The 540,000-nt window shown below is 43.0% G+C and overlaps 47 protein-coding genes and 2 long non-coding RNA genes across 96 annotated transcripts in view; 26 read left to right on the top strand and 23 right to left on the bottom strand.

Moving 5' to 3' along the window:
* bltp3a (bridge-like lipid transfer protein family member 3A) overlaps positions 1–2,242 on the top strand; it is a 17,747-nt gene extending 15,505 nt beyond the window's left edge. For all 3 annotated transcript variants that reach the window (XM_055510192.1, XM_041071551.2, XM_029156564.3), the window contains exon 21: positions 1–2,242. This exon is cut by the window's left edge and continues 448 nt beyond it. The gene's annotated coding sequence lies outside the window, so the exon portion shown is untranslated.
* Positions 2,243–2,550: 308 nt separating this feature from the next.
* taf11 (TAF11 RNA polymerase II, TATA box binding protein (TBP)-associated factor) lies at positions 2,551–4,436 on the bottom strand. Its single transcript, XM_029156566.3, has 6 exons — positions 4,196–4,436; positions 3,938–4,128; positions 3,436–3,566; positions 3,258–3,345; positions 3,081–3,177; positions 2,551–2,952 (listed from the first exon to the last, which is right to left on the bottom strand). The coding sequence occupies exons 2-6, from the start codon at positions 4,103–4,105 to the stop codon at positions 2,822–2,824; spliced, it is 615 nt and encodes a 204-aa protein (XP_029012399.1). The 5' UTR covers positions 4,106–4,128; positions 4,196–4,436; the 3' UTR covers positions 2,551–2,821.
* An 847-nt stretch (positions 4,437–5,283) lies between these two features.
* Positions 5,284–45,262, top strand: LOC114858632 (ankyrin repeat and SAM domain-containing protein 1A-like). 9 transcript variants are annotated; one of them, XM_041071529.2, is made up of 29 exons: positions 5,284–5,880; positions 13,352–13,432; positions 13,555–13,711; positions 14,422–14,475; positions 20,929–21,225; positions 21,823–21,898; positions 21,994–22,095; positions 22,202–22,285; positions 22,388–22,554; positions 22,757–22,819; positions 23,176–23,305; positions 23,836–23,879; positions 24,304–24,397; positions 27,031–27,524; positions 32,403–32,453; positions 33,191–33,260; positions 35,322–35,434; positions 39,036–39,134; positions 39,222–39,368; positions 39,680–39,787; positions 39,864–40,034; positions 40,110–40,247; positions 40,334–40,405; positions 40,499–40,585; positions 40,733–40,870; positions 41,534–41,716; positions 42,063–42,161; positions 42,817–42,911; positions 43,322–45,262. In XM_041071529.2, the coding sequence occupies exons 1-29, from the start codon at positions 5,702–5,704 to the stop codon at positions 43,335–43,337; spliced, it is 3,609 nt and encodes a 1,202-aa protein (XP_040927463.1). In that variant the 5' UTR covers positions 5,284–5,701; the 3' UTR covers positions 43,338–45,262. The 9 variants fall into 9 exon arrangements, with proteins under 9 accessions (XP_040927463.1, XP_029011929.1, XP_029011931.1 ...); XM_029156098.3 differs by having other exon boundaries at positions 5,286–5,880; positions 44,002–45,262; XM_029156096.3 differs by having other exon boundaries at positions 5,285–5,880; positions 42,817–45,262.
* Positions 45,263–46,375: 1,113 nt separating this feature from the next.
* LOC114859351 (specifically androgen-regulated gene protein-like) lies at positions 46,376–51,747 on the top strand. The gene is made up of 4 exons (XM_029157422.3): positions 46,376–46,532; positions 49,187–49,364; positions 49,657–49,789; positions 50,093–51,747. The coding sequence occupies exons 2-4, from the start codon at positions 49,296–49,298 to the stop codon at positions 51,532–51,534; spliced, it is 1,644 nt and encodes a 547-aa protein (XP_029013255.1). The 5' UTR covers positions 46,376–46,532; positions 49,187–49,295; the 3' UTR covers positions 51,535–51,747.
* A 6,420-nt stretch (positions 51,748–58,167) lies between these two features.
* scube3 (signal peptide, CUB domain, EGF-like 3) lies at positions 58,168–110,717 on the top strand. 3 transcript variants are annotated; one of them, XM_029156283.3, is made up of 23 exons: positions 58,168–58,670; positions 70,278–70,400; positions 72,936–73,061; positions 82,735–82,869; positions 90,144–90,290; positions 91,427–91,543; positions 95,187–95,234; positions 98,951–99,067; positions 100,118–100,240; positions 102,763–102,879; positions 105,441–105,563; positions 105,653–105,769; positions 105,837–105,932; positions 106,034–106,150; positions 106,232–106,393; positions 106,482–106,685; positions 106,860–107,021; positions 107,110–107,277; positions 107,362–107,523; positions 107,594–107,791; positions 107,871–108,023; positions 108,119–108,198; positions 108,366–110,717. In XM_029156283.3, the coding sequence occupies exons 1-23, from the start codon at positions 58,571–58,573 to the stop codon at positions 108,516–108,518; spliced, it is 3,048 nt and encodes a 1,015-aa protein (XP_029012116.1). In that variant the 5' UTR covers positions 58,168–58,570; the 3' UTR covers positions 108,519–110,717. The 3 variants fall into 3 exon arrangements, with proteins under 3 accessions (XP_029012116.1, XP_029012117.1, XP_040927471.1); XM_029156284.3 differs by lacking the exon at positions 95,187–95,234 and having other exon boundaries at positions 58,169–58,670; XM_041071537.2 differs by lacking the exons at positions 58,168–58,670; positions 70,278–70,400; positions 72,936–73,061; positions 82,735–82,869 and adding an exon at positions 85,081–86,867.
* Positions 110,718–112,776: 2,059 nt separating this feature from the next.
* LOC114858756 (complement receptor type 1-like) lies at positions 112,777–116,347 on the bottom strand. Of its 2 annotated transcripts, none has more exons than XM_029156285.3 (11): positions 116,200–116,347; positions 115,913–116,113; positions 115,140–115,239; positions 114,989–115,062; positions 114,334–114,576; positions 114,050–114,244; positions 113,809–113,905; positions 113,639–113,712; positions 113,372–113,551; positions 113,097–113,285; positions 112,777–113,010 (listed from the first exon to the last, which is right to left on the bottom strand). In XM_029156285.3, exons 1-11 carry the CDS (start codon positions 116,252–116,254, stop codon positions 112,973–112,975), a joined length of 1,446 nt encoding a protein of 481 aa, XP_029012118.1. In that variant the 5' UTR covers positions 116,255–116,347; the 3' UTR covers positions 112,777–112,972. The 2 variants fall into 2 exon arrangements, with proteins under 2 accessions (XP_029012118.1, XP_029012119.1); XM_029156286.3 differs by having other exon boundaries at positions 113,097–113,282.
* Positions 116,348–123,473: 7,126 nt separating this feature from the next.
* LOC114859116 (6-phosphofructo-2-kinase/fructose-2,6-bisphosphatase 2-like) lies at positions 123,474–131,010 on the bottom strand. 5 transcript variants are annotated; one of them, XM_029157020.3, is made up of 16 exons: positions 130,881–131,010; positions 130,147–130,320; positions 129,340–129,465; positions 128,961–129,057; positions 128,801–128,867; positions 128,645–128,719; positions 128,515–128,571; positions 128,298–128,422; positions 127,628–127,835; positions 127,255–127,401; positions 127,075–127,179; positions 126,685–126,814; positions 126,018–126,080; positions 125,887–125,945; positions 125,051–125,239; positions 123,474–124,670 (listed from the first exon to the last, which is right to left on the bottom strand). In XM_029157020.3, the coding sequence occupies exons 2-16, from the start codon at positions 130,235–130,237 to the stop codon at positions 124,629–124,631; spliced, it is 1,581 nt and encodes a 526-aa protein (XP_029012853.1). In that variant the 5' UTR covers positions 130,238–130,320; positions 130,881–131,010; the 3' UTR covers positions 123,474–124,628. The 5 variants fall into 5 exon arrangements, with proteins under 5 accessions (XP_029012853.1, XP_029012854.1, XP_029012856.1 ...); XM_029157021.3 differs by having other exon boundaries at positions 125,060–125,239; XM_029157023.3 differs by lacking the exon at positions 130,881–131,010 and having other exon boundaries at positions 130,143–130,284.
* Positions 131,011–132,521: 1,511 nt separating this feature from the next.
* Positions 132,522–135,450, bottom strand: hsd17b10 (hydroxysteroid (17-beta) dehydrogenase 10). The gene is made up of 6 exons (XM_029156844.3): positions 135,292–135,450; positions 133,979–134,143; positions 133,546–133,710; positions 133,344–133,472; positions 133,024–133,132; positions 132,522–132,915 (listed from the first exon to the last, which is right to left on the bottom strand). Exons 1-6 carry the CDS (start codon positions 135,313–135,315, stop codon positions 132,725–132,727), a joined length of 783 nt encoding a protein of 260 aa, XP_029012677.1. The 5' UTR covers positions 135,316–135,450; the 3' UTR covers positions 132,522–132,724.
* A 2,977-nt stretch (positions 135,451–138,427) lies between these two features.
* fam120c (family with sequence similarity 120C) lies at positions 138,428–159,993 on the bottom strand. The gene is made up of 17 exons (XM_029156837.3): positions 158,458–159,993; positions 157,320–157,566; positions 157,090–157,172; positions 155,780–155,908; positions 151,994–152,096; positions 151,821–151,894; positions 151,333–151,601; positions 150,695–150,854; positions 150,525–150,608; positions 150,183–150,354; positions 149,069–149,318; positions 148,758–148,872; positions 147,819–148,028; positions 146,776–147,016; positions 144,524–144,659; positions 144,335–144,398; positions 138,428–143,664 (listed from the first exon to the last, which is right to left on the bottom strand). The coding sequence occupies exons 1-17, from the start codon at positions 158,971–158,973 to the stop codon at positions 143,407–143,409; spliced, it is 3,111 nt and encodes a 1,036-aa protein (XP_029012670.1). The 5' UTR covers positions 158,974–159,993; the 3' UTR covers positions 138,428–143,406.
* Positions 159,994–161,532: 1,539 nt separating this feature from the next.
* LOC114859020 (monocarboxylate transporter 1-like) lies at positions 161,533–172,586 on the bottom strand. Its single transcript, XM_029156840.3, has 5 exons — positions 172,436–172,586; positions 169,226–169,516; positions 165,448–165,591; positions 164,475–165,284; positions 161,533–164,063 (listed from the first exon to the last, which is right to left on the bottom strand). The coding sequence occupies exons 2-5, from the start codon at positions 169,440–169,442 to the stop codon at positions 163,792–163,794; spliced, it is 1,443 nt and encodes a 480-aa protein (XP_029012673.1). The 5' UTR covers positions 169,443–169,516; positions 172,436–172,586; the 3' UTR covers positions 161,533–163,791.
* A 13,433-nt stretch (positions 172,587–186,019) lies between these two features.
* On the top strand, positions 186,020–194,844 carry lima1a (LIM domain and actin binding 1a). 2 transcript variants are annotated; one of them, XM_029156839.3, is made up of 11 exons: positions 186,020–186,177; positions 187,918–188,067; positions 188,376–188,421; positions 190,497–190,865; positions 191,863–191,929; positions 192,473–192,561; positions 192,726–192,791; positions 192,875–192,917; positions 193,025–193,089; positions 193,166–193,299; positions 193,534–194,844. In XM_029156839.3, the coding sequence occupies exons 2-11, from the start codon at positions 187,943–187,945 to the stop codon at positions 194,414–194,416; spliced, it is 1,887 nt and encodes a 628-aa protein (XP_029012672.1). In that variant the 5' UTR covers positions 186,020–186,177; positions 187,918–187,942; the 3' UTR covers positions 194,417–194,844. The 2 variants fall into 2 exon arrangements, with proteins under 2 accessions (XP_029012672.1, XP_055366516.1); XM_055510541.1 differs by lacking the exons at positions 186,020–186,177; positions 187,918–188,067; positions 188,376–188,421 and adding an exon at positions 190,417–190,431.
* On the bottom strand, positions 191,432–192,777 carry LOC121202344 (uncharacterized). Its single transcript, XR_005897888.2, has 2 exons — positions 192,422–192,777; positions 191,432–192,318 (listed from the first exon to the last, which is right to left on the bottom strand). It is a non-coding gene; the product is annotated as an uncharacterized LOC121202344 (long non-coding RNA).
* Positions 194,845–195,213: 369 nt separating the features above from the next.
* Positions 195,214–209,453, bottom strand: spryd3 (SPRY domain containing 3). Of its 3 annotated transcripts, none has more exons than XM_029156842.3 (11): positions 209,314–209,453; positions 207,971–208,098; positions 207,523–207,598; positions 207,006–207,130; positions 206,296–206,431; positions 206,018–206,206; positions 204,525–204,674; positions 203,900–203,957; positions 201,343–201,462; positions 200,775–200,914; positions 195,214–196,913 (listed from the first exon to the last, which is right to left on the bottom strand). In XM_029156842.3, the coding sequence occupies exons 2-11, from the start codon at positions 208,096–208,098 to the stop codon at positions 196,779–196,781; spliced, it is 1,257 nt and encodes a 418-aa protein (XP_029012675.1). In that variant the 5' UTR covers positions 209,314–209,453; the 3' UTR covers positions 195,214–196,778. The 3 variants fall into 3 exon arrangements, with proteins under 3 accessions (XP_029012675.1, XP_029012674.1, XP_055366518.1); XM_029156841.3 differs by having other exon boundaries at positions 207,971–208,103; positions 209,314–209,435; XM_055510543.1 differs by lacking the exon at positions 195,214–196,913 and having other exon boundaries at positions 200,803–200,939.
* A 1,306-nt stretch (positions 209,454–210,759) lies between these two features.
* igfbp6b (insulin-like growth factor binding protein 6b) lies at positions 210,760–214,472 on the top strand. Its single transcript, XM_029157518.3, has 4 exons — positions 210,760–211,376; positions 212,097–212,131; positions 212,741–212,860; positions 213,168–214,472. The coding sequence occupies exons 1-4, from the start codon at positions 211,040–211,042 to the stop codon at positions 213,279–213,281; spliced, it is 606 nt and encodes a 201-aa protein (XP_029013351.1). The 5' UTR covers positions 210,760–211,039; the 3' UTR covers positions 213,282–214,472.
* A 1,115-nt stretch (positions 214,473–215,587) lies between these two features.
* On the top strand, positions 215,588–221,614 carry pip4k2ca (phosphatidylinositol-5-phosphate 4-kinase, type II, gamma a). 2 transcript variants are annotated; one of them, XM_029157064.3, is made up of 10 exons: positions 215,588–216,023; positions 216,819–216,916; positions 217,084–217,180; positions 217,328–217,477; positions 218,389–218,535; positions 218,767–218,805; positions 218,900–219,013; positions 219,388–219,652; positions 220,075–220,178; positions 220,260–221,614. In XM_029157064.3, exons 1-10 carry the CDS (start codon positions 215,865–215,867, stop codon positions 220,338–220,340), a joined length of 1,254 nt encoding a protein of 417 aa, XP_029012897.1. In that variant the 5' UTR covers positions 215,588–215,864; the 3' UTR covers positions 220,341–221,614. The 2 variants fall into 2 exon arrangements, with proteins under 2 accessions (XP_029012897.1, XP_029012898.1); XM_029157065.3 differs by lacking the exon at positions 215,588–216,023 and adding an exon at positions 216,054–216,240.
* Positions 221,615–223,541: 1,927 nt separating this feature from the next.
* Positions 223,542–226,231, top strand: gpr182 (G protein-coupled receptor 182). The gene is made up of 2 exons (XM_029156870.3): positions 223,542–223,664; positions 224,058–226,231. Exon 2 carries the CDS (start codon positions 224,061–224,063, stop codon positions 225,138–225,140), a length of 1,080 nt encoding a protein of 359 aa, XP_029012703.1. The 5' UTR covers positions 223,542–223,664; positions 224,058–224,060; the 3' UTR covers positions 225,141–226,231.
* LOC114859034 (zinc finger and BTB domain-containing protein 39) lies at positions 225,754–231,348 on the bottom strand. 2 transcript variants are annotated; one of them, XM_029156868.3, is made up of 4 exons: positions 231,215–231,348; positions 229,717–230,970; positions 229,238–229,597; positions 225,754–227,916 (listed from the first exon to the last, which is right to left on the bottom strand). In XM_029156868.3, exons 2-4 carry the CDS (start codon positions 230,947–230,949, stop codon positions 226,963–226,965), a joined length of 2,547 nt encoding a protein of 848 aa, XP_029012701.1. In that variant the 5' UTR covers positions 230,950–230,970; positions 231,215–231,348; the 3' UTR covers positions 225,754–226,962. The 2 variants fall into 2 exon arrangements, with proteins under 2 accessions (XP_029012701.1, XP_040927512.1); XM_041071578.2 differs by lacking the exon at positions 231,215–231,348 and having other exon boundaries at positions 229,717–230,045; positions 230,142–231,207.
* A 519-nt stretch (positions 231,349–231,867) lies between these two features.
* Positions 231,868–248,842, bottom strand: agap2 (ArfGAP with GTPase domain, ankyrin repeat and PH domain 2). Of its 5 annotated transcripts, none has more exons than XM_029155611.3 (19): positions 248,349–248,839; positions 241,985–242,043; positions 241,684–241,771; positions 241,514–241,599; positions 241,288–241,423; positions 240,397–240,531; positions 240,207–240,325; positions 239,431–239,580; positions 239,216–239,287; positions 238,745–238,849; positions 238,478–238,658; positions 238,168–238,293; positions 237,959–238,081; positions 237,742–237,801; positions 234,266–234,417; positions 233,999–234,089; positions 233,662–233,884; positions 233,265–233,544; positions 231,868–233,120 (listed from the first exon to the last, which is right to left on the bottom strand). In XM_029155611.3, the coding sequence occupies exons 1-19, from the start codon at positions 248,509–248,511 to the stop codon at positions 232,914–232,916; spliced, it is 2,556 nt and encodes an 851-aa protein (XP_029011444.1). In that variant the 5' UTR covers positions 248,512–248,839; the 3' UTR covers positions 231,868–232,913. The 5 variants fall into 5 exon arrangements, with proteins under 5 accessions (XP_029011444.1, XP_029011440.1, XP_029011445.1 ...); XM_029155607.3 differs by lacking the exon at positions 248,349–248,839 and adding an exon at positions 243,717–246,159; XM_029155612.3 differs by lacking the exon at positions 237,742–237,801 and having other exon boundaries at positions 248,349–248,842.
* A 977-nt stretch (positions 248,843–249,819) lies between these two features.
* Positions 249,820–254,352, top strand: tspan31 (tetraspanin 31). 3 transcript variants are annotated; one of them, XM_029155616.3, is made up of 6 exons: positions 249,820–250,041; positions 251,731–251,898; positions 252,093–252,173; positions 252,261–252,401; positions 252,497–252,604; positions 252,782–254,352. In XM_029155616.3, the coding sequence occupies exons 1-6, from the start codon at positions 249,979–249,981 to the stop codon at positions 252,854–252,856; spliced, it is 636 nt and encodes a 211-aa protein (XP_029011449.1). In that variant the 5' UTR covers positions 249,820–249,978; the 3' UTR covers positions 252,857–254,352. The 3 variants fall into 3 exon arrangements, with proteins under 3 accessions (XP_029011449.1, XP_029011448.1, XP_055366203.1); XM_029155615.3 differs by lacking the exon at positions 249,820–250,041 and adding an exon at positions 250,064–250,205; XM_055510228.1 differs by lacking the exon at positions 249,820–250,041 and adding an exon at positions 250,220–250,758.
* Positions 254,353–256,736: 2,384 nt separating this feature from the next.
* marchf9 (membrane-associated ring finger (C3HC4) 9) lies at positions 256,737–264,270 on the top strand. Of its 2 annotated transcripts, XM_029155614.3 has the most exons (5): positions 256,741–257,484; positions 258,236–258,504; positions 261,834–261,989; positions 262,737–262,929; positions 263,107–264,270. In XM_029155614.3, exons 2-5 carry the CDS (start codon positions 258,280–258,282, stop codon positions 263,433–263,435), a joined length of 903 nt encoding a protein of 300 aa, XP_029011447.1. In that variant the 5' UTR covers positions 256,741–257,484; positions 258,236–258,279; the 3' UTR covers positions 263,436–264,270. The 2 variants fall into 2 exon arrangements, with proteins under 2 accessions (XP_029011446.1, XP_029011447.1); XM_029155613.3 differs by having other exon boundaries at positions 256,737–258,504.
* A 4,694-nt stretch (positions 264,271–268,964) lies between these two features.
* ctdsp2 (CTD (carboxy-terminal domain, RNA polymerase II, polypeptide A) small phosphatase 2) lies at positions 268,965–276,267 on the top strand. Of its 2 annotated transcripts, none has more exons than XM_029157692.3 (7): positions 268,965–269,590; positions 271,384–271,547; positions 272,544–272,642; positions 273,024–273,080; positions 273,678–273,770; positions 274,341–274,526; positions 274,752–276,267. In XM_029157692.3, the coding sequence occupies exons 1-7, from the start codon at positions 269,530–269,532 to the stop codon at positions 274,875–274,877; spliced, it is 786 nt and encodes a 261-aa protein (XP_029013525.1). In that variant the 5' UTR covers positions 268,965–269,529; the 3' UTR covers positions 274,878–276,267. The 2 variants fall into 2 exon arrangements, with proteins under 2 accessions (XP_029013525.1, XP_029013524.1); XM_029157691.3 differs by having other exon boundaries at positions 272,541–272,642.
* A 1,363-nt stretch (positions 276,268–277,630) lies between these two features.
* On the top strand, positions 277,631–283,561 carry tegt (testis enhanced gene transcript (BAX inhibitor 1)). Its single transcript, XM_029157693.2, has 10 exons — positions 277,631–277,786; positions 278,541–278,618; positions 278,720–278,828; positions 279,302–279,422; positions 279,540–279,588; positions 279,774–279,871; positions 282,126–282,205; positions 282,290–282,390; positions 282,473–282,548; positions 282,729–283,561. The coding sequence occupies exons 2-10, from the start codon at positions 278,563–278,565 to the stop codon at positions 282,750–282,752; spliced, it is 714 nt and encodes a 237-aa protein (XP_029013526.1). The 5' UTR covers positions 277,631–277,786; positions 278,541–278,562; the 3' UTR covers positions 282,753–283,561.
* A 146-nt stretch (positions 283,562–283,707) lies between these two features.
* Positions 283,708–302,013, bottom strand: nckap5l (NCK-associated protein 5-like). Of its 2 annotated transcripts, none has more exons than XM_055510112.1 (13): positions 301,681–302,013; positions 292,812–292,891; positions 290,341–290,485; positions 289,985–290,049; positions 289,852–289,890; positions 289,660–289,770; positions 289,418–289,510; positions 286,416–289,216; positions 286,212–286,332; positions 285,993–286,065; positions 285,343–285,621; positions 285,106–285,257; positions 283,708–284,705 (listed from the first exon to the last, which is right to left on the bottom strand). In XM_055510112.1, exons 3-13 carry the CDS (start codon positions 290,483–290,485, stop codon positions 284,451–284,453), a joined length of 4,134 nt encoding a protein of 1,377 aa, XP_055366087.1. In that variant the 5' UTR covers positions 292,812–292,891; positions 301,681–302,013; the 3' UTR covers positions 283,708–284,450. The 2 variants fall into 2 exon arrangements, with proteins under 2 accessions (XP_055366087.1, XP_055366088.1); XM_055510113.1 differs by lacking the exon at positions 301,681–302,013 and adding an exon at positions 294,431–301,662.
* Positions 302,014–302,754: 741 nt separating this feature from the next.
* Positions 302,755–309,781, bottom strand: kansl2 (KAT8 regulatory NSL complex subunit 2). The gene is made up of 9 exons (XM_029157690.2): positions 309,647–309,781; positions 308,477–308,734; positions 308,188–308,360; positions 305,562–305,676; positions 304,966–305,129; positions 304,707–304,870; positions 304,429–304,525; positions 303,732–303,985; positions 302,755–303,081 (listed from the first exon to the last, which is right to left on the bottom strand). The coding sequence occupies exons 2-9, from the start codon at positions 308,725–308,727 to the stop codon at positions 302,875–302,877; spliced, it is 1,425 nt and encodes a 474-aa protein (XP_029013523.1). The 5' UTR covers positions 308,728–308,734; positions 309,647–309,781; the 3' UTR covers positions 302,755–302,874.
* Positions 309,782–309,873: 92 nt separating this feature from the next.
* On the bottom strand, positions 309,874–316,758 carry ccnt1 (cyclin T1). The gene is made up of 9 exons (XM_055510378.1): positions 316,549–316,758; positions 315,864–315,945; positions 315,652–315,780; positions 315,013–315,073; positions 314,322–314,383; positions 314,174–314,232; positions 313,850–314,013; positions 313,134–313,204; positions 309,874–313,050 (listed from the first exon to the last, which is right to left on the bottom strand). The coding sequence occupies exons 1-9, from the start codon at positions 316,719–316,721 to the stop codon at positions 311,764–311,766; spliced, it is 2,088 nt and encodes a 695-aa protein (XP_055366353.1). The 5' UTR covers positions 316,722–316,758; the 3' UTR covers positions 309,874–311,763.
* A 768-nt stretch (positions 316,759–317,526) lies between these two features.
* sarnp (SAP domain containing ribonucleoprotein) lies at positions 317,527–321,270 on the bottom strand. Its single transcript, XM_029155738.2, has 11 exons — positions 321,135–321,270; positions 320,337–320,436; positions 320,014–320,057; positions 319,852–319,922; positions 319,502–319,553; positions 319,224–319,297; positions 319,052–319,089; positions 318,828–318,853; positions 318,682–318,750; positions 318,472–318,558; positions 317,527–318,376 (listed from the first exon to the last, which is right to left on the bottom strand). Exons 1-11 carry the CDS (start codon positions 321,165–321,167, stop codon positions 318,335–318,337), a joined length of 636 nt encoding a protein of 211 aa, XP_029011571.1. The 5' UTR covers positions 321,168–321,270; the 3' UTR covers positions 317,527–318,334.
* A 1,970-nt stretch (positions 321,271–323,240) lies between these two features.
* Positions 323,241–327,666, top strand: pmelb (premelanosome protein b). Its single transcript, XM_029155734.3, has 12 exons — positions 323,241–323,348; positions 324,108–324,203; positions 324,379–324,525; positions 324,807–324,935; positions 325,134–325,295; positions 325,420–325,752; positions 325,962–326,186; positions 326,295–326,432; positions 326,505–326,601; positions 326,680–326,885; positions 326,964–327,054; positions 327,146–327,666. Exons 1-12 carry the CDS (start codon positions 323,291–323,293, stop codon positions 327,306–327,308), a joined length of 1,845 nt encoding a protein of 614 aa, XP_029011567.1. The 5' UTR covers positions 323,241–323,290; the 3' UTR covers positions 327,309–327,666.
* Positions 327,667–327,950: 284 nt separating this feature from the next.
* Positions 327,951–330,737, bottom strand: tuba1c (tubulin, alpha 1c). The gene is made up of 4 exons (XM_029155737.3): positions 330,578–330,737; positions 329,407–329,629; positions 329,155–329,303; positions 327,951–329,075 (listed from the first exon to the last, which is right to left on the bottom strand). Exons 1-4 carry the CDS (start codon positions 330,578–330,580, stop codon positions 328,095–328,097), a joined length of 1,356 nt encoding a protein of 451 aa, XP_029011570.1. The 5' UTR covers positions 330,581–330,737; the 3' UTR covers positions 327,951–328,094.
* Positions 330,738–333,255: 2,518 nt separating this feature from the next.
* LOC114858462 (tubulin alpha-1A chain) lies at positions 333,256–336,169 on the top strand. Of its 2 annotated transcripts, none has more exons than XM_055510279.1 (3): positions 333,256–333,416; positions 334,298–334,520; positions 334,624–336,169. In XM_055510279.1, exons 1-3 carry the CDS (start codon positions 333,414–333,416, stop codon positions 335,838–335,840), a joined length of 1,443 nt encoding a protein of 480 aa, XP_055366254.1. In that variant the 5' UTR covers positions 333,256–333,413; the 3' UTR covers positions 335,841–336,169. The 2 variants fall into 2 exon arrangements, with proteins under 2 accessions (XP_055366254.1, XP_055366255.1); XM_055510280.1 differs by lacking the exon at positions 333,256–333,416 and having other exon boundaries at positions 334,624–334,772; positions 334,860–336,169.
* Positions 336,170–338,565: 2,396 nt separating this feature from the next.
* On the bottom strand, positions 338,566–349,414 carry jph2 (junctophilin 2). 2 transcript variants are annotated; one of them, XR_003786386.3, is made up of 7 exons: positions 347,748–348,648; positions 345,574–346,390; positions 341,142–341,260; positions 340,178–341,049; positions 339,899–339,997; positions 339,608–339,816; positions 338,566–339,454 (listed from the first exon to the last, which is right to left on the bottom strand). XR_003786386.3 is itself a non-coding variant. In XM_055510414.1 (7 exons), exons 2-6 carry the CDS (start codon positions 348,124–348,126, stop codon positions 339,917–339,919), a joined length of 2,268 nt encoding a protein of 755 aa, XP_055366389.1. In that variant the 5' UTR covers positions 348,127–348,665; positions 349,277–349,414; the 3' UTR covers positions 338,566–339,816; positions 339,899–339,916. The 2 variants fall into 2 exon arrangements, 1 of the variants encoding a protein (XP_055366389.1); XM_055510414.1 differs by adding an exon at positions 349,277–349,414 and having other exon boundaries at positions 338,566–339,816; positions 347,748–348,665.
* Positions 349,348–355,808, top strand: gdap1l1 (ganglioside induced differentiation associated protein 1-like 1). Of its 2 annotated transcripts, none has more exons than XM_041071447.2 (6): positions 349,348–349,476; positions 353,427–353,619; positions 353,984–354,157; positions 354,417–354,511; positions 355,093–355,207; positions 355,281–355,808. In XM_041071447.2, the coding sequence occupies exons 2-6, from the start codon at positions 353,514–353,516 to the stop codon at positions 355,622–355,624; spliced, it is 834 nt and encodes a 277-aa protein (XP_040927381.1). In that variant the 5' UTR covers positions 349,348–349,476; positions 353,427–353,513; the 3' UTR covers positions 355,625–355,808. The 2 variants fall into 2 exon arrangements, with proteins under 2 accessions (XP_040927381.1, XP_029011565.1); XM_029155732.3 differs by lacking the exon at positions 349,348–349,476 and adding an exon at positions 349,866–350,410.
* A 2,635-nt stretch (positions 355,809–358,443) lies between these two features.
* fitm2 (fat storage inducing transmembrane protein 2) lies at positions 358,444–361,804 on the bottom strand. The gene is made up of 2 exons (XM_029155733.3): positions 360,223–361,804; positions 358,444–359,769 (listed from the first exon to the last, which is right to left on the bottom strand). The coding sequence occupies exons 1-2, from the start codon at positions 360,411–360,413 to the stop codon at positions 359,169–359,171; spliced, it is 792 nt and encodes a 263-aa protein (XP_029011566.1). The 5' UTR covers positions 360,414–361,804; the 3' UTR covers positions 358,444–359,168.
* Positions 360,532–375,480, top strand: hnf4a (hepatocyte nuclear factor 4, alpha). 3 transcript variants are annotated; one of them, XM_041071446.2, is made up of 10 exons: positions 360,532–360,553; positions 371,910–372,084; positions 372,162–372,256; positions 372,586–372,692; positions 372,767–372,922; positions 373,252–373,339; positions 373,426–373,578; positions 373,693–373,929; positions 374,014–374,136; positions 374,506–375,480. In XM_041071446.2, the coding sequence occupies exons 2-10, from the start codon at positions 371,936–371,938 to the stop codon at positions 374,646–374,648; spliced, it is 1,251 nt and encodes a 416-aa protein (XP_040927380.1). In that variant the 5' UTR covers positions 360,532–360,553; positions 371,910–371,935; the 3' UTR covers positions 374,649–375,480. The 3 variants fall into 3 exon arrangements, with proteins under 3 accessions (XP_040927380.1, XP_055366390.1, XP_029011564.1); XM_055510415.1 differs by lacking the exon at positions 360,532–360,553 and adding an exon at positions 362,338–362,475; XM_029155731.3 differs by lacking the exon at positions 360,532–360,553 and adding an exon at positions 370,817–371,114.
* Positions 375,481–375,869: 389 nt separating this feature from the next.
* On the top strand, positions 375,870–380,648 carry ttpal (tocopherol (alpha) transfer protein-like). 2 transcript variants are annotated; one of them, XM_029157231.3, is made up of 6 exons: positions 375,870–375,992; positions 376,694–376,917; positions 377,348–377,591; positions 377,721–377,914; positions 378,027–378,137; positions 379,185–380,648. In XM_029157231.3, the coding sequence occupies exons 2-6, from the start codon at positions 376,711–376,713 to the stop codon at positions 379,458–379,460; spliced, it is 1,032 nt and encodes a 343-aa protein (XP_029013064.1). In that variant the 5' UTR covers positions 375,870–375,992; positions 376,694–376,710; the 3' UTR covers positions 379,461–380,648. The 2 variants fall into 2 exon arrangements, with proteins under 2 accessions (XP_029013064.1, XP_029013063.1); XM_029157230.3 differs by having other exon boundaries at positions 375,958–376,100.
* A 1,148-nt stretch (positions 380,649–381,796) lies between these two features.
* On the top strand, positions 381,797–393,791 carry pkig (protein kinase (cAMP-dependent, catalytic) inhibitor gamma). Of its 3 annotated transcripts, XM_055510413.1 has the most exons (4): positions 381,797–382,177; positions 391,149–391,216; positions 392,746–392,927; positions 393,235–393,791. In XM_055510413.1, the coding sequence occupies exons 3-4, from the start codon at positions 392,774–392,776 to the stop codon at positions 393,315–393,317; spliced, it is 237 nt and encodes a 78-aa protein (XP_055366388.1). In that variant the 5' UTR covers positions 381,797–382,177; positions 391,149–391,216; positions 392,746–392,773; the 3' UTR covers positions 393,318–393,791. The 3 variants fall into 3 exon arrangements, with proteins under 3 accessions (XP_055366388.1, XP_029011360.1, XP_029011362.1); XM_029155527.3 differs by lacking the exon at positions 391,149–391,216 and having other exon boundaries at positions 381,863–382,177; XM_029155529.3 differs by lacking the exons at positions 381,797–382,177; positions 391,149–391,216 and adding an exon at positions 389,024–389,456.
* Positions 393,792–393,920: 129 nt separating this feature from the next.
* ada (adenosine deaminase) lies at positions 393,921–402,361 on the bottom strand. Its single transcript, XM_029155526.3, has 11 exons — positions 402,097–402,361; positions 399,803–399,864; positions 399,550–399,672; positions 398,231–398,374; positions 398,039–398,154; positions 397,268–397,392; positions 395,904–395,975; positions 395,627–395,728; positions 395,237–395,304; positions 395,027–395,156; positions 393,921–394,605 (listed from the first exon to the last, which is right to left on the bottom strand). The coding sequence occupies exons 1-11, from the start codon at positions 402,133–402,135 to the stop codon at positions 394,501–394,503; spliced, it is 1,086 nt and encodes a 361-aa protein (XP_029011359.1). The 5' UTR covers positions 402,136–402,361; the 3' UTR covers positions 393,921–394,500.
* A 2,666-nt stretch (positions 402,362–405,027) lies between these two features.
* pfkfb1 (6-phosphofructo-2-kinase/fructose-2,6-biphosphatase 1) lies at positions 405,028–409,164 on the top strand. Of its 3 annotated transcripts, none has more exons than XM_029155522.3 (14): positions 405,028–405,187; positions 406,065–406,190; positions 406,268–406,364; positions 406,457–406,523; positions 406,833–406,907; positions 406,975–407,031; positions 407,100–407,221; positions 407,296–407,503; positions 407,590–407,736; positions 407,910–408,014; positions 408,220–408,349; positions 408,428–408,490; positions 408,562–408,626; positions 408,794–409,164. In XM_029155522.3, the coding sequence occupies exons 1-14, from the start codon at positions 405,136–405,138 to the stop codon at positions 408,851–408,853; spliced, it is 1,374 nt and encodes a 457-aa protein (XP_029011355.1). In that variant the 5' UTR covers positions 405,028–405,135; the 3' UTR covers positions 408,854–409,164. The 3 variants fall into 3 exon arrangements, with proteins under 3 accessions (XP_029011355.1, XP_029011356.1, XP_029011357.1); XM_029155523.3 differs by having other exon boundaries at positions 405,064–405,187; positions 406,033–406,190; XM_029155524.3 differs by lacking the exons at positions 405,028–405,187; positions 406,065–406,190 and having other exon boundaries at positions 406,297–406,364; positions 406,457–406,527.
* An 88-nt stretch (positions 409,165–409,252) lies between these two features.
* itih6 (inter-alpha-trypsin inhibitor heavy chain family member 6) lies at positions 409,253–420,134 on the top strand. Of its 4 annotated transcripts, none has more exons than XM_055510412.1 (16): positions 409,253–409,663; positions 410,632–410,685; positions 411,059–411,094; positions 411,467–411,621; positions 412,738–412,817; positions 412,917–413,164; positions 413,499–413,668; positions 413,774–413,890; positions 413,981–414,152; positions 414,221–415,795; positions 416,265–416,312; positions 416,404–416,433; positions 416,564–416,608; positions 416,696–416,809; positions 416,887–417,270; positions 417,400–420,134. In XM_055510412.1, the coding sequence occupies exons 6-16, from the start codon at positions 412,972–412,974 to the stop codon at positions 417,660–417,662; spliced, it is 3,111 nt and encodes a 1,036-aa protein (XP_055366387.1). In that variant the 5' UTR covers positions 409,253–409,663; positions 410,632–410,685; positions 411,059–411,094; positions 411,467–411,621; positions 412,738–412,817; positions 412,917–412,971; the 3' UTR covers positions 417,663–420,134. The 4 variants fall into 4 exon arrangements, with proteins under 4 accessions (XP_055366387.1, XP_029011353.1, XP_055366386.1 ...); XM_029155520.3 differs by having other exon boundaries at positions 412,707–412,817; XM_055510411.1 differs by lacking the exons at positions 409,253–409,663; positions 410,632–410,685; positions 411,059–411,094; positions 411,467–411,621 and having other exon boundaries at positions 411,671–412,817.
* Positions 418,185–424,087, bottom strand: gdi1 (GDP dissociation inhibitor 1). Its single transcript, XM_029155525.3, has 11 exons — positions 423,798–424,087; positions 422,776–422,883; positions 422,505–422,604; positions 422,171–422,305; positions 421,876–422,074; positions 421,365–421,496; positions 421,193–421,292; positions 420,925–421,096; positions 420,695–420,839; positions 420,535–420,589; positions 418,185–420,445 (listed from the first exon to the last, which is right to left on the bottom strand). Exons 1-11 carry the CDS (start codon positions 423,840–423,842, stop codon positions 420,293–420,295), a joined length of 1,344 nt encoding a protein of 447 aa, XP_029011358.1. The 5' UTR covers positions 423,843–424,087; the 3' UTR covers positions 418,185–420,292.
* A 1,519-nt stretch (positions 424,088–425,606) lies between these two features.
* On the top strand, positions 425,607–429,276 carry atp6ap1b (ATPase H+ transporting accessory protein 1b). The gene is made up of 10 exons (XM_029157142.3): positions 425,607–425,767; positions 426,204–426,330; positions 426,638–426,712; positions 426,788–426,981; positions 427,057–427,094; positions 427,245–427,330; positions 427,424–427,650; positions 427,765–427,800; positions 428,114–428,351; positions 428,506–429,276. Exons 1-10 carry the CDS (start codon positions 425,649–425,651, stop codon positions 428,716–428,718), a joined length of 1,353 nt encoding a protein of 450 aa, XP_029012975.1. The 5' UTR covers positions 425,607–425,648; the 3' UTR covers positions 428,719–429,276.
* A 1,418-nt stretch (positions 429,277–430,694) lies between these two features.
* Positions 430,695–432,045, top strand: LOC114859183 (protein pitchfork-like). Its single transcript, XM_029157127.3, has 5 exons — positions 430,695–430,960; positions 431,043–431,141; positions 431,224–431,357; positions 431,427–431,544; positions 431,932–432,045. The coding sequence occupies exons 1-5, from the start codon at positions 430,811–430,813 to the stop codon at positions 431,995–431,997; spliced, it is 567 nt and encodes a 188-aa protein (XP_029012960.1). The 5' UTR covers positions 430,695–430,810; the 3' UTR covers positions 431,998–432,045.
* taf8 (TAF8 RNA polymerase II, TATA box binding protein (TBP)-associated factor) lies at positions 432,032–435,092 on the bottom strand. Its single transcript, XM_029157126.3, has 8 exons — positions 434,905–435,092; positions 434,049–434,208; positions 433,745–433,843; positions 433,609–433,671; positions 433,381–433,505; positions 432,994–433,141; positions 432,741–432,883; positions 432,032–432,464 (listed from the first exon to the last, which is right to left on the bottom strand). Exons 1-8 carry the CDS (start codon positions 434,950–434,952, stop codon positions 432,324–432,326), a joined length of 927 nt encoding a protein of 308 aa, XP_029012959.1. The 5' UTR covers positions 434,953–435,092; the 3' UTR covers positions 432,032–432,323.
* A 1,049-nt stretch (positions 435,093–436,141) lies between these two features.
* On the bottom strand, positions 436,142–437,840 carry rps21 (ribosomal protein S21). Of its 2 annotated transcripts, XM_029157128.3 has the most exons (6): positions 437,707–437,835; positions 437,222–437,304; positions 436,999–437,062; positions 436,715–436,786; positions 436,445–436,500; positions 436,142–436,201 (listed from the first exon to the last, which is right to left on the bottom strand). In XM_029157128.3, exons 1-6 carry the CDS (start codon positions 437,761–437,763, stop codon positions 436,192–436,194), a joined length of 342 nt encoding a protein of 113 aa, XP_029012961.1. In that variant the 5' UTR covers positions 437,764–437,835; the 3' UTR covers positions 436,142–436,191. The 2 variants fall into 2 exon arrangements, with proteins under 2 accessions (XP_029012961.1, XP_029012962.1); XM_029157129.3 differs by lacking the exon at positions 436,142–436,201 and having other exon boundaries at positions 436,441–436,500; positions 437,707–437,840.
* A 2,221-nt stretch (positions 437,841–440,061) lies between these two features.
* On the bottom strand, positions 440,062–457,445 carry LOC114858570 (cryptochrome-1-like). Its single transcript, XM_029155961.3, has 15 exons — positions 457,268–457,445; positions 454,516–454,679; positions 450,827–450,935; positions 450,375–450,517; positions 450,116–450,300; positions 449,156–449,244; positions 448,635–448,775; positions 448,209–448,520; positions 447,981–448,132; positions 444,812–445,014; positions 444,197–444,301; positions 443,969–444,118; positions 443,777–443,857; positions 443,160–443,284; positions 440,062–443,002 (listed from the first exon to the last, which is right to left on the bottom strand). The coding sequence occupies exons 2-15, from the start codon at positions 454,671–454,673 to the stop codon at positions 442,994–442,996; spliced, it is 1,962 nt and encodes a 653-aa protein (XP_029011794.1). The 5' UTR covers positions 454,674–454,679; positions 457,268–457,445; the 3' UTR covers positions 440,062–442,993.
* An 841-nt stretch (positions 457,446–458,286) lies between these two features.
* Positions 458,287–460,321, top strand: tmem81 (transmembrane protein 81). Of its 2 annotated transcripts, none has more exons than XM_029155963.3 (6): positions 458,287–458,438; positions 458,750–458,991; positions 459,106–459,251; positions 459,640–459,737; positions 459,854–460,047; positions 460,156–460,321. In XM_029155963.3, the coding sequence occupies exons 2-6, from the start codon at positions 458,770–458,772 to the stop codon at positions 460,246–460,248; spliced, it is 753 nt and encodes a 250-aa protein (XP_029011796.3). In that variant the 5' UTR covers positions 458,287–458,438; positions 458,750–458,769; the 3' UTR covers positions 460,249–460,321. The 2 variants fall into 2 exon arrangements, with proteins under 2 accessions (XP_029011796.3, XP_029011795.3); XM_029155962.3 differs by having other exon boundaries at positions 459,622–459,737.
* A 19,215-nt stretch (positions 460,322–479,536) lies between these two features.
* Positions 479,537–483,279, top strand: npbwr2b (neuropeptides B/W receptor 2b). Of its 2 annotated transcripts, XM_029157450.3 has the most exons (3): positions 479,538–480,111; positions 480,422–480,592; positions 480,734–483,279. In XM_029157450.3, coding segments are annotated over exons 2-3 (1,062 nt in total). In that variant the 5' UTR covers positions 479,538–480,111; positions 480,422–480,590; the 3' UTR covers positions 481,794–483,279. The 2 variants fall into 2 exon arrangements, with proteins under 2 accessions (XP_055366475.1, XP_029013283.1); XM_055510500.1 differs by lacking the exon at positions 480,422–480,592 and having other exon boundaries at positions 479,537–480,111.
* Positions 483,280–493,768: 10,489 nt separating this feature from the next.
* oprl1 (opiate receptor-like 1) lies at positions 493,769–526,721 on the top strand. The gene is made up of 6 exons (XM_029156449.3): positions 493,769–494,055; positions 499,030–499,259; positions 518,772–518,859; positions 519,336–519,518; positions 520,060–520,150; positions 525,339–526,721. The coding sequence occupies exons 2-6, from the start codon at positions 499,051–499,053 to the stop codon at positions 525,884–525,886; spliced, it is 1,119 nt and encodes a 372-aa protein (XP_029012282.1). The 5' UTR covers positions 493,769–494,055; positions 499,030–499,050; the 3' UTR covers positions 525,887–526,721.
* Positions 526,722–535,536: 8,815 nt separating this feature from the next.
* Positions 535,537–537,456, bottom strand: LOC129604347 (uncharacterized). Its single transcript, XR_008695146.1, has 2 exons — positions 537,318–537,456; positions 535,537–537,224 (listed from the first exon to the last, which is right to left on the bottom strand). It is a non-coding gene; the product is annotated as an uncharacterized LOC129604347 (long non-coding RNA).
* LOC114859466 (Ig-like V-type domain-containing protein FAM187A) lies at positions 535,938–538,010 on the top strand. The gene is made up of 5 exons (XM_029157629.3): positions 535,938–536,258; positions 536,427–536,704; positions 536,821–537,174; positions 537,348–537,574; positions 537,706–538,010. The coding sequence occupies exons 1-5, from the start codon at positions 536,070–536,072 to the stop codon at positions 537,930–537,932; spliced, it is 1,275 nt and encodes a 424-aa protein (XP_029013462.1). The 5' UTR covers positions 535,938–536,069; the 3' UTR covers positions 537,933–538,010.
* Positions 538,011–540,000: the final 1,990 nt, after the last annotated feature.

Raw genomic sequence — 540,000 nt, 5'->3', positions numbered from 1 at the left:
CTAAGCACATGCCAATAACTGTATTTGCATTGACACTGCCAAACAGCTGCCAGTCCATTTTTAACAGCTTTTAATGTTGTGCATGCTTCGTGAAGAGTCTGAATTACACACGGCACATGCACAGATAGTTATGAAGCGACATACTCTTAGTATTGTAGAACACTTGTAGCAAAAAAAAAATAGATCTGTATCTTTGTTCTGAATTTTCTCAAATGTTACTTGATGTAAGGTATGAAAAACAAAGCACTTTATAGGAGACTTACACTGCTTTGTCCATGGTGGCTTTATGCGCAGGGTGAAGTGGTTACACACTTTTGTCTAGCTCTCGTTGTTCCAGTGAACTGAGTCATTCTCCAATGTTAGTTCACTATATCGAGTTGTGAAACGCTGATAAGGCTTCTTTTGTAAAGATCATGCTCTCTGATCTCCACCTTGGCTGTGGACAGCACATTGCACAGTACCCTCTGTATTGTACCTGGTTTAGTCAAACCACACTAATTTTACCAGAGGTGATGTACATAATCTCTAAAAAACTTCTGTAGCTTGCCAGAGTTATTACCTCTGTAATAGCCCAGTGTCCAGACATGAACTTATTCTAGTGTGTGTTGTTTTACTGTATATTTATTTATACTGGTTGGAGCATGTCACATTAACTACAGTGTTTTTAAGCCATATCAAAGAGGGTGACCTTTTATAAAGCTACAGTACTGGTCACGTATACACAGTGTTATATGTTTATTACCAACCCACTACTAAAGCTGATATTAAAACTGACTCGTGGCAAGGGTGAAAATTTAGGACATGTGATGCATTTTTGCATAAATCTGCATTAATTCAAATTCTTATTTTTACTTTTTCATCAAAACAAAGTTTTGATTATTTTTTTTACTGCTTTTTAAGAAAACTCTGTCTGCTTATTTTTTTTTTTTTGAACAGATAGTCTGTTATTAATTATTAAGTAATTTATTAACGTAGTGTTTTTGAATAGTTGCAGAACTGTGAGCTACACAGATCATGTATCATGTATCCTTTCGTCTGAACTTGGGTGACCTCTGGTGGCTGATCCTTCCCAGAGTACCCCCCCCCCTATTGTTGACCATTTCCTTTTGTTTTATGCCCCCTAGCAGATTTTCATTCTTAATAAGGAATGTGGAGATGAGCAATAAAACGACAGCTTTGGATTGACCAAAACATTACATTTAACTTTAAAGATAACAAACAGAAAAGAAAAATGATTGACCTGTCTCTCAGGTTTGAATATTTTCCTGCATGTAGACTTCTGTTTTTAATTCATCAGTGTAGCAGAGCAGACCTACTGCCCTTTGACTTCAGTATCACTTGATAGTTGGAATTTCTTCTATCTTCAGCTTTTGATGACTTTTTCCTGCATGATCTGTGAACAAAGATACAATGGTACAAAAACTGAATGACCTGCTCTGAGTGTGTCATATAGCTGTACATTCTGCCCAGTTGTTCTCTCCTCAGTGTTAACAGGGTTCCTTACTGATTTTCACCTTTTAATCTGTTGGTTCTAGTTTGGGGATTACATATTTATAAATAGTATTACAAGTTTCTGTGCTGTTTACCTATTAAATCCCTTCAACTACATGTAATCCTCAAATCTGAATCACAGGAACTGAGTTAAAGTCAGAGGTTGCCCTTAAGTAGCATCCCTCTGCTGCCGATAAACTGGTGCTGAGTTCAAAGCTTGTGACATTAAATCTTTTGAGACTTCCTCGACACTCTAGAGTGCTCATTCCTGGTCCTCGAGAGCTAATAATCTCTCTGCCCCAGCTAATACTGATTACCTACATCAGGCAGGACTGTGGCTCTCAAGGACCAGGGTTGGCCACCCCTGCTCTAGAGCAAAGGAAGTTGTTATGCAAACAGAAGAGATGGACGATGAAACCAGACTTGCTTCACTGGCGTCTTCTCCAGGCACATGTACTGAAGTTATCTAGACAGTAGTGTTTGCCTTGTGCATTACTAGCACCTTTGTGGTAAATTCACTAGAAAATTGCATTTGTTCTATTGTAGATTGCTTAAAGGGTTTGCAGGAGTCGTTGTGAAATTTTCCTGAGTGACACAAATGTTGGACAGTATTTTTTTTTTTTAGTTGTGTAGAACTGCTTTATTTGTCCTCATCACTTCATTGAAACTATTAAACTTGGTTCTGTGAACCAAACCTAGTATGTGAAAAATTTGAAAAGTGGAAAAATAAATGACGAATTGCTGAACACAATTCTAAAAAGTTTTTTTTTTCATAATGCACACTTACATCTCAAAGTTCAGGCTCTTTTCATGGCTATAATCCCATTGCCTTTAACCCCAACTAACAGTCTACATAGTAATCTACATACAAAATAAAGCTTGAACACAGACTTTATCTAGCTGTATACAAAACTGAGACCAGCTACCCTTTTTCTTTTTTTGAAAATGTCACTACCTTTCAATAATGGCAATAAAACAGATACGCCAAAAAAAAGTAATGTATAAAAGAATATTTGAAATAGTATCAGGATGTAAATATTTTACAAAAACTATGCTGTGTTCTGGGATAATGATAAAAAACTTTATTTGACTCACCAGTAAGTGTAACAAATATATTACATGAATATAATCCTATAGCAATTGAAGGTTACATTGCATAAGGAGTTTCTCTTGACTAGCAGAGGTGTACTTCAGCAGCAGTGGGTTTTGTTTCACAGCTGGCTTCACTGTTCTTCAATACTGCAGTCAATACTGACCTTGGTTAGTCAGAGGACGAGCAGTGTCTGGTTGGCAGGTTTACAGTGGGTTCATATATTCGACATGTGAAGGCTCAGTGAAAGAGAATGTTCTTGTATTTTGTGTTGGGAATCTGATCTCTGCTTTTTAATCTCCTTACTGCTTCCCTCATGTGTTTGGGTTGAAGAGGTGGTGTATCTCCCCACTTCTCACAAACATCCAGTGCTGTAAGAGAAACACAACCTAAATGATCGTAAAAACTGCCACTGCAGAGACAATGGGTCTAATAATAATAAGAAGAATAAGAATAAATATTTTTTTATCTGAACTTTTGCTACAATTGTGCCACTCACCCTCCTCAACAATCTCTCCAGCAAAAACCTTGGCAATACCAGACATCGCAATCACCACATTCTGGGAGACTGATGATCCTGTGATTGACTGAATCAGCTAGAAGATGTTTGAAAAAGAGAAATCACACTAAGAACTGCTTGAGATACGTAAAAACAGTGGCAATGTTAACTGCCCACCCTCTTGATAGCTGCCTTTGGAAAGGCAGAACGTCTGTACATCTCATAGCGATTCAGCTGCTCTTCAGAAAAAGATGACACCAAAACCCTAACAAACCAAGACAACAGTTCAGTGAGAAATTAGCAAATGTACTAAACAATAAAATGATTTCCATTTGGTTAAACACATCTGTCTTACTGCATCTTCTGTATTTCATCCTCATCGACCTTATGACGTTTTTCCTTTTTCTTCTCTGGTTCAACCTTCAGTCTTTTGGCAGCAGGCTGGCCAGAGTGTCCTTCTTCTTCATCTTCTACAGCTGCCATTTGCTTAACCAAGAAGACCAAGATGATTACCCACTTCAGTAATATCATAAAAACACATTCCTTATGCTGGGATTTCTAATTTGTATGATCAGATTAAAGCAACATTTCTAAATGTTTATCGCTTCGAACTGTGTTACTTCTTAGCGATGTTTATGACTCGCAGGTATATAAACACGATTCATTTTACTTACATTACTATTTATTTATCCTATACATATTACAACAGTCAAAGTATCTCAAGAGAAAGCCAGGCCACATCAGGTGGAGGTGGTCGTCTACTGTGATCTTTAGGACAACTTTAACATAGACCCTAAGCTGTTTGCTACGAATCCCGCTTCCTTCTTAGTGTTAATAAATGAAGCTTCAACACTCACTGATTTCTCCTCCTGCTTGGGATGATTCTGCGAGGACGACGCTTTGTTTTCGTCTGCAGGACTTTCTGCGGCAGGCTCATCTTGGATTTCCTCTGATTTAGGATGCTCCTCGGTAGCAGTCGTCCTCTTAGGTGAATCGTTGGTCTTCATTCGGGCAGGATCAGCCATGCTTCTAGTAATTAGTACAACTCCTACAAACAAACATATGCATATTAACAACCAGTATCTTGATAAAACAACAAAAATAGGCGTACCTACCTCTGTAACCAGGCGTCAACAAAGCAACAGCCAAGCTAACGGTGGACGTACGCTAAACTAATTTAGGCTAGTAGTAAAGTTGATATTTAATACGTTTAGCATTTGTACGTTATAATTGACCTAACATACACCAGGAGCCTAAAGCAGAGCTTTGACGAGCTAAACGTAAATTCAATGCAGGTAACTGAATACAAGTCTCCGTTCGCATAATTTTCTACTTCCGTTTTCGTTTTGAAAGCGCTTTATTGACACTGCCTGCTTTTACAAGACACCAGGATACTAGAAAAAACTCGTCTGGGCCTTAAAATCCATTTTTTTGTTGAATTCTATGGTTTAAAGACAAGGTAGACAGATATAACATGTTTGAGTGCAATACGTTCTATGTTACTAAAACTTTTTTAGTCGCAGGAAACGTCTTTTTTATGGGCTCTGTTTGCGTTATATTCGAAAAGAATTGATATTGAGCAGCATTTCGGCAACCACAGGCAGAGGTACTGTGTTTACTTAAGGAATGTACTTCAGTATATTCCATTGTATTCCATAGTATTGTATACCAAATATTCTATAGAATATATTTAACAATTAAAAGATTATCTACCAAATTAGTAAAAAAGTCACCTTCACATTCCTTTAACAGCCCTTTCTGTTCAAGATCCTAAACAATGATTCATAAACAATATTATAAATAATTAAATAATTTCTATACAACTGTATGAGAAAACGGATTAAAATATTGAGTTACGATTCTATTTGCTCGTGAACATACAATTTAGGTCTTAAATAATAGGTTCAGTCATGTTTGCGTCACTGTTGTACTTTGACTGTTTGTCCTGAAATGTTCCTTTTCACATCTAGGAGAGAAATTGGCGCAGCTTTTCTGGTGAAACTGTGTGAAAATTGCAACAACACTTCCTACTGACCGAATGTTCGTGAAGGTTTACATTGGGAAATCTGGTGTGGATACTGTATTATAAGAATGCAGACGTGTCGCACCCTGGATAGGTCTAATTGCTGCCGCCGTCTAACACGGACACCATCTTGATCAGTCTCATCCACCCCCATGTCAAGTTGTTAGGGCGGGGGTGCACGCGTGTGTATGTGAGAGAGAGAGAGACAGAGAGAGAGATAGAGCGTTTGAGTGTGTGTGAGCCTGAGTCTGGAGGGTTTCGGATTGGAGATGTAGAAAGAAAGGGCAGTTTCGAGGAAGTGACGGACGAAGTGCAGGGGACTGGTCAGAGGAAGTTTACTCGATGCTGGTGCGGCGCTGCTGAGCAAAAACTTTTCCCCCTTCAGCGCCAGCGGCACCGTGGACCAGGACAAACGGATCCACCGGCGCTGGGAGCTTTTGTTTCCTCCGCACACAAGCAATACTGAGGAATAATTTGGGATCGGGAAGGAAGCGAGGGCTCCGCGGAGGAATTCCACTCCCACAGCCAAACCCATCTCCTTCGTCTCTTCTCCGCGCTTCCTCTGTGTGGGTTTTTTTTTTGGGGGGGTGGATCTGCGATGGGGAAGGAGCAGGAACTCTTAGAAGCGGCGCGCACTGGAAATCTGGCCGCAGTGGAGAAGCTTTTATCTGGGAGACGACAATCGGCGGGCACCGGGAGCGGATCGTCCGGCACCGGTGGTAGCGGCAACAGCAGCGGCCACGGCGCCTCCTCTCATCCGCTCTCCAGTCTGCTCAGGTAGGGCAGGGACCCGGAGAGCGGAAATAGCAGTGGGACACACACTAATGGTGCCATTGTGAAAAATCACTTGTGGTTTACTGTTATGGAGTGTAATATAGAATTTGAATATTTTGCTTAGTCGTTTCGGGGCTTTGTTTGGCTTTAGCAGCCAAAGCAACGCAGCGCAGCAGCGGTGCCATGCTTCTTTGTTAGCTTCCAGCTCCTCTGTGATGGGAATAAACGCTGTGAAGACGCATCTGCAAAATAATACAAACAAAACACGCTCTCCTTAAAGCAGGTACTGCCTGGGCATAAAGCCAGATGTGTCTGACTTTGTTGGCAGCAGCACTGTTCAGTTTGTCAACCAGGCCAGTGCATTAAATGTGTTTCTGCTGAGCTGTAGGTTTAATGTGCGTCATTTCAAGTAATGGTAATAAAGGGAAGCCCATTACGAAGTAAACATCTGATCTGGGGTTTCACAACTCTGAGCCACTTACCATACAAGGGTAAAACACTCAGCAGCTCTGTGGAGGATTTTGCTGTCCACTCTTCCTTCATTAGCTTTGACTTCACTGGGTTAACTATATTCAAGGCACAGTTCCTGTCCCCTGTCCACTGCCCACATGACAAGCTACTGGTTCCAAGAGCAGGACACATGTGGCTAAAATGGAAGCTGCTGAGGCTGTGGGAGGAGGCCAGAGTCGCCACTCATGTGTTTTGTGTTGGCCAGGCTTTACTCTGACATATTGTACCTTTTTAAATTCCGAGTCTGTGGTTAATAATAAACACCAGCATCAGATAAGTTCAGCTTCATTTGATCCTGCAGATTGGATCATCAACAAGTCTTGGATAACCCAGTGGAGGCCTGTTTTGTCCTGCATGCAATGCTTAGCTCTGCTGATTTCTGTTGATCTTGAGCCTGTATGCAACTACATCTTATGGCAGTGTAGCGATAACCACAGCCACTGACATGAAACCTCTGACCGGGTTAAGTGATGCATGTCAAAAGCACCTTGTTGTAATGCTGAGCACATGCAGCTGAAAGTCTGTCAATCAAAACATAATATTGCTCCTGTGGGAGCCCGGTGCCAGCCACCTTCATCTGAGGGACGGGTCCCACAGCGAGAATGGAGGTGATGCATCACAGTGTTACTCAGTGCAGACTGCACAGGCTACTCTAGGTAATTACATTAAAGCCCTTTAATCGGAAATCCAATTCAGAGATGTCATGCTGTCAAGGCTGACTCTGGCACATCCTCCAGATCTGTGGGCTAGTTGAGGAGTTTGTTGTGTCATCTAATCTGACTTGAGCAATCAATGTTTGGCAAAGGTACCGTTTGGGTATTATTGGCTAGACGTTGTAGAAGATGAATTAACTAGTGGCATGTAGGCTTGAAATGCCCGTTTGCTTGCGATCAGCATCAACAAAAGACCCTCCGAATAGAAGGAATCCTGGCCTGTGGAAGTGAGAGTCTCTGGTGTGGAGGACATTTGATTTGGTTTGCAAAATGAAAATGTCAATACCTTTTAGGAGGATCACGGTGTATGTGCGTGTGCAGATCCCTTTACTCTGATCTCTTTGTAACGTACTCATCGTCCATCGCCTGTAATCCTGTCAGAGGGATTTGATTTGCAGACGACAGCTTCCCCCAGTGAATTTCGGCCTCTGCTGGTTATGCTGTCAGCGCATAGAGCTGGATTTGTCTTGTGTTCACAATTCATTAACTTCTACAGTGCATTCAATAGTAATAAATGAAACCATGGGCATTAGTAGGTTCACATAATTAGTTTGATCACTCTTCCTTACAGGTGTATTGTGTGTTGTGTTTGGAGTCGTTGCGTTCCTGCTCTGGAATGGGACACGTGTCAAGACTTGCTGTGTTTGTGTTGTTGGGCCGCGTTATAGCTCTTATTGTCAGAGTGCTTTCCCAGGAGGCTGCGTCCCATCGGTTGCCAAGAGAGAGACACTGACCCCGGCCTGTTTAGTGAAGCCGCCCCCAAACATTTGTTGCACGGGGCTCCATTAACACCAAAATGGGGTGGGCGGGTCTTCGTCCAGTTGTGAGGTCGCAGCATGACTTTCACAGCTACACTGCTGCACTGCTGTGGTTTGGGTGAAGTATGATCACTTCAAACCTTTGCTGCATATATGCTGTGGCTCTGTGACCTGTCCTGTTGTGGGAAGAATCTCTTCCTGGCCCAGGATCCCCAAACACAGGCAGCTGCTGCTGCAGATGCAAGGCAAGTATCTGGCAGGGAACGTTGCAGCCCACTGAGAAGAAATGAACAGAGGAATGCATGGAGTTCTAGAGCTCGGCCTGACGAGGGCCCGTCTCCCAGCTCCACATGCCTTTTGTCCCTCACAAAGCATCAAATAATGTCTTTTTATTTACAAGTTGGCCTCCAAGGACCAATCCTGAGCTTTTCTCTACTTTTTAGTTCTACAACGCAAATTGAATAGTCATTGGAATAGAAGAGAGGAACTGAGTAAGGCTAATGCTGGTCATTGCTTTAAGTTAAAAAGGTTTCTCTCTGATATGATAAGCATTTCTATCAACATCATGACTGGGTTCACATTTTAAGAGTCTTAGGTAAACCTCCAAATCATTCTGTGCTATTGCATTCATGATTCCGGGGTCATCCTAAGCAGACGCATGCTGTCAGAGTGGTGCTGGCTGACAAAGTATCTGCTGCATACTAACTGGCACAAACTTCTTTGGGGCCTCTCTCTTATTACGATCTGTGGGAATGTACAGTAAACAGTGGAAGTGTGAAAGATACTGTGGGGCTGCAGTGCTGCAGATCACAGGCTGTCGGCAGCAATCCGACACCCTGGGTCCTTAGCTGTGTTTCATAGTGGCCGTATGAGTTCATCCATCCTGTGAAGTTTCTGTCACTATTGCAGGACCTTCAGATCATGTCTATTGCTGTATAACCGTGAGCTGGGCAGTCACGTTCCCACTGCTGCCTCACCAGGAGGGAAATCTAACACCACCATGTTAGCATTCCTGGAGCATCTGAGTTTGGGATGCTCTGCTTTGTGCATTGTATTTACAGCCCACGTTTTTATAGTCACAAAGCGGAGGCATCTACTACATCTACAGACTTCCAGGAAAAAAATCTCCAAACTGACATTTGTTTTTCTTATAAACATATTTTATTTGAGATATTTTATGATTTGGATCCGGTATAACTTGCAATTCAATATCACAAATATCTTTACTCAAACATAATAACATTTGATTCAGTTTTATTTATATAGTGCCAGTCTACAGACAAAGTGAAGTTTATAAGGTTTAAGACCTGACACATACTGTAAGTCAATACTTAAATTCTGAAAATAGCTGCAGGGGTTTCATGATTAGTACAAAGTTGCCAGTATTGTGTGAACAGGGATCATGTCTTCAAGTCAAGGAATTATAATAATTTTAATACCATAATAAAGTGCTCAAGCATTAATTAATACAGGAGCCTTTGTATCATGATGAATGAATCCATAATAATCCCTCTGCTTTCTGATTTAAAGGAAACAGACAGTTGTGGCCTGTGTGGGTTTGTTTATGTGAACTCCATTTCACCCCTGTCGTCAAAAACCTTGTAATAACAAATGGACAAATGGAAAGATAAGGCAGCTGAGGCCGAGCTGTGTCTCCTGTGCCTAGCTGCTGTTGTTTCCCTGGTCCCAGCCCTTTTATAGGAAGAGCTGGGACCAGTCCAGAACCTGGGACGTCAGGCCTTCGGCCCAGTCGTGTGCAGCTCTACTTGTGTTAGCCGAGTGTGAGCAGGCGTTTTTTGCCATGTTCCTTCCTCAGCCGTCTCACTGGCCACCTGCTGGGCCCACACTAACGTCCAGTCCACCTCCAGACTTTGTTGTGCTAATGGCAGAACCTCTCAGTATGTTTACATCGGAAACAAATTAGCCCAGATTTTAGCCCACATTGTAACAGAAACAGAAAAGTTAAACAGACCGGCCACAGACTGTGACTGTGACTGTGCAGCTATTTACACATACAGCGCTTCATTAATTAGGTGTGAAGTGTTGCTTTCTTTAACTCTTAGAGTCCCAATCAAGTTAGTATTTCTCACTAATAACTGTCCTAATGTTTTCTGTGAGCTGTAGAATTACAGAAACTAGATCACATGGAAGTTTGCTAGGTCCGTTCATGTGGAGGGCATATAAACCTGGACATCGGCTGACACATTTGGGCCAAATAGTAGAAATGTTAAAGAGTGAAACCTAAGCTCGGTCCAGTCGGTGTGGGAAATGTCAGGCTTCCTCCTTCCTTCTGTTCAGGTTGCCTCCAGTGCTCTCAAGCCCGTGGTTGTGATTCTGCTTGGCTCTCTGTGCTGCTCCGATCTCAGCCCGCCGCCATATGCAGCTTATTCACACCTCTTGCTGCAGCACCGTGGCTCTGTTAAACGCTCGCTGTGGTGTGTTTGCGAGCCATGAAGACTCAATCAGGCTTCTCTAGGGCTGTGCAGCACGACCCACTTAGTAGTAGTAGCAGAGGTCCCGTATTCTCTTCAGTTTGTTGCAGCCTTCGAGCGTGTTCCTGTATTCGTTCCTTGCTACATACTTCCTTTTTAATAGTGTGTTAACTGGCCACACAGCGGCTGAAGCTGCATCACTAATAAGCTCATCACAACAAGCGTATGAACAGCCGTAGACATGTGAAGGGCTGAGAGTGCAGAGCTGACTCTTCATATCAATCCGGTGTCTCTGACAGAGAGCTCCTCGGCTCATTGACTGTAGTCCTCAGCAGGCCGATGCTCAGTTTGACTGTTTGGCAGTGGGGCATCTGGTTTCAGTACCCATTGGCAGCATACATAATTAAACCCAATTTCCCTGACAGTGGCTGACACGCGCCACTCACTTCTGGGCTCAGTGCCCTGGGCCTGACTAATCCCTGGCAGTGTGGTCACACCACTAATAAGCTGGAGGACAAATCTGTTTATTTGACACCAGGTTCCCACTCACCTGGTTCTCATCTACAGGATGGTAACTTTGTCTTTTTATAGAATAAATTGGTCTCAATGTTTGCAACCTTGGCTGTTCCAATGCATATACTGTAGCAGAACTGGAGGTCTTGTTCCTGATGACTTCTCTTTCCATTTGACATTTCAACTCTAGGACTTTTGGACTACTTTGTAATTAATCATGGGTTTAACTGCATCATGTGTGACATGAGCAGAATAACATAGAGAATACATATAAGCAGGGAAAATGTTATTATTCTTCCTCGTCTCGTACCAGCTAGGCTTTGTACAGCACAGAATTACAGCCCCCCACAATCTCTTTCAAACTTCAGCCTTATCCTGCTGATATTCCCTCAGGGAAATTAAGGATTAGCCCAGGCTTTCAAACAGGAATTCCTCACTCAGTTCCCATGAATGTGCCCCCTCCCAACCCAAATCATCTCTGTTTTGCCCATCGCCCTGCTACGGGCTAAGCCCCAGCTCCCGGTTACGTTGGTTGTGAACCGTAGTAAGAGGATGAAGTGGATTGCTGAGCATCGCTCTGCCTCATGCCCCTGTGTGCCGCGCTGCCAGAATGCTCAGAGGACACAACAACACTTGGACTCCACTTAAATCTGCTGGTTCTGGCAGCTCTGCCTATAGAACATTAAATTATCAGGGAGCACAACATCCACAAACATCTTCATTTCATCATGCTTATAATCTGAAGGGAACAGTCACCACCTGTACCTCAGAGTTGGTGTGACAGCGGGTCTTCAGTCTAGTGACATAGTGTTTACGAGTGAACTTCTGGTTTTGAGGCATCGGACCGGGACGGCTATGAAAGAGCCAATGCGCTACAGCTGCAGCCTTTATTCCAGACTATATTTAAAAATCATGATTTAACATGAAAAAGGGGAATCAAAGCAACACTTCTAATGAAACGCCTGTGACCCCTGTGTGACGGCCTTCCTCCATACTTTGTTACTGTTTTGTGCCTGATGGTGTTAAAACCTACAGCTATAGTTGCAACTCTCTCATTTATCTTAACTTGTTTAGGGGGTTTTGGCTGTAAGCTGTTATATAACTCTTCTATCTAGGACACAACTAGAGGTCTGTCTCCCTCTGTGTTTTCCCTTTTGATGTGTTCAGAGGCGAGGCAGGGCTCCTGAGGTCTTCACTGCAAATCTAGCCGTAGTAGGAGCGGCATCATCTTAACGCACACTTCCCCCATTCTTGCCAAATGGAAATGTATCAGTCCAGCGTTTCCTCGTTCACACACTGCCTTACACGCCGTGCATCTGCCTGACTGGGTAAGATGAGCTCCATTGGGCCGGCTTTTAGAAACACACGCTCTGAGGTCATGACTAGTGGAGTGTAGGAGAGTGGTGCATCTGTGTGTGTGCTCTGTCAGGCTCATTGTTCTGCAATGTTTAATGAGACGGCTCTGGCTATGTAATTGCAGGCCACTCTCAGCTGTTATAGATGTATTTTGGGGGCAAAACAGCCATTACTGCTATAGACATTGAGTTGTGTATTAAGCAAAGTCACACAGTTTCACTGGAGCGAATGTGATGGGGCTCAGTGCCCCCCCACACATGCCGATTATGACACAGTTCAATAACTAAGTCCAAGTTCAAATGCTTGAACTCATTGTTAATATTTTGGTTTCTGAGATGTCACATCTTCTCTTCCTCATCTCTTCATTCATTCATAGAAGTCGGCTGCATGCATCAGAAATCCACTTATAATTTATGAAGCTATGTCCAGTCCAGTCAGTAGCTCGCATTGGTTTTTAAGCAGTTCTCTATAATATATCAAAGTAACCAAGATTTCTCTTTTTAAATGGTCTTTTCATCCATGATTGATTCTCTGTTCCCATTTTCTTTCCTTTTAAAGGTAACTCCTTTAAGCTTTATCCCATCAGGGGTCGCCACAGCGAATGATTCGCTGCATAGATTTGGCAAGTTTTTACGCCGGATGCCCTTGCTTAGGCACTGAGGTTGGATTGAACCCGTGCTCTGGGCGACAGAAGCGCAACACACTAACCACTGTGCCACGGCTGTGGCCTCAGATATTTGGTTAACTAGATTGGGGGTTTCCTTCTCTTTTGGATTTGTCTTGGGGTTTTTCACAAAGCCTTGCATCCCGGTTCTGGCACCGCATCTTACCAGACATCCGTTAGTTTCTTAAATCCCTCTTTGCTGCTCCTTCTGTCATCAGCAGTTGCTCTTCTTTTCACCGCAGAACTCTTTGCAACATACCAATCTGAGCTGACAGCTGTTTTCAGATACAGAGCTATGTGCTGATGTTGGATCAAATCCCTGCTGCTGCCCTGTGTGTCCTCATTCATGTCATGTCTGACATGTTTCTCCAGCGTGCATAAAGGCATGAACGCCATCTGCTGTGATGTAGGCTTCTGTCTGACACTGGAGCCCTGAGTGAGCAATCGGTCACACCGTGAGAAACTCACAGGGATGTTTGATGTGAGTGTGTCTGTGCTATAGAAGTTAACAATCCTCTCTTCTCTCAGCATCTGGAGAGGACCCAATGTGAACTGTGTGGACAGCACTGGATACACGCCCCTGCACCATGCCGCCCTCAACGGACACAGGTAGATCAATGATAAATAACTAACGCCTACCCTCACAGTTACCGTCCCCCAAGGACAATCCGGCTGTTTGCGCATCTCTTGTGTATTTAGTAGCGTGATTAAAACTTTTGCTTCACCTGCAGCAAAGTGGTGGAGTCGCTGCTTCGGAACGAGGCCCTGACCAACATCGCAGACAACAAAGGCTGCTACCCTCTTCATCTTGCTGCCTGGAAGGGAGACGAGACCATCGTCACGCTGCTCGTTCACCAGGGACCCTCGCATCCTAAACTCAACGAGCAGGTGCGTCATTGTTTCTCTGGCTCTGCGAGTGTGTGTGGCTTTGTTTTGGTTGGTAATCACTTTTATCATGTTCATAATCTTGTGAGTTGTGAAATGACAGATATGTCAGCTGTGTGTGTGTCTGCAGCAGAAACAACTCAGTTGCTGACCTCTACTAGTTTCATAATTACAGCTTCACCACAAAGTTGCTACTGTACCGTTTAATAAAAAATGTATTCTTAACAACTGCAGCATTTTATTTCAGCATGGCATGAATTATATTTGAATGACATGTCAGTGAGGCGAGTGCTTTAACCATGGTGCACCATGGCATTAACTCCATTCTTGTTGTCTTCTAACCAGTTTAACAGTTTAACTCATGTCTTTGATATTTTGGTTGCTGACTGCTCAGATGTCTTCGGACCGGCTTGGCTCTGGTCCTCACCTATTTCGGGATTTGGAGAAATGACCCATTATGAGCGAGAAACGTGTTGACAAACCAGAAATTCTCATCCAACAATTCAACAATTTAAAGACTAGGAAGAAATAGTCTCATTTTGTGTCATTTCTTCTCATCTGTTAATGATGTCTGATTGATTTTTAACATTAATTCAACTCTCAACTTAATTTTTTTCTCCTTTTTATTTAGTTTGACTCATGTGATCATCATTTATTCATTCATTGCTTGTCTCACCCAAACCATGGACCTTTCTTCTCTTCCTCCCTCCCAGAGCTGTGTAGAGTTCAAACGCTGTGGGCCCTTTGACCCCTATATTAATGCCAAGGTGTGTACACTGTGCTGCTAAAATGACTCTTCCTTTTAAAGTGCTTGCTGCTTTACTGCTGTGCTTGGGCTTGGTTTGTTGCCCCTGCTGCTTGTTGCTGCAGAAAACAAAGCTTTAAATATTGATCAGAATTTTGTTAATGGTGTCCAAAGTTCTTTAACATCTTATGTTAAGATGTTAAGACAAGAGTGAAGTCTGCACGTTAAAACGGTCTGCTGAGTCTTTAAAGTTTAGTAGAGGGCGACTGGGTTGGTCCTTCTGTGCTTGCTTTTCTCCTCTGGGTAAGGATCGATTGCAAAATTGATCTGAAAACTGGCCTTATATGCAGTTTAGAGCAGTAAAGTTGTTGGCACTGTACAAACAACCGTTGGACTTAATATTGACCAACAAATCACACAATGAGTCAAAGCAACAGTAACAAATGTGGCATTAAATATGGCAGCATTGTTAGAAGATGCAGGAGTTTCCGTTATGATGCAAGCTCAAACCACTGTTGGCTCAGATACAGTTTATTATCTATTATAGAACTGATCATTGTTAAAAAATGTGAATTGAATAGTTTAGATTCATGTGCGCATGTATTAATAGATAATAATAAATGGTCATAATACATGTAGGATGTGACTACAAAGTGGAAGCCAAGTTGCTGAGCTGTAATCAACAAACTAGTCATGTGATGTGTAATTTCCCACTTGAACCACTTGTTGTTGGAAGAGCTACAATACATGGATGAACCCTGTTTATTGATTTTGCTATATATACTTACATATAATATTATATATATACTTATATTTGCTGTATTTTCAGGTTAATTACCAAAAAAATTCAGTTGACCAGCTCCTCTGAGATAATGATGCATATGCGCATTATCTTATGAACGTATTACCATAACTAGCATATAGTTTAAAGCACAGTTCTGCCTCATGTCATTAGATAGTTGCTACATCTATTTATTTTCTGCTGCTTGAGGAATTTTAGTCAGTCTTAGAGTCTAAGAATTTGCATTTCCAATAATACAAACATCAGAGTCATTAGTTATTAGTTATTAGAGTTATTAGTTTAAAACATCTAATCAGTGACGTCATGAAGCCTTCAACCCGTGGCTCATACCAGGCGTTCTGTGTGTTTTTGTGACTCTCTGCCTCCACCGAGTCCCCTCAGCTCATGTTTGCTGTGGCTTTGTCCTTATCCTTCTGGTCTTTAGCCAAAGGAATGCAGCTCAACCAGGTGGAGAACAGGTGACTGATTTGACCAGCAGAATCAGCCTCTTCGCCCTGGTTGCTCTATCTCTATGTTTAGAATCATCCAGTGACTGTAGGTGCACAGAACATGCTCCTATATGATTCTACTGAATGAGGTTAAACAGCAGCAGCGTGACAGTTCCCCCACAAGTCACTGAAATCTAGCCAGAATGAAAGCACTTGTGTTTGACACAAGTTGCTCCTCCTCACGAAGCTCTCTGGGAGCTGTTCCTCCTCCTTTATGTATGTGGCGTCTCCGTATTCCCTTCATCAAGCCTCTGTACAGTTCAGCCTGAGCTCCATCCTCACTGCACACAGCTATGCAGGAAAGTCACACTCTATCTCCAGCAGCGTTGCCTGTCACAGTTAGGCAGTGAGCAGTGTGAACTGCATGATTGCATTTTCTGCGCACAAAGCTGGAAACCCACCCAGGCCTGTAGATAAAGCTGCACACTATTTTTGAACATAGTGACATTTCACTAATCTTCTTAGCATTTCGATTGGAGGCCTAGCTTCCTTTAATGCCGCCATATATTAGAGTGTGATGTTTTTCCTACAGTGGCTGCGTTTGCATCCTCTTTTCATTTGCTCTGATGGATCTAACGTGGAGTCCTGTGGTCTGTTAAGATGGTTTGTTTTAATGTAAATGCCTTTGGGATAGTTCGGGACCATCGCTAGGTCACAAGGCTGAATTATTGATAGCTTGTTTTGAATAAATCAGAACCATGGATGCAGCATCGTCGTCATGGTTGATGGTGTCATGTGACTGACTGGGCAGGGAGCTTCCTGCTTCTTGTCCTATTACAGTCCTGGACCACTGAGAGTCATGCCGTGAGGAGGACGAGGCTGGAAGGATTTCAGTGTAACCGTCTCTTTACATCAGCATCAAAGCCAGAATTCCGTGGCCGTTTGTACGCGCGACTGCTTAAATGGGTGTATCTGCCCATCCTCTTCCTCTCCTCCTCCCCCTGCTCACGTGTGAGTTTGCTTGCTGAGGAAAGGAACAGGTGGGACGTTGTCATAGTAACAGTGTCAAGGCTTAGTGGTTGTACAGTGGCAGCAAGTGAACCAGTGGAGAGTGAGGTAGATAGACATGAAAGGTGTGCGATGAGGCTTTAGAGGGGGGCCAGGATGTACTGGCTCCAGGAAGACTCAAAGAGTAATATGTATTCAGTTCATCCATGCGGCCTCTCACCGAGGGGCCTGTCAGGTTGGTCACTTTGACGGTGCTTCCCAAAGCTTCAGCACCACCAGCCACAAGAGGATGTGACCTGGACAAACTGTTGGAACATGTCATCGCCTCTGGAGCTACACATCATAGGAAATGAATTATTAAGCCACAAAACCTAAACCGACTCAAATGCATACATTAGAACAGATGGAATCAGAACCACTTACATTTAAAAACAGATTTAATGTAGGAAACAATTAATTTATGCTTGGACTTTTGATGATTACAGTCTTGTGTTTAGACTGGATGTGGATCCATCTAGCTCAGTGAAGTCCTCTCCACACACTTGGTCACCTCATTATCAAGTAGAGCACTTCCTGGGGGCACGGAGCTCGCTGTCTGCCAGCTCATTCATTTATCCCCTCTGTCTGCCACTTCAGCGTCCAGCTCCTCCATCACAGACCCCCCCCCCCCATCTCCCGCCATTTGCTTCTCCTCCCAGACTCCTCGTCAGTCAGAACCGGTTGAGCCACGTTTAAGCAGCCTTCCAGGGGGCACAATGCTGTTCAACAGGGTGATCAATGAGTTCCCCATTGTCACACATTCACATTCACAATTTAGGACTTTAGGCCGTGTCTTATCTGTTAGCTGGGATTCCAAGCACAGATGTTATCACCTTAAGATTTGTAGATTACGCAGCTGTTTGTGGAAGGTGCGTCCTATTAAATCAAGCGCAGTCTGAGGGGGAAAAAGAGTCTTTCTTGTAAAAGGGAGGAAAAAGTTGACTGTGCAGAGAATTACAAGCTCTGGCAGGAAGCCAGTGAGACATTCATTTCATTACAGGACTGCTGGGCCTCTTTATTCTGGAGTGTGTGATTGTTTCAAACTAAAACTCTGTTGTACTCAGCATTTCTCTCATGGAGGGATTGAGAAATTTAGACAGAATGCTTTCTTTTGTTATACACAGAGAAGCATAAACATCAGAATATATTAAAGCTAATCTGTAGGACAGGCTGATTAGATCCTTTTATCTAGCCCAAACTAATCCTGATTTAAATTGACACCAATGGCTTCTGAGACTCACAACCATAAATCCACTATGTTGGTGACCTATGACCTTGTTGTTGTCTGACCATGTTCTAATGTCGAAATAAAACATACAGTCTGTAGCGTTTGTATATCAGTCATAATGAATAATGTGTGTAAAAGCCTGTGTTTAGTAAGAAAGAGGCCTGATCTGTATGAACACACAGAATGTGACAGCGGACGCCCAGCACGGGCAGCCCTTTGGCACACTAGCCGCAACAGCTGCTCGCCCACCCCTCCTCCACCACCCACCACTACTACTACCAATACCAGGGGTCGCGGTGATGTAACCGCTGCCAGCCGGCGCGTCACGTGACAGAGGTCGCTAGTCAAACCCGGTTAACATCCCCAAGCCCCAGGTTGTGGGAATCATAACATCGCGCTTCTCCTTCAGTTCTGCAGCTGGAACATGACAGTATAATCTCCACATGTTCCTGGTTGGTAGTTTATCAATCAAATGCTAATCTCCTCTTGTCTGACATGCACTAAATCAGGATGAGGTCTTAGTGCTGTCTGTACAGATGGAATTTTCATAAAAAACATACTGTCCAGGAAGTCTTGACTGTGCCATATGAATGTTAATCTCCTTCATAGCACTTCTAGTTAATGCTCTGTTAGTGTGTGATTGTCTGACTGCTCATGTGACGTGGTACGCTGAAGATGAGGCTGCTCTTCATGGACGGAGCTTTCCTGCTGGAACTAAGCCCTCGTCGTTTATGAATACGCAAGTGCTGCACTGACAATACTTCATTAATTTAGTGTCAGAGCTGCACCAGGGCTGCCAGTCTGCTGCAAGTACTTTCAAAAAGCAGAGGCTGCATCGCTTAGTTCCCTTTATGTTATTCTGGTTCCGTTTTAATCGCTTTAATGAGTGTGTGTGTGTGTGTGTGTGTGTGTGTGTGTGTGTGTGTGTGTGTGTGTGTGTGTGTGTGTGTGTGTGTGTGTGTGTGTGTGTGTGTGTGTGTGTGTGTGTGTGTGTGTGTGTGTGTGTGTGTGTTTTGTGTTTTTTGTTTTTGAGAGTAGAAGCTCTTTTGTAGCTCAAATCCCTCTGTGCCGACGGGCCTGGCTGATAAACGCTGTTTACTGCCAGAGGTCGTCACACAATTTGGCTAAACACAGATTTTTAACACAATTATTTTCTATTTCTGCACAGATCTTTTTATTGCTTGAATTGGGCTCATTTTGTCTGGTTTTATGGGAGTGTTTGACTGAGTTTTGGGTCATACTGGCACAAGCGTCTCCAGAGCAGCCCTGCAGTGGAGGCCACAGTTTAGATGTTTAGCTCCGTCTGCATCAAAGCAGCTGGGCTTGATGTCATAGTGTGTCTTGTTTCTTAGCTGTGAATTAAGTGGTTGGTCAGCTGTGTTTGATGAGATCAGATGCCAGCTGACACACAGCTTTGGACCCGGACTACCACCGCGGCAGCGACAATCACAAGCCCAGTTTGTGTATATTTAGAACAAATAGTTTCAGTCATGCACTGACTTTAGATGTTTTGATGCTTAATGGTAATTTAGTTTGCATGTTAGATTTACATAGATTACTACTGAGGCAGCAGACCTGCATATTTGAGCAAATGAATCATGCTGATGTAATCACAGCATGAATGTTTGCCTGCTCAAGTCGTGCAAACACTCAAAAAAAAAAAAAAAGAAAAAGCTGCTAAATGCTTGGTGGTGCGTGACAGATTAAAACAGCAGGCTCATTTCAGCTTGTCCCTCTAAGTGTGTACACATACGGGGGGCACTATTCAAATCCCAAATGTAATTGGAAAACAGGAAGTTTTGTTTTGTTCAGCTAAGTGTTTTTTTTTCCTCAGCCAGGCTCTGAGCCCGCTCCGACAGGCAGGTGTCGTTTTGTGTCTGTAAGCGCCACCTCTGTGCTCTCTGTACAAGAGGTGACCTGTGATGCCAGCCTTCCACAATAGTGTCAAACTCTCCCTCCTTCCTGACTCTGTCCAACAATAAAGGAGTCATACTACCTGCAGATCCCATCTGGCGCCGGCATCGGTGAAGGGTTCTGACACCTGTCCCCGGCCTTCAGTAGCTCCACTGGCCGGTTCCTGCGGGACTCGCCCAACCTGGTATGGTGTCTGTCTGTGGGCTTCTCACAGCAGCTGTCAGGCCTTTGTAGGCGGCTCATTGTGTCTGGAGTGACTGTCTCCAAACATGGGGTTCCACAGTAGCAGGCTGTTTCTGACACACCCAGTCTCACTCCATTTCCTAACGGAGCGGAGGAGCTGCGCTGTGGTTCTACAGGCTTTGTTTGTTATTTTTATTTTCGGGGTGTGAATAGGTCAGAGCATATTCCCACGCCTTTGTCTCTGTTCAGACATGGAACAGCAGGGTCTGCCCCCTTCTGGCTGTTCATGGTCGCAAACATCAACAGCAAACAAGATTATACAGAAATACTGGCTTTATATTAATGCTGCAGGGTTCATTAGCAGCTCTTTCTGTAGTTGTGTTTTCTAGCACTAAACAATTAGTGAAACAATAGAATTGTTGATGGACACATTCATTAATAACTGTTTTACTTAGGAGTTGCTGCTTTTGGATATATTTTGATTTCAGGTTGGGCTGGAATTTATATTTCATTAGAACTTGCCTTGGGAAAATATAAGACTAAACTAATGATGATGTTTGTCGTTTTATTTATATACATGGTACCTTTGCCATGTCTCTGCTAACACTCCTCTGGCCTGGGTGTCTGTCCCTCTGCCAGCTGCCATTCATCCACGCATGTCTGTTGGTTCTTCACCCAGGCCCACTCCTTCCAACCTAGTTGGTGCTTCTCTGTCTTCTTCACGTGGCAGAGCATTTACTTATTCGCATATTCCTCATTACCACAATTCAAGCCCCCTCTGTCTTCTTTTGCATTGTGTCAGTATTGTGTTATGTTTGCTGTCATTTTTTTCTTGCTTCTCACGTGTTTCTTTGCCCCCCCCCCCCCCGGCAGAACAATGACAACGAGACGCCTCTGCACTGTGCGGCTCAGTACGGCCACTTCCAGGTGGTGCGGCTGCTACTGGAGGAACTGACAGACCCCACCATGAGGAACAACAAGTTTGAGACTCCGCTGGACCTGGCAGCTCTGTACGGCCGCCTGGAGGTGGTCAAGCTGCTGCTCAGCGCTCATCCTAACCTGCTCAGCTGCAACACCAAGCAGCACACCCCGCTGCACCTGGCCTCTCGGAACGGACACCTGCCTGTGGTGGAGGTGCTGCTGGACGCCGGCATGGACATTAATTACGAGGTGGGTGGTGCGTGCGCGTGCCTAAAAGTTTCTGTTTGCAAGTGTTTCTATATGCACAGTGATGACCAAAATCTTCTTGGGTAACTTAATCTGTTCATGCAGCACTTCCTTTTACCACTTCCTACCAAAGCTAGAAGATTAATTTTAAAAGTCTTAAGCTGTCAGGAACTGGGCCGCCCTGCTCCCTCTGGTGGCTCCTGTGGCTCTGACTGTCGACCAAGCAGTGCCATCCATCTGTTTGGAGATACCTCTCCCTTTTCTGTGCCCTCCTTTGCTCTGGATTAAGCGTGTGGCGACTATCCATTGACCCTCAGGCCTTACATCCTGCAGGTTTCAATTAACCTGGCCCTGTGAGCTACAAAATGGTCTGCCTTCATTCCTCAATCACATAATAGTCATTGGAGAAACAGACTTACTTAACTGTACAGACAGCACTAAGACTAACAGAGTTATGTGCATGAATCTGGCAGTTGGCATACCTTACTAAAATGCTGCAAAGTCTGATCCACCTGGCATCTCCAGGAGGAAGTATCTTTACTTTCATGATAATCATATCCAGGTCCAATATCAGGGTTTGTCATCGTTTTGTGTCTTCAGACCGAGAAAGGCAGCGCCCTTCATGAAGCCGCCTTGTTTGGGAAGACAGACGTAGTGCAGAAGCTCCTCAGTGCAGGTCAGACTCGTCCGCATCTACCACTACTGCACATACGCTTAATTAGGAAAACCCACACGTAACCCTGGCTGTTCTCTGTCCCGTCTGCTCCTCAGGTATCGATGTGAACATCCTCGATCGGAAGGGGTTAACAGCTCTGGACATCGTCAAGGACATGCCCTCTCAGAAGAGCAGGGAGATAGCTGCTCTTATCTTAGGTAACAGTGGAATGTGGTGGGAGCCATTGTTTTCGATTTTCTTTTTTTTTTTTTCGATATTTTCGCATCCACCAGCTGTGTAACAATCACCTGTTGCCTGTTGCAGGTCACTTGAGCGGTAAACATGACATTAAGCTTCCCCCTCCACCCATCCCTCCGCCTCAGGAGAGTCCTATCCCACAGAAAAAGGGTCAGATCAGTCAGCTCAATATTTGTTCTGTGGCAGCATATCTGATGTTCATATTCACTATTGTTTCTCTGTTTGCCTGTGCTTTGACCTGTGTCGTAGCAGATCTGGGTAAAGTAAATGAGCTGATCTCGGGGATGGCCCCAGGGCCTGAGGAGGAGAGTCCCTACGAGGCTTTGTTTGAAGCCACCTCCTGCCACTCTCTGGATAGCCTGACCAGCGGCAAGTCCTCCGACAGAGACTCTGGACGGCCAGATAGTGAAGCTGGAAAGGTCAGCACCAGCCTAAACCTTAAACCCATTCGCATGCATGCACGCGTGCGCACAAACTGTATTTTATAGCTGATGACATGCAGATCCACCACTAGAGGGTGACAGTGTGCTTCTCCCCATATGACTCCCACAAACGCATCCATCTCCTGCCTCTTGCAGGTTTGCATTGAACTTGAAATCCTGTAATATTTATCATTTACAGAAAGATCGCCAGGGCCACTCGTTGCATCCTGGTCCCGGTCATGAAGAGGAGATGAGTTCAGAGGTGAGGTGAAATGTGGTGCCATGCAGCATCACAGATCATCACGTCAGACATGCGTCACAGTAGCCCCTGGAAATTAACAGTCCTCCACTGAATAAGCTGCATTTTTAGCTGAGGCCCCATTCATGATTGTTCTGTTCTGTTCATGAACATTGTGCAACATTAATGACTTTGTAATAAATATTAATCTGGCCACAACGTGGGAACCAAGCATCAGAGAGACATGAATGGACAATAAAAGAACGGACAGTTTGTCTGCTCTCCACTCTGACTCACCACATACAGAACATTTCCCATTCCAAGTTCAGTAGTTTACCCTTGTTCCTTCTCCTGGCTTGGGTCGCTTTTTTGTCCTTCAGGCTCTGTATACGAACAGCCACGCTGATGAGCGGGTTCAGCCGGTGGGGGATGAAGACCACACATACGAGTTGTTGCTGACAGCACAAACCAAAGTCCCACCAGCCAGGCAGGAGTCCCAGCCTCACAAAGGTAACTGCTTTATGCAGGTATCCAACTTACGATCATGGCTTTCACTCTTATTGTGACGTCTCTTATTGTGGTTTAATGGAATGTTTTAAAGCCCTGAAGACTTCCTGCCTACAGGTACTCAGCTTTATCAGCACCACAGGAAAATGTCACAGAGCTGAAGGTGTTGGCATTTAATCAAAGATGTCATCTTGCCTTGCTTATGAGTGATGATTAGAAAAGGGGGTGTCTGTCTGTCGTCTTCTTGGAGTTAGACAGAAATGTGAAATGGTTTTAAAACAGCTTCATCATCGGTGAAACCAGTGCTGTTTAAACGCAGGGAGATTAATCCAAAGCCTGTGGTACTTGCATCATGCATAATACACGATTCTATTACACATCACTTCGACATTCTTTTAGCATAATGTCTCTCTTGACAGTCAGAACTGTGAATATATTGTCTGTAATTTAGAAGATGTGTTGAGTAATTGGATCCTGAGTGGAGTGAGAGGAGTATAAATTCTGCCCTGACCCTTGTTTTTCTCTTTTGTTAGATGAGAATACCACTGTGCAGTCTTCCAACAGCGTTCTACCTCAGGTATCTGCCGCCTTTTATTCTTTTTAAACAGAGTGCAAAAGAGGGATGATGACCACATGGCTGCATCAGGTTTTATCATGCCAGTGGGAATAATGCTCTGATATAACCTGATGCCCTTCAGTCATAAATTAAGTCTTTCTGTATGTCAACAAACATGGGCATCAGTTAGCGCTTTGTTTATATATAGCGTTTATAGTTTTATTATGGCTTCTGCCCACAGTATTTCCTCACATATTATTTTATGCTCCTGTTGGATTAGTTGTCGTTCTTTGCTGCCTAAAGACAATAAATATTTACTCTGTGCTTTAATTAGCTGATCTAGCCACTTTACTTGTGAACTTTATTTCAACTGGATATCTAGTTTTGATATTAACTGGATATTAATTTATGACATAAACTGGTTTCTTTTCTTCTCCCTGTTTAGCGAAAACCTACTGCCCCTAATGACCCCAGAGCCCTGGGCAAGATGAAAGACTCCTTGCACCCCCCTGGCAGGGTGGACCCACGGCCAGCCCGAGGTCAGTCGGACCACTTGTCCCCATATTTTAGTAACCAAATAAGGAACAACAACTGTTTCTGGCCGTGAGCGAGGGTAACCGTAGATAAACGAGGGCACATCAGACTTGGAAATCACAAGGGCAAGCTGTCACTGAAATGGGAGAAATGCATGAGTTAGCAGGGAGAGAGGGGCTGACTTGGATTAGCGCCGTCAGGGAATGCATGGCTGGCATTCTTAAGCTGCAGAGCGGATCTGGCTTGTTGGAGCAAGCTGATTGACATTCCCTGGCAATAGGGTCAAAATCCGCCACTGTGAAACTCAAGTCTCCATCAGAATGGGATCTTGCTGTTGCAGATCCATTTGCTGGCATTCATCTGACTCTGCTTTACTGAATAATGTGGCAATCAGCGGCGGGGACAAGCTTGACCTTTAGGTCTTTGAAGATATTTTTAATTATGAATAATTGTTGTTAAACAGAGGGATTCTGTTTGTTGAACATGTGCTGCTCAAGAGACTCGAGTGTGAGTGAGTCAGCTGGGTGAGGAAATGTGGGGCACCTCTCCCAGCACAGAAGGCTCCTTATTCCTTCCTCCTTCTTTCTTTGTCACGTTAACATTTGTTTACGGTATGTCCTTACACAAGCAGAAGGTTCAAACTACTTGCCACATCAGCTGACCAAGCTGTGGATTCATTTTTCAGGATGAGGTCTGATTCCTCTGTGTGGACAGTCTCGGACCAGGCCTCCACACACCCTGCTTCAGGTGGACCATACATGCCTTGTCAGCACTATCAGGATGTTTATCATCTGTTGCCAACACACTACTGTTCTCAGCAGGAGTGTAGCATTTCTCTCCAGTTGATTGTATTAACATAGCACAGCTACATACAGGGTTTTTGTCCTTTTAGCTCAGTGTGTGTTATTATGACAACACACTGGTTGTTATGGCTGCTGATGTGTATTAAACAGCACGAACAATAAAGGTATTTGTTTACTTCCTGGATGTTTGTGCTGGGCCTGCACCACGTCTCATCATCCATATAGTTTAGTTTTGTGTTTGATGATGTAATTTGTGGTCAAACAGTCAGACAGATGTATTTGAGTTGAAATGTCTCCATTAAAAGCAGAGCAGATCCTGAACTCACTTTGGACGGAGCAGATTGAGTGACAGCCAGCACCAACAACAGTGTTGCAGTGTCTGCAAAGCAAACATGACATCATTGGTGAGCTATGGGCTCGCAGTGGTGCCAGTTGAAATACTCATCCCGCCTCCATGGTGGAGTCAGCGACCTGTTAGAGCTGCAGTAACATTTTGCACCATGAGGTCAGCGTGTTTTCAGCCACGTTATTGCGCTCCTAGGGCGTTGACGCTCTCTAGCTGCCAAGGAGAGGGTGGGAATCTGACTATGTGCACTGTACACTCACTCACCCCTTACACAAACACCCACTTACCATTTTCTTGATGTTTATGTGGTTCAGACAGTTGAGGATATTGCTTGAAACACTCCCTGGCTGTAAATGGTCCCTGACATGCTAATAAAACCGTGTGTGTGTGTGTGTGTGTGTGTGTGTGTGTGTGTGTGTGTGTGTGTGTGTGTGTGTGTGTGTGTGTGTGTGTGTGTGTGTGTGTGTGTGTGTGTGTGTGTGTGTGTGTGTGTGTGTGTGTGTGTGCGTGTGTGTGTGTGCGTGCGTGTGCGTGCGTGTGTGTGTCAGATGAATGCTAAGATTAACATGCACATGTCCTGAGGATATAACTATGTTATAGTGTGCTACTTGGAGGTTTTCCCTCTTAGATCAGACAGTCTGAGTGATAGCACGACCAAAGGACAAACAAATGGCTGCAACAGGCAGCAGGTACTGTTCTTCTGCTGTCACTGATTCCCTGTCACCAAACACCCTGACCTTGTCACATACACACACTCCTTGACCATGTGCCACAATGCTAATTATCAGGAGTCTAGCTGCAGGAGGATGGGGAGATTCAGATTTCCATTCCTGAGCCACATTCGGGTCTAGAATTAGAAACCAGAAGACACAGAGGGCTGCTGGCTACACAGCAGACAACAGACACTTCACAGTGTAAAGGAAGATGACAGAAGTGTATATCTGAGCTGATGAGACTGTAGAAGAGAGAAGCCTAGAGAAGGGGATCGAACAGTTTACCTGCTGCTGTTCTGTCTGGTTAAAGGAGTTGTTTTCTTTGAAGGCGGCAGCTGATGTAAGTTTTTACGTCTCCTTCATTCTACAGTAAGTCGCATGCGCATGCTGGTCCCTGTGGTCAGTGTGTTGTTGTATTAAAGTTTATTCAGCTTATAACAGGACCTCGTACTGGTGTGTAACTTTAGGGAACAGATGGATGTTTGTCTGCATGTGTGAGGTGAGGTCATTCAAGGGACTGGCTTCCAGCAGCAGATAGATGTCAGACAGCTGCAGGCTGGGTTTGGGATTCTGTTATTTCTTCAGCCAACATACGCCTTCTCCTTGCTCCATCTCCTCCGGCTCCCTGTTCTTTTTCTCTCCGTCACTCCTGGTAGGAAACAATTACAGATCTGTCTCAGGACTTGTGTGGGTGGTTTCTGCTCTCAGAATTCACTTTCCAGCCCTCCCTCTCCACTTCTTTGCTGACTTTGTTCATGTCTTCTCTTTTCCTGCAGACAACACGCAACGCAGCCAGGATCAGGCAGCAGGTGTCCCAGAGCAGTTCACTGGCCTGTTACACGGATCCTCGCCCGTTTTCGACTGCCGCGAGGAGCCCTTCAGGGTCCCTGGTGTCCAGCCACCCAGCCAGGGCCAGCCGGAATCGGCCAAATCTAACAAAGTCAAACAGGAAGTACCGGCAGCTGCACGACAGACCAACCGCCCCAGCATGGCTGCCATCCTGACAGACTGCGATCCAAAGGCGATTTATGCGACTGTGCACAAGGAGGCCAGGGAGTCGGGGGCTGGAGCTATGTCTGCTGTTAAGATGCGTCCTCCTGGGGACCTGAAGCTGGCGCGCAGCCTCTCCAAGTCTGACTCAGACTTGCTGGTGTCACCCCCTAGTGAGGAGGAAGCAGGACTGGGCAATCGCAGCGGCTCTGTGTCGAACTGTAGCACGGACAAGAAAAGGCTGGAGAAATCCCCATCCTTCACCTCAGAATGGGACGAGGTAGGTGTCGGGTCCAGTCATGCTCCTGATCTTTAGAGCTTTACGTCTTCTTGTTTTTACTAGCAGTGCAGATGATAATAAATACATTTTCCAACATTCAGCACATCAATGTTTTTTGTGAGGCAGAGAGATTAGGGGACAAGAAGATGAGGATTACACAACTTAGAAATTGAGAAAATATGAAGAAGAATCATGGTTCCATCTTTGTACTATTTTGTCATTTCCCTCCAACAATTCTCTTTTTGTTGGCAGGATTTATTAGATTCTCTAAGCTTCTCTTCTCCGTTTTTAGCCTATTCTTCTCCAGTTTATCTATTACTGATTTGTCACTGAGAACATGCGTCATTTTAACAACCAGTCTATTGTAGTCTATGAGATATGACTTGCACGTTTCATTAATGGCGCCAGACCATCTGGAGCAAATCATGAGCTCGAATAACATCCATGCTCTCACTCTCTCCCCACGTCGGGGGGATCGTGTTGCCTTCTTGCTGCTTTGAGTCCTGTTATCTCTGAGGTCGGTCAGCCGGCGACTGTTTGTGGTGGTTTGGAAGCGGGTGGTCATCAGCGTTCACCTCTGCTTCACGATCTCACATCCCTCACCAGTACTAGGAGGCACGTAGACGTGGCCTATAGATGTGATTCTCTAGGGTAAAGATACAAAGTCTTTGTTGTTGGCCAGTAACGCCATTATCAAACCACCGCAAGCTGACATTTTGGATCTTTTAGACAGTTTAAGGCTTCTGAAGCTGAGTTATGTATGTGAGTATTGCCTTGCTATTAACAGCTTATGGCCTTCTCAGTGGAGCTTGTTCTAATGAGCCCTCTTACTCTGCAGACTGTGACTTTATTGCATAGTCAGTTTTATGGTACCATAAACTCTGCCAGATGTTCGTTGATGTCACTGGAGTCCTGTGCTCAGGGATGGAGACTTTTAACTAGTACACTCTCGCTGCAGTGGAGGACAAATATGCATGACTGATAACAGACCCCATGTGTGTTCTGTCTACATGCTGGTAAACAACAACTAGGCTAGTGTGTAGATGAAATGCTTCTCCGGCCTGTAGGCGGGCTTTCACCTTGATCTACCTCAGAAACATCAGACAACATAACTTAAGTTTATAGATCCGTCAAAGTCTGCCAAAGAGACACTCACTGAAAATCCAATGTATACGTATGTTAGCGAACACTGTCCTTCACTTTGGCTCTGCATCCATTCTGCAGGCCACTGTACAGTTTAATTATCCACTTTAACCAAACGCCTCATCTCCTTAAACCACACCTGAGGGATGCAGCCTCTGAGAGCGTGACAGGATCAAGGCTGCCATGACATTACGTGCTGCTCGTCCCTGCTGCCCTCAGCAGCCTGTAATCATCCTGGAGCTTCTCCCTTATCTTCGGTAGGAGCCGAGCACGGCAGTCGATCTGTTGTAAAAGAAAAGAGAACCCCAGTGGAGGAGGCGAAACAGAGGGTACCACTGTTCTCTAGCAGGAGCATGTCAAGCAGTGGCCTGAATCCCCCTGACGGGTGGATGTTATGTGTGAATGGCTGCTTTAAATTCATCCGGGTTTCCAAAGACTTAAGCTGCTGCTGGCAAAGACCCTCATTCATTCATTTATTCATTCATTTATTCTTGCATTCATCCTAAAGAGGCCAGTTGGCCACATAATTGTTTTTTCATTATAACAATGCAGCTAACCTTCAAAATGGTTGTTTCGCCTGCCAGCACCTTCAGTGCTGCTGCAGGAGCATAAGTGAAGCACAACTTCTGAGCGTTGACTGTGTTTGTGTGTGAACATCCTGTCGGCCAAACCGACGCCTCTCACATTCACAAGATGGGAAGTGTAAGCTGAAAATGTCCAAACCCAAGCTGTGATCTACAAATCTTAAGCTGTGCTGCCTCTAAGGCAAGTGGCCCTGCTTAAAATCCAGCTTTCTCTAATGAAAACTGCTGCATAATTTCAAAGTCTTTGTCCAACTCTCCTCCATACGAGATGTGACGCTGTTCAGCCGGTAGCAGAGAGATGTTTATTAGAGGCCTTTGAGGTTTTATCTTGTTGCTTAACTGCCTGCTGAGATTTGTAAGGCAGATATTGTTTGTGAAAGGCTGTTTCTTTTGTCCAATTTAGGAGCAGCACTTAATATTAATGAAGTCAGAGTCCGTTTCTTCTCAGTTGAATAGTGAGTCAAATGCCCTCAATCCTCATTCTCCTTTTCCTTTCATAGAATAAGTCGGCATTGCTTGAAATGGAAATGGTGAAGTACTGTGTGGGGCTGATTGGGCGTAACTTGGCCTGCACTCTCTTGATGACAGTGTATCTTTCCTTTATTAGTTCTCTTTTCGGCTCCTATCGCGCCACTTAGGCTGATTCCTCTACTGTTCTGATCTTACTCTGGGCTGCGGGTCCAATTGCACCCACACACATCTCGCAAAACATCTCGCTCCCCCCTTTCTTCACATATGATACCCCCCCCCCGTCCTTTGGATTCACACGGGGAGATTTGATTGGCATGAAGTCTTGTGCATCTCTCCATATTAGAATCTCAGTGTGTGTGTGTGTTGGTGTGTGCTATTTTGTAAAGCGCATGCAAGTATAGGCTGGTCTTGGTCCTTGGGGTCAGACTGGAGATGACGGTCGAGGGGGGCACAGTCTGGACCAGATGAGAGAGGAGAAAGGGAGACGCAGAGCCCCTCTGATTCTGATCAAATAGCCGCTATGAAACCAGCGTGTGTGAGTATTGATTTCCTCACAGGCTAATTAATTTGCCTGAACTGAACGAGAGCAGAATAGCATCTCGGTGGGCTTTGTCTTTTCGGTTTCATTAGAATGCACTGAATGAAGCTTGTTGCTTTATTTGCTCTATGAGGGCAAGTAACCTGGGGGAGAGCAGGTTGAGCCTCTTTACTCGTTCTCCTACTTCAGAGTGTTTACTTCAAAGAGTTAATCCTTGGTGGCATTTTAAGCTCATTTAAGGTTTTATTGTGCAGAGTTGTTTTTCTGCATTGCCGGGTTCTTAAACTTCTCGTGGGTTTAAGGGCAGCTTTTCTTCTATGTGGTCTCCTGCATCGCTGCGGGTAGGTCCCTTGTGTTTGGACCTGCTGAGCTCACACCGTGTCCCAGAACACATGCGCTGTACTCGCTGCTGAGAGGAAGGGACGTTACTAAAAGCAGTGGTGACCTTGGGGATGCTTCAGGAGGATGTTGATGGGACTGCTGAGGGTGCTTTGTCCCACTGAGCCATTGGGATGTTGGCATCTGCTCTAGCTGGGGGTTGTGTTTGTGTCCCCTTGATGCATTTAGTAGCTCAGTTATCATCCAGCCCTTGTTTTGGTGCCAGCTCGTCGGTTTTAGACCGCTGGCCTGGACACACTCTCTCTGTAACCCTTTGTTTCACCCTGAAAAGCTCTGCCAGACCTTTTTAGCTCCTCCTCCACCTTCCTCCCTGCGCTTCAGTTGAGTTATTATTAGAGTCTCACAATTGCTGCTCTTAAATCCAGCCTCCAGTGAGATGCAGAGAATTGGAGTTACTTCATCTTGGTGCCCAGCTGTTGACCTCCAGCCTGCCACTGACTTCTGACTCGTTGCCTTGTACGTCCATCACTCATATTGAGCTTCTGACACTCTGGAGGACTCTTCATTTCAGCTCTGTGCATTGTTTGAATCCTGCAGCCACAAAAAGACAAAGCAACGCATTTCCTTCTCTCTACTCTATTATGGCTTTTAGGTCTTCAAACATAAGATTCTGAGGCTTTTTCTCCTTGTGGTTGTGTTTTACCTCGAGGGAATTCACTGGGCTGTCCCACAATAAAGGAGATATTTGCACAGACCCAACACTATGTCACACCTGCCTTTTACAGTAGCTGCTTCTAAATCTCATTGAAGCTGATGCACTGAGCTGTGTGTGTTGCTCTTGCAGCCTGGACATATTTGCATTGTGAGTACATCACAAAGCTTGTTACTCTGACCTCAGCCGCAGTGAGTGTTTAAAATGCAACCAGTCATTTCTTTGTTCTACGCACTGCAGCTGGAGGAAAGGCACCCTGAGCGTGCTGCAGAAACAGAAATAAGGGTCAGAATTTTACAACCTCTGCTTCAATGTTTAAAAGTAAGTGTCCTAATGCGCAAGAGCCAAAAGCATCACCTTGGAATGTCCATCTCAGATCACCGCTCCTTATCGTCACAGCTCTGGTCGTCGCCGAGGAGCGATGCCGCTGTCGGGAGCATTTTGCTCCCTTCAGTACAGACCTCAGGGCACTGTATGAGATAAGAGCACTGGCCTCATCTTGTTATCACGGGAGACACAGCAGCTCTGTGTGCAAGCTATTTTACATACTGTATAGGACGACTGGTTAATATCATTCATGTTCATCAGCAGCTTTCTGATTGCTTTTGACTCACAGAGGCCCTTTGGTTTAGACAATTATAACCACAAATGAAGCTAATCACAGGGAGAAACTTTAAAAAAGTCAGGAAACAGACTAAAACATATACTATAAATAGCACTGAATACAGCAAGCCACTCAACAGATAGGTGATGTGAGAGAGATGGTGTGAGTTCACCATCAGTGTTTCTGTTTAATGACTGCTTCACTGAACATGTGGTGAGGATCGATAGGGGTTATCTGTGGAGCTTGTGTGACTAATCTACCATCTGGTCAATGTGCAGGACAGGGGAGGTAACATTAGACAAATGGCAAAACAAATAACATGATCCTTTCTCTTTTTCCTCACTGAAACGTCTGTGTGAGTGTTTATGCAAACACAAGACGTGTGTTTTCAGCGTCTGTTGAGGGTCTTTGTGTATAACATGCTCAGTATAACAGCTGTGGGTTCAACAAAGAAGGAAAATTAAATTCCTGAATTCTCTCTCACCAGACACAGACGACTTCCACAAGCACAAAACGAAGGTCTAAGTTCTTTGACAGCGTAAGACGCACATCTTCAAAACTTACCTCCTGGTCCTTGTGGGGCTTTGAATCTCTATTCTCTTTGTAGGGTTATATGGGTTTGTTTTGGGAATGACATAATCACAGTGATTATTCATTTCCCCTAGATCGTCTGGATGCTTACTGCAAACTATGCAGTCGAATATCGACGCATTTAAATTGAAGAATGATGCATCTAAGTCTGATTCTCTGTTTCTCTACATCTGACGTTTCTCTTCTAATTACCATCCAGCTCACTATGAAATATTTACACAGCAGATCACTTTTAAAAAAAATGGAAGCAGGAAGTAACAACACTCACTCACTTTCATCAAACAGGGCCTAATTCTCAGAATAAGACCCTGAGCAGGTGTGACTGCCCGTACAAACTTGCACAGCTGCACTCTGTAGCTCAGTGTTCTGCTGCTTCAATGGTCTCATGAATGAAGACCATTCTCACTGTACAGTGTATATAAGTGAATGTGCAACTTTTAGTTACAGTAGCTCTCCTTCTCAGGTCTTTTCTCTCTTTCATTTACAGCAGTTTCTATAGGTTCTATTGCTATAATGGAGATATATAAAGAAGGTCAAACATGGCACCGTGGCTCTTAGGTCCAGTTCTGGGGGACTGTACTGTGTAGGTGGTGTGTGGTATTTCTGTGGTGAGGGGTTGAAGCTAAATGGTGGCGGCTCCTCCTGGTTCTTCTGAGCTTGTTACATTTGTCTTCCTGCCCTCAGATTGAGAAGATCATGACCCTGATTGGCGCTGGCATTGACTTTTCCAGGAATCAGCACTATGCTACACCAGGTAAAGTTTGATTTCTAAAGTCTTTATTTGTCTGCATTACCACAACATTAGTTTATTATCATTCATGTTTCATGTCCTATGAGTGAATCAGTGACTAGGAGACATCATAGAAGCTACAAAAGGTTTCTATTTAGTGAACAATAGTAAAGAGCAAAAGACTAGCATAGGTTGGTCAGGTCTCGGGAGGGAGAGGAGTCGGCATCAGCTGTCCTCCTCCTTCTCTCATCATTTTGTGCTTTAAAGCCATGGAAACAATCCAGGTTAAGTATTGTTTTGGTTGCCTGAGAGACAGCATTTACGTTTATCCAACCATCGTGATGTTTTTGTTAGGAATTCTGCTCCTGCTCTGTTTTTCCTCATTCTTTTCCAAAGCCTGTCATCTGGGTTGATAGATGGTGCCTGGAGACTGTAGCTGTAACCCGAACGATCGACTCCTTCGCTTCAGCTCTCCTCTCTCATGTTATCCATCATCCACCTTCCGTTTACTTTATGCTTTGCCTAAGCCATAAACGTGTATATTTAGCTATGTCTGCTGGATCTTATTAAGAAAATCTCCAGCTTCTGCTTCGAGCCCATGTCTTTAAGCCCTATACGGGAGTGAGCTGCTTAAATATTAACCACTGTACTGTCAGTGGATTAGCGTGCTTTGCCTTATAGACCTGGGGAAAGTTGAGACCACTACAGTGAAGGAGCTCATGACAGGCCAGGTGTCTGGGGTGAACATGGTCCATAAGTCTGAATGTGTTCCTCCAGATTTGTCTCAATGAAGCAGGGGCCATGAAGGGACTTAACGGAGAGAAGACTCTGTTTGATGCACATTTGAGAAGCTTCATTGTTTTTTGCCTCCTCTCTCAACATTACTCTTCACATCAAGATGGTGGAAGAGGTTGAGGGAGCCCTAATGAGAATGAGAGAGGCAAAGATGGAAACATAGAAGCTGCAGAAACAGTAGCTCGCACTGACAAAGAGCAGCCACCTGCAGTGTTTCAGAGAGAGGAGGGGAGGGTGGGAGGAAGGACAGGGAGGCTTTAAGGGAGGGGAGAGAGTCAGGGATGGGAGCAGAATTGCAGGCAGCAGCATTGTGAGCAGCCAAGACAACAGCAGGAACACCTCGGCATCAGGGGGGTCAGATGCTTCGATCCTCAGGAGGCTTTTAGAGACAGTGGCCTATGCTGGACCTGACTGTAGGTCACAGATGGTCTGAGACTGAGGGGAGTCCGTCTGTTCGTTTCTGCAGAGGAGTTACTGCTTAAAGTGACCTTTTGAAGTAGCTCAGTGAATCATTAATGGGATATATTTTTTTACCTTTGTCAAATTTCTGTTTGTGGAGAGTGACAACAATGGGACGGATTTGGTGGGTGTCTGAGGAGCAGCGTTGGGTTTGTAGCAGACTGAATAGATGATGAGAGCACAGAGAGAGTTGTGTCGTTGCTGTGTGTTGTCAGGCGTCGCCACGTGCACGAGGTTCAATCAGGAGTCAACTTTTAGTTGCAAAGGGAGTTTTAACAGTAACCTGCTGGTGCGAGTAATATAGCCTCATATTAGCCTCCACTTGTCTGTTTCTTAGCTGAATTTCAGTTTAGGCTGTTTGTGTTGGCTCAAACTGAGCCCATTGAACATGTGATAGTAAACTGTTTTCTGCTCCTTCCACAAGTTTCACAAGAACTTTCTAATCAGCTGAGATCTTCCCTCTGAATGAATATGCAGCGTTTCTTTGTTTCTAACAGTAAAGTCACTGTCTTGTTAATGGTTCCTTTGTTCCTAGTTGATTATCTGACCTGAAAGCGTTGTGGATATTAGCTGGGAGTCACCTGGCTTCTATTCCTTACACCCCTGACATCAGGGGTGCCTCTGTTCATCTTGGGTACCTGTGCTTGGCCCCCGCTGCCGTGCGGGCGCCGACCGCTGGACACGGGACACTGTCTCCTCCGCCTTCCTGTGGCTGGTGCGCTCGGCTCTGCTGGCCGAGCACGATGTGGCAGTGCCACGCCGCATCGTCAGGGTGCCGCTGCTACCGCATGAAGGGTTTCTCCCTCCTGAAGCGCTTTCCCCTGTCGGCAGGTACCGCGGGCCGACTGCTGGACCAGCCCGTGGGAGAATGGCTGGAGCGCATGGAGCTGCCTCAGTACGAGAACAAGCTTGTCGCCAGCGGCTTTGACGACCTGCACTACATGGTGAGGTCCTTTTCTTCTTTAATGTCTGAAGTTCTATCAGTTTTCTCTCATCTTTCACTACTTACCTGCAGTTTGTGCTTTTATCCTCTCATACCACAGTTCATTAGGCTTCAGCTTGTTTGACTTGATTTCAGCAGCTTTATTACAGAAATCCCTAAATCTGGGGGCTCATGAGTCATTATTACCTCCTCCAGTAGTGGTGTCTGTGACGGAACCTCTCCTTGTTCTCTCTGCCAGCTGTTTGCTGATGTTTCCATATCCACTGAGTTTGTTTTAGCTTTGGCTTTAGGCTTATGCTGCACTTCCATCACCCAGACACTCTGTTTCCAGCTCAGTGTGAAGCTGAAGCGGCTGACACCCGCCCAGAATGGAGACGTGTCTCTCACTGAGCACTGCGATGCCGTTGCCAAGCTGACAGGTTTCTAGAGCTCATGCTGTGCAGCACCACTATGAGTTGTCTCCAGTGGTGAAGAGTAATACAGTAGAGAGGGAGTGGGCTGTTGGAAAAGACAGAGGCGTTATGTCTCCTCCATCACATCAGAGATGAAAAAGCTTATGGTTTTAAGTTTTAGCTATGACACACATCTACAGATCTCTCTGGCTCTAATGTCCCTGATGCTGCCAGAGATTAACACATCAATAATTGGTTCCCTTTAAGGCTTGTTCAGTTTCAGGTTATGCAGGGTTCATATACTTTCAAGTGACAGCATATGTTTCACTTATTTCAGTTCACAATGATATGTTTTAATCTACTTTCTGCTTAATCTCCCCTTTAGCTGGTGTCATCAACATCCATGTTTGAGTCTATTAAAGCCTCTGAACTAACTCTCTGGCTCTAATCGTTCTGCTGTCTTTTAGTCTTTCACACTCTTACCTCATCCCTAGATCCTCTTCTTTATCTTTCCAGAGCAAATGCTTGGTATTATTTCTATCTTTAAGCCTTGCTTACAGACCACCTGGCTCTGTGAAATCACTGGGCAATTTAGAAAGAGCTGTAACCTTAAAAACACCATCCTTCCTTCAGCAAAAATTGGCCTTTCTAGAATTACAGTTTGTTCTCAATGGAAATGAGAATTACCCTCTGTGTCACCCTGTCTCAACTGAACTAATTTAATTGTGTTTAATGCGTTGCATGCAGTGCACAATGGGAGCTTTACCAGGCAGACATTTTGTTTCTAGATTGTTTGAAACAATCTAAGAAGCATAACACAGACTTAGAGTATACCTGCACTTATTGCAGATACACTGGAGTGTGAGTCATGGCTAAATGATTTTAGTCCTGGGATGTGTCTGCTCTTTATTGCTGCTATTGTGACACTTGAGTTTGATTAATTTGCAGCGTGGTCATTTCTTTCACATCAGCAGAAGCATACATTTTGGTTCTAGCTGTTTTTGGGCATAACAACCATGAAAAAAACACTTTAAGAATCAGTTGAAGACATTGTGCAGTGATAGCACTAATTAAACAGGGGACACTCTGCCAGCAGACTGCTCTGATCTCTGTCCACCCTTCAGCCTCACCCCAGAAGGATCAATAGAAGTAATGCTTGTTGAAACAAAACCTTATCTCGCCTAGCTCTAAACACGGCTCCTGGTGGATGTGACAGCATCAGCTGACTGGAGAACAGTTACTCATTTACTGTCATGCTTTGATTTGATGGGAGAATCTGGGCTTAATAGAACCCATGCCTCATTTTGACCAAAATCACCCAAAGGTGAGATAAATACTGTAGTTAAACAATATCTCAATTTAGCAGCAAATTCTTCTTCAAGCTTGAATCCAGAAATAAATTGAAATTAATGCAAATTTTTCTGTCGTGCTCCTGATGCTTTTTTTCCCTTTTACCCATTTCAGAAACATTTACACAGCACATTTCTTATTGTATTGGAAGTCACAGTTTCCTCTGAGTCCTGTTTAGGAGGACATACTGACTCTGGTTGCTTTGGATGAGCTGTTCTTTAGACGGTCAGAGTGATCACTGGCCTGAATTCAGGCCTTTTAAACCTGAGGGACCTCAGTGGCTGTTCTCTGGATACAGTGAGGGAGCAGCAGCATTTTAATGAGCGGGCCGAGCAGAGATGGATGGGCCACACAAGCACAGATACACAACCACTTAGCTCACACTGGTCTGGGTGTGTTCTCCTCTTGCACACTGTGTTGTCAGGTTGCAGACCTACAGAGCCTATGGAACCACAGTACTGGTACCACCACCAATTTTCAGTCTAGTGTAGTCTTTGTCTGGGGATAAATTCTTTATTAAGATTGACCAGAACAGAATGTATTTTTTTATGTTTTACTGTAGGAGGAGAGAGGATTTTATCAACTCCACTCCCATTCAGAGCCTCACTAAATCCTTTCAGCATAATTCTCATCATAAGACATAAGTCAAATTCAAGGTAATTGCACTTCCTGTACTAAGTGTGAATTAAGGCTCCTACTTAGATCCGATCTGTTTGCCTGAAAACGAAATTCTAGGATTTAGGATTTAGGTGTTTATCACATTTGTTTATTAAATGCCATAAATTAATAATTTAACTTATTGATTGGTTGTGAGTCAACATGATTAATGGACTAATAATACGAGCACTGTTGTACTAATGAACCAGGCTAAAGCCACATGGTCAATATTGCAATATGCAGACAACCAGTGAGCACTGTGGAGCCATTTATCAGCTAATCTGCAGTGGGACAGTAATGCAATGACCCATGCACTGTGAAAGAGCCATTATCCATCTAGCTCCACAAACCGTTCCAGCCCACTGCAGAGGAGGCAGTGGTCACTGCGTTGCTGCTCGGAGATAGTGGGCCTTAAGTTGAAGGATTAGGAACAAAGGAAATGCGTGAAGAGTTTATCCTCCCGTTGTTTTCTTTCTGGTGTACATCCATAAACTATACTGTCTCACTTAGCGGAAAAGCAGCTAACACAGGCAGCGTCTACACATCATTTAGTTCCACGTTTGTCTCACTGACTTGACCCCCCGAGCCATCCATCCCCTACAGTGTCCATGTGAAAAGCATGTTCTCTTCTTTTCCATCCTCTGATTGTTGTGTATGTGTCATATTGAGTTGTCGGCTATACAGGCCCTGAGCTGTTACTCCTGAGGCAGCAACTCATGATACCTCACCTGATGAGATGTAGATGCTGGAAGTGACACGTGAAGCATTTACAGCCACAAACAGACCCTTATCCGCTGGTCTGACTCTCACACTGTTAAGTTAATGGGAGACTTTATGAACAGGCCCTTTGTTTGTGATTCATCTCTCCTGTTGGCCTGTGGAGTAGGCAGCTACTGATATGCTGCTGCTCTAGCTGCCGCATCTCAAATATGACGCTATGTGTAATCAGAGATGGGTTTCATCATCATTTGTACCCAGACAACCTATGTACTAATGTACTTAGGTTATCGATGTGGTCTGTTGCTATGGTCACTGGGTCTGGAGGAGTTTGATGAGCAGTAAATGTCCTTCTTTCTGCAGCGGCGGCATTAGTTATGATCCACACTGTGTGTAGGTCAAGGGTCTCCTGACAGCCATGTTTGTGCTTCGCAGATGATGTGTTTATGAATCCTAATTCCTGTACCTGTGTATTTTGTTCTGTAGGGCAACAACGTAATGGAGGACCAGGACTTGAGAGAGATTGGAATCAATGACCCGAGCCACAGAAAGAAGATCCTGCATGCAGCGCGTTCATTACCAAAGGTTCCAAAGCGCTCTCTCTCCTGTCTTTCTACGTACTGTATATTAGTCCTACATATGATTTTCTGTTTTGAACGACTTCTGCTGCAGGTGAAAGGTCTGGGCTGTGACGGCAGCAGCTCTCTGTCCTCCTGGCTGGAGAATCTGGGACTCGGCGAGTACTTACAAAACTTCCTGGCCAATGGCTACTGCTCCCTGGACTGTGTCAAAAACCTGTGGGAGATGGAGATGGTTAATGTGAGTCTATGAAGGACTTGAAGGTTTATCTAAACAAGGGTTACGTTAGGTTAGCTCACTGTTTTTCCCAGCGACATCTTGAATGATAGGGAAGTACATTCGAACAGAAAACTAGAACATGACCAGAACAACTAGTTTTACTTGTTTAGAAACCTGAACTTGCTTCTTGTCAAAGTACAGCTGTGTAAAGAAGCAAAGAGAAAACAGAGTAGTGTGAAGTGCCTGGTCTCACTCAGTTAGCTTCTACCCTTCCACTTCTTCTGTCTCCTCAAGTGTTTCTCTATGTGATTACTAATGATTTTTTCCTCCAGGTGCTGAAGATTACTTTACTTGGTCACAGGAAGCGCCTCATAGCTTCCATAGCGGAGCGGCCCTATGAGGAACCCCCAGTGAAGCCTCCTCGCTTGTCTCAAATCAGGGTATGACTCTACAGGCGCCGAGTTGTGAATGGGAGTCTGATGATTGTGTGAATACTCTTGTACTGTGTCTCTGCAGTGTCAGGATCTGCCTGGTTCCCAGAGCTCGTCTCCCCTCAGTCAGATAGATTCCTACACAGGACGCTCCATGGACCCTCTGCTGCCTGTGGGCGAGACAGGAAGGAAACACACTGCAGACACAGACTTCGACGTTGCCCACAAACATCGCAGTGAGCGACACAAAGCCTATGTAAGTGGTTGCTCCAGCCTCAGCAGTGCCTACTGTCCAACATCTTCAGCCACCTTACTGAAATGTTTGTTCCAGGATCGTCATGAAGAACGGCATCGGGAACCCCGTCTGACCCTGCGTCCACCTAGCCTGGCGGCTCCGTACGCTCCAGTCCAGAACTGGCATCACCAGCCTGAGAAACTCATCTTTGAGTCCTGCGCCTATGAAGCTAGCGTATGACATGTCTACCTTCCTCTCTAATGAGTGATGGTTTCACTGAACATCAGCGCTGACATACAGTATGCTCTGCTCTCTTTCAGTACCTGGGTTCCATGCTGATCAAGGAGCTGCGGGGCACGGAGTCCACTCAGGACGCCTGTGCCAAAATGCGGGTATGTGAAAAGTTTCTTCTCCAAACTTGGTGAACAAACAAGAACATTGGACGTTTTCCTTTAGATTTTTATCGGGCTCTTTTTGTCTTCCAGAGGTCGACCGAACAGTTGAAAAAAGTCCCGACCATTGTGCTCTCCATCACCTACAAGGGTGTGAAGTTCATCGATGCAGCTTATAAGGTTCTTGTCCATCGTTTTTTTCATCCATTTTATTTCTCCGATGCATTATTATGCTCAGAAAATCAGATGTGTTACAAAAATAATTGCTCTTATTTTATTCCCTATCAAACTCTATCAGTTCTTATTGTGTTTCTCGTCTTGTTGCAGAACATCATTGCAGAGCATGAGATACGGAACATCTCGTGTGCCGCCCAGGACCCCGAGGACTTGTGCACTTTTGCCTACATCACCAAGGACTTGCAGACCAGCCACCACTACTGCCACGTGTTCAGCACCGTAGATGTGGTGAGGATGCCACCTTGGTTTGTTATAGAGCTGAAAGGAGGAGATGTAAAGTCTTCGCAGTTAGCACTGTTATTGACCACTTCATCACTTCAGGTGTCACGCTAGGGTTGATGATAACCAGCCATGCATTGCTCACCCTCTTCCCCAAAGATCTCTAATCTGCTTCATAATGCAGGCAGGGTCAGTCCAGACTAAATCATCCTAACAACAGTTTCCTGTGGGCTGCTGTGCTTCTCGGAGCAAGGGGCTGTTTCCCAGCGGTTAAGTGCTTATGCAGCTTGATATCTATCAAAGGCCACAATGCCCGTGAGATATAATCAGCTTTACAGAGTGCTAGCATCGGCCTGCTGCCAGCTCGTCTTGTCTGACACATTCAGTAGATAGACGATGTGTTTGTCTTTGCCACATTCCCTAGTGAAACATGCATATGGTTTCAAATACAGCGCTGCTCCCACTGTATGTCTAAGCTCTCATCCTTCATCAACCTGAAGCCTTTATTGTGAACAGTAAGGTGACAACAAGAGCAGCAGCAGCGTTGATACTGATCTACAACACATGCACCAGAGATCACTGACTGGAGTTTGAGTTTCATAGCTATGAGAAGGACTCAGTTTGCCGTCTGAGGGTGTACTAGGTACATGTCCTCTGTCCCTGTCTGTGCAGAACCTGACGTATGAGATCATACTAACACTGGGTCAGGCCTTCGAGGTGGCCTATCAGCTGGCTCTGCAGGCCCAGAGGACCAAACCACACCAGAATCTCCCGGTGGGACTGGGTTCAGATGACACTGAGACTAAATCAAGCCGACCGGTACCTAAACCACGAGGCAGCGTGCGGAAATCAGCGGTGAGTGAGATGGACACGAGACACCACATATAGTATTAAACACAACACAGCCACTAGACAAAGTCATGTTGTGTTTAAGGCTTATTGGAGTTTCTAATCATTATACTGATGTTGCTCTGTCCAGTGGCGTTTAACCATCAAAGGAAAGAGATTGTACTGAATGTAGATGACATGGGTCTCCATTTGTTTGTTTCCCTATATTCTTGACAAAATGAAGTTAAATCTTCTTCAGACCGGTCGGCCTGCTTCCATCTCTTGCTGCATCAGCCCGTGTCACTGTGTTGTTTCTCTGCACCTCTGTCTGTTTCCTGTCTTCTCTCCCCTCCTGGTGCTTTATTTCTCCCAGGACTCTCCTCCCCTCAACAGTCGCTGCTGTTACTCTTACACCTGCACCATGCACTGTCCCTCCGTCCTCCCGCTGCACCCTGCCAGCCCTGCTGCCCAGGTGCTCTCTCATCCTGTCCCATTTCATCCTGCTTGGTCTTTTTTCCTATTTCTACCCAACATATTCAGTACTTTTTATGTTTTCTATACCATGTGCAAAATGAACATTGCTAAAAACGGAGGCGCCCCCTTGTGACTGATTTATAGTAAGTATGAGTAGAATGAGTAGAAAAGATATTGTTTGTAAGTGCAAAGCAACTTTTGTAAAAAACTAATATTATTTAATGTATTATATATAAACATTTATTGATGACTTTGAAATAAGGTGACGTAACTTAAATAGACCTTGAAGTAACATCAGTTGTTTCTAGGAATAACAAAGCCTTTAAGCTAAACTCTGAAGTTTGCATGGGTGAGGAATTATACACGACATAATGTGGAAAGGGAAACATGCATCTGAATCTGTGTCGCTGAAGCAAAGTACTGTACTTTAGTGCATGTACGTACCTGAACATATACAGTAAATCAAACCTTTTGGACCATCAGCGTCAATCATCCAGATGGATTTATCTGCACATAAACTGTCATTAACTTATCCACTTCTTCTTGTCCTCGTTTCAGTCCAGCTCCATCCCACGTGTTTTACATTAGTTAATGTATCATGCTCCGCTGCTACTGTGAGGTGGAAGTTTGATGCCCTCTGCTTGTACTTCCAGGCTGGTGTTGTGGACCATGAGGTGGAGGCTCCATCACAGGGTGGCCCTAATTGGCTTGTGGACCCCAAGGAATCCAAGCGCACTATTAGCACTAAGTACGAGACCACCATATTCTGAGTGGACCCTTCCTCCTAATAACCTCACCACCTGGGCCTGGTCACTTTTCCGTCCTAATCTGTGCCTTCACCTTGACTCTCTCTGTCTGTGGGCTGGACCCCTGCTCTCCCCTGTCTTTCTCCAGCTGTCACGTGTCCTGGTGGAAATTACCATAGTCCTTTGTTCATTCTTAATGCTAAACCACCACCTGACTATAAATGCAGCTCCTCGCTCTTGCTGGTGTCATTCACGCTTCCAGCCTGCAGCTCACCTTCGCCGTTCTCCTTTCTGTTTACCTTGTTGTATATTTGAACTCTGTGTAGATAATCACTTGTTCCCTGTCAGCATCCTTATATTTACTCTTGGTGATGAGCTCTTTCTTTCTTTGGTGCTTTTCCTTCCCTGTTAGGCGACGGCCACTCTGAGGCTTTTCAATCCTAACCCCTTCGAGTGCAAAAATCAGATATACAACAACCCAGACTGACCCAACAAACTTCCCGTACCCGGATGGACATGTTTCCTAAGGAAACCCGGATACTGTCCCTGTAATTCTATGCATTACCTGAGCTTTAGCAAACCGTTTCTGTGACATGCATATGAGGTTAGACACCAATAATCAGAGGGCTAAGTGGTCTGCTTGGAGCCAAAGGCGGCAACGATCCTCGCACTGTGATATGGCTCTGTTGGAGCTACTGAAGCAAGCATTTAGGGGAATTCTCAAGGGAAAAGTGTGCAAATAGGACACAGAGACAAGTATGGACTCACGTGGTAATGAGACTGGCATGGCCTCCATTGGGTATCTAAGCACTTTTGCCGACTCCCTACATGTGTGAGAACAAGTGCACCTTCATCTGTTCTGTCGCTTTTTTTCTACTTTTCACAACAAATGCCTTCTGTGTTCATCATATCAGCATTGCCTTTCACTTTACTGGGTTAATTTTTATCTTCTGTTGGATAGAGTTAATCATCAGCATCGCTCTGTTTATGTCCACCAGTGCAGTGCTACGCTGGGCTTTATTTTAACCTGACTGCTTTGTCTGCATGTTTGTGTGTGTGTGTGTGTGTGTGTGTCCCTCCCCCTTTTTTTAGCTGAACACTGGGGCCACTCCCAAGTAAGAAAGGACATGAATGAGCCCTGCTGCATGGTGGATAGGATGTTTTGTTGGAAAAGTGACCCACATCCCACGCAGATTCTATCCCGTCCTGGATCATGCTAACAGCTCACCACTGCAACACGCTGGCCCTGGAAACACACGCCAGCTCACCCGACCTCACCGCCTTTGTCTTCCCACCCAGTGTCCCTCTCGAAGCTGTCCTTACTGTCATATCTGAAGAGCAAGCCCTCCTTTTCAGGAAATGTCCCTGCAGAGAGGGGTAGTAGCTGATTTGAAAAACATTGGTACTGCACTACACGCTATAGGTACACACATCTGTACATTCATCAGCGTCTGAAACACAACATATGTGTAGAACTGTGATAAATGTCATGTACACTTGACGAGGACAAGCCAAACTTACAGGACAGAAAAACTGACATTACAAAGACTGTTTATAATAAATTGGGGCTGTTTTATATGATTTGATGCTTTTCTTTTCTTTTTTAATATGTTTTACTTATTTTATAGGACAGTGATGTGTCCTAATGCTGGAACTGGATCAGGTGTGGTTCACTGCAGTTTGTTCCCTCCTTTGTTGAGTTAATCTAGACAAGATTATTCACCAAACCTGCCATGCAGGCCCGTACGTCTTTAGAGTTTAGCTGCCAAAACCAACGTTAAGTAAGGCACAGCATGTTTCCCAGTATGTATTCCCTGTTCATGCTCCTTTTCGGTCTGATGATGTGTATGTGGGTACATTGTCGCGTTGTTGTTTTAAATGTTATATATGTATGTTGTCAGGCCAGTACGAGAACTCTACGGTACACTGTCTTCAACTGGCTGCTGGTGGCGCCTCCAGCCGTCAGCCTGGTCCCGTTCTGCTTTTGCACTTTGCTAAGGATCAGGAGAAATATTTTGGGACTAATCTGAGACGTTCAATAAGAATGATATTGTACACAAATCTAGTGGTCTGTATTTTAATACTTGAATGATTTTTGCTTTTATAGATATCTATAAATATATATGTATATGTATGTATGTATGTACGTATGTAATTTTGACATGTGTCAAAAAAGAGAAAAGGACTATGTCTTATAAAGTGAAACATATCATGAAAAAATGCCCTGTGATTAAAATAAAACTAAGACTCAGAAGAGGGACCTCACTTCGAAAAAAGATTGTAAATAATCTTGGGCTTCCAAACTTTTTTATGATTATTTTTCAGTACAACTAATAAATGGCAAAATTGGAAATTTTTTGTCCATTGCCTGTTGTTTATTGTTATGAAATGTTACTTCCCACTTTGTGCAGCGTATCATATATCTGACAGCCTTCACGTCTGCTGCAGTTGAGCTGGCCATGTGCACGCAGGCTTGAGGCCAGCAGGATGTGTCACTATGAAATGTTAAAGTCTCCAAGTCCGTCTCATAAACGTTTCACAGCTGAAAGATGGGCAGCAGCTGCTCGGGGCCGATGCATGTGTAACATAGCATGGGACATAAAAGCTCAGGGGTCTGGACACAAACAGACGTGTCAACATCAAAGCTTCTCCGGTGAGTCTAGACAGCTGCAGCACATACTGGAGCATGTGTTACAACTAATATATGAAATAGAAAAAGTGATGTATCTTTCCTGACAAATTAAAATTAAGTTTAGATTTTTCAGTTTCACATACTGCAGATAAACTGAAATTAGATGACTAATTCTCCCTGACTTCTTTGATATCTAGCTCATGTGCAGTTAATAGAACAGCACCCACCCAGACATCGTTTTACCCCAGTATCTTCCAAGTATCCACATGAGCAAATATCACATTTTGTTCTACTGCTCAATGCAAATGTTACTGGTAAAGTACTATAACCTTCTAATGTGACTGACATATTAGTTGTTGTTGTTGTTGTTGTTTTGAAATGAAACGTCTATCATTCGGTATGGTAATGATTTGTGAGGCAGATGCTCATTTTCATAGATATGCATCATATCCATAAATATGCAACAGATGTGGGTTCCTGCTGGTCTTGAAAACAGAAATCAACCTGTTGGTTTAGCTGATTGTGAGACTGATACGTGCAAATAGAATAGGTGAACCTGTTCAGCAGCAGATACAAGCAGATTCAATTCAAGATTGAAAAAAATATTTTTATGAAAAATTAGTTTCTTACAATTACGTAATATTAATGATTACACCGTTTTTGCATTTGCAACCATGGAGAAACACTACACAATGTGGATGTTAACTCTTTTTGATCTCTCTCTCTCTATTTCTCTGATATTTTCCTTTGATGAGTTTTAAAGCGAGGTCATTTCTAAGCCACGCCCACTCCACTCCATTGGCCACTCGCCGATCTCCCCGGAAGCTGACTGGCTCACCTGGCGGCTGGCGTCTCCCACCTGTTCCGACAGTCACTCCCAGCAGTCGAGCCGCTGCGGACGGAGGGAAGCGACTTTGCGCCGGTGCCATGGACTGAGAGCTGGGAACAGCTTCTGTTTGCTGCTCCAGTAACTTGAATGTTTCAGTGATCGGTGAGTTTTTAGGAACCGGTTCTTCCGGTGTTAAATGTTTTTTCAGTTTAGTTAATGTCAACAAAGTTGCAAGTTACAAGGAAAATGTTGGTTTATTAAAAAAAATTATTCTGTGCATTTTTTGTTTAGGGTGTTTTTCGCTAATAATGAGGTTGAACTTTACAGGGATGTGTCATTGCGGGGTTTTAGGGAAGGACAGTGAATATGAGCCATAGTAAGTCATTAGTACTAATAACTTCTAGAGCACTTTTCCTACAACATGTTTTACACAAGTGTGTGATCACCGAATATTGAATGGCTCAGTGAGCAGACATTCAGGAGGCAACACACAAATATTTGTTCAAATGTCAATACTGGTCATCTCAGTGGGACGTCTCGCTTCCAAGCTAAACATTAATCTGATGTTTCAGTTCACTCCAGCAGGTTGTGATCTGTGCAGTGTCGTGTTCACCATGAACTTTTATTTACAGTTAATGATTAAACCAGTTCTCTGACTGGCTGCCCTTGGACACATACTATACATTTTTTGACCCTTTTCTTTACAATTACGCTGTAATTTGTCTCCGGACATTGTGAAGGATGATTCCTGGGTTTGTGCTCTTACCATTCAGACCCAGGGAGGGAGTCTCTGCTGTGCAGTTTAGTGTTTCCTGTGTAGAATCGTGACTCTAGTGGTAAACCCAGTGGCATCAGAGTGCTTGGCTCTCAGAAAGGGAAGCAGGCAAAGTGACATTCCTCTCACCATTAGATCCTGACTCAGCTGTGGGTGTAGTGAGCCTTATGCTGCTGCCCTGCAGGTCTGTTGTGATCATCAGGTTAGAGAGGCGTTGACAGATGAAGCTCAGACATTTGTGCTGCTTCTGTGAATGGACTGAATGAATAAAAGTGTAATAGAATAGAATAGAATAGAATAGAATAGAATAGAATAGAATAGAATAGAATAGAATAGAATAGAATACTTTATTGTCCCACAATGGGGATAATTTAATTTAAATTAAAAATAATTAGGTAGCAGTTATTAAAGCTTAACTGGTGCTTTATCAGGCAGGTTTGGTTAACACCAAATATGAATATAGGTGTTAATAATCAGTTTATTTCCCAACCTGTCCAAGTGCTCTCTGCTATTATTTTCAACCCATGTTTTAAGTCAAGGATTACACAATGACTGCAATTATCTCCTTCATACTATGATACTACAGCTACAGTATGTGTTAAATCCTGGTTGTTCATTTCAGCCCCTTGCTGAGTCTAACAAATCCTTGAATCCTCTTTAAAAACACAGTGATGTTAACACCTCCATGTCAGTATACAGTAATCAACAGATTTTTAGAAATGAGATGACCTCTGACCTTCTGGTCTCCACAGCTTGAAAACCTATTCTAAAAAATCAACTAATGTCTACAGCTGCAGTCAATTAATGTACACGTCATTCATCAGAAGACACATCACACTGCCCCCATGTTTACACAATTATGTCTTGTATTACACATCATAGAAATCTGAATTAGCTCGTAGCAGCGGGTATCAGCGTCTGTGCCGCGGCCGCTCTCGTAGGGACTTTACGTCCCAGTAATTAGAGTGATAACTCAGCCAGTGCAACGTTAGGCCCAGAAACCACACGTCTAATTCACACACAAACAGCGACTCTGACTCTTAAAGGCAAAGTTTTAGTGGGTTGCCTCCACATGTTTTTATCACATGCTCTCTGAGATAATAAAGTTAGCTTTGCTCTGCTTCCAGAGCACAGTCTGTTGCATGTGTGGGGCCTCGTTACACAAAACCTACAAAGTCTGTATTCAGCTTGATTAAACATCATTCATCATATTCGTTTGCTTGTCACACTTACTAACTTTTAATAACTGAAACATTCTCATGGTTTTACATCCTGTTTTAATTGTTTATACGTCAGTCATCTGAGGGAAGGTTCTGACAACATCGTTTTCCTCATCTCAGCCACTCTACTGTAAGTGTCACAGGTAACAGGGTGATAGGCAGAAAACACAATGAAGCAGTGTAGCGATGAGAGAGTCAGTCAGTCGCACAGACTCAGCTACACGATCAGAGGCGTCACAGACAATGGTGAACATTTTTCTCGGTTTCTGAATTGTAATGATTGGAATTTGTTTTGCATTCTTTAACCTATTTATAGCGGTATGGCTATAGGCTAAACATGAGGCACTGCTGCAGATGAACAGCACTGCCTGTAGCTGGGTGTATGAGCATGTGACCTGTGTAGGATGCTACAGTAAACATACAAAAACCATCAATTAATGTCAGTGATGATGCAAACTCATTCCGACCCTTCATGTTGGAATATGGTAAAAACAGGTGATGGTTTTCTGTCTAGCTGTCAGTACCCTCAGATAGTAAGTATAACCCTTAATAAAACAGGAAGGACCAGAACTTATCTGACATTCTGGGGTCATCATGTATGAGAGAACTCTCTTTTCTCTAATTGTAACTTGTTGTCTTTCACATATACTTCAAATTGATTTATTTGATGTATATAATGTCTATGTGTGATGTTTAAATAAAGTCTTCATTAATTAATGCAATAATTTATTTAATGGGCATATCTAATGGTTGCTGTTTACTAACTTTTTTCAGGATTTGCCTATTTATATCATATTGTATCTTCATTTTCTTTCACTCAGACGTGTGACTCAGTAGGAGACTACAGCAGGACTGCAAGTCCAGACCATCTTCCCTCGTCCTTTTCCGCGTGCGTTGCCGAAGGATGACGCGTGGTCAGGAGCTCTTGCCATGGAATTGCTGAGCAGTGGGGTCAGCGCTGGGAGCTGTGACAGTGTGATCAGCATGACCTCGGCCTGTGTGAGTCTGTTTGCCCTATGGCACGCTGCGCTCCGATGCCGTTTACGCCCTGATGCTCTAGTTTCCTGTGATTCTTCTGGCCTGGGTTCACATTGGGAAACAAAGAACTGAGATTCAGCAGATTGAAATGACTTCGCATTTAGAGAAGTGAATCTGTTTGAGGTTGTTTTATGGTCCCATTTCCTCACAATGTGACATTTAAGCAGCAAAACATTCTCACCACTTTTGCCTGTTTGCCTGTTAGGAGGCAGAAATTCTTTTTGTACCTGTAACGTGTTGAATTTCTGGACAGAGTGAAGACAGCATGGAGCACCTGTCTGCAGAGGAACGGGCCTGTCTGATGTATCTGGTGGAAACCATTGAGGCCTTGGAGGTGCAGGAGGACAGCGGCTTGTCCAATGATGAACCCGACCACGGGCTCCATGGTACGGTTCTGGCATGTTAACTGAAATGTTGCTCTGGCCTTCGTAATAACCCATGAGGGTTGTTGTAACCTTGACGTCAGGCTGTCTATCCGTGATGCCTGCAGTGCTGAAGTGAAGTGAAGTGTTTATTGTAAACTGTTTACTGGAATCCAGAGAAGAGGCAGTTTGGTCAAACAGGAACAGCTAGGCAGACATTCTTGTGTTTCTCGTAGAGCTGAATCAGTTCTTTTCCTGCTGTTTTCTTGGTGATTTGTTTCTAGTACCAAGTACTGTGATAATCACTGTTCTTTCCCTCTTTTGCAGACATTTCTAGTTTCAGGACTGAGTCTGGAAGAATCTCTGAACCACAGTCCTCTACTGTTTCAGCTGTAAATGGACACGATGCCAACTCATCACTGAACCTTGTGTCTAGACACACACGGCCACTCAGCAAATCAGACACTAGTTCCAAAACCACTTCATCAGCAAAAATATTGTGTGTTTCCATGGACAGAGATGGTAAACCTAAAATCGTTACAAGTGATAAGAATATCCAAGGTCAGACCACTGAGCCCTCTGGAATGGATCTTGCTCTGATTCCTCCTCCCTCAGACTTCATGGATGAACCAGACTCTCCCGCAGAGCCCCAAAAAGTAGAACTTCATTCATCTCTGGGTTTATCCACCAACAAACCAGCAGAAACAACTGACCTGGAGCTGGTACATCAAAGAGCCTCAATGAAGAGAACGTCACTGAGCCCAGTGAGTGTTAACAAGCCTCCACTTGAAGTTTCTCTCAGCCCGAGTGAAAAGCCTGTCACCTTTGGGGCCCAGATGGACCTGCCTCCTGATGCTGCTGAGCCCAGAAGTCCACCCGTTGTGGCCCCTAAGCCCAAGAAGCTTCCTGCCAGCATTGTCCTGAAGTCACAGAAGGTATCAGCTCTCTCTGAAGGAAACTCTGGACACCCAGGCCCAACTAGCAGTGACAGGATGCTGTTGGACCCACAGAGAGTTCGCATTGAGGCCCTCAGAAAGCTGGGCCTGCTGAAAAGTGAAGAGGCAGAATCGTGTCCCTCCCCAAGTCCAAACCAATCCCCTAAAACCAGAAAGTCATGGTCAGCATCTGCTCCTGACGTGAACCCAGTCACTCCCCCCTTAACATCGTCTAGTGTTCCTGTCAGCCCAGCTCCAGCTGTTCCTTCACAGTCTCCTGCTGTCGTGCCTCCATCAGCTCAATCTTCAGCGCCACCAGTTCAGCTTCCACCTGAAATTCTTCCAGCACCTGCTGCTTTCAGTGACACCAAGCCTCCGGTGTACGATAAAAGTCCTTCTCCTGTTGATGCTCCAGTGAATATGTCTCCTTCTACACCTCCTGCTCTGGCCAAACACTTAACTCCACCCAGGATCACAGGGGTCAAATCAGCCACCCTGGAGCACTCAGGCCTGGGTCTGAGCAGCTACATGTCTGATTCCACTGAGTTCAGTCAGGAAGTCGGTGAGGAGGAGCCCCCTCAGCCAGGTAACAGTCGTCCACGCCCAGCTTCTCTGAGTAGTAGAAGAGAGGGGGAGGGTCTGGAGAGGCGTCGAGGCAGCAGCAAGGAGCCTGGCTCACAGCGGCTCCTGTCTGGCCACGCCACCTTCCAGCCCACCGGAGAAGCTCAGAAGCTTCCTCGATCGCAGGGCATCAGTGTGTTGATCTGCCCCCGTGCAGAACATGGAGAGGATCATCGAAACGCACTAAAGAAGCTGGGGCTGCTCAGAGACTAACTGCCCCCGGCGACCTTCAGCTTTATGTACATGATGGATAAAGGCCTCGCGGAGCTTTTGGGAAGCTAATATTACTGTAGCTGCCACACATGACTTAAACTGTGATGTCAGGACTATGACTGTTGAAGTTTGTTACTGATATCACGCCAATATAATATAATCAAGCTGTTTTGTGCTTTTGGTTATTTTGTAAATTAAACGCTGTTACTTTTACATTGATGCTCAGTCATTTTGTTATAAGAAGATCCATCTGCAGGATGATCAAGGTCAGCTTTGCTTTATTCATACAGTGACAGCTTTGGTTGTTTCCAGGTTTCTACTTTGAACAGTGTTGTTTGTAGAACTTTGACTTCCTATCAACAGGAACCTCATTCTTAACAAACATGGATTCATTTTTAAATGTCCACAACTGTGAACTCAACTCTGCAGGACTGGCTCTGAGCATATCAGTCATAGTAACCTGGATGTGTAGTGACCCACATTAAAGCACTGGCTCATGTGGCGCTGACTGAACAACTGTTTCTGCAAGAAATATCAGAATTGTTTATTTATACTCTTTTATTGCTGCACACGCCAAGTTGGAATGAATACGTCGTCTGTTTTCCTGTGGCAAAATGAGCATGCTGGTTCCCAGACTGAGGGCCTGCCAGTATCTGATGGGGAAGAACTAGTGGAACCTGTTCTCACCTCTTAACTCAGCCTTTACTGCGTCTGGTGAAGCACTTCGCTGCTGCAGCCTTTCAGGGTACTAAGAATTACTCATTTCTGTTTCTTGAACATTATGCTTGTCTTAAAGGAACCTTTTCTGAGACTTTTCCATCTAATTATAGTTAAACGGGTTTCTAGGTGATGTGAAGCTGCGTAGTGTGTTTTGACTAAAATCTATTTCTCCTCTCATTTCTTCTAAAGGTCTGTGCATGCAGTAGGTGTGTCTGCTCATATTTCACATTATTAACTGACACACCTTTCTTTTCTATGGCCTTTTCGTTGTCTTGGGTGTGACATTTATATCATCCATTATAGGAAAAAATTTTTTGGCATATTTATACATAAAAAATAATGATATACTGTAATACTAACACTAATATTACTAATAAACAGCCCTGGAACTATTGCTGCCGAAACGCACTCGTAGGATCAAAAACTGATATTAATTTAAATGTTGTCTGAGGAGGAGGAAGTCGCTTGCTTTCATTCTAACACTTGCTGCTTTGTGCTTCTCTGGCATCTTGGTATGTGAGATATCTTTCATTTGCACCTGCCCTGTTTTTTGTCCTGCTGCCAGCAGATTGCACTGACAAAGACTCAGACGCAGTCACTTTTAATCTGGTTATCAGGCACCTCGTAGATCAGCTGCTGGAATTAATCTGCCAGTACAGAGTGCCTGATAATCCTGATCTCCTGCATTCTCTCTGTGAGCAGGTTTGACTTTTTCATGTCAGGTTTGCATCCTCTTCTCTTCTCAGTGCTGTGAGCCTGGGTCGGTTTCTTCCCAGAGGTGTTGAGAGCTACTTTTCTTTCACTATCTGGTCAATGATAACACAGCACAGAAGCTGATGTAACCTGAAGACACTTTGGGGTCATTAAGCTGATGGGAAAACAGTTTATGGTTCCACTAGATGTAAACTAGACAGGATGACAGGCTGCAGAATGCTGTTGGAGCCGTGTGGGTTGATTAAGCCACCAGAAGAAACTGCACAGCATCACACCCCTCCTCTATGAGCCCGTGGGAACCGCACAGTCAGGAAGTTTAAACGCATCACATTAGGTTGACTGAGATTCTGAAGCCAAGTGCAAACTTTTGGCCAGTAGTGTACCGAACAGTGGACAAGCAGCTGGATAACTGCTGTTAACTGACACAACTTCTGTTTTTTCTTATAGAACCAGGTTTGGTGCTGGTGGGACCATTCAGCTGTCCCTCAAAGAAGGTAAATGCTGAACTCACGTCCGCCAGCCCCACCTTAACAGTCAGCTACGTCTCCATCAATATACTAAGGCCATGAAATGGGCAAACCAGATTTTGTAGAATCAGCCAGAAAAATGTATAAAACATTTGCCATTAAAAGTCATAATCAGTTAAATGTGCATAGATAATTAACAAACAATAGTGATGTCACCAGCTTGTTGCTGTCACTAACTCCGTTCCTAGTGTCATCTTTAGCAGGAATAAAACTTAGACCATTCATTCACTCAGTCATTATCACAGAATAAGGACACGGAACCAATGAGTTCTTGCTCTAACTGAGGTTTTCACAAACACACACACAGACACTGACACGCATCAGCTATGATACGACCACTAGAGGGCAGTCCAGATTCAGACATAAATGTGTATGTGTCCCAGTCAAACCACTTACAAGTGGACAAATGCAAACCAAATAGATTTACACTGAGAAATGAATCAATGCTTCTAATGCACATTCAATGTCAACTGTAAAAAATAGGGTTTGTTTGCATATTTTCTGTTTCGAAATAAACTTTGAAGAACTAGATGACATCATAAGCAGATGACCTTTGTAGAGCCATAATGAGAATTAAGTAAATAAGATTAAGTTTTATTATTGTTTTATATTAAATATTACTATTTATTATTCTTATTAATCAGCAAATCTGTACTTCATTGATCACGGTTACAAAAGTTGTGTTGAGTAACGTGCCAGCTTTTGCTAACAGATTCTTTGCTGCTAGTGCTTTTTTTCTTTTTAGTCCAGTTTATTTGGTTCATATTTCCAAGTTTTTTTGAGGCCAAGTCATCAGATATGTTATGGCCTCTGCCTTATGTAATCAATTAATTAATTAAAGTGAGTTTGGTTGAGCTAAGTGGATGTTGTAGGGAAACAGGAGCCGGTCCTTTGGTTTAGAGTTCAGCCTTGACCCAACCCGTCGTGACTCTTAGAGCTCAATCAGCTGTTTTTAGATTTCCAAACAAAATCACTGTTTTAAGGAAATGATTCAAGTCAGAGCAACTAGTGCAAGAGATGAACGTGGGCGACTTCCTGGGAGGCTTTAGTCATCAAAGTTTAATGCTGACCCTGGAGTGGACGTGTCATCCGTGTTGTGAAATTGGGTGCTTCACACTCCTGGTGCCTTCTGACACACATACATGGGTGCTGAGCCTCCGGAGCTTCTTGGAGACACTCCTTGGTGTCAGCGTTTGGAGCAGGTAGCTGTATCTGCTGCCTGATCAGGCTAGACAGTGAGCTCATGGGACTTCCCCGGCGTCCTACTGCTCTGTTGCTACCTATTTACATACCAACTGTCTGAAAGAGGCCATTGCTGAAAGCTTTGCCCTCACTTCGTCAGTACTCTTATACAACTCTGCTCCACTGATGATTGATAATATGACGTAAACTCGTCAGTGAGGATCAAAATGAGGATCTTAGCAGCACAATGTCTCCATCTCTGATCTCGATGGGTCCATTTGATTAAAGATACTCACACACATCACATCTGATACGTGCATGGACCTGTTTTGCCTCCAGCTCCCACACACTCCCTCACACCGCTAACAAGCGTCTGTATCATCTGCACCTTTCATGCAGTAGCATTAACACTTGGGTAACTGGAATGGGAATTAAAGAATGTAGCCTCTCATAACCCAGAGCTGAGGAGTTACTGTAATGTGGTGAGAACAGTCATATAGAAATAGAAACGTGTCCATGTTGCTCCAAAGCTGTGTTGGACAGTAGAGACTAAGCCCTTCGCTTTGTTAGTTTCCTGTGTGACGCTTCTGTTTCTTCCAACTTGATTAGTGTGTTTCCTTTTCCACTCTCCCTCTCGCGCCCGCTGTTGCTCTCTGTTAGAGCCAGTGACTGAGGTTGTGGTCGGGAGGCATTCCTGGGGCAAGCCCACAGCCTTCCCTGGGATGCCTGCACTAAAGTGTTGAACTCGGCAAGCCACTCCGCTCCCCTGTGGTGCTGGCATGGTGAGGACCAAGAGATCCCGCTGGGCCTGCGGTGGTGTTGGTAGCCTTGTATATGGAGCTCCTGCAGAGAAGGAGAAGAAGGAGGAAAGAACCTCTTAATATGGGCGATCATACAGTAACAGTCAGAGTAACAGAGTGAGGTAAACGAGGTCCCTGTCAAGACCAACTGGAGGAGGACAGGTTCTCTGCAGGGCCTCTGCCTCCTGGCTTTATTAGTATGCAGCGTGGTACAGTGGTGACTCCTGCAAACACATATCCATCTTGGTTTTATCTTAGAGCAACAGATGTTGCAGCATTCTTCAACTTTTTAGGAGTGAAAATTCAAACTAGGTTGTGCCCGCGCAGTCTGAAAGACAGCGGTTGGCACATCTCCCTGCCTTCTGATTTATGAGGGAGTGGAAATTTCTCAAGTTTGGCAAGTTGTTAAATGTGGTCCATCGCTGACAGTCATGCATTTTTCACATTCATCCTAGTCACATCAAAAAGCAAAAAGTTCCAAGGTAAAGTGTTGCCTTTAAATTCAGGAGTATCCGAAAAGGAGGCACCGCCATTGACTTTATGCAAAACAACCCGCTGCAGGTTGTGGTCTGTCACTGTGCAGGAAATGGCTTCAACATGCTGCACGAAAACTGTGTCACTTTCTTTAAAAAGGGTTTTAATGCTGTTTGCTTTGACTTATTATCCCAGTGAGATCCTCGCTGCTCCTCCACCTCCAGCACGCTCCCGCTCCTCTTCACCCAGTGTGGAGCCAGAGTCCTTTTCATGAGGAGCATCATAAATTAAACATAGCCGTGGCTTCCCTTGTGTGTCTGCTGGTAAAAATAGCCCGGTGTGGTGCACAGTGTGATGCCCATGCAGAGCCCCCCATCTTTAATGAAGCAGTGTGCAGATCCTCCACTGTGACTTGTACTCACGCTCTGTGCCAACCGTGTTCTGACTTTCTCAGACTCCCCGAGTGACTCTGAGCTCATTTGGTTATACAAGTGCTCACAATTACCCAGAGATTTGGACACAGGGACATGGGATATTTCCATATCCCTGACGGATGTTATTTTAATTACACTGAACTGCTTGACTTTGTGCTGTGGATTTACATGTTTTTTCTTCTTCTGTGGATGTGAGTGGAAGGATTCTGAGGAGTTTATTGTCTTACTCATGGAGTCCCCCAGTCTCTGCCAAAGCGTGGAGCAGCATTGGAAACTATATTAAATTACATTGTGCATGAAAGAGCTGTCTTTGAGTCTAAGGCAGTTCTTTAAAGTACAGGTAATTACAAAATCTTGATAAATTACAAGATAATGAAAACTAATCTCCTCCTTCGCTGGCATGCCGGCGCTTCAGGTTGTGGTTGAAATTGTGTGCATCATCTGAAGAAGGCAGGGTTGTTATCTCCAATCAGCCTCATTGTGGGGCCTTAATTATGTTCCATTGAAAAAAAAATTGCACGTGGGAGCAGGCGAGATAATTATAGTGTAGAATCTGCCCCCACTTTGAAACACAAACATAAATGCATCAACACAGCTGATTAATTTAGGTGGAGGTAGCAGGTGTGGGGATGCAGATGCTTTTCGCCGGCAGGATGCTTCCTGAAAACAAACGCTTCATTTTTCATTGACGGGGAAATGTGGCAGTAGTTCAGTGGGTTTTGCTAATGCTCGCGAGGTCTGTTGTGATTCATACAACTGCTTGAGTCTCATTCCTCTTCAGGTGCTGGGTAATGGGGCTCGTCCAGGACAGCGGGGGCCGAAGAGCGTCACCATCTCGTTTCAACTTTACTTGTCACATGCTCATAATATTTCATCTTTAGTTAGTTTAGAGATACATTACCATGAAATGTGTTTGGCTCAGTGAATGAACACATTACTGCTTTCTGTCACTAGGCAGGGATTTAGACATTCAAACCAGGTGCAACAAATCTGCCATGGAAATGTGGCAACTGAGCTGAATCTCCTGCAGGACAAAGTCCCGCTGAACGAATAATGTGCCGTTGTTATGACTTTGGAACCGGATGACACAAAATATAATTTCTATCCAGGGTTTCCTTTGTGTTTGCTGCCTTTACCAGATGACTAAAAGGCTTTCATCAACGTTCCTGTAAACAATTACAGACTGTTAGTTATCATACCTGAGGATCTGATTCATGTGTAATTTGAACAGCTGGTGTAGTTTACTCATTCAACACAATCATTTGACATCAACAGGGTCTTTCATTTAAACACATTTTCCTTCATGTGTATATTTTTACGCATCTTCTTGCACATGTTAGATCCTAATGCAGGTCCAGCTCCAGCTCAAGCAGAGATATGAAACAGCCCAGCCCTTGAATAAGGATGATGAGCCGAGCAGTTGGTCGAGGTATAAAGAAAAAACTATAGGATTTTATTTTCCATTTACTCATAACAGACGCAAGGATGATTTTAATTTAAACTCCGTTCTTAGTGTAGTTTAACAGTGAAAGTTGATGGTATACTACTCAGGCTCCCGAAGAACGAATCTCCAGAATATTACTTTTTCTATCTTGTGTCATTTCTAAATCCACCCGCCCTCGTGTCCCCCATTTCAACCATTACTTTCACCACCACCCCGCCGTGACGGGCCACATCCCCCACCCACAGGTGGAAGCCTCGGCGCACCTTCAGCCCAACCGGCACATGTGTGTAAATTCCCGCAGAAGCAACAGGGGAAGCGTGAAAACCATTGAGAGCAGCGGGAACAGCGCAGGAGCCCGGAGCGCGACGCGTCTTCTTCTTCTCTCCTCCCTCTTCAGACCCCGCCGCTCCTCTCCATCCCTCCCTCCCCCACAATTCGTCGCTCGCTCTCTCTCTCCCCGTCTCTCTCGCCCTCTCTTTCTTAAATTGACATTGTTCTGGCTCGAAACATGATAACAAAAACGCCGTCCTCCGATCCGCGTTGTCGGGCCGTCCTCTACTCCGCACACTTGAGACTGAAATAAGCAGGCGCACAGAGGAAAGGGGATCGCTCAGGATCCTGTCAGAGGGAATAACGACAGAGCTTCATAGCACACACAGAAACACACGCCCGTCCTTCTATGTGCTGCTGCGCATCGTAGATCTTAGAAAGTGCTGGTGTTCAACTACAGAGGAAGTTAACATGCATGTGAACGCTGTGATACGCGCAGGGATTGGATTTGTAGGTTTCTGCTTAGTCGCCTTTGTCCAACAGTCAGCTTCAGGAAGTAAAGCCACTCAAGGTAAGTTTTTACCTCAGTTCAGCTTTTATGTCGCGAGTGTTTTCTATTAGGTTAATTAATGGGTTTGTTGCCTAGGGATTCTAAAAATAGAAAACGGAAAATGTAACTTGAATGTGTAAGTTTAAAGCATTATTTTGAAGTGCACTGGCTAACCTCAATGTGACTTCTCTGTAGAGACTCGGATGCATCATTAATACAAGCAAGGACCTAATTTTTGCAGTGTTTCTTTGTTCAGTATTTTGCATTGATGCAGATTTGTTCAAGACGAAATGAACACAAAGTTTCACTGAGACTTTGCTTTGCCCACTATACAACAGCTGTCTTTGAACTTCAAACAGCATCAGCAGTGTGAACAGTTATGTTTCATAGCCAGTGCTGCAGGTAATTGTAGTGAGACTACTAAGAGGTATTTGTCACAGTCCAGACAAGTATTTGACACCAGGCTGTAACACACACATGGAGGAGTCTCTGACAGACACTGCAGCTACAGTACTGTGCTGCCCAGTTGGCTGCTCTTCTGCTCCCTTGTCTGGTGAGAAATGATTCACACCAGACAAGGGCAGCTTGAATCAGAACCGCGGCACCTTACAGGGCCGAGGCAGACATGCTGCTCTTCTGAGTCTGATCCACGCAGACCACCACAGATTTTCATGGCTTGATTTTTAGAGACAGAGGTATCTGCATGCAAAGACACATCGGGGATTGTGTGAGCACTGGCTGTGGTCGGTGATGTTTTAAACACACGCGCACACACACAAAAAGACATCTCGGCTGGTCGACTAGGCAAAAGGAAAGGGGGTGGGTGACTATTTTGCATCCTGGGTGGTCTGCCCCCACTTGTGGGAAAACTCAATATTTACATTTTGCGATTAGAACTACTTTTTTCTTGCTTTATTTTCCACAACATCGATTACACACTTCCTTGTAACGTGGAATGCTGCTGCCCGAGTCCATGTGTAATGGCATGCACCTGTTTTTTGGTCACCCGGTGAAATGCTGCAGACGAGCACTTGATAAGGCTTCAGCTCCCGTTGTGTTTATCAGAGCAGCTCTGCAGTGACTTATTGTCTGCGTTTGGCTCTGGAGATATTTGTGAGCATATTTTGAGCCTAACTGAAAATAAATATTGTGTTTGATGTTGGTGGCAACTCTGTGGCACTGACAAGTCTGTGAGCTGGGAAGAATTTAGAAAAATGAAGAAACTGAGAGATTTACAATGCGAAAGAAATGCACAATTTTTCAGGCCAATATTTATTCAATGCAGATGTTGTAACAAGAGTCTTTGTCTTTCAACAATGTCAGTCTAATCATGCATCTGCGCTCAGGCATCAGTCATTACTCCAGGAAGAGAAAGAGTGAATGAAGAATGGAATGAGGGAGGGAAGGTTTGAGGATGTGGTGGAGAGAATGACAAAGAAAGGAAAAATGAGAGCGAGGAAGCAGGAGAGATTAAGGCTGCAGAGGCAGACGTGAGAGACGAGGTTCCTTAGAGGCCGAGCAGCAACAAGCGAGGGAAGGAGCAGAAGAGAGGAAAGAGACGTCATGGCAAATCACTTTCCCTCGAAAAGAGTCAGGAGATCTCGCAGCAGCACCAAGGCAACGGTTGGTGTGGGGCTGACATGCTGCTGTAGCTGGTTGTGTTGGTGTAACCTCTGCTCCGGGACCTGGGGGTTGAGAACACAGGAGGAAGGCCAGAGCTGGGTAAGGACACACTGTGGGAACCGAGCAGCCTTGGCAGCATGAGGCCCAAGTGATGGGGAGGCTTACCTTGAGAAGTTGCCTGATCCTCCACTGGAGGACGCAGAGGTCGCCCACACAGCGACCCCCAACACTCACTCAGCCCTTTTCCTTTTTTCCCCAACTCCTGCTTTGTTTGCTTTGTCCCTGCTTCCTTTCCTCGGCACTTAATGAAGTAGCTCTGCTTTTCCTCTGGTAAGTTGCTTTACACTCCCTGTGTCAGAACGGCTTCCATCAACCAAAGTGATATTTATGTATTAGCAACAATCACGGGAGCCCAGCTCTGGTCTGCTGCGTTCTTCGCTTCCTCTCGTCCAGTCCACTCCTGGATATGCTGCAGGCCTGTGTGAGACGCTGTGTGTCAGAAATAAGATGCATATGGGCAATAATTCTTTAAAAGTGGCCACATAGAAAACCAGTTAAATTAGGATTTTGTCTTTGAATCCCCCTTTGGCCTTGAACTGGTTAAGTGTTAGTAGTATTGAGCAGTAGAGTAACGGACAGTCATACACGGAGACGGAGGCTGTGGCAGCATCTACTGCAGCATTGGCCTGTCCATTCATCTACCTTTAACACTTTGACACACACTGAGGAATTAAATTTCCTCACTTTTGCTCTTGTTTCCCAGACTGCACTTTTTGCACTGACAAGCTCCTGCAGTGCTTTTTGCTGAGCTACACTTTTTTGCTCAGAAGCTGGATGCACCTCAGAACAAGAAGGCACCAAAGTCCCAATTTGCCTGCCAGGCCACCGGAGCTCAGCCTTTGGCAAAGTCATATTTGACACCCAGAAAACGGAAGATGTGTTTAGTTCTGCTGGGAAAATAATGTCTGGGTGACTTTGAGAGGTCCTGGACTTGAAAGATCGGGTCATTATGGATCTTTGCTGCCTGCTACTCACTGTTGAAGCCCAATTGAGGAAGATGAGCTTGAAACCTTTTTAAACCAAACAAATCGCTCTCCTGTAATGATAGGAGCGGAGCTTGGCCCTGTCACTCTTCTCCCTCAGCAGGCGTCTAGTTTTGTTTTCTGTTTTCTCGCTCTGATCAGCGCACCGTGGCAGAATGAGCCTAGAGGCAGCCCTTGGTCATCTGCAGAGTGGGTGGAAGAGATCAATCCCGCTTCCACTCGGCAGACACACTCAGAAAGCATCTGTCTGACAAGTGGTGCTCCAGTGCCACTGTACATGTTGTTACATAGCAGAGATTATTATCTTGGCATTACTTGAGTGTTGAAAACTCTTGATAACAAGTCTGTCCAAGAGCAGAGTGACTCACAAAAAGCGCCTTTGATCTGCGGGTGTGCTGTCAGTGCAGACTGGATATTAATGATTGCTCTTAGCAGCCCAAAGTACTCGCGCTTCCCAAAATGAGGCTGCATCACAGGCGGAGAATCCTTCAAACACAGGGAGGAGTTGGGTTGATTACTGTCACAGGGCTCAGCTTGATACAAAGCGTTTAGGTTGAGCATCATGTAAAGCCCAAGCTGCGTGGTTTGCTGTGAGACATGACCCTCAGGTCACTTTCATGCTCCCTGGGAGGTAAAAACCAAAATATTTTCTAATAGTGGCAGTAAATTAGCTTTAAAAAACTGACTTTTCAGTTCAAGGTAAATTTCATTATTAAAAAAAAAAAATATATATATATATATACACACACACACACACACACAGCATTTAAGCATTTTTATATAATCATATTACATACATATGTATATAAAATCAATATAAGCATTTCTATTAATATTTCTTTATACTTGGTGAGTTGGATGTCAGCTTCCTGCCACCGTCTGCTGAACTCACAGTAGACTGAAACGATGGTAACAGTGTCATCTTAGATCACCAATTAACACTAAATATTTTCTTAGATTTATTCAATAACATTGTTGGTCCCTGCTGGTTGCTTAGCAACCGCTTGGAGTCATGAAATATGTTAACACACTTTTTATCATGAATCAAACACAGAAATTCTTCTGTTTTAATTAGGGAGCTTCACTGTTGTCCCCTTTGATGGAGTCACGCTAGTTGTATTTTTGGACTATGCTAAGATAAGCTACGCTAATCTAAGCAGCTGGTACCTGACACGTTCTATTTTACCCACAAATGAAGTGATTGCTCCTATCATTTAACTCTTTGCTGACTTTTTAAATGTGCTATGAGTGAGAGGTCCCAGACAAACAGAACCCCAATCTGTTGCTCCCCAGGGAGCCCATAAGCTGTGGAGCCCCCTCTGTCATGGAACCTTTTCCCCCTCCTTGTTGCAGTAAATCACTTTGTCAGCATCTGGCGAGGCCCTGGTGACCACTTCTTGTCACCTCATTTAGAACAGGGCTACAGGGCTGATGAATCTGGAGATTTCAGGTGTAGCAGAGGGAGAAAGTAAAAAATGTAGTTTAAATCACCTCAGCCTTTTAGAGAACAGTAGGACATGTTCTTTGTATGCAGCCAGTGTCCATTCAAGCCCTCACAGTCAGGAGAAAGGCCTGCAGAGCCTGTTTGGAGCTTGTTTATTTATCAAGGCTCTAATCTGAACAATATGTTCCAAATAAGATCTGTAGATGCTTCTCTCAACTGTGGCATTGTGGTTCAAATTAGGAAACTCTCTCTCCTGATCGGTTCCCCTCTCACCCTGTCAATGCCCTTTGTTCTCGGTGCAGATGCAGCGCTGTGCTGACAACATCCCCATTGGTTTCGGGGGAGGATGGAGTCAGTGTTGACGGCGCTCTGACCCCACAGTCTTAGACTCACCTCTAGAGCCCCCTTTACAAGTGCTGATGGCTTGCTGAGGAACCTCTGAGCCGTCCTTCAGCCAGCTGCAGCGGCTCTTAGCTCGTTAATCCTCTCGCACCCTGATCACGAAGCCCACATTTGTTTTCTGTCTCATTACTCACTGATTGGGGTATGGTGATTGAGGAAAACACGTCACTGGAACGGTCATGTCGGTGTCTGTACTTTCTTGCACTTGCAACTGACTCCCTTCTCTTCAGCCTGTTTCCCGGCTCTGTCCTGTGACCTTTCGGCTGAATAATGGGGCTGCGTCTCTTTTAGAATTTAGGGGGGGGGGTCAGCGAGGGACATCATTTGACCGGCCTGCAGTGGTCAGCGTTGTAGGAGGGGGTTGGGGGTCAGAGAAAGCCTTGTTTACAGACTGTGTGTGTTTACATTCCTGATAGTGAGCGCCAGCTTTAGAGACTGCTGGAAGTGAAAGGAAATGCTCTTATTCTGCTTAGTAATGGAAAAATCCAACCCAATACATCAAGGAATCCAGATGGAAAAAAAGCCAAGTTATTTATTTGGTGGGTTATGCCTGTTGCATTCTGGGTAAAAAGAAAGATAACCTAACTAATGAATCTGAGACGTCCTCAACGGACAGAAACAAGGGGAAAGTCCATGCGACCCTCTGCTGTTCACATATACAGTCTTTTATAGATATAGATTTTATAGATCAGTTTTAAAACATTACAATCATCCATCACAGATAATAATAATAATTATCTACTAATTACACTCACATTAGATTAAAATATCAATCATTTATTCATTTGGCCTCTGAATTTCAGTAAAAGGTGTCTGTCTGTCTGTCTCCCTGTCTGTTTGTTACCACTGTTTTGCTTGTTTAATCTTTTTCAAACATAAGGATTCCACAGGTTAATACAGATGTTACTGCATGAACCTTCATTAAACAAGACTTAGACAAGTTACTAGATACTTTTTGTAGATTATTATTCCATTATTTCTTCTGTCTCCCATGGTGTCTGCTACAGATCACATTTGCCTTTGTCAGTGTTTTAACTGTGTCGTCCAGCCTGGTGGGAGATGGTTAAACAGTGATGGAGAGCTCATTAAATGTGTTATAGTGTTTGCATGAAGTCATTTTGCTGTCTTTTAGCATTTAAATCAAGCGTACATACAGTGGGTTTGGTTAAATCCTGCTTCACGGCTTACACAGAGCACCATTCATTTTATACCTCAGTTTGACAGGAAACAACTAAAAATATCACACTTGTGCTGTAATTGCTATGTTGCCATCTTCATAGTTGGTACTGTATCTGACTGAAGCCTCCAATGAATGTAATTGCTGTGTGCATAGGGGAGAGTGTCATGTCAGTTAGCTCTGGTTGTATAAATACACACTATACAGCTGGACTAAGTGCCACCTTCCTGCATATAAAATATGTTGAATGGGTCGAGGAGCCATTAAGGTTGAAGGACAAATGCCAGGAACGGTGAAAAATCCCTTGAAAGGTACCAATGATTTTCTTGTCACTTCAGCTACTAATGTGAAACAAGTTGAGCTTTATTATTTGTCGTGGTATGAACTATTAGACCTCCACCATTTACTGCAGAGTGTGTCACGGCAGCCACTCTCTGCTCTCGCTCTGTATTACTGTATGATTCACTTAATTACTGTAATAAGTGTTTTCCTTCTGGAGGTGGTCCGGAGCTCTGAGTCATAGTCTATTAAGGCCACACATGCTAAAGGAAGTGCTGCGACTAAATGCTGGGGCTGTGATCAAAATCAAAGCCAACGGCCGCGATTTTTAATCTGTTTGGTGTTTGTGTTGTTGGAAACGCGTGCCGTTCCGATGATTCCCTAGCCTCGTGTAATAGGACAATTTGTAGTGTTATAGTTAAACTAAAGAAGCTCAGCAAAATCCTTTAAATAAACTTTAATTATGCATCTAATTTTAAAGTGAAAACTTTGAGGTGAAGAAAAGCTGTATCACTTTTGATTTATGTAAATGATAACCAAATTAACTAACCTACAAAAAAATCTAACATTTAGCTTCTTTACTGTATGACATTAAATTAATTACATTTAATTGGGTATAAGAAAAAATAATTAGTTAGATTTAGTTTTTTCACTTATTGAGAAAAATTTCAAATATAAAATGTTTTGTATAATTATTAGTATTTTAATGACTAAAGTAAACTTTTTTATAATTAGAGTTAATGGACTTTTTTTTTTTTTAAGACAGTGTAGCTAGATCCACTGCAGCATTTACAGGCTGCACATCCTGTTAATTGGTTTTATTACTGGCCCTGGTAGTAACTAGTTTCAGGCATCAGCACAGTTAATGTCTTTCGTCATGTTAACAAGATGTTTCTCTTCTGAAACTTGGTTTGCTTGTTCTTGTTCATTTCACCGTCGCCCTCAGATTAATCGGAGGTTTCATGGTTAGTGGACATAAGCAGGGAGGGACGTGGGGGTTTGAAGTCGCGATCACAGTTTCTAAAGACCAGGATCAGTCAGTGGTCACGATCCCTAAACATTTGGAGTGTGTGAAGGATGAGTGTAAATATCACCAATGGAAGCAGTTGATATTTTTATTCCCAGCTTTTTAGAGCCTTGCTGGACGACCAACACTGTGTCCCTTCATTAGCCGGAGAGGATCTGGGCAGGAGGGGCATAGGATGCTAAATTCTGTGTTAATGTTGACGTCTGCATTTTATCCAAACCGCAATTTTGGGGAGGTTAGTCTCATGCTCTCCTGAAGCTGAGACGACCATGAGTCAACGAGTGATGTTCACTTTGTCGCATTGTCGCAACCAACCATAATTCCTGTCGTCTCCAGAGCCTGGTCCTGGCTCCTCTCAGGCCTCCACCTTATGTGATGCGTTTTACATGCGCATGCATTTGATTTTGGCTCAACTCAAATCTGATGCTTATTGTTGCTTCTCTGCACGTTTGTGCTCCACATACTGTGCATAGTGATGACGAGGAGAATGTCTTCCTGAAGACGGAAAGTTTGTCTTTAACTAGAAACTTCCAGAAATGTTCACACAAGAATAATTTGGTGACACAAGACTGGAAACCAGTTGTGTTCTCTCCCAGCATGTAATGTGATGTGGGAAGCATCTCTGGACTGTAGCAAACATCTGTGTCCAGTTTTTTTGAAAGATGCATTACACTGAAGTTTAATGTTGAGGAAATAGGCCCTTCGTGACAAATAGAAGCTGTTTATGGATCATCATATGGATCATTTACAGCTAATGTGCTGATACAGTGCAGCCCTTCTGTCAGTGCTGCTCTCTACCTAAAGCAATTATCCTGACCTTAACCCCATCCTGCTCAACCACAACCCTAAGTACAGTGTAAGTGTGGTTCTGAGATGGATAATTACAATACTTGTTCCTTTGTAATTACACACAGCACGACAAACCCTGATGTGAAGAACACCTTTTTTATGGCCTTGAACCCGTCGCTCTCTGCTCATACTGTACATGCAGCTCGTGGAAAGGAAGGAAACGTTTCGTCTGTAACCCTCGAATGTTCAAGTGTTGCTCCGGATATTTCTGCGAGAAAAGCACAGTTAAATGTTTTATTGCTCCGGAGGAATGAATGCATCACTTGGTTCCTATTTGTGACTATTATTCTGGTGTTGGCTGCAGGCAGCTCCAGTAAGGCTACACCTATGGGTGCCCCAGCTCCACTTAGTCTATTTCTGTATGTGAAGGAAAGGTGATGGGCTGAAGGTTGGGAGGGCCGGGGCAAAGCAAACAGCGAGGGTCCCAACACTCTAAGTAAACATTACCCTATGTTTGAACTGCACACCTTCGGCCCTACAGTTCTCCAACACAGTCGCACTCTCCCCTCGGAGTCTAATTCCTGCTAACACGCCCTCGAGCCGGCCGAGCTAAATACACTGCTTATCCCGGGCCTTCCTATAAATCAGGTAGGAAAAGCACCTCTGACAAGGTCTCACCTCCACAGCCAAAGGCCCTTACGGCAGCGCTGACTTACATGTGGGGACTGGTTTGGTATAAATGGACTAATGGCATCTCAGAGTAACTTTCCTAATCACCGCCTCTGAGTATACAAGGATGTTTTATCTGGCAAATTGGATACAGGTAAAATCCGTCACTTTCATTTAGATCCTTGTCTCAAAAATGTTGCTGTGGGTCAAAGGTTTGACATGAGTTTTATTGAGCGTACAATAGCTGATGTGAACTGATTTAAGGAGAAGTAAAAACATATATCATTATTTTACTACTTGGCCTCGTCCAACAAAATCCCTGAATTTACTATTCTGACAATGTCATTGGGTTTAAACACGCACTCCAGCTGTCTGTGGCTTTAATGTGCTCAGAGTCGGGCTACAGTCGCGGCTGTATTCAAAATGACTCGTTCCCTAGAGGCCCGAACATCTGAGCACTGCCCAGCAGCTCTTTGGTTTTCTTCTTCTGTTCTGACTTTGTTTATTCATCCTTGTCTCCGAGCACCGGCGTTGTTTCCAGCAACTAGGATCCCTCAGCACAAAAGAATATGAAAAGCACCATTTGTTCTCATCTTGGGCATGAGTCGATTACCAGGGAAGCATCACTTGAGTGTTGGGAGGAGCGTCGTCTAGACTGAAGGACATATTGAGTCTGATGTGTTTATTTCAATGGCATAGACCAAAACGAGTGGCGCCTTCAGCTTTGTTGTTTGTGTGTTGGTTGGCACTCGCCCACTAACTTTTATGGGTGGAGTTTTCAAACAATGCTGTGACGGACATGGATGATTGAAGCTGATGGACCCGAATGTCTTAGTTTGTACTTATTTAACATTGTTGTTGTTTGCATCAAACTCACTGTGGGATAAAGTGAACAGCTCTATGTGATGTTTGCATGAAGACACATTTCCGTTGCAAGGTTTCCAGCTTGGACAGCTTTTCTGAGCAGACAGCAGGTTTTTCAGAGTTACTTACATAATTACACTGGTTTAGATGCTGTTCCTAAACACGGAGGCAGTTGTGTTTATTTTAAAGTCCTAGATTCACTGCAAACTGCTCGGAGTCGTCATTTAAAACTTCACTCAAGTCCTTTATGCACCTTTAACATGGCAGAAAGCCCAAAACATAAAGCCTAATATTTAGTTGTAAAATACAGTACTTTTGCATTATTTGGGAGTCATATGCATTTACGTATCTTTTAATTACCTATATCAAAGCTGTGCAGGTAACCTTTCAGCCACTATACACACTTTGATGTGTAATTACAGTTTCTGCCTCGTGCATGGGTGAGTCTCAGAACGAAAGTGTATGTGTGTCTCAGAGTAAAAGTATGACAACCTTGTGTGGACTAGAGAGATTGAAGGAAAACTTTACTGATTTTCAATGGGGGTTGATCAAAACGATCTCCGGTAGTATTTAAGAATAAAAGGACACTCAGATTTCTCCTTATTTTCTATGCAAAAAAATTATCATTTAATCCCCTGCAACAAGCCTTTGAAACAGGCCAGAGGCCTTTTTGCCTTGGGCTCAGGCTACAACTAGTGCTGTAAATGATAATTTTTTCCGTGTCTCTTCATTCTTAAATACTACCAGAGATTGTTTTGGTCAACCCCCATTGAAAATCAGTTTTCTTTTAAGTAGAGTAATGCTCCAGATGGGAACATTATTAACAAGATGAAAAGAGAGATTCTGAGGCTTTCTGTCATAATGAATACTAATTACCACATAGAAACCTGGCAGCAAACCTGATGTTTGGTGCTGATTATTACCTGGTCTGTTGAACGGCGGTTCCTCACACAGCCCCTCATGCTGTTATCCCAGCAGACAGGCCCCTGGTTGCTGCTGAGTAGAATTCTCATTGTTCTCACATATTATTAATCAGCGCAGAGTCTTTGCATCATTAAATACCTTTGTGAAAACTTAGCAAAAAATCAGCCACTGTTGAAGGTGCTACTGCACAGAAACGAGTAAAGTATTCATCAAAACCTGGCGATAATGACAATGCAATGAGCTTGCATCTTTTCTTTTGCTCTGTGTTGTTGAGTCAGTTTGTCGCTTTGGAATATCTGGTGTGTGTGCGTGCGTGCGTGCGTGCATGCATGTGTGAGACACACAGAAATGTGATTTATCTTGGCTTCACTAGATTAGTTCCGTAGCTGCAGGGTTAGTGGCGTTGGTCAGTTTATTCACCACTATTATACAGAAACATTAATCTTGTGGATGAGTCCCACGTGCGAAGGATCCAGTCCTGTGTGTTAAAGGTCTGGTTTGACTTTCAGCTCTCTAACCACTCGGGTTATTAATGTTATGGCTCAGCTCTGTGACCCACTTGAATCACTACAACCCCGGCAAAACATTTAGTGGCAAAAAATAAATATACATTAATTTAACAATTTATTTAATAATTTCTCAGTCATGCCAACATTATAAATGTCTGTTGTGTCCTTGAGGTGCTTAAGGCAGAGTAATGTCTATTTTAGATTTGATTTAATGTCTCTCTCTCTCTCTAGTCAATTTTTGCATTTCCACAACAACTTTGTGTGTGCTACAGCCACAGGCTGCTGCAGCCACCATGTTAAGCTCAGGGGTTTAGCTAGGGTCATTTCCCCGTGGGATCAGCCGGCTCCTGTGGAGCGTTTGTGATAAGAGTGGATATTGGAAGCTAAGCAAACCATGTGTGCAGGGGGTAATCCCAAACACCTGGGCTAGTTAACTGGGATTCGGTTGGATTAGCCCTCCATGAGGCAAACCTTAACACGCTTCTGGTTAAAACCATTTCCATTCTTATCTCCCCACATTTTCTCTGTTAGAATTCAAACTAAATCCAGAAGTCACTCAACGGACAATATTTCTACTGAGTTATTTTATCTGGTCCTAGAATCTTACATTTTACTAAATTAACCCACATTTTAATCGGTATGTTTGAAGTGATCTGGTTGTTGAAGCCTTTTAGTGTTAACAGACAAAAGCATTTTTTGACATGGGTTAGAACTGGGTTGGTTCAGGCTTCATGTCATTGTTTTAGTTAATAGAGTTTCCATATATTCATGACTTGTGTGTTAAAATGGGTCGTTGGTGTCAGTGGGACAGTCTTTAGTGTAAACTACAGAACATTTCAGCTTCATCAACCAACCGCTTTGTCCCTCTTCCTCCACAGACGTGGATGAGTGTGCAGAGGCTCTTGACAACTGCAGCATCGATGCCATCTGCCAAAACACCCTGAAGTCATACAAATGTATCTGCAAGTCGGGCTATAAAGGGGACGGCAAACACTGTGAAGGTAAGTCCGCTGGGACTCACTCTGACTCCTGTCTTTAGCATGGGGCAGATTTTTACAGCAAAATGAAGTTAAAGCCACGTTTCTCCCGTTAGTTTAGCTTATCTTGATGAACGCAAGCCCTCGGGCCAAAGACAAACTCCATAAGAGCTTCTGTCTCACTCACCATAAGTCATTAGCTTTCAGACTCTCCTGAAGAGGTAGACAAGCGAGGGAAGGGAGGAAGGCAGAGCCAGGTCCTGCTTTGTGACAAAATGAAGTGAAGCAGTAAATTTCCAACACATGTTGGAGGAGAGAATTAAGATAGCGGCTGAAATGGCAGTTAGAGGCGCTTCCAAGCAGTCAGGGATGTTTCCACAGCCACAGGCTTGACTCCTGGACCGTCACACACAAGTGTGTTTTTCCAGCCTAAAAACCTCTGTCTCATATATTTTTCTGTTTTATTGGTGTTGGTATTATAAAACCATATTTAACTATCATTTTTCTCTCATTCACTTGACCAAATGTTGTTTGTGGCCTTGTGCCTGTACAGTAGGTCACAGAGTTAGACTCAGAAATGTGAACGAAAGTAGGCATGTCCATCTAGCTGAGGGTCAGCTGATGACTCCTCGGCGCTGATAGGCAGATTAAAATCAAAGTTGACAAAATAAGAGCAACAGCTTCAAAGGCTTGAGAGGTTCAGCATTTGTGGTGGTAAGGACAGATGTGTGTGTGTGCACAACTAAAATAATAATAAATATGACAACAGATCTCATCACAGCCTCAAACATACAGTATTACCAGGCTTTTTTCAAAGTAATTTCATTTTCTTTTTATTTCCATTGTGAGGTAAATATAATAAATTTACAAATTAGCTTTAGATTTATTTCTCCTATTCTAATTGCTTTTTTATATTAATTTCTGTTATTAGTGGTTTGTTGTCTATTAAAATCAATGATGTCTTTCAAAAAAAGACAGATGGGAAATAAATTTGACCTTGTCTGTTTTAAAGAAAAACATTATGGTCTGTGTTTATGATTCAGTCTAGATGCAATGCACAGAACCTTGTATGATTAAACTGTACATGGTTCTTATTAGAGTCTTGTCTGTACATCAAGCCAAAAACTGTTATTCTTCTATTATATTTTATCCTCAGCATTAAACTCGTGGTTTGTTGTTTATTATACGCTCTTGTCTAAGACAAATCCACATCTGTTAGACATAAAGAGACAAATCTTTGGCATTACCTCTGAGATGTGACAAGCACTGAACAAAAACAAATCTAGAGCCATTGGAGAAGAATCACTTCTGCGTTAACATGTGCTGGGTGTTCCAGGTTTACAGCAGTGCAAAAAAGTGAAGGCTGATTGTCTGCTGCAACCAGGGAATGACAGAGATGTGTGGGAAGCAGGAGAGTGATTCTGTTTTCGCTCCCAACCCTCTGCTGTCAAGTCCAATTAAGCCCTGAGTGAGGCAGCCTCAAAGAGCAGCTAAATGGCCAGGATCATGGGCCTTAAATGGGCCAGTAAGTGCTTAGTGGAAGCATGCTGCGTTCATAATCCACCTCAGACATCATCATAACCATAGCAGACAACTCCACTCAGGCTGTCACAGCGATCTGCAGGCTCTTTGTCTCTGCCTCCTCTTGGTCATGGTGACATCTTTAATTTTAGGTGCTAGAATGGATGAACTTATGGTTTGATTGATGTATTGGTTTTATGGTCAGAGTAGTGACATGGGTGAAGAACCGCTGCCTCCTGTGTGGAGTTTGCATCTTCTGCCCATGTCTGTGTGCAGATTCTGCAGTGTGTTTGTATGTGACTAACTGGCGACCCATGCAGGTAGAACCTGCTTCTTACCTGAATGACAGCTGGGATAGACTCCAGTGGACTCACAACCCGCACGAAGACCGAGCTGTAGAGATGTCAGTTCACCAAGTTCAGATGTGACCTTTACGTGACTTCTCAGCTTGGGCTTGAACGTTCTCCCCTCATCTGGCAGGTCTGGTTAACCTGGTTTACCTGGTTTACCTGTAGGTGTGACGAGTCGTCTGCCTTGTCAATGACGGCTGATGTACGATACAAAGACAAAGTAACAGACTGGTAGAGAAGTTGGGATGAAGTTATGTTTTATATTTCGGGACAATACACTTACCACAGTTCAGACTTTAACACATGAAAAGCAAAAAAATGTTTGATAGTTTCAGCTCTTAGGCAAAGCCAAATGAGTGAGTTTCTGGCCTCTACCCAAGTTTCATCAGCGACTAATAACCACAGCTGCTGTTTCTTCCCAGTTTAGCTTTTAAAAATGAAAGATGAAACAAAGCAGGTTATTTAAATTGTACCATAAAGCTTAATTAGACTCAGATGAAACATTTGCTGGTTCACGTTCCTGTTGAATGTCTGTTTTGTACTTATTAAGCTATACTAATTAACTGATTAGCGTAACTCAAGTCAGATATGTCAATGTTTTCATTTCAGCTGCTCATTGACGGCTGCTGCTCCTACGTTAGTGGTGTGAGGCTACACACTCACGTCTCTGGTCTTTGTCTCTCTACAGATGTTGACGAGTGTGCCACTGAGTACAACGGCGGCTGTGTCCACGAGTGCATGAACATCCCGGGGAATTACAGGTGCACATGCTACGATGGCTTCCGCTTGGCACATGATGGCCACAATTGTCTGGGTGAGTTTGTGATGTGTTAAATGTTTCCTCCCAGCAGCCAGGTCATTTACGCAGGACAGGGACAGCAAAGCGGGTGTCAAATCTCATGGATGCTAATATATGTTCCAAGTCCTACTCTGCATCAGATCACCCAGTCCCTGGTTTCTCGTAGGTGATAGAAAAAAAAAAACTTTATGAAGATGTTGAGTTGAGCAGTGAGTGAGCCATCAGCCGTCAGTTCTTTTCCATGGTTTGTCATTCATGTCAGCTTCACAGAGAACATACTGAAAGGGTTATAACATAAAGGCAGCCTCCTGCTGCTGGGAGCTAAACATAGACATCATCCACCTTTGCTACACATCTCCTTTGCCTCCTCTCCCCAATGCACCATCTTCCTTTTGCCTTGTTCTCATCCTCTAGTCAGATTCTTCTCTGAAGCAATATCCTCCTTGATTATGACCCCAGCACAATGCATTTTGATGTAATGCTGATGCTGGTAGCTTTTCTGACATTGTTGTGGAGGAAAGTAACCGGCTACAGCCGACTTTATAATACGATGAACAAATAAAGAGAAATCCTATCACTTAGAAATCCTAACACTTAGCAATGAGGCGTTTAGCAGCTGCACACTGGAATGGAGTACAACTTTATATTGGTAAGGAATCTGTTTGAATTCAAATCATTTCAATTCAATTTTATTTATAAAGCGCCAAATCACAACAAAGTTATCTCAAGGCACTTTACAGGGTAAGGATTAAGACCTTACATACAGTAACTAAACCCAACAAATCATACATACAGCAAGCCTTTAATTGTAATAATTACAATTTAACAGCATCAGTGGAGAGGAAAAACTCCCTCTCTAACAAGGAAGAAACCTCCAGCAGAACCAGGCTGGATGTGGGCGGCAAACTGCCTCGACCAGTTGGAGTGAGGGGATAGAGAGAAAGAAAAGCACAGCAACATTAACAAGCACAGGCTGGACGGTTGGACCAAAGACTGGATACAGGATGGTTGGCTCTGCAGCTGCCCATCACAGACACAGCTCTGAGTCCAATGATACCTGTAGGTGAGGACAGAGTGGGAGAAAGATAGCGGGGGAGAAGCACAACTACTGGAAAGAACGAGAAAAAGTTAGTTAAACATGGAATAATGATAGGTTAAGAGCTAGAAGGAACCAGAGGAGCTCAGTGTATAAATTAAGTCCCCCAGCAGTCTATGTCCAGTGCAGCTTATTTAAGAGATTGTTCCTGTGATTAACAATCATTGCTGGTTACCTTAACCATCTTTAACTATAAGCTTTATCAAGAAGTAAGGTTTTAAGCCTGATCTTAAAGGTGGAGAGTGTGTCAGGTTCTCAAACCTGAACAGGCAGCTGGTTCCACAGTAGAGGAGCTTGGTGGCTAAAAGCTCTGCCTTCCATTCATTTAAAGACTCTCGGAACCACAAGTATCCCAGTGCTCTGGGCTAAATTCTATCCTACATTTTACAGGCAGCCAGTGCAGAGAAGCTAATGTAGGAGACATGTGATCTCTCTTTCTAAGTCCCATCAGAACTCTGGCTTCAGCATTTTGAATTAGCTGTAGGCTTTTTAAGGAGCTGTTAGGACATCCTATGAGTAAAGAGTTACAGTAGACCAGCCTAGAGGTAACAAATGCATGGATCAGATTCTCTGCATCGCTTTGAGAGAGGATGCTTCTGATTTTAGCTATATTTCTAAGATGAAAGTAGGCGGTTCTGGAGATCTGTTTAATATACAATGTGAAAGAGAGATCCTGGTCAAAGATGACACCAATGTTCCTTTCAGTAGAATCTGAAGCTAATGTTATGTCATCCAAAGTAACTATCTGACTGAACAGTGTCTGTCTGTGATTTTTAGGGCCAATAATAAAAACCTTGGTTTTATCTAAATTTAGTTGAAGGATGTTTTGGGACATCCAGGATTTGATGTCTTTAAACAAATTTTGACTGGTTGATCTGTTTCATTTGGCTCCAAGGATAGATATAGCTGAGTATTATCTGCATAACAATAAAATTTTATAGGATGCTTCCTAATGATATCACCTAGAGGAGACATGTATAGGCTGAACAAAATTGGACCAAGCACAGAACCCTGCAGTACTCCATAGCTAATCCTTATGCATGTGGAGAATTTGTCATTTACATTAGCAAACTAGAATCTGTTCAACAAATAGGATCTAAACCATCCGAGTGCTGTTCCGTTAATTCCGATGCTATGTTCTGGTCTCTGTAATAGAATGTTGTGATCAATTGTATCAAATGCAGCACTAAGATCTAACAGGACAAGGACAGAGACCAGACCAGATTGTCTGAAGCTAAGAGAAGACCATTAGTCACTCTAACCAGAGCTGTTCCTGTCATGATGTTTTCTAAATCCTGAATGAATATCTATCGTACAGGTTATTCCTACTCAGGTGGTCAGATTATTGTTTAGCCATGGGGTTTTCAAAAAATCTTATGTAATAAAGGGTAAATTTGAAATAGGCCTATAGTTGGATAGTTCTCCAGAGTCCACAGCAGGTTTTTTCAATAAAGGTTTGACCACGGACACCTTAAAAGCCTGTGGTACATAGCCATTATTAAAGATTGATTGTTTTGATTTAATATAGACGAGATGATTAAAGGCAAAACTTCTTTAAGTAATCTGGTTGGGACTGGGTCTAAAAAGACATGTGGACGACTTGGAAGAGTTGATTATTGAGGTTAACTCCATATGAGTTATGGGGAAGAAGCGGTCTAGGTCAGACAGAGGATTTGGTAAATTTGAAGTTTATGGATCTGGAGGGTGATGTCTGCTTAACTCCAGGAAGACTTGTGATTCTTTATTTCATTTTTTGCTCTCCTACTCCTCTTGTGCACTTGTAGCAAGGGTGTAAAACAAGGCTATTTTCCGAGTCATTTAGCAGCGGCGTCCAGTCATGCGTGGATCATTTGATGTGCCACGGATCAGCTCCTGCCTCGCACGCAGGTGTGTAATTGCGATCTATGGCTTTGTGGCTACTGCTGTAGCATCAAACCGAGTTGCATCCATCGACCCTTTTGATATCATTTGTCATAGTGAAGCCCACATAAACACAGAGAGAGCTTTCAAGTTCTTTTCCTTCCCTGTTTTTCTTGCTAATGACCTGTGTGCAAGAGGGTAGAGACTTTTCCAAAAAGCTTTAGATCCTTGTCAGTAATTCTCTTATTCTCTATAAATCACCACAGTTAATTATTTATCGAACAAACATTCTTTGGTCTCCGCGTTGCAGATGGAGCACGTTAAATGATAAATATGCATCTGTCAAGTACAAATCCTGCTCTCGCTTGTGACCTGAAAGGACTCATTTTGTTGAGAATTTAACTCATGCTAATGCCGCTGCTCTGCAGCGCTAAGGGAATAATCCTAAGCACAAACACAACTAAGCACAGGAAAAGGTAGAGCTGAGGTTTCATGTTAAGACCCCGGCTTCCTCTTCCAGGTTTAAGCCCCTTTGGCCCTTGAAAAAAGATTAGCTCCCATGGCCCTGCAGACGCGAGTCTGTGCAGCTGGTTCCCAGACAAGGTCAAACCCTCAGAGTCCTTATAGACCAGATGTGGCCGGGTCTGCAGAGGGAGACGCTCACCTGATCCGCACAAGTTCACCCTGAGTTTAGAGTCTGAGAACTTTAAAGGTGCTTCTCTTTGGATTTACCATCTTGTTTTTTTTACACAAAGCTCTGATGATTTTGATTTTATTTCCTCTGCTTTTCATGGGAGCCCCGCTGTAAAAACTCCCAGAGTAGCATGAATTCCTCTTCTAAGCCCCGCGTTGGCTCGGTGAGACGGGTTTGGCTGGCTCACATGCCTCCCTGTCCACGTCGTCTTTGTTTGCTCTGCGCTGCACGTGCGGCGCAGCTCCTTGTAATTGGATGTGTTGGCAGCATAATGACATCGGGTGGTGGCAGGAGGCGGCGGAGCGTGAAGCAGAACGATGCCTCGTGCGCCTCGCCGGGGACGCGCTGGCTGCTGAGGTCTCCCATGTGTGTCCTAAACCCCACGAAGATGTCAGGGAGTCAGCAAGGTGGAAGCAATGCAATATCACAGCACACTGCTCCTGTCTGAGCCGAGTGAGATGTCACTCACTGCATAATTTACCTCAGTGGGAGCTATTGTAGCCTCTGGAAGCTTACAGTGAAGCATAGAAGAACTTGATTACATCTTTTACAACTGCTGCTATTATTATCTTGCAGAGATGAGACAGGGACACTATTCAATCAGCAAACCTCCTTCATGGTGTGGCTGTAAAGGATTTTTCAAGTCTTAGGAAAAACAGAGGAATCAGTGTCAATATAATCCAAAACATACATCCTCTGTAGAATGAAAACCAGATGCAGGAAGGCTATTAGTTACCCTGTGAAGCACCACCGTCCCTGCATTTATGACCTATGTGTTTTGGTTGAGCTCCTACAGAAACCAAAATACCATCTTATCATTTGGAGTTTGTTAAACTCTCTCAAGTAGCCTAATGTCATAAGCATCTGAGCAAATACTCTGTTGGAGCCACAAATCACAACAATCAACTATCTGGCCCTAAAAGACCCAAATAAAGTGGAAATACCTCACACGCATGAAGCCGTACGGCGAGAAACCAATGCAGGCTTCAAATGGACATTACAGCTGTTTCAGAGTTGTAAAGAAACGGCTTCAGTCATTGCCTCGTTTATTTATACCTGTCATTTTCTGCTGCATCAGTCCACACACACACACACACACCTTCTGCGTTAACCTTCCTCAAAAACGTTACATGATATGCAACGCAAGGCAAAGTCATTACAGCTTTGACAACACAGAAAATCTTGTGTCAGTTAATGGGTATTATGGTTTTGAAGTTTTCATAGTGAGTGGGTAGCCAGTATCTTCAACCTTTAGTCCTTGGGCTCTTGTTGCAAGATTGGCTAATCAAACTGGAGGATTTACTATTGACCAAGATCTATGTGAAAGAGCAGCCATCAAATCCTGTTACTCTGATTTGCTCTGCAGTCGTTTTAGATGCTGCCGTATCCTCTTAACCGCCTCTGAATGAAGAGCTTTAAGTACCACATCACGTGGGACCGACTCGGCTGTTCTGGTCTGATGAACCCGTCTCCCTCTGTACTGATGAGTTCAGGACAGTCTATCAGCAACTCCTCACTGATGCAGATGGAACAGTGTGGGCTTTCCTCGCCAAGCAGTCACTTTGCTTTTTGTTGTGACATACACAGATCAGGTTTGGACACGAGAGTCTCTTCACAGTTCAAAGGCAACGAGTTGGAGTGATGAGGGAAAGAAGAGTTTCAAATTTGCTACTTTAGCTGGCTCCTGAAGACTGTGTCAACACACACTCTCACCCTCCTCTCTCCAGATTGTTCAGTCCCATACACCATGAAATGAACAATTCCAGTTGAGCCCACTGGCAGCCCTTAGGGGGAAGCGCAGGGCTGAGATTGGGCTTAGGGATGTAAGTATGTAGCAGACTGGGAGCCATCAGACGTCAGCACGGGGCCTCTTGTCTCCTTGGCATGAGCCTGTCCACCCAAAGTTATCCTGGGGTTTGGTCTAAAATACTTCCAGACTTGTTTTGGAGGAACAGAGAAATACCATTTAGGATGATCATAGCTCAAAGTTTTTCATTTAGGAAGGAATTCATTGAGAGATTGGATGTGGAGTCAGCGTCTGTACTTATTTACCCAAATGGTTACCTGGGAGACAGGCCCCGAGTCAGAAACGTCTGAGTCCAATCAGAGCTATTAGCTTTGTTTATGTAATAGCATAGAAATCAGGCCTCGCTGCTGATTTAAGAATGAAACGCTACAGTAAACAGAGATTTTATTCATGTTTGCTTAGCAGATGTGGATCAGTTAGCTGCATTAAACACAGTGGGTCCGGCGCACAGGAAGTCCTGGAACTAATAAACATTCAAAGCTAAATCCTCTTCGTGTATCAATGCGTCAACTTCCAGCCTGCAACTCTCTCACATTACGGTGATTTAGGAGCGTGTGTGTTGTGCAGATGAGGGGTCAGGACGTTTATACGAGCGCCGTCTTCATGTGTCGGGAACAGGCTGAATATTTCACCGTCCTCTTAAACATGCTGCTGTGGTCACTCTTCGGGAAAGTGGCTGCACAAATTTGCCATGTCGCCAAACTCCGGAAGGAACAGAAAATAAATCTTTGAATTGGAACCTTTTTTCCTGCGTTGCTGCATCCACGCTGGGGCCTGTTGGTGTTTTGGCCCCTGTCGTCCCCCTCAGTAGCTGTTTTGCAGCCTTTTCGCTGCACATGGCTCTGATTTGCTGCCTTATTAAAGAGTGTTTGCCTCCTCAGGTCCTGTAAATGAAATGCCCAGAGAGGCCACTCGCTGTCCACTCACCTTCTTGTCTCTGGTCTGTCTAGACCACAGCAACACTTCTCTCTGATCAAGACAGAAGCCAGACAGAGCGGCGGATGCATGGGCTGCTTTGATGATAGGCAGCAAGTCCCTCCCCCTGCACCCGAAACACTTTGGGCCAGCAATAAATACCCCCCCAATGTCGGAGCCTTCAGAAAAAAACTGTGGCGCAAAGAATTGAGCATTTCTCCAAGTGTTTGGGAGTTTCTCTAAAGCAACCACCATGTTTACACGGCTCGAAAGCTCTGCACAAGGCCAAATGTTATATATACAGTCAAGGCTATCTGAGAAACCAGCCGACATGGCCTCCGCAAACACAACCAATCTCTTAATCTCCCTGCGTTTGAACCTTCCCTTTGCCTTCGTCTCCTGGAGTAAAGCAGGGATCGACCAGCCCCACGTTTCATTTCTCAGGAGTGAGGCAGACCTTTAAACTTGATTAAGACTTTTTTTTCCATCCTCTCAAAACATTTTTAAAAAATTCTCCTAAGTCCAAATAACATGAGCACTTCTCCCGCTCTATGCCAGAACCCCTTTCCGCTTGGAAATATTTGCTTTGGACACCAGCCCTGCCCAGCACACAACACAGGCAATTATGGGAGCTATTTAAACAGGAGAGATCTACTGACAGACGACGCCTCATTTGAAGGGATGAAGGAATCAGGAAATGAAACCTTCATTGATGCGCTGAGGATATGGAAACAGAATTCCCCCAGGTTCTCTGAGGCTGGCTTATATCTCTGTGGTATTTTGTGCAAGCGTTGAGGACTGGTGTATTTGCGTAGCCTTTGCATGTAAGAGTGTGTGTGTGTGTGTGTGTGTGTGTGTGTGTGTGTGTGTGTGTGTGTGTGTGTGTGTGTGTGTGTGTGTGTGTGTGTGTGTGGTACTTGTACTTGTACTTGTACTTGTACTTGTACTTGTACTTGTACTTGTACTTGTACTTGTACTTGTACTTGTACTTGCATTGAGATGAGAACCAAAAGATGTATTTTCCTACCAAAGCTTTTGACAAAGTGAGGACATTTTAGCTGGTCCTCACTTCTTTGCCTGTTTAAGATGTGATTTTACAGCAAAGGTTAGACGTCTGCCTTTAGTTGTGATGGTTAGGGTAAAGGGCTAGGGCATTATGGCATTATGTCAATGGAGGTCCTCACTTCAATGTAAGTACACGCTTGTGTGTGTGTGTGTGTGTGTGTGTGTGTGTGTGTGTGTGTGTGTGTGTGTGTGTGTGGCTGGTGGAGTTCAGGCTTGTTTGGTGCTCGCTAACAGATTATCTGCAAAGGTGCAGCTGTTGGTTGCTGGCAGCTTTCGTCAGCTCAAAGCTTTTCTCTCTGTTGGTTCCTTTTTTCATGATTGAGAGATGAAACTGAGGTTCGTCCCTTTACAGTGACTTTAATAGACTCAACATCTAAATATTAACTTTGCTGGACTTTTTCCTTCTGTTCTGCTTTACCTGCCTGTGGAGTGATGCTTTTCCAGTTGACCTCAAATGATGTAACAGTTCGTTTTTCAGAGGGAAGACGAAGGCTGTGATGATGGAATGGACTTGGCATCTGTAAAGGGGTGCCACCCACCTGACCTACCTACGTGCAGCCTCAGAGGCCTCAGAGGCCTCAGCCCAGTCAGGTGCCACTTTGGGAGCACTGTGTGTCTGAGCATTTGGCATTGCCACATTTTATCCTGATTTCCCATCTCTGTACGTCTGTGAGGACAAAGAAGAAGGAAGAGGACAGAAGTTTAATTTCTATCTCTGCTGGGCTGAGAATTCCCAGAAAGGAAACTTAATCTAGAGACCTTACACACTGGACAAACAGACAGTAAATTAATTTTGTGATGGTTTATTAAAAAAGAAGGTCTTGTATATACAGCAGATTATTGGTGCATTGAACAGAAGGAGGGATGAAGGGGTGAGGGAGGGAGCCCAGATTTCCAGGACATGAGGGAATATGAAGTGTCACATCCAGCAGCCGCCAGAGCAGCCAAACGACACACAAAGAGAAGAATACATCAAACCACGCTGGTTTTTATTCCCAGGCCTGTACAGGCTGAGGCCCAGGCGTCACCTCCTTCAAATGCTGTGTGTGCACCCGAAGTGGTTTGGCAGCGTCGTCTGTTGTCTCACATTCTCCACCCAATAATCCCCCCTCATACCCCCCCGCTCCCTGCATTCCTCCCGTCATCGGCCTGACAGACACTCGTCATCAGCAGGTACTCTGGACCAGGTGGATCAGGTTTCCCACCTTCCGTGGGATTGTGCTGTGTGTGCATTTTTTTATGGCTTAGTGCTGCACAGTTGGAGGTTTTCAGTACAGCTCTGGTGTGATGCCTTGGCAGATAAGATGGAACAATGTGGAGATGTTTTAAACACGTCAGTGGTTTCTGTCCAGCAGGAGCTTAAGACGTTTGTTATGCAGGTATAGAAGTAGAATCACTGAGTAGTATCATTTCTCTTGTGTAGAGAATAAGAATCAGCATCATCATTCACATCAACATCATCTGGTATATTGTGGCGGACCTTTGGCTGTTGTAACTAGTGAATGGCCTCTTTCACATTATTCTACATACCTGGAACCTTCTTCAATGACACAATAACACATGTCCTCCCAGCAAATCCTGTGTGTGCGTGCGTGTGTGTGCCTGCGTGTGTGAGAACCTGCTTCAGTCTCTTTAGGGCTACTTTCAATTAAAATGAGACTTTCATCTAATCTAATTTATGAAACTACTTTCTGTTCATGCAAAAAATATTCAGTCCAAAACCCATCATTTTGCAAATTCCACTGACACTTCATACTTTTGGAATACTTAACCCTGAGCTCCCTGAGCTTAATCAAGTGCAATGACTTGTTCTATTAAAATAATCGGTGAATCACTCATACAAACCTATTTTAGGGAGGTTTGACCCGACCAGCCTCAGTCCTAAAGTCAGGGCAAAAACAGTTGGTGCATTGTACAAACTTCACAAGCAAGAATAACCGGGAAAGTCTTGTATATTAATTTATGGAGTCTAAGGTAATTGAGTTGAGTTGGCCTGAGTTTAGTTTGGTTGACCAACAATTGTCCTCATTGTCTGTGTAATGATAAGGTAACGAAGTTCACGTCCATAGTACCACATTTCTATTCTGATGCTCTGGTCTTTATTCAGAATTTTACTATACATCACTGCATCTTAGGAGACAAACTCTTCTTACCTAATAAACTACCAAACTCTGTTATTTGAATAATTCAACCCTTAAGTTATTGATTACTGATCTTAATAATTGTGCTTGGCTGTGTCTCCTCCTGACAGATGTGGATGAGTGCTCAGAAGGAAACGGCGGATGCCAACAGATCTGTGTCAACATGATGGGCAGCTACGAGTGCCGCTGCAGAGAAGGGTTCCTCCTAAGTGACAACCAGCATACCTGTATCCAAAGGCCGAAAGGTTAAACACACAAACACACACACACCCTGGTAGTCCTGATGTGAGGACCTCCATTGACATAATGCCTTCCCTAGCCCCTAACCCTAACCATCACAACACTCATCTTAACCCTAATCATCATCTCTAAATCCACCTAAGCCTAATTCTAAGAAGTGTAAGAATTATAACTAATAAGAATTAGTGTAATAATTATATTAGTGTTTTTATCAGTATTAACAACTTTGCTTCACATATGCAGTACATGTTAAGTCAACTGCAAAATCTGTTTTTATGTATTTTTTAAAGTGCACTTTATTTCACAAAACTTCACTACTTCAAAAGTTTACTTCTGCTTGTAGGAAGTTTAGTTTTACTGGTTTGGTGCTTTTTTTATGTCTCATTTCTCCTAAGGGTCAGTGTCTGAATAGTAGAAATGTAATAAATGGTGAATGAGTCTTTAATTTAATTGGAATTTAAATTTGAATTAAATTCTTGACTTTGAAAGGTCTTAAAGTCTATTTTTTCTATTTGAATCTGAACTAAAACAAGGCCTGAAGAAAGTCTCTGCATGGATGAGTGAGGAACTAACCTGGAACAAAACATTGTTTTTATGGTTTGTTAAACGAGTGCTTGTGTTTATGTTTTATAGTTTGTTCTACTTGGGTAAAGAATCTGTTTAATGCATCATTTGTAGAGGAACTGTTTACATTTGTGGAATTCTTCTCCCTCTGATCTTAACATGGCTGTACAGTAGCTTCACCAACATGCACATTGATGATTTATGGAAATAGCAGCAGGCATGTTTCAGTGGTGAAAATTAGAATATTTATGTAAGTTGTAAATGTTTAAGGTTAGGCATTTTGGAATGATACGATGAGCTGAGAGAATGAATCCCAAAGGAATCGGCCCTGACAAGCCTAAATAAAAGGTGAGCAAAGGTAAGTGCCTCGCGTCTGAAGGGTGGAAAGAAATGGGATAAATCTTTTTTGTTTTCCACCCACGCTTTCAAATTGAACCAATCTAGCACTCGGCAGCTTTTTAGGGTGTCGTGGTATGAGAGTGGCCTGAAGGGGACTGAGAGCAGAGAAAACAATTAAATGCGTAGCTTGGGGCCGACACACCTCTTGTTTATAGAGCATTCCTGTGGGATGGAGACGTGACAGGAGAAGATACAGAGCAAACACACACACACACACACACACACACACACACACACACACACACACACACACACACACACACACACCACTTGCTTTGAATAAACTGTACTTCAGGTTTGTACAGGTATGACATGTTGCATCTTCTGTATTTTGCATATTTAACCAGCTCAGCTGCAGTCACTGCACACAAGCCTGCAGACATTCCACTAAATGTATCGTCTGCAAACAGTAAGGATTTGTTCATTTTGTGTAAATGAAGTCAAAACAAACACCGCAGCAACAGTTCATAACTGTTGCATATTAAGGCATACATGAAAGTTGCTCTGTTGGGTGTTTATCACCTGGTTAAACTGCCTTTATTCAGTTGAACACTGCAACTGGTAACAGTAGAGCTGTAGATCAGCGCTGAACCAAGGGTTTATGAGATCAGTCTGGCCTAGTGAACTGTCATTGTTTACATTTCATAAACACTGTTATTTAAGTGGAGTGAAAAGCTGGATCATGTGTTTCAAAGCACTGCTACCAAATCACTTTGGTCCCAAGCTCCTTTCTCTCATTTACTTCCTTTTTGATAAATGCCCCCAGTTTCTCTTAATCTTTCAGTTTCATATTAATATTGACATTATTGCTTCAGCTGAAACCCATTTGGATCAAGAGATTAGAGCTGTGTCACTCAGCAAATAGCTGCCATGTCATGGTTTCATTATTTTGAAAGGCTAACAGACAGAACACGGACTCATTTGCTTATTATTGCTGCTCTTATTATAACAGTGTGTGTCTGGAGGAAAAAGGGAAATAGTGAAGTAGCTTATGCGTGTTACAGTATCTGAACATACGCCTGCAGAATTGCTATAAATACTGTTTTCCTTCCTAATGAAACATCTGCAGGCCAGTCTAGTCTAATCTGTCAGGTGTGCCACTGCAGACGGATTCTACTGGGTCCTTTCTTCTTCAGGGGTGCTGTCCATTGTTCTCTACTGCTCTCTTTAATGGGTCAGCTGATCCCTGTCTAGCCAATGCAAGGTCTCAGTGCCTCGACAGAGAGCCGGTAGATTTACAATTAGGCAGTAGTGGTCCACCAGCCTCTCAGCTAATGACAAGGCTTCTGCTGGCCTGTGTCTTATTAGACCTGCCTCCCTCCCCTCCTGTGCAGGAATAGCTCCGGCCAAATGAAGGCCCCAAAGCCTCGCTGGCCAAAATGTAACAGTTCATTTACTCCTCCCAAACATTCTCCCAGTCAAGGAACAAAAAGCCTTTGAAAGGCCAGCCAAGATGCTTAGTGGTTGATAGGAATGCCATTTAGGTCAAGGAGGGCTCCACTGCTTTATGTTTGATTTATTGTCTCCTTCATATAGGAAGATAACAGCGACATATGTGTGTGAGACGCGATCCAGCACATTGCAATTCAGGAATTTCAACTCGGTCAACCCATAATTTTAGTCGTCTACGTTTCTGAATATCCTCAGAGCAATTATCTAAAGTGAGCCCTGACGGCTGTTATGTAAGTCACATACAGTTACTTCTGTTTTCAGTTCCTTTGTCTTCAGCTCAGAAGACATGAAGTATGATAATGCGATTTGAGAGTCGAATCATGAGCTTGGCAGACTCGACTGGCAAAGTGCAGCACAGCATCAGTTACAGGAGGGATGTAACTTTTTAACAAGAAGTCGAGGCCTCTGGATCTAACCTCTCTTTATTCTGGCAGACAACGTGATGCAAGCTTCCTGACTTTGAAAGGAAAGCTGCATGTACCAGTCTGAATGTTCGAAACCGCCTGATGATTGCATTAGGTCTGAAAATCAGGGCAGGGAAAAGTTTGATTACATGAACCCTGAAGTCTTCAACTTTCATTACTGTCGTAAATCCCTTAATAGGCCAATGTGCTCACGCATCCGAAGTGTAGTCACAAACCAATAAACATAAATTCACACTGAGTGAGGTTTGCGTAAGACGGACGTTTATCACATATCGGATTAAACAGAAGAGAGAGCAAAGTACCGCCATCACAGAAAGGTGCATTATGTGTCTCCGATTCTTTGTTTCCTGTTGTTTGTTTGCTTTTATTGTTTTTTGGATAAAGAACAGATTCTGCAGTGTTAAATGCATTCAGCAGACTGTATGCATGTTTTAATTTAGTGAAGTAATGCACTGCTAAAACGGGCTTTTATGGGTTTTATGTGCGTTTGTGGATCGTGCCACGTGTTCGTCCTACTGTGCCGGAGCTGACACGGTATGTGCACGTTCACAGCAAGCCTGTCTGCCCGACTGGGCCTTGGCCACAGAACTGTTTTTACAAGTGTTGAAGTCCCTGCTCCATTGCTCTGCAGCCCAACCATATAACCAGGCTCTTTTCCTGATCTCGCCTGCTACCGGGTGTCACCGGCGTCCCCAAATTTCTTTATCTTTTCTCATCCTCCCTCCACAGGCCTCATGCCTCACCCCGTCCTTAAAAAAATATACATCGGTGGCTGCTGGCTGCTCTGCCACTGAATTCTCTGTGCCTCATTTACGCCGGGCATCCCCTCTTGCTCGTGGGTTTGTTGGAGGCCATCTCTTAGACCCTGCGTGCTGCTGCCGATTGCCTCAGTGCCAGTGGGGTTTTTCCACCAACACTTGGCTGTCTTGGCTCTAACGCCAACAGCAGACTGCTTTCTGCAGTAACATACTGTAATGCACCTCATACCCTTTGTGTCTATGAAAGAGGAGAAACCAGGCGTGTGGATTTGCTTCTGCTGCTGTGCTGTCTGTTCTGCAGGGAGGACACTTGGCTCCCGTGGGACCGCTCAGTGAGGTGACCTTGGTAGAATGACAGGGAGTGAAGAGTAGAGTGGCAGTGTACCTACAGTAACTGTCTGAGAGGTGAAACACGCATCAATTATGAAGATATACTTTGTGTGTGTGTGTGTGTGTGTGTGCGTGTGTGCGTGTGTGCGTGTGTGCGTGTGTGCGTGTGTGCGTGTGTGCGTGTGTGCGTGTGTGCGTGTGTGCGTGCGTGCGTGCGTGCGTGCGTGGCTCCTCTCGGACAGACATAGTGAAAGGAGCAGTTACAAACGGTAGCTCTGATTAATTCTTCCCTCCTGTCTGTGATGGTCAGTGGGGACGAGCTGCTCCTCTGACTGCTGCCTGCCCCATTACTTTGTCTGACCATCTGCGTCACAGCTCAGCTCAACCCAGTCCAGTTCGGCTCCTTTCCCATTATCCTTTCCATGCGTTGACATTTTTATCCTCCTGTTAAAACTTTTAGGGTCCCATTATCTAAGAGGAAGGAATGTTGCTTTAATGGTGTGGTAGCTCCATGCTTAGGCCCCTTCTTTTCACTTTGTAACCAACCAGCACTGGCTGCTGCTTAATGTTCTCAGCCAGTGTCAGGCGAAAGGCAGCACCTCACCTCTGAGACATATGACAGCAGCTCAGCGTGAACCATGAGCCCTCCTTTCAGAGCAGCCCATAAACCCTCGGCAGTCCCATTGTTCCAGTCTCTCCACTACACACTTTTCAGGTTCAGGAGAGCCGTCGCTGCTGTGGTTAAGAGTGTGTGGCCTTTTGTTCGAGGATCACAGAGGTTGGCGTCTTAGCTGGAGCACCCACGTCCACATCAGAGGAAACTGTGCGGGGCCTGCAGCTTCTGTGCATAGCAAGTGGTCAGACAGAATCCTTTAGTTTAATGGTTAAGAATATGATATTTTTCCTCCAGTCTTTTTGCAAACAGCTTGAAAACGACCTCTTTGTTTGTAGCTTACAAGCTGTAAAGTTTAACTTGCAGGCAGTCGATCTCTCCACCGGAGCTGATGATCTAGTCTTAGTAGCCTGAAGCAGTCGCCATCGTCAGTAAATCCTAACGTACCTTCACTTCTTTTTCATTGTCCTGACCTGCAGGTTTTCAACAGTGTGATGTGATTTGCACTTAATGTCAAGTCCTGCAGCTGCTGAGACAGATCTATATAAAGTGACTGACAGGCTCAAAGAGGCTCAAAACAAATGAGTTTGCTCAACAAATGACTAAAATAATTTAAAAATTAATCATTTCAAAAAATTATTTTTACTTCACAGGATGTTGCTGTTATTTATTTACTATATAAACATATACAAGGCATCAGGTTAGAGGGGACCAGCTCAGCTCAACTCAAAGCTTTCTAACAAGCAAAAAAGTATAATTACATTAGGATTCATACCTTCCAGTAAAACAATGGATTTATTTGCTTCTGCGACCGCATCATTTCAAAGTTATGACCTGTTCTTAAAAGCAACGCTAAATGGCTAAATCCACTTTCACCGCAGATGCAGTCGTCTGCAATCTGCTGGATTGCTCTGTACCCCCCCCCCCCCCCCCCCCCCCACCCCCCACCCCCCCCCCCCCCCCCCCACCCCCACCCCCTCTACTTCAACAGTCAGTAATGACAAAAACTGGAAGGGGATGGGATGATAGCTGGGCCTGGTCTGGAGAAACGGGCCATTGTGTCAATACTCGATCTTTTAATGGTCCTCAGGGAGATAAAGGTCCGGGTTCTGGCCTCAGCCTGACATATTATTGATGAATGGGTCTGTAGCATTTGGGTAGAGGGACTGCATAAAAATAAAGGGAGAGTGTAATGACTTTTGGGATGCATAATACAACCTTAGCAAATAATCCTTTGTCCACTGAGGATACTTGGCTGGAAATTGTATCTTCTGTTACTTCATAAATCCCTGTTTCTTGTGTTGGCTTCAGATGGACATGCAGCAATGAAAGAACCACTAAATTCCACAATCATATTAAATATCCACTTGTCACTCACAAGTCTGCAGCACTTTGACCTGCTGTCGATTGCCGCTTTGCTCAGTCCTGTTGCGTTTTAGGGCTGTAGCATCAACCAAGTCGTTCTTTAGCAGAGCAGTTACAGTAGTGTCTGAGTTTATTTCGTCTGCTAGAAGGACACTGGCAGCGGTTGGAGAGACGAGGAGGATGGTCTGACCTTAAGACACGCGCGAGTCCAAAGTGTCTCTCACACTCACGTTGTCTGGTTAAGTGAGACTTAATAGATTCCTGATCGAGAGGAAAAACAGGCAGGTTGAGGTTTTGGCAAAATGTGTGGAAAACATGAGGGTATAATTACATGAGGTTAATGTGGCAGGGGTAAAAGTACATAAATAAGTAATTAAAGTTAGAACTATGTGAAAATGCTTTTCTGTGTAGCTGTGTAGTCTTCCAGGCGAATACATAGACACTGTATGACAGCACGTCAGGACTGACGCAACACATTCGGGTTTAAGTGGAAGAATATGCAAGGTTATATGAACTTTTCTAGGTGTTGACACATCCACACACATGCAAATAGTTAAATATATAGCAAAAGAAGGGCTAATTAAGAAAGTTAGACCTCCAAACACCCTTCAGTGTGACAGCAGATTTAATGAGACATTAATAGAGACGTCTTCCTGCTCATTGCCTCTCTGTTCGCCAGAAGAGAAGGAAAAGAGATGTGTTTGGTTTTTAATGAGCCAGAGAATTGGGGGTTGTCAGTGCAACCTTAGCAGTAGCAGGGTTTCACAACGAATAACTCAAATATCAGCCTCCTTCTGCAAAGGCAGCACTTTTATTACAGCACAGAGCAAGGGTTTCGAGTCATGGAAATGCATGCTGGTGATCTGTGCTACCTTTTCATCACATTAGGCATCTTTGTGGGCCATGTTTAGTAAAGCTTTGAATAATATGTGATGTATTACATTTCCAATTCATGATACATTCACATTTAGAATCCTCTTTACACGTTCCTCTGCAGGTGCGTGCGTGCGTGCCTGCCTGCCTGCCTGTGTGTGTGTTCTTTCTTTGTTTGCTTTATAGGGGATTACCTCAATTAAAATTACAGGTCTACAGGATCAGCGCCTGCTGGGAGTTTTATGCTTCTCTTTAATAGACTGAAACAAGCCAGCGTGTTTTAACTTGTGCTCAATGCTTTGTAAAGGGCTACTGAGCACGTCCCATATTAGTATTAGCAGTAGGCAGAGGGTCAGGATGCGTACCAAGCATCCAATGCACTATCGTGTGAACTGCCTCTAATAGAAAACCAGAGTCTTGGTTTGCTGAATGGTCTTTGGCATGAAAGACGCTTGTAATCTGTTTTGCACTCTGGAGACTGAACCCTGCTTCCTTCACAGTGCAATCAGAAGGCACAAAGGAGGGACCCACGTGCATGGACAAGAATCACGGCTGTGCACACATCTGCAGGGAAACACAGAAGGGTGGCATCTCCTGCGAATGCCGACCTGGATTCCAGCTCACCCGTAACATGAAGGACTGCAAATGTAAGTCATATCAACCTAATACGCACAAATGCGTACGCACACACACACACACACACACACACACAGGGAGGTTCTATAGGCTCCTCGGGAAGAGGTGATTGGGGTTGCAAACCTGCCGATGATGGATAATTGCAGTCATTCCATAAATGCCTTCCGACAAATCTGAAGTAGGCTACTGACATTTAAGTTACATTACAAGGCCTGGACTAATCTCATGAACAGTCCTTGTAAAGAAAACCATGTTTATCAAATAAGGAGAGATTCATTTATACAACCAGGGCAAGTGTGGAGGTTACCCAAAGGGGACTGTGCTGATGGACAATGCACACTTCCTGTTGCCGTGCAACGGAGATCATCCTGTCAGAGCTGGGGCCAGGGCTGATGGGGGATTTGTCTGTGTTTGGATAAGGATTGGAGAAGTGTTATTCTATAGTTTTTCAGTGACAGCCCAGGAAAAGGGCAGAGGACTGGGATAGTAAGGTGCAGACAGGAGGCTCAGTGCCTCCGTGCTCTTTTCACTCTGTCATCACAGGTGTGATACCAAGGTTAAGGCTTCCTTCACCTGCTGGCACATACATGTGTTTGCACATGCTGATAGTGCAGAGACGCTCACACAAACACGTTTAAGCCAGGAGGAGCCAGGACACATCACTTATGTCCAACTTACACCAAGTGCAGCTGGATGGATTCAAGTGAAAACGACCTTAGCTTGTAGGCAATGCTCTTATCTACAGCTACAGTCAGTGAGTTAGTTCAGTCTCCTGCTGAAGGCGACCTCATCGAGTTTAAAACAGCACCTCAGAGTTTCCTCCACTCAACATTCCTCAGGCTCAAGGATAAAAAGGTTCAGTCCAAGGAGCAATAAATGAATAAAGCCCTGACAGTGATTAATGAATTACCATAGCTTCACCACTTGATGTGTTGAATATGCAAATTGTGCCCTTCTTCACATTATGGTACACAGATTTTGACCTTAATCTAAGCCCAGTTGTACACAACTTTTAATAAGCAGAAATGTTGAAAGATGTCTGGAGGCCCAGTTTGTTTGCAGTGAGTCGGAGAACGAGCAGCGGCTGTGTTAATCCGACCACGTGAGGCTCTTGAGCAGCCGTGTTTAACTACGTGTCCCTCCACAGTGACGTGCAACTATGGCAACGGGGGCTGCCAGCACATCTGCGAAGAGACTGACCATGGCCCCAAGTGTTCGTGCCACATGAAGTTCGTCCTGCACAGCGACGGAAAGACTTGTGTAGGTGAGTCATTTCACCTCGATGCTCCTACCAACGGCAAGAAATAATGAGAAATTCAGGCCCAGTTTAATTAACATTTGAAATGAGCTCGGTGGTGATAAGTAGAAGTACAGGCCTTAAAGTAACCATCTGCCCAAGCCTGAATCCTGATCTGTGACATCCAAGGACAAAAGGCTACCAACCAACGTGCTTTCCACTCTGCTGCTGCTCTAGTAACACCTCAGTCCCTGCTTCTGCTTTGGCTTCTCTCTTCCTCCTCCTCCTCCTCCTCCTTCTCTTCCACGAGCACTGCAGCAGCTTTCTGTGCTTCTCAGCCGTGCAGTCAGACCACACCTTCCATTAGTCCCCGGGTCAACTCCTCCACTGCTTCCCATTGGGAATTAACTGACACACCTGACCTAACCTTCTACTGGCATTTATCATTGTTTGCCTCAGTTGACTTGAGTTGAGTAAACATCTTTCAGCTGCTCAGGCTTATTGAACCTTTCTGAAGGGCACTTCTCTATCAGATGGGACCAGCAGGAGCTGGAGAGTCACATGTGTTGATAAATGAGTGCAGATGCATAAAGCAATTATGTCAACAATCACAACATAAACACTAGCTTTAGTCAGATGTAAAGTTGATAAATCCTTCACCACAGTTTATGTGGTTAAACTGAAATAATTCCTGTAAAGAGTGTGTCTGTGTTTGTGTCATTGTTAATATCGGAGAGACAAACAGTAAAAGATTCCGAAGCGTCTGCACATGACTGGTGAAGTGGTTGGGGTTGAGTGGCTGTTAACTTGGGTTTGAGTAGCAGCTCAGAGTTTCCCCTTTACTACTGCAACGCCAATGAGAGCCAGACCCATGTCAAGGTCTGGGCAGCCAGCCTGTCATTACTGCTGAACCCTGCTAGGCCACAGAACTCACCACATCCAAATTATATGTCTTAGTCTTTCTTATTGCCAAGGCAGACAAATGTGGATTTGATGTGCTATATTAGGAAGCAGTGGGTCAGTTAGGATCTCTGGTTTCCTCTACAGAGTCTGGGGTCATACAGTTGGAGGCAGCGCCGCTCTGCGCTGTGTTTCTCTGACACTCTATTAGTTAATGAAACTTTCAGAACAAACAATCTGCCAGATGAGCCACTGATGGAAGAGTGAGACACGAAAACAGTTCTTTTAAGCACAATTACGTTTGAATAAAACTGTAACTCAAAACATTTCATGCTAAAACACTTCAAAGCTGTATAGTCTTTAGTACAACAACATTATCTCTCAGGCAAAAACTTTCTCCTTTGAAGAGAAAAACTCCGTAAGAGTTCGCTCTAAGAAACATTGAAATTAATTCTAATGCCAAATTAAGTTTCAAATGCTCCTAAATGCAATAAATGAGATGAAAATGTCTTGCGTTTTTTTTTTTGTTTTTTTTTACGTAGTGTCGGCATGAGACCCAGTGATAATAACCACTTGGAAACGGCATACGATGCAGACGGTTTCTATAGCAACCACAGAATGTGACAAAGCATCCCTCTTTAGGCTCACTACTAATCTGTACACTTCATCCAAAATGAACATGGTGCCTGACTTGGTTCATCGTCAGCCTGGTGGACTCAGTGAGCTGCAGCTTCACTGTTCAACCCATCCTGTGGATGTTCCATATTCTCATATTCTGCCTCGTTTCATCAGTTTTGTGGTGTCTCTCCTCATCTTTCCTAATAATACACCACACGCTGCTCATTTTGGAAACATTGGTTATTCATCCATCCTGTCGCACCTTTCTTGATGCTGCGTAATATGAAGGGGACTCTGGTGTCAGAGAGGCTTGTGGCCTGCTCACATGGACACATGCAAACACACTTGTTTTTTTGCCCACATAAAAACTTAAAAGGCAGATTTTTGACTGACACAACATCATCGTTCATATTTGCAGGATGTCTGTGCATGAAGTTAGTTGAGATATCAGAAAGCAGCAGCATTGTGTGGAAGCAGAAAAAGTATAAAGACTTGCAAGCAGCAGACACACTCAGGTGTTCAGGCATCTGAAGAGTTGGCCAAACAAACACACACACACACACACACACACACACTGGGGGGGTCTGTGTGTTAGGATGCGTTCCACTGTGCTCTGATCTCTAACTGCACTGACTCTTTGGTTCTGGATGCTGCATGTCGGGTTTGGGACCTGTCGATTATCCACAGGACCTAAAATGAATTAGAAGAGATTTTTACATTATAGTAAGTATATAGTATATAGTAACTTCATACTATATAGTTACATTGAGTCACTAAAGGGCTGATTTATCATCTGATGCACTAATAGGTCAGCGCATTGTTCGCATACTAAACTATGTGCTTGTAGTTTGGCATAATTCAGACTGTGGACAAACGATTCTTTGGGCCAGTTTGGCTCGTAGGACACACTGAAGTCAAGTCTGGAAATTACAAGTTCGAATTTTAAAATAAATTATACATTAGGCAAAAAAACAAGAAGACAGTGATGTGCACTGCAATAGTTTTAGAGACAGCACATACATTTTACGGCTAAGCCTCTGAGTGTTGAGAGACTCAACATAACAGCCTAATTGCGCTACTCCTGAAATGATCTGACCATAAAAGACACCATCGAGTGTAAACATGAATCTGGCTGTCCACGTCTTTCAGCTTGAAGCACTAACCACCACTTTCACTGTCTGCCTTACTAACTACAACAGGTTCAGTACACTGTCGGTGCTGTGACCAGTCTTTATTTGCATGAATGCATGACGAGAGGTAACACTTTTGCCTTGAAATGTCACCCTTTGGTTTCAGATGGTTTCATCAGTTAGGATTTGGAAAAGAGGTTCTGCAGTTGGTTTAGTTGTCCCAAGTGAACGTCAACCAGCTGATGTGACGTCTTATTTCATTATACGCTGCTTTGTGCTTAAACAGACTCTTATTATTTTTTTTGTAAATTAGGAAAAGTTTTTTTTCTGTCTGTTTTTATCATCGTCAAGAATCCATTGCTTAATTATGGACTAATTTGTGTGAATATTGTTCTACAGATATTTGCTTTTCTCTTTCGGAAAATAATTGATGTGGAATCACAACCTGTCACACCTTGAGCTGCTAAAAGGGAGGCCAGCAGCTTAGCATTAGCTAACAAATATTAGCAACTTCCGTCACTATTACATGTTTCTGAAGGGAACAGAAGTTGAGTTAAACGCAAAACATACAGAATTCGTAGGAATACAAATATATTCCTTATATTTAAACACTTGACCTTATTGGACATAAATTAAGATAACATGAAAAAACACAAATTACAGTTAAAATTAAAATCTTTAGGTTCCATTGATTTGATCAACCATAAAGTATTAGTGAAAGCTAATAGAAGCATTTCTAAATTTATTAAGTTGTGAAATAAAATCCTTTTATTTTTATTTTTTATTTTATTTCACAGGTGTGACAGGCCGTGCTCCTATATCAGTCCCTCTCAGAGAACATGTAACTCACAGCTGACTCTCACATGTGGCTGCATTGAAAAATATAAGTCCATAATTAAAGCAACGTATCAAGGCCAGGAATACGATGAGTGAGGTTATAGCACATGACACTAGTTCAAGTCACAAGCTCATGACACGACAGGAACTAAAGTGGTGTTTTGACGATGTGTGTGTGCGTGCAGGGGAGAGGAGTGTCCCGTCCCAGGCAGCGCCTCAGCTGTTCCCCAATGGTAAATATCTGCTCCGATGGCTCCTCTCTGGGCTCTGTGGGTGTGGGGAGTGTAGGAAGCTAACCTAGCAGACACTAATCAGGCCTTCCCCTCCTGCAGGGGGCATCACCCTCCGCCCCCCAGACCTTCCTCTTGCTTCTGTGAATGCCCTCTCAATAACAACCGGTGCCTGTGTGAAACCACACCTTTTGAAAACACAGCTTCTAACAGGCGCCTCTGAGCAGCTCTGCAACCTTCTATAAAGACACAGACCTGCTCTGTTATACTCAATACTTACCTATTCATTAACCATTCTACTAATTATTGTTCACCTATTACACATTTTGGATTATGTGACAGAAATTAATAAATCCACATTTCTGCTTGCTTGCTTTCATCCGTTAAACCCCATCAAACTAAGTTGAGTCTAGTTGTTATTAGTTATAGTGCTGTTGTTGATCATTAAAGGAGCAAGAAGCACCTTCAAATTAGGAATAAAGGCTCAAATACAATGAAATGATCGACAGTACAACAAAAGAACAAACATAACTTAAAGTTCAGACAAACAGTAACTAAACCCGTCATGCAAATAGTATTCTATTTTTTACTTCATTATAATTCAAGCACATCCTGTATGTCTGGTATTAATTCCATAATCAAGTAGAGAATGGGATTTTTAATTGCAATGAAATGTTAATTAACTACTTTAAGTAACTGGATTTGACAGTTTGAAGGATGCACATGTGGAAGCTCATCGTTCTCTGTTACTCATCTAAAATCTATCACAACCTGTGACCGCCAATAACGTATCTGTTATTCAGCAGGACTTTACAGAAAGAATGAAGCTCAGGATCCTTCAGACAAGCTTCTTTCATTTTACATTATCATTTGAAATGATAAAAAGTATCAAGTGCAAGGAATAAATTCCACTTTTTTCATTCTGTTCTGTGGCTCAAAGTCATTTGTTTCAGCACATTAGCAACGCAATGAACAACAGCGCATGAGTGGAGGGAGGAGAATTATATTGCTAATGCAAAGCAGCCCAATTATCCAAGCGAGCTGACTTCTTTTAAGTAAAGCAAAATAAATGAATAATTCTGAAGATGCATCAAAGAGATTCTGTTTTAATTATACCATGTTAAAAATAAAAAAGCAAGGGAAAAGGTTTGTTCTCTGAGGACGAGCGTGTTCAAGGTGAGACCTTAACAATAGTTGTTACTACTGTATTTGAGGTTCCTCATGCTTTTTTATAGTCTGACCTATTTCAGCGCCTCGTGTCCTACTTTCCTCTTTTTCCTTCATAAATAGAAACATGGAGAAGGAGCCTTGTGTTTGCATCCTGTTGCACCTGGCTTGTCTCTGGGTTACCTGTTTAACTTTTAAAGGATCTGTGTGATTCAGTCCAGTTTCTGTTCAATACTGTAAAACCTGGACCTTCTGAGCTACTGTTCTCTGGCTGCATGTTTGCTGTTTGGTCAAAGCCCTGTTTTCACCTCATGATTAGCGCTCGTTGTCATAAAGGGCTGATGACGAGTTGCATTGCGGTCGCATGTCTACAGGTCTAATGTAAGTCCAGAAGTCTTGCGGCTACTGTTTAAACCTTATGTACACTGTCTGAACCTCAGTGTATGAAACGTATACGGCACAGGCTCGAAATTAGACCAAACACCCTGCACATCACACTGCAATGTGTTTACAAAAGTCTGCCCGCTGCGCCTGTAATTGTCGGTTGCATGCCGATGCACTGGGCCGTAGATGTGGCTGGTGCGCATCCAGAACACACAAACCCACACACATACCAGAGCATGTGTCTCTGCCCTGTCTTCACAAAACCATAATGTCAGAAATATTTATTTGCTCTCTGTGCACATAATCGTTACTGTTTGGTGAGAGGTCTGCCTGACTAAGAGCTTTGGAAGCGAGCCCTGACACCGTCTGAGTCTGCTGAGTCTGACCAGGATGCGTTTACTGTAAATCAGCTCTTATTAATACGTTTGTTTGGTTTTTCAAAGTTGCATTTTCTGCCTTCAAACATTATGAATATAAAGTAAAAGCATTTGAGTCAATGATTGGAAGAAAATTTATAAATACAAATCATGACAACATATGGTGAACACACATACTGTAGCTATATCAGCACAGAATGGCCACAGCCAGATGCTTAGAGGTAATAAAAAAAGATTGACTGTGTGTTCAGTAGAATAGGAAATAAGACATTTGTACCAAGACTAAAACCTGCTTTTCATATTTACTTTAAGTTGCTCTATTTTATTCAAACATCACGTTCAACTGTTCAAAACTGAACTGTTCTGAGTTGTTGTCTGTGAAACGGCTATAAAACGCAGAATAACATCGGCGTAAGCACCTTTCTTAATTTGATACAAACTTCCAGCTGAGTTTTATTATTATGATTTGAGAGGACCTTTAGAACGTTTTATTGCAGCTGCTCCAGGCGGTGCAGATTAGGATTTAAGTGAAGAGGATTAGGTGTTTCCCCAGAGGAGCCAGGCTTTCTAATGTTGCCTCTTAGTAGTCTTAGTCGTGTGTGTTCGACCAACCCGAGCGTGCTGCCCGCAGCCACAGTCCATTAGAGAGATGTGAAGATGGCCGCGAACCTCGCAGTGAGTTCAAGTGATTGTTGCAGGTCGCAAATGTGCTTTGATGTGAGGCTTGTTTTAGGCCACGCGCGTCTGTTACCATGTGTGAGAATAATTCTCCTGCACTACTGCTTCAAAATGAAAATCTCTGTGAAATGTGTTACCCTCTAGAAAAGAGACCTCAGCTCTGTCTTGACTGTCCCCCCACACCACCACCACAACCACTAATTTCTTTTTCTTTTCCATTCAGCCCAGGCAGCACGGGGGCTGAAATTGCTTTTTTATCCCTAAAATGTCAGGAAGGTTTGGTCAGAACCAGGAAAACCAGGTGATTTGTGTCTGCATTTGTCTGACGCCATGTAATTCACCTTGCACAAAGAGAAGCCAACATATACACTACCATTCACTTCGAAATGTCTTTATTTTTGACAGAAAGCATTGTTTTTTTTACAATGAAGATGAATTTAAACTATTCAGAAATACACTGTCTACATTGCTAATGTGGTAAATGAGTATTCTAGCCGCAAATTTCAACTGCAAAATGTTTTTTTCGTGGAATAACTACATAGATGTATAGAGGCCCATTTCCAGCAACTACAGTATCACTCCAGTGTTGTAATAGTACAATGTGTCTGCTTATTGTGTCAAGGCCAATGGAGATCACCAGATTACCTCAAATGAACAGCTAAAATGCAATGCTGTAAAATGGAGGAAAACAATTATTATTTCAAATATAAATCATTATTTCTAACCTTGTCAATGTCTTGACTCTTAATAAAAAGTGTGACTCTTTGTGGAAAATTGCTGTCTGGGTGGCCCCAAACCTTTCAACAGTAGTGTATCATAAAAATGTTCAGCCCTTTACTTCTTCATCTTATAATATTCCTCAATGCCTGTCTGCTCACACTGTTCACATTATCTCCCCACTTTTAAACTCGTTCACCTGCTATTTTCATGACTCTTGGTATCTCATCTTCACGGATCATCTGAAGCCTGCTTTATTCATTCTGTGTCGAACAGGAGACAAAAATAAGTAATGTGGCTCCTACTGTAGTCTTACTAGTATTCCATCATTAGTGTATTCTGTCTCAAAGTAGGTCAACAAAGCCTCAACTGTGTGTTTTTCTTGTGTCCCTGCAGAGACCTGTGCAGTGAACAATGGCGGCTGCGATAGCACATGTCACGATTCGGTGACAGGAGTCCGCTGCAGCTGTCCCGTTGGCTTCACACTGCAGCCGGACCGCAAGACCTGCAAAGGTAAAGCGTCTGCTCGGGACCCAGGCAGCGTCCAGCCTGCACCTGTCCAGCTATCGCCAAATAAATCTCCCGCTGGTTGATCTGCCAGGCAGCGGGCAGCGTCTTCCTCCACCTGGAGCCTAGACACTGATTATGAAGTCATTCATGCCGCTCCCACATCCCACATTAGCACATTTGAAGGGGTTAATTCCTTTTTTTTTAGGCTACACAGTTGTTTTGAATCCACGAACTCTCTTAGTGTTTCCCCCGAGTGACACCAGCAATTTTTACAATTTAACTTGACATAGAGTTCAGCAGAATTCTGTCCCATCACTGGTTCTCCTGCTGCATTGTTATCATTTTTCATTTAAGGTGTCAACCTGCACAATGCAGCAACTAATACAAATACTTGCAAAGGTACCCAGTGTTATAACAGGAAACTTCAGGAAGCAGGGATGCTGCGAAGAGTGAATGAGGAAAAAGTGTTTCCAGAGAAGTGGACCATGAATATGACTCCTCTGTGCAGCTCAGTGTTACACAGCGATGACAGAAGTTCACTGGATCTTAAACGAGAGGAAAACACAACAGCAGGCAGCAGGTTTTGCTGCAAGTGAGACACGTTAAAAACGCTCACACGGAAAAGGGAAGAGTTCCTTTGATTTCATTTGTGATGTATTTATTCCAACCAGATGATGAAGACTCCCTCGAGAGACAGACGCCTCATTTGTGATGATGATTCAGAGTGAATCAGAGATGGTTAATGTGCTGTGGTGGAGCACCATTAAAGGCAGGGATGACATATTGATTGGGTATTGGCTACAGAAATAAAGACCTGAGTAATCGGAAGGAGGAGGACAGTGATGATTTAGAGGTCTATTGTGTGAGAGCTGCAGTCTCTTCCAGCCAGGAAGGAACTCCCTGCAGCTCCATCCCAGTGTCTGAGGATCTGTCGTAGCAGTGTGGCGTTTTATTCCTGTAACAGTTCTCACCTGCTTCACCAGCCTTGGTGAAGCAGCTTTTACCTTCCATTTGCTGTGATGTCCACTAGTCACGATCTCTCCCTGCTCCTAGACATTGACGAGTGCCGTCTCAACAACGGGGGGTGTGATCACGTGTGTCGGAACACAGTGGGCAGCTTCGAGTGCAGCTGCAAGAAAGGCTACAAGCTGCTGACCAACGAGAGAACCTGTCAAGGTGGGTGACGCTCAACACATTCAAGGCCTCGCAGAAGCCCAGTTTACACATTCTTTAGCCGGCTCATGGCCTGTTTGTCGGTCCTGTCTGGTGGCAGCCACCGCTCAGCAGGAGCTGGGAGCACTGGCTGCAGGACAAATACTGTAAAGCTTTAAAACCTCTGGTGAAACATCTGGTGAATGAAGACAAGTGGGCTCGACCCATGGAGCCGAGCTCAGCGTCTCTGAGTGGAACAACAGATGACACGTTCCGTTTTTGATCCCGTTTTCTTGATGTGGTCAATCAATACCCAGCCGCTACACATCGCTTCCATGTAAAGCTTCGCTAAATAACATCATTATTTACAAAAACATCACATGCGGTCAGTGAGTGCGAAGCTGGAGCCACTCCACCGTCGCTCCCTGTTTTTGTTGGGATGCCTTTCTTTTGAGTTTGGAGTTGAACAATGCAAAGGTTATTTTGCCAAAGTACAGCGACTGAGGGAATGTGGTGTGTGCATGTCAGAATGCACGTCTGGGGCAGCAGCTCAGCCACGTGCTGTTGGGGAGCACAGGAGCGACGGTGGAACAGAGTCATCCTTGTTCAGTGCCTGGAGAGCAGGGCAGCGATAAAGGTCCCCTTCTGCTGAGTGAGGTGTTGCCAGGCGCAGGCCGAGGCTGCTCCTGCTCCGCTCCCTTTCCTCACCTGTAGAATGGAGTGTTCTTGGTGATTCAAGGAAGACTCCAGGGATATGTCATCATACTGCAATTCCATCAAGTCACTGATTCACAAATCAGCGTAACAAATGGAATCAGAGCCACAAATGTCGTCACTGTAGCCTGTAGAAGTGGACGAATTAAGTACTGACTGCAAGTCAAACTCCAGGACCCTGAACATGTGGCATGTGGGTTCCCACGGTCTGTCAGTGGATTATATCCTAATGAAATGCAATATAATAACCCCTATCAGCAAAAAACAGAACCTGCAGCAGATGGACCCGTTGTGGTTCGTTTACAGACATTTGCTGTCTCCATGAGGTGCTGACATGTGTAAACTGAACTCTGGCTTTATCTGGGTTTAAACAGTCACGGTGCTTCCCTGCTGCCTTCGGACCACGGCCTCTCAGTCAGGACGGGGCACGTCTCTGAGCCCCTGTCAGCATTCCTCCACCCTCAACACCCTCTGAAGTTGCTTTCTCATCTCCTTCTCACTCCAAATCCCCATGAGGGCTCTCAGGGAGATGTTCATCAGACCTCAGTGGGAACATTACAGTATGACAGAGCCCTCATCCGCTTTGTATAAACAACACTGACGCTTTTTTTTTGGGCTTCAGTCTGAAAACAAGCAATGGATGGAAAGCCTGATTTGAAAGAAACACAGCAGTATAACTGTTGTCATCACACCTCCACTGTGTTGCCTGGTGTGATGTAGAACAATCTGCTGATGAGCTGCAGATTGACTCTGCGTCTGATTCCCAGAGTGTTGGAGTCGTTGCATTGGGCTTAGGTTATGCTTAGTTTGCTAAAGCCACACTTTCACAGTGTTTCATACAGTGAAAGTTCATTGTTGCTTTTCTGTCCTAAATATCACTCTATGTTAAGCTGAGACATTAGGCTCCTTGTGGACCTGCTTGTTCTGCGCAGACATTCATCAAGCTGCCATCATTCTAACCCGTTATTTAAGTGAACTCCTGTAATTGCTGTGAAGTACCGGCATCATCTGTGTGATTGTGGCTGGCGCTGCCTCGTAACCTAGAGGAGGATCAGACTTTCTGGATGAAAGAACGATGCTCCTGGGGAAAATCCTGGGATCTCTTCATTTTTAAATTAAACAATTAGACAGCAGGCAAAGCTGCAGCGCAGCCCTGTTGTCTCCCAGGATATGCTGCCTGGGCTTGACACAGGATATTGCTGACATTAAAGAAAACCTTGATCGTAATAAAACCAAATGTCATTGTGTCCCGTAGCTTCATGTATCCATCCTTTGGTCTTTGAGCCCCTTGACATTTTAGGAACTTATCAGGATGCGTGTAAGGAAGCGTCAGAGCTTGGAGATGAGATGAGAGTTGCTGACAGACAGGAAGGAGCTCATGATGAGTAAAGCTAAGACAGAGCATGAAAAGTAGACAATTGGTTATTTGTAATAAGCATTCATATTAGTATGTTTATTCTGATTCGTCAACAAAAGTTTTCCATTTAACAGATGATGTTAGATGGAAGATGGAAAAAACAACTGACTGGCAGGTTGTCTGTAAAGTTCTTCAACTCCTACTATCAAGTAAAGTACAGGCTTTCGTTTGGAGCCATTTCTTATTTTAAAAAAGTCCTTAGAAAATTCCATTTCAGCGCATCGAAATGGAAAAGTGGCGTGACAGCAGGAGGTCGGCCTCTCGGCGAGAAGCCACCTTTTGTTGCTGTTGTTGTTGTGACCTGTGATTTGACCCACTGCATCAAATTTACCAGGAAACAGGGCTGATGCCGTGATGGAGGGTTTTATTTTTATGTTGGGAGAGATTCTAACCACGTGCCTTTCTGCCCACACAGACATTGACGAGTGCTCTTTTGATCGAGCCTGCGACCACTCCTGTGTCAACTCTGCCGGCAGCTTCCAGTGCCTCTGTCACAAAGGCTACGTCCTGTACGGCCTGGCCCACTGTGGAGGTGAGCGTGTCCACCACCCTTCACTGCATCCTTCATCCTTCAGGTTGAGCCTCCGTTAGTCCTCCTCATCCTTGGTCACAATAGAAGTGGATTAATGTTGATTTCACATGACAGAGCAGGCTTGAATGAAATCCCAGCAGCTTATCACTGGAGCACAGCTTCAGCTTTTACATGCAAACATTAAGACTCAGCTTTACATTAGATTAATATGATACTATAAGTGATTTTATTTGTAGTCTATGTGTTTGTGTTTATGACTTGCTTCATTCGAGCTGATTGCTTTTCATGTCTTTGATTCGCGGTCGGTGTGATTCTAGGACATGTCCTGTCCTGCAGCTGCATAAAAACTGCATGTAACTAAACGCACTCTGATAGATTCCACCATTTTTTAAACTCTGCAAGTTGGTTTTGAAATGAACAGAAAACAGGTGGCTGCCTGGAAGGCAGGAAATCAATCAGGGATCGTACGCTACACTTGGCAGTGATGCAGAGTGTCGACAATTTGTGCCGCAGTTAATGGACGAAAACATGAAAAGCCGTAGTTATGGTCCTTCAAGGTGGAGTGTGACGATGTCCATCAAGCAGGAGCAGGTACCTCCTGCACTCTGGTGCTGAACAGATAAGAGGAGCAGCCTTTGGTGTCAGGAGGAGGTGCGTCAGATCTGCCTGGCAGGCGGCGAGAGACCCGCCACAGCACATCAGGGTGCTGCGGCGGGCCTTTGATGGAGTGTATATCTCTAGTTAGAATCTGCTGCTGTCTCTAGCACCTCGGGCCTCACACTAGTTAGAAAAGACACGGAGAGAAAGTCAGCATGTGCACTCGAAAAACGCAGATTTGCCGCCATCCGCTCGATGTTTTTTGTTTGTAGTTTGACAGGTTTACTGATCAGGAATGCTGCTACAGAATGTAGAATAAGGAATGTTACAGAGACGGTACAAGCAGAGCGCTGCTCTCCGTTACACCATCAAATGACTTCAGGTTCCTTGCTTCATCCAGCCATCTTCTCTGTTCTTCTCTGCTCCCTTCGTTGTATCTGTATCAGCGCAAGGGATAAAAGCAGCCAAATTGGATTTTTAAAGCTATTTACTCACATGATGGACTGTGATCAGGCCACACTCAGCTGCTGGGACAAGGAGATGGTCAGGCATAAGTGACTCTGTGCCATTGTGAAGAGAGCTGCTGATGAATGATTTCCCGTCTCGCTTTTCATCTATGTTGTCGGAACTGTTGGATAACCTCAACAGATTTATGACGATCCGTGTTGTACCTCCCTCGCTCCCTGCCACAGCCAAGGTTATGTTATTCCCTGTGTGGTTTATCAACAGAAATATAGCTGCCAAACATCCCAGAAAGCTGTGCTCAGTGTTTAACAATAGACTCACCCTAAACAAACCCAATTAGGTCAGTGACCTGCTGTCAAGCATTGTGCCTAGGCCTGTCAGCATTCTTCCCAAGTGAGAGTATATCCAGCCATTCTCCCTCTCAGCTACAAAAACAATCCACTCATTTTCTGCTTATCTGGAAAGAAAACAGACTCGGAGCTGTTGTGACTAAATACTTTGTTTTACCTAACTTGATCCAGTTTGCATTGACCTCAACAGAAACGCTTTCCTCTTTACCGACACAGCGAAGAAATCTGAGAGAAGAGGAGGAGACACTTAGGAAAGCACGCAACAGTTAGAGATGAAGAATTTCCACCTTAAACTCTCACTGTGATGTTGTTTGCACTGGGGATTCACAGTCGATGAATAAGCATGCAAGATCGATTTAAAATTTAAAGATGGCGACATTTCCATGAACCCTCAGCTCATTCTGAAATTCCCACTCAATGACACAAAGCATTTGTTGAGTTTAAATGTCAGCTTGCGTGTTTTTCTGGTTTTCTTGCTGGCACTTATCTGCTCTGTTCTGTAAGAACATTCAAAGAAACTCATCTATTTGGTTACATGTCGAGTATGGGAGGAACAAAGGAGACAAAACAACGGTTGCTGGCGGATGAGCTCAGCCTCCATCAGACTTTCATTAGAGCTCTTTGTCCTTTTAAATTGAGTGCTTTGATGCGGCGCATCTCTCACAACGTTTCCAGGCAGCTTTGGCGACACATCAACACAGCACTCCTGATGAAGTCATCATCATCTTGTGGGAGCGCAGCAGCACGTACTTTGCTTTTAATCAGGCTGAATAATTAAACAAGATCAGGGAGAGCATTTCAGATCATCAGTCACTCTTTAAAGTCCCAGCAACTCATTTTCTGTCAGTGTCAGTTGTCATTTGTACCATCAGTACTGTTTAGTGGTCAGAACTAAATGCCTGCTGGAAAAAGTTATGAATTATTGCTTAGGCACAAGTTTTTGTTTTTTTTTGCTCAGGGAGCTCAGGCATTTTGGCCATGAAAAGAAAGAAGACATCAGAACGAGGCATCACTTATATTTTTATTGTCAACAATATCTAAATGTGAATTTCTGACAGGATGAACTGAACTGACCTCACAGCATCTCGTGATTCGCAGCTGTGCTGTTGCTTCAGGAGTTGTTCTCATTCTCTGTATGTGTTTTCACAGACATTGATGAATGCAGTATAAATCGCGGAGGTTGTAAATACAGCTGCATAAACACACTGGGGAGCTATGAGTGTACCTGTCCTCCAGGCTACAAGCTGCACTGGAATAAGAAAGACTGTATTGGTATGTGACAGCACTGCCCCCTAGTGGATAAACCACCAACATGCACACAGACAGTCAGTGATTCATTTGTGGCTGTTATGTTCTCTCAGAGCTAGTGAAGTGTCCTCCTGGACTGGTGGCACCAAAGGCCACTCTGACCTGCAGCAAGACGGGCAAGAAGGAGAGCTGCTCCCTCACCTGCGCCTCCAAAGCCCACTATCTAGCAGGTAGGTGTCTTAAAACGCCACAACGGCCTCTCGAACCCAGAGTCTGAGCTCATTCTCCATTCTGCAGAGTCTGACAACAGCTACTCAGTCAGCTGTGGGATCCCTATTCTCAGAGGGAAGTCTCCTGCCAGGCTCAACTCCAGCAGCAGCCAGAGCTGCATAGGTTCGCTGCCCTCTCCTGTCTCACGCACGTATTAAATGCAGCATGATGAAGCCACACAGATGGTCTGTGCTCCGTCCCACTGTTGCTGTGTTTGTCTGTAGAGACTTTGGCTCCTCCAGTGAAGCAGACGGCTTCTTTCAAGATTAAAAATGCCAAATGCCACCTGCACCCAAAACTGTCTGGCCGTACTGAGGACAGAGGTCGAACACTAGGCCCCGGTACGTGTTTGTGTATAGAAATATGAAATTATGCGTCTGCGTCTATTATTGGCCACTGGCTCATGTATTTACCAACCACAGGCGGTGGGCAGCCATGCAGCAACTGCCTGGTGACGTTCGTCAACCTCAAATGTGACTCCTCCAAGAAAGCCAAAGGGCGACGCGCACGAAACCCAGCCAACAAAGAAGTAACGCGCATCACGTTGGAGCTGGAAGCTGAGGTCAAACCTGGAGACACCACAGGTCGGTCGTGTGCTTTAGAGCCAAGATGTGTGAGCAACGATTTCACAGGATTCTCTGTAGTGACTGACGTGTGCTTATCAAAACGCAGGCAGTTGCAACCTCAGCTGCCTGAGACAGCGCATGGAGAAGCAGGTCAAGACTTATATCAAGGCCCTGAAGAAGTCCATCAACCAGGAGCGCTTCCTGATCCGGGTCGCTGGTCTGGAGTACGAGGTTGCCCAAAAGCTCCCTCAGGCTGCTCCCATTCAGGAGAATTGTGGCCCGGGCTGGGAGCGGGACAGTGGCCGATGTGGTAAGACTGAAGAGCAGCAAATGCTTTAGATATGGAAACGACATTGAGAACTCCATATGAGAAGATCTTTAACTGCTATGTCAGTCATTAATTGAATCATTTGACAGACAGATTGCTACAGCAGATGTTTTTGGCTACATACTGTACTTAATTGATCTGTGGATGTTCCCTCAGTCAGATGCCTGTCGGGGTCTTACTATCACGGCGAGCAGGAGCGCTGTGTCCCATGTCCACCCGGCACCTTCCAGGAGAAGGAGGGGCAGCTGGCCTGTGACCTGTGTCCTGGCAGTGACGGACACGGGCCTGTCGGGGCACGAAACATCTCCTCGTGTGCAGGTAGCCACCGGCGCTTCAAAGCCCCAGAGACAACGTGTGTTTGTTTGGTGGTAAAACCAGGCTCTCCCCTTTGTCCCATCACACCCAGGCCAGTGTCCGACCGGGTCCTTCTCCAGCGATGGGTTCAAACCCTGCCAGCCGTGCCCACAGGGGAGCTACCAGCCAGACTTGGGACGGACCCTGTGCTTCCCCTGTGGGGGAGGCCTGAGCACCAAGCGGGAAGGCGCCAGTTCTTTTCATGACTGTGAAGTCAAAGGTCAGCATTTGCTCTTTTATCCTGAAAATCCTCTCTTATGTGCGAAAGCGTCCTCACAGCTGGGTTTTCCTCTTCGCCTGGCAGTTCAGTGTTCTCCAGGCCACTACTACAATACTACGGTGCACAGGTGCATCCGTTGCCCAGTGGGCACCTACCAGACAGAGTTCAGACAGAACTACTGCATTTCCTGCCCTGGGAACACCACCACTGACTTTGATGGTGCCACGAGTGTCTCCCAATGCAAGAGTGAGTGCGAAAATTGCTGAATTGAGTTTTTGCCATGTTTGAGCTGGAACCTGATATGTTCTGATTCCAGACAGGCAATGTGGTGGAGAGATGGGTGAGTTCATGGGTTACATTGAGTCGCCTAACTATCCCGGTAATTACCCTGCTAATGTGGAGTGTATCTGGAACATCAACCCACCCAGCAAGCGCAAGATCCTCATCGTGGTGCCGGAGATTTTCCTGCCCTCGGAAGACGAGTGCGGTGACGTGTTGGTTATGAGGAAGAACTGTGAGACCTTTTTACTGTTACAGTTATTGTTCACACAGACAGTCGCACAGGTAACCCGATATGTCCTCGTGTCATTAAGGGTCCGCTACTTCCATCACCACCTATGAGACATGTCAGACGTACGAGCGGCCCATCGCCTTCACGGCTCGCTCCAGACGTCTCTGGATTAACTTTAAGTCCAATGAAGCCAACAGCGCCAGAGGGTTTCAGATCCCCTACGTCACCTATGATGGTAGGGGATTCGTGATTCCTGTGTGCCCCTGTAGCAGGTTACCAGTAATCTAATGAGGCATCTTGTTGCATCCTGTGTTGTTTTTCCACGTCCAGAGGATTATGAGCAGCTGGTGGAGGACATAGTGCGAGATGGACGACTGTACGCCTCAGAAAACCATCAAGAGATTCTCAAGGTTTGCTGTTTTATTACTCATACATCATTCATGTGACTGGAGTCTAATGAGTCAGGTAATGCCTTAATCCTGATAATATCTGATGTTGACATTTTGTGGCATTGTGTAATTAAGAGAAGGATTTAATGTGATACTAATACCTGACACCTGTTTGTTCTTCACTATAGGATAAAAAGCTGATTAAGACTCTGTTCGATGTGCTGGCTCACCCCAACAACTACTTCAAGTACACCACTCGGGAGTCCAATGAGATGCTCCCTCGCTCCTTCATTCGCCTCATAAGCAGCAAAGTGTCAGCTTTCCTGCGGCCATACAACTAAAGGGCACACGGCTGCTGATGTTCTGGATCGCGCCCCTCCCCGACGTCCCCGCCACCTTACAGACCACGCCACATGACTTCCACAGGGCTTACTGTACGAAGGCACACCCTCTCTGATTTTCACATAGACTTTGACAATACTATGCAGGCCTGAGAAATACTGAACGTTAATTGTGTTTTAGGTTTTGTTGTGAGGTTCTTTTCAGTGCCGGTCTGCCGTCTCGAGCTTAAGCATTTAGTGGGGATGTAGAGTATGTGAGTGGGTTTGGTTTCCATTGTGTCATGCAATGAAACCACAGAACAAAACAACAGTAGAGACGCTATTTCAGACGCTAGGAGTGACGTTTGGTGTGTGGTTAGAGCTTGTTGTGTTTGCTTAAAGGACTGACTGCACCCGTTAAGTATGACTGTAAGTGTTGTTTCGTGTTGTGTGACCCGGGTCCATCCTCAGTAGCTATGTGCCGTCCGTGAGGAGGACCACCTGTTAAATTCACATGTTCCAGCTCATTCCAAGCTTTACTGTATTTGTGCTCTTAGAGCAGCGTCCAACTGTTAAAACAGTTTAAATTTGCTCCAAAATGCTCCATTTGTTACAACCTTCCATTCCTGTTGCTCTTTCTCGACTTAAAGCAAATACACGGTGGAGATGATGTGATGTTTAGTGGAACACGTCTCAGTGAGATAGAGAGAAATGAATGTCTCGGAGGGACATTATGTTTGCTGCTTCTTACAAAAGGTCACTTTAATTCTTCAGTCTCATTGTCTTCCTCACCTCCTCTACACACTAATAGTCTAAAGGGTCTAGCTCACAGTCTGAAGCTCTATGATGATACACTCATTGCCGTCTGTGGACCATTTGATCTTGTCCTGTAAATAATTGAATACTGTAAGTTTGACTTCTTAAATCCTGATTTGATGCCAGAAATCCCTTGGTGTCCCTGCTGCCTGTCCATATTACATCCAAATCAGGTCTGTTCACACACCCACTCACATCTGGTTTTAATTAAGAAAGCTCCAAAAAGGTTAGGGTCACATCTCGTGCACTAGACTTTGAACTCATCATCCTACCTTTTGTAGTGCAACGTGCAATGAATGGAAATTCACACCATAACTTTGTGACCCACAACAAAGCTTGTGAAATTGTGATAAATACTAGTTACTAGAGGCGTCGTTGTTGTTATTCAGAGGAAGTGTGAGAAATGTTAAGTCTGTTAGAATGTAAGGAAATATTTGAGTATTTGATGTGTAAAAACATTTCAGAAAGCAACAACAAAAACAGGGTAAAGTTATTTAAGTTTAGGAAGAATACCTGTTGGGATCTGCCAAATAGTTGTGACTGAAAACACACTTCTTTGTTGATGAACTGCTCCCGTCAGGTTTTTACTTGTCATTAATAGTAGTGGTTTTAAGGGAGTATGTCTGACTTGATGGCACAAGGAGGTGGTTTTCCTATAATCTTCCCATAGGCCTGAATCAGTAGAGACTGACACGTATTAATCCCAGCCTGTTTGCCGGTGCCATGGATCAAATGGCTGTTTTGGGGAAAGAAGTCCTCATTTGTGTAAATACATTAGAATATAAATTAAGGGAAAGTACAACTCGTGCAAGCCGGAGTCACAGTACCTGAGCTAAAGGATGACAAAGGGAACTTGGCCACAGCGCTGGGCCGTGACCAACCAAACATCCTCTGCCCGTTTGTCAGATTAGTTACTTTTATCTGGACGGCGCCGTTGTGCAGTGTCCTGGCACCCCACACACACACACACACACACACACACACCTATCAGAGTTAGCTTCTTTCCTGCAATATACATTGTTTTATTTCTTTTATAATTGTTGCCTTGTAATGAGAGTTTGCTATGATGTATCATAGAGTTGATAATTATATTTGCACTTGAATTGTTATTGCTCATGTAAAGAAATGTCTGGATTTTGTATTGTCTTTTTAAATGAATGGAATCGGTGTTATTTCTTATTTTCTTGTAAACTGCTCACTCACCGTTTAGTCCATAGAGATGAAACACATAACATTATCAGCTGTAAAAATAACTATGTACAGAGAGGTCAATGGAACAAGTTTGTACTTGTTACTGCCCCAAACACTTATTAAATAAACATACTGTACTTCAGCTTCACTTCAAAGAAACTTTAATGTCTGTATGATGAGGTTATGTGCAAATAAAAAAACATTACTAGTGAATTATTACAGATTTAAGGAATAATAATTTGAACATGCTAGTGGAGCTTATACGTTTAATCATGTTGTCTTAGATTCAGGTTGAGTCATTGTACGGGTTCCTCTCTACTACACTTCTTTCATCACATTCTATTACACTTTTTTCACATTATATACTATACCAGGACAACTCTAAGGGGCCCAAGTGCAAGTCACAAACAAACAAAAAGACGAAACACAACAACATTAACAGGAAACACGACGACATTAACAGAAAACATGACGACGTTAACACAATGTTTAAACATTACGGAAAGGGTAGAGCCCAGGTCTTGTTTCTGATTGGTCACAAGCTAAGTCAGTCTAATTTTAATTTCCCGAGCTAAAAGCGTGGCTATGCTGCGCTAATCCAAATATTAAGGGCTATTTACCAAAGGATTTTATCGGAGACAGGTCTTAAAGAAACGCCGCTGCCATTTACAGCTGCCTGGAGACTGAATAACGTGGTTGATGCTTGGATAGAAGCTTGAAACAGACTCCGTGTTAAAACTATTTAAATTCTTGGTTAACTGAATCTGCAAGGATCTCTAAATAGTAAGTCTTTCTAACAAACGATTCGTGAGTTAATGAGGCCAAACTAAGTACTGTACTGTATGGGGCAGCTTATATACTGAGCTGAAACTTGTCTAAGTGCCAACTACCTTGTTCGGTAGCCAAACAACTGTTCAGGCCCGCGAAGTCCTGATAAGATCGCTCTTTCCACATCATCTTAAAGAGTAGACTCCGTCCAACTGAGTCCTGCTTCTCTTAGTTTTGTTTGAATAGACATTTAATGTTAAAATATGTTGACAGCATGTCGAGGCTTGCATCCAACGAAAACCTTTTATGAATAGCCCTCAATTTTATGATCATCTATTAACATTCAGTTCAAGTTGAATTACTGCACAGCAAACTCTAGGCTTTGAAATTAACTCAATTTTACTATATGTGTCCATGTGAGACCACTGAACAAACTGTAGAGCTGAGTTGCTGTAACTTCTGGTCTCATTTTAATCTGAAATCCCGTGGAATTGAATTTCCTCTGCCATACAGTAATATTTATAACTTAAGTATCACTCTTTAATAGCCTAATGCCTCAGATTGAGTTTACAAGTTACAAACCTTAGTTTGTAAGTTACCAGTTAAAGCAGCTGCTGTAATGGCAGATAAACTGGAAAATGTGTTCTTTAACATACCTATCTGGCATTAACTAAAAATAAAACAATTTAGACCTGTGTCTATGTCAAATTACCCTGCATTTGGTTGCAGAAAACAATTTTACTGGAAACGGGCATATAGACTGACAAAATAGGAACATAGTTCAGAAGTCAGCTCTGTCCCGGGCTGTGCTCTGGATGCAATACAGGAGGTGGGTGACAGAAGGGTCCTGGCAAAGCCGACATCTATTCTGGACCTTGACTTTCACCCACTGCAGGACACACCTTCTGATCTGGGGAGCAGCTTCTGTGACAGACTGATCCACCCTTGCTGTGTGAAGGAGATCTTTGCTCTTTGCTGCAATTAGACTGTACAATAAGCACCTACAGTACCTGTACATCACACACACTCACTAGAGCCAGTTGTAAAACTAGCCATTATAATCAGCTTTCTTTATTACGTTACTGTATATTATCAGCTCTTCCTTCTGTTTCTGTTATCAAAGCAGGTGAAACAATTTCCCTCTGGGAAGTTTTTTAATCGAATCTCTAATAGAAGATGGCTTGTTTCCATCTTGGCGAAGAACAGGGAGGTCTACCTGATTACTTTCTATATCTGTATGAGACCAGTAGAACCAGTAAGATGCTGTTTTTACGCCAAAAAGTGATTAAGGCTAATAGTTTTTTTTTTTTTTATCAAAAATTCATTCAGTTTAACTTTGAGTTCTGTTGAGTTACATTTACAGATTTAATAAACATACAGTTCATTTGACCACTTTCAGGTTATCTGAAAGTTGAGTCACAATAACTTTGTGCAGAGGTTAATGGAACAATTAGTACTTGTTACTGCCCAGAACGCTTATCAAATAAACATACTGTACTTCAGCTTTACTTCAAAAAAACTTTAATGTCTGTATGATGAGGTTGTGTGCAAATTAAAAAGCATCATTAGTGAATTATTAAAGAATAATGGTTTGCTAGATGCTATGGTTTGCTAATAATGGTAATGCTAGTGTAGCTTATATTCATCCACCCCTGGCTGCTGGTTTTACTACATTTAACCAGATTGTATTAGATTCAGGTTCAGCCATTGTACGGTTTCCTCCAATATCTGCCAGAATCTGAAGGAGGAAAAACATGATATTGCAGAAGTTACATCTAGTAAACTGTTATCATTTATTTAGCTGAGGATTGTTACAGTACTTACACCCTGGAAGACATTCGGGGAGTTTAGGAAGCCAGTGGCCACTAGAACCACAGGTGACAGATTTTGGGCCTCTGATGACGAACCCTGAGAGACACTCAAACTGCACAGTCTCCCTGTACCGATACAGGTCGTTGGCTGGAGCCCTCCAGACGCCGTTGGGCACATTTGGATACGGACATGTGATTTCTGCTGGAAAAAGGAAACTGACGAGGTCATTATTCTGGTTAAAATGAACATGATACAATGATTGATGTGTTTCTAGTACTTGTCTGGACCTTGACATGTAGGCGGCGATCCGCTCCATGTCCCATCAGCTCCACATACAATGCTCTTCTCTCCTATAAGGGTTCCCACCAGGCACCGGTAGCGCACAGCAGTCCTGTAGGTGTACGACTCCTCTATGAGATCCATGATCACTGCATTTGCCACTTGTGGAGGCTCTGGACATGCGGCAGCTGGAGGAGACACAGGCATTTGGGAATGAGAGAGCAAAGCCAGGACGGTTCAAATCCACAAAACAAAATGTTTACATCTTGCTGCACCTTCACATTCGGAAACACGTCCATCCCAGCCGTGACTCGTGCAGGTTCTGGTTGCCTTTCCTACCAGAGTAAAGCTGATGTCAGGATGAATAAAAGGTCAGCAGTCAGCAGTGGAAACAGGAAATCAAGCATTAATTTGAAAAAAGAAGAAGCACTGAAGGCTTGCTCACCCCTCGTCACACACAGCTGTAGCCTTGTCTCCAAACTCCACTCCAGTGTACGTGAAATGACCATTGAGAATCTCTCCCGCGGAGCCACACAACTTTCCTTTTGTGGATGAAAAACAAGGGTAAAAACCTCACAAAAAAATAGCTTTGGAGACAAAGCAGACGTTAAACAATTTTACCAAACAGTAGAAGCAACTTTAAGAAACATCACACAAAAAGTGACTGAGGAAACAGAAGTTCTTACGTTCGCATTTAAGATTAAGTCCTGACCACCTTCCATTTCTGCACATGCGATACCGTGAACCGCCTGCGGCCACGTACCCGGCCCCACACATGTACTGGACCCTGGTACCAGAAGGGAAGGATGTCATCACAATGTACTTGTCAGTGAGGACGGCGTTGGAGTTGGGAGCGGCTGGAGGCACCTCACATCCACCTGCTGGACGAAGACGGGACGAAGAGGTCACATTTCTACCCACGTGCTTCACTAAATGGGTGATCGTTGGCACACAGCACAGGTGGACTTACTGGGTTTGTTACCCGACACTGGACTTTTATCAGCCAACTTCGTAGTGCTATCAGGTGAGGGCAGGCACCGGGGGGCTCCAGGCCACCACTGGCCATCGGGGCCACATGTGACCTGCTGAGCCCCATCCAACGTGAAACCTTGCCTACAGGTGAAGGTCGCGTTGTCTCCCACTCGGTAAATGGAGGCATCTCTGGCCCTCACAGAGTTGGTCACCACAGGAGCAGAGCAGGTGGTCTCCCCCACTGACCAAAAGACAGCGCAATTAACATAAAAATACATTTTCTCATCAGTCGTCAGAACAAATCTATAAATCTGTTTCCTCTATTTTAAATAGATTTGAGTAATTTCATTCAAATTTTGCAATATTTCATTTAAGGAACTAGTCTTGCTTCCACCGTGCCTGTAAAAATTCAAGGTCCTGTGCAAATGTGTACACGCTGGAGATACATACCAGACCAGACCGCCTGCTCCGAGGTTAGTTTGGCAAAATTCAAAAAGAACATCATGCAGTATAAAAATAATTATCTTGTCAGAAATGTCGCGAATCATTTGGGAGATGAAACAAACATCTTCACATTCCAGTAGCAGGAATAGTTTCCTTATTATATAACCTCACTGTACTGTAGGTGAATATGACACATAACGGTGGCTCACCTTCACAGGTCGGACGTTCTCCACTCCAGCCAGATTTCTTGCACGTCAAATAGTTCAGTCCTTTCAGAGTGTATCTGCCAACATGGACACACAGTGAAGTCAACACAAACACAGAGCCAGTTTTCTATGAGCCTCTTTGGCCACAACTTACCCCTTATCACACACCGCTTTGACCCTCTCCCCAATGTATGACTCTCCTTCATAGACGAACTGGCCGTTAGACAGCTCCCCGGCGTTGCCACATGATCTTTCTGGAAGGAATCGCACATGATAAGCACAATGTAGAATTAACTTCATTTATCACGAGACCATAAACATGCTGCAGTGACTCCTTGCCAGCATCCAGAGAGTCCCTGAGCAAAGTGTGTCTGTTGCAGTCACAACAGCTTCAACAAATTTCACTGTTGTTGCAACACAGGGATCAAAATAAGACAAAGCTGCCATTTGATAAAGATGGTATGATATCGGACAAATGAAGCACTTATGTGATGATGTGTATCAGAAATACTTTTGCAAATGGTCCCATCCTCAGTTTACAGTGAGACGACTCCCACTGGGAATGGATGAATATTTCCTTATTTACAAAGCAAACTTCCAGCAAGTCTGCAAAAACCAAAGCCTCATAACTTAAAGCAACAGATATAAAATGTGTCTATAATAAATTTAAAAAATAATTTACATGTCCAAACGTCAAGGAAACAGCTCTAGGTCATAGCCTAGGTGGATTAAACACTCTTAGGGAGTATTTGTAGGTTTACCTCAGTGTCACACGTGGACGCTAGTTGACGTCAGGCTGCTTCGGACGTCTTAAAACTGTTTAAAGCTGTTCAGATCCCGGATTAGCTCCGCGACACTGCTTCAGATCAGCTCTGACAAACCAGTTTGCTGTTGGACGGGAGAGACAGGAACTGAATAAACACTTACTCTCACACTTCAGGCTCAGTTTGGTCCATTCTCCGGATTCCAAGCACTGCACAGCTCTGCTGCCTCTGACTGCGGTGAAGTCCTCTGCGCAGTTGAAATAAACCTTCTCTCCTTGGCTGAACGTCTGCTTCTGTGCGAATTTCCTGTCCAGGCTGATGTGTGGATACGCAAAGGGAGGCGGACATCGCTTTGATACCTGAGCTGCGTGTTTTACCAAGATCAACAACCATCAGTGAAAATGTGACAACAACCGCAACGTGCAAAAAGTTGTTTCACAGTTTATTCACCTGAAGCAAACAGGACAAAGGATAAGGCCAGAATATTCCACATCACAGACTTCATGATTGTGCGTCGTGTTCGATGCGAAGACAAATTATGTGGAGCAACTGGAGGATCAGTTATTTATACTGTAGGAGGGAGGGCGACGACACGTGGAACGCTGCTTGTTGACTGGGCTTCTTCCCAGCCCCGACTCCGGCTCCGTGGTTTCGTCATCGTTGATAAATCTGTTTTGATTGTTAGCTAACGAATTTCCTGTATTTGTGGTTGAACCCATGGGTTTTTTCCTCCGCGTCGCATTTAGTCACTTTAGTCATTTAAGTTATTTTAACCAAAGAGACTTACAGGACGAGTGACGGACATAATGGAGTGAGTGGAATTTGAGAATCAGAAGAACAAGAATAAACTGCTGAGCTGAACCACAGACACCACATCTGTGGCGACGTAGTAGCAATAGTACAGATCTGCAATCTGATATTTAGACATAAAAATGTGGAAAACGTAGTCTATATGTAATTAAAGACTAAATCCTAGAAAACAAACAGGGTTTTGTTCACAGATAAATGCTCTCCCCTCATCCCTCCTGACTGACCATCATCTCATAGAGAAGACAGACTGTTACACCAGGAGAGAGCAGAGCAGCGGAAGGACAACAGTCCGACACCAGGACCTGCAGCTTCAAACGTCCGAATAAACCTGGAGCAGGACCTGGTGTCTTTCCAAATGGTCAGCGGGTTTCCTTCATAAAGGCCCAACCTGAGCTCACAACCATCAGCAGCTGCACTGGCTCATCAACTGCGGTCAAGTGAGCCGTCGTTCGTTCATCCGTCGTTCAGCCAGCCGCGCTTCAGAAACTTCTTGCGCCCGTATTACGCGCTTTACAGCAGAACACAAAACACGCTCGTCGCGACTTCCTCTTTTCATAGCGACACGTCTGGTTTGTTCAAAATATGGAAAAATACGAAACAAAATATTGCATATATAGAAAAACTGTCGCCTAATAAAGATGTGTGTACTTTTACTGTAAAATTAAGCACTTATTAGTATTCAAAACTACCATGTCATACTGTGAAACTTTTATAATTAATAACTTAACTTTGGTGCATAGTTCCAGGCTCAGACCACTTTCCCCTTGTTCTACTAGAAGTGTACTATCACCACACAAAGATTCTTGTTTTTTTACTGTATAGTTTAGGATTTATTAGTATTCAAACCTACCAGGTCCTACAGTAACTGTACGGGCCATATAGTCAACTTTAATCATTAATAACTTGACTTTGGTGCATAGTTCCAGGCCCAGACCACTTTCCCCTTGTTCTACTAGAGGTGTACTATCACCCCACAAAGAACTGTATATTTTTACTGTATAGTTTTGGATTTATTAGTATTCAAATCTACCATGTCATACTGTAATACAGTCAACTTTGATCATTAATAACTTGACTTTGGTGTATAGTTCCAGGCTCAGACCAATTTCCCACTGATCTACTAGAAGTGTACTATCACCACACAAAGATTTGTGTATTTTTACTGTATAGTTTAGGATTTATTAGTATTCAAAACTACCAGTTCATACTGTAACTGTATAGGCCGTATAGTCAACTTTAATCCTTAATAACTTGACATTGGTGCATAGTTCCAGGCCCAGACCACTTTCCCCTTGTTCTATTAGAGGTGTACTACCACCCCACAAACATCTGTGTATTTTTACTGTATAGTTTAGGATTTATTAGTATTTAAAACTACCATGTCATACTGTAATAGAGTCAACTTTGAAAATCAATAACTTGACTTCGGTGCATAGTTCCAGGCCCAGACCACTTTCCCTTTGTTCTACTAGAAGTGTACTATCACCACACAAAGATTTGTGTATTTGTAGTGTATAGTTTAGGATTTATTAGTATTTAAAACTACCATGTCATACTGTAATACTCTATGGGCCTTATATTCAACTATGATGATGAATAACTTGACTTTAGTGCATAATGCCAGGCCCGGATTATGTCACTTTTCATATAAAAAACTGAGTGAGGCTAGGCACACACACATTAAATCCTCTTATTAACATCTGTTAGGACTCCAAAGTGTGACTTTTAATATTAAAACTAAATGTTTAATGTTTATATAAAGTCATGGAACAGTCAAAAACTGAATATTTGTGTGAAACGAGGTGTTTGTGTGCCTGAATGACCCCGGGAGCTATGTTGTCGGGGGCTAAATGCCCCTGGTAGGGTCTCCCAAGGCAAACAGGTCCTGGGCTGGGCTGAACTGGAGGAAGTGTCCGGAGAGAGGGAAGTTTGGAGTTTACTTAGACTGTTGACCCTGTGACCCGTCCCCGGAAAAAGCGGCTGAAAATGGATGGATGGACATATAAATACAGTTTTGTGCCAAAATGAACAAAAATATAAGACAAATAGGATATATCCTGTAACTGTTTTATGGTTGAGGAATTATTTACAAAGACAGCAATTCCAGTATTCAGTTGTTGCTTTCTTGTGTGTGTGTTTTTATCTATTTGTAAGAACTGTGCATGAAACCACCTGCAACAGCCATCACACTGTATCTGTAAAAGGGCACATGAATGACCATTTTATAGCACCTGAATGAAATCGTTATTTGTTCTGATCAAACTATTTTACCATGTCTGGAGTTTGTTTTATCAAAGTTATTGCCGTCTCTGTTCTTGCACATTGTAATATTTAATTTTGAACACTAAAATGTAAATACAAAATGTATATAACCTAACATTGAGGATTAGATTTAATGCAATTATTCTCTCTTCACAATACAGACTTACAATAAAAAACAACAATAAAAAAGAAAGTTACATACTACACTGTTTGTGGTGCAGTACTTATTGGTTTTGTGCTTGACTGTAAGGGCCATATTACAGCATAACATGGTACTACTAAAATCCTAAACCATACAGTAAAAATACACAGATCTTTGTGGGGTGATAGTACACCTCTAGTAGAACAAGGGGAAAGTGGTCTGAGCCTGGAAATATGCACCAAAGTCGAAATATTAATCATCAAAGTTGACTGTATTACAGTGTGACATAGTACTTTCAAGTACTGCTAAATCCTAAACTATACAGTAAAAATACACAGATCTTTGTGTGGTGATAGTACACCTCTAGTAGAACAAGGGGAAAGTGGTCTGGGCCTGGAACTATGCACCAAAGTCAAGTTATTTATGATTAAAGTTGACTATATGGCCCGTACAGTTACAGAATAAATTGGTAAGTTTGAATACTAATAAATCCTAAACTATACAGTAAAAATACACAGATTAGGCGACAGTTTTTCTATATATGCAATATTTTGTTTCGTAGTTTTCCATATTTTGAACAGACCGACGTCTCGCTATGAAAAGAGGAAGTCGCGACGAGCGTGTTTTGTGCTCTGCTGTAAAGCGCGTAATACGGGCGCAAGACGTTTTTGAAGCGCGGCTGGCTGAACGACGGATGAACGAACGACGGCTCACTTGACCGCAGTGGCTCATCAGGGTGCCACCACAGACTTCTTTGAAGGTGTCTTACACACTAGTCTGGGAGATACTCATTATAAACATGCCCAGACACACATCTGACTCATATTGTGTGTATGTGTTTTGTAGCAACACATGTTTTGTCATCTAAAATATATGATTAGAGAGGGAGGAACAATACTAGTAAAAAGATGCTGTCAAAGCCAATCCCATGGAGTCTTCAGTAAAGAACTTTACCCTCATGTTTGTCCAATGAGACATTTGTGACAGATGTAAGAGACACTGAGGTTGGGAGGAAGCATCAACTCTATGGCTTTGACCTGCACCGTGACCATGTGTAGGTCAACCTCTGTCCACCGTCAGTTTCTCTGAGCTGCAGGACCAGACTGTGTTTCCTCCCATTTTGCACATGTTTACACTCCTCAGTGACAAAGCAGCTCTGTCTAAAGATAATGAAATAAATCTCAGCCACAGACCTCTGTGGCCCAAACATTCATGGCCCGAAAGGAACCTTCACCCAATAACAAGACAGTTAAACATGAATGTAATCCACTTCGAGAAATGAGCTGAAACTTATGAGGAAATAAAATGTCTTTACTGTAGCACATTGATAAAAATAACCCCCATGATCTACTTATAAAAATGATAACTAATTACACCAAAAATGTATGTAGTTTATACGTTTTTTTATAGAAGTCGTTTATTAATTTATTCATGTAATTTGTATTTGCTTGCAAAGACGACTTAATGTTTCTATTAACGTTTTAGTAATATCTGTGTGCTCTACTTAACTTTCCAAAGGAGTTCCAGATTACTGTTATTGAATAAAACCTCAGACTTTTAGGTTTCCACATTACTTTGAGTGAAACCTATTTTTTCAAAATCTGCTAGTTTTCAGTTTAAAGTTACGTTTACTCATGTTTTATGATTGGCAACTGTGCATTTATTATATATTATACTTGGAAATATGAACTGTGTAATTGTGCATTATTAAAATCAACTTCAGCCAGGAAAGTTACCACATTTTTTTTATACATGAGCAAACTGTAGTCATAGCATGGTCACATAAATTTAGTATATACCAGCATTTCTAAAATAAAAGCAGTACCAGAATACTGTTTAAAACAACTCATTGGCATTGGAACCTAACTTTTTGTTGCACAACAATATGTATTTCAAATACCAACAGGACATATATAAACAGCACAACATCTCAAACAAGTGCTTTGAACAAGTGCATTGAGAGCAGTTTTAGACCCACAACAACAAAACAAGCTGAAACCATCTACCTAATGTTATCTGGATGCTAAGCGTGTAGGGGGACCTTGAGATTAAGTACCTGGGAGGAGTTTATTAGGGCATAGATAAGGACCATAAGGTTTGCACATGCATGTGCCACATTCAAGAACATCAAAAGAGCACCTCTGTTCCCTCATGATAATACCAGTTTCCTTGGGGAGACCTTGATCCAAGGCTTTAATGACCACAAAGATGTTGAGAACTAAACTAGAAAAGGCCTCTTGGATGCAGCACAGTCAACATCAAAAACCTTCACAAACAGAAAATAAAATGTCAGTCCAGTAAAGTCCAGTAGTATAATTCAACTCAATTTCAATTCAGTTTTATTTTTATAGCGCTAAATCACTAGGTTATCTCAAGGCACTTAGGGTTTAAGACCTTACATAACTAAACCCAACAAATCCCACATACAGCAAGCCTTTAATCACAGCAACAATGGAGACTAAAAACTCCCTCTCTAATGAGGAAGAAACCTCCAGCAGAACCAGTCTGGATGTGGGCGGTCATCTGCCTCGACCAGTTGAAGTGAGGGGAGAGAGAGAGAAAAGAAGCACAACTACTGGAGAGAAAGAGACAAGGTTAGTTAAACATGGAACAATGAAGGGGGGTTATTGGATAGAAGAGATAGAAGGAAACAAAGGAGCTCAGTGTATAAATTAAGTCCCTCAGCAGTCTATGTCAATTGCAGCTTAACTAAGAGATAGTTTAAGGTTTTAAGCCTAATCTTAAAGGTGGAGAGTGTGTCAGGTTCTCTAACCTGAACAGGGAGCTGGTTCCACAGAAGAGGAGCTTGGTAGCTGTGGTGGAAATTTCCAATAAACAAGCAGATGAGAGAGTTGTCTTTGTGAGATTTATTATAAAATAAAGGAAAATAAAAATAATGGGGAAAGCAAATCAAAAACATGGATGTTGGTCGTGTACATCAACAAACCAAAAACCAGCTGGGGAGATCAGAGCATACACCACAAAGGTGTGATGCCAAGAGCCCAAAATCCTCAGGTTGTTTCTGTCTTTTAACCCCTCTCTCCGACTACGGTGGAATGTCTGTGTAGCTCAATTAAATAGCATGCACCATCTCATCCCTGTTGCCGTGTGTGTGGAGATGTTTACATTTTCACACCTGTATCACTGGCGTCTGACTATCAGAGAGCAAGGAGCAGTAAGCCTCAACAGATAGAGAGACACAACTCTCCGGCCTTGGGTTTGGAAGCTAGAGTCCAGAGTCTATCAGGCACAGAAAACCATTGAACAATAGGTAAAATGTCAAATACATAACATAACAGATGCAAGACAAACCATAAGATATTATTTGCAGAACCTATGGAAGAAACTGTTTGTCCATTACAGTAGCTAAAAGCTCTGTCTCCCATTCTACATTTAAAGACTTTGTAAGTGAGTAGGGGAATGTTAACTTCTATCCTACATTTTACATGAAGCCAGTGCAGAGAAGCTAATATTTGAATTTGAATTAGCTGGGGGCTTTTTAAGGAGCTGTTAGGACATCCTATGAGTAAGGAGTTACAGTAGTCCAGCCAAGAGGTAACAAATGCATGGATCAGATTCTCCGCAACACTCTTAGGATGCTTCTTAATTTTACCTCATAGGATGCTTCTAATTTTACCTATAATTCTAAAATGAAAGTAGGCGCTTCTGGAGATTTGTTAATATATGATGTAAAAGAGAAATCCTGATCAAAGAGAACACCAAGGTTCCTCACAATAGAATCTGAAACTAGTGTTATATCATCCCAGGTTGCTATTTGACTCAATAGTCTCTCTCTGTGATTTTTAGGCCCATTGATAAGAACCTCTGTTTTATCTGAATTTAGTTGAAAGAAGTTTTAGGACATTCCAGGACAGTCTCGCATTTGATGTCTTTTAAACAACTTTTAATTTTGACTAGTTGATCTGTTTCATTTGACTCACCTAGAGGAGACATGTATAGATTGTTTCGAAACCAAGCACAGAACCCTGTGGTACTCCAAAGCTAGTCCTTGTGCATATGGAGGATTTGTCATTAACATAAACAAACTGGAATTTGTTCAACAAATATGATTTAAACCATCCCAGTGCTGTTCTTTTAATTCTGATGCTATGTTCTAATCTCTGTAATAGAATCTTATGATCAATTGTGTCAAAAGCAGAACTAAGATCTAACAGGACAAGGACAGAAACTAGACCATTGTTTGAAGCTAAGAGAAGATCATTAGTGACTCTAACCAGAGCTGCTTCTGTGCCGTGAAGTTTTCTAAATCCTGACTGAAAATATACAGGTACAGTTCATTGCTACTGAGGTGGTCTGATGATTGTTTAGCTATTAGGTAAATTTGTATGTATATACAGTATATATGCTAATCAGAGATTCTTATCGGGGTCTCCCCGATGAGGGACCATTTAAGGCATCAAAGCATTATATGCTCTCTGAAATTTGTTTTTGATGCTTTCAGTGGAACTGAAAACAAACTTATGCAAATCATAACGAGAAGGATTCAACGTCAGTATAAGAACTGCTTAAGTTTATTGATAAAATATGAACAGAAGCTTAAGCAGATCAAGACACCCCATTGTTTTCAGGTCAAACACAACATAACATGAACGTACTGACATTCGTCAATCATCTCCATCACCACAGCGACAAACTTGGAGTCACTTAAAGGCAATAGTCTAAATGACTAATAATATCAAACATAATGTGAATGAATGGCATCAAGGCAGAACTTTACACAGTGTCTCAACACGACTGCTGAGCTAATCACTATGAAGAAATCCAACAAATACCCAGTGTCACACTCACATTCATAGAATTCAAACGGAATTAGAATAGTCTCATTTGAGTGAAAAATAAACTGGAATGTAAATAGACCTACATTGATTTGTTTTGGTCAGATTACCAGATGAAGGATTTTCATAACCTTGGAATGTTAAAGTATTTCTAAAAACAATTTAAGGTCAAACTGGGGATAAGACATCTCTACAATAAAACTATTGTAAGACTTAAAATTCACAAACGTATAAGCTGGACATGTTTACTGCTAAAAGTTACTCTACAAACAGTAATGTGATTTGCTTTCATGTATACATGTAAAATGTAACCTTGCTGTGTGTGTTGTGGACTGTTCCTGTGCGACTGCACACAGCAAACGTCACTATCAACTAGTGCAAGAGGAGGACAAGAGATACGCCACAGACACGAGAGTCAGTCAGATACTAACAGAATCATTGTGTCTAGTTTCTCGAGCGAAGGAAAAGAAATGTTCCCACATGAGAATGTAGGATCTGGACAAGTGCGTCTTGACAGCGATGAAATCAACCAAGAAAAGTAAAAGTACAAAATTCAAACTAAAAATGAAAAAACAAAGGAATAAAACCTCAAACATTGTAACATAATGTTTTGGCAGTTTATCATGTTAAATTTCTTTGTCTGCTTTGATTGTTCTTAGGCTAAAAACAAACATTTTTTCTGTCCCCACTATTTAGTTGATGTATGAGAGGCGTCCACATCAGCAGCTAACAGACACTTTGTGTAAAACACGGATGTTGTGGCTGGAGCTTTGGGATTTAACTGCTGGTGTCAAACTCATGGAGGGTTAAAAATCAATGTGATGTATTCATACATTAGATAAAACAGGTGTTTGTTTCTTTAAGTCGGCTCAGTCGTCTGCGTCTGCAGCAGTAAAACCGTTCAACGTGTCCTGTGTGAAGAGGAAAGTTGGAGAGAGTTGACAGGAGAAAAAAACAAATAAAGAATGAGGTGTTTGTTTGGTCTGGAATCGAGGCGCTGAACATGAGCTAAGTTTAAAACCTGAGGTCACCAACCACAGTGAGATACTCCTTCAATGTTTCTACTCACTTTCTGAGGCAAAGGAAATGAAGTGAATGTCACTTAATAAATAAAACCCCACAATCAACTGTGACACAAAGCTCCACATTCAAACATAAGAGCATGTCCTACACCTGTGAACTTTGGAGGAGGCAAAAACTATAGAAGTGCCACAGTCAGTAGAATTAACCTTATGTTAGTTTGTTAGTTAGTGTTATATGTTAGAGGCATGTGATACAGTGGCACATTCACCTCATGTACCTCTTCAGATGCCTGGAAGCGCTGGACATCAGGTAGAGCTGAGGTCTGGGACACGCGGCCTTGTGGAGGCTCACCTCCGCTGTGGAGACGAGGCCGTTTGATCTGGTCCTGGCTGGAAAGAGGAGTGAAGCTGTTCCGTCGGAGGAGAGCTGGCGACACAACATCTGTTCGGACTTTATTCTGAGAGGACATCAGAAACACAAGGTGAAGGATTAACAGGTGGTCTCTAACCAAGTGCAAAGAATGTAAAAAAACATGAATTTGTAAGACGGTCAGCTGTAAATATACACTTAGCAGACGCGATTCTTAATGACTTGTTTCTCAGGAAGCGAGTTTATGTGCTGACACCCACTCTGGCTGAGACTAGAGGTTAAAACAGATGCCATGTTTTTGATTATTAGATTTAAAAATAATCCTTGTGCTTACACTGGATGTGTACTTTTTGTGTTCACTTTACTGAAACACAACCTTGAAGAACATGAGATGAATTATTGTGTGATGTGGAAGTGTGTTTTACTGTGATTTACTTTAACATTTACAGTAATAAAGCGAAATGATTCCTCACAGTTACACGTCATGTGGTGAGGTTTTTGTAGAGGCACCACAACACACAAAATCCCAGCTGTACTTTGTCTGAGGCATTAATTAGCACAAGCCTTCCAGATCCAGGTGTTAATTAATTGGACTTTATAACAACACAGGTGTTAAACTGAACAGGTATAAACTTGTCCTTCATCTATTCAGATTCTGGCATTGACTAATAAATTATAACCCAAACAACACTGGCAGCATGTGTATGATGTGACATGTGAAAGTCTGAAGCTTACTAGTGGTCTGTCAGTGCTGACGGCCTCCACCTTCAGGTCAAATGTGTCCACATTACAACCTGGGAGAGAAACAGGAAAAAACTCATGTTCCACAAATGGCTTGCTGACACATCAACAGTGTGGTGACCTACCATAAGCCACAGGGGTGAGTTTCAGAACCGTGTGCAGAGGACACATCAGATATGGCAGTTCATCTGTGCTAGCAGAAACAACAGTTTGTTAGACTTTCTGTGTGGGAGTGAGAGGTCACACGTCCTTCCCTTATTTCTGGTGACATACAGCTGAGCAACAAATGTCACACTTTACAGGGTTCAGTACTCGGGTCTGCAGAGCTCTATGTTCCATACGGAGGCAAAATGTGTTGAGGTGCCAGTAAGTTGCGCCCACACAGGCTCCTGTGGTTTAGTCTTTAATCCAAACTGCAGCCGTTCCCACTTCCTCTTTGAAAACTTCTCAGAGCTACTACTAAGGTTGTTGGTTGTTATTTAGTATTTAAATGCACAACCTACAGAAGGTCACGTCTGATCCTGTTACATATGGAGTCACAGACGAGGTCACATCAACAACAAACCCGTTTTCCTCATGCAGTTGTTTAGTGGATGCTGCTCTGAGCTGGAGCAGTGTCAGATGATTTCATATTTGAGTATAGATCTGAGAAGAATTATGAATTGATGAATAACAGAGTCTGGGCACTCACAGGCATTAGGTGGGGAACGTTTGCATCACTTAATTGCAAAACCAATTAAGTTAAAAACGTAATAATTCTAGCAAACACATGTTTCTCTTCAAGTATGTAACCTGCACTTTTATCCAGGAAGTAGGCAAGCAAGCAGCGCATGACAGCCTGGTGGCAGATGACCAGAACATTGCCTTGTCGCTCCAGCTCCATGATGACTGGCTCCAGGCGCTGAACCAAGTCCTGGTAGGACTAGAGAGGATGGACACGTCAGGTCTAATTACACCAGATGGGTTTCATTTTTTATCAAGGAGGATATTTTCCACAGTTTTTGCCTGCTCCTGTTAGTGAAGAGGATGATCTAACAATAAAAAGTGTGGAATGATACTCGACTAGCAGACTTAAAACCCGAATCACCAACTTTTAGAGAACAGCTCAGATCTTTATCCAGGAAAATGTGACCAACAAGACAATAAACTCTGAGATGAGTGAAAGATGCTCATAGGCTCTACCTCTCCACCAGGGTAGCGGTAGTGATACTTGTCCAGGTCCCTCATGGCAAACTCCTCTGGGAACTTCTCCTCAATCATCTTATAGGTCATCTCTTCACACACTCCCTGAAACAGACACGAATAAATGCAGTGAAAACCTGCGTCAGGCCACAGCCGTGCATCTGTGGCCACAGAACCTACAGCATCTATTTCGTTAAGGATTTTCCATTGCTCATAGGGAACGCCAAGCTCCTCTGCTGTCTGAATAGTGCGTCTTAGCTGGCTGGTCCAGACCTTCAGGTCAGACAGATCGTGCTCCTCCACAAAACCCTTTAGAGCTGCAGCAAACTGAAGAAGACACAAAAAGACAGGAGACAATTACAATCAGGTGAAGTTGGGTAGTAAATGTAGGTGCTCCAACTACTGTTGAGGTTACTGCTGCCGGTTTTATTGAAGTGCTGTGGTTGTAGCTTAGAACATGTGAATTTGAAGAAATCATGTGCAAGAGTTTCACCATGTTTTACACTATTCACAAACACGTGATTCGAGTTAAAATTCGAGTTAAAAGTTGCACCTCTTTGCCTCTCTCTGACAGCTCTGAGTCTCCCCCGATTAGACCCTCAATGTTGTGCTGGCTCTCTCCATGTCGACACAGGTAGATGGAATGGGAGTGCACGTGGATGTTCATCAGATAGTAGACAATTTTACTCTGTATGTAGTCCTGCACTCTGTTCACTAAGAAACGCTGGCCGACATTCATGATCTGGATAAAGGACAGGTTCCTGCAGACGACAGCAGAAGAAGCAAGCGAAAGAGTGAGTCAATAGATGAGGATGTTAAATAGTAAAAAGCTTTTGGTATAATAATAATAATAACAACCTGATATGTCCTTTAGCACATTTTAAAATATTCTGTGTCAGCAGCTGAAAAACTGTGATAAGGGTAAAAAGATCAACAGTTGCTCATGTCTATGGTGATATGAAGTTAGAGATGCCTGAGTCTGAGTAAGATTAGGTCATTTATTTGGGAACATTATGACTACAATAAGAAAACAACAAGCCAACTACAACTACTACAAACGATGAACATGTGTTTCCATCTGCTGGACAATGTCTGTAGCTACAGGTCTTTGACAACCCAAAACCCAGATTATCTACAAGGACGACTAGAGGGACTGTTTTGACTGGACTCATGGTGAGATGATTCAAACAACATCAAGGCAAAAGAAAAAGATAAGATCTTACTTGTCGTGTTCGTCTGGATCTAACGGTTGGTAAGTCACTTTATAACATTCGATTCTCTTCAGAAAATCCTCCATGACGCTGTCTCTGTTCCTTTCAGGGTAGTCTGGACTGGACACCTTCACTTCCTGAAGATCACACATAGTGGAGATAAGATTCAGATTGACAAAGGTTTAACAGTTTAAAGAGAAATATTTGCTGCTGAAGGCTTAATATTTACCATGATATTTTCAGCAATGACATCTGGATCATCACAGACTGACTCCACAAAGAAAACCTAGAATGAAGGACATCACTAATAAGAACCTCTAAAACCACACTTTAAAGTATTAAATCACTCAGAATCTGACCTTGTATGCGTTTTCTTTGGCAAAGTTAAGTATGAGTTCCCTCCTCTCTCTGGTGGTGTTGGTAGCATCAAAGACCTAATGTGCAGAACAGGACATTCAGGACAAACGTCACAGGAATCAAACAGATCATAGTTACTGAGGTTTTTGTATTATTACAGCAATCTGGCCTCCCTCCTCGCTGAGATAAGCCTTAACATCCTTCAGTGCCACCAGAGCACACTGTCTGTAAAAACCAAGATTACGCTGTGAGACGAGGACTTAATCACGTCTTCAGCTCACAATGAGCTTTAAACAAACAGGCAGCTGTTTGACTCACTTCCTGATTCTCATTGCTTCTTCGTTGTCATGTCTGAAGAAGTCATAGGATTTGTATGACTTCACTGCTTCTCTTCTATAAACTCCAAGGTTGAAAACTGACATAAGCAATTGAGAGACACAGAGACAGACAGAGAAGTGAATTAGTGCAAGTGCTGTGTTAGAGTTTTATCTCTTTAACTGCATCTGCCAAACCAGATCTCCTGCATTCCACCACAGCAGGAATCACAGGCACTGATCTACACGGAACAACATATGAACAGCGTTGCCTTAAGCGTAAAGATTTCACTCAAGTACCTGGAGGACACTTAACAAGTGAATACATTTATCATATACACAATGTAGAAGTAGATTTTACAATGTGTTAATCCCGGACCGACCTTTAGTTGGCACTCCAATCCAGTTGAGGTAGCGCGTCAGCTTCTTGGACATGTACGTCTTCCCTCTAGCGGGCAACCCAATCATTACTATCATGGTGGGAGAATTGGTCATGTAGGACGCCCAGGCTGCAGTTTACATCACACAGACAAACACAACCAGAGATTAGTTATTGCACGTGTTGGGCTGACCTAGAAGCTGCTTGTATGTGTGCTGTATACACATGTATACGCCAACACCAAGAAGGGAGGTTTGCGGAATACCAGTGTCACCTCTGCTGCTTTCAGCTCATGTCATTGCTGTCTCTCTCAACTGCTGGTTAACGTCACCTTAACCTGCTTAGCAACCATAGTTAGTAATTCACTTTAAACTTGTCCGTTGGCTCAGTCTTCCACAGCTCAAGGGAAAATAAATCTTTGTGAGCAGAAATCTGGCGAGCTCAGACTTGACTACAGAAACAGATCTCAAGCCAACTTTGAAACCATCAAATATTTCCTTGATATTGAACCATAAGGTTAAACTCGCTGCTAACTTCTGTGTAAAACAGACAGCTGACCATGGATATAACAGTGCTTTTCTCCTATAAATGGTGTGTGTGCATGTGTTTGATTTTCCACACTCTCAGCTGTATGACATTCACCAGTCAGTGTGTGTCAACAACATAGAAAATGCAGCCTAATGTAACAGCATAATATTCTGTAACATATTAGCTGAGGTGCAGGGAGTGCTCAAACACTCATGGTTAGTGCTTGTGTTAATGTATTAACAGTTATTTTTCAGAGCACACAGAGGAACAACAACACACTCACAGCACTTCTTCTCACTGGCCCTGAGTTCCGGCCTTTTAGGATCAGCTAAGACATCTGAAGCAGCAGCAGGTCTCTGTTGCCTGGTAGCCATGATGATGGAAGTCCAACCGTTCCGTCACAGCGGGTCAGCAGACAGAATGCTCTGGTCTCTGTTGGGATCTGCTCAGCACCTCTCTGCAAATTATGTGTGACATAAAATTTGATATAAACACTTACTATGCAAAAGACAAATCATGAAATGCAGATACAAATCGTCCATTGCTTAGACTGAAGGAAGGTCGAACAACTCTGTTGGGTGGATCACTTTATTAGGAACATTTATTGACGTGCAAAACAAAACGTTTAAACTGGTCCCAGACCGACACAATTAAGAATCAATCCCTTTGGCGTCCTTCAGTGTTTAATGGGGACACTTCTAAGATAAGCTGTAAAATTTAATAATCATTTAAGCATTATTTAGAAAACATCACAAACGAAACATCACCAGGTGAAACAGGTTAGAATAATCAGCGGTGCTGTTTAAACGACTCCGCTGTGAGGTGAGCAGGTGAAGCTTTGACAGGTACAGTATCATTTCGGCGTTCGTCGCCGTCACTCAGTATCCGTCAGATCACAACGTGTCCTGAATGGCATTGATCTGAGACCGGCTGTAAGAGCCGCCCCGAGAACAGCATGTCGTCTCACAAACGTTAAAGCAACACAGACACAAAACCACCAAAATATCAGACACTTACTAAGAACCATGTAGTTTTAATCTTTAAGACAACGCCGCCATTCGTTTGCTTTCCGCCTGCAGCACACACTCCTTCCTCTTCTGGGATGTTTAGCTCCTCCCCTCCGGTGTCGGCAGCTGCCGGAAGTATACCTGTCAAGCTGGCGGGAAAAAATGCAAATAAAACTCTTAACCTACCATAATTACGTCTGTTTTTATACTATCTCATATTTCACTCACGGGTTCAAGCTGCGTGTAGTGTATTGCATAATGTTTTTCATTGTTTAGTACACTGGGTGTGTTTATGTCTATGTCTATGTATGTATATATAAAAAAACTCCCTTCTCACCCCACGCGGGTGGTCTCTCATCCACTTTCCAAGCTCGGGTCCTCTACCAGAGGCCAGGGAGCTTGAGGGTTCTGTGCAGTATCTGCTGTTCCTAGGACTGCACTTTTCTGGACTGAGATGTCGGATGTTTTTCCAGGGATCTGTTGTAGCCACTCCTCCAGTTTGGGGGTCACTGCCCCCAGTGCTCCAATCACCACAGGCACCACTGTGGCCTTCACCTTCCAAGCCTTCTCCAGTTCTTCTCTGAGCCCTTGGTATTTCTCTAGTTTCTCATGTTCCTTTTTCCTGATGTTGCCATCGCTTGGTATTGCTACATCCACCACTACGGCTTTCCTCTGCTCTTTATCCACCACCACAATGTCTGGTTGGTTCGCCATTACCATTCTGTCAGTCTGGATCTGGAAGTCCCACAGGATCTTGGCTCGCTCGTTCTCTACCACCTTGGGAGGTGTTTCCCACTTTGACCTTGGGGTTTCCAGTCCATACTCCGCGCAGATGTTCCTGTATACTATGCCAGCCACTTGGTTATGGCGTTCCATGTATGCTTTGCCTGCCAGCATCTTACACCCTGCAGTTATGTGCTGGACCGTCTCTGGGGCCTCTTTGCACAGTCTACACCTTGGGTCTTGTCTGGTGTGGTAGATCTGGGCCTCTATGGCTCTGGTGCTCAGGGCCTGCTCCTGTGCGGCCAGGATGAGTGCCTCTGTGCTGTCCTTCAGCCCAGCCCTTTCAAGCCATTGGTAGGATTTGTTGAGATCAGCCACTTCAGTTATGTTCCGGTGGTACATCCCCCGTGTAAGGGCTTGTCCTCCCATGATGGTCCCTCATCCAGCATCTCATCCTTTGTTCTCCACTGCTTGAGACATTCACTCAGCACGTCATCTGTCGGGGCCTTATCCTTGATGTACTTATGGATCTTGGATGTTTCATCCTGGATAGTGGCTCTCACGCTCACTAGTCCTCGGCTATCTATCTATCTATATATATATATATATATATATATATATATATATATATATATATATATATATATATGTGTGTGTGTGTGTGTGTGTGCGTACAAGAAGGACCCCAGCTTGTAGGAATAAGACCGCTCTAAGGAAGGGGTGAGTGAATTATATATTTAATTTTTAACTTTGCCTTAAGTAAAAGGACATGCTTAAATACTTAAACACTAAACAAAAAAATACTTTGAGTATTTTTGCCAGTGTTTGATGGTTACTACTAGAGTACCGGTAGTATCTCTGGGGTTCACAAGTGAGAAGGATGGACATGAGTTCGACTTACAGTAGATCTAAAACCAAGACAACAATGTGTAATATGTCAGGTTTATTTGAAATTAGACATGTTTACTATGATCAGATTTGTTAAAAAAAGAGTTGTGCATTGTTTCATTCATGTACTGTATAGTCTCATTTTTACACATTATGGATACATGTGAACACACGAGGCAGCCTCTCACAGACCTCTTTCCTTAACTAGTGGCAGTCAACACATACACACACTGCCCATCTGTCTCATGGCTGCATACGAATGGCTCCATCCAGTCTAATAACCTCGCCATTAATCATGGGGTTTTCAGCCAGGGACGTCACCAGGTGGGCAAACTCAGAGGGGTCTCCCAGGCGTGAGGGGAAGGGCACTTGGCGAGCAAGAAAGGAGCGCACCTTCTCAGGAAGACTAGCTAGGAGAGGAGTCGAGAAGAGACCTGAAGGAAAGTGAACATTGATTAGACACCGCTGTAATGACGTTGCTCAGAAAATAGTGAGACTCGAAGAAGCTGTCTGGTGGCCTTAGACTGTTGGTGTCCACAAACCTGGTGCTATGGTGACTACCCTGATGCCCATGGGAGCGAGGTCTCTTGCGATAGGGAGTGTCATACCGACGATGCCACCTTTAGAAGCTGAATATGCTGCCTGGCCAACCTAGACATTGAGAGAGAGCGTGAGAGAGAGCGTGAGAGAGACAGACAGACAAAGAAAGAGACAGACAGACAGACAAAGAAAGAGACAGACAGACAGACAGACAGACAGACAGACAGACAGACAGACAGACAGACAGACAGACAGACAGACAGACAGACAGACAGACAGTGTAGTAAGCTTTTTTGAAATGGTATTAATTGTTTGTGTTTACCTGTCCATCAAAAGCTGCCACACTGGCAGTGTTGATGATGCAGCCTCTGTGTCCATCTGCATCAGGTTCATTCTTCCCCATGGCACCAGCAGCCAGACGGATTACGTTAAAGGTTCCTGCAATGTTCACCTGCAGGACACGCATTCTTGTCTGATAAGCTGTGACTGATGGTTCTTTTTTTCTGTATTCAGCATTTCCTTACATTTATGACACGCTGGAAGTCCTCCAGGCTGTGAGCGACATCCTTCTTGAAGTTATAGGTTTTAACAGCCACAGCGATGCCAGCACAATTAACCGCAAGGTCCAGCTTCCCAAACCTTTCTCTGGCCAGGGACACTGCTGACTGGACGTCTGCCTCTAAAGTCACCTGGGAAAGAGCAAGACACACCCAGTGTGAAGGATTCACTCATAATAATGCCTGCATGTTATTTAATGTGTCTCAGTAATATCAACTTAGATACTTCTTGTAGCTGTTCCAATAAATTACGTCTAACGCACTTGTTTTGTAGACGTTGCTATTAAAAGCAGCTGGGGTAAGTGCAGTATCCCAGACTTGTGTGCATCAGTGTAGTCTGTTCATAGAGTAAACCTTTGTATTGATTCTACATTGTTTGGTGTCTGTGTTTCAGACTCACATCTGCAGGAGCGAAAGCGCAACAATCACCCAGACTGGAAGCCACGACCCGTCCCTCAGAGGAGGGAAGGTCCAGGATCACAACAGATGCTCCACTCTGCACCAAACGCTCCACAGTGGCCCGGCCTAAACCTGATGCACCGCCTGTCACCAGTCCAACCATTCCCTGCACAGACACCAAAGTACATATCAACATGTGTAAATCCTTTATTTTCTCAAGTTCCAATGTCTTTTCAGTTGACAATACTGTGGTAGTGTTTATACATAAACAGTTGATTTTCTGAGTTATGTATTGTTTGTGTGAAAATACCTGGTTTTGTTATGCTGGTCAGTGACCCTTGCAAGTCATTTGCAATAGCATTTCGTGAACAAGGCTGCACAAATACAGGATCAATTGAACAGTCAAGTGCCCATGGAGATTTATTCTGTCTTGTGTGTTTGTGGTTATCCTCTTATCCTGGTTTAATTTAGTCCAGATGACTCAGATGCAGAAGCAGATTAAGTCAAAGTGAAGTCACTAGTCATTATGGAGATTTAATCGTAGCCTGGTCCAGAGCATACATACACGTAAACCACATATTGCAGGCCTAAATATAGGTCATTCACTCACAAAAGTTCACTCATTCACAAAATAGAATATTAGGACATGGCCATAAAGGTATACATTTTTATAAACACCTAGCTGGACATTCATTGGTCATTGGTACTATTGGCTATGATTCTGGCTCGGAGACTGTTACTTTCAAAACAAGGACTGCGTTCACCTCCAGAAGAATTGAAAAGATTCAGTGGCTGGGGAACTGTTGGAATGAATGTCAGTATCCTTTAAGAAAATCCATCAAAACCTTAATTTAGAGGAAAATGTTGCGGATTATCTGGGATCAAACTCAGGTCAGATGGACTGAAGGTTCTATTGGTCAGTGTTGAGTCAACGTTTTGTAAAATCAAAAGGTGATGCCAACTCAACGTGTAAATCACGTGTAGAGCATCACTAATGTAACTACAAACGCCAGTGAAGCTCCGTCATGGAGCAAAGGCAGAATTCAGGCGTTACATGAAAACCTAAATAACAGAAAGACTGCACAGCATTAACGTGCACGTAGCTGACAAACAGCAGCGTTAAACACATTTAATATAATAACTGAAGCTGCTGTTTAGGTGTTCAGTGAGTTCAGAGACAATGCTAATCACTGGGGCGCAGTATCAACAGCTACACATGCAAACATTATTCATTACAGGGCCTGAACACCGAAATGTGTCAACTGCAGCCTTTAAATGTGGTACACGAAAAATTCTCAAAAATCCGTTGCTCACCTTGACACACCGAATGTTCGCCATGTTTGCTCTGCCGTGACGTCACACCAAAGATCGTATATTTAAACAGTGACAAGACCAAACCTATATTTATAAAGGATCTAAATTTTCCCCAATTCATATGAAACGTCTGGGCCTACGAAATATTAAACTTTTTATAGAAGTTTTATTTTAAAATTACATTTATTTTTTTTTCTACTGGACTGGCCCGAATAGCAGCTGGATAGATACTGGCTTACCTAGATACACTCGCAAGCGAGTGAGTGCCATACTATGCTATGTGTGTGAGACCCCTGGTAATTTGCTCCTCTTTGGTGACAGATTGGGAAAGCGTATGTGCGCGTGGCTGTAAAGGACCAATCGGTGCAAACGTTTGGAAACGCCCTTTACCGATACTGACTGACCAGCAAAAAGAATAGAGGCAAACTGTCCAATCCCAGCAGCTCAACGACAGCTGAACCAAACGGCGCTTCGGGGCTCCAGTTTCAAAAGTAGGTGAAGCTATTTATCCCAGTTACGGTAACAGATACATACATTTACATTACACTCTAAAAGCAGTTTTGTTTAATTTCAAATAAAATAACATTGGGACTTTACTAGATAGATAGCCCTGGAAGTGAAAAGTCCCTGGTTTAAGGCAGGCTACTAATAATATGAGAATAAAGTGTTTCCAACATAAAGCTAATGTAATAAAGGAATAGAACAAAACCATTACTTGAATATATCCTTTATTTTCTGAACACAAAAGAACATATATAACCTTTAATGTCCAGTAAACAGTAGTGAACAGCTGTGCTCCATATTTCATATGTAAAAAAAGGCATAAATACATAATTATGAAGGTTTTCTATTAAACCAAACCCTCCAAAAAATACACATGATAAATAAAATGTTTCTAAAGGCATTAAATCCATTTACCTGTAGATTTCAGCAGGACCACGATGCAGTGTTGCCACATTGTGGAAGGCAGTAAATTGTATTGTTGGATCTCCATAGTAGGGGTTGCAATATCCCGCACCCCACAACAACACAACCTACTACCTCACCACAGCACAGCTATGAGCACACTAAAAAACACATCCTGCCTGTTCAGTCTGGTGGTTATCTTTATTTGCATTAAAATTAGCATACTTTTTTTATTTTTTCAAAATGAACAGAAGAAATATACATTTACAACCCTTTGCTTTTTTGTTGTGATATGAAAGTATCAAATTTGTTAACAACCCAGAATAGCAATATCCCAAATATGAGAAATTAAATAGAATAAATGTAAATGCTTTCAGGCACTGATATTTGTTCTACACACAAAGAACTATCATTCTGTGTTTGAGTGCAAAACCACAGCAGCAAGTCTAATCTAAAATGACAGCTGAAGCTACATCCTGGAATCACATGATGACACAGAAAACACTGGAAACACTACATCCACAGAAGAACTTGAAAAAGGTTAAAGGGTAACTTAAACCAACCTACCTGCCAAGGGCCTTGACCATCCAAAATATATTTCTTCTCCCTAAATTTCTTCCTTACAGTACTAATATATTGTATTTCAGCGGTTTGTTGGTGTTATCACGGGAATCCTCAGTCACCATGGTAACAAAACGTGGATGTGGCAGTGTGATGGTTTGTCACCGTGAGAAAGACAGTAGGCTGTATAGTTATCTCCCAGATCTGTTATGATCCTAAAACTATACAAACTACTACCTCATCCCACAGCTCCGCAGCATCTGTCGACTCCAGATAATGTTCATCTCTCGGCCTCCTGCTCTAGGTGGTGGTTCCATGAAAGAACGCGACATCAGGAAGAGGTGACCATCGTCTGCTTCCCACAGAAGTTCCCAGTCCGTGAGTAGAATCTCCGATGCCACGAGTTCCTAAGAAACAAGCAAAGGAGGACATTTGAACGAAACATCAATTGACAAACACTAACACATCAAACGGTTTTTACTTAATGCTCAACGTTTTCTGCTGACATTTATGGCACGCCAACAGAGGCTAACATGCTAGCCAAGGCACCACCTCATCCTTGAAACCCGTTTAGCGTCTGGGCTTTGTTGACACCCAGGCGACATGCACTATGAACGTAAAGGCACATATTAGCAACTGTTGGATACGAAAATCACAAACTAACTCCATCTGCTACACCAACAGCCCACCTCAAAAGTCCGCTAACCCGCTAGCCTACGGTGTTATCAAGCTAGTTGACAGCTAGCTGGACTTGGCGGTTCTCGACCTCTCCGTCTAGCTGCTGTCAAATCCGCCGGGCCAGTCACGCTCATTTACTCACGGCTGTCAGGGTCGTCCGTGCCTGTGAAGGGGATCGTCTCCACTTCCATCAACCATCGTGTGTTTGAGCGTAAAACCACCGCAGCAAGTTAACCGCAATTTTGCGTTGCCCAGGTGACTCCGAGTATCATCCTCGCCATCTTTCTTAGAGGAGCGTGTTGGTTTGTGGTTGCAGGCAAAAACTAAGGGGAGTCTGGTTGCAGTATTGCAGACAGCCTCAAACCACGCCCCTCACCTTAATCACGTCCCTTCGACTTAAGACACATCCCTAAATCACAACTGACCTATGGTGGGCCTAAACGCCATTTTAAGCCACGCCCCGAGCCAATAGAGAGCTGGAACGTCACTGTCGAAGACAAACACAACCCCGCCAGAACCGTTACATGAAAGGCAGCGAAGGGGTAGAAGAAACAATCATACAATGATTGTCTTGTGCATGTTTTTAAAAATAATAATTTACCATAGTAGTGTACACGTCTTTACCGTGTGTATTGTGGAGACTGCAGTAAAGATAATTTAGTTTGCTTGGATGCTCAGCTGTCCAGACCTGCCGTTTGTGGACATTTATGCTTTGTCCAGATCTGCCGTTTGTGGACATTTATGCTTTCGTGGCATCTTTGTAACACTTTTACAGTTGCAGTACATATAGAATATGTTACCTGTATAGGCTCTGGTTCCCTAAATCTTAGTAACCCAAGATGGTAAGTAATCAATCTAAACACCTGCTGACTTTTCTAGATTTAAGGAAACTGAAGATTTCACAGCTATCTTCAATGCGGCCTGTGTCTAATCTGTCAAACAACATTAAAACTATAGTAAATAGGGAAAGCAAGACAGCAGACACAACAAATCATTTTTTTTTACTAAAAGAATAAATTTTATTTCAGCACTGTAAGTCATTTCCCCACCAGTACAAACATGACTGCCATCTTTGTTTCTTTCTCAATCAAATCTCCCCTCCCTCTGTGAGATCAGACTACCAACAGCCAGACCAAAAGAGAAACAAAAAAACCCCAAACACCTCTTTATCTTGTCTTTTCACAAACAGTCTGGTGCTTCCATAATGCTAACAATGATGACAAATTATACCAACCATAACAGCAATGATGATGATAATATTTCTATAACAATAATATGGATTAATTTTAACCCTTTCGCTGCACAAGGTAGATTTAGGTACGTAGTACATGCACTGGAACCAGAGTTCTTCAGTGGGACTTATCTATAGATAAGCAGGTTATCAGGATATCCTGGAAGTGGGATGGCAGTGTAGAGACAGACAGAATAACAACCTTCATTCAACTTCTCAGGCGCCTGCTAACAAACCATAACAGATACAAAATGACACATAATACTGCACAACTTCTACAATACTATATAGCAGATGTATTTTGTAGGGCTTTGGATTCTCTTTATAGGCACAGAGGCAGGGACAGAAGTCTGACGACTTCATTGAGGATGAATTTTCCTTGTTTCTCTTCTCACTGAGACAAATTGGCTGCTAAAACAAGAATATTAGGGCTGCATTTATGTTCATTATCACTGATTCATCTAAATGTTTCTAAATCATGTTTTATACCCCAGAAATTATTTTCTGCTGCTTATTTTGCATATTAATGTCAAAACACAATCAATAACATTGGATTGAAATTAATATGTATAAGTTTGGCATGGTGAATAAATAAGGAGATTCTAGGTCATTTTAAGTTTGTAGAATGTACCTCTTATTATAGCACACCGAAAACAGAATTTGCACAAGGCATAAAGCTTTTACTTCAAACCCTCCCACAGCTTCTAACCAAGGTCGTTAGGTTTGTTGGTCTCAGGTTTGTTTTAGAAGAATTCATCCCCTTTCATCAGCCTCCATGCCCCCTAAGAGAATAAAGAGATCATCTGAAGGAGTTCCAAACCAGCATGACTGAAAGCATATTTGTTAGGTGTGGCTCCTTGTGTCTTAGTGTAGATCTGATGGAAGTGAGTGCAGCACTATCATTATGGTGGGTACAAGCCAATTCACTGTCAAACCTGCTATTTTCCTGTCTGTCTTCTCACCGTGTGTTGTCATATATACACATGTATATGTATACATATCTGGGGGGGGGGGGGTCTAGATGTACTTTGGTTCTCAGTTGTTCACAGAGGTTCTGCTGTTTTGTGCAAGGGCGCTGAGTTCATCTTAGACTGATAGAGTAAACCACAAAAGTTATCAGGGATATTATTATTATTAGAATCAAATGGTGCAGACAACGATTTTCAATTGGAAACAAATGGGCAATATTTACTTACATATATAATAAACGGTGAAGTGGTCTAAAGATGCCATATAAAATACAAGTAAGGAAAATCGCAATCATTACACTTCAAATCTCTAGGTTGGCTAGGCGTGTTTCAGTACTAACTGAAGCAATGGTAGAAGGATTAGATTAGAAGATGTAATAACATTAAAAATAGTAAGAAACACACAATTGAATATAACAGTTTGGATATTTTTTCTGATTTTTTTTCCAGACTCTGGCTAGATACATACAGAAACTGATTATCAACATTAATATAACCTTTACTGTTAGTTGGGGTGATTAAGAGGCAGGGAAGCCAAAAGGGGAAAATGGTAATTATAAACATAAAGACTAAGGGAGAGGCAGAGAGGGAGGCAGTAAAAGTTAGAGAGAAAAGAGCGGGTGGTTAACTCGTGTGTTATCACTATTCATGTGTGGCTGCTCTCTATGAGAATCAGTAGGTATGGTCTGTATGTATGGTTGCGTGGGAGTGGCTGAATAGTCTACAGTAGATCAGACGACAGAGGAAAAGTAAGAGAATTCAATAAAAGGGTAGGAGGGAGGAGGGAAGTGAGACTGTGTGTGAAAACGTGTCATAGTGGGCTTTAGGACAACAAGCATAAAGAATTACTGATCAACTTTCTATTCAACTAAAACAGACACGGACAAAAGAGGGACACTACATCATGTATTCTTGACTTTTTTTTCCATACTAGCTACTGTGTAACTCAGGGTTTAACATCTATGTATCTGTGTGTGTGTGTGTGTGTGTGTGTGTGTGTGTGTGTGTGTGTGTGTGTGTGTGTGTGTGTGTGTGTGTGTGTGTGTGTGTTGATGTGTTTAGTTTTCCATTCCTGCTAGATGAAACCTCTGTAACATGTACTTTTAATCTGTCCATGCAAACTGGTGTATGTCAGTGGGTGGTGGTTTTCAAGGCAGTCAGTAGAATGTGTTACCAAATGATCTCTGATCAACTGACGACCACTCCACTAGGAACTGAAACGGCACAAATATCACTTCAGCACAAAAGCAGAGAGAGCGTTGCAGGTAACAAATACAACTGGATACCTGGTTTTGTCTGTTGTGTGTGTGGTTTGTGTGTGTGCTTTGCGTGTGGATGTCGTCTGGTGAGCAAATTGCAGAGAGGGCATCAAACACCAGATCACATTTTGGCTCGCCGCAGAGAAACCCCACTTCTAATAATGTACTGTGATACACATATTTCCACTAATGTCAAAAGCAGGTAAGTATATGACTCCTAGTAATTCTAGACTTAGTATTTTGGCCAGTGAAGCTATTTTCTCTAGCCTAGTCATGGTGTGTGTTACAGTCCTGTGCTAATCCCCGTGCTGGTACCTACCCTTACCCTATAAACACCTACAACACTCGTATGCTTAAATCCCTATCAATAACAACTATGTGTCCAATCTTCTGATTTCACTTTGGTGCTGTGGTTTTCAGAAAGCGTAGTGTAGCCTAGCCCTGTAGACGCTGAGCACAGGCCTACGCTGTGGCTTGAAGTGTTGTCGTCTCGCTGTAGTGTGTCTAGTTCGCAACAGAGGGGATGTCACACAGCTACATAAACACCATCAGGGTTTGTATTCTGACAACTGTATCTTGTAAGAGTTTGTCCATTTCAATTTTGTGGCACACAAGTCATCAACATACTAAGAAAATAAGGTGCTTCTTGTTGACTTGTTTTTTTTTATAAGCTCATTTCAACCTCTTAGTTATTTAGATAATGTTCTTGGCCACCATCTCTCGAACAGTATCAGTTTGTCCACTGCTTTCACGTGCAGTTGTGATACCAGTAAATGGTACATGCATGTTTCCATTTTCAGATGAAAGCTACTGTGAGGGACACTTCTCGGTCTTTACAAATATAAGTACTCTAATAAAACCTTTTAGTATGTTAGAAGTCAGACGTCCGCCACAAGGCTTCCCTCTCCTGTGTAAACCTGACAGAGGCTTTATGCCAGCCCATGAAGCCTCTGCCAGGTTTGACTGGAGAACTTTAGGAGGAAGTGTTTCCTGCTAGTCTAGTGACACACTGGAGCTTTGCAGGACCAAAGCTCTTACTGGCTATTGTTTTGCTCAACCAGCTGGTGGTGAAGGGATCTTAATGCCACACCCTATGTGCGTGTGGCTGCCATTACTGGCTCGTGTGATTGAAAAACCCTTTGCACAATATTTTAGAAATCTGACTCTGAGGATTCCTCAACATGGACTACTAGAAGTCTGTCAACTTCATTGCAGCATTCCTTACTGAATGTGTGATATTTATCTGAAGGGAACTCTGCCTTGCAGGAGTCACCTAACAGATCACCATTCATCCTCATTTCTTTTGGCCTTAAACTACACAAGGTAGGACAGAGATGATTTGTTTCTTTGTCACCTTGTAGAGGACAGTCCAGTGTGGTTTAACTTTAACTTTTTAAAACAAAGTGCTTCTTTGTCTGAAACCACTCTGTTCACATTCTGACGTCTCTCAAATAGATCTTTACCTTAACTCCTACCTGTCACAACGATTTGCTCAGGGGACACCCCTCAGACTGTCAATTCAACTGTACAGGGGCTTTTTCAAATTCAATATATTTAAATACAACAATAAGTGCTTCTGTTGGGAACAATCAAAGCTTTGGGAGGAAGGAACAATAGGATGGGAAGATAATATAATGCACTATTTTCTTTAGGAGCAGGGTAAAATCTTGCATACTTTAGGACTTAAGGTGCATAAATTCATTGGGTCTCTTAGCACAGCTAAGCACTAGGCTATGCTACATAGGTCAAAGTAAAATAAGGTAATACCATGGTGGTGCGTAAGTGCTCCAGTGATAGTTAACTAATCAATCTCTAAAGGGGGCTTTCGTTGCTAGCGAGTATGCTAAAGACTGAATGCTTAGCAGTGCGGCTAGCCTGCATTGTATGGGAGGCAAGGCTCATGGCAGAGAAACCAGTACATCATGCCCTCACGAATCCAGAAAAAAACTGAGCTCATGTAAGACCTTTGAAACCTCACGAGAAGGCCATGGCAGATGAACAAACCGCATCGACAAGAACTAACCACGGTGACTCGGCGTAGATGCTGCAACCATAGAACTCACATCCAAACTGTCACCATTACCAAAAGCTTAACATCTGTGTGCAGGGATTCCAACAATGGGACCATGAAACACAAAATAAGGAACTCAAACTGTACAGACTCAAACACCCACACCTACGATGGGCCTTGCTTAAGTGGCGGGTCTTGATGCTTATTTTGCTTATAGAGTGCGGGAGGGAAGTACTGAGGAACTTCGAGGGACAGGGCGCTTACAGACTCATGGAGAAATCCTTTCTTCATAAAATAATGTAAAACCACATGAGAAAACTAAAAAGGGACTAAAAGCTAGCTGTGTTAGCCTATCACCATGAGCATCAGAATATGAGGAGGAACCTGCTTCTTCTGCTGCTCTATGGGATAACCTGAACAGCTAACAGAGAGGGCTACAAAAACAAGGAGAGGCAGTCGAGCACATAACTCTCAGAGCACTGCATCCTGCGAAGGATGCCATCACTCCTCCTTCTGTAGCGCTCCATCTGACGGGCAGTCATGAAGGCAACAGGGGGCCTCCACTTCCACCCCCTCTGACTGGTTGTCTCTGCTGGCTAAGGCACACGGGATTGGCTCGGGTACGGGGGCCAGTTCCAAGGGCTGGCCGATGGCAGAGGCTGATGAGCTGCCATTCAGCTGCTGAGCTGCAACCTCTGGCATGGAGCCAGCTTCCTCTGAGGGCTTTGGGGGACTGCTGGCTGGCGGGGGCGACGACATCTGCATGAGAACACAAGTGCAGCAGGCAGATGAACGAGAAGTAAGAATTTACTAGTAGTGATGTTGTACCGTGGAAAAATCAAAACATCTATGTTGAATGTATAACAACACACATCAGGTCAAGATACTATCAAGTTTGTTTCCAGCTTCCAGCACCCAAGTACCCCCCTAGCCCCTCTTCCAGACCTTATATTTTCTTATGATCGCAACAGAATGCGTCTCTCTCAGAGTGCTGGTCTACTTCCCGATTCCTAGAGCTTCTAAATGTAGAATGAGAGGCAGAGCCTGTAGGTACCAAGCTCCTGTCCTGTGAAAACAGCTTCCAGTTCAGGGCCACGGGGCAGACACACACTCTACTTTAGGACCATGCTCTAACATATCTTATACAGAGAACTGACACATGTGACTCATTATCTGATTGCAGCCTAAGTATGAGGCTATATATTTAGAGTAGTGAGGGACCTCCCTTGATACACTGAGCTCCAATCTTCAGTTGCGCCTTTTAACCTTCCCAATGTTTTTGCTTGATGTTGTGCTCTCCCTGACTTTTTCCACAAAGACCAAGAAGCAGTATTGCTGGAAGCTTCTCCTATTAAACTTAGTTAAGTTTTTTCTCTCCATTGTGATTTGATGCTACTGTACAAAAAAAAATGAACTGTATTAGTCATACCTGTGTTCTGTTGGCAGCTGTCCTTTTCCCTCCCCTTACTTTTGATGGAATCTCTTTGCCCCTCCTGTGATGAAAGAAAATGATCACATGTTTTAGCACCTTCACAACATCGCTAGACTCCAGATAAATGACAGTAATACTGCTGTTCAGTGAGTGCTTTGCTGGCTAACAGTTCGTCACCTTACTCACCCTTTCCCTGCTCCCACTGAAACCACCTGCATGTTGAACCCCCCTCTTCCACGGATTGGTTTATTTCCAGCCCACTGACCAACCACCATTCCAGCTATCTCCAGTTTCCCTCCTTGAGGGGGGATGGATTGAAGGCCTGGGGAAAGAACAAATATCATCAGTCAAAGTTTTACATGTTTTTTTTTTTACACCACCTTTTATTCTGTTATAATTAACCCACTTAATCATATACAGTCAGGACCATAAATATTTGGACAGAGACACATTTCTTCTAATTTTGTTTCTGTACATTACCACAGTGAATTTTAAATGAAACAACTCAGATGCCATTGAAGTGCAGACTTTCAGCTTTAATTCCATGGGTTGAACAAAAAGATTGCATAAAACTGTGAAAAACTAAAGCATTTATTAAACACAATCCCTTCATTTCATGGGCTCGTAAGTAATTGGACAAATGAAATAACTGAAAATAAAATGGTCATTACTAATATTTCGTTGAAAACCCTTTGTTGGCAATGACAGCCTGAAGTCTTAAACTCATGGACATCACGAGATGCTGGGTTTTCTCCTTCTGAATGCTCTGCCAGGCCTTTACTGCAGCGGCTTTCAGTTGCTGTTTGTTTGTGGGCCTTTCTGTCTGCAGTTTAGTCTTCAACAAGTGAAATGCATGCTCAATTGGGTTAAGATCAGGTGACTGACTTGGCCATTCAAGCATATTCCACTTCTTTGCTTTAATAAACTCCTGAGTTGCTTTGGCTGTATGTTTTGGGTCGTTGTCCATCTGTATTATGAAACACCGCCCAATCAGTTTGACTGCATTCAACTGGATCTGCGCAGACAGTATGTCTCTGAACACCTCAGAATTCATTCGGCTGCTTCTGTCCTGTGTCACGTCATCAATAAACACTAGTGTCCCAGTGCCACTAGCAGCCATGCACGCCCAGGCCATCACACTGCCTCCACAGTGTTTTACTGATGATGTAGTGTGCTTTGGATCATGAGCTTCTCCACGCCTTCTCCATACTTTTCTCTTGCCATCATTCTGGTAGAGGTTGATTTTGGTTTCATCTGTCCAAAGAATGTTTTTCCAGAAGTGTGCTGGCTTTTTTAGATGCTTTCTAGCAAAGTCCAATCTGGCCTTCCTATTCTTGAGGCTTATGAGTGGCTTGCACCTTGCAGTGTATCCTCTGTATCTACTTTCATGCAGTCTTCTCTTTATGGTAGACTTGGATATTGATACGCCTACCTCCTGAAGAGTGTTGTTCACTTGGTTGGCTGTTGTGAATGGGTTCCTCTTCACCATGGAAATGATTCTGCGATCATCCACCACTGTTGTCTTCCGTGGACGTCCAGGTCTTTTTGCGTTGCTAAGTTCACCAGTGCTTTCTTTCTTTCTCAGGATGTACCACACTGTTGATTTTGCCACTCCTAATACTGTAGCAATTTCTCCCATGTTTTTTTTCTGTTTTCTCAGCTTAATGATGGCTCGTTTCACCTGCATGGAGAGCTCCTTTGACCGTATGTTGTCTGTTCACAGCAAAATCTTCAAAATGCAAACACGAGTCCTCTAATCAACTCCAGGTCTTTTATCTGCTTCACTCATAATGACATAACAAGGGAATTGTCCACACCTGCCCATGCAATAGCATGGAAGTCAATTGTCCAATTACTTACGAGCCCATGAAATGAAGGGATTGTGTTTAATAAATGCTTTAGTTTTTCACATTTTTATGCAATCTTTTTGTTCAACCCATGGAATTAAAGCTGAGAGTCTGCACTTCAATGGCATCTGAGTTGTTTCATTTAAAATTCACTGTGGTAATGTACAGAAACAAAATTTGAAAAAATGTTTCTCTGTCCAAATATTTATGGTCCTGACTGTATATCTGCAGCTGCACTGCTTGTTCTATTAGTTTCATATATGGTGGTGAATATGCCAGCAGCTTCAAAGAATCAAGAAGGCCACAAAATGTTTGTGTACAGTTGCTAGGTCTAAGGTGATCCAAACTTGATCCAAAGTCCAAAGCTGACTCCATATATAAAAAAAACTGATGTCAGAAACTTGAGAAACACTGTAGCAGAGTCTCCAACGAATCTCCACCAATAAATTCAATAAAATATTTGGGAAATATTCTGGATTCTTTTTATGGGTGGGCCTAATGGTAATGTCTTAAATAAACTTATACATTCAACTAAATACACAATGTACAGCTACAGTGTTTTTGGACAGTTCAAACAAAGCATTTCCATACCTGGAAAGGCTCTGGGTCTGTGCTGGGCTGGGTGATGTGGATGATGTGGGTGATGATGAGGAGGCATGCCACCCATAGGGCGAGTTGGGTAGAGTGGAGGCACTGGGTAGAAAGGGGGCACCATGGCAGGGGGCAGGAAGGGAGGAGGTGGTAGAGGAGGGGGAGGGGGAGGCAGGCGGGACATGTTGATGCCTTCTAGTATTGCCTGGCGCATCTTCTCGACCTTAGACACCAGCTCCTCCTAAAGAGCAGAGAAACTGTAACTGAGCCTTTCAGGTGTGGTTATCAATATCTGAAGGATCAAGTTCTCCTTTATTGTCTTGTGTTAATGTTAATCTAATGGCAGCTTAGAATTAAACTACTTTACTAAATGTAAGATTGAAACTGCAACAAAGACCTATGAAATGTACTATTTCTGTAACGTACCAAGGCAATAAAGAAAACACTTTTAAATAGTATGTTTATTACTAGGGAGATTCAGATAAGTCTGTAGCTCCTGCAGTACTGTATAAAAATGTACCAGGGTGAGGCATTTGTGCTGGCTACCTTATCATTAGATTCATACAGAGTACACTACACCTTTCCATGAAGACAGTGTAACAGAAACATTTACATTTAGATAGAGATATATATCTGACTATATTCTACTATATATCTGAAATCCGACTATAATTACATGGGGGCCTAATTTGAGCATCATGTTCGATGAGACAACACACTGTGCTGGGAACTGGGGAGACAGCTGTAACTGCAAGTGACTGGTGGAGGGCAGCAAGAGTGACTATCATCTTTACGGTGATACAACCCAACCGGTAATCCTCGTCTTTACAATTACTCTCCTCACCTGCTCTATAGACACTCTAATCTGACAAAAGGTACACAAAAATAAGCCTAAGAATATAGTTTTATTTTCTCTGTCCACAGAGAATAACTCCATACATCATCGTTACACATTATCTGATGATTTATTTAGTAATATCAGAGAGAGGGTAGTGCATTGTATCAAAAGCTCAGTTTCTCCATGTGCTTAACTTATTACCTACCTGCCCTTCACACATATCCAGCAGTGCGGTCTTGTCACGGGCAGCACGGGCCAGTTTGCTTTGGAACAGTTTGCCATCAAAGAACCCCCAGGGACAGCAGTGTTCCCATGGCAATGGTTGACCACACACGTCATTGATGAACAGCGCTGTATCCACGCCCGCCATAAAAAGAGCAGCCAGTTGGACGCCACGGGCATCCACCTTCTCCACCTGACAGTCACCACACAAACAAAACACAACAGCAATTTGTAACTGGTGGCTTGGTGGCTCAGTTGGTAGAGTGTTGGCCTGGGAAGCGGAAGGTCCAAGGATCAAGCCCATTTATGTAACATCGCTCTCTACCACAAAACCTGTAGTAAGTTTCAAATGTTTTTTATTTTATTTTATTTTAGAAATGCAGCACAGTAAGCAATGAAACAAATAAACCAGTGGCCAAATATTTTTAAACTAAATTCCAGTCCTGACACAATTTGCAGGCTAGTGTTATTTTTAACTTTTTATAGTTTTATAGTCACTCACGTTAAACCTCATTCGTTTGTAGGCTGTTTACCAGCAGGATGATGCATCTGCAGATAACATTACTGTCACAACACACAGCTGTCAGGTGTCAACACAAAGCTACACAGGAAAAGCATGGCTAATCTTGTGTTCACAAATTTAGCTGATCAGCTACATTTTTATTACGCATATTGCATTGTTAAACGTCTTTATTTTCATCACTCGTTTTCAACTTTAACTCATACACTACCTACAAATATTTACACTGTCCACATAACAAAGGAAAGAAACATTGGACTGTCACAAAGGCAGATCTCATCGTTCTGGTAAATATTGTAATGTTATATGCATGTGCCAACATACATACATCTTACATACACATAATATTGTTTTGTTGGAGAGAACTCTTCTCACTGATTGAGGTAAAAAAATGCCTCTCACCTTAAGCTCCTGTAGCTGGTCAGGCTCATAGAGCTGACTGGAAACAGCTTGGGCCAAGAAGGCATCTAGTTCGTGTCTCTGCAGGATCCTTCCTCCCGGCCACTGCATCATATACCTGAAAGAGAAAGAAAGCACATCTAACTGAAAAGCAACAGCACAAACCTTCAGTGTTCTGATGTCTAGACAAATTGAGAAGTAGCTTCAATCTATAGGATAATGGTACGGTATTATGGCTACTAATACATTAAACATTCTAATTAGATTATTTTTTGCACATGATTATAATAGTGTAATAATTGTCTTATCCAAACCTGAGCACGCAGCACATGAGCAGCAGATGCTGTGGAACCTGTGCTGGGTTAAGAAGGGCTGGGCAGTCAGAGCGTAAACAGGCCAGAAAGGCCCTGGTTCTCCTCGAGCGGTCCTCACTGGCTCGACCCAGCCATAGTCGTCGTAGATTGGGGCATGTCCACTCCCGGAAACACAGGGCTGGAACCAGCTCCGGAGTCAGGGCTGACTTGGCTTTACCACTGCTCCACTCTTTGACAATTACTGGAGGAACTGGAACACAGAGGCAACAGAGTAAAAGATTACCAACTAATATAACACTTTACCCCCTGATATCTGCCCAACCTTTTGACAGGTCAAAAAAAAAGTTTTGCTTCTACATGCCACTTTGCTAAAGACACACTGAGAGGAGTGAAATCTGAACTCCTTTTGGCAATAAATCCATTTAATCCACCATCAGACTGTTCCTTTATGAATTCTTTACTCACTTTTCTGTCACATCATGTAGAAGCACAATTATACAACACAAGAGAAATATAATAATTAAAAAAATTATTAATTACTTAAAATAAAAAAGAGGACCGCCAGAACTTCTACATGACGGAAACAATCCCACTGGAATACAAAGTTCCACAAATGGAATAAATAGACCTGAAATTCATTGTTAGTAAGTCTATATGAACTTACATGTATATTCTATATCATCAGGTGTGTCCTTGAGCAAGACAATTCACACCACCTCCCTGGGCACCGCACTGTGGCTGGCCACTGCTCCCCCAGGGGGTGGGTCAAAATGCAGAGATAAATTTCCCCAATGTGGGATCAATAAAGTTAACTTATAATTATAATTATTATAATCGTTTTTATAATAGTTGTAGAATAAAGACTAGAATGAAAGAATAACAGAACTTTGATTAATTAAATTGCATGAATAATTTTGTATATGTAAATCTGCATCAGTAATGCTAAACTGCAGTTTGTTCACCAGACTCCAGGTAAAAGTAGAGCCAATGGAGCAACCTGGTTGTTTTTTTCTTTAGGCTTTTTAACTCACATTTTCAACAGATTCACAATAATCAACTCAATAATCATAAAAAAAATCCATTTCATCAACCAACTTCTCAGTCCAGAACTGACCTTCCAGGGGGGCTCTCTTTCGGAGAGCAAGCCTTTCCAGACGGCGGTGTGTTTCAGCCAGACTGAAGAGTACGCCGTAGGCATACTGTCTAGCAGCACGGAACAGGAGGGAGGCAGGAGGCAGCTCTGAGTTACACTCATCCTCTATACACACAGGCATCTTCATCTCTCCCTAAGGGAGGGGGGCAGGGTTGCACAGGGCAGAGACAGGACAAATGAAGAACCAAGATCGATAATAAACATTTGCCCATGAAAGCTATAGATAACTATAGAAGAAGCCGCTCATATTATCAGAGACCAATTTACAGACAATGTTTAAAAAAATAAAAAAAATTTGTTTACCCTGGTCAATATGTGATATATCTGTGGATACATTAGTCCTCTTCTGTGTCTGTGTTCAGCTACGCGAAGCACCTCAGCACTGACCTAAATGAACAAAACAGACAAAGGAAACATGTTGACAACATGCACATTGTTCTGGTAATTGATTTGAGGACATGTCAGACTTTCACCTGAGGCAGAGGGGGTGTGGTTATGTCCATGTGACTCCGCGTCGCCATAGACAGAAGTGACGGAATGTTTGGCCCACTTCCGTTGCCCTGGGAGACATCTCCAGAGGCTGAGCCCCTCCTTCCAGGATCTTCCCACCGAGAGGTCTTGTCCATCAAATGGCTGAGGGAAAAAGATTACGACTGTTTAGGCATCCTGGCCAACCATTACGTATGATAATGGATACTGACTCCTCAAAAACATATGCTGTTTAGTCCTGTTTAGGTCCCTATGGCAAGAAGAAGAAGTAAGAACTTCACATCAAATTAAACACTCTTGCTAATAATGTCTGAATTTTCTAATACAATATGGTATTAATGGTTTCATATGTAAAAAAAACAGCACTAATAATTACTGTAGGTCAGCTGACAATTTAACTATCAAAGTGACATCTAAAAAAATAGCTGCTGCTGCTGCTTCACACTTTACCAACAATATACATAAATCTGTAAATAAATCCTTGTTTTCATGTTGCTTCAGAAAGATTATTACTTTGTTTATGAAGTATAAATGCACAGTGGGAGATAATGTAGGTTAGAACCCTGCATAGTGCACCTACAATCTACACATATCACCTTTTGGAGATATAACTATGTCTTACTTGGCATTGCTGTCATTGGGTTCATCTCCATCAGAAGAGGAGGAAGGTGACGGAGAAGGTCCAGATTGAGTGCCAGTGTGATGATTGGGTAGCCTGTTTCCGCCCTGAGTGGAATCATATGGAGCTGACCAGTCAGTAAAGCTCATCTTGCCTGTCAGTGAATCGTTGCATTCCTGGGATGGCGGTGGCGGGTTATGAAACAAAGGGTTGGAGCCAGGTCCATATGGTGGATACGGTGGCTTTAACCCTGGAACCTGGGGAAGTGGGAACTGTGTTGGGAAAGGAAAGGGTGGCCAAGGGGGACAGAGAAAGAAAATAAAAATAAAATCAAGGAGACTCACTATGAAGGGTAGACCCCCCCTCACATGTAATAAGCACATTCCACTCTGATTCCTAACAGCAAAAACCTAAACAGCAAAAACCTAAACTACTATGCTACCTGTAGATCCATTCAGAGCAGAGACCAACAGCCAAGCAAAGGAATGTACCTGATTCTTTCCAGGCTGCATCGGTCCCATGTGGCCAGCTGGTCCCCCAAATGGAGTGGGTCCAAACCCAGGTACTAAACCAAAAATATCAATTTATTAGACCACTAAAAGTATCAATATTGTATATAACAGAATTACTTAGTTGTGATTTACTTGGGCAGTCTGCTACTCACAAATGAACGAGGAGGGCCCCATGTTGGGTGAGCGTGGTTTGGAGGCAGCTGAGAAATAGTCCACAGCTTTTTTGAATCGCTCCACTTTATCCTCTGTACGAGACTAAGAGACACAAAACACAATGATGAGTTGCCAATGACTGACTGGCCAATGTTGTGTTTTATGCTGTGGTCTGCTAACAGACTGGACAAACTGATCAGGAGGGTGTGTTCTGTTCTGGGGGTGTAGTTGCACCCCCTACATGCTATGGCTGAGTGGAATCTTAAATTTAGATTCATTAATGGACTTTCATCCCGGTATATAAAAAATGGTTTTACTCTCACTTGAGCCCAACATGGAAGCTCAAATCAGCTGTGGTCAACAATTTATTTAACAAGCGACTGTTACTTATAATAATATTATATTTTACTTATAATAATATAAGTATTAAGGTTTAACCTTAATAATTTATACTATAAAGTTTTATATTTAGGTTAAGTTGCTTTTTACATTTTACTACTGATAAAAAAAAAATTTAGCCTAAGGGTAAAAAGTTGTTAGGTAATTAAAAGGTTCACATTTTACAATTACTTAACAATGCTCTTAATTATCTCTTAATTATTAAATTATACATGGCAAGACACTGTTCACATACATAAACGACTGCTAATGCTAAACAGATCTTTAATAGTTGTTTATATCCAAGCTTCCAAGGTCAACTCAAGCAATTAGAAAAACTCAATGAGTATCATTTTTTCTAGGCTAGAAAGCATTAAAGAGCCACCCATTAGATTATAATTAAAAAAAATGCCTTCATATGAAGACTGCACCTGTCTATAAGCCGCAGGTGTCCACGTTGTAACGTAAGATATTTATACAGAAAGATGATGCACAGAAAGATTTTTTTAACTTTTAACTAAATATGGTAAATGTACAGCAGCGTACCAAGTCATTGATCACTATCACTGCCTTCTGAGCATTAAAAATATTGAAATGCATTTTTTTGTATATGTGCAAAATAATGTGTTGGTATATAAACTGCTTTTGCATGTTTGAAAAAATTAAAACCACTAAATGGTCCACATTTCTTTAGCGCATTTGGATTTTGGGATCCAAAGCGCTTTACAGTAGCTTCTCTTTCACTCATGCACTCTCACATTCACACACTGATGCCAGCAGCTGCAATGTACCAGTGCTCGCTTGAAACACCAGGAGCAACCTGGGGTGCAGTGTGTTGCAGGACACTTCGACAAACCAGCAACCTTGTGGTTAGAGGACAAACTCCTGCGCTATTGCCCCTAAAGTCATCGTCTTCAGTGTCAGAACAGAACAGCCTCACAATTACTTGGTCACACACTTTGTCTTTCTTTTAGGGTTTCGTTGACTAACCTTGTAGCCGGTACTGCTGGCCATGCCCTGATGGACAGGCCAGAACTGTACTTTTTTCACGTGTAAGAATAAGTGAAACATCTCTTGGTGAGTTAGCCCTTTATTTAAGGCAGAAAGAAGAATACGCTCTTTCGGCTCTGTCCATCCAACATGGTCAGCAAGTCACTGCAATGTCAGTAGCAAGAACACACTGAAGATTCTCAATATTAATGCATAACAATGACTAAGGGTGCATACAACACCCAAGCCTAAACAGCTTTCAGTCAGATCTGCATAGTATAAACATCTCGGTTGTGTGTGGCGGCATGGAGTTCGTAGGAGGGTAAAATCCACAAATTAACCGCACTTTTGTTGAAGCCACAGGGTTTAAAGCGTGTGAAAAACGTAGCAGCTTTAGTCCAGAAATTACAGTACTAGATTTTCAATAAAAGAAACCCACTGCAAAACTACAGAGGGACAATTCTGCTTAACTCAAGGACACAAACATTGAAAGACCAGACATACTATGTGCAATGATTCTTTATACTTGATGGAAAAGATAAAAAAACAGGGGGAAAAAAAAATCAAGAATGCTGCATTTGAGGAAAAGCAAATGCTGTCATGTTTGACATCAAGCTGTAATCACTGCTCGCAGGATCAGCTGCTGAACCACAAAAAAAACATACCCACGTTTCTATAGTATAGCTGCACAGGTGAGTGGAGTACACATTCCTTCATCATATGTAACCAACCACAACACTCAGTTTACAAATATAGTGCTTCATACCCAGCAGAGGGCAGCATGGGCTTCAGAGTTCAACATTCCTTCCTCACTTATCCAGATGTGTATTTGTACAGAAATTCATGACAATTAAATGTACTCCACAGAGAAAACAAGGACAAGTCAAATTAGGTCTAAAGACGGTATAAAACTAATTAAACAATCGATAAAATAGATGTTCCACCTTTCTGCTTACCAAGCTACAGGGCAATACACCACAACAAATCAACAGTCAGCTGTGTGAGGCCGGCTGCACAAATAGATTACAGAAGAAAACAGTGGTACAATCTGTCCAGTCCCTTTGCTATTAAGTATGCATAATGTAAAAGTAGTTCACTGAAAAAATCATGACTGTGTGACTCCACAGGCTTTAACTAGGATGTGAATTTATCTATATAAAAAAATACTATGATGGCACTGGTTGGCTGCCTGCTGCAAAAAAAAAAAACCCAAAAAACACGTAGGCTGATACAGAAAGCAACAACTCTATGTATGACACACACTTCAACCCGTTGAGCTAAGGAGCCACTGAAGAATTCGGCCTTTATGGGATTTTTAATTTATTAAAAATACAACTAATAAGTATTTTACGATAAAGATTTAACTGTAGTGTTTGTGGCAGACTGACATTTATGGGGCATGTTTATAATATTTTTTCCCCTCTAAACAAGGTGCTGTCACTCCTCTGCTCCCCAGAATGTATAGCAGCAGTGTAGTCAACAGAGAACCATTTATAACTAACAAGAAAAAGGACAAATTGCCACAACTTCAGAAATAATTCCAACTCTACATTGGAAAAACTAGTCACAGAGCACCTGTGCAGCTTGAGCTGTCTCATTGGGGCAAAACTATTTGACACATCAACAGCAGAGGAGAGAGTAATCTAAACAACTGTCTAATGATTGGTGGGCAGCTTCTCTACTTCCTGAGCCGCTCCTGCAATACTGAAAAATCTAAACGTGGCCTGAAACAGCGAATCAGCAACTTTTCAATGCTTTCCAATGGGTGGCCTGCTCCCTTCAGGTTATGTAATATGCAGAGAACAAATCCACACATGACTTCACTTGGATTTCAGATAAACTTAAGGCTAGGAAGATTGCCAGACCAGGACCATGTGATAGTAATGCAGGGAATCCCTGGGGTTCTCATTCACACATCTCACCTACTTAATGCCCCTAAATGTTTAGGATTCTAGTACATCAGTGTCAAAGAGGCTTATCAGATAAGACGCATCATTCTGCAGCACTTCTAAATAATCAGAAAGACAAACTAGATAACTAATGCAATTACACACCAAGTCAAATTATTTCTCCCTGATCTTGGATAAAAATATATGATAGATTAGGTTACACATTACTTTAGGTCGTCATAGACTGACAAATAAAAGTTCCTTGGCAAACACTGACATTTGTGTTTGCATGCACCTAAATATAATACTAGGTAAGGTTAATCATTCATTTAATTAGTTATTAGTTACAGCCCTAAATTTACAAATGTGACCTGTAACATTCATCAACACTGTGGCCCTATTTAACCTATTTTAAATTTGCAATCAGAAAACTGTTGGGTTTGCAGGGTTCTTGGCAGGATTAAATATATTTAAAGTAAAAACAATCAAATTTTAATCCAACAAAAGAATCATTAATAATCATCTTACCTGTGACTGTTTAAAGACATCTCTGGCGATGGCGTTGAGGTTTCCCAGGTCTTTGATGGAGGAGACATATTCTGCAACAGCCTTGATCACCACCTCGCAGGGCGGCAGCACCAACTGATGGGCTCGCACCTGAGGCAAAACACAACATAGCACAAGTTATAAAACCATGCAATATGATGTGAACGTGGATATTTTATGTATGGGTGACTTTCATGACATTCAGGGTCACCATACAAATGAAACAAAAAAAAATGATAAGTTTTCTTGTATGTGCCTCTCTCTTTAAGCAGTGCACAAAATTCTATGGCATCCTGATGAGTAGATTAGCCTTACTTCTACCACTATTATAATTTCGCAGTGACCGTGGTTGATGAAAGGGAAAAATTTCAGAGACCACACTTCCAGAGTCTGTTGCCTCTCAACTGGATGCTGAAAGGAAGAGTTGATTAAGCTACATCCAGCTCAGAGACATAAGCTGCCAGTGAACTATGCTCATCAAACAAGAGCAAGATAATTTCCATACTCTTTAGGAGGCCGTACACCCCAGAGTTTAACTTAGGTGTGACTCAAATTCAAACTGGGATCTAGAATTCAGGAGGCTTCAGTGGCTTCACAATCATTAAACTTCGCTTTTTCACCTTTTCTCACCACTCCAAGAGAATCTGCTGGTTAACTTTAACTTCTGGTGTCAAACTTATTGTTTTAATGTTATCAATTTTGATATGTTTTACAAAATTGTTTCCATTAGTAACTAAATATTTTAATGTATTATTGGCAATTTAATTTGATCATGTAAACAACAATAAACAATAAAAAACAATTGTCATTGACAATCGCTAACATTAAGCTAGTAACAAAATAAATGAAACACATAACTGGTACATCCTTTCAGGTACTGAAATAGGAATTGTGCATTTTTTCTTTAAACATTTTTGATCTTTACATTTAAAGTTCCACTTATAGACAGAGCCACATGTCACTTTGTCATATCACTTTGGTTACTATGTAAAGGTAACCAGAGGAAACCTGGCTTTTTAAGTTACAGCAGTGTTGACATTAGCTGACTTATACTTTATTATTATTAATTTTATATACTATATTTTTGTAGTCCCAGTTTGGTAACTTCATTCTTAAATATATAGAAAAGCAAACAAATTCTCTAGTGTCTACTTCACTAATTTTACTTTGAGAGAACATCAGCAAGCAGAAATACTCTAATTTAAAGATATTTTGAAATCAGGAATCTTTGTCTAAAATGAATTTACAACACAGAAGGTAAATGGATGATGGCACGTAGAGGCATATGGTACCTTGAGTGAAGCTAGTGGGTGTTCTGGTCCAAGTAAACTCCAGTGAAAGGCAGCCAGGTCCTCATCAGGCAGTATATGATTTCCTACAGGAAAAAATGTTTGGATGAAAGATGCCAAAAAAAATGAAAATCCCACATAAGGTATAGCTTTTCTGTATTGAGCAACTAAATAAAACCTGATATAAATGTTTGATATTGTGAAAGTAAGATGTGTTTGACTACTCTTCTTACCAAGTAGAGCAGCAAAGCAGGGAAGGTGCTGTGTCTTAAGCCCAAGCTGTCTGGCAGCCTCAGACAGCAGGTACTGATGTGTTGTAAGGTTCTTGCCGTTCCAGCTCAATTTGAGTGCATGTGAGGAGAAATAGGCAGGTATATTACAGAGGGCAAACTCAGAATCCTGAGCAATCAGGCCAGCAAATCCGTAGTCCCTGTAGAGAGACAGCACTTCCTGGTGGTGGTCCTCCAAAGTCTGTACAACCTAAAAATGTAGACGAGGCAAGAAGTTGTCCTATTAAAACAAACTCAGAGATCACATGCAAATATTGTGCTGGCTTGTCCTGTCTTTGTTTTTTAATATTGTTATAACCCACCACAAAGAAGTTTTAATGTGACAAAACACTGGTCGTAATTTAGGAAATTTAGCAAAAAAATATGCTACATACTGTTGCATATTGATACTGATATTTAACCTTGTTAATGAATGCCAGCATTAGTCAGTGTAAACATTGCAAGAAGGACGAAGCAGTACAAATGAGAACCATGGGTAATGATGCTGTTCAGTGTGTGCTGTATAGTGGGTAGGGCTCAGTGTCAGTGGTTTTAGCTGCTTTTATAAAAAGGTTACATTTTTATTTAAAAACAAGTCATATGAGATTATTCTAAAATACTGCTTCAGAAAATCCAAATATACTTAATCTAAACATTGCTATAATAAGTGCAAGTGAAAACACACAAAATATAAGTATAATATATAAGTATAAGAACCAAGTGAAAAGCATGACATGTCAGTACAACGAGTATAAATAGTCCCTCCGCTCAGCAGTTCTAAACAATGTATGAAGGGTTCAATGAGTTCATGTTATGTAATATGCAGGCAAGTCTGGGTCATGCTATACAATGTACGTCTGTCAGCACCAGCTCCGAACCATGGCCGACCCTGAACCAAACCTCAGAGCAGAGCAGAGCGGCCTCGCCAAAGTAAAGAGATACGACCACATCGGTCGCGTGTAAAAGCTCAACAAGACTCACTTAGTAGCTCAGCCTGCACTTGTTCCCAAACAGAAAACAAAGCAGCGCTGATGAGAAGCAATTGATATATAAACGCTCACCAAATGAAAGAACTGCACATAAAAAGGATCACATTGCTCACCCGCACTCGGAAGCGGAACATGGCGAGGCGGACACAGTGGCTAAGGCAAGCCGGGGGCAGGAACCAAGCCCGGGGAGGCGGGGTGGCCTTGCTGCCGACGTGGTTGACTATCAGCTGCGCCGTCTGTCGCTGGCCCTGAGCTCGCCGCGCCCACTCGGGCCAGCGCTCCTTCCCCAGTGTGCCGTTGAAAACCACGACCAGCTCCAGGCCGCCCTGGTACAGGCAGGCCTGTGACAAGGCGGCTAAGTATCCCAGCATGGCGTTCCACTCGCCCCCACACACCCAGTCCGTCTGGTATCCGCCGTAGAGGCGCTGTAGGCCAGAATCAGCGTCGATTAGAATTCTTGCAGGCGGTGGCGGGGGAGGCATGGGCCCAGGGTGATGTGGGTGGTGGTGTGGGTGATGGTGGTGAGGGGGCTGTCGGGCGGCGGTACGGGTAAGCTTGAGGAGGTCCACCGGGACTGCTGCCCCGGTGCAGCGCTTCTCTAAATACTCTTGAAAACCCTGGACTCCCATGACGGTGTTGTTTAGCCTGTGTGTTTGGCCGGGAGCGGCTTCTGAATACGTTCTGTACGCCGTGTTTGTAATGTGATGTGGGTGGAGACTTCCTTCAATGCACTTCAGGCAAACTAGCTGCTCTACTGTGTAGTGACTAACTGTACTTTAGTAGTTCCTGCAAAAAAGTTGTTACCGTGATTAACCGACCGTGCACAACTCTACGGGAGACTGAGGCAACGTAACGTTACTTATGCCGAAATGACAGTTGTTCAGTTTTGGTCGTAGGTGCTCAGTTTCGTGTCCATCCCTGTAGATTTTTTGGTGAAATGCCAGCAAGGCCAGTGTAGCTACCTAAAACCACAAGTTCAAAATATGCCCCGCTCTCGTCCTTTGCCTCCGCATTAACTGCTTTCCAAACTGAAATTGAGAGGAACTAACGGAAATACAGCACAGTGGTGAAAGTATACGCAGAAAAGCCTGGAATATACTTCACCTGCTGGTTTGTGGTGAACGAAAAATTGAAAACTGCGCATTAGTTAGCAAGCCACTGGCTGGACGGCCAGTTTGCGGACATGTTAAACGGAGCAGCCGGGATAACCGTATTTTATGTGACAGCCAATATGTTTCGGTTTTACTCTGCGTTTACTCGAAATTCATCACGCGTGCAGCGGTAGTTCGATTGCAGGCTCGTATCAGCAAGAACAACAATTTATAAACTAATACGCTGTGTGACAGACTAGCTAGAGCTATACTAATATTTGCTAACTGTTAGCTGCTGGCAGGGTCCCCGGCGTGATTTGACGCGTCAACTCCCGAAGACAAGTCCGGGGTGAACACGACGCGGAATGAGATGGATGTTTGACGAAATAAAAGAAAAACAACTAAAATAAAATAAAAAAGAAAAGCCCGATGGTGCCTCCCTCGCTTTCTTCCACGCTCACGGCTTCATTTTGCAGAGGGGAACATTACTTCCAAGCGACATCAGCCATCTTGCGACTTCCTCGCGGCCCAGTAGAGTAGGAGGAAAGGCGGAGTGAGGTTGTGGGAGTAGGCGCGTCAGCGGGGCCGCTGGGAAATGCAGTCTAATGGCTAGATTAGGAAACTGTGGCCACAATAACAGAAAACTACAACTACCAAGTTAGCAGGGCGGGCGGTAGGACGAGGATAAAACGCTGGAGAGTAACATTCTTCTTCAAGTGGTCAACGAATGATTAAAGTGTAATCGGCAGAACGTGTCGGTGTTGGTGTCTTCATTTGTACACCAATACAGTATGTTTTACAATATAACTGCTGTTGTGGGAAAGCCGCCACGTCCATAAAACATTTAACAACCTCAAATATGAAAAAATGTTTCTCAGTAGTCTATATTAAAATGATTTAACATCAGGTAGTGTAACAGGTAAAACTTCCCTGTCGCATCTACGTTGAATCACTGATAGAATGTCGCCTCCGTGTGGTTGTGTTTAGGATGAGCTTCCACGGAGTAATCATGAAAGACTATGAATACATGCAACATAAATTATTTTAAAGACCAAAACTACCATACATATAATTCAGCATTGTGTGCTGTAAAAATCATCGTGAAGGTCCAGTCTGCGATGTGAGGCGGTCTCAGGTGACGCAGGGATCCAGGATCTCTGCGGCGGAGGCGTCTCTGGGCGCATAGTTGACTAGGAAACATTTTTAAGAGGCTTGTGTTTCATTTACCAAAGGAGGAGTACGTGTGGTTAGGCAAATTGTTCGTTTGCTAATTTTGAGGTTAACAGGTTAGTTTGGTTTTTCAGCACCAATGTTTGCTGTTGATTGCGGGGACACGTGTGTGTTCACGGTTACGGTTACAAGCCCAGATGTATCGATCACAGAATAACTGATTACGCATCGACTAATCTCATGCAGCTCACGTCACACAGAGCAGCAACTTTTAATGGAGATGTACGAAGAGGTGAACCATATAAAAGGGGAAATACAGCCACTAGAAATACAGAAAAGATAAAAGCCTGGAAAACAATAGCAGATCAGGTGAATGACTAAGTAATCCATATTAGTTAACCCATTATAGCACAGACCGATTTATGCTTAAAGGAAAATTAAAATTATGTAGAATATGAAACAAGCCAAACGCACCACGTTAAAGCACCTGTAGTTACATTACATAACTGCCTTTGTAATCGCCCACACTTGTGTGTCTGCTGCTACCCTGTCACAGCATCAAAGCTTCATTCACACAACACCACAACACATCTAATCACTGAACTGTTTCGACAACCACCACAAACACAGAACATACTGGCATATGTGGGAAGTCTCACTTTTGGATATCTGCAGTTTAACCATTCATTTTATACAATATAACCAATAATATAAATGAGAATTACAGAATTACAAATTTGGCCAAGCTTGTTTTTACTCTAATTGACCGTTCTGCCTTTTTGCTGCTTGATGATGGAAATGTTTGTTCAGAATTTAAAGATGTGTGTTGGTGTTGCCCCTAGTGTGCATGGGATGGAAAATGTTTCAGTTTTTACATAAAGCTCAGATTTCACAAATATTGACGTTGACCAAAATAAATAAATTACACTTGTTTGTAATAAAAATTTATTTATATGGAACACACATTTCAATTTTCTGAACACAGGCAGATAAGTAGGGATGGTTTGGATATCACGCATTTCTTTATTACAGTTTTGTTATTTCATAATCTACAGAATGCAGTGCAGCAAAAAAGCTGCATTACAGAGGACAACTTCTTAAAATCTAGTTTTTTAATATAATAAAATAATTGTATTTTTAAGCACCCCAGAAAACGACAATAAGCAGATTTGGTCTATATTTTAAATAACTGACTACTAGTGTGGTACAGTAGCTTCCAGATGACACAAGTCTCTGAACAGAAGTTATAGTAGTATTTTCCAAGTATTAGTTTAAATTCATACCAATTACAACTTTTAATCATTGTAGCTGGATTTGCCTTTAACTAAGAACGTTTTCTATTTTAAATTAAAAGACCTTTTTGTTTTAACACTGTTATTCAGTTACAGAAACGCCAACATTTAAACATCTACTGTTGCTAAAAGACAAAAGTTAATTTCCAAAAACTATCAGTTTTTCTATTTAAAAACAGAGAATGTGCTGTGGGCCCTCGTACAGTACTGTTCAAAATACGCTGCACTCAAAAACAGTAACATTCACAGTCTGTTGTAGTGTCACCTCTTCACTTATATGATATCCAAAATAATGAAAAAGGTTAAATACAATTATGAACTAACATTGCCCACTGGCCAATATCACAGACTATAGTGTGGCATGTTTGCAGGGGAATGTGGGCACAGAACAGAAGTCTAGTCTCTCCCCCAAAACATGAACATGGTTATCATCCAAGATAAAGATTCACTCCAGAGTTCATCTACAGAGGCAAAACAACAAACTATTCTTTTGTTCAGAAACATTTACCAACCAAACATATTTGATATTTAAAAACTAATGTTTTAGCAAAACAGTCTTTTGGTGTTCACAACAGGAGAAATACTAAGTATAAACTAAGAAATGTTTAAAATCTGTATTTAAATAAAAGATAGAAACGATGGCCTTCAAAATGTTTCTTCCAAATGTTATACAATAAGCAACGTACCGATTATTGTCATTGCTTTGTGACAGAGCTCAGCGACAAGAAAGATAATATGACCCGACCTGTGTCAATGTGTGCGGAAACAAAGGATAAGATCGACCCCGTTCCTCAGCATGAAAAGGTACATCTTATTGAGACATCTACGGTTCAATTTTCCTATGTGGGACCTAATTTATCCAATATTAATTGTTGCAAAATTTAAACTTTCTTCATGAGCAGCATTTTACTGAATAATCCATGTAACACACAACTGGCCTAAACATAAAACGAGTGTGGATTTGTGTGACCTAATGATGAACGCGTCACATCAACCTGACATATTTGTTGGGTCTGCAGGGACATAACAGAACCTGGCTTCAGTTGAACCGGTTTGCTGAGACACCTCTCAGAATGAACGACTTCCTGTCAGCTTCTTAATACATCTTCAAACCAACGTATTGTGTCATTTAATCCTGCACATGGTCTCATCATACTGCTCACACAGCAGCAGTGTTACACCCGTGTTCAATGTGTCCATTATCAAAACAGCACTGTATGATGAGCTACTGACATGCTCACGTATTTATGTACAAACATGCATTTTAAACATTAAACATTTACGTTTGTGCCCGTTTCCTCTCACAATAGATTCAAAATGACTGCAGACAGAACCTTATCTATGTTAACTAGGGAGCTACAACATCTCACAATTATTCCTCATTGTAGACTTTCCTGTGCAATAACCTGGAAATGTTATTTATTTCAAACTCTAACGCAAACATGTCACTATACCTACAACGATTATAATTTATTCCTTTTAATTTAAGTCCAGCCCTTTAAAGAGTGAAGCAATGCAACTGTGCATGTGCACACTGTAAGGTAACAAAATGTATGTATTCCATGATGTCAAACATCAACGACTAGACTAAATTAAGAAAGATTTGTAAGAAAGCCCTGAGACTGAAGTCCTCTGCTTTCATCCTCTAATCCTTCTGCTTATTGTGCGTTTACCTAGTGTATAAGCAGTGTGTACTTCTGGAGGACTTCTCGAAGGCACAAATACCAAATCAAGAGGCGTCATACGTACATACGTCGTAACAAAGCTTACAGTCGCTGCACAAGGCCTTTTTTTCTATGATAAAGCGATGGCTAAGTGTGGTTGAGTAACTGCAACTTTTGTGTGTGTTTCTACAGCGTGAGCTTCCTTCTTTAGTCAGTTTCTTTTAAATGTTCTACACCGTGTCCTCATCCACCCTGGCCACATCATCCAGTGTGACGCCGGCCACTGCGCTGTTCTCATCTGATTTTGGGGGCGGTGCCAACATGGCGGCTCGCTCTTCCTTAGGTTCCTCACGCTCCCTTTTCTCCTCCGCTTTTCTCTCTCTGTCCAGCAGGCGGTAGTTGATGCCCATTCCCACGAAGAGGAAAACACTGGCGACCATGAGGATGATGCCACAGGATATGTAGGTATAGTTGTAGTTACCATAGTAGTCATAAAAATTACCTGTAGGTGGAATAAGAATGTAGAATGAGAGGTCTACACAAGTGGCACTGGTTTTGGTTTTACACTTATTGTAAATTCTCCCAGCAAACAACAGAATTGACCCTATCGTCATTAAACCCAGACAGTTTAAAAACCACTATATGAAGTGTGATTAAACAATTAACTGATAATTAGAGTTTCATTTGTTGCAGTCATAATTTCTACATGACAGGCAACGCCACCAAGAGATTAGTGTATCAAATGTTGGACAGCAGCAAGTAATATATTTGACCATACAGCATTTAAATGTTTAACATGGACCACCACCACAGACTGGTCCTAACCGCCACTAACACACTTAACGCTATCTCATCACAACCCACACTCCTAAATAATAACTCAGATTCCCATAATGCATGCATAATGTCTTACCCGTTACTGGTGGGCCAAACAGCACTGGTATACACTCCACTATAGTGACCAGTCCCACCGCTGAGGAGAACCTCTGTGCTCCCACGAGGTCCATCAGGGTCTCAAACAACACTGCACTTAGCCAGCCAAAAGCAAAGCCAAAGAAGATGGCGTAGACCACAAATCCAGTGTAGTCCACTGACAGCGGTGCCAGCACATGGCACACACCGTTATACAGGACAGCACCTGCAAAGTAGTACTGCACCCTGGGCCGGACCCACCTGGTGTTGGCTAACAGGCCCATGGAAGGCCGTGCAAACATGTCAACAAACGCCAGGACTGACAGAAGGAAGGCTGCCTTCTCTTTGCTGATGCCGTTACTCTTTGCATAATTAGAGAGGAAGATGAGTGGAGCAAAGAGACCGAAGAACATGATGACGTTTCCCATGAGGTACAACAGGAAGCCACGGTGTTTGAACAGGGTGAGATCAATGAAAGAGTTGATGGTCTGCAGGATGGTCTTCTTAGGATGTGGCTGTACTGAATCCACAGTGTTTGACTCTTCTGCCACCAGCTTCGTTGGCTGAGGTTTGGGTCCGATTGGGCGCATAAGAGAGCCAGCCACACAGCAGTTGAGAAGAAGTCCTCCCAGGATAAGGAAGCTGCCTCGCCAGCCAAACTGGTCATACATCCAGGTATTGAAAGGTGAAAGGGTGGACAAAAACACAGGACTGCCTGCCATGGCGATGCCATTGGCAATGGGGCGCCGCTTGTAGAAGTACTTCCCGATCATAGTGAGGGCTGGATTTAAGTTGAATGCCAGTCCAAATCCTAAAAAAAAAGGAGTTGAGAGAGAAAAACAGAAAGTACTGTTGAAGCATGTGTCTGTAGTAAATAATGACAATGCAAAAATGGCCCAATGTAGCAAAGCCTCTAGCAGTTTTATACAACACTAGTTGTGATCTTAACAATTGATGTAAATTAAACCTCTTACCTCCCACCACTCCAATGAAGAAGTAGAGCTGTTGCACAGTGTTGCAGAAAGAGGCCGCGATTAGCCCAGACCCTGCTAGACAACCGCCCAGGATGATGATCGGTCGACTACCAAACTTATTCACCAGGATGCTGCTGATTGGACCTGGAGGAAAGACGAGAGTCTTTTCATTTTAAATCCAAAGACTTTAGACTATTGTCTAACTGAGAAAAACTACCCAATAACAGAAAAAGGCTCAGTAACAGGTAGCCCTCATCCATAAACTACACCGTCATAGATTGTCGTCGACCAGCAGGTGGTGCTGTAATGACAGAAATTACATGAACAGGCAGTCATGTGGGGAAAAAAGGAGGAACTTAACGAGAACCAGACAGAGCTTAATATAGTACAATATTTTATCACAAACGATACACGGAAGTAGAATGAGGATCATGAAATAAGATAAAAGATACAAAAGATAAAAGACCAAGCGATGCAACCTCAGAAAAATCACACTATTACCACTATCCCTAATCATTTCTGTTCATAAGTGTTCCCACCTTTATATTTAGTTCCAAACAATGAACTCCAAAGAAACACACTTCCCTAAAGCCAAATAGAGACCAGGGGAGTAAACTAAACTAAATCAAGCTTATTTTACTGACCGTTTGCAAAGCAAAGGGGGGACATTGATGAACTTAAATCAATTTAATATGGATTGACAAAAATGAGGCAACATGTTAGCAGAAAACATTAGCTCCAATAGAACAGGCAGATAAACTAAAACTGGATGCTCTCTTGTTCCAGACGGGGTTACGTTCACAGCAACTTAATTCAGTTTCCTTCAAACCGATTTTGTGCAACTGAGTATGGGCTAATTAATCACAAAACAGAACGGATCATTGTTTGTTTATAGCAAATTAGGCTGTCAGCAGGGTCCAAGTCTGACAAACAGCAAAACTCTGTTTGCACAGTAACACTGGCAGGAGCCATTCCTCCTGACAGAACTCCCCTAGGCTGGAGGTTAAAAAGGACGAGAGCTGCCCTCCCTCTCCTGCAAGGCTCTTTCAACGGGAGTGACCATCCAGAGAGAGAGAGAAGGGGGGGGTTGTCACGTGTCTGCTTGCATGCCAGGCTCTCTACGAATGAGCCCTCACATGAATCCACACTGACACTGGATCTGGTGCAGTAAAAGGCCTGCACAGTCTATGAAAGAGCTATGTACAAGTGACCTGCAGCAAGGACAGTTACTTAGCAATTATTACCATAGTAAGGTGTGGATTAGCTTTAAAGAAAACAATCAATTAAATATAGAAGTGAGGAGAGCCAGACGAGGCCTTCCTCAGACCAAGGTGGTGTTACCCTTGGAATTTGGCAGCTGACTACAGAGACTGGGGGCAATTAAACTCTGGAAAATAACTAAATATCTCTCCTGGACACCGATGGCCTGACTGCGGGAGGCTACGTAGTCCGCTTTGTAGGCTGCCTTGGTCAGAGTGGAGAGTTTTCATTTCAAATCACACAGACCAGGCACCAAACTAAAGCTTTTTCTCCACAAAAGTGGATCTTCACAAAGCCATGAATGAAGCTGTGTCTGCTACACACTCACGCACACATCAACAAACTAGTACTGACAATCTTTGTAGTGTTCTGGGCAGAGAGCAGGGTTCCCAGGTATTATGTAAATGACCCCCCCTTTATTCTCCCTCTCTCAGAACAGAACAGAGAGCGGAAAGTTCCATCATCCACTTTATACTTAGCTTTATTCTAACAATACTGTAGCAAGTGTTTTATGCTATTCTTGGCACAGAACATGCAACTAGCTGTTGAGGACTGACTCCTAGTGGGAATAAAACAAGCGAGGGACAGCAGAATCAGCCGACAAACCCCCCACCCCATTGTTAGCAATGTCAAAGTAAATGAATCAGCAAAGAATTATCAGCTGGATTTGCAGTTCTGTGGCTTCATGGAGACACAGCACAATGTTTTCCTGAAAGATGGTAATTTACAGCTTTGTTTTGGGCTTTTGTTGCAGCAGGCAGCTGTTAGCGAGCATCTGTTTCTATAGCCACAGTGATGTCCACAGATCCACTGTTTTAATTAGTGCAGTAGATATCTCAAAGACTCAAGTATGGGAGTTTTTAGTGGCAGCTTCATGAGGCCCCAGAAGGCATCAAGCTGGTTTTAAGCCTTAGAGTAAATGACTTAACTTCTTCCATTACAGGATTATCTGAATCCACCTTACTCTGTTCTCTGCATCTTCATGCATCACATCCTCCTCCTCATTTACCCCTGCAACTTTTCTAAACCTCCCCTGGTGTGCACAGTTGTACTCAGTCGTCCTCCGTTTCACTTGGATTCCATGTGTATCTCTATCTCCCCAAGCTTTTGTGTGCAGTGAGCTTTTTGCAGCAACTTTTGACCCTTTACGTGACCCCCTTTTTGTAACCCTCAGGTAGTGGTCACGACTAAGAACAGAGCTGAAACAAATAAAAAGGAATCATCGGCTTTGATTCATCATATGCTCACGAACATCAACTTACGTGAACAATAATAATGAAGCTTTGTAACTGTTATGTACCTGGCGATATAAAACATTTTTTTAGTAAAGTTTAAAGTAAAGTTTTTACCTACATGCAAATACTTGGTTCATGTAATTAGTCAGACGTCACAGGCAACCACAGTGACGTGTGTGTGTGTGTGTGTGTGTGTGTGTGTGTGGTTTCTCCACCTCTGGGGAAGACTGTGTGCGTACGTGTGAAACCTCACGTATAACCAGTCGATGTGTAATGGGGCCATTACAATTTTTGCCCTGCATGTCTTAAACCTGTACCTAGAATACAGAACAAATTGAGCTTGTAGAAGCAAGTAAAGAAGCCTGTTATGCAATATTACCCTTCCCATCTCTTCCTCCTTGGAGCTTCTGTTGTCTCTTCCCCAAATACGTAGACTAACACGCAAATCTGAACAATGTGAATCACATTGAGTAAGGTTTGAGCTGAGGACACAGAGACAGTGACGGTTGTATCTAAGTCTCGAATTGTGTGTCTCATGAAAGGAAAGAGAAATGTGATCTGAAACCTAAGCTGAAACTGGATCTTATTACTAGTCTTATTCATAACCCCTCCTTCACAGGGAAATTGAAAGGCACAGCCCAACAATGAAATGTACATGAAGTGTTTATTATCCAAAGCAGTAAAATAACTTCTCATTGAGTGAGTAAAGCATCAGTTTCCATGATATCTAGGTTTTAACGTCTACCTTTTCTACTTGGAGGTTGTATGCTAAGTCCTATAGTTAGTTTTCAATGTGTTTTCCTGGCTTTTCATCAGCAGCATTGGCTGAACTACAGTGTAACAAACAAATGCGTATTCCTAAATCTGACCTGCAAGAAGTATCCATTTAAGCAGGCATTCTGTGAATAAGTCCTGAGTGAATGGGAGAAATGAGGCACCGACAGAACTCATATGGACACAATGCAAAAAAAGTTTGTTTTTGATTCAGTGAAGGATAAAAGATTTGGTTCATTTCCCATCTAATGTGATTATACACCAGCTATTCTGGGTTTGATGTCAGACAAAATTAGAAACAGCAAAAGGGTTTTTCAAGCATTTTATAAATGGACTAAATCATTTAATCGTCAAATTATAATAATTAATAATTTAAAGATTAACTGATTACTGTTAAAGATTGTAATACAACACAATGTATTTAAAGAATCATCTTAGTTCACTTTGAAGTGTGAGGCCATATCTATTGGGAGCTTTAAACCTTAAAAAGATTTTAATACACAACTCACCTCCTCCATACATCACTGCCAACATGATAGAAGAGATCAGGGACACTTGACTGGGTGTGGCATTGAAGATGACTTCTATCTCTTTGAAAAACACTGTGATGGATTTGGGAAAGGCATAGGAGAAGCCGATGCAGATGAAGGCTCCAAACACAACTGCCCAGCCCCAGCCACCCTCAGGAGGGGTGTAACCCACAGGTCCACCCACCGCAGGAGCCATGTCTGCTCACAGATGACCTTCAGAGACGGGACAGGGCCTGATCACCTGAGCTGAGTCAGGGCTCAAAATAGAACCTGTGGGAGAGACAAAGCAGACAGCTTGTGAAAAAGAGCACAAAAAGAAACAGGACAACGATCGTGTAGCACAGTCATGAAAAACTGAAAATGTTTCCAACATTAACAATGGTCAGTTCAATCCAAGAGGTGTCGACATTAATCACCACAGAGCAAATACCAGAAAACAACAAGTTCTTAGTACTTCACGTGACAAAGTATTTAGTAGTGTTGACTGGAAGCATGGCATTTCCTGATAAACCAGTGTTCAACAGGTGACAACTTGACTGCACCTGTCTGACACAAGCTTCTCAGTAATTATTGGGCAGATGTTAAATCAGGTCACATTAGAAATAGGCAAACAAAACAAACAACTAGTGACCAGGGAACAATCTCATCTTACAGCCTGTTCTTCGACACACGTAACTAAATGATGATCATTTAGAGAACACAAGTTTAAGGTCACATGTTAAGGTCATTTGCTCTTAATAGCAACTAGAACAGACATATACAAATGACACAATAACTCCCACTGCATTTGTACAATCAACTCTCCAGTGTCTACAAACAACAATATATAAACAAACATAACTTTGGCAAAGAACCGTAAAAAAAACGTAAAGTCCATCATACTCCAAGTTAAAGTGGGATTTCACTTTTGACAAGTAGAGTGGGATTTCACAAGCCTGTGGTGAGTAATGAACAGCCAAGGGTCATACTCCCTTAGATGGTATTAGGCCTGGATTACACTGTAAAACGTCCATGCTTCACTGGTCAAACTGGCAGCTCATTGGAGTAACTGGTTAACTCATCTGTTACACTGCATGCACACGTCTTCTTTGCTGCTGAAGCCAATTATATTACTTTAGGTTTATTTTGTGTATGTGGTGAAGCAGTTGAGATAGCATGCTGCATTTAGGATGAACAGGCAAATGTACAACATCAGAAACATGCGCATGGCACATGCAGAAATGCTCATGACAAAACCAGTCAAGCTTCCTCTTTGCATGTCCTTCATGACGCTGCAGAAATATCAACCAACCAAACAGCTGACAAGCAGAACAGGCTTCAACAAGAGTCCTAACAGCCATGAAAACCTTCAGAGTACTGAACTGTATGTCTAGACACCTAAGCTGCTTTGAAAGGTCGGTGGGTTGGGACAGAAAACGAAAGTGAACTTAATCTTGTACTAGTTCAGACATAATGTCAGTAAACTTTATTGTACTACTAATGTATAATGAGTGCTAGGAAGAGGTTGTCTAGCAACAACAGAATGACACTAGCAGAGACTTGCCTACAGAGTAGTACGTACTGACCCACACATCAGCACTAACCAAGTCCTGACCGCAGCACTGGAGAACTTTAAACCAACACATTAACACAAATAAATGTCAGGATGCTCGAGGGCACCTCCGTGTTGAAATGTCTCTGTTTTGAGGTTGAACACAGTGTGCTGCTTTCTGCTCTAGAGAAGCATCACTGCTGCTCTCAATTGTTAGTGGTCATTTACATTTATTTAAGAAAAAACAGGAAAACAAACCCATTCAGGGTTTCATTTCACCTTTTGTATGGCCAGCTATAAAGAGTATGTTCCAGTTTCAGTGATAACTCATGATATCGTGACTGTAGCAACAGAGATGTTTGAAAATTGTGTACTGCAGCTCATACTATATAACAGAATGACTGATGTGCTACTGAGCTGCAGTCTTACAGAACTAGCAATGTGGAAGCAATTTTACAACAACTGCTGGTAGAAAGGAGACACGCATCCAGATATTTTTTGGCTCAGTGGAGGGGGACTGTATTGAGACTGCAGCAACATGGGAGTTCATGCAGAACGAGACCTTTGCTGAAATGGAGGCGCAGGTGAGAAATGTGATCTACAAACCAGGGCCCACGGTCGATGGAAGCAAGCGTCACAAGGGGGGTTTACGATGTCACCTCTCCTGAGGTCAAAACTATAAGCGTAATTGCTGAAGCACATTGTAGTGGCAGATTGATAAAACATGACTGATTTCATAAAGAATTCCTTTTCGTACATTTGACTTAAAAAAAAAAAGAGTAAAGGGTTGTACTGTTTAACATCTTTCACTGTATTATCCAGATTAAATGTATGGATCATCTTTAAGACAGTTGTTCTAATTACTTTAATAAATCATTAACATAGTAATAAAGAGTGTCATTTAAGCCTTAACTATGAACACAAACCTCACCACAATAAACAAGGTGCCCCAGGTCAGTCTACATTTGTTGGTGTTAATATTGATTGATTTCCTATAAATAATTATGAGCAAATGACAACAGGTTGTTACAAAAGAACCACACAGCAGGTCAAGCAGGACCTGGACATGTTGCTATGGAAGTACTGACTGTACGACCTAATAGAGCAGAATGAGGTGTAAAAAGAAATCAGTGAGCATATTAATAATAATTTCTCAATTGGATTACCTCTAAAACAGGCTGTGGGCGGTTGTCTGCATCATCTACCCTGTGAGCACTGACCTTCAAACTAGCAGCACGTTGAACTCCTGCCGCTCTATACAGAACAGACTGGTAAATCCGAGTCTGGCTTGATGCTGACACAACTGGACCAACAGTCCGTCAAAGAAAGACACGGCGGACTGGCTTTACGTGGAAATGTAAAAATAGCGCTAGACAGCATCCTGCTTCAGTGAATGAAAGCAAGAAGCTAACGTTAGCGCCAAACAGCCCAACGCTGTGGGGCGTTTCACACATGTGCGCCTCGACGCCATCACACTGAGCATTAGTTAAAGGCAGCGGAGCTGGTGGAAACGTGAAGACCAGTTTTAGTTAATTTAGTTCCTACTCAACGTTAGACACAGATAGTTTACATGAAATCCAGCACCGTCTATTTGTGCCTCACACTACACAGCACGATGGAACCATGGACGTCAACCAGCCGCACATTCTACAACTCACCGCGGTTCTTCAGGCAGTTGTGTCCGGTTTAGGTGTTTGGAGTCGCTCAAGGACGTCCTTGTGTTTAACAACGGCCACTAAACGGTCCGACGGCAGAGCAAAGTATCGCTGCTACTGCCTAACAACTTCTGGATGGCGGTGGCGAGTCTACAAACCTCCCAGCAGGCGCATGCGCATATGATGGTTCAGACCGCCAGTGGAGGAATCTGACAAAACGCACGTGCGTGTGGAGGTGAAGAAGCATGCGCGGTGGACGTAGTGCTAGAAATGATGGCCAGAGATCAGAGTGGACGGAAAACAATACGATGTCTGACGCGAATCATTAAATACTTTAAGTATAATGTCATTATTTTTATGTACTCTTTAAAAACACACTCATAATTGTAAGATCGTTTGTCTTGACGTGGTCACGTAGGCAGCCTACTTGTTTTAAATATATTGCATTACATTTAATTATAGGAGCGTGATAAAGAGGTATTACACCATTAACCCAGAGATCGTCGGTGTTGGTAAGACAGCAAGGTGACAATGATTCAATGTCTGTTGCTTTTTCAATAGTAAATAATATCGATTACCGTAATTCAGATTACACTTACACTGTTTTTTCAGTGATGACAAGGCAAACACTCTATGTTGACACTCCAGTGCATGTTCAATATTAACATAAAAGGCAGATTTTCTTAGGTGAAAATAACCCCTAACCTACAATGCACTTAACATATGACAGCTTGGTAAACTTTAAAAAAACAACAAAAAAATTCTAAAAATCTAATTCGACCTTAATCCAAATGACCTTGTGACCTATTTTCTAACATACAGTTTGTAGTTTTATGAAGAATAAAAATAATTAAGATTTAGTTTAGTTTGGTTTATGAGATGTTGACCCATTTATTTTGTTAATATCATATCAGAGTAGAACAAACATCCGTTGTTAATTGTCATAGATGTCGCTTTATCTGTACATAAATCAAACAAAATTTTCATTCTTCTTTTTTATCATATTGCATCATCGTGTACAGATCAGCGGTTTATTGTGACTACACCCATCTACACTGCCAACATTGTTAAAATCATGTTCTCTTTCTTCCTTTTAATTGTGCAACAGGATGATATTGCACAAAATTGAGACATTGGATGATGACCAAATCGAGCAAAATTTATTTATCTGTTAGATGAAGGGAGGCAATAGTTTTCCCCTTTCTCAGTCAGGGCCAAAAGTATTATTAGTTTCACTAGACAAAATGCAGGAAAGTATGTGAAAATCACATTCAGAGTCTCAACAACAATGAAAAGCTAATTCTCCACAAAAAGCTGCAAAATGACCAAAATGTATGTATATTAAATTTAAAACTATATTTTTTTAAGTTGGATTGTACATTAATTTTCTTTGTAACAGTTAAGTGAACAGGTCTGTTACTGCACCACTTCCCTTTCTCCATGACCCGTCTGGAACAGTTCCCACTGTTTGATAGTCTATCGCTTGATGAGTAGAAAATTCCCATCAGCTAACAAAACGTTTCCAGTTGAACGCATGTGAACGTGACAGTTCCTAATTGGGACGTTAAGTTCATTTCTGCTAATGAGGAGATGGATGAAAGAAGCAGAGAGCTCTGTTTCTAGATGAGTTAAATAGGAGATAGAATATTTTGTTGTGTATGTGTAAAAAGTTTGAATTATCTCTGCATTTTTGTTGGATTGACTTACAGCCACTTCTTTCAAAATTCAGACAGAAAAATCTCTGTCTATTTAATATTTGCTGGGCTTTCAGGTTGGGATTGTTCTTCCATCGTCTTCCTTTTTTGGCACAATAAGTCATTAGAGTTACTTTAGCAGCCTCAGAACAATATATTCACCATATTAATGTGCAGAGTCCATTAAATGCCATATGTTTGCTTCAGCCATGTTTTTGCCAAGAGAGGATTTATAGTCAAGAAAATCACTAGTGTTAATTATTGGTCTATAACAAACATTTGTTTTCAGTATTATTCAGGACATTATTCTGATTTCTATGCATTTCCAGGTCACTGCAGAATGCGACCCTTTACCTCCAACAGCCTGAGTTCACCTACACATTTGACTGTTAGACAGTTTTCTTTTGACCCTTCAGTGAAAATGGAATTATGTTCTCAGAAAACAGGGATAGTCAACGTACACACAAACTCCCAAATGCTCCCTGATTTACTGCAATAAGCAAAGCCCACAAACGATTACCTATTAAAGGAAACTGGCATCAACAGAGTATTAAAAGGCACTCCTAAAGCTACTGCATGGTAACTGAAAGGCTGTTCCCATCTGAATCACTACTTAACTTTAACCTGGACTCTGGAACAAACGTCCTAATGCAGCAGATAAGACCTTTTAGGCATGCTGAAGTTAAAAATTCACTGACTGTTTGCAAGCTGCAGCAGTTCTTCATCAGTATACTAAAATGATCAGGGTTACCATGGCGACCTTTGTCCCACAGATCTCAGTTCATTAAGGTCCCATCTCAGCTTTGTCCCGCTTCCATTTATTTACATTAACCCATAACCTTACACACGTGCCCCACTCTCTTCTGTTTAGTACAGGTGAGAGCATTGTATGATGCAGAGAAACGGAAACAGATAAATCTAATCAGAATGTTGACAGATTTATAGACTACTACTAATTTACTAACAGAGTAAGTACCCGTCTGAAACTGTGGGAGGTTTGTAAATCACATTTATTGTATGACTTGTAAAAAATTAAATACAGATGAAAGAAAACTTGCGATACATTTCTCCCAGTCAACAATAAATGTGAACATTATTAATATGAGTAAATCTTATTTTACCGTAAAGTGCATTTAGTTTAAACGTAACCCTTTCACAAATTCATTATGAAAATATTGTTTTTATTACTCTTTTGAAATAAAAAAAAACATCCACTGTAGTGACCAATATGCACAAACAGGTTAAGACAAGTAGTGATGATCCAAACACTGGAGGCCAGAGGCTGCTTCGGTTTGGTTGCTCACTGACAAGACCCTTACGTCACCTCCTCCAACCAAGAATTTGCAGCTGTTACTCCCACCATCTGGTGTAGTTTACTTCTCCAGTTTTAATGTACTTATTATCACTTTTTGAACATTTCTTCAGAAAAGCAGAGTCAGACCCAGTGGATGCGCAGAGGCAAAAGGTTTGACTCTCCTAGTGAGATATACCATTCAAGCTGCCCCCAGGTTCACTGGACCCCTCCTCATTATGCCATTATTCCTGTGGCTGTCAGACTCCCCTTTCACATAGACACCACTGAACTGCTGGCACAGAGAGAAACTAGATAAAGTCTCAGATCTCGTAGTAACTTGGCTCAGGTTGTGGATCCAGCTCCAGTACCACTACTGTACCTCCATTTCCTTCTATACAGAGCTCATCTAGCATAGGTGGCCTCCTCCTGTGGTATAGAAGTGAACCGACGGTAAGTCGCTCTTTTCTGACACAGTGTTTGAGCTCCAACCTTCAGAATCAGCAAAGCCTGGCTGTTAGAGGGAGCTGCAGTTTGGAGGAGGCGGGGAGCTTTTGTAGCACCCTGAGACATTTGGTGAGTAGCTAGAATATTTGACCCGGTGTGACCTGTGACTGAGGCCAAGCTCAGCCTGGTGGGACTAACAAGAGGAAATCTACCTTTTGGTGGACTGTACTCCATTGTCATGATCTGGGTTTTTGTTCTAGTTGTTTCCTGTTGTCACGCCATGTCCTGTTTTATTTTGTTAAACTTCCTGTTCTCTGTCAGCTGTCACTTACCTGTTCCCAGTATCCACACCTGTCAGTAATTACGTAATCACTCTGTGTATTTAGCCACCACCTGTTCCCATAGTCCTTTGCCAGATCGTTGTTTGTGTGTACCCGTCATAGCTCCCAGTTTCCTTGATTCTGTCCGGCCAGTCTCCAGTCCAGCCGCGCGCTGTTCAGTCTCCAGTCCAGCCGCACGCTGTTCAGTCTCCAGTCCAGCCGCGCGCTGATCAGTCTCCAGTCCAGCCGCGCTCTGTTCAGTCTCCAGTCCAGCCGCGCTCTGTTCAGTCTCCAGTCCAGCCGCGCTCTGTTCAGTCTCCAGTCCAGCCGCGCTCTGTTCAGCCTTCAGTCCAGCCGCGCCCTGTTCAGCCTTCAGTCCAGCCGAGCCCAGCTCAGGTCCCGTTCCAGTCGAGCCCAGCTCTAGTCCCGTTCTAGTCGAGCCCAGCTCAGGTCCCGTTCCAGTCGAGCCCACCCGAGTCCCGTCCACGTTCCAGCCCAGTCGAGTCCCGTCCACGTTCCAGCCCAGTCGAGTCCCGTCCACGTTCCAGCCCAGTCGAGTCCCGTCCACGTTCCAGCCCAGTCGAGTCTAGTCCAGGTTCCCGTCCAGTCGAGTCTAGTCCAGGTTCCCGTCCAGTCGAGTCTAGTCCAGGTTCCCGTCCAGTCGAGTCACGTCCAGACCCCAGTTCAGTCGAGTCCTGTCTCAGTACAGTCGGGTCCTGTCCCGGTCCAGCCCAGTCCCGCGCAGGTCTTGTCCCAGCCAGAGGTCATCACCTGTAGAGGAGCTCCTGTGAGGAGCCTGAGAGCAGCGCCGCCGGCTCCTGTGAGGAGCCTGAGAGCAGCGCCGCCGGCTCCTGTGAGGAGCCTGAGAGCAGCGCCGCCGGCTCTAGTAAGGACGCCGCTCCTGTCCTTGTCGGCCATGTTGAGGCCGTTCCTGTTCCTGTCGGCCAAGTAGAGGTCGTTCCTGTTCCTGTCGGCCAAGTAGAGGTCGTTCCTGTTCCTGTCGGCCAAGTAGAGGTCGTTCCTGTTCCTGTCGGCCATGTAGAGGTCGTTGCAGTCCCTGTCGGCCATGTAGAGGTCGTTCCAGTCCCTGTCCGCCATGTAGAGGTCGTTCCAGTCCCTGTCCCAGTCCCTGTCGGCCATGTTGCGGCCGTTCCAGTCCCTGTTCCTGTCGGCCATGTTGCGGCCGTTCCAGTCCCTGTTCCTGTCGGCCATGTTGCGGCCGTTCCAGTCCCTGTTCCTGTTCCTGTCGGCCATGTTGCGGCCGTTCCAGTCCCTGTTCCTGTTCCTGTCGGCCATGTTGCGGCCGTTCCTGTCGGCCATGTTGCTGCCGTTCCTGTCAATCTCGGAGTGGCAGTCCCTGCGCACCTCCAGGAGGAGGTCGCGCCAGCTGCAGTGCCCGCTGACCTCCAGGAGGAGGTCGCGCCAGCCGGAGCTGCCGCCGCGGTTCCCGCCGACCTCCAGGAGGAGGTCGCCCCCGTCCTAGCTCCAGCCGACCTCCAGGAGGAGGTCGCCCCCGTCCTAGCTCCAGCCGACCTCCAGGAGGAGGTCGCCCCCGTCCTAGCTCCAGCCGACCTCCAGGAGGAGGTCGCCCCCGTCCTGGCTCCAGCCGACATCCAGGAGAAGGTCGCTCCTGCATCGGTTCCTGGCGGCTCGGCCCCGGCCGCACCTGCATTGGTTACTGGCGGCTCGGTCCCGGCCGCACCTGCGTCAGTTACTGGCGGCTCGGACCCGGCCGCACCTGCATCGGTTACTGGCGGCTCGGCCCCCGCCGCACCTGCATCGGTTACTGGCGGCTCGGCCCCGGCCGCACCTTCATCGGTTACTGGCGGCTCGGCCCCGGCCGCACCTGCATCGGTTCCTGGCGGCCCGGCTCCGGCCGCATCTGCATCGGTTCCTGGCGGCCCGGCTCCGGCCGCATCTGCATCGGTTCCTGGCGGCCCGGCTCCGGCCGCATCTGCATCGGTTCCTGGCGGCCCGGCTCCGGCCGCATCTGCACCTGTTTCTCGTCGCGGTGGTCCAAGGAGGACGCCGCTGGTTCCTGTTTCTCGTCGCGGTGGTCCAAGGAGGACGCCGCTGGTTCCTGTTTCTCGTCGCGGTGGTCCAAGGAGGACGCCGCTGGTTCCTGTTTCTCGTTGCGGTGGTCCAAGGAGGACGCCGCTGGTTCCTGTTTCTCGTCGCGGTGGTCCAAGGAGGACGCCGCTGGGTCCTGTTTCTCGTCGCGGTGGTCCAAGGAGGACGCCGCTGGTTCCTGTGTCTCGTCGCGGAGGTCCAAGGAGGACGTCTCTGGTTCCTGCCTCGTCCTTGTCTCGGCTGCCGGACTGGTGGCCTCGCCCTCGGCGCCTCCTGCTGCCTGGATGGCGCTGCCTCCTGCGGCGCCATCCGCCTCGACCCCTCAGTCCTCAGGATCGGCGTCCGCCTGGAGGACATCGCCGTTCGGGGTGGTCCCCGGGGACGTCGGCCCAGCCCAAGGGCACTAAGAGTGCCACCCTGGCTCAGCGGCGGCTGAGCAGGATCTCGCCACGCCTTCACCCCGCCCGTGAGGGAATCCCTGGACTTCGTGTCTTCCCCGTTTGTGGACTTTGGTTTTGTTATGTGGACTCTTGTTTTGGCCCTCCTCCGGTCCTCCCTCCACCCACCCTGCTCGTTTCCCGTGAGGGGTAGGGATTCGGTCCCTCCTCCTGGGACCACCCTCCGCCCGCCCTGGTTTGGGGGGGGGGCTTCCGTGGGCGCCGTGGAAGGCGCCATGGGGGGGGGGGTACTGTCATGATCTGGGTTTTTTTTTCTAGTTGTTTCCTGTTGTCACGCCATGTCCTGTTTTATTTTGTTAAACTTCCTGTTCTCTGTCAGCTGTCACTTACCTGTTCCCAGTATCCACACCTGTCAGTAATTACGTAATCACTCTGTGTATTTAGCCACCACCTGTTCCCATAGTCCTTTGCCAGATCGTTGTTTGTGTGTACCCGTCATAGCTCCCAGTTTCCTTGATTCTGTCCGGCCGTGTTTTACGTACCTTGTTTCTGGACTGTTGACTCTGAGCCTGCCTTATCCCTGTCTGTTCTGTCTGCCCTGGTGTTGTACCCGCCTGTTACCGACCTTGCCTGCCTGACCACGATCTGACGCTCGATGATTCTGGTATTGTATCTCTCTTGTGTATGAATCTTGCCTGTCCCTGACGTCGTCTCTGCCTAACCGGAATAAACCACCTTTTAATCACCGTCAACCTGTGTAGGCTGTGCATTTGGGTCCTCATCCGAGCGTACCTGACACTCCATTGTGCAAGTTTAGTCCATGTTGAATCCGTTGATCTGTGATCGATACATGCGGTTTGTTAAACAACATGTGAACGCGTACTAATCTACACCAGGTTTGACTCAGCAGCTACTTTTTTTTCCTGAAGTTAGTAGAATAGGTTGATCCAGGATGCTTTACTGATCCATGGTGTCTTAGTTCTGCTTTTGTGAAATGCTCCCAGGTATCCACATCTAGAATTTCTTTAACCAATATCAATCAACCTTGATATATAAAGACACAATATGCAATTTAAGCTAATTCCTGCATGAGAACAGTCAATTGTTAAATTCATTAAACTTCAATAAATAATAAGGCACAAACATAAGCAGGATGATTAGAAACCTTGAATGCCCCAGTACTGCACCAGGCAGTGCAGTCTTGACCAAAGTGATTCACAAAATGAAATCAGAAATGAGTCCCAGGCTGTCGCTGATCCAACATCCGCCCCCTGCTCTCTGAAACAGGAGCTCCACACCACACCAGCCAAAGAGCATCAATATTGTCTTTGTCCAATCCAAGCAGAGGTGGAGCTGTGACATCACAGGCTCCAAAACTAGGTCACCAGTATGAAAAACACTCTTTTTCCTTTTTTATACTTTTTACCGTGTGTGTGTGTGTGTGTGTGTGTGTGTGTGTGTGTGTGTGTGTGTGTGTGTGTGTGTGTGTGTGTGTGTGTGTGTGTGTGTGTGTGTGTGTGAAAATGCACATAAAGAAGTTGGTGTGTGTGTGGGGGGGAAAGGCAACCATTTCACACACGCCAACTTCTTTATGTACATTTTGACGTCTACAAATATGTGTGCACTGTACCACCGTACAGTATAACACAGATTATACCAATCGAATAATATTCATGATGGGTTGTGACATACAGGCCTCAGGCAAGAACATGCAGCAACCCCCACATTTAGCTGAAACCGGCTCTAACCAAATGACACAGGAACAGCTCTGCTCCTCTGTCTCTGTAGTGATTTTGCTCCTTTGCATATTATTAAACTACTGTTGTGGTTGTTAATTCACTTTGAAACAGTCTCTGGCTCTTAGCCTCTGGGCCCCAAACCCTCATGAGGCCCAGTGGACTGAAAACCAGTGTGCACACTGTACCTGCTTCAGTCAAAATCAGGCAAGTTATATTTGACTATATCAAATATTGTGTAATTTGATCCATGATTCTGTTATTTCACCACCACAACATTTATTAGATATGTATTACAAACCAGCTGATCAAAGATTTTACTGACACTTCTGACACTGAACTGACTCTAAACTACACATAGCAGCGCCCTCTGGCGGCTAACACATACAAAGACCGTTCATGAGGTTCTGTTTCTGGGCGTTTTCTTTAATTGTATGTATTAATCACCTCAGGCTACACAATAATATTGACTTCTGTACGATGTATTTTATCTATAGTGTTGTAAGTGTTTGTGTATGGCTTTTTAGCTTTGCTCTTAGTGCAGGTCAAAACAGGAAAATAACAAGCAAACAAAGAAGGTTTCTTTTAAGTACTAATTATGATTCAATTAACCTAAAATATCCAGGGGGATGAAGAGAAGACCTCATGTGTTTGTTATATTTGTGTTTCTCTGTCAGTGGACATCTTTACTGCTTCCGGCTACTTTGACCTGCTGAATCTGTGCTGCTCTGTTACAGGCCTCACCTGCTGAAAGCAGAGCTGGACTCACCCCCACAGGTACAACACTTCAGCTCCTCTTCCATGTTTGTTTCCAGCAGCATCACCAGGGAGCAGAGATCAATCTCTGCATCATAATCATCATAAACATCATAATCAATCTGACACAACAGTGCTGCGCTGCGTGCGCTGCGCTCTATTCTCACCCTCCGCGGGTGGTCTCATCCACTTTCCAAGCTCGGGTCCTCTACCAGAGGCCAGGGAGCTTGAGGGTTCTGCGCAGTATCCTTGCTGTTCCTAGGACTGCACTTTTCTGGAATGAGATTTCGGATGTTTTTCCAGGGATCTGTCGTAGCCACTCCTCCAGTTTGGGGGTCACAGCCCCTAGTGCTCCGATCACCACAGGCACCACTGTGGCCTTCACCTTCCAAGCCTTCTCCAGTTCTTCTCTGAGCCCTTGGTATTTCTCTAGTTTCTCATGTTCCTTTTTCCTGATGTTGCCATCGCTTGGTATTGCCACATCCACCACTACGGCTTTCCTCTGCTCTTTATCCACCACCACAATGTCTGGTTGGTTCGCCATTACCATTCTGTCAGTCTGGATCTGGAAGTCCCACAGGATCTTGGCTCGCTCGTTCTCTACCACCTTGGGAGGTGTTTCCCACTTTGACCTTGGGGTTTCCAGTCCATACTCCGCGCAGATGTTCCTGTATACTATGCCAGCCACTTGGTTATGGCGTTCCATGTATGCTTTGCCTGCCAGCATCTTACACCCTGCAGTTATGTGCTGGACCGTCTCTGGGGCCTCTTTGCACAGTCTACACCTTGGGTCTTGTCTGGTGTGGTAGATCTGGGCCTCTATGGCTCTGCTGCTCAGGGCCTGCTCCTGTGCAGCCAGGATGAGTGCCTCTGTGCTGTCCTTCAGCCCAGCCCTTTCAAGCCATTGGTAGGATTTGTTGAGATCAGCCACTTCAGTTATGTTCCGGTGGTACATCCCATGCAAGGGCTTGTCCTCCCATGATGGTCCCTCTTCCAGCATCTCATCCTCTGTTCTCCACTGCCTGAGACATTCACTCAGCACGTCATCTGTTGGGGCCTTATCCTTGATGTACTTATGGATCTTGGATGTTTCATCCTGGATAGTGGCTCTCACGCTCACTAGTCCTCGGCCTCCTTCCTTGCGGCTAGCGTACAGTCTCAGGGTGCTGGATTTGGGGTGGAACCCTCCATGCATGGTGAGGAGCTTTCGTGTCTTAACATCTGTGGTCTGTATCTCTTCCTTTGGCCACCTTATTATTCCCGCAGGGTATCTGATCACTGGCAGAGCGTAGCTGTTTATTGCCCGGGATTTGTTCTTGCCATTGAGCTGGCTTCTTAGGACTTGCCTTACTCGTTGGAGGTATTTGGCTGTTGCCGCATTCCTTGTTGCCTGTTCAAGGTTGCCGTTCGCCTGTGGTATTCCAAGGTACTTGTAATTGTCCTCAATGTCGGCTATTGTTCCTTCTGGGAGTGAGACCCCTTCTGTGTGGATTACCTTGCCTCTCTTTGTCACCATCCTCCCACATTTCTCGAGTCCGAATGACATCCCGATGTCCGAGCTGTAGATCCTGGTGGTGTGGATCAGCGAGTCGATGTCTCGCTCACTCTTGGCGTACAGCTTGATGTCATCCATGTAGAGGAGGTGACTTATGGTGGCCCCGTTCCGGAGTCGGTATCCATAGCCAGTCTTGTTTATTATTTGGCTGAGGGGGTTCAGACCTATGCAGAACAGCAGTGGGGACAGTGCATCTCCTTGGTATATGCCACATTTGATGGATACTTGGGCAAGTGGCTTCCCATTGGCTTCAAGGGTGGTTCTCCACAACCTTATCGAGTTTGCAATGAAGGCCCTTAGAGTTCTGTTGATGTTGTACAGCTCTAAGCATTCAGTGATCCATGTGTGTGGCATTGAGTCATAGGCTTTCTTGTAGTCGATCCAGGCTGTGCACAGGTTGGTGTGTCGCATTCTGCAGTCTTGGGCGACTGTTTTGTCTACCAGGAGTTGGTGTTTGGCTCCTCTGGTATCCTTACCAATGCCCATCTGTGCTTCGCTCATGTATTGACTCATGTGCCCACTTATCTTAGCTGCGATGATGCCCGACATGAGCTTCCATGTTGTGGAGAGACAGGTTATTGGCCGGTAGTTGGATGGGACTGTGCCCTTTGAGGGATCCTTCATTATCAGGATCGTTCGCCCTTCGGTTAGCCATTCAGGGTGAGTCCCATCCCTTAGCAGCTGGTTCATTTGTGCTGCCAGGCGCTCATGGATTGCAGTGAGCTTCTTTAGCCAGTAGGCGTGGATCATGTCAGGGCCAGGTGCTGTCCAGTTTTTCATACCTGAGACTCTATGTTGGATGTCTGCCACTGTGATAGTCACTGGATTCTGTTCAGGGAGGTTGCTGTGGTCTTCCCTCAGATCCACCAGCCACTGTGCATCTCTGTTGTGTGATGCCTCCCTTTCCCATATACCCTTCCAGTACTGTTCAGTTTCCAGCCTTGGTGGGTCTGCTCTGCTGTTATTACCCTGCCATTGAGAGTACACTTTCGCAGGTTGTGTTGCGAACAGCCAGTTTATTCGTCTGGCTTCGTTATCTCTGGTGTATCTCTTTAGGCGGCTGGCCAAGGCTTGTAGCCTTTGCTTGGCAGTTTCGAGTGCTTCAGGTATGGGCATCTGGCTGTACCTCTTGGGCATCGGTCTTTTCATTGCACCTCTCTGGGCCTCTGTCATTTGGCTCACTTCCCTCCGAGCTGCCTTGATTTTTGCCTCCAACCTTCGTTTCCATGGTGGGTATTGTTTCTCATGGCTCCCATGGTTGCTCTTATAGCCAAGCACCTCTAGGATCACTGATGCTGAAGCGTATATCATCTCATTGGTTTCTGTGATTGTTGTGGTAGGGATCGCTCTCAATGCTGCATTCACATCTTCCATGAGACTTTCTGATGGTACTTCACTTAGCCGTTGTAGTGGGGTTCGTGGTTGCCTGTTCAATCTCGCCATGATCTTATCTTTCAGGTCAGTCGCTGCCTCGCTCAGCGTATCTGTGCTTATTGGGGCTTCGTACCCAATTTCCGGTTGGGGAGATGGTGAAACCTCCCCTCTGACCTGGCGTCCTGGCTCCCCCTTGCGGTAGCTTGAAGGGTCTTGCCCAAGGACCCACACTGGATGCCTATTCGCCCTAACGGGGATTCAAACCGGAAACCCCTCGCATGCAAGTCCTGTGACTCTACCGATTGAGCTATCCAGCGAGCCATTTTTACCACCGGAATATAACTGATCTCAACAAATCCTACCAATGGCTTGAAACCACACCAGACAAGACCCAAGGTGTAGACTGTGCAAAGAGGCCCCTGAGACGGTCCAGCACATAACTGTAGGCTGTAAGATGCTGGCAGGGAAAGCATACATGGAACGCCATAACCAAGTGGCTGGCATAGTATACAGGAACAGGAGCGCGGAGGAGTATGGACTGGAAACCCCAAGGTCAAAGTGGGAAACACCTCCCAAGGTGGTAGAGAACGAGCGAGCCAAGATCTTGTGGTACTTCCATATACAGACAGACAGAATGGTAATGGCGAACCAACCAGACATTGTGGTGGTGGACAAAGAACTGAGGAAAGCCGTAGTGGTGGATGTGGCAATACCAAGTGATGGCAATATCAGGAAAAAGGAACATGAGAAACTAGAGAAATACCAAGGGCTCAGAGAAGAACTGGAGGAGGCTTGGAAGGTGAAGGCCACAGTGGTGCCTGTGGTGATTGGAGCACTGGGGGCAGTGACCCCCAAACTGGAGGAGTAGCTACAACAGATCCCTGGAATAACATCCGACATCTCAGTCCAGAAAAGTGCAGTCCTAGGAACAGCAAGGATACTGCACAGAACCCTCAAGCTCCCTGGCCTCTGGAGGAGAATATATATATATATATATATATATATATATATATATATATATATATATATATATAATCCAATTTCGTTGTATACATGCTTTGCAATGACAATAAAGCTATTCTATTCTATTCTATTCTATTCTATTCTATTCTATTCTATTCTATTCTAGAGTGATTAAATGCAGCAGGAGAGAGTAGGTGAAGCCATTCAACCTAGTGGGAAAAGCAGAAAGAGAGCAGGCAGATGGAAACCGAAACAGTCTTTCGAAACAAAGAAAGGAACAAAGGGGCAATGTGAATCATTTAAATGTAATGTCTTCAGCTCTGTTAAATGCTTTTACAGGCACAGTGGAAGCCAGACTAGTTCTGGTGAAAGTGAAAATAAGTTCACCGTAAAATTCCCTAGAATTTAGAAAGCTGTTGGGAATTTCTAATGAGAACTGGAACTTCCCCTCTCTACAGCCAAGAATCACAACCACGTGTGTCTGGAAAAAAAGATGGACTGTGATTATTCCAGAGAACCTGGAAGATGATGAATAACAGGGTGGATTAGGTCACAGCCTGAAGGCTCATTCTGTGCTTGGTTTCCCCAAACCGTCCTACCCATTTGTGCAGGTCTGACATATTCCAGGTCCCACCACTATAAATGCTATAAACTGGTGAAACAGATCCAAGAGTTGAACAAAAGCTGTCTCTTTTTGTCTCACGTCCTGTTAAAGCATGAACAAATCCCCACTTCCTTCCCTCAGTTGAGTCAGTGAGTCATATACTCAAACCTTTGACCTGGTGAGTCAGGAGCCAGTGGGGGATTCCCACATGACTCTTCATCACCTCTCTCTCCTCTTCTCCCTTTCTGCTGCCTGACTAACATGCTGCTCATCACAGTCGTTGAGAAATACCTGTAGGTTGGTTCCCACAGAAGCCAGCAGTGCTGGTGATTGGGCAGGAACGGGGAGCTCGTACCTTTCAGGTGGAGGTGGATGCTCCTGTGTTATTGGCTGTGAAGAGTTAAATTAGTGCGTACAGCCCCGCCTACTTCCCTGTCTGCCCAGAAGTACCGCTGCAACAGCTGAGGAATAAAAAGACAAGGAAACAGTTCTATATAAGTAGTGGAAATCTGAGAGAAGGAGCCGAGACAGTCACAGGTAGGTGGAGTTGTTTTGAAATTTACAGGTTAAAATATTGGGTTTTTTTAGGATTAATATCAGGCATCCGTGTATTTTTCTGGGATTTAGCTTTGAAGCATCCAAACGGCCCCTTCCTCTATTTTACCTCAATACTTTGCAACTGGCTGCGTTTTCATGCTTTAGACGCTGGCCTTTAAAAGCCTCCTTTGCATAAGCTGCGTTGTTTTACATGCTGCTTTGTTTGTAATCAAACCAGGCGGGGTTCAGATAAGTCCTAACAGCGTTCATTTGTTTTTGGTAGTGATATTGTGAATTTGACCTGACTGTAGGACATGAACGTTTTAAGAGTTGAGGGGAAATACCGTTAAAGCCAAACGTTTCTAATTTGTTGGCATCTTAAATGTGAGGTTTTGTTTTGTTTTCCTGTTTTTTGTCCTAAACCGCGGATCAAAAGTAGAGTTAAGGAATCCAGGATGAAGGAAGCGTCCGGGCGTATGTTGCCCGTTTGATAAGAAGGAGCCGCTGAGTCGAGCTGGTGCAGATCGTTTGGAGGAGTAACGTTAAACACCACGTGTATGAATCACAGAATTAGTGGTTAAACATGGAAAACATCGCCGCTGACGCTTCTTCCACAGAGCAGCAGCTTAGTTTGAGACGTTGGCATCAATTTGTCTGTATAGTTAATGATGTCACCCTTTAAATCTGTTTGTCTGGCAAACAGAGCCTGCATCTGTCAAGTAAAGTAATATTTTCAAGGTTTCTTAGTGCCTTCTTGGTGTTGTACCTGTCGGGGTGATGCATAACGGAGGATCAGACCAGGAAACGTCCGAGGTTTAACTTCGTCCAACAGAAAAACCAGTGACTGACCGAATCTTTACAGCCTGTGAACACTGGACCGAACAGAGCCTCGTTGAACTTGAGTGACATCCTTTTTGCATCGTCATCAGCAATCGCAATAATGTACATGGCGAGTACATACATTAGCGAGCTTCATTAAACCACCATAACATGAGCAGCGAAGTCTGGTGGCAATAATAGTTAACACGTGAATTTATAAATGCCAATAAACAAACGTGTATAGATTAACCTAATGAGTTCTAAAACAGACTGGTTAAACTGAGGCAGCGCAAAAATAAGTTCTAACAGAACAGACAGCTAAACTAAGGTCATTCTGAACCAACTTATCCTTGATGTTCAGCTGCTCTGGACCAGGATAAACTCAAAATATTTCAACAACATCAGTGAAGACGAAAAATCGAATCAGTCCAAACTGTACCATCTGCTGAGTCTGAGTTGAGTCTAGACCCTAAAGTTTCTGACATCATCATCCACCTCAGTGTGTGATTTAGCAAACACAAGTCACAGTCAACGCCTTGTAACAATGCGTGTGTCTGCTTGAACTGTGCCTCCGGGTGAACATCAAGAGGAGAACAGGTAAACAGAGCGGGATTGTGAAGGCCGGTGTAACAGTCTGTTACACAGGTGAATCAGTGGCGTCGTCTGCTAGTGATCAGTTCAAGTGTCACTCAGTCTAGACGAGCTGCAGCAGTAACACAGTCACGTGTCTGGTTGGGTTTAGCTGCTGCATCTGTGACCTGTAGTCTGCATTTACACACTTAAAGTGCTGAAGGGGATACTTGGCATCTACTGTAGCAAAGTTGAGTAAGAAGCCTGAACATGAAGCAACAGGAAATCAGAACCAAAGTTTCGTATCCTTTTCACTAAACATCGTTCCCTTTCTTTTTTTTTTCCAACCAGATTCCAGGAACGCTGACGGACAAACATGGCCTCTCTCACGTCCTTCAACCGCCGGCAGTGGGCGTCTCAGTCGCTGCGGGTCACTGCTAAGGAGCTGTCCATCGTCTCTGCCCGCGGCAAAGCCACCGCTATCGCAGAGCGCTTCTCCAAGTAGGTCCCTCGCACCTGTAAGGTGATAACTTCTAACAACCTTTTATCAGAAGTTTGACCCTTTTCCACCAGTTTTCTCTAAACCCAGAAAAACTGACAGTAAAAGTAGCAACAAACAGTTCAAACATGCAAAGAAAGAAAAAAAAAACGTTTATTATAACCAAACTCATTGACTACTTTAATAATTGTAAATAATTGATAAATCATAATGGATAATAATCGTCAGGTTGGTATATTTGACCTACTTATGGCAGGACCAGCAGTGATCAGTCATAATTTGTCTCCTTCGTTTTGTTTCTGTCTCTCAGGTACCAGATGGCAGCAGAGGAGGGTCAAGCAGAGAAGATAAAAATGGTAAGTGCTACCGGCGGCAGAGGAAATACAGGGATATGGGGTCAAAAGAAGCCCACATAAAACCTTTACGTTGAAATAGCAGTTAAGTTTTACAGTTAAGTTTGCACTTAAATGTAAGTAACTGGGTCTACACCAACACTCTAAACTTACAGTTTAGACAAAAGCACAAAACCTGGCTCTGAGTTAATGCTAGAATCTGATAGTTAGTGAAACCCAATCACAAGATGCAGCGCAATACAAAATGCGCAGACACAGCGATTTGTGATGAGGACGAGGGCCCAAAGTCACGTTAGCTTGACTGAGGAGCAATGAGAGAACCGTGATCCTGGTTCTGGTTCTGCTGGAGGCTTCTCCTCTGCTAACATGGGATCTGTCGGTGTTTCTCTATATATTTTTTTTTTTTATATTACACTGTTGTAGCTCTTCATGACTTACAAGTGTACAAAAAAAGACTGTTGTCTATATGTAAATGCAAAGAGCTCATGCCACAGTGGGAACTGGCTTTGCTTAAGTGGTAAATCTGGAGTATTACTACAAGGATCTGAGCCCCACCACAAACCTGGTGGCTTCACGCTGAGGCCTCAGTACTTGAGGATGCCAAAAGTTAAATGAAACAGTAGAGTTAATACTGTCTGGTGCAGTGCCGTGTCACCTCTATTACATCGTCATGGATCCGGCTGGAGTCCCTGTGCAGCATGTTCGTCTCTGTCCTTCGTCTGTTCTTCCTTTACCTTCTCATTTCCTGTAGCTCTCTTCTCCTCTCTTCTCGCTGACTGCCTGTTTCTAATTTGTCTCATTCGCTGCCTGCCCCTCACCCATCGCTACCTTCACTCCCTCTTCCTTCCCTTTGTGTTGTGGGGAGTGAGCTAGTTGCCTCATGCTGCTCTCTCCACATCTGGGACAGCTCAGACACTCCCCACTCACAAACGCTCAGCGGCAGCTGGACCCCCGGCTCATCGGAGGTTCTCAGGTTTTCACTCTGCTTTGTGTTTGTTAGCATTGTTGAGCAGCTTCCAGCTTGGACTCTTGAGCAATTGTTTGTCTTCTTAGTTAAAGTTCTGTCCTAACTTGCACTGATGGGAACATTCTTCCACTTGTGTGCAGCCTACGTTAGACTCAGGTCTGGTACTTTTCTAAATCTTATTCAGCAGTTGCAGATTCGCGACAGTGAACAAACTAAAAACAGACTTGTGTTTGTGTGTGAGTCATCACACTGTTTCTGTGACTGTGAGTGGAAATGTGTTATCTGATATGTGCCGTGTCATCGGTTGGTTCACTGTGTTCTACTGGTGTTCTTGAGTTTACTAGTTTCAACAACAAGACTAGATATTGAAATCTGATGTTCTTAGCTTCAGGTTCTTGTTGAGCAGATTTTAGAACATTGACCACTTGCTCTACTCTACTCTCTCTACTGAATAAACCTTTGAATTCTTACTTGTACGAGTTTATTAGCTCTGACGTGGAATTTCGTGACTCCTGAATTGATTCAGGGTGAAGAAAATGTGCAGTGTTAAAGGTTTCCCCAGGTTTTTTTGTTTATGCCCATCTGACCCGTTTTCATCAACTGAAATAGTGAAACAGTAACAGTCTCCTTCATAACAGTAATTGTTTGAGTCTTTTGTCCATTTTTTCCAGGAGCTTTGTTCTCACTGGCTACTGAGGATTACATTTACCGTAATAAACTACTACAGACTGGCTGTAGTGGGAGGACCAGATCTCTGTGTAGGCAGACACTGCCTCTGACGCTGGGTCGGCCCCAGCTTCATATGATCTACTGGTAATCTGATATTTCTGTTTTGAGGCCAGATCACTTCCTCTTGGGCAAGAGAAAGTCCAGTAAGATCAGCGCAGCTGCTTCTGAAGCGTGCTTTAGTAGGGAGAGTGAAGTCTAGGTCCCCCATGGTGAGAGGCATTCAGGGTCAGAACAAAGTGTAGAACTTTTAACAGACCACAACCCTTCAGGAATGGAAGAACAAAGCGGTGAAATGAAGCAAAGATGCACAGACTGAGGTTTGAATGGCACTAGCTCTGTTTTAATGTTAACTGAGAAAATCTATTTCTTCTTTCCTCTGCAGGTTGCAGAGCCGCTACCATCGACATTGCTCAGTGGAAATCTGAGTGTTTTAAAGAAACACTGGGAGCAGCAGCAGCAGGAGTCTCCGTCCAGCCACAGGGCCCAAGCTCAGATTACACCCTGCAGACCTGTCAAGACCCAGACACAGCCCAGTCCATCAACAGGCCCCAGAACTCCATCAGAGTCCCAGCCTGAGCCACGTCCTCGGTTAGCGGACTCCAAGATCAGTGAATCGACCCCCAACAATCAGCTGGCGGATCTGGCAGACATGGATCCGGGCAGAGCAGCGGAGGTTCTGGATTGTGAGAAGCCAAGTGTTTCTCTAAACAGCCTCAAAAGGATGTTCGAGAAGGATAACCAGCTGGAGAAGGTAAATGTCCTGGTTTCACTTTATTCACTGTGTTTGTTCTGGCTCTTTGCTCACGTGACCCCTTTCGTTCCTTGTTTCGTTTTTGCTTCTATCGCACCTTCCTCAGTACAGAGCAGCTGATTATGTCAGGAGGAGACCATGACACATCTTTAAGGCTTTAGACTCTAACTGTTGGCTTAAACCATTAACTACTGTAAATACTATGTATAGATTTTGACTACAGTAAATTAGAGAAAATAAGATAAACAAAAAACACAGCTGCCAATTGGTGAAATATCGTCTAGGAGGAAAAAGTTACAAGTTGCGTTTAGTACAAAATGGCCTCAAAAATAAATTCAGTACAGAGCTTAACTAGTCAGAACCTCTGGGGGTTGGCTCATCAGGTCCTGTTGGTGGTAACCGGTGGGTCCACATGCAGAGTCATGCACCCACAACAAGCCTGGACGTGGCTCAGAGCCAAAACACATTCCTTTTACAGTGTTTGTACTGAAGGATCAGCGCCTCCACCTGGAAGTGTCTCCTTCACATTCAGGGCTTTTTGTACTCAACAATAGGTTTAATTGAACTTTTTTTTTTTTTAATCGAACTTTATTGATCCCACATTGGGGAAAATTAACCTGCATTTTTTTTTTTTTTTAATTTGAGGAGGCGCTGTCAGATAAACTCAAGCAGAGATGATCAGTTTGTTTTGGCTGGTGACTCTGGACAGATGGGGCGTCTCAGACTGTCTCACTGAGCTCATAAGGGGATTACGTGCACACACACACACACACACACACACACACACACACACACACACACACACACACACACACACACACACACTTTACCTCTTGTCTTTGTGCTTTTTCTTTCTTCCCTTTTGATTTTTCTGATGGACAGCACTGCTTCCAGTCTTTTTCCTCTACGAGCTGAAACGTGAGCATTTTACACTGAGCACAATGTTTGTTTGCATTTAGTTTTCTTACTCATCTGTGTTTTTGTGTGTTTCTTGAAGGAGTCCAGAGAGCAGACTAGTAAAGGAGCAGGTGGTAACGCAGCCAACATGGATCAGCTGCTAGGAGGTACACGAGTGTTCCCTTTGTTTAGCCGTAGCCACAAATGTTTAAATGAAACAGAAGATTTCCATTAATATATAACAAAGAAGCAGCAACATGACCTGAATCTGTTGATATTGTTTCCTTTTTAAATAAAATTACAAAAATATTGTTTACAGCCACATAAATTAAATGAAATAACATAACGTCAAAGGTAAAACACGACTGTGCCTTGGTTCTTGTTCTTCCTGTGTGGTCACATCTTCCCAGAGGCGTTGTAGCCGCTGATCAGCAGATGCTTTGAGAGACAGGACATGACCTGGTGTTGTTTCCCTACACACACCAGACCTCATGCTCCCGTCCTCAGCCTGCGTAACCAGCGAGCACAATCTGCACTCCATAACATAACAGTCGTCCTGTGAATGATGAAACAATCGGTCTGACTATAGGGACCAAGTAAATTGGTGTCTGCTCAGTTTGAAATAATCAATGTGAACTATGATGTACTTCACAACTTACCCTGTTTTAAAAGGCACCGTTTTCCTTTTACCATCTTCTTCCACTGGACAGATGAAGGTCTTGCTGAGTCTGCTCCTCTGCGGGACAGAATGGCCCTTTACGAAGCCGCCGTCTCCAAACAGGAAGTCCTTCCATCATCGGTCAGTTCTGATCCCAAACAGGCTCATCAAAGCTCTCGTCTTTACTCCTCTGTATTCATCTGCAGTGATGAGCAAAGCATGAGCCCCTACTGTACCTTGTCTGTGAGCCGTGTTTAGACTCGGGTTTCCTCATGTTGTTCTTTCTTCTGGCTTCTCTCCCTCAGAATGATCACTTGGACGGTTTCATGCTGAAGCAGAAAGAGAACGTCATCCCGTTAATGCTGGACCCAGTGAGAGTCATGAAATTCATGCATTTACATTCAGCTCAGAATCACAATAATTAAAATATTAAACGATTTTCTTTCCTCATTAGAGTTTTGAATCAGAGCTAAACAGCAGGAAAAAAGAGAGCAACGGTAATTTAAACCGCTTTAATACGGGACAATGGTGTAAATGTTGTGGTTGACTGAATGTCACCACCAGCTCTGTCTCTTACTGAACTTTCCTCCTATTGCATATACAGGCTCTGCTACTGGCACCATGTCGCCCTCTGGTCAGAAAGACGCTGCTGAGCCCAGGACTCCCAAAGTAAAGCTTTAACCTTATACATAGATACACACACACTATTTCATTTGATTGACTTTGCTTCATACTGTACATGTAGAACTTGCGTCTACCTGTGAGGGAAACATGTGTGACGTGTCTGAAAACGGTTTATCCTCTGGAGAGGCTGGTGGCCAATCGGCAGGTTTACCACATGTCCTGCTTCCGCTGCTCGCACTGCAACACCAAGCTCAGGTGAGGACTGTTGACGCGTGCGTGGGTGCGTGCGTGCGTGCGTGTGCACACACCATCAATGAGCTTGGACAACACAGTAACAACCTTGATGCTATTAATTTAGATTAATGTTACCGCTGCTTCAGCGGAGGAAGTAACAGCTCACTACGTACATTATGGGCTATAATGTGTTGTCAATCGCATAAATGTAGACTGAAAGACTCCCTGAATGTGTTTCTCTTTTTATTGGCTCAGTTTGGCAAACTACGCCTCCCTGCACAACCTCATCTACTGCAAGCCACACTTCTCCCAGCTCTTTAAGGCCAAGGGCAACTATGACGAGGGATTTGGTCACCGGCCTCACAAGGAGCTGTGGGAAGTTAAAGGAGAGGATGGTAAGACCTCACCAGAGGTCACTCAGGCCAAACCACATGTCCTGAGCTCTGCATCAGCTTCTGTTTCAGAGCTGGAGAGTCCCTGCGTGGAGGACTCCCCTCTGGCTAAAGTCAACGTGCTGAAAGCCACGATGGAGGCTCTGGAACAAGAGTCGCCAGAGAAAACCAGCAGACCCACAGAGACCCACAGGCTGAAAATCTCATGGCCGCCGCTGACAGAGCTGGAGGACAGCCACAGTAAAGTCAATTTGAGCACAGAGGGGTTTTCTGCCAGTAAGCCCATCAGAGCAAAGTGGCCGCCAGCAGAGAACTCCCCCTCTACTGACACAGAGCGGAGCGTGGCCGGTCAATCTGCTCCCCAGGCCAGAAAACTAAGTTCACCACCTCTTGTTGGTGACGGAAAGCTCATGAGAACTAACCTGCAGCACCAGACAACCACAGAGGACAGCTGTGTAGACATGCAGAGTGAAGACTGCACAGATCACTATCTCTCTGAGGGGGAAAGCAGCCCAGCTGGACGGACTGAGTGGGAGGAGGATGGTGGCACGTTGGAAAGAGAGACGGAGACGCCAGCGGAGTCTCCAGACGTTCTGTCTCCTGATTTCGGGGTGGAGGCCAACCTGTCGCCTCAGCACGGTGGGTCCTGTGAGAGTGAGACGGACAACACAGAGGTAGAACAAGACGTCCTGACCGTGGAGGAAATGATCAAACGAAACCGACACTACGAGGAGGAGAACGTTTGAGTCTCTGCCCTTAGCCAAGGGCCATGCGGGCTCTTGGTGCCATGCCTCTTTTGTCACATTCCTTCTCTTGTTAAGCGACTTGCTCTCATCTGACTGAACTTATTTCTTCAAGATGCCTATTTTAACAAGCACTGGAGAGGGTTTTACTGCCACTTTTTTTTTTTTATCTAAAAGGTTAACTGATCTCATGGCTAAGAGCAGGTGTTCTATCAGGTTTTATTGGTGTGAAAATAGCCTTTTTTGTTTTTAAGTTTTGTTAGTTTTTATTTGTTTCTATGGATAATTCACCCATTGCTTCCTTCTGTCTACAACATAAATACAGACGTTTTGGTTAGAAGCCTCAAACTGGGTCTTAATATTATATTTTTAAATGTAATTGTGATCAATTACCCTGAACTGCTACCATTTAAATAAAACATTACATTAGAGTATGTGTGTTGGTAAATTTGTGTAAAGTTAGCACCACCTTCACAAGCTGCCATGACTTCACACCAATCATCCTGCAAGGGACATGAAGAGAGTGGCAGCAGCGTGTTGTTGGAACAAGAGAAACACAGAGAATAATAACTGGTATTAGACCACCTGAAAAAAGGTACAGGAGTACGTTATGAACTAAGTGATCAAAACTGATAACAAAGCACCAGTTATTTTGGACACGCAGCTAATGTACAGAGTCAGAGTAAGATTTACCAATAAGGAAAGCAGAAAACAGTAACACACTATGTGGATCATACTATAGACTGTTTTCAACTTTACATGACCAACAGCAGCATAGTAATCAGGAAACGTACAACCAGCAGAATACTTGGCCTTTTATATAATCACAAACAAAAACAATGTAACCATCAGATGTTAAAAAGAAAACCAAGCAGACACATGATGCTTTATTTAGGATTGTACATGTAAGGAACACATTCACATTTCTTTGCACTGTCTAGCTTATGTTATCCCAGCTCAGGCTGTAACCTGTCTACTTCCAGCTCTGCAGAAGAGACGCTACAGCATCAGCAGCGGCTGATATAGATATTTCTGTTCAACTCAGTGCGGTTATTTTACCGTGTGTTGAAGTTCTGCTATCCTGATGTGTGACTGATGATACCCACAACAACGCAGACAGAGGAATGTGCAAAGCCGTTACCTACCAAATCGGTCTAATAAAAGGTTTGGTTAACTGCTGTTACAGTAATTAAGTACATTAAAATTATCCCCTTTCATCAAAGAATGAAGATCAAAGAACAGAACATGTGATATTGCATCACCATGGGTCATTCTCCTACTGTACAGTACACATACATGACTGCTTTTAGCACTGCAGCCAGTATATAGATCACTGTGGCATCAAGTACTCACAGATCCATCTTCCAAAATCAACTGTTGCTAATCAGTCAATTAAACAACAATCATGAGTGGGAACCAAAAAGCATGCTTAGCACTGTGCATCCCCTGGTTGTCTACGTTCTCTCAACATACTCTGGCTTCCTTCCACAGCCCAAAAACATGCAGTTAACTGGAGATTCTTAATCACCCGTAGGTGTAAATGTGAGTGTGAATGATTGTCTGTGTGTGTGATAGCCTCTCACCCCAAAACAGCAGGGACAAGCACAAGCAGATGGGAGACTGGGTGAATGAAAATCATGGTAATGACAATAGGCCTGACAATAGGTTTGAATGTGAGGGATTTTGCATTACAGACAGAATGTGATCCTGGAGAGAGAAGAACTTTGAGACAGAAACATTCATGAAACATGCAAAGGGACTGAAACGTTAACACACAATGCAAAATATTACAGTATGTGTCATCCAGCCTATTGCTGAAATGACTGATGTTTGCAAATGCGATCTTTTTTTTATGGCTGTTGGGAGAGGGGTTTGTTCATCATGTGTATTCCTAAATATCTTCCAGCCTCTTTTAAATACAATGGCTCAAAGTGCAAAAAGTTTTCCAGCTGATTCCCATGAGAACAGGAAACAAACAGGGGGCAACGGCAGGTCCTTAATCCATAGAAGGGCCTCAGCCTGAAGGAGAGACAGAGTCCGAGAGAGAGAGAGAGAGAGAGAGAGAGAGAGAGAGAGAGAGAGAGAGAGAGAGAGAGAAGAGACACAGAGAGAGAGAGACAAAGAGGGAGAGACACAGAGAGAGCGAGAGAGAGAAAATTCCCTGAAACTGCCAATGATCTTTGAATCGAAGGTCAAAAATTGAGTGTGCCAGACCTCACGAGTTTCAGTTCACAGCGAGGTTAGACATGAGGATGCACACAGATTGCATAGAATGATTAGTTATACATCTCATGACGAGCACTGTCTGCATGCTTGGCCAAGAGTGAGCTCTGCAGTGAACCAGTTCCAGTCTGGTTCCAGTCTCTCATCCACTGAGAGGATGTAAATCCACCTTCACCTTCTCGCCACTGCTCAGCATGCCCACGGTGGGGTAGAGGCCCCCAGGGGGAACTGCCATCTCCCTCCGGCCCATGAGCTTCCCGTTCCTCGTGAAGAATACCTGCGGGACCACAAGGGGGAGACAGTGAGTCAAACACAGAGTCTCGCTAGTGGAAACTGGAACAATTCTTCTCTTTTCTGAAATTAACATAAGGTTATTTTGAAAGTGTACATGAATGTACAAAAGTTTACATTCATGTACACTTTTGTACTTGTTTTGAACTAAAAAGAAAAAAGTATCCTTTAAGTTTACTTTTATGTACATATATGCTAAGATATACCAAACTAAAATATTTTTAAATAATCAAGTATACTTGGTTTCTACTTACAAGTATAGAAAAACATCATCTTCATCTAGATTCGTAATTATATTCAAGTAAACTTGACTTAAAATGACAAGTATACTAAAATGTCCAAGTATGTTAGGTGAATGAGTTATAAGCTAACTGAATATATATAAGGCAGGAATACTATAAGGGAAAATGCAGAGCATGCTTCATGGGCAGTGTGCAGATATTTAATGTGCACATTTCAGTTTAAAGACAAGAAAATTCTTGATTAAACCGAGTGAACCATCTTTTAAGTACACAGCACTTTTCTTTTTATATTCATATTTGTCATAGGTATCACTGTAATATAAATCTCCATCATCTAAAAATTGTTACTAGATTTCCACACAGTTTGGATATTGACCTCTACTAGGTGGTGTCCAGCAAACAATTTGGGCTTTGTGGCTAATTGGAGCAGTTTTTGGGGAAAACCTGGGCTGATTAGAAGATCCCACGTTTGACGGAGCCTCTCTGCTCTCTTGTAACTTGGCCATGTTGCTTAGCCTCCTTACTCTGTGACAACTCAGAATGTCTTACTTAGAGAGCTTTCCCCCATAACTCATGTAGCGTCCACAAGTCCACAAATCCACAAACCCACATTCTACATATTGGACAGAAGGTGATGTTAACTCTTGTATTAAAATTATTTTCTGGTCAGACACTCTGCCCTAACCATCCCCAATGATATTTAGAGCAAGGATGATTTTCTCCTACAACAGGACTGTTGCTTAAAACAACAACACACATATGGTTCCAGGACTCTAAATGCCACATCCAAAGACCATGGATATGTTTAGTTGACACACATTTAAATCTTAACTGAAGTTCTGAATTGGACACACCAGAACCTTCAGGTGTCACAAAACTGACACCGTTGTATTCAGTAAACAATACGCTTTAATTTGATGTGATTTTGAATTCTGTGCGATGAGTTTTCATGAAGTTACAGATTTACAGATTGAACAAATTCCTTTTTCTCTTGCTTATAAAGTTGAAATAAAGTTGTTGTGTTTTTCTGTTAATTCTGTATATATATATATATATATATACACACTTGACCTTTGAGCTTGATGAAAAGAGGAAAGTATAGTTTAGTCCGAATTTAGGATTTTTTCAAATAGGACAGTTTGATGAAGGGACAGGCTTTGAGGATGCATCTCCGCCTCCAAACTTGGCAACACCCCAGACAAAAGACAAAAGAGTGAAAACTTCATTTTCTCATCGGTCTTCCTCTCTAGTCTTGTTCTAAGTCTTCAGCCTAAGCTTTTGCTAAGAATTCCATCTTCCTCTGAACCACTTAACTTTGTCTTATTTATTCTTAAGACGTGTCAATTTTCCCTATATTTTGTTCTTAATTTTTCCAATTTCTTTTTAAGTTAGAGCCCCGAATGAGACAGTGACTTTTCATTAATTAGAAAGTCAATTCAAGCGATGCCAGCTAAACTGAGATTTCTATCCAACAACTGTATATTTTGTTAACTTTTTTTAATATAAGTAGTCTAAATCAAGAACTTTGCCTCCAGTCATTTGTACCACTTAAGCTGAAAAGCGCTGTTTGCTTGGACCCAGCTGATGTTCTCACGTGATTCAGGCCTGCTTCACTAAACCATAACAAACTCGGGCAACAGGATTCCATAGTGAAACGGCGAACTTGAGCTCTGGTGATTGGATGTGAAACTGTACTGAAGGACGCTAAAGCTTCCTACTGCTTAGAACAGGCGAGATTAATATCCCTCCTGATACCATTGAGAATGCTGGTGTTTCCTCAAAGTGCTGAAAAGGAGCTTTCCAAATTCAGTACTAACTTTTAGGGATATAGAGATTAGTAAAAAATGCTCTTTTTTCTTGCCCAAATTCATTACAACCTTCAGGTATTAAGGTTCATTCATTCATCTGTTCTTTTAAAGTATCCATTTCTATCTGCATACATGTGCTCATTTGTCTGTTCATATAAAGTGTTCATTTTACTCTCTCTCTCACACACGCACACGCACGCACACATATGATCAGTTCATTCATTCCTGGTTGTTTCATGTTTACTGCTCATTATTTCATTACTTATTTCTCACCTGAATATATTCATATCCATTTGTTCATATATTCAGTGAACCGTAGTATTAGTATAATAAAACAATAAACAAGATCTGGTTTTTTGTTCATCGTGACACTGCGACAAGAACTCAAAACATTAGAGACTGATTTTGTTTTATCAAAGAAAATTGTGATTATTATTAATCATAATTTTTAACTCATCAAATTGACATCTGACGTTTGACTAGATTAAGAAAAGTGTGGTTTCAGTTTTAAAATTCTAAGTTTACTCATAATATATTTCTGTGGGTTGGTTAGCTCATCTGGTCGGACCACTTTTGAAGTTGATTTGAAGAGTCAATCCCGATATTTGCTATTCAGTCTTATATATGAGCAAATGAGCAAAGGGAGGGCACAGCAACCTCTTCAGCCCCACAGACCCCATTGAGGGCCTGGCGGAGAACCACCAAGTGTCACCAAATTTGGTGCATCAGAGTCAAGGCTACAACATTATAAGTGTCATTCATGTGCATAAAAAGTACGCAAAGATATGATACCGTAAACCGTTTACATTTAGTTGGCATTACAGATTGCCCTGGGGTTTGCGACCCATTTATGGGTCCTCGTTGTGATACATTATGCAACACACACAAACAAGGGTTCAAATGAAAGCTCTAATCCCAAGAAATATAAGGATATGCACCAAGGCATGCTAGCTATCACATGTGGTGAGTTGTGAGACAAAGAATGACATACGCTAAACTAATCTCTAGCTAAATAAACAATGTACACATTCAAATATCATCACACAAAGTAAAACTGAACCAATTCTCTGTTATTCCTACCTTCTGGGAGGTTACCCACTCATTCTGATACTCTCTAGCAATCCCACAGAGCTTGTCTGAAGTGATTTATAGGGGGGGCCATTTGGTGACATTTTTGTATGTATGAAGTACAGGTTATTAGTACTAGTTATATAAAGTAAATACTTTATTTAAAGTGTATTTTAATGCAGTTAATAGTACATAAAACGTGACTTATTCTGTGTTTAAAGTTTACTTTTCATACGTTTAAAATATAATTCAAGTGAACTTGTGGGGACTGAAAAGTAGGCCAATTTAGTCCCAAGAAGTATTAAATGAGTAAAACTCATAAAAATACTAGAAGTAAATTCACATAAGTGTACTTACTCTACAAAGTATACTTTAGAAATATACTTCAGTATACTTGTTAAAATAAACTTTTAGTATACCTTTTTTTTGACAAGGGCAGGCCTCTACTAATCGAAGCACAATAGAAGTTTGCATGATGTAACGTGATTGACACAAAGAATCAGACCTGAAAACGTTGAATGACGAATGAATAAAGACAGAATTTCCTGACGTTCAAGGAAAGTCAGGAAAGGACACAGCAAGTAAAGCTTCTTTTAGTGTCTATGTTGGTGTATGTGTGCGTGTGTGTGTGTGTGTGTGTGTGTGTGTGTGTGTGTGTGTGTGTGTGTGTGTGTGTGTGTGTGAGTGTGTGTGTGTGTGTGTGTTTTGACGGCTAACAGTGTTTCATACCGTGACCTTCTTGCCTTCCTGGTCTTGCTCTGCTGCTTCCCCATCTTCCTCTTCCTCCTCTTCATTGTTCATGTAGAGAACGTCCTCAACGCCTGCGTAAGCGGACTGGATCTCCAGCCCATCCCAGCCGTCCATGTCACCTGAAGCCAAACAGGGCAGAGCGTGCTACAGCAAAGGTAACACAAGACAGAATAATAGTACCGTATTCCACTGCCTGGTGTTAGTCAACCCTTTTTAAGTTGACTAACAAGGCTTTATCCGTTTTCTTGATTAGCTTTAAATACTATATCACACCCTTTCAGTACTACTGGAAAGTTTATGTACTGAAACTACCACCAGAAATGTGTCTCAGAAAGCAGAAAATCTAGTTTCCCTCTCATATGCAACACAGTAAAGTTTATTATGCTAAACTGCAATACGTACTACTGGACCAGAAAAAGAGCCAGAAAAACTACAACCTACCTGAAAATTTGAAAAGAATTGTGTTTCGACAGCACTTTTCAGACGAGGTCATCCTACAAACATGTCAACCACTTTAATGAGTGACCAGTTAACTCTTGGCCTTTACCTTCTCCATCTAGGATGTAGTCTAGTGGGAACATGATGCCACAGCCCATGATATCACCTTTGAAGCACCGAGGACCAAACGCATCTCCAACCCCACTGCCATGAAATATCTTCCCATCATCTGGAAGCAAGTAACAAAAGTTGTGTTGCTGCAAGTAACGTAACACGTGTGAAGAAAACACACTGACCAACGGACCGACTAGCTCAGAGTGAAATTTTTTGCCAAGGATTTACATCATGCACAGTGGAACGCCACATAAATACACACATACAGTACTACGCCACATACTGTAAACCGCTGGAACATCTGTCCTCTGCTCGGGCCTCTCCAGAATTAACGGTCCAGACTAACAACAACCAAAAACACCGCAAATAGAAGTGTGTGTACGAGTATTTCAGATTGCCACATACTAGTATAGGACTGACATTACTGTTGCAGTGACACATTCTGTCAGTCTGCTTCAGTACTGAGGTCCTGCATTTGTGCATATACCATATATATCAAAAGGTGAAAACAAATGTTGATGGATATGAATAATATAAGAATGAAGCAGCCTACTAGAATTGCTGCTTCATACTGTGCAAGTAGAACTTGTGTCTACCTGTGAGGGAAACATGTGTGACGTGTCTGAAAACGGTTTATCCTCTGGAGAGGCTGGTGGCCAATCAGTAGGTTTACCACATGTCCTGCTTCCGCTGCTCGCACTGCAACACCAAGCTCAGGTGAGGTGTGTGTGTGTGTGTGTGTGTGTGTGTGTGCGTGTGTGTGCGTGTGCGTGTGTGTGTGTGTGTGTGTGTGTGTGTGTGTGTGTGTGTGTGTGCGTGTACGTGTACGTGTGTGTTTTGTTTTATATCAAAAGGAGAAAACAAATGTTGATGATTATGAATAATATAAGAATGGAGCAGCCTACTAGAATTGCTGCTGAATCAGGCATGAGACTGTGTTCCTGCAGGTACCAGGGATGACCTTTAAACCCCGACAATGACGTAGTGAATGTGTCACTGCCTTTTTAGCGCCTCCTGAGGAGTCTGTTTTAATGCAGCATTGATCCACCAGGTGGAGCAGTGATCAGTGTTACAGCTGGCTCAGAGCTCTGGGCTACTTGTGGTTCCTAGAGTCTTTAAATGTACGGTAGGTAGAGCTTTTAGCTAACAAGCTCTTCTCTGGAATAAGCTCCCTCTTTAGGTTTCGAGAAGCTGACACACTCTCCACCTTTCAGATCAGGCTTAAAACCTTCCTTTTTGACAAAGTTTATAGTTAGAGATGGTTCAGGTCACTGGCAATGATTGTTAGTCACAGGAACCACATTTCTCCTACATTAGCTTCTCTGCACTGGCTGCCTGTAAAATGTAGGATAGAATTCAAAATTTTCCTACTCTCCTACAAAGTACTCAATGATAAAGCTCCTTCTTATCCTAAAGACCTCATAGTTTCTTATGCTCCCAGCAGAACACTTCGTTCTCAGAGCGCTGGGCTACTTGTGCTTCCTAGAGTGTTTAAATGTAGAACAGGGGGCAGAGCTTTTAGCTACCAAGCTCCTCTCCTCTGGAACCAGCTGCCTCTTCAGGTTCGAGAAGCTAACACACTCTCCACCTTTAAGATTAGGCTTAAAACCTTCCTTTTTGATAAAGCTTATAGTTAGAGATGGTTCAGGTCATGGCAAATTATTGTTAGTCACAGGAACCATCTCTTAGTTAAGCTGCAATGGAAATAGACTGCTGGGGGACTTAATTTATACACTGAGCTCCTCTCTTTCCTTCTACCTCTTCTGTCCAATAAACTCCCATCATTGTTCCATGTTTAACTCACTTTGTCTCTTTCTCTCCAGTAGTTGTGCTTCTCTCCCCCTCTCTCTCTCTCTCTCTCTCCCCCCCCACTCTCTCTCCCTCTCTGTCCTCACCTACAGGTATCATAGGACTCAAAGTTTGGTGTCTGTGATGGGCAGCTGCGGATCCAACCATCCTGCCTGTATCCAGTCCCTGGTCCACCATCCTGCCTGTGCTCTGTGGTTGCTTGTTATTGCTTTGCTTTTCTCTCTCTCTATCCTCTCACCCCAACCGGTCGAGGCAGATGGCCGCCCACATCCAGTCTGGTTCTGCTGGAGGTTTCTTCCTCGTTAGAGAGGGAGTTTTTCCTCTCCACTGTTGCTGTCAAATTAAATGCTTGCTGTATGTGGGATTTGTTGGGTTTAGTTGTGTGAGGTTTTAAACCTTACTTTGTAAAGAGCCTTGAAATAACTTTGTTGTGATTTGGCGCTATATAAATAAAATTGAATTGAATTGAATTGGCTGCTGTGAGCTCATCCTGATGCCACAATACAATCCGGTGGTGTGGTTGGATTTGTTTGTGCTCACTCGATGGCAGTAAAACCATCACCAAACAGATTTTATTGGCCAGAGTCAGTTACTGTGCTAAAAGTAAAAACAGCTAAAAACCTTGAGATGAGAAATGAGATGCTTTAGAGCACCAAAATCTTTACAATTACTGAGAAGGTTGAACGGCTGCAGTCTACAATTTGTTATGCAGGCTGAAACTTCTGTAATGGACCAATACCCACCTGCGTGGTAGGCCACTGACCCTCTGCTCCACCCAGGGTGTCTGTTTCTGGGGTAGTCCTGCACAGACAAAACGTACAAGAACCAACATGATTGTGTTTACACAACCACAGTCTCAAGGTTTTATACAGAACCACTTCACAAAAAAATCTAAAGAATAAAAAAAGAATCATTTCAGCAGAACCAAACTCAGGGTGACCATCCATCAGCCAACATAGGCTGGGCTGGGGTCAGGAGGTTTACAGGATCATTTCATATTCTTAGTAAAACCACAACTCAATGTGGCAGCCCATGTATTCCACCTATTTCTTTTAGGTGAAGAATCCATGACATGTGACTTGTGCTGCCCCCCCCTTCAATTAAATGGTAACAGGGGACTCACGTCAGAAGGGACAGGAGATGCGCAGCAATGACCAGTACCTCATTTGCTGCTCTACTCTTCTACTAATTGTAATACATTTAGATGTAAACATTAGGAAATAGCATGTTAATCTGTCTTTACAATGAAAAAGGATGCAACAAATATCAAACCTTCCTACAGTAACATCCAATATTACCTTAAGTCAGTGTGAACAAATGGTAGATTAAATGCAAATGTTGAAAGTTATCCTTTTGTTGAAGGCTCACCTTTCTGGCCAGACCCAGAGCAATGTAGCACTTCTCCCCAGCATCGACAATTTCCACTTCATAGTAGTGGCAGCGGGTGGTGAGTGGCTGACGGGCCTGGGCCAAACCTACGTCCATGATGCTTTTTCCTTTGCCCACATATTCCAAGAGCTGAGAAACAAAGTGTGTATATTAAAGAAGAAACAGCATAAAAGGAGGAACTGGTCAGACAGTGGTGATTATCAGGATTCACATCAACAGCCAAGCTTTGACAATACAATGTCGTCACATTAACCAGCATTTTGTCAGGTATGCAGAGATTGGAGTTACTCAGTGTCTCCAGCAGATTCGACCTGACAGTGCGTCATTGAAGAGTGTCTCCGCAGCAATTCAGCCAGATTTCACAAACACTCTGATTCCATCAGACAGATGCAGCTGCTTCAGTGGTACATCGGTTCTGGGTTCACACACCTGTTTCAGCCTCTGCTGCAGTTTCCTTGCCTGCTCCTGGCTCCGCTGCAGTGTCTTATACTGCTCCTGTCCTTGCCGCAGCAGATTCCCAGTCTGTTTCTGCTGCTGTACGTCAGCAGGCTGCAATGTTGACGCTGCTGCTAAACTTCAGAATCGTCTCCACTTATTTCACCATCTCTGATTGTCTCTGGCCTTCTGTTTCAGCCTATCTACAGCAGCGACGTCCAGAACAGTATGTGAACTGGCACCTACTCAACTACAGTTCAGGGGCGCAATTAGCCCCAGCTCCAGGATTTTATGTTCTTGTCTCCTGTGAGTCGATTACCATTTATGAATACTGCTCCTTGTGCCCCCTTTCCTGCTCGCTGGCATCTGCTTCATGCATTGCCAGACCCAGAGGCTCCTGTTCCATCACCACCCCAACACCAGTGCAGCACCAGTACCTTGTTTCTTTCAAACCATGTGGGTGTATCAGACTCTAGCAGTAACACTAATGTTCAAACATGTCAATCTGTTCATAAACAACCTATAAGTTGAAAGAGTTTTAAAGAGAGTATGTTTTCACTAACTAACCAACAGCTTGGATCTTGCTGAGTTTTGATTTACAGTAGACATAAGAGGGGCCCTCTGCACCAGACAAGCTAAGACAAACAAAACAAAAGTGACCTGAATAAGCTAATAATAGGTTTTCCTAAATGATAAAGAGCATGGGTATGATTAAGGTTGTTAACAATGAGGAATTTGTTAAAGAAAAGCCAGTTGAAGGAACCAAAGATCAAAAACCAGCTATGCAGAGGTACAAGTCAGAGAGAAACAGGCTATAATCTCTGCCATTCATAAAGATGCTAAAAACAGCATAATACTGTATATCTGTTTTATTTAGATAGCTGGGATAGGCTCCAGCACCCCCGGCGACTCCGCATAAAGGCTTAAGTGGTAGAAAATGGATGGATGTTCTGAACATAGGAAAAGGAAGCTGTTGATCTCATCTCTGACATTTGAAACAGTTCAAAGGTCCTTTTCTAAATCCTTCCATTTCTTACCGTGCCGCTCACCCTGACGTCATACAGACGTCCCCAGTCATCTTCTTGGCTGTCAACCATCATCATACTATAATCCTCCTCAAGGACCCACTCGGCCTGTAGGTCAACCTTCACTTCCTCTCCCATGGAGTGCATCCCCACTGCAGGGAACAACCCCTCCGCCAACACAGGAATTTCTACAGAACCAACCTTAATGAGAGATGTATGCAAAAAACAATCAATGCAGTAAAATCACTGAGTGAATATATAAAAAACTTACTATAAAAGATCTACTGTACCTCTTTGCCATTTTTGGTGAAAAACACTGTTGTAAAACCTGCTTCAGTGTTTTCTGAGTGTATTCCACAGCCAATGCAGTCACCACGAACACACTTTGGCCCAAACTGCTGCCCTACAGGGTTACCATTGTATAACCTAAAATGACAGAAAATGAAAAAGATACACTCATTCATTATCTTGAGGGTAGTGGGCAAGCAGAAGCCCATCCCAGGGCACAATAAAGAGGCAGGGAAGCAGGGTACACCCTGTCCATCACAGGGCCACATATATACAAAGACAACCACTCATGCTCACATTCACACCTGCAGACAATTTAGACTCCACAATCAACAGTGGCAGGAAAAAAGAGACCTTGAGGAAACCCATGCAGACACAACGAGAACATGCAAACTCCACACTGGAAGGCCCTAAAAAGATACACCTCTTTCATATGTATCTCAGTAGCTTGAAAACCACATTTGATGGATACAAAGGTTGAATTTATACTTGCCCTCGGCAGTAAGGCTGAGGTGTAAAAACTAAGGTAAATGATTACGTCTAAACACAACGCACAGTTACATCACTTAACATACAATACACAAGTAAATTGTTAGCTTGAATTACTGCCAAATGGCAATAATGTGTGGACACAGAAACAATTAGCAAAGTATTACTTTCCCAAACCATGAAAGAATCCAGTGCTGTACAGTATAGACTGGTGTTTACTTACTTGCCATTGTCGGCATGGTAAGCTACTGAGTATGGCAGCCAGCCAGGCTGGTGGTCCAGCCTGTAAAATCTGGGAACCAGGCCCACAGCAATTGTCCCCCTCACACCTGTGTCCACTATTGTCACCTACAAACACAAACAGATGATTGTACTCCATCTCCGCACTACTTAGGAAATTTAACAAGCTGCCTCATTCAGAGCAGGTGTTAATGTTTCTTATTCACAGTAGACACCAAAACATAGAACAATATATGCAAATGGACAAACACAAACACAACAACCCACTTCTACCAACATATGGCCAACATTTTAAATAAACTAAATACAATTAGGTGATTGTGTCCACAGGACTGATTGTTTTCACTTTCAGGAAAACTAAATCTATTACAAAATCTATTTCAACAACAACAAATCTATTATTTGTTGTTGTTGAAACAGCAGCTGAACTTCCTCCGGTTTTGTAGAACTGTAGTACAACAATGGCAGATTATAAATTATAGTATCACTATCTGCCTTACCTCGAAGTAACAGTTTTCTTTAGATAAAGGATGGCCGGCCACATAGCAACCCACCTCCTCCGAGTTTCCATGGTAACTAAAGAAAAACAATTAAACAATTACAGGCAGTGGCCAATTGCTGGTGCCCTAGTAGAGATGATGATTTTGCACCCTACACCCCCACTGGGCGCATATACATGCATGTTTATTTCTGAAGGCTTGGCACGGTACCCCCCACCCAGCTGGGGTAAACAGCTGAGATCAATGACATACTAAGTAACAATTTTATAAATATATTTTTACTAAAAATAAATTATATAATAAATAAATTAATATAATATTTAGCTAATTTGGACTTCCACAATATGAAGATCAGGAAAATCTGGAGTCATGGCATCTGGACTAACAAAATGTGTCATACCCTATTTCCAGACAACCTCACCTGAATGATTGACAATCCTCATCTCACCTTAGCATGTCTCCATCTTTCTGCAACCTCATGTACCGTTCCTGTGCCGGGAGCCCATCCCCAACATCTTGAATTCTTCGCCTCAGATTCAGGAGGCATTTGTGGTGCAGTACATTGATGTCATCCATCTAAACTTAATAAATGGGAAAGTGTAATTAAAACATTTTAGTAAAATTATGGTGTTTGGTTGTTGTTGACTAATCCTAAGAACAAATAAGAAAAAGCTGAATTACTGTCTCACTGTGTACATATTGACGATTATACGTAACAAGTGTAGAATAAATCTAATGATTCTGTTTGGTGCATACTTTGAAACAAAATTCTCTTCATTAAGATTTGCATTTGACATATTAGTCAATGGGAATGGAGAAGCATTGTTCAGCTTTTCTGTACCACCATTTGTTAATACTATACAGTAGGTCCCCAACTTTTCCATTTAATGTAGTGAACCCAGTTTAACTGATCTGTTCTGTATTTTTCACTTGCTGCTATATTTCTCTTCTCCTCTATCATACTCTGTGCTGTTGTGAGACAAAATTTCACCATTGTAGGACTATTAAAGGTTTTCTTATTCTTATTCTTGAACCTTATTACTACTTTCTGCCAACAAATTGGATCACGTTCATAAATGGATTAAAGCAAAGCTGCAGATTTACCACTTATCATCAAAACCAAACATGCGATTATTACCAGATTATTAGCATGAGAACCTCAGACAACTGATTCTCTCTGCCAATAAATACCACTTTAGAAAAATCCAGACATCTTAAAAAAGAATCCATTTCCTAATTTGGCCAAACAAACATATTTTCTCATTCACTTTCAGATGATCGGCAACTTGAGGAAAAAAACATTTTTGGGAGTTGTCGTTTGCTAATAGCGTGATTGATGGCCTCTCACGGGCAACGTGTTATATACTTTGCACTTATATTACAACAAGTATCATCTCTCGCACTACATTCCAAGCCACAGACACTTCCATAATGATGACCTTGCACCATGTGTACTATATATCTATATTTTGTATTCCTATCTATTTTTGTGTAAAGCACTGCGTATGTTTCTAAATGACAATAAAGTAACTGTTCTATTCTGGGAAATTTAGCGGCAGCTGCCAGGATGAAAAAGAATTTTTTAAATGGTGATTATCTATTATCCAGGTGGTGAACGAGTTACAGCTTAGTAACGCTGTTGTTATTGGAGTTAGCATCACAAGCAGCTAATGTGATAGCTTCTTTGCTTGAGGCTGACGTCCAGTCCTTGTCAGACAGATATTAAATCTAAAAATAAGAAGTCAACAGTGATTTTTGACATGTGTCATTATCCATTACTCCCTTACTTACCTGATATCTAGGCGGGTAACACGAAAACGCTCAACTTTTCCCCATCAGTTATCCATAGCAACTGGATTTCGGCGCTTACAAGTGACATCATGGACCAACAGCGAATCCCAGCGAAGTTTGAAAAAGGGTGAGAAGGATTCAACCAATCCCCTCACTCGATTTGCATACGTGTGTGTGTGTGTGTGTGTGTGTGTGTGTGTGTGTGTGTGTGTGTGTGTGTGTGTGTGTGTGTGTGTGTGTGTGTGTGTGTGTGTGTGTTGGGGGGGAATCTAATATTAGTATAGGGTCTTTATATATTGCATTATACTTATTTATACATTCATGTTGCTCCGTTAAATCTACTGGAGGTTATCACATTTGGTATCAAGTATGCACCACGGTGTATGCAATAACTTCACTGAAATGTGTGGGTGTCTGGTGTAATTGGTCTTTACCCATTTTCCTGACAATGTTTCTCAGTTCCAGATATGGATGTCTTAGGTGAGGCTCCAACTATTTACCTCACTTAATAATCCCAGTTAATCTTCAGTTCATCAAAACATGAAAGAAGTGGAAGTGTACAACAGCGGAATTCCCAAACATCTACTAACATCTGCCTTCTTCTACTAGTTACAGTAATATTTCTGTATGTACGTTATTTGGCAAGTGTATTTTGTAGAATAAAACATCTTGAGGATTTTAGTATAACAATGACACATACAGTAAACCTGCTTGCATCAGAGTTATTGTTCTCATTAGAGGCCAATAGAGAAAGGATGAATGAAGTACTCGGGGGAAATGTTTAGTTGATGCATGTACCAGCAGAGTCTTGCCCCTATCAAATTATTCCGATCGTCATTTTTACAATTTAAACAACTGGTGATCTGAAGCTCCCACTGCCCTTGCATATTAACATCCAGTTACAGTCCAAAAAATATAACACCTAGAATAATATTGTAAGTGATATACTTAGAAGATTAGATTTTACTTGATACATATTTTGCGATGTTCTGTAATGTACCAACATTAGTTGGCAGTGATCATTAGTTGGCAGTGATCATTAGTTGGCGGTGACATAAGCCAAAACTAAATGTGAACAGCAGAACTTACAGCAGTGCATTTGTTGCAGCAAATGACTCTGCAGTGGCGACGCTGATGGAGGCACACACTGTATACATTTAGTATTTGTTACCATGGCAAATGTGATTCTTGAAAGATCTCTGACATTGTAAAAGAAAGTACAAACAGCTGAACATGACTATTGTTCTTATACTGAGAATCAGTGTGGAAAAAGAGCTAGATGTGTGTATTACAAGAAGAAAAGGTGGGAGATGTGGATAATTTCTGAAGAAACATAATCCACCCCCCATTTGCTCCCTTCCTCCCTCCCACCTATCTCTTTCTCTCTCTCTCTTTCTCTCTCTCTCTCTCTTAGTCCCAGCCCCTGAAGGTGTCATAACTGTGCTCACTCTTTCTCTCTTGCGCTCTCTCTCGCTCTCTCTACCCCTCACTCACTCACTCTAGATCACCGCTTTCTTTTAAAGCCAGTGCTTTGCTGTGTCTCTTTCGTTCTCCATTTGTCTCCTCTACCACTGCAGGGGATTCTACCGGCAAAGCACCAAGGAAGGAGAGAGAAGAAGAAGCTATAGAAGGGGAGGTAGATAGTGAGGGCGAATTATACATCCAGGAATAGCATCAGTCACATCTGTCTGACAGGAGAGTGACAGTGAGGAGACCTGGACACAAAATGCCTATCATTTCTAACTTAACAACCATTGTCTTGTTAGTGATTGCTTACTGCGGATCGGGGTCTGGGGCGAATCATTTGGGCCCCATGAAGGTCTGTCCCGGCTGTAAGGATCCACTGGGGGCAAGGCGCCCCCCTAGGGACCATAATGTCGCTGGCAGTACATCAGTGTTGGCCCAAGGAGAGCCTTGTGGTGTGTACACGCTGACCTGTGCCAAGGGGCTGCGTTGTGTTCCCCCGCCACGAGAGCACAGTCCCCTCCAGGCTCTGTTGCAGGGAAGGGGCATTTGCGCTAAGCACAGCAGGACCAATCCTACTGAGAGGCCCCACCCCACAGGTAAGATACTTCATATACTCACACATGTGCATTAAGATCATGTACATGCATAGACACTGCAGATTTCTAGATAACTACATTGGTTTCTGGATTGTATTTTAAGTAATTGTTCACAAAATGTGCCGTGAATTCTGCAGAAAATTGCTTGTGATAGTACTCAGAAAGGCCTATGGGACATTTTGTGCACCACAGATGAATTCTAGCATCTGCAGTGTCTGAAGTCAAATGAGAGGGACGAAATCCAGGGGTTGCTTCTGAACTGCACCCAGTATATAGTTGAAGGGTATGAGTAAGTAAATATGCCTACATGCATTTGTGATTGATGCGGTGCCATATTTTTCTGCTTCAGTGGCTGAAGAGGCATGGCAGTAATCTGTCCTGCAAATCATACTGTCTGTGGAGAATTCAGAATGAATGTGACAGCTACATCCAGATCAAGCTGCTTTTTATTCCAGGGATCTCCATCTGCTGTTCAAACAGAGATACTGCCATCAACTACCTGAACCACAAATGTACCAGTGGAAAAGGGATCGCTTTAATCCGATGACACACAGATAAATCTCATCTGTGTGACCACTTATTAACATCCAGCAAAAGAATATGCCAAGATCCCTAACATATATATATATATATGTATTCTCAGAGTTATTATTTCACACTAAATGTATATAAATGCCTTTTGTGCTCACATTCTCATGTCATTGTGTCGTTGTCTTTTAGGTCCACATCCTTCACACAGTGGTGACATTGAAAAAGTAAGATCACGCCCTTATTCATTTTTCAGCCTAAATCAGATTAATTTTATATACAAAACGAACTGAACACTCATTGAATGCAGTGAAGAAGGTCTGCATGTGGAGCTCTGAGGCGCCGCTTCAGAGACATGTGTCGTGGTGAATGATGTTGTGTGCTGCTATGCGGCAGAACTAATTAAGCATGATGTGAATCAGGAAAGTTTGGAGCGGGCTGTTGCGCTTGAACTAATATTGTGTGTCATGGTGTGAGAAAGAGTCGGGAACAGAAAGCATCAAGCCTTCAAGTGTGCACACAACATGCACAGTCACTTCAAACAGTGACCTCAAAAGCTTGATCATTGTGTAAGAATATGGTTATATAATGTTATACAATATGTTTTATGTGCCATCTGATATGTAGAAATATATGCTTTTTCTGCTGCTGGTGTTCTAATGCTGCATTGCTGTTCCAATTGTCTGTGCTTCACTTCAGCATGTGTTGTGATTAAAGGAGGATTTGTGCTAGTGCAGGCATCTGAGGGGCAGATAGCTGTTTCCTCTGGTCCTCCTGTGGATAAACGCTCTGGCGATGGCAGTTAGAAGTCACACTTTGCATTGCTGTTTTTGTAGGCACCCTGCCGTAAGCTGCTCAACACTGTCCTTAGGGGCCTTGAGCTGACAGTCTTCCAGTCTGACCGTGACATCTACATACCCAACTGTGACACTCAAGGCTTCTACAGAAAAAAGCAGGTGGAGTAGATCATTACTTAAATTTTTATAAAGCATATTACTGGAAGTTCCTTGTGGTTTAAAAGTGTCTTTGCTGCTGATGTGGTGTTACTGTGTATTTGTATTTAAGAGTCAGGACTGCACATCACTACACATTTTCCTTGTGTGCATCCAGACATGTGTCTGTATCCATGGACTTGTCTCCCTCCCTGAGAATCACTGCTGCACTATGATGACATGTCATTTTCTCTCTCTGCCTCTCCGACCACCTTTTCCACTCTTGTGTTGCCCTTCACCTTCTCCACCTCAACCTTGTGATGGTGCACAGTGCCGCTCCTCCAAGGGCACGCAACGTGGCCACTGCTGGTGCGTGGATGAGCTCGGTGCAGCCGTGGCCTCACGTGCCAGCGAAGACGACGTTTTACCATGTGACAGGGAGTGACAGAGAGACAGAAGGGCAGGGGGAAGGGGGCGTCTTTAGTATGTGCCCGGACAGGAGACAGCAGGGGTAAACCACTTCCTATGGAAAATACATACCCGTTACTGTATATGTCTTCTCTAGAAGCGACACACACACTATCACAGTCTAGCAGCAGCAACAATAACATCAGCGTGAATGTTCAACAGTTGCAGCAGTGTCCTCTGCGTCACCTGCTAACATGCTGCATGCTTGTCTGAATGCTTTATGAACTGCCTCGGTGACCCAAGCAAGATTACTTCAAAAGATTTCTATATTCCCTGGCTCTTGTACTGGCTTACTGGTAGATTTCCTCTTGACTTTAGGATAGCTGACACTGCCTGTGTGTGTGTGTGTGTGTGTGTGTGTGTGTGTGTGTGTGTGTGTGTGTGTGTGTGTGTGTGTGTGTGTGTGTGTGTGTGTGTGTGTGTGTGTGTGTGTGTGTGTGTGTGTGTGCATGCGTGCGTGCATGCGTCTGTGCGTATGTATTCTGATCTCAGTGGGCTCAAATACTGTTAAACACAAACATTTCAAACGTACTCCCTCACCGTCTTCTCTCCCCCTCTCCAAAGATAACTGATATCAACTTCATTAGCATATTTCTTTTATATTAATTTATATATGTATAGTCATGATTATGTACCTGGATGGTTGTTTATTCATTTCTTGTCAAATGATGTTCCGATGGTGAAGGGGAATCTAGAAGCTTAAGGTTATTTTTCTTTTCAAAAAATTGTAAGGCATATTTTTATACACATCAATACAGTATTTTCTATATGAATCGTTGATTTATTTAATGAACTACCGTACGATGCCATGTATTTTTATATTGTCAGCAGTTTCTTTTTCATTTTAGGAGAAGGGATTAAATCGATTAGAGCTTTTATCAACCTCTAGAGCTTCTTTTAACTGCTGTACATTTTCCCATAATATTTCATGTTTTTATTTTCCATTTTATTTATGTGTGAGAATGTCTATGTTTTTATGTTTTTTCTGGAAATTCATAGAATAAATTCTAATAAATAAAAGAACCTGGTTACTCTTCTAGTATGTCTTTCCCAAGTCTTTGCAAATGTCATGAAAATGTGTGCTATTAAAGTGATGTTTAAGTAGTCTGTAGGATTTGCAAATGTAAAAATAATAATATTAAGAATAAAAAACACAATAATATAACAACAGGTGTTCATTGTGTTCCTTCAGACCCTTAAACACATTCTACAACCATCTTCTTTAATGGTCTCAGCATCTAGCATCATCACCATATGACCATTTCTGCCTGTGATTTTTGGATTCCTGAATTGAACTGCTCCTCCTTTGTCTGGGTGCATTTCAGAGGGTGTTATAAATCTTAGGATTAATAAAACAAACATCTGTCTGCCATAAGTTGTAAACCTCAGACATCTTAAGAAAAAGATGTTTGCCTTGGGTTCGGGTTTTATGCCCATATTCATTTATTCTGCCTGTGAGAATTCACTGTGCATTCACAGATACCAGTCACCAGCAGTGAATTTCAAGTTGTGCATTAGAGCATATTAGACTCATGCTGCTGTTCTGCAATTACAAGCAACATAAAGGAATGCTCTTCTGTTTAAGACAAGGCTCAATACATGCTTGTTTCCTAGGTAACGGCTTAGAATATCTAATTTTCAATGCTTTAGATTAAACGAAGTTGCAGTAAATGAACTAAGCAATATGTCTTATAAATTGCATCAATACACACTTTTAATCTTGTTCTTGCCTTTGGTGCCTCTGATAATGTATTTGAAATAGATACAGTAATGGACAACAAAGGCTGTGGAACCCAAATTCATTCTCTGTTAGCTGCAGGATGTAGGATGGCTGGTCCGACCTGTCGTACTCTATGAGAGAGGTACGTTTGTGGTAAATCGTCGCAGCTTCAAGAGATTTACACAAAACTGAATACTGAGTCCGTGACTACTGCCATCTAGTGGCAGAACTCTGCATAGCAAAAAGACGCTACAATAATTTTGACTGTTCCACGAAACACAATTTAACTATACTTTGGTTCGAGACACATACAATTTAGTTTCTGGTGTCTAAGTGACAGTGTTTGCGCTTCTGGTGTGCAAAATGTGGAGAGGGACCTGGCGAGACCGGTGGCTCATCACATAGGGAAGTGATTTGAGGCAGCTGGCAATAGTCTTTTATTCATTTTTAATCACATGTTCCTCTTTGTCTAAAACAGTAAAAAGACAAACGTTATAAGCATTATACTGTAACCTTAACGTGACGCTGTAGTTATTTCATTGGTTCCTGCCAACTGTCAATCATACGCTCCAGCAGGGGCGGGCTCACGGAGCCGATGGTGGACTCTCTGTCATAGTGTGGGAAAATGTGGTTAGTCACGCGTGGAGGAAGTTAAGTATTGGATCATAACGCAAAGTCAAACGTTAACCTGACGGAAATAGATTCAGTGGAACCTCGGCGGTAAGCGACGTGTTGTTGCGAGAGACCCGGGGAGGTGTACGTTAGTTAGTGAACGTTAGCTACCAGGAAGAAGTGTGCCCGCGCCAGCTCGCAGGGGGCGAGAAGCGCTTGTTCGCGGCCATGGCGTCCCTCGGTAACTCCGGGGCCACCTCCAGTCCTAACGTGATGCTGGCGCCCAAGACTAAAACGAAAAAGAAGCACTTCGTGCAGCAGAAGGTGAAGGTGTTCCGGGCCAGCGACCCTGTGCTCAGCGTCTTCATGTGGGGCGTCAATCACTCGGTGAGTCGGTGAAAAGCAGCTAACGTTCCGTACATGCTAACGTCAACTCCGGCGCTTCACATCGCTTGAAGTCACTTGGTTAACTACTGGGGGTACGACGCACTGAACTAACGTGAGCAGATGACAACAGGAACCGAACTGGACGCTTCGGGTCCAGTAACACAGCTTCCTGGATCAACCTGGTACCGGGCGAGGTGTCCACCGGGGGCCTCAGCAGGTCTGCTCCTTTTTATTTGGGGCACAACGTTCATTCATAAAGCTGCAACCACATAGACATTCTTTGTTTAACAATAATTTACTCATATGTGGAATGAACAATATGTTTCTGTCAAATATGTTGCTAACACGTGAACCACAAGGTGAGGAGACCTGCTGTACCACGATGCACAGTTCAATTGTTATTTAAATAATTCACAATAAGCAATGTGCTTATGTCTAAGTTTTATCAGGCCAGTGAATGTGTTGGAGGAAAAAGTAACTGGTTTAACTGGAATCACTGCAGCATAACAGGTTTAACTTGAGCTAATGTTGCACTAAAATGTGTGAATGACATTTGTCTTGACAGGCTCATTGTCAGTAGAAAGGAAATGCTGTTTTCTTTTAATATATGTTTTAATAACTAACACAATTGCAGGAACTATTGAATGTTGACCCAAAAAAATTCATCAAAATATGAATTACAAAAGTAGCAACTGATTTTTCACCATTGATTGAATTAATCGACTTATTGCAGCCAGTCTATAACTGACTTGGTCTATATTTAACATCATTAGTAAGTGTCTTTACTCTCATCAGATCAACGATCTGAACCAGGTGCCTGTTCCTGTCATGCTGCTCCCAGATGACTTTAAAGCCAACACCAAAATCAAGGTCAACAACCACCTCTTCAACAAGTAAGCCACAGAAATGAATGCATACTCAAACATTAGCTAAAGCATAATGAGTCAGTGTTGGTAGAGAAATGTTTGAGAATAGATAAAGTTAGAAGCAGTTAGCTTTGGTTGTGCACATATTGTGTTGGACATCAGATGCTGACAGACTTCCCCCTCTTTCTCTGAAGAGAAAACCTTCCTGGACATTTCAAGTTCAAAGAATACTGTCCTCAGGTTTTTCGTAATCTAAGGGAACGGTTTGGTATCGAAGACCTGGACTATCAGGTTAGAGAACAACCAATTTACTGTGTAGAAGGCTTTATGTATGAGATCCTAATTCAATGAATCTCTATTGCATGTACCAAGACAAGTTCATTTTGCTAAAAGGTGGGTGGTCTTATTCTAACCTGTTCTTGGTCTTACAATCTCCAGGTGTCGTTGACCAGAAGCTCCCCAGTGAGAAGTGTGGACGACCAGGGAGAAGGTTTGCTCCTCTACTCCTATGACCGGACGCTGGTCATTAAGCAAATCTCCAGTGAGGATGTTGCAGACATGCACACCATTCTGTCTGAGTATCACCAGGTAGGACACGATCCTTCCATGAATGGTGAACGGTGTCAACATTGGCACACCTGCTTCTGTCTGACTGTTGTGATTTCCGCTGGGACGTTGACAAATAATCTTACGGTATCTCTGAGTCATTTCTGAGAGTGGCACCAGTTTGTGCTCATAGTTTGTTTTGGTTAATTCGAGTTGCAAGAGCTGACAGAACCATGTGTATATTGCCCTTTATTCATTCTGACTCCATCCGAGTTCCCATGAGGAGCACTTTAAATATATCCCTGCTATAAGTGAGGAAGGTTGACCCAGATGAGTTTCCAGGATCAGCAGAGTAGTGCATACAGTGGCCATGAGGACAACAAACATCTGTCCTGATATTATGACTGTAAGCAGGACCCTGAATGTGCATGTGGCTTTTATTCCCAGAATAAACCTGACCACTGGCCTCTGTGTGAAGGTTAGCTGAGTGCAGGGGACAGAGCACGCGCTGTTACACGATTGTTGCTTTTTTTTAAACATTCATGTCAGCACATTTGTGTTTATGTAAATAAACGAGCATGTTTGTGTGTGACATTAGAGTGAGGTAACACACTGTGACCTCTTTTTCTTCCAAGACATCGCTCCATTTTTATTTGTCTGATATGATCTGTGTGCGTTATATTTGTATCGCTGAGTATAGGTTCTTCACATAGGTTCTTACTTCTGAGTAAATGTTTGCCTGTGTTGAGATCTTGGTATGTGAGGCCTGTAGTTTGACAGCAGCAAAAACTGTGAGGAAACAGTGGCTCTGTGTTCCAACATCGAACCACCCCCCACGCCCGGTCTTGGAGGAACTCATTGTTACCAGGGCTTCTGGGTTTCCTCTATGTATTACATGTGGCTGTTTATCCTTTGTCATTGCTGTTAGTAATAATACTATTGTTGCCCTGCAGCACATAGTGAAGTGTCATGGTAGCACCCTGCTACCACAGTTCCTGGGTATGTACCGCGTGGGGGTGGACAGCGAGGAGACCTACCTGATCGTCATGAGGAACATGTTTAGCCACAGGCTATTGGTGCACAGGAAGTACGACCTGAAGGTGAGGAGGAAGTGAACTGCAACAGTTTGGACAGTTCCTACAGAAATCTACTAATGTACCGTAGATGTGCACGAAACAAGCAAGTTTGTAAAAATTCTTTTTCTCTTTTGTATTGTTGGAAACTAAATATGTCTTGACTTTGAACTCTGGGTCTAACAAAAAAATCATGGTGACATTAGTTTGGGATTTAGTCAGTTGTGTGATCATGTTTACAGCTTTGTGTTTTTTCAGGGGTCTCTGGTGGCTCGTGAAGCAAGTGACAAAGAGAAGGTGAGTTAAAGCATCTTGATCTGCTGTTTACATCCTTGTTTTTTCACATTTTAGTTTTACGTGCTACATCTAAGCAGATATTTCTTTCTCAAAGGGAAAGGAGCTTCCCACCTTTAAAGACATGGACTTCAGGAACAACATGCAGAAGGTTTACGTAACCGAGGAGCAGAAGGCAAAGTTAATGGAGAAACTCAACAGGGATGTGGAGGTGCGGAATCTGATTTGTTCTCTGCTGTTGCACATCTCTGCCACACAGCGGCAGCGTGGACACAGTGATGGATCTGACGTCAGTCTAAGCTGAAATGGAAACATACGACTTGGTGTCACTTCAGCCTCTTTGTGCTCTGGATTATTGAATTAAAAATATTAATTATAATTAATGTAATTATTAAAATTAACCATGTTAGACACAACAGACGTCAGGGACTTCAGGACTTATTTGCTGTTTGATGACATGTCATCAATTCAAGATCAAAATCTACTGACTAAATGTTTAAAAAACAATTATTTGTGGCACATGAAGATAGGCTTTAATGCGGGCTCAATTAATTGATGTTCTTGTACAAAATCTTGTTTCTTCAGTTTCTGGTGAAGCTCAAGATCATGGATTATAGTCTGCTGCTCGGAATCCATGACGTGGGCCGAGCGGAGCGGGAGGAGGAGGAAGGTGAGGAGGTGTACAATGAGGAAGAACAGGAAACTGAGAACGGCCTGGCTCCCGGTCCCGCCGTAGGCTCGTTTGGCACCTCTCCTGAAGGAATTGCTGGCTATATGTCGTGCTACAAACCACTGGGACCCGGGGAGTTCGACCCCTACGTGGATGTGTATGCAGTTGGGAGCTGCCCAGGTGAATATGGTCACATTCACTGACCTAGAATCTGATATTTTAACTAGAGTGTCTCATATTCAGATGAGGTAACCAACAGTCAGTTCAGTCTCTTACCTGTGAACATTACCTGTGAAGGCTAATCTACTGGTTTGCACACAAACTTCACGGTTAAATAGCCAGATTGGCTATTTAACCGTGGTTATGGCTATGAACAGGGGTTGCTATGGCAACATGACTGGTGTGACTGTCCCAGAGTTTTTCTGTTGCTAGAAGTAATTCATCTGTTTTTCTGTTTTGTTATGTAAATGGTTTGTGTTTTTGTTGTACATTCATTGTGTAATGTTTTCAGGTCCATACAGGGTTATGCAGAGCAATTGTGTTGCTACTGCTGCTAATAAGAACTCAAGAAAATAACACGTTTTGCCTGCATTATGTTTCAGGTGCCCCTCAAAAGGAGGTTTATTTCATGGGCCTGATTGATGTACTCACCCAGTACGACACTAAGAAGAAAGCTGCTCATGCAGCAAAAACAGTCAAGCACGGGGTGAGTCTCCTAGAGAGAAAGGAATAAAGGTTGAGGCTCACATCACAGTGTTAAATGTATCTTTGGCCTTCTCTGTTGCAGGCTGGTGCTGAAATCTCCACGGTCCACCCTGAGCAGTATGCGAAAAGATTTCGTGACTTCATCTCAAACATTTTTGCATAAAACTCTGCTATGAACTCTGCCATAAGTCGATTCAAGTGAAAGCTCAAGGTTTTACCACTGACCAAAAATAGTAGTAAGCACCTGCAGATTATTATTTACATGAAGCGAGAATACTTACTTACACATGTAGCAAAGCAATGTTTAAGATGCATATATTTATTTTTAAGATGTATTTCTAATTAATGCCAAGAACTGTGGGGTAGTAGAATTTCAAAAACAAACAACTGTTGATCAGTGTTACTGTGTTAAACAACATAAGTGATAGATCAAATATCTTTTTTTGCTCTTGATGCCTAGACCTAAATAAAACGTCATCAGTTCAAAAACATGCTTTACAGTAGCTATTAGGATTCCTATGAGATGATATTAAGATGAAGTTGTATTCAGCCAAAGTGAAACGGGGACCTCTACTTTATCTTACAGATGTAAGAAGACCTATTTAAAATAACACTGGGATTTCATTGCTGAGAACAAACAGAATTGTTTTTAGTCTTTTTTTTTTAACACTATGTTGTGAGGATTTGTGTCTTGAGATAAGTACGATTCTGATCTGTTCAGCATTGGAGCAGTTTATACTTCCTCTCCTCGTTGATATTGCTTCTCACTCCACCGCATAAACACTCATCTATTTTCTGGCATTATTAGACTGTTGTCAGTCGTCTCATCTAACTCGGCGGGAAAGTTCTCTGATTAAAGTCTTCTGTGTTAAACTGTCTAGAATCCTTTTTAAATCATTCTAAAATCCTAGAATCGACAGTTGTGTTATAGAAACAGGTCATGTTTAGAATTTGTTGGAATTTAAGTCTTTCTCAAACTTTTTTTATCTTGGAATTAAACAATTTAACCAAATACATGTTTTCCAGCAAAATCTCTCAAATTGTTAAGTAAATGTACAGAACAAAATGTGTGATTTGTATGATGTATTCAAATAGAAATTATATTAAATGAGAAAGTAAAGCGGTGGCTGGTTTAGTCAACCCGCAATAATAAAGTGACTAGTAGAACTTAGAACTTAGTCTTGACTTGAACCAAATATGTGGTGTGGGTTTCCATTCTGGTCAGATACTTTAACTCTTAGTGTCTGGAAGATTCTATTGGAAAATGTGATTCCTTTTAAAAAGATAAAGTACAGGCTACAGCAGCTCATACAGTTAAACTTGACACAGCATTTCTAAACTCTGCAAGGTTCTAGATACTTTGAGGCCTCATCTGACAATTGCACTAATTGTATTTTTGCAAATTAGCTTTTGGACCAAAATATATTTTGCAAAGAATTTGAAGAGTGTTTGTCTTATTTTGTGTGTGTGTGGGGGGGGGGCTGCTGACCATTGATGTACTGTAAGAGAAGAGAATTAGGAATAGCTGCTGTCTGATTGTGTGTGATCATGATGACACGTTTGCCGTCTGATCATACGCAGTTTGTCTCTAATCACTACTGGCTGATAAAAGAAAGTTGGTGTCCTCAACAAATTGTCAACTATGTTTTTTTCTTCATTCTTCGATATGACAACAGTTTCTGAAGATCAAAAATTGTTGCATTACATAAAAATTCTAAGTATGTACTCTTAGTCTGCAGGAAATGTCTTGGCTCGTTTACTTGTAAGGGACAAGACATCAAGTAAGGTTTCAGGGAATGAAGACAATCATTGAAAGGGTTTTATGTAAACATTAAGAGCTGCAGTGCAGAAGAAAGCATTTATCTTTAAGCACCAATAACCCAGAAACCAAAGCATCTGATTGATCTGTATTCGTCTTGTGAGGAGGCCTCTGTTATTAGAAGCCTATATGAGTGTTCCTTGGCCATGAACACAGGCAGTGTCTTCTATTTGTGCTGCAGATATTCAGGTGATTCTTCATTCAGATTTCTATAGAGACGTCCTGTAATGTGTCGGGCATACTTATTTTCCTAGCAGCGATGCCACTGTGTGGGTCATGAACTGCTCTTCCCACACGCGTTTCTGCTGACCGCTTCCTTCCTTATTCATCAGAGATTCATCAGAGGAAACACACTTTGCTGACTGCTTCCAGTTTATTTTGCAAGGAACTGAACAAACATGGACAATTTGTGCAGAATGTAGATAGAGACTGGTTAAATGTACGAAGAGCGAGTCCACACATCAAATCTTGTTCATCAGCACAACCTGTGGCCAAAACAAACATGCTGCTGTCTGTCCAGGTTGTCAGTCACTTGGAGGATATGTCTAAGCTCCAGGGGACAGATCTCCTGGCTCCTCAGTGGCAACATGTACAACATTGGAACTACAGTTCAACTCCTTCCACTCCTGTCTGGTATCCAAAACATTCTAGTAGAGTCACAACAGGGCTGTCAGCACCTGCAGGGTTTGGCCCAACGGCTCGTGTGAGGATGTTAGTCTAGGTTAAAGAGCCCTCTTCCCCAGTGGCTTACTACCCCAGGCCCATAGGGCACCACAGGGGGTGTGTAGAGGAGCTTCCTTGCATTGTTCTCTGCTATGTGTCTGTTATTGTTTCTGCACTGGTGCCATATACACAGGATCATCTGAAGCAGAAAAAACAAGTATTACGCTTTGTCAGAGCACATGGAAAATATGCTACGGTCAGATGAATGAGGTGAAGCGTCGAGTTTATCGTTTCCTGTTGGGGGGTTCTCTGCGTGATGCAAATAAAGGTTTACCTTCCAACACAACCGTGATTCAAAACAAAGACAATCACACAAACACACTGAAGGTGAAAATCTAGTCAGAGGCCAGACTGGAAGACTGATGGTGTGGATATGTAAAGATGGTAGGGATGCATCCCACCAGGCTGAAATCAAAGTCAAAGGTGTGATAGAATGGAATGCTTTGAATGATCTAAGTGGAGTAAATAGAGCTGCATGACACAAACACTGCTGTGTCTGTCTCCACAGCAAGAGGGTTAGCATGTTCAGGTTAAGGCATCAGATTCAAGAACACTGAGTGTGTGCACACTGAGGGTTATTATTGTGTGTGATGTTATGTTGGATTCAGTGACTCCGTGTGAAGGTGTGTGAGGTTGAGGTTACACAAAGGTGCATTTTTCTAACTGAAGGCATCAAACATGAAGTCGTCCTCAACTGTTGCTTTTTCACTTTTATTCTGCCTAAAACTATGAATACCCAGTTTTTCTGAATATTTGTTTCTGCAACTGGAGTTAAAGCAATGTGTGGGTGTCTAGGACGCCCCTCCTCCATAGAGGATGTCCTGTGATACAGAGAAGCAGGAGGGTGCAAGGCTTTCACTATTTGATGGCTCAGATAACCGTCAGCAGCAGGACTGGAAGGACCCGTCGTCTTCATCGCCACTCAGCTGATTTCAGAGCTATCAGGTATGAATACAACCCCATCTATGTTTTTTTTTAAATGTTTCAAACTGAGAACAGTTCAGGCTTTAGATAACAGTGTTGTTAGAATAAGTAATGCAAAATGTGACAGTCTGCCTCAGGTGAAGTCACAGTAGATGCTTGAGGTGTGTATGATAAAATGTGTGGGAAATCACTCGCAGCACTGAATTAACTTTTTGAATGACAACATATACAGCAGAGCAACTACGTGACATTCTCATGTTATAACTTTTTGTGGCTTTGAAGTAGCTCTGAATAGCCTGGTTTGATCTACAAGTAATGGTTGTGTCCGCACGTCTGCCCTCCTCCTCCTGTTGTGTAATGTCTGGATGCATAATCAGATGAAAGTGAACCAAACTCTGTCCCTTCTGGCTCCAGAACATGACCTTGGACAACCACTCCCTCGACTATTTTAATGGCACGCCGTGGTTCGTCTACGAGTGCACCATCCAGCTGGACCCCAGCTACCGGCGCATTACCCTCTTCCTGCTCTACCTTTTTGTCTTCATGGTGGGTCTGCTGGAGAACATGCTAGTTGTGTGGGTCAACTGGCGCCGACGCCACTCGGCCAACGGCGTTCTCTTCTGCATCATCAACGTGAGCCTGTCAGACCTGATGGTGATCGTGCTCCTGCCTTTCTTCATGCTGGAGGTGACCATGGACAAGGTTTGGCTGTGGGGACGCTTCCTCTGCAAAGTCACCAAACTCATCTATGCTGTCAACTTTTACAGCAGCTCCTTCTTCCTGGCCTTCATGACCTTGGAGCGCTATCTCTCCCTGACCAGACCCTCATCTCAAACCTTCTTCCCAGTGGTGGGCCGGCGGCGCTGGCTGGTCTGCGGGGGTCTTTGGGCGTTCTCCTTTTTCTTGGCTCTGATAGAAAATGTCCATGTGGATCTTCTGGAGTGGGATGAGCCTGGCTGTTATATGGTGCCTCAGCACAACTTCACTGAATGGTTCGTGACTGTGGCTTCCTTTTGCATAATCTTCCAGTTCCTGGGTCCTGCTTCCGTCATCATCACCTGTAATGTGCTGATTGCTAAAGCAGTCAAATGTTCTCCAGATGTGCAGGGTCGGCGCGACGTGTGGCTGGTGCATGTGTACTCGCTGGTGTTTGTCATGTGCTGGCTGCCCTATCAGATGGTGATGTTCCTGCTTCTCATTGACGATATCGACCCCTTCCTTATGACCTGCAACACCGTGGAAGTCCTCTACTTTTCTGTCAGTGTGGTGGAGGGCCTGTCTTTCCTCCACTGCGTCGCTAATCCCATCCTCTACAACTTTCTGAGCAAGAGCTTCCGCGACAACATGATCAACGCTGTGGTGGGCTGCATTCCCCAAGAGGAGACTGTTGTTCAGAGGGAAAACCAGCCCAGTGCTCCCAACGAAAGCAGGGGAGAGCCAGGGAAGCAGCGCAAATTAAGTAACGGCAGCACCAGCCAGTCTGATGTGGGATCATAAAGGTCTGAAGTACGTTTTGGGATTCAGTCTCAGTGCTTGGAGCACCAGGGACACTTGACTGTGTAAAGTATCACTCTGGTTATGAACCCTTTCCTGTTTGTTTGTTTGTTTGTTAATCAATATTGTTTAGTTTTACACAGAGGAAGGACAGGTTTGTGATTTTTTTGCCTCCATAAAGCTGCTTAAATCTAACCGGAACTCCATTATCTGTAGATATGTCCAGTGTCAGGTAGTAACACTAGTATTCAAATACACGTCCTACAGATGTGGTTCTGTACACACTTGCATTTTTGTAGTTTGCACATCTTGTTATTGTGCAGTTAAACTCCTGCAAACGCTTTAAATATCCAACCATGGTTGCTGGCCATCACATCACTTATCATTCTTACTGATTTTTATTGCCATTTCTGTCTCTATCTGAAATAAGGCAGAAAAAGGAAAAGAAGGTTGTTGTTGTTCACAGATGGCACAATAGCAGGAAAACAGCAGGCTTTAAAGGGGCAAAGATCACAAAACCCTGGAAACAGAAGGTTCCCAACATTCTGCAGATTCCTGCAAGTTTGCTGCTGAAAATGTGATGATAGGTGGGTTTCATGCTGCAAGTCATTTAGGCTGATAAGTCTGTTTCTTTTATTCTGTTGAAAAACATTTAGAAATTAGACCAACAGTTATAATCTCAGACACAGTGGGTAATGTACAAAAGATCACAAATCATAAATATGAGGTAACAAACAAATGTGATGAGCACTATATGTTTCTACAGTAGAACAAACTTCATGTGCTCTAAACAAGAAACATCATTCAGGCAGTGATGCAAGAATTATTAACACCACAAATATACTGTCACAAAATGAAATGATCCCTGATACTGTGTTTTTAAGATGATACATTGCGCCAAAAACACATACTTCATGCACAATGTCTCATTTTACATTAATGTTAAAGTTTTAGGTGGAAACAGGAGATTATTTAACCCTTTATACTCTGAACTGACAATCATGTTCTTTGAATGTAGTAAATGTGTGAACTGTGGATGACTTTACTGCTCAATCATTTGTATTTTACAGATTAATAAAGTCTTTGAATGTAAATTTTATCTATTTACTGTAGTTATCACCTAAACATAAAGTTATTTACTTGAGTAAGACATTTCCTTGAATGTGATCAAGTTTGAAGAGACAATGATGTTCAGTAGCTAGATTAAGCTGTCCACAGCCCACAGGGTTCGGTGCCGGAAGACCACACTGAGCTCTGTGGAATGAGAAGATCCTAAACCTCCGGGTGCTGATTTTGGGTGTTAGTTCAGCTTGTAAGTTCCTTTGAATAAACCAATTTACAATTTTAAATTGAAATAATATCAGCTGCTTTGTGTGAGTAGTTATGTTACAGCTGTGAAATCATAACTAGACCTTAAATCTTACTGTGAATAAAAAATGTTGCAATGGGGTGCTACATTAATAACAGAGTTACTATCAGTCACCAAGTAACTAACATGAAAAAGCACTCCTGATACTTTAGTTACATTAATAAACACTTGTTTGACTAAGTAACAGACAACCAACAGCCTCCCTTCAATCACTGACAAAAACAGGACACACTGCCACCAACTGGCTTGTGCACAAGTAAGGATGTCAGCTTGACTTCAACTGTTACAGGAACTCTTAACTTTGACATTCTACAAACTACACAATCACGTTTGGAATAAATTTTAAAGTTACAGCCCTGGTCTGTCACATGGTCCACAGCAATTTAGTGTAGTCTTCGAGTTAGTGTACTGTATGGGACAGGGTGGAGGACTGATCCACAAGCTGACATGAGCCACTCAGCTTTCCACAGGGGGAAGTGGCTCTTTAGAGTGATCGTTGTACATGAAGGTCTGCTCAATGTTGAAGTCCTGGGGCAGGTGGTCCTTGTGCATCTCCATATGTGATGACACCAGCTTCAGCGTGGAGAAGTAAAGGCCACAGACAGTGCAGCGGTACATGAGAGCACCAGCATGTGTCTTCAGGTGGCAGATCATGGTGGAGCGGCCCCTGAAGTAGCGTAGGCAGACTTTGCACTGGTAGGGTTTCTCCCCGGTGTGAATGCGGAGGTGATAGGTGAACTCCCCAGAATGGGCGAAACGTTTGCCACAGTAGCGACAACGATACCATTTCCCCCGAACTCCTGCTGTGGAGACGCCCTCTTCCTGCACTGAGCCCCTGTTGGACAGGCCCCCTGATGACAAGCTGTGTGTTGACTCCTGGAAAAACTTCTCTGGAACATTCAAACCCATCGCCAGACCCAAACCCAAGTTGCTCATTTTATCTAAAACTCCAACATCCCGTGGAGATGTGGAGGAGTTCTCCACAAACTGGTCCGCTTTACGTTTTCTCAGCCAGCCATGGTTCCCAGCACCTCCTCCGCATCCCGGGGATTCGTTTGTGTGCAGGCTGAGGTGGAAATGAAAGGCAGAGGAAGAGCGAAAGGTCTGTGGACAAAGGAAACAATGCAACTCCTCCACTCCTGTCACCCCTCCTTCCTCAGCCAGGCAGGCCTTCTGTGATGAGCTCTCCCTCTTTTTTACTGCTGCCTGGTCAGCATGTGTACTCATATGTTTGTCCAACAGGGGGCGCTCCACAAAACAGCGGGTGCAGTGTGGGCATGTGAAAATGGCCAGAGAGAGATGTGTGAGGACGTGCCAAAGCAGCGAACACAGAGACGGCTGTGGAACGTGACACACTCCACAGCTCAGGTTCTGGGGACACACGTGGCTCAGCAGATGCTCTCTGACTGTCTGAAATAGAAAAACACAAATGAAAGAGCCTCAAAAAAGTAGCAAGAGTCTATGTGCACGTCAGATGTTTAATATGTTTCATCAAGGTCTTTTCAGCTGAACCCTTTTCCCATAATACTTCTAAATTAGACTTAATAAATGTACAGCTCACTCTCACAGAGCTTTAGTAGGTCACTGTCCTCAATACCAGAAGCTAAAATCAAAATCTATTCTAAATTATATTAAAGACAAGATTCGGCATGTTTACCACTGTGGGCCTTCATCTTAGTGACCTAACCAAATGGACGGTTGCTCTTCTGTTTAGCCTGGAGCCATGATTTCTAAAAAGAATTCAGATTTTGACTGAAATACGCCGAGACAGAGAAGAGTCACTTTGTTATGTTACAACGAGATGCAAAAAAGAAACATGTAGCCTGACAAAAGTAGGGCTGCAACTAGCAATTATTTTGATAATCAATTATTATTTCTGTAGTTGATTACTGCTGATGACGTCAATTTGTTGTTGCAGCCCTAGAGAAAAGTATTTAGAAGATTGTCCAGAGTCTGTGCAGTATTTTCTGCCCTGATCTGTGCCTACATGACAGAGGAAAGGCAGAAACTTAAGCCGAAGGCAAAACTGCTATATCCCAAAGACAAAACACCCAGACACACACAGGACATTGTGTCATATGCAGTTCAATGCAGTGAAGAATGCAAGGATTTGTGTATAGAAGAAACAAAACGAATGAGTCACAAAAGGATGGCACAACATAGAAGAGTCAGGTCATCAGTAAAATAAAAGCAGCCTGAATCTGTTAAGCACAATATATTGTATGATATGTGACCAATCAAAAACAACGAATGAGGTAGAAGAGGGGTGTAAACTCAAACCAGTCCCTTGCTGGTTTTCCAACTCTCCCTTTCCCAGAACCTACTCATTACCTTGATCAGGTGTGTTCAGTCAATCAGCAGCTGGATGAGCCAACTGCTCAAGGTAATCAGTAGGGACACCGGTCCGCGAGAACCGCAGTTTGACACCCGAGTTAGACTCCATCTCCCACTTACAATGCGCAACCTAGTGTCCACACCTAAACTCAGTGACACACATCAAATAAAGGTGGAACAACAACCAACAACCCAACCAAATGTGACCATTTGAATGTTATCAATTTATATCAACCTGCTACAGGCCAGTCAGTCACTGAAGAAGCCTTTTCAATAGAAGTTGAAACATCAGGACAATAGCAAAATCCAGTTGCCACTAAACACAACCCTTGTATCAAACACATACTGTAAGAGCACATCAAACTTAATTTTAAAAGCTTAATCACAGTCTACCAACCTGGAAGTCCTTGTTGAGGGTTTTGGTGCACATGGCGCACTGCAGCTCAAGGCTCAGGTCCTGGCTGCCACTGAGCGGCACTCCTTGCAGTACGGTGTAACTGGAGGACGTCTGGCGCTGATGGCGAAGCAGTTTGTTTTGGCAGTAGAAGTGAAGGTGACACATATCACAGGTGAAGAGTTCCACCCCAATGTGGGAGAGGCAGTGGGTGACACCGGCAGCATGGTCTGAAAACGATGCCCCACACACTCTGCAGAGCCCGAGCTCTGTCAGATGAGTCTCAGCATGACTTCTAATGACAGCTGGGTCTGATGGGAAATGCACTGAGCAGGCTTTACATGACACCATGTTCTCTGTCACCTGGAGAAGTGCATGGTACAGCATTACTTCTACTTCTGAATTATAGGAGTGGGAAATATTTAATGTTTAACAGTGTGTATAGGTTTAATGACTGAAACATTGCGTTAATAAAACATTACCTGGTTGCGTGAATTGCCATCCTTTCCATTCGCCACACATAGCAAGTCATCTTCCTCGATCTCTTCCTCGACCATGAAGTTCTCATCATCGCTTAGCTCGATAATCTCTCCCGCCAGCTGTCTCCACTGCTCCTCCACTGACCCCTCTATTGCACCAATGTCTTGGACGGCTTCCCTGTCTTCCCAAGTTCCTCCCTTCTCCTCCCCCTCCCCAACCATGAGCCTGTCATTCCTCTGTGCGTCTACCACACTACCTTCCGCTGCTTGCACCTGCTGGCTGCCTAGAGTGTCTCCTGAGGATGATGTTGGGGTACAGGCCTCAGATCGAGCTGAAGATTCGGGAAAAGAGCAGTAGTCAGACGGTGCAGGCAGAGAACTGACAGTGCTCTCAGACACAATTTGCTTGTCTCGGTCGCCGTCCTTACAGCTGCCTCTTGTCTCCTCAGTTTCCAGCCCCCGCTCAGTCTTCAACTGCAGCACAGGTTCTGCAGGCAGGATGCCGTCACTCTGACTAGACTGGTTCAGGTTTGTCAAAAGACGTTCACCTTTATCTGACATTTGCCCATATCCAACATGCGACTGGATGTCTTCTGACTTCAGATCCAAAGACAGAACCCCAGTGTGAGATTCTTGTACGTTCCTGGTGGCACGCGCTTGAAAGAGAGGTGAGGGAGTGGCAGTGGGCGTCGGGGCAGCAGAGCGACCCGCTGAAGAAGACAGAGACAAGCACGAAGCTGCAGTGGAACACGCGGATGATGCTGATACGTCACCAACAGCTGCCACTGAGGATGCTCCAGCAGCAACCATGCTAGAGTCAAGGGCGATGTCTGCAGGACTGTTGGCTTTACAACTTGCAGAAGTTTGCAAATCGGGAAATGTCACATGACAGGCCCGCACCAGTTCACTGACTCCAAGCCTTTCGGCCAGCTCATAGACCACACCGACATCTATGAGGTCAGTGTAGATCTCCCCAGTGTAGACAAACGTCAGCACTTTCTCAAAGTTGGCTGGGGAGATAAACTCCAGAGAGAAGGCGGTGGTGGTTGAGGCTGGACTTCGAGAGAACAGGTTACCGAAGTACGTCCCAGCGCAGGCGAGGACTGCGCGGTGCGCCGCGAACGTGCGGTTCCCGACCTGTAAGAGGACGTCACAGTAACGGTGCGACTGGCGGCAGCGGTTGAGCTCAGTGAGCAGACTGGCAGCATAGCCGGGACCCTGCAGCCGGATCTGCATCCCTGCTGCTGCAGCTCAGCACTGTGGCGCCGCGGAATAAAACACAGGACAAGTTAGAGCAGAGCACGCGGGGAGAATCTGCATAAACAGCTTCATGTAGCATCAGTAACATTAGTACTGCCTATGTTCAGTAATGAGCTAACAAAACTTAGCTACAAACAAACCAGAAAGCCGATATCAAACCTGTCCACGGACAGCTACACGGGACGTTTTACTCATTGATTCACTAAAACACATCCTCACGTTTATCATTTTCGCTACTTACCCATTGAAAGACGTCTCTGTTTTATTGTGTTTTCACGGGCACTGGTGGTGGTGGTGGTGGAGCTGGAGCTGGTGCTGTTGTTGTTGTTCTTCTTCTTCCCTTCCTGTCTCCATCTTCTTCTTCGTTGGACTGAGAACAGTCAGCGTCTTTAATATAAATTACTGCCACCGCCTGGTTTTCACAGATGGCCGTCAGTAAATAATCGATATTTTGTTCGACTATTAGAATAATATAAGATAAAACGTAAAAGATAAAAATAAAATAATGTTTATTTTTTCATCCTAATTTGAAGCAGTTTAATGTAATCTGAAACTATGGGCCACTGGACATGACAGCTCTACAGATGCAATGATTACTGACTAACTAACTATCTAACTACTATCTAACTCCAGATTATATGGAAAAATGCACATTTCCATTTCCAATTTGCAAAATCCTATAATAATAATAATAATAATAATAATAATAATAATAATAATAATAATAATAATAATAATAATAATAATCATAATAATCATAATAATCATAATCATAATCATAATAGTACGTGGTGATTAAAAACCATAATAATGGCTCAGCCTCTTACACATCTAAAAACATTAGGCTGCACATGAGCTACTCATCAAAGACAAAATGAAACATAACAATCTTAATAATGCTTAAAAAAAAGTTTATTTATTTGCACTTTGAATGACTATGAATACTTCTTTTATCACATTAATCACATGGTCCACAAAGTGTCAGAAGTAACAATGGCACTCGCACCCTTTTACTGTAAACTCATGGGATAGACCTACACAACAGTAATATCAATGCTCATTTTATCATAGTCATTCATATCATTAGACTCTCCTGCACAAATAGCCACATGATTACATGTTCACTGGCTTATGATTGTATGACATGTAGAAGAATAAGAAATTATGAAAGACAGACAATGAAAAAACAAACTAGACATATTTTCAAAAACTACCAGTAAGAAATCATCTACAAAACTGAATCAGATTTTCAGGTGTGTGTTCATTTTAAGTTAGGAGTTTAACATTGAATATGTAGTATAGGTACATTTACAGTATAATAAAATGCCACATTTTTGACCCGTGAGTAACACAGACATACTTCATAATTCAAATCATCATTTTTCTAGTCTAAGCAGAGTTATGCCAGTCATGAACAAATTGTTGATATTGTCCAAACTGAGTTGCGACAGGTACACGTATTTGAAAACATGACTATACTGTAGGTTTATGTTGTGTTTGTAAAGCCATATGGAAGCAAAATGAGCTGTTTTTGGTCCATACTAACAGTGTCACCTCTCAGTGGCGGTACAATCGTCCAACACAGTTCACGCAAAGACTTGTTGCTTTTCATCATAGCTGGATTATTGCACTTCGTCTGATGGAAGTGAAACAGAAGCAAGTTGAATGTTTGCTCCTATGGTACTGAAGACAGCTACACATCTCTACTACAGTCCTTTTGAAAAGAGGTCAACAACAACACAGTATTTCAGCAATATATCTGCTATCAACAAATTGAATTAATATTGCTTTTAACTTGTTTGATATGTGGTTCAGTCTTCAGAAGCATTTTTGAATCCATATAGGTCTTGTAGTCCTGTCATCTGTCACGTTGTTCAGCTCCGCTTGCTCCTACAGCTTGCTATGGTATGAGCACCATGCTGTAGCATCCTCAGTCCATGCTACGACACCCGCTTCCTGGAGCTGGTTCGGCCCAAGCTGGCAGTACTGGACCGACGAGAGAGGACAGGGGTGGCAGTGGTGGGAGATGTCTCGTTAGGACAGCCATGTTGGAGCAAGATATCGATGCAGCCTTTGCTCCCGGTTTTTCTGGCTATCATCATGGCTGTCTGGCCTTGAATATCTTTCACTTTCACATCAATTCCATACTGTTTGTAGGAAAGATGGAAGAAAAGGAAGAGTGTCATTAGGTTGATATAAAAATCATCCGAATAGATTTTGATTTAATCAGTGTCCTACTTTACAGTGCAACCTATTTGCTTTACCCTTGGTAACAGACTGAATGAGCTCACCCAAACCAGTAGCTGAGTCATGACTACATCTCCCTGCTGACATGCAGCGTGCAGGGCTGTACGAGGCAAAGATGGCGACCCGGCCAGCTGAGCGTTGATCTGGTCCTTGGTGCTGTGGGCCAACAGAAGCAGCAACCTGGGCAGATCCTTCTCAGTCACTGCGGACACCAGCCACTCAGGCATACTGTCATCTGGCATCTGGGTTCCCAAGGAAGGTTGAAGAGGTGAGACAAACGCCCGCTGTTCATACTTAGCTCGAATCCACGACTCTCTTTCCTCACTTGACGAGAGACACACACAAAGGACACGTGGTTATTATAAACATAGGACTTAGGAAAACCTGTACCTTGAATGCAACTGAAGGAATGCATGGATTCTGTTAAATGGTTGTACTGACCGTGTTGAATTGGGTGCAGGCTTGGTCCTGCCCTGTGTGCAGCTCTCCCAGATGCTGTTGGCCATGTGATTTCCAATGGCTGCCAGGACTTGCGTGAGCTCTCCGGGCCAGTCGTCCAGGTCCAGCGAGCGAACACGAGACAGATGAGTACCCAGGTTTCTATGGATTCCTGAGCACTCAATGCAGATCAGCGCACCCAGGTTAAGACTGGCCCACGTAGGATCTGCAGGACAAAAACAGAAGTTCTTTACCTTTAATGGACACTGAGTAAATAGAGTATGATGCCTGATGCTGGATTCATCTTCAAAGGGAACACACCCCATGTCTAAAGACTTACTTGGAGCTTCACAGTCAACACAAAGACTGTTGCCTTTGGCGTTACGAATGGCCTGAAGCGCCACAGCCTCGCTCTGACTGCTCCTCCGTGCCTAGAGCGCGCGCGCACACACACACACACACACACACACACACACACACACACACACACACACACACACACACACACACACACACACACACACACACACACACACACACACGAGGGGATGAGGTGAAGGGCTACATTCCAGACTCTTAGCGAGGAGCTGAAATGTTCTGCTCTCACCTTGTTCCTCCCGCTCTCACAGGACTGCAGACTGGCCAGGATCTGGCTCTCTATAGCAGCCACCCATGAGTCTCGCTCCTCCAGACTCTGGGCCTCAAAGTGCCACGTCTGCCCGGTAAACGACACTATGATGAAGTCTGAATTCTCCTCATCTGCAAGTAAAAAGGAAGAACCAGCTCAACTCATTGCACATGGATTAATGAATAACGAATTCAGTCAGGAAAGGAATTTATATTAAAATACAAATGAAAGACAAAACTCAACAGTTTGATGAAAGGAGACAGAAAAAAACTCTTATGGATATATGGATATTACATTGAGAAAAAATGGAGAACGCGATTTGTGCCAGCATTTGATTTTGTGGCATGTCTGCTAGATGCTGTGGCATGTTTCCTAGAGGCTGTGGCATGTTTCCTAGAGGCTGTGGCATGTCTCCTAGATGCTGTGGCATGTCTCCTAGATGCTGTGGCATATTTCCTAGATGCTGTGGCATGTCTCCTAGATGCTGTGGCATGGCTCCTAGATGCTCTGGCATGCATGTATCCTAGATGCGGTGGCATGTATCCTAGATGCTGTGGCATGGCTCTTAGATGCTCTGGCATGCATGTATCCTAGATGCTGTGGCATGTCCCTATGATGCTTTGGCAAGTCTCCTAGATGCTGTGGCATGTCTCCTAGATGCTGTGGCATGTCTCCTAGAGGCTGTGGCATGTCTCCTAGATGCTGTGGCATGTCTCCTAGATGCTGTGGCATGTATCCTAGATGCTGTGGCATGTCCCTATGATGCTTTGGCATGTCTCCTAGATGCTGTGGCATGTCTCCTAGATGCTGTGGCATGTCTCCTAGATGCTGTGGCATGTCTCCTAGATGCTGTGGAATGTCTCCTAGATGCTGTGGCATGTCTCCTAGAGGCTGTGGCATGTCTCCTAGATGCTGTGGCATGTCTCCTAGATGCTGTGGCATGTCTCCTAGATGCTGTGGCATGTTTCCTAGAGGCTGTGGCATGTCTCCTAGATGCTGTGGCATGTCTCCTAGATGCTGTGGCATGTTTCCTAGAGGCTGTGGCATGTCTCCTAGATGCTGTGGCATGTCTCCTAGATGCTGTGGCATATTTCCTAGATGCTGTGGCATGTCTCCTAGATGCTGTGGCATGGCTCCTAGATGCTCTGGCATGCATGTATCCTAGATGCGGTGGCATGTATCCTAGATGTTGTGGCATGGCTCCTAGATGCTCTGGCATGCATGTATCCTAGATGCTGTGGCATGTCCCTATGATGCTTTGGCATGTCTCCTAGATGCTGTGGCATGTCTCCTAGATGCTGTGGCATGTCTCCTAGATGCTGTGGATGCTGTGGCATGTCCCTATGATGCTGTGGAATGTCTCCTAGATGCTGTGGCATGTCTCCTAGATGCTGTGGCATGTTTCCTAGAGGCTGTGGCATGTCTCCTAGATGCTGTGGATGCTTTGGCATGTCTCCTAGATGCTGTGGCATGTCTCCTAGATGCTGTGGCATGTCCCTATGATGCTGTGGCATGTCTCCTAGATGCTGTGGCATGTCTCCTAGATGCTGTGGATGCTGTGGCATGTCTCCTAGATGCTGTGGCATGTCTCTTAGATGCTGTGGCATGTCTCCTAGATGCTGTGGCATATTTCCTAGATGCTGTGGCATGTCTCCTAGATGCTGTGGCATGTCTCCTAGATGCTGTGGATGCTGTGGCATGTCTCCTAGATGCTGTGGATGCTGTGGCATGTCTCCTAGATGCTGTGGCATGTCTCCTAGATGCTGTGGCATGTCTCCTAGATGCTGTGGCATATTTCCTAGATGCTGTGGCATGTCTCCTAGATGCTGTGGATGCTGTGGCATGTCTCCTAGATGCTGTGGCATGTCTCCTAGATGCTGTGGATGCTGTGGCATGTCTCCTAGAGGCTGTGGCATATCTCCTAGATGCTATGGCATGTCCCTATGATGCTGTGGCATGTCTCCTAGATGCTGTGGCATGTCTCCTAGATGCTGTGGCATGTCTCCTAGATGCTGTGGCATGTCTCCTAGATGCTGTGGCATGTCTCCTAGAGGCTGTGGCATGTCTCCTAGATGCTGTGGCATGTCTCCTAGATGCTGTGGAATGTCTCCTAGATGCTGTGGCATGTCTCCTAGATGCTGTGGCATGGCTCCTAGATGCTCTGGCATGCATGTATCCTAGATGCTGTGGCATGCTTCCTAGAGGCTGTGGCATATCTCCTAGATGCTGTGGCATGGCTCCTAGATGCTCTGGCATGCATGTCTCCTAGATGCTGTGGCATGTCCCTATGATGCTTTGGCATGTTTCCTAGATGCTGTGGCATGTCTCCTAGATGCTGTGGCATGCCTCCTAGATGCTGTGGCATGTCTCCTAGATGCTGTGGCATATTTCCTAGATGCTGTGGCATGTCTCCTAGATGCTGTGGCATGTCTCCTAGATGCTGTGGCATGTCTCCTAGATGCTGTGGCATGTTTCCTAGAGGCTGTGGCATGTCTCCTAGATGCTGTGGATGCTGTGGCATGTCCCTATGATGCTGTGGAATGTCTCCTAGATGCTGTGGCATGTCTCCTAGATGCTGTGGCATGTTTCCTAGAGGTGTGGCATGTCTCTTAGATGCAGTGGTATGTATCCTAGAGGCTGTGGCATGTCTCCTAGATGCTGTGGCATGTTTCCTAGAGGCTGTGGCATGTCTCCTAGATGCTGTGGATGCTGTGGCATGTCTCCTAGATGCTGTGGCATGTCTCCTAGATGCTGTGGCATGTCCCTATGATGCTGTGGCATGTCTCCTAGATGCTGTGGCATGTCTCCTAGATGCTGTGGATGCTGTGGCATGTCTCCTAGAGGCTGTGGCATGTCTCCTAGATGCTGTGGCATGTCTCCTAGATGCTGTGGCATGTCTCCTAGATGCTGTGGCATATTTCCTAGATGCTGTGGCATGTCTCCTAGATGCTGTGGCATGTCTCCTAGATGCTGTGGATGCTGTGGCATGTCTCCTAGATGCTGTGGCATGTCTCCTAGATGCTGTGGATGCTGTGGCATATCTCCTAGAGGCTGTGGCATATCTCCTAGATGCTATGGCATGTCCCTATGATGCTGTGGCATGTCTCCTAGATGCTGTGGCATGTCTCCTAGATGCTGTGGCATGTCTCCTAGATGCTGTGGCATGTCTCCTAGATGCTGTGGCATGTTTCCTAGATGCTGTGGCATGTCTCCTAGATGCTGTGGCATGTTTCCTAGATGCTGTGGCATGTTTCCTAGATGCTGTGGCATGTTTCCTAGAGGCTGTGGCATGTCTCCTAGATGCTGTGGCATGTCTCCTAGATGCTGCAACATGTCTAGAATTGCACTCAACCATGTTGTCAGCTTGCGACATCAGACACTAAGGGGAAAACAGACAGGGAAGGTGTTGTATGGAAATCACAAGCCCATTCAGCTCCACCACTCTCACTCATTACCTGTCTTATTAATGTTTCTTAAGCTACCAAAGCTCTTTAATTTCCACATTTTGCGTTTGACTGCAGATAGAGAGAAAAGTTCAAGAAAAGGAAAGAGAGGAGGGCGAGTAAAGGTGTTAGGAATAAATAGAGAAGAAACAAACACTTTCATTTAACTATATTTAAATTGTTCTCACAAAGAACACAGAGAAGCAAGAGAACTGGTACAAAGCGTTACCTTCTGCCTGGCCGGCAGCCGCATCTCCTTTCTGATTCATGCTCTTCTTTCTCCTGTTCTTTTTTCTGTCACTCATGGGAGATGATTGACCCAAGTCTTTTCCAGCTGTCGCTTCAAGGGCGTCTGCAAAAAAAATGACTCATTCATGACAGTCGGCTACTTCTACAACACTTCAGCAAGTATTGCAAGTGACCGCCTGTGCTACTTACCAACACTTTGTGCTTTGGTGGACAATGACGAGGGGCAGCGCTGAAGACCTCGGTCTCCACCTTGAGGTGACAAGCTGCCAGAGCGATCGTCAACCACAGACAGAGTGGCTGGACACAACTGAGGAACTGATTGACAAAAACAAAATCCATGTATTTGACACACAGTCTGAACTATTGTTTTATATTTGCATAAAACGTATTCGTGAAGCTGTCCTTAAAAACGTTTTACTAAGGATAAAGGTAGAGAAGTATTAATGGGACGTGTTGATTTTAGGTATGAGCTCCATGCATACTGGTACCAGTCGAATACCTGTACTGGTGCTGTCAGCAGCTGTCAGGTCCTTACTCAGACCATTTACGCCTGGTATGGAGCTGGGGGGAATGGGTGAAGGCCCCACAGGAGCAACGGCTCTAGGAGGACGCTTTCCAGGAACCTTTACTGTCACACGCAGCAGGTCGATGTCCTTCCCATGAACATTCTGTGTGTAGTCCTTATAATGTACACAATATTACAAAGATGTCATTTTTATTCTTAGGGTAGACAAACATGATGCTGTGGGTATCAGTGTGTTCTTACGCTGGAGCTGGAGTGGTAGGACAAAGTGCCGTTGTTGGACAGAGTGACAAATTTCTTTTTCCACTCCTTGTTGAGAGAGCTACCGCTTCTCTTCCACAGGATGCTCTGTCAGAAAACACAGGCAGATCAGGGAATCAAGCAACAAAACACACAGAAGATCTAAATTTAGAGCCTACACAGCTGCTGTGATCTCTTCAAACTGTGGCTCCATCACAGAATGACTAAAAACACTTGCACACTAATATTAGAAGACCTCTGAGAAAGGTTAAAAATGATGAAACAACAGATTTTTTGGTTGCTTATGTAAGATGAAATAAATAGACGAACACAATTTTGGTTGCTGCCTACTGGAGTTTTTGCTCCCTGCTGGGAATTGACACATATTATTGTGCTGGAAGCAAACTGAAGCATGTAAATGCACCTTCACTGAACAGTCACGTTATTTTGCAAAGATTCGAATGTGAACCAAACCTGTTTCAGGGGAACCCCCCTCACACTCAGGTCCCCTTTCAGATCACCAGCCTTTTTATCCGGGTCACGGTTCTGGAAAACATCAAACGACCAACAGAGTTTGAAGAAGCGCGAGCTTCAGCAAAGGCGGAGTGACAAGGAACTGAATGGAGTGAAATGACGTGGGGGATGACGGGGAAAGGAAAAGCAGGGACACAGCCGCTTCTGTCACTGACCTTGAAGAGAGATGGTCGTCTAGGGATGTTCTTCTGCCGTGAGTTGACACTGCCTCCCCCCTCTCCCTGCACAACCCTCAGGTCTCTGTGACCCACCACAGGGGTGGAGGGGAGGGAGTAGGCGTACCCACTGCTGGGGCCATTAGTGGCCTGAGAGGTCAGAGGTGAGGATGCAGGAGGGTGGGGTAGAAAATGGAGGCACGAGGAAAGAGATGGAGACTGTGAGAAGGTGCTGACACATGAAATGGGTAAAAGTGATTCACAAATCAGTGGGTCGTGACTGACAGCATGGATTCATCACTCTGAGGAACATGGCTGATCAGCAGTAACAAAGGGAACGTGATGCTTGTGGAACTGAGATGAATGAATGAGCTTGGAGCTGTGTTTAAAATTAGATGTCATTTTGATAGATGACCTAAACACACATGTGAAGAACCAACTCTCCCCAAGAGAAGCCTATGGTTACATATACTGTCCCACTTCTGTCAAGTTATATGTCTAATACCCTAGAATACATCTGTCTAGAAGTAATAGCTTTGACAGTTTTTGGTCAAAACATTTTAATATTTTAAAATTAAATTTAGTCTGGAATGATTTAACCGAAAAAAAACGTCTTCTTCTAATGTTTACTTTACTGATCATTCTAGTTAAAGATCATCTTGCTGTTCTTCATTGTATTAATGTAAAACACAGTAATGTGGTAATAACAATGTGATCCTACACCTCCGCTGCACTGTGTGTATGCCGGTTTATGCCGTTGAGGCAGAATGAGGTACCTGGCCGGGGAAGGAGGCCGATCCAGGCGTGGATCCTCCAGAGTGACTGGGAGAGTTGGGGAGAGACTTGCAGGCCTGCAGCGCCGCCTGCTTCCTCTGAGCTACGATCTTCTGCGAGGCTGAAAATCAACATGACTAATCAGTTTCGTCAACATTCAGCCTGTCTTCTCTGCATATTGAGTCAACTCACCCTCTGAAAAGACGCGATCGACATTGAACCCGTAGGTGGCGCAGGTCTCGTAGAACAGTGAGTGACGCACATCAATGCATAACTGTCTGGCTCTCTGGTCCTCAATCACTCGGGGGTTGGTGCTACTGATTTTATCTGAATTTAAAACAGACTCATGAATATAAAATGACCACTATCTGTCTACTGTAAGTGTATGTAAAGCTGTGATTCATTGTGATTAATATATTTGTACTGCCAAATCTTTTAAACTCTCTTTTAAAATCTTTTTTGTACTTTTTTTGTACTCTATACATTCTGAAATATAGCTAGCTAGTTTATGTAAAAATTACACACTCTGCACTGAAATCATTAGAAAAATCTAATTGTGGTGGAAGTTTCAGGAGTGATGATGTAGACACCGTTACTCTAAATTTATAATGAAGCTTTGTTTCCAGAAGAGTTTTTTAAATGCATGTGATGTATCCTGCTTGTGATGAGGCAGAAAAAAGGAAACTTTTGTGAGACAAGTTAAATGATGTTGATCATTAGTATAAAAATATATGCTGCTATCAGTTTAATGTAGTGAGAATTTGTAGATGTAAATGTTTTTTGTGTTGTAGCATCAAAGAGCAAATTAGCTATTACTTACAAAATACTATTTAATTGGTCTGTAAATTTGCTAAAGATATTTTTATATTAGATATTTATATTAGATATATAAGATATTTTTTTTAAATCAGAGATAAGTTCTGTGTTGACTTAGTTGGTTAATCTCTAAAATGGGTTAAAATATTACTGCCTGACTAGACTTTTAGCTGAGGATTGTTTCACAGTGCAGTCCTGCAGGTTGACTGCTGATTACTGACGCCTTAGTGCCTATATCTGGTCCAGGTTGCATTTTACTCTGCTGACCTTGCGTCCCGACCACTATGACGGGGGTGTCTGTGCGGAAGGCACTGAGCTGGCTGTAGAGTTTGTAGAGCTCCTGGAAACTGGCCTCATTCTCCAGACTGAAGACCAGGATCACTGCATCAACCCAGCTGCTGAACTGAACGGACAAGAGGAGGAGACTGAGTACACAGGCCTCTGACCACGCTGTCGCTCACAAACACACAAATACTGTCACAGAATCAAGCACCTGAGCGTCTGGAGCTCCAGGCTCCTCACGGATCAGTAATAAATAGCTCTGTCCATCCACCAGCACTTCCTTCTTATAGCGGCCACCTGACAAGGACAGAAGATGTGTAACTGTATATAAGGTCTGTTTGAAGATAAAAGTAAACAGAACCACTATCCACATGTTCTCACCATCAGGCCTCTCAAGTGCACAGTAGCTGCCTGTGATGTATTTGTTCACCAGGGCTGACTTCCCACTTTTCAGAGTTCCCAGAATTCCCTAAAAGAAGTAGAAACAAATTAACAACATGATCGAATGAATGAATTAACTGAATTAGCGTTACTTTAATGTAATAATATGCAGGTTACTTAACTACTGCCTTCACTTTAACTTTAAAAAGTCTACGTTTATACTCCTAAAACAATGTCATAAAAGTATTAACTAAATGCTTGTGTGTGTCGTGTGTGTACTATACTGTAGTTGGAAACGCACCAGTCTGAGCTCGGGGATGGATCTGCCCAGGGTCCACTCCTGGCTGCTACCGATATTTACTGGGAGGACACAGACAGAGACAAACGGGAAAAATGTTCATTTACAGAAAATGGCAGCAAGCGTAATGACTGTGGCAACGAAGGAGCTCCCCACATGCTGCTGCATCGTCACTGGAGGTTTGACTCTTTGTGACACTCAGGAGTCTCTCAACTAAACACCCAAGAGCTGCAGCCAATGCCTCTTTTTGCTACTCAATAAATCCACAATACAATAAAATGTAAATAACATTAAAACCTATCAATAGGATAATAAAAAATTACAAGCACATTTAATTAAGGAAAACATCACAAAAAAGTCAAAAGTAAACAATAGTTACATATGTACATATACAGACCTAAGTAAATTTGCCTGTTTCATACACTAAACAATCATGAACAGCTACTTAAGCCAGAGGTGATAACAGCATCACCAGCTCTGCTCTTTTCTCATCTTTAAGGTTTAGACATCTGACCCGACCATCACAACTACTGTAAAGTCCAACCTTCTAAAACCACACCTCAACCCAAAAACAGACCCTCAACGTTGTGAGGACATTCTTCAACACACCCAACACACCCTCTGCCTTTCTCCTTGTCTGCAGCTTCAATCTAAACCTGCCCGTTTATAACATCTTCTGTCGGATTGGGAGGAATTTTCTTGTTAGTTGTCCCAGTTGAGCAAAGCACACAAACGTACACCTCCTCATCCTCCTCCTCACCCCTTTGTTTCATCAGATTCTGCCTCTGTAGCAGCAGTAGCAGGAGCAGCAGTCCTGCCGGTTGCCATGGCAACACCTTCTCCTACCCTCAATGTGAGTGTGTGTGTGTCTGTGAGACACTTTATGCATGTGTGACACTGTGAATGAATGCAGCCACACACTCTCTCTCTCCCTCCCTTGGACCGACGCGCATGCAAACATGTTTGTGAAAGACGTGAGCTGTTGTACATCACAGACACCGACACACAGCTGGGAGAAAAACGACTCCTAAGCAACAGTCTCATAATGAATCCTTAAATATCCTTTTGCCACGATTTTAAATGCTTTACAGCAGCAGAGAGGGAAGCGACAGAACTCCTTATAGTGGGTGGATATCAAGGCTGGATTAGTAATGCTCCTGACTGGATCCACGACTCCCGTCCTGACACGGGTGAACACACATTGCCTCATATCTTCTGCCAATTTTCAGTTGGTTTATCTTGGTGGATAGAAGATTGAGGCAAACCCCACTCACTCTGGCTTCATGCATTCAAGCGTGTGTGTGTGTGTGTGTGTGTGTGTGTGTGTGTGTGTGTGTGTGTGTGTGTGTGTGTGTGTGTGTGTGTGTGTGGACCCCTGCAGCGATGTGAAATCGCTCTGAGAGGAAGTAGATTACGGCCGTTAAAGACGATTCTATTGTCAGTTGTCAGATCAAAGAACTTTCTGTCATCCGCTGCACTCGCAGCTTTGGGGAAATGTTTGTCGACATGTGACGACGACTGAGCCTGTGAATCTGAGTGGAGATGTGCAAAAAGACGAGCCCCACCCAGTTCCACTCTGGCTTATTTTAAATAAATGCCAGTGCACAGACGAAGCAGATGAGGTGTTTGTTTTGACTCTGGAGCTGAAGGTCTGACTCTGACAAAGGCTGTTGGGTAAATACAGATGAGAGCCGGGTTCAGCTGTGATGTTGTGTGTGTCTGTGTGACCTCCTACCTTCCTCCTCGCTGGAGTCTCTCTGTATATAAACCGGTGGTGCTGTGGAGGACGACCCCACTGACCCCGAGCTGCTCTTTGTGAAGATGCCGCTGATGAACTTGAGCATCTTCCTGTCTTTGGCGGAGCCTCGCTGGCTCTGCTGCGCCTGCTGGGCTTCCCTGGCCAGCCCCAGGTCCTCAGAGAGGCTGTTCAGGTCGCTGTTGTCCAGCGTGCGGCTTTTGCCTTTGCGTGTGGGTTTGGGGGCCTGGGTGGCCGGTGCAGGAAGCGAGGTCGAGCCCGTCTTCAGTTTGTCCTTTCTGGTATTATCTCTCATCATTGTGACCACGCCACCTCTGATCTCCAGGGGAATCCCATGTTGGACCTCATCCTGCAGGTCCCTCCATGCTTCGGGCCTGCTGGCTTCAGCCCACGAGGCCCTGCATGGGCCCGGTGAGCGCGTGGGCACACGGCAGTCCTTGCGGTCGAGGCTCTGGGCTGAGGTCGGGCTGCGCTCTCTGCCCTCTCTGAAGTCTCTTCCCCGTGTGGCCAGGCTGGTGTGAGACTTGAGCAGACTCACCGGGCGCTGTCCAGTGGGACGGAGAGGAAGACTGGTTCTGGTTGGGGTGTGGCTGGGCTCCACGCTGACCTCGGCCAACGGAGACCTGCATTGCTTTTCGTCTGGAGTGGAACGTCTCTTCTCTACTTGCATGAAATCATCAGGATTCTTCTGAAGTGATGTCCTCTCAGCAGGGGAGGAGACTGAGAGGGAGCAAGGTGGCTTCTCGTTCCCTTTACTCAGGACATCGACATCAGAGGCCAGTTTGCCTTTCAGAGGACTGAGGGTTGTTCTCTCTCCATCTTTAAGTTCGTTACCAACCGCAGCATCCTCAGCTCTTTGCGGTTGTCCTAAACCAGCGCCGGCTCCGTTCTCAGCCCGTACTCCGCTTCCACTTCCCCCCTCAGCTCTCACCTCAGCATCCTGGGCCTTTCCTCCCGCTCCGGCCTCTGCCTCCTTCCCCTGGGTGCCGTTTTTGGCTCCCCCTCCATTCTCCCCCACAGCCTCTACCTTGACCAGAGTGAGGGAGATGAGGTAGGTGGTGCGTTGGTGCAGTGTGCTGGCCTCGCTCATGTGGTCAGGCTTCAGTAGACACACAGGAGACGAATGACATCAGACCAACATGAAGAGCTGAGAGAGTGCCAGCGTGGGGGGACACCAACGAATGTGACAGTACAACAGAGACGCAAATCGGAGGGAGATTAAGTTTCTCTATGTGAGCTACAGCAGCATCCATCCCCCAACCCCCTGCTTGTTCCTTTGTTTCCGATATGAATTTCTCTTAGTAGCTGTAATTTATCTTGGACACAGAAAAGACAACCTTCAGCTGACTGTCAGTGCAGCACAAGCAGCTCTTTTGTTCGTAGAAAACACCCACTGCAGGCAGCTGCTGAGCAAAATAAGCTTCATGCCTCAGTCCTGGTGACCTTACTTTGCATGCACCTTTTTCTGTCCTCCACGTTCAATTCAGAATAACAAGTGTCCCGCAGCATACGTCATCAGCAATGAGACGAGCAGCACCTGTAAATAAAAAATGTGAGGCCTTAAACAATGCACTAATGTCACCGAGCGGAACGACACCGTCCACCCGCAGCCGTGCGCGGTCCGGTTCGGTTCAGATCACGCGCTCTCGCAGGCTTCACGTGTGCGCTGACAGCAGCATCCGTCCACAGAATGGCGGCAGAAAGGCAGGCAACGCGAGGAGACGCACAGCAAGGACATTCACCAGAGCTGACGAGGATGAGAGGGAGACGCCAGCAGCAGCAGCAGCAGCCCGGGCGGATATCTGAGGATGGATGACCGAGTCAGGGCGCGTCCGGCCATCACGCCTCTGTCGCTGTCTCCTGAACTTCCTGTGTCCTTCTGAGCGCATCGGGCGGTGAGCACGACAGTACGGAAGGATCCTCACGCTGCTCCCACGGCTGCCGTGGAAGACTTGGCGATTGAGACGCCGTTGTCGCACAGGTTGTACACACTCGCATCCTCACACATGGCAGCCCTTCTCTGTCACAACCACACCGAAAGGAATGTCCAGGGTGCGTGGATCTACCCGTTTCTCCTTGTTCCAATTTGTCCAGTTCGTCCATACATGCAGGCAGATCCCGTGTAACTCCTTCCTCTCCCTAGTTTATTCTGTGTGTCGTTCAGCCTGTGCAGAGTCCGCGCTCTTTATTGATCATCTTTCTCATTCCCCTCCCCTCCATGTTTCCCATTGCCTGAGAGGAGAGGAAAGGAGCGGAGAGGGGAGGGGAGGTGAAGGGAGGGGAGAGGAGAGGAGCAGGATTGTTGGTTAAGGCAGCCGTGCACACACGTGCTAGAACTGCAATGAAGAAAGAGTGCTTGGGGATGATGGAGCAAAAGGAGAAGGTTCACGAATAGTCAAAAATAAAAACCATTAGAAGAAAGAGGGATGCTTATTTGTGGGGAAATAACAACCCATTGGTGGGGTCTGATTCCTGCCTCCAGTTTGATCCAGATCCAGCCCCTGTCTCCAGCTGTAAATATGCTCATGAGAGAGCACTTCTGTGTGGCTCCTCCTCGATAGGAGGCTTGGCTTGTTTGTTGCTAAGGTGTTACAATCTTCCTGGCTCTGGTGGCGAAATCAACTCCTCTATGAGCTTCCTCCTCCCCCTCCTCCTCCTCCTCCTCCTCCTCCTTCCCTTCATTTGCTGCATTCCGTATTGCAATTGCTCTCAGGTTCGGTGTATAGAAATGGTACCAGAATTCTGTTGTGTGAGCATTTGGTTGTGTTTGTGTATGTGGTACATGTGAGTAAAAGAGATTTGCTTAGAGTGTATTGATCTGCCTATGGTTTACTACAGCCTGCGTTCATTAGCAGAAGTGGGTGAGGTCGGTGCTCACAGCATAAACCATGAGGGAACGAGAGCAAAAACACAAACCCACAGCAACGTTAGAACAAGTGTAAATTATAAAGATCATAATCCAGCATCTGTGCAGAATGAAATTTGAAGAAGACAAATTATTATAGCACAGCTGAAACCCTGTAATGAATCTTCCATTGAAAATATGTTTAAATAATTAATCAATATTTGCCAATTAGTCAATTGATTAAGCCAATTCTATGGACAACAGCACACAAGGATCTACAAAAATATGTCACACATTCATTATTTCGATTTTCAGAAGTTGTAGTACTAACAACAAAAAAAACCACAGTTCATTTGTAATCTCTCTCTCTCCCTCCATCATCTGACTGTCTACCTGCTCTGTCCTCCCTCTTTCCTTCAACAGAGGAAAGGACTCCTTACACCGAATATAAAGAACTCTGACAAGTATGTGTGGCTCAAGAGAAAAACACACCAGACCCAAGAAAATGATGACTCATGGCAGAAAACCCTGAATAAAGACTTCAGAAGCTACAAGGCAGTGGCTGCTAAAAGGTGAATCTACTTACTGTAAAACAGAAACCAATATGTAACCACACACACAATTCCCCACACCCACTGATGTTGATGTCAGATGGGCAGTGGCCAAGGTCATAGGTCAAGCTGGGTGATTTGTCATTTTTCTGTCCATCGTATCTGCTTCCCTTTGCCTCCACACTGCAGAGAACAACACAAGCCACATTCACCTCATCCTTTTCTCCTATTCCTATAATATTATCCCTTTATTACTGCCTGTGAGTTTGATAAGGTGGCCTTTTTTAGAATCAGTGAACTCTATTCAGAGACCCAGGAGTCACAGACACTGATCGTCACGTCAGTGCAGACACTTCAAAAGACTAATTATTCAAAAAAGGAAAAAAAGAATTCATTTACTTTTAATACATATGGGGATTTTCTCCTTGAGTATTTTAAGATGTGTTAGATCCTAAAAGACCTTAGCGCTCTAGCAATTCAACTGAAGGCAAGTATGAGCCACTTAAAGTACATTACTTGATTCTTTTGTTCAGGATCATCAGTTTTCTGAGTATCTTGTTTGCATAAAACACAATATTTACTATGAAATATTTGGTAAAAGGACTAAGTTGCTTTTACTTTCCTCCTTTGCTGGAGGAACATATGTGCAGATGCAGGTAGTTCTTCATTTATTTGGAATTAAAAGTTAAAAAGAGTAGATCGCTTTAACAGGAAATGGTGAGAAGTAGCAATATGAGGAAATGATGTCAAACTGATCAGCTCTACATGTGAAGGCCCTGTTTGTCTGAAAGGAAGTGGCTTTGAGGGCAGTTGCACACTGGCAGACAGGAAGCAGGTCGCAGAACAGATTCTTCCTGCTGCCATGGTGATGGCTGCTGTGGAGTTTTGCCATTGGTCATCTGTGTCCAGATGCTAAGTGATAGACAGACGCTAGCATGTTCCCAGTGATAGAAGATAGAATACTGGCCCTCAGAGCTAAATTCATACACACCCAGACTGCGGAAATGTAAACGACAAACACAACCAACACAGGAAGCAGCGAGGAAAATGTCAGTCTACCTTCATACGTTTGAACTAATGCATTTAACTAGGCATCCTGAAAGTCAGACCAACCAACTAGCTTTTAAAAACACAGGTAATATGCTGCTTTCCTGTCAACAACTATCTGATACACTTAAAGTCAATGGTATCAGAGCCACAGAAAGATGCGCTTACCTTGAATACTGGTGAGAAAAACCTTAAGGCCTGATCGCAGCTGCTGATCTTCCACCCTTTCAAACTGCTTGAAGAGTCTGTTGATTGCACTCTGAAGGGACTCAAACCTCTTGATCTCTGCTTTTATTGCAGTGGAGTTCACCGATTTGCTGTTGTTGCTCATCTTGATGTAGGCATTTGTTGTAAGCTGAAGCAATGTGCCCGCTCAGCCCATTTGAACTCCTGGCTGTTTGTTTCCTGACGAACACAAACTTGAGACGCACGAGCAGCAGAAAATGAAGCGTTGGAGGACCGGGGTGTCTCTTGCTCGCTTGCTCGCTCGCTTAGACCACAACGCCAGTTCTTGAAAACTGGCGTCTCAGTTTCCAGGTTTGAAATGAACTGAATTCACTTCCTTATTTCGCAGCACATGCTTCACTAGCATCTCTCACTGCTGTGCTACTGTAACTGAATCCCCAACTGATGGCTGTGAGTACAGAACCAATAATGTGAAAGGTCTGATGTGGTTGGGTCTAATGTGAGCTACAAATTGAAGGATATGCTTTAAACCCTTTCCGTCAGACATATTGGGCATGACAAGTCATATGTGTTCAATCCTCTAATAAGCAGAACTACTATGCGTAAGCACAGTCTTTTGTTCTTTTCATTTATACTCACTTTAATACACAAATTATGAACTACTTTAGTACTTAAAAGTATTTAGCATGAATCCAAATCAAATAATATATTATATTTAAAAAATATTTTTATTTTTAATTATTATAGCAACATATTATCAGCATTGTAATTTTTTGTAATGTGTTTGTGTTTTACAATGAATGCAGAAAACCAGGAAGGTGCAAAACATGACTTGTTTACATATTTATAATGTTTCCAGAGTAGGTTCGATCCCTTGATTTTATTCAGTGCTAAAACCAGTATAGATAATACACAATGAACTATGAGACACAATCTCTATTTACTTTGTACATTGTTAAAAATAATTACGTGACAGCTTGCTAAATGTTCTTTAGCTGCTAAGTTCAAGGTAATATTAATAAGAAACATTGATATAAGCGGAGCAAATTGTCACATTATAGATTTAGTTAGATAAATACATTACCTTGTAAAATACACTTTATTTATGTATACATATACTGAGCCAATAGTTAGTATCTCATTATTTCTCTGGAGCTGCCCATTAATTATGCTAGAGGCATTTAGCTGATCCGTTATTGTCTGCAACACCTTTTTCATTATTATAGCAGCTGTATTTGTCTTATTTCAAACGTGATGTTTCACAAAATCATGTATCTCCATAAATAAGCTTCTGCTCCATAGATGAGTTTTGTTAGTTGTTTGTCAGTAACTAATTGTAATATGTGATGTTTTTAAAAACATGTTTAACGTAACACAACTTTCTATACACCTGGATGATTTTTTGATCCTGGAAATTGTCCTTCTTTGCAACAGATTTTAAGGCGATGACGTTGGTCGACATCCTGACGTCATGTGTACGCTGACGTCGCCGGATACGCCTTCTCTGCTGACCAAAAACATTAGTGGTTAGACCTTATCCTTTCTGAGAGCCATACAGCAGTTTTTACGTTTTATTAATTCATCGGACTCTGGCGATAGAGGTCGTTCGAATATGGTCTGTGGCGGTTTCACTTGTTCCAAAAATGCGCTTTGTTCCCTGAATGTGGTTTACATGGTGAGTCTACAAAACGGGCCATCAGGCTAAGTTTGAGCTAGCTACATTAGCTAAGACTAACTAGCTCATGAATGAACTCGCCTAACGTTGTCTTCTCGTTTTGCTACAGCCTAAAATGTACTGATTGTGTTGCTATTTGCGCTTCACATTACAGCTTTCTGTTGGTATGTACTCGACTTTAATCGCTAGCGTACCTGTTAAATGCTTACGTATTGGCATGGTCGCTAGCTGTCTAGAGAGTTAATGTAGAAAGTAGCTTAGTTCTCTTGGCGTATTAGCTAACCCCACCTAGCATATCTGCTATCGCTACCCCTGTTTAAAGGTAGTCAGTGTGTCGGCTTTACGTGTGTCCACGTTAACTGGTGCCGACGTCCGGATGCCGTACTGGGTGCTCGTAGTTGCGGCAGCTCTCTGAAAGCAGGAACACGCCACATTAGCTTCCCTATCAATGTCGATTTGTCTGCTCGTCTTTCCGTGGTCTAAAAAAGTGATGAAAACTGCGTCTGAAGCTCTACATGAAATAATCTGACGCAGATTTGAACGTTTTTCGTATTATAGTCGGTATTTGGTTAGATCATATCCAGACAAACCGGCACCGACGGGGACAGCAACTGGCTGTCTCCCAGTTTCCAACAGCGGTCCTAAATACGGGCAACGAGTGCGGCATTCGGAAGTTGGGCACCTATTAACGTGGTCACTCTTATATTCGAAACAATGGTAAGGCCAGCTGAGCTATGAAGTGAATGTGACGTGCATGGGTGTTTTTTCCAGGTCGTCTCTTATCTTAGGGATATTGCACTAAGGCAATATAAAGGATTAAGACATGATTTTCTCGAAATGCTAGATGAACATATTGGGATCTACCGAATTCTGTGTTGCCTGTGCATGAGAGAGCACTTACTACATCTTAATTCAAGCCACATTAAATTATGATTAATTTAATTCCTTTTGAGATTTATTCTCTGACGTTAGCCCCCTCCAGAGCAGGCTAACCTAATTTATATCCACATAATTTGCAAGTTATTAGAAATTGTCTACTATAGATTTGGTTAAATAAATACATTCACCTTTGAATCAGCACTAGACAAGGTTAAAGCAATGAATGGACAAAATAACCTATTTTTTTTTGAGTAACATTTACTGGTGGTGGTCTTCTCTTAGGCCTTTATAGATTGGTCAACAACAGTTCAGTTCAGATTATACTTAGGTATATATATATAAAGAATAGTAAATCCATAAAGAATAGTGAATCTAAATTTATATAACCGGAAGGTGATACTAGTAGATACAGTAAACAACTTTTTTCTAGCTTTCTATGTTGGGATTGGCAAACATGATTAAGCCATGGGTTTAATAGGATAGTCAAGCCAGGATGTTTAACTTAATCTGGGTATTTCTGCTTTTTTTTTGTAGTGATTTTATAAGCTCATGTGACTTGTGATTGTTAACACATTAGCATCATCATCGTATTATTTATTAATGCTTTTTGAGGTTAGAAAAATAGCATTCCCCATATTATCAACTGAACTTTAGCTAATTATAAAAAGCTGTAAATTGTGGTGTCATGCTGAGTTGTTTTGTTCTTCTGCTCATTATATGTGAAGTTGTTGTTAACCATGTGATGGGCTCCTTCAGATACACACTGCCTCAGCTGACTCTGGTTAACATCCTGTCCTGTGCTCACTACAGCTGGTTGGGCTGCTGCTGATTGGAGTAGCAGCATGGGGCAAGGGCTTCGGCCTGGTGTCGAGCATTCACATCATTGGAGGGGTTATTGCGGTTGGTGTCTTCCTGCTTCTAATCGCCATAGTAGGACTTATCGGGGCAATACACCACCACCAAGTCATGCTTTTCTTCGTATCCTTTGTCATCCCTACCTTCTTGTGTGTACCTCCAACTTTGACAGCGATCAAATAATTTCCCTCTGGGATAAATATTGAATCTTTTGAATCGTCATAATTTTACTGTTCAGACAGTTGTTGTCAGTTTGCTATGAGAGTCATTTGTTTTTGCCATGTTGGTGCACTGTTGCGTCTTTGACTCTTCTCCAGTACATGGTCATCCTTTTCATCGTCTTCCTCTTCCAATTTGGAGTTTCCTGTTCCTGCTTGGCAATGAATCGTGGGCAGCAGGTGAGAAGAATTTGGCCAATAATCAACATGATAATACATTGACTCAAATTTATGTGTATATGCAATTATAATGTTTTCTTTCCCCAGGAAACACTTTTAAACTCTACTTGGGGAGTGTTGGACGACAAAACAAAATCAGGCCTGGAGATCCAGCTGAACTGCTGTGGGCTGCTCAACACTACCAGTACCCGCGCTAAGTATGAGGAGGATGTGAAAAACTGCCCTGCCGTATGTTTCACTGTAAAATCTTTTCACATTTGCCTCATTTTGTTGTTCTTGAGCTAGTTTCTAGTAATAAACACTCTCTATTTTTTAAATGTCAGGCTTGCAAAGAGAACAGCTGTTCAACCTGTGGGGAAATGATGCTACATCATGCAACAGAAGCTCTGAAGATCCTTGGTGGTGTTGGACTCTTCTTCAGCTTTACAGAGGTCAGTGTCTGGTCTCAGCAAAGTTTCCTCTTGTCAAGTCTGATTTAAACTGAAACTAGCACGAAGCACCCTGTAGCCTATTAAAATTGACTAACCAATATGTTCAGCATGTCAGTATGTACCAACACAAACACTGGAACCTCAGAAATAAGGAGTACTGTAATTCTCTGTTTACAGATTCTTGGAGTGTGGCTTGCTGTGCGCTACAGAAACCAGAAGGATCCACGAGCCAACCCGAGTGCTTTCCTATAGTCTGTCCCACGTACACAGCTCTGTACCATAGGTGCAGTTTGAGACACAGTGGTACACACACACACACACACAGTAACGCACATTTAGAGGCAGACACTCAGTCATACACAACACAGAACAACCACAAGCGCACACAGAATCTGACAGAAACACACACCTCCACCTGAGACTAAGAACCACACAACACAGGCCAAGCTGGATACTTATGTATGAAAGAGAGAGTTGTAATACCAAGAAGCTCAACTTGTTGGTATCATGACCTAGCCTTGATTTGAGTACCAGACCCCTCGATGGTGGCCTGCTGGATCAACTACGTGACAAGCAACGAGAAATTCCTGCATGTGTACCTGCACCTGCAAAGCATAGGGCCTCTTTGTCTTTGATTTCATTCCATGCACCAACCAAATGACTGTGGCTCTTAACGTATCTTGAATTTTCCTCTAGTCTCTAATGTAGTGCCACCACGTAACCACAGAAACGTTTCTCTGATCAGTGCAATCAGTGATGTGTAGAACTTCTAATGCTCAGCCCAGTCAGTGTCCTGAGAGTGAATGACCTCGGGAAGTAAAACCTGGTCGTGAAATGTAAAGTAGTTTTTCAAATATGTGTGTTTTTTCACATGGCACTAATATTGAACTTTAACAGGTTTTAGGATCGATGTTAGGTAGCGTAATTGCTAGTCATTGGGGTTCATATATTTATGAATTGTATCTGAGCCAGCTGAGTTTTAACAGTCAGATGTTAGGATGCCAACGGACTGCAGCCTAGATGTTGTATATAACCTATTAATGATGTAATTCTCTGAAACCAGTCTTGATGACTTTTGCAATGTACTCGCCCCATTTCTTTTAAAGTTTGTGTAACTAATTAAGTTCACAATACTACTGTATAAAATCTTCCTTTGTATCCCAGTTGTTTAGCTTAGAATAGAGCGTGGATGATTCTAGTGACGGCACCTCCCGTGTTGTAGGATGACTGGACGACAGCAAAGATGTTATTTAAAATAATTGGGCTGTTTAATGCAAACCTCTTGTTTTTGTAGTAGTCATCATGGAAATGTGATCTTGGTTGCAATTTGTATGTGTATGTCATTGTTTTAAACCTTTTTGTAAATTAGTTCAGTTTGAATAGTTGTGTTCTCCATCGTTATCTGCTCTTTGGTTCATCAGTGTTAAAATCTTTGTAAAGAAAATCTTGAATATTAGCAGTTATTTAAGTTAAATGATGCGTCAGGCTAAAGTTATGTTGAGGTTTTGATGATGTAATGTTTAATGTTTGACATTCTTATTTTTAAGGACTAATGTAACATATAATCATGTCTTACTTGCTGATCTGGGTTTTCCTGCTGCTGGTGCTGGAGTTTTGACAAGTCTTAAGCACTATGCCATAAATTTCACCTCACTTTGAATTTGTGTCCACTTGTTATTCAAATGTATCTTTAATTTTTGAGACTTAATTTTCCAAATAATAAAATCTCAAATTTTGATGTTTCTTTATGTCATAGTTCTGACATCATGTCTGGTGTGGATATACTCTGCTAGGGAGCACATTTATGTAAGTGAAATGTGCCTGATCAGGACTTTGGGTCTTGACTGTGGCTTTATAAACGGCATTGTATTGTCTATTATATCAGCACGCTCTGCTAAGGGTCTGATGCCAGTCCACACCCTGTGATGCATGTCCATATGCCGAGTGTATTAGCTCAGAGAAACTCACCAACAGCGATGGCCATCTGGCTTCCTCCTGATGTAGCGTGGGTACAGTGAGCACATGAAACAAGGTTTTAAAACATTTGGTTCATTATATCACAGCATTGGAGAAAGGTTTTTTACAAGGTTTAGTAATACATGGAAAACTAATTGTGTATATTCCTCCTGGTGGGGGAACGGTGCTGTACTGATGGGCACTGTGGCCTCACGGGCTGATTCTCGGGCTCGACCAGGTGCCAGTAAGTGTGAAGTTTTCCTCTACAGTCCAAAGACACTCAGGCAGGTTGATGGGAGGTTGCCCGTAGGTGTGAATGGTTGGTTATCTGTGTGTGGTGGACCGGTCCAGGATATTACCCCGCCCTAATGAATATCCACAATACCCAGCCTAGATGAGGCAGCACCAATACATGTGCTGTATGTGCATCCTATAGGTCAAAGTGATGAAGGAATTTAAGCATAATTTGTTATTAAACTTACCAAACTCTGATTAACTAAGTAGACACTGATTAACTGGGAAATGTTTTGGCCACCAAAACAAACAAACAAACAAACAAACAGCCTCTTCCTGGAGATATTTAAAAACACTACTACTACATTTAAACAAGCTCAAGGCTTATAAGCCAACAACTAACTAAACTAACTAACTAACACAAATGCAACCAATAAGACCTACAGAAAAAAAGATTAACAGGAAAACGATAAAGATGCAGACAAAGGAAAATATCAGTAACATAGAGGAAAATAATCTGCAAAGCACGAGTGAAAGTATTTTAAGAAGAAATATCCAACCGACATGAACTAGAAGCAGACTGTTACATATAGAAAGGCAAAATGGGTTTATTATAATACCTACTGTTATTGTTTCCAGTATCTGCAACAGCAAGTGGAATTTCCTTAGAAACAAGATCGTTATCCTCAATCCTTGAGGATAACGATGTGGTTTTAGTTTTTTAGTTATAATAAACTAATTTATTTATGTAATTGTTTGGAAAATGTTATAACAACATCTTGTCGAGTGTTAAACCACATCAGAGATGCCCAGAAAACGCTAACAGGAGAAAATCAGGAAAGGTGAAGTGATGGTGGAATCTGGGTTGACATTACATTAAACATTACAGTACATTGGATCCTCATTTCACAAACATTACTTCATTAGCATTTGTCTCTACATGCAGCATCATTAAAAAGCAGCCTCCCACACAATGTACCATGGTGCAGTCATACATTAAGACACCTCCAGAACAGTTTATTCCTGTGCTGTGAACTCATGCTAATTACTACAGAAGAGCTGGAGTTGCTTTGTACTGCAGCTCAGGTGTGTTACGCCCAAACTAAATCCATGTGTAACACGCTGTGGGAAAGATCAAGATCAGGGTGAGTCTGTTTCAGGCTGAAGGAGACCAAAGCATGAGACAAAATGGGTTCTTTTGGCCTGCGTCTGCTGGTTGCAGCATCGTTTACAGTGTCACACTCTTAAATGATGATACTTCTGATGTTTTCTACGTTTCCCCCACAGTCTCTTAGCCTGTAATGTCTGCTGATCCTGCATTCAATTCAAGAGACTATTCTTTAAATCAAAATCCAAGTAAGGTTAATGTTTAATATTGGACATTGTAAAGTAGATAGTAATTGTAAAGTAGATGCATAAATAAATCAATAAAAATATACGTAAATGAGATTCCAGACTAGATCGGAATGACATGATGGTGATGGTATCGTCTTATATCAAACATTTTGATTATTTTCCCAAACCTGTTTAATTTCTTCAATACAAACATTTTTTTCTGATAGCTCTTTATTTTTGCATTGTTTAAAACAAACAAATAATCATTTATTGTTATTATTTATTGTGGCATGTGACTCTTCCAAGCCGCTTTACTTTATGAACTCAGTTGTATAATAAATTACAGCTTCTGCTGCTACAGCTACATGTATTTATCTACCAGAGGGGAAAGGTTTATAGTTCAGCCCTTTTTCTTTTCTGTCTCATATTTTCTCCTGTAATCAATAGCGAGAAACAAAGAGGACGTATTATTTATATCTGATCTGATCCAGTATCACAGATAATACGTCTTGGGCCAGTCGGTACCTTCAAACAGATAAACTCACCAAAAACCCTTTAACCTATGGTTTATAGGTATTTATTACCGGTCATCATACAAACACACACACACGGTCGAGGCGTAGTTCATACTTCGCGGGCTCCTCGTGCATGTGGCCGCAGCGTCCACGTCAGCAGCAGATCAGCACCATGGACAGCCGCGCCTGGTCAATAATAAAGAGCCAGAGCTCCTTCGCTTCCCAGCTGCTTCCAGCTGCTTAGCGCGTGGGGAGAGGCTCAGCACCCACCGGAGACGGATGGACGGGTAGAGGGAAACAGCGATGGGTTCTCCAGACAGTCGAGGGTCCTTCTCTACTCGAGGTTCTGCTTTTTCTTCTCTCCATTCCGGAAAAGGCGGCTACGTCGGTTCAATCTCCAACCGACCATTTCGAGGATGGAAATCAGCGCCAGCTGCATCACCACCATCTATCTGATCCAATAATCAATGCCATTACTGCTGTGTAATTGGTCACGGATGCGAAGATATCTTCATATGTCTACCTTGTCCGCCTCTCCAATTAGAGGAGTCGCTGGTTGCTTTTGTTTTTATTGTGATTATCGTTATTTTCCTGCCTCTTCGGCGTTTCAGCGCTGCCTGTGCCATATTTTCTGGCTTGCAATGAGATGTTGATGGACATCAAGCGGAGACGTTGGGCTTCTGAGTGATTTTTGTTTCCACGCACAATTAGGTCCGTGAAAATGCAAATAAGGAGGATTGTGTCGTCGATCTCGATTCGGATTTTGAGGTTGGACGGTGCCAAGTGTTCGTGGATCAACCAGGGGCTTCACAAAAAGGAAATGGAATAGAGACAGAAAAGGTGACTGTGATCTGACGAGTGGCCCACATCTGAAAAACAACATTCATATTATAACCAAGTTCAAACTTCAATTTCATGACTCTGCTTTTTTTTGGATTATGATTGTTGACGGGAGTCCCAGCTGTGACTTTGTGGATGGCATGTCGTTGTATTTTACGTCCCATCATCTATTCCCTGGCTTTGGCTCGCTCTCGGCTCCACTCATCCACTCTCTCGCAGTCTTCTGCTTTGGGTAGCAAAACATGTAGGCTATTTTTGCTGCAAGCCCAGTGCATCTGAAAAAGACGGTGCCTTTGAGAGCAGTAGTGAAGAAAATGGGCCGTGGAAATCACAAAAACGGTTCAAGTAGTAATGTCCTTTTCGAGGTGCGCGGAAGATGCATCAAGAGAGCGACTGCTGAGATGTTTGAGTAGCCTAATGAATATTGAAGGAGTGAGTTGGTCAGGAGAAACGGAAAAATCTTTCATCCGCATTGGCTTGGAAACACGTGCCATCAGTGGAGCAAGAGCCTTTATTCCTCTGGATGCTCATAATTATGGTGTTTCAGGAAACTACGATCAAATAAAAACACAGGGCGTTTGAACATTATTACACTCAACAACAACAAATAATAATTATTATTATTCCAAACAAAGACCGACAATTCCCCTTTTATCCCAGTCTGGCGGATCCTTTATGTAGCCCAACATGTTCAAGTATCGGATCCGCATGTTTTTTAACGAACTGAAAGTCCTGGTGTTTATGCGATCAGATTCGAGGCAGTCCGGCTCAGACGCAGATCGACGCTCCAGCACCATGCGAGACCTGGGGATGCGAGGCTGCGGTTGGCCGCCTTTCGTCGACTGCCATTCCCGCGATGACGAGGAGGAGTACTACGGCAGCGACCCGCGGCCCCGGAGCCTGGCGTTCGAGGACAAGGAGCCCAAGCTGCAAGTGGGCCTGGACGCAGTGTCCCTGGCCAGCACGGCCAGCAGCCTGCGAACACCCCAGTGCCGAATCTGCTTCCAAGGCCCAGAGCAGGTAGACGCTGCTATTAATGCTGTGCGGGCGGACAGACGAACGCCTTGTTTGTTTCGGATGTGCTGCACAGAGACATAGGAATGAATCTGATTCAGTGGATGAGCTACAAACATCCTTTATCCATCTCGACTCTCATCTCTAGTTCCTTAAAATAAAAATAATGTGATTTAGGGTTCTGGTAATTGTGAAAAATAGTTCATATCACCAAAAATTCACAAATGCTTAAGACAATGCAGCTCACAACAACCTGTGTTTTTACAGCTGCAATTCTGAGCCAGTCTTTGTCTTTCTGTGTCTGCACTGAGCTCTGATGAGCAAAATAACACTGTTTCCATAACTAAGGTAATCAGTGGTGTAATAGCAGCAGTTCCCACATATCTGAAATCTGGCCAGCATAACAACAAAGTTGGCCAATTAGGTCCGCAGGATGACAAACAGAGCGAGAGTGGCTGAATATGCATGAGTCACATCGTTTTGTAAATGTAAACCAACTGCCCCTTGACGGCGTGTGTCACAGAACAGGATGATCAAACATCGCTGTTCTGGCCACACTCGTGTTGACTGAGCTGATAGATGACAGACTTCATTCATTTGTTTCTCCCTTGCTATTTTTTTTCTATTGTACTTGATTTCGAGTGGAGGACCGGAGCTCGGCTTTGGTCTGTGGCCAGGTTTCGGTCACACCAGATGTGCAGAAACCTGCTGCCTCGCTCAGCAAGTCGTCCTGAAGCCTGAGTTAATTAGAAACAATGTAAATTCAGTAGGAGCACAGATGGATATTACCAGTTAGTCACTTCCTTAAGATAGGCGTGTAGTGTTATTACAGCCCATGTGCTAATATGTGACATCTGCCTCAGAGTTCCCATTGTGAGTCGTACAGATCCTCTGTGTTTGTCGGTTCAGGCCTGTTTCCTGATGTGGCAGACGGGGATCAGTCCCAGGTTTTATCTTTTCCTGCTTAAACATCATTCCCCAATCAAGGGGGATGTGTTGGTCTGTGGGTGACTCATCATGCAACATGGCTCTGAGCTGTCTGTTTTAGCTACAGACAAAGAGGAAGCAAACAAAGCACTGAAGGAAAACCTGAGACACACTCTGCCACTCACGCTGCTGCTGCTTGGATGAAGGGCTGTATAGCAACCTGGGGCAGGGTGCGAGTCACATGATCACGTTTGCCATTTTCTTATCATTTTGTTTTTTATGTAGGTCACCACAGGGGTCAGAGTCCCATCGCTGTCAGTGGCAGTTACCTACACAACCCTGCTTTGAGTAGTGCTGCTCATTTACTGTCTGTCAGAGGTGTCAGTGTGTGACACAGTGTAGCTGGATCTGGACTCCACTTATTGGATTAATAGAAGCCGTACCTGGTGCTGAACGCCCCTGTTGGATTGTCACATCTCCGTCCCCCCGTTCCCTACTAGGATCCAATAGTGTGTTTCCACACTATACCCACCCACCGCCTGGAGTTCAGCGTCATTTTGTTTGTCTACAGGTTAGAGCTCAGTGCAAAGGCCGTGTTCATAAAACAAACAAACATCTGGCTTCCTGCTCACGATGTGAAGTAATATTGAATTGAACAGTGCTGAGTAAGACTTGTGCTAATGTTGAAGTTCGGCGCTGCACATCTGATAGACAAGAGCAGCTAAGAATCGTTTCTTTATCAATTCAGGCAACAACAGATTTTACAAAGATACAAAACAGATAAAGGTACAACTGGGGCCAAATGACAGAACCTTATATTCCTGTTGCCCAGCTGGAGTGAGCCATTCATCCCCTTTTCTGACACACCCTGAAGAAGCTCGTAAGCAGAGGACATTAAAGGCGGAGGGTAACAGTTGTTGACGTGATTTGGTTTCGACCACGATAATCAATACGAGGTCTTAGCTCCCCATCCTTCTTACCCACAAATGAAACCTGTCTCTACAGGAGAGAACAATAGGTGAATCAAGTCCCTGATCAACTTCTCCACAGCCGCCTGCTCAGGGGCAGTGGAACCGTAGAGACGTCCTCTAGGTGGGGCAGTTCCAGGAATCAAACCAGCCCATTGGTTGGAGGAGAAGTGGCTTCCCTCTGGTCTTGGTTCTGATTTACAGAAGACTCTTTGGGAATGTTAGTGTTCACCCCTTCCTCCTCAGTTATAACCTGCACGATAAACACAATGTTCCAACCCAGCACCTTCACAGAACGCTGGTCAATACAAAACTTATAGCTACAAGCAGAGAAAAGTAAACAGTTAGTGATTTAAATTATACCTTTCCTGTTCATTGTAGGAACAGGACAGGTGATGTTTGAGTGACTCTGCTTGACCTGAGAATGAGTGATGAAGTTGATAAGAGGCTGAAGAGTGTGTCGATGAGAAGTCAAACCGAGGAGCACTGGGCTGAGGGAGCTGGGCAACGAGGCCCCACAGTAAAACAGAGCTGCGTCTTGCATCATCTCACGCTCTCCTCTGGAGTCAGCCTCCACTGACCCAACTGCATCCAGTCAGGAAATGTAGACTCGGGAATAGGAGTACAAAGATAACACTGCTCACTGTAACATCCCGGTGGAGGAAGACAAGGTTCCTGTTCCTCCTGTAGCCTCACATCAGGCAGGAGGATCCAGCAGAGGGCTGTATTAGCTGCAGCATCCATGAAAGCCGAACACTCCCAGATCACTCTGTTAAATGGAATTGTCTTTTAACAACACCTCCTCTACCTCTGGATGTTGAGTAGACCAGTGGGTTTGCTCAGAATGCTGGTTGAATCATACTGTTTTATAAAGAGGGTAGACTTGGACTTGGTCAAATAGTGGTGTATAGCAGTGGAATCCAGTGTCTTGTGTTAATGCCAGGTACAGCTATATATCCCTCTGAATGAGCCGGGTCCCCAGAGACGCAGGTAACAAAAACAAACCAAACAAAAGGTGAAGGAAACAGAGTAAAACAGTCACCCACACATAACAAACAGGAGGTAAGAGAAAAGAAACAGAAAAATGTTCATTCAATTAAAGTTCACATCAAACAAAAACAACAGATGCTGAAAATCCTCTACCTGGTTAAAAATACGAGGTGAAGAAGGAAAAGCCCCAGTTGTTGTGTATTCGCTGATTTCATGGTTCACTGCTGTGGTTTTACTTATTCAGTTTGCAAATAATGTTTTCTGATGATCTAATGACTAAGTTGTTTGAATAAATAGATTTCGGGTGTTGTTTGGTGGTTGGTTACGCCAATAATGTTCGTGCCCAAAGCCTCTTTGGTAAAAGCCGTTGCTTTGGAGGTCTGTGTGTCCGTTATTTCTCCGTATTAAATAATGTGACGCTGTGGTATCTTTTCCTGCCTTCGCCTGCAGGGGGAGCTGCTGAGCCCCTGCCGCTGTGATGGCTCTGTGCGCTGCACCCATCAGCCCTGCCTTATCCGCTGGATCAGCGAGAGAGGCTCCTGGAGCTGTGAGCTGTGCTACTTCAAGTACCAGGTCCTGGCCATCAGCACCAAGAACCCTCTGCAGGTAACAGGATGGTATCTGCTCCACACACACACGCGCATTAACAAGAAACTGCTGAAAACAGGACCAGGAAAGGATGTGGTGCGTGGTCCTGGGAGGAATTATCTCTGTATTACACATATTATATATACCCATATTCAGGTGTATTAATATATATAGTGAGACGGGCTCCACTGTAAACTAGCTTTGGTTTTACTGTTCTGAGTGAACCTGTTAACCTTTATAGAGAACCACGGTGACACGTCTGGAGTTAGGGTTTCTTCTGTTGGCTTCTGGCCCTGTTGGAGGGAGATCCTCTGTTTGATGGCTCCATTCTTGCTGTTTGCTGGGCCTCCATAGGCACCACGTCCCTCTATGAGTCACTGAAGGCATCACAGTGTATCATCACTGTGGCTGCAGAGTGATCTGCTGGACGTAGTCACGCTCGGATGTTGGGACGCATTAAATTTGTTGTTCATTTTAATAATTATCCTACTTTTTATTGTTCTAGTGGTTGTTTTGGGTTTTGATGGTTGCATACTGTACTTTTTCTTTCTTTCACTGATTAATTAATTAATTCATTCATTCTTGCGGTTGTTGGTTGCACCCAGTTTAAGTAGGAACTTCTTCTTTTTGCCCTCCCCCTTTATTCTCCTTTCTCCCATCTCTCATGATGTCTCTCCTTTTCTGGTACAAACTGTGGACATAGTGGACAATAATAAGAATCATAGGTCACCAATCAAAAGGAGTGTCCTTCTTTCTCCTTTTCAGTGGCAGGCCATCTCTCTGACTGTGATAGAAAAGGTGCAGATTGCTGCCATCATTCTGGGCTCCCTGTTCCTCATCGCCAGCATCTCCTGGCTCATCTGGTCCTCGCTCAGTCCCTCGGCCAAGTGGCAACGTCAGGACCTGCTGTTCCAGATCTGTTACGGCATGTACGGCTTCATGGACATCGTCTGCATAGGTAGATACATACAGTAGTGTGTTTGAGGTGCCTGTATAGAATAACATTAATAATAATAGTAAATATTGCCCACAGTGTGTTGTTGTTGTTGTTGTTGTAGCGTGATATTTTAACTCAAGCTGGATGAATTGGTGGGCTTTCATACACTGTCCTTCACCTTGCTTCTCCTTTGCCCAGGCCTCATCATTCATGAAGGATCATCGGTGTACCGCATCTTTAAACGATGGCAGGCTGTCAATCAGCAGTGGAAAGTACTGAACTATGAGAAATCTAAGGACCTGGGCGACCCGGTGAGTCTGAGTAGTAAGATGGGGACTCGCAGCTCTCGCAGCAACCCTCACGGCCTGGCCAGCAGCAGCGAGCGACAGAGCCGGCGGCTAAGAACTATTCTCAACCACCATTGTGGATACACGATCTTGCACATCCTCAGCCAACTGAGGCCCAATGACCCGCGGATCAGCTCTGCAACCAACCGGGAGGTGGTGATGAGAGTCACCACTGTATAACGCGAGCCGGACCGACGCAGGCGAAACGAGTGGAGGGACTTAGAAGCCCATTAAATGCTGAACAGGAGCCCTGTGAGAAGCGTGATGGCTAGAGCATCAACCCACAGCACACACCACAGCTCCAGATGCTTTTTCAATAATGAAGAAAACTGATGAAAATAAGAACAAAACCGTTGGAAGGCATCCAACAGGAAAGGGGAAGCGGGTTTGAGCAGGCTTTATAATCCAACCCACCACAATGAGCCCTTTTTTCCTTTTATTCTTCCTGCTTTGATTTGTCTTTTTGGGGGATTTTTATTTTACTCACTTTGGTTTTGTACTGATGTATGATTTTTAGAGGAAATCATGTAACTTCATACACTCCAAGCGTTTTCCAGACAACTATATATAACGATCTTAGACTTTTTAACAAGTTATATGATGCTAGTAATACGACCGAAAAACTAATAAACACAAACGTGAAGGAGGCGTGGAGGAAACAACAATAACAATAAGTCATTAGAACCAAGAAAAAAAAGACAAAAAAAAAAGAAAGCGATGAGAAATCAGTGACCTGTAACCTTCCTGCAATAAACAGACATATGTACATTCACAGGGAATTTTGCATGGGTATATAATTTTATTTGTCATCACATAGAAGCACATGACAAATTTGCTCTACTTCAAATGGTGCTTGCCAAAATGAAAAAAAAGGATTTTTTTTGCATCAACGTTTTGTCATGAAAATGGCCATGTGTTCCATCAGCTAAAAGACAGATGGTTGCTGCTGTGTGCTGATTCAGATTTGATAATAAGTAAACTATTGGATTAAACGGGATCAACGATCTCCTACTAATCAGTCTCACTCTGTCTCTTCTTTGCTCCACCTGTAGCTTCATGCATGGTTTGGTTGAGTGTGTCGTGGTCTCTGTCTTTCTGATGTCAAAGTGTAGTGTGGTAAAGTTGTTTTAGGGAAATGAAGTGGGACATCATTTATTAACACCTATTTCTTTATCATTGATGACACGGTGTTGCAGTGCAGTGGGTAGCTATGGGTACTGGTGCCTCAAAGCAAGAAGGACCTGGGTTCAACTCCCAGGGCAGCCTAGGTGGCTGTGGAGTTTGCATGTCACTGACTAGTGTGGAGTTTGCATGTCGTGGGTTATCTCCGGGTTTCTCCAGATTCCAACCAAAGTCCAAAGACATACGCCATCAGTGTGGTTGTTTGTCCCTCTGTGTGGCTCTGCGATGGCCTGGCGACCTGTCCAGAGTGTACCTGCCTCTTGCCCTCAGATCGCTAGCAGCACCCCACCCCCCCTGGGCCCAGAGGTAAAATTACTTAGATACATCTTGAAAAAACTCTATTGATTGCAGACTGAATTTGCTGGGATTTTGAACTATTATTTATTAAATAAATCCAAGTGGACATGGACATTTTTGGACACTTTTTTATTGCAGTTTCTGATTATTGGATAGTTACTGATTTAGATGGGTTTAATATGTACAGTCTTCAACTGATTTTTTTTATACATGTAAAAACATTATTACAGATAACAGGTTTTCCATTGGTTTTCATTAGAAAAACAAGCTTCTTCTCCTGAACAGGCTGCCAACACTGACAATCAGTTGGCCTCATGAGAAAATTAGGCTAAACCAAAATGATGACTGGACATAAGTTTGTCTTGACAACTCATGAGTCTGGGTTTGAGATGACACAATGACCATAGGCATTATTTCTAAAATCTAAAGACTGGTATTTTCATACTACTTTAAATATAATAAATCTTTTTGATATAAGTAAAAGTTAACCTTGACCCACAATTGCATTGGACCAACTTTAAATGTGATGGCTCGGTGGCAGATGAGCTCGAGGCTAATGTGACTGCACAGTCTTCTTACTGCTTCTATGTAGTTTTCTGCTTCGTATATGTGAACACTGAGAAGACCGATAGGTTTGATCGAATGAGTGTAAACAAGAACTTCCTGATGGCTGGTAACAGCAGAGGGGCTGAAACATAAAGATGGTGGAGCCAGAGCAGCCCACAGAAAAGTGTCTGGTGGTTAAATAGGTGTCTGGAACAACAGGTTTGAATGAAGGCAACCCAACAATCAAAACAGGAAACATACAGAGCAGTGTTGTTCAATTTCTTTTAGTGATTCAGTTAGTTAATTTGGCCAATCACAGTGCATTGTGCAAACGTTTTTTTCTATTTTAAATTTGCAAACTGTGTTCATTCTGTTCCATTTTGAACCAGAGCTGAAGATAGTTGCAGTTCTATGTTTGGCCACAGAGAGGCAATGCAGGCCACAGCAGGGACTCCAAGGCTACAGTAAACATCCTAGAACCCCTGTATGTACAGACATTATATATGTATTACATCATGTTCTATATGTTACTGGTTTACAGCAACATATCATGAGTGAGAGATGGGACGGTAATACTCCAATTGTATGTTCAGATTACCTTGGGGCTGCCTGTGGTGCTGGCGGTAGACTAAGTCTAGAGGGTTTCAACTATTGTGCAACTACAGGCGAATGCTGCTGCTTTCAGTGTTGTTAAGATTCTAGTCCTCAAGTTCAGCTTTTGCAAGACGAGAAGATGGACAGGTTTTCCTGTGCATTGTGGCAGGGTCTCTCCCTGTCATGGAGGCAGAGTTATGTAAGTGGGGAGAGTCTTCCCACCACCCCTCTCTGTTTTTGTTTTTCTCAATGAGCCAATGTATCCCTGCACAGGCCTCACAGGCTGTCCAGTAGGCCCCTTTTCCTGGAAACATATCCTAGCAAAGGCCACTCTGGGCAGGCCTGTGAAGTAGGTGGAAGCGGGGAAGGGATGGGGGGGGGGGGCTTTCCAGCAAATCACATGATTGTAGACCCTACAGGCCCTGCAGGAGACTCAGATGCTTCAAGCACAAACTCAACACCTAATTTGTCATGCACAAGATTGGAAGTGGTAAATGCACAGCAGATTATGTGGGGCTATAAACGGGCACTGTGGATTCTCAGGTGTGAAACGTATAAATAGAGACACCTGATAGCTGGAGTGTTGGACATGTAGTGTTGGGTTTGTGTGCGTGTACAGTTTATTTGACTTCAGTGTCTCAACCGCAGCCCTGATTTTGTAGTTTTCTTTAGTATCTTAACATTACCACTGATTTTTGCAGCTGTTGTTTTTTGTCCAATAGAGTGGATTTAAGCTTGTGAAGGTTCTGGAGAGAATGATCTTATGGATCCCGAGGGGCCTGATTTATCATAATAGGATCTAGGATCAGTTTAGTTTTTAGTTTATATTGTGTTAATATTGTGAAGAAAAAGGATAACTTCACTGACTGATAACTGCTTAAAAATATCCATGAGTTATGATGCTGCCTTATTGCTGTCATTAATTAAATACAAAACAATTCGATTTGCAATTGTTAAAAACATAATTATGACCTTGTTTTGTAAAGAAACATTTGCACTGAACAATTAAAAAAAACACAACAATGACAGGAAGAATTAAAGAAATCAGATATTGGGCTGTTTGTTATTAATAATAATGAATTATATCTTGATTTGGTGGATGTAATTTGAGTTTGCAACTGATAGCATTAAGGACAGATACTCCAGAGGCCTATCCACTGCACCCAGCGACTCCATGACAGCATTTAAATCTGTCTTCAAAGATGAATGCACATGCTCATTATAAAAACAGATATGGACAAGTGGTACAAGAGAAGGCAAACAGATTAATAAGTGATGGGAATGAGACAGTAACTTCTTGGCATCATCTTAAGAACCACATGACATTTTCAAGCTGTGTGGTCACTTATTTTATATATATCTTTACGTGTCTGTCAGGATTGCAAACTGTGGCCTTTCCTGCTCGTGTGTTGCATCCTGGGAACCAGATGAGCTTGTGGTGTAATAAGTGTTTGAACTAAATGACTCTCTCAACTCTTTCATTCCTTTATTAAGAAGATGGTATATTCTGTCTTTTTTAGCTAAACGTTTGCGTGGCCTGTGTGGTCTACTCAGGGGTGTGTGAACTTCCAGAGGATGAGAAGACACTGCAGAAGTGTTGTTCTGAATGTCTGTGGACCCGCTGGTCAACCAAATTACATAACACCATGACAAGCTTAGTTTTATTTGTTTAAACAGAGTAAAATCAATGTGATTTAGTCCCAGATGCTCAGAAAATCAGTCTAGTAAAAACAGTCATGAAGTGAAAACGTCTTTGCAGCTAACAAAACATTTAATTGAAAGCAACAGTAACAGTAATTATTGATGTTTTCTTTCGCTTATTCCTAAACTGAAGTACAACTAGTAACTGTTTTCATTTTTAACTGAGCTGAATTTATACATGATGCAACCACGGTGCAATGTTTATGACAAGCAGCTCTGTGGTGCTTCATTAGAGCTGATGCACAAATGGTCAGTGGTTGTTGTAACACAGTGGTTGCTGGAGCGAAATCAGGCATTTTGGGGGGGCAAAACAAGCTACACTTTCATTTTTACTCTGTCACTGAAGGGAAGCAAAATTGGAGAGAAAATGAAAGACGCCTGGGTCACTGGTTTCACTCTGCCCTCTATTACCTCCAGACGTAGTAGTAGTACTCAGAGAGAATCACTGTGTAGTTCTACAAGTAGCCGTGGAGACGTTCAGTGGAGCCTGCCCTGCATGATAGTACTTTATACGGTACAGTTATTTTAGAAGAAAAACAACTAGCTTCTATAAAGAAATCATCATGTATAATTATAATCAATTAGAAACCACCATATAGAAAAGTTAAAAAAGGAACTTAAACTTAAAGCAACTCCTTTTGAAACATGGTAGGCACATTTGTCTGTGAAGATCCTCAGTCAGCATCTGTGAAAATAAATTCATTGACATACCTCAACTTTCAGGTACTGATACCACATATATGCACTACAGTTTGATTCAACTATACATTACTGTGAGTTTATTATTTCTTTATTTCTCTCTGGATACTACCAGACCAGATTTGTTTACCCCGTTGGGTTCCACGTAAATCACATACTTTGATATTAGGGTTTTACTCCAAATAACTATGTTTTTTAAAACAGCCATAAAGTAAAAGATAAGATCAAGCTTTTAAAATTATTTTGTTCTTTGTACCTTCACTCTCTGTTATTGCATTTACCCTTTTATATGGACGTATGTATTAGTAAATACCTGACAAAAACATGACAAAAATGCAGATTATAAACGTATAAATAAATTAAAATAAAAAGACAGAAATCATCAATATAATAGAAACACGAAAACACGTTTTAGTGTAAGAGAAATTAAACTCTAGCTTCATTTATATGATAATTATGTTGTAAAACCATAATTTCCTATTTATTTATTTGTTTTTCTATCATTAACACAACGTGATCTCGTGCAGCAGCAGTGGTGGAATGTGTTCGCTGCGGAGCGTGTGGTACTGAGAGGAATGCTTTAGCCACGCCCCTTCCCGGTCGACCAATCATGTCATTGAGGCCGTTTTAAGGCACCCTCGGAGTCCCAACCGTACAAAAACAAAGACCTGAATAACAACAAAATTCACATTTTACTACTACGTGCGCGCGAGAATCGGTTTTCTGCCCCAAAACCCAGTATGGTGACCGACATTCGATGTTTTAATCGCTCTTTCCCGCCTTTCGAGCGATGTTGTTTATCTGTAGTAAGGGGGAGGGGGGCTTGAAACCGCCATCCTTTGCCCCATTTCCTTGGTTGTTTTCCTTCTATCGCCTGGATTCTCCATGTTGTTGGTGCAAAAGTGAGGACTTCCCTGCGACGGGAGACGGAGGCTGTTCGGCGATATTACCAGTATTAATGGGGGTAAAGCCGAGACGAAGGGGCGGACAGACTCTCCGATAGACTCCTACGAGCATATCTAGTGCCTTGCCCCCTCCCCAGGCGGACCCTCTGAGAGAAGAAGGCGACGCGATGGCAAGAGAATAAAGAAGAACAACACCGTAAAGCCCTGCTCGTGTCGAGGACTGTAACTGAGGCGGATGACAAGTTACCTCGGTGAATAGTTGAGTGGACTTGTCAATTAAACTCAATGAGGAATGCCCATCGGTGCTCGAGGACAGGATTTGATGATTTTGTGGGCTTCGTGATTGTCAGATGGAAAGTTCTGTTATCACCCAAGTGCAAAAAGAAGACGTTCAAGTGCCACCAAAAACAGGTGAGACGGGCCCGTGTTATTTATGCTGCTAATAGAATATCACGAGCACCTGCCCGCGGACCAGAATAATGATAATAATCATCCGTGCCTTGCGGAAGCCTGTATTGCGCCCAGTTGACAGTTGAGCACTGCGTCTCTATGTAACACACGGTGCGTCCATAACGCGTCTCTTTGCTAATTAAGTTTTGGCCAGCTGCTTTAAGCCCCATTGTTTTGAGCACCTGCGTTGTACGATATGAAACGCCTGTGTGTGACAAATTTAACATGTAACCACATTTATTACAGCAGAGTTCTTTTTGTTGAGTAATTAACAGCTCGGTTACGCAGTGGCTTCGCCAGCCGAACCCTGTTGTTGTGTTGTTGCCTCCACTGCTCTTCTTTAACATGTGGTATTGTGTGTGGGCTCTGCTTCTTCATACCTGCCCATACTGTATTCACGACCGTCAGGTTTCCACTTGTTTGGCGCCATCCCATATTTTCACTACTACAACATTACGCGCTCGCCTGACACTTCAGGCAGCGCCACGGCGCCGCAAACCGGGCTGTCGTGTTCATTTAGGAGCCGCTGCTGATATTTTGGTCCGATCCTTGCGCCAAAGTTAGTTTGTGTGTATTTAAGTGGACGCTGTTCCAACATATACGGTGCAGTATAGTGGGACTCCATAGAAATAGCAGGTACCACGGTCCTGACAGTGGAATGCACAAACACACCCCTCCGCACACGCCCATTGTAGTTCGCCTCCGCCGTTTGCTTGTTTGCCTTTTTTTGGTCTCTGTGGAGGCTTTAGTGGTTATTTGCTGCTCACCACATGGTTACCAATAACATGAATTTAGCATGAATATTCCTAAGGTCATATTTTTAATATTTCAAATAATATGTAGTGTTTCCAATTTCCTAATTTGTGCGTCTCCCAGTTTTCCTTTTTCATTTATGTGTTGTGTTCCTGCGTTGAAGAGCAGATTTGGATTCACGACGACCTCAACTGTTGCTGGATATTGAAGGACATATGTGAAATTAAACAAATCCCTTTGTTTCCTATACATGAGCTCGCCTTATGTGCTCACTGGTGTCTGCATTATGTCATCAGAGCAGTGTCAGTCAGTGAGGTGGACTGTGTGTAGAACACATGGAAATCAGGACACAGTTTGCTGGTACTGACTATGTTAACTGATGTGGCTGGATTAAAATAACATCTGATATAAATTGGATTATGATGAATCCGAGCACAGTCTCAGATGAAACACACTTGGAGGGAAAGGACGTGTCTCATTCATTTTAATGTGCTATAAGTTGTATTTGGGGCTGAGAGTCCTTCGTTACAATAAGTGATCAAAGCGCCTCACAGATCACTGAGGTGTGACTGCTTTGTCCGGCTCACTGGCTGTTCTGGCTGCTTCAGGCAGCCCTGAAAGGTCCTGGAGTTTAAAATGGTTGGAATGCTCTGTGTCTGTGTTTTCTCTTGAAGGTACTGCTGAAGAGTGTGGGTTTTCCCGCCCTCTGTGGTTATATAACACGTACCAGCCATTTCCAGCAACAGCAGAGGCAGCCGCATTAAAAACATATTTCATGTGCAGCCTGTGCCATCCATGCACACAGAGGAGAAACCCATACTCAACGATGCAGACTTTGATTTCCGCATAAATACTTGTGATTGTTGTTTCAGTGACCTTTTCTTTTTTGCATTGTGCAGTTAGACGAGCCAAGGAGAGTCGTGTTGTTATTTGCAGCGGTTCCATGTTGCCTACATGCAGATTCCCTCACCACAGCCTCTCTCCCTGTCTTTGTTGGTTAGGCCAGGTGAGCCGCTCAGCGCTGAAGCAGCCACGGAGTTGTAACATCTTCAAAAGTCTGTTCTGCTGCATCCAAGCTCCAGATGGCCCCAAACCACCACCACCACTGCCACCAGCTTCCCAGCAGGCTTTGCTGGAGGCACAGGAAAATGGGACAGTTGTCAAGGTAACACCATGCTGGTTCCAAGCCATCTCACACAAAACCATTTCTAGATCGTAGCTCAACATTCAACCATGCCTTTGTACACACACACACACACACACACACACACACACACACACACACACACACACACACACACACACACACACACACCTTTCCTATTGAAAAAGTGTTGGAATATTCAATACAAATATTCTGTGTCTGTATGACAATAACATTCTACTGCAAAGTTGTGGACGTGAATGTGAAATCGCTGAGGTTTGAGGAAGATTAGAGACATTATCAATCTTTTAGGCAGATGGCAAGGGCGAGAAAGAGAATGGCGTATTGTGTGCCTCATAATTGCTGATTTAGAGAAAAAAAACTTGAGTGGCTGCTGCACATGGCCTCTCTCTTACTCTCTGTTGAACGCTGTCAGCCTGATTAGAGCTTCACTGCCAAGTAAGGGGCATTTTAATGAGATGCCATGTTTGTTCACATTGAGGAGTGTCCTCTGGCACCAACAGGAAACAGGAAGCAGCATCTGTAGGGCCTATTTATTGTCTGGCAGACGCTCACTGAAATGAAACTGAGGTAAACGCTGGATTAACGTTGCATCATGCTTATTGTTTAGATGGTAAATAAGGAATGTTTTTACCTATGGATGGTGTTTTTCTCTATCTTGATTTGCCTTCCATAATACATACATTGTGCTATGTAATACATTGGAATCGAAACTCAAGATACTGGAAATGAGATAACGTCAAGGTCATTTGTTTTTCCTGCAGGTAAACATTCATCAAAAAAAAATGAAATGTATAAAACAAAGAAGCTGTTATAGTCAATGACCCCATCATATACATCCCCCATCATGTCACCCCATCATATACGTTCTACTTTAAAAATGCATTTCATTTCGTTTCCAAGGGACAAACCCAGATGGTGATGGGTCACATCGCCAGCACAACACATCATGTTTATGTTAGTAAACTAGTAACTCTGCGAGTGTCTTTTCAGCAGGCTGACCTCAACCTCCTGCCTGAGGTGAAGGTTCAGGACCAAGGGAAGATATGCGTGGTCATAGACCTGGATGAGACCCTGGTGCACAGCTCGTTCAAGGTACCAGAGCAAACGGCTCAATCATGAAATGAGCCTGTTTGTGTTTCTGTCATGCTCAGCATCTAGTTTTCTCCTTAACTTCTTCTGAATCACTAGAAATAACATTCTCAGAGCATTGTCAGGTTTCTTTAGTTTGTTTTTTGTATTATCTACAAATTGGCAGGTTGTATTAGCACTGCGTCACATGGTCGCGTTATGTTTCTGTGTTTGTTTGTTTTTGCAGGTTTTGAGGAGCATTCTGTTTATTAGTTTCTGTTCTATAATGTGATTTATGGCATTGCTGAGTACTTTGGCTCTGAGTGTTCAGTTGTTATGTAATGTACACAGTTTTTCTCATGTCAATGAGCATGTGAACCATCTGACTCTGTGCTCTCCCTTCAGCCCATCAGTAATGCAGACTTTATTGTACCGGTGGAGATAGAGGGGACCACACACCAGGTAACAGTGTGTGTGTGTGTGTGTCTGTGTGTGTGCTGGGGAGGGGAGGGGAGGGTGCTGTGTTCACAGTACTTCTGAGCTGAAAAGGGTTGGGTCCTGTGACTGTCAGTCTTCAGTGTCTGGTGAACGGATCCCTCTGCTGGCCAGATGTTGGAATTCGTGTCACCCAAGTAAAAAATTAACAGACGAGCAAAAAAAATTCATCTGAGCCCAGCTCATCCAGAAGAATTGTCAATATGTGACACATCACACGTCACTTCCTGCTAAGATAAAAAGAACTGCAGCTGAGCCAGTTTATCTTTGGAGTCGAGCCTCTCACTGTTTTACTGTTTGATGTGGAAATGTGATTAACTCATAAATGTGAATCCTGGGACATTGTGTGATGGTAAGGAATGCCCCGTGGGCCTCTGCCTGGTTCAAGTAATCCAGGATAGGCTGGTTAACACTGGCACGGCCTATTCTTGATTACTTGTTTCAGGAATTGGCTATTAGCAGCCAACGGATGGAAAGGATGGGTGCAAATGGGAGGAAGAATTTAAAAAGGAATGACAGTTGAAAAGTAGCTGAAGCTGACTGAGCTTGTGTTTGTTTTTACAGGTGTATGTACTGAAGAGGCCGTATGTGGATGAGTTCCTGCAGAGAATGGGAGAGTTGTTTGAATGTGTGCTGTTTACTGCCAGCCTAGCCAAGGTAGTTTGCATCACTAGCTAAAATAGATCTAGTATCTTGTTTAACGCTCAACATCTTATGTATGTTTGTTTGCTTTTTAGTTTAGTTTAGTTCTTAGTGCACTCCCCGCACTTTAGGAAAATAAGTTAAAATGTGGTTTAGTAGCTTTAGTGAAGGTCGGCAGCACTGAACATTACTGATGTTCTACTCCACGTTTTCCATATGCTGTGTTGTTTATATAAACCAACCACTGTTACATCACAAGAGTCATTTGCTTAATTTCACTGGGTTTTGTTGTGGTAATGCAAATCACAATTTACATGGGAATGTTCCACACACTGTGATGTGGTGAGACACACTGTTACTAAATAGAGCCCAGTTTAGTAAGACACACAGTAAAATACATAGGAATTCCCAAGAGCTTAGGAGCGAATTTACAGCACAAACCTGCGAATAGATTTATAAAGAGTTGGTGTAACCCAAGCCACATGAGTGGATTTTGGATGTGAAGTCATTTGCTGTTAGAGTAAATATCTATGCTTTATTACTCCAACCTGCTCCTCCCTCACCTTCCTCTCATACTTCCATCAGTACGCAGACCCAGTGACAGACCTGCTGGACCAGTGTGGAGTTTTCCGGGCCCGTTTATTCCGGGAGTCTTGTGTTTTCCACCAGGGCTGCTATGTCAAAGATTTAAGCCGCCTGGGCAGAGACCTCCACAAAACCCTCATTCTGGACAATTCTCCTGCTTCCTACATCTTCCACCCAAATAATGCTGTAAGTTTTCATCTGCAACAGTCTAGGATGTAAGCTAGTAATACTTAAAAAGATGTGGGATTACTTTCTTAGTAAACATATGCAGCTATGACAAACAGCTAAGACAAATTTAAGGCACATTACAGATTGACTGCTACTGTCTTTGTTATTAACTCTGTGTACAAAGGTTATATACACTTATTTAAATGTAATATTTGTGATGGACAAATATTTTTTGTTTTTAAGGTTCCGGTGGTGTCATGGTTTGATGATGTGGAAGATGCTGAGCTGCTCAACCTTCTACCTGTGTTTGAAGAACTAAGCCAAGCTGATAACGTTTATGCGCGTCTGGACCAGCTTCGTGGACATTAAGTGCCCATGGCCTGGCTCTGCTCTCTTTAGGGCTCTATGTTAAAAACCTCTTCAACACATAACTGTATAGTGAGAACTGATTTTCAGGTTTCCAAACATTGATCTTCTTGCATCTGCACAAAATGCTCAGCTCAGAAAATAGTACAAGGAGACAAGGAAACTCTAAGCCTGGAAAAACAAAGGTTTTGGCTATAAGAAATGTGTAGATTACAATCTGAGGCCTTAGCTCTCAGCCTCAGCGCTGTCAATATTGACAACCACTATTTGATAACACTAAGGAGTAGGAAACAGCAACCAAAAGCAATCGTACGATCACCATCACGCCAGTTAGTATGAATGTTAGTGGTTTTTGCCAAAGCAGAAGCCTGCCTGCCCTGACTTGACATAAAGATGTTTTATCATTGTGCCTTTTAAAAAAACAATTAAACCTTTTTTTATTTTCAAATTTTATACATTTACAATTTTTAAATGGATTGTTTTATAAGAAAATTATTTTTGAATGGTGAAAAAAGTTTTTCTATGCAACCCAGATATGTAATTCCTCTTGACCTCTTAAGTAACAGTCAACAGTTGTATTGAGCAGATAAAAAGGTTGTTGTTGCAGCCGTACCTGCCTGTAAATGGGCAGCGTTCTGTGATATTTATCTAAAAAAAATACAAATATCAGAGGTCTGACCAATATTTGCCATTATTAGTTAGGCATTAAGTTAATGTGTTGGCACATAGGATGACCATAAATGTCACTGTAGGTTTGAGTCAAAGTGTAATAATAGTTAATTTGTTTCTGTTGTTTTATTACTATGTCAACTCCTGTCCTTGTTGTATATTGACAGTGCTGAAAGTAAACACAGTGCCTTCGTAATACAACCAGATAGTGGTGTTTTGCCTGAACAGAGATTTGTGAGGCATACACACTTTGCTGTATCTTGCTGAGCGTGAGAAAACACAGTCTGTAGGAAGTGTAAAACCGCATGGCTGAGGTTTTTCCAGTGCAACACTTGAAACTATCAAATTAATGTGTTTTTTTGTATTTATTGGCCAAAAACATTATTGTTGACAATTTCTTGGTGCGTAACATTCATTTGCCTGATGAGAGGCTGGCCTTTGGTTCCACTCTTTCTTCTGTGCCTAAATAATGAGCATTTCGCTGTCAGAGTCCATGATGGGTCAGTAATGCAACAATGTGGTGGTGTTTCCTGGGTAATGTGGGTTTTCTATCATGTTTATTGTTGGGTGCAATTATTCCCAGTAATTCTAGTAAAATAAAAATATGGACCAGTTGTATTGACCAAAAGAATGAATAAAAACACATTCTATCTACCTGCTCTGAAACTAAAAGACAAAGTGCTACAATTTTTTTATTGTTAAATAAATATTGCTTATATTTTAATGTGTGTACTGTTGTTTGTTATTTAGATGAAGTTACAAACCTGATCTGTATGTCAGTGTATAAATCAATAGGGTTTTAAGGTTAAGGTTTTTTTTTACATGCACTAAATCTAACCGGAGTATTTTAGCTTTATAGTACAGTGCAGTTCCCAGCTTTAACACATAACTATGTACAAATATTATGAATATACTGTAAAAAGAAGGAAACGTTTATTGAACATCAATTTAAACTACAACTGAACATTTTTTCTAATTTGTTTTCTCTTGAATCCGTTTAAACTGTATACTAACATAAAACTGACTCACAAACACAATGTTTTTATAAATTAACATATTAACATTTCGCTGAACTCCAGGTTTGCTCAATTCAAAGTTTATTGTTTCAGTTACTTGTTCCACTATAATAGTAAATGTTCAATGTGAATTCTGAAAGAGACAAGAAAGATCATGAATTCCTATGTCTTTGTTTTATTTCGAAACTGTTTCGTTATTTGTGACTTTAGTGAAGATCAAACTACATTTTCTAGATTTCATAAATTCAAGATTTTATTTCTCCAGTTTGCTATTTGAGATTTGCAGAGATCATATCAAAAAATTAAAACATTTTAGCTTTATGTTACATTTGTAAAATAACAACAACTTCCCTGTGGTTCCCCAACAAAAGTTCAAACGTTACCCACTCATATTTTTCCAGTGCGTGTTAATCGGTCGGCCATTTTAAGTGCGCCGGAGACATTACTTGGTGACACCAGGAAGTTGGTGTTTCCATAGAACAGCCGAGACAATGGCTCTAAAAATAATGCAACCCGCTATTAAAAAATCCACGTGTTTATCTGTGACAATGAGTAACGTGGGAAATCTTCGTGTTTTATTTTTACTAGGGATGGGCACTAAAATGTCCATGCAGATGCTAACTAAAGAAATAGATGTTGAATAACTGTACTTTACAACCTTTTATAATTTCTTAATTAAAGGTAGGTCTAAAACAAATTTTAATCTTTATCTAAAATGTTCTTATTTAAATTGAAAATGAAAGATGTGAAACTATGTGACTAGCCCATAAGTAAATAAGGGTGATGATAAATAAATGCCTACATTGAGAAACAACTGCTAATGGTGGATAAGGTGCATTAGTGTCACTAACAAAGATTCTCAGAGAGTAAGTAACAATAGATTCAATTTCTTCTTTTTATCTCTACTTGAGGTATTATTAGGCAATAAACTTACCAATCCAAGTGTGATAAATATATTTGCTTACTAACACGACAATGATTAGGACTAAAAAATAACATATATTTTAAAACATTCTTTAGCTAAACTTTATATATAAAGGTTTGATCACGTAAGCTGGACAAAACAACTGAACTGAACTGAATTGAATCTGAGGCTAACTTCACTATCATTTTCGTTCTGGGCGTTTCCATACTGACGTCACCAGGCCGCTGTTAGCTGACTGACACGTAACGTTACTGTTTTGTACTGGAAAAACAGGCGAACAAGTCAGAGCAGAGGAGAGGCAGGTGTGTGACGTCTATTTTGTGTAAATGTTTTGGTGTGTGTACATTTGTGAACTGTAAAATAACTCCCGTCATCTGCTGCAGAACGTACGAAACGTCGAGTTGCGTTACCGGACGAGCCAACGTTGGCCTGGCTGAGCTTAGTGGCTATCAGCGTTAGCTATTAATATGGTAGTATCATGCGTCAAATGCAGGTTTGGTTCGTCCGACTGTGGCTCGTCTGCTGCGTTTGTAGCGACCTAATCTAGTCGTGAACCAACCAAATACACTTTTATTCGCATTGTTAATTAGTGGTTAACGACTGTAACGCCCTGACGACACGGTAGCTTGAAGTCAGACAGCTTCCTCGCTGCGTTACGAAGGAGACATGAAGCGTTTCCAGACCTGTTGTGCAATTGGGCTTACATTTCGAGCCAAACGGTTGTGTTAGTCTGTATAACGCGTATTTAATATTATGTAAGTGTCGCATTTTATAAAGTGGTACCATTGCGATCAAAGTATTTATAGAAGTGATTCCGTGCTTTATAGGTGGGCGTAGTGGCACTGAGGAAACAGTGGAACATGGCACTGATTTGCTCAGTCTCATAGTAAATGTGCATTACTAACTATGGGTTATATGCTTAAGATTTTAAAATCCAGGTGCTGCTAATGAAAATACGTTTGAAAAAAATGTCCAATTTGAATAGTGTTTGTTTACAGTTGTGTCACAATCATTACTAATGGAAAAAAATCCGTTCTCATTTGTCTTTGGGCTCAGGAGGATCTAAATTGGTGCCATCATGAACGTGTTTGACCGCAACATCAACATTGATGCTGTCTTCAAGTTGTCCCAGATGTACGTATGGATTTTGTAGAATGCTGTGTGACTGGTCTTTCCATTCATCCAGTGGTCAAGCTCTGTTGAGTGTAATCTTTTGTTCACTATGGTTATTTCAGATCTCATTCCACCCAGGCACACTTGAAGAATGTCTACTCCAGCCTGTCAGTGTGTATGATTTTGGCTGCAGCAGGCTCCTACGTCCATGTTGTCACACGCCTGTTTCAAGTGAGACTTACACCATAAAGATCAATCCTAGTACTGATGTCCATGTTTAAGACACTTTAGAGTCCCTGATAGAGAGTAGAGAGAAGAAAGAATATGTGCAAAAGAATGCCTGTAACAAGACAGACCAGAGACACATTAAATTTAGTTGAACAGGTCACTATGGATATAAAAACATAGTAAAATTATGCAATCACCTTGTAGTCTGACAGTGTTAAAGTCCATTGTTGAGCCTATCCCAGCTACCATTCAGCTGGGGTACATTCTGGACTGGCTAGTGCAACACAGGGCCTATCGCAAATGTATTCAGTTTAGTTTATTTATATAGTGCCAAATAAACTAAAGTTGGTCAAGTGGAGACACTTTAAAGCTTGTCTCCCTCAGTATGACATAAATACTCAGTGGTAAGCAGTGGAACTTAGTTTCTCAGTGTATATTATTGCTGCCCTGAGATCACCTCATGCTCTTTTTCTCAGGGAGGCATCCTGTCTGCGCTTGGCTCCCTGGGGTTGATGTTCTGGTTAGCGATGACGCCACACAACCCTGAGACTGAGAAGAAGAGACTGGCTATCCTTGCAGGATTTGCCTTTCTCACAGGTAATAGCGTGAGGATGAGGATATGAATGTGGCAGCTTTTGTGAATCAAAAGGAAGTGTCGGTCACCTTTTAAGTCGTGTAGGTGTCTAAAAGTAGTATTTGTTATTCTTTCTCCAGGCCTTGGCCTCGGCCCCACATTGGACTTTGTTATCGCTGTTAATCCAAGGTATGTAAAAGGTTACTCAGTGTTTAATATGTAAATACGTTATAACCAAGACTCTTGTAACAGTGATGTTAAAACTAAACAGCAAATGTAAAGAACTGTAGTGATAAGCTTAACGTTACTGTTGACATTTACATATATAATCACACAACTAAAAGTTTTGTTTGCCCTGCTTTGTTTTTCCTCAGCATCATCGCCACTGCGTTTATGGGAACCTCAGTGATTTTCATCTGCTTCTCTCTGAGTGCCCTCTATGCCAAACGCAGGAGCTACTTGTTTCTTGGAGGTGAGAGTTTAGTTGTTACACACAACATAACAAATGTAAACTGTAAATCCCAGGTAAAACACTTTTAAGTACAGTACATAAACATTTCATGCCTGTCCTATTACTAGTTACTTTTCAATCATATGCAACATTTTGTAATTGGATCACAGTATTAAAGAGTCATTAATAAAGTCACAATCACAAATGCAACATTGCAATAATGTTGTGAAAACAAGTTGTGTTATATAAATTCGACATTAGCCAAAATGTGCAGAACGTTTAACATTGATGGTCTGTGTCCAGAGAAAACAGTATTGTGTGTTGTGGCTGAAAATAGTCAAATCCTACAACACACAAAATGATGAACCTTCTGATCTTCCATGATTAGACGTACCTGATCCTGCGCGGCGTGTTACTTCTCCAGTTTACGGACTGATGTTTAGACATTGCTTTACATTTCTGACAAAAGGTTACATTTTAACAGTATGTTTGAATGAAACATTGTTTCTAAGTTGTTTAGCAGCTTTTTATTTTGAAGAAAAGCAGACAGTTGTTAGAAAGCCACAGATTCTTCATTTAGCCAAAACCCTCTTTTCTTCATCTGCTGTTAGTGGCTCAAAAAAAACAATACAGTTGTTCCTTCCAAGAGTCTCTGTGACATTACATGGCCAGCTGATATTGCTTCTAAAATGATGAAATCTATTATTAAATTAGTGTTAGAGTTGCTGCTAGCCAAGCTAATGCACAAGCTAACATTAGTAACTTAAGCTAGCGCTACTCCCATCAGTCCAAAACATGACAAGCAGCAGCTCATAACTGTACTCAAACGTCACAGCGCAGGCTAAAACAATAAATGGTTGAATATATTACTTAGTATGTGCTCATTCGATTGTTCATGGCATCCCGAAGCCAGTTTCAATGCTACTTTGTTTACATGCAGCACAAAACTAATGATCTGTAACTCACACGTTCCCTCTTCATCAGTACAATCCGCAACTACATCCAAAAGAACCCGGCAGCGGTAGAATCATTATCACTATCACTGGAATATTCAGTTGGGTTTCTATCAGCGCACAGTGCAGAGACACGATGCAGCTGGCTCGACTTCCTGGCCCAGGGATGGCAGAAGCTCTCTGCTGCGGGCAGCCTCGTCCTCCTTTATACGGCGTTACTCGTCTGTGCTGCACTCTGGGCTATACAAGTAACCATAAAAATCAGACTGCACTAACACACAGTAGAACTCGGTGTATAATAAATTATCCAGAGCAGGACCTTTGGCCATTGAATATTGATGCTGTACATGTATACAAAGATAAACAATGGCAGAGAGAGCAGTTACTAGTTAATCCAGCCAGCTGGCTCCACCCCCTCTCAACCTGACCGTTGCTGGGGAAAGCAGAGAAAACCAAGAAGCACTAGTTTTAGTTTGTGAGCACACGGGAAGTTGCAAGGCAGTTGAGAATGACATGTTTTACGTCATGTTCAGCTGCCCTGGTGACTTTATGCAGAGGAATAAATGATAATTTCTTTGTATGGAAAATATGGAGGAATCTGATTGTCCCTTCATTCTTAAATACTACTCAACATGTTTTTGGTCAACCACATGTAATGGTAATGTGTAATTACTATAATGTAACTTCAGTATTTACTGAGATTATGTAAAATGTGAGAATAAGAAGACGACAAGGAGCAAGAGCTTAATCAGAGTTTTTCAAGGGCCCATCCCTGCAACGATCTGACCCATCATCCACAAATATGTGCAAATTAAATCAGGTTGTAATCCTTTATATAAAGCATGAACTCTAATTGTCTTTGGTCGGGTTCACCCAGTAGCCCTTTGCTGAGATCCAGAAGGTTTGACTGAACGCTAGTGTTTGTGAGATTGGCCCATTTTGACAATAGGTGCCGTTTGAGTAATTTATTTACTCTAAAGAATTATTTCAATTTGAATCAGTTTGATTGTGTTATCCAAACTAATTGTCTTTGATCAGGTCTGTGGTTGTACATCACTTTACATGAAAGCCTTAAACTAAAGCATTTCTATCTACAGTAGTAGGTGAAGTAAACAAAATTTTCAGACTGCCTTTCATATATATCGACTATAATCATAGATATGTAATTACTACCATAGAACTAACACTGGTAAAATCTCTCTTGTTTTCATTATTTAATATTATTTTCATTATTTAATACACAAATCTAAAGATGTGATGGTAAATGCACAGCTTAAAGTATAATTTTTCTCATGACCTGTGATTGTGTGTTTCTCTTTTAGGGACACTAATGTCTGGACTGTCTTTCCTCTTTCTGCTCTCTGTGATGAACATCTTCTTTGGATCTCTGATGCTGTTCAAGGTATTTACACCCTCTGAATGCTTGAGCAGACATTTGTCACATATACAGTATATGTTGCCTGTATAATGTTACCTTTGCCTTCAGGCACACATGTACCTGGGTCTGCTCGTCATGTGTGGATTTGTCCTGTTTGACACTCAACTCATCATTGAGAAAGCAGAGAACGGAGACAAGGACTATGTTTGGTGAGGACATGTGTATGGGCTACTGTGCTCATAAATAACTGTAGGTACTGAGCATAGTTATAAACACTTCTTCTTCTTTCAGGCACTGTGTGGACTTGTTTCTTGACTTCATCACTATTTTCAGGAAACTGATGGTCATCCTTGCTCTAAACGATAAGGTAGGATGACATCTAGAAGCTAAACAATAATCCTGGTCATTCTGTGAAAGTATTTTTATTATTCTTAAATACATTAGAAGTCTGCATGACTCAATTCATAATGATAGACATTATGTTTATAAGATGTATTGTTTTGTTACATATAATATAATTGGTATGTATAATTTGTTTGTTTTTCAGGACAAGAAGAAGGAAAAGAAGTAAAAAAACATTTCAGAATGAGAATTAGAGAAAAACGAGGAAAAAAACAATCTTTCAGTAAAGGCACAATTATCAACGCACTTGGTGCTTTTCACTTTCTGTCTTCATTTTCTTGACTTAATTACGTGGTCTTATATTATTGAAAATTAGTTTGATTTATCTTTGAAATTTAACATAGAAAGTTTAATGGAGAACACACTAAAGATGGTCCCATCGTGGAAGCTGCAGTGATAATATTTGGCCTGTGGAGGGAAGCGTTGCACCGTTGAAGGCTCTCAGAAGCTGAGCAGCACCTAATGTGGATTTCTAATCTGTTTAGTGCCATACATTAATGACATGATAGGGTCCTGTTAGTGGGCCACGCAAGCTAAGACTAGTCATTGTTTTATTTCTAGTTATATGACTTCATTTGTTGATTTGCGTATTTATAGATTTTTTTTCCTCTATTTTCCTTTAGTGGAGGTTTTGACAGATTCCTCTTTGTAAATTTTCGTCAAATTGTTTTATTCCTGCACATTCAGCTGCAATACCAACATTTTGATGCCACAAAGTGGTGAATCATTTAAGAACCGTTCAGGGCTGGATGTGACTGACAACAGCTGGTGCCATCAGCCTCATGTCTTTAGTGCGGATAGCAGGAAATGATTCCCAATATCATAAATACATTTTCTAAATAATGTGACGTTACCCTGCCTTTTGGTATTGGTATGTTTTGTTATTTTGGAAAGTAAACTGTGAAGAATTTATTTTGTCGATGTAAAATTAAAAGTACTAATTTGATAAATTTGCTCAAATAAATGTGTTGTACATTGTGGTGTTTTCGCCTTGTCTTCCTGTGTAATGTTTACAGCGGGGGAGGAAGGAGCCATGTTCTTTACATGTAAAATACAACTTAGGATGCGTGGAACTGAAATAATTGGACACAAATCACCTGCTTTAAAAATGACAAACACTCAACTAACTGAAAACATTTTAATTAGAAAGTTGGAAAAACAGCAGTAGGCAGAGAACCTCTATTAGAACAACATAACATGTTGAAATGCAACGTATGAATGTAAAAGACTGCAAATGATGAACACTCCAAATAAATAAATAATAGAAACGTTCACTGAGCAGTGAAGCCATTTATCTTTTCCATTATTGCTGGTATATATTACCTTTAAATGTTTTAATGATTTAAAACAGAACAGACAAATTCTGACTTTTAAAAAACAATATCAACATGATCAATAAAGTCGATTTTACATTTAGAACTGATGCATGAGATGAGATGAGCGATAATAAATCACATGAACATTCTTTTTTTTTCATTCTTTTTTTGTACGTTGTGATGCAGAGAACAGAGCCCATGTATTGGTTCGGTATGTCAGCTGTTGAACTGCTCACGGCTTCCTGTCAGCTGAGTTAAGGGAAAACAAACAACGTTGCTGAACAACTACCGGGAGTGACGCGTTGTGCTAGTGAGTAGCTTGGCCATGCGATTCGGAGTCCTGTACACACGAGAGGGAAATGTCCACAGTCAAGTCTGATTGTGAAAAAGTAACCAACCAGTTACTGGAGTGGCTTTTGGCTTCATGTTTATTGGAAATCCTGAGAAGTCTATCCATTCATCATTCCAGTTGCAACATCACCAGAATGTTCTGTGGGTGTCAACAGGGAACAGTTGATGTACATCCCCAACACGAGCCCCGGGTCGGCCGATCATCCCTGACTGCCGCAGGACGACAGGCTGTCGTACAGAGAGTCGCTCAGAGACTCCGGGGTCTCCAGCACCTGAGGGCGGCTCGGAGAAAGGGCCTCCTCCGGCCGCTCCCTGAGCAGCTCCAGGCCCGCCTCGCGGCCCACCTCAGCCACGCTCGGCGTGCGGGCCTTCCCCCTGCGGCTCAGCTGGGCGGGGACAGGCAGGCTGCCTGGGCCGACCCCCCGGCTAGAGGACGGACTGCCAGCCTTCATGTTCTAAGAGTGAAGACAGGTGGGAAACATTTCATCTTATGTAATGCCTTCAGGTGCAAAAACCTAAGTGGGTTACAGACACAAGGCAACTGTGAATCTTTAATAGAGAACTGATTAATAATTTGTAATGGGAGATTGTGGTTCTGTGTTTTGTGTTACGTAAGACGGGAGTGCATCCGTTTTCACCTTCACTGTTTCTGTATCTGGTCTGTTTCACCAGGAAACACAACCAGTTCAGGAAAAATTACACATTACTGCAGATTTTTTAGCAAAGTCTTTTAAAGTACCTTCTAGCACTCATCTTGTGTTTCTAATAGGCAACAAACAAAAGTGAATAGAGCTAATGTAATGCATCTCCACGTTTTCACAGGTGACTGATGGTCAACTGAACTCTGACTCCTACCCCTCTGAACGGCGACCCAAAGGACACGCTGGCCTTCTCCTCCTCCTCCACCGCCAGGTAAACCTCTGCTGGCCCTGCTGGAGTCTTCAGGTTGGGGAAAGTCCAAGTCTTGGAACGTGGAGAAAACATGTTGACCCCAGAAATCTCTTTGTCTAGAATAAATCAGAATCAAAATCACACAAAATTAGTTTAAAAATGACTAAAGGGTTTTCTGTGTTCCTTGGTGTGAGTCTTCACCTTCATGGATGATGCTGGCTGAATTCCGTCCCTCCAGCATGGAGCCGTACTGGATGGTGGGCACCAGGTGCTTGTGAGGAGCGTGCGAGTCCTCCTGTGACGTCGGCTCCCTGTCCAGGGTGCGGGACCGCCGTCCAGCCCTCTCCGGGGAGCCGGAGGAGCGGTGCTCCGTCGCGGCCCTCGTCCTGGACAGACCCCGGCCCACGGCGCCGCCTGTGTAGTCAGGCAGCGGGAACGTGCCGATGCCGCTGTCCAAGGTGTATGTGGAGGCACCGGAGCCTGCAGAGGTCACATGGACAGTGAGTGTTGGCTAATGATGACGATGGAATGCAAAGATAGAAGATCTGACATGTTTTGGGAAATAAAATGTCATTAAATGTCATCACTACAGTTGCTGAGTGGGTTTGATCAACTTATCTTTGATGCTAGTGTGAGGAATTCCTCTTTGTTTGTTTATTAAAACCAAAATGTATTGACTAGTCAAAAAGGTAACCAAAGTTCACTGGGGGATTAAAACCATGCATTTACTCCCCAAACAACAACCACAGAAGCCGAGAGCGAAGCTTAGTTTATAACTGATAAACATAAAACTGAACTGATTTTATGTATAGTGGACCGCTTTGATCTTCCATCACTTCAGACAGTCTTACCTGCAAAGTGCTGAGCGTGAACCGAGTCGGTGAGGTTTTCATCCGACGTAATCTTAGCGATTCTGTCTAATCCCTGCACGAAAGGACGACACAGCAGCAGATGAGCAGTGACTGTACTGTCACAGCATGTAGAGGTGAGAAAGGGAGGGGGCTGAGTTTAAGCCCCGCCCTCCTGCAAATCAACTCATCCTAGTCTACACACAGTAAATAGAGAAGGACCTTGTCCATGTCGCTGGCGTAGCCGACGCCGCCGCTCTGCACAGGAAACACTGGCTTCGAAGACTCGCAGTCGAACGAGAGGCGACGCTGTGGCACCGAGATCACGTCCTTCCCGTCCACCCTAGATTTCAAACAGCAAACACAGCGATTACAGCGTGAACAATGGACCCAAAGGCGTCCACGCCTCGAGGGCATCCACCTCACCTGTTGAGGAGCTGCTGCATGAAGCTGTCCGATCGCACGCCCCGGTACATCACCGCCAGCTGCCCCTGAGCCTGGTCCAGCACCACCTCGCAGGAGTGGCCCCTGCCCGACTTCTCCACGTACACCCGCTCCTCCTCCAGCGCCCTCCTCAGGCCCTCCGCCTTCTCCATCAGAGTGGAGATGTTCAGGCCCTCCACGCCTTCCTTGCACCTGGCGGCCATTTTGACCGAGTCCCGGCCCACAGAGGGGATGTTGATCTTCCACTCCTTCTTCTCGTCCTTGGCTTTGGCCGCGTCCGCCTTGCGGCTGAGTGCTGGCAGCTTGCTCTTCTTCAGGCCGAACCAGCTGGCGATGCCATTGGAGGACTTCTGCTTGACCTCGTTGCTCTGCCCACCTTTGTCCTGCACCTGAAGCTTCAGCACGTTCTCCTCGATGCCTTTCATGACCTTCTGTTCGATGGCAGACTGTGGGCCGGGCGCCGGCTTTTCCCCCTCACACATTGGAGGTCTGGGGGGAGGCGGTGGGAGGCTGTCTCCATACAGGGGATTCTTCTTCCCCTTCCCAGAGATCTTGGTCCTCTCTTCGGATTTGGACGAGTAGCGTGGCACGTCTGTGGACTTCCCCCCCCTCTGCACAGATGAGCCCTGGGTAGGCTTGGACGGGGACTTTGGGGGGATCTTGTTGGGGCTGCTGCTGCTGTGTGGACCAACACCAGATTTAACGCTGTAGGGAAGATTCAGGGATCCAGGACACTTAATGTTATTGCGTAGCACCTGCGGAGCATCTGCGTTGGGGGAGGGCAGACCTATTTTGCTCTTGAAGCCTTCCTGTTTAGCCACAGGCGGACCTGGAGGCTGAGACGAGCCTGGGTACTTCAAAGCACTGCTGGTTTTAGTTTTACCGTCCAGAGAGTCTGTGTGTTTTGAATGTCTCTGCTCCTCCTTGTGGAGCTCCGAGGGTCTCTCGCTGCTCTTCCCTTTCTCTTCATACACGCCCTCAGCGACCATGTCCACTGCCTTGACTCCAACATGTAGATCCTCAGAGCTCCTCAGTTTGCCCAGAGCAGCCAGTCTGTCTTTGAAGGCATGGTGACTGGAGTCAGCCTGAGACCTCACTGATCCGGGCGCGGGTCTCTTGGGTATGGACGACGAGTCGGTTCTCCTGGCTGGAGGCGGTGGTGGCTGCTGCTGGACCAGCTCAGAGCTCTGCGCTGTGACCTCCTGTCCATCTGTGTCCCGTTTCTCCTGGGCCCGTGAGACGTTGGCTCTGCCCTGAGCTTTGCTGGGAGCGGACGAGCTGGGCAGGCTGTGATGATTAACCCATACTGGGCTCTCTGAATCCTCCTCATCATCAGATGTGGACTCTGATGTGGAGGAGGAGGACTGGTTCTGAGGAGGGGCCGGGTTCAGGACGCTTTCTGGCAGCGATTTAACCAGCTTTCTCTCGCCACCATTCACCTTAATTGGCGTTGGGAACGTGGTTCTTTTCTCAAGGCCTTGGTCCTGAGTCTCCTCTCTGGAGTTAGTGGACACGTCACAAACATTTTCATAGAGAGGGACCTTCTGGGAGGCTTTGGGGGAGGAGGTGAATGAGGAGGCGCCTGTTTTGGATCCAGAGCAGGCTTTGGGCGTGGAGAGGCTGCTGTAGCTTTCCTTGGTGAGCGGGGCGCACACGTCTTCGGGCTGTGGTGGGGAGGTGGGGGCTGAGTGCGTGGCTGGGTAGGACTCAGACCTGGAGGGTGGAGGAGGCGGCTGTCTGCACCTCTCCGTGGTGGTGGCTCTGCGTGTGGGAACCGGGGAGTGATACACCTCATAGTTGTTGGTGCGACACGGGATCCTGGAGTGGCGGGTGAGCTGGGGACTCAGGCGAACAGCCGGCGGCGGCGCCTGAGCCTTCTCCCCGATGGAGGGGATTTTGAGGAACTTGAGCAGTTTGGACGGCGAGTTGATGGCAGCGGCTTTGACGTCGCTGAGGCAGGAGGGGCTGGGACTGACAGAGGCGCTGGCTCTCACGGAGGCCTCGGGGTCTGGGGTGTCTTGGTTTTGGATGGGATCTGTGAACGAGACGTCTTGGACAGACGTCAGCGACGAGCCATTGAGGAAGCCATCGCTAGCCTGCATGTCACAGTGGGAGCTGTGGGAGCTGTGGGTCTTCGCAGGCTGCTGGACAGCAGGACAGAAACCCGTCTGGTCCTCAGAGACACTAGCAGTTGCACAATCCTCCTGCTGCTCCGTCCCCATCACCTCCAGGCTTTGATTGGTAAGATCGGCACCTGATGGATGGGCGCTGACGCCCGCTGCCTCCTTGTTTGTGCATGGTTTAGACAATGATGCAGACTCCGCCGACCTACTGTTACTATGACACTCGCCCACAGCAGCTGCAGGACTTCTTTTTGAAGGACTGCAGGTGTGACTGCACGGCTGTGGCCCATTTGGGCTCCTCTTGCAGTGCAAACAGCAGGGGGTCCCGCCGTCGCACTTCCCCGCACCGTCACCATTGACGTGCTGGACGGCATGTGTGTCAGAGCAGGAGCAGAGGCAGTGCGCCTGATGGGACTTGCACTGCAGTGGGAGGGCGTCTGTGGAGGCCAACACGGCCTCCGTGGACATCAGCACCTGGCTGTAGTCACAGAAGGACAGGCTGGCCGTGGACGGGTGGAACTTCAGAGGGTCCGTCTCCTCGATCTTGCGTAACACCTCCAGGATGTGTGCTTTCTTCTTGAAGAAGGGGGACAGTGCCTCCATGGACGTCCCTGGGCAGTGAGGGCCTGGGGAGGCGTGTGGTGTGCTGTAGCCGTTTCCCTTCATGGAGAAAAACATTTGGATCAGAACCTAATTCACAGCTCAGACCTTATAATGGTCAAACGATCTAGCTCCTGCAGGCCTGTGAGTGCAGTGGAAGATTAGCAGCAGAATCACAACAGATGGCGTCAGACACACAGGTGGGACCGTGGGCTCGGAGACACGGCTTCACTCCGCTGTGTGTGTGTTTGTCATAATCACCTTGGCTTGTGCTTCGGTCTGTGCAGGCTCCACCTGTTTGGGAGAGTCATTGTGCAGCTGTGCATTGTAGTCTGGGAGAGGTCCTGTCTGGACCTGCAACAGGAGATTCATCAGACAGCTGATCACGCCGTCTGACTGACACATCACTGACATTCATTAGTGGCACAGCGGAGATTCAGCGAATGATGAGTCACAGCAGAAGCACAGAGTTAGTCCATTTATTACAGGAGAAGCGGTTTTACCTGGTAGTGAGCTGTCGGCAGCTTCTTCTGGAAAAGCTCACAAAGCGCTCGGTTCTGTCTCTCCAGGTCAAACACCAGCATCTTCAGCTTGATGCACTCTTCCCTCAGATCCTGTCGAACACAAAGCTTTAAGACAACGCTCTGACCTCAACCTGCGACACGAGGTCGAGCTGAATGCAGACTGTGTGCTACCTTCTGGTTCAGCAGAGCTTGGACCACGTGGTTGGCCACCTGAGAAGAAGCAGCAGCAGTAGGTGTTGGTGCACAACTGAGACGAGTCAAACATTGTTCATGACAAACTTCATTGAGGAAAGCGTGAACTCACCTCATCCAAGCATCTCTCGTAGGCCTCCCTCTGACTCTCATTCGCCAACATCAGAGCAGAATTCTCTGCCTGTGATAAAAACATGTTCATTGAGACCAGAGGTTTAAAACTACGAAACTCCTTCAGTATTTACTGTCGTTTTGGAGCCACTTCAGTCACACGAGTGACTCCAAAACATCAAAACATCACCTACAAACATTTTAATATATTACTGATTACCATATTTTATTTTTTGCTTGATAATGTTTTACAGTGGCATAGAACAGATGCACATGGAGCATTGTAAACAGGTCCAACCTGAGCTCCTTAACCTAAATCCTGCCTGTTTGTGAATCAAAGCGTGTTGTGTCATCTACTGGCCTCCAGCTCTCTCAGACGATCCATCAGCTCGCTGCTGTTGTCCTCCAGGTACGACTCCACGTCTCCTTCCACGCCCTCCTCGTCGGAACCGAAGTCCTCGTCGCACATTCTCTGTTCCGTTTCATCGGACATTGTTATCATCTGACCACACAGAGAAGGAAACACCGTCAAATGACAAACACTGGAAGTGACCAGCGTTATGAGACATTATGACACAACTATCTCCTCCACTGCGTAAAGAGCTCCCTCTCAGTGACTTTGACCTTTTTGACAGACACACACTTTGCTTAGTTACTAACCTATCAAATCCAATCAGGGCTTCACTGTTAATAGTGACACATGTTACCATTCTAAACACCTGTTTTCACATGTTGTCTGGCGAGAAACTATCAAGGAAGTCATTCTGGGAAGTTCTCTGTGCGAAGCTGCAGCTTGTTTCTAATGCCCTAATGTGACCGAGTAGCTGCTCATCGCTGCACGTTTCCCCTAAAGATCAACACTCAGATGCTTCCTTATGGCAAACAATCAGACACATCTTTTAAAGCAAAACATGTCCAATTTCCTCTGACAAAGAAATCTCTGCAGCGCAAAAAAAGACTTAGCCTGAACGCGTGTCATGGTGCCACGCGCCAGGCCAACGTTAAGGGATATTAAACAACTTCAAAGACGAGACAAACACACATTTGCCCCAAATTTCTGTAAATTCCATCTCTTGAAAGCAGCATCTCTCACCATCAATGTTCCACTTCTTCTTTGCAGCAATGAGCAACAAGGGCGCTGAGTCAGATGGCATTAAAGTGGGTTAAAGTTTTATGATTCTTTTTTTCTGTTGGCAGTGCTAAACCATAAATAATACATGATAAGACCAAAGCTGCCAAATGGAACCTGACCAGTCTGGAGCGGTTTCTGAGGGACGGGAAAGCTTCAAACACAGGTGATCACGGATTGATCAGATCCAATATGGATGAGCTGATTAATAAAGAAAAATATTAGAGTGCTGCTGAGACTGAAGTCTCCTTAAAAGAATGATGGATGAACTCATCAACATCAACTAAACTACTAAAACACATTGTGACTCCCACATTCAGCAAGATCCGTGGGGGTGTAAATTATAGAATATGTAGAAACAGAACAGTTCCAAAAGGAATGAATCCCACTTCTGGGAAATGTTTACTAGCTTCTCATTTCATAAGGAACCAGAGATCTGAAGGCCTCGTGTTACAGGAAGATGACTGAACATCATCAGCTTGTGACCGTCAGCAACAGCAGCCACTATGTGGGAAGCTTATTGAGCTGCTATCGACTACACATGTAAGATCAATGCAGCCCATCTAAGGACAGAAGCTGATATTAGTGATATGTTTGACCTTGGATCTGCCAAGTGGTTATAAATATCAGATCCTCACTAATGCACATTAAAGCTCTGGGCAGCAGCAACATGCTCACATCTTTGTGTTTGACAACCAAATTACTGCATGGGCCAAAAGACAAACTAAATGGATGCTGAATATAACAGACGTGGTTCTGTAGCTTCAGCGGTGGTTAAAGTGTGTTTGCTCCAGGTCACCACCGTTTACATGATGGGTCCTCTGATCAAACAATGAAAGCTCATCAAGGGATTAAGACACCAGTAATCTACTGACCAGTGGTTTACTCTACGTATTTATGAAGCATTAGCTTCGGGGTCTTGTGAAGAGAGATGTTGCCTGGGTCTGTTGTAATGATGAAGGCACTCTGTTCCTATTCTCATCTATAAGCTTCGGGTCTGGGCTGGGATACAAGCGGCTCAGTGGGAGTTTCCATGACTACACAGTGTGCCATCGAAGGCTACAGAAACAACCTAAACAGCGTGTCTGATCGTCACACAACAAGCAGAACATACTGAATCCCTCAGTGCAGTTCAGGAAAAGGAAGGAAAGCAAAAAGCATCAAAATGAGCTGAAGGTCGAAGGCAAAAGCTTTGCTCTTTTTTAGTGATCGCAGCTTTTTCATCAGCAGAGTGTAAACAAAGAGCCAATCAAGCTGCTCGTGGGCTAAAGTTCCAATGACTGAACAAAAACACCTGGAAGTCAAGTGTTTTTCCTAAAATAGCTCAGATAGATGCATCAAACACAGCTCGCTTCAACAGCTCCCATAAACAGATGAGATGATTTTACTTTCAGGAACCTGATTTACATCAGAAACTCTTCGGGCGTTTTGGATTTTCATGCTTCTCAGCCATGATGCCAAAAATTCTCTGGTCTGACATTTAGGTTCATGAATCATTCTGTCCCATTAAAAAGTAATGTTTTCAGTGCAAAACAATTAGACAATGAATTTTGAAACATTTCAATTAGGCATCGATTTAATGATTCACCTTCCAAGGTATTAAAGGAGAGACCGATGGCGCCATTTTTAGCATTTTATAGAGCGAGCAGTTCGTCTGTGTTGAACTAACATGTCAGGGTGACAGACGTTTCTAACTCACATGAGCAGTCGTTGCTATGATCCTCGATGAGCAGTCCGTCTACCGTCGGGCCTCCGTCTCCCAGCAGCAAAACCAAAGAGCTGAGGGCAAGAAAACACATGGGCACGTTTAATGAGTAAACTTTGTTTGCTTTGATGAACATCCGACGTCGCTGACATCACGCAGCAGGAAGCAGGAGGAGAGGAAGAAGTTCCGTCGCCCCGAGGCCTCTGTTGTGCTCTTTGTCTTAAAGTCTACTTTTGTCCCTTTATCTCTGGTAATGAGAGACAGGTGGATAATTCAGCAGACTCATCGTCATCATCTGAGAAGACCCCTTACACCCAGAGAACATGCTGCTGGATCACGGTTTCCTTTTGAATCTAATGTTGGGTTATTTCTGGTTTTACAGACACGTTCAGTCTCTACATGCAACGCTTCGTCTGCTGCAGCATCTCCTCAGCTCCTGCTTTGTCTTCATCACTCCACATACGTTGAGGCATCGAGCCTTAACTCTTCATTTCCACAACAGCTCTACAGGGCAACAAGGCTGGATCCTGTTAGAGCTTGTCAAACTGAAATGGGATTAGAGGTGTTGGGCATCTGCTCCCTCAATCCTGGTTTTAATGGGACACGAGCGGATCCTCTGGTCTGGCTGAGTCCTCCTCACTTGGCCCTGGGAAAAGTGCCCACGATCTGTGATCCATCAAAAGGAAACGCAGACGATCGTGAAGAAGCTGGAGACTGTAGATAAGGATACGTTAATGAAATCAAAGATATGAGGGCAAGTAAATATTCAAAGATGAAGCACAAAAGATTCTTCAACTATGTCAGTTGCACATTAAAAAGATTTCTGCCAGTGTGGACGGTGCAGACTGTGGTTCCCACTGTGCAAAAAACCTAAATCCTCACATGGCAGAATAAAGCCGATCTGGGTAGACGGCATCTTCCAATTTCAAAAAAATGTAGGCCAGCGCCTCTTTCCCTGTTTTTGTCGACTCCATGTGAAGTCTGCATCATTAATACAGACGAGGATAAATATCAAAGAGGCAGAGGGAGGTGGGTGAGACAGAATCAGGCTGGTGGGCTCCCTCAGCGCTGCTTCCTGTCTGATGTCGGCTGGAGGAACCGAGACAAATCGTAGCAATTTTTGGGATGGGAAGTGGAGGCAGCGGAGGAGAGGAGGTGGGGGAGGGGACGAAGGAGCTGAGCTTTCTCCCCCAAAAGGGCATGAAAGGCTGGACGTGTGCCACGAGAGAGCAACCCCTCGCACACACACACACACACACACACACACACACACACACACACACACACACACACACACACACACACACACACACACACACACACACACACACACACACGCGCACACACACACACACAGAGGAAACCCCCTCACACAGGTTTTTTGTTTTATCACAGTGTTTACACACTCAGGCAGATTTATGACACTTTGTCGTCGTCCTCCACGATCCTGCATTCATCTCAAGCTCCTCTAATGTAAACTGATCCCCACAAACACACAGTCCATTCATGCCAGCACTACACACATGTCTCCTCACTGTCACGACGCTCCGGTCTCAAAACAAATCACTTTTAACATCAAAGGCTTCGGGACCCCCGGCTCCGGCCCGGCTCACCTCGCTCCAGCCCGTCTCAGTCATCCGGTGAGCTCGTCTGAAGCCTCCTCACTGCAGAAGAAAAAGGCACGGCGCCGCAAAAGAGGCCTCAGCCTCACGGATCCCGGCTGCTCTCTGGTTCAGGGAGATTATTTCCTCCCCTGGTAGAAGTGCCGTCACCGGTTTCCTCTCCTGCGGCTGAAGGCCCGTCCTCGCTCATGTGCATTGTGTGTGTGTCTCTGTGCTGTTTGTAGAGGCTGCCATGTCTCCCATTGTTCCAGGGTGAGTGAGGTAGACCCTCCTACTACAACAGCTGTGGACCAGCCCCCACCTCCCCGCCTCTCCCCTCCTACTCCTCCTGCCTGTCTGCTGCTGCTGCTGCTGCTGCTGCTGCTGCTGCTGCTAAAACATTAACCCTGCAGCTGCTGGTTCAGGCCATAAAGATTAGGAGGGAAGGGGGGCGATAGCTTCAAAAAGACCCCACCACGCCGTAGACGAGAGACTGGGACTGAGCCAGGATCTCTGGCAACCGGCTGAAGCGAGCGTTCAGTGGCCTAGAAAGAAAACAGGCTCTGTGCTAAGAGGATTGTCTTAGTCACACTGGGAGTAAGTGTTAGACTGAGTCCAATGTGACAGCACCGAAAACAAAAAGACGAGGCAAGTCGCTGAACATGTCAACAACAACAGGTCCAAAGTATCTGTGTCACTTAAGATGCTGGTTATTTTCTTGGATGAACTGATGAAGTGCTGCAGGTTCCCTTTCTGGGCTGGACCAGGTTCCAGTCTGCGGATTCTCCCCATGTCTACGGATGATTCTTAACTAGCCGTAGGTGCACAACTGACCTGTGTACATGTACATCTGGCCACTTGCCCAGTGACAGCTGAGAGGCAGCTCTGTGACCAAGAATAAAGCCATTCATTGGATCAGTGCGTAATAAACTCTTATAGAATTATGTTCACAGGTTATCAGAACACTTTTACTCTTCTCCATCCGCCCCGATGAGCCCGGTTCTTCCTGAGCATGAGTTTGAGCTGATACTTGTATGTTAATTTAGATTAGAAAAATAAAGCTGATTAAACATTTAAGTTTGTTCAACTTAAAATGTTGAAACTAAACTCTGCTGTAAAACCAATAAAGTATAAACAAGTCGAGGTTAAACTTCATTGAGTGTGAAACAGATCAGTTTGGGTCCTAAGAGGTTAATGAAGTCACATCATCATCATCCCAGACATACCAGCCACACTAAACCAAGTCTGATGACAAAATGACCAGGAGCTAAGGCAGCAACAACAAACACAAAATAATACGAGGACAAAACGTCGTTTACTTGTAACCTGAGTCACCAGACGAGGCAGAGTCCAAATCACATGGTTCACATCAGATTTGACCAAGCAGCGTAAAGAATCCTGGCCCCAGACTCTCGACGAAGTAACCAAGTAGTTACAGAGAAGATGTTACATTTAAGTGATGCTCCACCCATTTAAAGAACCTTTCCCAGCCTGAAGACACAGCTTAATAACACATTAAAATACAATTTGAGCTGATAGAACCATGAAGGAAAACAAACCCAGGCTTCCTCTCAGCATCTGAGACTGGGAGTCCTCATAGTGTTGAGCTGTTTCCAGCCGTGAGTCTTAGTCATAGGTGAAGACTGAAACCCATTTCACACAGAACCAGCAGCTGGATGCTGGTGTCAGAGGACCGTCCCACCTCTGCTCTGATATCTGTGCAGATGAATGGGAGCGTCCTTCAAAGAGGGTCAAAGATTCAACAGACCAACATGACCTGAATGAGAGCTGGTCACATGACGCCCTGCAGCAGCACAAGGCAACCAGAGTCGCTCTCAACTAAAAAGCCTCATTGTTGCTGCCTTCAGCCTCCACGTTTCCAGAGGAGCGAGCTCCACCAGTCAAACGCTGAGTGGCGCTGGTCACGGAAAGTAAAACCGATGGGAAAGAAGAGCTTTGTCTTTGCAAGCAAACAATATGGAAACCATCATCACAAGCAGCTCCTGGAGCCTGATTACACAGGAAACCATTCAAGCTAAAACGCAGAGACAACATGATGTAGCAGACACGAGTGAAGTCATTTGACTATTTAAATTCACAGCTGCTGCATTCTGACAAGTCATTTACTGGTTCAGCGAGTTTCTGGCTCCAGGTTTTCAGGAACATCTTCCGTAGCTTTGAAAAAAACACAATAGACCTTACCAAATGTATTTTTTTTTAACTTTGCCAATTTATGTATACATAAAAAACAATTATCTTATGCTTGTCAATCATGAAAATAAATGAACTGCTGATATATTGTTGCTGGCATTGATGCTTTTCAGGCTGATTGTCAAGGATCACTTGACTCCTTTTTGCTCCTGATCTGAACTGGAGGGGTTTTGGGAAAGGTTTCTGGTGTCTGCTTTCATTGGAAGGCGTCCATTTCAGATTTTCAGTCACTAAAACTTGTGGGAGTCTATTTTTGTTTGCTGTGGATTCCTACTAACTAAAGAATCCACAGTGTTGCGAGATACTGAAGGTTTTGGACATGGCTGGTTATTCTTTATGCGCTTCTTCTCTCTGGCTGGTTTTCACTACAACCTCCATGATTTTAAATTATTACAATTTGTGTTAAAGTTTCCAAATCTAAAATCCATGAATGAGCTGAATTTAAATTTAGAATTGATCACCTAGCTGTGCTCTGGGAGTCGTGAATATCATTCACTTTTTCCTGATATAGACAATTCTCCATATTCACACATCACCATTAAGGAGGAACACTTCATTAGCAGATGGTCCACCATTAATGTCAGATGGCAGATGAAGGGAAATTCTGAATTAAGCTGTAAATCAGACTCAAAAGGTAGAAGCCTCTTTTTAGGGGTAGACAGTTTAATGGACAATAATAGAAGCAGCTCTGTGTCAGCTGCTTTTCAGTATTTATAGATGCTGACAAGGTCAAGGAGAAGACGGCTCAAAGACACAGACCCTTCAGGTCGGCCAGTTGTTTCTGTTCAGGAGTATCCACATCCTTAAAGACCTGATGTTAATGACCGTGTGACGGGGGTCTGTCCTGGTGATGAGCTTATCACAGCTTTAGGTAGAAAGAGAGTTCATGTGTTTCACTATTTTTAACTTTGTGTCTTTGGTTTAGGTTTAATTGCAGGTTCTATACAAACAATGTTTGACTGATAGAAGAATAAAAAGAGTTGCAGAACTTACATCATTCCAAAGCTGCACAGACCTTAATAAATCTTTCTATAAAAACATCTGAGCTCTTCATGAAAACGCTAATGAAAACCATTTGTTGAGAGATCTCCTGCCAACGCACCATGAGCCTTGTATCTAGACCTCCAACCACAGGAGCAGCTGTAGTTGACCGGGTCCACGCTAGCGCCCATGTCTTTACAATGCGATCCTTAGCGACTCATATTTGCATCAAATGACAAAAAAAACAACCAAAAAGAAACAGCCACGTTGAAGCAAAAGCCTGGTGATGCCAAACGAGCGAGTCCAGGTTCTGATCCGACATCGTGTCCAGTCTAAAGCTGATGCAGTGTTTGGGTTTGATCTTTGGATCTCAGGTATCATCACAATGTGAGGACTTTAAAACACGAGCTTAGACTCGTAGGATTTTAAGGGACTGCAGCAGAGGGCGTAGGGGGATGGTGCTTTAAGTTCCTCAATAAGGTTCCTCCTTTTGTTTCAGGACAAATGAAAATAAAGTGTAGAGAAACAGACAGACTGCTGCATGTTACAGACTCGTCTGTGTGTCCACGGAAACATGAAGCCAAACTTTTACAGTCTTCCCTGGGACTCCTTTGGTTAATGATCTTGCTAATACACCCATAAATAATTTCAACAAGATTTGATCTGAAATTAATAACTTCACAAAAGGGGAAAACAAACTAACACACGTCCTTTGATCTAAATATAATTGGCCCCGTGTGTTTGTGATGAGCTCCGTCAGTCTTCCTTCCTGCTGAGCTCTGTCACACAGAGCCAACTCCGTGGAATAACTGATGAATATTTCCAGTTGCTAATGAGAATTCAGAAGTGCCTTTTGTGCCGCTGGTACATTACAGTGGCAACAGCACCTGCATCAGACAGCAGGGCGAGCGAGGCCTGAGCAGGTATGAGGGGAGGTCCTCGTCGCAGTCTGAGGATGCAGAAGACGGGGCGGAGCATTGTGACAGGTTCTGACCCGTCATCTACTGGACTGTCCTGATGAATCTGGTGAACTACAACAGACTGACCTGGAGTCACAGCATGTTGTGTTGCTGTGCTAATTATTGACTAATATACAGACACGACAAAACATACAACTACCACATGTGATGATCCAGAGGCACTTTTATTATCATGGCACTTTTGGCAAATTAACCATTATTTTTGGTCAATCATCTGCTTCTTTATGGAAAATTTCCACCACAACTGAGACTGGGATTATTTGACAAACATATACACTAAGTCATTGTGCCTTTGTGCCTAAAAGTGAAAAAGGAAAAAAGCCACACTGAACGAGTGAAGAGCACTTTTCAAACTTGTCTGGAGAAAAAATGGTGCAAAGACAAACAACCTCTAACACACAGGAAAGACTGATTTGGTAGGAATCGAATTTATTTTTCAGGAAACTAATCCATTAGTTCCAGAAAGTCACAAAGATTTTTTACGTCATATGCTAAAAGACTAGTGTGACTGACAAAAGCAAAAGTAAAATTAGAAAGAACAGCCTGAAACACTAAAAGATTCATCGAGCCTTTCACCGAGCTCTTCAGCGAAGACTAAATATTTTACAGCCTCAATTCTGGCTGAGACGGAGTCTGTAATTCACAAAAACCAGAGCAGAGCATAAACGCGTCCAACAAGTCCTCATTAAGTGTATTCAGCATAGATATTATGCCCTGGAAACAAACTAAGAGCAAATGAAAATTCTTTCTAACATGAACCCAACAAGAAACCATCATCTTGGGAGTAAAACAGGATCCATGCTGTGTGGACTTTGTCACTAACACTGAGCAGCTGAAAGGTTAAACTGTTAAAGGGCCCCAAAACCCACAGTTCAGACATTCTGCTCATGTCTTTGACTCCATGCTTTACACACTAAGTATCTTAGAGGTGCACTTATTGGTCTGATCCAGATCCAGAATCCTGCTTCTTGCCTTTATAGACCAGGGTCTGTGTCACCCACTCACAGTCTGTCTCGGTCCAAACACCGCCCAAGACACACTATTACTGCTCCCGCCCTTCACAGAGTTGACCTGACCAACCAGACACTGCACAGCTGCCTCAAGGAAAAGATTCTGAGTTGTTAGATGTTCCAACTGACACGATAAACAAAAGGCACCACAGCCGAAGGGCTCATCTGTCTGCAGACACCATTTCCCCTCAGCTGTGAGCATAAGGGATCGCTGGGTTTGGATCCAGGCTACAACGCTGAAGCACAGTGGACCCCACAACCGGGCATCACTACAATGAGCACAGACATGGTTATGTCTCCTCCAACCACATCGTCTGCTGTCACAGCCTGAGGTGGCTGCATTTGGGTTATGGCGACTGAAACTCATCTGTGCTAACTGTTCTGTGGTCTCTATGTGCCACAGGCAGCTTCTGCTAGTAGAGACCTGCTCTGCAAGATTTCATGTCCAAAGGCCAAAAAGGACGAGTGTGAGTAAAAACCTGTAAAACAGGACAGAGGTTCAACCCTGTTCTATAAACACTTCAAATCTGAATCTATTATATTGTTACTTTAGTGATATGGAAAATGAGATGGGCTCAGGACTTTCTTCTGCTTCTGTGGTAATATCACATCACGCTGATAGAGGTATTTTGCTGTACATATCTGTGCCGTTCCCTCAAGTCTGACAACTGGCACCTTTAAATCTGCTAGAATATAAGTTTTATATGAGATTGTGGCTAACTACACATCCAAGCAGGATGGATACAGATACAGGGACCGAGCCTGCTGCATTTTGCTTTCATATTTGGCATAAATCCACACGAGTGACTCAGGCTTCACTATAAGAGTCTGGTTCTGCTCCTGAAGTACCGGCCACGGTCGCTGTTACCACGACAATAAGATGGACACTGCATCCCTACTTCATACCACTTTCTCAATGGGACTCAATGAACTAAGGATACATACCTGCACAACTGCAGTAACATATGCTACATCTTAAACGTATGGACACAGCCAAAAACATTATACATTATTATAATACAAAGATTTTTTATAGATAAATCAAAATGATGTAGTAAAAAGCAGAAATAGTTTCCAAACAACATGCTGAAGGAAAAAAAGTGGGTGGTGCTAAATCTCTGACTGCAGGAGAAACAGCAAGTCCCTCAAAGAGTTTCAGACCAGAATCACATGATGAGCAAATGTGATGAAGACTAACTAACTGGTAATTAACTAATAGTGTCAACGCTCAGTGTTTCATCAGGAACCTCATTATGTTCAGACACATTTGAGACTATGCTGAAAAAAGAACCGACCACGTAAAACATAGTTTACATTATACTTTGTTTTACATATAATTATGAAGTCACAGTAAACGCGAAAAACTAAAACACTGCTCCAGATAAATCAGCTTCCTACTATCACATTTAATGGGATCTGTGGACTTTATACACGATTGTGAACAGGGAAGGTCAAATCAAAGGAAACACTTCTAGAGGGGCATCAGCAAATAAAAGACCTGTGAAACTGTGATAAATGTATATTGTCACATATATCCATAATTAAATGAGACTTTCTGAGGTTTTGCTTCATCCTCCGCCCACATTTAATTCATTCTCATTCTCATTAGTCCTGATCATTTTTGTCATTTACACCCGTCACATGGAAGCAGTTCAACACCGGCTGCTCCCAATTATTTTCTGCAAACAAAAAATTAAAATTCACTCGCAAAACGACGGTTCCGTTTTCACCAGACTGAACCTCGACGTTTTGTGCGGCGCTGCCGTCTAATGCAGTTACACAGAAGCACAAAGACGGGACCACGGCCCAACACATATCAGCGGTCTATCCAGGGTACCGGGCCTCCGAACCCAGACTGCACCGCAACGGGTTCGGTTCGACGGTTCTTCTGTCACGCCCAACGAACCCCAGGAAACCGCACAAGACCACGTCCGCGTTAACGTTCGCCGCGCGTTAAAGAGCATTTCGCCGGATCCGCGGCCGTTTCCGGCTGATGTTAAAACAATGACCAGTGTCGGCATCCAGCGAACCTCCGCGCTGCGGACCGCACGAACCGGGCTTCTCCTCCAGACACACTCACCTTATTGGGTCGGGAAATGGCGCAGGCGACGCCGCGTCATGGTGGATGAAGCAGCGTTTGTCCCAACGTGCAAACTGGTGCTGGTTTCCAGCCGCGTCCTCTCCTGCAGCAGCGGACGCTTCCTCGCTGCCTGCGTTCAGTGTTTGGGTTGAGGAAAAGTGATGTCATTGCACGAGCCTGCGTTGCGTTGCGTTTCGTTGCGTTACCCGCCCAGGCCGCCGAACGCAACTCACGCCTGAAGATGTGAGGTCGCGAGTCTGCAGCAAACACAAACGAGTGAGTCGAGAAGAGACGTAAACAAATCAAAGCTAAACATATTAATCAGTTAACATTAACACATGATAGTCCACAAGTGCCTTAAATTGTGATTAGCTCTGTCTCAATGCTACAGTAACAATAAAATCAAATGTTTTTATAAACGCAACCTTAACATAAAACCGGGTGTTTGTCATGAGATCCGTTACAAAAATTAAATCACTTCTTTATTGTTAATCAGTTCTTTAAAAAGTCAGCAGTCAGTTCAACTAATAGTTTTTCTACACTTTTGAACACATGTATGGGTTGTATCACCCCCCTTTACTATAGCACAGGACACACTGAATTTACAAATAGGTTAATTATCTCATAACCACTCACTGATCTGCATCACTGTCAGATCACGTTATCCCTTTCACAGTTATGTAGACACAAAACATTGGGTTTGTCACAAAGAATAACTTTGCAATTCATGTGGCCATAACATCTTAACGTATTAAGGTTATTATTATTTTTTTATTTTTAAACCAAACATTGTTAGATTTAGATGTTTCAAAAGAGAACCTGGGGTTGGTTTGCAAAATAAAGTTGTCAAACCTGGCTGAGAAGAATAACATTATGTTCTGTATTGCGTTTGTAGATTGTGGTTAAGAAACTTCTGAAAAAATGTGCAGCAATCACAACCAATGGTCGCTTAATGCTTACTGAAACGTTTTGCTTCTGTTCATCAAGGCTGTAGCAGTGAAACAAACCACTAAATGTCTGAGTGTGAACATACAAAGTACTGTATAATGACAAATTGATTTTTACCTGATGACGCAGTTTTCCACAAAACTTTATTAAACTCCTCTCAATTAACATACACAGAACTTGTGACATAATGTACAATATCCACCGGTCAAAATTTAAATATAACAGAAGCTCTAATCAGGGATTAACCTAGTCCTGCATGATTGCATCCACGTCTCTTTCTAAAAGTTCTTGTCCTGAGGCGTCCAAGTCAACCGGGTCTGGGTCTTCTCCAGTCAGAATCTCCATTGGGGCTTCAGCAATGGCTCTGATGGTTTGGTCTTCGAGGGCCAGGGCCGTGTCAAACTGTAAAGGGGATGGGGGGCCCTGCATACCATCTCCCTCCACATCCAGGTCCTGGATGACATTAATATTGTTATACACATTATTCAACTTTCTGTATTTCATCACTTTCACTGGCCCTTATTTTGAAATATCAAACTTCATTAGAGGATGGGAAACTGTCAAGAATGTTTTAAGTTTAAAATTATTTACCGAAGCCCCAGTGTTTTAGTATGAGCATCACAGACATCATGGTTTAAGCTTTAACATCACATCCTCTAAACTCAAGCAATGTTTTTGTACAAATCAACCACATTAAAAAGGTGGATAAGCGCTACTGTGTGAAGTTGTTGAGTTAAATCCATCTGGAAGTCAATTTACCCCACACAAAATTGCAAAAACAAATAAAAACAAGTTTCATTAGTAATGATTTTATGGCAATGAAACGGCAAAGCTATACTGACCACTAGAGACGTGTCCTAATTTATTAAAATGTTTTTACTCCTTGTCATGAAAATAGGACAAAAGATGTTTAACTGCCCTGAACAGCAAACACCCCAAACAAAACCGTGACAACAAACCCAGACAAGGAGAGAACACCTAAAAACAAATGGCCCGTAGGCCGAGAGCTGCACCAGCCTAAAGAAAGATTTACTTAAACCACCCAGACAAAGCACCACAATTACTACTGGAACTTTCTTGCTCAAATCAGAGGATCTACTCACATCACTAAACTCCAGGGGAAGGCTCTCCGTGGGTTGAAGCTCTGCTGCACTCAGATACATGTCTCTGCTTGCAGTTGTGAGCTGCTCCTGTGCTGGAGGTTCTTGCTCAGGCTGATACATGGGAGGAGGAAGGGTTAGGTGGAGAGGGCAGCGAGGCTCATCCGACTGACCCATGTGCACAGTACGGTCACAGGGGACATCCTTCAGGCCTGGACACATTTTAAACAGCACCTGATTGTTGTCCTGGTAGATGTCTGAGTTTTTGGTTGTCAGGGAAATTATGTCTTCACGTTAAAAAAACATACAGAGAAACAGCCAAAAAACAAACCCTGACCAATAAACAATAGGCTACTTATTGATGCAAGTAATATTAGGTATTAATGAGCCTAAGCGGTTCTGTGCAATAAGGAGAGTTTGGTCCGTGTAATCAATACCAGTCCTGATTTATAATAATAATAATAATAATAATAATAATAATAATAATAATAAAAGTGAGTTTTGTTCCTTCCAGATGAACTGATTAGCCCCTTTGTAACTGGGAAAAACTATCAACGGACCACAAGAAGGTGTTCATGTAGGCTCCCTTTGAAACCAGCAGCTACTGCAAGCTGACGGTCTTGACCGGGGCCGTAGTGAATAAAGGCTAGAATTCCAAAAATAAAAGCAGTCAACATCATTAGGGTAGCATGATGGATACGTAGTACACAGTGTTTGGTCATAGGCAGGCAGGGGTTGGTGCACCGGGTTCCTTCCACCAAGGACATGCATTTTTCATACAACATTTTCGAGTTTAGCTACAACAAAGAAAACAAGTGTTCAGTTCGTCATATCACCAAATTCCAGGCATCTCAAAGCTTCTATAGACAGACAGACAACTGCATGTGTAGCCTTTCAAGGAGTATGAAGAGAGTTTTGGTGCTGGGGGAAGAGTCTTCAAATCAGCCCTACTTTGTCATTGGGTGTGTTCAGACCCACCTTGGGAGCACCATCTGTCACAGCCTGCCTTCTCTCCCTCAGCTGCCGATGCAGCAGGGCTTCCACGCCGTACCGACGACGGTATCGACGCAGAGCTTTGAGCTTCTTGAGGTTCTCTCTCTCTTTCATGGACAGTCCTTCAGGCCCTGTCAGCAGACTGCCACCTGTTACCAACACAAACAAATAAAATTACTTAAGATTGTGAGACCTTATGATAAGAAAAGGGCTTGCATCACAATCAATTAATTTGCATAATCACCCAGAGTATCATGCTCCGCTTTGCGGCTGTGCAAGTATCGACGCTTCTTCTCCTTAAGCAGATGTTGCAGGCGTTTGAACTGGTCAATGTAGAGAGACTGAAGCCTGATGAGTTTTTCACGGGTGATGAGAGCCACTTCCTCCGCTGTGTACACTCCTGCATGTCTACAATTGCAGGGATCAAACATAAGGACACAGACAAAAGATCATGTCAGATCTCAGCTCTGTCGTTTCCTTTATAGTGTTGTATGTTACTTTTGCCATCGTATTCATTATGTTCAAATGTTGCAGCCATGTACAAACAAACATCACGTTACACCCATTTCACTGGTTTTAGTAACTTACACTAGTATTTCACAGGTTTTAAAAGCTCATCCAGTTCAATTATGTAGTCTGAAAAATTGCTGTATATCAACAACATAAGAAACCCAGTGTTTTATACAGGCTAGTTGCAGATTACTTGATTTTGCCAAAACAACATTCTGAAATCCTGAGAAGCGGTTTGTAGTAAAATACAAACGTGAAAATAAAAATTTTAAAGAAAAGTGACAACGCACTTTCAGATTTAAACCTTGTAGACAGCATTATTAAGCTTACTTCAGAGGATCCTCGTGGTCACTATCAAGACTGTCAGCTTCACTATCAGGGTCTCCCCTCCATGTCTGGTCAAGTACCAAAGGCCCCGGCTCCTCTTCACTCAGGCTATCATTATCTGTCCAAAGAGGGTGTAACTTAAAATCAAAATTTGGTCGACACACGCTCTGTGAACAATTAATGAATGAGAAACTCCTTTCTTGACTCAATTAATGCAGTTGGTGCAAAAACAAGAGAGGCACTCACATCATTCACATCCCTCACATACATATATTATATGTTGGTATGTGTATGTGCATGCTTGTCTGTGTGTGTGTGCTACACTTTGAGAGGATTGGCATGTGGTTGGTCCCTGTTTCAATGCAATTCATGTTTTGCTTACTAGAAATCCCTCAGGGGTTTTTTTTAAAACTAAATTTTGACTCTTAAAGTTTTATTATTGAAATGATGGGTTTTGTTTAAAATTTAAATATCTAAAATAAAAATAAAGAAAAGCAAGCATAGAGTTTTGTTCCAACATGAAGATCTGCAGCAGCTCCAGTCAACCTAGTTGACTGGAGCTGCTACTACTTTTTAGTAGTAGTCAACTACTAAAAACCATGTCGTCATATAAGCGCTGTTCTGTGGTGGCGCCGCTCATCACTATGTAGCGAACGAGATGATTGCACAGCCAGCAGACGCTTGGGATGAGCCAGATTAAGTAAAACAGTAACTTTTAACACAGCAGCACTTAATGAAGAGTCTTCATGTCATGATATATAATATGATATATGATATGATATATATTGACTGCATGTCTTTAACTGAGACATGGCTTAGTACTGATGGAGCAGCTGCACTCATTGAAACCTCACCACCAGAATACAGCTTTGTACAAGAATCAAGGATTGATAAGAAAGGAGAAGGCACAGATACCATTATTTCCCTGTCACTTGGTTAAAGAAATATGGTGTTTGTTCACTATAAAGCATTTGAATATCACATCTTTGAATAACATAGCCCTCCCCCATTTTTTAACAGTAAGCTTAAAACCATTTTTGACACTAACGCCAATAAAACAAAAAGGAAAGTCATGGTAAATACAACACCATGGAGAAATTAAGAAACTAAAAAGCTTAAAAGAAATTGCAGAATAGGACAAAGAAGACGGAGGAAAAGTAAACTGACAATTCACCACCAAATACTTTAAAACAGAACTGTAAAACAAGCAAGACATATTTCTCAAGCTGATTAGAGAACCAGAACTACCCAAAAGTCCTTTTCTCCACAATCAACCATTTAATTAATTCTTCTTTAAATTACAAATTTGTAACAACTGATCTGATTTGTGAAGAGTTTGCAGAACACTTCTGCAGTAAAATTAAACATTTTAGATCAAAGCTATCAAATATGAATTTTAATATATCTGATTCTACTGTTCTATATAGGGAAACACTAGAGAAATTTGTCCTGGTTGATGCAAAGATACTTAGTAACATTGTATCGCAGTTAAAATCAGTTACCTGCTTTTTAGACCACGGTGTGACTTTTGACTCTGATTTTAATTTACAACCACATATCAGGACCATAACCAAAAATGCATTCTATCAACTTAAAAACATTGCCAGAGTTCACCCATTTCTCTCTCAAGCCAACACAGAGTCTTATGCATGCTTTTAACACCAGCAGACTTGACTACTGCAATGCTCTTCTTTGTGGTCTCCCCAAGAGGAGCATTGGTCAACTACAACCGATACAAAATTCAGCAGCTAGAGTACTGACGAGGACCAGAAAGAGAGAACACATTATTCCAATATTAAAGTCTCTCCATTGGCTACCTGTGTTTTAGAATTCATTTTAAGATTATTACTGGTCTTCAAGGCTGTTAATGGTTAGGGCTAGGGCTAACCCTAGCTATTTATCAGAGCTCCTCATCCCCTATAAGCCTTGTAGAACCCTCAGGTTTGCGGGCAGGACTCTACAAATCATCGTTGAAGTTCGAACTAAAACTCATGGTTAAGCCGGCTTTCCAGCATTATGGTCACTGTCTATGCCTACCCAAAATACCTTAGGGTTGCAAAAAGGATGATGATGACGATGGTTGTCTGTTTTCTGCATTTGCAATATATGCTTTATTACTGTTTTAATATATGGCTTATTGAAGCTTTCATGTATCTTATTATTTTTATTTTCATCTATTTATTTATTCTACCTCCCTCCACAACCTTTAGTAGGAAGGGTTATCTGTTAAGCACTCTGTGCTGCATTTTTTTTTAAATCTATTGATTGATTAACAGAGTTACCGCTGCTACATCCCGGACACCAGTGTTTAATTTTTACGTTCTCCTGTGTCGCTGTAGAATTTACAAACCACCAGCTGAATTTTGTATGACTTGCAGGTTAACATTGTTTTTGTTTGAAGAAATTAGGGCGCAGCCTTTCTCTTGCTGCTGCTGCTTGGTTTGTTTTATCCGGCATTTTGCCAGCGGCTGCGTTATTTTGCCATTGCACTGCGCCGTCAAATGAGCAACCAGACTAATCGTTACCGGCAAATCATTATCGAGCAATTTTCGTCATGGATTATTATCGATTCATTGTTGCAGCCCTAATGTTATTCTTAAGTATTTGAGAGGAACTTAAAAGGACTTACCTAGAATCTGACTTGCGTCAGAGCGCCCTGCATCAAGGTTGTGTGTCTCAGCACTGCTGTACCCACTGAGTTGAGACAACAGTGTCTCTGGGGATGGCCCAGAAGACATTTTTCTCATTTGCGCTCTCAGAGCCATAGCATTCCTGCGAGCATGCTCTGCACAAAATGTCACACTGAAAAGAGAGTGATATGAGAAGAGGTAGAGCAGACATTAGTCTTTGGACACACACACACACGGACACACACAGAGCAAAGGGAAATTAAATTGGAATGTTTGTTTTCTACTAACCCATCTTTCCGCTCAACCTTTGGCGCAGCATTGAGGCAGCGTTTGCCATTCTTAGCAGAAACATAGCTGCACTGCTTGTAGGGAGCGGTCTTGTCTTCCAGAATGTGTTTGATGCAGTAATCTAGGCCTTCCAGGCGCGGCTGGGAGCATTGTCGCTGGGTGAAGGAGCAGGCCTGTGGCTCCTGAGGTCGGGCTGTCTGGGTCACCCGATTGCGACTTGAGGGCAAAACATGAATTCGTATTCTGTTCATTGGAAATCTGCAAAATATAATAACATGCTTTTGAAAGAATAGTTTGGAAAAAAAGACCAATAGGGTTAAAATGACTTTATATTGGTTCCAGCATGTAACTGTATATGCCAGTTAAACTGTATTTTAGGGATGTGTCTGTTTTTCAGTGACTGTTCAGACTGCACATTTAGTTCTTAGCACATGAAGTAATTGACTTAACATTCATGTAGATGTTGACAGTAACTGCACCAACTCGGCATCGACTTCACTGTTAGGCTGTTGATTTCAGTTAGTATGTGAATAAACACACTCACTGTGGTGACGACTTTTCATATTGTAGGTTTATCTGAAAATATCTAGATTTAGCGAATGTCTCCACCAGCTTTGATGGTTTGTTATGACAATGTGTGCTCAGATTTAGATTTATCCTCTGCAAGCGTTTGTAGATATTAACAAGTGTTAGCATTGGTTGCACGAAAATGATATAAACGGGGATTATACGCAACAGTTTGTAAGATCAGGTTTATGATACCGAATAAACGACAAGTGCTACAGCAGGCGGTCACGTGGCCTCTCAAGCTTTATTTTTTTTATTAAGTTAAACTACATTTATGACAACGACCTCGACACAAGAAAACACGCTACCGGTGCTCAATAAACGCGACTGAGCTCAGTGCCAATATTAACGCTTAGCTTTGGTCATAAACAGGCGCCACACCAACACAGCCCGCCTCTCGTTACGTAGTCACTCTTTCAGTTGCATAGTCGCCATCTTTGTTTAGCGGTTGCTAAACTGACTATCGGCTAATCTTTATCTTTTGTAGATATAAAAAGATTCTTTCCATTCAGTGATAATTTGCAACCGCATATTTCACTATAAGGAAAATGTAGTCGCCCCAAAAACGTAATCCATCCTTAGTTTAACTTCATAAATTCTTACCTCTCTCTCTGCAGTCGTACACCGCACAGCCTCTACGGAACACGACACTACATCGACTTTCCTGCATTCCCAAATACTGCCACAGCTAATGTTGTCCAAACTTCCCGCCCACCTCAAGATCCAATTGGCCAGAACGCCACCCGTCAAAGCATTTCATTGGACAATGGAGCAGTCATTAAAAATGATACCAAGCACCGCAGAGGCAACGTCAAAGATTTGCAATTAAATGAACTTTCTTAAAACATTTATTGGCTTTATTGAGAATAGAGCAACCACATGATATAAAAAAGAACAGTGTTCACATATAATATTTTACTGAAAATAAAATCCCTAAACATTTCATTTTTAGACCTGAGTGTCATTTTAAACACCAAGATGTGGAAAAACACACATGAAACGTACTGTACCTAGATCATTTTGCATTGTTAGGTTGCATGAGTATCTTCAATTGTTCTCATTTACATGGGTTTATTTTGAAATGCATATAATTTTGTATTCACTTCTCATAGCATAACTGTAATACTTAATTTGAAAGCTCTGTCCAGATCAAATAAAACAAATTTCACTCCTATACAGGAAATTTAATCTAATAAACTAACCATTATAAATGTTAATACTTTGTCAATTGCATTGTAGGCAAACCTACCGACATAAATATTCAGTGCATTCACTGTTTCCCTGTTACAACCAAGCACAACAAAACCTCTGCTGCCTGAGCAAAAGAGTTGTACTGTTTTCATCGATTCATTAAACAAGGGAACAAAAACCTTTTACAATTGTATGGCTAATTCGTTGTACTGCATTACTGTCAACTGTCTAAAACCTTTTATTACAAACTGAAGAAGAGAAGTAAGTTAAAAGCAATAATACTATACAGTCAAATCCACATAAATGATTCTCTTTCCAACAAATGACACTTCCCCCATTTTTCTCTAATAAGAACTTAAAACTTTAGACAGCATACATCAAGCTTGTCGTTCTATAGTGGACGTAAACTGACAAGTTGCTTTCTGTGAAATTGGATCCAACTAAAGAATCCACACATATGATTCACATATTGTGGATGGTTTATAGACAAGATTATCTTGATGGCTGAGTTTACTGCTAGATTAAAATCAGACCTGAATGAATTGACAGTTATACACATTTAAAACACTCCCAAAGAAAATGTATAAATGAAAACCAACCATGAAGACAGACATGAAGCCCATGATTAATCACTTATTATTCAAATTGATTATCTTCCATACGTTGTCCATAGATCCATCCACAGATGATGAACAAAGGAATAAAATGCAGAAAGACCATTTTTGTTGTCATTATGTATCATTGAATGCATCTATCAACCATTAATGACTAGTGACAAACATTTATCCTTGGTATGAACTTTGTCCATTAGTGTAACCATTACAATTGTATATGAATATGATACAACCATTTAAAACAATGACTGCAACACTCAAATGTAAAACAAAAAGTACAAGTCTCTTAATTTACATATTTAACAATATGTAAAAAATAGCTTGTTTGTTTAAATATTCCATAATCTTTCTACAAGTTTACCAAATAATGCAAAGAATAACAAACACCAGGGATGGGGTCACTTTCTAAAGTTATGACTGTTTAAAAATAACTGACAAAAATTTTGAAAAGATGGCTTTGGAGACATGCACTCTCAAACCAGCCTGTACAGTAAAATATTCCTCTGTCCATAAAACACAGAAGGGAAACTTTAAAAAAGTAGAAAAGGGAAATATGTTTTTTCCAAAGCATTCAATTAATAAATAATACACAATAAAAACAGTATAAAAACACAATAAGTCAACCTAACAGACATTTTCCTCATGATTTCAAGGTGATGACATCCTAAGCAATAATCAGGTCCCCATCATCACATTTCAATTAAAAAGAAAATAAAAGTTTTCTACACTTTCCTTTGACCAAGCGTTGTAGGCATCTCACTGCGCCATTGTGGAGTGTGAAAGAAAACCTCTCGTACATTTCTCAGTTGCCCCGCTGAAGCCACATCAAATCTATTGTAAAGTTCTTAATTATACAATACTATAAGCAACAGAATGGGGTGCTCAAGCATTACTGTACAAAACATCTACAGAAACTCATTTGGGTAATGGTGGTAGTGGTGGAGGCGGATCTGAAGGCAGGGGTGGCGGCCTGGGGTTGTTGCCCCTGGAACCACCAGTGTAACGATAGTCACCATACTGGGATCTGTAATCAAACATGGACGGCTGGGACGGCTGGACGCCCTGGGCACTCAGAAGAGAGTTCAGCATTTCAAAAGTGTCCTGATACTCGTTTGACTGACCTGAGGTACCATGTCCATTAGTTTCTGTCTTGTCACTTTTGGAGAGAGAATAACTCCCTTGATGGTGGGGAAGGCCCAGAGTTGGGAGAATGTCAGGACTGGGCCCCAGATTTTGCGAAGATGAAGACAGGGACGGTAGGTGGAATGGATTCCTAGTGGACTTGCTGACTTTTGAGGCAGGGTGAGCGCCTGCTGCAACATCGTGGGAGTGAGTCCTCTTACGTGAGGCTGAAGAGGATGAAGAGCCTGTTCTAGTGGAGTCACTGGGGAGTTTTTTGCTACTTCCTAACATCCCAGTGGAGTTAGAACTTGTTGAATGTTTATGAGAAGAGGAAAGCGAGGCAGCACCCGTGGAGGAATAGTGGTGGTGGTGGTGGTGGTGATGATGGTGGTGATTAGAACGTTCCCTGTGCTTATCCCTGCTCTTGCCCTCCTCTCCTAAGCCCACCCGTTGCTTCTCAGGCACTCGTATTCTGACTTTGATGTCCTGATCCTGAACTCGAGCACTGCCACTGTGCCCACCGCCTCCTCCTCCCACTACTGGGAAACGCATTTTTAGAGCGCTTCTTTCATGCCTCTCCTTCTCCAGGGGAATTTTGAGAATAATTGGCGAAGGGTTGGATATGTCAGAGGATGAGGATGAGCTGGTTTGCTGGTGATGTTGCTGTTGCTTGTCCTTTCTCTGCTGCTGACCAATCAGAGCCTGGGCTGCATTGGCGTACTCCCTCTTCACACTGGCCTCCATGTTCTCCAGCTTCCTCTTTTGCGCAGCCAGGACATCTGCATTCTTGGCACGATACTCACTTAGCGATACCTTAGCTGGAGTGTGGACCTCATGGTTGGCCTGCTGTTGTTCCGATCCTACCTGACCTTTTCCACTCCAAGTCGGAGCACTACCAGAACCGGGCCGCTCCTTGTCACCCATGGCTGACGAAGAAGGGGACAACGCTGGAGCCGAGAGGCTCATAAGGCCTGCAACAGTGCTCTCTGAAGAAGCCATAGAGATCATGCTCATCATGGTATCCCTCTGGTCGCCCTCCTCCTGGACTTTTGGCTTAACTTTTGGTGTCTGACCTGCAGCCTAGAAGCCAAAAATCACAGACTGTCAAAAAGTCCAAGATGGCTTGGCTTTGCTTTATGTGTCACACAAGAAAAAGGAAATACCTTCCAGTTGCGAATTCGCTTCAGTCGGCTGGGTGTTTTCTCCAGGATCTGAAGGAACTCGTGTGTAAGCTCTGTAAGAGGATAAATTACAGTAAAAGTTATAATAATTATTATTAATAATCAATACATTACAAACTGATGACCTGGTGATGAATCTCAGTCAATTCTTTCTGCTACTACTGAGGATATATAGATTTACAATAGGGCTGAAACTACACCTCAAGTAAAATATATTGCCCTAAAGCTTTCTATAAACTATGTATTTCTATACAGTCCATTGTGTTTGTAACAGATGATTATGATTGGTGCACAGCGCTCTAAAAAATAAAGAACATAGCAATGAAAGAACGGAACACATGAAAGATGAACTAAAAGCTTCAGGATTTCAGAAGAAAAATGTGCAGACCGCTGAATGAACTCAACACACATATTTATGTAATTAATGCTAGAATTGTATGTAAATGAAGACAGCAGACTGTTCAGACACGTTGTCCTGCTGATTTATACCCTATTACCTAAAGTTTCAATGTAAATGACTTTACATGTGTTTTATTAATACTAGTGAAATTTTGCCTTATTTTCTGTGGTGAATTTACTTCTGCTCTTTAATAAAGTTAAATAATTTCTTATCTAACTACCTAATATTAATGGGATAATTAAAAGAATACTTGATTACTAAAGTAAACAATAACTGCAGCCTAATTTACAAAACATACCATCCAGCAGTTCCAGTGTGACAGTAGGATCAACATATTCCCACCAATGCTTTCCATCTGTAGACACTGGGATCTCCCAGTTGGACCATTTGCAAGCTAGATGGATGCACACACAGGCCACCACAGGCGGACTGTACTGCAGGCAGAACGTGGTCAGATGTAGACTACGTCCCAGAACACCACAAAACAAAAGAAGAAAAGGAAAGATTCAACACATTGTGTTTTAGGAAACAATCTAAAAACATATTCAACTTGGTTCACTTCAAATGAAAATGTTTTTAAAAACATTGAATTCTGTCTATGTCCATGCTATATTTGTTTTACCTGTTGGTGGCCATAAAGTATGAGGTTTGGGCCAGGTCCTTACTCGCTGGAACGAGACCAAAAAAACAAAACAAAGATGCTTGAAACCTGCCAGAATATGTGGCAGTAACTGTGCAACTTTTACAAAATTCACAAGTTGATGCTCACCTCTAACAAGCTGAGTGCACTTGACAACATGAGTGTGTGGATGGTCAATGGTGATTTCAAATGCTACAATGAAAATGAAAAGAAAAAAAAAAGAGTTAAAAAATGATAAAGACGACAAGATTTTGATTTGACTGTAGACATGAATAAACATCCCTGAAGATCAGAAAATTAATACTAATAAACCAAACCAAGTATTTATTTTCCCTTTAGGATGAATAAAGCATATATCTCTATCTCGTAATGTAGAAAAGGTATTCTAACAGATGATTTTGGAAAACAATGTTTGTCCAGAAAAAGTAAGTTTTAGATTATTTTATTATTATTATTTTAAGAAAATTGTTTTGATGCTCTTCAGTCTTCTCCTGCCCAGTTCAGAGTTTCAAATAACATGAAGGGATTCAACAGGCTGCTGCAAATAACACACATTATCATGCAGTGAAGAATCACATGCACCACAAACAAATTGTAGCCAAAATATACAAAAACAAAAATGGAAAAATTGTCCCCAAAAAACAAGCAAACAAAACAAACAAAAAAAAAACACGCGGTTGAAAAGCCAACGTCACTTTGCAGTACTTCTAATCGAATTGGAGGTTTCTGTAGACAAAACTAACAGGTTAGCACTGCTTTCATAATCATTTGTAATTCTGGAGGGACGATTTCGAGACCCACTACTTCCTTTCTGAACTTACCCAAGGTCTGGAGTATTATGCTCTCAAGAATGACCAGGTCTTGGGCTTGTTGCAGGTAGGCCTGAGGTTGAGAGGACAGGCGCATTACTTACTGAGTGGCCTCTATCCATTGTGAAACAAGAGCAACTATGTAGTCAGAATGCATACTAACATTCTCCGTGTTGAAAAGAATGCTAAGCTGCAGACGTATGGAACCTACTGTCTGTTGTCAACCTGAAAATCCCCCACAGATAAATGCTGAAAGCTGCATAGCAAGGAGAGATGCTTGTTTTTGTTGTTTTGCCTGGATAACTGAAAACCTCCAGCATTACCAGGAAAGTGTTTTATGCTCTGATCTCTTAGAACAAGTGTCATTCACCATCAACTTTTGAATTGCTGAAAGCTCATGCAATATGAGGTAAATTAATCCAGTTTAAAAACCATTCTGTTAACCTTATTCAAAGCTAGATTTAGTTTTAAAACAGGAAAACTGAGTAGAAAAAAAGAATAGTAACTAATTCACTAAATAACTCAACACCTCAAATCTAATAATGCCAATAAATAGGTTTAACAGCTGAAAGGTTGAACACACATTTCCAACACAGAAACCTGGAAGCTTTCAGGAGACAAAGGTAAAGCCGCCAGTGAGTCTGGACTTACGTCACTTCGCACATCTGGAGAAGGATCCTGAGGATTGAGGCAAGCGTGGGCTACTTTGATAACATGTTCCAGCTTCCGGGGCTGCTCCTCAACCTTAGCAGCGAGGAAGAGAGCGGCAGGAGAGATAACCTGCAGTCACACAACAAAAACAGAGCCATGAGCAGAATGACTGACAGCTGATACAAGGAGTGAAAGTGACAAACAATACTTACATTTCTGTGAAACCTAGTGAACGACTGGACCATGTAGAATCGATGCATGTACACGATGGCTGTATTAATAGTAAGTTGAGACCTGACAAAAAGCAGTTAAGAATCAACGGCATTAAACATATAGGGACAAACGTTATTGGGTCTGAAGTCACTGGTCGACAGATGAGCATAACAGAAGAAAATAGCTAAAAGCATGACACGGGTCTGAAAAGCACATGAAGACCCAGGTCATCCTAAACAACGACGTGAAAAGATTAAACAAGCGACCGAACCCAACGGTCGGCACAATGAGGGAAGACGTTTATAATTAGGAAGCGTTTAAACCAAACATTTACTGCAATGTCACGCTGCTTCAAGTTACTCCGCATGCAATCTTACAACACTTACAGTAAAATATGAAACTAATGCTAATGTGCCAAAGGCCTGCACACCACATAGGCCTTCTGGGCCCGGTTGAGCCTGCTACGCCGCTTTTAGCATAAAGACAACATAAAATTACTGTCTGGGACACACGTTAGACATAATTATTGGGGAATATTCTTCAAATAAAACGTAATAACAGCCATAGGCGTGTGTTCTCTGCCGAACCGGCTTCTAGAGACGCCCAACGTCGCTAGCTAACAAGCTAACGCTGGTTAGCTAGCGCTGGTTAGCTGAGACGGAATCATCCTTCGACAAAAGATACACATTGAGCCGCTGTCCCATGTCCTGCAGCAGGTTCGCCGCCTGTTGTCTATAGGACAGTTCCTTGTCTGGATCGAGTCCAGCTCGCCGAGAAGGGCTGTTGTCGATCTGTTGTCGTGTATAATACCATTTGTTATTACAGCTTACAGGGAGAGAACGAAACGAAGCCGCCATTACTGAGAAGGACGATAGTTTAAAATTTCTGCGCGTCACAGGAACCTACGTCACACGGAGACCAAAGTAGGGGAGAAGTTCTGACGAACACCGGCAGGTGTCACCGGAGGAGCCACAACCGCGACCTGAAGCTTCGCCTCGGAAGCGTTTAGCTTGAGTTAGGAGCCATGAAGCTGTTATGGATGTGTTTTCAAAATGCCAACAGAACCGGCTCAGTGGTTTTATTATGGACCTGACCTCTGACTCATGCATCAGCATGAATTCTCAAGTGTCTGGACCTGTTTAGAAACTGCGATGATCAGCTCTGAAGAGTCTATCTTCTGCTGAGATTCAAACAAATGCTGGACCAGCTTTTCACCTCAGTGAAAAGACTAAAATCCTACAAGCAGTAATGTCCTGCAAATGTTTCATCCAAGTAACAGGAAATTTTATGTTTAATTCATGTAAAATGGGTTAATGTATGACCTAAATGGTAGCTGCCAGAACGTTTAAAATAAAGCTTTAAGTCTAGAGCATCTTATCTTAAATTCACTATTTTCACTCAGTTGGTAGAGCACTGCTTGGGAAGCAGAAGGTATCCAGTTTGAACACTGCACACTTCAACACACTTCACATGCCGAGTGGCAGCCCACTGGGGCTAGATACAGATGACAAATTTCATTGTGACATGTGACAAATAAAGGATTATTAGTTCAGTCTACATTCAAATAATTACTACATGTAATAGTTACTCTTTAAAATAGTTATCTTCATAGTTATAAATATCAGACAGCTGTACAAATGAACAAACAAAAACTGAAGCAGATTTCCAAAACTTGTAAACAATTTATTTGAAATCACAAAATGTTATAAAATGGACAAGTAACTGAGACAGTGTATAATCAAATCCCCAAAAGAAAAAAACTGTAGGCTACCTGATCAATCAAGAAGAGCATACTTTAACAGACACCAAGTACAAACAAGTTAGTTCGGTCAATTAAATGGAAAATGTCTAATTGCAATATTCTGCCAGAAATACAAGAATGAATCCTAATGAATATTATTATCTCTGCTTTGGTTTATTTCTGCATTTATTTTCCTGTTTCACTGGATCATATTAAATGCGTTTAGGATAATGACATGTTTAGATGTCCTGCTTAGGCTAGGAGAAGTTCTTCCCAATACCATCATTACTCCCTTTGAACAAATAAAAGCATCATTGCTTGTTAGTCTGCAGGTTTTTGCTGTGCTTTTTGTGTTTAATGTGCTCATTTGGATTTTAAACCAAGGAAGCAGAATTCCCCCAATGAACAGTTTGTCCTGAAAAATAAAAAATAGACTTCACTGCACTTCTATAGTACATAGGCACCAGCACTAATGGCCATGCTCTCATGGTAAGCCCTCAGTTATCCAAATGAAAAGGTCAAAAAAGAAAACTATAGCGTTGAGAAAAGTAAAAACCTTTTTTCACAACTGGAAATCGTTTCACAGAAAGTAAAAGAAACAGGCAGGTTGAAGATTGTTTTATAAAATCCACTGCACTAAGGCTCAGTAGAAACCATTTTAACCATTTAAACTGATCCAACTTCACTTATTTAACTATACTTTTGATTTAGAGCAATCCTACCACTGCTTTAAACTTTTGCAAATCTTTCAGCACGCTTGATTTTCTTTATCTGAAAAAAAAAAACAAAAACAAAACATGAATACACAAATATGCTAACATGTAAAAGATTACAACTGTCAATACGCAAAATAAAAAAAACATTACTTCAACATCATCCGAACCAGTTGAACCTGCACCCGTTAGGATCCCAAACCTCTCCTTCCTCTTCTTAAGTTTTTCATCCTCTTCAATCTAAAAGCACATCATATATATTTTTTAACCCCAAAGTCTGAAAAATAATCTCTACAAAAAAACCTACAAAATGTGATTATTTGATATGATTGAACTGCTACAAGACAATTACACAAGTTTGACCTTTTTAGAAATGGATGAAACATTCATGCCAAATCTGTCTGCTCTCTTCTTCAGCTGATCGACATTCACCTTTCAAGACAAGAACATTTAAATAAACTCAGAGACAGTTTATTAAAAGAAAAAAAAGTGTCTTATTCTGAACTTACAGCAGCTTTACTGTTAGCAACGACGCCTGTGTAGGAGACAACAAACAGATGACACTGATCACTGAACATTATGTAAACCATTGAGATACATGTTGTCAAAAAATGTTCACCTTTTAGGGTGGGGGTAATCATATTTTAATTGTGTCTTCTTTGGCATGACGGGGCTTATAAAGCACAAATACACTTACACTCTGTACTTCACACTGTAAAGAGTAATTACAAACCTGGAGATGGGCTGGCAGCATTAGCAGGTAAGCCAAACCTGAAGAAAAAAATCATCAATGGGTGAATAAAGTTAACTGTATTGTAATAATTGTTAAACCATGGGACTACTATCCAAACTATAAGGAATATGAATAATTCTTCTAAAGCTACTGATCATTTTTATAGTCTTACCGTGCTGCACGAATGGCCTTTTTGTTGTCAGATGTTGCTGGTAAGTTAAAACGTTCAGCTCTCTTCTGTAGTCTCTGTTAAATAAAGGTAATGCTGAATATCTGAATTTCCAAAATGCTGAGAGAAACTTCACATACATAAAAATAGGTTCTGCTAATCAATATTATAAGGTGAAACTGATATATTTATATTATTTATGTGTGACAAGCTTATTGTTAAAAACAATTCACATTAGGGCTTTGAATAACGCAATTAGCACATGAAAACATCATACATACGTCACTGACAGATGACACGGGAGTTATCTTCACAACATTTTTTTCAGTAGGTCTGAAACAATAAAAGATTGGAAGTAATACAAAAGATAAACAACTACACAGTGATTACACTTTAGTGGTAAAATTCAACTGAGCAATTGTTAAGCAGTCACTGAACTATGGTTGGTCACATGGAAACTTTAAATATCAAAAATTATTTCAATCAATAGCCAACAGATGAATCCATCTGTTGATTTTAAAACTGTACACCTGTAAAAAGCTCAAATGCTCTAAAATCTATTCATCTGTTATTCAAACTACTAGAATGGCAGAAGCAATGGTCAGGTATACATGAAGTAGAATAAACTTACATTTCACATTCAGTTGGTTCCACCTCCTGATCATCTTTTTTGTCATTGGCACTCTCATTTTTGATTAAGTCCTAAAATAAAAATGAGAATCAGAAATTTAAATATTACCTAATTATGTCTGAAAAGAGGGTGTGAAAGAGCAGGTGTGGTGAGAAACATTACCTCTGGATCCTCTTCCAACACATCATCAACATCCACATCTTCCTCTTTGATTTGAAAAGGAGATTTTCCACCAGAGGGGAAGAATGAAAACAAAAAGAAAGTTTAGGCTGTGGTAAGATCAATGTTGCATTCCATAATTCAAAGAGTAGGAAAAAAATTAACAACTCCACAGGTCACGTGTTCTTAGAATAAATCAGAAGTGTGTATTTAAAGTAGCCTGTCCATATGTAGGAGCAACAAATTTGCTATACTGTTTATAAACATACACACTAAACACACTAACTGTGTGTAAATGAGTCAACTGTAAAGGGGATTTTCCTCACCATGTTCCTCCAGATACGCCTGCAGCCGAGCAATGAGGTCACCTTTGTTTCCCTTGGTTTCCAAACCTCGGGCTTCACACTCCTGCCTCAGTTCAGCAAGCTTAAAAAGGAGGAAGGGGTGAAGGAATTATTGAAAAAAAAGAAACTGGTAACAATTTACAACATATTCTTGACATTACAACAAGTAGCACACAACTGTAAATTCGTATGTGTGTTTACTTTACTACTGACCAGCCCAGCCTCAATCATTAAATGTTATGTTATTATTCTTGTAAATACTTTAGTAAAGTCGCTTAAAAGTCGAGCATCTACAATAGTGTAGTTTTGTAGCAACATAAACGTTACTTAGGGTCAGTTCCTCGATCTGTGAAGCAACTAACGTCTCTAGTACGAACACACAGGTTGCTAACGTTAGCTAACAAAAACTATTCGAGTGGTAGATCAAACCGTAATTTAAATAGTTAAAACAAACAGTGGAGGCAGAGCACTTTATACCCAACAAAACCTTAATTTACAATTATTTGTTGAATAATATCCCCACCCACCAATTTTCATTCATTCCCTTCCTATCGTTTCAAGCTTTAGCTCGGTATGTGACTCCGGTTAGCTACGCTAAGTGAGGAAGCAACGTGAACGCACCATTAGCCCCCAGACCGAGTGGAAGAGCTGCCCTTTATAGCTATCATTTGTCTACTACCTCACTCTCTGTTATAGCACCTAGCAATAACTATTACTAACTACAGACTAGAAAACAAACCTAAATTGTGTAATAAGGCGTAAACGTATATCAATACAAACCTTCAACTTATGGAGCTCTATCACTTCAGCCATCTTTCTTTGTTGATGTATAAACGACTTCCTCCAATCAAAGCGCAGCTGCCCTTGAACAGTAGCGCTCTGAGTCACAGCGCCTCCTGCAGGACGGACGGTCAAACTGTAGAACACCGCCTCAGCCGCTAACAGCGGACGATTTATCAGACATATGAGCACATTTTAACTTGACATTGTTTGTTAAAAAATAAGCTATAGCGACCATAACAAGCTTGAAGCAGCTTTATAGCCAGCTAAACAAAATATAGTATTATGATAGTATTATATAATATTATAGTAATATACTGTATGTAGTGGTGGTAGATAGTTGGCAGATATGCTAATTACAGTGTATGGTACATCATCTTATTACTTGTGCACAAATAAGCTATATATATGCTGGATTTCATAACTTTTCTTTAGAGATGAAAAATTATATCAAAAGTGTTGCTAGGGAATAAGGTAGTAAATCAACCATGAAATAGATAAAGGTAGTCACAATTTAGTAAAGGTAAAGTTGTGCTTTAATGTGACTGTTGGTGTATAAGCATACTGTGCAGTACACATTCCCATGTTGTGTATTTTCCATCAGAACAGCATTTGAACTGAATTGAGTTTACACATGCTTTACACATGTATGATACTAAATACTGATGAGGCCAGGGAGGAGTTACTCAGTTCATTGGCAATACTAAATACATGCAGACAAAACAGGTTTAAACAAATGTGCTGTGAATGCTGACATTGTTTTGAAAAGAGGTTTACACAGTATCGCAGTTTGGCATATGATGAGGAGACAAAAAATCTTAACAAAGTGACTTTATAGTTATGTAGGGTAGAAGGGCAAAGCCGGATGAATTTAGAGTCACAAGAGCTTCAGTAATCCTCATTAACACTACATTCCTCCCATTTTTTCTCCACACTGTGTGATCTATAAATCCGAGAACACAAAGTAATTTTAATAATCCAAATACACAATTTTATTATATTGTCATAATTAAACTTTCAACCTGTAGGACTTTAATGGAAACCTATTTCAAAGTTCTCCATTGCATGGTCTTGACAGCATGACAATCATTAGTAGAAACAAGAATTTCCGAGTAAATCCAAACATAATTAGGACTAATTAGAGAAGCAGCCCAAAATGGGTCAGGTGACGGCAGCAGAGATTTAGCTTTCACGTTGTGCTCAAAAGCACATGTTGTGTAGAGCTGGCACCAGAAAGCGAATGCTTGTGGAACCTGATCTAAATATGATGCTGGTGTGTGGAACAGACATAACTGATCTAATAAACAAGGAACACATTAATCACACACATACTATAAGCACTGGCAAATAAAATAATAAATAAAATAATAAATTGATGAGGTCATCACTAATTGTGAGATGATCTATTTGAATTATTATTGAATTATTTTTCTTGCAATGACAATTTGATTGAAGATGACATTGGACTAAAATAAATACCAATATCATGATCATCATGAAAGTAATTCACGAATGGAAATCAATGGTTATTAATACAAAAGTTTAATCTGTTAATTATTACTAAGATAATCAAGGTAACTTTTTAAAATATTGACCTATGTATTGTGTAATTAGATTGGTAATGATGCTGCTGCTATGTAAATGATTGATTTTCACTACTTTTTACTGCTGAAAACTAATATAAGCTCCATTATAACATCTTTCTTGTATATACTGTGATCTATGAAGACACCTGGGAATAGAGACAAAATCTAAAGCAAAGAGTAAGTGTACCATTGGCCTTCTACAGGAATAATAATATGTATGCACTTAATGCTTAATGTTTTACATTTACTGTGTGCTTATTTATAAATCAGTTTAGTTTATGAACATTCATCTCGTCTTGTGATCCAATCTGATGACATAGAACAGTACGTGATTGTTGTACTTTACTTGATTATGTGCTGCTTTTTTTACACTTTTGGTGGCTCTAATCCCAGAGACATGCTTTCACTGTAAATACTTATAATCACAGTTAGACCAGTTGCCCCTGGATCCAATTGGTGGGGAGCTGGACTGCTGGGCGTGGCTCCTGCTGATACACAAGTTTATAAGACACTTCTCTGTTAGTGACTGCCACCAAAAGGGATTTTTCACAGAGAGAAGAAGCGCTGACCATGAGGACGTCTGCTGTGGTCCTTGTGCTTTTGGCCGTAGCTTCATGCACTGTGGCAAGTAAGTACAGACCAGACACCTTAAAACAGATTACAGAATTTACAGAATTACAGAAGAGAATAAGAATAAGAATAAGAGAAGACATCAAAAAAGAGTAAAAATGCATGAATTAAATGTGTCCAATGTGTGTGTTAAATTAGTTAATTTTTATATTTGACTATACCAGGTGCGACAATCCAATTATATTAAGTTGTAAATGAACCCCTGAACAATGGAGAAAGCAAAAAGCTATTATCAACACAGAGAGAGAGAGAGAGAGATAGATAGATAGATATATATAGATAGAGATATATAGAGATAGATATAGATAAGATAGAGATATATATATATATAGAGATAGAATTATATAGATAGATATATATAATATATAATATATATATAGATAGATATAATATATATATATATATATATTTATACTTTAAAGTTACACATATTATTTGATTTAATGGCTTAATCCGTGATATACTGTACTACTGCCCACATGCTCACACTTCGACCAGCTGACCATCACATGAGAAGGATTGGAGCCACCTGAAATCCAAAGCGTCAGGTTCTGGTGGACAATTTGAAATCATTAGGATGTAAAAATGTATGAAGAGAGTAAATTAAGATTAAATTAGTATGAAATGACAGTGATCATAAGAAACAGAACAAACCATAAATACAAGTAGTATGAATACAATATTTAATGTCTGCCTGTAGTTAAACTTCATATACTTGCATGAAGCAAGTTTTTTCATTTTGCTCTTGATATTTCAGAGTCCAAAAATCGTTTTACTCGTTTCCCAACGTGGAAAACGAAGATTTACCCAATCTGGAAAGATGGAGACCCACGATACAAAGACTCCTGGAAAGGTAAAACATGTCCTATGTCCAATGTTTGTATATGTTATTTTGGGAAAACAGAGGCTAAGGCATTCTAAAAAGCATTCACTAATCATGTCACAGCTTTTATACGCGGTCTTGGTAAATGTTATTTTTGGCCATGTGTAATTTACCTTTTCTCAGCCATAATCACTCTTTTCTTCAGGTGGAAGGGTTTCCTTTAATGTAGGGAATGATTCACCAACTCTGACTGGAGCCAAAGTTACCTTCACCATTGACTTAGAGTTTCCACACAACCAAAGGGTGCAGGAGGACGGAGATGTAGTTTGGGCTGAAGACTGCATAGTCAATGGTAACACAAAATCATTCTGTGTGTCATGACAGCTACAGCGATGCATGGTTTATAACTGACATTTATATTATCGTCCTCATAAAGAGGCAGATTAGCTATTGCTCAGTAAACTTTACAGAATAACATTACAGTAAGCCACAAACATAAAACATACAAGACTAATGCTTATATTGTTATTGGTTTATTTATTAGAAACTTCAATTTTGTTAGGAAATATCTTTTAAAGCGCTTTGTCTACTTTGCAGTCTTTGACTATAATAGTGTTCTTCTTCCTACTACAGGAACAAAGTACCGTGAGTCTGAACCAGTATATCCACCACAGAACATGGACTGGGAAGCTGTTTTTCCTGATGGAACACCGATTAAGAATGACAAGAAGCCAAACTATGTGTTTGTCTGGAAGACCTGGGGTGAGTGACGCTTGCGTCATATCTCTTAATGTGTGTGTGTGTGTGTGTGTGTGTGTGTGTGTGTGTGTGTGTGTGTGTGTGTGTGTGTGTGTGTGTGCGTGTGTGCGTGTGTGTGTGCGTGCGTGTGTGTGTGTGTGTGTGCCCTGTGCATCCTGTACGTATGCGTGCGTGTCACCAGCCTCACTGTCGGTTTGGCAGGTCAGTACTGGCAGGTGGCAGACGGGCCCTCGTCTGCTCTGACCATTGGGACGGATGACATCCCACTGGGCTCCTACACCATGGACATCGTCATCTACCACTATCGCAGCAAGGAGAAGTTCATTCCTCTGGGATATGCCTCCACACAGTTCTCTATCACTGGTCAGTCACTCACTGTCGTAGATGGTTTCATTATCCACAGTGGTGTGGGAGGTCAGGATGGAGTTACAGGGCTCCACCAACTAGTCTTCATGGTTAAAAACATTTCATGATGTGTTCTTCTCAGATCAAATCCCCTTTGCTGTCTCCCTGGACCAAGTCAATGACATTGTGGCCGGGGACATGCGATTCATCCAAAACAGGGCAATTGCCTTCACCATCACCCTCCACGACCCGAGCGAGTACCTCAGCAATGCGGACATTACTTTCAACTGGGACTTTGGGGACGAGAGCGGAGCACTTATATCCAGGGAGCTGACCGTCACTCACACATACATCAGCTCCGGCTCGTTCAAGCCTCGAGTGGTGATCCAGGCAGTCATCCCAGATAAGAACTGCGACCCGCCCACCGACAGCCCAACCAGAGCCCCTGGTCCGCCGGCCGATCGGGGAACCACAGGTATGACTTAGCTGGAAAGACTGGAAACAGCCTCACGTAGCTTCTCTGCTTTTTTGTCTTTATCCTGAGGTACTGTAAATGTCTGCCAGTTTCTCCCCGTGCAGCAGACAAACTTAACTTAACATCTGAGCCAATGCTCCAAATGCTTCCTTTAACTAGTCCTCTAAAGCTGCATTAAGACTCATTAGAACTACCTTGTTAATGTGCAGTCAAAGCTCCTGCGCTGGCGTCTGCTCTCCCTCTGCTGGTTTCTACCAAGACAACAAGGCTCCACGTCAACGCGGTCCTTTCAGACACAGAAGAGGACAACACCGAGGACGAGGCCTCCACCGCCGCCTCGGTCCAGTCTGGCCAGGAAACACCCACGGTAGCCAAGACCCCGTCCCCAGCCACCAACATGCTGCCGGCCGACAGCAAGGCAGGACCCTCAGCAGGTAGAGTGCATTCAGTTACTGGATTAAGTAGAAAGTCTGGGGTTCGATTCCAGGGCTGTCCAGGTGCCTTTCTCTGTGGAGTTTGCATGTTTGGTGTTTACTCATCAGGTGTGAAGCGAACCGTGACACTGACGGGCAGAGCAGAGGTGGAGGTTGTCGCTAAGCGGGATGCTGGTGATAAACCTTCTGATGATGACTGTGTCATTTATCGCTATGGCTCCTTCTGCACCGGCATCGAAGTGTTCGGTGAGTAGCAGCAGCTGGAGTTGGTCGATGAGACGCTGCAGAAACGATCGTTACTGGTGCTCCTGTTTTCAGAGGGCATTGAGAAAGTGGAGATAGTACACATGGACGATGTTGTCATGGCAACGCCTGAAATGAAAGTCCTGGACATCACTGTTACCTGCCAGGGAAGGTGAGTGTCCTGCTCGCATGCCCAGTGGGTCCCACAAGGCCTGTGCTGCATCTCTGTCTGCTCCCTGCCTCTCTGCAGCCGGCCCAAGGAGGTGTGCAGCGTGATCCTGGATGCCGAGTGCCTGAGGCCCATTCACACAGTCTGCAACATGGTGGAGCCATCCATAGAGTGCCAGCTGGTCCTGCATCACTTCTTCAACGACTCCGGGGCCTACTGCATCAACGTGTCGCTGGCCAATGATGTCAGCTTAGCAGTCACCAGTGCAAGATTCAACGTGGACATCGGTAAAAACAAGCACCATGCAACACATCTGTTGGGTTTCTGCTGCGTCATGCAAACCAGAGCTGTGATGTCCATTTCAGGTTCTGGCGCATCCTCCTCTGGCACCATAGCCTTATTGTTGGCAGCTCTCGTACTGGTTCTAGCAGCAGGTGTAGTGGCATATTCCTACAAGTAGGTGACCTGAACATCTCCTGGTCTCACTTCTCTCCCCTTTTTTTATAATTACCAGCAACACGCAATTTCGGTTTCCTTTGTCCGTCAGGCTTTTTAAGTCCTATCGTCACCTGAAGGAGGAGGTTATTGTGTCTGGGAGCCCACGACTCGGCCACAGCTACAGCTGCTCTGGAGCCTCCATGTTCTGGAACCTCCTGAATAAAAGAGGAGCGGCCGATCACTGTCCTCTGCTGAAGGACCGGCCTGTGTGATCCATCGCCTTCAAAGTCTGAATTACAATTCACACCTGGGAAGTCTTTTTATACATTTTTTACCTGTTTTCTAAATGACAAGGTTCATAAGTGTGTAACATTTAGATTTAAAGCTCGAAATAATTGGACTTATGTTTAGACGTTCCCTGATCTTTGCACCTATTAGACATCCTGATGAAACTGAATTAGGTTTTCAAAAATAAACTTGGGTTAAAACAATGTATTTTTTTTTCTTTTGGCTTATCAGTATAAAGTATCATCATAGCAGATACATGAATGTCTGGGAAGGTGTTGATTCATGTTTTACTTTGCCACCAAAAAGATTCCGTCCTTTACTTTGAATAATAATAATAATTGAACTTTATTGATCCCACATTGGAAATTATTCTCTGCATTTTGACCCCCCCCCCCCGGGGAAGCAGTGAGCTGCCATACAGTACAGCGCCCTGGGGGCTTGTGTGAAGCGTCTCGCTCAAGGACACACCTGATACCAAGGCAGGGATCAAACCGCGGACCTTTGCCTTCCAAGTAACACTGTTACTACCAGAGCCTGAGGTTTCAACATGGACGTTTGGTCACTTTGATGGATAATAACACATGCTTAAAATATATTAGACTTAAATAAACAAAAGACATGACAAGTTCACACGTCACAGGAAGTTTATTTGGATCAGTGCCAATTTTGACATTTCAACAGCCAAACCTTAATTGAAGACAAACACTTAGAATGCATTCAAGAATTCACTGCATTTAATTATTTCCTGTTTAATGCCTTTACGTCCCTTTTTAATACTCTTCTCCTTCCTCCTCTCCCTCACCCTCAATGGAGTCGACCCCCACCTCCTCGTAATCCTTCTCCAGAGCTGCCATGTCCTCTCTGGCCTCAGAGAACTCTCCCTCCTCCATACCCTCACCCACATACCAGTGGACAAAGGCACGCTTAGCATACATCAGATCAAACTTGTGGTCAAGCCGAGCCCAGGCCTCTGCGATAGCAGTGGTGTTGCTCAGCATGCACACAGCCCTCTGGACCTTGGCCAGGTCTCCACCAGGAACTACGGTGGGGGGCTGGTAGTTGATGCCCACCTTGAAGCCAGTGGGGCACCAGTCCACAAACTGGATGGTGCGCTTGGTCTTGATGGTGGCAATGGCAGCGTTCACATCTTTGGGCACCACATCACCACGGAACAACAGGCAGCAGGCCATGTATTTACCATGACGGGGATCACACTTCACCATCTGATTGGCTGGCTCAAAGCAGGCGTTGGTGATCTCAGCCACTGACAGCTGCTCATGGTAAGCTTTCTCAGCAGAGATGACTGGGGCGTAGGTGGCCAGAGGGAAGTGGATACGGGGATATGGCACCAAGTTGGTCTGGAACTCTGTCAGATCAACATTGAGGGCACCATCAAAACGGAGGGAAGCAGTGATGGAGGACACGATCTGACTGATCAGCCTGTTGAGGTTGGTGTAGGTAGGACGCTCGATGTCGAGGTTCCTACGGCAGATATCGTAGATGGCCTCATTATCTACCATGAAGGCACAGTCAGAGTGCTCCAGGGTGGTGTGGGTGGTCAGGATGGAGTTGTAGGGCTCCACCACAGCAGTGGACACCTGTGGAGCTGGGTAGATGGAGAACTCAAGCTTGGACTTTTTGCCATAGTCCACAGACAGACGCTCCATCAGCAGAGAAGTGAAGCCAGAGCCGGTGCCACCTCCGAAGCTGTGGAACACCAGGAAACCCTGAAGCCCAGTGCACTGGTCAGCCTGGGGACAGAAGGGAGGCAGTGAGAAAACACCACATACAATTCGTGGACTTGAAAGAACCAAGCAACAAATGACCCACCAGTTTGCGGATCCTGTCCAGAACCAGATCAATGATCTCTTTGCCAATGGTGTAGTGTCCACGAGCATAGTTGTTGGCAGCGTCCTCCTTACCAGTGATCAGCTGCTCAGGGTGAAAAAGCTGGCGGTAGGTCCCAGTGCGCACCTCATCTGAACAGACAGAAAGCACTGGGAATCAGCTGCTGCCATTCGGAAATGAGGGTCTATTTGGTTAGTTTCATACATTAATATTCAGGTAAGGGACACTTCTCACCAATGACAGTGGGCTCCAGGTCCACAAAAACAGCTCTGGGGACGTGCTTTCCTGCTCCGGTCTCACTGAAGAAGGTGTTGAAGGAATCATCGCCTCCTCCCAGAGTCTTGTCACTGGGCATCTGTCCGTCCGGCTGGATCCCATGTTCCAGGCAGTAAAGCTCCCAGCAGGCGTTACCGATCTGGACACCGGCCTGACCAACGTGGATGGAGATACACTCACGCTGTGGGAAGACAGATGGTTATTTATTTGTGTTAATTCATTCTTAATTTCACATTTCATTACATTCTGATGCCACTGATAGAACGTGGACGCTTCTTGAACCTGCCATCTTTCATTGCTCCCCCTATCTGATGAACAAGCAGTGCAGCATGAGGCACCTCCCTGCACCACAATCCACAAGAGACAGAACAGCGCTGTCAGGAGTCAGGATGCTGCTCTTGTCTTCTGCCTCTATCTTCTCTGGGCTTTGTCTTTTAATCCCCGCCTCATTTTATCTCTGTCTTTTAGCTGGTTTTGCAAAAATGCAAATTCTTTTGCATGTGCAGAGGCGTGTGCGTTATCGGTCTGGAATATTCCACTTGATTTAAATGATGATAGGAGGAGGAAAACTGTTCCCAAACACAACTATGTCATCTTATGATTTTAAAATAATTTTATAGATGTTTAATTTGAAACCCTAAAATTTTAGAAACAGAAGCTTAGTGCAACTCAATGCAGATAAATTAAAAATATTTAAAAATAATAGCTGCAATCCAGTGTCTCCATCATCCCCCACCCAATCAGCCCCTCCCCGCTTTAAAGCAGGGCATGGCCGTTTGTAAGGAGTCAGCTTTTTGTGATTAAATCTAAAAAGACTAATTATGGCACCGCTTTCCGCAGTAAGCGCTAATTTATCCTCCTTCACTGACTCACTCAGAGCCGCCAGTGCATTGTTCTCACCTCCACACAATGACAATAACGGCGTGCCACCGCAGCGCGATCTGTGCATCAGGCATAAAAAGATTTTCACCTGCATCTGGAATATGTTTTAAAGAAATATTAGATGACTAGTAACTGGTAGAAGAAACACGCCTCGAATCGGAGGAAACGCGCTAACGACGTCGTGGTAACCGCCGATGCGGTGGCATTCATACCTCATGTTTTATAGAAGGAATATAATGCAACTTACCATGTTTACGTTTTGAGTTTAAGGAGGAAGAGGAGGACAAGAAATCGTGAAGAAAGAGGAGTAAAAATGTGTCTTTGCGTCGCGTGTTGTACCCAACGGGGTCGATGCAACAACTGCTGAATGGGAGGGCGGCGCTGGCGCATTTATACGCAGGCCAGCGGATTCGTTCCTGTGGGCTGAGGGGGGAAGCTACCGCCACTGTTACCTTAAGATGCTCAGATGAAGCTGCAGGGTTAATATTGCAACTTTTTGATTTATCATTTTAAAATCTGCATAAACATTGTGCGATTTTAAAGGGAAGCTTGGGTTTGATTTTAGAAAAAAGCCAGAATAAAACATTTTTATATTGTTTGTTATTGAGCTTATTTAAGGAAAACACATTCATTGCAGGGGAATTAAAATTGTAGGTGAGAAATAAACACAAAAGAAAAAAGGATAAACACCTTTGTGTGTGTGTAAAGGTTAGCAGGCACTGCACCTGAGAGATATTTACAGTAACACAAAATGGCTGAATGTCTCTGCTTGAAAGATGCTTTCATCTCCCTCTAGCTGATGTAAACTGGGCGGCCATGTTGCTGCCGAAACTCCAGTTCCCATCTCTCCTCCCCTCTTTGTTCTAGATCCTGTGCAGTGATGTAAATCAGTGGGCTGGTCGCATGTCTCTGTGTGTGTGTGTGTGTGTGTGTGTGTGTGTGTGTGTGTGTGTGTGTGTGTGTGTGTGTGTGTGTGCGTGCGTGCAAGCGTGCGTGCGTGCGTGCGTGCGTGTGTGTGTGTGTTGTGGTGCGGGCGTGCGTGCGTGCCTGGGGTCTCGGTTCGGTCGGTCGGTAGGTCGGTCGGTCTTCTGTCTGTCTTTCTGTCAGTCAGTCAGTCAGTCTGTCTGTCTGTCTCTGTGCCTCTGCTGTTCAGCTGGACAAAAAAAAGGCATGAATCGCATTACAGTATATGAGGCAGTGACTGTGATCTTTATATAAATATAAATAACTCTCACACACACACACACACACACACACACACACACACACATACACACACACACACACACATAGTCCTCAGCAGCTGTGATGCAAGGAGGCTTTGAGCAGCTGCTCACCAAGACGAGAGAGGGAGGATGGGAATGCTGGAGAGATGGGAGTGGTCCATAATGGCCACTACATCCTGCATGGAAAGAATACGATCCCTATCAAAGTGACAAAGCACATTTTCCATCTGTTACGGCAGAGACTGAATGTGTGGCTATGAGATAAAATAGGATTATAACAACTGACCTACTTCACATACAAATATGAATTTGTATGAATAAACCATTAACAATAGCTTTAGATGTGACAGACATAGATAGAGTCTGACTATGTCTGTATTACTGTCGATCTGATTGTTTAGAATTTTTGAGAATGTTGGTCTTAAAATATTACCAGCGTTTAAATAAATCTGAATAAAAGCAAAGGTTTATAAGAAGGCTTGTCCAGTTGTGATAACCTTGAAAGAGATGAGAAATATAATAAAAGACTGCAGTTCACGGGACAACAAAGAAACTGGAAAAATAATAATGGATTTATAAAACAAAACATTTTGTGACTATGAGTATGACATTTCCATTTAAACTACGCAAGTTGAAATATCAATAATCGTCTTGATGACTGGATGAACAAGGCCCTGACTCATCCATAGGATCGTGCATCCTGATGTCGCAGAAGCCACACCCAGTCGTTCTCAAATTTGTGTATATTTTTCTCATCAGCTTAATAAAACTGGCACTTGTGCACTTAGACGAGAGAGTGATTAATTTCCTTAAAGGCACAGAGCATCAGGATGGCAGAATTTGAGAAAGAGATTTGTAATGTGCCTAACCTCCCCCTGCAGAGGCAGCTGCAGTGCAGACCTTTAATGATGCCATTTAGGCTGGGTCACGTGACCGTTGGATAAAGCCTGTCTGTGTGGATACTAGGCAGTATCTAGGCAACGCCATTATTCATTTCCTAGCAACAGCAAAACCTAGTAGGGCAGGCTGGGGGATGGGCACTGCTGGCTGCTGTGGCCTACATGCTCCTTGTATATGACTGGACATTTTGACCTCTTTTATCCACATAGAGTGCGAAAATATAGTTGGAAGACTGTGAGTAAAATATGACATGATTACTGTATTTTAAAATCTACAACCACAATGCAATATCTTAAATTATTACGAGAGAATATGGGAAACAGCACGATGTATAAAATCTACTACTGGACAATACAGATGGCATATAACAAAATACTGTCATTAGACAAAATGGACAGATGGTTTTGTCATCTAATTGGAGAGTGTATCCATAAATTACTCACATGTGTTAACAGCTGGTCAGAAATCAGTCACGTATAAAATATAAGGATCCTAAGTAGATTTAGAGGATCTATATAACTGATTTATTTTACTATATTGTTCCATTTTGTACTTTGAAGTCTCGTCTTAATATGCAGCTGTATACAAAATTCTTGCTTCGGGCCACACTGGGCCCGTCCGGTACCAGCGTGCTCAAAATTACGCAGCATTTTCCTGACAATGAGAAGCGCCATGCTCTCAGCACAATAACGGAGGATGTCGGGACTCGGGTGGGGTCTGGGGGGCGGTTCTTGTAGCGCGACGGACGATCGTCCAATAGAAAACCGTGAATAGCTTACAAATGTTAGACTGACCAATGGTGGCCGAGCAGCCCTAGGCGCCGGGGGCACGCTTGTATATATACCCCTGCCCGCGCTCGTGTGCGTCATTATCTCTTACATCGACCCCATAACTGTCGAATTGTAAGACTCGTATCGAGGACCTTCTCCGACCCTCTTGCGCGACTAATCATAAAAAATGGTAAGAACATTTTAAAAATTAATAGATCTACATATTGCATTATATTGTCTTATGTTGCTTCCTGCGTTGGGGTATCAGGAGGAAGAGAGGCAGACATAAGATTTGCGGGAAAAGTGGGAATAAGAGCTCGTTGAATCATAAACCCAAGTAAAGCTGCTAAACGTGTAGCCGTTGTGTTAAACGGGGTGTAGTCGGGTCGGTGGTGGTGGGGCGGGGGTCAGCTGGCGCGGTTCTGATGGGTACGTGGCGGGTCGACCGAACAAAAGAGGGTTCGAGCAGCTGCAACGGACGCAGTGATTAACGTGTTGTTGGCTGTGCGGTGCTTTAGTGTCTGACTCAGCGACCCACCAGCGGTACCGAATCCGTACGGAGCCGCGGTGAAAGTCATTAAAAATGCAGCTGGTAAACGGACGCCGCTCAGAACCACCGCTCCTACTTAACGCCGGGTCAGATGACAGCAGCAAAGTCGCAGTTTACGTATAACTACGGGCTGGATTCAGTGTTTTTAATGTTATCGGCTCAAGTAAATAGTTAACGGTTTGACATCAGTTGCAGCGATGTTGGTCGCATAGCAACAGCTGCGCCAATGAAAAAAAAGTTATGTCTGCTTTTTAAGAATGATTCTTCATAATAAGAGACATTGCTAAAGAAATATAAGAGACACTATTGATAACATTTTATTAGCATTTTATATTGAATGTTATTGTAAAGGTGTAGATGAATGTAAGCTTTTGTTTGGTCATTTAGTAATTTAATTTACATTTTTTTAGTTGTATTAAGTATTAAATCATTGCTTTGCATTCTTTTTTTGTAAATAGACTAATATGGACATTTGTGATGGGCGCAGCTCCATGATCTCTCTTGGTCTTTTCTTCCCACAGCGTGAGTGTATCTCCATCCACGTTGGTCAGGCCGGTGTCCAGATCGGTAACGCCTGCTGGGAGCTTTACTGCCTGGAACATGGGATCCAGCCGGACGGACAGATGCCCAGTGACAAGACCATCGGAGGAGGCGATGATTCCTTCAACACCTTCTTCAGTGAGACCGGAGCAGGAAAGCACGTCCCCAGAGCTGTTTTTGTGGACCTGGAGCCCACTGTCATTGGTGAGAAATGTCCCTTACCTGAATATTAATGTATGAAACTAACCAAATAGACCCTCATTTCCGAATGGCAGCAGCTGATTCCCAGTGCTTTCTGTCTGTCCAGATGAGGTGCGCACTGGGACCTACCGCCAGCTTTTTCACCCTGAGCAGCTGATCACTGGTAAGGAGGACGCTGCCAACAACTATGCTCGTGGACACTACACCATTGGCAAAGAGATCATTGATCTGGTTCTGGACAGGATCCGCAAACTGGTGGGTCATTTGTTGCTTGGAGGAGGTGGTTCTTTAAAGTCCATGATTGTATGTGGTGTTTTCTCACTGCCTCCATTCTGTCCCCAGGCTGACCAGTGCACTGGGCTTCAGGGTTTCCTGGTGTTCCACAGCTTCGGAGGTGGCACCGGCTCTGGCTTCACTTCTCTGCTGATGGAGCGTCTGTCTGTGGACTATGGCAAAAAGTCCAAGCTAGAGTTCTCCATCTACCCAGCTCCACAGGTGTCCACTGCTGTGGTGGAGCCCTACAACTCCATCCTGACCACCCACACCACCCTGGAGCACTCTGACTGTGCCTTCATGGTAGATAATGAGGCCATCTACGATATCTGCCGTAGGAACCTCGACATCGAGCGTCCTACCTACACCAACCTCAACAGGCTGATCGGTCAAATTGTCTCTTCCATCACTGCTTCCCTCCGTTTTGATGGTGCCCTCAATGTTGATCTGACAGAGTTCCAGACCAACTTGGTGCCATATCCCCGTATCCACTTCCCTCTGGCCACCTACGCCCCAGTCATCTCTGCTGAGAAAGCTTACCATGAGCAGCTGTCAGTGGCTGAGATCACCAATGCCTGCTTTGAGCCAGCCAATCAGATGGTGAAATGTGACCCTCGCCACGGCAAGTACATGGCCTGCTGTCTTCTGTACCGTGGTGATGTGGTGCCCAAAGATGTGAACGCTGCCATTGCCACCATCAAGACCAAGCGCACCATCCAGTTTGTGGACTGGTGCCCCACTGGCTTCAAGGTGGGCATCAACTACCAGCCCCCCACCGTAGTTCCTGGTGGAGACCTGGCCAAGGTCCAGAGGGCTGTGTGCATGCTGAGCAACACCACTGCTATTGCAGAGGCCTGGGCCCGGCTTGACCACAAGTTTGATCTGATGTATGCTAAGCGTGCCTTTGTCCACTGGTATGTGGGTGAGGGTATGGAGGAGGGAGAGTTCTCTGAGGCCAGAGAGGACATGGCAGCTCTGGAGAAGGATTACGAGGAGGTGGGGGTCGACTCCATTGAGGGTGAGGGAGAGGAGGAAGGAGAAGAGTATTAAAAAGGGACGTAAAGGCATTAAACAGGAAATAATTGATTCCATTCCTAAATACATTCCAAAAATGTTTGCCTATCATAATTTGGCTGGTCAGAAAAAATATCAAATATGGATGTTAATTTTCTGGGACACAAGGAACTATGTAGCAGCTAGAGGGGTGTTACCAGGTTTTAGGTTGGAAGGAGAGCAGAGAAGCACGGAGAAGGGACACAAAGGATTGAAAAAAACCTAAGCTTCAAGTGTTTTTTTTTTACAAATTCGAAAAATGTTTGTCTTTGGCCAAACTGACACAATATCCATGTTTCTGCTCAAAATAAATTTCAACATCTGAAGTGTGTGTGCATGTGTTTTTTTATGATCCATTAGAGGTTTCTTTTATTAGCTTGTCATCTTAAACCTGCCTGTTAAAGTTTTAACACTTGGATAACTTAGAGATCTCTGGATTTAAATATAAGTTAAAAACATTCAATTGATCCAGAAACAGAATATATCCTCATAAATAGAAAACCTGGAGCTTCAATACTACAGTTTTTAGATGGCAAATCATTACAGTGTCAGAGGCTATGAACATGATTCTGGATGGTAATGCCAGTGATATGGAGCAGCTAGGAGAAGAAGATGAGGAGAAATGGAGTCCTCCTGCAAGGATTGAGGAAAAATTAGATAGTAGGAATGATGAGGAAGATCCAGAAGCTTCAGAAGAGGACACAACAAATGACAAAATCAAATGAGTCAACAAGAAAGAAAGAAAAGAAGCAGTGTCAGTGGAAAAACTGATACTCCTCTTGTTTGTTCAAGACATTTAGCATTTAGCAAGGAAATTGTGACCTGATGTATCACTTATGATACAAATTGAAACTCATATACTAAAATTGATACTTTTAATTTATTTTGTTGTTGTTCAGAATGAATACTATAGCCTCCATTTTACAGAGCTTTTAAATTCTGCCTTATATATAAGGAATGTTAACAGAGGAGCACCTTCAGCCAGAGGCTGATCAGTATTAAGTTCTCCACAGAACGCCACTGGAGATCCTTCCTAACGGTGGTCATCAGTCAGTACAACTCCTTCCCTGTCTGTAAGGGTTGATCTACATCAGTGTAATAACTTGTATAATAAAACTTTAGCTAGTAATTAGATGTTTATTGAAAGTCACGTTTCAACCAGTGTAATGATCAGGTGAATGTCTGAGAGGAATTCCGTGTCATGACCTTCTGTCCTTAGGAGAAGGGTTGTTTTTACTCTCCATGGTGTAAAGGGACACTTAAAAGTGTAACATATAGGAACCTTAGCTGAGGTGGTTTATGGTTGTTATGCCATAGATATGCACTAGAAAACAAGAAGATTAGATTTGTCTCATGGAGGTGTTTGGAAAGGGTAAATAATAGATTGAACAAGTCGTTTGCAAAGGTACCACATTTATATGTACACAACAGTATTACTGCAACTCCCATACTATTAACTATCTACGATCCTGCAGGCAAACAAAGATATAAATACACAAACAAACAACTTTTAGACATTAAGCATATCCCAAGCCCACAGAGCAAAATTACAACAACTATTCAGTCCATAATACTGTCCTTTTTGAAAAAGTTCAAAGATAGTGTCCAAAAAGTGGGAAAATCACATGGAGCTGGGAAGCTAGGTAAGTATAAGATGGGGTGTGTGTGTGTTGACCTCGATGACCAACCTCCTACCAAACTGCAGGCGAGTTTAGCTTCTTCAGTGAGCTTCCTACATGGGTGCTCAGGTTCTGTTCTCTGGTTCCGACCCTGCCACTGGAGGGAGTGTTTGCCTCTGGTTCTCCTGGGGTGGACAGGAGACAGTGGTCTGTTCTAACTAACTGAAAGGCAAATCTCCAGTGTAAATGCTGTATCCTTGCCATTATATTCTGACCTTAAATCCAGAAAAACCTTCTTCAGTGATATGAGACCGCTGCTGGTAGAGTTGTGTTCATCAATGCTGCTGCTTTGGTATCTGGGTTCTATCATTACATGTAATTACGTATTATTATGTTTCTACCACCAGATGGCAGAAACAAGCAGCTTGAATGAATGCAGCATCTACTTTACTAGTCCAACTGGTCTGGCACAAAAGAGCACTGCGTGACCATGAGGCTGTGTTCAACCCAAACCAGGTGGTCAGTCCAGGATGAAGACTTCCTGCAGCATAGGATGAATAAGCCTCAGTCTACCTGTGGATGGAAACTAGAGAAAAGGCTGATCATGATGCCGTCCAGGTCTCGATCTGAAAAGCTGGGACATGACCTGCTTGTCTCAGAAGCTGATGTACAGTACCAACATGGACCATCAGAGATGAACAGCAATGATCTGGTCACTTGGGGGCAGCAGTGACCAGGAGACGTTTGTCTGCCAAATGACGGAAACGATTCATAATCTTGAACCTTAAAGGAACATTACCAAAGGATTCTATTAGCATTATGTTTTCATGACAGAGTTTCCACAGTATTAGGTTTGATTTAGGGTGCTTTGAGTTCTGTGGGAACTCAACGAGGTCTAACTCCAGCCTGGTTTTAAAATAGGATGTGGTATTCACTGGCCCAGGGGAGGGATCGGGGTGTCTGATCCTGGAAGACAGGTGGTGTTTAAAAATACTTTCTCTGGTATTACTAGACTGGAAATAATGAAATAATGCATAAAGTTATGAAGTCACAATCGACATAATGTTCAAGACTTTACGCTCATTATTCATTAAAACAAGACGTTTAAGTGTTGCAAAAGACTTTATTTGGTTCAAGCGTTGAAAATGCAATGCATTTCTTCAGATTCAGTGAAATAATTTCACTTTCACCAATAGACAAAACAAAATGACTACAATGAAGTAGTTTTATTGCACCTAACATGTTTTTAATCTGCCATTCTTACTGATGCTTTGGTAGATAAATCTCAACTTCATATATTCATGGGTGAAAGAACATGGAGAAATGTTAAACAACACGTGAAGAAAGCTCTTCCAAATGTAAGACATGGAGTCAGTCAGTATTTCTCCATCTCACAGTCATGAGGTAATCTGACTGACTCTTTCAGGGAATATAAATATATTTAGACTCAAAGCTGAATAGTTTGAATGCTGAAAGGACGTCCATGTCTACCTGGTACAAAAATACAGACACATACACACAAAGTGCACTCATGCATACAAAGGTTGAAGTCATGGCCGTGTAAAGTACAGCAGGCCCTGAATACAACACGGTGGAACAGCTCGTCCATCACAGCTGCAAGTTTGACAATGTCCAGCATAAAGCGATTGTTTTAAATCATTCGATTTTATTAGAACATACCACCTCCTGTCTGAAACCACCACGACTGTAGCAAAACCACACAGGAACCGATCAGCACATACATAAGCTTCCTATTCTATGTCTCTATTTGGTTCATCAGCTTCAAACCAAATACGCTCAATGACAAAAATGCAGATACATCCCAGTGAAAATGAAAACGTCACAGTGCAGAGCATGGTCTCAAACGCAGACTTCTCAGGACGCAGTTCTAAAGCTCCTAAAACTTTGTGTTTAACTCTTATGGTAGAAGCAACCAGACATTTAAACAATGAGATCCTTGTCGTCACTCGTGTGCTGCAGAGATCTTTATATCTAAATAGTCAAAGCGCAAAGAAGAAAACATTCAGTCTGTACATGCTGTTAATGATGATCTGTTGTTCTGACTCAGCATCAGTTAAGATTTAAGCTCAAAGCTTTTACATGTAAGTGGAAGTTAAAATTCATGAATGTCATTTGGACACTTACTTCACCATCAAGCTCATCCTCCTCCCCCACATCCCCCACTTTAACCTGCAAATGTCACCATTTCAGTTACTCAACGTCCTCCAGAGACGATGCTTCATGGAGCATCAGACAAAAGCCGTGAGAACAGCTGCTGCACGACGGTCCTCTGCGTCTGAGCTCTGGTCCTCACCGGCAGGAGGACGGCCGTCGCTGCCCATGGTGCCGGTGACCTGCAGACACAGAGACCTTTACTCCCCCACTACGGCCAGTAAGACCAGCGCCACTCACCCAGCATCACCGTGTTCACACTACCTGAGCTGGTGGACAACCTCATGATAAGATGTGTACAAAGAGAATTGCCAGGCCGATGTTGAGCAGGATCACCATGCAGATCATTATGGTGTTTGGGCCCTGGAAAACAAGTGCAGGAAGGTGTGGAAATGCTCCCAGACAAAGGCTGGATGTTCACATTTAAATAGTAAATCTGACCTATACACTGTGTCTACACAATGCTAATGTGAGCTGAGCTACACCTCCAGACTGATGCTGTGTTATGTTGACAAGCACAGCAGGACCTAAGCGTGACTGTACCTCCAGATCCAAGGACTCTGAAGCCACCCCCGGCCTTGGTGTCGACACAATAGCCTTTAGTCGGGCTTCGGCTTTAGGCTCCGTCTTCTGCACTGGTTTGGCTTCCACTTGCTTCGTTACGGGTTTGGGTTCAGGCACTGGCTTTGGGGTTGGAGCCGGGCTGGGCTGTTTCGATGCGGGCTTTGTCTCTGCTTTGCTGGACGGCCTGCTCACCTCCCTGGGCTCCACTATATTTTTAGAGATGGATGGTGCACGTTCATGAACTGATGCAGCTATTTCAGGCTTGGGCTTAGTGGGCTTAGGTTCGGGGGTGACAGCCTTAGAGGGCACCTTAGAGGGGGAGAGCGGTGCTGCTTCTTCATCTGGAGAGATGAGGCTGTTCCTTACAGGGGCAGTTTCTGCAGGCTTTGCCCTGGAGTCCAGCTTCTGGAGGGGCTTGATCTCCAGGTCTGAGCCCTGCTCATTCTTGTTGCTTTGACGGCTGGGGGTCCTAGACGGGGTGCGGCTGCTGGGGGCCACTGCTTCTTCAGGTGCGACGACAATAGGAGCAGAAACGGAGGCTGAAGGAGTAGTGGGCCGACTACTAGGCTTGTTGGCTTTAGTGCCATCATCTTTGACAGGTTTGTCTTCACTCCAGCTTCCTGGACGGAGCAGCTTGGGCTCCTCCTTTAGAATGATGCCTGGGCTCGGGGAGGGGGTGCGGCCTGGGGAAGAGCCAGGCATGAGGTGGTCCAGCTCATTCATGAGCGGGCTTTCTGGGGGGGTGGGCAGAGCCTCCTCCTCAGCTAGTAGGGGTTCATGCATGACAGTGTCTGTGTTCTCATTACCCTCAATGACCTCCTGCAACATTCTCTTCTTCAGATACTCAGGACCTGTGTGGGATTAGACTAATCAGTGTTGTGACCCTGGAAAACTGTGACACATAATATGACATTCTGCTGCTTCACGCTGTGAGAACACTGACCTGGCTGGTAGAAGGAAGGCGACAGCTCTTTAGCCACCAGCCTGGCTATGCTGGACTCAGTGTTGGAGGCCTGAGCAGCCTGACCAGCAGCGTCTGACTTGGCTTTTGCGTGAGTTGTTCTGCAGGCAACATGATTCATTACAGCCGAAAGCAGAAATCACACAGAACTTTGATTTTATTCATATCACCATGAGCTATTGGAAGAACCTGTCCATTCAGACACAGGTGTAATTGCATAATAAACACACACTTACATCAATGACAGCAGGGTTTGTCTAAATTTAACAAAATGAACCAAATGACCAGAAGAACTGACTCTTGTATGAACCCGAGATACTGGCTGAAGTCTCTGCTACAGAACCATGTTAACTCTCCTGCTGCTGCCTGTAGCTTATAAACAGATGAGAGAGTGGAACCGAAGTTCTCATATGACTCAAAATGTCCGACTGTCATAAATATACAGTTACACAAGCAGGAGCTAATACAACCCCACTCACTCATTAATGCTGCTTGACTTTGATCTCAACCCAAATAACCAAACAATTTAAGATCACAAGGATCAAAATGAGTTACTGCTGATTTTTCAGACATATATTTGGCAGAAGAGAAAGTTTACTCATAAACAGTCTATGTTTTTCAAAATTTGGCTGAAACTGAAGAACAAGCAACAAATAAAAAAGGTCCACTTGCACAGCAGTCAGTTCCCTTTGAGTTATATACAGTATATATAGGTATATACACTTTGATATGTTGTAGTACATGGGGGCAGGAAGAGACCCAGCCACTGTAAACTCACCCACACCAGGGGGCAACTTGACCACAGACACAAGTAGTGTGTAACAGTGCACTGCAGCTGTAAACTACGTTAGACAAACACCAGATAGAAAACTTTGCACCTGTCACATCACATATTACAAAGGACCATCGCTTCCCCGCCAGCAATCCAAGCCAAGACACAAAGAAAGTGAATGACAAGATGGGAGGCTGAAGTCTTCAAACTGTGTCGGTTGAAGAAATCTGTAAAATGTGATTTTATACTGAACGCATGATGATTTTGACATGAATATACCTAATAATTAGGAGTGTGGGTACTGATGCATTGCAGAGAGTATCAGTCATAGTGTCAAAGTGTCAAAGGCTGATCTGTAAATAAAAATACAGTTTGTGCACATGCTAGTTATCAGGGGAATAAGAGTCAGTGGAAAAAACGAGTGCAGACAGACGGGTCATGGGAAACGGGGACAGCTCTGAAACAAAACGCATGAGAATAGAACTCATAATCAGAAAAGTCACATCGACCTTAGACCACATACTAGTCCATGTCCCTGCCACACGTAAGTGTTCACCACTAACTGTAAAGTGCTAATGATGGAGTCACACGTGAGCATTTCAGATGCAGACTGTATTAAACCCCAGGTCTCGTCTGGTCATTCTGTCCGTCTGCTACAAGGTTTTGTGAACAGAACAACTCAGGACGATTGGGCCTGAACTGTGACAGCCTTTGTGCCGTTCGGTCTGAACGCATGAGGAGGACAAGACACGAAAGAGAAGACGTTTATATGAGCTTATCACCACAGACTCAAAAACAGAGGGGATTCTATTGAAGGGGCAAGAATAGACATTTATTAGCTGATGACTGTACTGTGAGCTTATCACTTTTATTATCCACGTAAAACATCTGCAGTTAACGTATAGATATGCGTAGATGATGGCACTAACTGTGTTAACTCTGCATTTCATTCACATCAAGCCTCATTCTCTGCAGCCTTGAAATTGATCACGTAACAGTTTGTCCACAAACCCTTTATTAACCTTAGAGAAGTTAATGGACTCTGACAAACAAAAGAATTATCATTGTGTGATCGGTTTTTAATATAACGACCTAAAACAATGCATGACTACATGTTCTGCACCAGATAATCAGTGATCAGACGATGACTAGACGCTCCGATGATCTACACACTCTGTAGGTTATATAACTGCAGCCTGTGTTGGTCGTTTCTCTGCAACCAAACATGACACTTGACACTATGACCTAAATACCATTTAAGCTTTTAGGGCCGTCCTGAAGAGAAACTCGTTGTGCTCTGAGGAGTGATGAGCCGTCAGCTGCAAGGGGAGACACTTACAGAATAAAACACACTGTGCATTTAAAATCTGGGACTACGCTGCTGGCGTGTGAGCATCTATTTCTTTGTTATGCTGCCGTTGTCCTGGCAGAGGCTACTAGTCGTCTGTCTGGACTGTGCAGACGCAGACATGATGAGAATACATTATGACCACGTAGCCCAGAATACATGCATTTAATACGAACTGATTCTCTACATTAGTGTCATTAGTCGATACAATGCATAACTTCCTTAGGACATAACAGGTTGTTGAATAAGTAACTTCAGGCTACGTTGGTCAGTCAACAGCACAAAATGCTTAGATCAGCAACAGTACGTAACCCAACCTGCACAACTGAAGCTAGGTGTGGTACATATAGACACTAACCCTTTATACCCAAGCACTTGCTTATGAGTTGTGTCATATTTATATCTGGGGAACCATTTGACACCATTGCTGACGACTGAGATGTGTTATGTGCTACTGGCTGGCAGAGCAGCTGAAGTGACAGCGTCCCTGCATCTTAGTGAAGCACCAGGTGAGTGTGATTATCTGAAACAACACAAACGTATCAATATCAATAAAACGTGTGCGGAAAAAACAGGCTCCAAGACAAAGGGGCTCGATGTATCTGTGACCAGGCAGCAAAGATGGGGCCTGAGGGGGGAGGGAAGCAGAGGATAATCAGCTGTTGCATTCCCCTGTGATTGTGATACAGCAAGAGTCCTGTCCATATTTAGTCAGAGCTTCTCAGCGACCACAGGCCCAAGTGTGCGTCATTTACACCGTGTTCTGCAGCACAGGTCCTTTCCCAGACAATAGCAGCCAGCACAACACAAACTGTCAGAAGCTAAAAGTCAAAAGCAAAAGTCGGGAGATTCCTCTGCTCCTGCGTCCATGAGGTCAGATGCAGGTGAGGTCAAAGCCACCAGGGAGGCTCTGAGGCAGAACGTCTGGACTGTAAATACTATAAATTCAAGTTTCTGCTACGTCAACGTGACTCTGCATGAACTGGATCACTGATGCGATGGACTGTGGCCCGTACGTCTCATACAGCGTGTCCCCACAGAACAATATTTAGATTAGGGTTCGCTCAGACAGGGGTCTGCAGCTCATCAGCACAAGTCTCAGAGCTGTAAACACTGAGCTCGTTTCAGGTGCTGCAGATTCATGTGGATAAAAACGGTGCTGCCTTGTACGGTCACGGTCAAACTACGGGAGATGTTTCAATGTATGAACAATACAAATTAGAAAATAACTTTGTTCACAGATTAATTTACTGTTTAAGCAAGCTAACAGAAGTATTACACTGTGAGGTACAATTTGGCTCTGGGGGTTTGAGGTGAAACATCTTTGACTTTACACAGGCGATGATGTCAGACTGGCTTAAACTAATCAATTATTCCTTAAAGGAAAGCACATATCTATTTCTTTATCATCAGCTAAAACGGAGTAAGAGATGACAAGTATTTAATTCTAAAATCTTATTCTATCTTCGTGTTTATAGACTTTAATATAAACACAACAGAAAATAAAACTCATCAGAAGTCGAAAGTGGAACCTGATGTGTGACTGAGTGAACTTGAAAGCAGCTCATTCATTAGAACATTCACTCTCTCATCTTTGGGAACTACTAAAGTCATTTAACACATAACAAACTAAGAGCAAAAGGAAACAAACCGAACTTCAGTCTGTGACATTTTCAAACAAACTCCATCATATCAGAAGCTACCGTAAAGGCAAAGCTTTACACAGCGGCCTGAACATACTGTACACGCAAATCAGAGCCAGCGATGAGCCTGAATGCATGTGTGTGGAGAGTGAGAGGAGGACAGAGAACCCAGGGAACCCAGAGAGAACCCAGGGAACCCAGAGAGAACCCAGGGAACCCAGAGAGAACCTTGATAATCCAGAGACCTAACGCAGACACAGGACAACCACACCACCAGGTTGCTCCAAACTGCAACTAGTCCTTTCATTTTTCAATAAAGCCTTGAGTAAACACAGGAGCGTGTTGTTAAACTGTTCAAACACAATGAACATTCAAATTAAGTGCTTTTGTTTTCCTTTAAATCTGATCACAGTAAACAAATCTAACGAGAAACATGAAAATAGTTTCAGTGTTAAACATCCCCTCAGCAGGTTCCCTCATCACTACTTCTAACCAGAATGACAACAAATCAATTAAGATAGACTTTTCTGCTATGAGAGGCCACTGAAGGGAGCGTGCATGTGTTTGCATGGATGATGAAGTGTGATAAAGTGTGTGACGTGTTGGTCACTAGATCACATTCGTCTCCACATCCTTTCTCCCTGCTCTCACCTGGAAGCTGCGATCTCAGCCTTCTGCTTGGCGATGGCTGCAGCCCTCTGAGCCCCCTCCACCGCCCGCTCCACCTTCTGCTTGATCTTGGTTCCCTTCAGCTGGATCACCCTCTTCTTCATGGCCTTCACCAGCAGGTTGTTCAGGTACTTGCCCTCCTCCTTCCCTCCCTCTGCGAAGGTGGTGCAGCCGTAGCCGTGCCTCTGGTTATTTAGCCATTCGCCCTCGTACTTCAGCCCGCTGGACCTCTCGCTTATCCCGTATCCTGAGCGCTTGTCGTTCTTCCACTCGCCCATGTAGACCTCTGTGGTGGTGGCGTCGATGTCGGCCTCGATGGGAGGGAAGTCTTCGGCTCCGGTCAGACTTTCGTCCCCGATGCTGATGGTGGAGTTGGTGTCACTGGTGTTGGAGCTGAGCGCAGACTCCGTCCTCAGGAAGCTGAGCTTGCTCTTCTGGCTGGACAGCGAGGTGCTGGAGCTGGACTTCTTCAGCTTGCCGAGGAGGGAGCCTCTGCGGAAGAGTCCCTTCTTCTTGGGCTTCATCGCCTCTGGGTCCACCTGGAGGGTGAGGGCGAAGCCCCCGCGAGACGGTCCCAGCTGAGCGGGCGTAGCGACGGGCGTCTCCTCCCCGGACGTATTGGTGGTGATGATTACAGGCACGTCCTGCTGCAGAACGGTGCCGTTGCTGTGCTCGCTGCGAAGGGAGGTCAGGGAGGTACGAAGAGGAGAGCGAACCACGGCCGCCATGCCGTAGGGGACGCTCTGACGAACTCCGTAACCATGACGCATGCCGCCGGTGAACTGACCCTGGAAGGTACCTGCAACCAGCGGTTAACAGTTGACAGTTGACAGTTAACCAAGCAAACGTGGCTTTGGTTCAGAAGACAACATCGCATTCAATACACACAATAATGGTTTCCTGATGTGAATGAATGACCTTAAGCCTTTTCGATTATTCTAGTGCCTTCAACCTTCAAAACGTATATAACTCTATCATAGAATACTTCATACATTCGTATTCACTGTATGAGTTGGTCCCTGACTTTTAGGGTCAGACTCTCTCTTTGTAGTGAGACATCATCACTTTGATACCTTTAATTTTAACTTGATCTGATGGTCTCACCTCTCCTTCTACGACACCATGAGCTTCTATTTGTGATTCTTAGTGTGTTAACGAAAAGTGGATGATGGCTGTATTTTGATTGGAGGATTGAGAATATTAACTGCAATCTCTTAATTATTTACTGTTTAACATCATCACTTTCATTCCCCTCAGAACATGTCTTTACTGTGAAACGTCTCATTCATTCAATCATACGCTCACTGACAAACCACAAAGACTCAAGCTAAAACGTACATGTGGATACGGTGAGAGTAAGACTTCAGCCTGAGTCCAGCAGGTTGTGGGCTTTATGGGTTATTATTACACCCGCAAACATAAAGTTGAAGTGTCAGATGCTGTAGCAGCACAATCAACTGTACTTAACAGTTAAAAGGATGATAACACATTCAGGTACCACCAGACTCCAACAGAGTGGATGATGGAGGTAAGACAGAGGAATCAGGTCTGTGATGGTTTTATCTTATTGTCTTTCAAGAGACAGAATCAGTCAAACACTGTGACACATCAGATCATGTGATTAAACACATTTAGAAATTTTATCATATCTTATGGATTTTTTTCCTAAAAATGTGATTTGCACGTTTAGGCTGTAAGGTGCTAAACACCTTTAATTTATCTCTTAAAACCAACACTGTCCCCAACATAACTTGATTCAGAGTGTCTAATGAATCAGCCTTTGTTTAAACCTGCTCTGGTCTCATGCGTCACAGCTGTTAAATATTTTTAACACGTTCAATCATTTTGTAAAGCTCGTCTCTAAACTACACTACATGATCTCCTACTCACTTCGGCTTCAGATTCCATCACTGCGCGTCTCACTCACTCTGTGAGTAGAGCAGATCACTGAACTTTCCTCAGAGTCTAAAAACTAATGCGCGGTCTGACTGTGATGGAGAATCTTTGATTGTTTACAACCCAGGATGTCACGCGCGTCTTTGGATCACGCATCCTTCTCCGCGAGGCCCCGGTGTCGGCGCACGTGCTGACATGTGTCATTAAATTGAGGCTACCACTGTGTTTATCTGGTTATTCGGATCGTGCTGCTCTCTCACCTCCGTCGGCGTATGTTTCTGTTCCGTATCCATCCTGAAGCCCGTTATTCCACGTCCCTTCATACTTTGCTCCACTACCGGTACTGATCCGGACGCCGTACCTGCCTTTGAAGCCGTGAGTCCATTCCCCTTTGTAAATCCAGTGTCCTTTAGTTTCCACTCCCAAGCCGTGACGCTTGCCCTGCGACCAGTAGCCCTCGTATGTGTTTCCGCTGGGCCAGGTGTAGACTCCCACCACCTCGAAGCCGTAGTTCCACGAGCCGGAGAACTCGCCCTGGCCCTTGGGTCCAGTGCAGATGCCGTGGCCGTGGGCTTTGCCCCCCTCCCAGCCTCCACAGTAAGCTCCCCCATCGTCGAACTCGAAGCGCCCTCCGCTCATTCCTCGCCGCAGCCCAGCACCACAGACCTCGGAGAAAACTTGTCGTCTGTTTTCTGGCTAAAGGTTAGATCCCCGTCAGTTTGACGTCACCTTCACCGGACATCCGAGCTTATCGCTGGGTTCTTCTGCTTTGGGGGGTTCTGCGCGCGTCCATGAAGCGCGTGGCACACTTGACAGAAACTTTACTCAATTTGTTTTGCAAGTTCCTCCAGCGACGGATGCTCGACTCTTTGGTTGTGATGCTGTGTCGGAGCCAATTAGCGCTCATTAGTTAGTGTTGTGTGTCTTGATAACGCAGAAAGCTCGCATGGCTGCTCCAGGTGGCCAGAAAAGCCCCCCACGCCCTGCGCCTGACTGCCACCCAGCTACAGTATCTCCTGACGGTCGCTGCTATTGGAAATATCTCCGCAGTCCTAACAAGGCGTCCAATCCACACACACTCACACACCACCTTCCAAAAATACAGCCCAATCCATAGCCTGCTGTCTGCGAGGAGTCGGCCAGATCCTCACCACGTCTGGACACAGGGACATTCTTCACTGCAGTTTATCATTCCGTTGGAAATAGAAAGAGTTACAGCACAGTTTTATTTGTCAGCATCATTATTTGATTTAACAGCACGTGTTTATTGATGTACGCTATTACGGCATTTTCACGGTGTAACCTACATTTCAATTATAACCTCATAGAATATCATAAAGATTTGGATAACTTTAGGAAACGTTTAGTAAACTATTATATATCAAAAACACAAACTTCTCACGATCAATGAAAGCTTTGTACAGGTGTTCTTTCTTTTCACTCCCTCTGCTGGAAACAGTCAGAAACTACAACGATGCAGAAACCTGGAGGAAAAAGCCACTAAACCAAACCGCAAAGCATCCTGGGTACAAACATTTCACTGTCCATCGCATGGAAGAAAAAAAGTAGAGTAGAAGGTAAAGGTAAAAACAGTCAGACACTTGGTAAAATAGCAGTCTCTGTATCCTCAGAATGGAACACCTGACTCTAAAGTAAAAGCTCTTGAAATGAATGAATTCCTCCACATGAACTCATAAACTTGACATGAAACCTTGGTCCAGAACAGGATTTGAAGAATCCTCCTCCAGGTCTTAAAACATGGCCTGGTAAAAATCAAACAGAGACTTACATGAAGGGGAAAACATAGAACGTATCTGCTCTGAAGGTTTGTAGGAAAACACACTGACGATCTTCCTGTGGATCAGATGGGATATATCTACACATATATTATACTGAGACTGAGAAGAGCATACAGGTGTGTAAAGTTCTTGCAAATGTAGCAAGTGTAACCGGAAGTGGAGCATTCAGCGCAAGACGGCAAAACCGGAAGTAAGTATGAAACATAACACTGTGTATGAAATATTGAATAGTAAATAGGTATAATAAACTATTACAATTTGATGAACACTTGAACTAGCAAATAATCCAAGCCAATTGTGGTGGTTCCCTTTTTTCTGTTTGTACTGAGAGCAACCATAAGTAGGTAAAACAATTTCTCTCTGGAATTAATAAAGGTTTTTGAATCTTGAACCTACACTGTAAAATGCGGCTTGCTTATTATAATTTAATTTTGTGTGTGTGTGTGTGTGTGTGTGTGTGTGTGTGTGTGTGTGTGATATAAACTAAGTAAGAGACTGTAGAATAAAAGCATTTGAGCCTCCATAGCTCTAGTTATTTAGTGTGGATCTCAGTAGCTGGACACGCGTTATATAAGCCTCATACTGTCCTGTTGTCCTTATAGGAGCCGCTTGACCTTCCTGAAACGTTCCCTCCGTGACTGTCCACTGCGCATGTTTGTAGCTCACATCGTTATGTGATGTAATACTGTCACACGTAGATTTAATTGTGAGTAACAGCGCTCAGAGTTCGGAGATCGCTGCGTTGGACGTGCGCGCGCGTGAGTTTCGCTCTCTGCCTTCGGAGGTGAAGCCGATTTCAGCACCGGAGCTCTCCGACTCTGACGGACGCTGCTGCCGCGAGAACAGATGATGCTGAGCTAGAGCCCCCATCTCCTCCTCCCTGCCTCTCTCTCCTCTTCTTCTCCTCCTCGCTCCCCTCTTCCACACGCACAAAACGCTCTGTCATGGCGTCTTCCAACCATGTTACCCCCACCAATTGTAGCTGGTGGCCCATCTTATCCATGGATGAAGACGGCAAATTAACAGACGGAGAGGAGTGCGAGGAACCGACGGCAGAGCCCAAAGCCTTCAATAAAGACAGGCTCGTTTTGTACCACTGGACGCAGTCTTTCACCTCCCAGAAGGTAACAAACAACAGCGCAGAGCTTGAAAATGGAGGTGTCTGTCTGCGTGACACGCACCTGTGTAGCACCTGTGTTGGCTTCTCGTGTGCTCAAAGCACGTTCTGTGTATATGTTTGTACCTGCACCTAACGTCAGGAACATAAATGTGATCCTGCATTTTGAGCTTCGGTGAAGCTGCTGCAGCCCGGAGCTCATTTCCTCGACATACATCTCGATTAGTGCTCAATATTCTGTCTTTATGCTCAATATTCCACAGCGTTAAACACTGTCACCAGTTAAAGTCCTTTACTGACACATTGAAGCCATTTTGACTGTGCAGCCGATAGATGTGATTCCAGCCAATGCGCTCTGACACAGTGTGACATATAAATAATAGATCAAATGATGAAGGTGCAATAAGAAAACAAAGGCACCATCCTCTTCTGCTAGAAATGTACGTTTATTATCCAGAAGCTTGTAAAAATGTCATTTGGTTATTTCAACTGCACCAACAACAAGTTAAAGCAAATAGCCAAATAACAGCTAGTTTACCAGTCATACTGAGTAAGGTTTAATGTGTGTAAAGCTTCGGACCTTTAAGTAAGAGACAATAAATGAGCTTGGTAATGTCACAGTGTCTCCAGGGTTTTATGGCTGTCTGTTGACTGGATGAGCAGAACTGATAAAAGATGTATAAACGTCTAAGATGAACAGTGCAGTAGAAAATGTCTGTTTCTAGTCAGATAGGAAGCTCATCTTTGCTGCTGCAGACCATCCCAGATGATACTTAGGGGGAGGCAGGCACTCGGCCGGGTCACTGGTCCATCACAGAACCACATGCAGTGCACAGAGTCAGGGCAGGTGAGGTGACTGCCTGAGAACCCAGGCAAATATAGGGAGAACATGCAAACATTCAGTTGGACCAGCCATGAGTGATGAGCAGTAAACCACCCTTAGCATAAACCTAAATCATTCCGATCTCCACGTGTGTTTAGTTACATCGTTGTAGTAAACATCTGTAATGTGGGAACAAAACTGTCTTAAAGTCAGGACATCGTTCTTTAAAAACATCTTTCTCACAAGTTCCTCATATTTATGTAATCTAATTCCAGAAGCTTTTGATTTACTGATGTCTGCGTATTTTATGTTAAAGTTTGAACTCACCACAGATCAGTAGTAGCCTTCACACCGCGTGGCTCTGTCTTGTTATATGTGTATTTGTCTCCAACCTTGAGCCGATGCTCAGTCTCTGTCTGCTGTTACACCTTTGAGTGGCTGATTGTGCTCGTTGTCACTCAGCAGAGGACAAACACCAGGCTCACTTTGCTGATTATCACCTCAGTCATGTGTAACTCCTGCCACTCAAACACAACAGTCACAAAGCTCAGGTGGATTTGTACAACAATCCTGACTATGTTCTATTTACTGCACAGATGTGACAGGTCGTGCTGCGTTACGATGCCTGAACGATGTTCGTTACGTGCATTCACTCTTGAGTGACTTGCAAAATGAATCTGAATGAACTGTAAACACTCAGATCATCAGGATGTGATTACGACACAGTCACGTCTGCGTCTGGTTTCTGTGTAGACATTTTCATCCTTATTTAAAGTCTGTGGAGGCCTCAGAAAGTTCCCGAGGAAAGAGGAAGCAGTTTTATTTAATTTCCCTTGTCCTCTGAATTGATAAAGCTTCATGGCTGTGATGGTTGGATGCTGATGCCTGGAGCGACAGGACATTTATCGGCAGACTCCACACAACAATGTGGATCTGACAACATCAAAGGCTGCAGATCAGAGATTTACACCTTGAGTGCAGCTTCTGTGTTCAGCTGTTTGATAATGTCAGTCACTGTTAGGTCTGGTGGTGGTTTGACTTCCAGTGTGAGTAATGTTATTATATAACCAACTCTTGATGCAGCAGCGGCCGTGTCACTGGGCAGCATCGAGACCTGACCCTGAAGTAGCATTAACTGAGATTCAAATGTGACATTTGCTGCTAGTTTGTCTGATTATTCTGCTGTGACTGTTTGATTTTCTTGTTCTTTGTGCTCTGACAACAAATATATCCCACTTGATTTCTGTCAAGAGGAACTTGGAACTTGTTACCAGTGAACGAATAGGGCTTTGAGTGGTTTGTTCAAGGGTCAGATGTGTCCCTGTCTCCGTGTTCCCTCTGTGGTGGAGCAGGACTGTTTGTATTCATTATAATCTGATCTGTAAGTTCATCGGTAAGGTGGAGGAAGTTGTTCTCCTTTTTCTCTGCCATCTAATGATAACTACTCTGTGGAGTTCTGCCTGTTAAGGGCTGAGTGGAGATCTTGTTTCTGTGAAGGAGCTTATTGTTTGAAAATCTGTGATTATTGCTCCTGTATTTTAGAGGATTGTTGACTTTGGGTCCTGAGGAGGATCTAGGACTGGACCAGCCTTCAGGGTTTTAGCTACTGACCCACTCACACCACGTTCCCTCCACGTTCTGGAGGAGTCTGTTGAGCCTAAACTGCAAACTGTTAAGTTATGATGTCTGAAGTTTGCAACAAACTTTCTGCTTGACTTCCTGTAATTTGCTACCTTTGATTCTGACGTTTAGCTCTGATGCTGCCAGTTCTTACGTTTTATAATCATCTGAAATGGAGCTATTGTTTCAAAGTCTTCATTGTGTCCTTAACTTTTAAAGGCTTCTTTCACATCTGTACGAAATCATTCAGTCTCATCCATTCCACTGTGTCTGACTATGCTCAGTAGAATATATACTTCTGTAATCATATCCCCACTAACTGCTGTGTCTAATGCTTGATCACACAAAAAATGGATGTTTTGCTTTGTTGACTAAATAATTTAAGAGAACACACCACATAACTTGGCAAATTTGTTCTGGATAACAAACAACTTCTGAACCATTAAAACTGTCAGCTGTGCTTTGGGTATAGTGCGTTTACTTTCGTAACATAGCAGAACGTCTTGTCTGTTGTGATCCTCCAGATGATTCAGTCTGTAGCTGAGGTGTATCTAAATGTAAACCTTTTCTTCTACTGCAGGTGCGTCTAGTCATTAGTGAGAAGGGTCTGGTTTGTGAGGAAAGGGACGTGAGCCTGCCACTCCAGGAACAAAAGGAGCCGTGGTTCATGAGGCTGAACCTGGGTGAGGAGGTGCCCGTCTTCCTCCATGGGGACACCATCATCAGTGACTACAACCAGATCATTGACTACCTGGAGAAAACCTTTGTAGGAGGTACAGTAATGATCTAATGAGGCAGTTTCTCGGGTTTAACGCTGATGAGCGTTCTGTTCAACCAGAGCTGGAGTCTGGTGGAGCCTTGTTACCAGTAAGTCAGATCTGTTCCCAGTGGAGAGTGGACTGAGCTGGGCTGCATGTTCATCTTTGTCATGGACAGTATTTGTACAGCCAGGAGCTGGAGCAGCCTGGTTTCAGGAGCATAGGTCACTGCAGCTTCTCTGGATGGTGTTGGGTCAAACCAGGACCTTCAGTGTCGAGGCCTAAAAAAAGGCCTCTAAGATGTTGAACTAGCAGGTCACACAAAGTCGTCACTGCCTTTCTGTTAAATGACTTCTCTTTTTGATGTGTTCACCTGCAGACTCGGTGGCTCAGCTGGTTCCCGACAAGGACTCGCCTCTCCACGAGCGTGTGCAGCAGTACCGTCAGCTGCTGGATGGTCTACCCATGGACGCCTACACACACGGATGCATCCTCCACCCAGAGCTCACCACTGACTCTATGATCCCAAAGTACGCCACTGCAGAAATACGTAGTAAGTCAAGTCAGCTCACTGACATAACATTAGATTGTCCTCTAGATTGTAGATGTAACCAGCTCCCATTGGCTGCTTCTGATCAACATCATATGTCTTAAAAATGTGAGAATCTACAAAGACATTTCACAGCCTCCATCACTACTACATATGGTAATGCTCCTAGATATTGAGCCTCTTGGACCTGATTGAGTAAAAGGTCCACAAGTATCTCAAAGCACCGTTAATGTGTCCTGTTTGTGTATCTGTGTGATTTCAGGACACTTGGCCAACGCTGCCACGGAGCTGATGAAGCTGGACCACGAGGAGCCTCAGCTCACAGAACCGTACCTGTCCAAGCAGAAAAAGCTCATGGTGTGTGTGTGTCAGTTAACTTCTATCTATGCTGGTCTTTAATAGTTGTTTATATGATATTTAAATCTGTAAAGGAACCAAAATATATCAACATTAATAATAAGCAGAAAACTTTAATAATGATGATACTGAGATACTTCCTTAACACAAACAGGGATTTCACGTTTACCTTTTATTACCTGCAGGAACATTTAGGGAAAACATCTGGATTAATGTCAGTTTAAAGATGTGTTAAAAGTATTTAAAGATACAGTTTGACTCTCTGAACCTGAAACCTCATCCTGGACATTCTAAGCGTTTTAAACCCCTTTAAAGATTTGTGATACACAATGTTTCTGTGTGAAGCTGCCAATCATTTCTCAACATAAACTCCAGACAGAAAGGTTCCCGAGCAACTCTGGGAATCAGGCCCAGGTCCTTTATGCTGTGAACCACTATGCTGCCAAGAAAGATGTGATGTGATTTGTAAGAGTTTTCCTGCTAAAAGGCTCCTACATAGAAATTCTATAGTGAGACAGGACAGAGCTGCACTCCAGGATACAAAATCTACACATACCTTTTCTTCTTCTAATGACTGGCAGGCAAAGATCTTGGACCATGATAATGTGAACTATCTGAAGAAGATTCTGGGGGAGTTGGCCATGGTTTTAGACCAAGTGGAAGCTGAACTGGAGAAAAGAAAACTAGAGTATCAAGGTACGACCAAACAATCACCATAACATGTTGTGAACATTTCCATCAGTGTTCATGCTTAATTTCTGTCCCACAGGTCAAAAGTGTGAGCTGTGGCTTTGTGGAACTGACTTTACACTAGCTGATATCTGTCTGGGAGCCTTGTTGCACAGGCTCAAGTTCTTGGGACTTTCTAAGAAATACTGGGAGGACGGCAGCCGACCCAACCTGCAGTCATTTTTTGTGCGAGTGCAGAAACGTTTTGCTTTCCGGAAGGTCCTGGGCGACATCCACACAACGCTGCTGTCTGCGGTCCTACCCAACGCCTTCCGCATGGTAAAAAAGAAGCCACCCTCCTTCTTTGGGGCGTCGTTCCTCATGGGCTCCCTCGGAGGAATGGGCTATTTTGCCTATTGGTATTTAAAAAAGAAATACATGTAGTGAATGCCCCGTTGTTCTGGTAAATGTCTGTGTATCTGTGTGATGTTTCAACTTTTCTGTAATGTTTTATGACTGCAGGAAACATAATGAATCTATATAGAGAACACTATTACTTACCTGGTTGAACAAAGACATATTAAAACATTCCATAATAAAATATTCTCGACAGCACATTTTCTGGTAATCAAGGCTTTGGTCAAGTTCATTTGACTCTGCCTGCGAGTCCGGGTGTTTAGTTGGAGGCAGGTCCACTCACAGAGAGAACCACGGTTTAACCTGACCTTCTTATGATCCTTTTCATACCTGCTCCTCACTCCTTCACCTGCTGAGGTTTAACCAGTACAACCGCAGAGACGGGTAGAGGAGCCCTGTCTGCCAGAAACCGTCACAGCCAGTGATCAGATGGAGGCCAACGTGGAAACGGGTGAAACGGTCACTGTCCAAAGGTAACAAAACCACTACTGACACCAATTATTAACCCATCATTAGATTCATTTATTAATTAAATAACTGCTGATGCTTCTAAGCTTAAACACAACAGTCATCTGCAAGTTGGGTCGTAGCTGTTTCCAGATACAGTGTTGTCACAACTTAATGTTCAAAACCTCTCACTTTGTAACATCACTAACTACTATTACTACTTGGGCATTAGTCAAAATGTACAGTACAGAAGCATCCTGTAGGCCCAGCTAGTCTACATGTCAGTGAGAACAAGGTACAGCTTTTCCAAACCTAAGCTTACTTCTTTATTTTGGGTTTACTGATATGACTGTGTAGTGAATTACCTTTGGACAGAGCACCTTTACCTGGTTTTGAACATTTGTTAGGGACTTTTGTCTTTTCATCTGAGCTAAGCTTCAGATTTTCTATGTAGATTTTCCCACCATTCATAGAACCACGACTGGTTGTGATGATGTCATACACGCATCAGGTCAGAGCTGAAACATCTGGGCCTACAGCACACAAAGATATGGTTAGTGAAATTTAAATAAAAAAAAATTTAATTTAATTTTAAATTAAAATTTAAATCACGGTTGAAGTAGAACATAGGGCCTGAGAAGTAAATTGATGTGTTGTAACAGCACTGACCTTCACTGATGAAAAACAAACACTGTTGAGCTGCTTGTTTGCCTTTTATTTAGATGCAGCAGCCTGCATATGCAGCTACAGTATCAGGTCCACATTTGTAAATGAACAATGGTTCTGTTTATTATGGTGCACAGCTTAGGTTGTGTTCGTTCATACTGTGTTAACCCCAGCAGGACTGAAACAAATGTGACAGTAATAGTTACACAACCAGGAAAAAGTCGTTTCTTGTTTTAATGCTCATTTAATTTGTCCCATTTCAGCTGTTCATCCTACACACAAGGCTCAGTTCACCATATAACACCACACACACTGGTCCACTAGCACAGATGTCACACTTGGCTGAACTGGCAGTAAATTCTGCATCAGTGTTCTTCAGAGGTTTACTCTGTGTGTTTTATTGGGTACTTTTGTGATGAATCCACTGACACCATTTGTCTCACTGACCAACATTTACAACCACTATCGAAACCACAAATGTTATGTTGCCTGATGTGACGTCTGGAGCACCTGTGCTGTGCTGCACCCCTCAGCGATACTGAGCAGGAAAACAAATCTGCTGGAGTTCACCATTTGTACAAAGCTAGATTGTTCTTACAGAAAGATTTTAGATCATACATCAGCTTATTTATTTGAGCAGGCCTTAGATTTGTGGGAAACAGCAGGAAGAAATCCTGACTCATCTTGAGGCTAACGAAGTACACACAGAACTCCTTCCATGTTGACACAGTAAGCGATTCTCCTGGATGCCTTTGGGTCCTTCTGCTTTTACTTAGTCAGGGTTTAACACGTTCTAATTCAGTTGAACATCCAATCTTTAGGTTTTATTATTATTATTCTATTATTATTGAAAGTGCAGGCTGGAGTTTTTGGCTGGTTCTACACACATCCTGGCATCCTTTAATGTTGTCATTGAGGGATAATGGAGGTCATTTAAGTGACTTTGTCAGTTTAGAAACAGGACACTGCAGCAGACAATGTTGAACCAAAGACAATGTTCAGTGCTCCTTTGAACAGTCTCTCCTTGCTGTGTCTCATCTGAGCTTTTATATCTGAACTTCATGAAGAAAATTCAACCAGAAATGAGGACAGAGCCAGACAGTCGGGGTTAGACTACATTCAATTAAGCCTGATGTCATTTGGTTTATTTGGTTTAAAGGTTATTGCATGAGCAGCAGGTACAAAATGTAAATGGCACAAATGAGAGGATAAAAGAATCTGTCCTAAGTTTTAAAGGAATGATGATGGCGCCAATCTGTTTATTCCATAATTACTGATAAACGCAAACACAAAATCTGGATTAGTGTTATTTTACTTAATTTAAACTGGAGCTGGTGGGATCAGAGCCAGTTGTGTGTCTGTTATAACGCCACTGCTTTTTCTGAGTGAAGTCAGGCTACCTGACAGGTTGGATCTGTATTTCTTAGGTCACACAGTTCCTTGCTGTGATTATATTTCAATATTTTTTTATGTTGTATTTTTAGTTTTTTATATTTCTATATAAACATGCGTTTATTTATGGTGCTTTTTATGATGTTTGTTCATAAGCCTTAATTGATTTAATTGCCATCAATGACAAATAAATAAAATAGAAAATAAAATGGAAGAAAGTGATTCTGGCTTTTACTTATGATGGTATGAAGTATCATTCTTAGTGTAAGTTATTAAAATGTTGTCCTTTACTGCATGATGCTAATAGTAAACAAATACAATGAGAAATTAATTAAATTAAATTAAAACAGACAAGTGAGTTTTAATGGCTTTGCTTGTGTACATCAACTTCAACCGATAGAACTCTGAAGGTCTGACACTTGGCCGAAGCTTCATACCCTTTATGACGTCTGACTATTCAAATTTATGAAAAACATTTCAGCCCATACCTGTTTTGCTGTTGTTGACATAAGAATACATCTAAATACAAACAAGTTCTTATTAAAAACAAATAAAACTAAACAATAATAATAAACTGCCACTGAAAATTCATGACTACTTACCAGTAAAATGTTTTCTAGTTACAGATTTTATATTTTTGTCTTATTTGAACTTTAGGTTTTGGACTGTTTATGTTTGACTATTTTTGACATTTAAAAAAAAATTCATTGAATCGTTCAAGAAAATAATAGGTAAATGGCAGCCTTGTGTAAAATACTGAATGTGTTCAGTTATTCCAAACATTCTCACTTGTTCCCCAGTGATGCCAATCACATCCAAAACATTTTGAGGAGTCATTTAGGAGTGAAGCATTTGGAGGCAGCAAACTGACAGACTGACTATGGTGCAGACTGAAGGTGAGAAGCTGAAATTGGAAATTACAGCAGCATTATAGAATTTCTGGAGCTAAACCTGCCAACACCGTAAACAGGGAATGACATTAGCTTGGACCTGGAGACAGATAACGTTAACAGTAGTGAGTTGTTCTCAGTATGGCTGAGGAAAGTATAAGTGCAGCTTAGCAGTGTTATTTCTGTTCTTTTGGCTGGCGATGAGGGGGGAGTCCCGGGGACAGAGGTTTTAGATACCAAACACGATATGTCAGGTACCACCCAAGCAGGCCACATAGGGTCCCTAGCAACTTATGGGACAGGTCATGGAAGTAAACAGAGGTGCAGGCAAACATCCACACCCAAATGACAAGGACCAGATTCAAAGCCACATAGAGCCAGTTGAGAGCCATCTTAAGGAGTGCAGACAGACTAGAAGTCTTTACTGAGGCCATAGGGGCCATTTCTTCCATGATAAAAAGAGCTGAGTAGGACAGGATAAAGGAGTGCCCTGAAATGTCATAGCCGTGCCAGTGGAAACCAGCGCGCCTGCAGCTGGCTTTGGATACAAACTCTTTTTGGAGAGCTTCCATACGGACAGTTTCAAAGCATGAGCCGGTCACATCCTCAATGTAGAAAAAGGTCTCAGTGCAAATGTACCAGACAGCTGTTGCCACCACCAGAGACAGAATCCGGCGGCTGAGAAAGGTCACGTTCCTGCTGAAGGGGAGGTTGGAGATGAGGAGGAAAGGTGTCAGTAGTAGCAGCGTCCAGCCCCAGGAGACTTTAACAAAATACCTGGAGGAGGAAAAAATGTCATTCTTTATCCACTCAAGCCTTTCGCAAAGATTGAACGATCCAGTAATTCGATAGCTTTTACTTTAGCTCGTAGATCAGCTAAAGTCATATACATCATACAGACTTATTTGAATCTGAAACAAGAGCTTTGACCTTAACAAAATAGAACATTGAACAACATAATCTACAGACAAGTGAAGCACGTTGTTGTTGTACCTGGCTTCCCCCAGTAGTTACAAAGCTAAAGTTTACCTTTGACCCACATTATTTAGCCAACGCTAACCTCAGTATCAACGTGCAAATCTGCGAGAACTGCTGACGTCTCCTCCTTCACTCTCCTTCGTCATTAAATTAACATACTGTAAAAAGACAGATGTGCTTTAGCTTGACCCTTATCTGAATCCTGTGTGTTGTTAGCGGTAGGTAGCCAACGTCACAATTAACTCTACTCACACGTTTAAAACATTCCTGCTACTGCTGAAATACGTCTTCGGTACCAAGTCCAGCTGCTTCAGAAGTGACCCCAAGAATGAAATGACTAAAAACAGCCACGGGAACATCTGTCTAACTGATGGTCGCCTCCAGACAGCGAGCAAGTTCTCCACAATGACATCTACCGCTGCCATGTCGGCGCTGCGAGTCATAAACAACTATGGAGGCTCATCAGCCAATGAGGCGTCGCTAAGCTTCTTCTTCTTCTTCTGTTTGAAGCAGGGACATTCGGATCCACAGCGTCATCTACCGGTGGACAAATGCTCTTTGCTCCCAAGTTTCAACCATTGAGGTAATAAATGCAACGTGGAGCACACAGAACACAAACAATACCCGATGAGAAATACGGTTAACAGTTATCTATGTGCAACAGTAACAGGTGTATTAATAACATATATAACACAGTAATAACATTTATACCGTATTTTACACATACACACATGTCACTGTGTAGGGCAGACATGGATGTGCCATCTAGTGGCTGAACCACAGATTGGCGATTTTTCAGCATGATTCAGAGAATTACATACTGTAGTGCATTAATGATGTAAGATCAAGGTCAGGGCAACACTTAAAATCCTGACACAGTTAATTTGTCCATCCGTACTGCGGCTACCCACTTTACTCTGTTAGTGGACCTATTTCTTTCTGGCCTTACTCACATGAAAATATTTGTCCAGATGTGCAGACCACCCTGTTCTTCACCTACGTGCTGCACTGAGCGTACTCAGCAGCATCCTGCCTCGCTAAAGAGAATGAACAGATTAATTTGAAGGTCTGCACTCTCCTCTTCATCACCCACAATACAGAGATTTGGTAAGGTGTAAACCCCAGGTTTTCGCAACTGTAATTGTTAGTGGGCATAAACCCAGTACCAGCGGCTCTTAGAGGCCTGTATCCAACGCTGCTCATCCTCTGGGATGTTGAGCTCAGAATCAACAGCTGAACTTGGTGAATGGGTTGTTAAGGCAGAGATACTGCTGACCTCTCATCAACCTCCAATCACTCACTAAATGGTACATTGTCTTCACCCTAATGTTTGATTTGCCATGACACTAAACATGAGGAAACAATGTAATATGAAAGTTTTTGTTGTATTACAGAGAAAACCGTGAATAAACTCTTTGTCAGTGGCTCCTGCTGAAAAAAAAACAATGCACCATAAACACAGAAACCATGTTAAACCACCACAGCATTATAATTGTATAGAACCCAAAGTCTAGTTGTTGTGGATTAAAAGTTTATTGTGAAAAATCTCACATACTGGACAAATAATTAAAATAATATCTATTCTTCTTGCAGTAAATTATAGCGTGCCAGAAGCAGTTGGCTGAATATTATTAAAGCTATACTGTAAATATCCCAAACCTCTGCAACTAATTATCTGTGTTTATATACTGCAGTACATTTTTTGCCCTTCATGTCCCATGAAGTGGACTAATGGAGCCTTTATGGTGTAAAATGTGAAGGAATCACCTTAACCGGCGCTGCCATAGGCAGTAAATGTGTTTTATATAGAAGCCAACATAATGTTAGTTACAGTAATTGGCATGTTTTAGATTATTACATATTATTACATTGTAAAGTATCTGTTTACATGGAGACAAAAGGTTCCATTTTATATTTTACATGTAAAACATTTTATTGTTATTAGATCTCAGTGGGTCTCTTTATCTACAGACATTTCTGCACCAGGAAGTTAGATCCTTAAATGTTTTCTGGTGACATCTGTCCTCTCACTGTTCACTGCCACCTTCAGTACATGCACCACTCCTTTAACGCTGTTATTTCCCTTTAGTTTTCTCTCAGCTTTTTAGTAGAAAGGCTTCTTACTTAGTCGTTAAGAAACGACTGCTGGTGATGAGAAGACGGGGAAAGCACATAATAACTTTATGTCTATTTGAGTTTCTATCATCATGTTGCCATAGTTACAGCTGCTATATAGATTGGTGTCCATATGAGCCTGGTTACTGTTTAACCTCCCCACCCACATTTGCCCAGATTAGGAAAATCAATAAGATAACAGCAGCACCACCGGCCTTACCTCGCACCAGCAACACCCTTCTCACACTACAGAGCCCTGTGGCAAACTTCCACATTTCACACCATATGGTGAGACAGGAAAAAGAGGATTTAAAACGTGTTGCTGAGAGGAGACGGAGAACGACATGGTCAATGTAAACACAGTCAGTTCGAATATGGAACTTCCATTTGGTGAGTACTCCTCATTTGTTTCCATCAGCTCGGCTCTGGGGTTGTAATTATAAAACGTGAGGGAGCTTCTCTCAGGTTTTGCTCCTGTTGGTGGTTTGTTTAGCAGCTGAGACATCCAGCCGAGCTCCGAAGGAGCTGAGCTGCTTCGGAGTGGACATATCTTTGTCTTACATTTCCACACAGCTATAATCCAGGAGGTGTGTCACAGATATGAAGGTTGTTGAAAGGACCATTGGAGGTGGGTCTGAGGAGGATGGAGGTGATCTAAGAGCGATTAAAGCACCGCTGTGAGCTGAGTCGTGTGGAGAACTATGCTGCTGTACGTGATGGTAGCAGGAGTCTCTTTTTATTCTGCAGACTGCAGGGTTTCACCAGTCAAAGACTTTCAGAACCAGTTTTTTGTCTTATGTACATCACAAAATAGAGAGTTAGCTCCGTGATGCTAAATCAACAGCATTAGAGCTGTTAGCAGCAGAAGCTAATGTTTAGCTGCCAACCTTCTGTTCTGGGCCAGTCTCACCTCCTCTGTCTGTCTCTGTCTGAGTCTTCATTCTGAGGTAACTGATTGTGAAGATCTCCTTCCGTGTTGTGGCTCAAAACTAAATGGCTGAAAAGATGATGTAGTTGGCCTTTTCTCTAAACAGAGAATGTGAGTTCAGACCTGTGAAAGTCAAACTTAAAGTCCTGACTCCCAACGACAAAGGCAGCATCATCCTCGCTGCTGCTCTGATGTTACAGTAGCCTCTTCACTGTTGCCTTTGCTGTAATGTCAATCAAACATATGGTTATGTCACATAAAACTCACAATGTCACTGCTGCTGTTAATTCCAAGTATTTTAAAGCATAAATGAGTTAGATTTAATATGGCAGGTGGAGAAACTGTCACTGGCATCTACACACTAGTAATGGTAGTTAACGTTAACGTTCAGCGTGTTCATCCATTGTCGTCTGTTGTTGCTAAGTAACAGGACCAGTCTGCAACCAGTGCATCCTGGATAAAACAGAACAAGGACACGTCCTGACTGGACCAATACTGTCTTACTGTATGTACAGTAGTACAGAAATATGTAAACACTAAGTAAAACCCATTGTGTCACACAGTGAAACTACCATTGATGAACATCAGAATACACTATAACACCAACAACACCAGTGGCTTACTGAGAGCAGTGTTCACCACCGCAGGATATATTTAATAGGAGCAAGGCTCCTATTAAATAATTTAGGACTATCATAAAGTGACCTCATGACCTCAAAAATCATAAAGTCAAAGGAGCGTTTTACACACAAGGCCATAGAGTGTTTCTGACTTTCTACACCTACCTCACCTCAAAGATCAGAATACACACACACACACACACACACACACATCAGACACCAGACATTATTTATTTTATTATTTATTTGTTTTCAGCCACTGTCCTGTGTTGTATTCAGTATTGATTGGAGCTCTGTACTTTACATTGAGTTTTTTTATATACTGTAGCACTAATTCACATCAAAAGTCTAAACTATATAAATGTACATTACAATTAAACATTCAACAAACCCCACTTCCATCCTTTAAAAAGAAAAAAACAATGAACATTTTTATTTTGAATTTACTTTTAATTAAGTCTTAACAGAGCGGAACAGAAGAAAGCCTCAGCACAGCCAGTGTCAGGGCAGCGAGCACCTGCTCCACTGGTTTGGATGAAAGAGAAAAGGCAAAACACAACAGGTGACAAACACAACACGTTGGGCCAGTAAGACTGGACACACAGATCCTAACGATACCTGTACATGTAGATGAGGACAGAGAGAGAAACACAACTACAGGACAAGCTAATGCACATTAAGTGGAGAGAAGGAGGAAAGATGGAGACAGCAGAGGAGGTCTGAGCATGAGGAGCATCTGCCTCAACAGCAGCTTAACTCAGAGCTGTGAGAGACGACTAGAGACGATGAGTGAACCGTGTTTTGAACCATAATCAGGGCTTGAACCACATTTGTTTGTCACAATAGATATTTTGCTTCCATAGGTTCTTGCATTTTATTTTTTTTATCTTGTCGTTCTAGTGTTGGATTCTTTTTTTTGTTCTTTGTGCTTTTAGGTGTCTTTGCTTCTGCTCTGATTCCAATTACATCTTTACCCTAAAATAATAGTAAAACTAGTTGCTGTCATTTTGACTTGTTGGGCTTGTTTTTATTTTATTTTCTATAATAATATGACAATAGCTTCTGTGCTAAGAAGCATTTTTACTTGTCACTAACTAGAGCTAAACACACGCTCTGTCTTGTTTCAGGAGACATTTTAATGCACTTCTGTGCATTTCCAGCAGGATTTGACTTAAGGTTGTGACGCAGGCGGAGGAAACGTCAGGCAAATTGAGACGACTAACACGTTGCTGCAATTTGTATTTGAATTTGGATTAATTTGTTGACATTTATAAAGATAATCCAGTCTGGAATGAAAACTCCTTAATTAACAGGAGTATTTTCTGGACGTTTATGTTACACATTCTTGGGCAGCAGCCGCTGTAAGCTTCTTTTTGACCTAGATCAGGTTGAACTGTGCGTCTTTGTCACACTGCAAGTCATTGTTTCTATTTTAAAGTGGTCTCCAGCAAAGACCATGATTGCAACATAGCCAACCTTTTCTGTTCTGCACCTGCACTCATATAATTCACAACCGTCTGTGTTAGATGCAGAGGAATTATTGTTTAATGATCACTGGACAAACATCTGAGCTGTGCTGTTGGTGAATGTAAGCAGGACGACAGCCGCTCAGCAGCCTGTTTGTGTACAACGCTCAGTGACAGCAGAGCGAAGCACTGAGGAGGAGGGACGCAGCAAACCCACAAACACGACCATCACCAGATTACGACATCTGATTTGAATGAGGCGTGGATACAAACAGCACACTGAGCCTGAGCCGCTCTGACAGTAATAAAATGATGATAATAATAATTGATGAGTAAAACCTGTTATGTTTTGTCTTTATTTTACTCTTCAACTCAAAAATCTACAGAAAATTTCCAAACCAGTTTTTAATTTATTGTTAGGATGTGACATGTGTTGATTATCCAAATCCACCGATGCATTCAATGAATTTAGTTTTCATCAACACTGAACACAGTTTTGTCTGGTTTCTGTCTGGTTTGTGGAGATACGCTCAGACTGGTCTTGACTAATATCATCACACTCAGTAGCTACACTTGTACACTCTGATTCAGGCCAATGCAGCATCCACACCTTCAATTCTACTTTAAGTTAAAGCTGACACAACTTTAACTTCGCTACATGTTTATTGTTGGCGTCATCATCTGAATTACTATCTTAGTCATAGAACAAACAATTGTTCCTCCAGATTGAATTTTGTGTTGTTCTGCTGATCCAAGTTTTCCAACCATCTCATCTAGTAAAGCAAGTAACTACTGAAGCTACTGTAGGTTTTACTTTCTACTGTTAAAACAGTCAAACTCAGCGCTGGGCTCTGGTGTGAAGCCCAATTAGCAGCCTGTTTTTAATCCAAGTGTTGCCAATCAAATCTCATTGTGACAGGCATTAGGGGATTATCCCTGAGCACCGTGGGCCCGTACAGGCCCACTGGGGCCGAGTAGCGCCGGGCCCGAGGAGCCGCTGAGGCTCGTCTGGTCCGCTCACTGTCGAGGCTCGGCTGTCACAGGGATGTATGGGCAGGATGGGATGCTGGGACGCTTCGCTGATCCAGGTACAGGTAACGAAAGCACACTGAATTTAACCAGAGCCTTCAGATTATTGTGGAGTTGAGCTGAACAGCTGCTGGACGGTAGTTTGTTTCATGCATGACTGATTCCCCGCTGCATGACTTGTTCCAGGTAAATCACTCAATGATTTTTTTACATGATAGATAGAAAATGTTTGTACTTCTTGGATTTCTGTTAAGGAACAGAAAGTTTGAGCCACTCAGCAGTTTGTGGTTGTAGATGAGCTGCGCCCGAGCCTGTGTGTGTCCACAGGGTGGCGCTAAGAGCTGCTTTTATTCAGCCTGAGTTCAGTTGGAACAAAGCGAGCTTACCTAACGGCTGAGTCCAATGGTGTACTAGTATGTTTACTGTTTAAAGTAGGTGCTGAGCATTTTGTTATTAAAACGTTCAATCAGCAACAACAATGTATTATTAGTATGGCTCCTGCAGCTGAACCACCTGCACAGATGTGCTAGAAGTGAAAGTAGAACATCAGTGCTTAAAAGTTCCTGCAGCCGAACTAGACATCAGATAAATAGTAAGGTGTTTGACTTTAATGAGTCAAAAAAAATCCTCTTTGATGTCGTCAGTATTAAATACATTCAAGCTGCATGAACAATGAGGTCCTGAGTTCTTGGTTTAGTGCGTGTTGTTGGGGCTGTGAAGGTTAAATGTCTATCGATTGGCCGATGACTAGAGGATCTACAGAGAATCACAGAGATAAACGTGGTCAGCGCTCAGCTCAGAGTCAGGTCAAAATGAATCCTCAGCAAAACACAGTTAATGATTACTGAGCCTTATCACGCACTGTGATTGATTTACGTCTTGCGCTGGTCTTCATGTTTATTGATGCAATTGTTTACTTATTTGGTTCACAGAGGCTGATTCTCTGTCTGAACAGATATGAACGAACTAGATTTGTGCAGTGTGTTAGGACATGTCAGGTAAAGTATAGTAGCTCATGTCTGTGAGGAAACTGCAACAAATCTAAGAAGTGGAAAATTATTCAGTTAAAGGACAGAGGAAAACTACTAATATATTCATTCAGTGTCTGACACTAAACAGTGATCAAAGGTGAGAACATTACAGCAGTTTATAGGATCAGTACCTTTATTATTTTAACCTGACAGTTTATTTCTCTCTATTAATTCAAACCTTGTAAATGAAAGGTTAGAAGGAACCAAAGGATCCCTACAGTAGTTCTGCAGCTAGTTCTTCAATAATACATTACAATTTCAGAACCAAACTAAGTAGGAGCAGAACATGAGCGGTTTAACCAGGTCTGGAGGCCTCAACACTCGTTGACCTCTGTAGCTGGACACTGTCACTAGCTCTGCTCTGTGGAGCAGCTTACGCTGGAAATTGTCTTGAGACGACTTTGTTGGGATTTGAGGCTGCACCGACATGTTGACTGAAACTGAAACGGAATTTTACTCTAAATGGAGACATGAACAATGCTTATGAGGCTAAACGTCTTAAAATGTGATTATAAAAGCAAAGCCTGTGCGTCGTCCCACGTGCTGACAGTCAGTGGCATTATTCCCGTGTGGTGTTCCGTGGTCAGACGCGGGACCTGCGCGAGCCGTGTTATTTGCAGATACTTATCTGTTGACAGGGTCTCTGCCATGACTCCACTCTATCTCGTCCCTCTGCTGCAGCACCGAGCCGCCGCCTGTTTCTGCTGCTCACAGCACATTGTCTCCTTCTGTGTCACGCTTATCAACATCACACGCTGCTGGATGTGCTTCTCGAGCGCTGCAGCAAAAAACAGGTCCTCGCACTCCTTATATTCCACATCTGTTGAAATCCTCAGGCCGCCATGATTGTTGCTTTCCTCCAGCTCTGACGCTTGTCAATTGACGTGACTAAGTTGCTTCACTCGCCTTGGGGAAATGAAATGCAGTCATGGAGGAGAAGGTACAAATAGGCAGTGGTTGCAAATGGAGTTTGGTCAGTGGTCGGAGAGTCTTATTCAGAAGATAGACAGGACTTTGTTCACAAACTGGAGTTTGAAGTTTCAAAGGGGAGAATCACACAAGTGTTACATCAGGTCTCTGCGAGCCTGTGACTTTTAGCCCCAGGGCAGGAGTTTGGATGAGTGATTATAAGACAGCACCACATGTAGTTAACAGCTGCAGGCGCTGTCAAAGATTCACCTCGACTTGTTTACAACATGCTATTTTCTTTGACTTTAACAACATAGTTTTAACAACACAAAACCCAGGTCAGGAGTGTAGCTTAAGATGAAGGTTTCAAGCAGGATGGATTCAGCTACGCTAAGCTAAAGCTAACCCTAAAGGTGCAGTGGAATTGTTGTTTGTTTACCCATCAAACTTGTGAATCTTACCATCACACTTCTACTACTAATAATAATAGTTTCTAAATTCATCAAATATTCAGTCAACAATATAAAAAGAATAAGAACAAAAGAAAGATTGTGATCAAGTAAAAGAACAGTTTCAGCGTTTCTCTAATAATCTGATATGAGAAAGATGTTTTCAGCTCAGTCAACATTTGATGGTTCCTGCACGTGTCAGTGCATCTGTGTAATGAATCAGTACATTAATGCAGATAAGCCATGGCAGCTCTTTTTTTCTGTACTATCTACCACCTCATGTTGGTTCGTGATTAAGAAAGCTGTGGCAGCGCAGATTAGACTTTACAGTCCTGTATATTACTGCTCCTTGAGGAGTTCACAGAAATGGAAGATGGGAACAGCAGTAAAAGACTTTAATGAGGGGGAGAGAGATAAGATTTGCTGTAAGTGACTCACTCCACGCTGACCCCCACCCCCCTTTGGTTTCTGCTTTGAAATAATCAGCACACTTCTTGAGCAAATATGGGCATTGCAGAAGGGCAGCGCAGATCGAACATGCAGAAATGTTGTAATGCGTTACCTCTGTACACACAAGGCAACGCCGCGGCTCCGACTGAGCTGTTTGCTCCCAGCAGCTTTGTTAAAGGCTTTTGATCATGGCTGTAATTTACATTGAGTTAATCAAGTCATTAAAGTGTTGCTTTTATTTTTATACATTGCTTTTATTTGCTGTCGGAGGCAAAAATCAATCAACCAAAAGCTTTTATTGTGTTAATCACAGGCTGATGTAGTTTTAGATGATCACAGACTGATGCTCAGGAGCCTTTAGGTGTGTTGAGGTGTTTACCTCCTAAAGAAGAGTCATTTTACTGTTATAGTTCCACCTGTAATGTCGGTGTATGGTTAACAGGATCGCCCTGCTGGGGTTTACTGCTGCTGAGGCCTGGCTGAACTCCAGATCATTGACCTGTTGTTATGTTCTGCCACTTTCTCTTCAAACACAAGACGACTGTTTGCTGTACAACATGTAAGAGGAGCCACTTTGCGCAAGCAGAGAATTTAATTTAGAAATCAGTTGGATAGAGGATAGTTCATTACAAAGACACAAAGAGGAATGGAAAATGCTGCTATGCTTCACTGCACTTCATTCTGTTAGAATGTGGGAGAAATATGAGACAGAACATGTTGTCATATGTTACATCAACAGAGCAAAGTGGAGCAGGAAGGAGAACGGAGGTTCACTAACTTAATTGGTGGCTATAAGAACATTTCCATAAAACACAACACATTGATCACAATGACCTCGTAGCATCAGCCAGTGTGTTGGGCACAGAGGTCAAATTATTAAGTTCATCACAACAAGGCTTTTGTTTGATATTTACCTCATTTATGTTTAGACATGATTGTTTTTTTAAAATCATAGCTTTAAATACTACACTACTACCACTTATCGCCAAATCATTTACCAGATACATGCTCACTCTCTGTTAACTGGATCTGAATATGAGGCTGATCATTGAGTTTCTTGTTGTGTAGATGGCATCACTCAGTGTGTGTGTGTGTGTGTGTGTGTGTGTGTGTGTGTGTGTGTGTGTGTGTGTGTGTGTGTGTGTTTTCTACCATCCCAAGATAATCCAATAATTGTGTTTGTTTTTTTTCCTTTACAAAGCTGCATATTTAGATACAGTAACAAATCATTAACTATATATATTATAATGTGTGAAGCAACTGAAAGTAGAACAGCAGCTCAGGTCACTTACTGCTCAGTGTTTTATGGTTTCCCATAACTTTAGGGATGGAATCAGGTGAAACTGTGGTGGATGGAAACATCACATTAAACTAAATGTTGGAGATAGTAATTACAATGTGATCTAAACAGTGAAGGCAAGCTTGAACAACTAAAGGACAGGAACACACAGAGCTTCCCCTCATTCATAGAAAAGCGTTTCTGTTTCTCTGACAGAAGAAGCATCTCCTTCCTTCGTCCCGATGTAGTGGGTGTGTTTTGCTTCTACTGCAGAGTCGAAGGGTTTTGCACATTTCTGTGTTTATAATCCATCAATGAGTCAAGTCAAAGCCGAGATTAACTTGTGTGTCATGTCAGTATGTTGCAGAAGCATCGTCTATATGAACTGGTCTGAAGGAGTGAAGCTGCTATTGAGGAATTATTTATCTGTAGCTGACTGAGAACCATGAGGATATGGCAGATATCAAAGTTGGGTTATCTCTTCAAAAAAAAGCAGGCAGTGATTCACCACTGAGGGACAAGTTAACCATCAACCACAGAGACACTCCACCTTTCCTCTGGTTAGCAGCATGAGAGGGAAGGAGCTGTCTGCTGTCAGACCCCAGTAGGTCCCATCACACTTAACCAGGCAGCTTCCACCTTGTTACTGGGCGGAGTTAGGCCCCAAAGAGGGAGGAGGTTAGTTGAGGTGTATGTGGGGGTGAAAGAAGGAGCAGGAGGAGGAGGTGAGGGCACATTAGCTTTCTGCTCCGCTGTCAGGTAGCTGAATCACTGGCAGACATGGACATGGCCGACTACAGCGAGGCTCTGGACCCAGCCTACACCACGCTGGAGTTTGAGAACATGCAGGTGCTGCCCTTGGGCACAGGTGAGTCACAGAGATGAGCCGTGGTGCTGAAGCTCACCGTTTTACTGCTTTTAAACGTTGATCCTGGCGTGAAGTGATGAAGGGAGGAGGCCACTCTGCTGCTGCAGAACCATGATTCGCTGGGTTGGGGCGCGATGGTCAAACATCTCTGGTTTATTCTCAGTGCATCAGGAACGTTGCTTCCAGCAGTTTGAACCTGTTTAGACTCGTACAGTGATGTGACTTTGATATTTGCTCTGTGGAGCAGCAACAGGTTGAGTATCATGATCGGCCTTCTCCTCTTACAGACAGTCTGTTCCCAGAGACACTAGAGTCGAGCCTTCATTTCTGTGATATGGTGACACCAACGTATTTATATATGCAGTCTCCCATGACGTCCGATCCTAAGATTCCCACTGAGGTTGACTAAAAGGCAGTGACTGCCTTGTTGCTCATCTGTTCCGCAGCTCTGTCTCTGCCTGCCATCCCTGAATCTCCTGCGTGTGTCGTGACATACAGCCCCTGTGACTGATTGATGAGTCTGGTGACTAATACAAGACCTGCCTCTATTGATTGCCCCTTAGAGCTAATCAAGCCTACATCAGTTATGCTCTGTTGACTTTGTCTGAACCACTCAGGCTGGTTCTGAAGGCCGGGTTTGATGAGCTCTCAGTGCAGCTAATCACTGTGACCATTCACACCTTTTCTAAATGAGCCTTTGATGAAGTGATCAAACTTTCTTTTAGTTTCACTTATCCCCGTGTTCTCAGTCAAACTATTGTAGCTGCTGAATGATGCGTTCTTGTCTCGCACCAGACTCCTCACCTGCTGAAAGCACCAACATGAGCACCAGCACACACCTGGCAGCAGGCAGCCTGTGTGCCATCTGTGGGGACCGGGCCACGGGCAAACACTACGGGGCCTCCAGCTGTGACGGCTGCAAGGGCTTCTTCAGGCGCAGCGTCCGCAAGAACCACATGTACTCCTGCAGGTACGGAGCACAGGGCGGGTTCTACATGTCAGCGTGCGTAGCCGTGTGACAGACAGTCAAAGCTCCTCTGTCCACAGGTTCAACAGACAGTGCATAGTGGACAAAGACAAGCGGAACCAGTGCAGATACTGCCGACTAAAGAAATGCTTCAGAGCCGGCATGAAGAAAGAAGGTAGACAAACATAACATAAACATCTGGGTAAACAACAAACAAGCAACATCTGTCATTCAATGAGCACATCACCATCGACTGCTGTCTCAACCCAGTCAACACAAGTCTTGAAGTGTCGCAACACCCTTTGGAGTAGTACTTGTTAATGTTCACTGAAGTCACTGACCAGCTTATGCTGAGCAAACATTTCCAAGCAATAATAGCCATATACTGATAAACCTGACGGCCTTGGAAGACCTGCTTATTCTCTGTGTCTAGTGTTTTTGCAGCAATGAAATGAATTTGTTAAATGCATTTTTTTACATATTTTCCTCTCTGTTCACTTTCAGCTGTGCAGAATGAGAGAGACAGAATCAGCACCAGAAGATCCAGCTATGAAGACAGCAGCTTACCGTCCATCAACGCACTGATCCAAGCAGACGTACTGTCCAGACAGGTACTGCAGCGGGTCTGGGCTTCATGCTCAACCTGCTACGACAGGACTGTAAACATTTGCCTGCTTCGCCTCAGATCACCTCCCCCGCTCCTATACTGAACGGCGACATCAGGACCAAGAAGATCGCCACCATCACGGACGTGTGTGAGTCCATGAAGCAGCAGCTTCTGGTTTTGGTGGAATGGGCCAAGTACATCCCAGCGTTCTGTGACCTGCCCCTCGACGACCAAGTAAGAAACAGTTCACAGCTGTAGACGCGTCGGTCACTCACCGACCCAGAAACAGAGAACGGAATGAAGTGCAGGAGACAGAAAACAAACGAACAAAATTCATCAATATCTCTGCTTTTGTCATCACTCAAAGCCTCCAACCCTTTAACTTTAATAGTTAATGTATTAAAATCGTGGTTTAGAACATGATGAGCTGGTTTTAAAATTGAGTAAAAAACTGCAGAATTATTAACAGTGTCGTCACAAGGTCCTAGTAACTCATTTGCTGGTATTGTGTCTTCCATCAGGTTGTTCTCTGTGAAAGCTTCAGCTCATTCTCTGTGTTTCAGGTGGCGCTGCTGCGAGCTCACGCTGGAGAACACCTTCTGCTCGGCGCTGCCAAACGATCCATGCTTTACAAAGACATCCTCTTATTAGGTAAAACTGCTTTTTAGATCACTTGTCTCCAATAAATAGACACAGGCTGAAATGTGGGAACTGATTTTAATCTGTTTCTCCTGCAGGAAATGACCACATCATTCCCAGAAACTGCCCGGAGCTGGAAGTGGGCCGAGTGGCGGTGAGGATCCTGGATGAACTGGTGCTTCCCTTCCAGGAGCTGCAAATTGATGACAATGAGTACGCCTGCTTGAAAGCCATCGTCTTCTTTGATCCAGGTACTGCTGCTGACTGAGCAGAACAGCACAAGCAAGTTCACACCAAAAATATACACGATGCATTCATCAGCAGCCTCCCACAGACTAAATGCAGCTGCTTCTGTTTGCCTCCAGATGCCAAAGGTCTCAGTGACCCTGGGAAGATCAAGCGGATGCGGTACCAGGTCCAAGTCAGCCTGGAGGACTACATCAACGACAGGCAGTATGACTCTCGAGGCCGCTTCGGGGAACTGCTCCTGCTCCTGCCCACTCTACAGAGCATCACCTGGCAAATGATTGAACAGATTCAGTTTGTCAAACTCTTCGGCATGGCCAAGATAGACAACCTGCTGCAGGAAATGCTTCTTGGAGGTGGGTTTTCTCAGGGGACCTTTCCCTGCAGCACACAAGGGAAAGGCCAGTGGAATCAAACACACAGTGTGCTTTGTCTTTCAGGTTCTGCCAACGACGCTCCACACGCGCCTCATTCTTTGCATCCTCACCTGGTTCAGGAGCATCTGAGCAGCAACATTATAGTGACGACCAGCATGCCCACATCGATCCACAATGGACAAATCTGTAAGTACTAAACACATCCATCCTGAGTCTCATCAATGGGAATCAAAAGCATTAACCTCGAATGAAGTGAATTCATAAAGTTTGATCAACGAAGGCTGTTTCCCTCATTCACTTCCATTTGCAGCCTATTCAGGAACTTGGGCCAAACAGGCTTGGCAGAATAATCCTCTAAATTCTAATCGGGATTATTTTGTCAAAGAGAACTTCTGTTATTCTTTCTGAACATGTTTAATGCTCTGACAAATTTCACAGAAGTGCTTATTTCTTACCTGAATATTGTTCTCCCCCAAAACAAGTGACAAGAAATGTTAAATGCTTATGATGCAGCTCGTCGTCCTGACTTGCTCCTGTTCTCTTTCTATTTTTCAGCAACTCCTGAAACCCCGATCCCATCGCCACCTACTGCATCCAGCTCAGAACATTATAAACTATCCCAGGGGGTCATAGCTACCATGCCCAAGCAGCCGCTCTCCATCCCTCAGCCTGCAATTACAAAGCAAGAGGCCATCTAGCGACACCAGTGGTTTATTGTTTGAGTTTTTATATGTATGTTTTTACACAATCTGCTATGAAGCTGTTAACTTGACTGAAATAATAAAGTAGCTAAGTATATACAGTAGAATGTAATTACATTTCTGTCTCTTGCAGAGTATCTAAGTCTTCAGGGATCTAGTTGTTCACACATGCAGTTGTAGCTGAGTCACAGCTCAGTCAATGCCAGACTAAACTCTAAGCATAAAAATGTTCAAAGCATTTCTGCTGTTCTGTAGGGAAACATAGAAGAGGTGCATTGTTGTACATAGTTTATTATTGGGTGGCGTGACTTCCCTCATCGTGGCCTCAGTGTGTGCAGTAAGGCTCATGTTAGACATGGTGACGTCATCATGTCAGTATTTAATGAATGTTACAACACACCTTACATTATGACGTGCTGCACAGTATTTTATTTTATGTTTATTAGTAAATAAATATTTTCAGTCATGCTATAGGGAAATTCCTTGAATAAGCTTGTCTATAAATCCTTATGGCTGTTGTTTCAAACATGCTGACAAATGCATTTACAGTAGTGAAGTTTCAAATTTGAAAATAAGCACAGAAAAATGTTGGACTATGCAAAGAGCTCTGAGGTGCCACCAGTCACACTGAGGCAGACACGTTGAGGACATTTCCCAAATATATATTGTGTTGCTTTTTGAAGAAATGTAGAAAAAAAGAAGAGATATATTTTGGTTAGTACTTTGTTTAGCTCATTGAAATAATTGTGCCTTGTAACCTGTACTGCCTTACAAACAGGCATTATTCTGCCATACAATGTGATGAATTAATAAATGGTCTTTTTTTACATTTTCTGCAGACTGTTTTACAGTAGCTATAATCACTAGAGAATATTTTACCTAGACGTGAACGTTATTGTTTGTATTATATATTTTAAAAGAGATAAGACAGAAAAAAGGTCCAACGTGGCAGTGGTGCCTATTTACTGATAGACAACTGATAAAGTGACATAAAGTAATTACAGATAGCGCCGATTAGTCCGAAACTAAGCACGAAACTGCTTCTAATGGCCGCCTGAAGAAGCGCACACAATTCAGCTCGGTAGGTGGCGGCGATATTCCTTTAGCTGGTCAGCCACTTCAAAAGAAGAAGAAGAAGAAGAAGAAGAAGAAGAAGAAGAAGAAGAAGAAGAAGAAGAAGAAGAAGAAGAAGAAGAAGAAGAAGAAGAAGAAGAAGAAGAAGAAGAAGACGTCTTACTGTACGTCAAACGTCACACGTCACACGTCACAACGCTCGTCTCATCACATGGACCAATGAGACATCGGTGCGTATTTACCCGGAAATAGGATTCGTTCTGTCAGGTCTGTTGTGTATTTGCTGCTGTGGTTTACGGCTCCTACGACCATTTAATGACGCTTTTCAGTTATTTGCCAACAAATGCCATCAGAGACTTCTTTATGTCTATCAGTGTATGTTAACGCATATCCCGTATTTCATCGTCATTCTGAATTTCAATGTCGAATTGGTTCCATTAGCTAAGCACGTATAAATGTTGATGTTGTTCTCAACTTTTTCTCTAGTACTAAGAAAACACTGCCTATTCCACATATGTGTTAGTAGGGAGCCAGTTGTCAATTATCCTTCAAGAAACTCAGCTGAGTCTGGAAATCAGAAATGTATTTCTGCATCTGAATTAGGCAAACCACTTTTTTTGGTGGAGCGTCCCAAAATCCTTATTATTCTGAAAAACGTTTAACCATCTAGGGACAGTTGCCAATTTGTTATGTAGGTCTACTACAGCAAGCAAGGAAATGAACAGATGGTTCAGAACTATTGGATCAGCTTGTTTTGCTGCTGGATCATATAAATGCTACAGTAATGAATCCCTCTATAATGCAACACAGCTCAGGTATTATACTAATAGTGTTACTTATTTAATCAACCACCGACTTTGGGATGAAAGACAAGAGCTAAATATATATTTCTAGTCCAGAACCTTAATGAGTCAGTGCATTAGTTGTGGCAGCCTTATTCATTCCTCTCGTGTGTTGTTTCTAAACAGCTTCACTCACTCAGTCCATGGCCAATCAGCAAGAGTCCATCAGCTCCAGGTCTCCTTCAGCGGACCCATCATTAGCAGGATTCAGCTGCTTCACCTGGCCCCCTCCACCCGTCTACTCCTGCACTCTGACCCCTGAACTAGTAGCCAAAGCACGGGAGGAGCTACAGGAGAAGCCCGAGTGGCGTCTTCGGGATGTCCAAGCACTGAGAGACATGATACTCAAGGTTTCTGTTGTGTTGTTCTGTTGCATTGTGTTAGAGTTTTTACATATGTTATTAAAACAGAATAGTCACACTAACATTTATATAAACATCAGAAGGCACACTTATTAAGTTTTTCAAAGTATGTTTACCTATTTAGAAATGTATCTTCAGGGAGATGTATTGTTTGTCCAACACTGCCATGCAGTGGTTTGGGATTTAAACAATACAGAATGAACCACTTTCTTCCAAGAATATAAAGACATTCTTTCATTCATTTAAAAGCAAAGCAGGACATGCATTGATGTTCTCAAAAAACTATGTAGTCCTCTGATGTATGTTTTTTGTAATTTTCTTTTAATCATTTAGACTCAGTTTAATTCAATTATCTGCAACCTCTGGTGTCCTTTTTTACTCTAAGGTAATCAAATATTTTCCCTGGCTGTCTTTACAGGAGCAGCCCAATCTCAGAACAAGGTTGGACGACGCCTTCCTTCTGCGCTTTCTGCGGGCCAGAAAGTTTGACTATGATCGTGCCATGCAGCTGCTCCTTAACTACCATGCAGGTCGCAAAGCCTGGCCAGAGGTGTTTCAGGACCTGAAGCCATCAACGGTGAAGCACGTTCTGGACAAGGGCTTTCTTACAGTCCTGCCACAGCCGGACCCCAATGGAAGATACATACTTTGTCTCCGGCCAGGTTGGAATCTCCTTGATCTTCGTTTATCTTCATTGGTGATAACTTTATAAAGAGCAAAAAACTGTTGCAGTTTTTCTCCACTGTGAATCATATATCATTTCCAGTTCATAAACTAGACTGCATTTACAGGAAAATGGAAACCAAATGATTATCCATTTATTGACAATGTGAGGGCCATTTATCTGACTCTGGAGAAGCTGATCCAGCCAGAGGAAGCACAGGTCAATGGCATTGTCATCCTGGCCGATTACACCGGAGTGGGTATGTCCCAAGCGTCCAATCCAGGCCCGTTCCTTGCCAAAAAAATTGTAAGCGTCCTCCAGGTAAGTGGCTTCATTAGAAATAGGTACAGATACCTTGATTCTAGTAAATGTACCAGCATTTCATTATTTACTTTTAACATAAATTGTTAACTGAGCATTTTCTCTCTCACAGGATGGGTTTCCAATCAGAATCAAGGCAGTTAACATCATTAACGAGCCCCGGATTTTCAAAGGCATCTTTGCCATTATTAAGCCGTTTCTGAAGGAGAAGATGGCACAGCGGGTAACTTGTCCTTCAGTTATCTTTGACTATTTAGTTTTAGCAAACACACATCTGACATTGTGTGCCTCCCTTTGATCTGCTGCCTGTGCTCTAAATTAATGACCTATATACATTTCCACTTTTTGAGAAATGAATCTGGTATAATACAACAAATCAAATCAAAATCAAAAACATGCACCTCATTCACAAACTTAGGAGAATGATCTTTGACTAGAATGCACTATTGAGTTCTACTGTACACACAACATACTGGCTCTGTATTGTAGTAATGGACCACCACTCCCTATAACTGATTTAAAGGCAGTAACAGCTCCACTGCTCGTGATCCAGTTGTTAACCTTGCAGTTTGTGGTGATGTGGCATCTTTCAGTTTTTGTTTGCGTACTTGTGTTCTCAACCAAAGCCCAAGTACGGTCTAAGTGTTAATGTGCTGGCTGCTTTTTAGAGGTCGGACAGGAAGCCGACAGACCTGTGGAGCAAAATTCCCATCGTGTATTTTGTGTTTTTTAGCAACAGTTGCAGTCGATGGATGATAACAAGTTGGCATTAGATTAACATTAAATCAGCATAGAGCTCAGCTGATGATGTCAAGTGAGCAAACATTCACATTTCCCTTAAATCCTCAATAGGAAAGTAGCTACTGGCTGTTCTTGAAGTCACTAAATGGTTTCATTGGCTAATTTGCATAATTGTACATTTGCTTTACAACTGTCAGTTTTATTTAACAGATGATAATGATTGTGGAGAAATAAGAAGTGAGTAAAAGACATTTAAACTATGTATAGACCTACAAATGGGCTAGTTTTACTTTATTGCTTCATTTCAAAATAATGTGACTCCAATGTTTTGCCCACTGGTTAAACCAGATGCCAAGTACTCCAGGCTGGGTAGTGGTTGTGGGTTGTAAAACCGAAGCAGGAAGCTTTGTATTTATTTTGTTAGTATCAGTGCAACTGGATGTATCCAGTATAGCTTCTTAAATTAATGGAGCTGATGTTCTGACAGAAGAAGTCGCTGATATGTCATCTCTACTTTCCTTTTGAGCAGTATATCCTGCACGGCTCGGACCTGAGCTCTCTGCATCAGAACGTACCCCGGTCTGTCCTGCCAGCGGAGTTCGGTGGCACCGCAGGTCAGCTAGACATGTGTGCCTGGTCCAGGCTGCTGCTGGAGTGTGAGGAGGAGTTTATAGTGGAGTTCTGCCAGCCAGACCCACTACAGGATGTGGTGCTCCCTGACTCCATGATGTTTGAAGGACAAGCCAGTGGGCAGGATGACGACAGCTTTAGGGGCCTGCGCTCTCAGCTGTACTACTGTTACTGACACATAGACTCTGTCCTGTTTCATTTGAAACGCGTAACTTCTTCAGGGCAAGTTGCCAAAATTCTACATGACTTTCACTAATAGCACCTACTGTATCATGGTTCTGAGGCAGGCGACGCCAATGCATGTACAGTGATCATTTGAATTTATTTATGCTATTCAAAGAGCAGCTTTAGTAGTCAGTTTCTCGTATAAAGAGTTAAGCAGATTTTGTCTGATGTAATCATTCCTCCCTGGAGACAAAGGCCACAGTCATCATTTTGTATTCAACAGAAGCTAAAATTAGGCTTCAGCAGTAGCGAAGTGGGCAGTTTATTGAGTTTGTAGCCATCACAGTATTTATGTCACTGACTGTCCACTGTGGCTGTGGAGTCATTAGAGACAAGTTCACTGTAGAAACTGAACTTTAACCAATGGTACACTTTTGATTTTACAAACTCAAGACTCGAGACTCAACTCATCTAGAATATGTTTTTATTGTGTCACCATATTAACATAAAAAAGAAGACTAAAGAAAAGAAGAAAAGTATGAACGGGGGAGTTTCTGTTGCCAGGTAAAAAGTGTTTTATTGTCAGTAAAAGCTTCAGCGTAAGTCACATTAGTCATATGTGGGTATGTTTTATTACTTCACTGTGGAAGTGTTTATTATCTCCTAGACTCCTCAGCCTGAAGTGGATGGTTTTATTCAATGTAATCATCTATTTTAATGCCTTAAGCTTAAACATATTTCATAAATCATCAGCGTTTGTGTGTAACCAGTCTTGGCTGAGGATAGAGTACAGTAAGTGACTGCTGTGCTAGTGAGAGTAATGTAATAGCTCAACCAGTGAAGGCGTTTCACTTTCTAGCTCATCCACAATGTTTTCAAGGCCTTTGTTTCATAATTTGTTATTATTCTAAGATCAGTAATCTGCCTTATGTTTAACCTGCTTGTCTGCAGTTGTCACACAGGGAAGAGGGAGGTTCATTCCTGGTTTGATTTACATGTACAGTAGTTTGCCAAATCACACACCAGGCCATATTAAAATGTGCAATAATTTTCCACCTGTTTTTCATGGTTCCTAGAGTTAAACTTAGAGGATTCATTTGGTCTTTTATATTTTTATTTCCAGCATGTTTGTGACTATGAGCTGTATTGTGTTTTAGGTTATTTCAATAGTGTCAAATAGTAAAGGAAACTCAAAGAGGCTGTTGTCTGTGTCTTGTTTGTGCTGTTGCTGCCAAGAGGTGGTGGTGTGCTCAAGGCTCTGGTCAGGGGATTTGTCTCACATAACTGCAAGTAACATAAGCATTTCCCAAATCAGACTCACGGTTTTTGACAGACATTAGAAGAAGGTGAACAAAGCAAAACTTAATTTAGCAAATTGTAAGAATACTTGCCTTAAATCCTGCATTAAAATGTAAGAGTTAAATATTATGCAAAGTAATCTTTTTTATTTTTATGTTTAGTTATTAATCATTTTGTGTTAACATTAAAGGAAGCATTTAGAACATGATCATGTGATTACTAAGTTGATATTAAATTATGTGTATCTATAACAAAGATCAGTAGATTAACGGTAATTCTATCAAACCATGTCGTGGTACCTTGGGAAGCATCTAATAAGTTAATTGACAACATGTGAGTTAATTGGAGATGCAGCTGTGTGTGCAATTTGGGGCACATCTCAAACACACTGCCTTCTTGTGTGGCGTCACAGGAAAATTGAATGAAATGACTCACGTGGGCTTTCAGGAGTGTGGTCCTTGTCCTTAGGACAAGTTTCAGGTTTTCAGGTGCTGGAAGGTTCACATTCATGTTGAAACAGTTACAAGTATAAACACTGTCCAGCCATCGTACCGCACACTCCTGTGTCCAGGGTGAATGTGCTTTGGTGCAAAATGATCCAATTGCCCCCAGAACCAAAACAAGACTTAGTGAAGTTGCTGTGAAACCAGAAACTCAATGTTTACTCTGGTTTAATGTCAGAGATTTAATAAAGTTTGAGTCGTTCAAAAACTGGCTCAGAAAAGCTGAAGTTGTGCTCATGTGTTTGTCTTGAGTTTACAAGTCATCCATTATTTAGGTACATGTATAAGTGAGTATACAATTACTCAGCAGAAAAACCTTATTAGTCTCCAAAAATGTCATGACCGTTAAAGCACTGAAGTACTAAAGTACTGTAGTTAAAACTGTGATGCGTTTAAACTGTCAAACCACCGCCATGAACCAGCATCAGTGAACGTGGGGGTTCCCTCGCGGAATCTCTTCGACTGATGGTTGATCCTAAGGTACCTCCGAGTAAACGCTGCAGTGAATCATCCCTCCGAAAACAGTGATGCTGATGAAGGCTGAAGAAGGATGTCGACTTTCATGTGAAACGCTTGATGTTGGGAGAGCACAAAGTGCGGCGTTGGCTCCAGCCCACGAAGGAGTGGGAGCCTCCACAGGCGGCCTGTGATTGGCTCGCGCACAGCTAACTCCATTTTGGAGAACAGCTGTTTGGAGACACAACCTTTTCCCGTTGTTTGGAGACGGTACCCTGAGAAAAGCACTCGGGCTTTTTAACACACTCCCTGCGCCTCAACACACGTTTTTTAAAAAAAACAATCGTGCTTCGGTTTCGACCCAGATCGACGAGCTGCGTTTTTGTTCGCCTGTCGGGAAACTTAAACGGAATCCATGGTGTTCGCTTCCTATTGTAACAAGTGGATAACAGGAGGAGACCTGGCCAAGGTTAGTGGCGCTCTCTTCTCCGCTCACATCGCAGACGTGCGGGGTTTGACGTGGAAAACAAACGTTGGTTCGGCGAATGTTGCGGGGAAACGTTTGCGTGAAGCTTCGGAGTCACGAAGCGACGCGGTGGCTGGATTTTCGTGAGGCATTTCTCCAGACAGCTCACATCAGATCAGATCAGATCAGCCGACGGAGACAATGCACGTTTCTTGGCAGAGCTGCGGCCGCGACCGTTCATCGCTGGTAGCTCCAGCACAATTACAATATTAATTAGATTAATCTGTCCTCGACCGTATAAACGATTCGGGTTTAGTTTCTTGTGTGTGTGTGTGTGTGTGTGTGTGTTTTAGACGTGTGCGCGTGCATCCAGCTTAAAGGGCTGCCATACACGTCCTTCCCACACATTAGCTGCTGCACCTATGGAGCTAATTACAGACTGGATGGCTTATGTAAAGCCTCCGTCTCCTTAGCTGTTGTTTTTTGTTTGTTTGTTTTTCGCTTTTTTTATGCACATCAAAATATTCCCACACCCCAAGTGAAACACAAGTCAGCTTCGTTTACCTAACTCCGTAGTATCAGCAAATATGAGTTCAAATTAATGTCAGTTCAGTTAGACTAAGCAGTGAAGGTTGAAAGGTGGAACAGACTGGAGGAGCTGAGGATCAGCTGGTGGAGGAGCTGGTGGATGAGCTGAGGATCAGCTGGTGGAGGAACTGGTCAATGAGCTGAGGACCAGCCGGTGGAGGAGCTGAGGACCAGCCGGTGGAGGAGCTGAGGACCAGCCGGTGGAGGAGCTGAGGACCAGCCGGTGGAGAAACTGGTGGATGAGCTGAGGATCAGCTGGTGGAGGAACTGGTCAATGAGCTGAGGACCAGCCGGTGGAGGAGCTGAGGACCAGCCGGTGGAGGAGCTGAGGACCAGCCGGTGGAGGAGCTGAGGACCAGCCGGTGGAGAAACTGGTGGATGAGCTGAGGACCAGCCGGTGGAGGAACTGGTGGATGAGCTGAGGACCAGCCGGTGGAGGAACTGGTGGATGAGCTGAGGACCAGCCGGTGGAGGAACTGGTGGATGAGCTGAGGATCAGCCGGTGGAGGAGCTGGTGGAGGAGCTGAGGACCAGCCGGTGGAGGAGCTGAGGACCAGCCGGTGGAGGAACTGGTGGATGAGCTGAGGACCAGCCGGTGGAGGAACTGGTGGATGAGCTGAGGATCAGCCGGTGGAGGAGCTGGTGGAGGAGCTGGAGGAGAAGCTGGGACCCAGCTCTTATTGGCGCTGGCCTCCACCCTCTTACCTGCCTGGACAAACAGACGAAAACAAACTCAAAACAGAAGCAGTGACTCAATTTAACAACCAACAAACTGTAAGGGGAAGAACCGTGAGACGTAATGAGACACACTTCATATGACAGTTTTGGGAATAAGAGGCAGTATTATTCCAACACGGTCCTTTTGATTAAAAATATTAGAATTGAATGAATGAATACATTTAGATCATTTCCTAATTACTAAGGATTCGGTTTTGTTCCATCCAGTAATACTCAAATTACAGCATTGTTCCGGATTCACATTTGCACATTAATAAGCAGGTTTTTTTCCTCTTTTATGTAGAAATCCAGTCATGACAGGATTAAACCACATGATGAATTTAAGATTACATTTTACATTCACATGCCAGATGCAGCTATCTTTAGAAGAGCGCTCTGCTACTCTGACCAACCAAACATGGTCTGTTATTTGTCAAAAGGAGAGCCGCTGTGGACTAGAGAGGCCCTGCTATTAAACAGAGGTGCACAGAAGCCCCGGTGACCTTGGACTGAGCCCTGCAGAACCTTTTGTCCTCTGTCTTAATCATATTTATAGAATTTAAAGAAGGTGCAGACAAGAAGCGCTGGACCACACGTATCCATTAGCACATGTTCTCATTCACTGCCGTTGTGACGCTCAGAGGCCTTTGTGTGTTTTTCATGTTTTGTTTTTTTTTGTTGGTGCCTGAGTAATTAGATCACTTATGATCATGTTTATTTGGTGTAATGTGCAAAGAGTTGTGTTTCCAGTTAGTGACTGCAGATAAGTTCAAGGCTTTTGTGCAGTGAGGACATTACATAAATAGCTGTATAAAGATATAAATAGCTGTTGGTTCTACTGGATCAAGTGGCTGTTGTGTTTGAGTGAATGTGTCCAACGTCAGCCACAGAGTCGCTGAACAACAACGTGGATCAGACAACAGAAAACCATGGACGCAGCCAGTGGTCTGACCTCGGCGTAACTATGACTTTAATTCAGGGATTTTTAGTCCACCGTCCGTGTCTTTTGTTTTTAGCCGTGACGTCTCCATGAGGAGGAAGCCGGTGACCTTTAGTGACCTTTAGTCTCGTGTGACTGATGGCTTTTACTCCAATACTCACACATTGCCGAGCACTGTGCCTGCGTCACCTTGTCATGTCCTACTCGATAATGCCATAATACCAAGTCATAGATCATCGTCCGCGTCGGTGATGATGATTAAGCTGTCACCACTGATGATAGTTCATGATAGTCTTGGTGCAATTAGTGAAAGCCAGGTGCTATAAATAGATCTGTAGGTGATGGTCGTCAGGTTTGTGAGTGTTTTTTTTTTTTTTCTGCCTGTGACAGTGAGTGAAGACTCTGTTTTGTTTTTAACCACGCTATGATATTTAGATGGCTTATTGTGTTTGTGCAGTAATCGTAGATCTCAGCTTTCAGCGTCCGCTTTCCTGCTGGCTTTCCAGCTCTCCCGTCTGATTACCTCAGGTCAGGTCCAACTGCTGATTGATCAAGGTGATTTGTGGGAGTCGGGGCAGGGTGAGCTGGAAAACCAGCAGAGGACTGGGATTGATAGATGATAATATTGATGTGGAACCTTCCAGCATCATGTTTTTGATTACAAGTTTGAGTTTTCTTGAGAATCTTGTAATATCAAACTATTCCAAATAATCCTGATTCTCATCAAATGATAAACTAATATAATGGTGGAAACAGAACATTACTTAATTTCTGTGGGTATTCTATGTATATAAACAAACTTGACGCTTTGTGCAAGGCCAGGACATTTTTCCTGTGAAGGGGAGAAGTCGTTACTGACGCAGTGATACGCCACAGGATAAAACCCTGGTTGTGTAGGTGTAATATTATTATTACTGAATCTGAGTCTTTAAAAATTTTAGTTTTTAATATAATTTGAATTTAATTTAGTTGTTACCAGCTTCTATCTTTTAAGAATCAGCTGAGCTCGTCCACGGGTAGGTTGAAAATTTTCATTGTTTGTAATTCTGGGCACAGACGTGGCGCCTGTGAGGCATCTTGGAGCCTTTTCTCTGCTGTGTAACCGGGTCACCACTGACCTGGATCGACCCGGTGCATCGTAAGTTTCCACTAGGACTGAGGTGCTAATGCTGTTTTCACTTTATCTGGTCAGGGAAGGTTTAATCGAGCCTCATTATGCCAGTGGCTCCGCTTCGTGTGGATCGCTGTAGACGCGAGGCTCATGCAGGGCAGGATAAGATGATTTGATGTGAAGCTCCCTTCATGGAGAAATGAGAGTGAGCTTTAATTATTTCTGATGGAGTGGCCCATTTTAAATCCCATGTGATGTGGGAAAGTGCTAAAATTATTGAACTCTAAAAGTGACGTGACCTTCATTGTCTGACAGAATCAAAGGGTTTAATTTAGTTGTTCTCAGGGATTTTAAAGCTCTGTTGATTTGAGCTGCTCAGAGGAGGAAAACAAAAAGCTCTGCTGCGTCACAGAGACCCACAATAATTAAAAGTTACACACAAAGACTGGTTTAAAATAAAATAGACCTTAGGTACAATATAAACTGTTTGACCTAGACTTGTTATTTTATAGCAGTTTAAATTGTGAGGTAGTCAAACGTGACAGAACACTGTGCTTGTTGGGGCTGAGTGGCAGCTCCAGCTCCAGCACACCACCAGTAACCACCACCAGTAACCACCACCAGTAACCACCACCAGTAACCAGAGCATCACTGCCTTGGCTTCGTGTCATATCCTCTCAGCATGTAGCAGCGCTGCTCATGTCCACGCTATAAACAGCTAATTACTGTGCAGCAGCAGCAGCAGCTTCTGTCTATTGTTTACAGACGGAGGAGGAAGAAACCCTGTTTTCTGTAGCCGTGACGGTGTCAGTGACAGCTGGCCGAGATCCCGCCCGAATCCTCATCAGGCCGGGTTAACTGACGGACGCTTACTTTACTCTGTCCCAAATCAAAAAATTTTTTAGAAGCAGCTTAAAGAGTCGTTCTATTTACTGATCAAGGCCTGTTTTAATTGAAGCAGAGGTTTGGGGAGGAGTAGTGAAGTCTTATGTGATGTGGAGAAAGAAATCCCACAACCAAACCACGTATTCAGCTCAAATAAGTGAAGCAGGATGTTTTCTGAAGTTCACTGGATCCTTTCAGGGATGTTTCCTTATTTAGGAAGCACAATAAACACGCTTGCATTCCTTCCCTTCGGCTTCATCCACTCCTCTTTTTCCGCTCGTCCTCATCTTACTCATCAGACTTTCCATCTCTCCTCATTATCACAGTCGTCATCCTCCACTCCTCTTTTTCTTGGTGCTTCCCTTGCTCTCTCCCTTCATCTTCCTCCTGTCCTCGTTTCGCTGTCTTCCTCGTTAGCCCAGGGATCTTGTTCAGCTTCTCATGTGCGCCTGGGAAAAGACGGGCCATAAACAACACCGGTAAAACAACCACCTGCTTCCTCTGAAGGATCTGTGTGATTAAATGCATGGACAGAGGTGGAAGCAGCTGTACAGGAGGGTGGGACCAGATATGATCGACAGGGAGGATAATCAAAGACAATATCACATTTGTTGTTGTAGTGTGGTGAAAGCTGGCAACTAGGAATAGAATGCAGGTAATTATTGCAAAGGAAAATGAATGGTATTATTTTTTTATAAACAATAGAGACTCTTAAAGTACATATTGCATAGATTTAAATTCTATCACTACTCTACAGCTTCAGTCCAATTTGAACAAGGCCAAACGTTTATGCATTTTTTAATTTAACTGACCAGTTGCTTTAACGGTTAGAGTATAGAACGTTATATAACCTATCAGGGGCTGTTTTGCCTCCAAAATATCAGTTGTTTTAATGAATGAGCCTGTTGGACTGACTTTTTGTGAAGCATGTTCCTTCCATTGTGTCCGTTTTCATGAGGCGGTCTGTGAAATGTCTCGCCAATGACTCCAGACGAACAGTTGCTGCACCATTTGGAACCCAAGATGTGAGAATGTGCTTTTTTATTTCTAGGAGAAAGGCTTGTAGTCACAGTCCAGGCTAACACCTGCTCCTGACCGGCCGGTGAAGCGTGAGCTGTTGATGACACTTAGTCACACCCAGCTCACACAAACACAGACAGACCAGGGGATTCCCTGCTGCCCGAGGCTCATATGGCTCTGTCAGGCCTGGAAGCATTGATCGACAACAGTTAATTTGCAGTTTCTGGACCATAGACACACACACACACACACACACAGAGTGATGCCATCTCCACATCTCTGGTAAAGGAACGTTCACTGGAATCTGCCCTGTCCTATGGTTCATCCTGCTGCTGTGCTGTGGGCTGGTGATGTGGTTCCCCCCTCTTCCCTCTTTTGGCCTTGAAGTGAATCTGTTGCCTTCTGATCTATAGTAATGGTAAACATGGTCTGTTTGAGAAGTTCTGCTGTCTCTCACTGCTTATTATGCAGCCCTGCATATGAATACATGAGACTTGGTACCTTGATAAGATCTGATAAGTGCATTGGGTGACTGAGCTGCATCCGCTCTGACTACACAGATACGGGAAACAAACAGAATGATTCCATATTTAAATAGTTCTGGTCCTTTTCACTGAAGATGCCGCTCTCTGAGGCCTAGTGTCGGTCCTGAATGAAACCTCAGCCAGGACTGGCAGTGTTGTCACTACGAGGCGTCCAGGCAACCGGTGATTCTAGGAAGCCGCTCAGACTGAGCCAGGAATAATACTGTGTAACCTGATACAACAGAGCACAGACGGAGAGCAGCGATCAGCCTGGACTCTGATTTATTCACTTAAAGCAAGCTCACACATCGCATAATCCTTATCTTATAAAGGTTTTAAACATGACTCAAACATCTAGAGGAGACTCTGTGGAACAAAAGATGCAGTGAGTTCTCAGTGATGTTTGACTGAGTCACATGTTGTGGACCACCTGTAGTTCACGTGCTCCACAGCTGATATCCCAACATACAGTATTCCCCTGCATCAGGAAGTTAGGAGCCTTGTGTACAGCAACACACACGTTTGTCTCTCAGGTTTCCAGCTCTCACCACCGAGGCCTGTGTCGTTTTCCTGCTCTCTGACTTTCTAATCTCCTGTGAACCAAATGCAGCCTGAAGTTTCTCATGCACAGAGACAGTTGATACTCCGTCTACATGCTCCAGGAGCTGAAATGAAGACAGCAGTTCCACAGTTTGTTGTATTTTACGTTATAATTGAACATTTTTAAAGCTGGTTTCAGAAAGCTCTCCTGCAGAACTTGTCCTCAGTCGTTTCACTGTAGAGTCATTGGCGGAGGATCGTGGCTAATAGCTGTCATGTTTCTGGTGAAGCCTCACTTTGTGAAGCCATTGATGCGTTTCGCCTCTGAGGGCTTTAATGCTGAAAACTCGTTGGATCCACCGCTGCTACGAACTGAACCTGTGCAGCTCAGCTGATTTGATCGGGCCTCGGCTCTGTGGGGAAACCGCCTCAGCAGCAGATGCTAATAGCTGTGGTCAGGCCTCTTACTGCATCTCCTGTTGCCCAGCTGGTTCAGCTCAGTGTGTTTATTTAGAATGGCAACTGTGTGAGTGTGGCAGTGATAATTCAACACTGACTCTGTTCAGAGACTGGTTGAGATTGGTCAGTGCCACTGAGAATAACTCACTTCAATATTCACAATTTTATGGCAAATCAGGCCCTGGTCCCATAAGAAAAGGAAGCATGAGGGCAAATCCATGCACCACAACTCAGCAGGGAACCGGGCTCTTATTTATTTATGAGAGTGAGGGCGGACAGGAACAACAATGCTAATCTCCACAAGGAAATACAGCTCCCTGTGTTTGGAGTGGCTCATTGTGAGCGAAGCAGCTGCTGACATCATGGGAACAGACGAAGCTCAGACCATTTGACGGCTGAGAGGCAGCGAGCAGGAGGCAGAGCTAACGCTCCGCTCAGTGACGGACCCAGTGGATCAGTCTGGATGTGGCTGCAAATGAAGCAACTCTGATCGCTTGGGTAAGAGTGGTTCCCAGTCTCTGTCAAAGGTGTGGACTTTGAATTGGACCAAACAGGATTTAGAATCTGGGACATTGTGATGATGCTTTACTTGGTTCCTCTGTGTAATTTGCTTTCTGCTCTAGATTCTAGAATCAGCTACACTTTCAATAAGTTGTGCTCGAGGCCATAATGTTGATCTTGTTCAGAACGTTTTTCTTTTCTTTAACTTAATTCTATTAATTGTTAGTAATTTTATTTGATAAAGTAAAGGGTGAATGTGTTTAAAGAGTCCTGCTCCTTTTACACTGTCTAATCTGCAGTAGACAAGCAGACAAACCTGCTTTTTTGGTTACATACAAGTTTTTAAAGAGAGGCCAAACTAATGTTATTGCAGCATGTGTTGGGTTTTTGTGCAACTTTATACAGGAAGCTCTGGGCTTCTTTCACTTCCTGTAAAGGATTTTAACACAAGGTCCTAATGATAAATAGTTTGTCTTACTAAAACTCTCATCTGTCAGAACAGGAGCAGCCCATTTTATTAATAATTCTTCTATGATCTTTATAAAAGGCCTGAAGAGTCAATCATTAATTAAATCACGTAATGAGTAATTACTACAGATCTGCATCATTTACTCCTTCTTAGAAGTTCCAGTTTACTTAAACACTGATGCTTTTTCTAACTAGAGTACATTGGTTTGAGGTCTGAGACACTACGGAACATGATCGGTTGCTGCCCAGCTCTGCCACACGCAGCAGTTGGACTTGGCAAACTAATGGACCACAGAATGAACCAAGAAGCCAGTCTTTGTGTGGTTATTGCACATAATGTTAGTTTATTACACAAATGAGGCTTAAAAGGCTCCAGTGGGGAGGCGAGGCTGCCTCTGTAATGGGTGTAAGTGGCTCCACTGACTCATGCCCTCAGTGATCTCTTGTTACATGTCGCCTCGCCCAGCACGGCTTGTGTTTGCATACACGCTGTCCTGCTTTGGTTTAACTCACAAAGGTGTTGTTGGTGGATTTGTGCAGATGCTGTAATGCTGTTTGTTCCCTTTCAAATGACCATGGCTTGAATTGCAGAGGCTTCTATTACACAGGGTGAATCCCCACATCCACAGCAGGGGGGAGGACGGGATGCAGCGCGAGGTGCAGCTCTCTGCAGTGATTTCCCCTTTGAGGATTGACTTGTTATTGTCTCAAGTGAAAATTCACACCTGTGACATTAGTCCTGCGGTTTTGATTGCATCCATTCTCCATCTGTCTGTGAATCCTGGCCTCTCACGTGAAGACACCTGCTTTAATGAAACTAGGACGCGCTCTTTAAAAGCTGACTATGACTGAATTTCTGGGACATGAAAGAGGTGATGTTTTTTAGTCCTGCGTCATAACTATGGAGTAGTTCAGGAACATTCCTCATACAAAAATCTGTTTGCCTCCCAGCTGGGCTTTGGGCACAAGTTGTTGTAGACCTTAGGTTTTTAGAAATGAGTGAATGAGTCATTTATTATGCAGATTAAATAATAAAGCATGTACCGGAGAGCTGCAAAACTGGAATCACTATTTCAGATCAGTGTCCTGCAACTAGGTTTGCATCTTTGTTTGCATCATACAAATCACAGCAGGTGAACAACAACAAGCTTGACGGCTTCAGTTGCCAGTTCAACAAAACAAGTTCATTGCATCAGACTTGATAAAGTGATTTTTTTCCAGCATCATTAAACAGCTGAGACCCGACAATCAGTCAGAGAAGAGCAGCAACACGTGCTGAAGAGCAGAAGGTAGGACATCATCGTCTTCATCTGTCAATGGAAAGGTCAGATACAATCCATATGCAGGCAGCTGACTAATTAATAAAAAGAAATAGCAATTAGATAATGCTCAACAAGTCACGCAGCTGGTCATTGAGGAAAATAGAATAACTGCACTTAAACGTGGTAGTTACTGCTGCTTGTATGCTGCGGCTTTATATTTTAATGAATCGTGTTGGTGGAGAGCACAGATCTAAAGGGAATATGTTGTTGTTTTGTGTGTTTATAGTGAGTTTGATTGTGATTTTTGGTTAAACTTAACCAGCAGCTAAATAACTTCTCCCAGAAACAGCTGGTTTTCCTGCACCTCAAACAGTTCATGGCTTGTGAGTGAAAGTTTCCTATTCAATAATGGCTGCGATGATCATAACCAGCTAAGCTTCACTTCATAATGTTACTAAATGGATCATTGTCATTAATCAGCAAATTATTGATCACCAGCGGAGCTAAGATGTGTGAATCTACACAGAGCTCAGCTTTTACACCACGGTGGCAACAGAAAAGTCACAGGTAGTTTTCTAATTGATGGTTAGAGCCTGCGCTTAAGTTGGTGGGAAAAGGCAGGAGGTGTAATTATGAAGCTGTGAGACACTGGGCTCCGTCTGTGATGACGGGAATCTGCTTAAATAAATGACAATCTATCCGAGCAGAGTCTGTTACGCCACCGTCTGCCGCCTGCTGTGCTCCATAGAGCCCTGGGTAAAACACCCCGCTGGCGTTTTTACCTGAAGGGCCCTAAACGCCACACGGCTTCATGTTCAAGCTTGCTGCCTGTGATTCTCGGGGACTGACCCTGGGTGCTTCCTTTTTGGCACATAACACAATGAAAAGAACTGTGGCATGGTTTGAGTTCTCCTAACGGCGTCTGGGAACAGGCTGGCCCTGGGTCAGCGCAGCGCAGCCTCCTGCCAGCTTCTTCTTATTCCTCTCATTCCTTCGCTTGTTTCCGTTCCAGCTTCACTCAGATGTTCTGACGGCGGCCGAGCACCCGTCAGACATACATTGACCTGGCTGCTGCCTGGTCTCCTCTGTTCTTCCTCCGCTTCCCCACTGAGTCATAGGTTTTGTCCTTGTTTCTGAGGGGACACAATCAATGACCTCTTTTTTAATATGGAGAGAAAACAGGAAACTGAGGAGGAATTAACGGCTACTGTTGACTGGACTAAAGTTTATTTTCATTGGTTTAAGGGCCTTTTACTCTGACTTTCCTCATTGTTCTCTTCTTCATGCAGCCCTCATTTTAAATCATTGACATGTAAGTATCTTTTATGACAACTAAATGGATTTTAGCGTGTGGGAGTGTTATGCCCTGATTTATTTAGAGTAGCTTCTTAAGTTCTCACGACCACCATTCGGACCCAGTGAACCTGTGTGCAGAAATAGAAACGTCAGCTGTTGCCTCCTCCTCCTCGAAGAATGAATGAACCGTCCCTCCGTTGCCACTGAAGGCAGCAGTGGGGTGATTGATTGGCTCCATCCTCTCCTCCTCCCTTCTGCAGGTGTAATGAGAGCACAGGCCATGGACAGATGATGGACGTAGAGACGTCGTACTCAGACTTCATCAACTGTGATCGCACCGGCCGGAGGAATGCAGTGCCCGACATCTCAGGGGAGGGGGCGGTAGCGGGCAGCACCAGTGAACTCACCAAAGACCTGGCTGGGATGGACCTGAAGGCTGCAGGTCAGTGAAGTAACCAGATGTCAGCTGTAATGAAGACTGTGGGTTACCTGGTGTAAAGGTTTGTGTGAATGGTGAGAGTAGGTCTGTAGCTGTATCTGATACTGGGTACAGCATCTGACCCACATCCACAGCAACTCGCATCATTGAGATTTCTTACACAATTTTAATCGAACTGTTTGGATGCGAGTTTGGTGCAAATGTCCTACAATAATCTCACTAGTGTCATCCTGTGGAGCCTGGAAGCATTTATTGGCAAACCTCCTCTGACTTGGTTTCATTCAGTGCTCGGTTTATTGTTTTCCTGCAGAAGGAGAGGCGGGGGCCTCGCCAGCCCCTGAAGCAGAGACCTCCACCAGCCAAGATGCCCAGGGAGGCGGAGGTCCATCCTAAAGTCTGCCAGAGACAAACCCAGAAAGATGAGGAGCGGCTTGGGCTCGAACCATCACCTCTTTATGGGATGCGATGCGATTGTAACATGGGCAGCAGAGCAGTGGACAAGTGGAAGCTTCAGACCGTTTTCTTTTGTGTCTGGCTCTGTTAGTCATTTGTGTTCCCGACAGACAAGAAAGCACTGATTCTTTGTAGATGGACTGAACACAACTCATTTATAATAACTCAAACTGTTGTTCCAGCCTAATATGGAAATGTGTCATGGAGAGAATCTTCATCACTCATTATCTTTGTTTTCTTTCTGCGTGTGTGTGTGTGTTTGTGACCCTTGTGTCTTCTTTTTTTTTAAGTAACGAGCATAGTTACTATTATACAGTCGTGTATGGACGTAATCATATTTATTGCTAAATGTTCAGTGATAACTTTGTGATAGCAATTTTCTTTATGTAATAAAATACTTATGAATTACTGTAATTGAAGTTTTTAATTTGCTGGGTTCTGATGCATTTCAAACTCTATCATGAATGTGATGCTGAGATGTCCCACAGACTCAACTGTCAGTGAAGTGTTCATTTAAATGCAGTTATTAGATTTCATCACAAAACAGTTTGAGTGTTTTATTCAGGCCAGGTATTTTTCTGTGCAGTATACATGTGGCTGTTATACATTGGGTTGCTGGTAAGTACTTTAAATAATATATACATAAAACGATGCAGAGAATCTGACGTGTAAAACCACACTAGGTCAGATGTGGCTGTGCAGCCAATGTAGAGCCACTCTGCCCCCTAGTGTCCATGTGAAGCTAGGCTTTTGGTATTGAGCTGTTTAACCTGATGTTGCTGCTGTTTTACTGGTCAGAGGCAAAGAGTGTGCGTGTCGGTTTCCCTCAGATAACGAGTTTCCCTGTAGCCAAGTCTTTTTCCTCATAGGTAGTAAGTTCTGCTCAGCTTCCATGTTTTTAACTGATGGAGCTAATTCTTCGCCAACAACGTTCCCTGATTCAAACATTAGAAAGCATTCAGAGTGTCTATGTATTAAAATCTGCCATATAAACACTTAGCGAACGCCCTGATGCTGTGTAGGTAAATGAGGCAACGCCATGTTGGATTTCGTCTTTAGGGTTTATGTTCTTGCACTGTTGTGTCTGATGGAAGGAGCCTGTTCCGTGTCCTTCCCGGTCGCTTTAGAAGGCGGTGTCCTGGATCATCCCGTAGGCTTCACGCAGGCTTTGAAGCAGCTCCTTCTTCTCTTCCTCTGGCAGGAAGCACGACTGAGCAGAGCAAATGTTCTATGGGACACAGCACATGTTCAGGTAAATACAGCAAAGCCAACCTGCGACGCTCCAGACCTGACTGCGTACTGAACCGGCACCGTTTGGTTCACTCTGGTGAACTGTCCTGCTCCATTAAACCTCATTAAATGACTGCTGCATCCATTAAAGCAGAGTGTTTACACTTAGGCATCATCTAATATGTTAATTAGATCGTTATAGGTTCTTAATTAGCAAATTCTTTTACGTCCTTCTGCTCTTTAACCAGTTCATGACTTATTTTTAGACAATAAAGAGAATCTAATTATTCCTTTATTATCATTGAAGCCTCCGTTTATATACAAATAAAACAGGCCTGACTGAGCACAGAGCGTCTCCAGCCCATCCATCATGTCAGTTCATAGTCCAGTCCTCTAATTATTCATGCATTTGATCTCACCAGTCGTTTGAATTCCTCCTCAGTGAATCCCATATGTTTGTGCACGGTGCTGTAGTCCATGTGCAGGGTGGAGTTAAAGATCAGGGGGTCATCTGTGTTCAGGGAGTAGTTGGCTTTGTCCTTCATGAACCTGCGCGAGGGAAACAGCCAGGTGCAAACCACTGTGTTACAGACCACTGTGTGACGTGCTGTGTGAGGAAAGCAGCTTACGTGATGATGGGATGCTTGGTGAAGTCCGGGTCACAGGCACCTGTCAGTTTGCTGGAAACAGGACACATCTGAAATCAAACCAGAACACACTGGTTTGAGAAGCAGCTCTGCTCCAGGTCTCCACCAGGGATCAGTGTATAACTGTCAAAAGGTCATTTGTGATAGTTTTTATAAAACTCTCCCATGTTCTGGGAGACCAGTGTGTTCTGGTGAAATGATCAATGTGTGATGAGGAGCAAGAACATGATTGCATGCATCCTATGGATTATTGCATACGTATATACTACATGTACACCTGCAGTACAGTTTTTTTTCCTCATATCCACAGGACACACACAACCTGCTGGGAAACTAAGGCCATAAGCTGGACTGCGAGTCAGTTCGCCTCACCTCAAAGTGCATGTTGTTATCCAGCAGTGTTCGGTATAAGGCCTGGTCTTCCACCGTGCTGTAACCATGCCCGATGCGTTCAGCTTTCAGCACGTCCACAGCCTAAAATATCACATGGGAAACATTATGAACCACAGAACAACATAGCATGTGCAGAATGTGCTGGGTGTTCCCAGAAACACGGACACAGCTCTGGCTGAGTAGAAAACGTGACTAAAACATTCCTGGATGTTCATTCCTAACGACTGCTCTCTGCTCATTAGGACTTTGTCTGTACCTCTCTCACCACCGACGCCGGGCCCACCTCTCCTGCATGAACTGTCCTGTGGATCCCACAGCGGATCGCTTCCTGTCAACCAAACACACGGCAATCAGCCAAACATCTGGATTTCACATTTTAATGCAGCAGCATGAGCAGAGGCGTCCTGTAACATTTGGAAATGGTTTGGTTTGGAGAGAAATTTTGCCTTGGCTCAAAAACAAATCTGCTGTTATATTAAGAACAGATGTGGTGTCACTTTACTGGTCAACAAGCTCCTCATGTGGTGAATTCTTACTTTACTACTTCTATAAAAAACAATGTCATGTTAAATTAAATCAGGACATCCAGCTGTTTTCATTTATTTCTCAACCTCACACCAGACATGACTGGTTTCATCTCCATGTTTCCACCTGGTAAAGCAAAGCTTCCACTGCTTAACGTCATCTTCATATCACACACTGCTTCATCACACAGACTTATGGATGTGCACCATCTTCATGTTTTATTCCTGTGAATGATTATCCAGCAGCTCTGCACTGTTTGGTTTTATGGCCGGTTTATTAATTATTTACCGACAGTTTGCCTCAATGACTTCTCACCATTTGTTAAATGTGTAAAAGCGAAAACAGAACATGTTAAGAATTCATGGAGCAGTTTTGTGTAAATCCTGGTGTTTGTTTTTCATCTACAACGTTCCTGGTTAATGCAGCATTAGGAGAACAATCACAAGCTGTAGGTTGGTGGTTTGCGTTGCCTTGGTGATATCATGGTGCTAGTCACCAGGATGGAGAACTTGTTTACTGATAGTCACCAAAATCCAGGGTTGAAATCCAGTCGTCCCAGTGGAGTCTATCCAGCGCTGTCATGCATGAACTGGTTCCTTCTCCTCAGTTCTACAGTTTGACAGCGGTGCTGTTTTAATTACTAGCTGCTGGCTGACAGCCAGAGCACATGGGGACGTTGTTCAACAAACAGCGTTGGTTAGAGATAAAGAAATGTGAGTCATCGGTTTGAGATTCTATTCGGGCTTGCAGCGGTTAAACCTGACCACAAACCCATTTTACTGCTAAACAAGTCAGTTAACAAACAAACCGGAGTGTTTGACTGAGTCTCAGTAACTGGTATAAGCACATGCCGGAGGGTCACGTGGACACATACAGTCACCGGTCACTAATTTAAGTCAATATTTTGATTCTACTTTTACAAGGTTATTCTCAGTTTTTAGGTTGAAGCAAGGTTGTGTTTACTTTATGTGTATATGTATTCATCACATAGATTATATATGTGTATTTACTTTATGCATTTTCCTGCAATTCCCCAACTTCAAACTAAACCGTGTGAGTTGAGTCTTGTCCACGCCTTCAGGGACGACCACCCACCTCATACGCCTTCTTGTGCTCTGGATTGGCTTCACAGTTGAGTGACTCATCACCTGCCAGATCGATGGCCACCACCCCATCGCTGCGGTACTTCTTACACAGCTCCACGACGTCTTTGGACCATCCTGGAGCAACACACAGGCATCACTAAACAGCTTGGTTATTCCAGGTCCAACATACACAGGCCCACAGACGATGTGTAGGTGAATCAGCCAAGACAATTACACCTGTAGTTGTACTGACACAACAGCCATCTGTTACACAGACGCTGAGGCCTCAGTCAAGAGTTGATGACTGGTTTGGTTTCATCCAGCTGTGGATGTTTCACCTTTGAGATTCCATCTGTACGACGGGCAACAAGTAGGTGAAAGAGCAGCAGAGTCAGCGTCAGTGATCCATTTAGGCTAATGGAACCAATAATTCACTGCCCCTCTTCAAATATAAGAATCCAGGTTAAAGCGGCCTGTCACTGACCTACTCGTGCAACTCACAGGCCTTAACATCAACCTGTGCGTGAGTGGTGGAATTCATAATTTTAAGATAATTACAATTAATCATGGTTTCTCTGGTGATGATTTATAATTTACATATTAGTATATGAGGAAATCACAAATGCATGTGAACAGTGACAACATGCTGGTTACAGGGACTCTGAACGTTGATCTTATTTTTATGTGGCTCCTGTCCGTTCTCTAATACGCAGAGGAAAACAGCACATGAAGAAACCTTATCACAGGGAGTTTGGAGACGTGAGCATTAACAGTTCATTACTTGGCATGTGGCGCATGCAGCAAAGAATGGACCTGGCTTTAATCCTGAAGGCCTTCTCCCCCTCCATGAGGCCCTCGTTCACCAGGCGCACCACGTCGTCAGGGGTGACGTTGCCTCTGCAGAAAAACACAAGAAAAGAATGAAGCTCTGCATTGACTTCACCCAAGGTCAGAGCTAGGATGGAAGACGTACTCGCTTTGGTTCCACGGCAGAGGATCCACGTTAGCATTTGCCAGAAAATGGGGGCTGTATCGGAGCTCAACGTAAATGACTCCTTCCTTTGCTTTGTCTTCAACAAACTCATAGGCGATTCTTTTTATGGCCTCTCTGTCCCCACTGCAAAAGAGAAAAGGAACAAGACAGAACATCATCCTCCTGGAGGATTTGACTGATCAAAATGCAAATAATCTGTTATATAAACTGAGATGAGTGAGAAGTGAGAAGTGAGATGATACCAGAAACTCATCAGCAGAGAACAACAGTGTGTCATGTGCTGTAGACTCAGCAGAAACCTGGCAGCATGGTGTGCTTCCAGCATAAACACTGAACGCTGCTCTTCTCTTTGCATCACTGCAAAGCTTCAACTTTAACCAGCAGGTTCCCCATGGAATCTAAGCTGAGGTTCACACAAAGCCTTGATGAAGAGGAGGAGAACACATGACAACTGACGCAGGCGACGCTGGGAAAGACTCCGTCACCAGAACTAAACTTGAAACTGAGCCGCAGCGTCCTCAGAAACTGCTTCTCTTGTTGGTTCAGCTCAATAACATCATGTTCCTGTCACGGGGTCTAACTGGGACAGTTTCCTCTACCGTCCTCCGGAGACTCTGGCTTTTGCATCCACTGACTTCATTTCCTGTTTCCTCAGACTAATCATTGTAACCACGGTTACCTGGACGTTGCTAGTTTGGTATTAATCTTATTTACACATGTGGATCTCTGACACATGTTGGTTTCTATGTGTTGTTGCTGGTCACAGCGTAAACTGGTTGGACCTTTTTTCCAGGAATTCTTTCTGGTTTCATGAACTTGAATCTGTATTCAGTCCTTGTTCCCTGCGCTGTGGCTTGTGTTTGCTTAGTAATCCTGTTTTAGTCCTGTTTTAGTTTTTTATGGATCCTGGTTCTTAATTATTCTGTTCCTTCATCTCCTAATTTTCCTATCTCTGCTTTGTCTCTCTGGGTCTGAGCTGTTTGTTAGTCAGTCCACCATCTTGTGGCCCCAGTTAACTCTAGAAACCTTGAGACTAATCTCACCTGTTGTAAATGGGGAATTTGCCGGTTCATCATTTTGTAACATGAACGTCTCAAAGCTATCAACTAATCTACACTTTAGTTTCTAAGACTTTGGATTTATCATATTTGTGGCGAGTGCATGTGAGTGATAACAAATTGCTGCAATGAAAGGACTTCAGCCCTCATCATAAACACATCTGGCCATAGATCATACTGTTTGCAAAGGTCACAAGAAAACAAGGACCTATGTTTCAAAAATGACTTGTCAGCACTTACGCGATGACGTGCATATATGCAGCAAACTTTTCCAAGAAGTTGGTGAGGGTGGACGGCTCCTGGAGAATGATGATTTGTGTCATCTCCTCCACGGTGTCCGCCGGCAGCTTGATGCCTCGTCTCCTGCACGGAGCAGACGGAAAGGAGGCCAGTTCAATGAGCGAGGAACTAAAGCCTAAACTAAAGCCAGCGTTTCACTAATCTAAACGGGTTGATGCAGAAATGTGAGAGTCCAGTCTGAAAACTAACTTACTTGGCAACATCAAGAATAGTCTGCACCCGGATGGCTCCATCAAGGTGCACGTGCAGCTCCACCTACAGAGAGAGGGAGAATGGGATATATGAATCCAGATCATAGCTGGTGTCACAGACCTGCAGGTCTAACGTTGAGCTGAGCAGCAGTCAATACACATGAACATGTACAAGTTCAACACGCTAATAAAATGTTCCTAACATAAACCAGAGTAAAGTGTATAGATGAATCTTTTATGGAGGATGTTTGTTACATTTTCTGATATCTCTCTCCCAAATCTCACTCTCTCCTACGATATGTGTAAATACATGTATAAATAATCTCTCATTTGTTTGAGTTCAGGTATACAAAATCAACCTAATTTTTCGCTCTGTGGAATCGTCTGTCCTATGCTCTGGCTGAACCGCTGTTAGAGCGACTAGACTGTGAGCATCAACCAAATTACCACAGCTTCCTCGCCCTCCTGACAATGATCACTGCATCATCCCCGCTTCACCTTGACTATAGGAAGTCTCCCATCAGTCATTGCTCACAGTCTACTACAACACATGTAAGTGCTCTCTCTCTCTCTTTTTAATATATATATATATATATATATATATATATATATATATATATATATATATATATATATATATATATATATATATATATATATATATAAAAATGGCATGGACTGTTGATCAGGGAACCAGGGACAAGCTATGTCCATCTGTGTGGGCCAAAGAGGAAAACTCTTCATCAGATGCTTACACACAACAAGAGCTGGTGTGTAGTGTTGAAACTCTTTCTGTGTTTTGCCTTAAAAGCCTGATGTCAGTGATACTAGAATGTCCCAGCTGTTCAGTGATAGATAACAGCTGCTGGAGGCATCTGCAGCTTTAGAAAGCACTGCAGCACCACACTCTTTAAATTAATAAGGGTCAGTGCGGCATTTTTGTGCAACAAACTCTTGGTTGATAAATGTGCAGAATGTAATGTTTATGGAACAATATGTACTTTAGTGCAAAATACAATCCTCAGAATGGACACAGTTGCATAATTCTCAAAACCACATTGTAGAGGAAGTACATGTCAGTTGACAGATCAGATCTCCGTGACTCTTTCGTTTCCAGAAGACACGTCTGTTTCAGTCCACATATGTCCCTCCATGTCATCCTGAAAGCTCAACCTGTAACACTCACACTGTCACTGCTTTGTTCACCCACACAGCAGCTGCTCTAATGATCCGGGTGATGGATCTGTACAAAACCTGGGGTTTAGCTCTTAACTTAAAAAAATAAATAAATAAATAAATAAAATAATATATATATATATATATATATATATATATATATATATATATATATATATATATATATATATATATATATATATATATATATATATATATTTATTTATTTTTTTCACACACACACACACACACACACATATATATATATATATATAAATCTTCTTGTTTAAGTGACAAAAGCCCATCAGACATTGATTTTATGCAAACCTTTGCTATTAGCTCACCATAAATCTCTGCATCTATTACATGGTCGTCCACAGTAATAATAACCTTCAGCTCCTCAGTATGAGACTTAGGCTGCTGTGGCACCAGTGACCCCAGGAGCCGTATCAGTTCTACTACAGCAAATTAATATTTAATGAGATTATCAGTGAAGAAACCACCGCTCCCCAGTGTTCCCAGTGTTCCTCATGACACACACACACACACACACACACACACACACACACACACACACACACACACACACACACACACACACACTGTCTTCCCACTACACTAATTTCCCTTCTTCTTATCAGCTCACACTAGACAGTCAACCCCACACTCCAAAGGCCACTAGTTCTTATCTGTCACTGCCTTGAACTTGCTCCTGTGTGTTGTATCATTTTCTATAGTTTACTACAGACCTGTATAACATAAATGAAGTTATTCCGTCTATCTTCTCAGCGCATTCATGCCTTGTTCACAGACTGAACAGGATTCCAGACACTAGCCCGTCTTTAATATTCAGCGCCGGTGCAGGAATGTACGAGCCTCCTTTCTTCATCGGCGGCTTGTCAGGTCTTGTTCACAGCTACACGTCAAACCAGGCACACTGTGCGAATGAACCAAAGCCGGCGGAGACTAATGAATAAAGTGCTGTTCATGTCTGGCTTTTCTAAGCTTCTCTCTTCATTTGTCTCCTCTAGTCTTCGGCAGCGCGTCTCCACAACGCGCGTAAAACTACCCAGTGTCCGTCAATAATTCATCATCTTTGCACTGCAGTTCGTCGACCTACCTTCGGCTTGTCGAACACCACTTTGTCAGAAGCCATCATGGAGAGTGTGCTGGTGCACAGGGAGCCCGAGCCTCCGGCAGCGCGTCAGCCACTTTATGCGCGAGCGAGGGACACGCCTTTGTTCGTCCGGCGACAAAAGCATCGCCCAGCGCGTTTTACCGCCGCACAATGAGGTCCACTGTGCGTTAACGCAGCAGGTAGAGGGATTAACGTCCCGCACGGCAGCAGCAGCAGCTTTGTGCCCATGTGATGACAGCTTTAAGGCTCAGCTAATTAATGAAGGCAAACCGGGGAAGACGCGGAGCAAAGAGTGAGAGGCGCTCCTCTGAATTTAGATCAAGTACAAAACTGGCCTTTAAGTTGGGACAGCAGGGGCTGAAGGAGGCCCCAACCCCCCCATTCAAATAAGATTACATAGTGCCTGGTGCAGGATTAAATGGTAGTTTTAAGGAAGCCTCTCATCTCAGATAAAAGAGGCAATATTATTTGAATCTAATCAACACAAGATATTCTGCATTTCATTACTTTTAGTAACATGATGATGTCACGCAGATGTTTAGTAGCAAATGATGTCATCTTGCCACTCAAACGTCCTCAGCTCTTCAACCTTGTGGATGGTTAAAATGGTCACGCGTGGTGTTGTTTTTCCTGACTGACTGTGTTTCCTTGGCTCCACTGGAGCTGGGTAGTGATGGAAAAAGTGCCTAGTATGTGGGCGACAGTAGATTCGGTAGTAATAGTGGCTCCTCCATCCTCATCTGGTTGAAAAGGCTCATTACACTTTGACATGAAAATTACTGACTCCTCATGGACATCAAGTATCTTCCCTTTCTCGTTATTCATACGCATTTTTCCATTTGTAATTAAACTCCTCGTTTCATAAGTCCTTCAGTTGAACCACTTGCTCATTAGAGTCGTGGGAGTGTTGGAGTGTATGTCAGCTGTAAGATCAGCTCCAGACGTCCAGTTTGCGGCTTTGTGGTCAGTTTCTTACAGGACCACAGCTGAGTGTGCGTCTTTGGACTGTGGGGGGAAGATGAGAGTCCAGAGGGAACCTACTGTACAGACACGGAGGTCACATGACTCCACACATATATGATTATTTGACAAATGTTAAGCATTTGCAGACAGGGATGAGTTATGATGGTGAAATTTAAAGAACGCCTTTCTTCTCAGCTCAAATCTTCTTAGTCTGCTTTGACTGAACACTTAAAGTGTCATCCAGTGGTTTTGTCTAGAAGTTGCTGTCAGCATCATTCACTTCTCTATCAGTCACATGTTTGTATTTGCTGAATAAGTATAATAGTTATAAATATATTTGACACCAACATGTCAAATCCTGAAAACAGCAAACATGGATAAAAAGAATCTAAGGATTCTCATCCATTGTGTTCTTCTCTGTTATGATATTGGTCCACTGGGGCTTGACCAATGTACGCAGAGGTAAGTAAACAGCAGAGCCACATTTAAAAGGTTACATCCGTTATATTGAAGCTAATCTAATTTTTAATTAGTTATACTAAGTTAAATTCAGAATTATCTTGAAATAACACAGTAAATGCATTGATTTCATTGATTGTATTACTACATTCCCAGTGAAAACCTTAAACCACTGGATCCACTGCAGCATCTGGTGCGGCGGTCAGACAGCGCCACCCTGTGTATGTAACATAACCATGTTATTGTAAAGCAGCAGAACAGAGAACGAGGGGACCATCTGTAACAGTAACACACAGCTCAGCTCTATGCTTTATTTGTTCCTCTGTAATCAGCCTTTGAGTGTTTGTCATGACACAGAGGCTGCTGAAAAGAAACAAGTTTCAGTCAGGCTAAAACCTTCCAACTCAGCAATTTAGTTGAGATGATGTTTATGTTGTCTTGTTGTTTATCCTTTTGGGCTCCTGAGGACCATATTTGGTACTGGAGGCTGAGGTGTGCATGGCCTGACAAAAAAGACTACACAATACAACTGAAAAGGCTCGCCTCACCCTTTGGGTACCGATAACGATACTTGTCCTGGTTTAAATGATGTGTTTCCTCTTGTGAGATGTTTGTAAAAGGTCATTAGGTTGTGTGAGGTCATCAACCAGCTGGAGCTGAGTGAGCTGCAGTGCACTCGGCCACCAGAGAGCCTTTAAACGAAGCCCATTATACTGGAACCTGCAAACAAAACTAAGTATGCCTTTGACACAGGCATAGTTCAGATTATCTACCGACTCTGATCCACGGTCCACAATGAGGCTCAGCTTGTCAGGGACATGGTGATTGTGGTTTTGCAGGAGGAAGCTGCTTCCTTTGAGTCAGACTGGGTCGTTAAAACATTTCTTATTTTCCTCACAAGCAACTTGAAGGAACGTCATCCATAACATAATATGAAAGTCAGCATCTCACTGTCGCAACGCGTCTGAGATGGTTCCAGCATTTCACGAGGCCCGACATAACAGAGGTTGTGAGAGTTCTGGCTAATAGAGTTTCTACTCTTGATCAAACTTGGAAAACTCTCCTCCCAGTTACAGTCACCCTTATCCTCCTAAGTTCAGCTGGATGACATTATTCTAGTAGGTGAGCAAGCTTCATGTGACTCTGTCTCTCTCTCTCTCTCTCTCGCTCTCTCTCTCTCTCTCTCTCTCTCTCTCTCTCTCTCTCTTTCTGCGTCCTGCTTTGTTGCTAGAACGCTAGAATCTTTTTGTACTTGGGTTGAGCTGTGTATTTAAACCTCTATCACTCATGTCTGACCTTTGGGCTTTGAGCTCCAATATCACAGCCTCCTTGTTTGTTAAAGCATGTATGATATGCTTGAGTCTGACCTTTGCAGAGACTACTGCTTCCCAACCATGTTGTGAACTCTGGTTCTGGCAATCAGAGAAGGACAAGCCCTGTGTGTTGTATCATATGTCTATGTGTCGTGAAAGGCAGGGCCTTGCAGGACTGAATGTGGGGGAGGGTTGAGGATTCTTTCACTGGGGGCCTAAGTCTTTAAAAAGAGCTCTGTTGCCACAGACCATAGTCCAGTGTGATGGTGTAAGTGCTCTGCACAGAATGGAGGTTCCCCACCTGGAGCACAAGAGGCTTCGCAGATGTGATAGCGCAGGTGAGAAAAGTTCAGCATATCACATTAATACAAGAGGAAGCTTTGAAACAGCTTGATTTATATGTAGTGCTCTAAGTTTTACGAATGCTTTAAGATGAATTTCATGCCTCTGACACAGTGAGATGACGGTATATGTCTCACCGTCATCTCACTGTGTGTCAGAGGCATGAAACATCTTCATGGTGGACTAATGGCTAATGATGGACACAGCAGTCGAGGAGACCTCTTACACTGACATGCAATGCTGACGTTCAGTATTTGAATTCATTAGTAAACTGTAGAGCAGATATGAAACATGTAGCTTTTTGTCCATCCTCTCCTTAGCTGCCACGGCTCTGCCTGTGGTCAACAGGTCCATGCAGAGTTTTACAGTTCATTTCTCCTATGAAGCAGGATTTCCAGCGTAACTGTTGCTGAAGAACATTATTTTTCCAGGAGTTCAGCTAAGGGAAGCTTTTAAAAACACAGCGGCTCAAATAATTCTCTTCAGGCTAAAACGTAGAACTTGCTTCACCTTTATAACTTAAATATTCCATAAGCTTCCAACACTAGAACTCCATTGAACTAATACTTTGAAGCATCACTTCAACGGGTTGGTTGTGAGAATCCTTTACTATTTTCAAATAGTATCCAGGTTTTTTTTAGACTTTCAGCACATCAGTGGATCATCACGTCTGTTCCTCTTCCTGATTTTCTTTGCTGCAACACAATCCTCTCCACCAGGACGCTGCGTATCATAAGGTTCCTCCATCACGCCATAGTTGTCAGTTGCTGCATAGACCCAGTGTTCAGCTACTTTCAGCAGTACATTTTCAGATTAGTACTTTGCTTCCTAACTCATGCAGATGAGGCCAGTGACTCTCCATCTCTGCCTCAGCTTCGGTTCCTCAGCTCTGTAACTCTCCCACAATGATTGTGATGGTGGGGCTGCCAGCCAGAGGGAAGACGTACATCTCCACAAAGCTCACCCGCTACCTGAATTGGATTGGAGTTCCGACCAAAAGTCAGTTTTGTGAGAATTCCGATGAAATACATCCAGAAACATTACAATGTTTAATTTATGTCCTTCTAATCCTTCAGTGTTCAACGTGGGCCAGTACAGAAGACAGGCCGTCAAAACATATAAGAACTTTGAGTTTTTTAGGTCTGATAATGAGGAAGCTATGCAGATTCGAAAGTAAGGACGGTTGTTACAGATAAACAGTCTCAGAAGTAGCTGTTCGTACTCAGACTCCACAGTTTTAACTCCTGTGATCGATCTTCTTTCAGGGCTTGTGCATCAGCTGCCCTCAAAGATATTGCTACTTATTTCACAAAGGAACAAGGACAAGTAGCCGTGAGTAAGAGCTCCATGAAACTGCCCTGCTAACACACACACACTCATCAACCTTTTTACCATCTGCATGTTCAGGACTAATTTCTCAACGACTAAGTAAGTAATGCTGTGAATGAATTATACAAAGCTGATAAAGAACAAATTGTGGGTGGAGAGTTTTTGTACACAGGGTCAGGATTTAACAGATTCATTCCTCTAATGGAGTCACTTAGTTTGTGTCGGGTTTGTACTCATGAAGTGCATTTTCACAGGGTGTGAACTCTTTTGTGTGATATAATGTAAATAACACCAATGTCCTGTCGTCTGCAGGTGTTTGATGCTACCAACACCACCAGGGAGAGACGTGTAGTCATTATGAGCTTTGCCAAGGAGAGAGGCTACAAAGTGGGTAGAGCAGGTGTGAAAGAGTCACAGTGGGTAAAAGACTTCACGTAAATTCATCCTTTTACAGGTGTTTTTTGTGGAATCAATCTGTGATGATCCTGAAATCATTATAGAAAATATCAAGGTAAGAATCACACACTGAAACAACCTCTACATATGTTCACACTTAATGTTAATGTATGTTCTTACCAGCAAGTAAAGTTTGGGAGTCCAGATTATGTGGATCGTGACATAGATGAAGCCATTGACGACTTCATTCAGCGCATCGAGTGTTATAAGGCCAGTTACATACCCATAGATGACGACAAAGACAGGTACAGCAGCTGGATGTGACAGTGTCTCTGACAGGGAGAACTTCTAACGGGGCACATTTTCTCAAACCAAACAGAAAGCTCTCCTACATAAAAATCTTCGATGTGGGCAGCCGATACCTGGTGAACAGAGTCCAGGACCACATCCAGAGCCGGATCGTGTACTACCTCATGAACATCCACGTCACACCCCGGTCCATCTACCTCAGCCGCCACGGGGAGAGTGAGCTCAACCTGACAGGACGCATTGGTGGAGACTCTGGCTTATCGCCCAGAGGACTGAAGGTGAAGAAAAAAAATAATGACTTTATGCAAATAAGAATCTAATTTTATCACAGGTAGAATCATTGGTCATATTATTGTTCCCGCAGTATGCGGCTGCCTTGGCAACCTTCATTAAAGGTCAGAATATCAAAGACCTGAAGGTGTGGACGAGTCACATGAAGAGGACAGTCCAGACTGCAGAGGTTCTGGGAGTCCAGTACGAGCAGTGGAAGGCTCTGAATGAGATCGATGCGGTACATTTAACCAGACTAAATACTAAAAAACAAGACTAATACGTGCATGATTCAACAGCAACAAATAAAGTACTTTGTATTTATTGACGTTTTTACATTTTGCATGTCTGTGTTTCTGCTGGACTTGTTTGATATCTCTAAATGATGATGCAACGACAGCTTCTGTGATTAAGGGCGTGTGTGAGGAGTTAACATACGAGGAGATTCAGGAGAAATTCCCCACAGAGTTTGCTCTGAGAGACCAGGACAAGTATCGTTATCGGTACCCAAAGGGTGAGGTGAGAAAAAATACTAAATTCATTCACACCAGTTCATTGACTAAATGAACTGGTGAAACACGTGTCATGTGGCTGGCATCAAGGCCAGCTTTTTTTATTGCAAGGCAATTTGATGCAAAATAAAGTGGATTAGAAGATAAAGCAGTACATCATGCCAAATGAATGTTTGTTTGTGACGTTTATTTTTCTTGTTGTGGTTGTAAAGTCCTACGAGGATCTTGTTCATCGTTTAGAGCCGGTCATCATGGAACTGGAACGGCAGGAAAATGTTCTGGTTATCTGCCACCAGGCTATAATGCGCTGCTTGTTGGCCTATTTCCTGGACAAAGCTGCAGGTACATGAGTTTAACCCCACAATCTGCAATGCTGTAAAACTACAAACTCTGTTCATACTGGTTGTCCTTTCTCTGAAGATGAGCTTCCTTATCTAAGATGTCCCCTTCACACAGTGCTCAAGCTCACACCCGTGGCCTACGGTAGGTGTTGGAGCAATTACCTGTCTAAACGATGTAAGTTTTATTTTGACTGGCTTTGTGTTTAACTACAGGCTGCAAAATGGAATCATGTTTTCTTAATATTGAGGCAGTCAACACCCACAGAGACAGACCAGTGGTAGGTTTCACAAGTACATATTTCTGTGCGGCACCATGAACTTTGAACCCATTTTATGTGTTTGTCTGTGTTTCTCTCACACTAAATTTAAACATGAAGGTTTATTTCAAGTCAGTGTTCTCAGCTGCGTTGTGTTTTCAGGCTCAGTGTTTATGTCGTTGTTGCAGAATGTCAGCATAAGCAGAAGTCCTGAGGAAGCTCTGCAGACTCTTCCTACCGACATCTAATGCTGTGGGTTCACTGCACCATCTAATGGACACCGACAGGAAAAGGGGACAAAGCTAATGTGAAAAAACTCCAGATGCATGTGGGTTCACAAGGACGTTATTTACAGTATAGACTGACTAATATATTATAAAATATAATAAATCTATTTATTTTCCATCTCATCGTCTTCTTAGTCTCACATTGCAGATCTTAGATCTGTGTAACATTAATTTTAGGTTTTGTTACAAATGAATGGTTAAAAATGAAAAATGCAAGAGTTTTTTTTGTGGAATGATGTCTGAAATAAAGTTTTGATTCTAAACCTTTAAAACCATGTTATCCTATTTAATACACATTATTACTAATTTGAGAGAAAATCTGCCACAGATGATTCCCAAATTCCCAAAAACATGGGTAAAGTGTCAGGCTTTTGACGACACAACACTGCCTGAAATAAAAAAAAAGGTTTATTGTCTAGACAATATATATATTGTCTGTGGCATCTGATGAGGAAATTCCAACCAGAGTTATGGACGTAGGTCAGGTTCAGCAGGGGACTGGTTTAGGGGACGGACCGGGACCAGGTAGTTCTTAATTCTTCTTCTTGTCAAATGAAATTGAATTCACAAAAAAAAAAAGAAACAAACAAACATAACCAAATAACAATAATTGAGGGATTGTAACTCACTTTCTGGACAAGGGAAACCCACCGCAATGCATCCTGGGAACGAAGTGCATGTGCTTAGAGTTGGAGGAGGAAGTAGCAGGGCCACCCAGAAAGCTGACCCAGGTCCTTCAGGCCCAACAGCCTATGTTTTAGCTGAATTTATGTATGTATATTTAATTTGTGGTTCTTACATTGATATTTTCTATAATGAGTCTTATTTTGCAGCTGTACATTGTGTAAAGAGACAATAGTTTTACCAAGAACCAAGTCCACAAGGCTGTGTTCATTAGCATTAGCATCATAGAGCTAAAAATTACAGGAGTAATCTTTTCACACAACTGATACACTAAGTCAGTGTTTGGTAAAATAGCCATCTCTCTGTAGTATTGTTTTTTAATTTAGTGATAAATTTACAAATTCTGCTTCTGTTGATCGTTTTGTGTTATGCTATCAGTTACAAACGATGACAAACATTCTGTGTTTGACAATATAATTTTAATAATAAGAATCAGTAACTTGATACAATTTAGGTATAATGGGATCAATAAAAAAAGAGTATTGTTTTCTAAAAGATTATGTAATTGGCCAAATTTTGGCTGAGGAAGAAAAAAAGATGTTTAGATAGAAAGTTAAAAAATGTTGTGAAAGTAGATAAAACATAAAAAAACACAACCACCTTAGTGTTATTGCTTGTAGCAGCTTTTACAGGTTTAGGTTATTGATGTGTTTGACTTTCCTTCTTTAGCTTCAGTGGACAAATATACAGTTCATTCCAACCAATAATGGGTCTTTGTAGAGGGAAATGGAAACTTGCTGAAGGTAATTTAGCAACGTGATTGGAGCCGTTTTGGTCGACTCCTACATGGAAGAGGAGGAGGAGGTGTTTGGGTGGCAGTGATTTTTTTTTCCTCCCACAAATCCTCAAATGGTGGAGCAGAGAATGATATTCCCTCATTCCTGATGGCCTTCGGTGGTTGCAGCCACATTCACACCATGCACCGACACATCGAGTCAATTCCAGGAACACAGAGAGACTCGTGCAACTTTCTTACTGCACTCATTTGTTGAATTCATATAGACATAATGCATGTACACGTTTTTTTTATAGTTTTCTTCACTTTCTATCTGCAGACGGGATTGGCAGGAGATTATGAAGCACACATTGGAACGGATATTCTATTACAGGTGAGAAAGTCTTTTAATCAGTGGCAAAATTTAGTAATGTCAGTAAAAAAACACTGGTTATACTAAAAATATGAAATCCAACTTAGATTTAAATCAGCTTTGTGTTTCCTTAAAAACAATTTAAAGTGTTTCTGGTAAACTCCGAGTAATCATCACATTGTGTTTTAATGTCCTCACACTGACTCGAGAGCAAGTGAGCATATGGGGCCAGTCCACTTCCCCTTCACTCATGAATGAGTTTGATTCAGGGATATTTTGAGACAGAATTTTGACCCAACCCTCACACAGTCACACTGCAGAAATGTGATCGTTAGCATCATAACATTCCAAAGTCAAATTTTCTGAACATTACTTGTCTCGTTTTTTGTTTCAGAGAATAAAATGTCAAAGTAAACCAACAAAACCAGTGGTAAGCTGTGTCCATGTGAACCATTAATACCAATGTTATTATTAACTGAGTGTACTGATACATTTTGAATGAGCTCAGCTAATCTAACAAGTATCAAAGCATCATCGTGCTCCTCTGTAGCTTTGGCTTCACCTGTGAGACCAGTTCTCATACAGATCATATAGTACGTTGATTTGTGCAGCACAGACCACAGCCTCACTAAATCTCAGTGTGTTGGAAGACTTGGTCTCAGCAGGCGCCAGGGTTTGTCTGAGTAAACAGGAGCCAGGCAGAGAGCTACTCTGTACTCCTAACCCAATGATGGGTCTGGGTGAGACAGTGAGTTAAAATGTCTTCTGTGATAAGAAGCATGCTTTGGTACTGTTCTGTCAGTTGAAGGTGACCGACTACCATGTGAAGTGCTCGGTGGTGTCCCGCTATGCTGTCACCACAGTCCAGAGCTCAGTGTGGAACCAGCTTCCCATCATTAAGGAGGCTGCCTTCGAGGTGGATCTTCCCTCCTCTGCTTTCATCTCCAACTTCACCATGTAAGTCAGGAACAGAAGATGTTTGTGCATGTTCCGGTTTAGAGACATTTCCTCATTTAATCAACTCGAGGCTGGAAAAAAAAACTCTCTCTTAAAACTGCTAAAAATAAACAGAGCACAAACAAGTCAACGTTGCAGGATCAAGCTGTGTTTGGGAGCAGAAGCAGGTCAGGAGGAGGAACCTGAGGGCACATGAATACTGGAATTGTAAAGGCAAGTCAGGAAGTTAATGGAGAAAATGACCCTCGCCCCCTTCCCCCCCACACAGTTTACTGAAGCTCGGTGCCAGTTCAGATCGGTAGACACACATCTATGTTTACTGTATATGTCCACATGGAGGTGAATGTGGACTTTTCAAGCATGTCAGCGTCTGGTATGTTTACAGGCATCTCTCTCTTTATGACGCCCGCTTTGCCTTTGCTTCCTTGCACATACCTGTACATCCTGGCTTATACATATTTCCACATGCACAGTGAGTTTGCACATCACCACATACCCAAAGGAAAAAACCTGTGGCAAACACACGTTGCATTAGTTCTTTGGCATGTCTGTGTCTCAGACTGAGAGGTCTGTGTTCCACGTAGGCTGCTGATGTGGAGCCGTTGCTTTACCCCCTGAGCTGCACATAGAAACACAAACACCTCCACTTTCGCTGCACTTTCTGCTTTGTGTCTCAAACAAGAGCTGCCTTGTGTTTACTTTATTTCTCCCCTGACGAGTTTCTCTCTGAACTTGACCTTCATTCGTGACCTTGTCGCCACCAAGGCGCACAGACGTGTGCTGGGTGAATCAGATCTCAGTTTAGGCTTTAATTTAGTTTGGGATTCAGATGGGTGTGTCAGAGCGGCATCGTCTCAGCGTTATCCGTTCGCTGGATTTCCAAAGTTTTCAGAAGGAAATTGCCTTTTTCCACTTCATGTGCTTATTAAGGCAAAGAAGCTTAATGTTTGTGAAGCAGCTTTGTGGAAGCTGTAGACATATGAGTAGCAAAATAAATTGAATCGTGCTTAAAAACTCCTGAACTAGAGTCTGACGGCTATGGGTCACAGAGAGCTGCTTGTTCTTCTACTTTCGCTTCCTATTAGCACCTTAAACAGCAACATGTACGTGGCCCAGGTGAAGGAAAGATCTGCTGCCAGGAAGATTTACGACTCTGCTAAGAAGCAAGGAAAAGCAGCCGGACTTGTTGCAACCAAGTTAGTCCAGTCCAGTTGCAGCTTTAATTATATATAAGATTAAAATCTAATTTATACGTTTAATCATACGTGTGGTCTCAATTCTGAACGATCCTGCAGAGAGAGGGAGACGGAGCGGTTTCGCGTGGCTGTGAGTGTGCCATCCGGAGCTCACATGTCCTTCTCTCTTACCTACGAGGAGCTGTTGCCTCGTCGCCTTGGACGCTACGAGCTCAGTTTGGGCCTGAGGCCTGGACAACTGGTCCAAAACCTGACATTAGACGTTAGCATCTTTGAGAGATCAGGCCTCGGATTTGTCAAAGTGCTTCCTCTCAGGACAAGTCGACTGTTGTCCAACATCACTGAAGGTAGGAGCTAAGGTTTATTTTATTACCAAGTTTTATTAGAAAAAAAATATAATATAAAAATGAATTGTTTGCTTTCAGATGTTCTGACATAAGCTACATTAGCAATTTTTTTCCAGTCTGTATGTTAAGCTAAGCTAACTGGTTGATGGTCATTAACAAAGCCAAAGTAAGAGCTACAGAACTTCTGACTTGTCAGAGTCTCAGAGAAGAGCGGGTTGTAGAACCCAGTGGGGCAGAACTAGGCAAGGATAAAACAAACAAAGGAACTTTCTCTGTCAAGAACTTTTCCAATTAAACAAACATATTTCATACATCATTAATCCAACCACTGCAGGTGAATCAGACGCTCCTGGCTCCACTCACATTGAGAGCAGCCCTAATTGTGCTCGGGTTCGCTACACTCCCACACTGCAGCAGCAGAACAGCATCAGCTCCCGGGCCCTGGACGCAGACTTCATCATTCAGTATGATGTAGATCTCAGAGACCCGCTGGGTGAAATCCAGGTGAACAATAGAGTTTATTCATGCCTAGTTGAATACAAATATAATTGTGAGTTTTTATTAGAAGAAGAGTAAAACCAGTCTTGTTTTATAACCTTTGTCTGTCAGGTGTACAATGGCTACTTTGTACATTACTTCGCGCCCAGAGGCCTTCCTGTGGTTCCTAAGGATGTTATATTTGTCATTGACATCAGTGGGTCAATGATAGGCACCAAGATGAAACAGGTAAAGTGGAAACTTAGTATTTAAAACTTAATCTGCTCCTACAAACATTTCTCTATAACATTTGCCATTAATTCTAATTTCTGCCAGTAGACAAAACAGGCCATGTGCACCATCCTGGGGGATCTGAGGGAGGGGGATCACTTCAACATCATCACTTTCTCAGACAAGGTTCACACTTGGAAGAAAGGACCAGCAGTGCGGGCAACACGTCAGAATGTAAAAGCTGCTCGAGACTACGTGAAGGCGATAATAGCAGAAGGATGTGAGTGTAAACTTCTGAGTCAGTGCAGGTTAATCTTTCCACATCTTACGGTGCCTCTCTCGTCTCAGGGACCAACATCAACGCAGCTCTGCTCTCAGCTGCCCAGCTCATCAACCCTCCATCATCTGACTCCTCCAACCATTTGTCGTCCCGTCGTGTCCCTTTGATAATCTTTCTCACTGACGGTGAGGCGACCATTGGCGTAACGGCTGGTGACACCATCCTCAGCAATGCCAAGAATGCTTTAGGCACGGCTTCTTTGTTCGGTCTGGCCTTTGGAGACGATGCAGACTTTCTCCTCTTGAAACGCCTGGCTCTGGACAACCGAGGCGTGGCTAGGATGGTTTATGAGGACGCTGATGCAGCCTTGCAGCTAAAGGGTTTCTATGATGAAATTGCCAGCCCCTTGCTCTCAGACATCCAGCTGACTTACCTGGAGGATCAGGCATTCGACGTCACACGCTCAATGTTCCCCAACTACTTTCAAGGCTCTGAGTTGGTGGTGGCAGGAAGGGTCAAACAAGGAGCAAAAGGTCTGAAGGTGTCGATGTCTGCCAGCAATTCAAAGCAGCGTGTTGAGTTGGAGAACAGTGTGCTGATCTCCAATGTGAAGGGGAACAGGAGCATGTCTGCTGCCGACTGTTCTGGAGATTTGGAAGGACTCTCCAGGATTGTACATCGTCTTTGGGCGTATTTCACCATCAAAGAGCTGCTACTCGCTAAAATCAACACGAATGATCCTGCAGCACAGAGGCTACTGGCAGAGAAGGCCACTGACCTCTCTCTCAAATACAACTTTGTAACACCAGTCACATCTTTAGTCATCGTCAAGCCAGACACAGATGAGGCAGCTCAATCCCAAACCACGGAGAAACCCTGCCCTGCAGCAACTACAGCTACAGCAGCTACTGCTGCTGTCAAAACAGCTTCTGGTGCTGTAAAGATGCTCAGTTCTCCTCTGAACCTCAGGCCTGTCAAAACAAAACCCCACCCTCCTCGTCCCCCACAGTTAAGAAAAAGAGTTATCGCACCATACGTAGCAAGAGCAGTGCTTATACCCTCCAAGAACACTATAACCTCAGGTCCAACAAAGCCCCTGAATGACTCTGTAACAGACATTTCCCCTCCTCCTCCCACTCCTGTTCCTCCTTCTCCTCATGTTGGGAAGATTGCTCCATCACTGCTTCATGCCCTAAAAACAGCACTACCTCCTGCACCTGCCCATGTCTCCACCCATCATCACAGCAGCACAACCTCGTCTGAGATAACATATACCACCAGACCTCCACCGGGTTCAGTCAGAACAGCCCCTGCAGCCCTGCCTGGGAGACCCCTCACCTCACAGCTCAGCAAAGCAAATATAGGCGTCCCCCCTTTAAGAGGGGTTGTATCCTCTAAAGAGGCAGGGATCGGGACAACATCTGCTCCAGATGCTCCCCTGTCTGAGGTTACTACCGCTCTGCCTGAGCTGCCCTCTCTGCTCACGTTTCCTACCCCGATCCCAGTTCCGGCTGTGGAGCACAACAACGGGAAACCCAGCTCTGACCCAGATGTGAGTATCGCCACCCTCGTGTCAGCCACCTTCGCTCCCATGCCTGGTGCAACAGATGGACCGCGACCATGGGAAGCGGCGGGGCTCCTGGGTAGGTGTCCACTCATCTGTCTGTTCACACGGTGCCCTGACTGAGTGTTCTTCATTTGTCCATCAGATGTCTCCACCTCCATTCATAATCAGAGAAATGGTAAAGCGTCTTCTACAGCTTAAGAACCACTGCTCTAGTCTAGTTAATCACTTTTCAGCAACCTAAAAACAGTATCTGGTTCTAATGGCCTCATACAAATTTTAAAAGTAGCCAAATAACTTGGTGGTTTATGCTGCACAGCAGGACACCAAGATTCAGCTGTAATGTAGACGTTTTAAGTAATATTCAATAAGTTTTCTTCTTACACAGATACATTCAGCTAAACCTAAAAAGTCTGAATTACTTTTAGCTATGTTTTCAATGTTTTAGCTAATTTCAGCAATTCTTCAGCAATGCATTCAGCATTACAACATTCACTGTGCATTTTCCTCTAAAAACGCTTTATGTAGTTTTTATAACCTTTTCCTAGACTATGATGCTACGTACGACTATGACTATGACCTCAACTATGACAGCTGTAAGTAGAACCGATTCATATGATATATCAACAATTAGGGTCGAGACAGTTTCTTATTCTTTTTCTTATGTATTTTGTGACTTATTTTCAGGGAAGGACACTGCAGACACAGAGTCATTTGGTAAGTGTTCAGTGGGTAATAATGCACTGAACTTTACTTAAATTCTAACCAGCTCACAGTCCATGTCTACTCGGTTTCATTGCTGGGGACTGAGAAGGACTGACCTTTGGTTGAATTCTTTTGCCATTAGTATCTACGTCCAAATTGAACACCATCGGGGTCTTCTCCTCATCAGGTAAAACCAAATCCCATCATATCCTAAATAATAACTGCATATTTCATGTGGTCACGATACTTAATGCACATCTTAACACTGTTGTAGTTGATGGAGATCCTCATTTTGTGGTTGAGCTACCAAAGGTGCACCAGAGCCTTTGTTTTACACTGGATGGTCATGGTAACGATGTCATCAGACTGTTAGAGGACCCAGACCGAGGTATGTACAGTATTAAGATGTCTAATGTTATCATTTAAGTGTTATCTAACCTGTATTTGTGTTTCCTCCTCTTAAAGGGATCACTGTGGACGGTCGCCTGGTGGAGGCGCCTTCCAAGCACAATGCAGAAACCCGCCCACGGACCTACTTTGACCTGCTCACCGTGTTTTCAGTCACAGCTGGCTCTGGTGGCATCATGATCACGGTGTCTCTGGATGCTGTAGTAGTGGAAGGAGAAGGGCGGGACACGCTTCTCGTCAGTCAGCAGGGATCTGTGACAAGGCAGGGGGTTACAGTCTCTGTGGACACCCACCGGACCTGCTGGATAGAGTTTGCCTATAATGTGCGCTTCCTTATCCTGTTCCACTACTATAAACACCCCAGCTACCTCCAGATGGCTCACCTGGGTTTCTATATCACAGAGGGTCAAGGACTTTCGGCTTTGACCCAAGGACTGTTAGGTAGGTACATGAACATTCTCTCATTTATTTAATGCTGACACAGAGCAGTACCCCCCCCCCCCCCCATTATTATTACTGTGTAACTGAGTGTGTGTGAGTGTGACTGACTTCACTTCTCTCTGCATACAGGCCAGTTTCAGCATGCTGACATGACTGTAGAGGTGGTAAAGGATGATGTGGCTGCAGTTGCTGACCAGGCTGATAAGCACAGACCTTCAGCCAGGGGAATCCTGAAGTGGGGTTCCGAGCACATGCCAGTCACTTTGCAGAACAAACTGCTGAAAGACACGGTGAGGAAACGCCACCTCAGCAAGTGTTGGGTGGTGCCCAAGGCTGCGGTACAGAGACTCCTAGGTCATTCATATCAGAGCTACATTGTGGATCGTGTGTAATTCCAGATGAGTCAACTCCACCTCGTGGCTCAGGTCTCAGCTATTATCGTGGCCTGGTTATTCGACAAAGAATGAACTGGAAATCCACAATAATGAATTCACAAATCACATTGCCTCCGTGAAAAGGGCTGTCTCATATTCCACGAGGAAAAGACAAACTCAAACAACAGGTGTAGTCCCATAAGAGGTGGAGAAAATGGAGGAACAATGAGGATGGTACTGCAAAAATAGTGAAGTATTGAGTGATGCCTTTCTCATCCACTTCCTCACGCTTGAAGCTCTGTATCTACGACAGAGATGCAATGTTCTCATGGTAACCACAAAATATCCATTTGTCCTTTGCTTGCTCCCAAACTGACAAAGAGGACATTTATCAGATCAGTCTCTGCTCTCTAAGTGGGATGACTTGTTTGACAGTTGTATTTTCTAGTTAATATAAAATACTATTACTACATGTATAGAGATAATATTTTAGTAATAATTGCATTGATCTTGTTTCCCATAACAAACAGCCAACAGGTGTTGTAGGTTTGCCATGTGCTTTTTATTTTCTATCATTTCATTCATAGTTTAATTTGTTCTATTTGTTACACAAGACGTTAGGCATTTTTACATACTAGTGATCAAACAAGGACAGTAAGATTTTCTACTACTCAGCCTGAACTATGTTGTCAGTTTCAAAAGGTTCAAAAGGCCAAACTGGATGAAAATCAAACCAGTACAAACACACACAAGGTTTTTTTTAATAAATAAAAAAGAGAAGACAGAATCTGAAGATGGGCTTTAAACAGTAGATGGGTTTCCAGTTTTTCTCTGATATCGTAGCGTGTTGAAGACCAAGCACACTCACACACGCATGCAAACCCACACACAAGGCTGCACTGAATACACAGCTGCTGTCGACCTCAGCTCTGTGTCAGAGTAGCTAATAACCATATTAACTCAGGAATGATCACTAAACAAGGTAAACAGAGGTCATGACACAGCAAATAAAAAAAGATAGGATTTCTTTGTGCATCACTTTATCTTCATATCATAATCAGCATCTGACGTAACTTTTCCATGAAACGTCAGTGGAATTTCAACGAATACAGGAGAACAGCAAAACACGTGACACCCCAGACATGCAGTAACTTTTGTTGCTAGGGGATTAGTTGTGGTTGATCAAGGGACGAGTCTGGTTCGGTGTCATTGTCCAGTAGCTGGAAGGTTCTTTCACCCAGTGTGCTTGGTTTGATGGACACCGCCTTCTGTAGTGTTCAGACAGAGCAAAATGCACTGCTGGAATGAAATCAACGCTCCCAGTGATCGACCAACAACGGCACAACAAGACTCTACCCATCTCCAACCACTTGGTACAACATGGCAGTGAATTTGGAGATCAGACCCAAGTTAAGGCTACAATCAAATAAATGATTCTTCTGGGACGGGATACTTTTGTTATGCTACAAAGCCTTTTCAAGTTATAGAATCCAGGTTTTTCCACCAGGTTTTCCTTCCCAGCTACTTTCTCACTAAGGGGATCTAACTGATGTACACACAGGTTGGACCAGTAACCAGTACAGTGTGCTGCTTCCACTATGAGCTGAACTTTTCTTCCATTGCTGACCTCTCACATTCCACACATACATTCTTTTTGCCACTGCTAAGTTTCCTTGTATTTGATGATGTGCAGTTTGCCTTGCTTGTTTGCATCACTTACTCTAAAATTTCTGTTAAAATACTCCCCCAAACACAGACTATCTTCCTGCCTCGCTAGCTCCTGATGTTCAGACTTTCTAGCTCCATCATAATTTCAGCTTGTAAAATCTGCACCAAACTCGTAGAAATCAAACTCTTCAATAATTTAAAATGTTAGAAACTATTTAAATTCAAAAATGACATCACACAACAGAGAAAAACAAAGAACGCGGTTTTGTGGAGGGTGGGGTCAGTTAATAGCCACTGGTTAGCTCGCCCACTAGCACAGGGAACACAACAGCATCGCAAAGTGAGCCCATTTATATTTAATGTTTGAATCACATTATTTGCCTGACCAACAGATTTTGCCAAAAGGAGCAGCGCTATTGAAGAAACACAGGTAAAAGACCAAGTAAGAGAAAAGTGTAAGCAGGGTTAACGATGAGGGAAATGGTCCAGCTTTCATTCCGCAGTGTCCTTTGGGTCTATGTACAATACTACTGTGTGTAAAAGATGCATGCGTGTCTGCTGGAGGTGGCCCTACAGAGGAGGCTGCACTGAGCAGGTCTCCATGTCAGAGCACCTCTGACCTCTGAGACAGATGGTACAGAAACACTGACATGTTTCAAACATCAGCAATGACAAGTAATAAATTTACCTCGAATGATAAGAGTTAAGACATGATTATGTGTGGAATGAAAGACCATATCAACCCTGCTTTACAGTGACAGATATAAGGAGTGCGAGTATTTGAACGGTTTGTATGTGTGTGTTCAAGTGTGTGTGTGTGTGTGAACGAAAAAGAGAGAGAGCGAGAGAGAGAGAGAGAGAGACACACAAAGGAAATGGAGGTCAATGGCTCAGACAGACAGAGCAGAACTCACCCCATCATCTGTTCTCACACCTCCCCTGGCCCCTCCCACCTCCCCTGGCCCCGCCCTCTCTACAGCTTACTGCTCATCCTCCCCAAACACATCATTTTGTTTGCGCTTCATGTTCTCAAAGTCAAAGTCGCTCCCGGTCATACGTTTGTAGATGTCCTTGATGTCATTACAAGTGGTCTCGAAGTGGGTGGTGGCATCGTAGGACCTTGACGCGAACACCTGCAAAAGGTAAAAGAACCAAACTGATTGACTGGCTGGAGCAAAGCGGTGGACTGTGATTGACAGACTGGAGTCTTGTCGAGTCCTACCTGGCTCTCAGTCCCATCATCCGTGGGCTCATAAAGATCACTAATTGCCACAAACCTGGGGAGAAAGCATCTCCATTAACCAAACTGCACATGATACAGAAGGTGTCTTAAAACATTGCACTGTGTGTGTTTTTCGTGGGTTACATGATCCTGTACTGACTTTTGGTCAATAGGTTCCAGCAGCTCCAGAGCTGGTTCTATCTCAACCTCGGGCTCGTTGGTTTCCACTGTGGTGCTGACGATGGCGATGTATTTCCCCTGGGCCGCCACGTTGTGAGCATAGGAGATCATGCACACGTAGATGTCTGACGAATACAAATAAGAATGATCCAAGTATGAGGACGTGATCAGCATGTTAACAAACAAGCTTTAACTCATTTGACTCCTCACCTGAGTTGCGGTTAACCTGATTCTGAGGAATGATGATCTGGCAGGAGTTGGCATCATTAGTGTTTTTGATGGGGTGGCTGAGGATACAGATCACACGGATCACCTGTCCCGCCTTACGGACGCGGTCAGGAATATAGCTGGGGTCACAGATGAGCTGCTTACAGCGAGCCACCTGCAGCAGGAAGGAATAAAGTAGACGGTAAACAATTCAAACACGCAGTTTGACAGTAGTACATGACTAATACTTGATGTGGTGAGGGTTCAGTACCTCGCCCTCAGACTTCACTCCAACCACGTGGCCGTCTTCCACCACAATCTCATCCACTGGTTTGTTCAGCATGTAGGTTCCTCCGTAGATGGCACTCAACCTAAGAAAGTAAGATCACTTAAGTCACAGGCTGATTTCTACTTCATTAACTAATATAAAACTCAACACTAACCGGGCAAACCCCTGTGGCAGTTCTCCCAGTCCATACAGAGGATAGAGGTAGGGGCTCTTCCCGTACCGCGCCAGTGACTCACTGTACAGTTTAATGCGATTGATCGTTTCCAAACAGGGAACATCAAGATAGCTGACGAAAAAAAAAATCAAGAAAAAGTATGATCCCACTCAGTTTATTTAAATAAAATCTATTAGTAAATCAGTGACTATGTAATTATTAGAGCACATGGCCCACAGTAATTAAGCATTAATATTCTACATCAGAGGTGTCAAACTGATGCCATCGAGGGCCGCTGCCCTGCTGGTTTTCCACCTGTCCCTGCCCCAGCTCCTACTGTTTACCATGACTAGGTGTGTTCAGTCAATGACAAACTGGAAAAGCCGACTGACACACCTGATCAAAGTAATCAGCAGAGAGAGCTGGAAAACCAACAGGGACAGCGGCCCTTGAGGACCGGAGCTCGACACATGTGTTCTACATGAAGCAGTTTGTGTCATGTTGCTCTCACTCGTCGGTCCTGTAGAGGGCTAGGGCGTGGCCTGTAAAATCAATGACGTCTTGACCCAGGTCAAATTTCTTATACACGTCCCTCATTGTTGTGGTCTTGGGGTCCACGCCCTCAAAAGTCTTGGAGTCGTTCTCATCAAAATTTGCCACAAAGACTAAGAACTTCCGGAACCTTCGCTTCTCAAACATCCCCATCAAATCTGGAAATTTGAACAAAGACTTCAGGTTGCTACAACATCAAGATGAATTAAATGTACAGTTGTGGAGCTACAGCGGGCCGAGTTTAAGCAGCTTACTTGAAGCCAGCGCCTCAGTCTCGGTGGATGGCACCTTGTAGATCTTTCCTCCTTTGTAGACGAAGCTTCCCTCTACAACTTTAAAGTCAAGATACCGCGTCACTTCTGTGTATAGCAGCATCTTCACAAGTTGCCCTGTAATCACAAAGACACAGGAATACACTTCGTTTTAGTCATTTATCTCAATATATTCCCTGGAAGTAAAGAAAAGCATGTCATATGTAAGTAGTCTGAAAACTTGTGCTATCATAATTCCTTATTCATGAACCTTAATAATATTTATGCAATAATGGTCTTTTACTTATTTACACCTAGCTATTATTCAGAGACTGACCATTGGCCATAAGGAACTTGGGGATGAGGTCTACGTTCCAGTCTCGTCCTCTGCCCATGGACTCAGGGGGGGTATCTGGGAGGCTGAAGCGCTTGTACAACTGTTACAGAGGACAGAAAAAAGAAAAATCAACAACATCATTTGATGCTATGTATAGTATATGAAGGTCTGACGTAGGCCCTTGGATGCAGGCAGTTAAAACAGCAGCTGGTGGCGCTGGGAGGCCCATGAAGTGTATTGAGTGCGTTCATGGATCCCATGTGTCCCTTACCTCCTCCAGGGGGGTGATGGAGGAGCTCTCACCGCCATAGTATGGGTTCCTGTCCATGTGCAGAACCTTTTTCCCATTCACAGACATGATCCCTGACAGAATGCATTCCTACAATGAACAACAATAAAAATCAGCTTGAACATAAAACACCAGGACGTGAGACATCAGCTGTTGATATTTGCAAACTGAATTATACCTATTTCATTTAAATCCTTATTGTTCCCTGTTTACGTCGTTGAGGTTAGGAATAATAATAATAATTAGCTGTTTAGCTGTTAGCTATAGATGTGTTTACCTAATATGCCAGCAGCTGAGTTTATCTTTAAGTTACATGGTTTTGTCAGGAGGCTGCAGAGGACTGGGGCAGTGATGTGCGCATGCGCGACTGCGCCGTTCATGTGTAATCGCTATTATTATTATTATTATTATTATTACTGTTATACTGTATTACAATTACGGGTTATTTATAAAATGCATTTTCGTGGAACTCCCGGACATTGCGTCATCAGTACATGTGACGAGAGGTTGACAAAAGAATATTTGATAACTATGATATATGAAAACTTAACGTCACATAACATCAAGCACGTTGTGCCGCATTGGGTGTGATGCTTAAAGGCCACCGGCCGTGGCCGTGGAGCAGGGCTCAGTCGTTTCCCCAGCCGTGCTCAGGCCTCACGCCAACGTCAGGATGGAGGCCAGTCTGTGCACCAGCACCATGACACACGGGGGTTACGCCTAAAAGATGCTGCTGGCTGGAACACGCGCCCGTGGGAGCTAGAGCCAGTCTGCACCGCGTTAAAGCACCGCGAGGAAGGGCGAGGGATGCGTTCAAAGCCTTTCACCGACAAACATCAATTATCACAGTTTTGTAATGTCACAAGCGCAGGATGCGGGAGGCAGGAGGCTTCCACTCCCGGGCTCCGGCCGAGCTGCGACGAGCCTTAATCTCGCTCAAACGCGACTTTACGCAATTAACCAGTGTCATTTCAGCGCAAAGGAAATGGATCCTGACTACTCACTGTCAGTCCGGTGCCCAAAACGATCACATCATATTCCTCATCCATGTTGTATCACCGCCTCTCCCGTCTCGTCCTCTTTTCTTGCCTGGAGAAATGAAGAGTATTGAAGGAAAGACAGTCCAGAAACCAGGAAGCCTTTTCCCTTTCTCTGTGCTTCAAGTGGCTCGTTTAAGGCGAAATGCTGTTTATAAATAATAAGTCATTGATGACTGGAATAAAGTGTCCAAACTGTCACCGGCGAGGACGACCAAAGATGGCCCGTACCGTGGAACACTTCAGAACAATGTTACTGCGCGTCGGAAATTAGTGCGCATCCTTCTCGCCTCTTCCCAAATTATCACACAATGGAGCCAGAGAAAGAAAGATGCCTGTAACACGGAACCCCTCTCTGGGATATATCATCGAGCGTTAGTTTACAAGTAGAGTCTGCTTTTAGAGTTTGGCTTGGAGTTTTGCATTATTTATGATTTAAAGTGCATTTTTACCAAGTCGCCGTGTTCTCTATTTTCGTTTCTATGCTTCCTTTCCAGTCTCAGGCGCAGCGTTGTGTGGATGCGGTCGGTTGTATCCCTCCGCCGCCACAGCTGTGTGGATGGGAGTTTCTGTCACTGACTGAACGCTCGCACGTCTTTTCTATAGCCCGAGATATTTCCATTGTGCTGATGTTGTTCGGCTTTTATTGTGTTTGTTTTTATCTAACGGTGAAGACTGACAGTGCATCAAGACAAATGGTCAGTTACAAAAATGTAAGTGATGTCAGCACCATGGACAGATGCCACGTGTACCTGTCATCATCACCTGCATTATGCCACGTTTGTTTATGACAGACACTGATAATCACAACGAAATCTGCTTATTAGTAAAACACAATGAAAGTATCAGATTTTCTAACCATTTATCATATTTTTTGCAGATAGCTATTTATAAAGTACCTAAAAGCTGTTAAATACATGTTGTGGGGTGACGTTAAATCTACATTGAATCTCCTAATCTTCTCTAGGTCTTTTGTGCTGTGACCACCCCTGGATAATTGTTTTCATCCCTTTTAGTAAGAAAACAAAAAAGAGAAAGTTAAATGTATGAACTGCTGTCGACTAATTTGAACTGTGTGAAGGCCTGGCCGAAGGAGGAAAAACAGTTCCAACAGTGTGCAGAAGGTAGTCGGGACAGGAGGAAGGCAGGTGGGGTCAGAACCAAGGGGGTTAACCACTGGAAGGTGTGAGTGTTCATGATCTTCCACTTCCACTTCTGCTGATGAGTGGAGGAGTGGTGTTTGGATGTTGGGTTGTCCACCTCCATCTATTTAGTTAGTGGTGATGAGTCATCAAGGTAAACAGGAAGTCCTGGCTCAGAGAGAAAAGACTAGAGGTCTTTCCTTCCAACCCTACAGGACAGAGCAGGAATAGCTTTGTAGTCCATGATAACCTCTAGTTTTAATAGCGTCCTGGAAGAATCAGAATCAAATTATTGGCTAATTTATCAACCAGCCAGGGTCTGCCGTGTAAATATTGGCCTGACTAAAATCTAATGAGCCTGATGGAGCAAGGGGAACACTGAGTGCTTCTTTGGTATTTCCACTGCTGTGAAGATAATAAAGGCCAGAGACTTTCAGGCAGTGACTGGTTTGTGTCACTCAGGCTCCATCTAAGCTCCGAGTCCGTCTCCTTTGCTGGACAACACGTTAAGACCTGGCGATGTTCCACCACCTTTGAATGTGAGCACAACAAAGGGTGAGTGCAGGCTCAGCCTCTGGGGTGTGGGCGGGGCAAACTGGGAACAGGAAGCACAACCACACATGACTGTCACCTGTTTCGCATCACGTGACCAGAGCTTTGCGGAAAGATAACGAAAATGGCAGAAAGAAGCTGGAGATCAGTTCGAGTCGTGGCTTTTATTTGTGTTTTCGCTTCTTATGTGGCTTCAGGGGGATCCAGCGCCCAGGTGCCACTTCTCATGTGGTCTAGTGACGGGTAATGGTGCAATGACTTCTGTATTTGGCAAGTTAGAAGCTGATGCTAACACTGGTAGCTAAATTAGCATCTTTCAGCTAATTGTGTTTTAGGTTGCAAACTTTCAAAACTATTTTTGTGATGGGTATTTTGTTTTAGAAAATGTTACTTCAGCGCAGAGAACAAACGTAACAACCAGTCGAGCGTCAAAATGTTCTTTTATATTAAATACTTGCCCAGCTTCGTGTCTACGTCACAGCAAACTCTGCGTTAAATGTCCTTCTATAGATTTAATGGGTGACAATGTGTCTTAATGAGAAATGAAATCTAAAACCCAGTGTCCTGTGTTTACACATGCTTTTGACAAACACATTTGTTCATTTTGTAGCACTGATACAGTGTTTGGTAAACAGTCCTGGTGACATGTGGGATGTGCTTCTCTAACCTCCATGTTTAGTTTGCCACCATTGGCCTCAGCGGCAGCAGGTCACATTGCGTCTGATGACCAGTTGTCTTCCTACCTCACCTCCACCTTCAGCGCAGGCTCTGGCTCTCACACTGTGCTGCTCTTTCTTCAGGACAAGGTCAGTCTGTGGGAAAACTATTTCCTGCTCTGCAGTAAACATGCTGACAGTATCAATAAGTCACATAAAAGCTGGGGGTGATGACTGATGGTGAGGATTCATATTCGCTTAAGGATTTTCGCAGATTTCATCATAGTTTTTATAATTTAGAAAAGTTACCCTTGGCTGTTTAAGTTGTGTAAAGCAGGACGGTGTTGAGTCATGTGTAGTTACACTTCCCCTTTCCTAGTTCTGCTGTAATATACAGAGATACAAGGTCAACTGTCTGTTGTCTAGTGAGTAAGTTAATTTATGTTTTTGTGTTCAGTTAAGCAAAGAGGACTTTACAGTCTTTGGTGGCGTGTTTGGAAACAAGCATGACAGTGCCTTTCAAAACCTAGAGGTAAGCTCATATAATTTTTACATAATTTCTATAATTTTGGTTGGACTAAGTCTGCTGAATCATATTCTCCTGCAGGCTGCACTCCGATCCTCATTCTCATCAGTAACCCTTCCAGCCTTGGAGTGGTCAGGCTCCTCTGCCATTCTGACGCTGCTGCAGGAGAAACTCCAAGTGTCATCTCTGCTTGTAGACGCAGACACTTTGTCAGATCTGAGCATCAACACATCTGTCAGCAACCTACTGCTTATCAGTCTTCCTTATTGTACCAGGTAGGACATTTGGTTGGCATCTGTTTTACAACAAACATATGTAGAAGATTAATATGTTTTATGTTTCATATTTAGCTTGCACAAGTCTTGCAAAGAAGTCCTCCATGACAATGGTATGTTCTACTTGGACTAGTGCTGACTATGTTTTTCTTCATAGATTTCATTTTCTTCTATTTATCCAGGAATAGAGAAACTTATAATTGCTTTTGTTGTACAGCTGTACCAGTTTTTACCCTGTGTGTGTATATATTTGTTTCCCACAGATGAAGTTGTTGGAAAGGTTCTAAATATTATGACAACAAAAAATGTTCCATATACTGCAATATACACTGGACTCAAGCCTTCACAAGTAAGATACACAAACTAAACATGACAGTGTAGGATGAACGTCATCCATACAATTTCTTCCAGTGTGTTATTATTATTTTTACTCTTTAATCAGAGGATCTCAACAAAGCCTATGTTTGAGCAGCCCATGGGTCGGTCCTTGCTTCAGACTGTTGCTCCCACTGTGAACCCTCCCATCATATTCAGCGTATCAGGCAAGCCATGCATTATGCTTTCGGCTCAGAATTTAAATGTGAGTTTTACAAGCCCTCCACAGTGGACTGACCTCGGTTTAGAAACACCAACACTTAGAGAATCCTGGTGCAACAGCAGGACTGCTGGGTGAGTTTGGTTTCTATTGGTTTCACAATAAAATCCCCAGCAGCTGAGCTTTTTTTGCTCTGAGAAGAGAATGTTGGTAAAGTGATTTAAAATGCTTATCTTTTCTCTTTGTAGCCTTGTCCTCGATTATGCCTCAGGGCCTAAACTAAGGTAGGACAATAAATTGTTTATTTGACAGGAATAAGCTAAGCTTGTATTATAGGATGTTTGTAAGAACAGTATCAATCTTCTTGTTCATATATTTCTTAACAATTAGTTTAAAATTATTCTTCTTCCATACTATCCAGTAGCTTAGCCTTGTTGTAACTATATCCAGTATGTGCACAGTTCTTTACATCAGGATTAGACAGTTCTAACAAACTAAAGTTTAAAACAACTGTCCTATCAACAACAAAGAAACCAAACTCTACAATATTAATAAGATTGCAAAGCTCTTATTGATCATTCGTTTGTTGATGTTTAGCTTTGTGATGAGTCGTCAGTTTTATTCTGGGTCTGCACGATACTGGTTCACTCTGGATTCTGTGCAACTGACGAAAAATGGTCAAACTGTGTCATTCAATGGGAGCCGCTTCATAACGGCTCCTGCAGAGTATTCCTACCATTGCCAGACCGTCAACAGCTTCGACAACCCTCTTCTTTTTCCAAACACCACCAAAGATGCCTCGTCTCAGTGGATGATTAATCTTGTCCAGTTCCAGGTACAGCTATAGTTGCTTATTTTCCATTTTGCCATTGAACATTGTTGCTGCAGTGCATCGGTGGGTGGTGGTGTGTGGGAATCTGTTTCTGTCTATTCAGTGGTTGTGCACTTTATTTTTAACCTTCCTATATCTGTTTTATGTCATCCAACAGATTCAGGGCTTTGGTTTAAACAATGGAACAGTTTTCTCGTATGCTAGTGACTGTGCGGCCTTCTTCACTCCGGGGATTTGGATGGGGCTATTGACCACACTGATCATGCTGTTAATTCTTGTCTATGGGCTGCACATGATCACTCAACTAACCGCCATGGATCGATTTGACGACCCCAAAGGTCCAACAATATCCGTACCTCAGACAGAGTGAAGCCTCTCCAACATACACAAATCCTTTAGTGCCTTCCTTTTAACAGTCTTTATTTGTCTGAATCCTTCCACAAGTGTGTTTGCGATCTAATGCCAATCTGATGCTCCTTAATCATTGTATACAAGTTGATTCTGTGTGTGGTTGTTGATGTGCAATTCTTAGGCACAGTGGATATGTGGATGCCTTGTGTGCAGATGTGAATGTGATTATTGGATGCTCAAGGACCATTTCAAACCTCAGCTGTAACTTAAAGACTACTAGTAATGAAATTGGTGCCTTTAATGTAATAGTTTGAAATGGTTGTGTTTTGCCAAAGTGTGGTAATTATAATTTTCCTTGGATTTTTCCGTGTGATTAAATCACAAACTTATCTTAAGAATCAGTAAAGTATTGTGTCTGTTTAATTTATTTATATAAATTCTCTGCTTTATGTGTCTTTTAAGTTCGCTTTTGCATCAGATTCAACTCAAATCCAAAATCAGAGCCTTGGTTTATCTCACATAGGCCATAAAGTGTACAGCACATGAATGCCAATAAATCCTGCTTTTAAATGTATAATGTTGAGGCTTCACTTTAATTGTAATGTCTTATGCATTTGATGTCACAATTACGTCACCTTGTTTCCGTTTGGGTATTTGTTGAATATAGTGCGCTTCTGGACAAAGACCAACATCCATTTATTGAGCTGCTGCTCGCTTTTCCGTGGTCAAATCAGCCATCTACAGTTGAAGTTTGCAATTCATGGGATACTTACGGTAACAGTGTTGCTATCACTGAGAAGAGCTGAGACTCCCTCTATTGAACAGTGGAGATAACATAAAAGCTAATGTCCTAAGGAAACATACAGTAAACTGCTAAAATTTCCGAAATGATGGGATTTACTGTGTATATTTGGAAATATATGCTGACACTATTCTAAAATGTGGCTTTGAATAAAATGAATTCCTCAAATTAATAGAACATGATTCCTTCAAAGTACTACTTAGTAATTCATGGACTACTATTACAGCAAACATCATCCCATTTTACTGCATTCTTTTGGAATAATCCATTACAACAGTTTCCTACAGTAAAGAGCCTTGAAACCAATAGCTGTACTTTCATAAAACGAGAGTTTTATGAAAGTATATTTACACCCTTTCTTCACACTATTACTTAGTACTTCATGAATTACACCATACCACAGCAAATATGATCTTATTTTACTGTATTTATTTGGAATAATCCATTACTAAAGTTTCATACAGTAAAGAGCCTACACAGTAAAAGATCATAGTTGCCGTGGTAGTAGTCTCGGAAGTACTAAGTAGTGTAGTATGTAGGGACGATGTACTACTGGATTTGAGGAGCTCATTTTATTCAAAGTTTTAGAATAGAAGCCAGGTTAATGGAATCAAGTGTAACTGACTGTAGGATATTTTAATAATTGGTAATTCCAAAACTATACAGTAAAATAAGTTCATATTTGCTGTGGTATTAGCCTATTAAGTACTAAGTATGAAGAATCTGTGTTCTACTAATTTAAGGAACTCATTTTATGAGAGGTCAAATTTCAGCCATCGATATCAAGGCTGTTTCCTGTAGTATCCTTCAAGTGATACTGTTAAGGATTGACGTTCTACTAATTTAAGAAACTTTTATTTTTTATTCAAAATTTTAGAATAAAGGCCAACTGCGTTTTTTTACATTCCATCGATAAATATTTCCAAATATACACAAATTTCAAATTTTATCATTTCTTAAATTTTGCAGTTTTCTGTATGTTCCCTCAGAACATTGGCTCAAATATCATCTCCATTGTTAACTATCGATATCACTTCACCGATACTTTCATTTTTGCCGTTGAAAAGCAAAATGCTAAAATAAAAGTTAAATACAAATGATAAATACAAATACTTTTTATTATTTAGGCAGCAAAGGAAAAAAATGCAGTTTAATAATTTGCGTTAAACAGTTTATGACGCATTACGAAAGTAACTTCGTTGCCATAGTTACAAGTCAAAACACTTGTAAGGACGTTGCGTCAGGTGGAGACGTCGTGTTCGTCCAGTTTCCGTTACTTGCTTATCAGCAAGTGACTTGTTTTCTGTAAATGTCAGCGGCGCCTGCTCAGCGTTTATCGTTCGGCAGCGGTCAGGAACGGAGACTCGTTCCCCTCCATCACAGCCCCGACCGGCTGGGAAACCAGTTGTCACGACAGAATGCTCCGCATCTCGGCCCTGGCTGCTATGGCAACCACGAGGTTGGTCTACAATATTAGCACCACAGGACACGTTAATGGCTCTGCAGTATGAGCCCTAACATGTTCACGCCTTCTCCCTCAGTTTGGCACCATCATGTATAACTTGGAGAAGAGACCAGGGAGTAAAATGGGATACGGTTTATCAGCCAGGACCGCAGCTCGCTTCCCGTCCTGTAGAACCGTACGTTTATCAACACTGGACTCTAAGAAATGCACGACTAGGTGTGACTAGCTTTAACAGTGTTGATTATATTCATGTCTAGACTGTGACCCCTTCACCACAGCAGTACCAGCAGGATCAGAGCCTGTCCAGAATCCTCCCACCGAACCAAACACCTTTCAACTCAACCACACAAAGGTTCACAAGGTTGCCTCCATCAGCGGAGACCGGTCCAGGGTGAGTCAGACACACAGTGCTACTAGAACCGTGCTGAAGTGAGCTGACAGCTTTTACTCTGTGATCCAGTCCTGGGGCATATGCTCATGATGTAGAGACAAACAGAAAGGTGAGCTGGCCCATGTGCTTTGGGAGCCCAGACTGGTCCCAACTGCCTCAGCTGGAGAAGAAGTCACTAAGGGTGAAGGTGGGTGAACAATGACATTATTGGTTTTTAATAACATAAAAAAAGCTGAAGGTCAAATGCAGGGTCACAGAATAGATGACTCCAGGCTGCTGGATTGATCTAGAGGCATCTTGTGTTGGTATCATTAATGATCCTAATGAAAGAATTCTTAATCAACCTTTTCAGAAAATGATCAGTTCAACTGTTAGGTCATTTGTTAGGTCATTTCAGAGTTTGGGCTATACTAAAATAAGATGGCGTCAACTGTTCAATATAATACTTTAGGTCCTCATAATGTAATGCCAGGCAGGAAAACAGAAGGGCGGACTTTACTTCCTTTCAAACACGTCATGAGTGTTGGATTGCTGTACAATACAACATCTAAACCCCCTGTTTTCATTCATCCAGCTGAACAGCGATATCGAGTTCTTGAGGCACAGGAGAAGGACGGCCTACCTGAGTTTGTACTATTAGACCGGTGGATGAAAATAAAAGCTGTCGATCTCAGTTAAAAAAAAGAAACCTGTTTCTCTTTATTTACAAAATAAGTGGACTGCTGTATTTGTATATTACACTATGAAGCTCAGACAAAGTGAGTGCTTGTTGAAAAGAAAACAAACAAACAATTGATAAAGCAGAAGAACATTATCCTTAACAGAAGTCAGTCCGTTTGCTGAAGTCAGCAACAATACTGGTCCCAGCACTTAAGGGAAAGGAGCTGCTGGGCTGCTTCTCTCTGATGAACAATCTGCTGCTGAAAGCACCAAGCACGATGATGGATGCAAGTCTGTCGGTTCAGGTCATTTCTTCCTCCTCACTTTGGGTTTCTTAACTGGGCGGAGGTAAGGGTTGTCAATCACGTTGTCCTCACTGGCCTTTGTGGAGGAAACAACACCACTGGGAGGGAGCATGGAGTTCTCTTTGTCAGCTCCTGGATCATCCTGAGGGAAAGTGAGATGAAAGTGTCATAAACGTCAATGTTTTCACTACAAGAAGCAGTCAGCTAAAAGTAACTTGGGATTAATACTAAAAACAGAAACCACTTTTAACATAAAAAACAAAACACTACTAACAATACTAAATGAATTGTGAACTATTTTTAGAATCACACTTTTCAAGCAGACACAGTTTTCTCAGCGTATATCCCGTACATTATATCATCTTCTATAAAATGACAAATAACCCAGGAACCTTGGTTGCTGTGACTCTGTGCTTACACTGATGATGTTGCCCGCTGTGTTCTCACTGTCTGTCTGGTCATCTTGCTCAGAGGAGTCCGTCTCTTCCAGCGTCTGCAGTTCCAGTTCTGAGGGCAGGAGGGCACTGAGATACGGGATGGCAGTGGGTCGTGCTGCGATCACTATCGAGAGGATCACAGTGGTTAAAATACAAGAATCCAACATGCTTCATGTAGCATGTCAGTCACACATTTACGATTTTAACCAGACCAGTGCTGGCAGAATGACTCACATGGGAAGGCAGTGATGTCATCTTTGAAGAGGCTTTGAGTTGCTCCGGTCTTGGCCATGAAGCGCGTGAGCGCTCGCTCTACATCTCTCCTCTGAGTTGCTGCCTTCTCTCTCACCACTTGGTATTCTGAAACAGGCTCTCTGAATGTCTGCAGACAAAAAAAATACTTCACTGGTCTGAATGTGCCATTTAAACAAGACCCCCGAACCGATCAAGCCGCTGATGAATCAGTGCCGAACCATCCGGGAAAAGTAGAAGCATGCCCTTTAATCGGAGTATGAACCCCTCAAGACCGGCTGATCATCTACGGCCCACAAGGAGGGGCCCACTCTGAAACTTATTTAGAAAGAGCATAACGAAGGATGTTTAGGTGAACATTTGACTTACAGGTGTTTTAATGTAGGTGTGAGGGTCAGGAAACTCTGGGAAGTGACTTGGGATGTGAGGTGGATGTGTGCGTTTCTGTCCGGCTGACAGTGCTCTAGGAGTCACAGGCTGATTTGTCACTGGAGCTAAAATTGATTTAAAAATATATATAAACATTTATAAAATGTTTGTAAAAATACTCCAAAACAATTTAGAAATGTAGTACTTAGAAACAATTTAGAAACTCACGGGCAGTTATGACCATCCTCTGTGACCTTTTCGCATAAACAGGCAATGTGTCGACACTGAAACCTGACATGACACAGATTCAGCGACATCTGTGATATGACACCGTGTTGTGAATATTCACCTCTTGCCTCCTTACCCATTTCAATAAGTGTGATCACTGTATCCGACAATGTTGGAATGCTTCTGGCTGTGTGTTCACAATATGCTTTAGCACAGCGACCAATTTCAGTTATATCTGTTAAAAAAAACAAACATAAGACAAAGGAGGAGCTTAATCTTTTTTTCTCACTTTTACTAAAAAGTGTAATCTTTAGTAAAAGTTAATTTAAAAAAAGCATGACCTTTAAAGTGGAATTATTTAAACATGCAGCTAAAAGGCGTGAGATAAACACCAAGTGCATCTTCAGGTACAGATGCTCTACTCCAGTTTCTATACGTACAGCTCTGCATCATCTCAGTCAGGGTCTCCACTGCTGCCTTCTCTGCACTCTCAAAACCACTCTCTGTAAGGAGGGCGCTGATAACAACCTGCAGCGTACGACGTCTTGCAAGGTGGTAGTTCTCTGATGGGCTTGAGGCAGCTTTATTTCCAGCCCCACGCTGAAATAAACATATTAAAAATCATAGATACAGAAAGTAAGAATGAAACTGATAGAAAGAGACAGTTTTTCCTGCTCTGAAATGTAAAGGAACAAAAAGTGCTTTATACTGCACTCACTGCAAATTATTATTTGGTGGTATAAAAACACAACTGACTTGAACGGCATGTTACTCCTTGCTGCAGCCTCCACATATGATATTGATATTGATTGATTGATGATATTAAATACATTAGTACTGAGCACAGGGTTTTCTTCACAGGGGTTCAAGAATATAATTGCAAGGTAATTGCATAAATAATAAGCTTCTGTCAGCTGTTTGGCCTCTAATAGGTGATAGCTAAAAAATGATCCCACTCTCCAAATGTGTCAAACCTCTATATAAATAGAGAAAAGTAACGCGAGTGACTAATCACTGTGGCTTTGGTTCTTGTTGTTAATGGTAAAAGTAATTCACAACGTTACAGAGACGTCTGTCATTAGAGACGTCAGTGGCGAACATACTAATTACTCAGATGTTGACCATAAAACCAATACAAACGTTTACTTCATAAAAAAGCGAAACACGTCAACACTCGATTCAACCGTTGTAAATGAAGCTTTATTGATACACATTTAACCCTCCAGTGGCTGCTAGCTAAACACAGTAACCCCTTTCCGGTGACGGCCGACAATTCGGTCCGGCCGCTTGTCTTACCGCTCCTGAGTTTAGCGAACCTCCGGATGTCACCGTAAGATCCGCCATCACTGATTCACTGAAGTTGAATTCGTTGAAGTAAACTACTTTCTATTTACAGTAACTTTATTTTATAAGAGGACAGTGTAGCCGCCATTAGTAAACACGAAGCTTATTTATGACGTCACATCCGCCACTCGACCGGAAGCCGAAATAAAAACAAGTTAATAATTCTTGCCCTCTAGCGGCGAGGTACGAATACTGAGCACTCATTACCTCGTTTTGCTACGAATCACAGCTTTTTCAGCAATTTGGAAAATTACTCCTAATAACATAAGTATAATATCAAACCATCCCTGTGTGTTTACCTGTGTGCTAACAGACCATCTAAAGCCTGTCACTAATCCATCTGGGAGTCAACGTTAGAATTATCCATGTCCATTCTATAATAATAATAGAACTCTATTGACCCTATTGATTGATTATCTTTTTCCACGTTGGGAAAATTAATCTCTGCATTTTGACCCATGCACTGCGGCAGTGGGCCGCCACAGTGCAGCACACGGGGAGCTAGTGCAAGGTGTCAAGGACACACTTGGTCCTTTGGTGATCATAAATTTAGAATGATTTTATTAGTGTACTTAAGAGGAACAGCATGTGCCTAACCCCCACAATTTTGGTTTCTTGCCTTAACCTATACTTCATAATACCCAGGTGTACACTAGGATCAAAAGATCACAGACAGCATTTTGCTCGATTGCTTGATTGTTGTGGTGTTCAATATCATTCATGACAAAATCTCTCACAAAATGTCAATGCCAGTGTTGTTAGTCAATATATGTACATGTCAGTTGCCATGTGGATGGGTTTAACACAAAGGACTATAACATCATCCAGAATGGCTCAGCCATCAGCAGGCAGAGCTATAGGGGCCAGTGTGCTGCAGAGTGGGTAGCACTCACAGGAGGAGGCAACAGAAACAGGCTTGAGACATGAAAATATCATTGGGATGGAAGGACCTGAGCCGCACATAGAAAAGCACAGGACACTCAGTTTTACAGATGGCGCAAACCACATTGCAATGTGGACAAAAAGTGATCTTAATGTCATTTTAGTAGATTACCTGAAAGATTACTAAGGCAGCTACAGTAACAGACTCTATTCACACTGACAACTCATTGTTGGGGATTAGGATGGGCAGACTGCACAGTGGCCTGGGTTGCCCCCAAATGCATGGCGGGAAAAAAAACCCAAACACTTTTTCTTTTTGTCCATTTTATTTTACAAGGCGCCCACAGCACATCTGACTCAGAGGTTCCTGTAAAACATAAAGTCAGGATTCATTTGTAATCACATCATCTCTGCCTGACCCAAAAGTACTCAACATAAATCAGATTTACATCCTTTACACCAGGGCTGTCACAATTTGAACAAATTAAACACAAATCAGACATACACTGAGAAATACAAGTCTGTATTTGAGGATGTCAATATCTAAATATAAAAGATCTAGAGCCCACACAACACTAAAATGTGCTATAATTAGACAACATGTTCTTACTTTGCAACTATGGAGTCATTCTTTGACAGCCTCAAGATTGCATCGTCAGACTCGCCCTGTGGGATGAAAAAAAGCATGTTTAGATGGTTCAGCATGAACCATTAGAATCAGATCCACACCAACCACAGAATGTGGATCTGGAAAATGAACGAGCTCAACTATGAAGACTGTTTCACAAATTTAAACAGACCTCATTCAACCTAAACAGTGAAGGAAAGTCTCCCCATCAGGGTTTAGGTCTGTGAGTCAATCACACCAATAGAAACATACCATTCTGCGAATAGCTCCACAGATGGCGTAGGTCTTGAACTGGCCATTGAAGCGACCGGTCACCTTGTCGACCTTCACAAGAAAGAGCACAAAAGGGTAACTTTGCAACAGTTAAAACATTTAAAAGTTCATTGTCTAGACTTGGCTTTTAAGCATCTAGAGATCAGATGGGCAAGAAAATTTCCACAAGGGGAATCAATAACGTACGTATAATCTACAATGTGACTCATTTTGTCAGAACCAAATCAAATATACAGAGATCTAAAATACTTATTTCAACGTACTTCGGCAATGTTGAGCTGGATGGAGGCATGGTCTTTGGCTCCAATAATCCTGTTGCTAGCAGAGCTGCAAAGCAAAAATGACTGTAAATAAAATTTCAATTTAATTCTTAAAATAATTTTGTTCTGCCAGGAATCTCAGACCCCATCTCTAACAATTAGCTTCACTGACCTGGGGAACAACGGGAAGTATTTGTCATTAATGTTGTGACTTCCGAAAACTCACCATTTACGAGGGACATAGAGGTCCACAAATTCACCAGCGTCGTTCTGCATGTTGACAGATGAATGAGGCGGTCGCCGACAAATCTGAAAGAAATAAAATCTGATTAGGTTGGAAGTACAAGACGTCCTCGTTGTGATGCTAGCCACTGTGAGAATGCTAACTCACAAGCGGGAACACAAATTATAGATCGGCCAAACCAATCGAATTTAATGAGTATCGCAACAAAAAAATAAGCAACAAATATCGTCTATTTCAATAATTTGAAGTCAGTCCCTTAACATGTGGAGCGTGATGGAGTCCGCATGTGGCTCCTCACACTTGACAAACGTCTATTCAAAGATAGCGAGGGGATAATCGGCAGCCAAACATTAGCTACATTTACAAAGTCACATTAACTTTGATTACTGTGAGGGCGTTTATGTGAATTCGACCTTACAAGAGAACTTTTTAACATTTTTATAAACGACGGCTCAAACACAACCCACCGTATACGACAAATGGCCGACAGGAAAGAAAGACTGACCCGGAAACGAAAGAATCATCGACGTTCTTCTTCTTCAGGGTTTATTTGTGGTTGCCAAACACGAAACCGGCACATTATCGCCACCAACTGGTGGGGTATCTCCTTAAACACCATATAATATATAATAAACCAAATGAGTCTATGTGTATCATGTTTTCGACAATGTCCAAAATATTATGAATAATTATAGTCTGTAATTATGATGTACAATATATACTGCTCAAAAATAAAGGAAACACTTATACAACACAATGTAACTCCAAGTTAATTACACTATTCTAGTTCTATGAAAACAAACTGCCCACTTAGGAAGCAACACGGACTGATTTTCACATGCTGTTGTTCAAATGGAATAGACAACAGTTGGGCATTATAGATCAAAATTATGGTTAAAGGCTTGCTGTGTGTGGGATTTGTTGGGTTTAGTTATGTAAGGTCTTAAACTTATCTTTTAAAGTGCCTTGAAATAACTTTGTTGTGATTTGGCGCTATATAAATAAAATTGAATATAATTGCATTAAATATACGCAATTAGGAAGACACCCCAGATACAGGAGTGGTTGGTGGTGCTTTCACTCTAGTGGTAGCATGAGGCTACAGAGTCTACAACACACGCAAGTGGCTAAGGTAGTGCAGCTCATCCAGGATGGCACATCAATAAGAGCTGTCGCGAGAAGGTTTGCTGTGTCTGTCAGCGTAGTGTCCAGAGCATGGAGGCGCTACCAGGAGACAGGCCAGTACATCAGGAGACGTGGAGGAGGCCGTAGGAGGGCAACAACCCAGCAGCAGAGCCGCTACCTCCACATTTGTGCATGGAGGAACAGGAAGAGCACTGTCAGAGCCCTGCAAAACAGTGGCTTTTGATGCCTGCTCCTTGACTGTTTTACAATAAAACGATGATAAACATTAAACACTTTTACCTCAATTTTGAGAGACGTAAACATCTTGAAAAAACACATTTCATAATTTTTAAATTATCATCATCTAAATCCAAAATGTCACCAGTAGGCTTTCTCAGTCACTCATAATTGTAAATTCAACACAGATTTAGTAAAATCATTTAATCCTGCAGACGTAAAATTCTGTAATTACATTTTACAGCTGAAAATAGTCTGAAATCGATACAGCAGACTTTCTCTTTAGTGTCTGCAAATTGACACGTTGTTAGTGTACTTTTTTTAAAAATTACAAAAAATGTGTTTTTAATTTTCATTTACTAAACCCTTTTGCTTATGGTCAAGTGCTTCTTCTACTTCTTCTGTCAAAGCACTAAACCCTGTGTGGGACATTATTGCCTCCACAGGTGGAGGTTGGTTTTGCTGCTCTCAGTCAGTTGAAACTGATGGGCATTTATTTATTCATTTGGGTTTTGTTTTGTATTTATTTATGGTCTGTATTTATCTCTTGATTAAACATGCCTGTAAGGTCTGTATGTGGGTCGTACAGCCGGTGCGGTTGGCCTTGGGTTCTATGGAGTCAAATTAGGGTCAGATTAGATTTGTGCGTGCGTAAACTGATCTGTGCGTGTGTAACCAGATTTGTCAACAAGTGGGCAAGTAAGGATGGCGTTTGTGGCACCAAAGATTGAGGTAGCACAAGGACGAAGAATTAGTGATGGGTTATCGGTGTTTACAGGGGAATTAGTGGCAATATTGTATGTACTTAATTGGGTAGAGGTATGTAGGGCACAAAGGGTGGTAACAGGTAGTGATGGGCAAATGAAGTTTTATGAAGCACTGAAGCCATCCATCCAATAGGTCCACTGCAGCGCAAAGTTTCCTTCTCTAGTAGGACATCTACTGGATGCAACGATGTTGGCATGAATATGAAGCGTGTGGCGATTTGCAGAAAGACTGTAAATTAAACTGTCAGCAATATAAATAAGTATGTAAAACATGTATGTTGTATGTTATACTGTATACACACACACACACACACACACACACACACACACACACACACACACACACACACACACACACACACACACACACACACACACACACACACACACGATTGTTTAGAAATGTTGAAAATGGAAATGATTATTTACAGTGAGGTGAGGGGATGGACAATGATTGTGCTTTTGTAACATTGAGGTATGGATTGTGGTTTAGGAGACACATAATTTTTTATTTAAAAACGTCAGTTTCTCCACTGTGGCACCGCTAACTTACATAAATGGGGATAGACATATTTCTGTTTCTCCCAGTGTTGGAGCCCGCGGCAAAATCCAAACCACTTCCTGAATGCGTCACGTGGTAGAGCCGGATGCTGCTGTGCTGCTGCCAGAAGAACGAAGAAGAATGAAAACTACTCAAGTTGTAACAATTTTAATTTCCTGCCAAGAACTTGATCAAGCACAAGAAAAAACATTGACAACACAAGGAAAGAAAGAGAAAGAGCAATAATATTACAGAGATGAACGATGGCGACTGTTTTCACCTTCATGCTGCAGAAGGGAAGACAAAAAATAATAAAGCCAGAATAAAAACTTGGTTCAACTTGTCTTTTCCATAGTGATAAAAGCTACAAAAACTATTAATATTCTAACATTTTAGGAACATACATAATTATTATACAGAAATACTACAATACTTTGTATGTACTACCTCCCTTCCACCCCCTCCATCGGCCCATCCTCACTCTTTACGTCACTCCTGTAGTTGAGGGCGTACAATCAAAGATGAACAGATATCAAGTACTGTACAGACACAAGTTATCAATGATCCACTGAAACCAGAGTGCTGGAAAACTGACATCTTACATCTACTGCTTCAAATCCTGACTTTACCAAGTCAGACCAAGAACTTCTGCTTTTCATCTGTCTCATTTGGCAGGTTGTGCATTTCATAGTTAGAGTTTCTGATTTGTTACTTTATAAATGCTTCAATTACTTAGTATCAGAAACTAGGAGACACTTGAATAACTGTGACATTCAGAATCGAGTTTTTGTCTTCTAAGCAGATTTGCTGCTTTCTTCCATCTAACCATTATCAGGGTTTGTGTTTGTGTGTGCGCGCGTGTATTTGATAGGACAATTTAAAAATCAATTCTTGCATACAAAAATCAATACCCAAATGAGCTAACAAACCTTACAAAGAAAAAAAAGATGTAATTTTTGAATTTTGATAAAAAGGAAACCCTAAAGATCAGAACCTGCTTTCTGCCTTATTGGTATAAAAGAACATCATGGTGTATTTGAGAAATTCCAGTACATTTATATACACAATTGATGTGAATATATGAGAGATGTGCTTGTGTGTGTTATTGGACAAATAAAAGTTTTCTTATTCTTATTATTGCTCACGTGATTTAACAACAGCAAGAGGCTGAGTGTATTTTTACACGGGGAATTAAACATTGTAAAAAAGAGTAGATGGAACCTAAATAAGACACTAATTTCCTCTTTAACCTCAAACACTTTTACATGTGAACCTTCTTGCATACATTAAATATTTAATGCCTTCATCTGTAGCCGCACAGCTTTCACTTATTTGTGTTCAGTTTCAAATATATCAGGTTGCACAATGAGTAAAACCTGTACATAATGAATAATGTGAACCTCCTTGTACAGCAGAAATCCTTTTTTCCTTTACTTATTTCTGAGGAATGTTGGTTTTAAATCAGGCTCATTTGGATCAGATGCTGTCACTTATTATTATGTTGTCTTGACATAATTTTTTTCTTCATCCTTTTTTTGTTTAGCAACTTTTTGGTTTTTATAAGAAATCTTAGAAAAATGTTACGTCTTTGACAGAACAGTGCAAACGACTGCCTGTGTTCACCATGAGGTGGTGTCTAAACACCTGTCTCACATTAACTGCCATGAGTTTTGGTTGTTGAGCAAGTTCCACAGGCCCCTAAAAGCAAAAGGAACAAAAAACAAAGAGACCAAAACGCCACAGAACGCCTCGATGGAAAAGTTTGACACATTTTAGAAAAAATAAATAACAGTGGATGAAACAGAAAGGTGAAAATGTGACTAATGTAGAGTAAAATGAGTGGAGGTTTATCTAAAGCCTGGATGTTACAAATGTCCATTGTAAAATAAAACCACTGTTGGATTAGGCAAATGTAAAACCATTGAGTTGATTGGTACATGACAAAGAATGTGGGAAACCATTTCAGGATAACAAACTAACTAAGTGTTAAACTGTTTTATGTAAGAAAAGGAACCATGAAGAACAAAGAACAGAGCCTGCTCATGTTTGATGTTGAACATGTGTCAAAGATTCAGGATATGAATATATTACCAAAAACTAATTAAGGAAAGATTACACACATCCCAAAAAACAATACTTAAAGCTACACAGGAACTTCTCACCATAATGCCAAATGTGTACAGTCAGAGAGCATGAGTGTAATTTATCCAATCCACAGTGACACATGCTTTAAAGTCCAACCATCCAAACCTATGACCTGTCAGTTATTAATATTTAGAGCTTCACGTTCTAGATGTCTACAAACTGAACTGAAAGCAACTCAGCAATTAGACCTTAAGTGCCTGAAGAACTGAACATGTACACGTGCAGAGAAGCCAAGAACCACCTAATGTCCATGTCAAGTCTCAGACCTCCCAGGCTATGACTGCCACTGTAGACTCATCTGATGAGATCTACAGAAGGTAAAACGTGTTTTTGTTCGTATCTCAAAACACAAAACATATTAACACACAATGAGTGGGAATAGTGTTTTCTAATTCATCTGGGACCAAACATGTTGCTCGATTGATAATGGCTAGGTAATGTGTGGCGGAGGCAAAGTTTGCTGTTTACCACTATAGGATGTGCTGTAGCACATATAAAAAGTATGTAAATACTATACAGCAGAAGCTCTGTATAACTCTAACATACGTAATTTGGTTTGGTTGAGCTGAATCTGCAGCTGAAGACACTATTCCATTAGTTACACATGTAGCTGCATCTGTGTCAGCACAGTAATATGTATCCTGGATGGTGGCAGCAGTTTTAAGACAACTGGAAAAATAAAATATAAAAAACTTTAAGTAGTTTGAGGTGTTTTGTTTCCGTGCACACCCACATCGGCATGTATGTAAAGGTTAGAGGTCAGATACACCCAGGATGTAAAGACGAATTAACAAAAAGCCAAAAATCACACTTTCACCTTTTTGTTTTTACCCAGAGGGATTTACAGGCAACGGACAGTTTTAAATGTGCTGCTCTGGAGGCGTCTGGACTGTTTTCCCCTCCGCTGGCTGGGTGTTGAATGTGGATCCACCACGTTGACTAGGTGCGCTGCAGTAAGAGGCACAACAGCATATGCTATAGACAACGTCCACTGTTACCAACAAAATATGTGATGAGTAGCTGTTTATTGTAATGATAAAACACAGCTCTGCTCAAAGCTTTCTCCACAGCTTTTTGTTTAACTGATGCTAGAAATGAGGCTGACCTCTGCACTCTGCCTCTGCATCTTGTGCACAGAGCAGGACACGGGGTCTTCCTCCTCTGATGCTTCACGTTCCAACTCCCGCTCTCGCTTCCCTGTGATGTTTCCTCTGGTATGCAGGAGAAGTCCTGAAGAGATGGCAAACAGTGACTGTGATTGATGTTGGTGCAAGTCAGGCAGAAATAACAACAATAAACACACAGCGGGAGGCACGGAGGACAGCCGAGACACGGCTGGGTGTAAGCCAGCCCCCGGTTCTGGGACCTGTAGGGGGCGCTGTGGGACTGCTCTGGGGTTACTGGTGACACAGGAGCCAATATGAGCTACTACACAGGGAACTGGAGCCAGGGAATTATTAATTAGCTTGGATAATGTAGTAGTCCTAGCTGATTTTAATCCTAGCTGATTCTAAATGTTGGCACTGGTGAAATATATTGTTCTTATTAACTTTGTGTTAAGGATATTAGCAGACTCTCTAAAGTTGTGGGGCCTGAACACGACCTATTAGTTATGTTCTAAGGAAAAATGCGGCTCTCTATCTCAATGAACTTGGTTTCTATTCCTTAGAAGCTCCAGTGACACAAACATGGGTGTAGCATGCCATCGTGCCCATTTCATACCTGGATGTTGAGGCACAGCAAACTCATGGTACAGTTGGCTGCTAGTGATGGTCTGGCTGGCATCTGGCACTGAATGGTATCCTAGAAAAAACACCTCAAACCTCTTATATATGTAAATGACTGAATGCATGTTGTTCAACCCCAGCAGGTTCAAACAAAGACTGAGACACATGCCGCGTAGATGAGACCTACCATGCTGTGGTTGATGCTGTTTGGGCTGTGGGTGCAGTCGTGACTGTTGTCCAACACCACCAGGCCCCGTGTGTTCCTCACTGTCAAAGTTGAGCAGGATGCTTCCACTGGCGTTTCCTGCTGAGACGGGGCTCCCAGACACACCAGGAACTGAACAGAATCAATGATCACACATTAGAACAGTGTATTGTGTAAACATTTATTATTAGTACTTCTTCGCTCACTCACAGTGTGTGTTGTTGGGAGTGGTCCCTGCCTGCTGATCCCCAGGAGAGTAGGCCATCATTCCTCCATTCCCATTCCCGTTGGTAGATGGCACTGATGCCAGCAGGCCTGAAACGGACAATGATGCATTTACAAACACGTTTAAATGGAAGTAACCTGTGATTATTCCTTCATACAAATATTATGTGATGCTGATGTCTGCATTTACAAGAGGTTTGATAAATTTGATTTGTATTGTTTGTATAGCTAAACTGAAACTTTCAACATTATGCAACAGAATGATTTTTTGTTATAGACTGAAAATTACAGAAGAAATCTGACAAAATAGCCAATAAAAAGACAAACTGGATGGTCTTTTCATTTGTTAAATTAAGTAAGAAGTTTTGCTTTGTGAATGTTTCTGGTGTCATTAAAAGTCTATTAAACTGTCAGAAACATGATTTCTAGCCACGAATATAATCCATTTAGTCCAAAACACTAAGACACTGTGTAAACGGATTGTGTAGATGTCTACAGGCCACAGTGTTCCTTAAAATCGGAAAGGAAAACGTTGATTTAACCTCCACAGAGAGCACAGCTCCTTAGTTGTCAGTCATGGTCACACTGTTGATTTCTTACCCAATCCTCTGTATCGGCTCAGCTGCTGATAGATCTGCTTCATCCTCTCAATGTTGAGGCGGCTCGCCTCGGCGTGGTGCACCATGGGCTTCGGGTAATGGACTCCAATGATGCACTTGGCAGCTGCCTGCACGGCCTCTGGAGCGTTCCACGGATCGTAAATGAACTTAGCAGGGAAACCTCGGAGGACAGGTAAGTATCGTCTGGAAGCACAGGGAGATATTATATATGCCCACCTCTGTCAACAGCGTGTAGGGACTTACACAGTAAATCACAGGGAGAGTAATGCAAAGACACAAAAATTGCTCCTACAAAAAGCAAAAATAGCTACAAAGAATTTGGTCAGATATAGTTATAATAGGTATAAAATATATGAAAGTCTTCAACTACCTTAAGCATCAGTTAAAAAGTTATTCTATAGAGTTTAATCATCTTGTTCTTAAATAATTATCCATACGTCTTCATGGTATTAAACTGTAGGAGACACTCTGGTTCATGTTTACAGCCCATGTATGTGCTTTAAATAATAAAAGCATGCTGGTCTTCAGCACTTCATGCTTCATGGCAAATAGCTGCTACAAAATGAAAGCTACAAACAACCACAACACTGCACAGCGTGGCTATAGTAAATGAGAGTATGAGTAGGAAGTCAGGCTTGAAACTCCTGCATGAACTTTTGGAGACTGTGGCACTGGAGTGAGCTACCATCACAGTGCACAGCGATAGAAAAACAGGGTTGTGGTCCCAGACAACTGTTACTGTAGGTTGGTGCGATGGCACACACACCACAGACAGAAAGTACGATCCTCCAATAAAACACTGCAACAACATAAAGAATTCAGCTCACGATACAATTTCAACCAACTGAAAAGCGTTTTTTTATTTTCCTTTGGGCTGTAGTGGATTTGCTCCATGTGACAAAGAGAGAGCACCTACCTACTGCACTTGGTCCAACCTTACCCATTCCAAGCAGGGGAGACAGACAGGACTGAGGAGGGGGGACGAGTGGAACTGTGGGAAGTGCAGCGCTGAGAGGCACAGAAAGTGAGGGTGGGGGTGGGGGCCTCGTGGACCAACACGCGCGCACGCGACAGACGGCCTCCGGTTGCTACGGAGATCAGCCCATCGCTAGAGAGATCACTGCTGATAGGGTTGGTGAGGCTAGGACAAGTCTACTGTGACAAAAGAGTGTATTGCCCCCCTTCCACCCACAGTCCCCAACACGTGATCCAGAGCAGGTGTACAGTTGGGAGGGTTCTGTCATTGACACGTTTGCTTCCTGTCGTTTACGATGCTGAAAACAGTCAATGACTGAAATCGGTTTGTTGCTTTTCATTTTCTCCCTGGCTGCAGTTTGTCTGTCTGTCTGAATATTTAAGGATTGAAGTTCTTTAATGTGTGGATGTAACTATCCAATGACAGAAGCCTTCCATTATACCTCAGAGCTCCAAGGACCACACCCTCCCTCCACGCTCAGACAGCGGTGGACCTGCCCCTCTGTCCCCTAGACTGTGGTGGTTGTCTTCTAAGTGGGTCAGCAGCCCCCTGCTGACTGGACCTTCCCACTACCACGGCGTCACACTCTAGGCTGGCCCACTAGGGGGCCCCCTCATTTCACCAAAAGGGACCACAACCCTTTTGCCAGGAAGATCCGCGACCTGCCAGTAGCCAACAGTCCTGCAGAGGACAGCGGGTGGTGAACGAACAGGAAGTGGCGTGTTCAGATACATGTAATGTGTGCTTTGCGTTATTATTCCTAACTATGTTGTTCTAAATTATTTACTTACTGCTGCTTTATTTAGCACTGAATTTGGATTTGGTTTATCTTTTTCATTTTAAAAATTTTCTTTAGATACTAAACAAAATGTACAACTGTTTCCCTAATAGTTCCTATTCACTATTTTAGGTAAAGTCGTGTAAATATGTGACCTAATGTACAGCAAACCTCCATCTGCTAATCTCCATATTAAACTATTTAAACCTGTGCGAGTGTGTGAGAGTGTATGTGTGCTTCTGTGTCTACGTCAGCCAGCCACTGCTCTGGGTCCTCCTGAACCAGCAGGGCTGCATTCACATAAGCAGAGCACCACTGAACATTTCACAAAGGGCCGGATGAGGGGCTTTGCCCAGCACCTGGACAAGGGACCGGCTCACACGGGCACAGCTGAGGTCACAAGCACCGACACCAAGCGTGCAACGCTGCAAAGGCAGAGCTCGTCCCGCGCCTCTCCTCACTGCTCTCCGGGGAATGCTTCATAGTCCTCTACCTAACGAATGCAGCCGAGGCGTTTGCATTTCCCTACCAAGCGGTCAGGATCCCTTTTGACGAAATGAGACGCTACCGAGTCACAAGCCCGCCTAGAGGGTGCTGCTGGGGCATGAGCAAGTTCTCACCCCTCACAGGTAAATAAAAACAAACTGACACAACACAGTCCCTATGTCCATCCAATGCAGCCCTGGCTGGCAGCCCGACTGCACCCGGGTGGAGCATGTGTGAGAAAAGCCATGATCTTAAAAACAATCAGCTACAATCTGCGAAGGGGAGAGGGGTCGCTGAGCTTTTCCCCCAATCCCCCAAAACACAGACACAGAGTCACATCCAGTGAAAGACAAGAATTAATCTACCGTTCCACAAAAATCATCTGGTTGCAACAGTTATCCAAAGTTATGCACTTGCACACAGTCACACATCCATGAACAATTTGAAATACAGAAATCATTACAAAAGACATGCCAGATTCAAAAAAGAAAGTGCTGAAGTTTAACAAAGAACTAAACAGACAGATGGGCAAAAAAGGAGGGTTAGGGTTTGTTTGTCTTTTCATTCACTTACCCAGAAATCTGGAGGCCCCTGTCATCCCTTCATCTACTTCAGGTCGTTGAAACTCAAATATAAATTACTGAAGCTCTGTCTGAATAAACTTTACTTACTGTGTAACATATTTAGCATTTACAGTGGAGGCTACAGCTGTTCAGTAATTATGATAAACTATTACTGCTGAGCTGGAGTTTACACATTCTATAATGGACAGATCCCCTAACAAGACAAGTTACTCCCTGACACTATCTATTCCTGCAAGCGTTGAGAGATAGAGGGGACAAAGGTGCCATCCAGGTCGGGATGCATCAGCAGCTGACATCAAGAGGCGATGCCAGGAAAGGTACCCACCTGATGAAATCCCCGTTTGGGTCGGTGCGCCGGCCGAAGCCCACGGGACAGTAGCAGTGGAAAAACTGCTGGAAAAATGAACTGCAGGACAGCCACATCCAGCTACCTGCGTTCACACTCCAGTCTGCATCTAGGAGCAACTCCTCAAAAACCTGCCGCAGCACAAACATCACCAGTAAGGCCTAAGACAAGTGTCATTCATATTTAACATTAGCTGTGCTTCCTCACCTTCATTCCCTCTTCCCAGCTGATCCAAAGGTCCCCTCTGGTAAGAAAGCAAGCCACCGCATGTCTGGCCAGGTGATGGATCCAGCCCTCCTGCCTCAGCTGAGTCATGATAGCATCTATCCAAGGAAAACCCGTCTTAGCTTCAGCCCACTTAGCAAACGCTTCAGGGTTTTTATCCCAGGGGATGCGGACACATATTGGGTTTCCCTCCATCTTGTCAAAACGCGGGTTGTTGGTGGCAGCGGTGTAAAAGAACTCTCGCCACAGTAACTGGCCGTATAAAGATAGTGGAGGGGAGTTGTTTTTCTTCACCTGAACACAACAGGAACGAAACAGAACAGAAACATTTCAGGGACAGCAAGGCTCCATTAACACAGTCAGATAATTTTTATGGCCTTGGATTCTGCTTTGGATTCGTAAGCTGACCTTGCGGTACAGGTCAGTAAGCTTGAAGTAAAAAAGGCGACATGAGAGGCAGCCAAAGCGCAGGTAGGGGCTGAGGCCTGTTGGGCTGGCCAGCAGCGAGTTGGCGTTCATTCTGGGGCGCTCAAAGTTGGCCACCCAAGCCTGGGATGAAGAAGAAGAGGGAGAGATGCAGAGCAGGTAAATAAATGCTAAACACACTTTGATGAAAAGTTGGATATCATCTACACATGATCCATTACTTTGTTCCATTACATAAAGTATCTTCTCAAAATGTGGAGGGTGTGGTTTGTTAAAATGTCCCATTGCGAACAATGTACCCCACTGTATTCTCTTACAGGTATCTAGTATAAACAGAAGGCGTTTTTAAACTGTGAGCAGATAACAATGACACAATGTCTTCTCTTCATGCTCCATGGATCAAACTGAGACAATTCATCACGCTGCTAATATTTATCCTTCGACTCTTTGGAGACTGAGCAACTTCTCAGGTTGATATTGAAGAATTACAGCACAGTACTGACCTTTCTCTCTAGATGGCGCTCTATCCTGGTCAAAGCCTCCGTCTCACCTCCAGGCCACACAGCTGATGGAAGGCCCTCAGTGTCAAAGCCTGAAAGCAAACAAAGGAACAATGTGTCATTCTCATGGTGGATGAGTCAACAATACTTGAATATGTCTTTAAAAATACGTCTCTTATTCTGTTACTATTCTGTTGGTGACACCATTAGCACCACATCAATGCATAAATGAATGAAGGAGTCTACCCATCAGTGAGCTGACATTTATATCATTTGGACTTCTGTCTTCTGTGTTGTTATAAACTTTGCAAACACAATACTTTGTTTATTAGTAAGAAATACATTTAAATGCTCAAATCCCAAAATTTACATCAAAGACTTCCTTATACTGTATCACATATTTCAAACTGTCCCAATGTCCACAACAGTATGAATGGAAAGCAGACATGAGGATTGGCTTGTTTAAAAGATTAACATGTTGACAGGCTAATTAGGGACCAAATACCAGCTTGTGTGGAGTAATGCAGACATCTGCACCAGTAGATTAACACTTTAAATATCTGCTTTATGAATGAAATAGCACAGGTGTAGGCAGCAGATGGACAGTGTATAAAGGGACTGTGACCTTCTGTGAATGGAAAACCAGACATCTGGAAATAAATCTCAAAGGAGCTGAACGGGTCACCTGATTAATCCAATAGTGAGCATTTACAAGACATGTGGCTACAGAGTTAAGGAGGTTAGTGAGCAGACAGCACAAAGTTAAAGAGGGAGTTCTTCCTCTTGTTGTTGTTATAAACGAACCAAAATTGACAAATTTTTTTTACTAAGTTAAGGTTTTGCTTGTGAGGCAAGGACTTTACTTATGATTTGACATCCTAGTGTTTCTACTGCAGAAACAGACAGAGCACGTGTGTTTTAACAGTTTTACAACCCACTGCTGCAATGTGCTGTGTTAGTCACCTAGTTCTTCCAGGGAAGGGACTCCGTACTTGTCACCATGGTCGTCAGAAATGGGGGTGACACAGCGCCCCATCAGGCTGTCTGACAGGGTCTCCACAGGCTTCTCAGGAGGATCCATCCGACTGATCAGCGTCTGGAAACGCTTGTAGGTCAGAGGGGGCTGGCCGCCATTCAGCTCAATGATCCTGGAGAACAGGCACACGAAGTTAATCACCTTTAAAAATAATGTTTCTTTTGTTGCAATATTTGTTTTTCTCACTTGTCCAGGTCATAAAGGGTGTGCGATATCTTGACGACGACCTCCACTCCTGCCTCCATGGCCAACTTCTTGATTGCAGCATCTCGTTCTTTCCCAAAAGGCTCTGAGTCGTACTCGAAGGTCAATCGAGAGATCTTCCACTCCTGATATAGAGACGCACAACGAAACGGCCCTGTCAGGTTGCTTGTTTAAACCATAAAGTCTCATTAAGCTAATTCAAAAAAATAATTGATTATTTAAACACCTGATTTATTGTTTTATGTTCCTGAAAAGAGAGACACTTAGACCCTTCTCCTGAATAAGACCTGACAAGCTTCAACCTACTGCTTGGTATTCATAGATAATTACCACAGTTATGAACACATGTCCAGGACCTTCTCACCACAGACTAATTCAGGTAATGAGCACTCCCACCTGTGACTGTTTACAAGTATTCTGTTTTCAATGCTCACTTTAAATAGGCGTGGGAACACATTAGCTGGTTGGCCCCTGATAACAAAAAGGCGAGAGTTGAGCTTTCGAAGGCTTGCATCCAGATCCTCCAAACACTGAAGCAGAAACCTGAGAAGAAGAAGACAAACAAAGTTTTTTGAGTTTTTAGGCACAACTTGACAAATAGAGTTTCCCTCTATGATCCTTCACTGTGATACTCAAACCTCCAGAAGACGGCTGTTTAGACTGTTTAGACAGAGGTTCAGGTGTTTATAGCTGAGATCATGTGTGTTTGCCGATCAAGTATATAACTACAGCTATATTTACTTCCTGTGTTGTCCCTTCTGTCTTCCTCTGTTTAATTAATTATCGCTTTCTTTTTGTTAAAGGAAGGGGCTTTATTTGGGTTCTAGTTGTTTTTATATCTGCTTTGCTACATCTAGCCAACCTTCTGAACATGTAGGTTTAAACTAGTAAAAGAAGCCATCCATCTTCAGAACATGTGTCAACATTGACCATCACATGTACAGACTTGCTACGTTTAATCTAGTCCTGATTATTGCCAGAATCATGCAGGATCACAGACTGAGCAGCCTGCAAGCTGAGCAGATGATGTTCTGCTCCCTCCTGTCTGACCCTTATAACCTTGTCATTAAACTGGTCAAGACTCTCACTCACAGCCAAAGCCCCATATGCTCCCAATCCACACGCAGACACACACACAGAGCTCACTTTGTGGCAAGGTCGCACACAATTAAGGCATGTGCCTTATTATTCATGAGCTAGACACACTAGAAAGTTTAGTGGGGGCTTTGTAATTGGCCTGGGTTGGTCTTTCTGAGGACCCGCAATGAGTGAATGGTATGTGTCAAGTTCATCTATCACAAAATGTACAGATGGACACTAACAACAACACTAACAATTAGGCAGTCCAGGGAAAAGAGAGAAACAATTCAGTAACATGTTGTTTTTCAAATGTCACTATTTCAAAAGCATTTTCGATTAAATGATTAAAGTTGATTACATTTTTCGCCATAAATATAATGTAAATAAAACCCACAAGTAATAAATAAACATCTATTCCTGACTTCAGCATTGTCGATTAAAGCTGTGAGGCGGCATTGAACAAAAGGTACAAAAGAGGTGAAACTGTTTTTTTCAGTAAGAGAAACATTGGTTTGTCAAGCAAAACAAGCAGCTTATGCATTAACATTTAAAAGCTGTATTTGTGGGCACCTGGCCACATGTACAGTGGTTTAAATGCTGAAATGCACTTGTTTCCACAAAGGAGTGAGCCCACACACATTAACACTGGTGTGTGGGTGCACACCTGTATTTGTGTTGCTGGGTGAGCTACTTCCTCCAATGTACCTGGCTACCTGCCTGCCTGCCTGCGTGTGTGTGTGTGTGTATGTGTGTGCTAGTCCTTATATAACTGTCCTGACCTACATCTGGTAGAACAGACACACTCAGCTTCCACCATAGTATAACACAATCCCTTAGCCTAGTAACCTCATTCCTGGCCTTGCACCCACACAGACACACACATCCAAGGCCCACACGTTCCCTATCCTCCACCGTCTCTGCAAGAACAAAGACAAGTTGTAGAGTGTGAAGTGGCAAATGTAAAATAAAGCAGTGTTTCTATTTGTGTGTCTGCATTCAACTGTTGCTGACGCAGTCAAACATCTCAGTCTGAACCTTAATTTTAAGATCCGTGGGGACTAAAAAGGGATTCCATTGATGAGGACAGACAAACTGCACTGTCTGACCCAAGACTGACCAACTGAACGACCAACGTCAGACTCTATAAAAGCAGACTCATTAATAAGCCAGTTGTCTAAACTTATGGAAAAAACCCTCGAGCAGAGTTAGAAGAGCTTAAATATGTTGCCTGATAACAGTGTTGGTTGAAGAGAACATTCTGGATAAGTGAGTTACTGACAATAAAAAGATTGATAAAGTGAGTTAGAAGTTAGAAGTCTGGTGTTAGTGAGTGAGTCTGATTAACAGTGTCAGATGGTGTATATGCAGTTTTACCTGTATTTCTGTAAACTGCATATTGTATATGTCTTTAGATAAGGATGTCTTTTAACTTTGGCTTGGGTTGGAAGTTTTCTGCTGATAGTTTTCCATGTTGTGATAGTGGATATACTTATCAATAACATTTTCCACGTACAGTACATTTAAAAGAGTTTCCCCAGCATACGTCAAACATACGTCAAATCTGATCTCGATTGAATCCTAAGCAGTGCCAGAATGGTTCTAAATGTTTTTATTTGAATCACATCACTATCACATCCTAAGAATTATCTTTGAAACCTTTTCCAGTCTTCTTGAATCCTACAGAAATCTTCTTTGTTGGAGTCAAGTCAACAACACATTTTGTGCATACACAAAGATTTCTAAATCCCACTTACAGAACATCAACACTAAACATCAGACATACTTCCACTATATTTATATAAGCACTTAATACATCAAACACAGAAGCAGTTATAAGCAAAACTATTAATGAAACAACTGCTTAGTGGTTCTTGTACTGATTAGAGGTTTTATTTTCTAATGATTAGACTTGATAGTCAAAAAGGCACAATATATGTAAGCATGTACACACAAGAGTATTAGTTTGCACATTAAGTCTTAGAAGGAGTTTCGGGTTTATGCTTATACAAAATAATAAAATGTGCCTTTTCATTATGTTATGTTTTCTAATAAGTATCCATTGTAGAAGAGGTCACACAGCAAAGCCTTCACACAACTAGGTCATGATCACATAACCACTCAGTTTCATGCACTGGCACACTAACCTACATCTCTTACACAGACTGTTCTTACAATTTTCCCTAAATGGAAAAATAATTGATCATCTACTTTTTTATTGTTTTCTGCTTTTGAGCCTTATTTCCTTACTGAGCCTTCCTCCTGTACGATTATATATCAGAGTTAGTGATATAAATCCTCATAACATAAGGTACACTATCCCAACTTTTCATGATGATAGTAAATTGTGAATTATTGAGACTAAAGTGTGAATTAATGAGACTCAGATTAATAGGGTTCATATTTGTGGGAACAAAGCTCTGAAGTGGTATAATATATAGTAGTAGAACCACTAGAACTTCGAAACATACCCCACGCTTAAAGGAAGTCAGAGGGAAGAGTACACATTTGGACACACTGTACGGAGTAATACGAGAATTCAGTAATAAATATTAAAGTGAAAAACACATACAATAAACAAAACAAACCATTACTTATTAGCTGGCATTCATTAGAAGCACTGACCTAAGAGTAGAGAATAAACAATCATAAAGTAGAGACAAACTAATTCAGCAGATGAACTCAGGTCAAACCTATTTTCCTCATTAATTATTATAACTAATTAGCTCCTGATGGGTTTACACTATCAAGTGTGTTACTCGTGTGCAATAACAGAGTGTTTAAAATCTCTAAGCTTTACAATAATTTAGTATTTCTGTCTCTCCAGACTCTGCAGTATTTGTTTATTATTGATGCTTTCAATCGCAGGTTATTATTGCAGTAAGCCTTCAGGCATTAAATTAATTAAATAAATATTTAAGTCAGTTAGTGTTTAGGCAAACTGACAGAAACAAAAAAAAAATCCACAAATACAGATATTTCTGCTTTCTCTAAAATCTATAAAACATATTGGTATAGAATTGGGACGAGCAGGAAAAATCCTCACCTCCACCTGTTGACCCCGACATTGGAGGAACCTGCAAACCATGGGTCCAGGAAGTAAACGCAGCGAACTGTCCCAGCTTCCCGGACTGCCTCTCGGAGAGCTGGGTTGTCGTGCAGACGGAGGCCCTTACGGAACCAGTGGATGGAATTCGGGGCCATTTTATTCTGAAAGATAAAAGTCAAAGATCAGAAAAAGAAGATCTACCGTAGGCTCGGTAGAACATGGCTTGACTTAATGAAACAAATGGCACTAGTAATTATTTTTGCACAGAAATTCGTTTTGTACGGTACTACACAGCTTAGCTTTAAATATGTATACATGTTTATTATTATTATTATTATTATTAGTGTTGGTATTACTATACTATTATTTCTATGCTCTTATGTCTCTTGTTTTTCTTGTAATACTGCACAATTGCACAACTCCTTGCTGTTTTCCCATGGCTGTTCCAGCAATTGAATTTCCCCACTGTGGGATCTATCCATGTATCTATTTAGTATGGAGTCAATCCTTTGCTGGAGGTGTCCTCTGTTAGAGAGAGCTACTGTATATTGTGTGAATTCATGCATTTGCTCAAGTGGGATCTGTTGTGTTTTCTACACAGACTGTGTGGTCTGCGAGCTTACTCTGTACAGTAAAGGACCTTGAGATGACTTTAGTTGTGAACTGAAGCTATTTAAATATACTAAACTATTTTAGAAATTAAGTGTCAACCTTTCACTAACAATTTTATGATAGTGAGTATCTGCTATACAGAAATAAGACTAAAGCATCCAGTCTCTACCATCTGAACACTATGACAGAACCATCTGAACACTACCACCTCCCAATTTTGCAGCACAGAATAACATCAGCACCCGAAAGTATGAAGGGTAACTCATTTCTTTGAGAAGGCCAGTAGGTTCTGAATGTTACTTATTTACTATGAACTGTTACCCACCGTCAGTCAGGACCAGATTGGTGGGTGACAGTTTAGGCCGTCGCTCATGGTTTGCCACCAATCACCAACTCAAGAAACTAATTTGAGAGAAAATAACTTAAGACTTCAAAGTCAGAAATGTGAAGTCAGACACTGAAGTGGTCACACACTGAGTTTGTGTATTCTTATCATCATATCATAATAGTTTTTTTTTAATAATGCAATAATAATGCAATATGTAATATGTTTTTGCAATTAGTATTGTATCATCTCCTGCTGTCTATGGTTTTTGTGTTGTTTCTGTTGCTTTCCCTTGGGTGCGTGTGGGTGTGTTTGTGTATGAGCAATGGGCCAGAGGTGGTGATAGCAGTTTTGGTTTGGCACGTTTTAATTGATTGCTTCCACCTAAATGAATGTTCCACCTAAATGAAAGTCTAGAATCTTCTATGCGGAAGACGACAGCCGCCGCTTTTGATGTGTCGTTCCCAACCAAACCATTTTGGCAGATGTTACATTGTACTGCATATTAGATGTAGATGAATGTGTCAACAGTTGTAGTAGATTTGAGCACTATTTGAAAACATTAGAAACTCGTAATATATTAACTGATAAGTCTCCAGTGACCAATGTGACCTCCGTAAGAAACATACAGTAGACCTTTTGCCTTTGTGATAGCTTCAATTTAAAACTGAGGAATTGTTATTGTAAAAGTTAAAAGTTCTGTTAATGTCACAGAATCTACGGATGTACAGAAGAAATCGGCCAATGAGTGTATATGTTACAAATAAATCTCTCCTAGCAAAACAGTGATGAATGTGATTAGAAAGCTACCTACTAACTAGTACTATAAACGCTTTGCCTTGGCTAAGCCTTAGAAACTTGAGAATAAAGGTTAAGTCTATCTTGGGCCCCATTGAGATTAACATGAATAAGATATATGTAAAAGATTTCAGCATTAGTATAATGAAACGAAGTACAAGAAATTATATGTTGTCAGTGTAGAAATTATTTCTTGATAAACATCACAAAAGCAGCAGACCTAGAAGAGCTGATGAAATGCTGTATATATTTAAGGTATTTTTCTATAACACGTCATCTTTTTATGGAATGTGACTTGGCACTTAAAATACACATTGAAATTTTTTGGCACAATAGCAACATGCACTCAGCCGAATTCTTGTTTTATCGTCAAAGCAACAATTCTAGTTAGATACCCAGGAAATATCCTCCACACTAATCAAGTCAGTATTATATTCATTGATCTAAATTTGTTAAACATTTTCAAAGCATAATTTTAATTCCACAGAGTATTTCTACAGATAATGCCACAATTAAATATTTTTTCAAAAAAGCAAGGAACATTGGCACGTAGCTTTAAATAGACTACACTGCCCACATATTACACTCATCTTGCAGACAGCTATTGTACAAAAACCCACTTAGTTATGGCTTTAACCCCCTTTAATTCATATGTACATTTGAAAATAAATAATATTTAAATGGTGTTTTAATCATTTCCAAGTGTGACGGTGTCCAAATGAAAATTAGGTCACATCGTCTATTGTGAATGGGAGCTGATACCAACATCCACCTCACATGAACTCAAGCAACAAATACCAAGTAACAGTAGTTAGCTAATGTCATAATGGAATATATCTGTCCTAAGAGGTCTCCAAAATATATCTAACTCCAGGTTGAATTGTCTGTCCAGGAAACAACCGTTGTGGATCAAAACGGGGTCACCAGAGCGATGCTTATGTAACTGATGGCGCTGTTTATAAAAGTAAACCCGCTAAACTAACTCTGTACCTCTGCTACAAAGCCACGTCTTACCTTGTACTGGCTCCCTGAAGGTAATATTTATCTCAAGCCCAAAGAAAGAATCATTTCTTTCCTCTGTTATGGTGTACGGGGTAGTGCAGTTTCTCCAGTAGGTGAACGTAAACCCAGTCTGAGAAGCCGTCCTGCGCCTCTGCACTTGCTTTAGGCTGCTGTACTGTTTTGTTTCATAAGAGACGGGCTCACTGCGCATGCTCCAGTTCTTAGACCTCTATCCTGTTGCATTCAGACTCAACGGGAAAAAGTGGCCTCCGATGTATTTAATATAAATTGTACTTAATGTCGCTGCATTTACAAAACACATATATGTACTTATATAATAATATTATTATATAATATTAAAATATTATTATATTATATATATTATTTTATCTAAGCAATTAATGTGTGCGCTGTTTTAGGGCTATTTTATTTTACTTAAATACAAAAATCTTTTGTGTGCATTTAGCTAATTATGAAAGCAGAATCAGGATATCGTTGGAATAAATTTTAACTGAATGAGCCCACATGCCCGTCATTTATATTGTATGTAGATGTCTATTTCCCTACTGTAGCAGAATGCAACAACAGTCCTGTCAAACGTGAGCAATGACGTGTATTCTATTCACGGTTGTCATTGGTTGGGGGAAATCACGTGGGCACCTTCAGTCACGTTTAAGACGCATGCAAATACGGAAGTTCAGACGGCACGCTGTCCAATATATGTTATTATCAAATCTCCGTAGAGATCGGTTCTCGATCGACCAAAACGTCGTTTATCTCTATTTTGACGTTTCATTGACGCTTATTGCTCACTGAGGGTCGAGGACCGAGCAGCATCTTTGGCATACACTAAAGGACCTGGCTGCAGACATGGTAGAGCGCAGTCTGTCAAAAACCGGACGTTATAAGACTGTAGTGCATTAAAAACCGGAAGTCAATAAAACTGAACGTTTCCGAAACTTGAAAGGTTATATATAAATAAATATAAGAATTTAAGACTTATTAAGCTTATTAGGCTATTATAATATGGCAAGAAAAGGGACTTTAAATACAATTTGGAATTCTGGTTGTCATAGCACATTTACTTCAAAATATGATCAACCAAACACAATTAGCAACAGTTTGAAACCATTCTCTTACAGTGTAACCCTAAAGTCCTTATTCATTTTCACTTTTACAGTTGGTGAGTCCACTTTCATTTTCTATTTGCTTTCTAGAGCAACTTCAGCTTAAAAGACGCAGTTATTACTGTACACTGACTACTATAATGTGAGTGGGACAGAAACAGCTTAATAATTTCCTATATCGTGTCAAATTTCTAGTTTTTTTTATTTTTGTTTACTTTTCCAACTGCCTCAAACTCAAACTACAAACCATTAACTTCAATAACAACATTAAGAGTTATCAACTACTCACCAAACAAATCTCCTTTGGCTTAATTAACTTTTTGTAATTAACTGTTAATAGTTAATGACAACTAAACATTTTTTGCAGCTTTCCCATCAAACCCTGAAATGCACCACGTACCTGTCAGACCTCACCTACTCCTGTTTTTTCTTCTGCATTCACTGTTCTCATCTGGTCTGGACAAAATGGATGTAGCGCCAATGGAAGTCATTGTTCACAGCTCTTCCTGCAGTGTGACCTGTGGGCTGGGGGTGAAAACACAAACTCTGTGTTTACTTGACAGCAAAACAGTAATGGAAGAAGATGTGGAAAGTAAAAATGTAACAGAGGTATCACATTACGTCAAATAGTATTAAAGCACACTTAGTCACAATTGTAGCTTCTAAATAACTGTAGACCAACAATAATCATAATCATCTTCATATTGAACGCTGGAATCACAGGTGACGGACAGGTGTTACGTTCGTAAGGTGACCTGCCAGGAAACGTGGCAGTGTGGACTCAGGACGATGACTGTGACAGCAGGACAGAAGGTGGAGATTGACTGTCTGGAAGAAGTCATGAAGGCAATGGGGAGGTTCTCCTGGAGGTAATATGAGAAAATGCCGAAGAAATTCTGGATGAACAAAGAAACCAAAAGGAGTAAAAAGCAACAATAATAACTACATTAAAAAGTCAGGGAACAGACTCACTGATTATCATTTACGATAAAATCTTTCATGGCACTTGCAGAATGAGGTGGAGAGAATATGTTTGATGATTATGTGTATAAACTATGGCAGCAGCACATCAAGGATCCTAAGCACCTAACCCATCTCTAAACCATCTCTAATGAACAAGAGAGACTTGACAGTTCAGCCAGAGTGAACATGACTCTTAACTGAACATGTTTTTAATTTGTATATATAAGTGTTAAAGATACTGTGATAGATAGTTCTATTCATTTATTGGTTTACTAGAGTGTTGTGGCGTTACAGCCGTGGAATGATCACCTCTGATCAGTCCTTGTTTGCCCGCTGGGAGGCCCCTCTGCTGGACCGAGTTGTTATGGACCCCATCCAGGAGGAGAACTCAGGTAAACACGGGTCAATATGGGAGACGCTAACGTAGCTGTTTAGCTAAAAAAGGAGGTAAAAGGAAACAACTGTGTTACAGAAGAAATCACTAATTCATGAACTTGTCTCCCGTTAGGAACTTACTGCTGTGAAGTACAGGACGCCACCTATCACAGGGTGAAGAGCATCTACTGGGGGATCCGGGTTTTACCTGCTGCGGTTGTTAATCTGGACTATGAAGGTGCTCTGGCTCAGTGGGAGTCGAATAGAAGCCAGGGGAACCAGACTGGGTTTGAACAGTCTGTGCAAAGAACGGCTCTTCTGTCCATGGTTTGGCTTTGGCTCGTGTGGTCTACTGTTGTGTAATGATATCACTAACATGATTTTATGACAGCATCAAAGCATTTCTCATCAGCTTTGCATTTGTTGTCTGTGCAGGTGCTCATAAGCTTAAGCATCGCAGGTGTTGGGGCTGGAACGATGCTGCTGGGCCTCTACTGGACACTTAGAAGCAGAGCACAGAGGCAGTAGTTCATTTATCATCCACTGCATCTGAATCATTAAGTAATGCAGTCAATACCAAAATAAATCTTAGCTTAAAACATATTCCTTGTATGATTTTAAACAGAATATAAAAATGAAAGTTTGTAGTGATAATGCAAGGAGATGATACCAGAAATAATGGTTAATTGATTGTTGCCGGCTGGTTGCTGTGTTTTTTCTGTCTGTGTGGCTGAATTCTTATTTTCTGAATTCATGTTCATTTGTGTTCTCAGTTCGTGGCTGTTTTACAATTACAGCAATTTTAATGACAGTGAGTCTGAACAACATTAATTTAAATCTCACTATGGTGATTAAGTGATGTCTGGCTCTCTATCACTGACTATCACTGTCAAACCTTTCACATCACAGAAGGTGTAAAGCAACTGAATACTCATATAACCTAAAAAGACAGGAAATCTGATGTAGCACAGTTGAAGAGAATCTGTGATTAACTGTAACTATTAAATATTTCCCTCGGTAGCTGTAACAATAGTTACATTCATAGTTCTAATTAAATGCGAAGAAGAGGTCCAATTTAAATGAGAAGCTGGGTGCTTTAAAGTACTAGTTAAAATCAGATATTATAATATTTTGTTTGTCACCAGCAGCCACAAACATGTTCTGATGGAGGATCAATAGCTTGGTCATAAAAGATCAATTCTGTTCCATAGTTTCCTCTGACAGAAGACTCAATTCTGATGAGACACAGTCATGTTTGTCACTCCATCATAAACCATCCCATTGTTCCCCTTTGATCTATGAGGCCCAAAGCTTTCTTCCCATTCCAACTCTGCTCTGAGGCCCACAGTGCACAAATTGCCTCTCACAGGGTTCACTTCTGTCATTACACTGTGTTAATCTTTATCAGTGACATCCTGTTTATTGGCTCCTTAAAAAAGTGAAAAGTAATTTCTATCTGGCACATAGTGTTAATTCTGAACCCTCATACTGCATTCCACCTTAGAGCTCCTCTCCTTGTTGTGGGCATGAGTAAATGTAACGTGATTAATTCTATAGAAGCATTAACTCAGAAACTGATTTAACGTACAGTAGCAGAAAAACACAAAGCTCTTTTTTGACGTAGCAAAACATATAGAATAACATGTTTTAACGAACAGAAACCATAACCAACAACAATCACTGTCATTTGGAGCCATGAAATGAAAGAAGTCACGTGTTAATTTCTGTTCTACAGTGAGGAGCAGAGGCTCCAGGGAAATAACACTAACAACATTATCCTGATGTGTTTACTGTACTTCATCGGTTTCCTTGTAGAACTTGTCCCGCTGGGCCCCAGGGGTCAGCATTTCCATTTGTGTATTTATTTACAACATCAGTTTAATTTCTGCTCAGCTGCAGCAGCTCAAAACACAGTAGTCCAACTGAACTGACAAATGTGGTGTATCTGCATGAGCTTGTCCAGCAGGATGTGGAACACTAATGACAAGATCTCAGACGCAAATGATAATGAAAACAACCTTTTGTGGTTAATATCATAAACAAGAAAGAAACATGTTCAGGAAATAAGTGAATGTTTGATTTCTTTTTCATAGATTTGACAGAATATCCATTGTCTCTAACACACTGACTTCTCTCAGAACACTTGCTGGAATCTTACACTATATAAATAAAACTGAATTTAATTAAATTAGTAACAGTTAAATGAGAGAAATTCTGCTGTTAAGCAGAGAATTGAGGATCACAATGAGGAAATAACTAGTGATGAACTGTGCAGATAAAAGGTGGGAGGTTTAGTTAAGGTCATGTTGCGATAATGTTGGCTCTAAAAGCTCTGTACGTCTTCATTTTCCATCTGGGGATGAGTGCCATCTAGTGAATGCTCTGAGTATGTGCCCCTGACAGTATTGTAATGGGAATGCAAAAACACCCTGCTGCTTGAGTTCCAGTCACTCCCTCTATAACCTGATGTTATTCATTAAACACGTTTCTGTGTTGCTTCCAGATATAATCAGCTACTTCATTCTGGCTTTCTGGACTTCAACACAAACCTGGCTGTAATGAAATACATGTAATTTATGTATCTATTTTTTGCTGTTTATGCAGAGATTTAGGTGATTGTAAACATATACTGTACAGCTGTCAATGCTGTCACAGACAATTATTATTATTATTATTATTATTATTATTATTATTATTATTATTATTATTATTATTATTATTATTATTATTATTATTATTATTATTATTATTATTATCATTATTATCATTATTATCATTATTATCATTATTATTATTATGTTATAGGACAGATACAAAACTATCCTCAGTAAAACTACTGTGAACACAAAAGTTCATAAAGTAAGTAAGTAAGTTGCTGATTTATTGTAGGGTCAGGTGGTATAAAATGACATTTGGTGGGAGAAACATTTTCCCTGTAGGGAAGCAGATTAGTGGGCACAGGCCAAACGGCATTAGTCACTAGGGGTTAACCGAGCGGCGTTGTTGATATTACCATATTGTGGAATACATTTAATCAGTATGAAATGAGATGTGTGATCATGTACTGAATGTCAGGATGGCCTTCAGAAAGGTTTATGTAGCTCATATCTGTCTGTCAGAACACAGAAACTGATTTAAGCCACATGTTAAAACCTCCATTCCACAGGAATCATTCAAGTGAATGTGTGTTGTTTTTGGTCTCCCCTCATGGAGGAGCAGCGCACACTGCTGATCAAAACACAGAAATTAACATACTTTACAAATACCAATACAGGCAACACATTTATTTTATTATTAATTATTATTATTATTTTACAAATTTCACATGCCCTTAAGTCACACATGTAATGACAAATTCTAAACAAATAGCTCATGTATACTTTTGTGGCAATAACCTTTATAATTACACAAACACACATAGAAATCACCGTTATTGCCCTGGTTTAATACATAAACCTTTGTTTTTTAAATGACAGCTCAGAAATTAGTATTTTACCAACAACTCTCATCTGCTCACCGTCCTCTGTCTGTGCCCCTGCATGTTTTATTACAATAGAATCAGGAAACGCTACGCAGCTACGAACTACGTCACAGTGGGGGAGTCAGGTTTAATGCATCATTTACAGCACAGTGGGGGATTCAGGCTTAGTGCATCACCTACGTCACAGTGGGGGATTCAGGCTTGGTGCATCACCTACGTCCCAGTGGGGGAGTGAGGCTTAGTGCATCACCTACAGTATGTCACAGTGGTGGAGTCAGGCTTAGTGCATCACCTACGTCACAGTGGTGGAGTCAGGCTTAGTGCATCACCTACGTCACAGTGGTGGAGTCAGGCTTAGTGCATCACCTACGTCACAGTGGGGGAGTCAGGCTTCATGCATCACCTACGTCACAGTGGGGGAGTCAGGCTTCATGCATCACCTACGTCACAGTGGTGGAGTCAGGCTTAGTGCATCACCTACGTCACAGTGGTGGAGTCAGGCTTAGTGCATCACCTACGTCACAGTGGGGGAGTCAGGCTTCATGCATCACCTACGTCACAGTGGGGGAGTCAGGCTTCATGCATCACCTACGTCACAGTGGTGGAGTCAGGCTTAGTGCATCACCTACGTCACAGTGGGGGAGTCAGGCTTCATGCATCACCTACGTCACAGTGGTGGAGTCAGGCTTAGTGCATCACCTACGTCACAGTGGGGGTCAGGCTTATGCAGGCCTAGTGATTGAAGCACACTGAAACCACGCAGAAGTCAGGCAGCAGGTCTCGTGGAGCAGCCATGGAGCTGGCTGCAGCAACACCTTACTTTGACTTTACAAAGGTTTAAGATACAAACTGGACTGAGAACATGCAGAGTCCACACAGAAAGGTAAATACTTTCTCATTCCTCGTGGTCATTTGTCATTTTCTGGTTTTATTACCAGTTTTTCATTACCATAATTCATATACTTCCACTGCTTCCTCCATGATTGTTCTGTGGACTTGTCTCTGCATTCCTTCTCTCTCTGCTGAGCTCAGGCTGCTCTTCTCCTCCGTAGCTTCCACTGTGTTGGGGTTCATAGTTCCTTAGTTCGACTTTTCTAACACTGTTTTCCCTTCTGAGACCTTTTATGAGACTTGCTTCCTCTTCATTTTTTCACTCTAGTCTCACATTCAGTTTATTCATTGATCAGCAACAAACCTAACCTTCATTATCTTGACCGAAGTTCATAATCCACAAAACAGATTGTATGACCAGGTTCTGGTCACCTCTCACTGTCTTCTTTTTTCATTTTCCCTCGATTTGCTCAAGACTAGTCTGAATCCTCCCCTGTCTCATCCAGTTTGATGCCACCCCCCCCCCCCCACGGCTTCTAGGAGAAAATATCACAGCAGCAGGACAGACTCAGTGGCCTCATTATCTGTCAGTCCAGTCCACTGACTCCCTCTGTTATCCTGTGTTAGTTATGTCATTGTCAAGAGCAACTACTCATCTGTTCTCACTCACCATCCTCTTCTCACCATGTGTGGGGACAAAAGAAAACAAAAAACATTAATACCTGTGGACTGCCTTGCATTTAGAGTCTCTGTGTGTGTGTGTGTGTGTGTGTGTGTGTGTGTGTGTGTGTGTGTGTGTGTGTGTGTGTGTGTGTGTGTGTGTGTGTGTGTGTGCGCGCGTGTGTGTGTGACTATGACTATTTTATACTTGACATTTTACTTTGTCCTTTGCAGGGACACTAATTGCCTCCATGTCGGGTGAATGCAGCCGCCTACGCAGCCTGCTGAGCCGCAGTGTTTTCTTCCACAAGGAATATCATTTAAAAGAGAATTTATGCAGATCTGTTAAAAGACTCACGAAAGTCTGACTCTGTTGTGCCGGTGTGTGAAGGTGAAGCCGCATAATGAACTCAGAAGAAAGAGCTTTCCCTCCTGATCCCATTCAGAGGGAGGTCTGTCAGTGACAGCATGTGTCAGCAGCGCAAACGCAAGTGGAGACAGGTAACTGGCATCTGGTGAGACCAGCACGTGTCAATGATGTCAACAAAGTACAGGCCAGGCCAATAAGGAGTTAAAAACTGGCGATCTTTGATATCTCAAAATTATGAATGTGACTTAAAAATGTAATTAATTCAATTGTGGGGTTATGTTTGTTCTTTTTGTTTGTTTTAAAGTATTTCCAGAACAACAGAGCTCACAGTAGCAGTAGCAGTAACAGTAGCAGTAAATGTAATTATACCTTTTATTATAGCTGCAAAGGCCTTTTACTTTTCATTGTTTTTCATTGCATTGGGTTTTACTGTATCTTAGTTATTGCATAGAGACTGTGTCCGCTCCCCGACCACTTAATCTATACAAATCACAGGAGTGACTTACAGTAGAACTTAATAAACATCAAAACGGTTCCTCAAACTAACAGTGAGTTAATTAAATGTGGTTGATCAAATATAAAATCTCTTGTTTAAATCACTGTTATAAAATGACTTGATAAGTGACCATCACATAGATCTTTTCTGTCTCACTGAAACCTGGCTGCAGCAGGATGAATATAGTATTTAATAGTGAGTCGACTCCAATAAGTCACATCAACTATTATGTTTTTAGAAGTACAGGTTGAGTACAGTACAGGTCTTTTAACTTAATTCCCCCTAAACCTCAACATAGTTCTAACTCATTTGAGAGCCTCACTTCTAACTCTGCCTCCACCTTTGTCACCCAGACTCTAAAACTCAAAAGCCAGTTGTGTTTTGTATCGTTTACCATCCTCCTGCTCCGTATTCAGAGTTCTTAACTGAATTTTCTGAATTATTATCTGAATAAGCTCTAAGCACAGATAAAGTCATTGTAGTGGGAGACTTTAACATTCATGTAGATGTTGACAGCAACTGACTCAACACTGCTTTTAACTCCTTAATACACACTATTGGTTTTACACAGCAGGTAAATGAACCCACTCATTGTTTTAACCACACCCTCGATCTTGTCATGACATATGGGGTTGAAATTGATAACTTAATAGTTCTTCCCCAAAACCCTCTGTTATCTGACCATTTTCTATTAATTTTTAAATTTACCATAATTGACCTTGCAGGAGCTGGAAATAAATCAACGCTGTTGCCAGATTCAAGCAGATGATTCCATCATCTTTGCCTCATCGTCTTGTAGCTACACATCGGAGAATAGTCTCGTTAATCCTAATGAACAGGTTGACTGTCTTGTAGATGATGCTGCAGCTTCTCTACGTACAATATATGTACAGTGCAGGATTATTTATGGGGCCGTGGCTACATACAGACATGTGGCACATTTTGATAGAAGGGTGAGTGGGGAGTGTCCATTTTGCATGGCTCAGGAGGACCTGCAGCATCTTTGGCTCAGTTGTACAAGACTGAGGCCTCTACTCTCACTGCTGCAGCAGTAGGAATGGAGCAGGTCCTGGATGATAAGGGTGTTATCTTTGGGCCTGTTTACAACGCATCGCAAGGTAAACACAGATGCTTGGTTAACTTTCAGGCACTTTTTTATTGGTTGTTTTATTTCCTATTAAAAGGTCTCTCTCTCTCTCTCTCTCTCTCTCTCTCTTGTAAAGTGCCTTGAGATAACTTTGTTGTGATTTGGAGCTGTATATATAAAACCATATTGAATTGTATGTTTCCCACGATGTTAGATTTTTTCTATTCTATTCTTTCAATTTGTGGAAAGTCAGGAAGTTGAGACAAATTATTAAAAGGTTGTTGGGCCATGAAAGGTCTAACTGCGATTTGGACTCACAGTTAGTTGCTAAATTAAACATTCACAATGTCAACAATCCAGAGACAAAAAGAAAAAGACTTTTTAATGTCGCTGAAGCTTTAGGCAATACAGATGAAATAGTCTGAAGGTTGAGTCATGGATTTCAGAATCACTCTTTTCTGGGGGAGAGTTTTTCGGGAGAACAATCAAACGAACCTCAGCTACCAGACATCTGCCCTGCAGGGCAAATTTTAAATATGTTTGAACTTGAACTTCCTTTCCTGTTTTCTGTTCTACCTTGTTTTTAGTAGGTGCTCACTTCTTTGCAGGTCTGTTAGTAGGCCTGAGAGTTAAGATTTGATTGATGATGCGATTTTAGGGCAGAGGTTAGAATTGAGTTTTGGATTGGATTAGAGCAGAGGTCAGAAATCTGCCTTTATTTGTGATGGTTAGAGTTAGGGTAAGGGGCTAGGGAGGCATCATTATGTCAATGGAGGCCCTCACTTCCATGGAAGTACAAGGATGTGTGTGTGTGTGTGTGTGTGTGTGTGTGTGTGTGTGTGTGTGTGTGTGTGTGTGTGTGTGTGTGTGTGTGTGTGTGTGTGTATGTGTGCGTGTGTGTGTGTGTGTGTGTGTGTGTGTGTGTGTGTGTGTGTGTGTGTGTGTGTGTGTGTGTGTGTGTTATTAAGCGCATCACCTGTTTCCTCTTTTAGTCGGGGTCCATTTGCACAGACCACAGACCAAGCTTTAGTCTCTGTTCAGCCATAAATTCAGCTTGAGCAGCTACATCATTGTTTGGTGGCTTCATCCATGTGTGAGGTCACGAGTTCCACAGTTAAGATGACAAAAGTGCATTAGATGGTAAAATATACAGACTTACAGAAGCTAATATGAATGTGTGAACTACGAGGACATGGCTCAATTACAATAAACTTCAGGGGATGGGAGGAAATAAAATGAAGCATTTGACAGCATGAAGCATGATGAATGTGATCAACACTTATTTCAAATCTCAATGTTTTTAAATCAAAACTATCAGTTGTTTGAGCCTCTATTAACTTTGACAATGAAAAAATATAATACCACCTACCTGCTAATGCCACAGTAGCTCAAAATTAAAAAAAAAACAGAAATGCAGAGCAACCTCATCATGAACTCTTCCTGCTTCATCCTCACTTACTGTCTGTAAGCATCAGGTGATGGAGGCGGCTAAAAGTTTTCATTAGGTGAGAGGTCAAACAACAGGCATGTAGCTGTCTGAGAACAGGATCCTGGTAAACATGGGGGGTCAACTCACCCGGTGCCACTGCTGATAAACGCCCACTCTGCTCTGCAGCCTGCGCGTTACGTCCTCGGACCACAACCTGGTGTGACTCGCCATCAAACCCGTCACTGCTGCCTCCTCCTCCACTTCACACCAGAACCTCCACTCAACACGAGCTCAGCTCTTTTAGAGTCATCTGTTTGCCTTCCTGCATACTAACCTTGCTCTCCTCCCAGACAGAAGCAGCCCCTTTGGTTCTCAGGGGCACAAGGTCACAAGGTGTTTCCCTGGTGTGAGACATGAAAAGCAGATGGAGCCGCCTGTGGTGAACAGGTGACCAGACCCAGGTGAGCAGGATCAGCTAATGAGCCTGATAAGAAGAGCAGGAAGTGGGAGTCCATGGGTCCATGTAACGTGTGCTGTGGTGTTTTCATGGTCTCGCTTCCTCTTCACACAAGTTGACACTGAAGCTTCTGAAAATCCTCCTGAGGTGGATACAGCCGCTCTGTCTCCTTTCCTGCTTGACATTCTTCATTATGTTATTTTATGGCTGCTCTACTGCCAGTGGCAAGCGTCTGTTTTAATAATAATGTCAATAGACCCACATAATAATAATAATAATAATAATAATAATAATAATAATAATAATAATAATAATAATAATAATAATAATAATAATAATAATAATAATAATAATAATAATAATAATAATAATAATAATAATAATAATAATAATAATAATAATAATTTAAAAAATCAAATACATTTGTTAATTTACATAGTTCTCGTTTGAATTCTGTGAAGTCTTAAACCATGCAAAGTGCCTTAAGATGTTTTTTTATGATTTGGTGCTATAGAAATAATTAAATTGAATTGTTTTGAGCCATTACCTTGATGGAGTAATAGTTATTTGAGCTTTGGATCTGTGTTTCCTTTATGTGTTGCTTAGCTGTGTCGTCATTGTGTGTGTGTAACATGTCCATTCACCTCAAAGTCATAATAGTTATACAGACAAATATTATCTTCAGTTTCATTAGTGACTGTTGCAGTGTTGTACCAGCGCTGCAAACACAAAGACATTGGCTTGTTTATGCAAATGAAATGGAAGCTAATAACATAACTGTTACTCACAGTGAGGCTCATTGTGTTTTTTATAGCTGACAGGTAAATCTGAGATCTGAGATCTCCTAATTGTCTTAGTATCACATCCAGGCTGTTAATTATGGAGAGCTCTTAATATTTATTTAGTTGCGTGCTGTAGTAGAAATGGTATCACCCCATTAAATAGTTTGGTTTGATTTTTTTTTTTGCAAAAAATTATTTGATTGTTTGTTAAGGCTAATAACAAAAAATTGAAATAACATTTATAATAATAATAGTACAGTGGTAATGATGTAATAATAATGTTGTCTAATGATGAGTAGGTTATAACAAACATAGTTATGACACATGTACAGAAAGAAGTGGGGGATTAGAAGGAGACAACATAGGACAAAGCAAAATATCACCAACAATAATAACATTAATAATTCATTAATATGATAAATATGATAACATTAATAAAGATAAATAGGTTAAAGCACGAGACAAGAAAACAACTGTTGGGGATTTGTGGGAAAGGGGTGCATGTTTTTTTTTCTACACATGTTTTTGAATCAAAGTGACTGAAGATTAGGTTTCATATTTCATCTTCATTTCAGCTGCTGCTGTATGTCATGGCTGCCACTTTCTCTGTGATGTGTTGTGTAAGAAGATTTCTCCAGTGACTAATGAGTCACCCAATTTCCAATTTAAAAGAACATGCAAACCATGAATAGTGGATTTCTTCCCAAACAGAAGAACAGCATCATCTGACCAACACATGGAACAGAACAAAACCACATTCTGGGGGTTTACTTACTGGCAGAACGAGGCTAGAGAGGTAGGATTTGGCTGACACACACACTGTGATGTCATCTTCACTAAAATAGCGAGCACATGCAAAGCAAGTCACAACTTGGTGCTACTGTAAGCTGCAGGTGATGCAGGTTACAACCAGACGCACCAACACTGTTTTTTACTGTTTAGCTAAATGCAAGGACCAAAACGTATAAAAATGTCTAGAGTCTCAGGGGATGTCTACACAGGATGAGGGCTGATTGGAGACAAGGGCACCGATTTCACATGATAAGGAACATCAGATATAACACAGCAGTTTGTCACTAAAAATTTGCTCACAACCAAAGGTATGTTCTCACGCTGTCCCACGTGTTGGCGCATGTTACTTATTGCTGCCAACCTGTTGGGGAATGATTTCAGCACCTGAAAGTTCAAAGTGACATAAAATCCTATTTATAATGTAAAGGCGTATTTCTTCATGGTGTGATGAGGGAGGTTAACAGAAACTGAGGTTGCATCAGCATGTATGCATGACACATTTAAAAGGTTCTATGATGACACGAAGCTGTGCTGATGAAACTGGTGATTACAGATAATTCACAGGTTTGCAGTAATGAAGCCGCAGTCAAAATGAATCAATCTGCATACATTACGCTACATTAATTCACACAAGTGGTTTGCTGGATCTGTTGGGAGCTGTTGCAGGACATATGGACCCAGAGTGCCACGGTATCACCATAGTAACTAGCACTGGGCATCGTACACACGCCTTCCACTGGACACACCTGACTGTTTACTAGCAACCTGGGCATCAACACAATAAAGGTATCAGTGCCCAGGTTGCCAACAAACACCAGAAATGTGTGTCCAGTGAAACCTGGAAGTGCTTACTCACGTTCATGTGTTTATTTAATATAATCATTGTTTGGATTTGCATGCCGGTGGGGGTGTATGCATGGTGTCGGGTCCGTGCATATTAAAATTTGAATTCCTACCCAGGAGATTGACGCTAACAATACAGCAATACAGCAGCAGTGTGGGACTTCATTTCCATGCGGTTTGTGTGGTCAACTTCACTTCCCAGCTCTTCTGCCCTTCTTCTGGCGGGTTTATTGTTTAGACTGCAGAAGTGACAAAGGTTTTCTCGTCGGTGTCCCCAAACAAAGTATGTGTGCAAACAATTTACAGGATGGCAACTGCAGAATCAATGTGCTGCTTGAATTAATAATATTACTGGTTTGGGTCTATTGACATATTTTTGGTGTTTACACATCTCAGCCAATTATAGTTAACAATTAATAGGAACTGTTTACATTAATTATAATTTTTCACTATAGACTTTTTTAGCGCTTTCTTTTATTATTATGAATATTATTATTTTGTACACAAAGGGTAAGAATTCTTCAACTACCTGCAGAGACTAATGATATTCATGTGCCTACGTAATCCATAGTAAGGTAGATGAACGCGTGGGCCGGGGCGTGTCGCAGCGGAGGTGTGCCCCGCAGGTTGGTTCTCGTCCCACGTGGGCGTTGCTGACAGATCATGGAGGGATTGCCCTTTCACGTACATGAAACGGGGGAATCCCTGGAGTTGCCTGGAGTCAGAATGTTGAGGGAGACACTGCATGCGTAGAGGGTTATAAATTGAAGTCAGCGAAAGTTTAAAAGTCAGATCTGCAGTGAGGCAGGTAGACACCAGCAGCTCCCAGAGCCACAGTCGCTGCTCAGAGAAGTAAAAAATTACTTCAATCCAGCCAAAATGAACGCTCCACTTTTGGTGAGTACAGTCTGATGATGCATGGACTTGTGGCAAATGGCAGATATTGTTTACATTTTAGTGATGGAACGGCAACCGTGAGTTTTTTAACAAATTTATCAGGTTTGAAATTTCACCAGTTTTTGTGATGAAGTGATTCCAAGTATCAAGTATAAAACTGCATGTTCGGAAGAAACACGAGTGAGTCATTGGACTCATACAGCCGGTTCCAGTGGACTGGAGGTAAACTAATGACTGAAACACTGTGTTCTGGTTCTAGGTTCTGGTTCTGATACTGGTGGCCACAGCCAGCAGCAAACCTGCATCTCAGTGCCAAAATCCCATGATTCACAGCTTCAAACATGTTTCAAACCTTGACAATTCTTCAGTTGCCCCCTGGACAATGAGGTGGGTCCATGCATGGTTATTTTGAGTTTTAAACCTTACTTCAAGGTGTGTGTGTTTGTGGGGCCATGATATGGCAAACAGACGTAGGTGATCGGCAAGGTTAACAGGACGTGACTGTAGATGCAGAATTAAATTGTAGACTCTCTGAGCTTTGAGTCAGAGTAGATTTGTGCGTGCGTGAACAGATACGTGTTAATGATTCAATTTGTATGTGTAAGCATGGTATAGCCACATATGTCTACAGCTACAAATTTGCGCACACACGTGCCCACACAGATCGGTCAACTCACGCACAGATCTACTGTGACCCTAAACTGACTCCATAATAAACCTGCTGCTGTGACTGTAACAGCTCTGGAGACAGAGTTTATTCAGTTTATTCACGTTTTGTCTTGTTCCTTTGCAGAAATGACTTTAAAGAAGACAGACTTCCCCCCACAATTCAGACGGCTGTGTGCAGTACTTGTAAGGTGCCCAACATGATGGCCAAGCCCATCTTACTCAATGTTCTGGTCTACATTCGTGACAAGAATAACCATTGGACCAATAGTTTGTATGAGCTGGCTGTGGGCTGCACCTGCGTCAGCCAGCAACAGCAGTGACAACACCACGTAGACGCAGCAGCTGTTTGCACCAGAACGGTGCTTAAAGAACGGACAGTGTGGTCCATTCAAAGTCCTCATGTTTTATCAGCATATTCTACCACAGCACTTACTGTACGTCTGTTAAGGTTAATGTTTATATTTAGTTCTGTTGTGCTCATGACAGGCTAATCGTTCATTTGTATCTGCTGTTGTGTGTATGTCAGTGACATTTCTGTTTATTAGTAGCATGTTGTTACATTTACTGTACAGTATGTGTATTACCATATTATTGGTGGTTTTCAGAGAAGCATGTTTTCAGAAAAACATATGCGGCACATGACATACCTGTGTGTATGTCCCGATATCAACACCGCTGTCCTGTTCTCACTTATAACTTATTCTACTCTACTGTAAGCTTCTATAAAATGTAATAAAACCCCACAAAACAAATGCTAACATAAGTCAGACAGGTGGCATGTCTCAGGGTGGAGAGATGGTACAACCGGTAGGGGACATTTTATTTATGCTCATTGTGGGGTGACCCAGCTGATGAGCCAGACCCACTGGCGTCCTGACCCAGCTTCAGCCCAGCCCGGCCCGGCCCGGCTCCACTCAGCTGCAGCCCTCCTGATCCTGTTGTGAACGCCGCGGTGTGCTGGTTACTGTGCCTCTTGTGTTTTTTAATGATCATCTTCTCATTGTGACATTATTTGGCTAATAAATTATGAAGTTTTGTAAATCATAATATTTATTCATTTATTCTACACGTCAAACAGAATATGAACATAGACTGAAATGACTCCTTGCTGCATGAAAATCAAAGTGTCAGAGTTGGACAAACTGAGGAAAAATCAGCTGAAGGCAAAAAGACATTCAAATGACATAAAGGAAGAGGAGGCTTAACCTCAAAGCATTTAAAATGATCAAATTAATTCAATTCAGTCTAATTTAGAATATAGAAAGAACAATGGAGTCATCCACGCCTCCTTTAGCATAAAAGGTTCAGGATGATTCTTCATTTCCACCGAGCGCTGCATGTTCTGATGCTTCACTGTTTATTTGCACCGCAGGCAAAAATGGAAAGCTTTGTTGCTTTCATCTGTCTGCCGTATAATTTGCATATCATTATTGAGTGCGCTGATGGTAACATTGAGATGAAACGTCCTCCTGCATCCATCTCCAAACCAACGTTAACCATCAAACCAGCCTTTGAAGACATTAGGATCCAGCAGAATGTCATCATTAAACTTCTGCTCAAGACAGAAGTTGTTCATTCTACAGCTCCGTATGTTCACAGTGAGTTGAATGCAACGGCACAGAAGATGCATGAACTCAAACGTCTGCATGTTACAGGCTGCCTTCAATTGTCTCTTGTGTTTGAACTGTTTTGTCATCTATCACTAAACTTTGTATCTGTGCTTTGTGGAAAAATCCTACAAAATGTCTCTGATGATGATATCTGAAGTTTATTAAACAATCCCATTAAGTTAATAGTGAAAAGCTCTTCAGCATCAGTTTGTTGCTCTGAGGAAAGGGCGTGTTTTGAATAAGCTGCAGTGGGAGGTTAAAAAGGTAAATTCATTATTTTCATTATTCATTGGTCATTAGAAAAAAAACAAGTATAAGAAGTATGGTAAAAATAAAAGATGCAATGAAAGAACATGAGAATGATATGAAACAGGCACAGAGAAACTAAATAGAATCTAATTAGAGATGTCTCATAGATAAACACGGGAAATGAACAGGTGGAGGAAACAGGAAGAAAAGATAACAACAGTAACAACAACACCTCGACTACAGCAGCTGATCAGGTATAAACATCACACCCTAAACCAGAGGTAGAGTCACAGGAAGTCACGTCTGACGGGCGTTCAGATGTGGAGTATAAGAATAGAGAAAGGAGACACAGAATCAAAGCATCAAACACTGAAAGTGACAACAAAATCAGCCTCTTCAGGGAACAACAAGTGTCGAGTTAAGGAAGGAAATCATGTCTTGATGTGTTTACAAGGACAAATATACTGAATGTTAGCAGCAAAACACAAAATACAGCTGCTAACAGTAATAATGAAATGACTAAAAATAGGAAACAATAATAAGAAAGAAACCAGTCATTCATATGAGAGAAAGGGAGAGAGAGAGAGAGAGAGAGAGAGAGAGAGAGAGAGAGAGAGAGAAAGAGAGAGAGAGAGAGAGAGAGAAAGGGAGAGAGAGAGAGTGAGAGAGAGAGAGAGAGAGAGACCTTTTAACAGGGGACTTTAATTCAAACAAAAGTATTTAAAGGAAAAAGTCCAAAAATGCAATAAAGGTAAAGTCAAACGAATAATAATGATAACAACAAATACAAACATAATAATAAAGATATCAGTCGTTTATTCACTTAGTCATAAAATAAGAACAAGAACATTTCGAAACACAGCACACCAAACACCCTTATATCCCCAAGTTCAAGGTCTGACACCATTTTATAATAGTATTAACCGTCCGAACAGCCAGTGCCTTTCATGTTTTTCCTCCTTGTGAGCCAAATACTGTCCAATAAGAAAATTAATCAAACACACATGTCTACCTTGCAATACACCTTATTATCCAGGACCTGCTCCATTCCCACAACCCACTGCTGCAGCACAGAGAGTAGAGGCCTCAGTCTAGGACAAACAAAGATGCTGCAGGTCCTCCTGAACCATGCAGAATGAGAGAGAGAGAGAGAGAGAGAGAGAGAGAGAGAGAGAGAGAGAGAGAGAGAGAGAGAGAGAGAGAGAGAGAGAGCAGATGTAGAGACTACCCTAATGAATTTGCTTAACATATGAACTCATCACATTGTACTTGACCCAATAAGACAAACTAACACAGAGCAGGAGACAGAACAGGACACAGAACTGGATGTGATTAGTCATTATTAGAAATGGTGGAGCTGTTGCTGCATGTTGACAACCTCAGACACAGTCAGGTACATAGTGAAACCGCTTCTGTGTCCTCCTCTTATTTGTGACTGTCACTCCTCCAACATGTTATTCAGCCAAACAACAATGTTAGGATGCGGTGGAAAACAAATCACACGTGTGCGATTTGACAGCTGCAGTGGAGAAGGAAATGATCCACAAAATGGCTGCGACGTCGAGGTTTGGAAACGTAAAGTTGCACCGGCCTCAGAGTCTGTAGTTAACTAATTTATCTTCACCATGTTGCAGTCAATTATAGGCAGAATAGGATTATCTGCAAAGTTGAAAAAAAAATGCTGAGTCTGGGTCCGACAAACGCCCACTTCTGTTGTTTAGTGAGAACCTTTAAAGATTTTTTATCTTTAGTTATTTAATGAATACATTCATATAATCTGCTTTTTGAGCAACTTTTTTTGAGCAGTAAACATCACCGGTTACATGTGTTTCCCTCGTGGACAGTTTAACTGGACTGTTAAGCGACATTAGCCCATCTGTTGGGTTACCAGGCAACGGAGGAGAGCAGGCTAATCATCCTGACAGCCAGGAAGGGAGGGCCCTGGAGTGGAGTCGGAGGACGGGAATAACCACGAGTGTCTGTCACCACAGAGTGATCGATGGAGAGTGGGAGGAGAGGAGGGGGGACCCAAATGATCGGAGCCAGCGGCTGACGGCACCAGGGTTCTAATCAAAGAGCCTGAAGCCATCACTGGCTGATTTTAGCCCTTTAGAGCCTCAACACTCACACAATCACAATGATTGAATGCTCTTCTCAGGGTTGAATTAAGGTCCCTGGATTCTATGATTGATGGAAGTGAACATAGGGACTGAGACCTGCAGGATGTTCATCGGGTTTTCATTTGAAGAAGATGAATGAATGCATCAGTGATGAAGGTGAACATGACTTCTGGACGTTTAAATGCAAAACATTTGTTTAATTCAATACCAATTCAATTGAGAACTCAGTTTAATTCAGGCTTTTATTGAACACCAAATTAAAAGAGCTCTTTTAAAAATTATCTTACTTTCCTGCACATCACTCTATGTTTCATTATGTTAATTAACCCACAGGTTCTGTCCTCTTTATAGTTTAAGATTCAAAGGAGACGCTCGTCTGTGGTCAGGCTGGTGTCCTGGTCTGCTAAGACGCAGGCTTTACTCTACCCGCAGAGGAATAAATGAAAGCTTTAGTTCCAAAGACCCTGTTATCAGGACAAGAAGCCTCATGTTTATCCTGTGCTCAACCATCAGAAATAACCATTTAACCACTGGAATAGATGCAGACACAGATCAATGAATTATATTAATACTGTAAACTGCTCCATTTTATTATCAATGAATAAGCATGACCTTTAGTGGATGGAGACACAGGAGGCTTAAGGCAAAGATGATGTGAAGAGGTGCTTTAATTTTTACCGTAAAAGTAAATCAAACAAACAATATAACAAAAATAAAATAAATGTTAAAGTGCAAACGGCCCCTGTGCAGCAGCCTTTCTGCAGCAGCCTCCTTATAGCCACTGACCCTTGACAATGAGAAGGCCGTGCTCTTATCCTGTGCCTGTCCTGTCCACTGGCTGCACAGGGGGTGCCTAAACTCCAACACCCACATGCAAACAAAATAAACCACACAAATACATAAACAGAATACAAACACAAGCAATAATCAATGTGCTGTTACATTCTTCCTATTTCCATAATATAACTCCAAATTCAACCAAAACCTACTGCAAATTCCCCATTGGCTGAGGCCAAAGCTTTCAAAATGGCGCCCGGCTGTCGGGCCTCTCTCTGTAGCCACACTAACAGGAGCACACGAGGTAAGTCGATGCATGTCCATCTGATGCATTCCACAATAAAATACTTTAAACTATGGTTGTGGGAGACGACCTCCATTACAAACTTTCAGCATTGTTTAGTCCTACAGGAGTCAGGGACACATTTTCGTTAAACTATTATAGAGCTGCATGAGATGACTTACTATCAGTTGGTTCCGTTTCAGTTGCACAGACAGAAAAGCGTCGCCCGAAGGCCTGTCTCGCCTTTTGATAGAACCCATTGATGTTGGGGTGAAAGTCCCATCTGCTGCAGCTCATCATAGGATGACGGCTCTTACAGTTTTTATTGATCGCTTTGACCTGTTTCACTCAGTCTTATTGTCACTGTTCCAGCAGAGCATCAGACATGTCAAGCAAATGCAAAGCATTGCATTGACGCATTTTCTCCTCCCTTTTGCAAAACAGTTAACACTGATGTCATTCAGTCCAGACTCCAATGTTTTAGTTTCGGTGAACAAACAGAAACTGTCTATTTCTAGCTATTAGAAACTAGCAGGACCAGTATGAACTCAACATAGCACCTGTTTGAATGTCCCCCACACAAATCTTCAACTAGCATCGGTCTTTAGGCCTCACGGTTTTTGCCTATTTCACATTAAAGTCAATTGCTTGAACCAAAGCCTCAATACTTAAAGTTCCCTAAAGGTCAGAGACGGCACACAGGCCCTGGAACAGAGCACAGTCAAACAAAAAGTCATTCAAACCTTTTTGAGGCAGCTGATAAGGACAAAGGACAACGTGTTAAATAGAATTTCTTCCCATTGGCACCAGATTCACACTATCCAGAAGCTGACGGCTCCTTGGTTTCCTCCTGCACTCAGGATGAGGCTGCTGTCATCCTTCACAGGTCCTTGTCCTTCTGCTCCCACAATGTTCCTAAACTCTGGAACTCACATAACATCAGAAACACTCAAGTCTACACTTATTCAAATCCAAACCCAAAACAAATAATATCATTAAGAAGAAAAATAATATTGAAAAATGTTTGTTGTTTTTCTCTCCCTGAATATTGTGGCAGTGATCATTCACCAGAGTCTTACAGATATTTCCTAAAACGTTTATATTTTGGTCATGCAGCCGCTGCCTCAACCGCAGTCACCATCAGGACATCGGCCTTATCTGAACATCTGTTTATTCCTCGATACTGCTCGTCTATGTAAAACACTCCAAAATCTGACTCACTCCCAACATGCACCACCGACGCCTGAAAAGTCGGCAGCAGCTGTGGTGCTGGTCACTGCTCCAGTCAACCATATGTGGAGGCGTTTCTCACCACGTCACTGGATCAGACATGACTCACGCAGCAGATCTGTTAGACGCGCTGAGCAGGACGCAGAGTTCGGTAGAGAACTGACCCACATACCAAGAGCAGCAGCACAAGCTTCAAACAGAATTTTATCTCTGCCTTGTGCGCATGATGTGCTGCTGGCTTCATCGGCCCAGGACCCTCAGGACCTCTGAAGCAGCTGGAAAGAGAAGCGATGCTTCAAAACCTGTTCGGTCCAGGATGGAGGACAGAACCTGCCTCCAGTGGAGGGCCACAGGTATCAGTGAGGTGGACAGACGGACGGTGGCTGTAAAGACCGGTCAGTCACGTTCCTATTCTCACCCACAGTCATTAGATTGTGGTCATGACCCAGAGCACAAGATCAGAGAAATGAGTTCCCTGCAGAGCGGCAGCCGCTAAGAAACACGCTGAGGATCAGTAGCAGCATGTGAGCGAAGCCAGGACTCCACGGGGAAACAGAGCCACATGTCAGATGTAGAGCGTGAGCGTTAGATGTAGAACTGGTTTGGACCAAGGAGGCATTTAGAACGAGTTCATTTTAACACATCTAAACAACAAGGTGGTGCATAAAATACATGTTTGTAATGCAATTCACATAACACACCACTGTGTGTGTAGATGCTGCCCAGCGTAAGGACTCACTGGTAGATATGATGCATTGTCTGGGACAGGCAGTAAACAGACCTGCAACAGGCTCCTTTTAAACTGCTCAAGGAATCAAAAACCCTGTTCTCCAGTAATGAAGTGAGGCGTCGTCGATGTCTGTTCTTAAACCAGGCATCTTTAAAGCCGTCCACAGTGTTACTGACTGAGGAGCTGTAACGCTGACATTAAAGCAACTCCCATATGGGACTATGTGATATGATAATATAATATTTGCTCTCGGGCTCTCCTAAGCTAATACAACGCGGACAGAAGCAGAAGCAGATGATGATCAGTATAAACCCAGCACTTCTGATTCACTGGGAGAGAAGACTAGTTCAAACCAGCACCAAGGCCTCTGACATTATTGATACTGGGACGTCAATGACGTCGATCTGTGGCTCTGGCTTCTGGGAGAGAGTGTATGTGAGAGAGAGAAAGAGAGAGAGAGAGAGAGAGCGAGCGGGGCAGAGACTGGGGAGAAACGAGCCGCAACAGATGCGGGAGGAAGACGGTGACTTAAGCGGAGCCACTTAAAGACTTCAGGGTTTTTGCGGCACTTTTTCATTTACTGTCGCCTCGTTCTACAGTAAGTGTCGTTACCGGAATGAATATGTTTCCATGTGGGCAGGTATTATACTTCATACTCAGCTGTTGAGTGGTGCGTCACGTATGTGATCAGTGCTCGCCAATGTCTCCGTTCGTTTATCAACGTGGTGGAATTATCGTTGGTTGAAAGTTTAATCCACGATGCGCGTCTTTTCCGGGAGCGAGTGAACCGCTTAAGAGCCGTTCGCGTCTCTGTTGATGCTTAAACGCTTTCGCCCTGTCTTAAAGTTCAGCTCGTGTGTGAAATGTGCTCAGAGAAATAACTGATGTCTGATCTCTTTGTTGCCCAGACTTGGCTTTTCGCCGCTGACGCGTATTCGAGCCGGTGCCGCCGCCGCGCGCAGGAACCCGAGAGGAGTCGCGCTGAGTGAATCCACGAGGAGCGAATATAAACAGGGTCTTGGACGCGTCCAGTCTGCGACGCAACGGGTTTAAGTTTGGGAACACGCGAGTTAGCGAATGTGAGTTCTAATAGAGGCAATGAACCACTGTGTTTTACGCTGTTGAAGCCGCTGAAGGTCATCTTCCGCCTGAGCCGAACGGGAGCCGCTGATCTCGTGTTGTCAGTGTTTGCTCCTGATCTTCCTTTACTCTTTATTCAGGCTCCGTGACATTTGTCTCCCAACGCCGATCAGATTTAAAATGGAGAACGTGTCCGTGGCCGCCGCCGCTGCGCCGTCAGTCTGCAGTGACTTGGTGGACGTTCACTCTCTAACCCTGGGCAACCACAGCAGCCTGAACTGCACGCTTCCCTCTGACTTCGACTTCTACGGGGACCTGTACATCATCTTACCTGTCATCTACTCTGTGATCTGTGCCGTGGGGCTGACGGGCAACACGGCCATCATCTACGTGATCCTCAAGGCCCCCAAGATGAAAACAGTGACCAACATGTTCATCCTGAACTTGGCCATCGCTGACGATCTGTTCACTTTGGTGCTGCCCATCAACATAGCTGAACACTTGTTGCATTACTGGACGTTCGGTGAGGTTCTCTGTAAAGTCATCCTCAGCATTGACCACTACAACATCTTCTCCAGCATCTATTTCCTGACAGTTATGAGCGTTGACCGCTACCTGGTCGTCCTGGCCACCGTCCGGTCCAAGCGCATGCCGTATCGCACCTATCGAGCTGCCAAGATCATCTCCTTCTGCGTCTGGGTCCTCGTCATCCTCATCGTCATGCCCTTCACCGTCTTTGCCAGCGTCTACGTGAACCCGGCGGACGGCCGGAAGAGCTGCGTGCTCAGCTTCCCCAGCCCCGAAAGCCTGTGGTTCAAAGCCAGCCGCATCTACACGCTCCTCCTGGGCTTCGCCATCCCAGTCTCAACCATCTGCATCCTGTACACCATGATGCTCTACAAGCTGCGCAACATGCAGCTCAACAGTAACGCCAAGGCGCTGGACAAGGCCAAGAAGAAGGTGACCGTCATGGTGTTCGTGGTCCTCGCCGTGTGCCTGTTCTGCTGGACGCCGTTCCACCTCAGCACCATTGTTGCCCTGACGACGGACCTGAGGACCACTCCGCTGCTGATCGGGATCTCCTACTTCATAACCAGCCTGAGCTACGCCAACTCCTGCCTGAACCCGTTTCTCTATGCCTTCCTGGACGACAGCTTCAGGAAAGCCTTCAAGAAGATACTGGAATGCAGGCTGGCTTGATGGGACGTGAAACAGCACCCAGCAGAGTCATTATGAACGCAGGACTAAGATCCGGTAAACAAGAGGCAGGAGAGGTGACGAACACCAGAACATGTGACTCCAGATTAGTCTGGGCCGAACTGTTGGCTGTAAAGAGTCCAGGAGTTGGTGGGTGATTCTTTCTAATGAGGAATGTTATTGTCTAACAAACCTGACATATGACATGCTGTCCACCTGATGACAGTCAGGGTTGGAACTGAGAAAAAAAGACCTTTAAAGGCAGATTACGTATGCAAACACTCACCTGCCCTTCAAATAAGACGTTTCTGAAGCAAGGCATAACGGCGCGTAATGGATGAACATCACCAGGCCTGACAACAGTTATGTAAAACGTGAGGCTTCTGTTCGGCTCTTGATTTGTGTGTGAGCCTTTGTCGCCCCCTGCTGTTAAAACGGTTGTATTGCCTCCAAATGCGGCCAGCGCCGGCGCCGCACGCTCACATTCAGCCTGGTTTCACGTCTGCAGTGTTTATATGTTAAACAGAGTAAATACGTTGCTATGTGCCTTAAGCATCACTGAGACTCACAGACACTGGACACTGGACTTTGACTTTTATCTCCATCTAAAACACTCAGTTTTAAAATGATCTCAGATCAAATTAAAGGAAATACATGTACTCACACGTTCAGACTGTGACTGGATCAGTCAAACCACCTGCTGAGGAAAATGCACACTATCAGTTCTTACTGGACAGGATGCAGCTTTATATTATTTTAATTCTAAACAGCTTCTCTTTGTCTGTATGTCATCGTGCTGTACAAAGGAACACAGTCACAGTAACTCATTATAATATGATAAATGTAAAATGTGTGATGTGTTCCATGGAGGTGACCGTGAGCTGCTCATCCTCCTTCATTAGCTGGGATGTTGACGTGTTCAGCAGAGGTGACATCCGTTTGTGGCCCCAGGGGGTAAGAAGACTTGGGAAACATCCTGACCTGACCTGGTCTAAACAGCTGCTGGAATAAATAAGTCAGCAGAGATACAGAAAAATCATCAGCTACCTAACATTTACAACAAATGGCAGTAAATATGCTGCATGTAAAACTCTACAGTTCCATTTAATATCCTTTAAAGCCCACTTGAGTGTCTTTTGTTTTCAGACTGTAAGTAAATGTTCTTTTTGTCTAATAATGTACAAATGTAAATAGAAAATGTGTCTGATTTTACTGAGACCCAGGATCAGAAACAGTTTAACAATTAAGTTCTCCTCATTACTGTGTCGTCCAATAACGAGAAACTAGAGAAACTAGTGGCTGAACCTTCACAGGCTGCAGATACAGAATGCAGTAAAACCTCATGGATTTGACTGAAATGACTTTGCATCAACAATATGAACTCAACAATTGTAACATTACATGTAACAAACCACAATATGAGCAGTCACCTCCATAAGATGGAGGTGACTGTGATTAAGACAAGAATTAAAAATCCTGCACACGTTAATGTGATTGGGTTTGTGTTATACCTCGCTGGTGTCTGTGCGGTTTAAGAGCTCAACAACTCATCAGCAGCTCTGACTGAAGTGTCTGTTTGTTCAGTGGACTGACATGAAATATTTAATCCCGTCGTGTGATTCATCTTAAAACCCTGTGTGTCCTATATTAAGTGAATTGTTTCCTTGCTGGGACTTAAATCTTTGCAGCAAAATGTTCTTCTGTCTAATCAATAAAATCTACCTGTAGAAAACTGTTTCTCATTCACATCAGGAGAAATGGAGAAAATCATTTCACACCCCATGACGGGAGGTTTGTCTTCCGAGGAGGCAAAGCAGGCCGATCTCTGCTTTGCCTGGGTCAGCTCCATGTTCCTCTCTGGTCCTGTCTACCTGCTAAAGATGCCAGAAAAAGGCTGTTTGGGGGAATGATGCATCAAAGAGAGAAACTTTGTACCAGACCAGACTGTAATATTTGCTATAGCCCAGCTGTCATGCAGGGGCGGAGTAAATAACCTGCTTGACTGTCTGCTCTCTGGCCCCAGGCAACACTCAGATTGTGTGCAACACCTTATTTTTGTGATGTGGAGATCATTGGATTAGAGCCTCAGTTCTACAGTCGCCTGTGAAGAAAGGGGATGAGGCCGTATGAGCGTGTCCGTTGCAGGCAGCTCTGCACAGCTGTTATCTTAGAAGATTTGCTGGAGGCTGGCTTGGTTCTGCTAATTCACTTTATTTATGTTGTTTCTTTTGTTTGCAGTATGTGTGCAGTGTGTGACTTCATGGTTCCTGAAGTGTGATGGAGTCATTAGAATTTCAAATAGCTAATAGTTGCGGTCGCTAGGGGGCAGCGTTGCTCCACACAGAGCTTCTTAATCTCTGTGTATCAGCGTCTGTTTAGTTGATCCACAGTAAACGAGATAATTAGAAGATGTCAGAAAGTGCATTCTGAACAGGTCCCCAGTTTGTACAGTACATACATAACAGACGACCATGAACAGATGAAAGTCTTTGCAGCAGGATGACGTGCAGACGGGATGGAGGTTACGCTGCTTCATGATATCTGCTTCCTGAAGGTGCTACAGTAAGTGTAAAACACCAACGCAAACTGTCATGCGGGACTAAGCTGGATGTTGTTGTGCTAAATTAAAAAGATTAAAATGATTTAATAAACTCAGCTCTGCGGCTGCTCAGACATCGCAGCACTGGGTCATTATTTGTCCAGTAGAGCTCAGATGAGACTGGCTGATTGGATGAGCTGCCTGTTACACTGCATGCGTTATGTTAAAATGTGCCTTAAAGTTACAAATAGCCCTCAGTCACATTTGGATTTTTGATATTTGATGGTGTAGTCAAAGGCAAGAAGCTGAAGGAATGTTGGAAACGAAGCACAAACATTATAACATTATAATTATAATAATTCTAGTATAATATATTATAACAAACAGCCGCCAGTGTTTTTCCAGGAACCGTAGATGATGTAGCCTGAATCTGCTGTATGAATCATGGCTGAACCCTGTACTGGATCACTGTGGTTACAAGTCCTTCTCTAACGGCTGATTAGAAAACATGTTGGTCACTCAGCAACAGTTTCATTTGAAGTCTGTGTGGCGTTGTCCCCAGTCATTAGCTAAGAAAAGGTAGAGCTGCTGTTTGAGAGCGGATGAGAGCAGAACACCTGCTGTAACCTCCAGATGCCATTCATACACTTCTGCAGGGGGGGAAATTCACTTCCACATCTGAATCAGTACGAAAGACAACTATTCACAATATCCCTGGTATCAGCTTTAAACAAACCAGAGTGGCTGAATGAAAGAGTCACACCTTCTTACCAGCGTTAACCAGGTAAATGTTAGTTGGAAACTTACCCATGGAGATGGAAAAATGCCACATCTGCAACAAACTGAATTCCTCATGCTGCGCTTTGTGTGGATGAACCTGCCTGAGGAAACTACAACTGGAATTAAAAATTAGAAATATTAAGAAATCTTAATTCCACGAAAAACCACTGCACCTGGAAAACCTTGAACTTCCAGATGCAAACGTGGAAAATGCTTAACAAAACAAGAAACAAATGCAAAGTGTGTGAAAATAATACAAACAAGGATTTGGTGACGATGGGACGAACAGCCTGAACCAACATGAAATGAGTTGACAAAACAAAATCACTAAGAGTGATCGATGTGCTTCATAGATAGAGTCAATGGGGAAAACAGTCACATTTGAACTTGAAGTAACTCTACCTTGCATGTCAGAACCTGGATAAAAACAGATTCATCTGTTTGAACACATTGGTGGCTGGTGGACGGGCCAAACCTAATGGACCTGAAACAACAAGCGCCGGCTGTGTCAATGTACGATTTAATGAGCAAACATGCAAACCTCACATTAACTGACAACACAGAGACAGCGTGAAGTTGAACGCAGCGAGGCATTAGCATTGGGCTCCACGGCCTAAGAGAGAGATGGATCGTCCAGCAAACACAGGCAGATGGATGAGGACAAGACTTAACTGAATGCGTAGACGCCTCATTACGTAGAGAAGCATCGGGAGCGGAGGACGCCGCCATATGCCACCGTTGTTTTCCACACAGGGACACAAACGTTATTACCCTGTGTGCAGGGGACTGGGTGACGTTTGCTGCTGTTACTGTGACAACAGTGGGTGCGATCCAGTGGCATCCCTCGGCTGGGAAAAGGCGACCCCAGAAAGTGGAGGGATGTGAAACACGTTTAAATGAGATTTAAACACACACGTAGCACCAAAAATAAGCTTTGTGAGGAAAATTATGTGTTGAGCAACATGTGCCAGATGTACAGTAGTGGTTTGAGGTACAGTCTCACGTCATCGTCTCTGCTCTCTAGCATTTGCGATGTGTTACAGAGAGAACTAGGGTCCAGCAGACTGACATGCAACGTGCGGCTGCACCAACAAAAGGAAATGAAGGTTTTCATCAGGCAGGAGTGATATGTGTGAAATCTTTTGATCAGCTCAGTGAAAGCTCAGTCACAGCATGGGGGCGGACTGAAACAGCCACAGAACCTCCTCATCCCCAGCTCTCAGTTCAGGGACAGATTCATGCAGGTACTCGCCTGAGCCGCGCTGCTCTGTGCCGCTTTCTACAGACGCAAAACAAAGAGTCACATGGATCCATACAAAGACAGAGGACACACAGTGGAAACACAGAAACAGCCTGCTCCACATCACTGGCTAAATGTAACTTACCTCTGTGTGTGTGTGGAGAGGGGGGCCCTTGTAAATAGGTTTATATGCTTTATAAAATGATAGAGTTTCACTTTGTAAACATGGGTATTGTAAGAGGAAGGTTGGTGACATTGTCCAGATTTTCCTAGAACGCTTTCAGAGAAAATGCAAAGAATGTAAAAGCTTTTCACTAAATCAATTAATGGATTCTCTCCTTTCATTTTATCATTTCTTCAGACCTTGTAACTGTGCATGAACCTATATTACCTTTTACCTATAGAACCTTGTATTTGAAGTTGTGTGTGAACCTTAAACTACGCTTCTTTCTACTTATTCAACAAAAAATAAAGGCAAATAAAATAATAAGTATTCTTTCAATGCAGTCCAAATCAAAGCAGTACTGTGACGCTACATAGGAAATTCGGATCCAGGAAATGGAAGTGAGGTAAAGGATTAAAGTGAGGTTTGGACCTGGTTTTCCTTCTAGTGACACGTGAGTTTGCTAAAATCCACTGAACAACACAAACCAATGTTCAACACCCGTCCAAGTGTGTCACCAAGAACCTGATGACGAAACACAACAATAAACGATGTACTTCACTACTTTGCAGGTTGTAGTATTTACACTCCTCAGATAGACGCTAACGGGTTTAGGAATTCCTTTAGTGAATGACATCATCACACCAGTCGGTTCTTTAATATCAGCCGCAAAGCAGCTTGTGGGCCATTGATTTTATTCGCTTCAGTCCAAAACACTTCTGTTTCAGCTCAAAAGCAGGAAAGCACTGGTTCAGATCTGTTCAGTCTGCGGAGCCGTAAATAAAGACACACAGATATTTGATACACATGCGTTTAATACTAGACAGCACGTGTCCTCACGGGAGGAAACTCTGACAGAGTGGATGACATGTGGTATGTGACCAAACAAGCTCAATAATATCGACTTCACTGGAAAAAATCCATTTCAGAGGCTACTCTGTAACAGCTGATACAGTAACCATCTGTGTGTCTATTAACACGTGACCAGGTCTAAGTGCTATTTGATTGATTTCTTCTCATACATTATTCGTTACAGGTATGTGAACATGCAGGTTAAGATATAGGGTAAATACCACAAACCACAGAGATGCAAACAAAGGTGAAGCTAAATGTCAAATCAGTAACCTCTGCCTATGAATGCTGAAGCTTTCACTGTATTGTTATTCCAGTCTTTATAGATTATTTTTCTTCTGTAGGTTTTACGGCTAGTAGTTAACTAGTCCGGCATGCTTTTAGCTACAGAAACTATTCAAATATTTTTCAACTTTTTAAAGAGAAATGTGATTCCATTTAACTTTTTCATATCTTTTATAGTTTTTAAATTATTAAACTTTCTTCAACTTTTTTTCACCCTATTGAAATGAATTGGGACATCGTGTTCATGGATATCATAGATATTCAGCTAACGTTTAATGCTTTAAGCTATTTGTTTTAATGTTTCAGTGTGTTTTTAAAATTAAATTCAACATTATAGCATTCAGCAATAAATTCAGCATTACAACATTCTGTGCATTTTCTTATGAAAATGCTTTATCTGGTTTTAAGTGTTGCCTCGTTATCCTGAAGATGTGTAATGCTGACGGGAACCAGGAGCAGCTGTTCTGCCTGTTTCTAATCCCCCAGCTCCTTTATTCCAGTTACACCCTTTGACTGTGACGTTCCCTGTCTGTCTGTATCTCAGCGTCTCATCTGAGATAAGCTGAGGCCAACATGTGGCTAATGTTCCCTGCTTCATGCAGCCTTTGGCTTCACCAGCTAATTTAGAACTAAGTGATCAATCACTTATGCACCTGCTTTAAGTATAATCTGTAGACCTGAGCTGTATGAGGGTTAAGATGTGGTTTAAGGGCATGAAGTGAAATGTTGTTGGATTGGAGCCAGGCTTTGACGAACTGTATGCCTTTAAGTCAGTGTTAGGGTAGGAGTTGGGAACAGATTATGTCAATGACTGTCCTCACAAAGATGGAAATGTGTGTCACTGTAACTACAACACACGCAGCGCACATGGAATGGTTTGAATGATGAGGAGAGCAAATGTCTGTTTATCCTTTGGCTCCTGCTTTTCTGTAATTCACAGTGATGGATAGGTAATCAGCTAATGATATGAGCATGAGAGGAAGGGGGGGCGGAGCAGCGAGAACTGAAGAAAAGTGCTGAACAGTCAAACCTTCTGTTCTATGTCAACCATATAAAACCTTTGCTGGCCCACAAGTCTTGCCAAGAGCAAAGGGCCATGGAACAAAGGTGCTGGTCTTCCCAACAAACCAGGGCCATCCAACGCTCTTTGCTAATCAGGCAACTTTTCCACCTGTTGATAGACTGAACAACCTGTAGAATGTAATCAGCAGCAGGACGTGGCCCTGGAGGACGTTTTCACACCCCCTCGACACTACACTGACATAACATGATTTAGGGGTTTGTCCATTCTGTCCAATCTGGAGCTAAAAGGGAAGTACGTCATTTTGAAGGATTCTTAAATAAAACAGTCTGAAGACTTTAGCCGCATGCTAGAGTTCAAACAACAGTGACCAAGGTGCTTCATCCTCTACAGGAAACAGGTCGGGTACAGTGTTTTTGTTCGAAGCGTCACCTTCTGGCTGGGACAGGAACTGCATTGCTGGTGCTAAAATGGGGAGTTGCATTGGAACGTTATGGCCTCTATTCAAGGGAGGGGGACAAAATGTGTCCGTGAGGTGCCCAATAGCTGCCACATCTGGCTCCATCTGTTACTTTACCAGCGGTCATTCTGTAGACGAGCGGTGCTGGCCACTAGATGGCGCAGCGACATCACTGAGTGGCTGTTAAAAGTGGTTCTGATTCTGGTTCTGTATGGTTGACGCTTAGGGGTCAGTCCAGCTAACAGAGCAAAGAAATTGTATGCCAAAAAATTAAAATTTTAACTTCACGCTGTGCAACAATCAGCAGAACAAAACAAAAAAAACCCCAAAACCTAACTATTCCGCATGAACTGAATTTCAGAATAAGAGAATAATAATGAATATATTGTTGGTGGCATCTTCTAGTATCTGTACGCGTCCTCACCTACTGCACGGCTCAGCTGCCTCATCCCTCCTCCCTCACCAATAGCTGCTCTGTCTGTTCCTGTCTCCAGTGAGCTTACAACAATATTCATCAGTGAGTGTGTGTGTGGTGAAACACGGTGGACGGTCAACTCTTCCACATGTTAATCTTATTCCTTTTTTCAACTAAATGCTCTTCCCTGAAATTACCAGCGAGGCACTGGCACATCTATTATCTCCTCCAAGTTCAAACAAACCACTGCTGCAGTCACAGCTCTGGTTTTTGGATCCTTATTTGGGTCCAAATGATTCTAGCACATTCCTGACGAGTGTGTGACTAAATACAGACACGTGTTAGCAAAATCCATCTTTTCCTTTTAGCACATCTGACCTATGTTTCCTACCATGTGTCTAAATGAAAGGATGTGTTTTGGCTCCAGTTCAGACAATAGATTGTCTCCATTGGTCTGAGACTGTGGCTTCACACCCACAGACTGAACAAGCTGCTTTCAGGGCGTGACACTTCAAAACGAATCAGATCAAGAAAGGTCATGAATTCAAAAACAGTCAACTCTCCACGACCTCAAAGTCAGGTCTGCTGAACTCCTGTCTTCATCTGTTGGTTCTGTTACTCGTGTTGTGTCGTGTTCATGATACTCAGGAGTCACTTTCTTTTTTAAGATCCGTCAAAACCTATTTTCTCTGGGATTATTCACATTAAGTAAGACGACCATCCACCAACAGAGACGGTCAGAATCTGTCTAGAAGTCTTTCAGCTCGTCTTCTTCACTGCGAGAATCTGACTGTATCTGTAAAATCCCAGATCTCAGAGAAAACAGTTCAGCTATTGGTGGAGAAACAAGCATGAGTGACAGGTCATAAAAACACGAGTTAATACTGTGGGGAAGCTCCTTTCTACCAAAAGAAAGAAACTGGACCGACACCGCAGACGGTTCCTTGTCTCCCAGAGGCTCATAAGCGTGAATAAGCTCTAGATAAATGGACTCGTTGCTCATCCTCCTGTAGAGAGGTCACACAGGAGGTTCATCACTGAGGTTACAATTACAGGATGCTTCAGTTTGATTCATGTGTGACAGACTCTACAGTAAAGAAACAGTTTTAGCCATGAGACAGTTGTTGTATTTTACACTAAAAGTTATTTTGTCTTGTGGGTTCTGCTGATTTGCATAGTTCTGCCTCAATGTGGATGTTGATGTTGGATGTTCTTGGTGTACATCAATACTGTAAATCTGTCTCTTTGTCAGTGGCTCCATTTTACACCAGGCACCGTATGAATGCCACTGATGGAGGTTTATTTAATGAGCATTATCAATATTACTATTTGCAAAAACTAGGCTTCATCTGTCAAACACCCCAATCTGCCAACAGAGGCTGCTTCTTCCTCCATCACTGGTTCACACAGGAACAGCAGCTCCTCTCTGACTCCTCTAGAACCAGAGTAACGCTATTAGTTGTCTGCTGTCGGGGGCGTGAGCCTGTGGCCATCGCCTTGTGAGCGAGGTCACCGCGCTGCGTGTCCAGGATGAGTCACATTCATAATCAGTGTAAAGTGGAGCCGTGGAGAAGTTGGGTGACCTAATATGATAATCAGTTTGAATGTGAAAACATCCCAGACATATTTAGCTCACACACAGAAGAAGCTGTGTCTCCAGGCCCTCTGACAATTACTGCATCTTCACTCCGCTCCGCTTCCTGTCTCCACCTCTTTCTTACACTTCTGTTTCATCTATTTCTGTGTCTTTACCTGGAGCGTGTTTACAGCCCACAGTCTGAAGCTGTGGAGCTGCTGGCGACAGAATCCAGTCCTTCCTACGTACAGTAGGAGGCCACAGACCTGATGTGGAGCTCCACTCCATGTTGGCCAAGCAAACGTAGTCTAACAGAACCCTTTGATTTATATTTCACACTGAAAATTCCGTATTAGCTCTTGCCTGCTGCCAACACCCACTGACAATTATTACCAGCTCTACATTCTCCACTGTGGACGAGTCCACAGCTCCGAGTGGGAGCACAGCTCTACACTGAGCAGCTCATTTTACCTTCACATCATTGGTCCCAACAAGTGACACAAAACAACCAGGTTTTAAACCAACGTGACATTTTCCTGGTAGCCAGTCGTGAAGCGTTTATCAGGCACCGCTCCCCTCCCCCCACAGTGCTTAATGTTGATTTTCATTTTCTCTAATGAATAATTTATGCATTGAAGCAGCCATAAGTCACTGCACTTCAATTAAGTTAAAAATGGAATCTGGGCTATAGTGGCCCTCAGCAGCAGCACTGGCAGCTGAGTGAGCTCATCAAACACCAGCCTCCCATCGAAGTCCGCCGTCGTTAACGTGATAGATGGATGGATCAATATCCTGCAACAACCGGTCCCCATCGTCTGTATGTTACAAACTAAAAGGATCACTGCCGGTTAAGATTCTCTGTTTTGCATTTGCAGCAAAAAATGACTGCTGGTTCAATGTTATGATGAACAGTAAAACATTCACTAAATAAATCTTTTGATGTTTATCATCTTGTCAACCTGTGGCTCAAAATGTCTTCTCGCCCTATTTCGTCCCATTGCACTCCTCCACACGTCAGTCACATTGATGAACCGTCATCCTGCTTCTTACTATGAAACCTGTAAGAAACATGATCTGCAGCCTCAGCATCAGAAACTATCAGCAGTCATTTCATAGTTTACATGGTGACACTTCACACTACAATATTTAATATGTTTCTGATATGTTTCTCTGGCATTTGGAGCCTTGTCCGCTTCTACAGTGCTTGTTGCTCGTTGCTGGTTCTTTGCTGCCCTGTGCCCTCGGTGGGGCCTCCTCATGTTGGGGGCAGGGCTAAAGGAGGCTTAAAGTCTTCTACTGATGTGAGTGGAGGGACATGCAGGACAGAGATGGGTACATACTGTACAGTATATGCCGTTGTCCTGATACTCCCATGAGAAACACATCGATGTCTGGTACCACGTTTGCAGCTCGGCAGAGTCAGACGCTTTCGTATGTGATGCAGATGAATGCACATGTATTAGAATGCAGCATGTCTCCCAGTGGTTAGTACATACTGTTTTTATTGATTTACTGATACTAACATGATGTAACAGGAAGTCACCTATAGATGTAATTAAAGCAGTGTTCACACGATTTACAGTGTGGCTGAATATTGAATAGTTCTTACAATGAATGTTTAGTGATAATCAGTAGGTTGTAGAGGGCAGATTAACAAACCCAGCTCTTATAAGCACCTCCCACATGCCAGAGAAATTGAAGTTTGATGCCTTGCATGTTTCTTGGCCACATCTGTTTCTGATCAGGTGCTGAAACATCTGCTGGGCTGCTCACTAACAGCCACTGTCACCTGATCTTCAGTTTTGTGATTTGTAACAGTTTAGGTGAAGCTAGAAGATGGAACATTGACATTTAGCTTGTTAGTATGTCATGATGAGGTGTTTCACTTCTTTCCAGTTAACCACAAAGCTGGATATGGAAAGAAGGACTGAGGGAACATGTGTCTTGTTTATTTATACCTGCTCCTCAAAGGCTAAAACAATAACTAGTGTATGGGAGAAGAAGTGCAGAAGGAACAGCACAGGACAGAAAGTAACAGAAAATGCTGATTTAACAAAAAATGGCGTCTTTAACCTAATTCTAAATTTGTGCTCTTACTGTGCCCAAAGATACTGTACCCAAATCTATTTGGTCTGTTATTAATAACAATAATAATAATAATAATAATAATAATAATAATAATAATAATAATAATAATAATAATAATAATAATAATAATAATAATAATAATAATAATAAATAGATACAAATGCAAATAAATAAATACAAATACATATAAATAAATAAATAAATAAATAAATAAATAAATAAATAAATAAATAAATAAATAAATAAATAAATAAATAAATAATCCCCGTGAGGCTGAACCTGGAACCCTTTTAAACACTGCTGTAAGCAAAGATCCATGTTTATATTCATTTATCATGTCAGACATGTAGAATTAAAGACTTTATAGTATATAAGTAGTATAAGTATAGTATAAAGCCTAATTAAACCATAACATCAGTGAACTGCAGGTGTTTTAACAGAACGTTTCCGATGCAGCGCCGTCAGAATGAAAGCATCAGTCCTTTACATTCTGTGACTGTTCGCTCCGTCCAGATCGATCTGACCAAAAGGGAGCGATAGAGAGAACCGGGGAGGAACGGTGGAGACGCAGATGCTTGCTGCATCTTCATCCCAGCAGACCCCCCCCTCCTCTCTCTCTCTCTCTCCGGTGAAGTGGAGGTGAATCCGTTTTCGTCTCGCCCTCGTCAAACCTACACGGCCGGACTGACTGAGGTTTCGGATTTTGACCCCGGCTCTTTGATTCTTGGTGGCGGAGGAAGGAATTTGAAGGCAGCAGCGAGGGCGGGAGGTGGACGGACGCCGTCACGGAGCACGAGACGCCAACTTCCAGCGTCTGCGTCTGCGGGCAGCGGTGGACCGTTGGAGGTAAGACGTTCCGCTGCGGGGAGCATCTACCTCGGAGCCGGGGGACACGCGTCCGCGTCCGCGTCTCCGTCTGCACCGGCGGCTACAGGCTGGACGGGGACCGTATCCCAGTGTTTAGTTGAGCTCGCGCAGCTAAACGCTTCCCATAACACCGTATAGATCCTAATGGCGCGGCGCGTGCGTGACGTACTTCAATCTTAAAGTGTTGCATTTGTGCGTGTTGTGGCGCATCCGCGTGCGTCTGGCGCACTTGTTTCGTACCGTGTTGCACATCAGCGACCGTCGGATGATTTTATTTATGAGATTTGTGAAATTCTTAGTCGTTCTCGGCTCATTGGTTTGTGTGTGTGTGTGCGTGCGTGCGTGTCTTAGGTGTTGAGTGAATAATTATATGTTCTCAGGTGATTGATGTCAGTTCTAGTTTTTCTACGTTATGAATATATTTTTGTATTGATAATTGACTCATTGCAGGTTCTCAGATGTCTCAATTTGGATGAGCTACAGATCAGCATAACTACAGTTTATACTGCACCAAATACAAAAACATATTATTTATTACTGTAAAACAGACTAAACTGCATCAAATTGAATGATCTTTGCTTGAACATATTGTTTTATTCATTTTTAATTGTGTTTTTGTTTTGTTGTTTGTGTTCCTTTAAATTTTCCTGATTTTTTTCTAGACATCCTGTTGCATTTCAATGGTTCATGTTTACACATCCAGTACGCTAGAAGGGCATGTCACCGTCATCAGTCCAGTCCTTTTTCTGCTGTTGATGTAGGATCAGTCAGACTAAGTCCAGTGGCTGTGGGTTTACTTCTCATCTTTGTGTGCAGTATTTAGCTGCAGCCCTCTGTTGGGGTTAGTTCTTTGAGAAGGTTGTTATTTGTTAACAAAACAAAATGAACATTTCATATAATCAATAATCTACAATTCAGTTCCATTGAGAGCAATATAACCAGCAGCTTCTCAGTCTGCTTTGGCAGCTGAAGGTCCTTCTAAGAGATCGGCCATTCCTGACGTCTTAAAGTATTAACCCTGTGATGGCTGGACTCCACGTTCCCAGACCTGCTTCCACATGTCAAAGATAAAAGTCCAGGGGGATGGAGGCGGTGAAGGAGTCTTTGGATTCACCACCTCCTGAGTGAGATTTCTCTGCTAGTTCCACTCAGGGTTCTAATCTTTTGCAGTTTAGTGGTGAACTGGTGATCAGTCATACACTGTCCCTCTGGGTTTACCTTGCTATGTGTCTCTAGGTGGCTCACACCTGAAGCGCTGATCCTTTCATTGCAATAAACATATTTTTAGGCTTTTCCTGAGCTCCAACCTCAACGCCTGATACATTTATATTTAAACCTGATTCAGTTGAATCAAAACATCTTTTTAAAAAAGTTTCTAAATTAAAGGAAGATTAGAGCATGGCCTATAGATGTTTAGCACTAAAAGATCTTGGTTGCTTTTTTTTTTTTTTACAGCTGTCGTTTTCAGAGCAAAAGGAAAAAAAACAACGGATAGAAGTAACCAATAATGATTGGTGCACATTTTTTTCAAGCAGCTTTAAGTTCTTGATAGAAGCTGATGAATGTAGTTGAAGTACATCTACTGTACATGTACATCCTACAACTACATCATTCAGTGTTGAGCCACATTTCCTCCAATAAAAACTAAGCAAGAGCGATCAAATTTGGGTCAAAGCATGTTTATGCATTAGTTAACTCGTCAACAGTGACAACATGAGTTGTTGTTGTTTCCTTTGATGCTTTTGGAGAAACAGGCTCATCCACCCCAATGCGTCTCATGTAGGTTGACTCTACAGCTATAGTCTGAAGTTTGACTCAGTGACACAGACATAATCAGTTAAACAGCAGCTGATCGGTTTCAGGTAAAACTGATGGTTAATAATAGTAATACCTGAAATAACAATACCTTGGTTCAGCACTAAATCGAGGGTGTGGATGTGTTCACGTGTTCAGAGGATTGAATTCCTTCTGTTTGTTCATTGATATGAAGGTTTTCTATATATGTTTCACTGGAATGAGTCTCAAACCAAAAGTTTGAACGTGTTGACTGCACGATAGCACTGCTGCTATTATGTAACACATAAAAGCATTAGATCAAGGTTAATAGCTGTGATCAGATCGTTGGCCAAATTGACTTGTTGCTATGGAGATTGGATATTTAATGAAGCTACATTTGTGGTAGGGCTGTGAGAAGGGTGATTAATCGACTCTGTGCTCAGTAACACTCACAGGAACATGGAAACGACATCTGCTCACTGGCTCCAGGTTTGTTCTTTGTCCTGCGAGCATCAGTGAACCTGGACAAGCAGATGTCATTGAGGGAAAGTTGGGTCAGGTTTTATCAGACCGGCGCTGACTGAGCTGCTGTCAGGAGGAGGAGGAGCTGATGAAGGTGGCAGGGGTAGAGAATGAAAGAGCCGTTCTTCTTCTGCTCCAGTCCAGAGGAGGGGAACCGAGTGGGGGCGCTGCTGAAAGTGACTCATCACTCGTGGCAGTAGGTTCACGGTACAGTATATTCTGTCTGTGCTGGGGCCCAAGGTCACCGGGCTGCATTGAGGCCGCCCTCCACGTCTTGATACCCTTGAAGTTTGATGGCTTGGTTTTGTCCTGGCAGTGGAAGCCACTACCTTCTGCTTCAAACACACGTCTGTTGGTCATTAGCACCTTCTGCAGCGCTGGCCCCAACAGAACTGTAACGCTTTAAGCCGTAACATTTGGGATTCTTAGACACTATATTTTATAAAGCAGCATGTTCTGATGCCTTTGTTTATCACGTCTTACTGTATATGAGGCCCAGTTCTCTGTAGGCTAGTGCTGAGCTCACACCCTCATCAGACCGTCCGTCTGATGAGGGTGTGAGCTTTTCCAGGTCCTCTGTTAAACAGCAACAAGTGCTTTCTTTGCAGCGGAGGTTTTCTAGTAGCCCTCCCCTCGCCCTCTGCTTCTGTGCTACTATACAAGGGTAGATGAGGCTTTGTGTTTGGATGGCAGTCCAGACCAGCTCGTGGCACTGACGAGCTCTGGCTTCTCTGCTCCAGCAACCACTTGGAAGTGATTTAGCCTTGGCTTCTTCTCTGAGAGCTCTAAGGCATTCCAAGGAGGCCAGCTACCTGTAGAAGCACTGCCAGACAGAGGACCTGCTCTTATTGGAGCTGCATGGTCGAATTCTCTACCTTTCAGTTTTACCCGTTGTTTAGGCTGAAGGTCATCAGGAGAGAAGAGGGGTTGTTTCTGCTGGTAGCTCCAGTTAGCACCAGTCGTTTAAGGTCAGGGCTTCATGTTAGCGTCTGTCGAGTTAAAGTGGTAGTAACATGGCTGCAGCCTTCTGTGTCTGTTAAAACCCCAGTGATTTTCACACATCCACTGTCCATTAGGTTAGAAAGAAACACAAGAACCATAGCAACAAATGTAAGCAAAGCAAAGTTTTTTTAGATCTTAAGACAGATTCCAGCAGGGAGGAATAAAAAGAAGAGAGACTTGTCTGAAGGAAAGGATCCTGTAACAGACGCTGGGCCTGGCAGAGAGATGGGGAGCGTTAATGGGCATGAGCCTGGTTCGTAGCAGCTCTGACAGGAGGAATGTGAATAAGAGAGAACGCTGCCTGTTCTCGTCTGAGCCTGATACAGCTTAAACCTTAATCCCTATTCTTCATTCAATAAGCCACATCATTACACTGGCTGACATGTTCCTTTATTATGATCAACACTAGTGTTGTAGTGAGTCAATCCCACGTATATCAGCTTCGTCTTCCATGTCCTGGTGGAGCCGGAGAATTAACGCCTTACTCTTCATCTCTGACCGATATGAAGCTGGATCTGGACTCGATGGAAAAATGTCAGCGTGCCTTAAGAAGCATCCTTTCTCCAGATAAATATATTTGTCCTGTACACAGAACAGCTATATGAACCTTTGTATCTACTGTATTTGCTTTTTAAATTCATCTGTGACACGTCCATCAGTCGTGACCTGTGAAACCTTTCCTCTCACAAGCTGTTGTTTCATTGAACGTCATGTTCTGTGCATGAGGCTCAGCACCGTTGTTTATTGTTTTCATCAGAGTCTCAGTCATTGTATTGTTCATGCACTTTGCAGTTTAACAGTTCTCTTAGTTGTGTCTTTGGCATCGTTACGTCTTTCTCCCAGGTTGGAACATTTTACCACATCAGAAGCGTCATCAGTCTGACACACGTTGGCTGGAGACCAACAGTGTTTCTCTCCGTATTTATTGGCGGTGGTTTGATTTTAAGCTTCACACTGAGAAGCAGGATGCTGTCTTGTTTAGTATATTGGTTTTCGGCTTAAATTGAGCAGATCTCCAGAGGTTTCTAGGACTGAGTCAGATGAAGTATTAAAAGTTCAAATGTGCCAAACATTAGACTGTGAGTCATCCAGATGAAGCTGAGTCTTTGCATTTGTTCTCCCTTGGACTCGTCCAAGTGGCTTCATCAGTTCTGACACAGACAGAGTATCTGATCCTGTCAGTAAACACATACCGCTCCACACAATGTTCTGTCCTTTTACATCTGTACAGAGCTGTTACGTAATCTTCACATCTTCTCAGACACACAGTCCTCAAATGTGAGAAGCAAGCTACACTAATAACCATTGAAATGAGCTGCAGTCTGCATCATGGGCCAGAGCTTTGATGTCTCTACTGGAGCTACTTCACATGAAAAGCCTTCAGGAAGCAGAGAGCTTTCTCCTCTGAAGGCGTCCGAGAGAATAAGACAGGAAGAGGGTGAAGAGGTTTGTCAAGTCACTGACCATTCTGGCAAATGTTGACTTTTAACAGCACAACGCTGTGACATTCTGCATGTTGGTTGTAGCTGAAAGCCTCCCTGACGCAGCAGATGCTCATGCTGCCTAAACACATGTCTTTCTATAATCTAATCTAATCTAATCTAATCTAATCTAATCTAATCTAATCTAATCTAATCTAATCTAATCTTTCAGGACAACCTTCAGCCGTCAGAGATGGAGTTCCTGGATGACGTCATGCTGGCAGAGCTGGACCACCTGCAGCTCTACAATGAGTCCTTCTTCCAGAACAACCTCAGCAGTCCCTTCAATGAGACGGACACCCTGCTGCCAACGGGTGTGAAGGTCACCATAGTGGTTGTCTACATGATCGTCTGCGTCGTTGGCCTGGTGGGAAACTTCCTGGTCATGTACGTTATCATAAGGTAAGACGTTTAAATATAGCATCAGTTTGAAAGTGTGAACAAAATGCAATTCAGGTTTACCACCGGATGTATGAGCTACAGGACGCAGGCTGACCCTGGGGCATCATGGGAAATTGAGATTATGGCAGAGAGAGAGGGTGGATGGAGTCTTTGTGAAGAAGTGGATCAGTAGTTTTGGAACCACAGAGATGTGTACGGTCTTGTTGCATATAATTACCACTAGTTTTCATTGATGAGTGGCCCAGTCCTTCAATCTCCCTCAAGGAGTGAACAGGCTTCATTTTGCAGCGTGTTGCAGCTGCAGACTGCTTCCACAGAGCGTCCCACTATGCAGAGACACAGTAGTTGTATTGTACTTGTACTGTTCACAAGCTTGAGACAAAGCCGAGGCTGATGTTCATACTGTACTGAGACTTGTAGCCTTGAAAAGGAAATGATTACATGTTGGAGTCGAGGGCGCGAGTGCGCACTGGTGTTGAATTATCGCCGTAGTCCTTTAGCAGCAGCTGCGCTCGCACAAAGATGGCTGCTCCAAAAAACAGGTCCTCACAGAGGCCATCAAAGGCATGTGAGTGCGTCAGGCTGGAGAACAGGCTGATTGAAGGAGGCGGTCGATCAGAGCGCCAGCGTTCACCAGATGACGCCTTGCATTGCGTTTCTGTGACTCTTTTACATGCACACACAGATCTAAAGGCGGAGAACATGAATGTTACACATACTTCACCTGTTACTGCAGCCACAGGGTGGGTAGTGGGGAAATACAAGTGTAGACAGTAAAAGCAGATTAAGTCATAATAAAACATTGTTCACCTGAGACGACTTTTGAATGGGTACTAAAGAAATGAATCAAGCTGAATTAAACAAACAGAAAAGATTGAACCTCCTTTGACAAACACAGGAGACGCAGCCTTGAAGTCAATCACAGATGAGTCAGTTGAGCTGCATCCGAGGTGGAGCAGTGAGTAGTGATACCGTAGAGGGTGAGCTGTGGTTTGTGTGCTTTAGGAAAATGAGCAGAAAGCTCACTCGCTCACTCCCTGCAGCGTCTCTGCATTGACAGCCACCGTTGGATAGTTTCATCACATGCAACTTTGGACACAAAATGAGAAATTCGGTGAATTTGAAAAAGCAAACTCTCATTGTGATCATGAAATACTAAGATTGTTGCAGCAGATGAAGAAGCAGCTCAGAGAACAAAGACAAGCAGAAGTGCGTGATGTAGGGAGGCAGAGGAAGCAGGACAGTGGGAGGCTGTCGTCGTGAGGCCGGAGGAGCAGGAAGCACAAAGGATTTGAGTGATCACTGAGTGAGCTGCTTGTTTATTAAGGTGCAAACAGGAATCGATAAGACTGGGATGGATGTGTCCCTGTTCAAGATAAAGGAACTAACAAACGGGAGGAACGTCAATATGAGCAGACACCGTAGAACGTACAGCACCGTCCAAAACACACAAAATCAATGCAACATAAAAGTGAATGTATCGGCTCAGGAAGCAGCCATTTCTCTAAATACTTGAGTCTTTATGGGAACGTGGAAAACAAGGTTTTTGTAGCTGAAGGCCACTGATCAGGAGCGTTCTGCACCTAATTACTCCTGGGGAGACTATCCAGCACAGCAACAAGCTAGTCCACCGCTGCCTGCTGGAAGCTGAGGCGTTGGAGAGGCTCTAAAATGTTGTTTTATGAAATAAACACAAGAAGCGTCTTCAGTTTGGGCTTTGTGGTGGAAATTTTCCATAAAGAAGCAGATGAGAGAGTTGTCCTTTTGTGTGATTTATTGAAATAATAAAGAAAATAAAAATAATGGGGAAAGCAAATAAAAAGCATGGATGTTGATCGTGCACATCAACAAACCAAAAACCAGCTGGGGAGATCAGTGCACACACCACGAAGGTGTGATGCAAAGAGCCCCCGCTCCTCAAGTTGCTTCTGCCTTTTAGCTTCTCTGTCCGACTAGGGTGGAATGTCTTTCTAACCCAATCAAATTACATGCACCATCTCCTCCTTGTCGCAGTGTGTGTGAAGATATTTACATTCTCACACCTGCATCGCTGACGACCAACTATCTGTGAGAAAGGAGCACCAAGTCTCAACAGACAGAGACACAACTCCCCAACCTTGGGTTTGGGAGCTAGATTTGAGAGTCTATCAAGCAGAGACAACCATTGAACAATCTAGGTGAAATGTCAAATGCATACAGTAAGACAAAACACAAGATATTAATTGCAGAACATAAGTCATAAATCATATAATAACTGCATAGAAGTAAGGAAGACACATAGAAATAAGGAAGAGACAATTTTTCCCATAACAGCTTAAATTGACTTAGGATCTGTGTTGGATTTGTATTGACAGTATCCTTCATTTAAGCTAGTTCAGAGAAACGTCTGCGGCCCTCAGACCGGCTGCTGAGTCATCCTTTGACACGCCTTCCTTCACAATTAGTCATTTTAAAAAGAATTTTCTGCCCTGATGCCTGTCAGGCCCTGGCGTTGGGTTTTCATTCTCACGGCGGCTTTGCCTGACATGGTCATGGAGGAAGACCACTGTTGACTGTAAAGTGAATGTTCCTTATTTGATTTATAGTCCCAATCATCAGATTCAGACCTGAACTCGAGGTGGTCCAGAGAGCAGGGACAGGGGGTGTAAATCTGGCTGAAATAGGCGCTGTAGCAAATAGAGTGTGACAGCCTTTCTCTCCTGTCAGTGTCAGACACTGGGGGAATATGCGAAATGAGACCTTTCATTCTTTTACATTGATTAAATTGGACAGTCTTACGTGAGTCCGTTACTTCTCGCAGGCAAATTCTCCGCTTTAGTAAACCACAGAGCACAACCAGCCCATGGAGCCAAACCTCCTGGAAAACCGTGAACCAGTATTATCAGAGGCACGTGACCTTTTAGGAAACTGTTCTTCGTCAGCTCTTCATTCCTCATTCCTCCATCATGGTGGATCCTGAGCTGTGGTTGTCTCTTCCCATCGTCAGAGCCAGAACTAAACTCGTGGTTTCCCTGCTCAGTTCTCCCACTGAGCTCATCCTCTGAGAGCAGTCCCTCAGTATACTGTACGTAAAGTTTCTAAAAACACACATTAATCCTTGATTTCTAATTTCATAAGGAGTGAAAAATATTAAAATAGAAGTTATAGTTACCATCTCACTAGGCATCTATATACCTTTGAATATGTTAATATACGTTTGTATTCTATAACTAGAATAAAGCCAACAGCCCTTAGTGATATAAACACGCTCACTCTGTCACTGTGAGGGGTCACTGTTTGTCCCAGGTGCCAACAGCAGTTAATCAAGGCACATCCAGGTTGCTCCAGCTTCCAGTGCCACCACTAATGACATCCAACAAGCAGCCGCAGCCTGAAGGTTTATCATAAAACAGCAGCGTAACGTGGGGCTGCGTGTCTTTAGCACCTTCACTCGCTGGGTTGGGAGCGTTGTGTGCTCTCAGCTCTGAGGACTGAAACAGCAGTGGACTAACACACGGGCGTGTTTTTGCTCATGGCATCAACATGAAGAACCAGGAAGGATCCTAGAAGCCTCTGCTCAGCCCTGAACCGCAGGGTGAGAGGGATTCATGCTGAATCCAGCAGACGGGCTGTCAGGACGAAGCTGCGAAGCCCCTCCCACCAGGAGAAGTGTAAAGGAAGATTGTCCTGTTTCCATAACAACAGACTTATTCATGTTGTACATTTAAGGACAACCTCAACGTTTTGCATCAGATCTGAGATGAGAAAACATTTGGTTGAGTTTTTATTGAACAAGCTAAAAAACGAGCAGAAAACAATCAAATCTTAATAATAAAAATAATATAATTAATAATGGAGAAACAAAAGCAAAGAGGAAACACCTACCACTAACTATCATTGTGACACTGCTGATGGAACAACCACCTACAACCACAGATCACTGTCTGAGCTCCACTGTTAATAGTTAATAGTGTACAAGTAAAACACAAACAGTCTGATACGGGACCTTTTTATTTGACATTGCATTAAACGGAGCAGACTGGAGAAGACTTGAACATCCTGGAGCAGACTGGAGCAGCCTGGAAATGCCTAGAGTACCATGGAACATCCTGGAACATCCTGGAACAGCCTGGAACATCCTGGAGCAGCCTGGAGCAGGCTGGAACAGAGAATTCTCTCAGTAAAAAAATCAAATTATTGAAACTCTCTTTACTAAGCTCTTGATTAAACCTGAGACTACGATAATTACAGCGAGACATGGGAACTGAAACTGAAGGATGTTTAGGATGAGAGCTCAGAGGTTAACAATGAATAAACATGATGAGCTGAAGTGCTTCAGAACAGAGTGAACCGAACGGTGTAGCGTCGTCGATAGAGTATGTGACACTCAAATATCCTGCAACAAATCAAGATGGGGGGATGATTTAGAGTTAAATGGCGATTTAAAGCAGTACATTTGTCATGGTGACAACTTAAGACATGGCTCAGAATGTGTCCAGGCAGCTGCTTATGAAGCCCTACCCTTGATGCTTGGCTGGTTCTCCTCCGAGGCCTGGATCAGGGCCTCAGTGAGACAAACGGTCCCACAGGTGTTTGAGGTTCATGTCAGAGGAACACAAGGCTCATCAGGTTCATCCTGTAGCATGTCAACAAAGGTCTGATGGTACTTATGACCTCAGTGTGCTGAGAGAGGACCCAGTGAGCTCATTTAATGTCGTCTGCTGTGCTGTGAGTGCGAGTTGAGCGCCGTCTACAGGCCTTTAGGACGGAACACGAGCGGCCAATGACGGCGGCAGAGGGGAACACAGTTGAAGGTGTCAAACACGGGGGACGGGGAGCTGAGCAGCAGTTTGTGCTTACTGTGCTAATTAGTCGCTCCTCTGGGGAGAGACCAAAAGCAAACCAAACGCATTTAATGGCCTTTTGCTTCGTATCTGTGTGTGAAGGTGTGTGTCGAGCTCAGGCACGTTCTTTGGTTTTCTGTGAGCATATAGAGTGAGGCAGACGCAGAAGGCGACGGAGGTCAGTAAACAGAAAGAGGCACCGAGATAACGAGAGGCAGATGAAGGGCGAAGAAAAAAGATCTGAAATGAAAGAGAATGAGAGAGGAGGCGACTCGTTTTCATCTCCGTGCTTCTTTTTCCTAATGAGTGCGTGTGAGAGCATGCGTATCGTGACATGACAGTGTGTCTGGAGGTGCATGTTCTCCAACATGTGAAGAGGTTGGGTTGTTGGACTGATGCTTATTGTTAATGATGCTGCTGCACAAACCCAAACTGTCCAACACTTGTTTCCCACCTTTGTGGTTCAGTGACTCAGCTGCTGGTACTGTCCAAACCGGACTCTATTTCAGGAACAGAGTACTGCAGCCATTACCGCTGACTAGCTCTTACTTTTAACTCTTTTAACACATTACTTTGGTTTCTATGACAACCAAGGCTGAAGTCTGTGTTAAGTCTGGGCTCTCTAAACAATCTGGCTGAAGAACCTGCACCATGCATCACTGCTGGCTAGCAATGCTGCTGCTGCTGCTGCTGCTGCTGCTGCTGCTGCTGCTGCTGCTGCTGCTGCTGCTGCTGCTGCTGCTGCTGCTGCTGCTGCTGTTGTTCCCCGTTCCTAATGAGGAGTGTGAATTATGAAGCCGTTTACTTTCCCTGCAAACGAATCCGTTGCATCAGCACAGAGGGGGTCTGCTGTTCCTATGTGACCAAACACCAAATATAAATATAGTTCATGGTCACATGACTCCTCTGTGAAACACAAACACACAATTCTTCTATTCAGCTTTTAAAAAAAAGGGCTTGAGCCATTTTCTTCACGTACTTTGTAGCTTTTATTGACCCCACAACATTTTTGTAGATGTTTCCCGAGGATCCTGGAAGAAGACATTGGAAGATTTGCCAAATCTGCTTAGTTCCACTGCCCTTGAGTTTTGACTCTGATAGGGAATGATAAACAGTCTGGCTCTTTCATGCTCCCACATTTTTCTGTGAAAGCCTAATATCTGTAAGTCTCCAGAGAGAGTCAGGAAATATTTTCTCAGAACATTTTTCAAACAGGGAGATGTGTTTAAACGGAGCCACACGAGAAACATGGCTTCACTTGAAGTCTGCTTTTAAGTCCCTGCTCAGCCTCATCTGTAATTCATGTTCCCGTGTCAAGTGCTTTCGAAAGGGCTGAATAATGAGGCAAAAACACGACGAGTCTGAATGTAGTGGTGATCCCATGAAAACGAGGCAGGTCAGAGCTAATGGTCCTTCATCTGGTGGCAGGTTCACATTACAGCTCTCGTCTGCGTTGGTCCAGGAGGTTTGTGACACTTGAACTGATTCAAATTATCTCCAGTACAAGAAGACATTAGTTGATGCTGAATGTTAATAAGATCCAACGTTTTTATACTATCGGAGAAGGAAGAAATGAAACACCTTAATTGATTTGATTCAAGCATCTTAAGTGAACATTCTGAGTCTGTGAACATCAAACACAGATGGAGCCTCAGTTTATTTAGAGGTTAGATTAGATTCAACTCTATCCTCATGCAAGACAACAAAATGCAGTTTATCAACCAGAAGAGCAATGAGCATTTACACTGTCTGCAGTAAAAACAAGGTTATAATGGATATATGTGTGTGTGTGTGTGTGTGTGTGTGTGTGTGTGTGTGTGTGTGTGTGTGTGTGTGTGTGTGTGTGTGTGTGTGTGTGTGTGTGACCTACTGTGGACCTAATATATTCATATTCAGATTTGTATTTGTTACATACTGTACACAAAAACCTTACACAACTGTTCAACTATGAAGAAAAAAATAGAATAAGGTACTGTAGGAGTGGAGTGGAGAAACAATAATTTAAATCTTATAAGAGTCTAAAGTTTGAGGAAATGTACATGATGATACAGTATGTGCTCAGCGACTGTTGTGTTCTGTACCAGGCTGGTCCAGCACTGGTCAGGACGTTCTCTGTCCACAGTGGATGATGTTCATGGATGGTTGACGACAGGCGGTGCGTCATCGTCATCTCAAGGCACCATATAAAGTAAAGAACACTAAATATAGGAATATTTAGAAAGCTAATTCCCAGAGGAAACACTAGATGAGAGTGGGGAAGACGTCATCCTATAAACACAACATGTCAGAATGTAGCTGCAGACAAATCATCATACATGTAGATCTGTTTTGTAAGAAGCACCGTGCGCGTGTGGGTCTTTGACGCCTTCGGCCTTGTTCTCGTTCATCACTATTCACTTCTATGCTTCGAACCTCAGTGTCTTCTTCGTCTGCTGCTTCTGTCCTGACGGGACCTGCAAAACCCAAACATGAGCTGTTAGGACCAGGCATAAATAAGTGTTCAGAGACGCAGCAGCTGATTTTTTTCTGAAAATGAACATTTTCTTCTCAAAGTGCACAGTGTCCCTGTCAAAGTGTGAAGGGACGAAGCCTCATCCAACTGCTGCTGTAACACTTACACATCGTCAAGTCTGTGATCGTAGATGTTGCTGTATGTAAAACATCAAGAATCCATGTGGAAACGCTGAAAATACGGTTTGTAATATTTGTTTGTAATAGTTGTTTGTTTGCTCTTTTATGAGAAAAAAGCCACATCAGGTCCGAATCCTGGACCAGAACCTGAAGCGACGACAACATTTACAGAATTATTAGACTTTTCTTGAAGAAATTAAACATCTTATTTTTCTATGCCTTTAAACTTGTGTTTATATATGCACTTGAATTAATGTATTACATGTTAGATTAACTTGACCAGCTCATTACATGAAGTCCATAAACAAGCAGGTTTATAACTATTTACTACTACACATACACAAAATACATTTGTACATACTACTTTATGTACAAAAAATGCAATTTTTAAATGTTTTTGCATATTTACTTACAGATGGGTGATTGTTTTTGTTGATTTATTGGTATACCAGATCTTTGTCCAAATCTACTATAGTAGCTAACACACTTCACACAGCCAATAACTGTTACCTGGTTGACACACACACACACACACACACACACACACACACACACACACACACACACACACACACACACACACACACACACACACGTCCTTGTACTTCCCTTGAAGTGAGGACCTCCATTGACACAATGCCTTCACTAGCCCCTTACCTTACTCTAACCGTCACAAGTAAAGGCAGACAGCTAACCTTTGCTCTAATCAGAACCAAACTCGATTCTAACCTCAGCCGAAAATCACATCTTGACCATCAACGAAGCCATCGGACTCGTGGGGACCAACCAAATGTCCCTACATTGTCGTCACCTTGATAGCACAGACAGACACAGCTGGGTTAACAGTGTGTGCAATCATCTTCGTCAGCTATTTCCTTCAGATGGTGAGCCAGAGCTTTTCCCGTCATCAGGGCTAATTTGTGTTTCCAGCCCAGATGCTGGACCACCGCCGACCTCTGGTCCTCTGATCAGGACTTTTACCGGCAGCCTCTGGACCTTTTCCTGATTCCTAACAACCAAGAGTACAAGTGGTTTTGAGGCAGCATTTCATTTCCATTACAACAGGCAGCGACATGAGCTCTGATCAGAAACCAAGACCAGGAAGTGATTTTGAGAAACGGAGAGTTTCTCAACATCGTCGATGCACATGAGCTAAGATGATGTCTGAGATGCTGAAGAGGCAGGACGATGTCAGAAAACCCAGACTGAATCCTCATGAAGTTTCCCTTAGGGACTTTAACCTGAACCATGATACTGTAGCTGGAAGTACAGTAAATTATCATATTACATTGCTAGGCTGTCAACAACCAATGATGAACACATTAAGGCTTAAATCACAGCTGCCCACACGTTTGTGGCTGATTGGATCAAGAAGCTGATTGGTTCAACAAAAATGTTTCCTCTCTTTACTTAGGGATGTTTGATTTTATTAGTTAACATTTCACCTAGGTCATTTTGATACAGATTATTTTACTAATGAGGCTGATTTGATTCTTACAGTCACAGTTCATTTCATTACACCCTCATAACATATACAGTACCTACTACTTATGATTTGCTATCAGACTTAAGGACAAGGTTAATGGAAACCAGGGGAATGGATCAGACCTGAGAGGAGGGAGGAGGCAGATGGAGGATTTTGTGCCATTAGAGTAATTGGGTTCCTGTTTGTATAAGCAGGTACAGCAAGTCTGCAGAGGAGCCTCATGCTGCATGTTCCTGATTGGCAGTGGATGAAGGTATTAAACACAGAGGTTCCCAGTCATGTACAAGAAGACTGAATGTTTACCGGCAGACAATGCTCCTGAAACGACCTGAGCCCGATGTGTTGTCACTGGTCACATGGAAAATGTGTTCAACACAAAACACAGCAGCATCCAGACATCCAGACAAAGGAATAACGTTTGCAATAATCAGGACTGAACCAGCAATAGAACGGTGGCAGGATACAGAATCATCTGGGTTTTAGTGGAAATAAATCCTCAGACCCACGAGAGTGGAACAAGTGATGGAAGCAGTGGGAAAAAGGATTTCGATGTTTGCCAGTATGTTGATAGAGTGATGAAGTAAAAAAACACAATAATAGTGCTTAAAGTGGGTGAAGGGGAGGAGAAACGCCGACGAATGAAAGGAGCAGGACGAGTCCAGCAAACAAAGATGAGCGGATGGGGAATAGTGAGGTCACAGCCAAACATCAAGCGTGCTGCACGGGTTCCGGTGGATGAGCAGAAAACACAGCGGCGCCTGCTTTGTGTGCGGGTGTAGGCGACTAAATACTACTTTGTGTTTAGTCGCCTACTTTAAACAGTTGTGGTTTTTTAACAGCAGCTCACGCAGATGTAGAAACAAGCAACACCTTCTTCCTCCATCATGATGCTTTATCATGGGGCAGTGGAAGAAGTCAAAGCAGCATTTAAAAATTTCGCAGTGTATGTATATATGTGTATATATATGTGTATATATATATATATATATATATATATATATATATATATATATACACACACACACACACACACACACACACACACACACATACAAGTCACTCCTTGTACTGTCTGACATGTCTGAGCTCTAAATGCTACAGCTGCAGATGCCTAATTACTGGTTTGTGACACCGACTTCAGCCTCATTAGTCTCGGTCATGCAGATACGAGGACTCAACCTTAAACCCAATTAAAGGAAAACCACAGGTTTAAACTTGGACATTTTGTGATTAATAAGAAACCTCTCTGGTGTCTTGTATGCATTAAATCACGGTTGGTATCAAGTATCTAGCGCTCAGGGCCGTTTAGTCACACTCACATTCATCCTCGAACCAGTTTAAAGCCTTCGGTGGCTTTTCCCGTCCTCAACGGCCTCAGTCCTGCTAGTTTTATAACTCACTGATCATCAGGTCAATCTTCTGTCTTCAGTCAATTATCAGCTAATCCAACTGACACCTGATCAATCACACCAGTATTCAAAGTGAATTCACCTGATTGACAGAACAAACCTTCTGCAGCAGATGTTTTGGATAAACTACATTTTAGTGAGTTGACTTGTGGTAAACTTCTGGCTTCCAGTTCACACTACTGCTGGACTCAGTTATATAAACTCAACCGCTCTAGTGTTTTTTTGTAAATCGTCTTCTCTCAGATGATTGTGATTAGCAGCAGATAAGCAGGCCACAGGTTATTGGTTTCTCCCTCTGCTGATACAGATCATAATTAGATGGGCTTTGAATTCATCCACTGAGACAAGAAGCACTATCAAACCCCATCCAAACTAATTTCACACATGATTACACCCGTGCCCTCAGAACAAAAGTGCAACAATAGGTAGGATCAGGATTTACAGGAGCTGTGGACTGAGGACAGCGGCGAGCCGGCGCGGTGCAGCGAGCACGGCGCGCCTCAGTGAGTCCTTAAAGTATTTACACAAACGCATCAAAGCGTCGGCAAACGCACGAATAATCATGTTCTTTGTCCGTGTCGAGGCCTCAGCCCGTCCTCGGTCCAGGTCACATCTACAGCAAATGAGGCCGCTGCTCTTCACTGTACTGGTGCTGATAGTCTAATACAGAAAAAGATTAAAAGTGTAATGGAGCATGAATGAATAACCTCAGACGACATCTTTCTTATCTTAACGTCTCCCTCCCTTCACATAAGTTCCCAGACATCTTAAGAGGCTCAAACCTCATGCTTGATGCTTAGCTTTCTACCAGAGTCTTGTCTTATTTTTATTTTCTCTCATATATCACAGCCTTATATAACAAACCCATTAGTTCACTTCATTTCCTATTCTACTTGCTCAGCACCTAATTTATCACAAATCATTCCTGAACTGCTGTGACTCATCTGACTTAAACCGACCCCTGCTGTGTCAAAGCAGTTCACACATCAGCTGCTCCCAACGTTACCTGTTGCCAGGACAATAAAGCATAAGTACTGATGAAAGTTGCTGAAGAGACTATCTGAACATCTCCAAATGTCTGCAAAGCTGAAAAAAGCTTAAAGCTAGAGGGAGGGAAATAGCAGCCTTGTTTTCAATGTGACGGTTAGAACAGCAGTAAGAATAAGACAATTTTTTTTACATTCATTGTTTTTTCATCACTGTTATGCAAAGTTCACCGCAAAGATCGGTCATGACTGCTGAATGTACTGTAACTAGCTACTGACGAGCCAGCACATAACAGTCTGTTCTAGATTGGAAGGTCTTAAACTAAAAAAACAAACCTGAACAGTGGCAGTTAGATAGCAGCTACACAGAAAAAATGGGAAGATTTAAAACCTGCTGCTTTAAAGGTTCACTGTGGAAATGTTGGTGAGTTACATGTGGGCGCTGGTACAGTACATACACTACATGCTTTTATGGTTGGGGGGGGGGTCTGGTTTGGGGACCACAGGATTGCGTCTCTTTGCTGATGTCGACGTCCTGATAGCTTCATCAGATCAAGATCTCCGTGTGCTGGCGCAGTTTGCTCTCTCCAGATTGGTGGAGACTTCCTGCCCGAAGTGGAAAGTTTTTTGGGGTTCTGTTTACAAGTGAGGGAACGAAGGAGCGTGAGATTGATAGATGGATCAGTGCGGCGGCTGCAGTGATGCGGTTGGTGTGCTGTACGTCGTTGTGAAGAGGGTCACGACTGAAAGGACAAGATGTCGGATACAAGCGGTGGGAATGAGTTTCCTCCATAGGGTGGCTGGGCGCTCCCTTAGAGATAAGGTGAGGAGCTCTGTCACCGAGGAGGAGTTCAGAGTAGAGTCACTGCTCCTGCACATCGAGAGGAGCCAGTTGAGGAGGGTCGGGCATTTGTTTCGGATGCCTCCTGGAACTCTCCCTAGGGAGGTGTTCTGGGCATGTCCCACCCGTAGGAGGCCCCAGCGAAGACCAGGACACGCTGGAGGGACTATGTCTCTCTGCTGGCCTGGGAACGCCTTGGGGTCCCACCAGAAGAGCTAGAGGAAGCACCCGGGGGGAGGGAGGTCTGGAGCTCTCTGTTTAGACTGCTGCCCCTGCGACGCGGCCCTGGATAAGTGGATGAAGATGGACGGATTTACTTTAACTCCATTTTAACTTGACAGAGCTACAGTTGTAGAACCTGTTTGTGCTATGAGGCGTTTCCAGTTCAGACTGCAGTTATTGCATCAAGCTTCTTCCACTGAGACCAGCTTTAAGCAACCAGTGAATATTAAGCAGCCTGTAATTATCTGATTCTTCTTTGTTAAGAGTATTGTTGCTCATGAAATCATTTTATCTCCATTTTCAAACTTGCCAATACAAATTAGACTTTGAATATTCCCTTAAGATCTTCAACGTATTTGCATGATTTTTTAATCAGAATCAGAACTACAGCAGATATTACACAGCAGCTCTGGTTAATCAAGGAGAATGTGTTAATTAAATCACTTTCTGATTTGTGAAATGTATTTTGTTAATAATAAGCAAATATGCAATAAGGAAAATGTCCCTTGATTGACTTGGACTTTTAGTGAGGATGACTCAGCTTTTACCCATAAAAACAACAAACATGACAATATTCAATGTGAAAAACAACAAGTTCTAATAAAAAGAAAACCAGAATAAAACAGTGATGAAATGATTGAATTTACTACAAGCAATATTCAACATAAATAGTTAAAAATACAAATATATGATTATACAGAAAACCCAGCAAAGTCCACATGAGAACAGGAGGAAACATAAAAGCACAAGTGCTTTAAGTTAACATCATGAGGCTGAGCCTCTTGCAGCTTCCTGTCACACCAGGTAGCGTTAAAGCCTGGACGGCAGATTGACAACGTTCCAGCTCCTCTTCTCAGGAGGCTGCTTTATACGTCTGCCATGAAAAGACGCCAAAGAGAAGCGAGCACTCAGCACTTCCTGCACTCAGACTTATAGACTAATGATTCACTGTTTACGCTTCCAGAGGCATGCGCGCGTCTGAATGTGCAGCTGCTGCAGAAAACTGACACAACGGCAGGTGAAGCTCTAATGAAGCGTCCTGCAGCCGCCCAGATTTGTGTTCGTGACTCCACTTGGATGATAACGAGGGCAGAGCATCGGGGGAGGGTGCAGCTGTTTGGAGGTCTTCATCGAGTCCCAAGTACTGGCTTCACGCTGCTGGAGGCCTTTTAGCTGTAATCAGATCTTGAGCTGTGTTTTTTATAACTCTGGCTTCAGGCCGCAATGATGGGATTGTTTACGTGTAATTACTATCGGCCCTTTTCTGCCTTCAAGCCTCCTGTACTGTAGATGTGGTGGATGAATTATAATACAACAGTTTATGACTACTTCGTAGCATGTTATTCTGTTGTTTGGCTTTCTCCTGAATGATGTGGAAGAAATGCTGATTTAAGCCTCATCTGAGCTCGAGGACGTGATTAATAGGAGGAAGGACATCGTATAAACAGCAGAAGCACCTTGTTCTCTGAGCTTCTTAAAAATAGGCTTCATTTTATAAAATTACCTGAATTTCTAGTGGCCTCAGTGACTCTCAGCCGAACGAGGTGAACCTCAAGGTTTCGCCCGCTTCATTGACTGTAGCTGAATAGAAGCAGGAACATGTTATGTTACGCAACAGCCAAAGTCCTTGTTAGACATGATTTACATTTTATCATTGCAAGCAGAAAAACACAAGAAAAAGGTTCATTCAATTCAATGTACAGAAAGAGATTCACTGCGGAAAAAAGCTTTGAAATGTCACAGAAGTAAACAGATAATTTATTACGTGTTTGTTTTTTTTAGTTTTTCTGACTCTGATTGTTGTTCTACTGCCTGAGAACATTCTCAACCCTCTGCTACTCGATGTCTGTCATTTCTTACATATCTGTCTCAGAAGCAAAGTCAGACTCTGTCCTTCATCTCCCTGGTGCTGGACGTTTGGGCCACAGCTCAGGTCCTTCAGGCAGGACTGGTGGCATGTTTCCGAAAAACAATGAAATGAAAACGATGCTGCCAGGACAATATGAGCTCATCCATCCTTCAGACGCTTCATTGACATATTAAAAAGTTCATCTTCTCTAACAGCGTCTTTCTGGCGACGTCTTATACGTTATACGTTAAACAACATCACAAGATTTCTAAATATTTTTGCTTGTACTTTTTATGTTCAAACTATCCAGTTGGCCAGGATTTTGGGGGAATTTGGGGTTTTCGTTAGTTGTCAGTTATAGTCAGCACAATTAAAGGAAATAAACATTTGAAATATACCAGTCTGTGTAATAAATGTATATAATATACAAGTTTCACTCTTTAAATGGAATTAGTAAAATAAATCAACTTTTTGATGATGTCCTAATTATATGACCAGCACCAGTACCATGACGCAACTGAACCAGTGCCTCTTCCTGACTATACAGATGTTTGACTCATCTGTTGACTTCACGAACCGTGTATTATAAGCAGTGACATGACTCCTGCTTTGACATCATGAGTAGTGTCTTAAATTATAGTTTCAAATTTTTTGTCCGTTTGGACTTGAAAAGTAGAAAATCAAGGCAGAGTTCTATTGTTCCCTGTGGCCCTGAGTTCGTAAAGTACCGATCGTGTTTTCTTCTCCTCTAATGTTTCCAGTATGTGAAAGTGTGTTCACAGCGTTAACATCTGTTTCCCTTAGTGGGGGGATGGTTCAATGCTTGGCGCTGCCTTTAAACGTGATTTGACCTCAACTTGGCGTTTGACTGATCCTTCATCTCCTTCATCTTTATTCTCTGAATATTTGATGAAGCTGTGGCGAATGCAAGAATCCACACAGATACTTCTGTTATGTGGGAGATCTTCATGGTAATAAATACCAGGAAAGCGTCAGCCTCCAAATTAAAAACTACTTTACTCTATGTTGTGACATTAATATTTCAGATGTATCATCTGTTCTCATTCTGTTTAATGTTTTAAATGCACAGAAAACTGAATCATTTAATCGGAGATTGAAAAAGAGAAACTAACATTTCAGTAACCTGCTGTCACCAGAAGACAGCTTGACATTGTGAAGTTTTTTTGTAGTGTCCAGTTTTCAGCATCACTCACTTTTCTAAATTAAATTCTGATTAGTTTAATGAAACAGGGTTTTGATTTTGCGCATCAGTAAAATAGAGAGAGAGAAAGAGAGAGAGAGACAGAGAGAGACAGAGAGAGAGAGAGAGCTGAAGGGCAGCAGTTAATGGGATTGATGAGAGTGAACTAGGAACTCTTCATTCACTGAACAACTTCACTTTATTAGTCATTGAAGTGGCAACTGAACGGTTTACAGCCAGTTACATTATTTAGAAGTGAGGCTCAGTGGGACTAGAAGTGGAAGCCAAGTGGTTTAATCTCAGCTGGAATATGAATCACTGTCATGAAGGTGGATGTAATACTTTAACAATTACCTTAATTGTTATTATTGATACTTTGTCAGTGATGATGTCTGACTGCAAATCACGGCACCAGGCTGTCTTCTTTCACTTCCTTTTTTAATGTGCTGAACAATCAACTAGATGATTTAAATTCAATACTGTACATCAACCATTTATGACACACAAAAAAAACATCTGCTTCTGATAATACGTAAAGGTTTCATTTTTTTTCATCAGTGACTCTAGGTTTATGTCACACACAGTCTGCTTTGGATGAAAACCTGCTTTGTTTAACCATCTGGTCCTTCAGCTGCCTCAGAGTCACAGCAAAGATGAACCAGGCTAGAGGTCTGTGACACACTGTGACTGCTGTCCATGTGGCTTCATGTGTGAAAGTCAGCTGTATCAGTCCCATATAACAGTCACACACACATACGACTCCTAGAGCTGATGTACAGGACTTCAGTCATTACTGTCAGGCTCTGCCTCCTTGTTTTGCCGGTCATTTGATCCTTGTTACACCTCAGTGACCTGTAGGTGTATCAGCTGACACTGAAACGTGCAACAAGTTAAACACGGATCCATTCGGCACCAACCAACTGTTCCACATACATTAGACTGTATGTCTGAGTCCCTTTAAGAGAAATAGGCTGCTTATTTTGGCAGATGCCGTGATAGTGACAGTGCTTCCACAGCAGCTGGTGTGTGTGACCTGTCTGACTGTAACTCAATAAGGCTTTTCTTCAACAGCTCTGGTGATGTAGCACATGAATATAAAATGATTGACGCTGTGCAGGAACGTGCCATCGTGGTTTTACTATAGAGGTGAACCCAAAAGAAAAGAAAGAAGGTTGGCATATAGATGTAAAACCTGTTTGATAATTATTTAATACTGTCTCCTAAAACACACACACACACACACACACACACACACACACACACACACACACACACACACACACACACACACACACATCTGTGCCAGCATTTGACAGCTCATTCAAGCTGACACAGTGCAGACCGGCAGCGTGTGAATTATTCAAAGTGATTATTAATATTTGAGAATGAACAGCTTGGTGGATGAGAGTCATCACAGGCAACTTTCATCCTGCCTCCTCCTTCCACAGAGTGAGACGTGTAGCATCATCAGACACTCACAGAAAGACGTGATGACAACAAAAGAAGCTGAGCTGTTGATGGAGTCTTAATATTTGTACATCGCAGTGCACAGCTTCAATAATAAAAAAAATGTCATTTTAACTTGTGTTATTTTACCCAAACTTAATTATTTGACGCTTTTATAGATGATCATGCATCATCAAACAGAGCAGCTGGTGCAGGTCCCAGACTATCGAGCTGAGAAGGTCAAAGATGCATTATTTCCACCAACCCTAATGTTTCTGTCAAAGGCTGAGGAATAAGGACAATATGTATGACGGGTCATTTGTGTCCCTCTGAAGCGTGCTGAAGGCTGAGCAGCGCGATGCGATGAGTCTGTGACAACCTAAACACCGTCCGTGTTGCACCCCCGCCCTCCGGCCTGCTGGGTGCGCATTTGTTCAGCCTTGTCTGGTGTATTTGTTGCCAGTCACTTCCTGGTTTGTTTCCTGTTTCTGTGATTTAGGTTTGCCCTCATGTGTTTTCCATGAGTTGCCATTGTGTTGTGCATTGCGTGTCCTGGCACGTGTACTTAATGGCACGTGTTAATGTTGGATTGTTTCTTGTGTAGTCATGTTGTCATGTTAATGTGGAGTCCGTGCCCTTTGTTCAGTGTTGTATTTAAGTGTTCTTAGTTAGCATTCTGTATTGGTTTACATCTTTAGTTAGAGTTTTATCCTGCTTTGAAGTGACGTTCAGTTGTTTTAGCACTGAGTTTCCTGTTTCCTTTGTCTTGCATTGTGTTTATGTTAAAACATTTATTAATTAAATTATATTTATTTAAATTCTGTCTGTCTCAGGTCTTAGAGGTTGGTTCCTCTAATTAATTGGTCTGGCTCCTACTACTGGGAAGCCTAGAAGGACTTTAATAGCTCCCTGGTGAAGGGATGTCGTGGTATTGGCCTTAGAGGCCGTTATATTGGAGTATTAGGATGCTGTGGTCAGTTTAGCAGCTGCAGCAGCCGTTCCCTCACTGCTCATAGAGAGCTATGGGTCTGAAGGAGCGCCTGACTGCGGTGTTTGCGCTCTGTCTGTCTGTCTGTCTGTCTGTCTGTCTGTCTGTCTGCTGTGATGCTGGTGGATCTAGTATCTACAATAACGGACTGAGACGTTTGGATCCTTCTCCTAATCCTGCTTTGCATTATGAGGCATCAGCTAACGAGTCCTGTGGACTCAGCTCGATGCCTCCTGGTCATTAAGTCATCTGCCTGATGCATATTTATGCATTATTCTTCATCCGTTTCCTGCTTGCTTTTATATAAAATGTTGTTTTATCCATTTCTGCTAAATCAAAGTTTTGTTGGATTTTACACACTTAGTCGTAGCAAACATTAACTCTCAAAAAATTGATGATGACTGGATAATGTAGGGAGTATCGATCTTTTAGACGTTATACTCTAGAAGTTATACTTGATGTCATTATCTGCGGTAAAGGTGTTTCCTTTATTGTGAAACTGACATGAGAAAGATGTTTGATGGAATCTTACTGAGAATGAAAGTTTCCTTTTTCAGTCTAACTCTGTGTGAATATCAGAGCTTTAAACTGATTAGATCATCATTCATGATGGAAATGTTAATTTTTCTGTATTCTTCACTGGATCTTAATTGCCTGAAAATGTGACGTATGTCTGCTTTTCCAGATGTGAACTCCATCCAGGCCTGGTGTGTCACAGCGAACTCCATATGTAGTTACTGAATTCATTCCTCATTAGTACAGTATATGATCCGAGTGCCGGCATGTGATAAATAATTCATTTTAAAATAAGAATGTTGTGACTGAAGAGAAACAGGGACAGATGGTAAACGCAGAGTCACTGCATCCACAGCAGCAGTGTGTTGTACAGTGTTGGCAAAATAAAGAAATAGTAATAAGTAATAAAATGCAACGCAGGTACAAATTCTCAGTGCTTAATGACGTCCATCATAACGGTGCTGCTTTTAGTTCTTTAGTCTGAAAGGTTCTAAAACGCTGTGGAGTCATTAAGCTGCAACCACAAATGTAGATGTGACACACACACACACACACACACACACACACACACACACACACACACACACACACACACACACACACACACACACACACACACACACAGCTGTTCAGTAGACAGTGACAGGAGCAGAGATAGTGAAGAGTGAAAGACAAGGCAGAACGGAGGAGATGACTAGATGTTCTGGACCAGACAGAATGACGGAGACAGTCTGGACAGTTTGACGTGACAGACAAGAATGAAACGATGGCAGACAGCACTTAATCGGTGATGATAGAAACTGTAGAGGACCGAGGCTGTTGGAGATCATCAGTGTTCAGATCGCTGTGGTCACTGTGATGCTACTAAAGGGGGTTGAAATGAGCCTGAGGCTAAATTGACTGGGGACAGAAGTGGAGGAAACATTTAACTGATCCTCTAGTTTGTATTAGAGTTATTGATCCTTTCAACTTCAGATGAACAACCACAACCAGTGAGCATCACTGGTTTAAAGACGTATGAGCTGCAGACACTTCAGGTCTCAAGATTTGTTTGACTGGTTAAATGGTTGACGGATCAGTTTTAATCATTTAATTGTGTTCTCTCTCTTGTCAGATACACTAAGATGAAAACAGCCACTAACATCTACATCTTCAACCTGGCTCTGGCCGACTCTCTGTTCCTGGCTACGTTACCTTTCCAGGTAGGGGTCAATCAGACACACACACACACACACACACACACACACACACACACACACACACACACACACACACACACACACACACACACACACACACACACACACACACACACACACACACACACACACACACACACACACACACATCAGGACACCAGATTTCCAGATTTGATTCTCTCCTTTTCTGTTTGTCTATTCATTCATTTACTTATTATGTGTGTCTTGAGTCAGATGCACTGTAGAAGTTAAACACCAGAAATTTACTGTTTCTATGAAACAAGATAAATTTCCAATCAATGAATGTTGAATAGAACTGTAGAAATACTAGGTAGAAAACAACAGTTGGTGTCAGATGATTTACAGTAAATCACGTTTCTTCGTGATTTATTCTGAGGGACTCCTCATGCTGTTGACCCTTCCTGTCACATTTCACTGGAGGATTTCATGTTGGTTGTGTACTTCGTGGATGTTTGCAGGGCACCGACGTGTTTCTGGGCTTTTGGCCATTTGGGAACGCTCTGTGCAAAGCTGTCGTGTCCATCGACTACTACAACATGTTCACCAGCACCTTCACGCTGACGGTGATGAGTATGGACCGATATGTGGCCGTCTGCCACCCGGTGAAGGCTCTGGACATGAGGACCCCCCACAAGGCCAAGGTGAATGAGAAGCTGCGAAATGAGATGCTTTGACAAATGACTTTGTGGCTGTTTTTGTGTGGGAAAAAGATTCTGTCACAAAACTCTAGAGGTCAAGTCATCAACTGGGCTCATTTTACCTCTGTAGAGGCGTTTCCTAATTTTTGTTAATTGTTAATACACATTTATATCCATTTATTCCATTTCTGCCTGAGACTTAAATTATCTCATGAAAACTGGTTTTAATAGACGTATGAGACTTCTCAGTGCAACTGATGAGCATTGAATTGTCCCAGTAAACAAAGCAAACGTTTAGCTACAGTCCATTAATTATAATCCTCATAGTTAGAAAAAAACACATAAAGACTCCAACTTCAACTGATTTTGGGGCTGTTACAGGAAGGGATATAATTTTACTAAGCTTCACAGGGATGTGAATTTATTAAGTGCTGAGTAAAACATTTAACACTTCAGTCAGAGTAAACCTGCTGATTGTGATCAACTGCTCCTCAGGAAAAGGATCAACATTTAACTTGGTCAAATGTTGTTAACTTGTTTTCAGGTGGTGAATATTTGCGTGTGGGTGTTGGCTTCAGCCTTTGGAGTCCCAGCCATGGTGCTGGGAAATGTGGAGGAGGAACGTGAGCACAACAGTGAGTACACACACACACACACACACACACACACACACACACACACACACACACACACGCACACACCATCAGATTAACTTCACATTAAGAGGCTTGGTGGCTCAGTGGGTTGAGCGTTTGCTTGGGGAGCAGAAGGTGCCAGGTTTAAGCCCACCACAGCACCAAGTGTGTCCTTGAGTGAGACACTTGCACTAGCTCCCCGGGTGCTGCACTGTGGCTGCCCAGTGCTCCCCTTTAGGGAATGGGTCAAAATTGGGAAGGCGAGGTTCATTTCATTTCATGGGATTGATAAAATTCAATTAAAAAATAGACTTTAAGGTATTGGCCTCACTAATCATCATGGTGCTCTGTGTGGGTTTACCTTACTCCTTTACTTTACTCTAAATGCATCTCAGAACTCAAATGCTTAAATAAAACCATTACCATGACTCATGTGACCTCACCTCTGCATTTCAGGACTTTAAGCTGATAAAGGTTTGACTCTTTCACGTCGACACTCTCTCATTTCATCACAGTCTCTTTCCTGAAACACCTGATGAGTTACAGCAGCTTCCTCTTTGGTTTCATGACTGCTTATCAGTTACTGCTGAGTGGATCCAGCTGGGTCCCGCTTTATACACAAAGTGTGTGTTTGTTACTACAAATCATCTCACTCAGGCTTTCACACCCCCCCCCCCCCCCCCCTCCAAAGATTTATGGTCTAATATTAATGGAAACGTCTGCAGTGGAGCTGGGGTTGTGTGTGTGCAGCACAGCAGGGACTTTGCCTTATAGGGTTGTGTGTGTGTGTGTGTGTGTGTGTGTGTGTGTGTGTGTGTGTGTGTGTGTGTGTGTGTGTGTGTGTGTGTGTGTGTGTGTGATTAGCCCTAAAATGGACATCAAATCTACAGTAACTCTGTCATTTGATCTTATACCTAATGTTTAAAAATGACCAAAACATGCCACGATGATACAACCTGCTGTTCATAACGAGCAGCTCAGCGTTTCTGCCTCAGTTATAAATAATAAACATATTCTCCATCGTTGTCTCTCTGGGCGCTGGCTGGTTGTTGGAGCTTCCTCCTGTGTTTGACAGACTCACTATTTATGACCATGTAGAGGGCACAGCTCTCAGAGTTAATATTTACCCTGCAGGCTATGGAAATGCTTTGCAACTCTGTTACTGGACCCTTTTACCTTATGAAACATCCAATAATACCCCATAAGTAACGATACTGTACATCAATGCTCAGCCAGGAAAGATTTGGGCTTTGGGAAAGATTTCAAAACACTGGATGCAACTTAAATGAATGAGATAATTACAGGTGTGCACATTTTACCTAAAGCTGAAATTATTCTAAATGTGGCAAAAATGTACAATCTTGGAATTACTGTATCTTCATCAGTATTAATGCTGAACGCATACTGTACATTTTGAAAGAACCTTGAAGGGCTCATCACATGATGTTATGTTCAGACTTTTTCATTCAGAAACATTGCATAAATGTAATGAAAGTGATAATTAATTCAATAATAAGTCTAAAAACAAGTAGATTTATTGCAATGCTCTGAGACAATAGCTGTTGAAATGTACAGAGATATGAAGAGAATGAAGCAGGCTGTCAGTGATAATGATGCACACAGTGTCCTGGTACTGATTCACTTTCATTAGTTGGTGGGAGACAAAGATTCAGATGCTCCAACATTAAGCGGGTTTACAGCATCTCTTAGATCCTCTTCACCTTCATCAGACCAGAGCTTCAATGGATCCGTCTGTTAACTCTGACCAACCTGAAGCCAAACCCACATCAGCACTGATCAGCTGTAACAAATTGTGACACCACTTGGCATTTTGTGGATTATTCCTTTAGTGATGCTGAGTCACTGGTCGCATCTCGATGAGTCTTTGGAGAAGCTCAGACATGACCAGATAAAGGATAGTGGTGGCAATGACTACATGCTGAGCCCAGTCAGTATCAGCTGTGCAGTAGTTAGCAGGGGAACAGCAGGTCTGAGTGGGAGCTATTGATCCAGTCTCCATCTAATAGCATCATGGTTTTATTAGTCCACTCTACAGTGAAGCCACAGCTGCAGACTCACCGGTGTCTAGAGCTGCGGTTCACACCTTCTGTTCTTTCATTGTTCTCTCTTCGTCTGTCTTTATATTCTTCTATTTTCTATTAAATTAATAACTCTTAAAAGGTCATCTTTATCATTTGATTCACATCTTCTTTTACAGTATGTTATTTAATATCTTCTGTACTTTTTTGCATTTTCGTTATTGACCAGTATTTATACCAGTTCATATTTCTTCCATTTCATTCATCCTCATCTGTTTCACCTTGCTCCAGATTCTTCATACTTGCCCTTCCTCCATCACATCATTAGAGTTTTACTCTTGGCCCTGTCTCAGAGCTGTTTATTTTATCTGTGTTCCTTCCCCCTCCTCCTCCTCTGAAGCAGGATGGGAGACAGTGGCGTCATAGCGTGATGGCTGCAGAGGTTGTCATAGCATACCTCTCTCAATAATTGGGGTCAGAAGCTTTGCCCAAGGACACAGTGGCAGGAAGGAGGCAATAATCAGCAGTGACCCTGCTGTCACCAGCAGTGGCCCTCACTAATCCATCAGATGAGTAGGAAATGTGCGCTTCCTGGCAGCTTGTGTCTTCTAAACGACTGTACTGTATGTGATGAGGAAACCAGATCTTTAAAAAGATCATCTGCATCTTCGAGCCACTGAAGCTTGGTGAAATGATGTAACATGTATGTATGCGCAGGTTGCTCATCTTACTGTGCTGCTTTATGGCCTGTATCGGCCACCACTCACTGCACACGCTCCTCATGATTGCCAACACACAGCCTGTGTTATGTTACTAAGGCCTGTAGGTGGCGCTGTATGTGCATCATGCAGCAGAACGTCTGTTGTGTAATTGGGTTGATTGTCCACTTAGGCCTAATAGCAGCTTGATGTGTGACTTCCACTGGTACAGTAGCTCAAGGTTTGGTTCCTTGTCTTTATCTCTTAAAGTTAAATCTAATGGTTTTGCCCTTTAGTTTCCACTCCCAAAAGAAGTTGTGTGTTTATTTGGAGTCTCAGTCGTGTGATGACATTTGGGTCAATTAGTCAAAGAACACATGCTTTGGTTTGGAGTCACTGTCTGGTTCCTTAGTGATACCTGCAGCCCAACATCACTCCCTCACACACAGCTCAGTCACAGCTACACGCTAAATGTGAGCATTAAACGCATGAGCAGGTTCTGAATTATTGCAGATGAACAATAAACGAATGGAGCGGGACACAGTAGCTACACAAAGGATGAGAGCACAAAACCTGCTGATTCTCCAACTGGAGAACATTAACGCTTTGTTCACAGATGCTCTGATGTCTCGCAGGCCATTATGCTACAGCAACAGTAACATCAGTGAGCTGTTAGAGTTATGATTATTACAGTATAGTCGATGATTTGTTTTCTAGAGACAGAGAAATTACATTTATTAAGAATAAACCTGAGGTTGTGACACGTTGAGCTGTCAGAGAAAAATATCCCAGACATAAATTAGGACAATCAGTCAAAGGTTCACTCGACTACATAATAGAATTTTAGAACTTGGAATAAAAACTTAAACTCAATAAAGACTCGACAAGTCAACGCTACGGTAATTATAAGACAAACTAAACGCACAAAGGACCAGGACCAGAGGAAGCAGGAGGATGAGCTCAAAACCCAAATGTAAGAAACCCGATGACAGGAAGAAAACAGAGCGCTGCCTGGCACGAACCACAGAACACGTGAGCCAGAAATGAAGAAACACAACGTTCTGTACAACAAGAATCCAGACGGGGAGGAATGTGATCCACAATGGGAACACTGAGTCCAGGTGTGGTGGAACTGATCCGTCAGAGGCACTGGAAATGATGGTGCGAGAAACTGAAACCAGAGTCTGTCGACTGAGGCTCACAGTTCCAACTTCAGTTGTTTCTGCTTGATTAGCACCTTTGCAGATTTTTGTTGATATCACACAAAGTGATGCTTTGAGGCACGGCCAGCTGCTCTTAACAGCTGGATAGGGCCGGTCTCACCAGAGACTCACTCTACTGATTCCCTGAACGTTCACACTGTGTCTCAATTATCAGTTATTGAACAATCACTGTCCTTTCACCTCTACTTCAGGTTGTTGTAACAGTTGAGAAGACGCTTCTCTTCTAGGTAATTTACTCCACTTTCTCCATGTCTATGGCTCTGGCGTCCGATGCTTCTCTCTGCTCCCACTGAACAGCTTCCATGTGATTTCCCTGTAGAGTAAATGAGGCTAGGAAGGGGACTGAAAGCACGGCGCATCGTCTACCACCACATCGGCTCATTCAGACAAACAGACTTTATGTACTGTAACAGTTGAACCTAAGAGTATTTTAACCTGGACACGGGAGAGAAGAGGCAGCTGGAGATGAAGCAGTAGTTACTGATGACATGTGAGAGACTCACTCAATATGCAGGACACGGACATAAAAACTCCTTTACCTTCATTAGCCCAGAGTCTATTCTGAGTCTGGATGTGTGTTATTTGGGTGGAGGCAAATTCATTTGAGGGTTAAGAAATATGACAATAGTGGATAATGTAGAGTTGGAAAGAAGTAAAAGTCATCCGCTGACATTTCCAGAGACGAGATATTCCAGAAGAGCCAGAGTGATTTGTGCTAACAGCTACTGAGGGACTGCAGCTTGACCTTTTCTTGTGCTACATCTGGAGATGGAGAAAAGCTTTAATCGAGCAGCGTCTCTCAGATTTACACCTATAGGATGCAGCCATTTCATTGATCATGGAATAATAACGTTACATGCAGAGACTCAGCAGCTCTGTGTGTATGACTGTGTCACAGCAGCAGGGAGGAAATGAAGGCGAGCGGCATTAACCAAAAGATACTAAACATCTGCAGAAGAACTGAATCAAGTGGTAAATTAGTTTGTTTCTTGTATTTTGTGGGACGTCTTTCCACCAGTAAACCAGTCCTGCTTTGACTGATTCCCTCCGTTGATTGGTTTTGGTGTTTAAACTTGAAGCTTCTTGGTCTTTGTTGTTTCCCGGAACCGTGCAGCTCAGGTTCAACAGCATCACTTTCGTGTCTGCGTCTCTGCCTGATCTTCCTTCTATACAGTAGCTTCATGTATCCAACCTCTCTGACGCAGGTCTGTGTGTTTCCTGTTTCCAGGTGTTGAATGTATCGTGGTGTTGCCTGATCCAAGGAGCTACTGGGAATCCGTCTTCGGCACCTGCGTCTTCCTCTTCTCCTTCCTCATCCCTGTGGCCATCATCAGCATCTGCTACAGCCTGATGGTCAAGCGTCTGCGCAGCGTCCGCATCCTGTCCGGCTCCAAGGAGAAGGACCGCAACCTGAGGCGCATCACCAGGATGGTGCTGGTGGTGGTGGCAGCCTTCGTGGTGTGTTGGACGCCCGTCCAGATCATGGTCCTGGCCCAGTCGCTCGGCTTCAACCTGAGCAGCCTGTTCACGCTGATCCTGGTGCACTTTCTCATTGCTCTGAGCTACGTGAACAGCAGCTTGAACCCGGTGCTCTACGCCTTCCTGGACGAGAACTTCAAGCGCTGCTTCCGTGAGTGCTGCCACCCGTCGCCATTCCGCCTGGACACGCAGCAGTCAGGCCGCATGAGGAGCATCGCCAGAGAGGTGGCGGCCGCCTACAGCTGCAGGCCCGGAGACTGCGGGGGGCCGGGGGGGGGCACGCCCAATCCAGCATGACTAGGCGTGGAGCTGCCTTTGGTGGGGGTGGACCCCACGCAGAGGGGAGAGACGCATGGGAGCAGGAGCTCCAACACAGAACTGACTCTGATCACAGCCCTCTAGCGGCACGATCCCTCCCACCCTCCAACTAGAAGACTGGCTTGGGGTGGGGGGGACAAAGACGAAGAGTATGGGGTGGAGAGGAAGAGAATTTAAAATGAAGGGTGATTGTTGCGAACAGGCCCACAGGTCCATGCAGCGAATCCACTGGAAGCTCAGGCCACCGAGGATTCAGCACCTTCCAGTGAGACAGCAGCATGCGTTTCATAGAAACCTTAGGACCCGATGGAGAAGCTAAACATCTGGACGTGAATGTAAAGTCAGAATGTGTTGTTTTCTGGCACAGACCAGATGTGGACGTTCCACTTCCACCTGATGATGCCTGACTCCTGGCTTGGATGGAAACACATGAAGAGCTGCAGAAACCAAATGTACGACACCACCATCATTTCTTAAAGCGAATAAAAAAAAAAGTACCAACAACTTTCTCTGAAAGTCACAGTTGACATCTTCACTGCAGCTCATTTAAACTTTATCACTTGAAGTAACTTTTGGAGGCAGTGGATCCTCATTTTAGTTAGTTTGTTTGGTGATGGTTCCTGTAAAAACACGACGGCATTGTGCTGCTGAGCCTTTATCATGATATCTATAAATGCGTCTCATGAATGTTCTTCTTATTATTGCTGCTGTTTTTGCTGTGTTTTAAGACAAAATGACTGGGTCTAGACATGAATTTCATACTGAACTGTTCAACGGTTCCTGAATCTTACAGACGTGACATTTTTAAATTGCAGAGACAGAAACATTACATTTGTAAAAACTGTTCACTTCAAGCACTTAGGAAAAACATAACATAACATAAAAACATAGAATCTGTGATGATACTGAACAAGTAAAAACAGTGTAAAGAAAGAATCTTTTTACGTGAGTCACACGTTCTGGTCAAAGCTACAGTACATACAGTACAGCTGCTACACGAGCCTTATTCTCCCCTTTTACACACACACACACACACACACACACACACACACACACACACACACACACACACACACACACACAAAAACACACACACACACACACACACACACACACACACACACACACACACACACACACACACACACAGTAAGGGCTAGGACAGGATCGACACAACTACAGCTTTCTTCTGTCTGAACTGTTCCTGTACAGCTATAGTGTTTTTGTAGTGGAGTAACTACAACTACTGTTTTGTACCGTAAGATAATCTCACATACAGTTAATACAAAGTGTCTGATCTCACAAACACTGTTTTAAACACAGGATTCTTGAGTCAACCTCGAGTCTCCCACACAAACTTTCGCTGGCCTCATCTTTAGAGAATCCATTATGTGAAGCTTGTATTCTGTAGATCTAGATGTTTTAATGTGACTCACATACAGGACGGTGTGTACGGTTGTACTGCAGCTCCAGTATATTTATTATAACTGACCTTATGTAATATTCAAGTTGCCACTAAGGAAGAACCCGAGGCAGAATAATCCCAGGTGTCTTTAACTGAGCGTGTTCGGACCCAGACGTTGGTCCAGACGTTAGAGTCCCAGCATCACGTCGCTCTGACTCCCAGGGACAAAGGGGCTTAAACAGATCACACATGATGTTCTTGTGATTCTGGATCATTTCAAAGTGGTAAACTGTATAAATCAATCTGTAGTGTACAGGAACATTCAGTGGCATTAATATGTTTGTATGGTATAGGTTTAGTAGTGATGAAAACTCAGAGAGCATCTTAATACAGCGTGAGGTTTGCTGTCGTTCTCAGCGTTTGGTTGCAGTTTCAGTGAGACTGTCGATGATTAAACAAAGAACTGAGTGGATTCTGATTTAGGATCAGGGAGGATCCTGTTCTTTTCCTTGTTGATGTGAGGCTTATTTTCGTTTTCTTTGTAAATACTGTTATATAATATTTATCGCCACTGACGGTTGGATGCTACGTTCTGTCCATGAACTGACTTTGATGCTACAGCTTTAACAGAATCTCCATGTGACTTTACGAACTGCAGCTTTGTCGGTTGTAATTCATTTCAACCTATTAGTAAGTTTGACTGAATTAAACTATTCTTTGAACTTGGCCTTAAATCAAGTCGGTAACTGACGTTGTGCACAGACGTTCTAGATCTGACGAGTTTAGATGTTGATATTTGTTCTAATTATAATCCATGAAAACAGAATGAGGTCTAAAATCCATCTACATTAAAAACAGTGATCTATTGCTGATATACTGTATAATAAAGAGGAATAGAGGCCAAAGTTTCTCTTCCTCTTCCTTTTATGCAGCAGATAAAAATTTCAAACCTTTATACCTTTTTGCTGCTTTAAGTTCAGAAGTGTTGTGTAACTTTAGGACCTGGCTGTGATTCCTGATGACATCATTTCTAAGTTAATGTTTGGACTGAACTGACTCACTGACAGATGCAGCTGTTAATGAAACACTGTGAAAGTCACTTGTTCAGATTTCTATGGCGTTTTATTAGGAATGTGTTTGTGAATCACCCAGTGAAGAACAAATCTACCCTGGGTGAACAGTTTAATTCTAAAAGAAGAGTATACACAGCTCAGTTTGGTTTAGTAAAAAAACCTAAACCTTGTAAAACGTTCCAGCAGCTCATCTGGTCCATCTGCTCTGAGCAACGTGTCTTTTGTACGACCTGCAGCAGCATACAGAACGGGCCGGAGCATCACGGACACTGACCCCATCTTCTGAAGACGGACCTCCATACTGAAACGTCACTGTTGAACTCGCAGACATTTCCAGCTACTCTTTCGTGTTCTTGTAGCACAAAACTCTCTGTGATGGAAACCGTGTGTTTTTACCAGCGCAGAGTGGGACGTGTTCCACTAAAACCTGGTTCTGGAGCCGCTCAGTATCCTCCTCGTCTCTTGTTACCGGTGGTGTATGAGTAGAAGCTGTATCTCTCCTGCTTACTGTAGCGTTACCTCGGAGGTTCCATCCATTTGTTTACATTTTACAGACTATATGAATGTCAAGTTAAAATCCAAATGTAGGAAGAATATACAACGTTGATGTTATTACTGTTATTGTTATGGAGACTTTAAAAGCTGTGTTGCATCAGTATTTCTTTTACTATCTGTATATCTGAGTCGCACATTCAAACAGTTTAGCTGCTGTGATGTTAAACCTGCTGGAGCTTCAACGTCAGTAAATGTCTGTGACCGCAGAACGTGATGCTGGTTAAACATCAACTAAAGCCGCTGTGGTGCTGGAACTGTTTGAGTGCTCTGACTCAAGCTGCAGAACCCTGTCCCTGTTCGTGGGGCAGGACTGTACTTCTCTACCAGCTTGTTGTCAATGCATAGAATTTTGCTGAAGCTTGAATTTAAACTGTATATTTTTCTCTGCATATTAAATGAATAAATCAGTATTGGCCATGAATGTGCCGTACAGTGTGTTGGAGTTGTGAAACATCTAGACTGTATTTTACAAAGCTTCCATCTAGAGAGCTTTTCTTGAGGCTATTAGTCACAAACTATTCAATTGACCAACTTTTCTCTGACACCCCCCCCCCCCCCCCCCCTCCTCCTCCTCGTTCTTGCATTTATCAATTTATTACTTAAGCAATTTTCCACAGATTTTACAAGAAGAGTGTCAGCGTTGGCGGGAACAAAAGTGAAGAGGCAGCAGGAAGCCGTCAAGCAACAATGTTGTCGATTAGTAACGTATAATTACCAAAATAAAAGGATTCTCTCAGCAACAGGTTGAAACACGCTCCCCTCCCCCCTCCTTCAATTTTAAAACTCATGACAAACCTGAGTCATGTGATGGAGTTTGTTCTGAATAAATGTGACTGACACGGTGAACGCGTTGATGCTGATTCCAGCCACACACAGCATGAACCTGATGAGAACCTGCCTCACTACCTGGTGACGCACAAAGACAAGGTGGAAACATGTTGATGTGACCTATGCAGAGACTTAAGTTCACGACTGTCACAAAGCTTGGTCTGCAGATCAGAACCAGCCTGAGAGAAAGGAGCATGAGCTACTGCTGAAACAACATACTTTTCATTTTATGTCAGTGTGAAAATGTGCAACAGCAAATCTGACGATTCTTGGAGAGTCAAAGCTGTTTATTCTTCGTTCTCACAAACCTTTGTAGTAGGAAGCTGTGTGTGACGTGTAAGTCAGGGAGGTTCTGTTTAGTATCGAAGCCTTCACAGGGCAGCAGCCTTCCTTCCTTCCTTCCTTCCTTCCTTCCTTCCTTCCTTCCTTCCTTCCTTCCTTCCTTCCTTCCTTCCTTCCTTCCTTCCTTCCTTCCTTCCTTTCTTCCTTCCTGTTAACTCATTGGTTTTCCATAAGGTGAACGGCTTTTCCTCACCACAGACCAATGTGAATGACGTTTTAGTTTTTAACTGTAACCAACTTAACCTAGTGAGTTACAGTAGTTTGTCAAAGGCAGACATTGTTACATTAGTATTAATTGGTCAGTTGTACCTACTTTACCTTTCCACAGAAACAGGAGACGTTTCTACCTAGTCACTAAACCACTTACCTCTCGTTGTCTCCTCAGCCGACCAATATGTCTCTTCTGTATAAATGAAGAAAATCAGCTGTTTTGAGGTACTGAAGGACAAACCAACTACTTCATCTGTGCCTGAACCATCAGTCGCAGACAACAACAGTCTGCACATTATTGGCTGAACCAGGATTATTCCGCCATTATGTTTTTGTTTCTTTATTGAGTCTTCAGCTTGAGCTCATCCCTACGTGTTGTATGTTTGTCTTTATTACAATTATAATTATAATCATTATCTGTTGGAATATTATGATTGTGGTTTTTGAATTCTGCCTGCTGTTGGTTGCTCTCTGTCTAAACGCGTGTTTGTCTTCCTTTGTTTCTGTCTGAAACGAGTCCCAGAGATTATAAACAGACATTTGCATATAGATGCAAATGATGGAAACCCCGTGTGTGCACACATGTTTAATTAAACTGTCATGCAGTCACAAATACATCCTCATGTGAATTAGTGGCCAGGCAATTAGTAGGTCCAGAAATAGAAGCCTCTCTGACTAACACATTACTGGCAGAGGGACAAACTGGGACAGATCAGGAAACTGGTCGATGACACCGTTGAGTCACTGCTTTTAGATTCATTACAACCACTGTAATAAACCAGCTTTGTACTGGACGTTGTTTGTCCAGGGAAATGTAACTTTGTTATAATGGCAGATGGCATTTGTCTCTTTTGACCATTAAAACAACACAGCCCTCCAACATCTGCGAAAAACAAATGCACTGAGTAACTTCAGCGTCTGGAGGATCTAGAGCGGCTGCACCTGCTGCTGGCCTCCATTAGAGTCGGCCTCTGCAGGCGAATTGATTTTTGCTTCAGCCTCCATCAACATGCCTGCATCTCCCAGCCTCCCTTAAAAGCACAGGCCATCTTTGTAAAGTATGTGAGATGATTGAAGCCTTGGTTGCAAAGTAAGAGTGAAAACTCCAGTCGGCACTAGAGCAGCATACTGTACAGCTGCTACTGTTACTGGAGAAGAATGGTTACACATGAACACAGTACCAACACAGCAGCACAGAGACAGAGGCTGGAATCAGAAGCTATGGATGTAGGAGAAAAATAATAAAATAAAACCGTTTAGATTTTAAACTAATGTCACTTTTTCTCCTTTTTCTCAGGTAGTTTCTTATTTAATATTGAGCCAGTAACCGGCCTCTCCATGCATAAATGCTGCCACTGTTTATTCTGTTAAAGTGTCGCTTCTTGCAAACAGCCTATGAACATTAAGCTCGCTGTTCTCGGGCTCTTCTCCTGAAGGGCCGGCTGGAGAATGAATGAACAACACGTCCTCCTTCTCTGCCCTTTGATCGGCTGCTCAGCTGCCAACTACTGCAGAGCAGCAGCTTCCTGCCAACAGTGGACGTCTGTGTTTGGACCTGGGCAGTGTTCACGCTGGGATGTTGTGATGTGTCCTTACTTGACTCTCTGCTACCAAGACAGCATTTCACTGCACAAACTCAAAATCTTACCTAGTATCTTTATTTATTTTCTTTCTGTTCTCCCAGTACAACCAGTGTTCTGTACTGGGATCCATGACGAGGGCTGACATGGCTCAGTGGATCACAACAGTGACAACAGTTTGAACAGCTGAAGATACTGGAGCCAGGTCAAGTTTATTCATAGCATCAAACACCGACCAACATGTGTAACAGAACAAACCTATATACTAATAACACCAAACCAGTGTCGTCTGCCCTTATACATGAAAACACCTTCTACCATTTACACACCTCACAGTGGGACTTTTGGCCGACACACAGACAAGTCCTCGAGCAAGTAAAGAAATCTGTCAGCGTGTGAGGAGTCAAGAGGAGACATGATGCTTCAGGACTGTTTGGAAAGTACAACCTGGGATGAGCAGAGCCACACAGAGCAGCCTGGAAGGTGTAGGATGTAGAAGCGAGAAGAACAATGAACCCAGGAGGACAAACAACGTCCACGGGTGTTTGCTGCCATGTTCAACTCGTTCTAGACCACAATGGATTCTGGCTTCAGGTTCGACCTCCACTGTCAGTACCATCCCACAGAAAACTCCAATGGCCTCCGTAAATGAGTGTCTAGTCGTATAATAAAAAATTAAATAATAATAAAATAAAAAGCCCAGATACCTTCTGGTCAACAAATTTGGCAAGTATGTGAAAACCTGTCAACCTGGTCACGGTGTCAAATCCCAGCAGCCCCTGCACTCTGTCTTTTAGGAGATCTAGTTTCAGTGGTTTGGTCTAGAGACAAACACATCACACACCCTTGTTTCTGCCTTATGTGTTGCAAAGAAAATCATCCCCAAAACTAAAGATAAATTTAGTATTACTCAGTACTTAAACAGCTTGTTAGATTACACCACCTTAGATACATTGCCTGCTTGTTCAAATAAAATAACTAGAATTACACTCTAATTGATTCCACTTCCAGGTAGGGATGCCTGGAGTGCCTGCTGGCCCAACGGGATGGGGCAACGGGGGTGGTTGATACTGGGGTGGTCGCTTGGGAACCGGTTTCGGCGATGGTGTTTGCGGGAACCGGCACTCAGGTGCCGGGGTAGGGCCATTTGGAGGGCTGGCGTGTGCCTGTCTCCAGGGGACGGAGGCGGGTCTCCCTGCCGGTGTCTGGGGACCTTTATTCGTCCCACCATGCATAAATTTCCATGTTGCAGCAGCAGTACAAAACAAGGGCAGCGTCAAGATTATTTACAGTTTAAGTAAAATTAAAAATATATCCTATATATACACACATGCACACTGAGGTGATGGGTAATTCCACCATGGGTTGATCGGATATTGCACATTGCTGTAAAAGTATGTGTACTGTATGTGTAAAAGTACTGTATGAGTGTAGGTTTGAGTGGAGGACTACATGGGGCGAGCATTGGGCATGTTTGAGAGAGAGAATGTGTGACAGAGGTGTGAGGTTTGTTCTGGCTGCGCTGCTTGTGGTGCCTGGGCAGTAGTATTGCGATCCCTGGGTCTGGCTCATCTGTTCCTGGCTGGGGGGTTGCGGGGTGCAGTGGGATGGTTACCGGTATCTTGCTTCCCAACTACATTACTCCACACTCATCCAATTAGGTCTGATGGAGGGACTGGGGCTACTGAAAAGTAGTTCCACCAAACCGTCTGGATGAACTGTGGGGTCCTGAGGTGCCTTTTCCGCTGCCCCCTGCTTCTCCATGGTGGGGGTTGGGGGGGCGCACTCGGGAGGGGCTGCGGTCCCTGCCTGGGGCCACGTGGGCAGCGGGCCAGAGACCTGAGATAAGATAAGAAAACCTTCAATAGTCCCACAGTGGGGAAATTGCTTCACACAACAGCAAAGTACAGAGCAGAGAATACAGCAACAGAATAAAAGACAGTTTGTGTTGGCACAGTACAACGCAGTACAGTTCAGCACAAGAGTGAGTATGAGGTCATTGTTAAGGGTTATTGCACAGTGTTTAAACGCAAATCTTGTACCTGTTTGAACAAATGTTGCACAGAAAAGTTGTACATTGTGTAAATATAGACTAGATATATAATCATGCACAGAGTTTGCACAAGTATTGTGCAAAGGAGATTACTACATAACCAATGATGCAGTGGGTGAGTGAATGTAGTTGGAGGTCAGTAGTCAGTAGTTCTGATTGTATAATCTAACAGCAGCAGGGAGGAAAGACCTGCTGTATCTCTGTGTGTATCTCGCTCCACAGCTAGGGTGGATCAGTCCGTTACTGAAGCTGCTCTCCAGAGCAGACAGAGTCCTCCAGTGGGTGAGAGTCCTGGTCCATGATGGTAGAGTCTGCTCTGACCCTTCCTGCACAGTGCATCTGTGTTACATGTCCAGTCCAGTTTATTGTTTAGATGCACACCCAGGCATTTATAAGAGTCCACTCTCTGAATGTCCATTCCCTGGATATGCATCGATGGAATGACAGCAGACTGCTGTACTCTGCATCGTCATCATCGATGATCAGTCCATCACTCGCAGAGTCATCAGAGAACTTCTGCAGAACACACCTGTCCGTGTTGTGTCTGAAGTCTGACATGTAGAACAACCCTCCCCATGAATGACAGTAAGCAAATGGTGTTCTGCTGCCTGCGTGGTCTCTTCTGCTGACCCCCACCAACTGCCGGCCTCGTAGTGTGGGCCCGATGTGGTGCCAGGGGATACGGTCAGGCCACAAACCCTGCGACATCACATATATTTAGGATGGACAAATAAAAACAAACAAAAAAACATTAATCAAGAGGAGTACAGTATATATTTTTCTCATATACTAAAATATACTACTAAAAGCAAAAAGCAAAAAAAAGAGCCTTAATTGGTTTAGGGCAGATCTGCCAGACACTCTCTCTCCGCTTATTATCATGCTGTCGCTTGCTGGTCTGATTTAACCATTTTCTAGCCATGTTTTCTGTGGTCATGTTAAAAGCTTATTAGAATCATGTTGAGATGCCAGATCGTTAGAGTTGCTTCTTTTGTTTACTGCCGACAAAACCTTTTTTTGTTAGACTATAGAAGCTGGCGGAAACTGAGTCCTGCCATCTGGCCTGTGGAGTAGACACATTCTTTTCTGTTGCCACTGAACAGGAGGAGGTGAATCAGAACCTTTCAACCATATTCATGGGTAGTTTTATGTTTTTGGTGCAGATGTGTCCTGTAGCTTGACATAGCAAGCTAATATTACACAATAAGGTTGTAATTGTGTAATATTTTTTCCTCCCCAGTGATTGTGGTGCCACAAGTGTTTACCTCTAACACACACACACACACACACACACACACACACACACACACACACACACACACACACACACACACACACACACACAGCTCAGGGACTTTCTACCTTCTGTGTACTCGACAACCTCCTGCAGGATGGATTGAATGTGAACACTTCAGTTTGGATTATGACCCATGAGCAGCACTTTGTCCTGAGGCTCAGTGCGTCTCCTCCTGGTTTAGTGCTGCTGTTACTGTTGTTCACACTGTGACTCTTCCATTATTTTGGCCCACGTTAATCTTATTAGTCTGTAAAAGCTCTGTAACATAACATCTATAATTTATGGATTAAATGAGTCACGTTAGGGAAAATTATCCCAAACATTCACATTGAAAAACTAAATTAAATCAGAAAATTGTAATATTAAACAAATATAATAAACATTGTACAATTATGGAATTAAAAACTATTTAGAATACACAGTTGGTGTTTAGTGTAAGGATATTAGTGAACATCAAAACCACTATAATTCACAATTTATTATTTCTCCTCTCTTGTAGCATAATTAAAGGGCCCATCTAGATTTAGTATTAGTAGTCAAATACTTTTACTCATGATAAGTTTATGTGATGTGAAAGACTAAACTATAGAGCTCTAGTTTTTATACAATATATCAGAACTTTTACTCTGTGCCAGTGCAGAAAACATTACTATAGCAACCAAAGGCCAAAGCAAACTGAAGAAAAACATGTTAGTTTGAAACAGCTAAAAGCAAGAATGATGCGGTTCAATACATAAACGCGACGTGACAGGGTTCTGTTGTTGTTTGAAATGACACGCGCTTTGTTCCTCAGCTGCTTTAGGTCCTCCTCAAGCTTTGATGCTTTCTCCCGTCTCCTCTCCACTCGTCCTCCTCCTGCTCTGGCCCAGTGCCTGCAGCTACGAGGCTCCTGAGGAGACGCAGGACGTGTTCGCTACGCGTGCCTGTCCGGCCTTCCTGACCTTCACCAACGCCGCCCACCTGGCTGGAGCCACGGTGGAGCTCCCATGTCACTGCAAACCCCACCAGGTAACAGCTGGTCATCCTGCGTCCTAATATTATAGAGCATCAACATAGCCTGCTGCAACTGGAAATACAATGTTTCTATCAATCACAATAACCATCAGTAAATTTTCTTTGTCTGAAATCTCGGCCTGTATGAAGTTCTCTGGTGTTCTGGTCTCCTGTACATTTCAGGTTCAGTCCGTTGTGTGGTTCTTTAAGAAGCATCTAGGACACTCTGCGGAGACCAAAGCCTTGACTGATTACCATGGCAACAAGGTGCTGGACACAAGCCACATCCCTCACAGTGCTGACCTGCGTAGTCGATTCTCCATCCGCCTCTTTAGCCTGTTGATCTTCAGGGCGGCTCCCGGTGACTCTGGTATCTATATGTGTGGCTCTGCCCACAAAGACTTCTTCTACGGTTATGACCTGGACATTCAGGAGGCGCATATGCTCAGATCTAGTTCAAGGTGAGGAGACGGGCTGATACTTATTGATGACTGACAATTTGAATTTATTGAGCTTTGGCTAGTGGTGGTGACAACCTGCATCTAAACCACAGTGATCCATCTCTGGTTTTCTGCAGGCTCAAGACGCAGGACATGAGAAACAGAGCTGCCTCTGCTGGCTTAGCTCAGCCCCTGTATGAGGTGTTCACCAGGTTCCAGCCCTGGTCAGTGTGCAATCGCTGTGGAGTGGCTGGGGAGCAGGTGCGCGTGGGACTCTGCTACCTCCAGTCCAACTACCTGCACGTGCGCTACAGACGAGCCAACCAAACGGTGGCTTCATGCGGCTCCAGGGCGGTGCCTCGGGCCTTTGTCCACCTGGAGCAGAGGAGGGTTGAGGCCACGTTAGAAGTGCGGAGCTGTACAGTAACGTGTCCACCTCCAGACCCTCGTCCTTCCAGACTGGACTCTCTGATGACATTTCTTGGCTACAGGTGAGCTCATTACAGTGACACGACACCAACACCAGCGTGGTTTGATCCAGCTGCAGCAACACAATTGTCACCAGTGTAACAGCATTTTAAAATTCAGAATGCTTGTAATGGTTTCTAATAAATCGAAACCCCTATCAACTCACAGTTTGTGGTCCATCCTGTGTGTGTGGTAGTTCGGCCTCTCGGCCATCGGCGGTGCCAGTGTTTTACGTGAACCATCCAGCAGACAGCAGCCTGGCCTTGGGTTGCCCTGGCGCTCAGTCCAGCATGGCTGTAGCCTGGGACCGAGGATCTAAACCCATCTACCAAACAGCGGCTAACCTCAGCATCATAGGCGCCAGGATAGTGATAGACGCTGGACATCACCTGTTGTTCAGACCTGCACAAACACAGGACTCAGGTAAAAACCACGCTTTACTGGACTATATCCATCCACAAACAGAGTATATTTACATCCGTCCTGTTCCCCGTCTGTCCTGTTTACCTGCTTCCTCAAACATGATACTGTTTTAACACTACTGATTCTTTCAGGCGTCTACTACTGCTGGCTGCAGGGCCGCCGGGCTGCAGAGATACACTTGCTGGTCTACGCCCATCTAGGGCGGAGCCAGTCGGTGACATCACACCCTGACTTCCAGAAGGCTGTGTTGACTGTGCTCCAATCCTTTGCCATCATGACGGCTGTGTTTTGCCTGCTGGTGTTTGTCAAAGCTGGAGTCAGACACTTAAGGGACAATGGAGAAATATACATGGATTAAATTCTTTTAAATTAGTACAAGTGTATTTAAACAACCACTAATGAGCAATAATAAAGGCCAAAAGCTTTGCTAAGTGTAGTTTTGGCGAAACTTGTGTCAGAAAAAAAGGTTCAACACCCAAATGATCCTTCATCTCAGCATCACCAGCACTTGCTTTGCTACTGTGGATACTCTCATTTCTGTATAGCAGCTGTGCAGCTGTAACTATATAGAATCAGTTTGGAGAGTTTGTGTTAGTGTGACTGGAATTAATCAGGTGATGCATGAGCACCTGCTACAGTTGATGAGCAAATCAGCCAGTTCTCTTCCACTTATAGAAAGGTTCAACCAGCTGTTAGTGTGAACAGCTGCAGAGTCGTTTTGCAGGTAAGAGTGTAACAATCCCTCTTTCTGCTTCCTGTGTGTGAGTTAGTGGTTACACACATAAATACAGCAGCAGGTGGAGAATGGGGAGGGTGAAGGAGGAGAAGCTCCAGCCATTAATCAACCCAGAAATGTAGCCAGGCTGTTCACTGCAGGATGTATGAACAGAGAGCAGGTCCCTCACCTCATTGTCCCTCGGGAATAAAAAGGTAGTTTAATTTAAACCCAGCCAACACTGCACACACAACACCTCCACCGCATCGATGGCAAAGCCAGAGCTTCGGCTCTGACTAATTATCATTCATCTTGTTGACTGAGTGAACTGTAACTCAGTGAACTCAGTAGCTGGAGGTATAAAGAGGCAAGACAAGTCTCAGCAGAACCACAGGAGACATCACAGACACATGCAGAGTCATTATCATTAATGCTAACCTTTCCATACTCTAATATGTCTTCATACTTAAGCTTTTATATTTTGTCTACAGTTAGAAAAGTGTCCAGCTGTTCAATTCTAGATGTTTGTACGTGTTTATCTCATTCCTCCCCTCACAGTGTGTCCACACATTTTAAGGCGGGAGATGAGGGTGGAGCAGACACAGGAGTGAACCTAAGATCATATCACAGACGCCAGAGAGGCCCGGGTGGTTGGTGTCGGTGTCCAGCATCAGGTTCCAGTGGTAGAGAACAGAAAACTCATGAATTTCCTTCTTCACAGCATAAACATGTCACGAAAACACATCAAAATCAACTGTTAATGAATAATATTTGATAAGCTCTTCTCTGTGCCCTTCACGCCTCTGATCTATTTCACCCCATTTTTTCTAATTTCCTTCTACATAGAGATGGATACTGATCAGTCTGGGTTATTAAACCTGAGGACGCTGCAGGTCTTCACAACTATCACTGCAATCTTCACCTTTAAGTGACCTTCAAGCTTATCTGGAGAGGCTGTCATTTAAATCTCAGAGGACTCACCCTTCCTATTTCATTAGTCCCAAAATAATTAATTTCCTGTCTGTCATTTCTATTCGCTCCTTTTTTCTTTGATGTAAAAGATTACTGTAGATACAAATGTTGCCTGGCTTGTGTCCACAACATCAGAGACGCCTTACGTCCCTGCGAAGGACTTGCATTACAAGCGGGATGACGAGGTTTGACCGGTGAGGAGGTTTTACTAGAGTCTTATTAATATGAAGAGAACCGGGAGCATCTATTCCTGAGGACTGATGAGGACCAGTAGATGTGGTCATGGACACAGAAGACTCACCACCTCCATATGTGATGGAGTTGGTGGTTTAGCATCGGCATTCTCGATTTCTAGTTTCCACTGTGGAACCTGTTTTAGAGATTCACAGTCATTAAATATGTTCTAACTCTTAGTTCCTTTCCTGCAAAACATGCCCAAGGAAACAATCACCACCTGGAGGGACAGAAAATAGAAGATAAAGCAGACTCACAAGTGTGTGTGTGTGTGTGTGTGTGTGTGTGTGTGTGTGTGTGTGTGTGTGTGTGTGTGTGTGTGTGTGTGTGTGTGTGTGTGTTTGTGTGTGTGTGTGTGTGTGTGTGTGTGTGCGGGGGACAGCATATGGAATGTAACTGAGGACAGTGGATCAAAGTGCTTTGCTTCAGGTGCTTTGCTTCAGTTCTAAAAGTAAATCTCTGAGACGAGTAGAGCAGATTGAGGCTGAGAGTTTGGCTCTTACAG

The sequence above is a fragment of the Betta splendens genome, chromosome 7, assembly GCF_900634795.4.
Source record: "Betta splendens chromosome 7, fBetSpl5.4, whole genome shotgun sequence".
NCBI classification, from domain to species: domain Eukaryota; kingdom Metazoa; phylum Chordata; class Actinopteri; order Anabantiformes; family Osphronemidae; genus Betta; species Betta splendens.
Note: the sequence above shows the minus strand (reverse complement) of the source record. Positions and strands in the feature narration are given on the sequence as shown.

Bases quoted from the DNA above. Each gene is read 5' to 3' on its own strand.
- ttpal (XM_029157231.3), top strand. From the start codon at position 376,711: ATGGCCAATCAGCAAGAGTCCATCAGCTCCAGGTCTCCTTCAGCGGAC. The intron at 376,918-377,347 runs GTTTCTGTTGTG...CTGTCTTTACAG, and splicing joins TGAGAGACATGATACTCAAG to GAGCAGCCCAATCTCAGAAC. The intron at 377,915-378,026 runs GTAAGTGGCTTC...TCTCTCTCACAG, and splicing joins AAATTGTAAGCGTCCTCCAG to GATGGGTTTCCAATCAGAAT.
- pkig (XM_055510413.1), top strand. From the start codon at position 392,774: ATGATGGACGTAGAGACGTCGTACTCAGACTTCATCAACTGTGATCGC. The intron at 392,928-393,234 runs GTCAGTGAAGTA...GTTTTCCTGCAG, and splicing joins GATGGACCTGAAGGCTGCAG to AAGGAGAGGCGGGGGCCTCG.
- pmelb (XM_029155734.3), top strand. From the start codon at position 323,291: ATGAGGACGTCTGCTGTGGTCCTTGTGCTTTTGGCCGTAGCTTCATGC. The intron at 326,187-326,294 runs GTAGAGTGCATT...TTTACTCATCAG, and splicing joins CAAGGCAGGACCCTCAGCAG to GTGTGAAGCGAACCGTGACA. The intron at 326,433-326,504 runs GTGAGTAGCAGC...TCCTGTTTTCAG, and splicing joins CACCGGCATCGAAGTGTTCG to AGGGCATTGAGAAAGTGGAG.
- fam120c (XM_029156837.3), bottom strand. From the start codon at position 158,973: ATGGGAGTCCAGGGTTTTCAAGAGTATTTAGAGAAGCGCTGCACCGGG. The intron at 151,602-151,820 runs GTACATTCCTTT...TTCCCAACACAG, and splicing joins TGCAGCCTGGAAAGAATCAG to TTCCCACTTCCCCAGGTTCC. The intron at 144,660-146,775 runs GTATGGAAATGC...TTCTTTCCCCAG, and splicing joins CAGACCCAGAGCCTTTCCAG to GCCTTCAATCCATCCCCCCT.
- rps21 (XM_029157128.3), bottom strand. From the start codon at position 437,763: ATGATTCTTTCGTTTCCGGGTCAGTCTTTCTTTCCTGTCGGCCATTTG. The intron at 437,305-437,706 runs GTGGGTTGTGTT...TATTTCTTTCAG, and splicing joins TCGGCCATTTGTCGTATACG to ATTTGTCGGCGACCGCCTCA. The intron at 436,787-436,998 runs GTACGTTGAAAT...TTTCTTGTGAAG, and splicing joins TCCAGCTCAACATTGCCGAA to GTCGACAAGGTGACCGGTCG.
- itih6 (XM_055510411.1), top strand. From the start codon at position 412,660: ATGGGTCACAGAGAGCTGCTTGTTCTTCTACTTTCGCTTCCTATTAGC. The intron at 412,818-412,916 runs GTTAGTCCAGTC...ACGATCCTGCAG, and splicing joins GCCGGACTTGTTGCAACCAA to AGAGAGGGAGACGGAGCGGT. The intron at 416,810-416,886 runs GTATGTACAGTA...CTCCTCTTAAAG, and splicing joins GTTAGAGGACCCAGACCGAG to GGATCACTGTGGACGGTCGC.
- LOC114858756 (XM_029156285.3), bottom strand. From the start codon at position 116,254: ATGAAGTCTGTGATGTGGAATATTCTGGCCTTATCCTTTGTCCTGTTT. The intron at 114,245-114,333 runs GTAAGTCCACCT...GTCTTCGTCCAG, and splicing joins AGTGTCGGGTAACAAACCCA to CAGGTGGATGTGAGGTGCCT. The intron at 113,286-113,371 runs GTCCAGACAAGT...TCCTTTTTCCAG, and splicing joins ATCGCCGCCTACATGTCAAG to CAGAAATCACATGTCCGTAT.
- agap2 (XM_029155607.3), bottom strand. From the start codon at position 244,827: ATGAGCGAGGCCAGCACACTGCACCAACGCACCACCTACCTCATCTCC. The intron at 242,044-243,716 runs GTAGGAGGTCAC...GTGTCCTCCCAG, and splicing joins AGACTCCAGCGAGGAGGAAG to TAAATATCGGTAGCAGCCAG. The intron at 240,326-240,396 runs GTGAGTTGACTC...GTTGATTTTCAG, and splicing joins CGATCGCGTCTTTTCAGAGG to CCTCGCAGAAGATCGTAGCT.
- spryd3 (XM_029156842.3), bottom strand. From the start codon at position 208,098: ATGGATGACATCAATGTACTGCACCACAAATGCCTCCTGAATCTGAGG. The intron at 207,131-207,522 runs GTAAGGCAGATA...TTGTGTTTGTAG, and splicing joins AAGAAAACTGTTACTTCGAG to GTGACAATAGTGGACACAGG. The intron at 200,915-201,342 runs GTAAAGGCCAAG...GTTTGGCTTCAG, and splicing joins CTACATCCTAGATGGAGAAG to GTGACATGGACGGCTGGGAT.
- gdi1 (XM_029155525.3), bottom strand. From the start codon at position 423,842: ATGGATGAGGAATATGATGTGATCGTTTTGGGCACCGGACTGACA. The intron at 422,075-422,170 runs GTAAGCTGCTTA...TCAAATTTCCAG, and splicing joins GACTGAGGCGCTGGCTTCAA to ATTTGATGGGGATGTTTGAG. The intron at 421,293-421,364 runs GTTAGTGTTGAG...TTACTTTCTTAG, and splicing joins CTGCCACAGGGGTTTGCCCG to GTTGAGTGCCATCTACGGAG.
- LOC114859466 (XM_029157629.3), top strand. From the start codon at position 536,070: ATGCTTTCTCCCGTCTCCTCTCCACTCGTCCTCCTCCTGCTCTGGCCC. The intron at 536,259-536,426 runs GTAACAGCTGGT...TGTACATTTCAG, and splicing joins GTCACTGCAAACCCCACCAG to GTTCAGTCCGTTGTGTGGTT. The intron at 537,175-537,347 runs GTGAGCTCATTA...TGTGTGTGGTAG, and splicing joins ATGACATTTCTTGGCTACAG to TTCGGCCTCTCGGCCATCGG.
- LOC114859116 (XM_029157020.3), bottom strand. From the start codon at position 130,237: ATGGCTACCAGGCAACAGAGACCTGCTGCTGCTTCAGATGTCTTAGCT. The intron at 128,720-128,800 runs GTAATAATACAA...TCTGCACATTAG, and splicing joins AGGAGGGAGGCCAGATTGCT to GTCTTTGATGCTACCAACAC. The intron at 128,572-128,644 runs GTCAGATTCTGA...CCTTCATTCTAG, and splicing joins CCAAAGAAAACGCATACAAG to GTTTTCTTTGTGGAGTCAGT.
- ada (XM_029155526.3), bottom strand. From the start codon at position 402,135: ATGATGGCTTCTGACAAAGTGGTGTTCGACAAGCCGAAG. The intron at 398,155-398,230 runs GTACGTCTTCCA...GTTTTTCTGCAG, and splicing joins CTGCCGTGGAACCAAAGCGA to AGGCAACGTCACCCCTGACG. The intron at 394,606-395,026 runs GTGAGATCAAAT...TGTGTCCCATAG, and splicing joins AGGAGGAATTCAAACGACTG to AACATTTGCTCTGCTCAGTC.
- lima1a (XM_029156839.3), top strand. From the start codon at position 187,943: ATGGCCTCTCTCACGTCCTTCAACCGCCGGCAGTGGGCGTCTCAGTCG. The intron at 192,918-193,024 runs GTAATTTAAACC...TTGCATATACAG, and splicing joins CAGGAAAAAAGAGAGCAACG to GCTCTGCTACTGGCACCATG. The intron at 193,090-193,165 runs GTAAAGCTTTAA...CTGTACATGTAG, and splicing joins CTGAGCCCAGGACTCCCAAA to AACTTGCGTCTACCTGTGAG.
- igfbp6b (XM_029157518.3), top strand. From the start codon at position 211,040: ATGCCTATCATTTCTAACTTAACAACCATTGTCTTGTTAGTGATTGCT. The intron at 212,132-212,740 runs GTAAGATCACGC...CTGTTTTTGTAG, and splicing joins ACAGTGGTGACATTGAAAAA to GCACCCTGCCGTAAGCTGCT. The intron at 212,861-213,167 runs GTGGAGTAGATC...GATGGTGCACAG, and splicing joins GCTTCTACAGAAAAAAGCAG to TGCCGCTCCTCCAAGGGCAC.
- hsd17b10 (XM_029156844.3), bottom strand. From the start codon at position 135,315: ATGGCGAACATTCGGTGTGTCAAG. The intron at 133,711-133,978 runs GTGAGTCTGAAA...GCTCTTTCCCAG, and splicing joins GCGCTTTCGCTCCTGCAGAT to GTGACTTTAGAGGCAGACGT. The intron at 133,473-133,545 runs GTAAGGAAATGC...CGTGTCCTGCAG, and splicing joins ACTTCCAGCGTGTCATAAAT to GTGAACATTGCAGGAACCTT.
- pfkfb1 (XM_029155522.3), top strand. From the start codon at position 405,136: ATGGAGGTTCCCCACCTGGAGCACAAGAGGCTTCGCAGATGTGATAGC. The intron at 407,504-407,589 runs GTGAAGAAAAAA...TTGTTCCCGCAG, and splicing joins TATCGCCCAGAGGACTGAAG to TATGCGGCTGCCTTGGCAAC. The intron at 408,491-408,561 runs GTAGGTGTTGGA...GTTTAACTACAG, and splicing joins GCTCACACCCGTGGCCTACG to GCTGCAAAATGGAATCATGT.
- ccnt1 (XM_055510378.1), bottom strand. From the start codon at position 316,721: ATGGCGGCTTCGTTTCGTTCTCTCCCTGTAAGCTGTAATAACAAATGG. The intron at 314,233-314,321 runs GGTGAGCATCAA...TTTTGTTTTTTT, and splicing joins AGTGCACTCAGCTTGTTAGA to GGTCTCGTTCCAGCGAGTAA. The intron at 313,051-313,133 runs GTATTTCCTTTT...TTTGGCTTCTAG, and splicing joins AGCGAATTCGCAACTGGAAG to GCTGCAGGTCAGACACCAAA.
- taf8 (XM_029157126.3), bottom strand. From the start codon at position 434,952: ATGGCGGATCTTACGGTGACATCCGGAGGTTCGCTAAACTCAGGAGCG. The intron at 434,209-434,904 runs GTAAGACAAGCG...TGTTTATTTCAG, and splicing joins GTTCGCTAAACTCAGGAGCG to CGTGGGGCTGGAAATAAAGC. The intron at 433,142-433,380 runs GTAAGTCAAATG...TTTTGTCTGCAG, and splicing joins ACACCTACATTAAAACACCT to ACATTCAGAGAGCCTGTTTC.
- jph2 (XM_055510414.1), bottom strand. From the start codon at position 348,126: ATGAGCGGAGGGCGCTTCGAGTTCGACGATGGGGGAGCTTACTGTGGA. The intron at 341,261-345,573 runs GTGAGAGCAGGG...TGTTGCCTGCAG, and splicing joins GCTGAGATCGCAGCTTCCAG to AACAACTCACGCAAAAGCCA. The intron at 341,050-341,141 runs GTCAGTGTTCTC...AATCCCACACAG, and splicing joins GCCTTCCTTCTACCAGCCAG to GTCCTGAGTATCTGAAGAAG.
- gpr182 (XM_029156870.3), top strand. From the start codon at position 224,061: ATGACCTTGGACAACCACTCCCTCGACTATTTTAATGGCACGCCGTGG.
- ctdsp2 (XM_029157691.3), top strand. From the start codon at position 269,530: ATGGAAAGTTCTGTTATCACCCAAGTGCAAAAAGAAGACGTTCAAGTG. The intron at 271,548-272,540 runs GTAACACCATGC...GTGTCTTTTCAG, and splicing joins AAAATGGGACAGTTGTCAAG to CAGGCTGACCTCAACCTCCT. The intron at 274,527-274,751 runs GTAAGTTTTCAT...TTTGTTTTTAAG, and splicing joins TCTTCCACCCAAATAATGCT to GTTCCGGTGGTGTCATGGTT.
- LOC114859183 (XM_029157127.3), top strand. From the start codon at position 430,811: ATGTCAGCGGCGCCTGCTCAGCGTTTATCGTTCGGCAGCGGTCAGGAA. The intron at 430,961-431,042 runs GTTGGTCTACAA...CTTCTCCCTCAG, and splicing joins GCTGCTATGGCAACCACGAG to TTTGGCACCATCATGTATAA. The intron at 431,142-431,223 runs GTACGTTTATCA...ATTCATGTCTAG, and splicing joins GCTTCCCGTCCTGTAGAACC to ACTGTGACCCCTTCACCACA.
- tspan31 (XM_029155615.3), top strand. From the start codon at position 250,113: ATGAACTCGCCTAACGTTGTCTTCTCGTTTTGCTACAGCCTAAAATGT. The intron at 252,174-252,260 runs GTGAGAAGAATT...TTCTTTCCCCAG, and splicing joins CAATGAATCGTGGGCAGCAG to GAAACACTTTTAAACTCTAC. The intron at 252,402-252,496 runs GTATGTTTCACT...TTTAAATGTCAG, and splicing joins ATGTGAAAAACTGCCCTGCC to GCTTGCAAAGAGAACAGCTG.
- LOC114859351 (XM_029157422.3), top strand. From the start codon at position 49,296: ATGGAATTGCTGAGCAGTGGGGTCAGCGCTGGGAGCTGTGACAGTGTG. The intron at 49,365-49,656 runs GTGAGTCTGTTT...ATTTCTGGACAG, and splicing joins TCAGCATGACCTCGGCCTGT to AGTGAAGACAGCATGGAGCA. The intron at 49,790-50,092 runs GTACGGTTCTGG...CCTCTTTTGCAG, and splicing joins ACCCGACCACGGGCTCCATG to ACATTTCTAGTTTCAGGACT.
- LOC114859034 (XM_029156868.3), bottom strand. From the start codon at position 230,949: ATGCAGATCCGGCTGCAGGGTCCCGGCTATGCTGCCAGTCTGCTCACT. The intron at 229,598-229,716 runs GTAATGTTTTAT...GCACTTCTCCAG, and splicing joins ATGGCAATTCACGCAACCAG to GTGACAGAGAACATGGTGTC. The intron at 227,917-229,237 runs GTTGGTAGACTG...TTTCTATTTCAG, and splicing joins CCCTCAACAAGGACTTCCAG to ACAGTCAGAGAGCATCTGCT.
- tmem81 (XM_029155962.3), top strand. From the start codon at position 458,770: ATGCACCACGTACCTGTCAGACCTCACCTACTCCTGTTTTTTCTTCTG. The intron at 458,992-459,105 runs GTATCACATTAC...CTGGAATCACAG, and splicing joins AAAGTAAAAATGTAACAGAG to GTGACGGACAGGTGTTACGT. The intron at 459,252-459,621 runs GTAATATGAGAA...TTGGTTTACTAG, and splicing joins ATGGGGAGGTTCTCCTGGAG to AGTGTTGTGGCGTTACAGCC.
- LOC114858570 (XM_029155961.3), bottom strand. From the start codon at position 454,673: ATGGCCCCGAATTCCATCCACTGGTTCCGTAAGGGCCTCCGTCTGCAC. The intron at 450,936-454,515 runs GTGAGGATTTTT...TCTTCTTCTCAG, and splicing joins GTCGGGGTCAACAGGTGGAG to GTTTCTGCTTCAGTGTTTGG. The intron at 445,015-447,980 runs GTGGGTACCTTT...CTGTGCTTCCAG, and splicing joins CCAAACGGGGATTTCATCAG to ACGATACTTACCTGTCCTCC.
- gdap1l1 (XM_029155732.3), top strand. From the start codon at position 350,231: ATGGCGTCTTCCAACCATGTTACCCCCACCAATTGTAGCTGGTGGCCC. The intron at 354,512-355,092 runs GTGTGTGTGTGT...AATGACTGGCAG, and splicing joins CCAAGCAGAAAAAGCTCATG to GCAAAGATCTTGGACCATGA. The intron at 355,208-355,280 runs GTACGACCAAAC...TCTGTCCCACAG, and splicing joins AAGAAAACTAGAGTATCAAG to GTCAAAAGTGTGAGCTGTGG.
- marchf9 (XM_029155613.3), top strand. From the start codon at position 258,172: ATGTTCAAGTATCGGATCCGCATGTTTTTTAACGAACTGAAAGTCCTG. The intron at 261,990-262,736 runs GTAACAGGATGG...TCTCCTTTTCAG, and splicing joins GCACCAAGAACCCTCTGCAG to TGGCAGGCCATCTCTCTGAC. The intron at 262,930-263,106 runs GTAGATACATAC...TCCTTTGCCCAG, and splicing joins CATGGACATCGTCTGCATAG to GCCTCATCATTCATGAAGGA.
- kansl2 (XM_029157690.2), bottom strand. From the start codon at position 308,727: ATGAACAGAATACGAATTCATGTTTTGCCCTCAAGTCGCAATCGGGTG. The intron at 303,986-304,428 runs GTATCCATCATG...CCAAAAACTCAG, and splicing joins GACCAAACACTGTGTACTAC to ACATCTACCAGGACAACAAT. The intron at 303,082-303,731 runs GTGAGTAGATCC...AATGTCATCCAG, and splicing joins TTCCCCTGGAGTTTAGTGAT to GACCTGGATGTGGAGGGAGA.
- hnf4a (XM_029155731.3), top strand. From the start codon at position 371,027: ATGGACATGGCCGACTACAGCGAGGCTCTGGACCCAGCCTACACCACG. The intron at 372,693-372,766 runs GTACTGCAGCGG...GCTTCGCCTCAG, and splicing joins CAGACGTACTGTCCAGACAG to ATCACCTCCCCCGCTCCTAT. The intron at 373,579-373,692 runs GTACTGCTGCTG...GTTTGCCTCCAG, and splicing joins CATCGTCTTCTTTGATCCAG to ATGCCAAAGGTCTCAGTGAC.
- tuba1c (XM_029155737.3), bottom strand. The intron at 329,304-329,406 runs GTGAGAAGTGTC...CTGTCTGTTCAG, and splicing joins CCTGGAGCCCACTGTCATTG to ATGAGGTGCGCACTGGGACC. The intron at 329,076-329,154 runs GTGGGTCATTTG...TTCTGTCCCCAG, and splicing joins TGGACAGGATCCGCAAACTG to GCTGACCAGTGCACTGGGCT.
- fitm2 (XM_029155733.3), bottom strand. From the start codon at position 360,413: ATGACTCGCAGCGCCGACATGGCAGCGGTAGATGTCATTGTGGAGAAC. The intron at 359,770-360,222 runs GTGAGTAGAGTT...TTCCTCCTCCAG, and splicing joins AGCAGGAATGTTTTAAACGT to GTATTTTGTTAAAGTCTCCT.
- sarnp (XM_029155738.2), bottom strand. From the start codon at position 321,167: ATGGCTGAAGTGATAGAGCTCCATAAGTTGAAG. The intron at 320,437-321,134 runs GTTTGTATTGAT...CTCCTTTTTAAG, and splicing joins TAGAGCTCCATAAGTTGAAG to CTTGCTGAACTGAGGCAGGA. The intron at 319,923-320,013 runs GTAATGTTTCTC...TTTTTATTTTAG, and splicing joins TGTTGGAAGAGGATCCAGAG to GACTTAATCAAAAATGAGAG.
- LOC114859020 (XM_029156840.3), bottom strand. From the start codon at position 169,442: ATGGCTCCTGCGGTGGGTGGACCTGTGGGTTACACCCCTCCTGAGGGT. The intron at 165,592-169,225 runs GTGAGTTGTGTA...TCTTTCCTCCAG, and splicing joins GGCAGTGATGTATGGAGGAG to GTCCAATCAGCAGCATCCTG. The intron at 165,285-165,447 runs GTAAGAGGTTTA...CTTTTTTTTTAG, and splicing joins CTTCATTGGAGTGGTGGGAG to GATTTGGACTGGCATTCAAC.
- oprl1 (XM_029156449.3), top strand. From the start codon at position 499,051: ATGGAGTTCCTGGATGACGTCATGCTGGCAGAGCTGGACCACCTGCAG. The intron at 499,260-518,771 runs GTAAGACGTTTA...CTCTCTTGTCAG, and splicing joins GTCATGTACGTTATCATAAG to ATACACTAAGATGAAAACAG. The intron at 520,151-525,338 runs GTGAGTACACAC...TCCTGTTTCCAG, and splicing joins GGAGGAACGTGAGCACAACA to GTGTTGAATGTATCGTGGTG.
- tegt (XM_029157693.2), top strand. From the start codon at position 278,563: ATGAACGTGTTTGACCGCAACATCAACATTGATGCTGTCTTCAAGTTG. The intron at 278,829-279,301 runs GTGAGACTTACA...TCTTTTTCTCAG, and splicing joins TTGTCACACGCCTGTTTCAA to GGAGGCATCCTGTCTGCGCT. The intron at 282,206-282,289 runs GTATTTACACCC...CTTTGCCTTCAG, and splicing joins GATCTCTGATGCTGTTCAAG to GCACACATGTACCTGGGTCT.
- atp6ap1b (XM_029157142.3), top strand. From the start codon at position 425,649: ATGGCAGAAAGAAGCTGGAGATCAGTTCGAGTCGTGGCTTTTATTTGT. The intron at 425,768-426,203 runs GTAATGGTGCAA...CTCCATGTTTAG, and splicing joins CTCATGTGGTCTAGTGACGG to TTTGCCACCATTGGCCTCAG. The intron at 427,095-427,244 runs GTATGTTCTACT...TGTTTCCCACAG, and splicing joins AGAAGTCCTCCATGACAATG to ATGAAGTTGTTGGAAAGGTT.
- scube3 (XM_029156283.3), top strand. From the start codon at position 58,571: ATGCATGTGAACGCTGTGATACGCGCAGGGATTGGATTTGTAGGTTTC. The intron at 95,235-98,950 runs GTAAATATCTGC...GTGTCCCTGCAG, and splicing joins GCCTCAGCTGTTCCCCAATG to AGACCTGTGCAGTGAACAAT. The intron at 107,022-107,109 runs GTAGCCACCGGC...CATCACACCCAG, and splicing joins AAACATCTCCTCGTGTGCAG to GCCAGTGTCCGACCGGGTCC.
- LOC114858462 (XM_055510279.1), top strand. The intron at 334,521-334,623 runs GTGAGAAATGTC...CTGTCTGTCCAG, and splicing joins CCTGGAGCCCACTGTCATTG to ATGAGGTGCGCACTGGGACC.
- pip4k2ca (XM_029157064.3), top strand. From the start codon at position 215,865: ATGGCGTCCCTCGGTAACTCCGGGGCCACCTCCAGTCCTAACGTGATG. The intron at 218,536-218,766 runs GTGAGGAGGAAG...GTGTTTTTTCAG, and splicing joins ACAGGAAGTACGACCTGAAG to GGGTCTCTGGTGGCTCGTGA. The intron at 220,179-220,259 runs GTGAGTCTCCTA...TCTCTGTTGCAG, and splicing joins CAAAAACAGTCAAGCACGGG to GCTGGTGCTGAAATCTCCAC.
- nckap5l (XM_055510112.1), bottom strand. From the start codon at position 290,485: ATGATAACAATGTCCGATGAAACGGAACAGAGAATGTGCGACGAGGAC. The intron at 290,050-290,340 runs GTAGATGACACA...TATCACAGGCAG, and splicing joins TCTGAGAGAGCTGGAGGCCA to AGAATTCTGCTCTGATGTTG. The intron at 284,706-285,105 runs GTAGGAGTCAGA...CTTCACTCTTAG, and splicing joins TTGGGTCGCCGTTCAGAGGG to AACATGAAGGCTGGCAGTCC.
- LOC114858632 (XM_029156096.3), top strand. From the start codon at position 5,702: ATGGGGAAGGAGCAGGAACTCTTAGAAGCGGCGCGCACTGGAAATCTG. The intron at 14,476-20,928 runs GTGTGTACACTG...CCCCCCCGGCAG, and splicing joins ACCCCTATATTAATGCCAAG to AACAATGACAACGAGACGCC. The intron at 40,035-40,109 runs GTAAGTGGTTGC...TGTTTGTTCCAG, and splicing joins GTGAGCGACACAAAGCCTAT to GATCGTCATGAAGAACGGCA.
- taf11 (XM_029156566.3), bottom strand. From the start codon at position 4,105: ATGGCTGATCCTGCCCGAATGAAGACCAACGATTCACCTAAGAGGACG. The intron at 3,346-3,435 runs GTAAGACAGATG...TTGGTTTGTTAG, and splicing joins GATGAAATACAGAAGATGCA to GGTTTTGGTGTCATCTTTTT. The intron at 3,178-3,257 runs GTGGGCAGTTAA...AACATCTTCTAG, and splicing joins CAAAGGCAGCTATCAAGAGG to CTGATTCAGTCAATCACAGG.